The sequence below is a fragment of the Cetorhinus maximus genome, chromosome 18, assembly GCF_964194155.1.
Source record: "Cetorhinus maximus chromosome 18, sCetMax3.hap1.1, whole genome shotgun sequence".
NCBI lineage: Eukaryota > Metazoa > Chordata > Chondrichthyes > Lamniformes > Cetorhinidae > Cetorhinus > Cetorhinus maximus.
Window position 1 is genome coordinate 38,564,903 of NC_135896.1, and position 576,716 is coordinate 39,141,618.

The 576,716-nt window shown below is 42.0% G+C and overlaps 6 protein-coding genes and 1 long non-coding RNA gene across 22 annotated transcripts; 3 read left to right on the plus strand and 4 right to left on the minus strand.

The window, feature by feature from the left end:
* Positions 1-72,544: 72,544 nt before the first annotated feature.
* LOC144693531 (tumor necrosis factor alpha-induced protein 2-like) lies at positions 72,545-90,393 on the minus strand. The gene is made up of 6 exons (XM_078563375.1): positions 90,316-90,393; positions 87,136-87,236; positions 85,599-85,803; positions 73,180-73,302; positions 72,933-73,085; positions 72,545-72,571 (listed from the first exon to the last, which is right to left on the minus strand). The coding sequence occupies exons 1-6, from the start codon at positions 90,358-90,360 to the stop codon at positions 72,545-72,547; spliced, it is 654 nt and encodes a 217-aa protein (XP_078419501.1). The 5' UTR covers positions 90,361-90,393.
* Positions 90,394-90,499: 106 nt separating this feature from the next.
* LOC144693532 (exocyst complex component 3-like protein) lies at positions 90,500-108,221 on the minus strand. Its single transcript, XM_078563377.1, has 6 exons — positions 108,174-108,221; positions 105,747-105,943; positions 99,471-99,658; positions 96,156-96,750; positions 92,161-92,281; positions 90,500-90,529 (listed from the first exon to the last, which is right to left on the minus strand). Exons 1-6 carry the CDS (start codon positions 108,219-108,221, stop codon positions 90,500-90,502), a joined length of 1,179 nt encoding a protein of 392 aa, XP_078419503.1.
* A 34,288-nt stretch (positions 108,222-142,509) lies between these two features.
* eif5 (eukaryotic translation initiation factor 5) lies at positions 142,510-170,181 on the plus strand. Of its 2 annotated transcripts, none has more exons than XM_078562435.1 (12): positions 142,510-142,602; positions 158,699-158,854; positions 159,889-160,168; positions 160,251-160,332; positions 161,730-161,902; positions 164,233-164,344; positions 164,425-164,555; positions 165,150-165,311; positions 166,524-166,685; positions 166,769-166,933; positions 167,291-167,431; positions 167,702-170,181. In XM_078562435.1, the coding sequence occupies exons 3-12, from the start codon at positions 160,097-160,099 to the stop codon at positions 167,795-167,797; spliced, it is 1,296 nt and encodes a 431-aa protein (XP_078418561.1). In that variant the 5' UTR covers positions 142,510-142,602; positions 158,699-158,854; positions 159,889-160,096; the 3' UTR covers positions 167,798-170,181. The 2 variants fall into 2 exon arrangements, with proteins under 2 accessions (XP_078418561.1, XP_078418559.1); XM_078562433.1 differs by lacking the exon at positions 142,510-142,602 and adding an exon at positions 158,428-158,558.
* Positions 170,182-178,445: 8,264 nt separating this feature from the next.
* On the minus strand, positions 178,446-189,679 carry LOC144693095 (uncharacterized). The gene is made up of 2 exons (XR_013579464.1): positions 189,522-189,679; positions 178,446-178,735 (listed from the first exon to the last, which is right to left on the minus strand). It is a non-coding gene; the product is annotated as an uncharacterized LOC144693095 (long non-coding RNA).
* mark3a (MAP/microtubule affinity-regulating kinase 3a) lies at positions 188,839-409,129 on the plus strand. Of its 12 annotated transcripts, none has more exons than XM_078562458.1 (19): positions 188,839-188,855; positions 190,077-190,352; positions 193,606-193,800; positions 197,725-197,778; positions 301,004-301,052; positions 312,682-312,747; positions 343,350-343,420; positions 351,302-351,358; positions 352,945-353,181; positions 357,968-358,087; positions 368,213-368,312; positions 379,658-379,770; positions 382,375-382,531; positions 383,017-383,231; positions 384,097-384,200; positions 385,787-386,047; positions 391,490-391,516; positions 404,701-404,745; positions 407,497-409,129. In XM_078562458.1, the coding sequence occupies exons 2-19, from the start codon at positions 190,302-190,304 to the stop codon at positions 407,840-407,842; spliced, it is 2,268 nt and encodes a 755-aa protein (XP_078418584.1). In that variant the 5' UTR covers positions 188,839-188,855; positions 190,077-190,301; the 3' UTR covers positions 407,843-409,129. The 12 variants fall into 12 exon arrangements, 10 of the variants coding, with proteins under 10 accessions (XP_078418584.1, XP_078418583.1, XP_078418590.1 ...); XM_078562457.1 differs by lacking the exon at positions 188,839-188,855 and adding an exon at positions 188,971-189,163; XM_078562464.1 differs by lacking the exon at positions 188,839-188,855 and adding an exon at positions 384,614-384,808 and having other exon boundaries at positions 189,708-190,352.
* A 45,945-nt stretch (positions 409,130-455,074) lies between these two features.
* ckba (creatine kinase, brain a) lies at positions 455,075-474,644 on the minus strand. 2 transcript variants are annotated; one of them, XM_078562436.1, is made up of 8 exons: positions 474,520-474,644; positions 473,144-473,349; positions 471,994-472,148; positions 470,873-471,005; positions 467,083-467,254; positions 464,399-464,522; positions 464,127-464,316; positions 455,075-455,459 (listed from the first exon to the last, which is right to left on the minus strand). In XM_078562436.1, exons 2-8 carry the CDS (start codon positions 473,334-473,336, stop codon positions 455,281-455,283), a joined length of 1,146 nt encoding a protein of 381 aa, XP_078418562.1. In that variant the 5' UTR covers positions 473,337-473,349; positions 474,520-474,644; the 3' UTR covers positions 455,075-455,280. The 2 variants fall into 2 exon arrangements, with proteins under 2 accessions (XP_078418562.1, XP_078418563.1); XM_078562437.1 differs by lacking the exon at positions 473,144-473,349 and adding an exon at positions 472,599-472,797 and having other exon boundaries at positions 474,520-474,626.
* Positions 474,645-474,758: 114 nt separating this feature from the next.
* trmt61a (tRNA methyltransferase 61A) lies at positions 474,759-527,394 on the plus strand. Of its 3 annotated transcripts, none has more exons than XM_078562438.1 (4): positions 474,759-474,829; positions 496,222-496,584; positions 516,718-516,984; positions 526,726-527,394. In XM_078562438.1, the coding sequence occupies exons 1-4, from the start codon at positions 474,766-474,768 to the stop codon at positions 527,037-527,039; spliced, it is 1,008 nt and encodes a 335-aa protein (XP_078418564.1). In that variant the 5' UTR covers positions 474,759-474,765; the 3' UTR covers positions 527,040-527,394. The 3 variants fall into 3 exon arrangements, with proteins under 3 accessions (XP_078418564.1, XP_078418565.1, XP_078418566.1); XM_078562439.1 differs by lacking the exon at positions 474,759-474,829 and adding an exon at positions 476,202-476,248; XM_078562440.1 differs by lacking the exon at positions 474,759-474,829 and adding an exon at positions 476,815-476,902.
* The last annotated feature ends 49,322 nt before the right edge of the window (positions 527,395-576,716 follow it).

Below are 576,716 nucleotides of genomic sequence, written 5' to 3' on the forward strand. Positions count from 1 at the left end.
TATACATAGAGGTATAGGGCTGAATTTTCATCTTAGGGACGGGAATCTATGAGTCAGGCCATTTCTCGACATTGCAATCCTTCCTCCTCCATGACAGTGCCCATGTTATCTTCATGATGGGGTGGCCGGGAATGGACTGGAGTCGGGGCCAACGCCTCCTGCAGCAAACCTGAAGTGGAAACGGAAGCAGGTGAATGTCAAGGTGAGCAGGTTAAAAGGCCTGACTCAACTCTGGGACATTGGCCCAGTTCTGTAGATGAGTGAGAGGCCCCTAACCCTCACCTCTCACCCTCTCACTCCCCTTACCCCCTTACTCCCCTTCACCCTGTCACCCTCCATGTGCCATGTGCACCCATGTCCCCTCACACACCCTCCCATGGCACCCCCATGCCCTCCATGGCCCCAAATCCCCTCCCACTCCCCAATGCTCACTCATCCAGTACCATCATGTACAGAACTCTTGATCCCTACAATAACATTGGCAAGTCTTTGAGATGATCATAAACTATCAAAATAAAAGAAATCATCAAAAACCACTTCAACAATACATTACCCTATTAAGGGGTCATAAAACTATCAAAATAAACAAACAGTCATTCAAAACCTGATTTAAAAATATAAAAATAAAATACTGTGGATGCTGGAAATCTGAAATCAAAACAGAAAATGATGAAAATCTCAGCAGGCCTGACAGCATCTATGGAGAGGGAAACAGAGTTAACGTTTCGAGTCTGTATGACCCTTTTTCAGAGCTCTGAATGCTAGTAAATTTAATGGTCATTTACCTTTTCAGAACAAAGCTCTATCATCAATCACTGTATTAAAAACATATATAAATTATCATACAGCATTTCATTATGACTAGTGAAGTAGGCAACACCTTTTGAACTTACCTGCCAAATGGTGTCAGGACAGCTGCATGTGGGCTCTCAGCCAGCACCCTTATCACATGCCTTTCAAAGTTGCTGGTGACAGGAATGGGGGTGGGAATTCCATAATTGGGTCCCACCCGCCATTTTCAAAGCCTGCGTGAAACAAGCCGGCCTGTGTCAGAACAAGAAATTCCAGCCTATAGAGTACAAAAGCAGTACAAAGAAGTTAAAGCGTACTTTTATAAAACATTCATTCGGCCTCAAATTGAGAATTCAAATGGAGTTTTGGGTACCACACTTTAGGAAGAATGTGAAGGCTTAAGAGAGGGTGCAGAAAAAATTTACTGTAATACAAGATCTACCAGGGATATGGGGTTCAGTTAAGCGGGTGGATAGGAGAAGCTGAGGCTTTGGCTTTTTAAAGAAGAAGTTTGAGAGAAGATTTGATGGGGGTGTTCAAATCATGAGGGGTCTAGACAGGGTAGATATGAGGAACTGTTCTTATTGGTGGAAGCGTTGAGAACCAGAACAGGCCAATTGAAGGCGAATGGCAAAATAATTAAAGACAACATGAGGGAAAAATTGTTAGGTAGTGTTAGGGGGAAATTAAATATATATAATAAAAAAGGGGCACACAATAAGAATTCGCTGAACATATTTAAAATCTCCAAGCAGCCATGGATGCTAAACCTATTGACAGCTGAGGGTAAACAGATGGATATTGCACACAAAGGGGCTTTGAGTTTTGTGTGATTTACACAGTTTCAAGAGATGAGCTAATGTCCAGGCACAGGCAGAACTATTCCAGTGGTGCAATGGTGCATTGAAACCTTGAGAGCTGGACTGGAGATAAAAACATAACATAAAGTTAGATTAGGTATACTCCTCTCTCAGATAGGGATGGGGCAGATGGTTTAGCTTAGATATGGGAGGACATACAAAGACAAGAAAAGGCTTTAATGAAACACAAACAGTTCTGAGTTATGAGAATCAAGGTCTTTGCGTACGTGTTTTAATTTTGATTGGATAATATAATTATGTATACACCCTTTAGAATAATTGGTTAGCAAATTCACATGTTTATGTACTCAATAGGATAGTTTTAACATGGTACCTGTGTGTCGGTTACCGATTGGATATATTCAAATGTACTCAAATGTATTATGATAAGAAAAAGTACAAAAGAAGTGAAATGTAATCAATCAGGGAACTGGGTCTTTTTCAGGAATGATTGCGGCTCCCTTGCATATGCTTGAATAAACTGGTGAAAGGAAGCCTGAGTCTCTGTGGTCGCTGTGTGATCGGGGATTGTAGTTTCACCTCTTCAACTGGCCTAAGTGGTAGTTGCTGGATAGGAGGAAATACCCTCTTCAGGTAGTAATTGTTTAGGATCTGGAATGGACTGCCTGAGAGTGTGGTAGAGGCAGATTCATTCATGGTTTTTGAAAGGGAATTGAAGAAGCGTCTGCACAATTTGCAGGATTATGGGAAAAACACAGGGTAGTGGGACTAAATGAGTTGCTGTTGCAGAGAGCTGATTTAGATTTGACAGGCCGAATAGCCTCCTGCTGCATTGTGAACATTCTATGATATCATATCCCTGAATTTTTCTAACAAGCCTCTTGTGAAGCATCTTATTGAATGCCTTCTGAATATCTGTACAAAATACTGAAAATGGAGAAATACTGCAATATTTCTCAAACACCATCCTGCGGTGGCTGTTGCTGGGACAGCACCTAGTTGGGAACACTCATCAATGGACACTGGCCTCGCCGCAATCTAAGTAGAGCCGGTGGGCCCCACTGAGGAGGGTGTGTTGCTGAGGGAAGGGGGAAGTGTTGCTGCAGGGGCGGCCATTGTCACCAGGAGGCCTCTCTGTGGGCCAGACGGTACCTGATTAGGCAGGCACCCCTGAGCCTACAGGGGGGCTACCAGGATTCCCCAGAGAGTCTCTCCACGGGGTGGACCTCCCACCTGTCACTGGTAAACTACCAACAATGAAGGGAATCGGCCCTTAATCGGCCACTTAAGTGGTACATTTGATCTCTCGGCAGGAGGGCTGTTCTCCACATTTCCCATCTCTGGGGGGATGCCACAGCAGAGGGAAGACGTCCATCCCGTTCTGATGTTTCACTCCCCCCACCCACCCCCACCCCCTAACCCGCTCCTGGAAGTCCCATAAGATTCAGCTCTTTGTGTGCATTGTGGGCAGAAGTTGAATTCCCCCAAATTACATTTTTAGATCTTTCTTCATATTTGTATTTCCTCATTTCAGGCAGCATCCTAGTAAATCCATGCTGTGTCTTCTCTAAAACCTCCATATCCCTCCTATACAGATCTGAATTACTCTATCTTGGGCTTCTTAGCTTTTGTGTAGCCTTATCATGGCCTCTTATCTTCTATATTTATATTTATATTTCTTATGATTAAACCTAAAATTTCATTAGTTATGTTTAAAATCCTTATCAATGTGATATACTGTCTTTAATGTCCTGGCCATGTACCTCCAAACCTCCCTATCCTTCCACAGCACCAAGCCTACTTTTATTCAGCACATAATTATTCCTTTTTTTAACCAAAATACATCACCTCACACCTACCAATATTGAATTTCATCTACCATTTGTATGCCCATTTGATCATCTTATCTCTATCCCTGTGCAACTTTCTCTGGTCCTCTTTGGAATTAGCAATTCCTTCTATGATGGTATCTTCTATAAAGTTCAGCACAACTTCCTTTAGGCCTAAATCCAAATCATTGATATACATAGTGAACAAAAGAGGCTCCGGAGCTGAACTCTGTGAGACACCACTACCCATTTCCAAGTAGACCAAAATGCCAGTTAATTGGCTTATTTTCCACTTGAGAAGTGCAATAGGATCACAGTTGTAGGCCAATTGTGATTATTTTATTTCTTCATTCCAATTGCATGCTCCTGTGATTTTGTTAGTGGATTCTAAATTTCAATGAAAAATGGCTATTACTTCCTTTTTTTCTATAACAGAGGAAATATAGTCCACGATGTAGAAAAAATATTGTTTTAAAAATATGAAATCACTTTAATAGCTTTGGATGTTTCTTAAAACATGTTCTACCCTAGGAGAAAACTAGCAGATTTTCCAGGAATCCATCAAAGTGTTTTCGCAGTTTGTTTTGAAAGCAGGCCATCTGTGATTTGAATCTGAAAACAATCACAGCCATGCAATATCGTCTTTCAGATGTTTTGAAAAGTTGTCTGGTAGCAATTTTTGTCCTGCCACTGCTGTGTTTAAGCTCAAAAACTGGGTCATAATGGAACTAAAATGGAGTAACTACTAGCCCTACTGACGCACTGTTGCTTTGCCATCCCGTCCAATTTTCAGGTTGAATTGAATCCTGATTGTCAGACTTCCATTGGAAACAGGAGGAGTCTCATGCAAGTAGGGGTCAATAATGTCATTTAGATCCCAATGCCACTTCTGCCAATCACCATCTGAATACAGTCCATTGGTGGCGTTGTCTGGGAGGGAGCCATTTCCAGTCACACTGAAGTGATATTCACTCCTGTCAGGTAAAGCTAGGTGGAGCTTTTGGACTGAATAATACACTCCATGGTGGTGGGTGGGAGTTGGACCCAGAAATAAGTGGCTTACTGACTCCTGCCCCTGTCGTTCCAGCGCATCATATAAAACAGCAATCAGTCAATTATCATTCGCTGGATGGGATTCCAGCCCACAACGTTACGTCAATGTCGCCTTCCTGCCCAATGGGTGTTTTGGGGTTGGGGTGCCTGGCACCCAAACTGGCCAGCCGCGACCCAGAAGGAGGTCCACCTCACATGGGACTGTGCCAGGTGCAGCTGGGATTGGAACGAGCTGGGATTAAGAAGGGCTTTGTGGAGTTCAAAAATGTTTGTATCATTGGCACAGATAAGTTTGAATTTTCTAAATATTTTGACCATTTTCACAGAGGTTCAGCATAAAGGATCTTTGACAGGGAACACACAGACATGGCCTACATTGTAATCATAACCATCATAAAAATATGGGAATATGGAGCAGCTGATCCCTAATTATTAATTCTCCCTCCATAGATGGCAGGGAGAAGGGAGCAAGGTGAGAGGGAGGGAAGAAGGGCCCGAACTGCCCCAAGGTTCGTTGATGACTCCCTCAGAGCCCTCCTCCAGCCGGTGGGAAGACAAGACCTCCCACAATCGCCAGAGCAGCCTGGACAGAGGTGGCCGCAGAGGTCAGCAGAGTGGGTGTAGCTCCTCAAACCTGGAGGGAATGCCAATAGAGGCTTAATAATCTTTTAAGATCCACAAGGGTGAGTAAGTCTCCACTCTGGATATCAGTGTACACGGAAGGTTATGGGAAGGCTCTTTCTGGATAATGCCTTGTGTGCTGCTCAGAAGCCCGAGGCAACATTATGCACAAATGACACTGTTCGTGGCCCTGATGCCTACGTAGTGGTGATGTTGGGGAGGCTGGGGGTAGCGGGGTTGAGACGCGGAAGGCACACAGGGTATTGGTTGCTCATCATTGTGCAGATTGTGTATTTCTCACAATGCACAAAAGTGTGAATAAATGAGTGTCCCTGAGAATCTAATTGATTGCACCGTCTCACCTCATTGCAGGAAAAGTGGGTCCACAATGCCAGGGAGAGGAGCAGGATTGGAGGGAGTGTGGCAGACCTGGCTATCCTCATCCCACTGGAGGATGACGTTCTACAGCTGCCAGCGAGTGAAAGGAGCCGGTCAATTGGTAAAGGCAAAATTAGAGGAAGGCTTTGATTGGTGAGATTGCAATGGGCATTATCAATAGTTGAAAGACAGAGATGTTAAAAGGGCTAGGAGGAGGGTGCATGATGCCTGGTAGGCTGTTAGGAATTGCACATTGATGTTATATATGTTCAACTGCTTTCATGAATCGGGGAGAAAACCATTTGAGCATTGTAGAAATTGCTTTATGCTAGCAAAGAATAATATTTCATTCTGCATATATTGCTAACATAGTTATGCCCTTGCACACATCATGAAGGTTGAGAATGGCCAAATAACGTGCTTTTTGTTTTGCATCCTGCACAGGTGAACCATCGGTTGCTGTCACCATCAGCCTCAAGGGACCCACGCAGAGCCTAGAAGAGGGGGGGGTGCAGATAGTGGCAAACACAGGGGCGTAGGAGCTGGGTGGGAGCAGGGGGATGGGGCAACTGGGCTCGGTGTTGTAAACAGAGTTTCTCATTGTCCAGTCTGAGCAGCCAGAGCTTAAACGACTGGCTTTAAAAAACGGATCCGTCAGGCTGAGAGTTCCGATGTTTTTAAAGCCAGTCTGTCAGTGTCAGGTCAGTTTCAATAGTTGCTGTGCTGCTGCTTCCAATCTTCAGGCAGCTTCGTAATTCCAAATGTTTAAGAATATAGAACCATTTACGGCACAGAAGGAGGCCATTCGGTCCATTGAGCCTATGCCGGCTCTCGGTGGAGCAATCCAGTCAGCCCCATTCCCGTAGCCTGCACGTCTACTTCCTTCAAGTGTCCATCCCTTTCCCTTTTGGAATCATTGATCATCTTTCTTCCACCATTCTAGTGAGGCGTGTGTTCCAGGTCATTATCATTCGTTGCAACAAAACAATCTTCCTCACATTCCCCTTGGATCTCTTGCCTAAAACCTTATACCTGTGTCCCCAGTCCCTAAACAGTTTTTGAAAAGCCCGCCAGAAAACCACAAAGCGGCCTGAAGATCAACAGCAGCAGCACAGCAACTGTGAGCATTCCTGCTTGAAAAATGGTAAGTGAAATCCCTGTAATTTTAGAACCAATTGAATGCTTTGTGTGGGGATGTGTGGGGTGGAGGGAGGCTAAAGGGGGTTAGGGGGAGGTTGGAGGAGATTTAGGGGTTAAAGAGGGTTTGCAGGAGCTTAGGGAGTTTAGGGGATGCTAGAGGGAGGTTGGGGGTGATTAGAGGGGGGATTGGAGGGAGATTAGAGGGGTGTTGGGGGAAGGTTGGAGGCAGTTGTGGGGAGGTTAGAGGGGGTTGGGGTGGTTATAGGGGGGTTGAGGGGAGGTTAGTAGGGGGGTTGGGTTGGAGATTATAGGAGGTTGGGGTTGGCTAGAGGGGGTTTGTTTAGAGGGGGTTAGGGGATGTTAGAGACAGGTTGAGGGAGGTTAGAAGGGTGTTGGGGAGGTTAAAGGAAGGTTGGGGAGGTTCGAGGGGGTTGCAGGAAGGTTGGAGGGGGTTTGGGGGGAGTTTAGAAAGGGGTTGGGGGATTGAGGGGAAGGGTTGGGGAGGTTGGAGGGAGTTTGGACGGGCGTTGGGAGGGGGTTTGGGGGGAGGTTAGGGGGTGTTGGGGCAAGTTAGAGTGAAATGAATGAAAGGTAGGAGAGGTTTTTGAGGGAAGTTGGGGGGAGAATAGAGGTGGTTTGGGGGCATGTTAGTGAGGGGGATTGGGTGCAGGTTAGAGGGGAATTGGGATGGTTGGAAGCAGGTTGGGGAAGGTTGTGGTGAGTTTGGGAGGGTTTGGGAGAGGTTGGATGAGGAGTTGGGGGATGTTGGGGGGAGATATGCAGGGGGGTTGGGGGAGGTTGGAGAGGGTTGGGGGGGTTGTTGGAGGAGGGTTTGTGGGGGAGATTAGCTACAGAATTAAATTGTTTTGTAAATGTAGTGATTTCTTTGTAGCCACTTTCCTAACATCGATCGATTGCTCTGTGATTAATTATCCTCAGAAAATCAGCATTGGGCCTCCAATTTTACCATTGTCACAGTCACTCTGCCTACTGCATGCAGGTGCAATGAAAGACAAAAGCTACATTTATACAGCACCTTTCATGATGTCACAAATCGCTTTACGGCCAATTTAGTGCTTTTGATTTGTAGTCACAGGTAGAATGTAGGCAATGTTATCAAATGGCAGAGCAGGCTCCTGCTCCGAATACATATGTTTCTATTTCATTCTGGGATAGGTGAGATGAATTGGGTTGGGTGGCCTTTGTCATCTATAATTATCTTGTGAACAGAGGGTCGGATCATAGCTGGAGTTCTACTTATTTTGTTGCTAATGAAAGTGTACTGTGAGCAAGCTTTGCGGGGTGTGATTGCCAGAACAAGAGTGTATAATGGGCTCATAGCGAATCAGTAACCTGTTTTACACTGCACATGATTCCCAAGAGTCTTTTTTATTGACTTCAATCTTGTCCTTTTGTCTACTTACCTATTATCCCACTCTGTCTTGGTGCTTTTTATGAGTTTTTTGAGGTATTGAAATATCATGATAAAGTTGTATTGCGTAGTAGATACTGAAAATATATTGTAGTGAGAAGCAGCAATCAGCAGTCTTCTGATGTGCTGATAAAGAAATCACAGATACAATTGTGAACCACTCAGTCTTTGTCCTCTGGCCTCTTAAAAGTTGTGTTGCACAGAGACACCTGGGGACTCCAACACTTCTCACCGACAGTGAAGATCTATGTTGTTCAATCATTCCACTCTGTTGCTCAGGAGCCATTTGATCTTTCTACCCTGTGAGATTACTGATAAAATAGAATCCAATTACACCCCTTGTATGAAATAATTATATTGAATAATATCATGCACCCACGCAGAAGAAAGACTTCCTCTACTCCTGCATAATGGAAAAGACCTTGTGCAGTTTATCTGGGTTACAAGTATTTAATCTTTCTCCCAAATATGAATTTACTGTCACCGTGCCCTTATGGTGCACCATGCACAACATGCTCCTGAGGGCTGAGGCAGTCACCGAAATCAGTGTTATCATCTGCACAGTGCTATAAATAACTAATGGGGTATTTTGCCATCAAATTAACCAAATCGCACAATATGTTAAAGTAAAATTCATATTCTCTGCTTTTTTTAATAGTCAAGGATCACCTATAGGGTTCACACAAACTAACAGTGCATTATATCACTACTGCTCTTAATATTAATGACCCGGGCGATAGTTGTAACCAGATACCAACAATGGGCGTCATCATTTTACTAGTACTTTTCTGTGATTGTTTGGTGAACTGATTGGTGAATCTCAAAAGTAGAAAAATATCATGTATGATTGAGGGGATCATTGAGGGGGGGGAGGAATAAGGGGCAAGGAAACAGGAGAAACACCGGAGCACATGATTTCTCTCCCTGGCCCTGGCCCTGGCCCCACATTGGTCTCCGGGAGAAAGTGGAAGCCTCGGACAGTGCAGCATCACATTATCTCTATGCACCAAGCATCAAGGTTCTCGCACATCGGAACAAGTAGAAGCACAACCCGGTGAAGACACTTCAAAACCGCACGTGTAGCTGCCAGAGAGGGTGGTGGACCAGGACTCGGGCAGTCAGAGGAGTGTCCAGGGGGAACCATGGACTGAGTCCCAGTCAGATGATGAGCCTCTGGAGTCAACCATAAGGTGGCAGATGCTGGATGTCCAGTGCGCGGTATGTGGAGATTTGGCAGGAATACCAGAAGGGTTGTGTGCTCTGACACAGGCTAAGGAGGTGTCCATCCAAGCCTAATGCACTGCGATTACCTGCTCTCTAGAGCACCAACCTTCCTCCATGGACAGACTGGCAACTGTCCTGAAGGAGCAAACCCAGCAAATTGCAGAAGCAATTGTGGATATGCGCTCTGACCTGCACTCTATCACCCTGGCCCTAAACTCAGGGGCCCAGAGCTAGGGTGACAAGGAGCTGGGAGCCTGGACACTCAGCCAGCTCCTGCTCCTCCTCAGGAAGATAGGGAGGCCCAGTCAGTTCTCATGGTGGATGTTGAGCAGCAGCTGCTGCCATCTGGAAGCACCTCTCAGGGCATATCTGATGGGGGCAGCCTCTCCTCTACTGCTCCGCCATTGACACAGTTAACTTCAGTTGCCGCAGCAATCGAAGAGCCTCCTACCGCTCTGCAGGAGACTTCTTACGTGGTGGGGCCCTCAAGGCTTCAGCCGCACAGAGGACACCTGCCAAAGTCATCCAGGGTGGAGGACAAACAGATCACAGCCTCTCTCCAATGCAGCTGAAAGTTAGGGGGGAGCACTGTGCCTCAGCACACATAAGATATTTAGCAAGACTCCACAATTGGCACAAACCAGTTCACATGAGTGTGTGTAGATTATGTATTCTTCAGAGGGGCCACTGGCCGTTTGTAAATAAACCATGTACTTCATAGCCATCATGCAGAGGTCGAGTAGATACTTAATGGTTTAAGGAAATAACGGGAAATGTGGTCCATGCACATTCTTATGTGAAGGTGTGTCAAGATGCAACAATGGTTAAGGGATGGAGACAGCAATTGGCTGACAGGACTTTATAAAGGAGCTCACCGTGTAGGCGGGATGAAATAGAAATGCTGGGAGTATCGGCAGCTCAGAGGCCTTGACTACATGACCTACTGGAACCTTTGCATTATTAAGGTCTCCTATGTCACAGTCATCCTTGTGCTCCTGTGCAGGCCCTTGCACTTCTCCGTCAGGGTATTCCTTCACCTCCTCATGAACCTCATCATCAGGAGAATGGTCACATTCTTGTGGCTCGTCTTCCTCCAGGGTATTCCCTCTCTGAAGCGTAAGGTTGTGCAAAGCGCAGCACACAATGACCATCAGCAACATTCTGGATGGAGCATACTGTAGTGCTCCTCCTGATCTATCCAGGCATCAGAATCTCATCTTTAGGAGCCCAATTGTCTGCTCAATAATGGCCCCGGTGGTCCCATGGCTCTCATTATAGCTCCTCTCTGCATCTGTTCTAGCGGCCTTCACTGGCATCATGTGCCACTTCTTCAAGGGGTGGCCCTTGTCACCCAGGCAAGGGTATCAGGTCCAGTGAACATGTCTGGCATCTAAGAGTTTCTGAGAATGTAGGTGTTGTAGCTGCTACCCAGGTACCTAGCGCAGGCTTGCATAATTCCTTGATGGTGGTCACATACTAACTGCACATTTGAAGATTGATAGCCCTTCCTGTTTATCAATGCATTGGGATGGCCTACTGGAGCCTTTATAGCAACATGTGTGCAGTCTAATGCTCCCTGAACCCTAATGGGTCATTCTCCTTATCTCGGGAATTTTGGAAAATTAAAACCAACATATCAACTATCTTACTAACCACTTCTTTTAAGATCCTAGGATGAAGTGCATCAGGACCCAGGGACCTGTCAGCCCACAGCTCCAACAATTTGCTCAGTAGCACTTCCCCAGTAACGGAAATTTTCTCGAGTTCCTCCTTCCCTTCCATTTCCTGATTTACAGCTATTTCTGGGCTATTGCTTATATCCTCTATGGTGAAGACCGATGCAAAATACCTGTTCAATTCACCTGCCATCTCCTTATTTTGCATTATTAATTCCGCAGACTCACTTTCTATAAGACCAACGCTCACTTTGTTAATTCTTTTCCTTTCTAGATATCTATAGAAACTCTTACTATCTGTTTTTATATTTCCAGCTAGCTTTCTCTCATACTCTAACTTTTCCTCCCTTATCAATCTTTTAGACTTTCTTTGCCGTTTCTTATATTCTGTCCAATTTTCTGACCTGCCACCCATCTTTGTGCAATTATATGCTTTTTCTTTAAGTTTGATACTATGTTTAATTTTTTTAGTTAACCACGGATGGTGGGTCCTCCCCTTGGAATTTTTCTTTCTCATTGGAATGTATCTATTCTGTGCATTCTGATATATCGCTTTAAATGTCCACTTCTGCATTTCTATTGGCCTATCCCTTAACCTAATTTGCCAGTTCACTTTAGCTAGCTGTGCTTTCATGCCCGCATACAGTGGAATTTTCCCTGCCCGCTGGCGTTGGGCATGTTTGGCATCGTGAGCAGACAATATGGCAAGAAGGCCAAAAATTGGTTTCACGAATCGTGAAACCAGTTTGCGATCGTCCGCTCTGCCCGTCAATGGCGGGCCACATTTCCCGACATCAGACCTTGGGAACCAATACATCTGCATATCATAGTAAGGCCAGCCTGCCAGAATCATCCCCCCATGCTGGATCATCCATCCACGTCGGTGGGTAAACACGCCAGTGTACAACACTTCTTGACAAGTGTGAAGTGCAGAAGTCAGGACTTACCACTACTCACATCGCGGACTTCCGAGGAGCAGATGTTGCTGGAGCCCAACGACAACAGGACCCTGGAGGAATGTCCATGGGAAGCTGGGTGGATTCTCATGGACATAGCTCTGCCGCCAAGCAGCTCACTGAAGTTGGAAAGTCACCGTTGAGGGTCTGCTCACAACGGATAATGGTCAAGGGGGTGGAGAGGGAGGTCTAGGATCAGGTGGGAGAGGAAGAGGTGTCAGGGGAGGGATGAGGTAGGGACCGGGGGAACGAAGATGTTGAGCCGGTGAGGTTGGCAGTGAGGAGACCGAAGGTGTCGGCAGGGTGAGGTTGGAGGTGGAGAATGAAGGTGTCAGGGGTGAGGGTAGGGGAGGGGAGGGATTACGGAGGGGCTAACAGGGGAGAAAATGGCAACTGGGGAGGTAGATGGAAGTGGGGTGGAAGGTGTAAGGGAAGGAGTTCAGAGGCAGGAAGGAGTCCAGGGGGAGGAAGGAGTCTGGGGAGAGGAAGGCGTGTGGAGAGGGGAAGGAGTCCAGGTGGAGGAAGGAGTAAGGGTGGAAGAAGAAGTAATGTTGGAGGAAAGAGTCTGGAGAAGGAAAGGGCTAAGTGGGGGGGAGCCTGGAGGGGCGGGGGGAAGGAGTTCCAAGGGGGGAAGGAGTCTGGAGGAGGTGATGTTCAGGTGAACGTGCAAAGGAGCGCTCTGATGAGTCTATGACTGCCTCCTGGGAAGAGAACTGAGGGTGGCCGTGGTATGAGGGAATGGTGAGAATGATCAAGGGCAGAGTGGGGCGGTAGGGTGGGAGGGTGAGGGTGCGATGATATTTGTAGAAGGGACGGTGAGGGTGGTTGGTGGGGATTTGGAGGCAGACACAGGCCCTGGAGGTGGGGAGAAGGAGGTCATGGAGGTTAATGTGGATGGGGATGGGATTTTCGGGAAGGAAGGGAACGTGCACGTTTACCTGGACATCCCCGAAAGAAAAGGGTTGTGGCTAGTAGGTCACAGAGGGGAGGTGGGAGGTAATGCCAGGTGGTCATCAATGATGGGGGAAAGGGAATGGGTGACTGGTGGAGAGGAAATGATGGAGGAGCGCTAGAAAAACTGTAACACTGCCGTGCTTCCCAAATCGAAAGCAAAACGAGAGTCATGGTGGGCAAGAACAGGTGCTGCAAGGGGATGCGATCAGTGGGTGGGCGGAGGTGCAGGTCAGCTCGGATGGACAACTGAAAGAGAACCCCAGCAGGCAGCATTGAAAATGCTCAGGACATTGAGATGAAGATGATGATATCTTTGTGCTTGGGAGAGTGCTTGCACAAGACTCCAAAAGGCCCTGCCACACACACACATAGTTCTCCCTCCAGAATCACTCGTGGGCCGGCTGTGTGCAATTGAACTGCTCATGGGGGGTGCAGGGGGGATATAGTGGGAGTGCTCACGAAGCTAAAAGACACCGTTACACATTATTCAGTGAAAGTGAATATAGTTCCATATTGTAAAGTGACAAAATGCGTTCACCAGTGCAACCAACTGTGATCAGGATTTCTTAACTTTTGAACCCATCAGGCATCCGCAGCAGGGGTGGAGACAGCCTGTGCAATGGTTGGTCCCGTTGCCTCTGATGCCTTTGGCGTGGGTCCTCTGGAGAGCCGAGGTCTTGGGGAGCCCTGGCTTTCTTTAGCTGTCCTCCTGTGGGCCAGCTCCTCCCTCTGCGATGACAGAGGGCAAGGTTGAGGGGGTCACAAGCAAAGTGGACTTAGAGGGAGCAGACAACCACTGAGATTTCTGTGTGGATGACCCAGGGGTGTCCAGCTGCTGCTCCAGGTGCCTGAGGGCCCCAGCCTGACTCCTTGAGAGGAAGGAGCACCTGGAGGTACGTGGAAGTGCCCTGTTTCCCCCTTGCATCACCACTGCAGGAACTCGCCTATGGTTATCGCGATGGAGTGCAGGTTTACACACATCTCCACATTCTGCTAGGCCAAGGTCCCCATGACGTCTGCCATCCTCCCCATGGAGACCTCCATACTTGCACATATGGGCACCACTTCATCAGAGAACCGGCATACGCACACCTCCAACTCACATGCCACTCTGTTGAGGGCTTCCAACAGCACTGCTTGATGTTGCCCTGCCTTCTGCTGACTCTCCAGGATGAGTTGGAAGGCCAAATCCAGAGGCTCGTCATCTACTCGGACCTCACAGATGCCTCTTTCCCAGCAGTCCTCCGAGTGCCAGGGAGCTCAGATGAATCTGCCTCCTCCTGCTGCAGACACGTGTCCACGTGGTGACCACCAGATCATGAACCCGAGCCTGCTCTAGATCTAGGTCCCTCCGAGGTCTGTGTCTCTGCGCTGGTGGAGGGTGTGGGTAAGCGCTGTGACAGGTTTTCCAGGCTGCTTATTTCCTCTTCAATGGAAGAGGAGTCCTCTTGGCTGGAGGTGAGGACGTGGATGGGGATGAGGGCCTGGCTGGCTAAGGGTGTCGGTCGCTTGGCAGATCTCTCTGTGAACCAAAGTTGAGATAATTAGTGTATGGCAGCAGAGTCAAAAGCAACAGAGAAAGCACTCACATTTGCGTTGTGAGAGGGATGATATGGTACAGGGTCCTCATGAGGGCGTTCACTGCCTACCTCACCGTTGCCGTAGGCATGGTCCACATCCTCACCATTAAGCACGATGGCACACTCCTCGATGTGAGTGAAGGGCCTAATGTGGGCCACTCCACCCCCGGCCTGGGACCTCTCCCTGCTGTTGTGAGCCAGCTTCTCCTGCATGAAAGCAGATGCAGAGAGTGTGAGCAGGACACATGGCACTGCGTGGAATGTTTGTGTGATGAGCGGAGACATGGACGGGATGAGGATGTGAGCTCCAGAGGATACTAGCCTGATGGAGATGTGAGGGTGTATGTGAGAGCTAGTGGTGTTGTTCTTTGAGGTGTGAGAGCCCTTGGTTGTGTGATGGGTTTGTGAGTGTGTGAGTTGAGAGTGATAAGAGTGACTTACCCTGGCAGAATGGACGAGACCATTCATCCTGTTGTGACACTGGGTGGCTGCCCTCTTTTGCAGAGCATTGGCGCTGACCACCGTTGCCACCACCTCCCATGCTGGATTAGTGATGTTGCTGTCCCTCCTGTGGCCAGAGTGGGGGTACAGGCCATCTTAGTGGGCCTCCGCCGCGTCCAATAGGCACTAGAGGGATGCACCATTAAACCTAGGGGCTGCAGTCTTCTTGCCTTTGGGCACTATGTCTTCTATGCAGCAGTCCTGGGCTGGAAGCACTGTGAGGTATGCACATGGCTGCACTTCAAATATGGTGCCCAGTGTAATGAAGCGGCAAGGTGATGGCATGGCGGTGAATGAGAGCCCACCCGCCATTGAAACGGTGTGTTTCCCGGGAATACATGATTAACGAGCCGGGATTGGGATGATAGCGGCTATTGTGGCCAACAGGTAAAACATCCTTTTCCCACCCGCTACTGCACGTAATGCAAATCTGGGGCAATTCTGCCCATAATTGCCCTTGTTTATGTTTAAAATACTAGTCTTGGACCCACTCTTCTCTCCCTCAAACTGAATGTAAAATTCAATCATATTATGATCACTGGTACATAGTGGCGCCTTCACTATGCGGTCATTAATGAATCTTAATTCGTTGCACAATACCAGGTCTAGTATAGCCTGCTCTCTGGTTGGCTCCAGAATGTGCTATTCTAAGAAACTGTCCAGAAAACATTCTATGAACTCCTGGCCAAGGTTACCTTTACCCATCTGATTTTTCCAGTCTATATGTAGATTTAAATTCCCCCATGATTATTGCCATACCTTTCTGATTAGATCCCATTATTTCTTCCTTTATACTCCATCATACTGTGTGGGTACTGTTAGGGGGCCTGTACACCACTCCCACAAGTGACTTCCTGCCTTTATCATTTCTCATCTCTGCACAAACTGCTTCTACATCCTGGTTTCCTGAACTTAGGTCATCCCTCTTTAATGTTCCAATACCATCATTAATTAGCAGAGCCACCCGTCCAGCTTTTCCTAGCTTCCTACCCTTTCTAAATGTCACGTATCCTTCAATACTGAGGTCCCAAACAATGTCAATCTGCAGCCACGTCTCTGTAATGGCTAACAGATCGTACTTATTTATTTCTATTTGCGCTATCAGTTCATCTGTTTTGTTTCAAATGCTACAGGCATTCAGATACAGGGCCTTTAGTTTCATCCTTTTTTTATTTTTGTAACCTTCCTCCTTATCTGCTGATTTACTCTTATATTTGTACTCTCTATTTCTTCCTGTCACAATCTGTTTATCATTTCCCATATTAGTGCCTTTCTTTGTTGCCTCTACTCTTTGATTTACCATATCTTCCAAAGTTTGATCCTTCACCCCCACTATTTAGTTTAAACTCTCTTTACTTCCTTAAATTATGCAGTTCACTAGAATACTGGTCCCAGCACGATTCAAGTGTAGACCACTCCAATGGTACAGCCCTCGCTTTCCGCATTGCTGATGCCAGTGCCCCACAAATCAGAACCCATTTCTCCCACACCAGTCTTTAAGCCACGCGTTCATTTCTCGAATCCTATTTGCCCTATGCCAATTTACATGGCTTAGGTAATAACCCAGAGATTATTACCTTTGAGGTTCTGCTTCGTAATTTGGTGGCTAGCTCCTCATACTGACTATGCAGAACCTCCTTCCTTGTCCTGCCTATGTCATGGGCCACAATGACTGGATCCTCTGCCTCCCACTCCAAATTCGTCTCCAGCCCTGTGCAGATGTCCTGAACCCTGGCACCTAAACTGCCTAATGGGAGTACCAACCAAGAAAGCCAACTCAGATAGGTCCTACACTGACTCTTCCTTCAGCCATCACACAAGATCCACCAATGCCGACTTTTTTGTCACACACTGATAAAAAGCACCCCATGGAAATTAATCAAATTAGAATTGGCTACAGTCTGACCTTGCTCGCCATCTATGCTAGTTATGTGACTTGTCATCTGTTAGGGAAAATAAGACAATGATGGTCTTATTATTGTACATCAGAGATAAAAGCACAGCTCGACAACACTAGCATGGATTTTAAAATGAAGTTATCAATGTAAAATAGATATTTATGATGTCAGAATGGCGGAATATTAGGCCTGGATATTTGTTTCAGCTCATTTTTGGTTTGAAATGGTCAGCATTAGGAGCATACACTAAAAGCTGCAGGCCTGACACTGGCTTTGGGCTTTTGAAAGCTGTAGTTGCCTGTAGTGAGATTGGCAATGCGCTTTGAAAATTTGCCATTTTGCACACCATTGCAAAGTTACTCCAAAGATTCCTGGATTTGTAATCAGAATATGCCACAATGAGTGTAAAGGAAAAACAGAAAGAAAAAAAGAACTTATATTTATGTAGCACCTTTCATAAGCTCAAGATGTCCCAAAGCACTTTACAGCCAATGAAGTACTTCTGATTTATAGTCACTGTTATAATTTAGGAAACACAAAAGCCAATTTGTACACTGTGAGGTCCCACAAACAAACTGTTCTCAAAACCAGATAATCTGTTTGCTGTGATGTTGGTTGTGGGATAAATATTAACCAGGATAGAATTCCTCTGCTCTTCTTCAAAATAGCATCATGGGATCTTTTACATCTCCCTAAGAAAGCAGATGAAGCTTTGATTTCATGGGCAGGATTTTATGCTCCCCTGCAAGTGTGTTTGTAGGCGGCGAGGCCCATAAAATGCCATGGGTGCCTTTCCCATCACCTACCTGCCTGCCCCTGCGCCCACCGCAATTTCATATGGACACTTAAGGGTCACTTCCCACCTCCGCTGCGATTTCATGGGCTGATGCTGGCGATGGGTGGGAAACCTGGCAGGTGACAGTGCTTGTGCTTCAGGCGGGAAAGGGGGGATTCCTCTTTTACAGGTCCCCTGTTTCAACTGGAACCTCACCTCCAAACACTACTGCATTTCCCCTCTGCCCTGTTCACCTTGGCTCCCCGATCCCCCTCACTCCAGCCTGTCAGCCTGGCCCTGGCAAGACTACTCCCACCCCCCACCACCCCAAAATTACCTTGATTCTGGGAGAGGACATAAGGAGTCTTTTTCTTCATTCTTTCATGGAATGTGGGAGTCGCTAGTGAGGCCAGCATTTGTTGCCCATCCCTAATTGCCCTTGAACTGAGCAGCTTACTAGGCCAGTTCAGAGAGCAGTTACAAGTCAACCACAATGCTTTGGGTCTAGAGTCACATGTAGGCCAGACCAGGTAAGGATGGCAAATTTCCTTCCCTAAAGGACATTAGTGAACCAGATGGGTTTTTATGACAATCAATGCTAGTTCCATGGTCACCATTATTGAGATGAGCCTTTGCTTTCCAGATTTTTATTAACTGAATTCAAATTCCACCAGCTGCCATGGTGGGATTTGAACCCATCTCCTCAGAGCATTAGCCTGGGTCCACTGGATCACTAGTTCAGTGACATTACCACTACTTCCCCTACAAAAGGACTGAGTGAATGGGCAAAAATTTAGCACATGGAATATGATGTGGGAAAATGTGAACTTGTCTAATTTGGCAAGAAGAATAGAAAATCAGAGTATTATTTAAATGGAGAAATATTGCAGAACTCGGTGGTACAGAGGGATCTGGATGTCCTGGTACACGAATTGCCAAAAGTTAGGTGCAGGAACTGATTAGGAAGTCAAGTGGAATATTGTCATTTACTGCATGAGAATGGAATATAAAAGTAGGGAAGTTTTGTTACAGTTGTACAGGGCATTGTTAAGACCACATCTTGAGTACTATGTACACTTTTGATCTTCTTACTTAAGAAACGATATAATTGCATTAGAAACAGTGCAGAGATGGTTCACTCAACTGATTCCTGAGATAAAGTAGTTATCTTATGAGGAAAGGTTGGACAGATTGTGCCTGTATGCATGGAGTTTGGAAGAACGAGGGGTGATTTTATTGAAATGTATAAGATCCTGAGGGGGCTTGACAGGGTGGATGCTGGGAAGATGGCTGGAATTTTCCGCCCTCCTCTGCTTCCCCACCTCTCTCCACTGCACCGCAGTGGGTTCCCTCGCAGTGGATGTGGCGAGCCATTCAAACTTGTATTCACTTTAGTGGGACTGGAAGATCCCACCGGTGGGAGGGACCAGAAAATCCCACCTGATGTCTCCCCTTATGGGAGAAACTGGAACAAGAGAGCTCAGTTTAAAAATAAAGGGCCTCCCATTTCAGATGGAAATGAGAAGAATATTTTTTCTCTCAGAGTGTCATTAGTCTGTGGAATTCTCTTCCCTAGAGAGCAGTGGAGGCTGGGTCATCGAATATATTTAAGGCTAAGTAAGATAGATCCTTGACTGACAATGGAGTCAAGGGGTACATGGGGTAGACAGGAAATAGATGCCACAATCAGATCAGCCATGATCTAATGAAATGGCGGAGCAAGCTTGAGGGGCCAAATGGCCTACTCCTGCTCCTAACTTGTATGTTTGTATGTCCAATGAAAAATGTTGTTGAGGAGTCCCTGCAGCAGTTACCATTCCCAGTGGCGCTGCTGGGACCAAAGAACTGCCAGTCATCTGAATGGCCTGCTTCTCTCCAGATGGGGGCAGAAGTCTCACCTCAAGGTAATTAACATCCCAATGGGTGTCAATCACTGTGGGCCATGGGGCTGGGCAGGAGCAGAAGATTTGTCTGCTTCTGCATCCAGCTCGCTGGACATAAAATCCAGCCCCATGTCTCTTCTGAAAAATGGCACCTCTGACAGTGCAGCACTCCCTCATTACTGCACTGGAGTATCAGCCAAAAATGTATCCTTGCAACTCTTGAGTAGGATTTGAACCCATAACTCTCTAACCCAGAGGCAAGTGTGCTATCAACAAAGCTACAGCAATGCAGTCCATGGCCACTGTCTGCTACATACAAAGAAATATTTTATGTGGCTGTATCAGATGTTTGTGTGCTCTGGGTTCCTTCAGCTCAATGCCTCAGCAGAAAGGAACAAAAGTTTTAGAAATTACCACTTCCAAAAAGAAAGTAGAAAATAATATGAGAAATAGGGTGATCTCTTGCTGCCATTGTCAGGCGATGTAAAATCCTTTCAGACACTTAATAAATTGTTATGGCTGGGTGAGGAGGAGTGAACTGTCCCCCCACCTCTCCCCACCCCCCCACCCCCCCCACCCCACCCCCCACTGCCCTTATTCAGCCCCCTTGGTTGGTCGCAACAAAATTCTCTCCTCGTAAATGCCTTTTTCAATCCAAATGTATTTACATTTTAATAGGGAGCCAATCAATTCCGGTTTTCTGGAGTCAAAGAAAGAATAGTTTATTAGTTACTAAACCCAGGAAAAAATAATAAAAGACATACGCACACACACACACAGAGATCTCAGAAGTAAGAAAGGTTAGAGTCCAAATAAAAGTTAAAAGAATATCCTTTGTTTGCCCTTGAGGTGCAGATTGTTGAACATTGCAGCCGTTTGAAGTTAGCTGTTACATTAGTTAAATTCCTTTTAATCCCATGATGGGTTCCTCCTGAGGTTCTTTCCAATGGACAGTCACTATCTCTGAGTATGATTTTTAGGCCATTAAGAAGTAGAATTTTGCTTCTTAATAGGGGGAGAGACTCCTTCCTTCCCCCTTCAGCAGCTTTTTCCAGATGACTTCTCGCTGTTTCTGACATGGCAAAACTAGTTCTTAAACCTCCTGTCTGTATATTCCACAAAAAGAAATTAATTAACATGTCTTGCAGTCTTTGTTGTAGAACAAATAATCACATTTTTGACCTTTCATCTCAGAAACTTCTGACACATATCAAGATAGTAGAAACCAACAGGAGATGGGGTTATTTCGTTTTCCACAATGGAGTTAGGTGTCTGTTGGGTATATCTGGCTGGTTAGCAGTTCCCATTATCTTTACTGTTGATTAAGATTCAGCATTTTGCATTTTTAATGCCCTCCTTTCAAGAGTCCCTTTTTGAAGTGGACCTTGACACCCTCCAGATGTGAAATTCCATGCAGCATCCTAGGGCAGGTCTGCAGTGCAATCCATTTGGAACTTTCCAGAAAAGTGGTCAATTTATAATACCAGACATCAGGTGACTGGTAGTAGCCATATTTGGTCAGTGTTTTTTCTTGTTCTTTTAAAAACAGGTCCTTTTTAAACAATTCAATATGTTTTTGGTTAGCTGGTGAAGTTATAGGTAGACCTTACTCAGTTACAGCTTCCCGTCATTGTGACAAAATACATAACAATTTAATTGAATTTGTGAATTACCAGCTATATGGTATTCTGACTGGTTTGTTTCCTGCTGTGATCGTTATCAGTTTTGTAATTGTATTCCCATATACTTCATTTTTTGTATATATATAGACTGATTATAAATGTTTAAAAGAACATTTTGTATCTTTAGACGGGAAGAAACCACCTGACTTTAGTTTTATAATCATAATTCTACTGCTTTCAACATTATTTTACATAAAATGCACCATAGACAAAAAGAGTAGGAAACGGAAGAAATTTTTTTTTAACTATATTGGGATTTTAGCAAAATCAATTTCCTGTGTTTATTTTCCTGTTTCCTATGAAACCAGTTAATGACCTCTTTGATGGCAGCCCAATAGATGGCTACTACTGTTGGAATTGGGGTTTTAATAAAATAAAAACCTGCTCAAGCATTGTTAAATAAATGGTATGGAATGTTGAGTCCAAACAGTGGAAAGTGTATGGGAAATGTTAACTCTGATAATTCATTGGGTGGACCCATTTTCTGTGGGATATGATTAGAGGGCATTCAAAGCATCCCCAGGGTTTTTATAAATTACATATACTGAGTGTTCATTATCCATCAGGGTGGACCTGAATTCAAAATACTCTTCAGAAGAGCCAGGATGTCCATTAATATTAGCTGATTTCATAAGAAATTGGTTTTTTGCCATGTTAATTGGGACATAACTATCTTTGCTCTGGAAACCAATAGGTTGCTTTCATAATTTAATGTTTTTTACACACTATTTGACATTTGTATAACAGAAAATAGCACAACAGCACCATTGTTTATGACACTAAGAGAATTTTTACAAGGCTTTTGAGTTGGGTTTGGAGGTGGTGGATCTGTGGTTGTTGCTGCGTCATTGTGGAACATGTTGGGCATCTTATTCTCAGCAAGAGGTCTGGTTGGAGGCAAAGATCGTTTTTCAAATTAACATTTATTTACATGCTCTACTTTGTACAGGATTACAAAGCAGTGGAACAGAACCACTGCTCCTTTTTCAGATTCTCCTCATTCTCTTATGTGTGACATCGTTATCACATGGCTCCCCATGCACATGTTCAGCAGCTGTTGTGATAGTGTTGGAGTTAACCCTTTACTCTACATGTCCCCCCCAAGTCTTTACCTCTACATGCTATGTACACATCATCCTACAGTGGAGGAAGCAAGTTTGGAGATAAATGCATCATGCCAGTTCCGCCTCCTCTGGCTTCTCCCAGAGGCAGCTTCTGTGCAGTGATGGTAACCCACCCAGCAGCAGTGGGAGGCCAATTAAGCATGTTAAATTGGAAATTAGTAGAAAATTTCCAAGGGCAATGCAACTTTGATAGCGTCGCATGGCCCCAGAAGCTTGGCTACTCGGAGGGAGTGGCGACACAGCGGGATGTTGGGACAATATGAAAATAAGATGAAATGTGACCGCTTAATGGTCCAAACAACAGGCCTGAGGGTATTCACAGGCAGAGGCTTGCCATTGCAAGAGACAGTGTTCGTGGTGCAGAGATAGCTGCCAGTTCTCTCAACTTTTTCTTGCAGCCATTTATCTCCATCCGCCTTTGGGGCTCTCACCTCAGCAGCACACTGGTACTTCAACTGCTGTGAAGTCTACTGGGGTGCTGATTGGCCCTCCCTCGTCTTCAACCCGCACAATGTCCCTAGTTGAATGATGAACCCATAAGTGACCTGCTAATTGGTCACCTTCTGGAAAATTGACCCAGAAGGTGTGCTGCTCTGACGGCTGGGTTAATGACCAGTAACTGGTCCAGACGGCCAAAAGAATATTCTACGGTCTAGAATATTCAGCTCTAAGTTTCAGCGATAAATAAACAAGAGTTAATTCAGGAAATTTTCAATTTTAATTCACCGTTGATATTTATAGGAATTGGAATGAGAACAAGTCACTTCTCACTGTTTGAACGAGGGTAGCGGCAAAGTGCTGCAAATAGCCCAGGGAATTCTGGGTTGGGGTAAAAACTAATATAACTCACTTATGCCTGATATCCTGGACTCCCTTCTGGACAGCAATGGTAAGTGCCATTCCTATGGTACTAAATCTCATGAAATTCTGGGTCATTATAAAGGCATCTGAGTTATTTCCTGTAGCTACAGTAATTGAGGGTGGATCTTATCATTAAAGGGCTTACAAGGCTGATTGTTGGCTTTTATAGGGAACTTATGAAATTTACAATAAGAATACATATTCACCATTATCAATGACATAGAAATGACTTATCAGATTCTGCAGCAGCCTCACAGGATGTGATGATGTCATCGTGGGTCTTTATTTCGAATATCGACACAGTGGGCTGAATTTTTCGAGGGGAATCGGGACCCCAATGTACAATGTACAATGTACAAAGCGAGTCCTGCAGGCAGTGGGACCTGCTTGGCAATTTTATCACAGGGGGGCCTCCAATTTGGCCGCCTGCAGCCCGCCATCCAATTAAGGGTGAGAGGTGGTGGGGGGGAGGTACAGGCTCCTGTTGCTGCCATCCAAATCAGAGGGATGGCAGCCTCGAAGCCCTGAGCAGCGCCAACAGGAGAGGTATTTGCTGCTGAAGAATGCAGGAGATGTGGCCTACAGCAGGTAAATTTTTTTTAAACTAATTCACAGCATTAGAGAAATCGCTGGGGCCATAGGGGCTGACTTTCCTCCCTACAGCCCCCACTTTATTTCATTAAATCATTACCAACCCCAACTGCCTCCATTTAACTGGCATCCTCCCCATGTGCTGGGGGAGGGTGGGTTTTGCCCCGCCAGGAAAATGTCAATGGTACCGTAAAATGGCTCTTAATTCAGCCTTTGATTATGGAAATTGGCTGTCCACCTCTTTGGAGCAAGAAGCCTCTCCATTTCTCGTCCCAGGGTCAGAAAATTGCCCTGACAGCAGGACTGTGTCAGGGCCCCATCCAACGCAGCTCCACAAGATTTTACTGGTCCCTGACCTCACAGCCTGCCTCTTGGAGACTAGCAAAATCCCCGCCCATATGACTTCTTCCTAACATCATTTTCTTAGTGTTGTTTGTACAGGTGGCATGCTTTTCACCTTTTTGGTTGTTCTCCTATTTGCAATTTGCAAAACATTTTTAGAATAGTTTACTCTTTTCCAGCAGCTGCAGATATTAAAATGGAAATTATTCACTAAAGAAGTTTTGCGTACCATATGGAGTGTTTTGGCTGCCAAGGAAAAATTGTTTTATTTCAAGTTGACAAGCTTAAATTCCACTTTGTTGATGTGTGGGTTCCTATGTCATAACTGTTTACCATTTTGAAAACTTAGCACCAACAGCATGTCAAGTTTTGTCATTTCCATACAGGCACATCATTTATGTTCTGCTACCCTTAATTTGAAAAAAGGCCCTTTTATATCTACCATGCCCTTTGTTTAAGCCTTGAGTCTAGAAATTCTGGAACATTTCATTGGTCTCAAATAAATGGTCTTCTTTGCACTGTGTCAGCGTTCCTATGCCTGTCGTTAACTAGATTTTAGATGTGTCGTTATTTTAGTTTGAGTCCTGGTTCCTGGTGATGCTGTGGGTGCTTTCTGCAGCAGAGTGTGACACTGTTGTGCTTTAAAGTCTGGAAATGTTACACATTTGGTTACTGTAAAAGGGAGGAACGAGAGTTTAGTATTGTTCTCCTGTGAGACAGACATAATTATGCCTTTAGACAGCCAACTCTTATTGCAGATACGGGCCTAATTTTCAGCCACCCACCACCTCCAATTTGTGGACATCATCCAAGTAGGCAGTCCGGGTGACTGACTGAAGAGGGCAAACAACTCGTTTACGTATTTAAATCAAAGTCCTTCAAAATCAAAATGACTAATGGAATTTTGGCTTTAAACTCACAGGGACTAAAATACAAAAGGAAGTCAGTGATATTTCAGTTATATACGGCATTAATCAGATCCCATCTGAAACACTCTTCAGTTTTGGACACTGTGGGCGAATCGTCCCAGATTTGCACAAAGTGCAGTAGTGGGCGGAAAAAAGGAAGTTTTACCCACCGGCCGCAATGGCGGCTTTTCGCGCCGTATTGTCCCATTCCCATCTCATTAATTATGCAGCAACAGGAAATACGCCATCTCTCTGACGGGTGGCCTCCAATTTTCCCGCCACATTCTTACCTCGCCGCTTCCTCACGCAGGGCGCCATATTTAAACTGCAGCTGCGCGCACACTTTTCAATGCTTGCAGCATAGGTGGGCACCGGTGAAGACTTGACTCCAAAAGCCAAGAAGATTGCAGCCTCCCCAATTCAGTGACGCATCCCTGGGGCACCTTCTGGACACTATGGAGGCCCACCGCGATGTCTTCTATCCTCCAGACTGGCTGCAGGAGGCCCATCAGTCTCACCGCTCTGGCTTGGGAGGCGGTGGCAGAGTTGGTCAGTGCCAATGTTGTGCACAAGAGGTCGGCAACCCAGTGCAGAAAACAGATGAATGATCTCATCTGTGCCACCAGGGTAAGGCAACCATCTCCTCATCTAAACTCACACACTCACAAGGCCATCACACATTCACTGGCAGCTCACTCACTGCCAGCTCAAGGGACATCACCGCTTACTCTCTCACACACACACAGCCTCACATCACCATCTGGCCTCATCTCCTCTGGAGACTGCCTCCTCACCCCTCACCATCTTGAGCCCACTTGCACAGATCAACATGTACCCCCACATACACCCTGGGATACCCTCCTTCCCCAGTGCAGCCCTAGCCCTGCGATCGCTTCTCTAGCCTGAGGCCACTTCACCCCTTCCCCCGCAAACCCTCTGCCTGCAGCCGCTGAAAAGCCACCCCCTCCTTACGGCTGGTCTGGTAGCCTGGTAGTTAGAAACCTGCCCATGAGCCCCCTAAAAGTGATGTGGTGCCATCTGCGATGCCTGGCACTAATGACCGCGCATGCTGCCCGAAGAAAGGTAGGCAAACAAACCTCGAAACCTCGAGCGAAATGCAGCTCGCCAGGTGCATGCTGACATGCCCGAGCAGAGCTTATAATTAGACGCAAATGTATAAAAATGACACTCCCAACGCCTGGTGGCAGGAAACACAGCCCACCAATGACGGGCAGAATGGACAATCACAAACTGGTTTCTCGACGGCTTAAATTATTGAATTATTTGAAGAATACCAAGCAGAAATGTTCTTGGAATGACTATTCTGTCTTTAAAAACTAAGAGATCATCCATGATTGTAAGGTGCTTCCCCTGTTTGAAGTACTGCCATAGTACTGGGTTATTAGCGGTATAGTCTGGTCATCCTTCCAGACAGAATTCTTTTATCTGGACACATACATTATTTTGCTGTTGCATTTGTATATCTCCTGCAGCTTCTTTGCAGTAGCTGGTTGGTGTTTAGTAATTAGTGATGTAGATGCTTCCACCTTCTTGATGAAATTCAAATCCTCTATTTTGGTTCCTTCAACTGGTATTCTTGATAGTGTATCTGCTGTTGTCTGGTACTTCCCTTTAACGTACTCAGTTTTGGAATCATACCTTATTAACCTCAGTCTAAAGCATTAGACTGTAGGCAGCATCTTCGCAATCACTTTCATGTTCAGGAGAGTGACTCGTGGCTTATGGTCGTTTCAATTTTAAATCGCAATCCCATCATGTAGTCTGAGAATTTTGTTTGCATGCCCATGTTGCTGCCAATGCTTCCTTCTCAATTCTAGTGTATTGTTTTTCTGTGTCTGCGGATGACCTTGAGGCATAATAAACTGGTCTATGTTTATCATCTCTTTGTACTTGGAATAATACTGCACTCAGACTCCCTAGACGATGCATCTGCTGCTACCATGGTCAGTAGTTCTGGGTCATAGTGTACCGAAATTTCAGGGGAAATTGGAAGATCTTTGATGTTCTCAAGCATTTTGCTGGTCCATATTCCAGCACCACTGTTGACCTTGACTCAGCAGCTCAGTCAATGGTTCACTGATTTCTGCCAAATTTGGTAGGAACTTGCCTACTTGGTCGACAACCCTGAGGAATCTTTATAGTTCTGTAATGTCGCTGGATTAAGGAAATTCTCTAATCACCTTTAATTTCTGTGGTCGACTGTTATTCCTGAGACTTGCACAATCATAGGTTTTGCAAACTTACCCTTTTCATTCAATGTTAAACCTGCATCCTGTAAAACGGGACTGCTCTAACTCTACGGTCATGCTCTTCCCTTGTGGAGCTGTGTATGAGCATGCTGTTTATATGGCATATTACTTCTTCCATCCCTTCTAGGGTTTGAGACATTGTTCTCTGGAATATTTCTGGAGTGGGCACAGTTCCAAATTTCAACCTAATAAAGCAATAATGACCGAATGGTGTTATAAAGTGGTCAGCAGTCTGGATTCTTCATCCAAAGGCAACTGCTAAAATCTGCTTTTTGCATCTAATTTGGTGAATAGGGTGCACTTAGCTAACTTGTCATGGTTCTTATCCATGGAGACCATCAGGTGGATCTCACAATCCACCGATATGTCTAGTTGAGTCAAGTCCATACAGATTCTAATTGAGCCATTTGTCTTTGGACAATGACCATTCCTGGACACCGTTTTGTTGGTATAGTTACTGGTGAGATAACCCCTGCTGTATCATGTTCTTGGTTTCATCCTTGGCTTTGTCCAAGAGTAGGTGAGAGATTTTCCTCGGTGTGAAGAGACAAATTGGTTTAGCATCAGCTCTTAGGGTAACATGACATGCCATCTTCAATTTTCCCAAGCCTGTAAATAATCTCGGAAATTCGTTCCAGAATGTGCTCATTGACAACTGCATCAACTTTATAGATCAGCTTCAAATGTAAGCATGCCTTCCTGCTTAACAAAGATAATTTTTGGTTCTGTATGTTGTACAAAGGTTCAATGATTTCTCTATCTTTGTATTTTAATTTTGCCAGTGTTGGCCTATGACTTTCAGTGTAATCCCACCTGGACCTTGTAACCTGACATATGATGGCTGTAGCGCACTTGCTTCATCAGATAAGACAGAAACTCCTGCCCCTGTGTCTAATTTTAAACTCCGTGGGGCGTCCATCCATTTCAAGCTTAATACTCCAATATGTACTTCCTGTTTCAGTTACTTCCCTTAGGAAAGTTATTTCCTTTTCCTGTGGTTGTTCTGCTTCTTTGTATGTGGATTGGTTCCAATATTTTTTCCTTCTTTTTGCAACTATTTGTGTTTTAGATTGGCAAACAATTTTAAAATGTCCAAATGTTCCTGTGATTTCCTGCAATTTATTCCTTCTGAGCATGACTGTCTGTTGAGAGTGCAGAATCATGATAGCAGCCTTTATGGACACGGTTAGTGCTGAATTAGTTAGTTAGGGATGCCATGCTGACAGGTCATGTGTTCCTATTTGTTAATCTAGTAATCCTTGCTGGAAAGAGCTTGGTGTGAATAGTAGGAAAACATGATCAAGCTTGGTTATGATCCCCAGAAAGTCAAACTGCTAGCAGAAGGGCTGCCAGCAAAGTGTAACCTCATCTCAACCTTCAGGAGCATTGAGGCAAAAGAGGAAGAAAATTAGGGAGAATGGATTATATTAACCATTAATAAAAAGATATCAATGGAGAGGATGACTTGGAACCACAGCATTAACTGCCCATGAAAATGACTGATATTCATTGGTGTGGCCTTTTGGAGACGAATTACATGAATGAGCAAATAAAGAGGCTAGTGAGCCATGTTTAAGTTTTTGTATCGCAAATTGCTGAGGATAATTAGTCATGCACAGACGAAAAAACAAATTTCATGAGATCCTGCAATAATTTTGTATAACTTTAGCAAATCATCAACAAGCCATTTCTTCATCTTCCTGGAAATAATGTAAATTATCCTTAGATTTGGAAATCCCCACAAATCATGTACAGGGGCCTGGGGTGTTTCAAATCTGACAGACCCAAACCTATCATTAAATCTCCTTGTAAACACATTTAGATTAGCCATTGCCAGCAGAAATCAAAAGATTTAACTTCAGTCTGGAACACAGCCTAGTTTATTTTAAATACACTCATATTTTTAACATGACATTACCCTTGTAGCCACAGCCAATTCCTGCAGGGACATTCCAAGTGAACTAATTTGATCTGATTTAAAGCTGGTCCATCTCATATTCACACAGGATTCCGGGAATCATCAAAATATCAGGGATGAGTTGCAGGATCTTACTGTTTATATGAGTCTGTGAAAGACATCTGGTAGTGTACAAAAATGATCTCTGGCAGCAGCTTTGCAACTTAGTGCTTAGAGAGGGAGCTCAGGGTATTGTTAATAATCCAAGCAAGTTGTGTTCTTAACTCAGAGGTAGCTACTGTGTAAGGATATTTACAACAACAATATTAATAACTTGTATTTATATAAAAGCAAAAAACTGCGGATGCTGGAAATCCAAAACAAAAATAAAAATACCTGGAAAAACTCAGCAGGTCTGACAGCATCTGCGGAGAGGAACACAGTTAACGTTTCGAGTCCATATGACTCTTCAACAGAACTAAGGAAAAATAGAAAAGAGGTGAAATATAAGCTGGTTTAAGGAAGGGTGGGGTGAGACAAGTAGAGCTGGATAGAGGGCCAGTGATAGGTGGAGATAACCAAAAGATGTCATAGACAAAAGAACAAAGAGGTGTTGAAAGTGGTGATATTATCTAAGGAATGTGCTAATAGGTGACATTAAGGGTAAAAACCCGGACGAGCAAGGTACAGATAGCCCTAGTGGGGGTGGGATGGGGGGAAGGGATCGAAATAGGCTAAAAGGTAGAGATAAAACAATGAATGGAAATACATTTAAAAATAATGGAAATAGGTGGGAAAAGAAAAATCTATGTAAATTATTGGAGAAAAGGGGGATCGGAAAGGGGGTGGGGATGGAGGAGAGAGTTCATTATCTAAAATTGTTGAACTCAATATTCAGTCCGGAAGGCTGTAAAGTGCCTAGTCGGAAGATGAGGTGCTGTTCCTCCAGTTTGCGTTAAGCTTCACTGGAACAATGCAGCAGGCCAAGGACGGACATGTGGGCATGAGAGCAGGGTGGAGTGTTGAAATGACAAGCGACAGGGAGGTCTGGGTCATGCCTCCGCATTCGAAGGATCATCCTCCGCCATTTCTGCCAACCCCAGCATGATGCCACCACCAAACATATCTTCCCTTCACCCGTCCCGGCGGCATTCCGCAGGGATCGTTCCCTCCGGGACACCCTGGCCCACTCCTCCATCACCCTCTACACCTCAACCCCCTCCCACGGCACCTTCCCATGCAACCGCAGAAGGTGTAACACCTGCCCCTTTACTTCCCCTCTCCTCATCGTCCAAGGGCCCAAACACTCCTTTCAAGTAAAGCAGCACTTCACTTGCACTTCCCTCAATTTAGTCTACTGCATTCGCTGCTCCCAATGCGGTTTCCTCTACATTGGAGAGACCAAACGCAAACTGGGTGACCACTTTGCAGAACACCTTCGGTCTGTCCGCAAGCAGATATTTTTATTTTTGACTTGTATTTATATGATGACTTTAACATGGTGGAGTCCCAAGATGCTACATAGGAGCGTTATCAAACAACTTGACACTAAGTCACATTAGGGCAGGTGGCCAATGATTGGCAGTAGTGGAGCAATTTGAATCGGGGATAAAAATATAAGTACATGAGAAATAGGAGTAGACCATTCAGCCCCTTGAGTCCATTCTGCCATTCAAGACAATCATGGCTGATCTTCTGCCTCAACTCCACTTTCCTGCCCACTCTCCATATCCTTTGATTCCCTGAGAAATCAGAAAGCTATCTATTCCAACCTTGACTATACTCAATGATGGTTCAACCACAACCCTCTGAGGTCAAAAAATCCAAAGATTCACAACAGTCTGAATGAAGACATTTCTCCTTATCTCAGAGCTAAGTAATTGACTCCTTATCATGAGACTGTGCCCCTGTGCTCTAGATTTCCCATCCAAAGGAACCAACCTCTTGGAGTTACCCTGTCAAGCCACTTTAGGATGTTTCAGTGAGACACCACTCATTCTTCTCAACTCCAGAGAATATAGGCCCAATTTACTCAGCCTCATGTCATAGCACAATCCTCTTATTCCAGGAACCAATCTAGTGAATCTTCGCTGTACTACCTCCAAAGCAAGTATATCCTTCCTAAAATATGGAGACCAAAGCTGCGTATAGTACTCCAGGTGTGGTTTCACCAAAGCCCTGTACAATTGTAGCAAGGTTCCCTTGTTCTTGTCATCAAACCCTCTTGCAATAAAGGCTAACATGCCATTTGCCTTCCTAATTGCCTGCTGTAACTGCATTCTGTTATAATTATGTGGTTTATAAGATTATCATATTTTGGACTGCGTCCTTAAACTTAGGTGAAAATGAAGGGGGTCATGTGACTATTCTGACTTCAGCCTGACAACAAGCTTGGCTAAGTTAAGGGATTGGCTGAGTAAGGTGGTACGTTCTTACATCTGGGAACAAAGGGCAAGGGCAGCTGTGCTAACAGTAAATATACTTGCCGACTTTATGCTTTTGGGGCAGAATGGAAAAGAGAGGGAGGATAAGAACAGCAGTTGGTGTGGTCAGTGGAAAGAAATGGCTGTAGGTCCTTTGCAGATTCAGTCTCTAATCAAAGAGATGCATTCCACAGCCATCTAAGGAATCTGGAAGACTCGTCTTGGCATGGCCGGAGGGAAGAAGAATCATCAGAGTCAGCTTTACTGCTGGTGGCGAATTTGGGAACCTTTCCAAAAAAGTATGGAAGCGCCTGGAGACAGTCACTTGAAGTTACTACTTGAAGAAACAGGAAAATGTGAACCCATTGGAAGCTGGATATGACTTAGGCCGTTTGCTATAAGGACTGTCATTCCATGGAAGGTGGGTTGTGTGGTAAGCATACAAGGGGAATGTTCCTTTCTGTAATTTAAAGTATAAGCTGCCGACAAAAATAGTTTAGTTAAAGGTGTTTTTAGTCATTTGTTACAATAAAAATCTTAAAAACATGAAACCTTGAGTCATTCTTTTCAGCTATTAACTGGAAGTTCAAATTTCTTTTAAGCATTTAAGGTCACTGCAAGGATCATAACAAATTGGGGCTCTTGCAGGATTTCAAATACTCAGGCTGAGATGAATGCACAGGGTTTTGTAGTATTGAGGGTTAACAGATGGGATATGCTAATGTATGACGAAGATGATGATGTACCACTGACATCAGTCAGCCATGTGTTAGACTCAAGAGAGAGAGAGAGGTTGGAATCATGCCAAGGAGCAATGTGCTCACTCTGTAACCTGTTTAGATGTAGTATTAATAAATAAGTGTTAAGCAGATACCAGAGTATGTCTACAGCCTGTCTAAGAACCGAGTCCCATGCCTAGAGTCCGAGGTAGAAGGACCCATCTCAGAAAATGGTGGCAGCAGTGGGAAACCGATGTAAAAAAAACACATTGGTGTTATCGAAGAAACCACAGAGTGAAGAAACCTTTGAAAGCAGCTCTTAAAAAATCTGGCAGACGAAGGAGGCACACTGGAGAAAGGTAAAGATGACTGAACCGGGTGAGCAGTCTCTCCCCTAGCCCTGTCCGTTTGACTGCCACGAGGGCCTGCAGAGAGGCCAGCAATGGGAGTTATGGAAATGGCATTGTCTCCCGTGCCAAGCAGCATCAGGCCTTCATGAAAAGGGGCAAAAGCTTCAAGCTAGTTCCTTTCTTTATGCGGTAGATCCAGTAGCAGATGATGTGTCTTAAGGCAAGGAGTGCAGGACTCCACTTTGAGTCCTTTCTTAAAGCCTTTGACACTTATTTTAGCCCAAAGCCAAAATTTAGTAATTGAATGAGCGCGTTTTAATCAGCGATCACAACGGCCTGGGGGATCAATGGAATTATTTCTAACTGACCTATATCACCCAGTTAGTTCTTGCAGATACATAGCACTGAAGGACGAGCTAATCCGTGATCGCCTAGCTGTGGATATCCAGGATGAAAAACTCTCCAACTTTCTGCAGACCAAAGATGATATAACTTTAGATCAAGCGGTACAGTAGTGACGCAAGCCTAGTTTAAAGCATTTTATCGGGCTATAATTCAGGGCAATTCTGAGGCTTCACATTACTCCGTTGCAGGCCCTCAGTTAGTGGCCCCATCCACAAGAAAGCCCACCAAACCAGGCAAAATGTGAGGAAACTCCACACTGGTAGCTATTTTGAAATGCTTGCATTGTGGCATGAAAACCCAAAATAGATGCCAAGACTGCCCAGCAGGGGGCATGGAATGTTTCCAATGTGGCAAAACTGGACATTTCAAGTGTTCCTGCAAATTCAACAATTTTAATCGAAGTTGAATAACAGAGAGTATTTATGAAACACATTCCATCCAAGAAATGGAAAATCAAGAAAAAGATGAGTTTTGAATTCCTTTGGGACATTGATAATCTTAATCCAAACTATTAGTCAGTTACAGTCCAAGTTCAAGTCTTCGATTCTACTTTTAAAATTTATACTGGAGCTGCTGTTAACATATTAACAAACATATTAACAGGCTTCACCAACGATCCTTCATCCGTCAGATATCAAATTACAAGGTCCAGGTGGCATCGACTTTCCAATCAAAGGCAGGATTATTGCTCCTCTCAGTTACAAGGGGTATTGATTCTCTCTATGTTCTTTACAATCAATGTACATCCTTATTGAGTGACAATGTTGCATACTTCTAGGAATCCTAAAAGAAAACAGATGACGCTCATCATTTGAATGACTCACTGTCTTTCATGCAACAATCTTCAGCCTTTTATTTAGAAGCAGTGGAAATTCAGCCCTCAGACACTGAGGAAGTTTATACACTCAACAGTCAGCTTCTTTCTTTCACAGAGACACCATCCACTAGCCCAGAGCAGAGATCAAAGTTATTAATCTCTCAGTTCTACATGAAGTAAGGCCAGAGGTGGTAGCTACAGAAGACACTGCAGCAGACAGTGACCATCCCCATGAAGATCTGATGGGCCTGAATTGAATCTTCCTGGAGAATGATGAGGTAGAACCACTTGCAGTACTGTGTTGTGTCTTGGGTCCTAGAAGATGATTCATCTTTCCCCTTGATAAATGCACCTTATGAAGTCTCTGTTGTATTTTTAGAGGAGTCAGCTGTGTTTTTAGATAGTGGAGTAGCATTCAGATCTTAGTTCCATTGAATCTACTAATGTATTGTCTAGCCTATCCCCTGTTGTCCATGAAGAATCTTCCAGAGAGGATGACTTGCCTGAGTCGAAGTCAGAATCCATAGAGGATCACAATGCTAGAGAGCTGGTACCTTTCATGGTTGAAAGTCAATTCACACCCATTCTTCAGTTCCAACTGAAAGTCTTCTTCCCCCCAGAGCTGGAGGTCAGCACAGAATCACAGAATCACACAGTGCAGAAGAGGCCCTTCGGCCCATCAAGTCTGCACCGACACATGAGAAACACATGACCTATCTACCTAATCCCATTTACCAGCACTTGGCCCATGGCCTTGAATGTAATGACGTGCCAAGTGCTCATCCAGGTACTTTTTAAAGGATGTGAGGCAACCCGCCTCCACCACCCTCTCAGGCAGTGCATTCCAGACGGTCACCATCCTCTGGGTAAAAACATTTTTCCTCACATCCCCCCTAAACCTCCTGCCCCTCACCTTGAACTTATGTCCTCTCATGACTGACCCTTCAACTAAGGGGAACAGCTGCTCCCTATCCATTCTGTCCATGCCCCTCATAATCTTGTACACTCGATCAGGTCACCCCTCAGTCTTCTCTGCTCCAACGAAAACAACCCAAGTCTATCCAACCTCTCTTCATAATTTAAACGTTTCATCCCAGGCAACATCCTGGTGAATCTCCTCTGCACCCCCTCCAGTGCAATCACATCCTTCCTATAGTGTGGCAACCAGAACCGCACACAGTACTCCAGCTGTGGCCTTACCAAGGTTCTATACAACTCCAACATGACCTCCCTACTTTTGTAATCTATGCCTCAATTGAAAAAGGCAAGTGTCCCATATGCCTTTTTCACCACCCCACTAACATGCCCCTCCGCCTTCATAGATCTATGGACACACACGCCAAGGTCCCTTTGTTCCTCAGAACTTTCTAGTGTCATGCCATTCGTTGAATACTTCCTTGTCAAATTATTCCTTCCAAAGTGTATCACCTCACACTTTTCAGGGTTAAATTCCATCTGCCACTTATCTGCCCATTTGACTATCCCGTCTATATCTTCCTGTAGCCCAAGACACTCAACCTCACTGTTAACCACTCGGACAATCTTTGTGTCATCCGCAAACTTACTAATCCTACCCCCCACATAGTCATTTATATAAATGGCGAATAATAGGGGACCCAGCACAGATCCCTCTGGTACGCCACTGGACACTGGTTTCCAGTCACTAAAGCATCCTTCTGTCATCACCCTCTGTCTCCTACAACTAAGCCAATTTTGAATCCACCTTATCAAATTACCCTGTATCCCATGTGCGTTTGCCTTCTTTATAAGTCTCCCATGTGGGACCTTGTCAAAGGCTTTGCTGAAATCCATATAAACTACATCAACTGCGCTACCTCAACTATAAACCTGGTCGCCTCCTCAAAAAATTCATTCAAATTTGTTAGGCATGACCTCCGTCTGACAAAGCCATACTGACTATCCCTGATCAAGCCTTACCTCTCCAAGTGGAGATAGATTCTCTCCTTTAGAATTTTCTCCAATAGTCTCCCTACCACTGACGTGAGACTCACTGGTCTGTAGTTCCCTGGCTTATCTCTACAACCCTTCTTAAATAGCGGAACCACATTAGCTGTTCTCCACTCCTCTGGCACCTCCCCCGTGGCCAGAGAGGAATTAAAAATTTGGGTCAGAGCCCCTGCGATTTCCTCCCTTGCCTCCCTCAGCAGTCTGGGACACAAATCATCCGGACCTGGAGATTTGTCCACTTTTAAGCCTGCCTGGACCTCCAATACCTTGTCACTCCCTATATCACAGCTGCATGGACAGGTAGCAACAAGTAGATTTGAAGAGGGGTCAGCTTTAACTCTCGGTTTTAATTTCCCAAGGAATATTCATTTTCTGCTTAAATACAGTGAGGAAGAATTTGAAATGTATTTTGTCTTGTTTCAGAAATTGTTACAAAGTTACAATGTCTAAAAAACATTGGATGACTTTATTACAGACGGTTTTGGTACTTATTTTTTCTCTCTAGCAAATTCCACAAAAGGCTAATTCAGTCTCTTTCTCAGATTTTTAAATTTTTGCCTGTACATTTCTGGGACCAACGTATATGTATTAATCACAGCCATCTTAACCATATCAGAATCTGCAGCCTGTTCATCAGAAGGAGTTGAATAAACCTCCAATGCTTTCTAGAAATGTTATTTGATTGACGGTATAGAGTGATGCGATGCACAGTAAAGTCAGAGCAGAATAGAGGATTCTGGTATCTTGTGACAAACAAAGCCTTTGTTCATTTTTTTTAAGAAAATGAGGCAGAATTGTCATTGAAACAAAAGTCTGTGGTTTGTAACTGCTGCTTTAAATAACTGGGTGCCTTAGTATGGTTGCCAACTCTGAGTCGACATATTCTGGGAGATGTCATCATGCGACCTCCTACCTGAAACTGCCCCACCACCACCCCCCTCGCCCAATATGCGCAACATCACAGAGCCCTTGCCTTCTCAAGGCTTTTCAATGTGTCCTAATTTGGACTCTTGAAAATCTGGTCATCCTAATGTGTGATAAGTATAGAAGTTCCTTTCTGTTGTATAAAGTATGGCCCACAAAAATAATGTTTAGTTTATGGCATTTTAATCATTTATTACAGTATAAATTCATAAAATGTGAAATCTTGCTGTGGGGAGAATTTTCTCCCCGTCAGGCGGGCCCGGTCAGGAGCAGGTGTGGGTGGGCTCGGAGCCGATCGCTGCCTGTGATCGTCTGCACACCGCCATTTTACGCGGGCGGGCCAGTTAAGGCCCGCCTGGTGTGACGCGTGCCCAGTAGCGCTCAGCACTACCTGTGCGAGCGGGGGGAGGAGGGACCTTCGTCGCCTGCCTCAGGGAGTTTAAATTCAGTGCTGAAGTTGGAATAAATTAAAAAAAAATTATTCAGACATGTCCCCTCATGTGACAGTGTCACATGAGCTGGGACACGTTTATGAATTTTGATTAATAAAAATTTATTTAATTAATAAAACCTTCATGAAACCTCATCTCACCCAAATACGAGGTTTCTTGAAAAATGCGAAGGCCACCTTAAGGTTGGATGGGCAGCCCTGACAATGACGTTAATTAGTTTATTAACGGCCTTAACAGGCCTTTGACAGTTCGGCAGGTGTGCAGCCGACTCTGGTGCGCGCCCACTGATCAGAAGATCTGAATGGTGCACGGTGACATCAGGACGCACGCACTGCGCATCATTTGACATGTCGGCGTGCGGGGCCCACCCGACATTGGCTGGAAATGCATGTCAGCGACACACAAGGGTGGCAAACAGGACTTCCCTCCTAATTTTAGAGGTGGTAGCTAATTAGGTAGCTGCCATCATACTCAGGATGCCCAGCGGCCCCAAGAGCTGCTGGCCCAATCAGAGGACTAGCAGCTCAGCAACTACAGCAGTGTCAGCAGGAGTGGTGGCCAATACAAAGGCAGGCTGGGGCCTGCAGCATTCAGGAGGTATGGAAAAAAGAGAGGCCAATTGCTGGAGGGGAAATCCCTCAATGGAAATTATTGGGGCCACAAGGCAGCCTTCCCTGCCTGTGGATTAAAAAATCCTCCCCAACTCCCACCCTTGTTTTCAAATCTCTCTATAGCCTCATCCCTCCCCTTCCTGTCTCTGTAACCTCCACCAGCCTTCCAACCCTTCAAGATGAAAAGCAAAATGCTACCAATGTTCTGATGAAAGGCCATCAGCCTAAAACATTGGGCTGGATATAATACAGCCTGCCAGAGAGGGCTAGCTTGTGGCAAGCCCACATAGTTGCAGGAGAGGCTGTGCGTGGCATTCTGACTGGTTGGAAAACTGACCCCTATTAAGTCAGTGGCAGGAATGGACTGACACGGGGAACCTGCTCACTGGCTAATTAGGCCACTTTAAAAGTCATTATCAATGAGTCCACTGAGATTTAGTGGTGGCTCAGGAATTGTCCTGAGACTCATTATGTATGCTTGGCTGAGAGCCCAAATATCTATTGAAACACCTGCACCTCCAGGAAAACACTGTTTGATTGACAACTCAAACTCTCTGATCTCTGTTCTCAATTTCACAATGTTTGTTTACACAACGTTAAGTGGGGGGTTCAAGTGTTTGTGGTTTTTGTTATTGATACTTTAAAGAATCTGAATGATTGACACTTTTATTGCCTTCCAAGTGCAATGACTGTTTTCTCATAGTAGAAAGCTATGAATGAATTGTTTTTATAAAGCTTTTATTAACATATACTGTCACTATAGGGCTCATTAGATCTACATGGTGTACAATAGGTCAATGGGCACGGAAGTACCATAGCTTGGCATAGGGGGCATGGCAGAATGGGTGGGGTGCATGAGGTGCCATGAATAGGGCATGGGGAGTGTTTGGAGGGGGAGGGGGTGTGAGTGGTGAGTGCTGGAGTGCTTTTGTGTTTTTGTTTTACTTGGAGGAAGTCCTTTTAAACAACCCACCTCCACGCCTGGCAGTCCCTGTGGCTGCCTCCAACCATTTTTAACTGTGCAGTCACAGAAAACGTGCTTGCTGCAATTGGCTTCAAATAAGCCGCTTGAAGAAGCTTGCTGACCCTGCCATTCTAAAGAGCAGCTCTCAGGACATGCCCCTCGAGTGATGGCCCTACTGCAGCTGCTCAATGTGTATGTTGGGTATAATTCATAACTGTGAGCTGGTGGGGCCAAAAACCCGCAGACCTGGCATCGAAATAGAAATGTTGTGATGTACTAGGACACAAGTTTGAGCCTGAATATTGCAAAGGATGTGGAGTTCACCATGTTTAAACATGCCCAACAGGAACCCATAAAATAACGATTTTATAACGATTTCAAATGTGCACACAAAAGTAAAACAAGTTAGGGCTAGCAGAAAGACAATTATAAACTTGGATATTTTTCTTAATACTGCTCAGTAAAATACTGAGGATGCTGGAAACCTGAAACAAAAACAGAAAGTGCTGGAAAAACTCAGCAGGTCTGACAGCTTCTGTGGAGAGAGAAACAGAGTTGATGTTTCGAATCCGTATGGTTTATAGGCTTGAAACATCAACTCTGTTTCCCTCTCCACAGATGCCGTCAGACTTGCTGAGTTTTTCCAGCATTTTTTGTTTTTGTTTCTGCTGCTTCCCTTCTTGTTTCTCCAAAAAGCAAACGTAAAGGGGCAGACCCAGAGAAATGTGCTTGGGAGGCAGGGGGAGGAAAATGACAGCAGAGTACACACCAATGATGCAGTGGTCAGTAACAGCAAACAATTTTTCATTTTCCAATTTTGTGGCATCATTTCCAACTGCCATCAGCTGTCCTAAAATGGATGGACATATTCAAAATAAATGGTAGTAATGTTGATGAAGTTATACATCTCAGTCTATTATTACTGGCTGATTACTATTTAGTATACATTACCCCTGTGTCAACTGGACATCCAAATAGGCACAACAGCAAATGCCAATATCAATTTAAAATAGCCAGCAGCTTTTATGAAAGGACTCATTAAAACTTTCATTATTCAGCTCTTTTTGATTGTTTGCTGTTACTGACCACTGCATCATTGGTGTGTACTCTGCTGTCATTTTCCTCCCCCTGCCTCCCAAGCACATTTCTCTGGGTCTGCCCCTTTACGTTTGCTTTTTGGAGAAACAAGAAGGGAAGCAGCAGAAACAAAAACAAAAAATGCTGGAAAAACTCAGCAGGTCTGACGGCATCTGTGGAGAGAGAAACAGAGTTGATGTTTCAAGCCTATAAACCATACGGATTCGAAACATCAACTCTGTTTCTCTCTCCACAGAAGCTGTCAGACCTGCTGAGTTTTTCCAGCACTTTCTGTTTTTGTTTCAGGTTTCCAGCATCCTCAGTATTTTGCTTTTATCAAAGGGGAGCAACAGAGGCTGGTCAGGAGTTGCGTGTCACCCACTTACCAGTACCCTCACTCAAAAATATACAAACATAGGTGCTCTTACTCACCCCTGACTTGGGAGAATCGCTGCTTTACAAAGGAATCAGGATTGTGTTCTATATTTATAAACAACCTACAAATTGCCTCTGCCATCAACGCTAAGTGCCAGCAGCAGTGAAGGTTAGAACTACGCTGAACGTTCATGTTAGTTATTTCAGGCTGTCACCAGGTCATAAAATAATGTTAATCCCAACTCCAAAGACCAAAATCCTGCCCTAAGTCATAAATTACATCAACCTGCATGGACAAAAGCCCGCCCTACTCTTATTCACATCATGCCCTGGACTCTCTCACATCTGCTTGAGGCGGCTGACAGGATGTCACTTTAATGTCTTATTTGACAAAAAGGCATCCAACCACGGCAGCACTCCATCAGCAATATACTGAATTGTAGATTAAATGCTGAACTCTATGGAATGAGGCTTGAAGCCTCAATCTCCTGACACAGGTGAAAGTGCCACCACTGGACCAAGGCTGATAGAAGCAAAAGGGAAATGAATGGCCATTAAAGGATGGAATATGCGGTGGAAATGAGAAAAAGAATGTTGGGCAATAAAGGGGAAAAGCAGGGAGATGAAGGAGAGAGGGCAGGTGTGGAAATGGATAGCACTGAAGGGCAGGTGGAACAGGTAGTAAAGAAGGTGAAAGGGAAGAGGACAGAACCTAGGAACAATGTTCCATAAGAAAAGAGGAAAATCTGGGAGTGGCATCTTGGAGTCAAACAGAGGGGCATCTCCCAAAAAATGAGAAAGAGTGGAGTGGGAGAATGTTAGAATGAACTGGAAGAAGGCAGGAAATGGACCAGTTCAATTAGGTTGGAAGGAAAGAATTGTACCAGCTTAAATTGAGGAGGAAAGAGAGAGGAGTGCCATTATGGCCTGGAAAAGGTAGGAACTTTGTTAGAGTACATCCATCTCTGTAAACATAATCCAGAGGGAAATAGGATGCCTTTGTAAACTGGGGCATTGAGATGTGAAAGACTGGATATGGAAGAATGACAAACTGGATAACTTTTAAATATATAATAGTCCAATTGGTCTGTTGAAAATCTAAATATGACTTTTGTCAGGGGGCTAAGACCTAACTCTATATTTTTATAAAAATATAGATATCATCCTGGCTAATTTATAACATTATTTTTAAATAAAACTGGACATTTGCTTTAAAATGACTGAAGCCAGGACTGGCTCTGACTCGCACAAAAGGAATTTCTGGCCTACAGAAATAGCAGCAACCTCGACATCTCTAGAGAGGTGCGAATGCCCCTTGTGACTGGCAAGATCAAATCCCAAGGAGCTGTACAACAACCATTTACATTTCTAAGGCCAAGCACTGGCCAACAGAGATGATCCACCTGTGAGAACAAAGGACCCTGAAACTTATTAATGGATGAAACTTTAACCATCTGAAGAATCCAGACAAGGAACATACATCCTTTGTCCAAATCAAGGTGGAGAAGTGGGAGTTTTATCACATGACACCCCCCACCAAGCTGCTAGAACCTGTAATATTGACTTGTGGAGCTGAAAGAGACAATCTGCCAAGTTCCATCAACCAAACAGCAGCAGAACCAGATCTCTGTCCAGATTTAAATTGCCTGGTCCTCATCTATGCTGTTTTTACGAGAACTTCTGAACTTCTGTACCAGAGCCTACAAAACTAATTCATTCCTACAGGCCCGTCTCATCATCATTTCTACTGGAAAAGTGAATTATCCAGCATCGGTCTTCAACCGGCCGACTCTGAAGGAATACACCATTGGACCTTTGACTCTGGACTCACATGACACAATAATTCTTACTTTGGCTATGGTCTTTGCCCTGTACTTCCTTCTTTCCCTTATCCCTCGTTTAGTGTATGAGTGTACTGGAGGACATGTAGCAACAACCCCTTCCAGTGTTTTGAGTGTGTGTAAAATAAGCTAACCCTCTGATTTTACCCTACCTCGAGTTTGCTGTGGGGTTATTAATAAAGGATTGAATCACTTCAAAATTGAGGGGTTGGGGAAGATACATCACCACTGATAAAGGGGGAAATCAAAAATCAAAAACACCTTTCTGTTTATGGATGCACGATGAGAGGTGAAATCAGGCTATTTAAATTAAACACCTTCCTGACCATAACACTTAGCTTTTAAGGGTATAAAATGCTTAAAATTGACCAGATCCATAAGTTTTAATGCAAACATTCTAAATTTCCCAGAGGAACATGCACCCAGACTATCCTGGAAATACATTACTAAACCAGTGACTTTGACAATTGGATATCCCCCTTTCGGCTGTTGTGCACTTATTTTATTATATTCACTATTAATGGTGAAATAAAAGCTATTTTTTCACCGTACACTTTACACTTATCTGTGGAAATAAATTACACACAGAAGTTCAATCAACAGCATCTTTAGGATTCCAATAAAAGTGCAACCTTTATTTGAAAACTAAGCAGAAGCAGAAGCAATAGCCCTTGACTACCTTACCCGAGAAATAACGATTCTTTTATTTCATGATTTATCAGGCATTGAAGAACATATTAAAGAAGAAAAATACTTCGAAGCTGTCAAGCATCTCATCAAGTTAGAATATGAGCTGTACACTGATGATACTACACTGAAAGATGAAGAAAACATCAAAAAGGAAAGGAATCAAATCATTGCATGAGCTGCTTAGTGCTGAAGGAATCAATGAACATTTCCATAAAGGGGAATCCAAATCTCTTGAAAATAGCAGCACAAGTGAAAATCCAGGAAGAAAAGCACCTCAGACGTACGAAAAAGAGAAAATCTGGAAGCATTCCAGAGGCCACGATGGTGGGACACTAAATAATTAAGTATATTTACAAAAATATGTAAAAGAAAGAATAGGTGAACAAGCCAAGCTTTCTGAGGGCGGGATCGTCCGCTGCCATTGGCGCTGGGCATCATGGTGGGTGGGGGGGCAAACAATATGAGGAGAAGGCCAAAAATTGGGTTCACGCTGTCATGAAACCAGTTTGCGATCACCTGCTCCACCCGTCAATGGTGGGCCGTGTTTGCCGCCACTGCATGTCAGGAACCTAATTTCAATACTTTAGCATCTCATTATAACCCCTGCTCGGCAGAATCATCCCCCCACGTCAAATTTACCGCCCAGGTTGACGTGACTTCAGAATATCTTCCTTCACATTTGCCTTTAAAAGGCGTGCACCTAGCGACCTGAACTTCAAGGGGAACTCGGAGGTGAGTGCACACAGCCTTTTGCAGCGCTCGCGAGCCTCGCCCACCGGGTATCAAGGCAGGGTCGCTGCGTGTTCACACGGGGCATAGGCAAATCGCTTTTTCCCAGCTGCCATTCAATGCGGTGGCAGGGCAAGGGCTCCAATGCAGGTCAGGGAGAGGGGGCGGGTGGTGGTGGGCAAGGCAGCACAGACTGATTGAGGAAAGACTCAAGCGCATGCCAGTGGGGGGTGGGGGCAAGGCAGCACAGACTGAAGGAAGTACTCAGGCACATGCCGGGGGTGGCTTGAGGAAAACAGCCACGTGGTTGGAAAAGCTTGTCAAAAGTGAGCATTCTTCCGCAGCTGAGACTGTTCAGCAGCAGCTCCACTGACATGCTTGGAGTCAGGCCTCTGAAGCTTTCCTGCCCACTCAAGCAATGCAAAAGCATAAAAGTGTCAAAAAATGTTCCAGAACTTTTCACGGCTCAGGTGCAGACTGCAAATTAATGGGGGCAGCAGAGTAATTGGCCAACTGGGCAAGTTGTAGAATCCCCTCGTGAAAGGTGACCATGGCATAGTCAGTGGCGGAGGTGCTCACTGCCCCTTGCAATGTCTTTATTAAGGTTTGGACCAGTATCCCTCATGGTTCAAGTTAACAGCGCAGCCTTGCAGTGCAGGTTAGGAGAATGCCTGTGCCTGAGCTGAGAGCACAGCAAGCCAATGAGCCCGCTACACACTGGCCAGCACTCTCCTGCATGCATGAAGGGACCTTCAGATTCAATCAAGAGATGTTCTTAGGAGACATTTGCTAACCCATGCATCTCTCTCTTTGATCCTGCAGGCGGAAAACATCAGGATCATGGAGCCTGGTGATTTAGCAGTTAGCCTCATGGTTTACTAGGAGCAGAGAAGAAGAAGAAGAAGAAGAGAGCAGCAGAGGCCCCTGGCTCAGCAAAGGGAGGAGCACCTCCCTCAGGATGAAGGTGCAACGGGGGTGCTGCGCACACGGCTGAAGAACCACAGCGAGCTGTCACTCATAGGGACTTCGCTAGACCCAGGGTCTATAGATGGCTCCTATCATTCCTGCAGGTGGCTGAGAGCCAGTGTCGCTGAAGGCTGCGCATGTCTAGGGAACTGGTCAGTCACATATGCCACCTGCTGCAGGATTTCGTGTCGTGGGAACATGCCAGTGGCCATGAAAGTGACAGCAGCGCTCAGTTTTTACGCCAATGGCTCCTTTCATGGCTCCACAGGTGACCTGTGCAGGATCTCACAAGCCTCCATCCACAAGTATATCCAGGAGGTGACGGACGCTTTCTTCACAAAGGCACATAACATTGTGAATTTCGCCTAGGATCAGGAAAACCACGACACTGGAATTTGCTCACATCTCTGGCTTTCCACAGGTGCAGGGTGCCATCAGGCTGCACTTATGTGGTGCTAAGATCTCCGTGGCAACAAGCAGTCAATTACATCACAACCACAATGGCTTCCACTCACTGAATATTCAGCTGGTGTGCAACCACCACAAATGCATCCTACAGGTCTGCACACAATTCCCAGGGACCATCCACGACTCCTATGTCCTTAGCAGGTCTCAGGTCCCTGACATCTTCTAGGGTCCAGAGAGGCTGCAGGGTTGGCTCCTTGGGGAGGAGGGCTATCCACAGAGGACGTGGTTACGGCACCCATGCAGCAGCCTCAGACTGCAGCGGAGTGACGGTATAACAAACCTCATACCATAACCTGGATTTGATGGAGCAAATAATTGGCTTTTTTTAAATTTGTTCATGGGATGTGGGCATTGCTGGCTATGCCAGCATTTATTGCCCTAGTCAGAGAGTCAACCACATTGCTATGGGTTGGGAGTCACATGTAGGCCAGGCAAGGACAGCAGATTTCCTTCCCTAAAGGGGCAATAGTGAACTAGATGGGTTTTTACAACAATTTTATGGTCATCATTAGACTTTTAATTCCAGATTTTTATTGGATTCAAATTCTACCGTCTGCTGTGGTGAGATTTGAACTCAGGTCCATTACCTTGGTCTCTGGATTGCTAATCCAGTGACAATACCACTAGGCCACAGCCTCCCCATTTTGAAAATGAGGTTCCGGTGCCTCGACAAGTCTGGTGGATTACTGCAATACAGCCCACCAAGGGTGTCACTTGCTGCGTGCCCCACAACCTGGCGCTGCAACAGGGAGAGGACCTGGATGAGGAGGAGATGGAGGAGTTGCACGTTTCCTCCGATGAGGAAGATGTCAAAGGGGATGTTGATGATGAGGTCTTCAAAGGCGAGGATGCCAGCAATGAGGCCATTCCTCTGGCCAGACGAGGCAGGTGCGCTCAGGAGGCCCTCATAGTCACAAGATTCATGGAGGATGATGACAAGATGCAGTGAGGATAGTCCTGACATCCCCACCTTGCATCTGTGAACGTTTGACTCCTGTGTGGCTGATGGCAGCGCACATAACCTCAGTGCTCAGGCTCATGTCATGGAGACGCAGTAGAGGCCCTAATAGTCACTAAGTTCCAGGAGGATAATGATGACATGCAACGAGGACCCTTCATAGGTTTTCACATAGCCTCTGTGAATGTCTGACTCTGGCTGAGGGCAGCTCGCTTGCGCTCTGTGACCAGGGTCATATCATGGAGACACAGCTGTGAAACTTTAAATGCACCTTATTCTTTATCAGTCTTCAGCACCTGTCCCCTTCAGGAACTGGTCGCAGATACTGAAGAGATTGGGGGCCAGCCATACCTCATAGATGCTGAGAGCACACAGAGAGAATGATGGAACTCTGTGATGCCTGCCCACAACATTCTGGCAGCAATGACAAGCACTGCTGAGGTGCCAGCATCATTAATGTGTCCAGTGAGTGTGAAGCCAGACCATCACTTTTGTCTGAAGCTTACACACTGCATAGGGAAGAGGCCCTGGACTGTGACACCTGCCTTTATCTTGTGCTGGAACCAAGGTTTCACATCTGAGTGACATGAATACTGCTCTTCATAACAAGGAACCATAGGCAAGGAGATGATCTTGGGAGTTCATTTACAATAGTGAACTTTATGTACAAGTGATTAACACCTGTGCCCAGGCTGTGCACCTACATCTTCTTAACATTGCTAACCCTGCCGTTACATCTTGGTGCTCCCAGGATATCCACAGCAGAGGTGGAGGCAGCCTGCTGATTGCTAAACCCTGTCTGTGATGACCTTGGTGGGTGTCCTCTGGAGAGCCAAGACCTGGAGGACCACGGCCTGCTTTCAGGGTCCTGCTGTGTGGCAATGGCATCTTCCTTGGCCTGTGGAGCTGGAGCTGCTGAGGTCACAGGAAGAGGGGATTCAGATGGGCCGGACACTCCCTGAGTCACCTGGGTGGATGGCCCTGGGGTGTGCACCTGCTGATCCTCCTCCCTATGGGTGCCCAAGGGCGCCTGGCTAACACCTTGAGGAAAAGGGGAAGCTGCAGTGAGATTGAGCTGCCCTGCACCCCTCTTGTGTTGATACTGTTGGAGGCCAGCTATGGCATCAGTGATAGAGTTCAGCCCGTGCAGCAGTGCTGGACCGATGGCCTGGAAAAAGGTCTCCATGGCAGCCACCATCCTACCAGTGTTTCTGCCCTATGGTAGCCGTTGTTTCTTCCTACCTGCCTGCTCTCCAAAACCCAACCCTCCATCTACCCCCTCTAAGCTGTCCAAACCCTCCCCATCCAATACCTCAGACTTACTTGACTCCAGGATCCATTGGGCCTCCTTCTAAGGGCTAGTTACAATTCTGGCAATTCATTATAATGAGATCTTAGTGTTGCAGGACTGCTGGAACTGTCAGCCAATCTGGTTTGCTGGTGGCTCCTGAGAGTGGGGCTTCCTCCCCAGCGAGGGGCTGAAATCCCACTGTCAGGCAATGTAGTCCATCTGCAGCACATTATGGTTGTGGGGCAAGGTGGCGTGGGGCCGCGAGCCATCTGCCCCTGCTCCCCATCCCCCATAAAATGCAGCCCAGTATTTCATTCAGGTACTGTCTCCAGAAAATTGTAACCCTATCCTAGGCCCATCTTTTGTTTCCCATTACCACACCCTTTTACATTTCCCCATCATCCCTTTTATCATTTAATCTCTCCTGCTTTCTGTCCTATCACAGACCTTCCTTTATGTCCTTTCCCTGTATGTGTACTTGTTGAAAACCTGTTACATTTCTAACTTTTTCCAGTTCTGATGAAGGGTCACAGACCTGCAACATAGGTCAGGATTATACCGGGAGGTGGGAAGCCAATTTTATTTTTTTATTCATTCATGGGATTATGGGCATCACTACCTAGGCCAGCATTTACTGCCCATGCCTAATCGCCCTTGTTCAGGGGGCATTTAAGAGTCAACCACATTGCTGTGGGTGTGGAGTCACATGTAGGCCAGGTAAGGACAGCAGATTTCCTTCCCCTAAAGGGCATTAGTGGAACCAGATGGGTTTTTGCAACAATTGGCATCATCAGACTTTTAATTTCAGATTTTTACTGAATTAAAATTTCACCATCTGCCATGGTAGGATTGGAACCCAGGTCCCCAAAGCATGCCCCTGGGTCTCTGGAATACTAGTCCACAATGCCATCGCCTCTCCTGGAAACAGGGAGGAATCCCTTTACATAACTAAAGTCCCATTTAGAGGCCATTTTATGTTACCATCGGTATTTTGCTGACAGAAGACTGATCACAGCCCTGCCGCAAGGGAAAGCTGCCAGGTTACCTGCGTTCCTCAGCAGCGACTACCTCTCCTTGTGGCACTGCTGAGGCTTTAGAGCTGCCAGTTCAGAGATTGGGCAGGCTGCATCAGGAGCCCGCCCATCATCCGTAACTGGCGCTCATGTTTAAGGGGAGAAGGCACAAAATGCGGCAGAACCTCAATGACAATGGACTCTGCCACATATTGTCCCCACACCAGAGAGCTGAAGGGATTCCTCCCTGACCCACACAGAATTTCAGACCCATGTGTTTCCATTCTGTTCAAACAAGTTGTTTTGAAAATATGAATAAGGTGCACCATAGGCCACTGTTGCTCCAGGCAATAAGATTCCCAGTCCACGTGCCAAGCAGAGCAAGAGTGAACTTACATGTCTCTTTTAGTTGGCACCGCGAGCTGAAATATCAGCCGTCTCCTATTTAGAAAGACATTCCAACCATTGCAATTTATTTAATCCTCCATCAGGAATGCCTCAGAGGAATTTTAATTATTAGTTCAGCTGAAGCTGCTTTTGAAAGCAAAACCAATACTGACTTGAACTTGAGTCACCTTAGAAAATCATTGGCTCGCCCACTGCTGCTGCTAACTGTTCCCGGAGATGGAACACTTTTTCTGGTTGCCAGGGCAAAGCTGTTAAAAGTTAACACATGCACAGCCTCAGCGTAGCAGCTGTCCTTGAGATGATTTGTTACCAATTGCCAAGGTTGCTACAGCTCAAACTAATGCAATAGCTTGTGCTGGAAGCCATAAAACACAAAGCTTCCCAAGTTACTTTCAGTGTATGAAATTGTACCTTCTGCAGATGAATCGCCTGACAGTTTCCAGAGCTGTAGAGCGTGGGAACAGTGTTGGTAATTTTCCAGGGAGAAACTCGCAGGAAAATTATTTTTGGCACTAATGCTTTCCCCGTGTTTTTGTATTCGGCCTGCTAGTCGCCACAAGCCTCATATACATATAGCTGCCCAAGAGCCAATGGTGTTATGCATGGGAGTTGCCTAGACTCACATCACTCATGCACTTGAACTAAGTTACACTTGTTTCAATGAAATGAAGCAGCTTTCCAGATCTGCTGTTAGAGACAGAAGTGAGGTGTACCTCAAATAAAGGAGGCTAGAAATCTTCTATTGAAGGCTTGTGAAGGTAGGAAACTTTTTGCCTACAGACACCTCTACTTGCTTCTGACAGCTTTTCAGAGTGTAAGCAGATTTCCAGACCTCCCTGTCCCCAGCCATCCAATATCAGGGACACGAAGGAGGAGGTACTCTGTGTGGGTGCCCATTGTCATGCTTCTAGGTGCTACCTGAAAGCCATGATTGCAGGAAGTGATTGGGAAACAGGTCAGTTGGTCAGCTCTCCTGAGTGGAGACATGACTGATACTGAATGTAAATGGTATGCATTTAAGAGCACAGTTCTTCTTCTTATCAAGTCCACGGACAGTCTATACATGGCCCAGCCAGAACTGGACGCATTTTTGCGCCTTGTTGTTGAATTGGGCAAAATCTGCAAGAGTGCAGGGTTCCTCTAGCGATAGGCATTGCAGGAGATGTTGCGTGTTGCATAACACGTAGAAACCACATGCATCTTTAAAGTCAGGAGAAGGGCATATGGCAAGAATAAGCCAAGATGGCTGATTGATCACATACAAAGACAAATGAGGCTTAAGCAAAAATGTTTTCAGAAGTCAGATAGTTGCCAGGACAATGAACACAAGAACCATAAACGATTACAGAAAACTAAAGCTTCTGTTAGATCAGTTAAAGATTAATGAAAAGGGGGAGAGTAGACTTGTTGGTAGTAATGAGAAAAGGATTTTTAGTTACATTAGGATTCAAAGGACCATCAAGACTTTTTGGGCCTTTAAAGGAATCTCTAGCACAGGTTAGATGATATTCTCAGGGTATTGGGAAGATGTTAAATAAGTACTTTGAATTAGTCTTTACTGTTGAGGATGATCCTCAACTCATGAAATACATTATGCTGTTAATGGTATAATTGTTAGTATTGAAAAAGATGAGGATTAGTAGTTTAAAAGAGATTGGGCATCCCCCCACCAAATTTTACACCCTGGCTTTTACCTGCTCATGGCCTCAGTATCAGCATTCTCAGTCTCAGCCAAGGCTCTCAGTGGGAAATATGGTGGTCTTTAGGCTTTGGCATCCCTTTAATACTTTTCCTAACATTTAGAAGGTTTAAGCATTGCCACCATATAGCTTGGAATCACTAGCACCTAAGGCAGGAATGATCTACGAATATGTAATTGCACCCTCTCCAGACCCAGGAGAATGGGCATGATCGAAGTGGGGATAAGCACCAGGTATAAGCCACCCCTAAGTCTGTAGGGAAAAGAAATCCAGCACTTAGTTTCATTTTAATATTTTACTGTATAATTTTGTTCTTCAGATTAATAGAAAATTCTCATACACTCTAAAAACAAAGTTAAGGAAATGTGGAGCAATCTGCTCCCTCGAGATGATCCAGCAGCTGGAAGATTAATAAATTTCTGCTGCGTGGATTAGTTGCTACAATGAGCTGAGGAGAGGCTGAAGTGTTCCTCTCTTTACTCCATTGTCGTTTGACCACAACATATAATTTTTTGTTTTGGAAAAGGATATATTTGCCAATTAATAACCGTTTACATGCTGTGATCATGAAAGAATTAATAGGACAGATTTTCTTGAGTTTAACAAAGGAGGTTAGTTTTATCCTATTTAAGATCTGAGTAAAGTAATAAAATATATTTCAACCACCACACACACACACACTTGAAGTCTACACACACAAATACAGATTACAGAGTAGGGGAAGATAAATTGGCCAAATTAGAGTCTATAAGAAATAAATGAAGTCCACAGTTCGTAGCTTGGAGTCTACTGGCTTCAGGATGAATTCAATGGTCTTGATGCTTCTGATTTAAAGATGTAGATGCTGGATCTGATTGTTCTTCTGGAGACACAGCTGTGGAGTTGAGTTCTTTCTTTAAAATCTCTGTCTACTGCAGAATGAAGGTGAAGACAAATTAATAGACAGAGTCCAAACTTATTAGTTGGATGGAAAGAGAGGGAGAATAGAAGCTTCACATAGCTGAACAGCTAGTCCAGTTCTGCTTAGAACATCATGACCTTAAACCACACAAGGGACTTGGACTGGTCATGTGATCTCTCTCCAATTGCCAGTAATTCAAACATACTTGTATATCCCGATGGTAACTCAGTTAGCTCATCTGAAGAACTATCTTTAAAATCTATCTTAGGGCTGATCTGGTAGGTAGAAACCTGTCGTGAGCCCCCCTAAAAGTGATGTGGTGGTGTCTGTGAAGCCTGGCATTGATGACTGCTAGTGCTGACCGAAGCAAGGTAGGCAAACAAACCTTGAAATCCCGAGCGAAGTGCAGCTCACCAGGTGCACGTCGCCAATGTGCTGCTGTGAAACTCATCAACATGTTTTCCGCCGAAGTGGGTGGACAATCCAGTGGCAGGGGGTACAATTCTGGCAGGCAGGCCTAATAATGATACGCTGATGCATTACAACGAGGTTCCCGACATCCAGTGGCAAAGAACGCAGCCCATCATCGGTGGACTGAGCGGATGATCACAAACTGGTTTCACACTGTCATGAAACTGATCTCGCCATATTGCCCACCCACGACACTGAACATGCCTGACAGCAGCGGGCACAGAAAATCCCGGCCTCTGTTTTAACAAAGTCTGTCTTTTAAAAGTCCAATTTTATGTTTCCAGCAGATGGATTAAAAATCAACATTTGATATAAACTCTATTTGTAACAACGCTTTCTTCATTTTCTTACTTCAGAAAATAACTTCAGTAGGCTATATCCATGAAATCAGTATGGATGTATTGCATTTGACTGGTGTTGCAACATTATCATCTAAATGCTGTTTAATATTTTTTCAAAAGCTTCAGTGGAATCATAAAACTCTTGAGGCATGTACTTAAGAACATAGAACATAAGAAATAGGAGCAGGAGTAGACCAATCGGCCCCTCAAGCCTACCCCGCTATTCAATAAGATCATGGCTGATCTGCTCCAGGCCCCAACTCCTCTTTCGTGCCAGCTCCTCATAGCCCTCAACTCCCCAGTATTTCAAAAATCTATCTACCTCCTCTTTAAATACTTTTAGTGATCTAATCTCCAAAACTCTCTGGGGTAGAGAATTCCAGACATTTCACTGCTTCACTACCCTCTGAGAGAAGAAATTCCTTCGCATCTCAGTTTTAAATGAGTGTCCACTTATTCTGTAACTATGTCCCCTAATTTGAGATTCCCCCACTAGTGGAAACATCTTCTCAACATCTACCCTGTCAAGCCCCCTCAGAATCTTGTACGTTTCAATTAGATCACCCCTCATTCTTCTAAACTCTAATGAATAAAGACTTAGCCCGTTTAACCGTTCTTGATAAGTCAACCCCTTCATCCCAGGAATCAGCCTAGTGAATACCTTTTGAACTGCCTCCAATGCCAGTATACCCTTTCTTAAATAAGGGGACCAAAACTGTACACAGTACTCCAGGTGCGGCCTTATCAACACCCTGTACAGTTGTAACAAGACTTCCCTATTTTTAAACTCCAACCCCCTAGCAATACGGGCCAAAATTCCATTTGCCTTCTTAATTACTTGCTGTACCTGCATGCTAACTTTTTGTGTTTCATGCACAAGAACACCCAGGTTGCTCTGTGTTGCACTTTTTTGGAGTCTCTTTCCGCTTAAATAATAGTCTGCCTTTTGATTCTTCCTACCAAAGTGCATGATCTCACACTTTCCCACATTAAACTCCATTTGCCAAGTTTTCGCCCACTCATTCACCCTATCTCTATCCCCTTGTAGATTCCTTATGTCCTCATCACAACATGCCCTCCCAACTATTTTTGTATCGTCAGCAAATTTGGATACATTACACTCCGCCCCCTCCTCTGAGTCATTAATATAGATAGTAAACAATTGAGGACCTAAGACTGACCCTTGTGGCACTCCACTAGTTGTGACTCCCACAGCTACCTCGACTACAGCTCCTCACACCCCGCTTCCTGTAAGGACTACATCCCATTCTCTCAGTTCCTTCAGCTCCGTCGCATCTGTTCTGATGATGCCACTTTCAAAAACAGCTCCTCTGACACGTCTTCCTTCTTCCTTAACCGAGGTTTTCCACCCACGGTGGTTGACAGGACCCTCAACCGTGTCCGGCCCATCTCCTGCGCATCCGCCCTCACACCTTCTTCTCCCTCCCAGAACCATGATAGGGTCCCCCTTGTCCTCACTTATCACCCTACCAGCCTCCGCATTCAAAGGATCATCCTCTACCATTTCCGCCAACTCCAGCATGATGCCACCACCAAATACATCTTCCCTTCACCCCACCGGCGGCATTCCACAGGGATCGTTCCCTCCGGGACACCCTGGTCCACTTCTGCATCACCCCCTCCCCTCCTCAACCCCCTCCCACGGCACCTTCCCATGCAACCGCAGAAGGTGCAACACTTGCCCCTTTACTTCTCCCCTCCTCACCGTCCAAGGGCCCAAACACTTCCTTCAAGTGAAGCAGCATTTCACTTGCACTTCCCTCAATTTAGTCTACTGCATTCGCTGCTCCCAATGCGGACTCCTCTACATTGGAGAGACCAAACGCATACTGGGTGACAACTTTGCGGAACACCTTCGGTCTGCCCGCAAGCATGACCCAGCCCACCCTGTCGCTTGCCATTTCAACACACCACCCTGCTCTCATGCCCACATGTCCGTCCTTGGCCTGCTGCAATGTTCCAGTGAAGCTCAACGCAAACTGGAGGAACAGAACCTCATCTTCCGACTAGGCACTTTACAGCCTTCCGGACTTAACATTGAGTTCAACAACTTCAGATCATGAACTCTCTCTTCCACCCCCACCCCCTTTCCGATCCCCCTTTTTCCAATAATTTATAACTTTTTAGACATATTTTTCTTTTCCCACCTATTTCCATTATTTTTAATTGTATTCCCAACTATTGTTTCATCTCCACCTTTTAGCCTACTTCAATCCCTTCCCCCCACCCCATCCCCACTAGGGCAATCTGTTACTTGCTCGTCCTGCTTTCTATCCTTTATGTCACCATTAGTACCTTTCTTAGCTGATATCACCACCGTTAACACTCCTTTGTCCTTTTGTCTATGACATCTTTGGCAATCTCTTCTTTGCCTCCACCTATCACTGGCCCTCTATCCAGCTCTATCTGTCCCACCCCCCTCAACCAGCTTATATTCCACCTCATTTCTATTTTTCTTCAGTTCTGATGAAGAGTCATGCGGACTCGAAACGTTAACTGTATTCCTCTCCACAGATGCTGTCAGACCTGCTTAGTTTTTCCAGCTATTTTTATTTTTGTTTCAGATTTCCAGCATCTGCAGTATTTTGCTTTTATCGTTGTGTCATGATGTTGGTGCTAAAATATGTTTTAAAATTGCATGAAAAATTCAGCAATGCTCCCAGCAAGGAGCCTCAATTTATGGGGCAATGAACCATAGAATCATTCTTAGACTGTTAAAGACCCATCTGCACAGCATTACTGCATTCACTCCAACAATTCTTCATTTTATTCAGAGAATGGCATGTGAGATTTTCAAGGTGATGTATTGGCCTAAATATACAGCATAATCCCAGCAATAAACACCAGGTGAGCAAAATAGAAACATTACAAAGATCGCATAGATTCTTCTCATTTGACCATCTAGATAGTTCCTTCCCACACACTTTCTGTGCACTCTTTATAATGTGAAATTAGTTGACCAAATTTCTGGAACGAGAGAGATTTTACAAATATGTTTAATTGTACAAGTGCATAATGCTGTGGTGCTTTCAAGACACTTGCCCTCAGGAATAGGAAGTGGCCAATGGTACATACCGTCCAGCTGGAGAGGGGAAAATTCTTCACACCATTCATTTGACCAGTCTTATGGCTTAAATATGAACTTTTCATGTCAGCCCCACATAATCAAAATCAATCCTATAGGGAACATGTGATCCTGATCAAATAAGAAGCAAATAGAGAAAAGGCTGTGGTTGCCTGAATATTTTGTTACTCCTATAACACATGCCCAACATCAGAAACACATCAGGATACTATTCTCACAAGGGCTCGCTCAGCATAACTTTGGTGGATGGTTGACAAAACTCTATAGAATCAGAGGCCAAGGTTTTCCGTGCCCACCGACATCGGGCGTGTTCGGTGGTGTGAACCGGAAATATGGTGCAATCAGTTTCATGACAATGTGAAACCAGTTCACGTTCATCCACTCAGCCTGTCAACGGCGGGCCGCGTTTCCGGCAATCCGACATCAGGTCCCTTATTCTAACACATCTACGTATCATTATTCGGCCAGCCTGCCAGAATTGACCCCCCCCCCCCCCCCCACCCCCCCACCACACTGGATTGTCCATCCACGTCAGCGGGAAAGCACGCCAACGCGTTTCGCAATGGCACATAAAAGGCATGCACTTGGCGTGCTGCACTTTAAGGGGCACTCAGAGTTGAGTGCACAGCAACAATGTGCAGCACTCACCAGGGTCGCCTGTTGGACTTCAAGCTTGAGGTGCATTGGTGGTGGGTGGGGGGGAATGGCAGCCCTGCCATTGAGGCGACTTGTTTGGGGAGGAGGGTTCAGGGGCAGCCCTATCGTAGAATATAGTGCACAAGCATTCAGGGCGGGGGAAGGGTGGGCGAGGGAAGCAGCCACACATTAGGGAAACCTGTATAAAATGACCATTCCTCTGCAGCTGAGACAGTTCAGGCGCAGCCACATTGATATGATTGGAGTTGGGCTTCTAGCTTATCTGTCCACTCAAGCAACGCAGAGGCACCAAAGTGCCACCAAGTGCTCTAAAGCTTTTCACCACCCCTCCAGCACAGACTGCAAAGTCATGACTGTTTTAGTGGACTACAGAACAGTTGGACAACTGAGCACATTGTACAATCTCCTTGCTAAAGCTGGCCATGGAGCAGTCACTGCTGGAGGGCTTCACAGCCCCTTGTAATGTCAGCATCCTGGTTTGGACCAGTCTCCCTCATGGTTCAAGCTAACAGTGCAGCCTTGCAGCGCAGGTTAGGAGAATACCTGTGCCTGAGCTGAGAGCACAGTCTGAAAAGCTGCCACCAATCGGTCGGGCAGAGTGGGGCAGAGGTGGGCGATGTTTCAGGCAGTGTCAGGAAGATATGATAATTTTCATAATGTTATTGGAATTTATTATAAGGTAGAGGTAGAGTAATAGTGGGGTCTGTGTCTATGGGTCTGTGTGTGTGTGTGTGTGTGTGTGTGGGACTTAATTGAATTAAAGGCAGCTGGTCTGAAAGCTTTGATGCAATAGAAGGCAAGCTAGGTTTGAAATGTTATGCAGGTAAACATAGGTGTCAAAGGAACATTTGTATTGTTAAATAAACCAGACTAGATTGATTTCAAAAGAGGGAGTGAAATATTACACCTAGCCAGGGGAAGTTTAGAAACAGTGTGTTTATTTTTCCCAATGATTACTGGTAAAATTGGTACTATGAGAGATTTTTATTATTAGAAAGATAAAGTCCAAGGACATAGTGAAACAATAGGAATTTGAATTCAAAGGGGAAAATATATATAAAGGAGTGAAAGCTGTGTGTAAGGGTAGGTATTCTAAGATCTGACAAGTGTGAAAAGCCTTCAGTATCTATGTCTCAAGCTGCTGCCTACAAAGAACTGAAGTTAAGAAAACTCACTTTGAATTCAGTTGTTCAGGGTATCTTGTTTCTTTGCCTAGGTCTTTTAAAATCTAGGTGTCTTACTGTTGCCTTAACGAAAGTGTAACTGGGGGTTAGATTAACTAGGGGATTTAGAAGTTATAGTAGTAATTTGTAGATCTATGTGTGTACTTAAAATCATTTTTTCTATTAATAAAGCTTTAATTTAGTTTTGTAAGAAACCTATAAGACTCGGTGGCCTTATTACTACTGAATTCAAGGCACGCATCTCAAAATTTATACAAATTGCAAAACAGTTGTGGCAATTGTTTCAAGTTTCCCTTTCGGATTTGAAAGGCTCATCATTTACCATCGGCTATGCCATAACAGAAGCCATGCAGCACACTAATCTCTGGCCATGCAAGTGGCGGCCCACACTCTCCGGGAAGCACTAAGGGGCCTTCACACTTAACCAGGACAGGCTCTTATTGCATCCATGCTAACCGTGTCTGCCTCTCTTACATCTTGCAGGAGGAGTACATCAGGATCATAGAGCTTGGTGAACTAGCTGTATGCCTGATGGCCTACAGAGAGTGAAGACAACAGATATGAGGTTGCTGGCTATGCAGAGGGAGGAGCAGCAGCCTCAGGAAGAAGAGACAGCTGGGACTCCCACGCACACCTCCAAAGAGCCACAGTGAGCCATCACTGGTCAGCACCTAACGACACCCAGGGTGTATAGACACCATCTTTCATTCCTGCAAATGACCGAGAAACAGTGTTGCCGAAGACTGCATATGTCTAGGGAACTGGTCGCTCATATCTACCATTTACTGCAGGATTTGGTGCCACGGGGACATGGAGGGAATCCACTGCCAGTGGTTGTGAAATTGACTGTGCGCTCAATTTCTATGCCATTGGCTCCTTTCAGGGCTCCGCAGGTGACCTCTGTGGGATCTCTCAAACCTCCACCCACAAATGCATCCATGATGTCACAGATGCCAACTATGTGAGGGCACACAGCTTTGTGGACAGCCAGGATGCCAGGATGCAAGAGCAATTGGATTTGCCCAGATCTTGGGTTTCCCAGCTGCAGGGTGCCATTGACTGCACTGACGTGGCGCTCAGATCTCCATCAAAACACATGGTGAACTACATCAACCGCAAGGAGGTTTTTTTTATTTGTTCATAGGATGTGGGTGTTGCCAGCCAGCATTTATTGCCCATCCCTAACTGCCCTTGTTCAGAGGACGTTTTAAGAGTCAACCACATTGCTGTGGGGTCTGGAGTCATATGTAGGCCAGACCAGGTAAGGACAGCAGATTCCCTTCCCTAAAGGACATTGGCTGCCAGACCTGCTGAGTTTTTCCAGGTATTTTTGTTTTTGTTTTGGATTTGGATTTCCAGCATCCGCAGTTTTTTGCTTTTATCTTAGTGAACCAGATGGCTTTTTTACAACAATCAACAATGGTATCATGGTTATCATCAGACTTATAATTCCAGGTTTTTTAATGAATTCAAATTTCACCATCTGCCATGGTGGGATTCGAACCCAGGTCCCCAGAGCATTACGCTGGGATACCAGTCCAGTGACAATACCACTACAACACCCCGTCCCCACTCCACTCACTGAATGTGCAGCTTGTGTGCGACCACCAGGAGCGCATCCTTCAGGTGTGCACATGGTTTCCAGGGATTGTGCACGAGTCATACATCCTCAGTCAGTCACAGATCCCGGAAGGCTTTTAGGGTCCACAGAAGCTGCAGGGATGGTTCCTCAGGGGCAAGGGCTACCTGCAGAGTCATGACACCCATGCAGCGGCCTCAGACTGCAGCTGAGTGACGCTATAATGAGACTCATGCTGCAACTCACAACTTGGTGAAGCAAACCATTGGGATGCTGAAAATGAGATTCCGGTGCCTGGACCGATCTGGACCGATCTGGTGGAGCCCTGCAATTCAGTCCGCAAAGGGTGTCACACATCGTCGTCGTCTGCTGTGCCCTTTACAACCGTACCCTGTCCCCCGGAGACGAGTGGCTGAGGAGGAGATGGAGGAGCTGGAGGTCTCCTCCGATAAGTAGGACGCCGACAGGGATGAGGGTGAGGATGAAGAGGCCCTCGATGGCGACAATGAAGGGGTTGAGGCCCTCGCACTGGCTAGACTAGGCAGGCGCATTCGGGAGGCCCTCATAGCTGCTAGATTTATGGAGGATGATGATGACATGCAGTGAGGAGACTCCATAGATCCTCACATTGCATCTCTGAACGTTTGAATCCAGTCTGGCTTATGGCAGCGCACATACCCTGTTCGAGAATGCTCCTGTCATGGAGACACAGTGGAGACCCTAATTGTCGCTCGATTGCAGGAGGATGATAACGACATGCAGTGAGGAAACTCCATAGATCTTCACATAGCCTCTGGCCGAGGGCAGCTCACTTGCGCTCTGCGATCAGGGTCATATCATAGAGACGCAGCCATGAAACTTTAAAAGCATCTGATCCTTTGTCTGCCTTCAGTACCTGCACCCTTCAAGAGTACAGCGTCACTGGTCACAGATGCTGAAGAGATGGGGCCAGCCCCACCTTAAAGGTGCTGAGAGCACACAGAGAGAATGATGGAACTCTGTGGTGCCTATCCATGACATTCTGGCAACAGTGACCAGCACTACCGAGGTGCAGATATCAGTAATGTGTCCAGGGAGTGAGGCCGGACCATCACTTTGGTCAGAAGGCTGTACAGAACACAGGGAAGAGACCCCGGACTGAGATACCTGCCTTTTTCTTGTGCAGAAAGGTTTCACATCTGAGTGACAAGAACACTGTTCATCAGAACAAGGAGCTATAGGCAGAGAGACATTCTTGGGAGTTTATTGACAATAGTGAACAGTATGTACAAGTGATTAACACATATGCCCAGGCTGTAAAACTAATTCTTCTTAACTTTCCTAACCCTGCTGCTCCCAGGAGATCCACAGCGGAGGCGGAGGAAGCCTGCTAAGTGCAACATCCTGCCTATGATGACCTTGCCAGGCATCGTCTGGAGGGCCGAGACCTGGAGGGCCCCGGCCTGCTTTCGGGGTCCAGCTGTGTGTACTCGGTCTGTGGAGCTGGAGCTACTTGGGTCACAGGAAGAGGGGATTCGGATGGGCCAAACACTCCCAGAGTCACCTGGATGGAAGGCCTAGGGCTGTGCACCTGCTGATCCTCCTACCTATGGATGCCCGAGGGCCCCAGGCTGACCCCTTGAGGAGCAGGGGTAGCCGGAGTGGGATCGAGCTACCTGGCATCCCTCTTGCGTACACACTGTTGGCGGCTAACAATGGCATCAGCGATGGAGTTGAGCCCACGCAGCAGTGCAGGAGCAATGTTCTGGATCAAGGTCTTCATGGCAGCTGCCACCCTACCAGTGTTGACCTTGGTGTGTTGTGATGCCGGTGCTATCACCTCAGCCTGAAGGCGGACGGACTTTGCCATTGTGCCTTGCAATCTGCAGGAATGCATCCCTTCCTGGTGTCCCTGGACTTGCTTTTGCAGCTCCAGCAACTGTGACATGACCAAGTCCAGAGGCTCATCATCTGACTCAGACTCAGCAAATTTCTGGCCTCCAGCAGTCCTCCGAGTGCTGGATGCCAGGGAAGTCTCTGCCGCTGCCTGCTGTGAATCAGACCGTGCGATGTGCTCACCAGATTGTGATCCTGAGGCTATTCGAAAGCTATTCCGAGGTGTGTGTCTCTGCACTGGTGGAGGGTGTGGGTGAGCACTGTGACGGGACTTCCAGGAGGATACCTCCAGATTCCTCTTCAGAGGTTTCTTTGGGACTTGATTGGAGGCCCTGGGTCATGGACTCTGTTGGCTGTTTTCCAGATGTGCCTGCAGAAGCAAGGAGAGATAATTAGTGCATGGCGGTTACCTGTGAAACAAGGCACATTACTCACAGCATGGTTGTCTGATGGATGTTGCACTGCTAAACCCTCACTAGTAGAGCAGCGCCGACCTCACTGTCAGCACAGGGATGGTCCAGGTCCTCGCCGACCAGCTGGATGGCTCTGTTTTCAAAGTCCGTGAGGACCATCATTTCAGGCATTCCTCCACTGGTCTGCGACCTCTCCCTGTTGTTGTGTGCCAACTTATCCTGCCTGAATAGAGATGGAGAAAGTGTAAGCAGTATGCCTGCCAGGCCAGATGATAGGTATGTCTGGCATGTGTGGGTGGTGAGTTGTCTCATGGACAGGATGCTGACAATAATGGTGTGTATGAGGGAGTGAATGGTGATGTCCCTTGAACTGGCAGTGAGTGAGGGCCCTGTGGATGTGTGCTGGGTTTCTGAGTGTGTGAGTTGAGAGTGATGAGAAGAGTGACTTACCCTGGGGAACAAAGGAGATCATTCATCCTCTTGCAGCAGTGGGTGGCTGTTCTCTTTTGAAGAGTGTTGGTGCTGACCACCACTGCCACTGCCTCCCAAACCTGGTTGGTCACGCTGCTGCCCATCATGCGGCTAGAGCAGGGGTAGAGGACCTCCCGGCAGGACTCCATGGCTTCCAAAAGGCATTCCAGTGACGTGTTGCTGAACCTGGGGCAACAGTCTTTTTGCCTTTGATGGACATCTTCCCTGCAGCAGTCATGGGCTGAAAGCTCTGAGATGTGTGCGCACGGCTGGACTTTAAATATGGCGCCCAGAGTGATGAAGTGGCACGGTGATGGCGGATAGGCAACTGAGAACCCGCCCGCCATGGAAACAGCATGTTTCCCAGGAATGCATAAATAATGTGACGGGTTTGGGATGATACGGTGTGAAAACCTGCCATCACGGCCAGCGGGTAAAACATCGTACTTAGTGCAAATCTGGGACGATCCTGCCCAGAGTTTAAGCCAAAGGTTGGCAGAATGTCTACAGAGATGTTACCTCTTTCTATTTTAATATAGAGCTCTTTGTGCACTGAACATAAGAATTGAACAAAACAGTAAGAGGAATGATAAACAGCAGTAGTGAACACCACCAACTTTTCACAATGGCCTGAATTTTACGGTACTAATAATGGTGATACTGTCGGTGCTTGCCATTATTGTAGTACGTGAGGGTGAGGTGAAGCTATGAATGTGAGTTGTGAGTCATGATTGATAAAGATTGACAGACATAGGTGAATGAAGGGTGATGGTGAATTGTGCAGTGTGTGGAGGCAAGTTGCACAGCAGGGGGGATAAAGCATTTGAAACTACATTTACTAACCATGACCACTCATGACCACACTTCTTTCGGCACTGCATCCAGGTCCTTGGGGCTGGAATTGCCCTTTGGGGCTATCTGATCTCATAACCTTCTCAGAGTTTGTCTGGAGGGCCTCCTGTTCCCCATGGCTAGAGGATCTTTCTCCAAATTCTGCACTAAGGTCTCTGATGCTACATCTGAGAATCTTGAAACCCACTAAGCCATGCTATGCCATTTCTGTGTCTTTGCCAGGTCAAATTCGCTTCTCGAACAATGTTGTCCAATAGGAGGTGCCATGGGGCTAAGACCTCACTCTCTAAAATGACTGAAGCCATGGCTGTCTATTATTCAATCAAAATGAACTTTCTGGCATTCAGAGAATCTGCCACCTCGTTCTCTCAGAAGAGACACTAACAACCTGGTGAGCTGCTTAAGGCCAACTTCAAAGGGAATTATACAAAGGCCATTTACATTACTTAGGTCAGGCCTAGCCAATGGAGACTACCAGTCTGATGGGACAAAGGACCCTGAAACCTCTTTTGAAATTCTCAATGGTTGAAACAATAACAATCTCAAGAATCCAGACTAAGGAATATACATCCTTTGCCAAAGCCAAAGTGGATAGGTGTAAGCCACATGACGCCACCCCCAACTCCATGCCCCCCTCCCCCCCCGCCCCCCCGCCCCCCGCACCTACCGACCACCCCCTTTCCCGGCCAAGCTGGTGGAACCTGTAATATTGCCTTATGAAGCTGCAAAGCTTAGTCTGCCATCTTCTATCAACAAAGCAGCAGCTCAGAAAATGGACTCTGTCCAGGTTTGAATGCCTGGCCCTATCTACGCTGTTTCTACTGGAACTTCTGTACTATTTCCTACAAGACTAATTCACCTCCACATGCTCATTTCATCATGGAAGTCATCTCTACTGGAAAAGCAGATTATCCAGCATCAGTTTCAGCCTGCTGACCTCTGTGAAGGAATACACCACTGGGCTTTTGATTCTGGACTCTGGACTCACGTGAAACAATAATTCTTATTTTCTCTGTGGTCTTTGCCTATACCTGTTTCTTTTCCTCATCCCTCTTTTAATGTATGAATGCAAAAAGGGGGACGTCGTGAACCCTTTTCCCATGTTTTGAGTGTGTGCGTAAAACAAACTAACGGTCTAAGTTTATCCCATCTCGAGTTTGCTATGGGGTTATTAATAGAAAATTGGATCATACTAAGACTGGGGGCTTGGCAGATATGCCAATTCCTGCATTAACAGAATTCAGAAATTATCATGAACCCATAAAGTAATCAAATATATTATTGTTGTTTTACAACTAGCTAAAATTAAGCAAGTTCAGACTCAGAAATGGCAATGCACAAATCTCAATCTTTATCAATGTTTATCATGAGTAACTGCCTACATTTCGCTCATATATAACTTTCAGTTTCATTCTGCTTTCTCTTATATCATCAGACTACTCTGCATGCATCCTGCAAAACGGTGAAAATGTATCATATTAAAATCTGGAATATCCCTAGACTTGTTCCATTGATGTTTCTAATTATTTCTTACACCATTCCAGAGTTCTAGCCTTCACATCTACTTGCAAGTTCAGTCGAAGTGTTGATCATTCCTGATATCAATTTTAAAGTTCCAGTTTACTAGGGAGGGGTTTGGGGGTAGGGGGTGGGAGGGTTGAGAGGTAGGAAGGGGGTTAGGGGTAGGAGAGAGTGGGGTATAGGAGGGGTAGGGGTGTGGGGTTAGGAGGAGAGCGTGTGGATTGGTGGTAGGGGTTTGGGGGTAGGAAAGTTAGGGTAGGAAGACGGGGTAGGAAGAGGGTGTGGATAGGGAGGGTGAGGGTTGGAGATTAGGAGGGTGGGGTGTTGGGGTAGGAGGAGGAAAGAGGTGGGGGTTAGGGGGCTGGGAAGATAAGGGGGTATGGGGACGGGAAGAAAGGACTGGGTTGGGGTGTGGGAGGTAGGGGGTAGGAGGTGACGTAGGGGGTGGGAGCTAGGTGGGGCTAGGGAGTGGAGGTAGGAGGGGGAAGGGGGATGAGTTTGGGGGGTTGCGTGGTCAGTGGGGAGTAGTGGGGTATGTCAAAGGTTTGGTGGGTACATTTCCGTGACACCAGGAATTGGGAGGCGGATGTGTAGAGACCGGCCCATAATAACTGTTAGTACCTGCACTTAAACCAGGGACTGAGTTAAATTTCCAACAACTGAAGGGACTTATACATTTCTATCTTTGAGCACTTAAACATCCCCTTTGAGCACAGTTGAAGCTAGCTGAGAACTGATTTGGTATCATTCCAGGCCATTTCAACATCAATAATGTCAGCTAAATGCTTGCAGGCAAATAAATGTTCGTAACTGATGTGGTTTGAATTCATCTCAAGTCAGTGACTTCACTTGATTGTTTTCAAATGTTGAATGATGACTAAAAGATTGCTTCAGAATGGAGAGTATTGCACCAAGTGTAAAGTTAACAATTTACACGCAGAACTCTGTTGAAAGTTTTCAGGTAGGGATTCCTTCCAACACTCCAATGTCACCCTTCTTTCTCGAACCTTGACACAGTACTGAAGGTTTGGTCTGGCTAAAGAATTTTCCAACTTGATTATGACTTCCCCTAACTTGTATTCTATTTTTTTGCTAATGTAGTATTTATCAGTTTTGTTGACATTTCAGACATTAAATAGCCTCCCAAGCCTTCTAAATGGTGGGCAAGAAATACACGCTCATTACAAACCAGATGCATGCCACCAACCATATGGTGCAGGCAAAAAAAGGTATCCAGAGCCCAACCCTGAAACAGCTTCCCATTTAGCAGGGTGGCAGTGCCACACAGCACAATATTGAGGGTATCCTCAATGTGAAGACGGGACTTCGTCTCCACAAGAACTGTGTGGTGGTCATTCCTACTGATATTGTCATGGACAGATGCACATGTGGCAGTCAGGTTGCTGAGGATGAGGTCAAGTATGCTTTTACCCTCTTGTTGGTTCCCTCACCACCTGCCACAGATCCAGTCTAGCAGCTATATCCATTAGGACTCAGCCAGCTCAGTCAGTAATGGTGCTACCTAGCTACTCTTGCTGATGGACATTGAAGTCCCCCACCCAGAGTACATGCTGTGTCCTTGCCACCCTCATTTCCTCCTCCAAGTGTTGTTCAACATGGAGGAATACTGATTCATCAGCTGAGGAGGGGCAGTATGTGGTCATCAGCAGGAGGTTTCCTTGCCCATGTTTGACCTGATGCCAGGAGACTTAATGGGGTCTAGAGTTGATGTTGAGGACTCCCAGGGCAACTCCCCCATCTCTGTACACAACTGTGCCACCACCTCTGCTGGGTTTGCCCTGCTAATGAGACAAGACATACCCAGGGATGATGATGGTGGTGTATAATTCCATGAGGATGACTATGTCAGGCTGTTGCTTGACTTGTCTGTGGGATGGCTCTCCTAATTTTGGCACAAGCCCCCAGATTTTAGTGAGGATGACTTTGCAGGGTTGATAGGGCTGAGTTTGCAGTTGTCGTTTCCAGTGCCTCGGTTGATGCCGGGTGGTCCGTCCGGTTTCATTCCTTTTTATTGGCTTTGTAGTGGTTTGATACAACTGAGTGGCTTCCTAGGCCATTTCAGAGGCATTTAAGAGTCAACCACTTAACTGCAGATCTAGAGTCACATATAGGCCAGACCAGGTGAGGACAGCAGATTTCCTTCCCTAAAGGAAGTGAACCGGATGGGTTTTTACAACAATCGACAATGGTTTCATGGTCATCATTAGACTTTTAATTCCAGATTTTTATTTAATTCAAATTCCATTCTCTGCCATTGTGGGATTCGAACCTGGGCCCCCCAGGGCATTCCTCTGGGCCTCTGGATTACCAGTCCAGTGACAATATCACTACACTGCCTTCCCACATATCATGGAAACTGGGGCACCACAAAGGCAAGAAGCAGAGTCTTGTAACAATTAACAAGACAAGATAAAATTAACAATGGGAATTTATTTGGACCAAAAGTAGTTGATGCAGGAACTTGCCATCTTCTGAAAGGATACCAGCAACATAGACCACCAATTCCCTCAATGTTTATGTTTCTGGCTCATTCCAAGTTAGCATTACAGTCTCAGCTAATATGCTGCTAACATATATATTGACTGGCTAATCATGGCTAGTGTTTTATACTTCCCATTGAAAAGGCACAGAAATACGTCACAACTGCCACATCACTGCATTTCAGAAAGTACAGAGGTTCAGTGACGATAGTTATTAATCCAACAGATTCCTGCTGGTCCTCTTACACCAGAATTTGCCTCTCCCAACCTGTGTGCTCTGTCTCATCCAGTGGTACCTCCTGAAGTTTAATATCTGTATCTGTGTGGTGTGTACAACCATGATGGTGCTTTGAAACATTAGTGGGAGTGATGCAAGATGCTGTGAGCTGCTGCCTTGCTGTCCCAGTGGCAGTGCCAGTGGGTTACATTTCCAAGCCCACACCATGTTAGGAAAATATGTTAGAAACTATCTCCAAGAGATTCCTTCAAACACAGTTTGCATTTGGAAAATAGTGAGTGATGTGTGTGTGCATATTTCTGTGGAGTTTTTAAGTGAGAAGAGATACAAGACCCAATAGTACAAAGCCTTTTTTCTTTCATCGTCAATGTTCCTATAGGCAAAACTATCTATAAAGAGAAAGAACTTACACTTATATAACATCTTTTACAATCCTTGGATGATGTAAAGTGCTTCACATGAATGCTGCCACTGCTGGGCCTTCTAAAGAGGACAGCATTTAACCAATTGTATTATCAGTGTCTTTTAGAAGGTCATTGCTGTCAAAATGGATTTTTGTTTGCAATGACACGATTCCTGATTCAGCCAAGGATGGAATCTTAGTTTTATTTAAGGTATTATTGTAAAAATAAATTTGGACAGGGACAAATAACATTACATCAAAGATTAAATTGCATTCTTCTTTGCGAATAAATATGGTAAAAGTACCTAACAAGATATTTTATTGTATTTTCTTTGCTTTCATATTTTGGATCATACTTCTGTCTTAAATCAGAATAAAGAGCTATTCACTGTCAGTTTAATATTTTTAATTCATATAAACCTATACAAACTTTGGGTAAACACTTCTTAGTTTACAACACTCATTCAAATTTAAATATATTACAATCTCAAATACAGAGTAGCACCAAATAGCAGCGCCCAAACAACACTTTAAATTTATATAGCACCTTTAACATAATTAAATGTCCCAACGTGCTTCACAGAAGGATTATAGAACAAAGTATGATACCGAACCACATAAGGAGATATTAGGCCAGATGACCAAAAGCCAGGTCAAACAGATAGGTTTTAAGGCATGCCTAAAATGAGGAAAGCAAGTTAGAGAGGTGGAAGGTTGTAGAGAAGGAATCCAGAGCTTGGGCCTAAGCAAGTGATGATGCATGGCCACCAGTGGAGAGCAATTATAATAGGGAATGCACAAGAGGCCAGAATTAGAGGAGCGCAGGTATCTCGGTGGATAGTGGGGCTGGAGGAAATTATAAAGGTAGGGAGGGGCAAGGCCATGGAGGAATTTGTAAACAAGGATGAGAATTTAAAGTCAAGATGTTGCTCAACTGGGAGCCAATGTAGGTCAACAAACACAGGGGTGATAAAGGAACAGGGCTTGCAGCAAGTTAAAACATGGGCAGAAGAGGTTTAGATGACCTCAAGTTTAGGAAGGGTAAAATATTGGAGACCAGCCAGAAGTGTGTTGGAATAGTCAACTCTAGAGGTAATAAAGGCATGACCGAGGGTTTCAGCAGCAGATGAATTGAGACAGGGGCAAAGTTGGGTAATGGTATGGAGGTGGAAATAGGCAGGGCTCTTATTGATAGCACAAATATGAGGTTAGAACCTTGACTCAGGATCAAAAGTGACACCAAGATTGCAAACAGACTGGCTTAACCTCAGACTGTTGCCAGGGAGAGGGATGCAGTCAATAAAACAAAATGTCTGCAATACGTCTGTCACATTGTGAGATATTTCTATAGGTACTTCCATTATTCTACTTTGTACAATTGTATTTTTTATTTTACAATCACCTACAAGATCTCAACCATTTAAACATTTCAGCAAATTTAGTTAATTATTTCTTTATGTAACTAGATCCCAGGCAGAAACGCCCAGAAATAAAATTCCCATGACATGGAAACTGAATATCCAAAGGGTCACAGCCTGGTGCTAGCTAGTACAAGAACCAAAAGTGCTTATTACAGAATATTGATGTCTCTCATCACTGGCTTTTAAAAAGATAAAAAGCTGATTATTTAGCTTCTAAAGAACAGGCTGAAATATGTGCACTTCTGATGTCAGCAACATCACTCAAATTAACATTAAAAGTGTTGATCCGAATGGCAGTGAGCTTGCAGCTCAGTCAATGTTGTGCGTTGTTTAGATTCAAATGCCCTTTATACACAATGCTGCTGTCATTTAATGATTGCTTTTCTTACTTGTTCTCTGATTATACTATGCAGCACAATATACAACAACCATTCTTCCTCCATTGGAATTTAGAGACATTTATCCCTTGAAATAATTTGTTGCATGATAAAAGGTTATCATTGAGTTCCATCATATCATCCACTTGATTGAGGATGCTCTGCCTATCTGTTTTGGAAATCTTTCCTTTGACATCCAGAATAGCGCTGATGTGTTCCTTCCTTTAAAATATAAATTGAAGTATTTTACAAATTACACAGCAATCCTTTATTTTCTGAACTCAGCTAGAATCACTGGTCCTGATTACTTTATTCCTTTATTCTAAATTTGAGTACCTCTACACCTATGACTGTCCTTTGTTATTTTTGCAGTCTCCTTTATTGCCCACTACCGTGCCTTTTCCTGGAAAATTTTCTCATTTCATCCTATACCAATGACCCTTCTGACCCTTTCAAATATGTCCCTATTAACCTTACAAAAGTATTACTAAAGTTATGTAAGTTTCTTTTAACTCTCAACTTATCACTGAGAGTGCTAATAATTAATTGCCACTATGATTTTGGCCTGCCATTCTATTGGTGATATTCTTTCCTATAGTATGCACCTGTAGGACATTTAGAAATTTATTTTGTTGTCACCTTGGGCTTTACAACAAAGTCTTTGACAGGCTCCGGCATCATGCACGGCTAAAGAGTTATTGTCATAAATGGTCTTTTACCAAAGCTTTATTCATAGGTTTCTTGTTTACTTGCAAAATGCACTTTCTTTGCTGCAATTAATGGGTCATTTTCTGACTCAATTTTCATCAATTTATGGGCTTCTAAGAATTTTGTTCTCCCGTCTACTCTGTATTCCCCATAATAATGGCTTTTACATACATTATCCAATCATATTACTCTTTTGACAGCAATTCTACTCAGCATTCCTCAGAGTGCATGACCACAGTACACAAAACTTCCATTTGCCTTGTGTAATGGCTAAATCACTGAATCCTGATCTCCTCCAAGTTTTTCAAAGGAGAATAAAAAACTGCTTCTTTCAATTCTTAACGTTTGCCGTTTCTCCTTATTTCTCAGAAGCTCAACCAAGAGCTAACATCTCTTACCTTCAATTAGTCCACTATTTGCCTTTTTACATTGGAGTAGAATTTCAGCCTAGATTCTCTCAATATTTACCTTCCTCTAGGATTTCTGGATCTTCCACAGAATTTATGGTTGATGATTGGGAGCACCCAAACAGAAATTAATGGCATGAGTTGTTGGGTAGAATAGGTTTGTACAGCAAAGTGACTTGAAAGCACCTGGTTCAGGGTTAAATTTGTTTTCAAAAGGGGAAAGTGAAGGGTTGGGGGGGGAGATTTGTTCACATGGTGCATCAATGCAGACTTGTGTTGATTCCTTGGGGCAGACAGTGCCACAGACTGCTACCTACACAACTCTCAAGCAGCTTTCTGCATTGTTACCTTGAAGAACAATACAGGGCAACATTAAAGGGCAGGTAGTGGCCCACACATTGCCTGCCCTAATGAATTGAGGTAATTCTGCTGGTGATGCTATGTGAATTAATCCCTCCCCTTATATCTTTTGATGGAATTAAGCTGTAATTTATTATTATTTCTGGTCATCAAATGTTAGCTTATTTTGAAAATGGTTGTTGTGATACCTTTGCATCATAAAATCTCAGAAGGAGTTACCTATTTTGGGCTGGGATGTCCTAGCTATGTGGCCCAATAAACTCAACCAAGTCCTTTTTTGTTGCATCTATTTCTTAGTATGGTGGTTTGCAGACCTGAAAATTTCTCAGTGCTGCCCCCACATTAATGGATATTTCTTTAATCTGAACACCAAGATCTGTTAGCATCTAAATCAATTATTTAAACTATAATGTGTCTGGTCAGATTCCATAGTGCAGACCAGGCCAACAAAATGGACTCCCTGCCTATGTCTTCTTAATCATTGAAACTTTTTACGTATATTGCTGCAGCTAACCTCATGACAAGTTCATATTCCACTGCATTCATGTCATAGGCAAGATACTTGAGTTTCCGTTTTCAAAGGTAAACAAACAGAAGGTGACGCATAACACTAATACAAATCATGAATTCCAAAGCAATAGAATGCAATTTAATTTATTTCGTCACCTTGAAGGCATGGCTTTGGGCATTGGTCTTTAATCAGGGCTGTTTTTCAATTGTGTTGTTTTTTTATATTGTCAGCCTTTTTGAAACAGTCAGCTTTTTCAAATTGGCATGTTAAGACCTCAGAAAAAAATGTTAAAAAACATTGAGTTCCACATGATTACCTACCTTACATCGGGGTAGCTTGTAACAAATGCAGCAACCTCTATCTTTAATGCATTGATATCATTGATTTTTATTATTTCTGCCACATCTTGAATGGCTTTGTCTAGCCAAGCGGCACTAGACTGCTGAAAATATTAAAAACAAACAAAATATTTTTGACTATCACTGCACTTTTGTAATGACAATACCATACATAAGAACATGGTTGGATATGGATTTACAAAATCTAAAGTTGCTCAGAGAAATAATGAAGTTTTTGTTATGGTTGGGTTCTCTTGGAAGATGATGGGTGTCTTACTCTTAGTAAGAGATCTGGTTGGAGGCAAAGATCCTTTCTTCAAAGTACTTTTATTTACATAATTGACTATCTACAAGATTACAGAACATTAGGACAGAGCTACTGCTCCTCTCTTAGATTCTCCTCACTTCTGTCTCTCTGAGTGACATCATTATGACATAGTTCCTTACGCACATGCTCAGCAGCTATTAGCATTAACCCTTTACTCTACATCTCCCCCTGAGTCTTTATCCCTACATACTATATGCACAACCTCCTACAAAGTCCAAACGTAGAGTTGATAATACACTTAAACTACACAAAACAACACATGCCTAAAGTGTTTGCATCAATTTAGCCTTTGTAGGTAAACTGATGGGTCCTGAAAGTCAGTGGGGCATTATGTCTGGCATCTGCCCCAAACCCTATTTCTGACCCTGTCAAAATTTGTTGTGTCTGCAGGAGGCCTCTTCATTTGCTTACCACTGAGGGTGCCTAAACACTAGGGAGATACTTGTGATACTTCCCTCTGTCGCAAATCCAATAAATCCGATGCAGGTCAACTGGATGGATTGTGGCCTGAATCCCTAGGTTGTTCCCACATATGCCCCTCAGTCAGTCAGTATACTTCATACATGTAGCCAATCATCCCCAGTGAAGGCCTGGGAAGCAGAAACTGGAACATTTGGAGTCTCCACTCCTGATCCCACCCGCCCTTACATCAATTGATCATGGCAGAGGGCAGAGACCTCATCGATGGCAATCCATACCAGAAACATCAGTAAAATGGCAGGACCTAGCATATACACATCCTGGACTAGTTTTCAGCCATGCCAGTGCATTCCTGCCAAAGTTACTTTGAGCAATTACTGAAGCAGCCATGGATTCTCAGGATCATGATGTTTCCAAAAAACTTACTGGCATCTTATATAAATTGCTTTCTCCTTTCTAACTTTCATTTCTCATTATACACATCTCTCAGTTCCCAGCAGTTTGAATGGAACAGGATGATCCTAATTTTGGACTTTTCCATACCCATTGCCCATTTCTACTTCATAATAAGCCTTTTTCCAAGGACAGTTCCATTTTTTTTGGGAATATCGCAAACCATGTGGTAGAAAAGTGCATTTGTAACTGTTTAAAAGTACATATTGGTTTGCATGGCATTTAATATATCCTCAAGACTTTAAGAAATCACATCTACAGGTACAGAATGTTTTACGAATAAAATCTGTAATGTGTGTAACTTTTTATCAGTGCTATCACTGGTACACCATTTTGTGCCACTGAGTGGTAGGACACACAGTCACACTGTGCTAAGCTCCTGATCTCTGATAGGCTTCCTGGGCAGGAATGGAGGGAGGGAAGAATAAAATCACAGAGCAATTCAAAACAAACCATTTCGCAGTATTCCAAGTAATTGGTTAATTAAATGTTCAGCAAAGGCCATAAAGCTGGTCATCTGCTCAAATTTTAACGGGAGAATAGTGGATGGTAGATTGGGGGACTTAAAAAGAATGAAAAAGGAAAAAGTCACTTCAAACCATATTAAATCAAATTATGGTAAGAGGTCTGCATGCTTAGTTAATCCTTACATGCAAAGCAGGTTCAAGGAATATGGCCTACTCCTGCTCCTCTTTCTTATCTCTCTTTTGTTCTTAAATATAAGAAAAATTAACAAGATAGTTAGCCCAATCTGCTTACCTGCTCTGCAAAAAATTGTTGCAGCTGATTAGAGTCCTGAATAATTTTATCAGATATTTGATACCAGTTATTTGATGCACATCTCAGAGAACTGTTAATAAGGACTGTTATGTATTCCTGAACAATTTTACAGTGTGCCCTCTCTACCAAAGTCTGCAAAAAAAAATAAAATTCAACTTTATTTCCCACAAGATGGATGGATTTTAACAACATTTGTCATATTTACATAAATCAAAGCTTACATTACCTTGCAGGCTGCTCTATTCATATTGGAAAATTGAGCAAAGTAACATGTTATTAAAGACCTCACTTCTTCCATGTTCAGTGACCTGGAAAGTCCATCGTCCTTCAGATTGTCTGTCAAGCAAATCTTTAAAAGCAAAAAAGAAAATTTAAAATGTAATGTAAAATGTTGGAGCTGATAATCCATATCTCTATGGTACGCTGGCTTGGATTTTCATCCTCGAGCCAGGTAGTGGGGAGTCGGGAAAGTTCCCAGCTCGGCCCACCTGGCTCGAGAGAAAGTGCCGCAAAGGTGGGATCTTCGTTGCTGGAGGTTGGGTGCAGGCTGGAATCGGGTCAGCTGACCCGGGAAGAAGTGCGGAGGCCGGCTGTTTAAAAGGCCTCCTTGGTGCTGTGTCCTAGTAAAAAGAAAATACAAAGGCCCTCCAGCCCTCACCCCTTCACCCTCCAAACACTCGCCATGCTCCATTCATGCAACCTCATGCATTCCCAACCACCCCCTATGCCAAGCTTTGGCGCTTCCATGCCCATTGACCCAATGTACACTTTATAGAATCATCGTATATAGTGAGTGGTGTAAAAAAAAAGCTTTGAAAAAGTGTAATCCATTGATAACTGTCTCCTATGCTTGAAAAAAAGTCTGAAGTGGAAGCTAATAAAAGTGTCAATCATCCAGATCCTTTGAAGTTTCAAAAACCACAAACCCTTGATACCACGTAACTTGCGCAAACAAACATTGTGAAATTTACCCTGAAATCAGAGAGCCTGAGCTGTCAATCAAACAATGTTTCCTCTGGGGAGCAGCTGTTCTCGTATTATAATAGCTGTCTGGGCTCTCAGCTAAGCAATATATAATGAGGGGGCATAGGGGATGAGTTGGGGGATGTGTGACATGGCATAGGGGGTCATTTGAACTTACCTTTTAAAAGGTCCCCTCATGCACACAAGGTTTAATGACTCCTCTAAGGGGTCAGGAACCATGATTCTTTAAAAAACTTGGCCCATATCCATGAAAATTGCAGAGGAGAAGGAGATATCTATCTCCACGATGGAGCTGACCATGTCGGGAATGCCAGATGCAGACTTTTAACAGCAACCAGCTCACACCCTTTAAAGGCCCTCCTGAAAATTAGGCAGCCCAGGAACGGAGTAGGGAATCCCGGAGTCGGGACCCCCCCCCCACCATTTTTAAAGGGCTCCCGAGTCAATCCAACCTGGTGAAGATCTAGGCCATTCCCCCTGTAACAAGATGAAGCATCCACACCCAGTCCTCACATCCACAATGAGATAGGTGTTTGGGTATTGTTTATGGACTGCTTACATTTCCACCATGTCAACACTGACTTTTTGATGCCTGATGACACCTCACAGTAGAAAGAAACAGAAATACTGGGAGGAGAATCCCACAGATAACCTTGCCATTCAGTGCATTTTGAAGATGTAGAAGAGTAAGTGGGAGCAAAGTTGAAGGCTTTGGATGAATCATGGAGCGTGTGTTCACAGGAGCCGATGGTTGTGGCAGTGGAGGAACAGGAACCTGTTGGCCACAGGGCCAGTTTAAATCCTTCCTTAACTATAGAGCCCCATCGATTCGCACCTCCTTGGGCTGACATACAATAAAAGCTTGCTATCAGAGTACCAACGTTTAATGCAGTCCTTTGAGTGTAAACAGGGTGTGCTGCAAGGTCTGGTAGCAATTGTGAAAGGGTCCATAAGCCACATATGTGCAGTCTTTTTGGACCACTTAAGCAGTACTGTTTTAACTAACTGGGGGGAGTCAGATGAGGAAAGTTATTATGCAGGGGTTTCATTGTCCTCATAGTTACCTAAAGGTGTGCTCCCAAAAGGTCAGTGGACATGCGGAGCAGTACTCAGCAGCAGCAGTATGGCTGCATCAGGCATTGTGGCACTGCTGTAGAATCATCTCATGACCCAGCACAAGAATGAAGAGGACCATCTCAGTCATAAGTCATAACAGTCAGCCACCTCACTTATTCTTGTCACTGGACAAGATTCAGATATCAAAACAAACTACAATTACCACCAATGTACCCTCTAATTATTTTTTGGAGTGTGCAAACAATTTGTTTAAGTGCACAGTAGCCTAAAGGAGCTGTCTTGCGCACGGTCTGCACGGAAACTTGTTCCAAGGTGCTATACAGAGGGTTAACCAAAAAATAAATGCCAATTTAAAGAAAGAGATACCAGGAAGAGTGACCAAATGCTTGGTCAAAGTTGTATAGATTTTTCAGGCTGTTCTTAAAGGAGGACAGAGAGGTGGAGAGCCAGAGGGGTTTATGGACGGAGTTCCAGAGAGTCGAACTTATGCTGCTGAAGATACAGCCTGCAATAATGGGGCAAAAAGGAGGGAGGATGAGGTCAGTGTCAGAGGAATAGAGAGTTTGAGACAGGCAAGAATGGGATTTATAGAGCAGGAGGAGATTATATAGATAAGGAGGGGCAAGTCCACGAAAGAATTAAAACATCGAGATGAGAATTTTAAATTTCAAGCATCCCACCGAGATGGCACGAAGAAGAAAAAAATTGAAAAGAAATTTGTTTCTCTTCCATATTCTCTTGTTTAAATTCTTTTTTAAAAACATGGACAAATGGCTGAACTGATAAAATGGCGACTGCTGACCACATGATGGTAGTTCTGGAAGTTTCTGAGCAGTTTAAAAATGGACAAAGGCTAACTCATCCAACCCCTGGAATGTAACACTCCTTGCATTGTATAAACATTCCAGCTAAGCCAATGCAAAGGATAGTAGATGAGATGTCTGCACCAGCCAGTTTTGGACAAAGGCAGAGCTATTTGTGATTCCTCATCTCCAACATTGTCCTAATGGTTCTGCAGTTGCCTGATCCAAATACAATGAGTTTTAATAAGGGGCCTCATTAGCTGAATAGCTCAACCCAAAACCACCCTGTCACATGACTGAGACTTGAGCTGTTTGAATTGCTTTAATTATACAGTTTTCGGATTTCATCATCAGTTACTGTTTAACCTCAGAAGAGATAACGGGACTACAGTCTATAGCAGCCTGCCTCTGACTTCCATCTCTCTCAAAACCTGGTCTCCGGAAAGAATCCTGGTCTCTGGAAAGAATCCTGCATTTCTCCTACAAAGTGAACTAATTTTCAGAATGCAAGAATACTTTGCTGCACTTTCACCTGCCCCAGCCTTCAACCGAGTTCCTAGGAAAGAAACGAGTACTTCCACCAAACAAAGCCAACTGAAAGGGCCTTCCTTGGACAGTGACTTACTGGACTCAGGACTCACGTGAAACAATAATTCTTATTTATTTTTATCGTGGTTTTTGCCCTGAACCCTTTTCTTTTCCTATCCCTCTTTGATTGTATGAATGCAAAAAGGGGTGGATGTTACGAAACCCCTTCCCGTATTTTGTGTGTGTGTGTGTGTGTGTGTGTGTATATGTGTGTGTAGATGATTAGATCACTCTAAATCTGAAGGGTTGGGGGAAAATACGCCACCACTTATAAAAGGTGGGGGAATCAAAAATCAAAAACGCCTTTCTGTTTATGGACGGGTGGTGAGAGGAGAAATCGGGGCTGCTTTAAATTAAACATACTCCTGTCCATAGCACAAGGTTAGAGAACTGGAGGTTAACATAAGACAATGAGAATAAATGGAAAGCTATTTCTCTCGTTGTTGTTACATCTGCCACTGAAGGTGAAGCAAAGGTAATGTTTTCACCCATTTGTTAGCCTGTTTTTAAACAATATATCTTAAAAACTAATAGACAGATTTCAAGAAACTTGGTACACAGATGGGGTATGGCCCAAGGAAGAAATTCTTCGTTTTTGGCAAAGATGCAGATCCGGATCCTGGAAATTTTTAGAGGATCTATTAACATTGGGGTACGAGGTGGGTTGCTTTATTTAAAATATTGTTGATTGTTTTAGAATGTGATGGATTGTCTCAGCAATTGTGTTAGAATTGGTCAAAACTATCAAATTGTGAGCAGAGTTTTCACAGCAGATTATTGGATGGGGATTGGCTCCTTGGTGAGATAGAAGCTCTGAATAAAGACATTTTTTTGTTTTTGTTTGTAGATACATAGTATCAACCATGCAGGGAAAAGCCTCAAGGGAGAACTACGTAATTATAATGATGCTGAGTTAACACAGAGTGATGGAAGTATGCACTCTACTGATATCCTCTTCACTTGTTATTGCTGTTGTTGACAGGGGTGATGGATGAAATGCTGCTATCACTAAGCACCTATCTAAAAACCGATTACCCACATGCACTTATCAGGCAGTAAATTGGGCAAAACCAGTCCTGTCAACCCTGCGAAGTTCTCCTTACTAACATCTGGGGGTTTGTGCCAAAATTGAGAGAGCCGTCCCACAGACTAATGAAGCAACAGCTTGACATGGTCATACTCACGGAATCATAGCTTACAGACAATGGCCAGAACTTTTCGCTCATCGGGCGGGCATGCGGTCATTGTGCACTCGCGTGATATTTCAGTTAGAGGATGCGTACAGGAGTCGGCAGTTGCTCGCTGGCAATTGAAAGGCCTATTAAGGCCAGTAAAGTAATTATTAAATTCAATTTTTCGCTGCCTGTCCAACCTTATGGTTGGCGGGCATGCGAAAAGCCCAAGTGGTCTTTGGGTTTTTTAGGAAACCTCATCTACAGGCAGGATAAAGTTTCCAACAGCTATTTAAAATTAAACTAAAATTTTAATATTTCATTAATAACATGTTCCTGCTCATGTGAGAGTCATATGAGGGTACATGTTTTTTAACATTTTAAAATTCTTTATTTTTAATTTTAATTTTTAAATCTTCATCTGCCTCAGGGAGCTTTTCCTGTGCGCATCCGCGCGCACACATGAAGTTCCCCGCTCGCCTTCCTGCCCCCACCCCACCACACAGGCAACGCTGCAGTGCACATTTCACGCTGGGCAGGCCTTAATTTGCCCGCCAGCATGAAATCGCGATCGTGGCCCAATCAAAGGCCATTGAAGACCCCACCCAGAGTACATTGTGGTTGGTTTCCCGACCGCTCCCGCTCGCCCCCGCCGAGCCCGCCCGACAAGGGCAAAATTCTGCCCAATGTTCCAGGCACCAACATTAGCATCCCACCAGAGGTGGCGGCACAGTGGTATACAGTCAGGGGTTGCCCTGGGAGTCATCAACATCAACTCTGGGCCCCATAAAGTCTCATGGCATCAGGTTAAACATGGGCAAGGAAACCTCCTGTTGATTACCACCTGCTCCTCCATGTTGAACACCACTTGGAGGAAACACCGAGGGTGGAAAAGGCACAAGATGTACTCTGGGTGGGGTCTTCAATGGCCATTACCAAAAGTGGCTCAGTAGCACCACTACTGACCGAGCTGGCCAAGTCCTAAAGGACGTAGCTGCTAGACTGAGTCTGCGGCAGGTGGTGAGGGAAACAACAAGAGGGAAAAACCTACTTTACCTCATCCTCACCAATCTACCTGTCGCAGATGCATCTGTCCATGACAGCATTGGTAGGAGTGGCCACCACACAGCCCTTGTGGAAACAAAGTCCCGTCTTCACATTGAAGATTCCTTCCATCATGTTGTGTGGCACTACCACCATGCTAAGTGGAATAGATTGCGAACAGATATAGCAAATCAAAACTGGGCAACTATGAGGCGCTGTGGGCCATCAACAGCAGTAGAATTGTACTCAACTACAATCTGTAACCTCATTGCCAGCATATTCCCCACTCTACCATTACCATCAAGCTGGGAGATCATCCCTGGTTCATGAAGAGTGCAGGAGGGCATACCAGGAGCAGCATCTGGCATACCTAAAAATGGGTGTCAACCTGGTAAAGCTACAAAACAGGACTACTTGCAAAACAAACAGCGAAAGCAATATGTGATAGACAAAGCTAAGTGATCCCACATCCAATGGATCAGATCTAAGTTCTGCAGTCCTGCCACATCCAGTTGTGAATTAGACAATTAACAAATATCCTCACTCTCAATGATGGGGTAGCCCAGCACATCAGTGCAAAAGACAAGGCTAAAGCATTTGAAACAATCTTCAGCCAGAAGTGTTAATTGGATGATCCATCTCGGCCTCCTCCGGAGGTCCCTAGCATCACAGATGCCAGTTTTCAGCCAATTTGATTCACTCCACGTGATATCAAGAAATGGCTGAAGGTGCTGGAAACTGCAAGGGCTTTGGGCCCTGACAATATTCCAGCAATACTGCTGAAGACTTGCGCTCCAGAACTAGCTGTACCCTTAGCCAAGCTGCTCCAGTACAGCTACAATACTGGCATCTACCTGCCAATGTGGAAGTTTACCCAGGTATGTCCTGTACAGAAAAAGCAGGACAAGATGCACCAGGCCAATTTCTGCCCCATCAGCCTATTCTTGAGCATCAGCAAAGTAATGGAAAGTGTCGTAAACAGTGCTTCAAGCGACACCTACTCAGCAATAATGTGCACACTGACGCTCAATTTGGGTTCTGTCAGGGCCACTCAGCTCCTGACCTTATTACAGCCTTAGTCCAAACATGAACAAAAAAGCTGAACTCAAGAGGTGAGGTGAGAGTGACTGCCCTTGACATCAAGGCAGCATTTGACCGAGTGTGGCATCAAGGAGCCCTAGCAAAACTGGAGTCAATGGGAATCAGGGGGAAAACTCTCCACTGGTTGAAGTTTTACCTAGCACAAAGGAAGATGGTTGTGGTTGTTGGAGGTCAATCATCTTAATCCCAGGACATCACTGCAGGAGTTCCTCAGGGTAGCATCCTGGGCCCAACCATCTTCAACTACTTCATCAATGACCTTGCTTCCATCATAAGGACAGAAGTGGGGGTGTTCGCTGATGATTGCACAATTTTCAGCACCACTTACAATTTCTCAGATACTGATTCAGTCCATGCCCCTATGCAGCAAAACCTGGACAACATTCAGGCTTGAGTTGATAAGTGGCAAATCACATTTGTGCCACACAAATGCCAGGCAATGACCATTTCCAACAAGAGAGAATCCAACCATCTTCCCATGACATTCAGTGGCATTACCATCTCTGCATCCCCCAGTATCAACATCCGGGGAATTACCATTGAACAGAAACTGATCTGGACCAGCCATATAAATACTGTGGCTACAAGAGCAAATCAGAGGCTGAGAATTCTGCAATGAGTAACTCATCTCCTGACTTCCCAAAGCCTGTCAAGGCACAAGTCAGGAGAGTGATGGGATACACTCCACTTGCCTGGATGAGTGCAACTTCAACAACACTCACGACGCTGGACACCATCCAGGACAAAGCAGCCCGCTTGATTGGCACCCCATCCACCACCTGCAACATCCACTCCCTCCACTACCAACGCACAGTGGCAGCAGTGTGTGCCAATTACGAGATGCACTGCAGCAACTCACCACGGCTCCTTGAAACCTGTGACCTCTACCACCTAGAAGGACAAGGGCAGCAGATGCATGGGAACGCAAGTTCCCCTCCAAGCCACACACCATCCTGACTTGGAACTATATTGCTGTTCCTTCACTGTCATTAGGTCAAAATCCTGGATCTCCTTCCCTAACAGCAGTGTAGGTGTATCTGCAGCGGTTCAAGAAGGCAGCTCACCACCACCTTCTCAAGAGCAGTTAGGGGTGGGCAATAAATGCTGGTCTAGCCAGTGATGCCCACATCCCATGAAAAAATTTTAAAAAGGTTTCTTTAATCGGCTTCTTTTTGTTTTCTCTGTACATTGGGGAGTTTTACTTGAAGCAGTTGTACTTGAGTACAGCCTTTGCTCTTTTCAACATGGTGTGATCAGCCTGCTCTCTGAACAGAAGGAGGCACATATCATCCTGCACCTCCCTGGAGCTGATGGCTGTATACTGGACCAGACAAGAAGTATCACCTGAGATGTGCTCAAGGATATTGCTCCAAAAGGATTTCACAATATTCATCAACTTGGGGTAAATGGCAGTGTCAAGGTGAAGCTGCTTCAACATGTTATAAATGTAGATAGAATAACTTTCCTTTCTCGACCTTCTTCATTTCTTGCCACCCATTGCTAAGGATTTATGTATCTTTTATGTACCCTTCTTGGATGTCGTTTTCTGCTCTTCTAACTTTACTTAACAGCATGGAATATTGTCAAAAAATTGTCATTGAACTATTTTAATGCATTTCTCAATATTAATCCGCAGTGACTTGTTGAATGGCACTACACTTGATCTGGCAACCCGAAAAGAGAAGTGAAAGTTATTATTATAGGGGCCGCTTTACAAATTTGTTTCAGGATCTCTCTGTTCTTCTGAAACCTTGAAAAGACTTTATTGTCAGCTTCTCTCATTTTTTCATGAGAAGTGTGTCCCTATTAAGGTCAGCATTTGTTGTCCATCTTTAATTACCCTTAGGAATGTTGGAAACAATAATTTCACAGCTGGTGTAGCAACACAACTATTTCTTCTGTATTCTGACCAAATTGTGAGTAACGGTTTAAGCAAAAATCCAAACAATTAACCTAGCTAAAAAGCTTGTGCCGCTTTAACCACTGCCTTTGCATAAGACTTGCCTTTGATGTCTGTTGTGAGTGGGTGGAAGTAATAATGGGTAAATTTGATTGAGGTTTTTAGGGTTTTGAAAGAATTAATAAGATAGATAGAAACTTCTTACACTGGTGAGGGAGTCTCGGACAATGGGACATAACCTTAAAATCAGAGCCAGGCCAACCAGAAGAGAAGTTAGGAAACATTTTTTCATGAAATGTGTGGAACTCTCTCCCATACAAAGCAGCAGAAGCTAGCTCAATAAATCATTTTTAATTTGAGAATAATAGATTTTTGCTTATCTAGGGTATAAAAGGATGTGTAACCCAGGCAGGGGGATGGAGTTAAAATATGGATCAACCTTGATTTCAGTGAATGACAGAACAGGCTTGAGGGACTGAATGGTTTGCTCCTGTTCCTATGTAGAACAAGAGAACAGAAAATTGGCCCTTCAGTCTTTTACCAAAAACTTCATGCATAGCCACAAATGTTTCCATGACATTTTCCTGACTGCATCAAATGCTAAACAAATCCACAGCAAATACAGAAACACTGCAATTGTCATGCTAAATTAAAAGAAATGCTCTTTCAGTTTCACAACACTAACTATGAGTTCCAAGGTTTCCAAATTCCTAGCTAAACATTTCCATTTGTGTAATTGCATCAGGATTAATTGTTGTGGGGGAGGCAATACTCACTGCTTTTGTTAAAGGAAAATTAACTCATCTGTATTAGGCATGTGAGCCAGCTTCCTCTGAATCAAACACTGCAGTGTTTTATGCTCTAAGTTCAATGACTGCAAATTTGAGTAAAGAGTAAAGAGCTTATTGCATTGCTTTTGTGCCTCTGGGTTCCTGATGCGTGATTCTCACATAGTCAGTGATGACTGCAACTTGAAATTGGCAGAATTTGAAGAATGATGATCAAGGAGACGTGCTTTTTCTCTACTACCTCCTTTTGACTGCTGCCAGAAGTCATTAAATAAATGCACAATAGTCCTTATAATAATGTCAGGATGCAAATGTGCCTGATGACATAAGAGTGCAGTCTCATTGCATCAGCGCACCACAAATGGGCACTGGCAAACAGTTGCAACTTGTTTGTACATGTAGTATATCATGGGAAACAACTGTGCAGCCACATAGAGAGCAGGTGCAGTCCAGTCTGGACGCTGTCACATTTAGGTCACTCGATCATACCCACAATATGACAGGCAACTCAAAGTTTAAATCTGAAGCTTTCCCCCCCTACAAACCATTACTTATGGTCAAATTTTAGTCCTGGGACATTGCTACAGCAGTTCCTCAGGATAGTATCCTAGGCCCAAACATCTTCAGCTGCTCCATGAATGATCTTCCCTTCATCATAAGGTCAAAAGTGGGGATGTTTTGCTGATGATTGCACAATGCTCAGCACCATTCTCAATTCCCCAGATGCTGAAGCAGTCTGTGTCCAAATGCAGCAAGACAAGGACGATATTCAGGCTGGGACTGATTAGTGGCAAATAAGATGCGTACCACACAAGTGCCAGACAATGACCATCTCCAACAAGAGAGAATCTAACCATCTCTGCTTGATATTCAATGGCTTAATTCTCACCATCAATATCCTGGAATTTATTTGAATTGAATTGAATTAATCAGAAACTAAACTGGACCATCCACATAAACACTGTGGCTAAAACAGCAGGTCAAAGGCTGGGAATTCTGCAGTGAGTATCTCAACTCCTGACTCCACAAAGCCTGTCCACCATCTACAAGGCACAAGTCAAGAGTGTGATGGAATACTCCCCACTTGCCTGGTTGAGTGCAGCTCCAACAACACTCAAGAAGCTTGGCACCATCCAGGACAAAGCAGCCCACTTGATTGGCATCCCATCCACCACCTTCAACATTCACTCCCTCCACAATCAACGAACAGTGACAGCAGTTTGTACCATCAACTAGATGCAGCGCAGCAACTCTCCAAGGCTCCTTTGACAACACCTTAAAAACCCACAACCTCTACCACCGAGAAGGACAAGGGTAGCTGATGAATGGGAATACCACCGTCCGCAAGTTTCCCCTCCAAGTGACACATCATCATGACTTGGAATTATATTGCTGTCCCTTCACTGTCGCTCGGTCAAAATCCTGGAACTCCCTTCCTAACAGCATTGTGGGTGTGCCTACACCACATGGAATGCAGTGGTTCAAGAAGGTAGCTCACCACCACCTTCTCAAGGGAAATTAGGCGGGGGGGGAAATAAATGCTGGTCCAGCCAATGATGCCCTCATACCTTCAACAAATAAATAAAATAAATCTTGAAGCCGCTCTTAAGTTACCACGTGTGCCTGAATTAGAATAAATTTAAAGGGGGTGCATGAAACCTTTCAAATCTAAATTAGACTGAGTTGAATTTAGAAATGATTAGCTGTCATATTCCCTATAAATTACTGAACCATAGAGCTGTAGAATATCATCCATCCACTTTTCATGGCAGATTCCACAATACTAGTAAGCACAGCCAAAAACAGGAGCAAGTCGTGATTTTTATTTCTGGTTGGAAAATGTCACTCAGCAAATTACTTTACTGGTCATTACAAAGGGCTGAGCACAAAGCCCATCCATCTGCAGGAAACAGTGTAGAGGTGGAAACCACAACTTGAGGTGGGGCAGAGGCAGCTTTTGGCTCATTTACTTTAAAGCACCATGTCATTCATCACAAGTGCCTGTAGCATTGCTGCAGTTTGGAAGAAAATTATTAAAGCATCAACAAATTGGGCCTTCTGCTTGAGAGCTGATAATAGTGAACAAATATGATTCATGTCAAACTAGTATTTACAATCCAACTGTTCATGTCACATTAGAGAATCTGCACAGTGGGAGCAGTAAATGTGACCAGTGTCTTAGGACCATCCATTTCTGGAGATGTTACTTCTACTTACCTGTATGAATATAATCAAATACAGATAAGGATTCCCAGAATAATAGCACTAATCCTACTAATTTGCATTTGTGTATCTTTCCCAAAATCAAACTTGGGACTTTACATCTATTTTATTCAGTTAAGTCTCAGTCATGGCTGGATTGGCAGCACTCTCATTTGAGTCAAAAGGTTGCAGAATCAAATCCCACACCAGGAACTTAAGCACAAACACAACAGTGCAAGATCCACCTTATAATGTGTAAGGTTAAGGACACCTGACTCAATAAGTGTAATCTCCAGCGGAAGACTAATGGGCATGATGATGTGCTCTCAAGCTTCTCTGATCCACTCCAGCTTATCCAGCAAGTAACTGAACCCTGTAATATTTAAATGGTAAAATTCATTGCCGACTAAGTCCATGCCACTGATCTAAATATCAAAATATTTGATCTTCCAGCATTATGAAATAAGAGGACACAAATCAATCAGCCAGTTCAATATCATAAGATTTTTATACAATTGTACAATTTGAGAAAAGATAGTAAAAGGTTAAGAAACAAAAAATAGAATTGGTTGGTGCAAAGGACTTCCACTGAAATGTATATTAAGGAATTTAAGAAAATTGGTGAGATGACATTATGATTGTATTTCTTAATGGAAATGAACAATTACAATTTGACAGGTGGTGTTAGGGGAAGAAGGGGTGGTACGGGTGGATAATACAACTCATTTCCTGCCACCAAAGAACATAGGTAACAGGCTTTTACTGAATTGTATGTTAAACTGTCCAAGATTTCCTCCTAGTGGTTTAATGAAAAATCGGCTGACATCAAAACAGTCAATAATAGAGCAGAGGTAATCAGACCTATTAGGACCAGTAACTAATGCAGCCACTGCCCTGATTGCAAAATTATTTTATGAAAAGATATAATATTGCAAGGAAATGCATATGTAATTGGTTTGCCAATGAAAAAAATATCTATACTGTACCTTGACATCGTAAAGAAGTTTTTCTAATAGTTGGTCACATTTCTTGGTTTCTACTTCCATAAGTACAGCCAAACTTTCCCTAGTATCTTCTGTTGTGTTGTGTGCTATTGTTGTCACAAGATCTCTGAAGTAAATACAACTTATTATAATCTCCAAGCCTTTGCTGCAAGACATATCCTTGGACTTCTCAATATATTCCGGATAACTTCATGGGCAAAAAGTAGCAAGAATATATTTTTTAATTTTAGGAGTTGCATGCATATACAAAGCTACATTATGCAGATAAAATATTGCTCCAATGATAAATACATTCCAGGAATTTCCACTATAATTGAAGCATGCCCATGTGTGCCTGAATTCCTGTTAGCCATCACCAGCAGGATAGGCTCCAGCTGGCATCATAAACTGTAAAATTCCCCTTTCTGAGTTTTAGATTTTTTAAACTTTATTTTTTCCAAATTAATTACCTCAGCCACTGAATGTGGGCAGAGGTAATGTTTTTTGTTGCTATTTGTTAGACTGTTAGTCTGTTTGTCTGATTCTCAAAAACTAATGGACAGATTTCAACTAAACTTGATACACAGATAGAGTATGGCCCAAGGAAGAACTGATTAGTTTTTGGCAAAGATCCAGATTCAGATCCTGTAATGTTTTAAAGGGTCCATTAACATTGAGAGATAGGGTGAATTGATCTTTCTTTCAGACAGCTGTGGATTGTTTTTAATTTAGAATGTTGTTGATTGTCTCTGTTGCTGTGAGGGAATTTGTCACTGTTGTCAAAATGTGAGCAGAGTTTTCACAGCAGGTTGTTGGATGTGGATTACCCTAAAGCCTCCTCAGTGAGATGGAAGCTCCTAATAAAAATATTTCTTTTTTTCAGCTTTGTAATTACAGAGCCTCAAGGAAGAGCTGCATAATAATAATAACATTGAGTTCACACAATGTGGAGGGGGTGAGTGCTCTACCTCAGTGTCCTTTACACTTGTTATCTTGCAAATTATCTGAGAAAAATTCCAGTTTAAAAGAAAAGATCTTATGTGATTTGGCTCAATTATGTGCATCACCACTGCACATTCTGAATTATTTAAAATATATTTTTGCATGGTCATGGAGGGGATTACTGGAATATTATCCGTATGACTCAAAATTCTGCATCATGCTCTATTTAACCTGACACTCCTCCTGTGTGACTTTGAACCAAAAGTGATGTAGCCTGTGACTAACTTATTTTTGCTTCACAGCTTCAGTATTGTGCCTAAAAACAGATTAAATTCTTGTATTTAAGTTGTATACTTAATTTAAACATTTTCAATTCTGGTAGCAACAAACAATGTTAATTTTTTTTTAGTCATTCATGGGACGTGAGCAATAATTGCCCATCCCCAATTGCCCTCGAAAAGGTGGTGATGAACTGCTTTTTTGAACCGCTGCAGTCAGAATTGTAGTCATATTCTTAACATTGTGATAAGTAGTTATAGTTTTAAAGAATGATGGAAGTCAACTGCAAATATGGTTTCAGGTACAGCAATGGTCTCACCTCTGTAAGATGCCAATGAGTTGAGCAGCACAAAAGCTTTGAATCCTCAGTTTTAATGTCTCACTGATCTGTTGACCCTTTTCTATGAAGTACACCATTATCTGTATGCACAGCAGAAAAGGGTTTATAAGAGCAAAATCATTTTTGAACAAACCTTCCTTTTTTCACAACTGTACCAAATGTTTATTCTGGTATATCGATGAATGCAGCAATTAAAAGTACTTGAGAAGTAAATTAACTTGAATGGCTGCTTTAAGAGCCAAAAAATATATTAATATCTCTATTAAATTTTTTAAATGCTTTGGCTGTCCTGCATATTCAATAGTCACTGCAAGACGTTTACTGAAAAGTTAGTCATCCAAATGGATAAGGTGCTAATTCAAGTTTATGAAAAACATAGGCCTGAATTTTTCCCATGTCAGGTGGGCTCAGTGGGAGGAAGCGGGGCAGTCACGGAGCCGACCGCCGCCCACGATCGGCTCCACACAGCCATTTTACGCAGGCGGGCCAATTAAGGCCCACCCAGCGTAATACACGAGCGGTAGCGCTGAGTGCTACCTGTGCAGGCGGTGGGAGAAGGAAGAGTCAAGTCCAGCCCTCTTTCGCACGGAGCTGCCTCAGGGAGATTGAAGCGCTTTTTAAAAAAATAAATTAATGCAATAAAAATTTAATGAAACATGTCCCCTCATGTGTATATGTCACATGAGATGGGGCATGTTTTTATTTTTCAGAAAAAGTTTTTACTTAATTCGTAAAAGCTTTAGGAAACCTCATCCCGCTCGTGGATGAGGTTTCCTAAAAACAGTAAAGGCCGCTTGGCCTTTTCGCCTGCCCGCCAACTATAAGGTTGGACGGCAGCGTAAACTTTAAATTTATTACTTCGTTAATGGCCTTAATAGGCCTTTCAATTATCAGCGGGTGCGCAGCCCACTCCAGCGCACGCCCACCGAATGAAACATCGCAAGACTGCGCAATGACGTTGGGATGCACGACCGACATCATCAAGCGTTATTTTATGTTCCGGTGTGTCAGGCCCACCCCCGCACGCCGAATGTAAAATCCTGGCCATAGGGGTAGAATTCAGATGCAGAGTCGGCAAATACACTGACACTTAGGGCAGAACCTGGATCCATCACATTTCCACTCTGTTGACTAGGCAACAGAAAATTCAGTCAATGGAAAAGGCCCCTTCTTTTACCCACACCCCAGCACATTAATAACAGTTTGAGGTCTATGTGGGGTGACCCCTATCCAGGAATCCTGCCAGATACACCTTCGATATGGTCAGTGATACCTATATCTGCAGAAAGCATGCATGGAAGTCCAACTTTTAGGCCCCATGAAGAAATAATTGAATGACAATCAATCCCAGAGGAATTGATTTATGTATGATTCAGGGCCTAAAATGTGGGGCAAAACGTGGCCAAAAAAGTACCTTCAATTTCTAGTCGAATTGTCCTGTTGAACACCCTATCAGAGAGATAGGGTGCTGCTCTGATATTACATTAAGTAGTTCTGATATTTCACTAATAATGTCACTTCTGGTGTGAGCACATGCCATCAGATGTTAAGGACCCCTATCCTAAGGATTTGGAATGAAGCCATGGGGAGGTCAAAGCAATAGCCAAGAGTTTCGCTCCACAAGACATCTGATGATGCAACAGAACTGTCACAATTTCTACCCTATAATTCTTAGCCTGTTCGGAACTATCCATGTTTTAGTAGAGGTTGAATATTTCCACACGGGAGGGCTGTGTTTAATCTATAGGAAATCTATACAGTGTAAATCAACGGAAATGGATGTGGAACACTGGGGTTTTATGTTTAAATCAGAATGATGTTTACATTAAGGGCTGGATTTTCACTGAGTTGGGATGACTTGGGAGCCCTTTAAAAATAGCAGCAGGGTCCCAATTCCAGGATCCCTGACCCCATTCCTGGGTTCTCCAATTTTCAGGAGTGCCTTTTAAGGAGCCAACCTGGTTCAGGTAGCGAGCCTGCGCTCTGTATTCCTGATCTGGCCAACTCCATTGCAGGGATAGGCAAGTCTAGACCCCCGCAGTTTTCATGGAGTCAGGTCAGCTTTTTAAAGCGTCATGATTCACGGAACCTCAGAGATGTCGTGAACCATAGCCTACATGAAGTAACCTTTTGAAAGGCAAGTTCAAAAGGTCCTCCTCATGCCCCCCCATGCCAAGGTATGCTGGCCCCAAACAATCCCTATGAGCCCCCATGATCCCCATACCAAGGCATACACCCAAACAATTTCTATGGCCCCTCATGCCCTCCTGCCAAGGTATACCCCTCAAACAATCCCTATTGGTCCCTCATGTCCCCATGCCAAGGTTTGCCCCCAAACAACCCCTACGCCCCCTCAAGGTTTGCTGCCAAACAACTCCTCATGCTCCTATGCCAATGTATACCTGTTCAAACAACCCCTATGGCACCTCTATGCCCAATCACCTACTGTACAATGTATAGAACCATTGAACCCTATTGTGACAGTCGGATGTGTAAAAAAACGCTTTAAAAAACATAGTTATTCATTGATAACTTTCAACTTTGTTATAAAAAAACTCCTCCTTACAACAGCCCAATAAAAGTGTCGATCATCCAGACCCTTTATTTAAAGTATCAAAAGCAGAAACTGTACTCTAATGGATATCTGGGCTCTCAATCAATAATATATAATGAGGCTTGGATCGGAGCCCCGAACCCCTTTCGCCTGTTGAAACACCTGTTGAGCCCCAGGGAACATTTGCTTAATTGCTTGTTTGACATCTCTGGCTTTCTGATCTATGCTGTCAATTTCACAATGTTTATTTACACAAGATAAAGAGGTTTCAAGTGCTTGCAGTTTTCCGGGTCGGCTGGCCCAACTGCAGGCCATCAACCACACCCACCCCCCCCCCCCCCCCCCCCCCTCCACCCACCCCCCACCACCCCCACAATGAAAGCAATGAAAGTCACGTCCTTGCGGGCACTTTTTCCTGAGGCAGGAGAGCTGAGCCTGGAATTTTCCCAACTCCTGCAACCTGCCTCGAGGATGAAAATCCAGCCCTAAGTATCCATTTAGTTAGAATTAACAACATAATACTATTTAAATGGCTACAAAAAAGTACAAAATATCTAATTACTTTCTTGATGGACACACTGTGCAATAAGTGAATAAATACCTACCTGTTTAATATCAGTTGGCAGTTGTGACATTGGCACATTCTTCATCCTAAGTCTTCTTATTAGTCTTACATTTATTTCTGACTGAAAATAAATGATTCCTTCAATCAGCCACACTAAAATTGAAAAGTTCTGAATCTGAAACAGTAATCTATGCATTTAGGCTTTTATATACATCCAGCAAATCTCAATCAGCACATTTCACCTCATATGCCACCTAAGTGACAAAAAATAGTGGCAAAAATGGTAAAGAAAACCAGTGACTTCCTGGTGGTTTCAGAGAAACTGTTCCAGATCTTTCATTGACCACAAATGTACCAAGAGCAAAGGAACTGCAATTGAGATGATTATTTATAGCTATGAGCCCTAAGCCAGGATTTCCACCACAGCTCAACCTGCAGTATTGGAGCAGTTTGTGTGTCATCTGACTGACCCACCACCCAGCCCTCAACCCCTGAAGTTTCCAGGATTAAGTTTTCTCAGTGGGTCCCCAGTGATGTTCCTACTTACTCATTCAAGTACTCACTGCTGGGTAAGAAGGTAAGAAGGGCCAAAGGGAATGGGCTGTTGCAGCGGAAGTGAGATGTCTGCAGCTCCTTAATGGTCCAAGTAGCATTGCCAAAGTTTTGAATCCAGCCATTAAAAGGCCTAATGTGGCTTCCCTTAGAATATTTCTCGCAATTCTCTTCCCATCAATAAAACGGTTGTTGTGTTAAAAAACTCCTTATTTTCCATATCCTATTACCTGATCATGTCAGATGCCTATTCACTGCTGTGTTCTTAGCATCCAGCATTGTTGAGTGATAATGATGGACACTGTCACCTATTGCTCTATCCTTCCATTATTACCTAATTTTTCAGCCAAAAATATGTTCACCTAAATTGGGCGGAAATCCAAAATTGTGGGTCCCTACCCACCCAAGCACCTTCACGAAAACAGGAAATTCCTGCCTCTTGAGTTCAATTGCTACCTTAGCTAATATTTTGTTGGATAAAAACAAACTAATGAAAGGCCTTAAAGGAGCAGACCTAATATTGCCCAACTTCCTCTCAAAAAGCAGAATGTGTTATCATAACATGACATCAAGCTCTTGCACTTATAAATTAATAAATCCTTCAATTTATAGCGACCAATGCCACAGGAAATCCTCAAAATGGAAAACATTATATTTCTTCCCTTTATGTTGCTTCCTAGTTAGTTGGAAATCCCTTTTAAGTGCTTGCTTGAGAGTTAAGAAATGGTCAATGTATTCAGAGTGCAGCAGTGGAAATTTTTCATCACAGACAGCCTATAATTAAGATGTGGTGCATTTTACATTTATTAACCACAGCCTTTTATTGATTTTTTTTTTAAAAAGGAAAGACTTGCTGAGGCAGCAATTGGACAACAAGTGCACAAAGTTCAACAAGTTCGAGACACTTACATGTAAAGATTTACTTAATTGTTGATATAAGAGCATAATGTTACCATTTAGAACCCTAAATCAGAACTTCAGAAGAATGATATCACTTATTTTTAAAACATGAATAAATAAATAGCTTCAGTTGCTATGAATGACACCACATGATTTTAGTTCTGTAAATATATAGGCAATGTTAGCAATGATCAAGTGACATAGAGAAAACACAAATGGATACGGTGTAATATTTTTAAACCATAAATGATGATATCATACTTGGCTCATAATGCTTTTATTGATAAGTGGGATACACTCATTAAAGTGTGGGAAAAAACCTAGCAATTCTACATAATAGTGAACCCAATGATAATACATACTGCAGTGTGAAGAAAAATAGTTATCATTACACAGTGATACCTCCAGCAACATTTCTTTCTTTTGGTTTTACCTGCACTGTGCTGATCAATTTCTCTGAAGCACTGTATATCCAATTGGCTTCCAAAATGGGATCTAATACTGATGCTTTCAGTGTTATATTTCGAATGCTAGGATGGCCCATGAATTCCTCACTGGAAGACAAAAATAAACAGATAGAATATGCATAAATAAGGGCTTTTCCTTCCACTGGAGAAAACTATTTTGAGATATGTTCAATTATTATTTTGGGGGTTTCTCGCTGTTCTCAACTAAGTCCCTCTGAGTCACTCATCACTTCCTGGTTGGGGGGGTGAGCAGGCAGGTTGCCCTTAGGACTCAGCTAGCACTTTTCTGGGAAGTTCAATAATACAGTTTTTGTGGTGTAGTCTGCTTATGTGTAAAAATGTGCAAAGGCTGCAACAATATGTCAAATGACAATCGTGTGCCTTATGTCTGGGATTGGTTCCCTCAATTCCCTATAATGCTCATCTTAGAACTGTGTTACATTTTGTTTGATAATGCCCCAGTGATAATGCCCTTTGGCATGTTTTACAATGGGCGGAATTATCCCAGAATTGCACTAAGTGCAGTAGCGGGCGTGAAAATCAACATTTTACCCGCCAGCCGCAATGGCGGGTTTTCGTACACTATCGTCCACTTCCTACCTCATTACTTATGCAGCCACAGGAAACACACCATCTTGCTGGCGGGTGGCCTCTGAATCACCCACCACGCCATTATCCCACTGTTTCCTCACTCCGGGTGCCATATCTAAACTGCAGCCACGCACACAGTTCTCAATGCTTGCAGCCCAGAACCACTCCAGTGAAGACATGGCCCTGAAAGCCAAGAAAGAGTTCAGTGACCCATCACTGGAATGCCTTTTGGAGGCCTGCCATGATGTCGTGAGAGTGACTGTCCTTGACATCAAGGCAGCATTTGACCGAGTGTGGCATCAAGGAACCCTAGCAAAACTGGAGTCAATGGGAATCAGGGGGAAAACTCTCCACTGGTTGGACTCATACCTAGCACAAAGGAAGATGGTTGTGGTTGTTGGAGGTCAGTCATCTCAGCTCCAGGACATCACTGCAGGAGTTCATCAGAGTAATGTCCTCAGCCTAACCATCATTAGCTGCTTCATCAATGACCTTCCTTCCATCATAAGGTCAGAAGTGGGGATGTTTGCTGATGATTGCACAATGTTCAGCACCATTCGCGACTCCTCAGATACTGAAGCAGCCCATGTCCAAATGCAGTAAGACCTGGACAATATTCAGGCTTGAGCTGACAAACGGCAAGTAACATTCGCGCCACACAAGTGTCAGGCAATGACCATCTCCAACAAGAGAGCGTCCAACCATCACCCCTTGATGTTCAATGGCACTACCATCACTGAATCCCCCAATATCAACATCCTGGAGGTTACCATTGACCAGAAACTGAACTAGACTAGCCATATAAACACTGTGTCTACAAGAGCAGGTCAGAGGCCAGGAACCCTGCGACAAGTAATTCACCTCTTGACTCCCCAAAGCCTGTCCACTATCTACAAGGCACAAGTCTTGATGGAATACTCGCCACTTGCCTGGATGAGTGCAGCTCCCACAACACACAAGGAGCTTGACACGGTCTAGGACAAAGCAACCCGCTTGATTAGCACCACATTCACAAACATTCACTCCCTCCACCATCGATGCACAGTAGCAGCAGTGTGTACACAAGTTGCACTGCAGGAATTCACCAAGTCTCCTTCAGCAGCACCTTCCAAACCCACGACAACTACCATCTAGAAGGACAAGGGCAACAGGTAGATGGGAACACCACTACCACCTGGAAGTACCCCTCCTAGTCACTCACCATCCTAACTTAGAATTATATCGCCGTTCCTTCACTGTTGCTGGGTCAAAATCCTGGAACTCCCTCCCTAACAGCACTGTGGGTGTACCTACACCACATGGACTGCAGTGGTTCAAGAAGATAGCTCACCACTACCTTCTCAAGAGCAACTAGGGATGGGCAATAAATGCTGGCCCAGCCAGCGAAGACTACATCCCATGAATGAATTTTTTAAAAAACACGTTCTGGCTGCAGGAGGCCTATCAGTGTCATCACTCCAGCTTAGGAGGCGGTGGCAATGGTGGTCAGTGCCAACGTTGCACAGAAGAGGTTGGCCATCCAGTGCAAAAAGAGGATGAATGATCTCATCCTCTAAGGCAACCATCTGATCACTCTAAACTCACACATTCACAAGGCCATCACACATTGACTGGCATCTCACTCACTGCCAGCTCAAGGGACATCACCACTCACTCTCTCATAAACATACCCTCACATTTACATCAGGCCTCATCTCCTCTTGTGACTGCTTCCTCAACTTTCACCATCTTGAGGCCACTTGCACAATCAACATGTGTCTCCACACACACCCTGGGATACCCCACTTCCTCAGCACACCCCTCACCCTGCAGCCTCTTCCCTTGCCTGGGGCCACTTCTCCCCCTTCCCCAAACCATGTAGCCATTGAAAAGCCACCTCTGCCTTAGGCTGCTCTGCTAGGTAGCCCATGAGCCCCCCTAAACATGATGCGGTGCTGCCTGTGAAGCCTGACGCTGATGACTGCGAGTGCTGACCGAAGCAAGGTAGCAAACAAAGCTCGAAGTCCCAAGCAAAGTGCAGCTCGCCAGGTGCATGTCATTTATGTACAGTTATGAAACACATCGGCGCGTGCCCAGATGATTCTGGTGAGCAGGACTTATAATGAGATGCTAAAGCATTGAAGTTAGGTTCCCCACATGTGGTGGCAGGAAACACCGTCGGTCATTGACGGGGGTGGGGGGGTGGAGCGGACGATTGCAAACAAGTTTCACAACGGTGTAAAACTGATTTTTGGCCTTTTCGCCACATTGTCCGCTCACGCTGCTAAACATGCCCGCTATCAACAGGAGCAGAAAATTACACCCTATATTAAAGTTGCTATATAAATGCAAGTTGTTGATGGCGTGATCAGTTCAAAACGAGGAAGAGAATAAGGAAGGCTCAGAAAGGCATCAACTTTATATATACATTCACAGGAGAAAGGACGCATAGAATTCATTAACTACATCTCACCGGGTCCATAAACCTGATGAGATTAAGCATAGACCCCCTTTACAGAATGGAAATGTTAGAATGAGAAATGGAGCATTTAATTATACCGCAAGAAACCAGCCCAATGTTTCAGATTGCATCCTCACACATTGTAAAGGTAGGAGACCTAAACCCACAATGTTGTCCAAGCATGAGCAAGCTTAGACATGCATAACCACTGTCCTGGGCATATTAGCAGACCCTCAGCAGATTCTCATCAGAAAATAACAAATCATTTTCTTTACCTGGGCTGCATAAGAGAAAAAGAAATTTAATTCCTCCCATTCAATTTCTTCAATTACTTCTGTATTCCAAGTAACCTCAAGGTCAAATGGCTGAAATATTTGCCCTCATTAATACTTAACTTCAGTTATACCATGTTGTTTATCCGCGATGCATTAAAAAGTGCACGAGTAACAACAAATCAATTAGAGGACTAATTTTGTGACCCAGCAAGAAGCTACACATATAGGGAGCATGGGTCAGAGATGGGATACAATGCTATAATCCTGAATCTTTGGCCAGGTACTCACTGCAAATGCATGCAATCTCCTGCTGGGAGCACAGTATCATACAATTACCTCATATATGTGTTGAAAATCTCCACCCAAGAGGACAAAATGGTATTATGGCCAGTAGTGTTTAATTTAGATGTGGGTAGCCATATACCAACAGAGAAATGTGGACTTTTTTGTTTTGCTGCCAATTTAACATGTTTGGGCTAGCACTGTTGCTAACACTGCCATAGGGTATAAACAGATCACTAGAATAGAAAGTTTACAGAAAAGAAATGCTATGGTATATCTGTGTTTGGTTATTTACTATATTTCTCTGTGCTGCTTAAACCTATGAAATCTATGTTGAGCAGGACTCACAAAACTCCTGAAAGGACAGGCTTACCTTTTATATGTATGAGTGACCCAAACGAAAACACTGAATAAATCTTCAATGTCCAGATTTGCTTGGAGAATTTGCTCAAGGTGACGAAAAATACAAGCATGATATTCTTTTGCAAATATTTTAAAGATCTCGTTTTGGTTTAAGAAAGACAATAAATCATTTAACACAGTCTGCTGCAGGTTTCTTACATGTTCCATCACACTGTTTTCAACATTATTTTCCGTGAATAATGGGATTTGTTTCTGCACAAACTGTTGCACTATTTCAGTAAACTGTTGTTTCCATGCTCTTGGTCTTCCAGTTTCCAAGTTCCCTGTTTCCAGTTTCTGCTCCCACTGCGTCAAATCTCTTTCATCTTCCAGCTGAGCTACATTATGCACCAATAAAAGAAAGTCCTCGAGATTATGTAATGGTGTATTCAATGACCACATCATGCTTTTCAATTCTTCCAAAAGGTTGTCTACGTCCAACATCATTTGCTGGTTTGGAGTTGTTTCTGCATTATTTAGCGATGTGTATTTGTCTTTATGTTTAACAATCCAACAATTAGCTTCTTTGATTTTTCTGTCCTTTATTAATTTTTGAATTTCTGTAACTTAGGGGAAAAAAATTAAATCAAACCAAACAGATTTTTTTTAAATATAATAAGTACAGTCTTACTCTACAATCTAATTCTAAGTATTTAGGGGTCTAAAATTCCTGCCCTCACTAATTTCATTTGAAAAGTAAATTGAGTAAATAATGGTAAAATTAGTAATGAAATTTAAAAAAAACTATGTTGCCAATTTTCTTTCCCCTGCTTCAGAAGACATTTACTCCTGCTGTAGTAAGATTCCATAGGTACCAATCTCTCTACCTCACTCAAGTATTCATTACACAAATGTGGGCCTGAGTATTAGCATGCTATTTGACTGTCAGATCATCACAGTTGAATTAAGTCCCATCATCCCCTGGCATTTACACAAATACTTTCGTCCAAGCATCACTGGATAGCAATGAGGAACAGAATTCCTGGCTTTCCATCTCTAATTCAGGATTGCTGACAGCCAACTCTCTTACTTACGCTCAGATTGAGAGCAGCTAATTCAGAACAGGCTATAAATTAAACTAGATGCCTCACAGGTCTGGATGACTCAGCAAGTACAATGGCCCTAAAATTTGACAAGCCATCAACTGCGGCACTTACTCCACAATCACATCCACCAGGAGCAGCTCCTGCTGACCCCATCGAACTTCATGCCAACAATATATGAGACAATTGCTGAAAATTTATATAGGGCCATGTATAAGACTGAACTTCCACTAGCCCTGCACAAGGCCAGCAGTGGAGGGGTATGGTCAGGGGCATGGGCTCACAGGTCAGGCAGAACATTGTAGTTTGGTCTGCTGATCTGAGCCTAACCATGGAAGTGAGGTCCACCTGCTATATCTAGGTCAGGACCACTGAAAAATGAAAGCCATTTTGTAAACCTTCTGACCCAAGGAAGCAAGAGTGGTATCATTCAAGGAGGATGTTGGCACCTCTGCACGCACGACCCATGTTTTAGGGATTCCGAGTGTTCGAGTGCAGGCAGGCACCAAAGATGTGCCCTAGCAGCATGGATGACCATTGCTACTTTTTAAATGAGGTGATTGGTTGTCTTAAAGCCACAGATCCCCAGCAGTTGGATTCCAGCATTTATGCCAGGGCCAGAGATTTCCAGGTTTTCTACTCCATGAGATAAGGTTTTACTTTGTGAGTGACTATTACAGGTCTCCTTGATTATTCATCTCTAAAGCCAGGGTTGAAATCTATCAAAATCGCTACAGGAACTCACCATCAGGCTTGAATGGGGTTCGGAAGTCCTCGCTTAACTGTGATTTTTCTCAAAGTGGCCAATTAGTGGTCAGAGGGCAGGCTTGCTGTCCAATTAAGGATGGTGGGTAAGCTGTCAAAGCTGGAGGGTCAATAGGATACCCTCCATGTCAGAAGAAGTAGAAGCTAGCCTTTCAATCTAAGTGAGGGAGAGAGTGCATCAAGGTCTTTGCAGCTTTTTAAAATGTCAAATTTTAAAAATGCCCTCCACAGGGTGGCCTTTGGCTGCAGCTGATGCAAGGCAGGCGGGGGGTGGGGTGGGTGGATCCATATAAGTCTGCATGAAGCACAGCCCTAAGGCCATATCCAGTCAGCTGGCCTGTTCCTCAACACCTCCAGGCATCTGAAAGTTCTAATCGGCTCCAACAATAGGCTTTAATTGGGCCTTAATTAGCTAAATTGGCTACCCATTGCTTGCGGGCTGGTAGCCCTGCACACCCCCATCCCACCTCCAGGAAAATGGCCCTGGGGCAGGAAGGAACCAGCACACTAGCCGACAGCACAAAACTTTACAGCAACTCAACGTCCATGCCCACCCCCATCAGAGCCTAAAAATTCAACCTTGAGAGTCTAATTTCTCGGCTAGTTGTAAGAGACTTGCAGGAAATGAGTTTGAGCAGCCCCAACCCAGGTTTTAGTCTGACAGAGCACAATATGGCAGGATTGGTTTTAGCTGGAATGCCTTCCATGGTCAAACACCCTGCCAGCAATTAGTATCAAAGCTCAAACTAAAGAATGTTCCTTAAAGTATCAAAGTGCTATCTGTGCCAACGGAACAATACCCAGCAAGTTTTCCCACCTTCAGCAAAGGAGGAGCTATAATTGGAAAGTAAAAAATAGAGCCACAGTGTAGAATCAGGTCATACAGATCGGGAAAGAGAAACATTGAAAATTTTCCCTGTATTGATTTTCTAGATCTCGGCCTGCTGCAGCTGGGTTGCACTACGATTGATGTCAGGGAATCCTGGATAAGGGGCGAGAAAATTAGTCAGCATTCTAATTCCTGTTAGCCATTAAGTGGCCTCCCAGTCAATGTATTTGCATCAGGGATGAAAGTTGTAATGGCCTCTGTAATCAAATAACAGCCTACTGTTGACCATCTTGGTTTATGCATGAAGAATTGTCACTTGGTCAAATGCCCAAGGACAGCTGTCAGTGTTGATGAACTTGTATCTCTGTGTGAATTTCATGAGGGATGGTGTACTTGGAGAAGGACAAACCTTCTTTCCATTGGATTTAATTCAGGAACAGGATAATAGTGAGTGTTTCTATACAGTTTGTTTTTGTTATGCACGCTATTCCTATCTGCAGGGCTTCACAGATATTAAGACTGTTGGTAAATGATCTGAAACAAAAATTAAATAAAAGAACACTTTCATAGAAACCTACCTCAAACTTTAAAAATTACAAAACTGTCCTTTAAAAATTTCAGAAATACAACAACAGCAAAATGTTTTTACCTGTAGACACATCAGGTGGATCAGAAAAAGGTCGCTTGTGTTCTTTTTCTGCAGAATGTTTTTTCAATTTCCGCACTTTCTTTAAAGTTTTAAATACATCGTCCCTTTCCCTGGGGATTAAATTACCTTCTTCAGAGCTACTTGTCTTATTTCCCCATTTCAATTTCCAATTGTAGGGCATTTTCCTCCTGTATTATTAAGAGTTCATTACAATTGCTGTTATTTTATATATAAACCTTCATTATAGTCATCTGATCCATTGAAAAGCTGAGTCATTCTCAGTCAAAATTCATCAAAGCATATATATTATTCCTTATTTCTTTACATGATTTACAACCTGATTTCATCCTCAAGTTTAAAGTATTTTATACAGGTTAAAGGATGGCTGGGATAAATTACAATTATAATCTATGACCCAGTAAATTGTCCAGCAGCAATGTTGTGAGACTTCAAATCAATGTAGAATCCCATAAACATCTGTAATTCACATTAAGGGCACATTATATTTTGGTTAATATGTGTTTTTTTTCTATTTCCATTGCAAAGAAAGTAACTGTAAATTTCACAATCAAATCAATCATAAGTACAATTTTAAAACAAATGCAACAAGGAAGGAAGCCTAAACAAAAACAGAATTACCTGGAAAAACTCAGCAGGTCTGGCAGCATCGGTGGAGAAGAAATCAGTTGACGTTTCGAGTCCTCACGACCCTTTTGTTTTTAAGGAAGGAAGCCTTGCTGGATTTATTGCTGTGGAATGAGGTGGCCAATTTGGGCCAAGTGGACCAAGTGTCTGTGGGGGGACACTTAGGTAAGACTGATCATGATTTCATAAATTCTAGATTAGAAATAGAGATGAGCAAGGAGCCATCTAAAATAGGACTCTTTGAATGACGAGGGAGATAGAGGATATGATGTAACAAAGAAAAAGAGGGTGTAGGATGCATGTCAAGTGAATTCTCCCTGCGAGAACTAGGCCAAGTGCATTAAGTTGAGAGGGGAAGCGCAGAAGAAAATAAGACTGGCCAAGAGAGAATATAAGGATAGAATTGCAGTTGACATAAAAGGGAACCAAAAAATCTTCCACTGGCATCTAAATAGTAAACGGAGTAAGAGGTGGGGTGAGGCCTATAGGGGACAAAGAGAGTGATGTATGCTTAGAGGTGTAGGGCAAGGTTCGAATACCTAATGAGTACATTGTTTACTAAAGAGGATGCTGACAACACATCAGCATGGAGATGGTAGAGGTAATGGATGAGATCAAAATTGGTAGGCAGGAAGTCCTAGAAAAGGCTGGCTATGCTTAGAGTGGCTTGTATTCCAGATTGCTAAAAGGAGTGGGGGTGAGGAAAGCAGAATCTTCCAATCTCCCTTAGATACAGGGACCTGAGGATTGGAAAGTCACAATTGTGACAGCCATATTCAATAAAGGTTTATTCAATTAAGGAGAGACAGCATGGATTTGTAAAAGGCAGATCGTGCTTGACTAATTTAATTGACTTTTTGATGAAGTCACAGGGATGGCTGATGAAAGAATGCATTGGATGCTGTCTGTATGAGCAACATTTTCCCCCCGTCGGGCTGGTGGGGGGAGGTTGTGCAGGAGCCGGCACGAGCAGGCGGGTTTCCGATCAGCGCCCTCGTTGGGGGTGTGCCGCCATTTTATGTGGGCAGGCCAATTAAGGCCCGCCCAGCGTGACATGCACCAGGAAGCGCTATGCGCTCCCTGTGCGGTTGAGGGGGGGGGATTCCCTCAGCCGGGAGTGTGCTCTTTCGCACATGCGCACGAAAGAGTGTATAGATCTCCCTGAGGCAGAGTGCTGCCTCAGGGAGATCAGCTCCGATTTAAAACTTTGAATAAAGACTAGAAAAACATTTCCCTGCCATGACCCCTCATGTGACACTGTCACATGAGTTGGGACATGTCCATAATTTTTATTGTAAAATATTCTGCATTTTTAAAATCACTCAGGAAGCCTCATCCCGTCCGTGGATGAAGTTTCATGTTTTTTCACAAGCCCGCCTGGTCTCCCGGCCTGCCCACCAAACTTAAGGTTAGATGGGCAGGTCCATTAATGAGTTCAATTGGTTTTTTAATGGCCTTAATAGGCCGTTGACAGGTCAAACTGTCAATCTAAATGATGCGGGATGATGTCGGGACGCACACCCGACATCACCGCGCATCATTTTACATGTCGGCGAGCAGGCCCCGTCCCCGCTCACCGACCGAAAATACTAGCCTATGGATTTTAAGAAAGCATTTGACAAGGTACCAATAAAAAGTTGGCTAACAAAATTGAGACTCAAGGAATAAGAGAGTCAGTGTCAGTTGGTTTAAAAATAGTAAGCTGAAGGACACATAACAATGAGTCATGGTATATGGTTGTTTTTCAGCCTGAAGGATGGTAGACAGTAATTTCCCTAAGGGTCACAGCTAGGACTACTGGTTTCTGAGATACATATAAATGACTTGGATATTGGAATACAGAGTAAAGTTTCAAAAGGTGCTGAAGATACCAAACTTGGAAATATAGCAAACAGTGAGGATGATACAAATCGACTGCAACAGGATATAGATATGCTAGCAGAATGGGCAGACAAGTGGCAAATGGAATTTAATAAAGAGAAGTGTAAGGTGATGAATTTTTGGCAGAATCTTAGAACACCCATGCTAACCCACACGTCTCCCTCTTTCATCCTGCAGGAGGAGTACATCAGGAGCATAGATCTTGATGCCCTAGCTGTATGCCTCATGGCATACAGAGAACGGAGACGACAGAGAAGAGAGAAATGGAGGCGCCTGGCTGTGCAGAAGGAGGAGCAGCACCCTCAGGAAGAAAGGGCGGCTGGGGCTCCTGCACACGGCACTGAGGAGCCACAGTGAACCGTCGCTGTTCAGCGCCTAATGAGACCCAGGGTCTATAGACACTGCCTTTCATTCTTGTAGATAACTGAGAGCCAGTGTCACCGCAGATTGTGCATGTTGAGGGAACTGGTTGGTCACATCTGCCAGCTGCTGCAGCATTTGGTGCCATGGGGACATGGATGGTATCCACTGCCAGTGGCCGTGAAAGGGACCGTGGTGCTCAATTTTTATGCCAGTGGCTCCTTTCAGGGCTCCACAGGTGACATCCGTGGGATATCGCAAGCCTCCAGCCACAAATGGATCTATGAAGTCACGGATGCCATCTTCGCAAAGGCACACAATTTTGTGCATTTTGCCCAGGACCAGGACAGCCAGGATGCAAGAGCGCTTGGATTTGTCCAGGTCTCAGGTTTCCTACAGGTGCAGGGTGCCATCTACTGCACTCACGTGGCGCTCAGATCTCTGTTGCAACACACGGTCAACTATGTCAACTGCAAGGGCTTCCATTCACTGAATGTGCAGCTGGTGTGCAACCACCACAAACACATCCTGCAGGTCTGCACATGGTTTCCAGGGAGTGTACAGGACTCCTACATTCTCAGTCGGTCACAGATCCCTGTCCTCTTCCAAGGTCCAGAAAGCCTGCAGGGACAAGGGCTACCCACAGAGGACGTGGCTGATGACACCCATGCGGCGGCCTCAGATGGCAGCAGATCGACGGTATAAAGGGGCTCATGCTGCAGCTTGCACCTGAGTGGAGCAAACCATCAGAGTGCTGAAAATGAGGTTCCGGTGCCTGGACTAATCTGCTGGAGCCCTGCAATATGGTCCACAGAGGGTGTCACGCATCGTCATCATCTGCTGCACCCTTTACAACCTGCAATGGGGAGAGAAACTGGCTCAGGTGGAGATGGAGGAGCTGGAGGTCTCCTCCAATGAGGAGGATGCCAACGGGAATGAGGGTGAGGAGGTCCTCGAAGGTGATGATGAGGGATGAGGCCCTCACACTGGCCAGATGAGGCAGGTATAGTTGGGGGGCCCTCATAGCTGCTAGGTTTGTGGAGGATGATGACGACATGCAATGAGGAGACACCATAGATCCTCACATCGCACCTGTGAACGTTTGACTCCAGTCTGGCTCATGGCAGTGCACATACCCTCTGTGATAAGGCTCCTGTCATGGAGATGCAGTGGAGTCCCTAATAGTCACCCGATTCCAGGAGGATGATGGTGACATGCAGTGAGGACACTCCATAGATCTTCACATTGCCTCTGTGAATGTCTGACTCCTGTCTGGCTGAGAGCGGCTCACTTGCGCTCTATGATGTGGGTCATACCATGGAGATGTAGACATGAAACTTTAGAAGCGTCTGATCCTTTGTCACCCTTCAGCACCTGACCCCTTCAAGAGCACAGCATCACCAGTAACAGACACTGACGAGGTGGGGGCCAGCCCCACTTCAAAAGGTGCTGAGAGCACACAGAGAGAATGACGGAACTCTGTGACGCCTGCCCATGACATTCTGGCAGCAATGACAAGCACCGTCGAGGGGCAGGCATCAGTAATGCGTCCAGGGAGTGTGAGGCTGGGCCATCACTTTGGCCTGAAGGCTGCACAAAGCACAGGGAAGAGGCCCTGAACTGAGACACCTGCCTTTATCTTGTGCACGAACCAAGGTTTCACATCTAAGTAACACAAATACTGCTCATCTGAGCAAGGAACCAGAGGCAGGGAGATACTCTTGGGAGTTTATTTACAATAGTGAACATTATGTACAAGTGATTAACACCCGTGCCCAGGCTGTGTAACTACATCTTCTTAACTTTCCTAGCCCTGCTGCTATGTCTTCGTGCTCCCCGGACAACCACAGCAGAGGTGGAGGCAGCCTGCTGACTGCTACACCCTGCCTGTGATGACCTTGGCAGACATCCTCTGGAGGGCCGAGTCCTGGAGGGCCTCGGCCTGCTTTCAGGGCACTGTTATATGGCAGTGGCACCCTCCTCAGCCTATGGAGCTAAAGCTGCTGAGGTCACAGGAAGAGGGGATCCGATGGGCCGGACACGCCCAAAGACACCTGGGTGGATGGCTCCGGGTTGTGCACCTGCTGATCCTCCTCCCTATGGTTGCCTGAGGGTCCCTGGCTGACTCCTTAAGGAGAAGGGGTAGCTAGAGTGAGATCGCGTACACACTGTTGGAGGCCAACTATGGCATCAGTGATGGAGTTCAGCCCACACAGCAGTACAGGAGTAATGTCCTGGACCAAGGTCTCCATGGCGGCCACCATCCTACCAGTGTTGACCTCGGTGTGTTGGACTCCTCCATTGTGCCTTGCTATCTGAGGAGTTCAGCAGACACCCCTTCCTGATATTCCTGAGCTTGCCTTTGGAGCTCCAGAAACTGAAGTGTGACCAAGTCCAGAGGCTTGTCATTTGACTAGGACTGAGCAGATTTCTGGCCTCCAGCAGACCTCTGAGTGCTGGAGACCTGGGAAGTCCTTGCTTCCGCCTGCTGTAAATCAGACAGTGCGATGTGCTCACCAGATTGTGATCCCAAGGCTACTGTGGAAGAATAAAATACATCTACAGGACAACTAAGGGTTAAACGGTTAAAACCATAGTGGAATACTACAGCACAGTTCCCTCTTTTCAGCTAGCAGGCACATACCTGCAACTGCCAGCTAACTGAGCAGGAAAGGAGAAAAGGAGTATCATAAACAAGCTTCCTAGAATCCTTGAGACAAGGCTAGGATGTCTGCCCCCAACACAAAGAGACAGGATCAAGCAATGGTCATCTGTTCTCTAGAGTGTACACCCCCTAGCACTAAAGATAAGGTCAAGCATGGTTATCTATTCTCTGTCTCACTTTTTTATTACCAGATGGGCTTCCCCCAATATCCTGTATAGTCATAAATTAGAATAGACTAATTGTGTTTGCCAAAGACAATGATTCTCAATGTAATTAATTATTGAAGGTTAGACAGTCTTATCACCTTCAAGCTCTTTGATATGTACGACTTTTACGATAAATACGTGTGTGCTCTGATGCTTCCTCAGAGTGTCAGCTAGCTCCATTGTATGCTGCTGGGCTCTCCGTGATATCACGATTTAATAAAGGCTTCCGAGACAAACCTCCTGGGTCTGAGTGTTCACTCCGTTTTCCACGACAGCTACTCTAAAGCTAGGTCCCAGGTCCCACGAGTTTGTGTCTCTGTGCTGCCGAAGGGTGTGGGTAAGCGCTGTGACGGGTCTTCAGTGAAGATGCCTTCAGATTCCTCTTCAAAGGTTTCTTCGGGTCTTGATTGAAGGCCCTGGGTCATGGACTCTGTCGGCTGTTTTCCAGATGTGCCTGCGAAAGCAAGGGGAGATAACTTGTGCATGGTAGTGGCTAGTGAAACAGGACACATCACGCACAGCATGGTTGCCTGATGGATGTTGCACTGCTGGATACTCACTTGGTAGAGCACCGCCGACCTCACCGTCAGCACAGGACTGGTCCAGATCCTCACCGGCCAGTTAGATGGCTCTGTTTTCAAAGTCCGTGAGGACCTTGATTTCAGGCATTCCTCCACCAGTCTGGACCTCTCCCTCTTGCTGTGTGCTAGCTTGTCCTGCATGAATAGAGATGGAAAGAGTGTAATCAGGACGCCTGCCAGGCTAGGTGATAAGTTTACCTGGCAAGCGTGGGTGTGAGAGGTCCCATGGACAGGATGAGGACAATGAAGGTGTGCGTGAGAGAGTGAATGGTGATGTCCCATGAACCGGCAGTGAGTGAGATCCCTGTGGATGTGTGGTGGGTTTGAGAGTGTGTGAGTTGAGAGTGATGAGAAGAGTGACTTATCCTGACAGAACGGAGGAGATCATTCATCCTTTTTTGGCACTGGGTGGCTGTCTTCTTTTGTAGGGCTTTGGGGCTGACCACCGCCTCCCATGCTGGATTGGTGATGTTGCTGCCCATCCTGCGGCCAGAGCAGAGTTAGAGGACATCATGGCGAGCTTTCACTGCATCCAAAAGGTGGTCAAGGGATGTGTCATTAAACCTGGGACCTACAGCCTTATTGCCTTTCAGGGCCATGTCTTCCGTGCAGTAGTCCTGGGCTGGAAGCACTGAGAGGTGTGCATGCGGCTGGATTTTAAATACAGCGCCCAGTGTGATGAAGTGGCAAGGTGATGGCATGGCGGATGAATGAGAGCCCGCCCTCCATCGAAATGGAATGTTTCTCGGGAATGCATAATTAATGTGGTGGGATTGGGACAATACGGCATAGGAAGCCGCCATTGCAGCCAGTGGGTAAAACATTGTTTTTCGCGCCTGCTACCACACTTAGTGCAAACATGGAATGATTCCACCCTATGACAAGTTTAGATAAGGTAGACAAAGAAAATCTGTTTCTATTAGCTGGTTGTACAAGGACTAGAGGATAAAGGTACAAGGTTTGTGGAAAAAGATGTAGAGGGATGTGAGGAAGAACTTTTTTACCCAATGAGTGATGATGACCTGGAACTTGCTGCCCACAAAAGGTAATGAAAGTGGAGACAATGAATGATTTCAAAGGACACTTCAGGGAAACAGATTTGTAAGGCTACAAGGAGAGAGCAGAGCACTAGGACTGACTGCATTACTTTGCAGAGAACTGCAGGTGTGGACTCGATAGGCCGACTAGCCCCCATCAGTGCCCTTATAACTCTATGGGTTGTATTTTACCCATTCTCTGGGAGGTGGGAGGCCTTGTTAAATGGCAGCAGGAGGCATCTTCCTCTGGGCAGCCAATTAAGTCAATTAAGTGGCCTATTATAGGCCATATTCCTCAGGTGTCTTCCCAGTGGATTCCGGGGATGAGGCCTCCTTTCTGGCCATTCCATTGTCCACAGTGGAGCCACCCAGTGGTAGTGGTCACCCCCAAAGCTATGGGTGCACCCACCCCAATTGCTGGGGCCTGCCTGGCACAGGCATGGTAAATAATAAAAACTTACCTTGCCTTTGAGGGTGCCTAAGTATCTTCTGATTGGGACAACAGCTCTGGGAAGCGAGCCGAAATCCTCAATTGGATTGCTTTCCCAGCAGTGGCCTCTTACTTAGACTGCACCGGTAAAATGGCACCCAGGGTCCCGCCACCCACCTGTGCAGGTTCGAGTCCCGCTTTCAGTCCCAGCAGACAGACTGCTCGCCTATGGATAAAATTCCAATCTATGACTCTAAATAGCAATTAAAATGTGCTATGAGAACCTATGGTCACAAAATATTAAGACTATTTCCATTGGAGCAGTAAAGGTTAAAAGGAGATATAAAAGGTTTAGAAAATCATGAAATGTTTTGATAAGTTGAATATGGAAACTATTTTCACTGATTGAGAAGTAAGTGAAAAGAAATCATTGATTTAAAATGTCTTGAAGAGAATGAGGAGGGAATTGTCTTTACACAAAGTGGTTGAGAGCATTGGATACATTCTCACAGAGTAGTTGAAGTAGAGACCATTACATTTTTTAAGGGAAAAGCAAATTTGTACAGAGGAAGATACAAGGTTATGAAGAGAGTTTAGGGCACTTGGATTCATTTTGGGTTCTTTTAGCAAAGAGCCACGAATAAATGATTGACCAAATGGCCCCGTCCTGTATTGTAAACTTCTATATGGTTCTTAAAAAGAATATTAAAACTGTTTTTAAAAAGGGGTTATTTATATTTTTAATGGGAGAAGCCAATAAAAGCTCACAAGCTTTTGCTTTCAGAGTGTGCATGAAATGGACCCACAGTGACTTCAGTGTGTTTTTTCTTCCTCCCTACAGGGGGAGCATCTTATTTCTAGTCATAGCATTAACAGTAACTGTTTGGTAATCACAGACTTGAACTGACATCATGTCACTGGATTTAACAGCATACTGCGTCACCATGCTTACTAAGCATCAGATTCTTATTACAAATGAAATTAGATCTGTCAAATAAAAAAAAGTATCCATACATAATATGCACATTCAAATCTTGAGCATATTATGGAAAAATGTAATCTTACGCTTGAGTCCATGATGCACCTAAGTGCCAAAGCACTGCTTATATAAATATAAATTATAATTTCACGTGTTCCTTTTGTTTTTAAAAATATCTGTCATCACATCCCTTTATATAAGCAGTTCAACAATATTGAGACTATTTGAAACATGCTGTTAGATCGGTTTTACAAAAGCTGAAGTACTCTGGTGATTTTTATTTTTATTCATTTCCAAGCAGGATTTGTGATAAGCTCCCCCAACAGTGCTGTCGCTTTTGCTGCTTGCAAAACACATTCTTCAAATATTTGGATTGGAAAGGACTGATGAGGGCTGTTCAAATAATCTGCAACGTCAGCTCATTGTCAGCACAGTATGTTCCAGAAATGGGATTTAGCTTATTCAAAGCTTTGCACATCCTTTCACATTGAGTGCCTAACAATCTATATATTTCTCTGCAGTAAAAATTTCAAATTATGCACAAACAACTATTGTGAATTCTTTCAGCAAGTTGACACATTTTATGCAAGGTTTTTCAATTCTTTACTTTGAAAGAACAATATTGGTGAAGCTTGACGTTTTTCAGTAGTAGAACATTTATTTCTCAACTTACCAGCCGCTGAATGAGTTATGGAGCTCTATGTCTATTGGATAAGACAACTACGGTGAGAGTCATAAAGTTGGCTTGATAAAATGGAGTATTCCACTGGAAGGAGTAGGGGCGAGTATGGCAGTGAGCAGGGGGTAAGGGGGTGGGGGTTGTGGGGGGGCAGTGGTGCAGGAGACAGAAGGGAGGATCTTTTACAGAGTTAATTCCATACCACAAGTACATCTGCATGTGATTTCTAAATAAGAATTTATTTTTCTCCCAATGTTAAGATCCTTTTCTTCCTTCCCTTGATGTTCCCATCAAGTAAATCCCCATTGCCCATCTTGCAGAGTAGGCATGAAATATTTTCCTTTGCCCCTGTCTATTGCCACTTGCAATCCTGTTGCTAGGGAGCAGAAAACATGCCCAGCAGGGAATTCCACACTTCTGTTTGAAATCTAGCTGGGTTTACGAACTCAGTATAGGAATCACAAATTCAAACCTCTGCATTTATTATAATTGTGCAAAGAAAAAGGTTTGTTACACACACTTGAGATTATTTTATTTTGAAAGAAGGGCCTTGGATGGATTGGTAGGTACACTTCCAGTTAGGAAACTGAGTTCAATCAATAAAAATCAGCACATTCTCTAAAGGAGCCCTTTACTTGTACTGAACAGATCATTTGGAAAGAGAAGAGAAAACCTTAAGCTAGACATGTTCCTTTTTGCATTGTTCTGTTCTACCTTATCAACAAAAGAATTAACAGCAGCTGTGGAAATATCCACTGATGGACTGTTCCATATTCTAATAACAAGGTGTGGTTAAAGGGAAGGGAGAAAATAAGCGGAACAGAAAATTGGAAACATAAAACATGAAAAATTCTATTCATTCTAAACAATATTTAAAAATAAAGGAAAGCAAGTGAAAACATTGAAACAGCTATGTGTTGAATGAGAATGAGATGTAATCTTACACTTTCTGGAAATCAGCTAAGTCTTGATTTTATTAGTCATCATCTTAGATAATTAAAACTTTAGAAATCAAAAGGGAATACAGGATAAAATAATCAATTGTAAACTCCCTTCTTTGCTGTAGCTAGAACCATGTTTTGGACTTGTATAAAATGTCTTATTTATTCACTGGAGAATGAAAGTATATTATTGATTTAGAGGATTGTATGGTGCAAATAGAGTTGAATGTTTTGATGCATTGAAGTCTTATTGCTCATGTTTGCTGGCAAGTGGCTTTAAGGCAATGCTATACCATACGTTATTTTCATTACCCACATTTTGAATCAAAAACAGAACTTTTTACGGGAAAGTGGATTTGAGGCCCAAAATCAGGTATGATCATATTGAATGGCAGAGCAGGCTTGACGGGCCTTATAGTTTTCTCCTGCTCCTATTTCTCATGTTCTTATGTCCTAAAAGAAGTAGACCATTTAGACCCTTGAGCTTGTTTCACCATGCAATAAGAACACTGCTGATCTATAGCTTGACTCCATCTACCTGCCTTCATTCCATATCCCTTAATAGCCTTGCTAGACAAAAATCTATCAAAAATGGTTTGCTGCAGTAAAGACTGCCTGCAAATCCAAGTCTCAACCTATGTTGTACTTGAATCAGCCACTAAGAGGTGTGCTAGAGCAGCCCTGGATGATTTGTCCTGTTTTTTTCCCTTTGAGTGGGGAAGCAGAGATCACATACCTGGCATGAAAAGATTAGAGAATCAAAGGCTGCAAACATATGGCCTAGGATTAATCAACACAGGGAAGCTATCTATGTCTAGGTTTTCAAATCCAATTAGCTCTCGATCCCTCTAGGGATTTCTCCTCACAGGAAAAAGAGTCCATGCAGAGAAATGAGGGAAAAAAAACAAGTCACAGAACAAAATTATCCAACAGCTGAATCAAGCCCAACTACTGTTAGGGACTCAACAAACTACTACACTGTTATGCAAAAGTACTTTTTATATTTGTGGGGCTGAATTTTCAGGCCCTGCCAAGATTGGGAACTAAGGCGAATGGGACCTCAAAATAACAGCGCCAGCCAGCATGCGCAGTCCCGTTCCCAGTGCCAGCCACTTGTTGGGAGCCCAGCAAGCATTAGGCTTATAAAGAGCCTTGATAAAGGCACTAAAAGGAGGCCAACTCAGATTTTCTAGCCAGCCCCTAGTTCCCTGATGTAGTGATGGTTTGAATCGGGAATTGTCAGCCTCTAATAATAAAGGGAACTGGGGCTAGCTGCAGCAGTCAAAAGATTTTTTTGATGATTTATCAAATGCACAGCAAGTGTATGTGATGGGGGGATGGGGGGGGGGGAGAGAGAGGTAGAGGCAGAGACTTGGACAAAAAGACAGTAAAAGAGGAAGAATTAAATTTTATGGTAAACCTGCAATGGTAGAAAGGGGAGCACCATTGGCAGAGTCTGCAATGGCCAATGCCCTAAGATTGACAGAAGCTGCAGCAGAGATCATGTTGATACGCATAAAAGAGAGAAAAGCTCTGGGACTCACAGGAAACAATGTCCCAGTAAAAAGAATGTGCAAGCTGTTTGGACAGAGTTGACTCTTGTCCTCAAACAATTCAATCAGCACCCACCCACCCCACCCCCCACCTATGGTTATTTTAATGATTTCACCTTGGCTGGTCAAGCTAATTGAAGGCATAAGTGTCCTTGCAGATGCTGGAATAATGCTAGAAGTACAACTCACCTCCACATCAACCAGGAGTATATAGTATTAAAGATGATTTAAATGAGATAGTAAGAAAGCAGAAAATACCCTCACCATCTGCTTCACCTGGACATCTCTCCTGCTATGTTACGGACTTATACCATGTTTCCTGCAGTGTTTCAGTGAAAAGTATCTGCACTAATGAAAGAGAATATCTGCCTATAAATGGAGGAAAATAGATTGGGAATTGCTAAGCAGATGTCTAAATCTTTGGGTTCTTTGCAAAGGAGAAGTAGGTTAGGATCACATGTGAAAAGGCACAGAACATGGTCATGGTAATAAGAAGGGGCAGAGTAGTAGGGCATAATGAAGGGATGAGATGAATTATGAAAGAAAACATGTACAATGTGACATTTTGGTGTTCTGGTTCTCTACCAGCAAAACCGGATAAAGGGGGGATATTTTTATGTATGCAGATAGACAGTACTACCTTCATTGGAAGAAGCTGGTGGTGATCTCCTGCCTGTTGTTATGCGCTGCAGAGTGTCGAGGCTCACTTCTCTCTCTGCTGGGTAAATTCATCCTGTGTACCAGCTCATATTCTATTTTTGGAATGCCCCATATATTTGTAAGGGACAAATTATGGGGGTGCAGCAAGTCACCATAATTTATGAAAGCCTTGCTGGACTATTCTACAGGATTTCCCCTAACCAATTCATGGAATAAGAACAAGTTCTGATGGTCAATTATGATTCTTATAGCATCAAAAGTCCTATTGTGCCTGCTTTTGGACCCTGTCCATGGATTCCAAAATTGAGTCATTAGCCAAAGCTGAAGCAGTTACCCCTGGTCTCCCATCAACAATCCTGTCACAGTGTTCTAGCTGAGCAGTGCAGTTATGCTGGATTGCCTGAGATTGAACAAATTAGGACTACTTCCCAGGTAGTCTGCAATGACAAGTAGAATAAGGTGGCTCACTATCTGTACATTCAGAAAATGAAATCCCTTCCTATTGCCGAATTGGACGCCAGGGTTTGTTTGTCCAGGCAGGGTTTGTTTTTGCCATAAGGGTTTTTTGTTTCAATGGCATCCTGCATTTGTGAGACTCTGAAAAAGCTAGAAGGTTGAGGGGTGAATTAATCAAGATGTTTAAAGGGATTCAATAGGATAGATACAGAAAAACTATTTCCTCTGGGGGCGAAGCCAGAATAAGAGGGTATAATCTTCAAATTAGGTTTAGACCATTTAGGTTTGTGATCAAAAAGCACTTTCTTCCCACAAAATGTCGAGGAAATCTAGAACTTGCACCTCAAAAGTCTGTGGATACTCAGCAAATTGCCTGGAATAGATTTTTGTTGGGTAAGGATATTGGGGGATATGGAACTATGTTGGTAAATTGAGAAAAGGTGCAGATCAGCCGTGATCTAATTGAATGGCAGAACATGTTTCAAGGACTGAATGTCTTATTCCTGTCCCTATGTTCCTAAACTGATCTTTCACTCTCTATTTTGCTGGCTTCCTATGGATGTGAATGAATCCAGAGATGTGCTTCAACAGGCTGTCTATCACATGTTTATTGTATGATGAATTATTGACTGACTGGCGTGGCTAAGTCACCAGAGGTTGCCTGGAACCATCCAGTGCATATAAGTTAATTGCTGTTGTCACCTTCAGAGGAGGACAAGGTGGAAAGAAGCTGAATATGGCAGCTACTTATTTTACCTCAATTTAACATGTATTAACCATGCTAAATCCCATTAAACTGTTACTTAATAAATCTCATTAATATCATTAATATTATTTTGTCAGGGTAACTAAAGACCAAATTACCTTTCAAGAAAGATATCAACGCATATTAACAGCAGGAAACAATTGTCTTTTACTAGGTTCATTACAGACAACACACAATTTTTAAAATGCCACAAAACAGCATATAATACAAAAGGAAGTAGGTACTAACAAATTAAGGAAGTCATTAAAGATGTTAGTGTGCATCACATCTATAGTTTATTAAGGAACTTGATCCTTTAATTAGGCCTTTTAATTCCCAGATAATAATTATCCTCTATGTAGCAACAGATAAAGGTGACTTAGGGATCTGCTAAATATGTAGAACAAATGTAAATGATCTTTCTTTAAACTTAAGAGTAAAATTTAGTTCTGCGTTACATCTTTTTTAATCAAGAAAGCTCATACATTGGATCAGACCTCTCATGAAAAACAAGTAATTATCCTACCGAAGAAAAACAATCAGATAATCAAGGAATAAAAACAGAAAATGCTGGAAATATTCAGCAGGTTAGGCAGTGTCTGTGCAGAGAGAAACAGTTAACGTTTCAGGTCAATGGCTTTTCATTAAAATTTCTCCAACCCCGCCCTCCCCAAACTTTCCCATATCCCTGAAAATATTTTCCCCTTCAAGTATTTATCCAATACCCTCTTTTGAAGGCTACTATTGAATCTGTATCCACCACCCTATCAGACACTATACTTCAAATCCTATTCTCATTGCATGAAAATATTTTCATCATGTCACCCCTTGTTCCTTTGCTCAGCATCCTAAAACTTCTATCATTATCAACGCTTCAGCCAATATAAATAGTTTCTCTTTTTTATTCTACCTAAACTCTTCATAATTTTAAACACTTCTATTAAGAAATTGATCTCCTCAACTCACATGAAAACAGCTCCAATTGTTTATGTTTTTCTTTGAATTCATATTTCCTCATACAAGGAAATGTATGCTATAAATCTGTGCCCCTGCCTGTTGCCTGACCATTGCAAAGCCCAAAGCTACATACTGTACTCCAGCTGTAACCTTACTAAGGGTTTATACAGTACATTTTATATTCTATACCTCAAGCTATAAAACCCAGTATTCCATTAATTTTGTATGGTTTTATACCTTTGAGGTTTTGCTTTTAATGTGAACCTTAACTTTCAAATTACTTTGTTCTTCCACATCAGCCAGCTTTTCCCCATTCAAAGTACAAGTAATACATTTTTAACTAAAATGTCCCCATGTCACATCTGCTGACACCAAATTCCATCTGCCATTATTTTAACCGTTCCACTATTATATCAATATCTCACAGTCATTAGCTATGCCAATTATTTTACCATCCTCTGCATATTTTAACACTGCTCACTCTGGCTTTGTCCAAACCACTATACGCTGTATATTTAATGCCATTTCTAATATATTTCTATATCGTGACTAAATATTACTGTAAAAGCTTTACTATTACACATACCTGTCCCAGCGCAGCCTGCTGCTCCTCGGCTCCTTTTCTGAACATGAACTGAACAAGTGAGAGCTTTTAAGCTTTTCCTGGGAATTTCCTGTAACTTATTTTGTGGTTAGGTGCTTACACTTAGGCCACGTGAATTTCTGAAATCTGCCTGGGGATTCCCTAGCACACCCGGACCAAACTGCAATGTGACATAATTGAAAACACCTTTATCCAGGTAACAAAGGAAATTTGTTTATTATGCTGTTATACAATGTTTTGGTTATATGGTCTCCTGAGGGTTCGTACAGGAGATCTCCATTCTGCATATTGCATTTGCAAAAATAAAAGCCTATACAAATTAACTGACAGACTTGGAATTAATGTTGCCCACTTCAGTGAGTTTTCTCGCCATGTTAATTTGCGCAATCTGAAATATTGGGCTGAATAATATGTTTGTGTGCTGACGATGGGTTCTGCACCCAGAAGTCGGCAACATTCCGACTTCTGGGCCCTCTGTTGGTGTGCGCCTGATAATACACTAATTGCTGCCAATCAGCAGCAAGGGCGGGTTACAGATGGTCATCCCACCCAATAAGTGCTGGAGGGTAGGGCATCTGGCCTTGGAGGCTGGAGGCTGTGACCCAGAACAAGGTCACGGCCAGCACTTTAAAGGACCCCCCTGATATGGGACAGTGTCACGTGACCGACCCATCAGATCAATCAAATGCACATACATGCTACACATTGTGAAAATTTGTGAATTTTCCAGTCAGGCCAGGTAAATCAATTTAAATGTTAACTAATCTCTGCCAACCATGTCAATCTTCATTGGTGGTACAATTTTCAAAAATCAGCAAGTCTCCCACTTTTCGGCACCAAGGAGTTGTACATTTATTATGTATTTCCATGCATAGATGTCTGCACCATCGCAGCGAGGGGAGAGGCTTTCCAGAAGGGGCAAAGCCCAGGTTCAGTGAGGCCGCCCTTGGTGCCCTCTTGCATGCTCTACATGATTGATGTGACCAGCTCATGCTGAGCACTGGGAAGAGGAGGAAGCCCAGGCACACTTGTGCTGCGTGGGAGGAGGTGGCCGAGGAAATCAACAATGTGGGTGTGGCGAGGAAGAGTTAGTCCCACAAAAGGCTCAATGACCTCATGAGATCAGCCAGGGTGAGCATGACATCAGTATGAGCAATCTGGGTCCAGTGTGATACAGGTCTAGTACTAGTGAATGCAGGAGGTAATTGATGTTTGCTGCTCATCAAAAGTTGCATGATCCCACAAGGACACAGCCGTCCTGGACCATGCCATTGTGCATTTCAAGCAATGGTCTAGTTATATGGCAGGTATTTGGCAGGATCACCTTATGATGTATGAGCACAGCCTTCAGGCTGGCACATACTGATCTGATAATGGGTTTGGGGCATCACGTATGATAGTTTCAAATTTTTGATGAAATCGCTGCGTCAAATCTTTTCAGGAGAAGTGAGCCCACAACGCCCGCAACAGAGCCCATACAGGTGGGGGTCTACCCAATCTGAAAATCCAGACTCCTTGTGAGGAGCAAGTGCTGGACCTGCTGGAGCGTGGCTCATCCAGAAGTATCGGCAATGGCAAGTTTGGAGGGGGGCCTGGTTCTTGTTAGATGGCAAAAGTTTCAGACTGGTTGATAAGAGGAGATGACTAGTGCTGGTGAACAGAGTTCACACATTGGAACCAGAGGGGTTGTGTGCTCTGGCCCAGACTGTGGAGGTGTCTGTCCAGGCCATGAGTGCTGGGATCACCCACTCTTCAGAGCGTCAAGTTTCCTCCATGGACAGACTGGTGACTGTCTTGGAGGGGCAAACAGAGCACATCACAGATTCAATTGTTGGGAGGTGCTCGGACCTGCACACCATCGCCCTGGCTTGGAGCTCGGTGGCACAGACTCAGTATGACAAGAGGACTGGGAGCTTGGTTGCCCACCCAGCCCCTGGAGCCTCACCAGTTGGCAGGGAGGACCAACCGGTCCTGCTGGTAGGAGATGAGCAGCAGCTGCCTCCATCTGGAAGTTCCTGTTATGGCATTCCTGATGGCAGCAGCATCTCCTCCATCCTTCAGCCATTGACACAGGCTTCGACCAATGCCGTGGTGATTGAAGACTCCCATGTGTCTCAACAAGAGTTTCCTGCAATGGCCGGACTCTCAAGGCCACAGCAGCACAGAGGATGCCCTCCGAAGTCATCCAGGGCAAGGGAGGTGGCAGATCAGATACCTCTCTCCAATGCAGCTACAAGCGAGGGGGGAGCACTGCACTGGAGCACTCGTAAACGTATTGGTGAATATCCACATTAGTCACAAAGAGGGGCATGTGGTGAGGTTATTATTTATTGATGTTGTTAAGCCTTTAAAGCTTGTAGATAAATACAAAACTCAGTGAGTTGGGTCGTTAATGAGCTTAATTAGCTTGTCAACCAAAAATTAAATAGGGCGGGCAGGTTCCTGACTTTTTGACCCACCTGCATACCGTAATATCGGAAACCAGCGTGATGACATCATAAACAGCACCCGTCGTCATCAGGCTGGTTTAGTACGCTCTGCCAAGTGGCGAATGTTCCTGATTTGGGAGTTTATTATTCAGCCCATGATCATTGTACAGCTCTATACTATGGCACCTCCTCTTACTTATCACTGTGGGATTATGGACATGTCTAAAGATAACATTTTTAATCCCACGTTTAAAGAATAATCTGAGAATATGGGGGAGGAGTGGTGTAATTGGTTTTTGCCAGTAGTGTTAAATGTGCTCACAGCAAATTGATTCTTTGTTTTATACGACACACAATTTTCTTTTCCATTGAAGTCTTACTCACACTGTTTCATTTAATGCAGTATTCAATAGAATTTTTTACATAATTTGCTATTGTGTTCCCCTCTAAAAGATCACCCCTCAGATCTCTCCTTTTCAATCTTTTCCCCTAAACTCAGACCCCGACATCAAGGATCAGCCTTGTGACATTTCTCTGCGTTCCTTCCAATTCACAAATGTCTCTCTTGTTCCTCGGCAACCAGAAATGGAAAGAGTAGTCAAGGTTATGTCTGATCAGCTACAGTACAGCACAGTTTCTGTTTTTTTTTGCTTATGTAGTTCAACATTCTATTGGCATTGTTGATTGCTGATCTGTATTGGTTGGATATATTGAACATCGAGTTCATTAAGACTTCCAAATGTCTTTTCAACTCCTTCCCTGGTTATTCCAACACGAAGGATGCACGTTGCCCATTTTTCCTTTCTATTCTACTTTATATTTTTCTGTATTAAAGTTTGTTGGCTATTGTACACCCCACTCATTTTGTTTAGCTCATTCTGTGATTTCTGGGCTGGCTCCTTCAATTCTACTGCGCCTGCAAGTTTAGTATCAACTGCACATTTAACCAATTTGCATGGTATTTTACAACCGAAGGCAATTACGTAAATTGGAAACAATACTGATGCCAGTAGAGCTCTGGGGCACCCCATCACAGCCTGACATTACTCCTCTGGGGGTTTCTACCCTTTGGCCAATTCCCTATCAATATCCATTTTTTTTTACCCAAGCCCCTAAAGCTATGAGTTTAATTAGTAATATTGTATATGAAATGTTATTAAAAGTTTTTTTTTTAAATTGTGTCTTAACAGCAGGCTTCACACCAGTCACTTTGGGCTGTGACTTTGTCAAAAGAAAATCAAGGAGGGTGGTGAGATGTGATTTCTCCATGTAAAGCCATGTTGAGTACTATTTATCTGTTAAAGAGAATCCTTGAATTTTCACCTGGTAAAAAAGTTCTAATAATTTATATTTAATTGAAGGAAGACTAATAGGTTGGTGGTTATCTGTGACTGTTTTGTCACCCTGTTTGAATATAAGCACCAGGTTAGCCCATTTTTGATTAACCAATACTTCCCCAGTCTTCAATGACTCCCTCATAATTGTCAATGTCCTGCAAATCCCTTCATTAACTGAGTCAACTTTCGTGCTGAATTATTTTCGTGCTGAATTTTAACGCTGTGCCCACTCACAGCAGGAAGCCCCATCAGTGCCTCAGGAACTGGGGAACCTGAGCAGTACATTTGTCAGCAACATTTTAATGGAGTCATTGCATTTGCACCTGACTTCTCGGTTCCCTGATCAATCCCAAGTACTTGCTCTATTGCTATCCTGGTGTTCAGCTGGCATCTGTTGTATATTTCCTGGGTATCGTTGTTTGGGCTCCTCACAGGTGTCATCAATCAAGTCTTCAGAAGGTAGCCCTGGTCTCCAAGGGGCCATCTGCTAACTCTGCTTTGAGATGTGAATATCTCAGGGACATTTGACTGGTGCAGGATGAAAGCATCATGATCTTTTGGTGGTCGCAGGCAAATTGATGGAATGGAATCCCTTTCAGTTGATGAAGACTCCAGGGTGATCTGGGGCCATTTCAATTGCCACATGTGCACAGTCGATAACTCACTGGACCTGTGGGAAGCCAGCCGGAGGAGGAAAGTCACGTGCCCACTCACTCTGGCCGGCCCCATCAATTGAGACTTGCCGAACATACCATCAGTCACTTGTTACTTATGGGCAGCAGCTTGTGAGATTCTACAAATATCACCTGCAGATCCCTGAAAGGAGCCAGAGTCAAAGAAATTAAGTGCTACGGTGAATTTGACAGCCACTTGGTTCAGTTGTCAGGAGGTCTTCTTCCAGGGGGATGCAAGTGTCAGCAGCCACCTGATGGGAAACACTGAACCTCCTGAGGCACTGGTGCTCAGTCATGTCCAAGAAGCTTATCCTCACCCTGTAAACCCTATGTTGGGATTATTGCCTCCTGTAAACTGGAGCTCTTTGGTCATCTCTACACTCCCGTGGACCAGCAGGTGATTGAGGAGAAACTGCTTCTCCTGCTGCTGTTCATCTTGTTCTTCATTTGAGGACCGAGGCAGAGCTGTATGATCAGCTCCCATGCTGATCTGAAGGCTGACAGCTGAGAAATATAGATCAAAGGCAAAAAAAGAACTCAGAAGTATTGGAACTCACCTCATAAAGCAGAGAAAGCACATTCTCAGACCATGACCTATTAGCAAAAGCTTTTCACTTAGGCAAGGAAGTACATGTGAGAACTCAGCATTTAAAAGGATTTCTTGCCTGCCATTTATTCAGCTCCCTCAATTCCCACTCACCCCTCACCTTTCCTGAACAGGGAGCCCAGGGTATTTGTGCACACAGTTAAAGTCAGAATTCAGAGTTAAAGAAGTAGATAATTACCATGTACCATATTTAAATAGCTGGCATGCCTGTCCCACAGGAGTTTCCTACATGTTCCATATCGCACTTAAGTTAAAGGTGAAGGACAGCAAATTTCCTAGGAATGTCAGCTCTTTTAACCTGTCACTGGCTTGCAAACTCACCTACCTTGTCAGGTTTAAAATTCCCCCATATCCCTGTGTTCCTAATTTCCACAAAAATGGTATAAGTGGACAGTTATGAATAATAACAATTACAAATTATTGTAAAATAGGAGCCCATGGCCAACTTTTTTTTTTAATTAAGGTGAACACTTGCCCTTGAGCAATAGGTAGAGCTTTTCAAATGTTGCTCATTGCTCTGCTATTACTGTTGACATAATGCAAATCAAAATTGCTTTGGCACACAGCCATCCAATTTGACTACACTAAAATAGCTACAGTATGAGTAGTGGTGTTTTCCTCAACATAAATCCTGGAGTTTCCTTTCCACAAGATATTGTCCTGGCAACATTGTGGTGGAAATTCCACCTCATATTTTACAGAAAAGGATATTCCTTGGGTAAATTCCAGAAAAAAAAATCTAATGTGCTAATCAACTTATCTTGTTGTACTTAGCAGGGTTTAAATGCCAGGCTTTTGATTCCCTGAAATCCTCTACTGATCACTGCTACAGTTTACTACAGTGTCTTCTGAAAGCTCCAGGTGCAGAGGAACCTGGAACTACTTCAACGTCATAAATAAACTGCTCCAGAGAATCAGAGAAAATCAGTTCTGAAGCCCAAATTGGGAAAAAAAAAGTTCATATTCTGGTTTGATTTCTCTCTCTCAAAACACAAATAGTAATTGATGGTAAAGGCTGTGCCCTTGATCAGTTCGTAATTGCCATTTCCACAAATGAAAATAACAATAAATGGGAAATGAGAGTAACACTATTTTACAGTAATGAGTTGAGGCTTTTCTGAGAGACATATTATTGGGACTAATTTTGTACTATAGCCCCAAATATATCAGCTGGTAAAGTCAGAGTGTAACTAAGTCATATCAGTCAGAAAGTCCCATATGGGATTCCTTGTGTGTGCTGAGTTAACTGGTTTCAGCCCAGGAGGAGCAAGAGTCTCATAAATCAAGAAATGTACCCTTAAAAATCAAGAGATTTGGTATAAAAATCATGAGTTACTACTTTTTTCCAACAAACTAATATAGATTGACAGTTTACAAATCTTATTAGTGGCTTATTTCATCTCTAACTGGTCTGAGTTCCCTACAAAAACTACAGGCGGAGTTTTCTGGTCCTTCCAGCAGTAGGAATCATGGCAGGTGGGGACATTTAATTTGGCTAGTGGCAAATTTCCCAATGGCAGGATGAACTACTGGGGCAGAATTTTCCCCCCATCAGGGGGCAAGTTCAGGAGTGGGTGCGTGGAGGCGTGCCTCCGATCGGCGCCCCCGATCGGGGGGCACGCCGCCATTTTATGTGGGCAGGCCAATTAAGGTCCGCCCAGTGTCACGTCCACAAGGAAGCGCTATCCACTCCCTGTGCAGGGGGGGGGAATTCCCTGAGCCGAGAGTGCGCTCTTCCGTGCATGCGCGTGAAAGAGCACACTCATCTCCCTGAGGCTAAGTGCTGCCTCAGGGCGATCGGCTCCACATTAAAAAATGTTACAAACAGAAAAACACTGTCGCATGAATTGGGACATGTCCATCACTTTTAGTTGCACTTTTATTAAATTTTTTAAATCCTACATGAAACCTCATCCCGCTGTGAATGAGGTTTCATGCTTTTTCCAATGCCTGCCAGGGCTCCCGGCCTGCCCACCAATCTTAAGGTTGGACGGGCGGGTCCGCTAATTACATTAATGACTTTGTCAATGGCCTCAACAGGCCATCGACAGGTCGGCGGGCGCACAGCTGATTCATCTGAGCCCCCGCCGACCTGAAAATTGAAATGAGGCGGGGTGACGTCGGGAGTTCCGCCTGACGTCATCCCGCATTATTTTACCCATCGGCAAGCAGGCCCCACCCCCCACTCGCCGACCGGGAAATCCTGGCCTCAGAATTTTGTTCTCCCTACTTTCAAGGTGGGTTAAGCTTCCTGACAAACAATGTTGGGAATCCCAGTTTCATTCATTAGCATCTCTTGCTTGCTCATTTAAAGGCCATCTCGGCAGAATGAAGTTTGTCCTCCAAATTAAGTTCTTCGCCAGCGAGAATTTGGAATGTTCAGTTTTATGACTGTATATAAGTGGCGTGCACCTGGCGAGCTTCACCTCTTCCACAACTTTGAAGTCTGTAGATATTGCTTTCTCTTTCTTTGGGGACCTCGCATAACTTGAATGCCGCTAGTAAACACTGCTCCAAGGCTGGGCAAGGGAGGCAAACGAAGGCTGGAAGTGGCGTTGGGGCGGGGCAAGGGGGCGCAGTGGTAGGCCGGCTACAGGGTGGGAGGGTGGAGTGAAGGCTGGATAGGGGAGGAAGGCTTAGGGAGGAAGAGTGGGGAGAGTGTCCAGGAATGAGGGGGCAAATTGTCTAGGGAAGAGGTGGGGGGGGAATGTTGGGCGAAGTTGGGGGGGGATGCCCGGGAAGTGAGGGAGAGGCTGCGGCCCCAGGGGAGAACTCATGGTACTGGTGATAAGAGGGAACAGTCATAGAAAGATTGGGGGAGTGGGATGCGGTAAGGCAGCAGGTCCAGGGTGAGAGACTGGTAGGTGAAAGTGTCATCGAGTGGTCATGGAGGGGGACAAGACAGATAGCTTGGATAATGGGAGGGGGCAGGGTCAGGGTGGGCATTGGGACAGCAGCAGGTGTCAGCTCTGAGGGGAGGAAAGACATGTGGAAGTGGGTTGTCATAGGGTCCAGGTTAACGGGGGAGGTTCAAGGGTGACAGGAGAGAGAGGAATGGTGATATTGGGTGGGTCTATATTGATGGGGTTGATGTTGATGGGTGACAGAGGTAGGGTAGAAGGCAATGGAGCAAGTTTGAAGGGTGATGCGCATCATTTTTCCAAACTGACCTTGACCATGCAGTTAGTCAGTGAGATTCCGTGAGGTGGAAAGAGGAACTTTTTGGGTGGGTGGAGTTCAAGGTCAGCACAAGTGGCTGACTAAAGGGACAGCCTAATAATTATGAAGCAACTGGATATCAAAAATGCCCAGTTGTGTTCTCCTCTCTGTGGTGAAGCCCACATAGCAGCAGGTTTGTTCCCAACTCAAGGGTCTCATAACATCGAGATCCTGGCAAGGTGTGGGACTGCCATTCAATCTGTGCCATTTGCCATCAGCTGCAGGGATGCGGGGAGGGAGGGAGATGGATACCTCCAAGAAGCACAGCTGTTGGAGGGCAGCCAACTGGTGACTCCGAACCTCCACCCTCCTGGGTGAATGGTCATGGCTCGCAAGGGATTATACTATTAGTCTTTGGGTGGAATTTTCTCCTCCTGCCAGCAGCAGGTTTTGTGGCGGAAGGGATCGGACAATTTAGAGTCAGGCCAAAAATTGGATTTCTGCTGGCGGGAAGACAGGTTGGAATTCTTCCCTCACCACTTTCATGGCGGGCTGATAGAAGGTCGGGTTTCCTGTTGATCCATGATGGGAACACTATTTGCATGCTTTATCATGTCATGAACGTTCATTAAAAATTCTACACACTGTAATCACGTAGCTCCTCCCAATCTAGTACCACGCCAGCGGGAAATTAGACCAGTCTAAATCACAGAAATAAGTGGCATGCAGGTGTCAGCCCTCACTTCGCTCCTGACTTCAAAGCGAGTGCAACACTCAAAGCCTACCTGCAACAGCGCCACTCTGGGTTCTCACCAATGCCAGTGAGATGCCACACTGGTAGGGGTGTAGGGCTGCTGTGCTCACTGGCTTCCTCTGTTCTCCAGTAGGGTATCGTCTGCAGTGTTCAGGTAGGGCTGCAGATGAGTCAGAGACCAGCATTGTGAACTGGGGTGAGGAAGGAAGACAGAGACATGGGGGGAAATGGGCATTTATGGGGTTGGAGAGGGGGGTCATGGGAAGGAGGAAGGAGACCCGAGGGACAAGGAGCAATGGCGGGGTTGTGGGAGGATGGGAGATGACGGCAGACAGAGGGGAGACCAAGGGTGGGGAAGCTGGAGCCCGACATGGAAGACAAGAATGCAGACACAGAAGAGGGTGGATGGGAATCAAATTGTATGAATGGGAGGGGATGCACACAGACTCTGGAATATGAGGGGGGCTTGTGTTAGTCTGGCACAAGAGGGATGGGTTGCACAGAGACTCATGGGCCTGAATCTTCTGGTCGGTGTGAGGGGCTGGGCCCCGCTCGCCAATGCATAAAATGACATGTGGTGAGGTCGGGCGTGAGTCCCAACGTCACCGCGTGTCACTCCGATCTTCAGTTCAGAGGGTGTGCACCGGAGGCAGCTGCACGCCCGCTGAACTGTCAAAGGCCTATTAAGGCCATTTAAAAACTAATTGGAATAATTAACAGAGCTGCCCATCCAACCTTAAGGTTGGCGGACAGGTGAAAAGCCCAGGCGGCCTTCGCATTTTTCATGGAACCTCATCCACAGGCGGGATGAGGTTTCATGAAGGGTTTATAAATGTAATAAAAATTTTTAGTGAAATTCATTGACATGTCCCAGCTCATGCAACACTGTCACATGAAGGGACATGTCTGAATAATTTTTTTAATTCTTTTTTTCAAGTTTTCCAAATCAAATTAATCGCCCTGAGGCATCTCTGTGCCTCAGAGAGATTTCTGCGCTCTTTCATGCGCATGCCCTCACTCTCCCTCCTCCCCCCGCCCGCACAGGTAGTGCTAAGTGCTTCTGGGTGACCTCCTCTGTACGTGACTGTGCACACAGCCTTGAGATGGGGTGGAGATCCACAGTAGGCATAGGGACATCTACAGTGATGGGTTCAGGTGAGAGGGTTAGGATGTTGACCACAATTGCAATGGGATCCAGGATTATTGGGAGAGGCTGGAGAATAATGGGAGGGAGCTCTACCTGTACACAGTGGAGTTCCAGGAAGGTTGGAGAGTTCTAAACACTCACAGCGGAAGGGTTGAAGCTGGTCTCAAAATAGCACCACTATCTTGCAGTCACTAAGTTGTGTTGTAATTAGAAAAGAAGCTTCATGGGAGGAGTCCGTGTCAGTGCGGGAGGAACCCAGGGGCAGAATTTTAAGCTTCGCGGGTGGGTGTGCGCTCAACCTCAAATAGCACGAGAAGACGTCGGACGAGCATCCTGATGTCATCACGCACGTGCGCAATCTTCAGGTCGAAGGGCATGCGCAGGTGTCGGAGCCACGCCCGCCATCAATTAAGAGGCCACTTAAGGCCATTAAAAACCCAACTGAACCCAATTTTACATTGCCCGTGCAATGACATTTTGTAAAACCACATCCATGGGCGGGATAATAAGAGTCAGCAGCATTGCCAGTGTGAGTAGTGAGGAGTTTAGGAGATAGTTTGCTGCTGGTTGCTTATTTGAACTTGACAACTTCATCTCTGTTCTGAGCTTCATTCTTAGCATTTCTAGGCTTTATTTCAGGACTCATTGGTGTCTCCAAGGCCTCGAGAAGATTTTGACTGTGTGGACACTTCCAGGTTTTTTATTTATTCATTCTCGGGATGTGGGCTTCGCTGGCTGGGCCAGCATTTATTTCCTATCCCTAGTTGCCCTTGAGAAGGTGGTGGTGAGCTGCCTTCTTGAACCGCTGCAGTCCATGTGGTGTATGTACACCCACAGTGCTGTTAGGAAGGGAGTTCCAGGATTTTGACCCAGCAACAGTGAAGGAACAATGATATATTTCTGAGTCACGATGGTGAGTGACTTGGAGGGGAACTTCCAGGTGGCAGTGTCCCCATTTATCTGCTGCCCTTGTCCTTCTAGATGGTAGTGGTCGTGGGTTTGGAAGGTGCTGCTGAAGGAGTCTTGGTGAGTTCCTGCAGTGCATCTTGTAGATGGTACATGCTGCTGCTACTGTGTGTTGGTGGTGGAGGGAGTGAATGTTTGTGGATGTGGTGCCAATCAAGCGGGCTGCTTTGTCCTGGATCGTGTCAAGCTTCTTGAGTGTTGCTGGAACTGCACTTAACCAGGCAAATGGAGAGTATTCCATCACACTCCTGACTTGTGCCTTGTAGATGGTGGACAGGCTCTGGGGAATCAGGAGGTGAGTTATATGTCACAGGACTCCTTGCTTATGACCTGCTCTTGTAGCCATTGTATTTATATAGCTAGTCCAGTTCAGTTTCTGGTCAATGGTAACCCCAGGATGTTGATAGTGGGGGATTCAGTCAAGAGGCAATGGCTGGATTCTCTCTTGTTGGAGATGGTCATTGCCTGGCACATGTGTGGCGTGAATGTTACTTGCCACTTGTCAGCCTAAGCCTGGATATTGTCGAGGTCTTGCTGCACTTGGACATGGACTACCTCAGTATCTGAGTCGCGAATGGTGCTGAACATTGTGCAATCATCAGCGAACATCCCCACTTCTTGACTTTATGATGAAAGGAAGGTCATTGATGAAGCAGCTAAAGATGCTTGGGCCTATAACACTACCTTGGGGAACTCCTGCAGTGATGTTTTGGAACTGAGATGATTGACCTCCAACAACCACAACCATCTTCCTTTGTGCTAGGTATGACTCCAACAAGTGGAGCATTTTCCTTGATTCCCATTGACTCCAGTTTTGCTAGGGCTCCTTGATGCCACACTCGGTCAACTGCGGCCTTGATGTCAAGGGCAGTCACTCTCACCTCACCTAGGGAGTTCTTTTGTCCACGTTTGAACCAAGGCTGCAATGAGGTCAGGAGCTGAGTGGCCCTGGCGCAACCCAAACTGGGCATTAGTGAGCAGTTTATTGCTAAGCAAGTGCCACTTGATAGCACTATTGATGACCCCTTCCATTTTTTGAGGGTAGTGGAGACAAGCAGAAAAGTGTCCGTGTGAGGCTTCTTGCACATGGCTCCCATCATCTTGGTCAAAGAGCAATGTCTCCATATGCCTTCATGTACGAACGGAGAGGAACACCCATCTCCATCCTGGACACTTAGTCCGGTGGTGGGTGGGAAAGTTGGTGTGATTCCTGCTGGGTGGCAGGGCAGGTGAACACGCTCAATCTTTTGCTTTTCAGCTCATTAATTATGCATCACCAAGAAGCTCGGCGAATCTCATGCTTGTCCCACCGTTACTGCATGAGGTCGAAGGTACTGGCACCATATTTAAAGGGCGTCATACAGACATTCACTCCTTGCAGGCCAGGAGCTCCACACTCTCCTACATTAGGCCCTCAAAGGTATCCCTTACCTGGAAGTGGTGCAGTGGGTATGCCATGTCTAGACAGAGGCTAGGTGAAGGGCTTAGTGCTAGCCTGCTGGCTTTCAGATGGAGGGAAACCTGTAAAAGGCATGCACACTAAATTTATCATTTCAATTCATTCATACATCCACTGAGACATCAATGACACAGGCTGCAGGCAACCCTGCCTTGGTAATGGTTCTCATCCACATGAGGAGAAAATGGGCCAGTCACTGGTTCTCACAGGATCATGAGGAGCAAAGCCTGAACAGCAAGAGGTGGCGGGGCCTCTATAAGGTCAAGGGGCTGGTGAACATGGACCACTGCAATGGTGAGGATTGGCTCAAATTATTGCCTGCCGGCAGTGCTCTTATCTAGAGATGGGCGAAAGGCAATGCTGGAGGTGCCCTCGTATGTCCCAAAGTGTGGTTGCTCACATCTGTGAGCTTCTCCAATATGAGCTGCAGCTGCAAGGACTCTGTAGTGCGAAGCTCCTGGCCTGCAGCGGGTGAATGCCTGTTCGACGTCCTTTAAATATGGTGCCAGGACTTCGGCCCCAAGAAGTAATGGTGGGGTGGGCATGAGATTCGCCGAGCTCCTTGGTGATGCATAATTAATGAGCTGGAAAGCAGAAGATCAAGCGTGGTCACCCACCCTGCTGCCCAGAGGGAATCATGCCAACTTTCCCGCCCGCCACCAGACTTAGTCTCCAGAATGGAAAATTCCACCCTCCATTACTGCATATAAAAATGTTGACCAAGTATTTTTAGAAATCCGTAAGACCATAAGACGTAGGAGCAGAAGTAGGCCATTCAGCACATCGAGTCTGCTCCGTCATTCACTGAGATCATGACTGATCCAATAATCCTCAACTCCATTTTCCTGCCTTTTCCCCATAACCCTTGATTCTGATTAAAAATCTGTCTATCTCAGCCTTGAATATAATTAACGACCCAGCCACTACAGCCCTCTGCGGTAAAGAATTCCACAGATTGACTACTCTCTGAGAGAAGAAATTCCTCCTCATCTCGGTCTTAAATGGGCGACCCCTTACTCTTAGATTATGCCCACTGGTCTTAGACTCTCCCACAAGGGGAAACAATCTCTCAGCATCTCATCTCATGCTAACAAAGCTTCCCACCACCCTTTCCTTCAGCCTGTCCTTTCGAAAAGTCACATACCTCTGAATAATTAGTTCCCAGCTTTGATCTCCTTGTAACCACGTCTCTGTAATGGCTATAAGATCATACCCATTAACCCCTATTTGTCTTTAACAGCACTTTCCGACCTAATATCACCATACGTCTCAGTTTCTAGTTTTTATGTGGAGAATTTTGGAATATTTTGGAGAATACTCTCCACTTGTCTGGGTGAGTGTAGCTCCAACAACATTCAAGAAGCTCAACACCTTCCAAAACAAAGCAGCTTGAAAGACCAGCACCACATCCACCACAGTAAACATTCAATTCCACCACCGCCAAGCAACACAGGCAGTTTGTATCATGTATGAGGTGCACTGCAGTGATTCGACAAGCCTCCTTTAAAAGCACTTTCCAAATCTGCAACCTCTACCACCTAGGAGGGCAGCAAATGCATGGGAACAGCACTTCCTGCAAATCCCTTCCAAACCACACACCATTTTGACTTGGAGCTACATTGCTGTTCCTCCACTGTTGCCGGATCAAAATCCTGGAACTCCCTCCCAAGCAGCGCTGCAGATGTATCTACATCACATGGACTGCAGCAGTTGAAGAAGGAAGGTCATCATCACTTTTTCAAGGGCAATTAAGGATGGGAAATAAACGCTGGCCTAGCCAGCAATAATTATATCCCATGAATTCATTTTTTAAAAGGGAGAGATTGTTGGAACAAAAAATGAAAGATTGGGGCCAGTTAAAGAGAAATATAGATTGGAGGGCAGAAATTAACAGAGAAACTTAACGATAGAGAAGCGTAGAAAATAGATGAAGATATTTTCCAGGCATAGAAAGTTGGCGTGTGACCAACACAAACATTTGAAGACTGAAGCTCAGACTAAAGAGACAGGTTTGGAAAGAAATGGATGAACAGTAGGGTTACCAACTGTGATTAAATGTATTCCTGCAGGTTTTGTCACGTGACTTGCCCTCACAGTCCAGCCAAAATATCCATCCTTGTGGCATTTTGCCTTCTTATGCCAATTGGAAAGCAAAAAGACTCGTTACTCAATTGGATGAGGCTTGACTGTCAGCCAAACAGCCAGTTTTTATATCTGGTAAAGAGATGTTCAAAGGAAATGACAAAAAAAAAAATCCTTTTTAATGTCCCGGTGATTTTTCTCCAGGGTTGCCCAGCGTCCTGGAGATTGATCTTCAAGTCCTGGAGGCACCAGGCCAATCCTGGAGGTTTGGAACCCTAGTGAACAGATAGATACAGCCAAACAGAAAAAGAGGTTATTGCACAGAAAAAGTATTTGTGAAACAAACAGAAAGGGCCTGCAGCAAGAAGCAAACAAATCAACTGACAAAGGTCAAGGCACAGACAGAAAGGCTACAGGGGACATACAAAAATAATCTAGCAGAATACTACAATCAAGGCACAGAAAGGAAAACCAGTGAACACATAAATATACATCCAAATATATGGGTATCAAGGTAACAATCGGCAGAGATATGAAGCACAATGACAAGCAAATCTACAGAGACCCAGAAAAGATCCAGTCACAAGCGAAAACACAAAGTGAAACAAAGAGTCAAATTTTAACCCATGCAAAACCCATCCACTTGCAGAGTTAAAATCAGGTCCAATAACAGAGTACAACATACAAGAATCAAGAAACTTTCAAATATCAAAAAGAAAAACTTTCAAATGGAATGGAAATTTTCCAGAAGACGTACAGAACTCACAACAACATAAAAAGGATGACACAAACATCAGGTCAATGAGGGATTCAGTGGGCTGAGTTTTTGTTCTTCGGTTCCAATCCCAGCATTGGGAGGAAATGCAGGAATGGGAGCCCACAAATGCCAGTGCCAGGACCCAGAGGACGATTTGAGGAGGCAGCTAAGTAAGTTGCTGCTTCCAGAAGGCATGTGAAGAATTTTCAAAAAGTTAAAATAAAAAGCGCCCACAGTTGCCATACCATCACTGTACGAAGGGGATTAACCTTATTGATGAAGCACTGCAACTCCCCCACCCCCAGCCTGCTGCCAAAAGGCCACCCCCATTCATCATCCACTCATCGGCCTCAGTGGGTGGCTCACATGCCAACCTGAAAATTCTAGTCACAGTGGTCTTAATAGGCCCTTTAATTGGGTTAAATGGCTACCTGTAGGTCATGAACAAGCAACAATCACCACTTTCTCCACCTCTGATGACCCCCACCCTCCACTCCCACTCCCCAAAGCAGTCTGGTCCAAAAAGGCCCAGAGGTGGGAAAATGCTAGCAAACTGGCACACCAGCTGGTAGTGGGAAATTGTTGGTCTGCCTGCCTCTGGTCTCCTCCCTGCAGCTGAATGAATATTCAGCCCAGTGAGTAAAGCCATGGGAGACCAATGGTGTAACATTGAAATCAGTAAATGTTATCACCTGCCTTCATTTTTATAAATTGTGTCCATGTGCCCATTACATGCATAATCCCCAGCAACGCAAATGAATGCCTCTAATAAGGTTCTCCCATTCAGAATAGCCACCACATTCACTCAGCCTCTTCCTGAGATCCCCACCACCAAAGGTGGCACTCTTCAGACAATTCATTTCACTTCATGTGATATCCAGAAATGGTTGAAGGGACTGGATACAGTAAAAGCAATGGGCCCTGACAACATTCCAGCTACAGCATTGAAGACTTGTGCTCCAGAACTAGCCATGCTCTTAGACAAGCTGTTCCAGTACAACTACAACAGTGGAATTTATCCAACAGAAAACTGCCATTATGGCGTGTCCTCAAAAAGCACAAAGCTAACTCGGCCAATTACTGCCTAACAATCTCCTCTCAATCATCAGCAAAATAATGGAAGGTGTCATTCACAGTGCTATCAAATCGCACTTATTCAGCAACAATCTGTTCATTGATGGATTTCACCAGGGCTATTCAGCACCAGACCTCATTATAGTCTTGGTCCAAAAATAAAGGAGCTGAATTGCAGAGGTGAGGTGAGAGTGACTGCCTTTGATGTCAAGATAGAAGTTGACCAAGTGTGGCACCAAGGTATCCTAACAAAATTGAAGTCAATGAGAAACAGGGGAAACTCTCCATTGGCTGGAGTCACATCCAGCACAAAGGAAGATGGTTATGGTTGTTAAAGGGCCAATCATTTCAGCCTCAAGATGTCACTGCAGGAGTTCCTCAGGATAGTGTCCTAGGTCCAATGATCTTCAGCTGCTTCATCAATAAACTGTCCATCAACATAATGTCAGAAGGACAGATATTCACTGATGATTGCACAACGTTCAGTACCATTCGCAACTCCTCAGTTACTGAAGCAATCAGTGCCCCCTGTAGCAAGATGGGGGACAATATTCAGACTTGGGCTGATGTGTGGCATGAAAGTTATTTGCTACATAAGTGTCAGCCAATGATCATCTCCAACAAGACAGAATCTAACCATCTCCCCATAACACTCAATGGCATTACCATCACTGAATCCCCCACTGTCAACATCTTGGCATTGCCATTGACTAGAAATTGAACTGGACCAGCCATATAAACACTGTGGTTGCAAGAGTAGATCAGAGGCTGGGAATTGTGCAGCAACTCACCTCCTTAACCCTCCCAAAGCCTGTCCATCATCTACAAAGCAAAATTCAGGAATGTAATGGAATGCTCTTCAATTCCCTGATTGAGTGCAACTCCAACAACACTCAAGAAGCTCGACATCATCCAAGACAAAGCAGTATGTTTGATTGGCATCCCATCTACCACCGTAAACCTTCACTCCCTCCACCAATGACACACAGTGTCAACAGTCTTTACCAACTACAAGATGCACTGCAGCAAATTGCCAAGGTTTCTTCTACAGCACCTTCCAATTGTGCGATCTCTACCACCTAGTAGGGCAAGGGGAACAGATGCATGGGAACATCACCACCTGCAAGTTCCCCTCCAAGTCACTCACCCTCCTGACTTGGAAAAATATTACTGTTCCTTCACTGTCATTGGGTTAAAATCCTAAAACTGTCTAAAAGCACTATGGGTGTACTTATACCACATGGACTGCAGTGGTTCAAGAAGGCAGCTCACCACCATCTTCTCAAAGGCAATTAGGGGTGGGTAATAAATATTGGCCTTGGAACACCCACACCCCAAGAACGAATAAAATAAAGCCTTGTTCAGTCAAATAAACCCGTGACAAAGGCAAAATATCATGGATGCTGGAAATCTTAAATAAAATTAAAAAATGCTGGAAATACTCAGCAGGTCAGACAAGCATCTGTGGAGAGAGAAAAGAGTTAACGTTTCGCATCTATGCCCTCATCAGAACATAAGCCTGTGGCACTATAGTGGTTGGATCGTATTTGCCCAGGGATCCACAATTCTGCCTAGCAGGTGCCTGGGAAGGGGTCAGAAATCTCTGACGCGTTCCAACTCTGATGCTACGTTGCTCTGTTTCATTTCAACCTTTATTTGCATTGGTATTTTAAAATATGTTTAACCTTTGGGAAAAAAAAGAATTCCGGCCTCACTACTTTCTGCCTTCCCGCTCCTTCTGTTTTATCCCGTGTTCCACTCCCGCTTCTTAAGCCCACTGTTGAGCCTTTATGTCCGCAGCCCCCTGCCGCTTTGCCCTCCACAACCTTCCCACGGTATCCGCCCTTTAATTCGCAGCACCCAGCGATCTGCGGTCGCCAGCCTGGGTTCAATGCAGCAAATTTCATTACGGGAACGTGCGCTGGCCGCAGCGATAGGTAAGGAGCTGGCGAGCTGCTAGGCTCGGATAAGGGAGATTGAGGGCAATGAGGAGAGGAGGGGGGAGGAGGGGAGGGGGGAAGTCGAGGAACATATTTGCATATTGGCGGGTACAGGCTGGTGTTAGGCGAGTGAATATGGACAGAGGGCAGGATTTGGGGTCTTTGTGGGGTTTTAGGAAAACCTTGGTTGGCAAAAGAAACAACTGCAGTAAAAAAAAAGGGAGGGGGAGGGCGAGGTCGCAGGTTTCAGGGAATTAAACGGAGGCGGATGTTGCAAATTTAAGGAGGTTTGGCGAGAGCTAAAAACATGCTGGACGGAACCAGAAGGTTCTGGAGCGTCAGACAAAACCTGAAGAATTAGGGGGCAGCAAATGAGGCGCAATGGGGAAGGGTCGCTGTCTAAGACCTTTCTACCACAGCGCACCGAGAGACTGGGAACTGTTTAGAGCCCCTCGGGCTGTACAGATCAAAATGAAAGGCTGTAAATGATTGTAATATTGTTTGTACGGATGCACCTGGTGATACATTTTGTAAAAGTTTAACCTGGATTGTACCCTTGTAATGTTTTTGAAATGGTTTGGAATGTGATTGAAGATATTTTATGAATAAAGTATATTTTTGCAAAAAAAAAAGCAAATGAGCAAACGAAAGTGATAGTAGCTAGACAGAAAACTTAAAACAGAATGGCCTAATCTTAAATTTAACTAAAAGGTTCTTGTCATTTTGGAGCATACTAATATTACATTTTTAGTATGATTCTTGTAATCCACAACAATTTCCTCAATTGTCAAAAGGCAGAAATGCACCTTTTAAGATGTATTGAAACATCAGGTAGAAGCTGCAAAGTGTTGGAATTCCCCAGATGGAAGTGGTCCCTGGAGGACCATGTTAAAGTCCAAAATACACACACTGATTTCCTCATTCTGGTTCAGCGCACTCAGATCAATGCTTCAGTCTCACCACACGCCTGCTAATAATGAAAGCTCATCTCATGATCAAATGTCACGCCAAGGTTGTGTCACACCTGGCTGCGATCCCGACTCCGAATTTTAAAAAAATATTCACAGCACCACCCTATGCCGAAGACCCTGTTTCTGCTCTGGTCCCCACCCCCACCCCTCAATCCTTTTGTGCAAAAGCCTTCTAGAACATATCATGCGACACTTTAAGCTGGAATAAAATAGCCCCAGTTCTCAACTCTCATTCTCCACTACAACATTAAATTGATTTAAAAATATCCTCGTCTAATCCTCTGTTTCACCTCCATCTTGATATTTGTTACTTGAAATTCCTGGTCCACTCCCACCAGTGTCATAATTAATCTAATAATATTCACATCTTTTGGTTCATTAATACATTTTGTTTCAACCATGTTGCACTTATTCCTTTTATTCTGATCCTGTTCAATTAGATAAATAGTTTGCCAGGAAAGCATATTTTATTACCTGTATTTATTTATTAATGAATATACAGGAACCCTTTTCAATAAAGTGCCCACTTCTCTGCCTTAATAAATTCACGCACACACATTGGATTAAATGTCCAAACTCATTTCTATCATATGACCATTGTTTTAATGCCATTGATTAATTTTAATTCATGGCTCAGTTGGCTGGATGGCTGGTGTGGATCAGATTGGTGCCAACTGCATGGAGTTTGATCCCCGTTCTGGCCAGATTGGATTTGTAACCCACCCCCTTGCCCTACTCATAGTGGAGATCGCTGTGCTATGGGTCAGACTTGCCTTCAGGCAGAGAACTGAAGAAGATGAGACTTGTAGTTGACAAGTTCTATTGAGTTAGTTTGGACCACCGTCACACCCCTCCCGCCAACCCACTCAGAGACTTTTCTGCTCCTCTGTGCCTGTTGAAGCAGTTACCTATCCTCACAACTCCCTTTGCGGAGGATTACCTACTCCTGTCTTGCTCCTACATCCTCAACAACAACAACTAATATAAAAGCAAAAAACTGCGGATGCTGGAAATCCAAAACAAAAATAAAAATAAAAATACCTGGAAAAACTCAGCAGGTCTGACAGCATCAACTAATATTTGTACAGCATCTTTAACATAATAAAATGTCCCAAGATATTATGTGACCAAATATAACACTGAGCCACATAAGGAGACATTAGGACAGAAGAACAAAAATTTGGTCAAAGAGGCAGTTTTTAAGAAGTGTCTTAAAGGAGGGAAGTGAGGTAGACAGCAAAGAAGGTGAGGGGTGGAATTCCAGAGCTTAGAGCCTGGGTAACTGATGGAGCAATAAAACATCTAGGATGCTGAAGAGGCCGATGTCAGAGGAGCGCAGGTATCTTGGAGAGTTGTAGGTTCAGAGGAGATTACAGGGAGAGGGAGGATAAGCATTTTAAAATTGAAGTGTTGCTTAACTGGGAACCAGTGTAGGTCAACGAGAGAAAGGTGGGGAAAGTTATTGGGGGTGGTGGGACGAATGAATGGGATTTGGTGTGAGTTAGGATGGGATCAGCAGAATTTTAGATAGCCTCAAGTTTACAGAGGGTAAAATGTGGGAGGCTGACCAGGAGTGCATTAGAATTATAAAGACTGAAGGTAATAAAGGCATGGATGAGTTTTCAGCAGAAGGTGAGCTGAGGCAGGAGCAGAGTTGGGCGATGTTACAGAGGTGGACGTGGTTGGTCTTAATGATGTTGTGGATATCCAGTTGAAAGCTCATCTCATGATCAAATGTCACACCAAGGTTTTGAACAGTTTGATTCAGCCTCAGACTGTTTTCAAGGAAAGGAATGGAGTTGGTGATTAAGGAGCGAAGTTTGTGGCAGGGACCATGGTCAACGGCTTCAGTCTTCCCAATATTTAATTGGAGGAAATTTCTGCTCATTCAGTATTGGATGTCAAACAAGCAATCTGATAATTTAGGGACACTGGAGGAGTCAAGAGAGGTAGAGCTGGGTGGCATCAGTGTACTAATGTGTTATCATATGATGTCGCTGAGGGGCAGCTTGTAGATGAGGAATAGATCTCTGTGAGGATACCAGAGATAAAAGTACCAGGGTGGAAAGGGAAACCATTGATGGTGATTCCCTAGCTATGAATAAAACCAGGTGTGTGCAGTCCCTCCCAGCTGGACAATAGTGAGGCGTTGAAGGAGGATGATGGAATTAACTGTGTCAAAGGCTGCTGACAGGCTGAGAAGGATGAGGAGATATAGTTTACTTTTATCACAGTCACATAGGTTTTTACTTGAGACTTTGATAAGTGCATTTTGGTACTGTTTTATGGGTGGATTGGAGGGATTCAGACAGTTCTGAGAAAGATAGGCATGGATTTGAGATACGATGACACATTCAAGGATTTTGAAAGGAGTTTGGAGTTGGGTGGTAGCTCGCAAGATCTGAGGAGTCAAGAGTTGTTTTGTTAAGCAAAGGGACGATGACAGCAGATTTGAAGAACAGAGGGACAACACCTGAAGATAGAGGATCATTAACAACGTCAGCTAACATGGCAGCCAGGAAAGGAAGGAAGTTAGCTGATCAGTAGTTTTATAGAAATAGGATTGAGAGCAGGAGATGGGTATCATGAACAAATGAGCTCAGAGAGGATGTGAGAGGAGATAGGAGAGAAACTCAAGAAAGATACAAGTTCAAAGCTAGGGCAGAGGGGGTGCCTTATAGGAAGTTTGGCCTGGTAGGCTATGGGAAGGGAAGGAATTGTAGAGGCAGTGGACCGGATAGTCTCAATGTTGGTGACAAAGAAATTCATGAGTTCCTCACACTTTTTGTTGGAGGTGAGGGTGCAGGAGACTGGGGAGAAGGTTTTAAGAAGATGGTTCAAAGTAGCGAAAAGAAGCCAAGGTTTACCTTGGCATTCCAGGATGCTCCTCAAATAGTAAGGAGTTGTTAAAGACGAAAGCACGACCTGACATTGCTTTATGTGATCCAACCATGTTTGACAGAGAATGGCTGATCAATTGTCCATCAGAACCAATCAAGTCTGCATCCTTTACACTTAAGGGGATGGGGATGAGAGCCATATCTTCCTCATACCCTCTACCTCACCATTTCTCTCACCGGGTGGCTGGTGATAGAAATACTGTTCTTTGAAGTCTGGGGCCTAGGCACATCATTGGAGTTGCTATCAGAGAGATTTATGCTGTATTTAGCCATGTTACACCTAATGTGGAAATGTTTTATATAGCATTGGATGTGTTAAATAGAAAAACATTTCATTCCCCGCTGATATAAGTGCAAAAATGGTGTTAAAAATAATTATTTGATAGAAATAGCATATTTAATTCTATATTTCTAGTCATAAATAATAAAGTATGTATCATCATTTTAAATTTAAAAATTCCAGATTACAGAAATGTAAAGATGTAGGAATGGTGTGCATGTGAGTTTAGATAGATGTTCAGCTGGTCACAGCTTCAGGATGTAATAAGCTTTTTATTTCTTCAGCCCACATCCCGTAAATGAATAAATGTGTTTCTTATCTCCTGTTATTTCTTATTCTTTGATGTCAAATGTCAAAAGTACATTTTATTTGCATAGAATTGATTTGAAGATTTTTATTTAGACACAAGAGGTGATACCATCAAATCCTAAGAAAAATTGGCCCTGAAATTACATTATGAGATACTAGCTCATGAAATGCATTAATTTGAAATTCTTCTCTGCTATTTTGGCTCAGGAGTTAACCTATTTGAAAAAGAATGGGTTATTGCTGACACTAAAATAATGGAGAGAGTAATTTTAGGCAAAAAACATTAAGCATTCACACACTAATATAGCATAGCATAATTTCAGGGCTAAAAGCAAAGAACTACGGATGCTGGAAATCCAAAACAAAAACAGAAACAGAAATACCTGGAAAAACTCAGCAGGTCTGGCAGCATCGGCAGAGAAGAGCACAGTTGACATTTCGACTCCTCGTGACCCTTCAACAGAACTAAGTAAAATAGGAAAGGGGTGAAATATAAGCTGGTTTAAGGGGGGGGGAGGGGGTTTGTTGGGACAAAAAGCTAGTAATAGGGGGAGATAACCAAAAGATGTCACAGACAAAAGGACAAAGGGGTGTTGAAGGTGGTGATATTATCTAAAGGAATGTGCTAATTAAGAGTAGACAGCAGGACAAACAAGGTACAGATAGACCTAGTGGTGGCGGGGTGGGGGGAAGGAATACTAAAAGGGCCAAAATGTTAGAGATAAACAATTGGTGGAAATACATTTAAAAATAATGGAAATAGGTGGGAAAAGAAAAATCTATATAAATTATTTGAAAAAACAAAAAGGAGGGGGAAGAACCGGAACGGGGGTGGGGATGGAGGAGAGAGTTCATTATCTAAAATTGTTGAACTCAATATTCAGTCCGAAAGGCTGTAAAGTGCCTAGTTGGAAGATGAGGTGCTGTTCCTCCAGTTTGCGTTGAGCTTCACTGGAACAATGCAGCAAGCCAAGGACAGACATGTGGGCATGAGAGCAGGGTGGAGTGTTGAAATGGCAAGCAACAGGGAGGTCTGGGTAATGCTTGCGGACAAACCGAAGGTGTTCTGCAAAGCAGTCACCCAGTCTGCGTTTGGTCTCTCCAATGTAGAGGAAATCGCATTGGGAGCAACGAATGCAGTAGACTAAGTTGAGGTAAGTGCAAGTGAAATGCTGCTGGAGTGTTTGGGCCCTTGGATGGTGAGGAGAGAGGAAGTGAAGGGGCAGGTGTTGCATCTTCTGCGGTTGCATGGGAAGGTGCCGTGGGAGGGGATTGAGGAGTAGGGGGTGATGGAGGAGTGGACCAGGGTGTAACAGAGGGAACAATTCCTACAGAATGCCGCCAGGGGGGTGAAGGGAAGATGTGTTTGGTGGTGGCATCATGCTGGAGTTGGCAGAAATGGCAGAGGATGATCCTTTGAATGCGGAGGCTGGTGGGGTGATAAGTGAGAACAAGGGGGACCCTATCATGTTTCTGGGAGGGAGGAGAAGGCGTGAGGGTGGATGCGCGGGAGATGTGCCGGACACGGTTGAGGGCCCTGTCAACCACCGTGGATGGAAAACCTCGGTTAAGGAAGAAGGAGGACATGTCAGAGGAACTGTTTTTGAAAGTGGCATCATCAGAACAGATGCGACGGAGGCGAAGGAACTGAGAGAATGGGATGGAGTCCTTACAGGAAGCGGGGTGTGAGGAGCTGTAGTCGAGGTAGCTGTGGGAGTCGGTAGGCTTGTAATGGATATTGGTGGAAATTTTAGATAATGAACTCTCTCCTCCATCCCCACCCCCTTTCCGTTTCTTCCCCCTCCTTTTTGTTTTTTCCAATAATTTATATAGATTTTTCTTTTCCCACCTATTTCCATTATTTTTAAATGTATTTCCACCCATTGTTTATCTCTACCTTTTAGCCCTTTTAGTATTCCTTCCCCCCACCCCACCCCCACTAGGTCTATCTGTACCTTGTTTGTCCTGCTGTCTACTCTTAATTAGCACATTCCTTTAGATAATATCACCACCTTCAACACCTCTTTGACCTTTTGTCTGTGACATCTTTTGGTTATCTCCACCTATTACTGGCTTTTTGTCCCAACAAACCCTCCCAAACCAGCTTATATTTCACCCCTTTCCTATTTTACTTAGTTCTGTTGAAGGGTCATGAGGACTCGAAACATCAGCTGTGCTCTTCTCCACCGATGCTGCTAAACCTGCTGAGTTTTTCCAGGTATTTCTGTTTCTGTTTTTGTTTATAATTTCAGGGCTGTTACGCTTAACAATGTAAATCAAACAGGGTCAATAACCTAATGAAACACCTGAATATTATCAAATACTTGCAACATTAATTTAGAATAGGATCTTTCTTCAGTATTTTTGATCCACCTCACTATTTCTGTATAAAGAATGTAACAACAGCAGAAGGGTTGTTTTGTCAACCTTTGCCTGAAAATTGAATTCCAATCCACATTACTAAAAAGCCTACAGACCTTGTCAAATAACATTCCTGAATTCCAGCCTGGCAGGAGAATTATGCTCTGACCACACAAAAGCTGCTATCGTCTTTGATGCACTGGGGGATTATTAACAATGGTCACTAGTTTAAGAGTGCAGAATAAGGACAAACCACTACTGTATCATACTGAATGAAAGTATTAATTTCAACAGAATATTATGGAGATTTACGTTAGGATTTGGTATTTGAACAAGATTTAAAGGCTTTAAAAACAGACACTTTTGAAGTGCCAGTAGTATTTAGAAATGGTAGTAGTTCTACTGTAGCCACATTAATTACTTTGGCTTTATGTTGACATTCACACATTTTATTCCATAGCTGAAGCAAATGTGGAGTTTGGCTGCTGAAGAACTGCTTTGGAAGACAGACACTTAATTCAGAGCTACTTGATTTTTCTCAAAAGAAAATTAAGCATTAAACATTCTGCATGACAAGAATTCTCATTGCGATCACCGTAGTGATATTCATAATATAGAAGGCATTTGTGGCTCTCAGAAAGCATCTGGCTGTCACAGGGTGATGTTGCATAGCGGTGTTAAAAATAATTATTTGATAGAAATAGCATATTAAATTCTATTTCTATTTCTTGATCTTCTATTTTCATTCTTCTTCTCTTCACTGTGAAGTGAAATATAAAGAACAAGAGTCTTATTTGGAAGTATATGCCAATACCCGAATGAAAAGGCTCAACTAAAATAGTAAGACCTCTGGATGCCAATTTTGTTTCCTTCTTTCCACTACTGAAGGCAGTATGTCAGAAATCAGTAGTTTATTCATGAAGAGTACTTCAAGTACAGCCCTGCATCACTGTATCCCTCTAGTAACACACTGCTTTGTGGTGCTCAGCAAAAAAGTAGCAAAAATTACTGCTGTACAAGAAATGCCATTGATTCACACTGGAATCAGTACCAAGAAAATGGCAACTTAGCTGAATTTAAGCTAGGAAAAATTACACTAGGTACTTTGGGGTGAGATGGTGTGCAGTGGAAACATCACTGGACTAGCAATTCAGAGGCCCAGGCTAAGGTTCTGGGGAAAAGGGCTCAAATCCCACCATGGCAGCTGAATTTAAATTCAATTAATAATCTGGAATTGAAAAACTAATCTCAGTAAGAGTGAACATGAAACCATTGTCAATTGTCATAATCTGGTCCATGCATGTCCTTTAGGGAAGGAAATCTGCCGTCCTTATATGTGACTCCAAACTCACAGCAATATGGTTGACTCTTAAGTTCCCTCTGAAATGGTGTGGCAAGACATTCAGTTCAAGGGCATTTGTGATAGGAAACAAATGCTGGCTTTGCCAGCGACACCCACATCCCGTGAAAGAATAAATTTTAAAAACTTGGCAAGGGACAATTCATCACTCAACTGAACTGATTCACAAGGGAGTAGGCAGATGCCACTATCATGCTAGGGTTACTAGCTAAGGAAACTTACTTCTTTTTATAGGAACATAGGAAATAGGAGCAGAAGTAGGCCATTTGGTCCCTGTTCCGCCATTCAATTAGATCAAGGCTGGTCTTCTATCTTAATGCTATTTTCCTGCACTATCCCCATGATGTCTTTACTATCTAGAAATCTATCGATCTCTGTCTTGAACATATTCAATGACTGAGCCTCCACAGCCCTCTGTGGTAGAGAATTCCAAAGATTTACCACCCTCTGAATGGAGAAATTGCTCCTCATCTGAGTCCTAAATGGTCTACCCCATATTCTGAAACTGTGTCCCCTGGTTCTAGATGCTGTTCGCATAAGAACAAATACTTTGCAACAACAGCATATAAGACAACCATGAATGACAACTATGTTAAATTAAAGTAAGCAAAAAATTCTTTATAAATCCTGAAAAAATGCAATATAACTAAGGCATTGGAAACAAGTTGAAGTTAGTATTTTCTAAACAATTTTTGACTGGTCTGTAGAGAAATGTTGTACATTACTTTTTTCACATCATAATTACCTTTCTAAAATCCCAGTAGTCATTTATTCAGTAAGTTTGAGCTGTACAGACTAGGAAATCCCAAATTCAAACCCTAGTCTGTACTGAGTTACCAAATCTCCACTTAAGCATTGGTTAGGGCACTACAGTTGACTCCATATAATCGGTTAGGGTTTTTGCTCCTGATATACAAAGCAACATGTGCTTGAAGTAAACAAGTGTAGCTGTTGAGTTAGGCCCGTGTTGGGTTCAATTATGATAGCGCCATCTGTAATACATGATTCACTCATGAATAATAGCATCCAAAAGCAAAAGCCTGCAGATGTTGAAAACCTGAAATTAAGATCAGAAAATGCTGGAAACACTCAGCAGTTCTGGCAGCAACTTTGGTGAGAGAAATAGAGTTAACATTTCGGGTCTGTTACCTTTCATTGGAAAATCAGAATAACAGCATGGGTGCAAGGTACTGAAATATGCCTGGGCTATGTAACTGTTTCTCAACAAGTGTTAATTATCTTAGATGGGGTAAAGAAGGAAAAAATTCCTAACTTTAGAGGGAAAAAAGAACATTTTGAGATCGCTGCTTCTATTCTATTATCACATGCTGCCTGTGAAATTGGATCAGGCTGTAGGTGGCTACCATTTGTTTGATCCACCCATTTTCAAGATCGTTGTGCTAACGAATATTCAAGGGTGCTGTTCTATTAAATTCACTAAAGAAAGGGTTTCTTTTTAATCAATATAAATGTTAATGGTATTCACAAATCCTTCATCAATATTAAAAAAGTAATGAAGTGTCTTACATTATATGATCTCCGCTTTCTGTATGTTGTTTTCGACCCTAATTCCTTTGATCAACACATGCTGTACACCATCTGTGACTTAGAGATAGAGAAAGCGATTCTCCCTAGTAAATGCACAACAGGGCGATCTCATTGATGCACCTTATTTTAATGCAACTGTTGCAACGAGATTATTAAATTTGGCTCTTTCACAAATTTCAATAATTGTAATTATTTTCAAAGCTAAAACAATTAACCACAACAGGATTGTTGTAGGTTTAACTGCACATTTATTCACATATTCTTACACTGAAAAGTACTCAAGTTGGTATTCACAATGGTCCAAAATATATTTACACCTGTTCACAATACAGAATTATTTCACAATTAGCTCAGTTGAGAAGTTAAATAACAATAACATCCAAATAGAAATATTTCAACTTTCAGATATATGAAGTCAAAAGTCTTTATCTTGAATTATAATACTCAGGATATTGATATTTATATATTTTCCCCACTTCTGAAAACACTGACTTAAGCTGGATTCTATCCTCACTCAATATCCACACATTTATTTTCCAGCGAAAATCAATGAATCATAATCAATGATGGAAACCTTGATGGATTTTTGTCCTATCTAGCCCAGACTAATGTTGTATGCCTACCATAGCCCTAGCTAAAATAAGCTAGCTCAGCATGAGAAATAGATCTTGAGACCTTCTTAATTTGTAGGCTCAGTTTCACACTAAACTGTGTACTTACCAAATAAGTTGCTATGACAGCAGAGTGTTATATTTTTGTTGGATGTAGATTGCAAAATTTTCAAAATCCCATTCTATTTATTAGTTGATATCCTTCTGGGTAGGTTAAGTTGTGCTATCAGGAAGGTTTAAGCTAATTCAGCAGGGGGTTGCGCACCAAGATGTAGTATTAAAAAGCAGAAATAAGATACATAGAGGACTGGGAGGGACAGATTTAGAAATAATAAAGATTGAGGTGGGATCATAGAAAATACAAAATTGTTTAATGTTAAGCTTGGAGTGCAAGTTTGTAAAAGCACAAAGTGTGGTTAATAAGGTTGGGGGTCGGTTAGCTTAGTTGGCTGGATGGCTAGTGTGTGGTGCAGAATGATGCCAACTGTGTAGGTTCAATCCCTGTATCAGCTGTGGTAGTTCATGGAGGCCTGTCTCCTTGCCTTGTCTCATGCTTGATGTGTAGTGTTGCCCCTCAAGCTAAATATCTGCTTGTCTCTCTCTAATAGAGAGATGCCAATGGCCCCTCCTGGTGAGCTTCAGGAGTAAAGGGCCACATGGGAATATGATGTAAGGGTGATAACTGAGACCTGATTCAAAAAAAAGGTAGGATTGGATGCTTAATATTCCTGGGTAAAACATATTTGAGAAAGATGGGGAAGGCAAAAAAGAGGAGGGATAGCAGTTTTGATGAGGAAAAATATTACAGTGCTAGAAAGAGAGAATATCCTTGAGGGGAACAAAAACAATCTATTTGGTTGGAGCTAAGAAACAGTAAAGGAGCTATTATGCTCTTTGGTGAAGTTTATAGGCCACTAAATAGTGGGAAGGAGATTGAGGAGGAGAGTTGCCAAGAAATTACTAAGACGTGGAAGACCTACAGAGGAGTGATAATGGTATAGTTTACCCCAACAAAAACAAAAATAGCTGGAAAAACTCAGCAGGTCTGACAACATCTGTGGAGAGGAAGACAGAGTTAATGTTTTGAGTCCGTATGACTCTTCATCAGAACTAAAGAAAAATAGAAATGAGGTGAAATATAAGCTGTTAGAGGGGGGTCGGACAGGTGGAGCTGGATAGAGGGCCAGTGATAGGTGGGGGCAAAGAAGAGATTGCCAGACATGTCGTAGACAAAAGGACAAAGGGGTGTTGACGGTGGTGATATTAGCTAAAGGATATGCTAATAGTGACATTAAGGATGGAAAGCAGGACGAGCAAGTAACAGATGGCCCTAGTGGGGGTGGGGTAGGGGGAAGGGATCAGAATAGGCTGAAAGGTGGAGATAAAACAATGGATGGAAATAAATTTGAAAATAATAATAGAAATATTAGAAAAATATATTTTAAAAATATATAAATTATTAGAAAAAGGGGGATCAGAAAGTGGGTGGGGATGGAGGAGAGAGTTCATGATCTGAAGTTGTTGAACTCGATGTTAAGTCCGGAAGGCTGTAAAGTGCCTAATCGGAAGATGAGGTGCTGTTCCTCCAGTTTGCGTTGAGCTTCACTGGAACATTGCAGCAGGCCAAGGATGGACATGTGGGCATGAGAGCAGGGTGGTGTGTTGAAATGGCAAGCGACAGGATGGTCTGGGTCATGCTTGCAGACAGACCGAAGGCATTCCGCAAAGCGGTCACCCAGTCTGCGTTTGGTCTCTCCAATGTAGAGGAGACTGCATTGGGAGCAGCAAATGCAGTAGACTAAATTGAGGGAAGTGCAAGTGAATTGCTGCTTCACTTGAAAGGAGTGTTTGGGCCCTTGGACGGTGAGGAGGGGGGAGGTAAAGGGGCAGGTGTTGTACCTTCTGCGGTTGCATGGGAAGGTGCCTTAGGAGGGGATTGAGGTGTAGGGGGTGATGGAGGAGTGGACCAGGGTGTCCCGGAAGCAATGGTCCCTACAGAATGCCGCCAGGGAGGGCAAAGGTAGGATGTGTTTGGTGGTGGCATCATGCTGGAGTTGGCGGAAATGGCGGAGGATGATCCTTTGAATACAGAGGCTGGTGGGGTGATAAGTGAGGACAAGGGGGGCCCTATCATGGTTCTGGGAGGGAGAGGAAGGTGTGAGGGCGGATGCGTGGGAGATGGGCCGGACACGGTTGAGGGCCCTGTCAACCACCGTGGGTGGAAAACCTCGGTTAAGGAAGAAGGAAGACATGTCAGAAGAAGTTTTGGAAAGTGGCATCATCAGAACAGATGCGACGGAGGCAAAGGAACTGAGAGAATGGGATGGGGTCCTTACAGGAAGCGGGGTGTAAGGAGCTGTCATCGAGGTAGCTGTTGGAGTCGGTAGGCTTGTAATGGATTTTGGTGGACAGTCTAACACCAGAAATTGAGACAGAGAGGTCAAGAAATGGTAGAGAAGGTGTCAGTGATGGACCATGTGAAAATGATGGAGTGGTAGAAATTGGAAGCAAAATTCATAAATTTTTCCAGGTCCAGACGAGAGCATGAAGCGGCACAGAAGCAGTCATCGATGTACCAGAGAAAGAGTTGTGAGAGGGGGCCTGAGTAGAACTGGAACAAGGAATGTTCCACATACTCCATAAAGAGACAGGCATAACTGGGGCCCATGCGGGTACCCATAGCCACACCTTTTATTTGGAGGAAGTGAGATGAGTTTAAGGAAAAATTGTTCAGTGACAGAACAAGTTCAGCCAGACGGAGGAGAGTGGTGGTGGATGGGGATTGTTCGGGCCTCTGTTCGAGGAAGAAGCGGAGAGTCCTCAGACCATCCCGGTGGGAGATGGAGGTGTAGAGGGATTGTATGTCCATGGTGAAGAGGAGGCGGTTGGGGCCAGAGAACTGGAAATTGTTGATACGATGTAGGGCGTCAGAGGAATCGCGGATGTAGGTGGGAAGAGACTGGACAAGGGGAGAGAATGGAGTCAAGATAGCAAGAAATGAGTTCCGTGGGGCAGGAACAGGCTGACATGATCGGTCTGCCGGGACAGTCCTGTTTGCGGATTTTGGGTAGGAGGTAGAAGCGGGCCGTCTGAGGTTGGGAGACTATGAGGTTGGAAGCTGTGGAGGGAAGATCTCCAGAGGAGATAAGGTCAGTCACAGTCCTGGAAACAATGGCTTGATGTTCAGTGGTGGGGTCATGGTCCAGGGGGAGGTAGGAGGAAGTGTCTGCGAGTTGACGCTCAGCCTGTGCGAGGTAGAGCTCAGTGCGCTAGACAACAACAGCACCACCCTTGTCAGCGGGTTTGATGACAAAGTCAGGGTTGGACCTGAGAGAACGGAATGCAGCAAGTTCAGAACTTTTTCTAATAATTATATTTTTTAAATATATTTTTCTTTTCCCACCTATTTCTATTATTATTTTCAAATTTATTTCCATCCATTGTTTTATCTCCACCTTTCAGCCTATTCCGATCCCTTCCCCCTACCCCACCCCCACTAGGGCCATCTGTTACTTGGTCACCCTACTTTCCACTCTTAACGTCACCATTAGCACATCCTTTAGCTAATATCAACACCATCAACACCCCTTTGTCCTTTTGTCTATGACATCTTTGGCAATCTCTTCTTTGCCTCCACCTATCACTGGCCCCCTATCCAATTCCACCTGTTCCACCCCCATCTAACAGCTTATATATCACCTCATTTCTATTTTTCTTTAGTTCTGATGAAGAGTCATACGGACTCGAAACGTTAACTCTGTCTTCCTCTCCACAAATGCTGTCAGACCTGCTGAGTTTTTCCAGCTATTTTTGTTTTTGTTTCAAGATTTCCAGCATCCGCAGTATTTTGCTTTTATCTTAGTTTACCCCAATGTTGAATGGGACAGTGATAGCGTAAAGGCAGAGAAAGGGAGACATTTCTGAAGTGTCCAACATTCTATTGTCTTTTTCTGTAAGTTGTTTTCTGCCTTACTCAACACATGCTGTACAATTTATTTGACTTAGAGACAAAGTGATCACACCTAGTAAATGTACAACAGCGGAATCTCATTGATGCACCTTATTTTAATGCAATTGTGACAATAAAATTATTAAACTTGGTTCTTTTGCAAATCTCAATAACTATTTATTTTCAAAACAAAAACAATAAAACCCCAACAGGGTTGTTGAAGGTTTAACTGCACATTCATTCATATATTCTTACAGTGAGAAGTACTCAAGTTGGTATTCATAATTTTGTTGATCAGTATGTTTTCTGCACAACAAGGAAGGAGGCATTGCTAAATCTAGTTCTGGGGAATTAAGTGAATCAAGTGGAGAATGTTACAGCTGGAGAGCACATCCGGAAAAGTGGTCGTACTATCATAAGATTTTGATTAGTTAGGGAGAAGGACAAGAAACAACCTAGAATAAGAACACTTAACTGGAGGAGATCTAATTTCAGCGAATTGAAGAAGGATCCTTTCAGGGAAAATTGGAGTATACTGGGATGCAGAATGTAGTGGAGCAGTTGGAAACCTTTAAAGCAGTGCTTCCCATACTTTTTTCCCATTTTGATGCCTCAAACTTGATGGGATCCCAGTGTGAAAATTTAGGTGTACAAGAACTGTTGAGTGGAGAGTGGCCTTTAGTTGTTGAGGGCAGCACCAAAATAAAATAAAACAACTGGGTAGTAAATATTTAATATTGAAGTGCACACTATAGCTTTATACATATAAAAATCATGTTTTTGAACGTATCTATTTTGTGAAAATGTTATCTTATTCACTGGGCCTAATGAGACACATAGGTATGCATGTTGCGACACAAACCTCAAAATCTGGCATTGTGGTTGATAGTGCACATCTAATCTCCAATGTGACACTTCTGAGACTGCTTGTGCGAAGCTTGTTCACTCCCCTAACTGCCCCTCCCCTCCCAGCGGACTGCGAGTCAGGAAAAATCAGGTGCACTCAGGGCAGACACTGAGGCTGCCTATGCAAAATTTGTTCACTCCCCTCCCAGTGACCTGTGAGCTAGAAAAGAAAATTGGGTACGCTTACAGGAGACACTGAGGCTGCCTGTGCGAAGCTTATTCACTCGCCTCGCAGCAAATTGCAAGCCAGAAAAAAAAATCAGGAGCATGTATCATGGGACCTCGGAACTGGTCTCAGGACATTCCTGACAGAGTCTCTGCTCCATGGCAGCCATTATGGCCTCGAAGCTCGCGAACCCAAAATCTCATCCCATGGCCCCATTAGGGGTCGCGACCCATGGTTTGGGAACCCCTCCTTTAAAGAGCACACGATTCAGGTACAGTCTAGGTATATTTCCACAAGGGGGAAAGGGAGGGCAATTAAAGCCAGAGCCTCCTAGATCATGAATGAGTTAGAGAGTAGAATGCAGCAGAAAGTAGAAGCATAGGACAAATGTCAGCATGACAATACAAGGCAGAATCAGGCTAAATATAAAAAATACAGAGACAAGTGAAAAAGGAATAGAATTGGAAGCTAACATAAATGGGAATTCAAAGGTCTTCTACCGACGTATTAACAAGGGTTGTTAGAGGAGTGTTGGGGTCTATTAGGGACCAAAATAGAAATCAATTGATGGAGGCAGAAGGCATGGTTGAGATACTAGGTGAGTATTTTTCTTCTATGTCTACCAAGGAAGAAGATATTTGCCAAAGCTATGGTAAATGCGAGGGTTGCTGGGATAATGGATGAGATAAAATTAGATAAAGAGGAGGTACTAAGAAGGCTGGCAGTACTTAAATTGGATAGTTACCCAGTCCTGAAGGGTTCATCCTAGGTTCCTGAAGGAAGTAAAGAAATTGCAGAGATACCGGCCACACTTCTTAGATACAGGGATGCTGCCAAAGGACTCAAAGATTGCAAGAGAGGGAAACGGATAAACCTGGCAATTAAGGGCCAGTCATTTTAACTCAAGTGGTGGAAAAGTGTTTAGAAAAAATATTCCTGGAGAAAATCAACAGCCACTTAGACATAGGCAAATAAAGGAGAGCCCAGATAGGGGTGAACAGCAGCAATGCCAACTGCTTTTTTCCCCTCCCTCAGCTAGAAACTAGGAAGCCAATATTGGTATTGCAGGTGAAACTAACTAATTCAGCAGTTCTGCCGAAAGGCCGTGAAGGCTCGAAACATTAACTGATTTCTTCTCCACCGATGCTGCCAGACCTGCTGAGTTTTTCCAGGTAATTCTGTTTTTGTTTTTAATTCAGCACAAGCCTGCTTTTAAATCTGGCACTTGCTGGTATTTATGGTGCATTAACACACATCCAGTAAAAAAGCCCACTAAACCATTGGGAAGTCCATAGGTTATCTTTTTTAACAAGAGAATTGAGTTAACGGATCATGGAGAAAGATATGTTGCAAAACTAGCCAATTTAAAATGTTAATTTTCATTTCAGACTTTGTATCAGTTTAATGTAAAATATGGGACTCTATTTCTTTATTTTGGAAACTTGATTAAAATTTAAATGGAAATAAAGAAATGTTAAGGAGAGCTGGTAGCTACACATTGAGGCACATCTAACAAACAGATCCATTTTCAAGAGTTGTCTTTTTTGATGAATCTTAACTTAATCTTCAGCCTGTGTCACAAACTCTGTTCTGACCAGTTCTGATAAAAGGTGATTGATGTGAAACGTTAACTTTTTTTCTCTCTTCACAGATACTGTCTGAGCTGCTGAGTATTTCCAGCGTTTCTCCTTTTTATTTTTTCTCCCTTAGCCCTGACAAAATCCACATTCCTGATGACTATCTCAGGCTGAGTCACCGATTAAAACTTCAATGTTCTGTTAGACCCTGAACTTGGTTTCTGAGCCCATATCCTCTCAATTGCAAAGACTTCCCACTTCCGCAGAAAAAACATCAGTTACCTCTGCCGTTACCTCAACCCATCCACCAGTAAAACCCTTATAAATGCCTTTATCATCTCCAGACTCAACTATTCCACTGGCAGGCTCCATTCTCCACCTTTCAGAAATTTCAGCGCATCTAAATTGCTGCAACTTGTATGCTGCACCAGATCCCACTTGTCCAAGACCCCATCTTCACTGACCTAATTGGCTCCTGAAGATCCCACTCTCTCACATTTTCACTGGGGTTAAATGATTGAGCCATATGTTCTTAGGGTTCTGTTCTCTTGATAATCCAGTTGTTATGCTACGCAATATTTAAAAATAGGGAATATTCATAGTTTCATATAGAAAAACCAATGACTACTAGAATTGCAATATTTTTTGGAGAGTATTGTCACCGTTTCAGGAAGTTCTTGTGCAGGCCCAGTTCCAAAATTGTTTCAAAAGCTGCTATATTGGCTATCAGGAAAGTTTATACTGGAGTCAGTATTTGATAAAGACATCTATTGTTGTTACAAACTGCATCCTGTTGTTATACCATCAAGCACCCAATGCAGCAAGAAATACTGTGACAGTGTTTGCATTGAAATCAGTTTTTAAACAAACATTTTTTTAAAAAACACAGGCATAGGCAATAACTTATTGATGTCACTGAGGCACCAATCATGTCACTGTCCACTTATTGTTTACTGATCTGGTATTCCAATTCCAGGTTAATGAGTCTCCTTGAGCAAACTATAGTTGTGAATATACAATAGATAGCTTTGCTACATTTCCAGCTTTTGCCATAGTAGTACATATAATACATCAAATATTTCAAAACATGGACTTTAACATGTGCAGTTATCCACTGGATTCTAGTGTTTAGACTTCAATGCAACCCCAAAACTAGTTACTCTGTTGGAAACATATCCTATTCCATATCTAAAAAGAACTTCTTGCAACTCACTGGTTTAAGTGGAACTCTAAACATGAAAGAACTTCACACTCGAGCTTTCAAAACCTTTGAATTCTTGTCTCAGTTGCCATAAACACTGAATATAACAGCTACCCTTGCACTCCCTAATTATTTTTCCTGAGAACTGGATCAAATGGTTTGTGAGATTAAGAGAAAATATACCAAGGTCAAATGATTCTTCCCACCAAAGTTTCATGTAATTATCATTCCAGGATGTAATATTTAATAACTTCGATCTTAGATTTTGAGTCTTCTTTCTGCAGGAATTGTTGAATATAGTAACTTTATACAAAGCTGAGTTAAGGTCATTGTAGTGCAATATCATTTTTATTTATCCATAGGTTGTAACAAACCCCTGGGTTCAAACTCTCTATTCTCTTGATGAGGTATATATTCAATTCTAGTGTTTTATAAATCATAATATATATCTGGAGTCAACCCACCCTAGGTTTTCACTACATCTTTCCCAGTTTTGTCCTGTGGTGGAATTCTTAACATGGAAAAATATTTTGTTTTGTTGCATTGTCTCAATTAGGTATCTTGTGATAGTGTATCAATTCCAAGAAGGGAAAATTTTATTGCTAAGGAAGGTCATGCTGGCTCTAAACGAGTCACCGATGGGGATAGGAAGAACATGTTTGCAATTTGGGTGATTTTTTGCAAGAACACGTTTTCTCAGGTCTTGGTGTTTCTTTTTACTGAACTGATTCCTTTTTACTGAACGAAGCAGCCAAATACCACAGCTTTATATTTCCTTTTGTTTACTGTTTGTGAAGAACTTGACCGCAAATATAATGCCCCTATTCAAGAAAGGGAAGAGACAGAAAGCGAGAAACAATAGGCCAGTTAGCCTAACATCTATCATTGGAATCTGGAATCAGTTTCTGGAATCCATGATGAAAGGTGAAGTTGCAGGACATTTAGAAAATCATAATACAATCAAGCAGAGTCAACATGGTTTTATGAAAGGGAAATCACAGTCAACAAAATTTATTGGAGTTTTTGAGGATGTCACAAGCAAGGTGGATAAAGTGGAACCAGCAGATGAAGTATACTTAGATTTCCAGGAGTTATTGCCATCCCTAATTGCCCTTGAGAAGGTGGTGGTAAGCTGCCTTCTAGAACCACTGCAGTCCATGTGTTGTAAAACTCCCACAGTGCTGTTAGAAAGGGAGTTCCAGGATTTTGACCCAGCAACAGTGAATGAAGTAATGCTGAGGACCTCAGGAGGTGGCCGAGATGGATCATCCACTTGGCACTTCTGGCTGAAGATGACTGCAGAAGCTTCAGCCTTGCCTTTTGCAATGATATGCTGGGCTCCCCCATAATTGAGGATGGGGATAATTCTGGAGCCTCATCCCCCAGTTAATTGTTTGATAGCCCAACACCATTCATAACTGGATGTGGCAGGACTGCAGAGCTTAGATCTGATCCGTTCGTTGTGGGATCACTTAGTTCTGTCTGTCACATGCTGCTTTTGCTGTATGGTATGCAAGTAGTCCTGTGTTGTAGCTTCATCAGGTTAACACCTCATTTTAGGTATGCTTGGTGATGCTCCTGGCATGCCCTCCTGCACTCTTCATTGAACCAGGGTTGATACCCCAGCTTGATGGTAATGGTTGAGTGGGGGATATCCCAGGCTATGAAGTTACAGATTGTGGTTGTATACAATGCTGCCACTGCTGATGGCTCACAGCACCTCATGGATGCCCAGTTTTGAGTTGCTCGACCTGTTCAAAATCTATCCCATTTAGCACAATGGTAGTGCCACACAACACGATGGAGGGTATCCTCAATGTGAGGATGGACTTTGTCTCCACAAGGACTATGTGGTGGTCACTCCTACCAATACTGTCATGGACAGATGCATCTGCGGCAGGCAGGTTGGTGAGGATGAAGTCAAGTATGTTTTTCCCCTTTGTTGGTTCCCTCACCATCTGCTGCAGACCCAGTCTAGTGGCTACGTCCTTTAGGATTCGCCCAACTCGGTCAGTAGTGGTGCTACTGAGCCACTCTTGCTGATGGACATTGAAGTCCCCCACTTGGAGTACATGCTGTGTCCTTGACACCCTCATTTCCTCCTCCAAGTGGTGTTCAACATGGAGGAGCACTGATTGATCAGCTGAGGGTGGGGGGGTGGGGGGGGGGGGGGGGGGCAGTAGGTGGTAACCAGCAGGCTTGTTTGCCCATGTTTGACCTGATGCCATGAGACTTCATAGGGCCTGGAATCAATGTTGAGGACTCCCAGGGCAACTCTGTGCAGCCAACTCTGGTGGGTCTGTACTGTTGGTGGGACAGGACATACCCAGGGATGGCAATGGTGGTGTCTGGGACATTATCTGTCAGGTGATTCCGTGAGTATGAGTACGTCAGGCTGTTGCTCTACTAGACTGTGGGACAGCTCTCCCAACTTTGGCACCAGCTCCCAGATGTTAGTAAGGAGAACTTTGCAGGTTTGACAGGGCTGGGTGGTCCTTTGTTGTTTCTGGTGCCTAGGTTGATGCCAGGTGGTCCGTTCAGTCTCATTCCTTTTGGACTTCATAGTGGTTTGATACAACTGACTGGCTTGCTAGGCCATTTCAGAGGGCAGTTAAGAGTTAACCACATTTTTCTGGGTCTGGAGTCACATGTAGGCCTGGCCACGTTAAGGACAGCAGATTTCCTTCCCTAAAGGACATTAGTGAACCAGATGGGTTTTTACGACAGTTGATAATGGTTTTGTGGTCACCATTAGGCTGTCTTTTAATTCCAGATGTATTAATTGAATTTAAATTCCACCAGCTGCCATGGGTGAATTTGAACCTGTGTCCCCAGAGCTTTGGCCTGAGCCTCTGGATTACTTGTCCAGTGACATTACCACTACGCCACCTCTGTAATAATGAAATAGTATGGTCATCTGTTGCGGAGAGTAATGAAGATGGGACTGCCAGAAAGAAAAGAGGAAGGCCTAAGGCCAGTTGGAAAGATGTGGTGGTGAGAGACTTAAATGCAGTGGGACTGGAAGATAAATGGGTGACTGACAGGAGGAGATGGAGAAGAGTAATCGAGCAGCATTGTGGCGACCCCAAGTACAATGGGAGAAGCTGAAAGAAGAAAAAGAGCCTTTTTAAGTTTAATTAAAGAAGGCCGACTGGAAAATTCCAGTCAGCCTGTAGTTTCCATCACTGGTGGGGGACAATTTAGGTGCCCTACCCCCAGAGGTGGCCTGGCTGCAAGAGCTATCCTTTAACTAAAGTTTTTAAAAGTTGGTTAGAGGGCACCTCCATGTTAAAGCACCCTCTCATTCACTTACCTGCCTTCTGAGCCTGCTGCTCCCTTCAAACTGGAAGGCCTGAGATTGACCCTTCAACTTAAAGAGCCCATCCGCTGCCCTTAATTGGATAGGGAACCTGTGTCCATGCCAATTAAAAGGTACCTCTGTGAAAATCTCAACGAGTGACTATTTCCATTGTGTGTGGGGTGGGGGGGGGGGGGTGCAGTTCGGGACATCGAAACCATCCCAACCTCTGATTCCCAACCCCACAGGGAATATCCAACCCAAAGAGTCTCCGAAGTGAAATGGATAAGAGAGTGTGCAAAAATTTGGCAGCTGGAGTATAATGTGCCAAGAAACTGTGAGGTTTAGTTCATTTCAATATGAAGAATAGAAAAGGAAAATATTATTTAAATGGAGCAAGACTACAGAATGTTGCAGTACAGAGGGATTTGGGTGTCCTCATACATGAAACACAAAAGGTTAGCATGCAGGTATAGCAAGTAATTTGGAAGGCAAATAATTTGTTGGCCTTTATCACAAGGGAATAGAGTACAGTATAAAAGTAGGGAAGTCTTGTGACAACTGTACAGGCTGTTGGTGAGACCACACCAAGAATACTGCATAGTTTTGGTAACCTTATTTAAGGAGGGATATACCTGCATTGGAGGCAGTTCAGAAAAATTCATTTGGTTAATTCCAGGAACGAAGGGATTGTCTTATGAGGAAATGTTGAGTAGGTTGGGCCTATACTCGTTAGAGCTTAGAAGAATAAGAGGTGATCTTCTTGAAACATATAAGATGCTGAGGGAGTTTGACAGAGTAGGTGCTGAAAGGATGCTTCTCTTGGTGGGGGTATCTAGAACTAGGGGGGGGTCTCCCATTTAAGATGGAGATGAGGAGAGATTTCTTCTCAGAGAGTCGTTAATCTTTGAAATTTTCTGTCCCATGGAGCTATGGAGGCTGAGTCATTGAATATATTTAAGGCTGAGATTGAGAGATTTTTGAACTATCGGGGGGTCAAGGGTAACAGGCCAGGCAGGAAAGTGAGGTTGTGGCCAAGATCAGATTAGCCATGATCTTACCAAGTGGTGCTTGGGGGGTGCTGAATGACCTGCACCTGCTTTTTCTTATGTTTACTGAACAAAAATATCCACCAAATCTGCCTACTCAAGTCATTACACTTACATGTAATTTATTATATGTTAAATATTTTGGGACATTTTTGTGACATGATAAACTGCAATATAAATATAGGTATTTCTTTCATTCAAACACTACCTATAATTTTGTTTAATTGTAAAATAAGGGGCTATGGTATTACTGCGTTATCTCCACAAAGCAAGAGACTTGTAAATCCTCTAGACCATGTGAATGAGCTCCTTCAATTCCACATTATATCTTTTACAAGAGTATTGAAACATCAAGGGTGGGGGAGGTGGGAGCTGGTCTATTTCCATTAAAAACAGGTAAATCATTTAAGTTTCTCATTTTGATCTGCTCTGATTCTTTCAATTCTGCCAATGAGCATTTATATCAATCATTTAGTGACTTATTCTCTAGTTTTATTCTATTTAATACAATAATTGTTCCGGAAACCTTTTCACGATCTTTGTTCCTTTAGCACCATAAAAGGATAATATCCTGTATTACCATTGTGAGACATTCATCCATGTTATTATTGCCTTTAATGCATAATTTTATACTATTTTCAACAAAAAAGGGAAAAGTAAAAACATCTGCACATACAACTTTCGTGATTTTTTTTCCTGAGAAACTTTTTTTTAATCTAGGCCTTATTTTTCTTTTCTTTTCCAATTTGTTTTAAAAACATCTTGCTCCTAAACTCAGTAACTCTTACAGAGGTGACACTTCATCAACTTCTGGTGTCTTATCTTCTGTTGAAGAGCCATACCGACTCGAAACGTTAATTGTGTTCCTCTCCGCAGATGCTGTCAGACCTGCTGAGTTTTTCCAGCTATTTTCGTTTTTGTTTCTGGCGTCTTAACTGTGGCCATTCTTCTTACATGATCTTGGGTAGTGATTATCCCTAGACTATTTAACAGTGTAGAATATTACTGCTAAGCGTGGCCCTTTCCTCATGCGATGACACTTAAATACATTTTACAACTTGGATTAATAAACAAAATCTGCTGTCAACAATGTACAATACACTCTTCAAATATTATCAGAGTCTTAGTGGACAACCAGGTCCAACCAATATGGGGCAGTATTCAACAAAGGTAATAGGATTCATAATAGGTAATAGATTGAGTTCAGCAACTTCAGATCATGAACTCTCTCCTCCATCCCCATCCCCTTTCCAATCCCCCTTTTTTCTAATAATTTATATATTTTTTAAATATATTTTTCTTTTCCCACCACTTATTATTATTAAATTTATTTCCATCAATTGTTTTATCTCCACCTTTTAGCCTATTTCGATCCCTTCCCCCTACCCACCCCACCCCCATTAGGGCCATCTGTCACTTGCTCGTCCTGCTTTCTACCCTTAATATCACCATTAGCACATCCTTTAGCTAATATCACCACCATCAACACCCCTTTGTCCTTATGTCTATGACATCTTTGGCTCCACCTATCACTGGCCCTCTATCCAGCTCCACCTGTCCCACCCCCCTCAAACAGCTTATATTTTACCTCTTTTCTATTTTTCTTTAGTTCTGATGAAGAGTCATACGGACTCGAAACGTTAACTCTGTCTTCCTCGCCACAGATGCTGTCAGACCTGCTGAGTTTTTCCAACTATTTTTGTTTTTGTTTCAGATTTCCAGCATCCACAGTATTTTGCTTTTATATTTATATGAAGGTAATGGCATGTTGTGCTCCATAGCAAAACATATATCATTCATAAACACATACCAAAACAGCATATCAGTCAGTGGAATCTGTGATTAAACTGTACAATGCTCTGCTCAGACCATATCTGGAAAATGCCTCTGCTCTGGTCACCATGGCATAAGGTTAGCATTCTGGGTCGAAGTCCTAATCAAAGAATCGAATACATAACTTGACCACATTGCTGCACTTTTCAGGCTTTCAGATCAGATATTAAAATGAGGCCCTATACCCCTTCCCAAGTGGATCTAAAAGATCACATGGCTCTATTTGGAGAGCAAGGGTTCTTTTGACGTCCTGGCCAGTTATTTATCTCTCAAACAGAGCTCATCGATCTCGTTGTTATTGTGCACAAGAAGTGACCGCTGTGTTTCCCTTTATAACAGCAGAGGCTACATTTTAAGCGGACTTCATCAGCTGTGAGGTGTTTTATGACATTCTTGAGATTGTGAAAGGCGCTACGTAAATGCAGGTTCTATCTTCAGTATTAAATCAATGTCATTCTCCCTTGGGCTACATATTTCGCCGTCATAAAAGGACGAAGTCGAAATTAACGTAGTCTATATATCTTTGATGCTGCTTATGTAACTGTGCTGGAAACTCGTCCATGCCGCAGCCAATTCTTCTAGAAACTTGAACTGACCCATTTCACCCAACATTAATAAGAGACAATAGCCCTCAATTTCGCAACCTCTCTCACACACATGATGCAATCACCATTCAGGCACTCAACCCTGGCACTGCTCAGCCAATTGAAACGAGACTCCGCTATCGCGAGGTCGCCTCCTCCTCCTTCACGAGCTTTCCCCTCTCAACCTAACTTGAGAACCGTGCGTGATGACGTCATTATGAATGACTGGCCGCCGGGACCACGCAGAACAAAAGCCCCAACGGCAGTTTTCCAATGAGAAAGCCGGTAGCCGCGCAACGGCCAATCGCAGCGGGGACGAGGGGCGGGCCCTGGTCGTCCCATCAAGTTAGGCTGAGCTGTAACTAACTGGCGTCGGTACAGAAAGGCGTTTTTTTTGGTTTGTGGGGTAAACGTCGTGGAGGTGAGCATGGGGATGGGAGCGGAGCTGGAGGATGAGCTCGTTAAACAATTTACCAGGGCCGAATGACATGAACTAACGCGGCAATTAAGGGCGTTTAGGATTCACGTTGACTTTGTGATTTTTTTTTCTCTCGCCCACAGATTCCCGCAAACGAGGGCGGCTCGCTCCACCGACGGGCTTTTTATTTGTTGCGCACAGAAGGTGTTCGGCGTCTCGGCACCGTGACGTGCCGTCCAGTAGTTCACCATATCCAAGAGCGATTAGGCTTGTGTTTATGTCTTTGTTTTGTGAAAACGGTAAGGTTTCGAGCTGTGTGAATAGGGAGGGGTGGCGGTTGGTGACAGAGATGCTGGAAGAGCTTGGACGCGAGGTTCTCAAAATGGCGCCCTGCGGCCCGGCTGGGACAGAGCGCGGCGGTGGCGGCTCCCTCCCTCTGTCCGTGTGACGCACTCTGCGCCACTCAGCCTGACTACTCCCAGCTCATTACGGGGAGAGTGCGGCGGGCTTCTTCTCGAGTGCCGCAATCTCGCCGCCTCTTTTTTTAGCACCCCCCCCCCCCCCCCCCCCCGGGTCTTAGCCTCCGTTATTGGGCGGCTGCTTCGAGCAGTCGGTTTCGGAGAGCGGAATATTTTCGCTGCCCTGCAATGCGAGGGAGTGCGCATGGCGGCGCTGGGCAGTGACTCACGTGTTGCGGAGGCTGTGTTGCTGCATCAGGCAATGACTCAGCGTTCGGCCGCCACCTCCCTTTTTCTTCAAACCCTCCTCCCACTTCCCCTCACGAAAATGCCACCTGGCCGACCACGTTTAATGTGGTGAAAGGCTGGTTCCGCCGCTGGCTCAAGCATTCCTCTTTTATCGGCTATTATCTAAATTTATAAATATGAAGCGTAACGGGTTTTACTTAGCAACTTTGGAATTTGACTGAAGTGAGCACTTGTGCTTTTGCGCTGTGACTTTTTTTATCCCTTTGAATCCTGGTAAATGCCATGTGGCTAATTTTATAATAAAAATCCAGGTGTTCGGGGAGGTTACAACTTCTCTCTTATCCCTTCCTTCCCCCCCCACCCGAAGCATGTTAGTGTTAGGGATATCAATTCATTTCAAAACTAAGATTTATTTTGCTTTCTGACTTAAAGAAACAAAAACCGCTAAAATTATTTGGTCTCTGTAGAATAGTGATTGCTGAGTACTATAATGCCTTTTTAATGTATATTCACACTCTGGCAAATGTTGTAATCCTTAGATATTCACTTGTGAAGGGTGTTTTATAGGTAGTACATGCAATTTATGTACTGCCAGCCTAATCTCTCCCCCCCTCTTTCAATTACAGAGCTGTTGCGCAGCCGTTGGCACCTGTGTCGGGGAAACCTAACCAACAAGTGGGGAACTTGCAGCCTAAGTGGCGCAAACTTTTTCATGTCAGAGACCGAGTACACTTGCAATTGTTTATGTCATCCATTCTTCTTCAGACAGAAGATACCAAAAAATTCCATTCAAAGATCTTTTCACTTTACTCATAAATCTAATAGTAAACCAGAATGGCTGTCAACGTCAACCGCAGTGTTTCTGACCAATTCTATCGGTACAAAATGCCCCGTCTGATTGCTAAGGTAAGAGTGATTGGAAGTGTTGGGAGTTGGTTTTAATTTTAGATCTTCATTGTAAACTAAAATGTGATTTCTTTTCCCTCAGGTCGAGGGCAAAGGGAATGGAATAAAGACAGTAATAGTCAACATGGTTGATGTTGCCAAGGCGCTTAATCGGCCTCCAACGTGTAAGTACCATTTAAGGTATAACCATTTGTTCGAGAATTCCAGCTTGTTCCAAAGTAGTCCATCTCAAATCTGAGACCTTGCAGACCAAGAAAATTGATGGTAACAGAGAATTGTATTAAATAGATATGTAGAAGAGCCCATGGTTATTCAAATCTTGGCTAACATTAGATTCTTATTAGTTTTTGTGCCTTTTTTTACTAGTCACCTAGTTCATTTCTAAGTTGCCATTACAAATCTAATATCCAACCATAAAGTGGATTGTGCACTGCCTTCCCTTTCTCTGCTTGACTAAATGTAGTCAGGTGGTTGGCCTGTGCCACCTATTGGTCGTTTTAAGTAATGAAAGCAAAAATTGAAGGACTGCAATATGCTGGAAAGTGTAGACAAACTGTTGAAGTTATTCCATATACAGTAATGGTTGAAAACTGCCACACAGCTGTTGCTTACGGAGTTGCACCTTTCGAGTTTCCCATTGATCTGTTCTTGGATCAAAATTGTATTTTTTTTGAAGGCTTTCTCAATCAGCTGAAACCATGATTTTTTTTTTCCCCCATTCTTGGCTTGTGCGCATTGCTGGAAAGGCCAGTATTTATTGTCCATCCCTAACTGCCCTTGAGCTGGTGGTGGTGATCCACCTATTGAGTGGCTTGGTAGGCTATTTCAGAGGGTAATTAGGAGTCAACCATGTTTTTGGATCTGGATCGCATGTAGGCCAGACAGAGTATTGGTAAACCAGATCCAATGTAGTATCGTGACAACTTGCTATTTTCACGACCATTATTAATAAAACCAGCTTTTTAATTTTTTGCACCAGTACTGAAATTTTTAGATCTGGGTGTTTTGTAATCACATTTGATGCGTATGCTGAATATTTGGCTATCCATTGTATAGCTTAATCCAGAGGTGTTTCTCAGCTGTGGAGCACTTGCTATAAAGCATTTTAAACCCTTTATTGCATCCTACTCCAGGCGCTGATTTTATTTGCCATTGTTCCAGCATTAAGCATACCATTCAAAATATCTGGGGCCCACAAGCCAAACAGAAACCTGCACAATGAGATCTAGACTTTAATGGCTGTATTGCTGGGGATGTGAGGGCATCTTGTCCAGTTGTTTCAATTTAGATTGCCTTTATTCTAGTAGTAGGTTTCATACATGAGGTAAACTGCAATTTAAAATGAATTGTTTCCAGTCCCTCAGACCTCTTATCTTTCCACAAATGATTGAATTCTGGTTGCTGCTCACCCTCTAGCATGAGGTGCACAAGTTAGTTATACCACTCTTGCCTTGGCTGGGGTTGAGGCCGCTTATGTTCTAAGGTTTGAAAGCTTGAATTTTGTTGTAATGCTGCTTTGTGTTTAAAGTTTGTTCTTACTTGCACTTAAAATCTTTTGTAGATCCCACCAAGTTTTTTGGTTGTGAGCTGGGAGCTCAGACCCAGTTTGATTCAAAGAATGACCGTTATATTGTGAATGGATCTCATGAGGCGAATAAGCTGCAAGACATGTTGGATGGATTCATTAGGAAATTTGTCCTTTGTAATGAGTGTGAGAATCCTGAAACTGACCTGGTGAGTATGCAATAAGAATGAAATCCTACTGGTTAGCACAGAACTTGATGTTTTAAAGCAGTGAAAGTTTCATGAGTCGGTTGCATCCATTCTCCCAGTTTCTCAGTGTCTCATCATCTAATGATGCAACCTTCCACACCAGCACTTCTGATGTCTTCCTCAGTTGAGGATTCCTACTGTGGTCAGTAGGGCACCTCCACTGTCTGATCATTTCATGTACTTCTGCTCTTGCCCCTCATTTTTGCCAGTTCCAGTGTGATGCCACCACCAAGCAGATCTCCTCCCCCTCTTCTCCTTCGCCCCCCCCCCCCCCCCCGCCCCCTTCAGCATTCCAAAGGAACTATTCCTTTTTGGCACCCTGGTTCACCTCTAACAACCCATCCCTTCCCAAACATGAGGCAATACCTAGATAAAAACAAAAAAACTACTGCGGATGCTGGAAATCCAAAACAAAAATCAAATTACCTGGAAAAACTCAGCAGGTCTGGCAGCATCGGTGGAGAAGAAAAGAGTCAACATTTCGGGTCCACACGACCCTTCAACAGAACTTAAGTATAGTTAGGAGAGGGGTGAAATATAAGCTGGTTTAAGGTGGGGGGTGGGGGGAGAGAAGTTGAGGGTGGGGTGGTTGTAGGGACAAGCAAGCAGTGATAGGAGCAGATAATCAAAAGGTGTCACAGACAAAAGGATCAAAGAGGTGTTGAAGGTGGTGATATTATCTAAGAAAAGTGCTAATTAAGAACGGATGGCAGGACACTCAAGGTACAGCTCTAGTGGGGGTGGGGTGGAAAGATTGACAAGGTATTAGTTGTAGATTTAAAAATAATGGAAATAGGTGGGAAAAGAAAAATCTATATAAATTATTGAAAACAAAAAAAACAACACAAAAAAAAACAAACAAAAAAAACAAAAGGGAGGGGGAGGAAACAGGGTGGGGATGGGGGCAGGGGGAGTTTAAGATCTAAAGTTGTTGAATTCAATATTCAGCCCGGAAGGCTGTAAAGTGCCTAGTCGGAAGATGAGGTGCTGTTCCTCCAGTTATCTTCCGACTGGGCACTTTACAGCCTTCCGGGCTGAATATTGAATTCAACAACTTTAGATCTTAAACTCCCCCTCCATCCCCACCCCGTTTCCTCCCCCTCTTTTTTTTGTGTTTTTTTTGTTTTCAATAATTTATATAGATTTTTCTTTTCCCACCTATTTCCATTATTTTTAAAGCTACAACTAATACCTTGTCAATCTTTCCACCCCACCCCCACTAGAGCTGTACCTTGAGTGTCCTGCCATCCATTCTTAATTGGCACTTTACTTAGATAATATCACCACCTTCAACACCTCTTTGATCATTTTGTCTGACATCTTTTGATTATCTGCTCCTATCACTGCTTGCTTGTCCCTACAACCACCCCACCCTCAACTTCTCTCCCCCCCGCCCCCCACCTTAAACCAGCTTATATTTCACCCCTCTCCTAACTATACTTCAGTTCTGTTGAAGGGTCGTGCGGACCCGAAACGTCGACTCTTTTCTTCTCCACCGATGCTGCCAGACCTGCTGAGTTTTTCCAGGTAATTCGATTTTTGATGAGGCAATACCTGTCCTCTCATCATCAAAAGCTTCAAGCACTTGTTCCAAACTTTAGTATACTGTATTTGCTGTTTGTGGTTGTCTCTACATTGGAGTCCAAACGTAGACGGGATAACAGTTTTGCACAACACCCCTGTTTAGTCTGCAAGAATGATCCTTAGCTTCCTGTTGCTTGTCATAATTCTTTCACCTTGTTCTCGTTCTGACATTTCTGTCCACAGCCTACTACAGTGCTCCAATGAAGCTCAACTCGATCTTGAGCAATACCTTTTCTGTCTCCATTCTACAGCCTTCTGGACTCGAGTTCAGCAACATTAGATCATTGACTTTGTCTTGACTTTCTTTTATCCCTTATGTTGCATTCAGATGGTTGCTATATACCATTCACACCTCACCTGGACACAACCTTTGTTCCTTTACTTTTGATTTTGCATCATGAAATCTTGGTTAATCTCCTGTGCTCCTCTCTATTGCAGACCATCCTGTTTTGTTCTTTCTGCCCCTTTCCTCCCACTTCTACTGGTTTAAACTCTTACAAGGTCATTGGCTTGAGCATCTACAGAATTTCTTCTGTTTTATTTCAAATTTTCAGCATCTGCAGTATTTTGCTTTTGCATTTACTTGTAAGTAGTAACACTCCATGCTTACCCAATTTTCCTCCATTCAAGAAGTTGATATTTGCTGCGTCAAACCCTTGAACAAAGAATTGCATCAAAATTATAACATGGCTATTTTCAACTTTTAGCATGTCAATCCAAAGAAACAAACCATTGGTATTTCTTGTAAAGCCTGTGGATACCGAGGCATGCTTGACACGCGTCACAAGCTCTGCACATTCATTCTTAAAAATCCACCTGGTAAGTAAACTAGAATTAAGTGCAAATCCTGATCCAGATTTTTATTTAAAATATTTGATGTAAGGATTTATCACTTGCAGAAAATGGAGACAGTGGTTCAGCCAAGAAAGAAAAGGAAAAGAGGAACAAGAAGGGCAAAGACAAGGAGAATGGATCAGTATCTAATTCAGAATCATCCACCCACAATGAGTTTGATGCTCCAGAGGCAGTGGTAATTAAATTTTATTTTACTAAGTAAAGAATTATGGAACATTTACAGCATAAGGAGGCCATTCAGGCTGTCAAATCTGTGCCAGCTTTGCAAGACTAATTTAGTGAGTCCCACTCTCCAAGGCAGGCCTGCAAATGTTCCTCTTCAGATGCTTGTCCAGTTCAGTTTTTAAAGCTGAGATTTTGAATCTGGCTCCCACAGTTGAGCAGTGCAGTCTAGATCCTTATCGCTTCCTCAACCTGCCCTGCTACAATCAAAGATTTGTGCAGATACACACCCAGGTCTCTGTTTCTGCACCACCATTAGAGTTGTAAATATCACTGCACTTCTGCATTAAATTTCTTTTTTTTGCCATGTATATGCACATAGCACCAGCTAGTCTAGTAGCAGTTTCTTTCAACTTTTGTATCATGGCCTTGCATGGATGGGGGATTGCTGATCTGGCAGTTAAATGCCCAACATTAAGTTGGGGATGTGCCCCAATCAAATTTTTGCATTCATTCTAGTATGCTGTTTAAACAATCTAGTTTAAAAGTAATTCCAACACTTTATCACAAGTTTCTGGAATAAGAGTTTAATAACCTTCTCTCCCAGGATGGTGGTGATGATGATGAAGACTGGTGTGAAGAAACCACAGAGGAAGCCCAAAGGCGTCGAATGGGTGAAATTAGTGAGCATGCTAAAAATTTGACACTCAGTGATGACCTGGGGAAACCTTTGGAGGAAAGAGTTAACTTATTCTACAATTTTGTCAAGGTATTAGTTATATCCTGTGCATGGACTGTAAGGTACTTTTTGTTTCTGAATTTATTTGAGGGTTGCATTTTTCTGAGCAATTTACCTTTTTGGCAGCACTCCAAACTAGTGATCTCTACCATCTAGAAGAATCAGGGCAGCAAACGTGGACACCACTTGTAAGTTTTCCTACCAAGTCTGTCTCCATCTTTCCTTCAATGCTGGGTGAAATCCTGGAACACCCTCCTTAACAGCATTGTGGATGTACCTACGCCACATGGACTGCAGAGGTCCAAGGTGGCTTGCCACCTTCTCAGGGCAGTTTGCAAATGGGCAATAAATGCTGGCTTTGCCATTGACACTTGCATCCCATAAATTTAAAAACTTGAATTTTAGGAAGTCACTTGACCTGCAGCGTCCATTTCAATTCTAGTAATGTGGCTACTATTACATGGTTAATGTCAGTGTATTAGCCCAGATTTTTTGGTCAGCAGTGAAGTGCTTCTGGAAGTTACCCACAAACATCTAACAATCTACGTAGCATGGATTTCACCATCACATTGTTAATTTGAATCTGGAGTCCAGTTGGGGCATCTGTCATCAAGCAGCCATTTGCAATGGAGAATTTCCTCGGCCATCAAACCAGAAAGTAACAACACTGGTAGAAACTGAAATATCAAACTGTAATAACTCGAATTCTTACTGTAATATTTGACACTAAATTTAATTTTCCAGGTTGAGGTTCTTCAGTGGTATTTAAACCTTAAATCTTGTTGACCCCCTCCTTGACCAGATGTGGCTTTTTCAGGAGGGGAGTTCTGTGTAGCATAGGAGGACATTCTTGTTTTCTAATTTATTTCCATCTGCAGAGACTAAAAAAGAGGAGCTGCAAGAGCAGTTTCTGGTTTCAACATTTTACCAGTTATGCAGATTCCAGAAGTTGTCATAAACTGCAGGATAACCAATAGTCATGGAATCATTATAGGATGTACTATGCTAGTGTTTCTAAACCTACCTAGTTTCAACCAATGATAAAAGCTACTTGCTATGGTGTTTTGGCTATAAATTATGGTTTCTATAGATTTCAACACCAAAGCAGAAATCAAGCAGTTTGTGTTGAGTAACTTTTATAGTCTTCCACATCTGGAAAACATTTGAAATGTTGAACAATTCTCAAATGTAATGGGCAACTTTGTCTAGGAGGTATGTGCTGACTGTCTTATTTTGTTGCAGCAAAAGAAAGAAGAGGGCATGATTGACTCTGCTGATAAAGATCTTCGATCAGAAGCTGAAAGGCTGGATGTAATAGCTATGGGCCCCCTCATATTGAGCGAGCTGCTTTTTGATGAGAACATAAGAGAACAAATCAGGAAATATAAACGGCACTTTCTGCGTGTAAGTGGTTTTCCCTCAAACTGAACTAACGATGTTGCTTTATAATTTAATCGTGCATGACAAACTCTACTTTCCATTAATAGTTCTGCCATGGTAATAAAAAGGCTCAAAAGTATTTACTTGGTGGCTTTGAGTGCCTCGTGAGAATACATCGGGATCAGCTGCTGCCCAGAGTTCCACATGTCCTGAAGGAGCTGTATGATGCTGATCTCCTCGAAGAAGAGGTCATCCTTGCTTGGGCTGAAAAAGTAAGTTGTGCAAATGTTTGGAATTTTAAACTGCTGCTTCATTTTGGTTAAATATAATTTCAGGTGTTGGGGACAAAGATGCTATTGCTCAATTAGGACTAGATTTCCTACTGTGCACTGTATCTGAAAAAGAGCCATTGTAGAAAATAGCTACTTTGCAAAGATTCTTGAAATTTGCTGGATGACAAGCATCCTTTTTTTTTGTTCAGTTGGGCTACTAGCTGTATGTCTTTAGTTGTAAACCGCTTGCTACTTAAAAATTCATCATTGTCAATACATATTGGCTGTTGCTTGTGAATTTCTGTAGTTTTAGTATGTTGTGCTGATCAGAATTTAATTTGAATCAATCATACACAGGTATCTAAGAAGTATGTCCCAAAGGAACTTGCCAAAGAGATACATGCAAAGGCAGTTCCATTTATTAAGTGGTTAAAAGAAGCTGAAGAGGAATCTGAAGAGGAGGATGAGGAGGAAGCTGATGCAGATAAGGAGGTGGAGGTAATTATTTAGAATTTGCCTTGATTCTCATGCAACTTATGAACATTAACAGCCAACTTGTGTAGACTCTTGAACACTAACTTGGAAGTTGGAGTACAGTTGGCAAATCTAAACTTCTAGTCCAGCACATCCATTGGTAGCATGAGTAATTGCATTAATTTGCAACCACTTACACAAGTTGGCTTTGGCAACTCTGCCTTTACTGTAAAATGTCCCATATTTCGATTGCTTCTGTACATTGAATTTATGTATAATTATTTTGTTTTACAGGTGGTTTATGACAGCTCTGCAAGAGAACTGAAAGTGGAAACTGTGAAGCCCATTAAGACAAAAGAGGAAGAAGATATAGATATTGATGCTATTTGATGTATTGCTTACAGGGGGAAAAATTCACCTTTAGCTATCTTGCAGTGGAGAAGTCACAGTAATGAAGAAATATTCCTGTATTGCAACTGCTGAATTCAGTCTCTGCTATTCAAATTCTACAATGATATTGCTCTAGTGACACTTCACTACCAGCACCTACCAATTATGAACTCTTTAAGACAGTATGTCCCAAGTCTAAGTGGTAGAATTGGTCCTGCTAATCTAACAGTTGTCTGTATCACTTTTTCTCATTGCTATTGGGTAACATTTCTGCATTTACTGCACATTTATACAGGGATGTAAATTACAAATTAAAGGGGTTTGTGTTCTGTATTCTATCACCTGGGTTTTTATTCAGTGCATAATTGTAACTTGCCAATGATTAATTTCAGGATTTTTTTACTCCTTTACAATGTAACTGGTTCATGTTGAATAAGGCTGCCTCAACAAATGCCTAACCATATGTAAGACTATATTGTTAATAGGCTATTTGATTAGAGGGCATTGTAACTGAACTTATTGCCCAATGATAAAAACTAGGTAGCAAAGTCAGTTACTTAAAATTGAAAAACTGATCTGTGCATTATTGGTAAAACAGACTTGGATGGTGGGTGAACGATTTGTTTAGCAGAGCGGTGTTCTATTTGTGCCACAATGCCCATATACCATGATCTGTTCAGGCCACGTTTGTGTAACTAGCCACAAACTTCAAGTCAGCCAGCAAGTGGAGTTAAAACCTGATCAAGTAGGTTATCTAATATAAACAATAGAAATTCATTTTTTTGTGGTGTAGCAGCTGGTACTAATGGACATAATGTAATGAAGGTCTCAAACTTTAGGTGGGATTGCTTTTCTGTGGCATAGGAATTAGGTTTTTTGCAGATACTTGGAATCAAAAGTATAAGTTCATAGCTTAAATGCACTTTGATTCTGTGGTCCTTTTCATTTCCAGTTGTTTTGTTCCTAACCACCTCATAGCATGGTAGTTATTAAATCAGTTAATTGTCCCAATGATTTAGATCTGCCTTGGGCAATGTACTGATTTTGCATTTTGAATTGCAATTGTATTTTTGAATAAGACCTCCAATTTTAACCAGAACAGCTTGGAAATCTATCCAGTCTTCATGGAGCTGTCTCATTGCTGTGAAGCCTTATGTAACTTTATAAACTGATGCAAGGAACTCACGTGTTGATTATTTGTTTCTCTTTGCTTAGAACTAAACCCAACTTGATTTGGGGTATAGCATTGATGTAATATTATGGTGGCAAAAACTGGGAGAGGAGAAAAAATAGATTGAGATCCAGAGGCTGACTTCAAATGCTACTTTTTGATCTGCAGATGGAAGATTGTGCATCCTCCTTAGTTAACTGTAATACTCTGGCTACTGGAATGTGGATGCTGGCAAAAACAAACTCATGAATTTGCTTAATCTACTTGTAAGTGTTGTAAGCTTAGATGTTCACTACCCAGCCAAAGATATCAACTAGAACCAATGGTCCCACAACTGATCTCTTCAGCCACTACTGAGAGAGATCTTTGGGAGTAGGAACTTTGGTTCAAGATTGGTCTATCCTACTGAGTCATACATTGGTCAGTTTTTTTGTGGCTGTACATTAAAGCTTTTAATGTGATTTTACATCTATCCTATCCAACTTGGAAGAATATTTCAATTTCCAAGAGCAATTCTGCTCTTTCCCAATTTGGATGCAGGAGTGCTGTGAGTTGTGGGTGTGTAAGCAGAGTCCAAATAAGGAATCAAGTTACAGTGCGAGCTATACTATAGCCTTTTAAATTGCCATGTTGCCTTTTCAAAGGTACCAAATCCTCTACCTGAGTCTTTTTTTGAAAAAGCAGTTTTTTTCATTGGCTTCCAGGCTCTGCGAAAAAACTCTTACTGTGAACCTATGTATCATTAAGGACCTTAATTAAATTTTTCTCCCTTTGCTTGTCCTGCTGATGAACATTTTCACTAAGTTGGAATTGTCAACTTCAAGGACTTGCTTTGAATATTTGATCTTAGCATAGCAAAGTAAACATGCACCAAAACATGGTCACTATAGCCTTGGCCAAGACAATTATCCATCTGACAAGAATTAATCTTAAGTTGTCATGTTAAGGGACTGTAGTAAGCCCTCGATTTGAGGATGTTGTAGTGAAACCTGACACACAATGGCTTTAAATTTCAGATATAAATCTTGCTGAATATCTACAGCCTGGTCTTGACATATGTTGGGCCATCCTTGACTTTGGGTCATCAGAATTTCAGATGAATCATAGAGCATTTGAGTGCAGAACCAGCCAAAATTCGATCAATTTTCAATTATCTTCTAATTTTCATGTGGAAAAATATTGCATGTAAATAAAGTTAGCTTTGGTTTCATGAGTCACATGTAATGTCATTTTTTTATCTTGAGAGATTTCCATAAAGATTACACCTTTTTCCATTTCACTACACATGAGCATCTTCCTCCTCTGCGTGCTGTGCTGCCCCCCACCCCCCCCCCCCCCCAACAACCAGGGACAGATGCACATTAGTTGTTATGTCTGTTATATAGTATAGATCTTGGAACTCATTTTTTAAATGCCTAAAGAAGTCATGGCCTTAATCTAAGCAAAGCTGCCTGGATTGTCTGCTACCTGCAGCTGGTAATTTCTGATTTACATCTATACATAAAACTTGTAATTGTTAAACATACAGTAGGCAAGATCACTTTGAATAATGACTTGAGTGCTTCAACCCTAATCTTTGCTGTTTGTAGCTATGTAGTTCCATATTTATACCTCCCATTTTTATCCTACAAGGTTGCTGTCAGAACAACTCTGTAGGAACAGAAGTAGACTATTTGACTCCCTGATCTTGTTTTATCAAATTTGACTGGCTAAGTTGTATTTACTTGATGTTTATCCACCTTTTCACCATATCCTGTTATACCCTTGCCTAACAAATTATTGATGGTTTCTTTAATCTAGCTTCTTACAGCCTTTTGGCAGGGGTGAGGGGGGAGAGAGAGAGAAAGAGCTCTATCAAATTTCCTCCAGAGAAAATGACACCTCTGCATGAGCCCTGTTGAACCCTTTTACCATTTTTAATGCTTTTATTAGCTGCTCCTCCCATATTCTGTTCCACAACCTGGCTTTGGAATTTAACCTTTTTAATATCCTATCATTCTAAATCTACACTTTTGAGGCTTTTTACTGAAATCTCGTTCCCAGAATGCCACAGCATTGGAATCTGTTGAAGGCTCCACTTTATATACTTTGATTTTTGCACCCTTCTATGCTGTGTACCAGCTTTGATTTTTTTTTTTGTGCATGTGATACCCAAATCCTTTTTGTTCCTCAGCTCAATATCTAACTTTTAAAAAGTTTCATCCAAAGTGAGTGACCTCACTTTCCCCATGTTAATCTCCATCTGCCACAGTGAGGTCCTCTTACTTATTCCTTTGTAATTTCTTGCTCCTGCCTACATAATTTACCTGTGCCTCTTTAGTTTCACCTGCACAATCTGAATTTGCGTCCAAGTCAACGTGAAAAGTTGTAGCCCCAGTGCAAATGAGCAACACTACTTGTCATATCTTGCCAATTAGATTTATGTCTGAAATTGACAATGGATTATCAAACTATATGCCCAATTCTGTGCTTCAATTTTGAGGATCTTGTGAAAGCTTGGTTATACATGTCTAAAATTTTAAATAACTCTCAATGATTAGCCAAACGTAAGCTATCCATGGTTACTCATTTTCTTAGTTTTCCTTTGTACCATTGAAATTTTGTCCCCTCCAGTGTGAAATGAGATGCAAAACACTCGTAAGCCTGACATTTTCTCATCCATTAGTCTAGGCTGTATCTTCCATGCACCCACATTTCACTTTATCCTTAACATTTTAAAATTGTGTTAATACTTGCATGTTGCTTTCATATTTCTCATTGTGCCTCATTTCCTTTATTACAATGTCGCTTTTAAAACCTGCTGGATTTCCTTTTAGCCTGATGTCTCTTACCTTGTTAAAAACATTGGTACTTGAGTACATATCGTGAAGACATTATGGGTATATACTGGTTTTGATTTATACCAAAAACTTTGCTTCTTTTCACTGTAGGTTTATCCATCAATAGTTCAACTCCATTTACTGATTTGTTTCTCTTGCCTTTGAAGCATGCCTTAAATTAAAAACCTTAGTCTACAACACTTAAGTTGTGGTCACGTTGCAAGTTAGTCCCTTGCTGACAGGTTGAGATCTAATTTTGCTTCGTTACTTACTAAATTAAGTGTGGCCTTGTCTTGCTGGTTTGAAACATTGTTCTGGAATACATTTAAGAAATTTGTTAGCCATCTAATTTGAGCTTCCCATTATAGCCACTTCTTTTTGCCACAGTTTCCACTACCTGATCACCCATGTTGAAATCCATTTTTTATTGCGGCAATACTGTTTTTAATCTATTTCTATTTCCCTAGTTTACCTGTCCTTACTATTGCAGGCAATGGGGTTTTTTTAAAATCTCCAATTGTGCTTTTGTTATAGTTAGCTTCTAATAACTACTACATCATATCCTTTAGCCTAAGTTTGCTTCTGCCTAGTACACTAATTCATCTAAGAAATAGAACACAAAAGGTTTAATGTGATTGTCCCCATCCTACCCATGAATCCTGAGTGTAGTTCTTAGTTTTGGAAGTTGTCACTGGCTTTTGTATTGTAAAAACATTTTGCACACAGCAAGGTCCCGAAACAGCAATGCAATAATAAGTAAATATTTAATATTGGTGGAAGGATAAACGTGCGACAAGTCACCAAGAGAACACTTTGAAAAGTGCCATGGAATCGGAATTTCCAGTTTTCTTGTTTGTGTGCCCTTTTATCACAGCCAGATACTGTTACCACTATGATTGTTTCCTCAAAAGGCAAAAGCTCAACTTGTCATTGTGCTGGTTTTGTATTTATATTGTATCACACACTTTTGAGTGTTTCACAAGTTTTACCCATTCACTACAGTAAACTGGATGAACTGTTAATTTATTTTTATTCCTTCAAAGTCTACCTTCAAGCCCTGGTTTGTGACTCTCCATCCTTCTCAAACTTATCAAGTTTAATTATATGGTTACACTTCCCCACATCTTCCTTCACTGAGTAATGAACCAGAATTAATCTAGCAATTGGTGCACCTAGTATAGCCTCAAATAAGAGTAGGTGTAGACAATAAGGTACCTAAAGCCTGCCTCAGCATTCAGTAGAATTGTGGCTGATCACTCCACTTTCCCACCCACTCAGATGTTTGGTGTCTCAGGGAATCAAAGGATATATCAGCCATAAATACAATAAGCAATAGAGCATCCACAAATCTGTGGGGTACATAATTCCAAAGATTCTCAAACTCCTGCGTGGGGGGAAAAAAAATTCTCATCTCAATCCTAAACACCCCTTATCTTGAGAGTGTGCCTGTGTTCTAAACTTCCTCATCTGGGGGGAAAACCACTTGTTGACCCTATCACAAGCTCCTTTAGCACATCTTGTATGTTTTAATGAGATCACCTCATTCTTCTGTATTCCAGACAAAATAGTACCAATTTTCTAGGCGCCTCATCATCAGACAACCCTTTTAGCCTAAGGATCAATCTAGTGAACCTTTGCTGTATTGCCTCCAAGGTAAATACATTTTTCCTTGGATAAAGAAATCAAAACTCAGCACAGTTTTTTGCCGTCTCAAAGTGCCTTCTCCAGACACAGTTTATCAGGTATTTTGTTTATACTGTTGGATGCTTCTCAGTCAAGTAGATCTATAATATAAAAATAAATTGTACATACATATAGCAGCATTATTCTATTTTGAAATCCTGGTGACTTCTGTATACTCTATCTTCAGGTGATATCTGATCAAGGGGAGGTACTGGGGTTGACTGAAGGAGCAGCTGTTTCATTTGAATCATGTATTTACAGCAGGTACAGTAGCAAATGAGGAAGAGACGAGGGCTCCAACTACATTGGAAAGCTCACAGATGCACCACCATCTCAAGACACTGCTTCACTTTATTCTAGCGCACACTAAATCAGTGCAGAAACACTCACATCAGTGGACTTTGTGCCACCCATTCTACATGTGAAACAATCAGGTGAGCACTGCACAGATGCGCAGGAGGAAGGAACAGTGATAGTGGCAGCTGCAGCCACTTCCTCTTGGAGGAGCAAGGAGACACACAGTGATTCTCAGCACCGTGCAGATGGCGAACCTTGAGTGTCGTCAGCAAAGCAGCAGATGGCTTCAGCAGCAGTGTCAAATGTGTGAACATCTGTCAAATTTTCCAGAGGCAGTGAAGTCCCATGTGCAAATGATAGAGGTGTTCATCCATGCCATAAGTGCTGCCAATTCTCTGACATGTGAGTGCATTATGTCCTCCATTGAGTAAATGGCAACACTTATGGAGAGATACATGGAGTTTGCCACCGTGGATACAGGGGGTGCAGACCTCTATAGCATAGCCCCATCCATGAGATCTCTGGAGCTACCCAACTAGAGGGGAACATGTGCAATTGTAGCAAGACTTCTTTACTCTTATACTCCAATTCCCTCGCATGGGTATCTTTGTTTCCTGTATGAGTATATCCAAGTCTGAGTATCGCCACTTAGAAGTTTAATGGCTTTTAAAAATAACCACACTTTCCCACATACCCCATTAGCATAGTGGTGTATACCTACATCATCTGAAATGCAGCAGCTCAGGAAGGTGGCTCACCTTCTGTTCAAGGGCTATTGGGGATGAGCAATGAATGCTGGTACTATCCCTCAGTCTCCTCAGTACCCCCAAAATCATCAGCTGACCTCTGCACTGAGAATTCCAAAGATTCACAGCTTCTTGAGTGAAGAAATTTCTTCTCCTCTGCCCTAAATGGCCTTATTCTGAGACTGTGGCCCTGTGTTCTAGATTTACCAGCCAGGGGAAATATTTTCTTAGCATCTACCCCCTCAACCCCTTAGGAACTTTTATGTTTCAATTAGATCACTTCTCATTCTTCTAAACTCCAGGCGATTATAGGCCTGGTCTACTCAGTCCTAATAAGAAAATCTTCTCTTTACTGTAACCAATCTAGTGAACCTTTATTGCACTAGCTCTAGGCAATTATTAATCCATCCTTGGGTAAAAAGACTAAAACTGCACACAACTCATAAGTGTGGCCTCACCAGTGCCCTGCATAATTATAGTAAGACTGCTTTACTCCTATACTCAATACCTTTGTGACAAAAAGCTAATAGATCTGCCTTCCTAATTAACTGTGCCCACATGTTACCTGTGATTCGTGTACAAGGATATCCAGGACCCTCTGAATGCAAATATTCCCCAGCCTCTCTCCAAACAAAAAATATTCTATTTTTATTGTTCCTACCAAAGTGAATAACTTCAACTTTGCTATATTATATTTCATCTGCCATGTTCTTGCCCACTCACCCAACCTCCCTCTGCAACCTCTGTGTCCTCTTCACCACTTACTTTCCCCAGATTCACAGTAATGTGGTTGACTCTTAACTTCCCTCTAAGATGGCCTGGCAAGCCTCTCAGTTCAAGGGCAATGAGGGATGGACAACAAATGCTGGCCTTGCCAGCGATGCCCACGGAAGAAAAAAAAATTGTTTTGTCAGCAAGCATGATCAGTCCAGCAAACTTTATCAGTCCCCTAACTGGAGGGGAGGAAAGAAATGTCAAAGCAGGAAGAGGCCAGCCACTCCAATGACACTATCACTTCCAGATGGAATCTGATGGCACAACTTCAGCTGCTGCCATTTCATCAGTAATTCCCAATTTTCTAGTTCATCACCAATCCTCGGTGCCATCAGGTTAACACTGCTCACAGAAAAAGCCCACATTCTAGAAAGATAGACAAAGCACTAACCACATTCTCAATCAGCCTTCATCCATCAATGAAAAGGCAATCAACAAGGCTGCCATCAACTGCCCTCATGTTGATCCTCCCATCCTGGTAGAAATGATGACTAGCGGCTAAACTCCTAGAGCTGATGATATCCCAGCTGAGCTCTGCAAGGTTGGAGGTCAATGCCTGTTCAAGAAGCTCACCAAACTCTCAGTCAACTTGCTTCCGCAAGAATACAAAGATGCCTTGGTTGTCTACCTGTACACGTGGAAAAAAACTGAACAATCATAGCGGAATCTCACTCCTTTCCATTGTCGGTAAAATCTTCACCAGAATCTTTCTGAACCATTTACTGTGACCAGGATCTGATGCCAGAATCTGCACTTTCAGAAAAGATCAAGGAACCACTGATATGATGTTTGTAGTTAACTCCAGGAGAAATGCCAAGAACCATGTTCGTTGACCTGATCAAGCAAGGCTTTTGACACAGTTGGCTGTGAAGGCCTTTGGAAGGGAATGGGGAAATTTGGTTGTCTGAGAAATTCATCACAATGGTTCGATAGTTCCATGACAGCATGCTCACATGTGTTCTGGATGATGGTGAGTCTTCTGACTCATTCTCAGCCACTAATGAAGTTAAACAGGGCTGCATGCTAGTACCAATCCTCCATGTTTTTCTCCACTATGCTCTCCAATGCCTTCCCTGATGGTGATGCTGGCATCAAAATCAGATATCATGTGGACAGAAAGCTGCTCAACCTGAGACAACTCCAGGCAAAGATCAGGGTCTCCAAGGACATACTTGGCAATTTCATGTTTGCCAATGACTGTGCACTAGCTGCTAGTTCAGAGCTGTTTCCCAATGCATGTGACAACTTTGGCTCTACGCAGCACAAAGAAAACTGAAGTAATGTACCAGCCTGCTCCAGGAAAGCCCTATCTCAAACCAAGGTTTCAGTCCATGACCAGAATCTGTCAGCAGTGAATAAGTTCACTTATCTCAGCAACACACTCTGATAACCTATCTATGTTGATGATGAGATGCATGTAAGAATTGCTAAAGCAAGTGTATCCTTTGACAGACTTTGAACATCAGCCTGGGAACAAACAGGACTAAGTCTGCCTACCATATTAACAGTTCATAGAGCAATTCTCCTGTCCATTCTGCTCTACGAATGCGAGACTTGGATTGTGTACTGCATCATACCAAGAAGCTCAACGATTTTCACTTGAGCTGTCTTTGAAGAAGATCAGATGGCAGGTCAAAATATGAGATACTGAGGTGCTCACCCAAGCTGCCATGCCAAACATCCACATGATAATGAGACAATCACAACTGAGCAGAACTGGTCATGTAGTCAGAATGCCTGACACTCGCATATCAAAGCAAATCATCTTTGGAGAGCTTGAGACTGGGTGCTCATGGTGGTCAAAGGAAGCACTACAAAGACACTCCTGAAGCCTTCACTTAGAAGTTTGATATCGATTTCAAGTCCTGGGAGAAGCTCGCCCAGGATCGCTGCACCTGGTGCAACCAAATGAAAAAAAAGTATGGTCTCCTTCGAAAGCAGCTGCATATCAGAGGCGGAGAGAAAATCCCGAACCAGCAACTCGTCCAAATCTCAAATTACCTGCAGTATCCTGTACTATTTGCAGGAGAACCTTCTGGGCACAGATCAGCCTTAGCAGTCACCTATGTACCCACTGGAACCCTACCAAACACATGGGTGATGAACATGGTCATCTTCGCCTCAATGTGACAAACAAGAACTCTCTCATGCAAATACACTTATTAGAGTTCCAGCCCGCAGAAATCCAACTACGAGGAAGGAGTTAAAGAATCATAATGGTTTTCACTGGATGTATAGAGGGCACTAGTGAGATTAAGGAAAAGGGAATGTGCCATTCCTCCACAAAGAGTAGAGAGTTGACTGCTTTGGTTCAGGTGTCTAGGGACTAAATGACAAGGATCCAGTCTTTAAATGATCAATGATTAGGGCATTGATTTTGTGTAGAACCAGTACAGATGGTTTCCAGTCAATTAGTTGAGATGATGAATAAGTGAGAGGACTCCACTACCTGCATCTGCAAAACATTGCATGAAGTTGCACATAATCTGCAGAACACATTGGAGACATTAATGCTCCTGGAGATTTCTGAGTTCCAGAGTAGGAGCTAACAGTGCCGCAACAGATGCTTTGAACAGGACACTTCTAACAAGCTTCCAAAACCTACAGGGACTATTTTATCTGTGACAACACTAAACAGTGGTATCTTGAGAATTTCTGTCCAGTAAGATTGGGCTGTAAGGAGCGATCCTGCATCTCACTGTTTCTCTAAAGACATCACACCAACCTCTCCAATCCATGCATATGAAGGAACTTCAGACATAGGCACCCCTTTGCCATCTCGAGAGGCGGCTTAAAAGTGATCCCTTTGGAATAGCTGATTCACTGAAACATGGATATTTTCCAAAAAAACCACTGCTCAATCTCTTTGCTAGTTCTTTGAAGAGCTTTCTGAATGTGGAAGCTAACTTACTTGCTCTAACTCAATAAATGCTTTTATTCAGTTGTAAGTAAGTTGAATAGATTTTCTGGCATCTTTGGGTGAATGTTGATTCAGAAATAAACATGATTTTGATTTCATTTCCATATATACTTGCAGCTTTTGGAAGTAGCATGATGATGGGGGAACCTTTAGACATCTGTCTCGAAGAAATTGACGGAAGTCTTGGACAGGGAGTGACTTTTTGAGTGTTGGGAGAAAACAGGCAGATACAAACCGATTTTATTTGTCACGTCAACTTTTATTTGTATAATACAAACAAAATGCTGGAAATACTCAGCAGGTCCGGCAGCATCTGTGAAGAGAGAGAGTTAATGTTTTAGACTGATGACCCCTTATCAGAACTCATTAAAAGTTATTTGTAGAAGCAGTTGAGTGCTTCCTTCTCTGGCTGCTGGCTGTCCTGATCTATGTTCCCTCCTTCCTGTAAGCCCTCCTCAGGCTGTGGGGAAGGGCAAGCCTCACACCTCCCCCTGCTCCATCTTTATCTTCATCATCATCCCCCTTCAGCTGCAGGAAACAGAAAGCCTTTCTTCAGTGTGATGTATGCATCAAGTGATCATGATTATGCCATACAACATAAAATGAATAAGCAGGAAAAGACCAGCTGGTCCACTGAGCCTAGCCTGGAGTGTCACAATTATACCCACCAGCACACACATCCAGCTACTCAAATTAGTAATCTAATCTGGAAGAGCTGTCCAACATGTAACCTAGCCCTACTGTTACATTGCATATTCAATTGACCTCTGATCGACCCTAACCCATCTAGGTAAAGTAGCCTCTTAAGGAACAATTTTGTATACCTCTTATGAAATCATTCTGAAGTCTATGCATTTCCAATGGGAATCTTGGCCAGTTCTTCCCCCTGTAATTCAGCTCCGCCAATACCTGTTTATCTCCAGCCAGTTCTCCTGCTTTGTTTTTTCCATCGCATACTCAGTGGCCTATTCCCTAGTGCCTAGATTTCTACCTCTGCTAGTCATCTTTCACCTATTATTGGCCACCAATACGCTCCTGTTTGTCAATATGTGTTCTTGCTCCCCATCCTGGCTGGTCAACTTCAGACCTTTATGTGGCACTATTACTCCCTGTTGAGCCTCCCAAAAACCCATTGCAACATGTTCTCAAGTAAGGTTTAGGAAAGTCCATTCAAACAGAATGCTCAATGCTCGAGTGGTTAGAGCAAGACTCTCATAATCCATCCCAGTTGAATACAAATCACCATCGAATCATAAATATTCAGCATGGAAGGAGGCTATTTGGCCCTCAAATCTGTGCAGGCTCTTTCCCAACTCCCCTGCTTTTCCCCATATCTCTTAACTTTCTCTCCTTCAAGTCTATCCATTCCCCTCTTGAAGGATACTATTGAATCTGTATCTATCACCCTATCAGGCAGTGCATTCCAAATCCTAACCACTCAGTGGGTAAAAAAAGATTTTCCTCGTGTTGCTTCTGCTTCATTTGCCAGACCCCTTAAATCTGTGCCCTCTTGTTATTGACCCTTTCACCACAGGAAACAGTTTCTCTTTATTTACTCTATTTAAACCCTTCATGATTTTAAACAGCTCCAGCTCTGTCAAATCTCTTCTGAGCCTTCTCTGCTCTAAGGAGAACATTCCCAACTTCTCCTGTCTCCCCTCATTTCATCACCCTCATGAAATCCCTTATTTCTAGAACTGTAGTAGTAAATCTCTTTGATACCCTCTCCAAAGCCTTTACATCCTTCCTAAAGTGCGGTGCCCAGAATTGGATGCAATACACCAGCTGGGCCTGAACTAATGTTCTAGCTTTTTGACTTATGTACTCTAGGCCATTATTTATAAAGCCAAGGATCCTCATTTGTAATGTGACAATTCCATACCCTCCTAATATTTAGGGTCAATTGTCTCAGAAGAATTTTTCTCAATAGTTGCTGTTTTTTTCTCCTAAAATATCATCTAAAGTATCATAAAACCTGTTAACATTTTTAAGAAGCTTCGGCATAATTTTATTGGGCTGAAGCTAGGGGCCGGCTCCTTGGTGCATCCCGCCACCGACCAACTTCAGGAGATGCAAGTGGAAGGATGGATCAGTGGCAGACTCCTCAGAGGCGGTCAGGGAATAAAGGTTGTTAAACAGCCAATTGTCAGATATTCTTCTATTTTTTTCTGATTTTACAAATGACACACAGGATACTCTGAGGCTCAGAGTCTTGCCTACTCAAAGGAAACGAGATCTGAGCAGCAGTTGAGTTATGCAGGAATTAGCAGCAATACTGTGAAGCTGTCTGCAGGCTGTATCACGAAGAAGAGACATGATTGGAGGCATTGCAGAGTGTTGGGCCATAGTGAAGTGCTGCTGGTGGAAATTTGTCTCTCAGGACCACGGCAGCCACTGGAGGCAGGACAAGGTTCTGAAAGCGTCAGGGTCATCACAGTGGAGGCATCATTTGGTTATGGGGTCAATGCTTTTAGACTTTGACTCCTCCAGTAAGGTGGACAGTGGCACACAGATGGGAAATCAGCCACATGGAGCACCTGTGCAGCAGCCAGGGGAGCTCCAGCAGGTTGGGGAAGTCATTGGAAGTGGAGGAGGAGAGTGCATGGGGGAAAGAGCCTCATGGTTGCAGAAGGTGCTACCCAACTCAAGACAGCTCAGCTTCATGGAGATGTCACAGCGCGAATGTCTATGAAGACCAAGGCTCTCTAGGCAGGTGGTGACTGAGCTCTGGAGATGTCACAGCGCGAATGTCTATGAAGACCAAGGCTCTCTAGGCAGATGGTGGCTGAGCTCTGGAGTTGATGACACTGGGAAGTGGCGGACACCCAATGCCTGTTGTGTTAAAGTGAGGTTGGCACTCAACATTTTCATCTATGGCTTGTACCAGGGATTGTTTGGAGATCTATGTGGTATCTCTCAGTCAGCAGCCCGTCACTGCATTAAGGAGGTTGCTGATGCTATGTACCATCAGGTTGAAGTATATCAAGTTGCAACCAGTCAGGCCGAGACGGCAGTCGGCTTCAGGGCCACGGTTGGATTTCCTCAGGTACAGACAGTTGTATGCACATAGCTATCAAGGCTCCCTCAGAGCAGCCAAGCACTATTGTAAACAGGGAAGGGTTCCATTCCCTCTATGTTCAAGTGGTCTGCAACCACTGTAAGCAGATCATGCAGTTTGTGCGAGTTTTCCGGAAAGCTGCCACAACTATTGGACAGTTCCAATTGTCTAGGCCACCTTAGTGGCAGAATTGGTGGGCATTCACTGAAGACATGACTTCTGACCCCTGTACGCAACCCCAACACACAGACAGAGGATACGTACAACTGTTACCGTATGACTACAAGGGCCACCATCAGATGCCTCGATAGATCTGGGGGAGCCCTGCAATATGCAACGTCAAGGGTATCCTGAACCATTATCATCTGCATTGTACAACTGGTGCTCCAGAGGGGAGTAGAGTTGGAGCCAGAGAAAGATACTGAGCGACAGCATCCTCAGTAGAGGATGAGCATGAGACACCTCAAGAGAGTACTAGCCAGTGAAGATGGTGCTGTGAGGTCCAGCTCACTTTGCAGTGACATGCATGGCAGGGAGACTCATGACTCTGTGATCAGCTGACATTTCACATGAGAACAGGGGCAATCGAACCAAGAAGTTCTCTCCCAGAGGCAGCCTTGCTGACCTTTCATAAGAGGCCTTTACCATCTGTCTGTATCCGTCAATACTGTATGGCAAGATCTTCTGTCAACACAGGTTTTCATGATGTGCTCATTTTCACAGACCGTTCATGTATTTAATTCTACATATGGGCACAGCCAACTTGTGCACAAAAATAACTACACGTCATTATACATTGAATGTCAAAACATTTAAATGTTAAATATTAATGCCTTCTGCTTTTAACAAATTATCACCTAGTGAAACCTTAAATGCTAAACCATGCATTTAGGCGCTTGTTACAGTAACTTCCCTGGGGTGCTCTCCATGTGCCTGGAGTTGTTGAGAGTGCAGCTTTCATGCTATGGTGTGTCCTTTGGGTGCCTGAACCCTACTGGGGCCCAGAATGTTTGGGGCCACTTATATCTGTGCAGGGGCCACCTCAGTTATTAGACCAGCATGCAGTTTGGTGTCACTATCAAAGGGGCCGAGAATCCACCTTCAATGATTTAAGCACCTTGAGGGGATTCCCCATTGCCTTAAGCCTGCCCACATCTACCTTTTCATCTCCACATGTTCCCCCCTGGTTGGGTAGCTCCAGAGATCTCATAGATGGGGCTATGCTATAGAGGTCTGCACCCCCTGTATCCACGGTGGCAAACTCCATGTATCTCTCCATAAGTGTTGCCACTTACTCAATGGAGGATGCAATGCACTCACATGTCAGAGAATTGGCAGCACTTATGGCATGGATGGACACCTCTATCATTTGCACATGGGACTTCACTGCCTCTGGAAAATTTGACAGATGTTCACACATTTGACACTGCTGCTGAAGCCATCTGCTGCTTTGCTGACGACACTCAAGGTTCGCCATCTGCATGGTGCTGAGAATCACTGTGTGTCTCCTTGCTCCTCCAAGAGGAAGTGGCTGCAGCTGCCACTATCACTGTTCCTTCCTCCTGCGCATCTGTGCAGTGCTCACCTGATTGTTTCACATGTAGAATGGGTGGCACAAAGTCCACTGATGTGAGTGTTTCTGCACTGATTTAGTGTGCGCTAGAATAAAGTGAAGCAGTGTCTTGAGATGGTGGTGCATCTGTGAGCTTTCCAATGTAGTTGGAGCCCTCGTCTCTTCCTCATTTGCTACTGTACCTGCTGTAAATACATGATTCAAATGAAACAGCTGCTCCTTCAGTCAACCCCAGTGCCTCCCCTTGATCAGATATCATCTGAAGATAGAGTATACAGAAGTCACCAGGATTTCAAAATAGAATAATGCTGCTATATGTATGTACAATTTATTTTTATATTATGACTAAGAAGCATCCAACAGTACAATTAAACAAAATACTTGATAAACTGTGTCTGCAGAGGGCACTTTGAGACGGCAAAAAACAGGATGTTAAAGTGACTGATTTTGGGAGCAATTTGAAGTGGTAAAATAAAGAACATTACACATCAAAGTGTTGTATCCTAAGTAGAATATTTATGAAATTATTTGATACCATTTGCTAAATAATTCAAGTGACAACACTAATATACCCATGAGTATTTATACTTTGTCAAATCTGCACCGAACTTTACACAGGTTTTAGTAAGCATTTTTCAATGTTGTTGTAGAACAGCAGTGTAACCAAGATCAAAAGAGCTCCAGCTCTTAACAGAAAAACAGCAGTAAGATCATAAGATACTTAGTGATGAAGAAAGCCATTTTAGTTTGATCATCCAGACTACTTTACCCTTCCTTCCGCCCTCATTTCTGCATTCTAGGGTTTTCACCTCTCCTCCTCTGTCTGAAAATCAATTCCAAATGTTGATCTCTGAAGAAGTCATTCAGACTTGAAACATTAACTCTGTTTCTCTCTCCACAGATGCTGCCAGACCTGCTGAGTTTTTCCAGCATTTTCTGTTTTTATTTCAGATTTCCAGCATCTGCAATATTTTGCTTTTATTCAAATGTTGATCACTCTGTTCTACATAATAGGGTATTACATAAGGTCCAAACCCATGTTAGTTGGAGTCTCCAATGCCTAATGGCATGAGGCAACCCATTTCTTGCATTGCAAGATAATTTTAAAAGTACTGGGAAATTTGTTGTAAATGCACGCAATAGTCGGATACATTTTTAATTTCTACCTCCATGTCTTGGCAGAACTGTTGCTCAGCACCAGCAATAAGTATCACATTAAGTCAATAAAACAAAAGTAATAATAAATTGTTTAATTTTTATACAGAAAATAATACTTTGTTCTGTTACAGGTAGTCTGTGGAAGCGAAAAGTTTGAGACCCTTAATTTAGAATCATGTTTAAAGCATTCAAATTTGCAACAATACCAAATTGGAAGCAGTGGCAAATGGTGAATATCAAGGTGTACAAATTCTAAAGGATCTTGACAAGCTCGATCAGTGGATGAAGAAATGGCAGTGCCAATTTAAAAAGGACAATTTAATGTTCTGAGATTTGGCAGAGAGAATGTTGTGCTAAATGTTAATTTACTTGAGGTATTGGTGCAGGACAACAACTTATGTTTGTATAGTGCCTTTAACATAATAAAAAGCTCCAAGGTGCTTCACAGGACATTATCAGCCGTGTACTCCAGCTGTTAAAAAAGCAAACAGAATTTTGGGATGCATAGCAAGGGGTATACATGTCAATACATAGAGGTAATTTTTAAACATTATTTAGACCTGGCGAGGGCACATTTCAAGTACTCCATGCAGTTTTGCTCTCTCTTCATAAAGTATATTCAGTTTTGGGAAGTTACAGAGAAGGGCTACACAGTTGATTCCAGAACTTGAGGGAATACAGTAATGTACGAAGAAAGACTGAGTACCCTGGGTTTTTTCTCTCTTGAAAAGCGATGACTGATATGATAAGATGAAGGATCATCGACCTGAAACATTAACTCTGTTTCTCTCCATAGATGCTGCCTGACCTGCTGAATATTTCCAGCACTTTCTGTTTTTATTTCAGATTTCCAGCATCTGCAGTATTTTGCTTTTGTATTATGCAAAACAAGGTTGTATTACCTGTAATTTATAAGGTTAAGGGGTAATTAGATTGAAGTTTTCAAGGTATTTGTTCTTTGTATTAAGGGGAACAAATTAAATATAAAGAAACTATTTCTGCTGGTTGTAACGGTAGGACGAAGGGTGTAGTCTAAACATTAGAGCCAGATTTTTCAGGAGTGAAATTGGAAAACATTTCTGCACACAAAAGATGAAGAAATTTGGAATTCTCTTCAAGAAATAACAACTGATGCGAGATCGATTGTTAATTTGAAATTTAAGATTGATTGATTTTTGTTAACCAAAGATATTAAGGGACTAGAAGTTATATTGCTGATTAGCCATGATCTCATTGAATGGCGTAACATGCTTTAGGGGTTAAATGACCTACTCCTGCTCCTACATTCCTAAAATTGTGGCTGAATCTTCAAAGTCAAAACAGGCATACTTCACCAGTTAGTCATCCAAAGGTAAAAATCAACCTCAAGGGACTTGGGCACCATGAGATTCTTAGGCAATAGCGTAACCTCTCCAGGGGAGGGGCAGTGATAAGATATCTTAAGTTAAATTATGTTCAAATATGCATTTACGATGGTTGCTTGAGGCTCATTTTGAATTCAGGCAGTATATTTTCAATTTGCCATCCAGGCATAAAACTGGTGATGCAGGGATCATTTTCCCATTGAAATGAGACTTGCATAGTTTCTATAACAGGCGGTATTTCTGCGATGCCAGTTTTGATTCCAAGCTGCATGTTGAAAATCTAACCTATTTCCCCTCATAGTGCAAGTTTTGACAGCACTTGGCCAGGTCACTAGATGGAGCACTTCCTAGTAGAGAGCTGTAGTTCAACTCTAACTGTATTCGGCACAGAAAGCAAGATCAGATTTTTGTTGCATTGTTGAACAGTTTACAGAACTGCAAGTGTTCACAGCCCACACACAAGATAGAAACAAATAAAGGAGGTGATTTTAGCAAATTTGTTCAGAATTTTAAAAACTTATATTCCTCTATCGTATCAAATTATCTCTTGAATAAACAAATTTTTCATCTCGGCTTTCATACCAATATGTATGACATATTGGTATGACATATTGGTATATGTACCAACATAATATTCCAAAGGGGCAACCTTAACCATGCACATTCAGCACAAACAGGGCAGGCAGACAGTTAAAATTGCTAGGTGGTTTACCTAGTGACATTCCATTCCCTTATCGCAGTGTTCCATTTCAAACTGTTTTTCTGAGTAGGTGGGAAGGACATTTACCTACAGCTCCTACTTTAAACTATTCAGATTGGATGAAATTATTGGGAACCTGACTACTAGTTTATCTAGTACCCTGCGTGCGGAAGCCATTGCAGCCATCCTGCTAGGTGAATCTAGTGGGAAGTAGATTCGGTGCCAGTGGAAGCCCAAACAGGATGTTTTAAAACTTTTTTTTACACTTCCCTTGTGGAGTCAGAGGAGCAGGATTTTCCACAAGGAAAGTTTGAGTCACTCCTGCCCCAGGATCCTTTGGTCCCCGGAGCAAGCCTCCTGCTGCCAGACAACTGCCATTTACCACTAGTTTCAGATAGGCAACAAACTGAGGACATGCTGATGAGGCCCATGAGTTAAGATCACTTGTGCTTCTCTCTGCCAGGGTCAGAACAGTTTAGCACCCACTTTGATCTCTGCCTGTCTGATTCCTGAATTAAAATTGGAGCTTGTGTTGATACTTTAACAAAGAAGTTCTTCTGACACTTTGAAATCTTCTTGGCTGAGGCATGAAGCACCATGACAGCCAGTGATTCTGATTGCAATAGAGCTAAAAGAATATTTTACACCATATTTAGTGGTTATGATCACTAACGCTTTATAAAAAACAATTTATTACGCCTCTCCCTTTTCTATGCTTAAATGTCAGGAGTAGGAAATGGAACCTATTTCCACTTTCGCAACTAATCAACATTTGCCACTCCCATCATGGGCTATGTAAAGGGTAAACTACCATTAGCTACTTGAATCCTACAAGAGCAGCCCCATTCCATCAATGTGGTATTTTTGTTTCCTATGCCAGCCATCCTTATGATTGTTCAAAAGAAACAATGGAGGGGATTTGTGAGGCATTGGTGGTCCCTTTAAAACAGTCAGTGAACACAGCACAGTACACCAGCAGATGCAAAACAGGCTAATGTGGTGTCAATTTTTAAAATGGGCGACAGTTCTTGGCAACTATGCACTCATCTGGATTGGTTCAATACCAGATAAAGTAATGTAATCAATTAGCAAGAGTAAATTTTGAGGTTGAATAAGCCTGCAAACAGCAATCAGGATTCAGAACTTGCCCCATAATCTCCTTGATTTATTTTCAGCAACTGATAATCTAATTAGATAGTACACTGTCTCTAATCTTCCAAAAAGAATTTAAGAAAGTTCCATATGAAAGGTTATTAGTTATGTCTAAGTTTCAAGTATTGGAAATTCAGGATAAATCTTGGAAATATATTTTTAAAAAGTGGCCAAAGGGTAGTGAGCTGTGGGCACTAATTAATGAGTTGTGTAGCATGATGTGAAAGCTGAGAGCTGCTGGAATTAGTATTTTAGTCCCTACCGTTTTTCATTTAAATCAATGGCTGAGAACCAGAAACTCATTACAAATTGGTCAAATTTTCATAATACCAAAGTAGGAGACACAAATCTGGAACTGAACAAAACATAAATGGGTAGACAATGTTGGACTAAATATATTGCAGGCAAGTGCACAGAACACAAAAATGGACACTGTAAGTATCCATGAATGGTGTTGAAATAATTAGGGATGAAGTTGAACAAGATCTAGCAATCTTAGTAAACTTAATGTCCAATATGTCTTTTTAAATCTTGTTTTGTGGGAAGGCTGCACTTATGATTCATATCTAGTTGCCCTGAGAAGCCTGTGGTTGTTCTCCTTGAACTGTAGTCCTGGAGGTGTCAGCTGTGGCTTAGTTCATAGCACCCTCGCCTTTGAATCAGAAGGTTGTGGGTTCATGTCCCACTCCCGGAAACCAAGAACTGTGATTGTACTCGAAAGAGTTGCAATCTGTGACTGTTGATAAATCGAAAGAGTTTGAACTGTAGTCCTTGTGATGATGATGATGCTCTCTCAATGGTGTTAGGTAGGGAATGCAATGACATTGGCCTAACAATAATGAAGGAATAGTGATACATGTCTAACCAAAACAAAGCAGAAAACAAAATATAGAATGGTGAATGATATAGCCCAAACAGTAGAGTGAAAATCAGAAAGAGTCGTGCTCAAACTGTATATTTCTCTGATCAGGCTACACCTTTGGTACTTTTCTGGCTATCCTGCCAATGAGGCAGATATGCAAATCCTGGAGGCAGCAATGCCTTTGACACCTCCAGATCTACTCCATCGCTCCCTTGGCAGCCTCCCATCCTCCAAAACTTCAGCTCATCCAAAGCCCTGCTGCTACCCTTTTCTTATTCTACACTAAATTCCACTCACCCAGTACCCCTGCCCTTGAGAGCTACATTATTTCCCAGTCACTCAAATGCTTCTAATTTAAAACTGTCATCCTCATCTTAAACCTCTTCATGGCCTCAACCCTCTCCATCTCTGTAACCTTTTCAAGCCCCACAACCTCCCCAAAACTTTCTCTTCTTCTGACTCTGGTCTTTGGTGCACTCCCTCACCTCATCATGAGGCCCCGTGATCTCTCCTAAGACCCCACCGCCTCTGATGCTTTAAGGCCTTCCTTAAGCCTAGCTCTTTGACCCAGGTTTTGATAACCACTCCTCATCTCTCCTTCTTTGTCTCGGTTTTCACTTTTCGCTGATTCAGCCTCTTGTGAAGCACTTGTGTCAAAGGCATCAAATAATTGCGATTTGTCAGAGGTAATACAAGGAAGAACATGCGTCAAGACGACTGAGGCATGCGGACCAATTGGAGTAATATGGGTTTTTCAGCATTTAAAGGAACCAACCGAGAGGTGACCTAGATCTTACAGTGTAGGATTAAACGAATATTTAATGCAGAAGGCTAATCTGACCCGATTCAGCGAGTCTAATCAATTTTTGCTTAAAATATAGTTGTCTGTTTATGAGTATTTTAGTGAGAATGCAACTGAGCTCTGTTGATTGAAAGGGACTTACACTCCGTCTCAACTTATTTTTGTAAAAAAAGTAAAAAAAACAAGCAGATACAAGCGTAGATGAAAGAAAGGCAGGAAGCGGAGCGATGACACGTATATTATCTATGGTTTCTGTGCTGGGGGCGCGGTGCGAGGGGACAGAAAAGGTAACCGGCTTTGGAGAGTTTTTGAAAATGTAGCCGCAATTCCACATAATGAGGCGAGTGTGTGTCCACATCGCTGAACAACTCCGCTGGTCCCAAACCGCCGGCGAGTTAGGAGTGAGGCCTTTCCCCCGGGGCTGACGATGTCTGTCTCTCTGTGAATTCACCCCCTTCTCCTGGAGGTTGTATGGAGGTGGGGGGGGGGAGATGCTCTGGGTCGGGGCCAGGCTGTGTTCACTCGGTTAATTTGCCTGTCAGTGTGAGGTTTCCCCTGACGCAGTGCGGCCCCGGCCTAGCCTCCTCCGCCCTCTCCCTCTGTCCCGGCCCAGCCTCCTCCGCCCTCTTCCCCGGGCCCTCTCACCTGTCTCCCTGCCTGCCGTCCGCCTCCAGCCGCCCTTTCCGCTCCCGGCAGCCGGTCGGTGGGTGGGTAGGCGGCGGCTGACGCGTTTCCTGCCACTGCTCTGGGCTTGGCGAGCAGTCGGAGCGGAGCGGAGCGGGGCGGCCATTTTCACACGGACCCCCCCCCCCCTCCTCCTCCTCCTCCTCTTCCTCTCCTCCTCCTACCACCCCACCCCTCCCTACCCCTCCTCCTCCCCTCAAACCCCCCGGTTCGGCTTCCCTCCTCTCCGGCGGCCTCTGACATCGCTCCCTGCCTCCCTCTCCCTGCCCCGCGGTCTCCATGTTAGAGGGCGAGGAGCGGCGTCCGAAACGTCCAGTCTTTCGCGTCCGGAGCCCTCGGGGCCTGGAAGCTGTGCGGCGGTGGCGGCGGCGGCCGGTGAGCGCTGGCCGCTGAAGCCGGGCCTTGTTATTGAGGCTGTGGCAAAGTGAGTTGCTGGGACGGTAGAGCTCGGCGATCGGCGGCGCTGGGAAGCCAATGCACTTGAATATTTCCTAAATCTCTTTGCACATTATCTAGATGTTGGAAAAATGTGGACGGATCTAAAGGATATTCGGCTTTACTAGGCGTGTAGACGCTGCTGGATGTCACTGGGTACGAGATAACTACAATCCGCCGGGCCCCGACTTCAGTCGCCAGCCCATTGCCTGTGAACATTTCGCCCCTCATGTTCTGTGGAACCGAGTCTTCTACATTTATTTGGGCAACGGTGTTAAATTGAAACTAGGAGGAAAAGAAAACAAAATGTCTACTCGAACGCCATTACCAACAGTGAATGAACGCGAAACAGAGCATGTAAGTAATCTTTATTAGGGTGAAAGAGACCCAGGATGAGGGAACATGGGAATATCGTACACCCCGTGAACTTGAGAGACTAAATGTCCAACTTGGCCTTGATCATGGAATGAACTTGGGGCCGTGGTTTGCAAATGTTCTGCCGGTCAACTGGAACAGTTGGGCTCTTTTGAAAAGCTTTTCTGGAGAGGATTTGGGTGTCCAGTTTTAACTAGTTCACATCCTGCTGGTTTCTGTGCGTCTTTGCTTTCCACACCCCTCATTGTGTCAACATGGCAAAGGGGTAGCTGACAGGTTTGGGGTGGAACATCGCGGAGATGTTAGATTTGACTGAATTCGTTGAGTGTCAAGCGAGCAGCTAGTTCACATTTACGGGATTGACAGTTAAAAAGAATTGAAAAGGAACCCGTTTATTTAAAACAGTGGCTCATTATTATGCCTGTCATGGTTTCACGTTAAGCCTATTTAAAAGGAATGTATTTATCAAGGAACAGTATAGTAGTTAAGAGCTAAACTTTTAAAGCCCTACAGTTTTTCTACTGGCCTTTATCTTTTAAAATAGGATAGCTTGCCTGTTGCAACTAGTATGGCGATCAGAAGGTATTACAAAAACTTGGAGTTGTATACTTTCAGTGTAGTCCCTCATAGAATTGAAGATGATCTATTACTAATTACCATGCTGGAAGGTTGATTTTAAAAACAAGTTCCACTGTTAATACAAAAGCTACTTTTATACGCTGAAGATCATAGGGGACATTGAGTATGTTAGTGATCGGTTCCGTTGTTAGCATAAACTAGTTTGGCATTTGTTATAACCAAGGAATTGAGTAAAGCATAATGGGTGTTTATAATTGTCCGTTTCAAGTGCAAAAACATCCAAGAATGCAATTACAGGTTTTGTCCTTGCAAATTTATTTTGTCTGGAGAACATTGAGGCATATGATACAGAGGTGAAGAATTTCCATGCATGTATTCACCTTTTCGAGACAAAGTGCAGCCAATGAATTACTTATGAAATATAGCCACTTTGTTTTGTGACAGGCAGTTTGCACACAGCAAGGCTCCACAAATATCAATGTGACTACATAGTGAGTTGTTGTGGAATGAATGTTTTGCAGGACATTGGGAACTCTCTTTGGAAAAAGTGGTCTCAAACCCACAACCCTGAATGAGAGGCAAGAGCTGAGCTAACTTAATGCCCATCATTGGTAGTAGTGGAGGTAATTTGAGATCACACATTTGCTGGTGCTGCTAGTGGTTTGGTTAATTTAAGGTGATGGTGTAAGGGGAGAGAAATAGAAATTTTGAAAAAAATAATCTTGTGTACCATTGAAGTCTGTTCTGAAAGAGTTTGCAGGAAAACATCATTTTTTTGGCAGTGTTTTTCTATGTTGAGTATGTTTAGGATATGTATATTGTGTGTGTCTCTATTTTTATATACATAGCGGTTCAGCTTTTGAAGTGTAGTTACTTGTAATGTGGGGAATGTGCCAGCTGATTTGTCCCAACAAGGCCCTACCAACAGCGGTGAGGTAAATAATGAGCTAACCTGTTTTAGTAATGCTGCTTGAGTGGTAAATGCTAGCTAGGACACTGGGAGATCTCCCCTTTTTAAGTTTTGTAAATTTTCACAATTACATCCAAAGCTTTTGTCAAATATTCTTTCTCTTTTAACTAATTTTATCTAAATATATCTGGATAGTAATATTAGGCTGTATCAATTCATCCAGTTAAGTGGCCTTTTTCAGCCTTCTGAGATGATGTTTTAGATTATCCAATGTATTCCCCAGTAAGCTACTTGATGCGATTTTGAGTTACTTTGTCGGACTGAGGCTGTGCTCAGCATCACCTGGCAAAGAATAAAGATACAGGTTTTTATTTGTGAATTTGGCCAATTTATGGCAGCTCATGGGGAGAAAGTGGTGAGTGGTAATGTCACTAAACTAGTAATCCAGAAGCCCAGGCTAATGTCCTCGGGACATGGGTTCAAATCCACCAAGGCAGCTGATGACATTTAAATTCAATTCAATTAAAACTGGAGTTGAAAGCTAGTCTTACTAATGGTGACCATGGAACTATCATCATAAAAAAACCCATCTGGTTCAGTAAGTCCTTGAGGGAAGGGAATCTGCCATCCTTACCTCATCTAGCCTCATTGTGACTCCAGACCCACAGCAAGGTGGTTAATTCCTAACTGTCCTTGAAATGGCCTAGCAAGTCACTCAGTTCAAGGACAATTAGGCCTTGCCAATGGCAGCTACATCCTATGAAAGATAAGTTTAGAAAACTGTACATATCTGTAAGCATGAGAGAGTTGGAGCAGGGTGCCTTATTGACAACTTTTTTGCTGCCAAAGCATCACCTGCATCTGATACCATCTTTTTCCTCTATGTTGAAACTTTTATGCAGACCCTGTATATCTCCTTGCCATCCTTGCCCATCTCCATTTTCCACATTATAATTGATGCAAAACATAATGGCTCTCGTTGCCCAACGCCCATTATCCCAATCAATGCCATCGTTGTCATTTTTCTTATGACCCATCAAGTTAATTATAGGAAACTGTAGGCTTCTAAAATTCTCCATTGCCTTGACCCACGCTACCTTTACCAGTGAACTGATCCAATGTCAGCCGACTCCACATTCCACATTGACAGCTGCTTCTTGAGCCACAGGAATGCAGGAGCTCTTTCTCCCAGCTTGTCTTACCACATCTTTTAGTGCTTTCTTAAGATTCTTCCCAGTACTTGTCCCTTGTTGTGTTTACTCATTGTCTGCCATCCAGGAAATGCTTTGAAGATTCTTCATACTAGGATTGCTATACAATTGTAAGTTTTTGTAGCATCGTTAGACAATTGGATGCAATTTTTCTGTATTGCATTTTGGTATTTACACATTAAACTTAGTGATAGCTCTGTAATACATGTTCTATGCCTCAAAAAGACCTCTACCTGTAGAAATTTCTGGCAAAGATATTTCAGATTTAATTTAAAATAGCATACTGCAGAAATTTCAAATTTCTCCTTTCATGAAGAGCAGAACAAAAGCTTGACTAAAGAGGTAATTTTATTTTTGGGCTACGTTTGGGCTGAAAGGTATTGCTTTCAAGGTACATGTCAATAATGCAATAAGCGCTCACATTTTTAATTCCTTAAATTCTTAAAACCTAGATTTCCGACTTGGGTTCCTTTTGACATTTCATTTTAAAATCCTGAAGCTTTTTAACTAGCATCCTTGTTTTCTTCCCCATCAGCACACTTCTCATATGGATGGCCGCTCAGAAGTTTCATCTCGGTCAACCCGCTCGGTGGGAGCTCGATGCCGGAATTCAGTTACGTCCTGCGCTGATGAGCAGCCGCACATAGGAAACTATAGGCTTCTAAAAACCATTGGCAAAGGAAACTTCGCCAAGGTGAAGCTGGCTAGACATATCCTCACTGGAAGAGAGGTAAGGTGGTCTGCAATGACCTAGTTCATTGATTTTTGTTTTGTATGTTGGACCTTCACTGGTTGAATTATTCCTTCTATTATAGTTTAGAATTTCTTCTCATTTTTAAGTTTTAACATTCTTTTTCCTGGCTCAATAGCAAATGCTTCTGAGCCTCTGCTGGTCTTAAGTCAACCTTTAGGAAATATGTACAAGCTGTCTTGGGTGCCTTTTTCTGTTTCCTCTTCTTGCTTATGAGGAAGTGCATACCTTTCACTAGGTGCCTCCCATTATGATGGAGTTGGGAAACTCACCATGTGAAATTGAGTATAAACCAGCCAAATACTGAAATATTTTCATTTATACTTTTTAAATAAACTCTAAATTATATGTGTATCTTCAGTAGGTGTTGGTAGAGTATCCCCTAAACCTCTCATGAAATAGTTTAGTGAAAGAAAAATCTGCAGTTGAGCCTTTTTTAGGCAGGTCACATATTCTGGACATCACCAAGAGTGCTTACTTTCACATCAATGACATTATCTGCCATCATTTTCAACTCTCCTCCGTCTCAGCTGAAAACCCTCATCAGTGCCTTTGCCACCTCCAAGTTCAGCTTCTCCAACATGTTCATTACTAGCCTCCAAATGTCATAAACTCCAATTTATCCATAGTTCCACTCTGTGCCCTATCCTGCACTAAGCACCTATTGCCCTCAACTTTGTTCACCTTCACTGTCCCTACTATCTCCTCACACGTTAACCTGAAAATTGCCATACCTGTTTACAAAGTTCAGAGTACAGAAGCATAGTGGTTATGTTAATAAACTAGTAATACAGAAGCCTGAACTAATAGTCCAGAGATATGGATTCAAATCCTACATTGGCAGCTGGGGAATTTAAATTCAATTGTATTAAATAAATCTGGATATAAAGAGCTAGCATCCATAATGGTAACCATGAAACTTCTGGATTATCATCAAAATCCATCTGGTTCATTAATATCCTTTAGGGAAGGAAATTTGCCAACCTCACCCAGTCTTGCCTATATGTAACTCCAGACCCACAGCAATGTAATGTGGTTAAATTTTAGCTCCTCTGAAATGGCCCAACAAGCCACCCAATTGTTTTCAAGAAGGTAGTTGACCACTGCCTTTTCAAGGATAATTAGGAATGGGCAATAAATGCTGGCCTTGCCAGTATCCCATTATTCCCAAATATTCCATGATTGAATGCAAAAAAAAAAACCCTTCAAAGCCATACCATACCTAACTTCTGGAAATTCTTTCCTAATCTTAGATACCGCTCACACCCTTCATACCTGACGTACTGTTTATTCCCACCCTGGACTATCATCAGTTGTAGATCCTTCAGCTTTCTTAGCCTGTGATCTAGAAATGCTCTCCATAAATACGTCTAACCTTGCTACCTTTTTCTCTAATGAAAACATTCTCCACCATCTATCCTCCTTTCCTAACACTTGCGTAGCTACTGCTTAGGGTTTGCTTATGTACCCCCTTATATGAAATATCTTTTATCAATAAAAATTGTTTTTTTTAATTGTATAAAATTTGTAGAACTAGCTGCAATGTTTAGTATGATTTATTTATAATCTACAGTACAGAAACAAGGCACTTAGTCCAACAACTTTATGATAGTATCAATAAGTTCATTACAAAAGTCATGGGTGTAAAAAGCCAATCGGTCCATCAAACTCACCGCTTTAGCACATTACTCCCCAGTCATTTTATTTTGAATAATCACAATGATCTTGCTACTCTTGTGTTACTGCAAAATTTCATTAACTCCACTGCCTGTACTATTCCTTTCTGGAATACTAGTATGTTACACCACATAAGGAAGCCATCGGGACAGCGCTCGTTCTCTGCGCAAACTGTCTACCTATTTCCATTCGCCTGCCCTTTCGCATTCGTTTTTTCTTTTTTAATATTTATCCACTCCTCTATTAAAAATTATAATACTGCATCAGTCACTCTGATTGGTAGGAAGTGCCATTTCCTAACAACACTTTGATATTGCATTACAATAGTCGTTACATTGCAAAAATACTCCAGTGACTATTTGGGCCGTCCTGAGGTCTTGAAAGGTGCTAAATAAATGCAAGCTTTTCTTGTTTGCTTTCTTTCTTTTTGATGAGGGATAATTCTTTTTGAACTCTTTGTTTGTTATTTAATGCACACTGCTGTTAAATCCCTCTTGTCTGAAAAACATTCATTAACCATGATTGATTTATTCCAACTATTTATCAATCTTTCAGTAACAAGTCCTACTTTGTGTACTTTGAAGTAATTGTCTAAATTTGGGGTCCCTCTTTTTCTTGGACGGCTTGGAGTTAATGCAGTGAGTAGTTGAGCTCTGCAGGTCAAGAAGATCCTAAGCTCAAGCTCTGGTCCTGGCTGAGTAGTTTGATTTCGTCTGATTTGGTTATTGGCCTCAGCACCCTTAGATTTGGGAAGGGAGAATAGGGCAGGATTTCTGCTGCAGAAAATGTGTTTGTAAACATAATGTAAGATCATGATATATGTACCCCTGTGTTTTATTTTTAAAAATTCTTTGATAGATGTGGGTGTCTCTGACTAGGCCAGCATTTATTGTCTATCCCTAATACCCTAGCAAAGCTCAGTGTTGAGGCCTAATATGTTAAAAGTGGCCACTGAACAATGTACAAGTATTTGAGAGTGTTTGCCTATGTTACTGTACTTTATTTCAGGAGATGGTGGGAGAAAATTAATTGAGATGACAATGTACTGATTTTGTTAAACTTACTGCCACCAGTACCAGCTTCCCTAATGTTTCCTCATAGGACGGGCTCCATGGTATATGAAAGATATTAAGACTTGGGTAGGTACAATACAGATTCAGTAGGATGCTGCATGCTATGAGGAAATACCAATGTAAGGAAGGACTTGGGAAAAATCGGACTTTTTTCATTAAAACGACAGATTATTGGATGATATTTATGATAGGATAGAAAGTAGAAAGCTGTTTCCAGTAGATGATAAAAGTGTGGGCTGTTGATTTAAAGAGATTTATGAAAAGAGGGCAGGAGAGCTCCTTCACAAATAATTGTAAGGCTGTGGGCTTCACTTCCTGGGTCAGTGGTTGAAGCATTCAAAGTTACACTGGATAAGCAGATGAAGAAAAATGGGAACAGTGTGCGTAAATATGATTTACAATTATCTGCTCACGTGGAGGATAAAAGTCACCAAGGACGAATGGGTTGGACCCAATGGCCTGTTGTGTGTTGTCACATCTATGTATTTCAATATTGCTGTTTCGTCGTGCAATTACAGAACATTGTTCGTGATGTGGTAACCAAAGCTGTGTGTGATATTATGAGACTCTAACCAATACATTGCAAAACCTTGGTGGAACTTCAATAAACTGATATTCTTTTGTTCTGGTGATTGGATCCTAGCATTCTTAAGTTCTTTGCCACTTTGGTTATTTGACCCAGATGCAACACTTTAAATGTAGTTGTATTTAATTTTGTTGGCCCCATTTTGTCCAAATACATAACTAACTCCATTCCTTTTCCAAATCTTTATTTGCAACTATGTTTTTCCTGCAGCTTGGCACAATTTTGTACCAATGACAAAATATGCTTGTATACTATTTAAACTACCACTGCCATTAGCAATGACAGACCTAAATATCATCTTGGCACTGTATAGCTCAAAATGGCTCTTGTAGCATACATGTTCATGTTGTATCTTGGTTAAAATGCAAATGTTTATTAAGCACTTTAAACCTGTATGTATGCAATATATTTCAAGACAGAAATTGAGACTGTATGCATTTATTAAGGGTTTATTGTTGTACTCTGTTGATTCTCTGTTAACAGAAACAGAAGTTGCATAACTCAAACATTATATTAGATTAAAAAAATCAAGTTTTTATTCATAATTCCTAAATTTTGTTCTTCTAGGTTGCAATAAAAATTATCGACAAAACACAGCTGAACCCCACCAGTTTGCAAAAGGTAAGGAGTTGTGGTTGTTTTGGAAGCACCTATTTTCTTTAAATTTCTTTTAAGGTCTATTTGTACTTCATTATTTTACTGTGGCTTGGTGTATGCTGTGAATATAGCTATATTTCAAAGCAAGCACGTACACAAGCCTGCTTGAAATAAACATTGGCAGACTTGTTTTGTGATGCATGTTTTTTTAAAAGAAAAAACATTAAAAATCAGGAACCTAATGCATCATAACGACTTAATTATAGCATGCAAGGTTTAAAAACATGGGTGTGTTTTGTGAGAAAGGAGAAAGTATATTCTAAAGGTTGAATGCTGTAAAGCATTTTGATTCATTGTTATATTGTCTGTGACACAGGTGATGAAGGAGTGTCAGTTTTAAAAAATTCGTTCATGGGATGTTAGCATTGATCGGAAGGCCGGTATTTGTTGCCCATCCCTGATTGCCCTTCAGAAGGTGGTGCTGAGTCATCTCCTTGAACCAGTGTGGTTCATTTTGTGTAGGTACACTTGCTATGCTGTTAGGAAGGTAGTTCCAGGCTTTTGACCCAATGATAGTGATGGAGCAGTGATATAGTTCCAATTCAGGACGATGTGGGTAGTTTGGAGGACAGCTGGCAGGTGATGGTGTTCCATGTGTCTACTGCCCTTGTCCTTCTGGGTGGTAGAGGTCATTGGTTTGAAAGGTGCTGTTGAAGGAGAATTGGTAAGTTGCTGCTGTACATCTTGAAGATGGTACACACTGCTGCCACTGTGCGTTGGTGATGAGGGAGTGAATGTTTAAAGTGGTCGGTGGGGTACCAATCAAGTGGACTGCTTTGTCCAGGATGGCGTCAAGCTTCTTGAGTATTGTTAGTGCTGCAATCATCGAGGCAAGTGGAGAGTATTCCATCACACATGTGCCTTGTAGATAGTTGGTAGGTTTTGTGGAGTCAGGTGGTGCATTATTGGCTGCAGAATTTCCAGCTGCTGAGCTGCTCTTGTTCCAGTATTTAAACGGCTGGTCAATGATAACACCCCCTTCACCCCTACCCCCCAACAGCATGCTAATGGTGGAAAATTCATTGATGGTAATGCAATTGAACATCAAAGGGTAATGATTAGATTCTCTTGTTGGAGATGGCCATTGCCTGGCACGAATGTTGTTTTCCACTTAGCAGCCCAAGCCTGAATGTTGTCCAGGTCTTGCAGCATGCAGGCACGGACTGCTTCAGTAGCTGAGGAGTTGCAAATGGGACGGAACAGTGCAATCATCATCAAACATCCTACTTCTGATCCTATGATGGACAGAAGGTCATTGATGAAATAGCTGAAGATAATTGGGGCCTAGGCCATTACCCTGAGTACTAAGGGCTAAGATGATTGATCTCCAGCAACCAGAATCATTTTCCTTTGTGCTGTGTAATAATCCACCCTGTTGAGAGATTTCCTCCTGATTCTCATTGACTTCAATTTTGCAGGGGTGTCTTGATACCACATGTGGTCAAATGTTGCCTTGATGTCAAGGGGAGTCAGCCTTGCCTCACTTCCGTAATTCAGTTTTTTTGTTTATGTTTGGACTAAGGCTGTAATGTGGTTGGTGCCGAGTGACCCTAGCAGAACCCAAATTGAGCATCGGTGAGCAGGTTATTGCCGAGCAAGTGCTGCTTGATAGCACTGTCAACAACGCCTTCCATCAATTTACTTATGAATCAGAGTAAACTGATAAGGTGGCATGTAATTGGCCTGATTGGATTTTCCCTGCTTTTTGGATAGAGCATACTTGGGCAATTTTCCACATTGTTGGGTAGATGCCGGTGTGGTAGCTGCACTGTGTCTGGCTAGGGATGCAGCTAGTCTTCAGTACTATAGCAGGGATGTTGTCAGGGTCCATAACTTTATTGCTGGATCTAGTGTGTTCAGCTGTTTCTTGATGTCACCTGGAGTGAATTGAATTGGCTGAAGACTGGCAATTGTGATGCTGGTATCCTCAAGAGGAGGCCAAGATGGATCATCCACTCATCACTTCTGGTTGAAGATGGAAACAGATGCTTCAGCCTTTTCTTTATCACAGACATGCTGGATTCCCTCATCAATGAGGATGTTGTGGAGCCTCCTCCAGTTAGTTGGTTAATTGTCCACCAGCTTTCGCCACTGGATGCGGAGCTTTAATCTGATCCGTTGTTTGTGGGATTGCTTATCTTTGTTTATTCAGCATGCATGCTGAACGGGAGAAGCAGTAAGTAGTCATGTGTTGTAGCTTCACCAGGTTGGCATTTCATTTTTAAGTACCCCTGGTGCTGCTTCTAGCATGCTCTCCTGCACGCCTTATTTGTATGAGGGTTGATCCCCTGGCTTGATGCTAATTGTAGATTGAGAGATATGCCAAGCCTTGAAGTTACAGATTGTGGTTGAATACAATTCATCTGCTGCTGATTGCTCACAGTGCCTCAAGGGTGCCCGGTTTTGAGTTGCTAGACCTGTTCTGAATCTGTCCTATTTAGCACAGTGGTAGTGCTACAGGCAAGGCGTCATCAGAGATCGCCTACAACACTGGCAAGAAAAAAGGTACCAGCAGAGATCATCACGCACCACCGGCAAGAAACAACTTCATCTGCAGCACTTGAGGTAGACTTTGCCTTTCCAGAATCGGCTTGTTCAGCCATCAAAAGAAGGGCAGTAGATGATCCCATCTGACATCACCAAAGTTCTGAAGTTACCATCATCTCACAGGTGGAAGGATGCTAACCAATGTTACACAATATACTGGGGAGATATCCTCAGTGTGAAGATGGAACATTGTCTCCATAAAGATTGTACAATGACCATACCAATATTGTTGTGGGCTGATGCCTCCACAATAGGTCGATTGGTGAGGGCAGAGGTAGGTTTTTCTCTCTCATTGATTCTCTCACTACCTTCCTCATGTCCAGTCTGGCAGATGTGTCCCTCAGGACTCAGCCAGTTTAGTCAGTAGTGGCGCTACCAAGCCACTCTGGATATTAAAGTCCCCAACACAAGAGTACATTCTGTGTCCTTGCTACCCTCAGTGCTTCTTCCAAATGATGTTCAACATGGAGGGGTACAGATTCATCAGCTGAGGGAGAGTGATAGGAGGTAATCAGAAGAGGTTTCTTTGCCCATGTTTGACCTGATGGCATGAGACTTTTTGGGATCCATAGTCACTGTTGAGGACTTCCCAGGGCTACCCCCTCCCAACTGTATATCACTGTGCTGCCACCTCTGGTATGTCTTTCCTGACAGTGGCACAGGATATACCCAAGAACAGTGATAGAGGGGTCTGAGACATTGGCTGTAAGGTATGATTCGGTGAGTATGCCAGTGTTAGGCTGTTGCTCTCCCAATTTTGGCACAAGTCCCCAGATGTTAATGAGGATAAGTTTGCAGGGTCAACTGGCCAGAGTGTGCCTAGACCCTTTAAGGTGCTTTGGTTCATACTGTGGTCCAACCAGTTTTATTCTTCTTCGATTTTTCTGTCGTGGTTTGATACAACTGAGTGTCCTGTTAGGCCACTTCAGAGGGCAGTTAAGAGTCAACCACATTGCAGTGGATCAGGAGTCACATATAAGCTGGACCAGTCACCAGGATGGAAGACTTACTTTCCTAAATGACTTAGTGAACCAGATGGGTTTTTACAACAGTTTGGTCACCATTACTGAGAGCATTTTAATCCATTGTTATCAATTAAATTTAAATTCCACCGGTTACGTTGGTGGGATTCAATCCCATGGGCATAATTTTATGGCCCCGTTGCAGTGAGCTATTCAAAAGTCCATTAACTTCGGCGGGACTATAAAATCCTGCCGGTGTAAAATTTCACCCCATATCTCCGGAGCATTAGTCTGAGTTTCTGGATTACTAAATCCAATAAATTTACCACCGTGCTACCTTTCTCTCAATCAAGACAAAATTGCTGAAGTTAGAGAGCAAACAGTGTTCTTACTAGGATAAATCCAGTAATTCTGTTGTTTAGGTAGGGCACGTGGAAAAGATTTCATTGACGTCACACCTTCAAATGAAGTTCTTTTTTTACTGTGACTAATAATGTGTGTGAATTGTGAAATAATTTGGTTTTGTTTTGTGTAATTATTAAGTATGTCAATTCAGAACTTTATGTACTTCATTGCCTTCAGACTGGTACAAGGAGAATTGCAAGGCCTTGAAACCAAATTAAGTTTAGCCAATCGTAGCACGGTACAGCACAGAAGGAGGCTATTCTTCCCATCATAGCATCTCTTTAATAGAGCTATCCAATTAGTCCCACACCCCTGTTCATTCCCCATAGCCCTGTATGTTTCCCTTTTCAAAGTTACTATTGAATCTGATTTCATCACGTTTTAAGTAAGAGAACATTCCAGATCAAAATTTTGCATAAAAATATTTCCTTGTGTCATCTCTGGTTCTTTTGCAAGTCACCTTAAATTAGTGTACCTTGATTACTTTTTTTATTCATTCATAGAAACTAGGAGCAGGAGTCAGCCATTTGGCCCTTCGAGCCTGCTCCACCATTCATTATGATCATGGCTGATCATACAACTCAATAGCCAGCTCCTGCTTTCTCCCAATACCCTTTGATCCCTTTCGTCCCAAGAGCTATATCTAACTCCTTCTTGAAAACATACAATGTTTTGGTCTCAACTACTTTCTGTGGTAATGAATTCCACAGGCTCACCACTCTTTGGGTGAAGAAATTTCTCCTCATCTCAGTCCTAAATGGTCTACCCCATATCCTCAGACCGTGACCCCCTGGTTCTGGACTCCCCCCACCATCGGGAACATCCTTCCTGCATCTACCCTGTCTAGTCCTGTTAGAATTTAATAGGTTTCTTTGAGATCCCCCCTCATTCTTCTGAACTCCAGTGAATATAATCTCATTCGACTCAATTTCTTCTCATTTGTCAGTCCCGCCATCCCAGGAATCAGTCGGGTAAACCTTCGCTGCACTTCCTCTATAGCAAGTACATCCTTCCTCAGATAAGAAGACCAAAACTGCACACACTATTCCAGGTGTGGTCTCACCAAGGCCCTGTATAATTGCAGCAAGACATCTCTGTTCCTGTACTCGAATCCTCTGGCTATGAAAGCCAACATACCATTTGCCGCCTTTACCGCCTGCTGCACCTGCATGCTTACCTTCAGCGACTGGTGTACAAGAACACCCAGGCCTTGTTGCACATTCCCCTCTCTCAATTTATAGCCATTCAGATAATAATCTGCCTTCCTGTTTTTGCTACCAAAATGGATAACCTCACATTTATCCACATTATACTGCATCTGCCATGCATTTGCCCACTCAGCTTGAACAAATCACACTGAAGCATCTCTGCATCCTCCTCACAGCTCACTCTCCCACCCAGCTTTGTGTCATCTGCAAATTTGGAGATATTACATTTAATTCCCTCATCTAAATCATTAATATATATCGTGAATAACTGGGGTCCCACTACCGATCCCTGCGGTACCCTATTAGTCACTGCCTGCCATTCGAAAAAAGACCCGTTTATTCCGACTCTTTGTTTCCTGTCTGCCAACCAGTTTTCTATCCATCTCAATACACTACCCCCAATCCCAAGCGCTTTAATTTTACATGCCAATCTCTTATGTGGGACTTTGTCGAAAGCCTTCTGAAAGTCCAAATAAACCACATCCACTGGCTCCCCCTCATCAACTCTACTAGTTACATCCTCGAAAAATTCCGGTAGATTTGTCAAGCATGATTTCCCTTTCATAAATCCATGCTGACTCTGTCCGATTCTGCCACTGTTTTCCAAGTGCTCAGCTATTAAATCTTTTATAATGGACCCTAGAATTTTCCCCACTACCGACGTCAGGCTGACTGGTTTATAATTCCCTGTTTTCTCTCTCCCTCCCTTTTTAAATAGTGGGATGTGGGCTTCACTATCCCCTTGATTCCCATTGACTCCAGTTTTGCTAGGGCTCCTTGATGCCACACTCAGTCAAATGTGGCCTTAATGTTAAGGGCAGTAACTCTCACCTCACCTCAGGAGTTCAGCTCTTTTGTCCATGTTTGAACCAAGGCTGTGATGAGGCCTGGAGCTGAGTGGTCCTGGCGGAACCCAAACTGGGCATCAGTGAGCAGGTTATTGCTAAACAAATGCCACTTGATAGCACTGTTGATGACCCCTTCCATTACTTTACTGATGATGGAGAGTAGACTGATGGGGCGGTAATTGGCTGGGTTGGATTTGTCCAGCTTTTTGTGTACAGGATATACCTGGGCAATTTTCCACATATCTGGGTAGATGCCAGTGTTGTAGCTGTACTGGAACAGCTTGGCTAGGGCTGCGGCAAGTTCTGGAGCACAAGTCTTCAGTAATGTTGCCGCAATATTGTCAGGACCGATAGCCTTTGCAGTATCCAGTGCCTTCAGCCATTTCTTGATATCACATGGAGTGAATCGAATTGGCTGAAAACTGGCATCTCCGGGGAGGCTGAGATGGATCATCCACTCGGCCCTTCTGGCTGAAGATTGTAACAAATGCTTCAGCCTTTTCTTTTGCACTGTTGTGCTGGGCTCCTCCATCATTGAGAATGGGTATTTTTGTGGAGCCTCCTCCTCCAGTGAGTTGTTTAATTGTCCACCACCATTTACGACTAGATGTGGCAGGACTGCAGAGCTTAGATCTGATCTGTTGGTTGTGGGATTGCTTAGCCCTGTCTATCACTTGCTGCTTATGCTGTTTGGCACACAAGTAGTCCTGTGTTCTAGCTTCACCAGGTTGACACCTCATTTTTAGGTATGCCTGGTGCTGCTCCTGACATGCCCTCCTGCACTCTTCATTGAACCAAGGTTGACCCCCTGGCTTGGTGGTAATGGTAGAGTGGAGGATATGCCGGGCCATAAGGTTACAGATTATGTTCAAGTTCAATTCTGCTGCTGCAGGTGGCCCACAGCGCTTCATGGATGCCAGTCTTGAGTTACTCGATCTGTTTGAAATCTATCCCGTTTAGCATGGTGGTAGTGCCACACAACACGATGGAGAGTATTCTCAATGTGAAGGCGGGACTTTGTCTCCACAAGGACTGTGCAGTGGTCACTCCTACTGTTACTGTCGTGGACAGATGCATCTGTGGCAGGCAGGTTGGTGAGGATGAGGTCAGGTATGTTTTTCCCTCTTGTTGGTTCCCTCACCACCTGCCACAGACCCAGTCTAGCAGCTATGTCCTTTAGGACCTTCCTGCCACTGGAAACAGTTTCTTCTTATTTACTGTATCAAAACCGTTCATGGTTCTGAACCTATCAAATACCCTCTTGTTCTCCTTAGAGCTAAGAAGCTTAACTCCAGCTTCTCCAATCTTTCCATAACTGAAATCCCTCATCCATGGTGCCACTCTAGTCAATCTTTTCTGTTCCCCCTCTAAGACCTTGATCTGCTACATGAAGTGTGGTGCCCAAAATTGAACAAACTACCTTAGCTGAGACCTAACTAGCGTTTTATAAATTTTAGCAAAACCTCCTTGTCTTTACACTCTCTCTGACTCTATTAGTAAAGTCAAGGATCCTGTATTCATTTTTAGCAGCTTTCCCAGCTGTCCTGCCACCTTCAAACATTCTCTGTTCCTGCACCTCCTTTAAAATCGTATTGGTTGGTTTATATTTCCTTCTCTCATTCTTCTACGAAAATGTATCACTTCACACTTCGCTGTGATAAATTTCATCTGCCGTGTGCCTGCCCATTTATTAACCTGTCTAGGTCCTCCTGAAGTCTGTTACTCTCTACATTGTTTATTACATTCCTGAATTTTGTGTCATCTGCAAAGTTCGAAATTTTATCCTGTATACCCATGACATTAATATATATATATCAAAAAAAGTAATATGACACTTGCACGTTGAGTTTCTGACAGGAAGAGTTAATGCTCTCCATTTTCAAGTTTTTATTGGCATTTCTATTTATTAAAAATAGAACAGTTGTGTACGCACATGCACATCTTGAATGTTTACCTTGAACCTTTCGTTAGACAATTAAACGAAATGTCAATAAATAAAACCATAATTAGGAAGCTCACATAAAAGACTGTAAATTATCCTGTTCTCTAATTTCTTTGACTTAATTTGTTAAAATCTTCATGTTTGACCAATGTACAGACCTTATGTTTTAGAAGTGAAAATTTTCAACAGCATTGAATGTTCAGAGATATTTTAAGTTAATTTAAAGCAGAAAATTGACGGAATTCTCGGAGGGTTTTGGACATTTGCCCACATTGCAAATACCATATATTGGATATATTGGGTGCAGGCAATTCTGCAAGGGTAAGGAGAACAGCCTGATGTTGTGGTACATGTGTGAACCAATGACATAGTCAAAAAAGAGTTGAAGTCCTGAATGAAGGCTTGAAGTTTGATGAGAGGAGAGTTAGGGGGAGAAGGAGTTGTTGGTTTCCTCTTTCTCACCTGACAGAAATTGGTTCTTGCTCTACTACAAGGAAAGGAGTTAGCTGTTTGGTGAGTATCTGGTAAGTGGGCAAGTTCTATTCTATCCCTAAGGTTTAAAATAGTACACAATTTGGTGGTAAAGTTAATAAAATATATAAGAAAGCATCATAAATAAGTGATTATAATTAAGTAATTATTTAAAACACATTAAGGATGGCAGAACATGTGATGTGCCAAGGCTGCAGCATGTGGGAACTCCTGGATAGCATTGTGATGCAGGGCAAACACGTCTGCAGTAAGTGTATGCAGCTTGAGGAACTTTGGCTCAGGGTCATTGAATTGAAGGCTGAGTTGCAGGCTCTGCGACACATCAGGGAAGGAGAAAGTTACCTGGATGCTTTATACCAGGAGGTAGTCACACCATTTAGGGTAGGGTCTTCTGATTTGGCCAGTGGCCAGGGACAGGAGGGTGTGACTGCGAGTGAGGCAGGTAAGGGAACCCAGAGGGCGGGAGTGTGAGCCTCTGCAATTGTCCAACAGGTTTGAGGTTCTCTCAGTTTAATTGGATGAGAGTGGGGACTGCAGTGTGGATGAGCAAACTGACCATGGCACCATGGTACAGGAAGCCATCCAAGGTGGTGGGGGGGAAGCAATAAGGAATGTAGTGGTAGTAGAGGACAGTATAGTAAGGGGGATTGACATTGTTCTCTGTAGCAAAGAGCAAGAGTCCAGATGGCTTTGTTGCCTGCCCGGTGGCAGGGTTTGGGACATCTGCTCAGGGCTGGAGAAGAACTTGCAGTGGGAGGGGGAGTATCCAGTGGTCGTGGTCCATGTAGGTACCAATGACATAGGCAGGGTAAGGAAGGAGGCTTTGTGTCCTCAGCATGACACGCTAGGCACCAAATTAAGAAGCAGAAGTTCAAAAGTAATAATTTCTGGATTGTTACCTGAGCCACATGCAAATTGACTTAGGACAAGTAAGATTAGAGAAATTGTGTGGCTCAAAGACTGGTATGGGAGAAGTGGGTTCCAGTTTGTGGGACACTGGCACCAAAAGGAAAGTGGGATCTGTACCATTGGGACGTCTACACCTGAACCGTACTGGGGCTGGTGTCCTCATGAGCCATCTAACTAGGGAAGTGGAGAGGGTTTTAAACTGAATAGTGGAGGCAAGGGATCAAATTTGGGAAGATGTGGTAAACCGAAGAAATAGAGACAAGGCAAGAGAGACAGGTATTAATGTGCACAATGATAAACGGACTGTGACAGGAAGGGACAGAGAGCACAAATCTAAGAGTAAATCAGCAGATAAGGCTAGATGCTACAAAATTAATAAAAGCTTTGTATCTAAACACATGTAGCATTCGAAACAAAACAGATGAACTGATAGCACAAATAGAAATAAATAAGTAAATAAGTACGATCTGATAGCCTTACAGAGACATGGCTGCAGGATGACATGGATTAGGACCTCAATATTGAAGGGTATGTGACATTTAGGAAGGACAGGAAGTTAGGAAAAGGTGGAGGGCTGGCTGTTAATTAATGATACCACATTAGAGAGGGATGACTTGAGTTCAGGAAACCAGGATGTAGAAGTGGTTTGGGTTGAGATGAGGAATGATAAAAGCAAGAAGTCACTTGTGGGATAAAAACAGAAAATGCTAGAAAATCTCAGCAGGTCTGACAGCATCTGTGGAGAGAGAAACAGAGTTAATGTTTCGAGTCCGTATGACTCTTAAGAGCTAAAAAGAGCTTTAAGTCATTTGTGGGAGTGGTGTTCAGCCCCCCTAATTGTAACTACGCAGTAGGACAGAGTATAAAAGAAGAGATAATGAGAGCTTGCCAGAAAGATACAGCAATAATCATTGGTGATTTTAATCTACATATAGACTGGAAAAATCAAATGGGCAAAGGTAGTGTAGATGAGGAGTTCATAGAATGTTTTTGGGATAGATTCTTAGAACAGCACATTCTGGAGCCAACCAGAGAGCAGGCTACAATAGACCTGGTATTGTGCAACGAGATGGGATTAATTGATGACCTTCTAGTGAAGTTTTAAAAAATTTTTTCGCTGAGGGTTGAGTCTTTGGAACTCTCTTCCTCAAAAGGCAATGGAAGCAGAGCCTTTAAATATTTTTAAGGCAGAGCTAGATAGATTCTTGATTAGCAAGGAGTGTGAAAGGTTATCGGGGGAATGGAGGAATGTGGAGTTGAGGTTACATTCAGATCAGCGATGATCATATTGAATGGCAGAGCAGGCTTGAGGGGCCGAGTGGCCTACTCCTAATTTGTGATCTACATGGGGTGCTGCTGCTACAACACTTGAGATCTCAGCACTTGCCTTATCACACTACGCAGCTGAGTACTGTGCATTTGTTTGGCAAAGGTCATCACACCCATCTTGTGGGCGCTCAGCTGAATGCAACAATGTGCATCATAAATGGAACCCTCTGTTCACCACATCTCCTTTAGCTTTCTGTCCTCGCAAACATCACCCCACCACACATCTGTCGACTGACAAAACCCACAAGCTGGTTGAATCCATCCATGCTGCACCTCACTTACCACTCCATGATGACTTTTCAACCCACCTTCTGCCTGCCTGCCTTCCATCTCAGCGATCCTTACGGAACACCCTTCCTGAGCAAGATATGCCAGCAGACATTTATTTAGATCAAGGAATGATAAACGTGGGAAGCCACTAATGTGTTTCTTGTGATTAAACCCCTCCTGTCGAATGGCAAACTACCATGGCGAGTGTGGTCCTTGCTAAACAGGTTCAGTACAGACCAAAGGCCCTGTGCAGTCAACCTCCATTGCTGGGACCTCAGTGCAAACCCCTTGTGAATTTGTACAGCATTATTTGTGCCTTCTACTTTACTGAGGAGTTTCTCCTCTTCAGACTAAATGGTGAACTAATCACCCTAAACTCTGCAAATGAGGTTATTGCTTGGCTTTGGGGGTTTACATTCACTAAATAAATAAATTTCTCACTTGGAGTTGCATGAGTTTATAAGTTACAACCAGCATGTATTTGTTAATGATAAATTGTGCCTGACTAATGTAAGTTAGTTCCTTGAAGGAACAGAGGGTAATCAGTAGATGTTCTATACAACAACACCAGTAAATTAGGGGTAGCTAAAGGACTTGCATCGTATCCTTATTTTCAAAATGGTCTTGTTTGTGCATTAAACCAGATGAACCAAATATTCCTGCAGCATTCCTTTTCTGACTATGACTTGGGATCATGCTTAAATCTGGAGCCCTGCCAGCAGGATATAATTTTAGTTCATTTTCTGTTTATTAGGTTCCTTATTTCTTTGTCATTTCATGGCCTTTTTCCATCAAAGAAGGGATGACCTAATCCTGGAATCTGCTGCACTGGCAGCCTGCACAGTGTGAGGTGACTGCTTTCAGGATGGAGCACTTGGAAGATCCCAGCCAAATTGTGGTGGATTAATGTCCTGCAGACCTTCTCTTCGTGCATTGCAGCTGCTAATGTTTGACGTGCTGGGGGTTGCTTAGGGGTTGCTGGCAGCTCATTGATACTGGATGTACTGGTGAATTAGGGCTGCCAGATCTGGTTTGATGCATCCCTGGAGGTTTAACCACATGGCATCAATATAAACTACATTAATATCTATAGTGCCAGAGAAACCCCTTCAACCCTGTGATAGAGCTGTGGAAGCATTTCATCCCAGAGATAAATGTCTCCATTACACAAGCTGTTTTTGCACCTGCTGCTGCTTGCGCTTACCTGCTTCTCTGCTGTTTTTAAACTGTAAATATAGTTTGTGCATTGAAAGCTGGCCATAGTTTGCAATTTTTAAGCGCCGTGGTTTCAAGGGGCAGTTTGTATCCAATATAATGTAAGTTATTTGGAACTGTCAGTAAGTGCCTGTTGCTTTGCAAGGGTTTGAATTTTTTGGTGTCTACTTGTACAGGTTTCACTACATTGACTTTCAAAAACCATTTGAAAATGTACCACATAAAACATCTTGGAAAACAGAAGCATATGGTATTAAAAGGATGGTGGTAACTTGGGTACTTAATTGGCTAAGAGTAGAAAGCAGGAAGTAGTGGTGAAGAGATGTTTTTCTGATTGAAGTGAAGAATGTAGTGGGGTCCCTAAGGATTCAGTATTAGGACATTACTTTTCTTGTTATGTAACTGTATTGGACTTGGGTAAAGAGGGTACCATTTTGAAAGCTGCGGGTGATACAAAACTTGGCAACATAGTTAATGAGCAGAATAATAGACTTCAGGAGCACGTTGATAGACTGATGAAATGGGCAGATGCATAGCTAATGCAATTTAATGTGAATAAGTGTGAAGTGATGCACTTTGGGAGGAACAACATAAAGATGCAGTTTAATCTAAATGATGCTAATATTGAGGGGGGTGCAAAAGCAGAGGAACTTGGGTTGCATATTCAGAAACCTTTGAAGATGGCAAGGAAAGTTAATAAAGCAGTTGAGAAAGTATATGGGATACTTAACCTTGTAAACTGGGACATTGAACCCAAAAATAAGAGATCTTTACAAATGTCTAGTTAGTTCTCAGCTGGATTATTGTCGACAGTTCTGGGCAGCATACTTTTGGAAGAATATCAAGGACCTGGAAAAGGTAGAATGGAGGTTTGTACGATTATACCAGGGATAATGGAGTTCAGTTATATGGAAAGATTGGAGAAGCTGGGATTGTTCTCCTTAGAGAAGGGAACTTAAAGGGGAGACCTAATAGAGGTATTCAAAATTGTGAGGGGTTTTAATAAAGTAGGGAAAAACTGTTTCCTTATCAACTGGCTCAGTGTTATGTAATGGCAAGTGGTATGTGCCAGGCTGACTAAATCCCAGAGAGCAACTTGGCCACGCTATTGCAACGATTTTGCAATTTGTATTTATTACAAGAAGATTTGTGCACTGGAGTCAGAAGTAACGAGTCCACTACTGCCTTTAGAGATTTTAAATTAAAACATTTATTAACAGAAGAAATGAAAACTTAAACGCACAAGATTTCCTTTACACAGTTACATTTAGTTTTATAACAGTTCCCACAAAATTTATACTTAACTAGACTCCCAGCTGCACACAGGCAACAGTCCAAAATAGATTATTAATCTATTAAACATCCAGCAAGATTAGCACAAGCACCCACTGTTGCTGTAAGGGAGGTATTTCACAGCTTCTCTCTCCCTCTCACTGGACAATGGACTCCTAAGGCTTCTAAAAACCCTTGCACTCTGGAACAAGAGGCTAGAGGCTGCTTCTTCACGAGCCTGTTTCACACTGTCAAGAACTCACATGGCCACACCCTATACAGCTTTCCATCTCCTTCTTTAAATATATTTCCTCCCTTTTGATCTGTAAATCCCATTGTTTCCACCTGACTTTGGAATTTACTGTTTCCAGAATATAGAAATCTTTTATGTTGTCATTATGGCCAGCACTTCTGGGGAAAAATAAATGTAATAACTTTTTACAATGTTGTAAACATCTTACCATGTCCCTTTAAAAAACCAACAACTTGTCCACTTATCTAAAAATGCAAATTCCATTTTAATTAGATAAAAGCAAAAAACTGCAGATGCTGGAAACCCAAAACAAAAATAAAAATACCTGGAAAAACTCAGCAGGTCTGGCATCATCTGCGGAGAGGAACACAGTTAACATTTCGAGTCCGTATGACTGTTCAATAGAACTAAGTAAAAATAGAAAAGAGGTGAAATATAAGCTGGTTTGGGGGGTGGGGGGTGGAGATGGACAGGTAGAGCTGGATAGAGGGCCAGTGATAGGTGGAGATAGCCAAAAGATTTCATAGACAAACGGACAAAGAGGTGTTGAAGGTGGTGATATTATCTAAGGAATGTGCTAATTAAGGGTAGAAAGCAGGACAAACAAGGTACAGATAGCCCTAGTGAGGATGGGGTGGGGTGAAGGGATGAGATCGAAATAGGCTGAAAGGTAGAGGTAAAACAATGGATGGAAATACATTTAAAAATAATGGAAATAGGTGGGAAAAGAAAAATCTATATAAATTATTGGAAAAAAAGGGGATCGGAAAGGGGGTGGGGATGGAGGAGAGAGTTCATGATCTAAAATTGTTGAACTCAATATTCAGTCCAGAAGGCTATAAAGTGCCTAGTCGGAAGATGAGGTGCTGTTCCTCCAGTTTGCGTTGAGCTTCACTGGAACAATGCAGTAGGCCAAGGACGGACATGTGGGCATGAGAGCAGGGTGGAGTGTTGAAATGGCAAGCGACAGGGAGGTCTGGGTCATGCTTGTGGACAGACTGCAGGTGTTCCGCAAAGCAGTTACCCAGTCTGCGTTTGGTCTCTCCAATGTAGAGGAATCTGCTTTGGGAGCAGCAAATGCAGTAGACTAAATTGAGGGAAGTGCAAGTGAAATGCTGCTTTACTTGAAAGGAGTGTTTGGGCCCTTGGACGGTGAAGAGAGGGTAAGTAAAGGGGCAGGTGTTGCACCTTCTGCAGTTGCATGGGAAGGTGCCATGGGAGGGGGTTGAGGTGTAGGGGGTGATGGAGGAGTGGACCAGGGTGTCCCAGAGGGAACGATCCCTGCGGAATGCCACCGGGGGGGTGAAGGGAAGATGTGTTTGGTAGTGGCATCATGCTGGTTGGCGGAAATGGCAGAGGATGATCCTTTGAATGCGGAGGCTGGTGGGGTGATAAGTGAAGACAAGGGGACCCTATCACGGTTCTGGGAGGGAGAGGAAGGTGTGAGGGCGGATGCGCAGGAGATGAGCCGGACACGGTTGAGGACCCTGTCAACCACCGTGGGTGGAAAACCTCAGTTAGGGAAGACATGTCAGAGGAACTGTTTTTGAAAGTGGCATTATCAGAACAGATGCGACGGAGGCGAAGGAACTAAGAGAATGGGATGTAGTCCTTACAGTAAGCGGGATGTGAGGAGCTGTAGTCGAGGTAGCTGTGGGAGTTGGTAGGCTTGTAATGAATATTGGTAGACAGTCTATCACCAGAAATTGAGACAGAGAGGGCAAGGAAGGGAAAGGAAGTGTCAGAGATGGACCATGTGAAAATGATGGAGGGGTGGAAATTGGAAGCAAAATTAATAAATTTTTCCAGGTCCAAACGAGAGCATGAAGCAGCACCGAAGCAGTCATCGATGTACCGGAGAAAGAGTTGTGGGAGGGGGCCTGAGTAGGACTGGAACAAGGAATGTTCCACATACCCCATAAAGAGACAGGCATAACTGGGGCCCAAGTGGATACTTATAGCCACACCTTTTATTTGGAGTAAGTGAGAGGAGTTTAAGGAGAAATTGTTCAGTGTGAGAACAAGTTCAGCTAGACGGAGGAGAGTAGTGGTGGATGGGGATTGTTCGGGCCTCTGTTGAGGAAGACGCGGAGAGCCATCAGACCATCCTGGTGGGGGATGGAGGTGTAGAGGGATTGGACGTCCATGCTGAAGAGGAGGCGGTTGGGGCCAGGGAACTGGAAATTGTTGACATGATGTAGGATGTCAGAGGAATCATGGATGTAGGTGGGAAGGGACTGGACAAGGGGAGAGAGAATGGAGTCAAGATAGCTAGAAATGAGTTCCGTGGGGCAGGAACAGGCTGGCACGATCGGTCTGCCGGGACAGTCCTGTTTGTGGATTTTGGGTAGGAGGTAGAAGTGGGCTGTCTGAGGTTGGAAGCTGTGGAGGGAAGATCTCCAGAGGCGATTAGGTCAGTAACAGTCCTGGAAACAATGGCTTGATGTTCAGTGGTGGAGTCATGGTCCAGGGGGAGGTAGGAGGAAGTATCTGCGAGTTGACGCTCAGCCTCTGCGAGGTAAAGGTCAGTGCGCCAGACAACAACAGCACCACCCTTGTCAGCAGGTTTGATGACAAAGTCAGGGTTGGATCTGAGAGAACTCAGTGCAGCAAGTTCAGAGAGAGACAGGTTAGAGTGGGTGAGAGGAGCAGAAAAATTGAGACAATTAATGTCATGCCGACAGTTCTCAATGAAAAGATCAAGAGAAGGTAAGAATCCAGAGGGAGTGGTCCAGGTGGTGGGAGAATATTGGAGGCAGGTAAAAGGATCTGTTGAACGGGGAGAGGACTCCTGCCCAAAGAAGTGAGCACGGAGACGAAGGCGGCGGAAGAAGAGTTCAGCATTATGCCGAGCCCGAAATTCATTGAGGTGAGGGCATAAGGGTATGAAATTAAGTCCTTTGCTGAGCACTGAACGTTCAGCATCGGAGAGGGGAAGGTCAGGGAGTATGGTGAATACGCGGCTGGGGCTGGGATTGGAAGACGGGATGGGGACAGAGGGACAGGCAGGGGTGGAGGGTCTTGGATGGTTATTGGTGTCGATAAGTTGTTGGAGCATTTTAATTAGCTTGTCCATTAGCATTTCAAATACCTGGTTTTTACACTTAATCCCTTTGATGATTCAAACCTCGCAGTCTGATGTCTGCAGTTTACTTAAATTATTCACACGCAGAAACATACACACACACACAAACATAAACCTGCTTAAAAGTATCCCACAGTAACATCCTTTACACTTGGTGACCAGATGTGTGAAGGATTTAAAATAATTAGCAAAAGAACTAATGGGGCTATGAAAACACATTATTTGTCGCCGGGTTGTTTTGGCCTAGAATGCACTACCTGAGAGGTGATGGAATCAGATTTTGTAGGAACTTTCAAAAAGGCAACTGGTATGTATCTGAAAATAACTAGTTTATGTGGCTATTGGGTTAAATAGTGAACTGGACTGGTCTTTCAAAGAGCTGGTACTGGCACAACAGGCCAAATGACCCTCTAAAGCGCTGTACAATTCTATGATTTAAGTAGTATAATAAATGCGGTTAAGATAAAAGCAAAAAACTGCAGATGCTGGAAATCTAAAATAAAAATAAAAATACATGGAAAAACTCAGCAGGTCTGGCAGCATCTGCGGAGAGGAACACAGTTAACGTTTCGAGTCCGTATGACTCTTCAACAGAACTAAGTAAAAATCTATTTTTATTTTTGTAATGAATGCGGTTGCCTGTTTAATAATTTGACTAGAGAAAATATTGAATGAAATGAGTAAAATTATTCCATTTATATTTTTGACACTTTTGTCCTTTGGGGTTCTTCATGGTAAGTCAAAGGATGTGCTGTTTTATACTGTTTTATAAAGACAGGAACATCACATCATAAAAAGCATAAAGCATTATTTTGTTGCTGAAATGCAATTGTGTATCCCTTTAATGCTATAGTACCTTAATTATTAAGTAAACACTGATTAAATTCATTCAAAGATCCATTGCCCTTTATTCTAGTGCTGGGGACCCTGGCTTTGTTTATGTCAACCAAAGCATACAGACTTTGTAGTTCCAGTATTTTCTGTCCCTGGTGAGTTTATGTACATTACAAATGACTGCCTTTGTTTTTTTATGCTTTTTTAAAAATCGTGACATAGATTTTGCAATAGATTGCGCAATGCAATAGATGCAATATCTGAATTACAGTAGATTCCATAATTTAAGTGTGCACATGTAAACTTGACCTGGTTTTTGTGATCAATGGCAAAGGGGCGATGGTCTATGCTGGCCTCGAAGAAAGCTTCCCTTAAAGATTTAGTAGACCCTGTAGGGTTGATTTCCACATTTTCATTATGGTGCCATCTATAGGGGATCTGTAATTCTCAGGAACAGTGATGTCATCCAGCCTCATAGATTGAAGAATTCTCACAAACGAGATCAGGAAGTAAAAAGTACTGATGGTCATTCACATTTTATTAATTTTACAGAGAGTAAAATAAAGATTGGGGCATAGACATGAGACTAAGAGAGAACCTGATATGTCGTAAACTCTTAAAAATATATACATTTTTAAAAAATCTCTGGAATTTTTATCATGGAATGGAGTGAATACACTCCAGACTTCTAAAATTAGCCTTTCCAGGCCAGAGAAGTTATTTAGAAGTTAGTATCCAGTTGAAGAATTCAGTTACACCTCATTCAAAAATGCTTAACGTTTTCAATGATTTTTACAAGGAGCACAATGCATAATAAGTTGAAGTTCACATCAAATCACTGAATGCTGATTTCATCTGCAAAAACCTAACACTGCACCCTGTGGAGGAGCAGGGTATCACTGACAGCTGTTCTGGATTTCTGCATTTAAGTCAACATGTGCAGCGCCAGAAGTTGCTGTCAGTTTTACACGGTAATGATGTGAAACGTTGACAATTACACGTCATTACAACAGCAAATTTCATGCCTATTATATAGGTCTTAAAAAGAAGTCAGAACCAAATGGTTCAAATCCTGCCACTGTTTTTCTGAACAATCAAATTGCTCGAAATTGATTTCGGAACCTCTCATTCTGACAGCTTTCTTTTTACACAAGCTCATATATGCAACGTTTAAGTAAGGATTCTAACTTTAAGCTATAAAAGAAAATACATAGTCACACATTGCTTGATTAAACTTGACTATAAAATCATCTTTTGTGTCTTTAAATAGCTTTGTTAACACTTATCAATTGCATTCTCAGAGCGATCACTGTGAGCTCAAAACTGGTACCATCTACATCTGCACTTGTAGTTCCCACCATGCCGAAGTATGAATTTTTTCATAATTTCCAAGCATAATTTAGTTAAACTTGAAATTTGTCTTTACCCATACTGTAGTAGAATTTGAGCTTTTTTTTCTCTAAATGATTCAAAATCCAGCTGGGGAATGAATTTCAAAATCTTTTTCAGATAAAGTTTTGCATTGACTATCAAGTGCTTAATTTTTACTTCAGAGCAAGAGAGCCGAGCTTCAAGAGAGGAGTATAAGTGTTGGCCTCCATGCTTTCTTTTGTTTATAATGATTAAAATGCTAATTTTCAGAATTTCTTAATACAGATGTCAAAATCTGTCTTAGTTCAGCTGTAACTGTATTTAACATTTTTTAAAAATGATTTGCAAACCAGCTGGGGTTTGTACAGCATTGTGGGTGTACCTACACCACATGGACTGCAGTGGTTCAAGAAGGCTGCTCACCATCACCACCACCTCAAGGGGTGGGCCTAGCCAGTGATGCCCACGTCCTGTGAAAGAATTTTTAAAAAAAAACCCTGTTACAAAGGATGTGAACATACATAAGGGTACATGTCCCTGGCAAACAAATTTGGAGAATATTTTTGAAGAATTTTGCCCAGAGTTGGTGAAACAGTTATTCAAGCATTTCACATGAAAAGAATTATCTTTTACATAAGAGAAAAGGACATAAACGCAAGAGCAGGACAAAGGGAATAATGAAAGTATTATGCCAAGAATTCAGAAACCGTTTGTATCTGGAAAATATAATTTATGATGATGTGCTAACTTTTCGTCTAACTGCAATGGGTAAGGTAAAGAATGATTTATTTTCCAGGAACCCATCACTTCAAAATTATTCTCCAAATTCTTTGATCAGAGATGTGCACCCATATGCAAGTCCACACTCTTCGTAACATCATGAGTAATGCCATGGACATCACATAATAAAGAGATACATCTTGTACTTAATGCCACATTTTTAGTGTTAAAACAGAAAGCCAGTCATTTCATCACATGTTCTGCTCTGTAGCCTGAATAACAATTAAACTCTTCATCTCACCCGGTCCTCTCTTAACATTAGTTGAACATTTGATCCTTAAAGCAACACACACTCCTTCACTTTAGCAGCTGAATAGAACATTATGTTGTATTAACAACCTGTCATTATAAAACAATGTATCATCAGATTTACCATGAGTAATGCCACAAGGAGGTTTGCTGGTGTAATGTATTGCAAATGGCAGATCTGCATGCACTTTTGCTGACCATATCTAAGGTGTGGTACGTTAGCATCATAATTTGTTATTGGACTCAGAATTCATATTCTTAGAACAAATTAGAATGCCAACTATAAGGGTTGATAATTTAACAATTTAAAAAAGCAGAAACTGAACTTTGAATCATTTAAATTTTTTCAACCTTTTACTACGGCAGATCAGAAGTCATAGCTGAGAAGGAACCAAACTCTCCCAATCAAAGGGTTTTTGATAGTCTTTGTTTGTCATTTACCACCTTAAGTTCAAATATAAATAAAGATCCTTTCAAAAACATGGTATATTGAATTTACGTTTTTAGTATTTTGGAATCTTTTCATTGTTTGTATTCCCTGCCTCTCTGACAAGCCTATGGCTTTGTTTTCTTGCAGCTATCACCTACCACGCTGATCAGCAACCTTTTTTACCTGAACAGCCTTTTTTTAAAAAAACTGTCTAAAATAAAAACTATTGTGAGCTGCAAGATAAAAATTCAGCATAGTACCTGTATTGAATTTATGTATCAATATAAAAAAAATTAAAATAGACCTTACTCTGAATTATTGTTTTTTTTAACTTTTTAACTTAATTTTGTCAGTAAAGTCCTCTAAAATACATTCAGAATAGGTTATCATCTCAGCTATAATCATAGTTGTCACAACTATAAAACGTGTTCCTCCAACCAAAGACATTAACTATAACCATGGTTTGGCTATACAGCTTGAGTAGATTTATTTAGAGCTAAACATTTGAAGCCATAAAGTGGAGAAGAATGATTAGCCTTTTATCCCCACAATAAAAACACGGCTCTTACTTTTCTTGACTTAACTGTTTTAGCATTTTTTCATGTTACTGTGATCCAACTTGGAGAAGTGACTGGTGTAGTGGTAATGTCGCTGGACTGGTACTCCATAGGACCAGGCGAATGCCCTGGGTATATAGGTTCAAATCCCACCATGGCAGCTGTTGGAATTTAAATTCAATTAAAAAATCTGGAATTGAAAACTAATCTCAGTAATGGAGTCCATAAAACTATCGTTGATTGTTGCAAAATCCCATCTGGTTCACTAATGTCCTTTATGGAGGGAAACTGCCATCCTTACCTGGTCTGGCCAACATATGACTCCAGATCCACAGTAATGTGGTTGACTCTTAACTGCCCTCTGAAATAGCACTCAGTTCAAGAGCAATTAGGGATGGGCAATAAATGCTGACCTTACCAGCAATGTCCACGTCCCATGAAAGAACAAAAAAAAAAAACGGAAAATATTGAGAGCCACAAATAGGTGTTAAAGAGCCACAGGTTGCAGACCCCTGACTTAGCAGTTTGTACTATGCAGTTGGAGAACCTGTCACAATATGCTTATTGGGGAAAAAACTGTCTCCTTTTTGCTCAAATTCACAATCAAACTCCCTATTTCCTTTTCATTGGCTACCTCTGCTACTTTGAACCCATTAAATTGTTCCCTCACTTCTCTTTTTGACGCCATGTTTCACTAACTTATTTGCTATCACCCACTCACTGCCCCCCACCCCACTCCATCGCTGTAATTCCCTCTTGGATCTTTCTTGAGAGAAGTAAGAGAGCTGCAAACTGACGTTTACCTGGCACATTCTCATCAGCTATTGCCAGATTTTGTTTTGGCTTCAAGCATTACCATCACTGTCTTCACTGAAAACTGCTCATTACTCCACCATCAACCCAGGACAACCAATATTATTTTTTCTCCACACACTACCTTCTCAAACAATTTTCTCCATCCCTTTATCCACATCTCCAATCCATGCAAATAATTCTTACATTTCTTTGTCTCTAAGACCCTCTTTATGCTGCCACTAATTCTATCCCCTTACTATTTCTTTCCCCTCCACTAAATACCATTTTGCTGACCCTAATCAGAGGTTTTCTTTTCTCCCACCTCTCCATGTCTTCCCCACACTCCTTTCCTGCATGAAAATCACCACTTGCAATTTGATCCCTTTCCTATTCAACTGCTCAGCTTTTCCAGCTGAATGGAAACTATGGCGGAACCTTGCTTGGGCAGAGTTGTCGTCCTTATGTCCCTCAATCACCATCATCACCCCAATCCTCAAAAAGACCCATACCCATCTCAGATCCTCCCTTTTCTCTCTCAAATCATCGAACCCTCAGTTACGTGCTCATCTATCATAAAATTCATTGTTTCAATTCTTTCAGTCCCATTTCCACCCTTCTTTATTGTGAGATGGCCCTGGTCAAAGTCACTGATGACATTTTCAAGTGTGTTTCCTTACTTGATCTTTCTACAGTATTTGATCAGGCGGACCACCACACCCTTTTCAGTTACCTTTCCTTCATTGTCCGAAACTGCCTTTGCCTGATTCCATTCCTACTTATCTGAATGTAGCATGCACATCTCCAGAAATTGCTTCAATTCCTACCCATGCACTATCACTTTAGAACCATCTAAGGATTGCTTCATCTGCCCTGAATCCATTTCTGTGCTACATCTTGCTCACCCATCATCCTTTTCTATTGTGCCATAAATCCTCATCTTCAAATCCCTCTAGAGTAGCACCCTATTTCTGCAACCTCATATCCCTCCTGCACTTTTCAATCTGTTGCCTGGCTTTTTAATTGTATTCTCCTTTTGCCTCATCATTGTTGGCAGAGGCTTCAGCTGCTTTGGTCCTACTCTCTAAATATTCCTCCCCAAACCCCTGTGCCTTTCCATCCTCTTTCTCTTCCTTTTGAAAACCTCCTTCAAATCTACCTTTTTACATTCTCCTCGTCTCTCCTTCCATGGCTAGGTGTCTATTTTCCCCCATCTATTTCTGTTTGTCAAGCATCTGCAAGCATTTTTACATTAAAGATGCTTTTTAGATGTAAGATGTTGATGTGGACAGGGCACACAGAGATGTGAGCACTCAGTTGTTTAATAATGATATATTCAAGAACCCTAGGGAGGTAGAAATTGGATGGTAATTGGAGAGGGGCCAAATTTGAGGAGACTGACTCTTATACACAAAGAGCCATTAATGATATTTGGGATAATGAAATATAATTGTATATTTAGGTGCCAGATGAGATGATCGAGGGGTTGGAGGTGGTACTTATGGAGCAGGTGACCTTGATAAGATTGGAGGATGAAAAGGTTACAGTGCTGGGGGATTATGAGTACAGTGAGATGGAGTCAGGGACCCAGGATGTGAATGAGAGAGTTTATCACTGAGAAGAGTAGCCTGGGATTGTCCTTAGTCTCTAAGATGATCCTAGAGTGGTAGGAGAACTTGGTGGCAAAGAGGGAAAGTAGAGTATTGGTTGAGATGTCAGATCTGGTTGATGGGTGACCAAGCCATGGGGGCCTTAAAGATGAGGGTAGAAACTATTTGGTGAATATTGAGGCTCAATGGAGAGAGGACATTGAAGGCAGAACCAAGGGAGTTTTTAGTAGGCCAACTGTGTGAATACATTGTGGTGAAACAAAGGTGAAGAAAATATTAGTGGATGGTGAGGTTTGATGTGCTTTTGAGTTGGGATTATCAGGCACTTAATTCTGTGAATCACCGTTATTGTGATTTCATTGGCTTTTTGTTTTGTAATTAGGACAAATAAGTCATAATAGTAGAAGGTACCACTCTGTGGGAAAAGAATAGATATGCTTTCTATTAGTTGTGTTACAATCCCAGCTGATGTTACTACTGGACAGGTCATATCCCAGAGTGAAACCTGGCTTGATAGATCCTAACCTTTTTTTAAAGAAACCATGGAGCTAAGTTACTGAACAAATTCACAGGAGTCTGCTGATGAAACATTTATTGAATAGGAAAAATGATGTTACATCAGACAAAAAGGTTGGAAAGATCTCGATATAAACACAAGAAAATGATTCAAATATTCACGATTCATTCACACCAGCTATGTCGTTACCAACACATGCAAATACGGAAAGATAAAACAATTTACCATATCTATCTTATACTCTAATATTCAGGATAAGTATGTGGTACATGTGAACTAACTAGCGAATTGTGGTCAGACATAGCACACTCCAAAGTAAATGACAGGTGCGACCAAAGCAGATTCTATGGATTTCTCAACAACCGACCCAGATGCTTGTCACGCTGTGAGGCAACCGGCCTCACTGAAATTCTGTCTTTCTCTCGAGGTTTCCAATCTCCGCATTTGAAGAACTCACCTTGGAATTTTCTCCACAAGTCGCTTCCAACTAAGTGCTTCAAGTCGCTTCAACAAGAATCTACCTCCAGGGTTTCAATCTCATCTTCTGAGATTCCTTTCTCTTGGATCTCTGAGTACACACTCACTTCACCTTCCAAGCTCACTTTCGGATCTTTGGCCGTGCCTAGCAGAACACCAATGCTCCAAAAGGTTACCTGTGCCTTTATGGCCAGCACGGACTCACCAACCTTCGGCTTAGATCTTCAGGGCTTCCCTCAAACCCACTTTGCTTCGAGTCTGTTCCTCGCAGCTCTTTCTTTAACATGGAGCCCTTTTCTCTGCCCCTGCGTTTATCTTGACTCAATGGGATCTATCACTGATCCCTGTCTTTGTCCTTGCCTGGGACTTCTTTCTGTTCCACTCCCGCGTTTGGGACTTCTCCCTGTCACCCTCCCCATGTCCTGCACCCTGGGACACCTCTCAAATGGTGTTCCCTGTTCAGGTCACCTGATCTTTTTGCACTGTTTCACTTCTTTTTCTTCTGCACGTGTGCAGAGGGCCGATCCTTGGATGCATCTCATCCAGTCCTGGTGCCTTATCAACTCTTAAGTACAGACAGCTTACCCAATACCGCGACCTTATCAATTTTAAACCCTTCAAGTATCTGAATAACCTCCTCTTTCACCATGTTCTGCGCAACATTTTATTCCTTGGTAAGGAGAGATGCAAAGTTTTTTGTTTTTATCTTAGAGATGCAAAGTATCCATTCAATACCTCGGCTATGCCCCATGCGTAAATCCTCTTTTTGGTTCCTAATTGGCCCCACTTCTTTTACCATTCATATACCTAAAGACAACTTTTGGATTTCCTCTTATATGCTACTAGTCCCTTTTCGTACTCTCTCCTTGTTTCTCTTATGCTTTTCTACTTCTCTGAACCTTCTACATTCTTTCTAGTTCACGGTAGTATTGTCCACCAGTCTGTCATAAACAGACTTTCTCTTGTTCTTCTTAATCTCAATCTCTTTTGTCATCCAGAAAGCTCTGAATTTGTTTGTCCTGACTTTCCACTTCATGAAAATATACCTCTTCTGTGCCGGAACACAGTTTTCTAAAGGCAATCCATTGTTCAGATGTCGTTTTGCCTTTTATTCCAGTTGATCTGGGCCAGATCCATTCTCACCCCAGTTAAATATTCTTACTCTGGTGAGGTTCCTTGCCCTTTTCCACAACCAACTAAACCTTATGATACAATGATTGCTGTCCCCTAAACATTCCCCTACTGGTACTTGATCTACTTAGCCCACCTCATTGCCCAGAACCAGGTCTAGCAGTGCCTCCTTTTGCGTTGGACTGAAAACATACTGACGTAGAAAAATTTCTTAAAACACCCTCTAGGAATTCTTGCCCCTCTCTGCCCTTTACACTGCTACTATCCCTGTCTATTTTCAGATAATTAAAGTCCCCATTATAACTACTCTATAATTCTTGCACCTCTCTGTAATTTCCTTGCAAATTTGTTCCTCTACATCTTTCCCACTGGTTGGCGGCCTATAGCCTACACCAAACAATGTAACTGCATCTTTTAGTGGACTTGCTTAATCTATGAATCGTATTAAAATCACGTTAACAGCTCATTTGTAAATACTGCTTAAACTTAAACTTTGCTAAAATTGCTAAGACTGCAATGACATACCCATGCTGCGATTTTACTGCCTCTCATGGGCTCAATTCAACTTCACAATCTCAGATGTAATATCCTGTCTTCTCAGCATGCTAAGATTAACAGCATCAGGGATTTAAACCATAGGCTCTGTGGTATTTTATTCTTTTAAAGCAATTGTAATAAACTCCGATACTTACCTTAGGTTTAAATTGGAGTCTCAGTTTGGGAACCACAGTTCTCAGCGGGCCTCGGAACTTCTATGCATGTGCCGGCTGGGAAAGGGCCACACAGGCGCAGTTAGTTTTTTGTTACGTTCTTTAGGCTAAGATCCAGCCCTGTGCACATGCGTAGAAGAAAATGAAGTAAAACAGCATGAAATGCAGGTCAGGTGACCTGAACGGGGAACACCATTTGAGAGGTGTCCCAGGGAGCAGGACATGGGGAGGGTGACAGGGAGAAAGGATCTCTTTAAATCTCTTAAAACAAGACAGCATGGATATAAGGTAATTGGCAGAAGAAGCAATATTGACATGAGGAAAAACCTTTTCACGCAACAAGTGATTAGGATGTAGAATGCACTGCCTGGGTGTGTGGTGGAGGCAAGTTCAATAGAGGCATTCAAGGGGGAATTGGATTCTTATCTGAAAAGGAAGAATGTGCAAGACTATGGGGAGAAGGCAGGGGAGTGGCAGTAGGTAAAATGCTCCTATGGAGAGCTGGCACAGACATGATGGGCTGAATGGCTGCCTTCTGTCCTGTAACAATTCTGAGAGTCTGTGATACAATTATTTAAAACTTTCTAACTCGCTTCTTTCTATTTTGATTGATTTTCAATATGTTACATGTTAAAGTTAGTGTTTCCAAAATTGGGTAGTTAGACATGGAAGCTGAATGCAGGAAGAAGACTATGAAAAGCTGTGGTGTAATTTGTGATTGAATATGTATCAAGTATATTTCTCATGTTGTTTTATTTCATATATAGATTTAATGAAAGACAGCTGGAGTATGTATGCAGTTGGTAATACAGGTTCTAAAAGTACAGCCCACTGAGCAAAAATTGCATCAGCTGTTTAAAGCATGGATCTATTCTTCCCTTTCATTACTCCATAATGAATCACAAATAGTCGTCATTTAAAAGACCTAAATACTTTCAGACAGCGTTTCAAACAGCCAAGTAGAGGAAATGACAGCTACATTGTTTACTTAAATCCAGCAAGGGTAGCTCATGCAACAAAATGTTTTCCTTTTGAGCAATTGCTTCATTGATAAGACTGAGCAAAAATTCCAAAATTAGATTGGCTTAATTAATTTTTACATATGTCCTCTGATTTTGGTACTGCAAAATAGGTTTGAGAAGAACATAAGAAATAGGAGCAGGAGTTGCCCACACTGCCCATTGAGCCTGCTCCGCAATTCAGTATGATCATGGCTGATTTGGGCTCTTTGAGCCATTTAATTTGATCATTTAATTTGATCCCTGCCCATCACAGCTTATAACCCATGTCCTCATAACCTGCAGTTCTGTATGTTTGAGGTATTACTCTAGATTTAAATGTTCTGCAGGTGCTTTACATACCTCTATAACGTCCACCAAGGCCATGTCTCTTTCGGAGGGTGAAGTGACTGGTTAATCCTCAGGCACTGGATCAACCAAGTTGTTCTGTTTTGCACTGTTTGTCAAGCCTGAATGGAACAAATGTTTAAGCCAATTTACAGTCTCTGGCTGACATCAGCTAACTTAATGTAGCTTGGAGGATAGAGCCTAGTACTTTTCCATTCAGTGTATATCGTCTAGCCATTGCCTTATCAGCTGAACCTTGGGGCACAGGAAAGGAGGCGTTTATCTGTTTAGGCTAGGTGTGAACCACAGTGCAAAAGGATTCACAGCCTTTCCCATAAAGCTTTTTAAATTTATTTTTTATGGTTTTATTGTTTCTCATTGCTAGGAAATTTCAGAAATTACCTAAGCTTAGTTCATTGCTGTGGACTAATGCACATCAGATTGCTGTCAGGCTCTAGCAACCCATTGACATATACATTTATAAGCTGCTCTTTTCATTCTGATGCTGAAAAACATGCCTAATATGGAGGAGTTATATCAGTCATGCAGCTTTGAAATCTTAAGGTCTTTTCCATTTCCCCACTAACCTGGCTTTTGGAGTTGGTTTTTAACTAATGAAATGGCAATTTTTAAAAGTTGTTTTTACTTTCAAAGTAGATAGTAAGAGCAGGAAAGCAGAAAAAAAGGACAACAGTAACAAAAAGGCCAGGATAGAGTTTGTGGGCGTGTTAAATCAATCTATACATTAAAATTGGTACATGAATCATATGCTCCAATATAGAGATTGATAAACATTTCCTATGGGGTTTCCAATGTTGAAATGTCATTAGTTTGCTATCCCTACTTTTTGTAAGGCATATGTGTCCCTTCAGTAGGATGTTCCAGTGTAGAGAGAGCACCAACTGGTTGTCACGGATCTGTCACACAGTCCAGTTAAACTTGCGCATTAGGTGAAGCTTGAGATGCCGCCACATCTTTGCCTCACAATCACCATGGCAGCATCAAAGCCTCAATCTACCCAGACCATAGCCATGACTATACCCTCTCCATCTGGATGGATTAGGTGCCATTGCTCATTCTAAGTCCCTTTTTAGCAAATGGATGTTTTAGAAACACTAAATAATTGTAAGTTTGAGATTGGGTTCTAGCTGCCCTCCTTGATTCCTTGCTCCTGCTAACCAGAAATGGGGAACTTTTAAAAAATTAAACATAGTGTAAAAGAACAAATGTGATAGCCTGAACTGATTACACATCTGTTGCAGCTCTTGTTGGTTTTGAATTATGACCTACAAAATGTAGAAAATGTATTATGTTGTGGGGCATAGACACCCATAGAGAATACATCCTAATTTAAATTCATTTTACAAACAAAGTTAAATTTTTGAAGCAAATTTAGTGTCTAATTTTAACCTTTATTACCTTTTGGATTTTGTTGATGGTTAACATTTATAAGTATTTTAATTACTGACACCATGCAAGACAAAGTAGACAACTCGCTCGCACCCCATTCACTGCCTTAAACATTCACTCCCTCCACCTCCAGTGCACGGTGATAGCAGTGTAAACCATATACAAGGTACAGTGCCAAGCCTCATTCGACAGCATTTTCCAAATCCACAACCGTTTCCACCTAGAAGGACAAGGGCAACAGACACATGGGAACACCACCAGCTGCAAGTTCCCCTCCAATCCACATGCCATCTTGACTTGGAGCTACATCACCATTCCTTCACTGTCGCTGGATCAAAATCCTGGAACTCCTTCCCTAACAGCACTGTGGGTGTGCCTACACCAGATTGACTGCAGCAATTCAAGACGGCAGCTCACCACCACCACCTTGAGGGCAATTACTGATGAGTAACAAATGCTGGCTTTGCCAGCACTGCCCACACCCCATGAAAGAATTTTTAAAAACTGTGAAATGACAAAAGAGAGAGAGAGAAGACATAAGAACATAATAAATGGAAGGAGGTGTAGGCCATTCGGCCCCTCAAGCCATCCACACCATTCAACAAGATCAAGGTTGATCTGATTGTGACCTCAACCACACTTTTCTGCCTGGCCCCCATAATTCTTGATGGCCTTGTAGATCAGAAATCTAATTCAGTCTTGAATATGTTCAGTGATCCAGCTTCCACTGTTCCCTAGGGTAGAGCATTCCAAAGATTAACGATGCTCTGAGAGAAGATATTCCTCTTCATCTCCTTCGTAAAGGGAAACCCCTTATTCTGAAACTGTACCCCTTAATCCTAGATTCCCCCACAAGGGGAAACATCCTCCCAGCATCTACCCTATTAAAGGCCCTTCAGAATCTTACGTTTCAATAAGATCACCCCTCATTCTTAACTCCAATGAATATAGGTCCAACCTGCTTGACCTTTCCTCATAAGACAGCCCTTCATCCCAGGAATCAATCTAGTGAACCTACTCTAACTGCATCCAAAGCAAGTATATTCCTCCTTTAAATAAGGAGGCCAAAACTGTATGCAGTACTCTAGGTGTGGTCTCACCAACAAATTTTAGCAAGTTGTACAGTTGTAGTAAGGCTTCCCTGCTTTTATACTCCACCCCCCTTGGAATAAAGGCAGTATTCCATTTGCTTTCCTAATTATATGCTGTACCTGTGTGCTAATTTTTTGCAATACATGTTTGAGGACACCCAGATGCCCCTCTACTACATTCTGTAGTCTCTCTCCATTTAAATAATATTTTGCTTTGCTATTCTTCCTACCAAAGTGGATAACCTCACATTTTCCCACATCATATTCCATCTGCCAAGTTATTGCCCATTTACTTAACCAATCTCTATCCCTTTGCAAACTCCTTGTGTCTTCGTCACAACTAGCTTTCCCACCTATTTTTGTATCATCAGCAAATTTGGCTACAATTGACTCAATCCCTTCATCCAAGTTATTAATATAGATCATAAATTGTTGAGGCCCCAGCACTGATCCCTTTGGCACCCCACTAGTTTCAGTTAGTCCACATGAAAATTACCTATTTATCCCAATTCTCTGTTTCCTATCAGTAAGCCAGTACTCCGTCCGTGCTAATATATTACCCCAACACCATGAGCTCTTATTTAGTAACTTTTTATATGACACCTTATCGAATGCCTTTTGCAAATCTAAATATACTGCATCTGCTGGTTCCCCTCCATCCACCTTGCACGTTACAACATCAAGAAATTCTTTAAGAACCTTGTCAGACACAATTTCCCTTCTATAAAAACATGTTGACTACACTTGATTGTATTTTAATTTTCTAAATGTCCTACTACTACTACTTTAGTAATAGATTGCAGCATTTTCCCAATGATAGATGTTAGGCTAACTCATCGATAGTTTCCTGTTTTCTGTCTCCTTCTATTTTTGAACTAGAGATATTATATTTGCATAAAAGCAAAATACTACAGATACTGGAAATCTGAAACAAAAACAGAAAATACTGGAAAAACTCTGAAGGTCTGACAGCATCTGTAGAGAGAGAAATAGAGTTGACGTTTCGAGTCCATATGACCCTTCTTTAGAGCTCTGCTTTTGTTTCAGATATTATAATTGCATTTTTCCAATCCACTGGGACCATTCTAGAATCTAGGGGATTTTGGAAGATTGCAACCAAGCATCCACTATCTCTTCAGCCACTTCTTTTAAAATTCTAGGATGCAGGCCAACAGGTTTAGGGGACTTGTCAATCTTTAGTCCCATTAGCTACATAGCATTTTTTCTGTGATGACGGTGATTGTTTTAAGTTCCTATCTTCCATTTAGCTCTTGAAATTTTCTATTATTGGGATGCTATTTTGTGTCCTCTATTGTGAAGATAGAAAATACTTATTTAATGTCTCTGCCAGTTCCTTTTTTGCCATTATTAATTCCCCAGTCTCATCTTCTAAGGGATCAACATTTACTTTAGTTACTCTCTTCCTTTTTATATACTTGTCAGAGCTCATAATGTCTATTTTTATATTTCTTGCTAGTTTTCTCTTATTCCAACTTCTCCTACTTTTTCTCAACCACCCTTTGCTGGTTTCAAAATTTTGCCCAATCTGGGCTACTAATCTTTTGCAGCATTGTATGGCTTTTCTTTCAATCTGATGCCATCCTTAATTCCTTAGTTGGCCACAGATGGTGCATCCTTCTCGTAGAGTCTTTCTTTCTCAATGGGATATATCTTTATTGAGAATTATGGAATATCTCCTTAAATGTCTGCAACCTCTATTATTTTACTTTTTAACCTATTTTTTCAGTCCACTTTAATCAACTTTGTCTTCATACTATGTAATTGCCTTTATTTAAGTTTAAGTTTTGGGTGCAGGTTTCTCACCTGCAAACTAAATGTAAAATTTCATCATGTTATGATCACTCTTGTCTAGAGGATACTTTGCTATGAGATCATTAATTAATTAATCTCACATTGCCAGGTCTAAAATAACCTGTCCCCTGGTTGGTTCCACAGCATATTGTTTTAAGAAACTGTCCCCAATACACTCAATGAACTTGCCATAAAGGCAACCTTTGCCCATTTGATTCGCCCAGTCTGTATGAAACTTAAAAATCGCCCATGATTATTGCACAACCTTTCTTTCAAACCCTCCATTATTTTAGTCTGTCCTATGGTGTAGTGACTGTTAGCGGGCCTATAAACGACTCACACCTTTCCCTTGCTATTTCTTATCTCCACTCAAACTGATTCTATATCTTGATCCTCTGGGCCAAAATCATTTCTCACTGCACTGATCTCATCCTTTATTAACAGAGCTACCCCAACACCTCTTCCTTTCTTCCTATCCTTTCAAAATGTCAAATACCCCTTGAATATTCACTTTCTAGCCTTGGTCACCTTGCAACCACCTGCCTGTAATGGCTATCATTGTCATACTCATTTATTTCTATTTGTGCCATCAATTCATCTATCTTGTTATGGATGTTGCGTGCATTCAGATAATGAGGCTTCCCTACCCTGACCCTACTTGCTGATGCACTCTTAAATTGGTACTGTTATGCTCCTAGCTAATGTTAATTAATACTGGACAAGTCAGATCCCAGAGTGAAACCTGGCTTGATGGGTCCTAACATTTTTTTTTTAGAAACTGTGGAGTTACTAAACAAATTCGCAAGAGACTGTTGATGAACTTTTAACACACAGAATAAGATATTTATTAAACAAGAAAAAATGAACTATATTACACCAGACAAAAAGGTTGGAACGATCTCAATACAAACACAAGATGATGACTCAAATTCACACTTTCTTTACAGACACGTAAACCAGTGAAGAGTTACCACTAGCTTGACATAAAGGCTTCTCATTTGGGTTCTCACAGTTGCAAACTGTTTTCTTCTGGTGAATTCACGCGATGCATTTCACCTAACTTGTATCTTTCTCTGAGATACCCACCTTCCAAACCCACTACTGCTACCACCTAGAAGGACAAGGGCAGCAGACAGATGGGAACACCACCACCTGGAAGTTCCCCTCCAAGCCACTCACCATCCTGACTTGGAAATATATCGCTGTTCCTTCGCTGTCTCTGGGTCAAAATCCTGGAACTCCCTCCTTAACAGCACTGTGGGTGTACCTACACCATGGGGACTGCAGCGGTTCAAGAAGGCAGCTCACCACTATCTTCTTGAGGGCAATTAGGGATGGGCAATAAATGCTGGCCTAGCCAGTGATGCTCTCATCCCATGAGTGAATAAAAAAAAAATTTTTTAAGCTACATCTTGCATATCAATGTACAATTTATTTTCTGCTTTAAAATTACTTTCAAGTGGCACACTTTCTTCCTATAATACTTCGTTGATAGGGGCAACAGCATTTTTGATGAACTGAAGTTTATGGAGGATGTGGGCTAATCAAGAGTGTCTCAGTCTTAGGCAGTCCCTCAGGATCAAGGATGACTTGCTTTCACTCCAGTTTGTTGGGTTCCGAGATGACTGATAAAGTCCAATGTGCGACCTGCAGACTCTGCCACATGCAGGGCAGATGGTGGTTGAAGGGCTGGGTAGATGAATTGTTTGAAAGCTTGTGTGCTCTCTCCAACACCTCAGCTGCACCTCTGCACGTTCCCGACAAAGTGTCTCAATGTATTTGGTGCCTTCCCAAATGAACCTTCTTCATTTTGATTGGTCATAAGTCAGGGACACCCAGAACCGGTGGAGACATTTGATCTCTTCACGGATGCTTTGAGGGCATGCCTTAAGCATCTCCACTGTCCTGGGAGTCTCCTGCCACGACCAAGTTCCAAGTAGAATAGTTGCCTCGGGAATCAGATGTCAGGCATACAAATGACATGTCCCATCCAGCAGAGCTGGTTTTGAGTAATTAGTGCCTTGATGCTGGACATTTTGGCTTGCGAGAGGATGCTGTTGTTGGATCGCCTTTCTTGCCACAGGATTTGAAGGGTGTTTTGAGGGCCTTGCTGTCGGTTGTCCAAGTTTCTGAAGCATATAGGAGTGCGGGGATCACTGCTCCCAGGTAAACCTTGACCTTAGTCTCATGTTAGATCTCAAATAACCTTTTCCTAAGTCGTCCAAAGGTTGAATTGGCACATTGGAGGCAATGATGAATGTCGTTGTCTATGTCTGCCATTGTCGAAACGAGGCTCCCAAGATAAGGAAAATGTCCATGTTTTCCAGGATCTCACCATGTATTGGATAGTGTTACGGAGGTGGAAGTAGATGATCTTTATAATGTAGAGGATGTGTTTTAAAGGTCACCTGGGTTCAAATAGGATGACTATGCTGCAAACTATCTGTGTAAACCTGAGACAGTGAAGGAGGGGGGCCAGAATTGGTTACAAGTATACAGAGATAATGACGGAAGCTGAACATAACGGTATTGTTAATTTGAGTGTTTAACTTGAGGAAATTGTCGCTTGTGCCATCTGATAACCAAGAGCACAATATACTACAGAAACCCTAGTGGAGTATAGAAAGTGCAGGAGTGATATTAGAATGGAAATTAGGAAAGCAAAGAGAGGGCATGAAAAAATATTGACAAGCAAAATCAAGGAAAACCCAAAAATGTTTCATATATGCATAAAGAGAAAGAGGGTGACTAAGAAAAAAGTATGGATGATTAGAGACCTAAAAGGTGGATGTGGAAGATGTGAGCGTGGTTTTTAATGAGTACATTGCATCCCTCTTCACAGAAGAGAGGGATGATATTGTCGTTGAGGAGGAGGAAGAGGAGTGTAAAATATTGGATGATATAAACAAAAGGAGGGAAGAAATGTTAAAGAGTATTTAGCATCTTGTGTATAAATCACTAGACCTAGATGAAATGTAGCCTAGGCTGCTAAGAGAAATAAGGGAGGAAATAGCAGGGGCTCTGACCGCCATTTGTCAATCCTCGCTGGATACAGGCATGGTGCCGGAAAACTGCTAATTTTATCGTTATTCAAAAAGGCAGAAAAGGACCAAGTATTTCTAGCCCGGTCAGCCTAACTTCAGTGGTAGGCAAATTATTGGAACAAATTCTGAGGGACAGTAAAAATTGTCATTTAGAAAGGCTTGGATTAATCAAGGACAGTCAACATGAATTTGTTGAGGGAAGATCATGTCTGATTAACTTAGCTGAATTTTTTTGAGGAAGTAACGGGTAGGGTTGATGAGAGTAGGATTTGATCTAGACTACATGGATTTTAGCCAGACTTTTGACAAGGTCCCACATGGCAGACTGGTCAGAAAAGTCTGAGGGCCTGTGGGATCTAAGGACAGGTGGCAATTTGGAACCAAAATTGACTCAGTAGGAACCATAGAGTAATGGTGGACAACTGTTTTTGTGACTGGAGGGCTGTTTTCAGTGGGGCTCCACAGGGGTCAGTACTAGGTTACTTACTTTTCATACTTACTGGATTTTGAATGTTTGGCAGCTCGAGACGGCCAATTTTTATTGGATCCTCCTGACTTCAAGACCTACGATTATGCTGTTCTTGCACATTTAATATCAAACTACTAGGATAAGATAGTGCATGTGTGAGGCGAAGAACTCAGTCGTGCAGCTGGCTTACAAGAAAGCTGACTGCAAGTGAAAGAGAGATGTATTCAAGTCACTCTCAAAATCTAAGCTACTGTACAAGAGTAGCTATAATTGCCTATAAAATGGAATGGATCTACATGGAGAAAGTGATATTAGTATTTTAAAGTTCAGCTCAGATAAAAACGGATGGATAGTTCAGTCCTTGTATCCTCCCAAGCTTTTAGATGTTGTCGCAAACCATACTGGCGGCGATCTGGAGGCATGCTGCTTTGCTTCTTAGCTTGGAAATAAGGAATGATGTAGCATACTTTAAAAAGGAAGGGTGAAATTTTGGAAAACTTATGGAAAAAATTCAGAATTAAATTTTCTCTTGCGTTTCATATCCACCTTGAAAATAACACGCACAATCTGTTTCTTTAATGACTACGTTATGAAATGAGTGTTGAAATGTTTTAATTTCTATGAAAGAAACTGCAGTGCAGATTGTCTGAGTTGTGACTATTTGTGAAAAACTAGTTGTGTAGAATGAATTACTTTCAAAATATATCAATGATGTAATGAGGTCATTGAGCAGGCACATGGTACTGCATTTTAAATTTGTATGTAATTTATTAATGACAGAATTAATTAAACTCAGTTTCTGATAGAAGCAGAGAAGGGAAGCACATGTACTTTATCAAGCCTTTTATGTCCCCTGAACATCCCAAAGCATGTCACAGCCAATGAATTGGTTTTGAAGTATAGTTACTGTTCGAACTATAAAGAATGCAGCAGTCAATTTGCAGATGGTAAGGTCCCACAAATTGCGTCGAGACAAGTGACTAGATATTCACTTTAAGTGGTCTTGTTTGAGGGATACTCTTTCGAGTTATCAACAGTCACAGATTGCAACTCTTTTTTTCGAGTACAATCACCGTTCTTGGTTTCCGGGAGTGGGACATGAACCCACAACCCCCTGATTCAAAGGCGAGGGTGCTATGAACTGAGCCACAGCTGACACCTCTAAACAGGGAAACTCTTTTGAGTACAATCACAGTTCTTGGTTTCCGGGACTGGGACAATTGGATAGCTCTTTAAAAGAGTCAGCACAGGCATGATGAGCCACATGGTCGCTTTCTAAACTGTATGATTCTAATCTGTGACTAGGACTCTGGGAAAACTCCCCTTGTTCTCCAGATAGTGTTGTGGAATATTTTACACCCACCTGAGAGGGTAGACAAGGCCTCAGTTTAATGTCTCACTCAAAAGAAAGCAATTCCAACAATGCAGCAATTTTGACAGTGCAACAGTTTCTAGATTGGGGCTTGAATCCACATCTTTCTGACTTAGCTGAGATTGCTACCACTGAGCCAAAGTTGAAAAGTATGTGCACATTATGCCTGTTATTTGCATACTATTTAATTGCAAACAAACTTTACTAAACGCTGTAATGCAAACTTTGATATTACAATATTCTAAAATTACTTTGAATTTTTTTTCCAAATTTTTGAAGTAATAGCTTGTTTGGAGAAAAGGTATGAGTTAGCTATTGTAGAAGTTCCACTGATAGAAGGTGATCATTTGCTCATCAACATTAGGTCTGATTCAGAGCTACGTATCCTTTCTAATCCCAACCCTTTCCCTGTATGTCTGCCAACTGGTTGAATTTATTAATGGGGTAGTTGAAGTTACTATAAACAAAAATATTTCACAGTATACTGAAAGATGTGTTATGTTGACTTAGCATCTATTCAATTGAGACAGCTGGTGGTCTTTTTTTCTAATGGCTGTTAATAATTATCAAAGTATGTCCACCATTGCCCATTACTTGGGTGGATGGAAACTTCGTTTTAGAGAGGATACTTTCTCTGTTGGGCTCCTACGATTGTTCTTTGATAATTTACAGGAACTATAGCAATAACTACATAAAGCCTAAAGTAAAACCGGTATTTCAATTGCCAATTCCCTTATGAATTAGTGGCCTCACTAGGTGCAGTAGCATTATATTGGCTTGATACTTATTCTGACTTGTTGCAAACACCTACGCTTTGATTAATGTTTACAACCTCTGTATCACTTCAGATATTGTAAAGTTTATAGCAAGAGTTGCCTGACGGTTCATTTATTAAATACAGTGTTCTACTGAGAATACAAACCAAGATGATTCCTTGTTCAATTTTTAGCCTCCGCTAAATTGGTTGACCTTGGCCAGTAGGAATACTATATTTGGGCTGGCATGCCTGAGTCAAAATGTGTGCCCCTCCCCATTGCTGTCCAATAATCACAGGTGAAGCCTGTGTGGCTATCAGGTGCAGACAGTTTAGGCATGGTTTTTTGCCTCCTGTTGGATTGTCTGCCAGTAGTCATTGTCTAAGCATCTGCATAAAGGATGACTTGAAAAACATCTCAGGAGGAGTCAAAATGCTTTTGGACAGAGCAGCATAAGGAAGAAAATTGACAAAAGTAAAGAAGATTGATATATGCGATGACACTTGCATTTATATGGTGTCTTGAATGTAGAAGAACATTCCAAGGTGTAAAAATAGTACAGGTAGTAATCTTCAACCATTACTTATTTTGTAATGCCATGCCATGAATTGATGGCAGAGTTGCTTTATGTCCAGAAACAATGTAGCTCTAAGCAAGCTTTCTTGCACACAGGTAGATTTCTACTCATCAGGATCAGCTAACCAACATCTGTATACAGCTATTTTTTATTCTTTGGAGACAGCAAATAGTCCAAGCAGGTCTTTGAAGAAGAAAGAACATATAGCATTTTTCACATCACCAGAGTGCTTAAAACTAGTTTTTGTTGTGCAGGCACAGTGGGCAACACAACAGCCATTTTGTGGCAGCACTGTCTCACAAATTGCAAATTAATTTATCACCACATAACCTGTCTCTTTTGGTGTTGGGTTGAGAGAAGGATGTTGTCCGAGATATCAGGCAGAATCCCTACTCTTTAAATAGCAAATGGTTTTCTTTGTGGCAACCTGACAAGTAAGGCAGCCCTCAGTTTAATATCTTCATCCAAAGGACTGTATTTCCAATAATGTACTCTTTAGTACTGCATTGAAGTGCCGGTCTATATTATGTGAGGCTCAAAGCCACGTGTTCTGACTTTTGGAGGAAAGAGTTCTCACAAAAGGCCAAACCAAGAAATCACACGTTTGTTATTTTCTTGGGTCAATAACTTCAGTGGAAAAAATAAGTATTATCTGCACATCACGAGGAATTTTCCCTCCTTCCCATATAATTCTGTCAGTTTGGTACTCAATATTTGAATTGAGAATACTTCAGATCTGAATTAGATTTCCTTTTGTAGGATCTTATTAAAATATCTTACCATTGCCTGTTAATTAGGATTAAAGGTATTTCATGATCTCCTCTTTCACCACACTTTCCCCAATTATCCAACCAAATAAGTACTTATAAGATCCTAGGTTAGAACATAATGGCTTCAAATGGCTGAGGAATTCTCTTGAATTGCTCGTAAAAGGGCAATGTTCTACTGTTTCATGGCAATTGCTATTATTTTCTTCCCTGTTGAAATGATGCTCTACTCATTTGTATGTCAGATTTGAACCATGTCAAATGCAAGGAGGGCCTACGTGTTGTTATGATCCCTATGGGGGGAACCGTAAACCAAATGATGAAATTACCAACAAGATTCCACTTTTTGTAGCTTTTACTTTAACACGAATCAGAACCAATGCAAATTTAAACATGAGTTAACAGGCAAATTCTACTTCAAATAAAAAGATAATATTCACTTTAAATAGTGGACACAACAAAGATACGTTTTACGCAACCACAATCACCCCATCACTCCCTGCATAAATGTGGCACTATGTAACTACGCAATTCTACAGCATGCTGTTCATTATTCATGCACGGTAGGTCAGGAGCTCTGTCAGACAATAACTTTTACCTCCAAGTTTCATGGTTACGATTACTATCGGCAAGCTATCCACAGATCCTCCCTCCCTTGGATAACAGCAGTCCTAATGGCATAGTTTTCCATAATTCCTTTTCAACCAACCAATAACAACCCGGTTCACAGTATGGCCACTTCTGGGAAAATTCACAGCTCTTTAGCATCTTCGAGCTATTTACACAGCTTTCCAGCGTTTTAGCGAGCTCACACGTTGCCTCCAAGAGCTCCTGTCTCCTTTTCTGCCACACAGAAAAGCTGACCTCTTCCCGAAAGTGAATAGCTTCTTCTCCTCACAAGAGTTTGGTGTCTCTCTGCTTTCTCTTTGTACCTGTGCCTTCACACTCCAGTTCCTCTGCTTGTAATTCTCCTTTGTGTCAGCCACCCACATCACAGATCACAGAGTCTTTACAGTGCAGAAGGAAGCCATTAGGTCATCAAGCCTGCTCTGGCTCTCTGAAAGAGCATTCTACGTAGTCCTGCTCCCCTGTCTCACCGCTGTAACCTTGCACATTCTTTCTTTTCACCTAGCAATCCAATTCCCTTTTGAATACCTCGATAAAACCTGCCTCTACCACCCTCTCTGGAAGTTCGTTGCAGACTCCAACCACCCTCTGATGAAAAAATTTTTCCTCACATCACATTTACTCCTTTTTCCAATTATTTTGAATCTGTGTCCTCTAGTTCTTGACGCTGTCTTGAGTGGGAACAGTTTCTCACTATTTACTCTGTCCATATGACTCAGGATCTTGAATACCTCTAAGAAGTCAACTCTCAGCTTCCGTTTCTTTAAGGAAACCAGTCCCAACCCCTCCAATCTGTCCTCATAGCTACAGTTCTTTATCCCTGGAATCATTCATGTGAATCTCCTCTGTACTCTCTCTAATGCCTACACATCCTTCCTCAAGTATGGCACCCAGAACTGGACGCTCTACTCCAGATGAGGCCTAACTAGTGTCATATACAAGTTCAACATGACTTCCTTACTCTTGTACTCAATGTCCCTATTAATAAAGCCTAAGATATTATATGCTTTATTAATTGCTCTCTCAATCTTCCCTGCCATCTTCAATGACATATGTACATATACAGCGAGGTCCCTTTGTTCCTGCACCTCCTTTAGAGTTTCTCCCTTTATTTTGTACTGTCTAACCATATTCTTCCTGCCAAAATGAATCACCTCACACTTCTCTGCAATGAACTTCATCTACCACTTGTCTGACCAATCCACCAACATGTCTATGTCCTTTTGAAATTCAAGACTGTGCTCATCACAGTTGACAACATTTCTAATCTTCATATCATTTGCAAATTTTGAAATCATGCCCTGAATACCACAGTCTAGGTCATTAATATATATATCAGGAAGTGCAAGGGCCCCAACACTGACCCCTGGGGAGCTCCACTACAAATATTCTTCCAATGTTAAAAACACCTATTTATCACTACTCACTGTTTCCTGTCACTCAAGCTAATTTCTTATCCAAGTGCCTACTTTCCCTTTAATTCCATGAGCTAGAATTTTGCTCAAAAGCCTGTTGTGTGGCACTGCATCAAATGCCTTTTGAAAATCCATATACACCACATCAACAGTGTTGCCCTTATCAACCTTCTCTGTTACCTCCTCAAAAAACTCCAAGTTAGCTAAACATGATTTCCCCTTATTGAATCCATCCTGGCTTTCCTTAGTTATCCTGCACTTGTCTGACTGACTATTGATTTTGTCACAAACTATAGTTTCCAGAAGATTCCTTACCACTTCAAAATGACTGGCCTACAGTTGCTGGCTTTATCCTTGCCCCCTTTTTGAACAAGGATGTAACATTCACAATTCTCCAATCCTGGCACCACCTCTGTGTGTAAGGAAGACTGGAAGATTATCACTAGTGCCTCCTCAATTTCCACACTCACTTCCCTCTGTACCCTTGGATACATCTTTTCTGGTCCTGCTATCTTATCTATGTTAAGTAAAGATAGCCTTTCTAACACCTCTTTCTCATTTGTAAATTTTTCTAGTGTACCAGTTACCTTCTCTTACACCTTGGCCTGGGTAGCATCTTCTTCTTTTGTAAAGACAGATGCAAAGTGCTTGTTTAATACCTCCACTATTTCTCCTGCCTCTACGTGCAAGTCCCCTTTTTTTAAATCCCTAATGGGCCCTACTCTTTCTTTTACCATCCAGTTATTATTTATATGCTTATTGAAGAACTTGGGATTCCCTTTTATGTTAGCTGCCAGTCTCTTTTCATGCTTTCTCCTTGCTTTTCTTGTTAGTTTTTTCACGTCCCCTCTGGTCCTTCTATATTCAGCCTGATTCTGCATTGTAATTTCTACCTGACCACCTGTCGTACGCGCACTTCTTCCTTTTCACCTTCACCTTTATCTCTCTCATCATCCAGGGCGCTCTGGATTTATTTGTCCTACCTTTCCCCTTCAAGGGAATATACCTTGATATTGCCTGCAATACTTTTTCTTTGAAGGTGCCCCATTGTTCAGCCACCGTCTAGTCTGCCAACATTTGATTCCAACTCACTCGACTCAGATGCACTCTCACCCCATCGAAGTTGGCTTTCCCCCAATTAATTATTCCTGCTCTGGATTGTCCCATGTCCTTTTCAATGGTGAACCTGAACCTTATGATACAATAGTCACTGCCCCCTAAATGCTCTCCCACTGCTATTTGATCCACTTGGGCCAACTCATTCCCCAGAACCATGTCCAACCGTGCCTGACCTCTCGTTGGACAGGAAACATACTGTTACCAAAAATTATCTTGAACACGTTCCAGGAACTTTTGTCCTTCTTGTCCCTTTGCACTATTCCTATCTATGTTTAGATAATTGATGTCCCCCCATTATAATTACTCCATAATTCTTGCGCCTCTCTGTAATTTCTTTGCAAATTTGTTTCTCTACATCTCTTCCACCGAGTGGTGGTCGATATACTACACCAATCAATGTTGTTGCACCTCTTTCATTCCTTACCTCTAGCCAGAGAGATTCTGTCCTTGACCCCTCAGGAACATTCTCCAGTATTGTAATGCCATCTTTAATCAATACTGCCCCTCTCCCCAACGCCCCTTTTCTTCGTTTCCTGTCTCTCCTAAACACCTTGTACCCAGGAATATTTAATGCCTAGCGCTGCCCTTCTTTGAGCCAGGTGTCTGTTATAGCAATAATATCATTATTCCATTTGTCAACCTGTGCCTGTAGTTCACCGATCTTATTAACCACAATCCATGCATTGAAATATACGTACATTAACCCTTATTTACGCTTTTTTACTTTCCCCCTTATTCTGGTCCCATCTAATGACTGACTATTGCCTACTCTAATTCTATCAAACTCTCCAAGTATTCAATTTACCGTTATACTATTCTCTGATATATCACCCTTATCAGTTAATACTTCTCTACTTCCCACTGCTAGTTTTCCTCCTCTCCACACTGAATTTCCCCTCAGGTTCCCATCCCCTTGCCAATCTAGTTTAAACCCTCCCCAACAGCACTAGCAAACCTCCCCACAAGGACATTAATCTCAGTCCTGTTAAGGTGTAACCCGCCCTTCTTGTACAGGTCACACCTGCCCTAGAACCGGTCTCAAATGCCTCAGAGATCTAAAGCCCTCTCTCCTACTCCATTTCTCCAGCCACATGTTGAGCTGCTCAATCTTCCTATTCTTATGCTCACCAGCACGTGGCGCTGGGAATAATCCTGAGATTACTGGTTTTGAGGTCCTGCTTTTTAATTACCTTCATAATTACCTAAAATCTGCTTTCAGGACCTCACCTCTTTTCCTACCTATGTCATTGGTCCCACTGTGGACCACAACCTCTGGCTGTTCACCCTCCCCCAAAAGAATGCCCTGCAGCTGCTCTGTGACATCCTTGACGCTGACACCAGGGAGTCAACATAACATTCTGGAGTCATGTCTATGGATGCAGAAACGCCAGTCTGCTTCCCCAGCTACGGAATCCTCTACCTCTGTAGCACTTCCACTCTTCCTCCTCCTCTCCTATGTAGCTGAGCCATCTGAGGTGCCACGAACTTGCCTCTTGCCACAGTCCTCTGAGGAACCATCTCGCTCACTGGTATCCAAAATGGAAAAACTATTAAAGAGAGGCTATCTGCCTGTTTCTCTTAAATACTCTGATAGTCACCCATTTCCTCTCTGCCTGTGTGCTTATTAGTTGCGGTATGACCACCCCTCTAAATATGCTATCCACGTAATCCTTAGCTTTGCAGATGCACCACAGTGACTCCAGGCGCCACTCAAGTTCTGCAACCTGGAACTCAAGTTTCTGCAGGCTGGTGACACTTCCTGCAGATGTAGTCATCAAGGGCACTTTGTGTCTGCACAACTTCCCACATCCCACAGGATGCACCTTCCACATGGCCAAGTTGCTCTGGTATACCTTAAACTTTATATAAAGTGTTTCCTACAGTATGGTATAATATAATAACTCACCTGTAACTCACCAATCGTCTCCTCTGTGCCGAGTCCGGAACGGCCTATACTTATCAACCAATCAACTTACGGGACTCCTCCTCGATTTTATCTGTAAATTCCAGGCTCTCATTCTCCTGTGCTTTATGGGCTCCTATGACATTCAGTCAGCTTCTTCTCCTGTAGCAAAGTAAGAGCCAGCTACTGGAGGCTGAGGAAAGGTAGAAATGAAAGAAGCACCCCCTTCCCCTCTTCACCGAACTCCTTCATTCAACAAACCCCAACTTAAGCATTCTAATGCACCCACAGCAGCACTCCAGTGCAGAAATGGCTTCCTTGCTAATGTCCTTCCTGGTGGTAGTGTTTCCAGGTCAAGGATTGCCTGGTCACATGGACCAGTATCTCTTATTATCCAAGAAAGGCACAATTGATTCCTTAACAAAAGATGCAATCCTTTAAAAGTCCTTTTCAAATATTCTTGAAAGCAATTACAGATTCCACAACCTTTTAAAAAGGTTACAAGTATTCCTTACTGCACTGTTTCCAGTGTCACAATGTACAGTAGGTAATCTAATGTGCTCATAAACATTGTGTTACTCAGGCTATTGGTTTAAATTGGATCCCCTTTTTAATCCTGGCTCTGGGTGAGGGAAGATTAAGATGCAAATGAATTAAGTCTATAACTTGTAGCAGTGGATGTTTGCGAAGGAGCAATCCTAGAATAAAGTGTTATTATCTATCCAATGAATTAATTCAGGTTGCAGTCAACTCAACAAACACTATGTAAATTTGCCTTGATATGAATTTGTTTTGCTGCTTAAACAAACTGTTTTTGGCAACTATGTATAGGTCGTGAAATCAACTTCATTATTCAAAATAGAAAAGATAACATTTCTGAAAAGTTTCATGTACATGGCTCGAACCTGCACAACTTATCTCCACTGATGAGTTATTTTAAGCTGCTAGCTAAATTTTTCTTTTGCCAATTTAAGTTAGATTCTCCGATGACAGTGACTACCCCAAAAGTACTTAGTAGGCTGTAAAGCACTTTGGATTGAAAAGGTCATGAAAGTTGCTATAAACATATTAATTCTTTCTTAATTAGCTAATAAAACAGTACCAAACACTGGAATTTTATTTCAGGACACCCACTCTTTTAATAGGCCTTTTGTGTTCCTATTTTTGGTGGAAATACAGATTTTTGTTGAAAGTTCTCACTTATAATGATGTATACAACATTATATGTTAGGTTACCTGCTTTGCAAAAAGAAAGTACACATCATAGTTAAGTTCAGAATCTTCTGTAATAAATCAGTATCGTGCCAGTTATATAACTGTATAACAAAAGATGCTGGACCAGAAGTTACCGTAAATGGTAAATGGGCAGTACCCACCATTCATTGGACTTAGCTCTTTTCCCTTTTATTTCTGTGTTTTATTAGAAACATAGAAACCAGGAGCAGGAGTAGGCCATTCGGCCCTTCGAGCCTGCTCCGCCATTCATTATGATCGTGGCTGATCATACAACTCAATAGCCTGCTCCTGCTTTCTCCCCATACCCTTTGATCCCTTTCACCCCAAGAGCTATATCTAACTCCTTCTTGAAAACATACAATGTTTTGGTCAACTACTTTCTGTGGTAATGGATTCCACAGGCTCACCACTCTCTGGTGAAGAAATTTCTCCTCATCTCAGTCCTAAATGGTCTATCCCATATCCTCAGACTGTAACCCCTGGTTCTGGACTCCCCCACCATCGGGCACATCCTACATCTACCCTGTCTAGTCCTGTTAGAATTTAATAGGTTTCTATGAGATCCCCCCTCATTCTTCTGAACTCCAGTGAATATAATCCTAACCGACTCAATCTCTCCTCATATGTCAGTCCCGCCATCCCAGGAATCAGTCAGGTAAACCTTCGCTGCACTCCCTCTATTGCAAGAACATCCTTCCTCAGATAAGAAGACCAAAACTGCACACAATATTCCAAGTGTGGTCTCACCAAGGCCCTGTATAATTGCAGCAAGACATCTCTGTTCCTGTACTCGGATCCTCTGGCTATGAAAGCCAACATACCATTTGCCTTCTTTATCGCCTGCTGCACCTGTATGCTTACCTTCAGCGACTGGTGCACAAGGACACCCAGGTCTCGTTGCATATTCCCCTCTCAATTTATAGCCATTCAGATAATAATCTGCCTTCCTGTTTTTGCTACCAAAATGGATAACCTCACATTTATCCACATTATACTGCATCTGCCATGCATTTGCCCACTCACTCAGCTTGTCCAAATCACACTGAAGCATCTTTGCATCCTCCTCACAGCTCACCCTCCTATCCAGCTTTGTGTCATCTGCAAATTTGGAGATATTACATTTAATTCCCTCATCTAAATCATTAATATATATCGTGAATGACTGGGGTCCCACTACCAATCCCTGCGGTACCCCACTAGTCACTGCCTGCTATTTGGAAAAAGACCTGTTTATTCCTACTCTTTGTTTCCTGTCTACCAACCAGTTTTCTATCCATTTCAATACACTACCCCCAATACCATGCGCTTTAGTTTTACACACCAATCCCTTATGTGGGACTTTGTCGAAAGCCTTCTGAAAGTCCAAATAAACCGCATCCACTGCTCCCCCTCATCAACTCTACTAGTTACATCCTCGAAAAATGCCAGTAGATTTGTCAAGCATGATTTCCCTTTCATAAATCCATGCTGACTCTGTCCGATTCTGCCACTGTTTTCCAAGTGCTCAGCTATTAAATCTTTTATAATGGACTCTAGAATTTTCCCCACTACTGACGTCTGGCTGACTGGTCTATAATTCCCTGTTTTCTCTCTCCCTCCCTTTTTAAATAGTGGGGTTACATTAGCTACCCTCCAATCTGTAGGAACTGTTTCAGAGTCTATAGAATCTCGGAAGATGACCACCAATGCATCCACTATTCCTAGGGCCGCTTTCTTAAGTACTCTAGTATGTAGATTATCAGGCCCTGGGGATTTATCGGCCTTCAATCCCATCAATTTCCCCAACACCATTTCCCTAACTTCCCTTGCACGGCAATTTTTCGCAAGTGAGACATCAAAAGGGTCTGCCTCCCTCTATACATCTGGGTGCTACTTGAAGAGGGCAAGAAACTGTGTATCTCCTTAACCAATTAAACTGAAGAATTGTTAATGAACAATGCAAGAGCCTAAACCAGGGAGTGTAGTTAGAATAGTGATTTTAGTGGCCCAGACGTTATGGTGGTAATGTCAGTGAAGCTGTCAGAAATAGATATGCCCTAACTTTCTGTGGTAAATTTAGACTGTGGGTTGTAACCTCAGACTAGCATCGGAAAGTACTGGCCCGCAGGAATTAGAAGAAATAAATACCTACTTATCTGGTCTTGAAAATTACGTTGCCACTTCTGTTTGCCAGAGCTGCTTGGGGACTGCATCGAAAGACTCCTCGCAGCGAAGTCAAACTCCAGTATATTCAAGGAAGTCACGCCCTGTTTTTTATGGCACTTTCTGCCGTAAAGCAGGTAAGTTTAAAGGGCCAGGAAAGCCATGGGGAATGCAAGTGTCTATGGTAGGTAACTAGGATTTGGGGGGACGGGGATGTCGGAGGTCTTGGGGCAGTGGGGGACGTCGGAGGTCTCGGACGGGTGGGGGGCAGTGGGGGGTGTCAGAGGTCTTGGGGCGGCGGTGGGGGGGCATTGGAGGACTCGAGGCGGTGGGGGGCTGTCGGAGGTCTCAGACGGGTGGGGGGGGGCGTCGGAGGTCTCGGACGGGTGGGGGGGGGCGTCGGAGGTCTCGGACGGTTGGGGGGCGTCGGAGGTCTCGGGACGGTGGTCTTGGTGGGGGTTGTCGGTGCCCTCAGTGGAGGTTGTCGGAGTTCTCGGGGGCGGGGGAGGTGGTGGTGTCGGAGGTCTTGAGCAAGGGGAGATGCGGGGTGTCGGGGGCGGGGGGAGTCCCGTGGAGGGGGCGGGCTTCGGGGTGTGGGGCAGTCTTTACGATAGTTGCTCAGAAGTTAGAAGAGTTTTTAATTCTTCTAATTTAGTTTCTGAGTAACTATTGGTATAACCCCAGTGGAACCACCCAAAGTTTGCGATTTAAACCGCATTTTTGGATGGTTCTTAGCGCAGCGCAGTTGTCCAGAGGAATTGTGCACTTCTGCCGTGCAACCCTTTACAGAGGGATTCCCCAGTGTATCTTTGTGGTACCCCCCAAATCCGATGCTGAGGAGCTTGGAAGTTACAGGCCTGTATCTATGATGCAAGTGGAGGAACTTTACACCATTCAATCAGTTTGACTGGGGAGCCAGACAGTGAAATTCCAGTTTTATGCTGCTTACAACGGAGCATCACATTTCTGACAGCATCTTCTGAATTTTTTGCTTTTAAAATGTCTTTCTACACTCGCCTGGAGTTGCAGTCCTATTTGTGCATAAATGGTGAGTACCATTTTTGCAGTAAATTCTGCCTGCTGTCTTTGTGATCTCCACCTGGCCTGAACTAACAATTTTTGTTTAGGCATTTTTGTAAGGGATGCGCAGCAGTGATGTGGAGTAACGATGTAACTTGGGTTGGGACTTCCTCAGTAGTTCAGCTTGTTAAATACATTGAATAGCTGAGTGAAACAGACCAGTGCCACCACCACCGCCACCACACTGCTAAGTGAGTTGATCTTGCCTGGATGGTGGTAGTGATACTAAGATTGCTGTTATAGATCTCTTTAGCTAGGGTTTCTTATTTTCACAACAACACTGATACAATGAACGTTTTGGCACTGACTTAATTTATTTTTTGGCATCAGTGTTTGCATCATTCTCTGAGACCATTAAGGGAGAAAGAAAGTTGAGGAGGAGCGATTTGAATAAAAAATTACATTTCCTCATCCCTCAATAATTATCCCCTCTTCCTCCCTTCATCCCTCAGCACTACGGATTCATAAAATGTAAGTTCAGACAAATCTCACTAGTTCAGGATTCCTCACAGCGACAAAAGCAGTAGGGAAGAATTTGGAGCAATGCCCCAAAAGCAGTGAGAGTCACTATTTTGAACCAACCTGAAGCCGCCCAGCCCCAGAATAATTTACCAGTTAGGTGCAAATCCGTATTTAATAACAAAACTGTCAATAATTATGTTTGCTCAATGTGTAATCATCTAGCCGAAGGCTGTCACAGATCTTGTTTTTCAAAGATTTTGATGCATCCAACAGTGAAAGGTACTCATATATATTTAAAATCAGAGAACAACAACTGATTTAGAAATGTGTAGTGTCAAATCCAAACCAAAGCTTGGTTTACAAACCTTAAAACACTTCCACATTTAGTGAACAAATGCATGTCTGAATTTTGTAGTAACTTTTTTTTGCAATTTTTTTTTAAGATTTATTAGATATGTGCCAATTTGATTAAGTTGTACTGGTTAAAGTAACTGTCTTAAGGAGCTAACTTTAAAACTACAGGACATCAGTATGAATGAGCATTTCTAGAATTTAAGTTGTGGAAAATCTTCTTTGTAAGAGAGATGTGACAATTATGTTTATAAAACCAAAAAATAGTGTATATTGACTGGCATGACCTGCACAATAGTTCTTTGGAGCCATGATCCCAAAGGGTGTTGCCTCTTGCGAGGCATTTGAGTAAGGACCCAGGTCTTTGTCTTTAATGAACTGCAGTTAAGAATATTTTAAAATGAGGTGTCAATCTTTTGATCTTAAACATCCTCATTGTGCCTGGTACAGTTGCAAAGTTATATAAATAAAACTACAATTGCAACAAAAAAATATTTTGCACTGTTTGCATTGCCCTTAGCCCTTGAAGTTCATTTTTAAAACTTACCCACTTATCACTATTCTTTATACTCCAGAGAGTATAGGAACAGCAGCAATGGGTTGTAAATGTACAATGCGTTTTGTTAACACAAATTCCTTTTTGGCACAGTTATAGGGGTATCCCTTTCCCAATTAGATGGCTATAATTGTGCTTTCTTTAGTTAGATGTATTTTGTTATGTTTTGATCAAACTACAACTTATTTCAGTCATGAGAATGAGCAACATTCAGAAAAAAATTAGCTGTTCAGTGCTCTTCTCTCCAACAGGATTTCCATTTGTCTCTTCTACCTTGTTCACCTTTGCTTTCTATTTCCCTTCTCATGTTTGATTAGATATCTGAAAAAAAAATCCACTTCCACAGCCGGTTCTGATGAAAGGCCACTTGACCTGAAACATTAACTTTGTTTCTCTCCACAGATGCTGCCTAACCTGCTGAGTTCTCCCAGCATTTTTTTTATTTCAGCTGTTCTGTGTGACCTGACTGAGTAAGATGTATGACATGGAGTAGTATTCAAGAACAAAATGAGAGGTTGGGGAAATTATGTTCTTGTCTATGGAGTTTAAATTTAAACTACACCTGTTCATTGAGCCCTTTGTAGGCTGACTGCTGATGTTTCATCAGTCGTACCCACTCTTTGTAATTTTTCTTCAGTCAATACTCATTTTCAAGAAATTATCTTTAAACAAAGTCCAGACAGATCACGATAAGTGACTAAACTCAACCGTTCTGATTTGTAGCATTTTATCATGCAAACTACACCTTGTACAAGCACTTTAACTCCCCTTTTAGCATAAACAAAAGAAAACACTGGAAATTTCCAGTACTTTAGTTAGCATCTGGAAAGAAAGATAGGTTAATGTTCCAGTGGGGCCCTTCAATAGCCCCTTCTCAAATGTTAAACTATAATTCTAGTTCCAGTACTAACTGTTTGCTGCGAAGTTGCAGCATTCTCTGACTCTTGCGTTAAATTTTCAGCATTCAAGCATTCTTTACCTGTGCAATCAATAAATTATTGGATTTAAATGCCAATGTAGACCAGAGATTCTCAATCAGAGGCCTGTGGCCCACTAGGGATGTACACAAGTCTTTTAGATGGTCCACCAGCAGCTTCCTGTCCCCACTGTGCAGACAGTTTAAAATAAATTTTAGTCCCAATTCCTGAAGGTTTCAGCATTCAGGGTGCAGTTTTCCAGCCCACAGTCACTGATTGACACTTGTGCGGTATCACTTTAGACCCGGGCACCACACAGGAGCTGAGGAACTGGAAGCCACAACTTAGCCCCAGAACCTCATGGTCATAGGTCTGGTGATGTGTTGTCAAGGAGATGGTGTCCAGTCTCATTGGGCACTTTCCGCTCAGCTTGTTAACAATGTACAAGAGGTGAAACATGAACTGTTGATACGATAGGTTTCGTCAGCACTCATCGGCTCCAGTGACAGCCTACCCACCTCAGAATGACAGGTTTTTTTTTATTCATTCATGGGATGTGGGCTTCGCTGGCAGGACCAGCATTTATTGCCCATCCCGAGTTGCCCTTGAGAAGGTGGTGGTGAGCTGTCTTCTTGAACTATTGCAGTCCATGTGGTGTAGGTACACCCACAGTGCTGTTAGGAAGGGAGTTCCAGGATTTTGACCCAGCGACAGTGAAGGAATGGCGATATAATTCCAAGTCAAGATCGTGAATGACCTGGAGGGGAACTTCGAGGTGGTGGTGTTCCCATCTATCTGGCGCCCTTGTCCTTCTAGGTGGTAGTGGTCGTGGGTTTGGAAGGTGCTGTCAAAGGAGCCTTGGTGAATTCCTGCAGTGCATCTTGTAAATGGTACACACCGCTGGTACTGTGCGTCAGAGCTCGAGGGAGTGAATGTTTGTGGATGTGTTGCCAGTCAAACTGGCTGCTTTGTCCTGGAAGGTGTCAAGCTTCTTCGGTGTTGTGGGAGCTGCACTCATCCAGGCAAGTGAGGAGTATTCCATCACACTCTTGACTTGCGCCTTGTAGATAGTGCACAGGCTTTGGGGAGACAGGAAGTGAGTTACTCGTTGCAGGATTCCTAGCCTCTGACCTGCTCTTGTAGCCACTGTATTTATATGGTTCTTCCAGTTCAGTTTCTGGTCAATGGTAACCCCCAGGATGTTGATAGTGGGGGATTCAGTGATGGTAATGCCATTGAACATCAAGGGGTGATGGTTGGATTCTCTCTTGTTGGAGATGGTCACTGCCTGGCACTTTTGTGGCGTGAATGTTTCTTGCCACTTGTCAGCCGAAGCCTGAATATTGTCCAGGTCTTGTTGCATTTGGACATGGACTGCTTGGTTGGGCCTAGGGCACTACCCTGAGGATCTCCTGCAGTTATGTCCTGGAGCTGTGATGACTGACCTCCAACAACCACAACCATCTTCCTTTGTGCTAGGTATGACTCCAACCAGCGGAGAGTTTTCCCCCTGATTCCCATTGACTCCAGTTTTGCTAGGGCTCCTTGATGCCACACTCAGTCAAATGCTGTCTTGATGTCAAAGGCAATCACTCTCACCTCACCTCGGGAGTTGAGCTCTTTTGTCCATATTTGAACCAAGGCTGTAATGCGGTTAGGAGCTGAGTGGCCCTGGCGGAACCCAAACTGGTCATCAGTGAGCAGGTTATTGCTAAGCAAGTGCCGCCTGATAGCACTGTTGATGACCCCTTCCACTTACTTTACTGATGATGGAGAGCAGACTGATGGGGCGGTAATTGGCTGGGTTGGATTTGTCTTGCTTTTTGTGTACAGGACATATCTGGGCAATTTTCCACATAGCCAGGCAGATGCCAGTGTTGTAACTGTACAGAACAGCTTGGCTAGGGGCGTAGCAGGTTCTGGAGCACAAGTGTTCAGTACTATTGCCGGAATGTTGTCAGAGTCCATAGCCTTTGCACTTTCCAGTGCCATCAGCCGTTTCTTGATATCACACGGAGTGAATTAAATTGGCTGAAAACTGGCCTCTGTGATGCTAGGGACCTCCAGAGGAGGCCGAGATGGATCATCCACTTGGCCCTTCTGGCTGAAGATTGTAGCAAATGCTTCAGCCTTATCTTTTGCACTGATGTGCTGGGTTTCTCCATCATTGAGGGTGGGGATATTTGTGGAGCCTTCTCCTCCAGTGTGTTGTTTAGTTGTCCACCGCCACTCACAACTGGATGTGGCAGGACTGCAGAGTTTTGATCTGATCCGTTGGTTGTGGGATCACTTAGCTCTGTCAATCACTTGCTGCTTATGCTGTTTGGCACACAAACAGTAGTCCTGTGTTTTAGCTTCACCAGGTTGACACCTCATTTTTAGGTATGCCTGGTGTTGTTCCTGGCATGCCCTCCTGCACTCTTCATTGAACCAGGGTTGAACCCCTGGCTTGATGGTCAGCTAACTTGTGCATAACCAAGCCAGGATGAACATTGAATCTGACATGCATGTTTGCTTTTGAAATTACCTTCATGTCTTGACAGAATTGTGGCTTAGCATCAACTTCACATTAAATAAGTAAAAGGAAATATATCTATTTAATTGAGTGACCAAACTTAATGCAGTACAGTTTCTTGTGTTTAATTATAATTACCCCACCATTGTTGGCCATGCCTTCAGCTACCTAGGCCCCATTCTCTGGAATCCCCTCCCTATACCTCTCCACTCCTCCCCCTTGCTTTCTTCCTTTAAGACACTTCTTAAAACATACCTCTGGACCAAGATTTTGGTCATCTGATGTAGTATCTCCTCATGTGGCTTTGTTTTATAATGCTCCTGTGAAGAACCTTGGGATATTGTTGTGTTGTGTTACAGGGTGAATGGCATTTTTATAACACAGGAGGGGGACCTCAGAAGCAAGAAGTTGAGAGCCTGTAGCTGAGATAACACCCTTAAATTCTTAATGCATATTATTAAATGAAAATTCCAATTACAGTTTAAATGTTAAAGTTGTTTTTTGCTACTTTACAAATTGGCTTTGAAAATGAACTAATGCAGACTTCAGAAAATACTGCTGGTCATAGATTTGTTGCCATACAGAGGTGTTGAGTGGAAGCATTGTCATGGCAGGTGGATGGAAGAAATCTTCAAAGTTAATGAAGAGCTTCAGCTCTTCATTAACTTTGAAGTCCGCTGTTAGAGTTGGAAAGAGAGTGCCCTTAACAGCCAGGAAAGGTGTCTGCCATGCTGGGCAAAATAAATTTCAGTTGTTTATAAATCTGATGGTCTCTTTTTAGCTAGCAGTTATAAGTTTTGATTAACAATTGCACACTGCAAGTGAATAATGCCCAGTGTTACAGTCTGAATTTCGCAAGATTCTTCATGCGATTAAGATAATTTCACTGAGTTGCACATTTAATTCTGTAGAGTACATCTTCACAAGAATACCAATATAAGGAGAAAACAATTTATACCAAATGAGAAGAGTGCTGATTGGTTGGCAAGTGGATTCTGATTGGTAGAGGCATTGCCATGGAGAATACAACAGTGATGGTGACTGACAGTTAACTGCCAAGCATTGTTTGAAATTTAAACCAGGCAGCTTGACCCTTATTGGTCAAGGCATTGCCCTGAGTCAACGAATGGCTGTCACTTATTTTGTTTAGCTGAAACAGGCACAATGTGTGTACATGTTCTTATTGCCAGCAAAGAAGGAGGGTCCTGTGTATTAATATATGTAGATTTCAGTACATGCAAATATGCCACACTGTGAGCCCGACAGACAATCTTAAATTGGTTGTCAGTGTAACCCTTAGCACGTTGAGGATTAGTTAACTAATGTTGCCCAATCGCGGAATCACATCTAATGTTGGACACTCTTTTGAGTTTTGCAAGCACAGGCTGGCTGGGTACGGTCTGTTCCCTGCCTGTTGCGAACAGTGGAAGGGATATGCTGTTTGATATGATCCGCCAGTCTTTGGGACATACAGCCTACGAATCTAGCATCACACTGGTACTGAAATTCATATACCACACTTCTCATTTGTGTGATAGGCAGAATGTCTTTTTGGCTTGTTGGCAGTATTCTGTTAGTGGCGAATTCCACTCGTGTTGCTACTGCATAGTAGCGGTGTGAAACAGCTAGCTTCACTTGTGCTCAAATTTTTTGAGATATTGCCCTACCAGGATAACCTGAGGTAAACTGGGCACTTTTCAGTGTGTCCAAGTATGTATGGGCTGCCCAAGACACACAAAAGTGATGTCCATTTGCGCTCTATCTTATCTTTGACTGGTTCTGCACAACATGAATTGGCCAAATAGTTGGGCAAATTGTTACAGCCAGTTTTGAGCAAGTTTTCTACATACAATGTGAAGGATTCCTTCACATTTGCGAAGGCCACACATGACTTGCATTTCGCTAGCAATGTTGCTATCGTCCATGTGTTTATTTGATATTTTTAGCCTATTCACCAATGTTCCACTTAAGGAAGCCATAGATATTTGCGCTGTAGCACTATATCATGGTGATCTAGACCCGCCACCATTGCGTGAATCAGTATTTATTGAGCTTATGAACACAGCAACTTGCGCAGTTGATTTCAGTTTTAATGACACTATGTATGCCCAAATAGATGGTGTCGCCATGGGTTCCCCTCTAGGTCCAGCTTTCATAAACACCTTTGTTGGTTCCATGAGAAATGTGTCTTCGATTGAATGACACCTAACTTCCTACCTTCGCACATCTCCAATATGTAAATGATATGTTCGCTATATTTAAATCCGCAGTACATGTAATAATTTCCTTACATGTCTTAATGGGCTCCATCCTACGCTTAAATTCACCTTTGTAATGGAGCAGTCAGATGACCTCTTCCTTGAGTTGGGCGCACAGTGTGGTGTATTTGCATTTACTGGAATCTACACATATTAATATACAGGGCCCTGTTATTTATAGACAGAAAGAATACGTACATACATTGTGCCTCTTTCAGCTGAACAAAATAAGTGACAGCCATTCGCTGGCTCATTCCTCAGGGGAATGCCTTGACCATTGAGGGTCAAGCTGCCTGGTTTAAATATCAAACAGTGCTTGACAGTTAACTTCAGTCACCATCACATTCTCCATGGCAATGCCTCTACCAATTAGAGTCCACTTGCCAACCAATCAGAACTCTCTTCTCATACAGTATAAATTGTTCTTTCCCCTTTACGTTGGTATTGCGAAGTATCTTGATGAGTGCAAGACGAAAAGCTTCGACATGTCTCTTTTTACAGCAATACTCAAGTTCTGTACTGCCAAACAACTATAAAATATACCTGTGAGATGCAGAGTATTCAAGTGGGCGAAACCATTCTATCATTTTTGCTATCAATCACATGATGTTGATTTCGCCGAGGACACAAACCCAGTGCTTATATTATTCAATTTCCTGTCCTGTAATCGGGAAACATTAACCTTTTTTGTCAGTTACAGTTTTGGGTCTTGGGGTTTGTTTTAACATTCTATGTTCTGAATATGTAAATAATTTCTTTATCCATGGTGCTTGAGTGACTTCAGAGATTCGTGTTGTTGATTCAGAAAAATTTAATATGTACATGTACATTATTGTTCTCTGCAATTAATGGCACTCTGCAAATTTGATTGGAATGTAAAATATTATGCCAGCATTGAATTATTGCAATCTGGATGGATCAAGCATAAATTCTGATGAGGTGTAGCAGAAACTAGTGAATCATCTGTGTGTATGTATAAACTCTGAAGCCTAAGCTGATGCCTCATTAATTGTGTTCACTTTGTGTAAAGAAAATGGTGGTCAGTTTGAAGTGCTTCAGTGGTGAGGCAAATTAGGACAGTGCTGGATGTTTGTATCTTTTGCATTCTATTGCTAAGAATGCTAAAATGAAAGGAGCACGTTAAAGCAAGCAAAAGTGGATGGTTGAAAACATTATTTAACACTGGGTTGCAGTTGCTATACAAAAGGATTATAATCTTTGGTTAGAGCTGCCAAAGTTAATTTTAAACTTGACCAAGAAAGGTACGTGGCAAACCCTAAAGGTTCAAGAATAGAATTTGTTATGATATATGAATCATCTGCACAACCAGTCACTTGATCCTTGCATTGACATTCAAGTAGAGGAGGTTTATTTTGGATGACAATCAGTAGCAGAAATCATAGTTATGATCTTCCACCAGCTTTTTTTATTCATTTATGGGACATGGGCATCGCTGGCAAAGTTTATTGCCGCTTTCTAATGGCCCTTGAGGAGGTAGTGATGAGCGTCTTCTCGAACCACTGTCAACCATGTGATTTTGGTACAGCCACAGTTCTGTTAGGGAGGGAGTTTGGAGTTTTGGCCCAGGAACAGTGATATATTTCCAAGTCTGGTAGTGCACATGCTGCAGCCATGGTGCACCGGTGGCAGAGAATGTGAATGTTTAAGCTGGTGGGTGGAGTGCCAGTGAAGCAGGTTACTTCGTCCTGAATGATGTCAAGGTTCTTAAATGTTATTGGAGCTGCTTGGCGAAGATTTGTTAACTAAGTACAGGCTTCAACTCAAACCTGCGATCTTTGTGTTCAGTATGCCTCAGTGCCACATCCAGTGGTGAACTTATACCTTTAACAGAATCTTCCACCCCTTCAGTTAACTGCGTGGCCTCCTACAGTAACAGAATCAAAACAGCCAGCAAGGCAGAGCTCATGTTTCACAAAGTTTGTGAATAGCCTGACTGGATGAACCCATCAATTGACCTTGACATCTTATTGCTAACTCTATATGTAGTTATAGGACTATTCATTTTATTCAAAAGATATTCTACTGTTGGCAACTTCCTAAGCTTTTTTTTATTTGTTCATGCGATGGGGGCGTTGCTGGCTAGGCCAACATTTATTGCCATTTCCTTGAGAACTGAGTAGCTTGCTGTGCCATTTCAGAGGTGATTTAAGAGTCAATTACATTGTTGTGGGACTGGAGTCACATGCAGGCCAGACCAGGTAAGGACAGCAGATTTCCTTCCTTCCCTAAAGGACATTAGTGAACCAGATGGGTTTTTATGACAATTGACTGGTCATATTAGAGAGATTTTTTTACTGAATTCAATTCCACCATCTAATATGATGGGATTCGAACCCAGGTCCTCAGAGCATGACCCTGGGTCCCTGGATTATTAGTCTGGTGACAATACCACTAAGCCACCGCCTCCCCGGTAGTAGTAGCGCAAATACCTCAAATGATGTAAGAGCACTAAACTAAAATGGTGTCAATAAAGTACATGGTTTACATTAGAAGCCTATTCAAAATTGCATAGTTGAACCGATGTACATTCTGATAATTAAACATAATTACAAGCTCCAAAAAATTGACACAGAATTTTGAGGAAAAAGTTGGTTTAATTAGATCAAATCTAGAATATTCTTGAAAAACTATTTGCAACTTTGTAACTTGAATGATTTAAGAGCAGTGACTTTTCTACTTTTTAGCAGTCAGTTGCTTTATTAGTCTTTATTTTATTCATACTTGGGATGTGGTCGTCACTGGCAAAGCCAGCATTTATTGTTCAACTTTAGTTTGCCTGGAGAAGATGGCACTGAACCTTCCTGAATTGCTGCAAGTTGGCCAAGGTGCTCCCACAATGCTGTTTGTTGGGGAGTTCCTGGATTTCAACACAGTGGCAATGAAGAAGCAGTGTTATAAGTCTAAATCAGGAAGGTGTGTGAGTGAGGGAGACTTGAAGAGGTAATGATGTTCACAAGCAGTGGCTGGCCTTGTCCTTCTAAGTGGTGAAGGTTACAAGTTTGTGGTGGTGCTGAAGAAACCTTGGTGAGTCACTGCAGTGCATAGTACACACTGCAACCATGGTATGCAGATGTTGGAAGGAGTGAATGTTTAAGCCATTGGACCTGGTGATGACCAATTGCACTGCTTTGCCCTGGATAATATCAAGCTTCTTGAGAGTTGTTAGTTGTTGAAGCTGTACCCACCCAGGAAAGTGGAGAGCTTTCCATTGGACTCCTGATTTGTGTCAAAACCTTCTATAACCTTATAAACTTGTATTAAATTTGCTCTTAGCCTTCCAGATCTGCTCCAGTGGAAGTAGTGTCAGTATTTCAGCACAACTTTTTGGGTCCAGATGGTCACCACTTGCACCTGGGTTTGAACCTCCACTGCCTGTCTGGTGACAGAAAGCCTTTTCATTGATTACCTTGCTATCACATTTGTTTTAGCAACCCTTCACTACTTATTTTAAATAATTCCATTTTGCTTAAAAATACTTCACTCAAACTTCCATTTAGTGCACTTAGTTAATCTGAAATTACAACTTTTCAAAGGGCACTTTTTTTTTGCATTATTTTGCCAAAGTACAGAAAGCTATATTCCTATAAAAAGTTTTGGATTAGCAAGTCATGAAAGAACCACAAAGTTTATTTTTTCAAATGATAAAATCCTGTAAAGTTAGCAGTAAAATGATCTTAATATTAACTCTGTTTTGGCACTAATTACAGACGAGATGCAGAATGAATGTGACAGCACCATGCAGCTGCTTGAATTCTTTGAAGTAATAATCTGGTGTACTTAATATATCTACAGGTCCCCTGTAATGGTTTAGGCAGGTGGCAGAGACTAACATAGTCCTATGAACTGGTGTTTAAATTAATCTATAGACCTTGTGCTTACAAGTTAGGATGAGATACCGTTTCAGTGTAACTGAAGATATACATGATCCTAATTGGTAATTGTAAGAAAGCTGGATGTTTTATTTTTGGATGTGGATTGAACTATTTACTGCATATTGTGATGGCCCATGTACCTTTCGGGAAAAATCTGCAGTTTATATTGGGTGGTGGTCCCTTTAAGAACTATTTATCTCTGAAGATGATTTCTTGTTTTTAAAAAAAAACAACTTGCTTAGTGTGACCAAGATACTAGTTCATGATATGTGGCTAGGCCATTTATTGCCCAACCCAAACTGCCCTTGAGAAGGTGGTAGTTAGCCACGGTCTTGAACTGCTGCAGTTCATGTGGTGTAGGTACACCCATAGTGCTGTTAGGAAGGGAGTTCCACGATTTTGACCCAGGAACAGTAAAGGAATGGTGATATGACTCGGGAGCAGGAGTAGACCACTTGGCCCTTCGTGCCTGCTCCACCATTAAATAAGATCATGGCTGACCTGATTTCAACCTCAACTCCACATTCCCGCCTATCCCCGATAACCTTTCACCCCCTTGCTTATCAAGAATCTATCTACCTCTGCCTTAAACATATGCAAAAGCTCTGCACCACCGTCTTTTGAGGACAAGAGTTCCAAAGACTCACGACCCTCTGAGAGAAAAAATTTCTCCTCACCTCTGTCCTAACTGGGCAACCCCTTATTTTTAAAACAGTGGCTGGCCCCTAGTACTAGATTCTCACCGAGGAAACATCATCTCCACATCGACCCTGTCAAGACCCCTTAGGATCTTATATGTTTCAATCAAGTCACTTCTTCCTCTTCTAAACTCCAGCGGATACAAGTCTAACCTGTCCAACCTTTTTTGATAAGTTAACCTACCCATTCCTGGTATTAGTTTAGTAAACCTGCCAATACATTTACATTCTTCCTTAAATAAAGAGACCAATACAATACACTGTACTCCAGATGTGGTCTCATCAATACCCTGTATAACCGAAGCATAACCTCCCTACTTTTGTATTCAATTCCCCTTGCAATAAATGATAACATTCTATTAGTTTTCCTAATTACTAGATGTGCCTGCATACTAGCCTTTTGTGATTCATGCACTAAGACACCCTGATCCCTCTTCATCTCAGAGCTTTGCAATCTCTCACCATTTAGGTAACATGCTTCTTTTTATATTTTCTGCCAAAATGAACAATTTCACACATTCCCACATTATACTCCATTTGCTAGGTCTTTGCCCACGCACTTAACCTATCTATATCCCTTTGTTCCCTCTTCACATCTTACTATCCTACCTATCTTTGTGTCATCAGCAAATTTAGCAACCATACCTTTGGCCCCTTGATCTAAGTCAGTTATATAAATTGTAAAAAGTTGAGGGCCCAACACTGATCCCTGTGGCACACCACTTGTTACAGCTTGCCAACTAGAAAAAGATCCTTTTATACCTACCCTTTGTTTTCTGTTAGCGAGCTAATCTTCTATCCATGCCAATATGTTACCCCCTACGCCATGAGCTTTTATTTTCCGCAAAAGCCTTAGATGTGGCATTTTATCAAATGCCTTCTGGAAATCCAAATACAATATACTCCCCTTTATCCACAGCATACGTTACTACTTCAAAGAACTCTAATAAATTTGTTAAACATGATTTCCCTTTCACAAAACCATGTTGACTCTGCTTGATTATCCTGAAGTTTTCCAAGTGCCCTGCTTTAAAGTCTTTAATAATAGCTTCGAACATTTTCCCTCTGACAGATGTTAGGCTAACTGGCTTGTAGTTTCTGCTTTCTGTCTCCCTCCCCTTTTGAATAAAGGAATTACATTTACTATTTTCCAATCTAATGGAACCTTCCCTGGATGTAGGAAGTTTTGGAAAATTAAAACCAACGCATCAACTATCTCACGAGCCAGTCTTTTAAGACTCTAGGATAAAGTCCATCAGGACCCAGGGACTTGATAGCATGCAGCTCCAACAATTTGCTCGGTACCACATCCCTGGTGATTGTAATTTTCCCGAGTTCCTCCCTTTCGTAATTTACAGCTATTTCTTTGCTGTTACTTGTATCCTCTATAGTGAAGACCAGTGCAAAATATCTCTTCAATTCATCTGCTATCTCCTTATTTTCCATTATTAATTCCCCAGACTCACTTTCTATAGGACCAATGCTCACATTGTTAACCCTTTTCTTTTTTAATTCACTATAGAAACTTACTATCTGTCTTTATATTTCTAGCTAGCTTTCTCTCATACTCTAATTTTTCTTAAACAAAAACAGAATTACCTGGAAAAACTCAGCAGGTCTGGCAGCATCGGCGGAGAAGAATAAAGTTGACGTTTCGAGGCCTCATGACCCTTCAACAGAACTGAACTTCAGTTCTGTTGAAGGGTCATGAGGACTCGAAACATCAACTTTATTCTTCTCCGCCGATGCTGCCAGACCTGCTAAGTTTTTCCAGGTAATTCTGTTTTTGTTTTGGATTTCCAGCATCCGCAGTTTTTTGTTTTTATCTAATTTTTCTTTCCTTATCAATAATTTGATCATTCTTTGCTGTTTTTTATATTCTGTCCAATCTTCTGATCTGTCACCCATCTTTGCGCAATTATATAGTTTTTCTTTAAGTTTGATACTATCTTTAACTGTTTTAATTAAGCATGGATGATGGGTCCTCCCCTTGGAATTTTTCTTTTGCATTGGAATGTATCTATTCTGTGTATTTGAAAATACCCCCTTAAATGTCCGCCGCTGCATCTCTATTGACCTATCCCTTAATCTAATTTGCCAGTTCACTTTAACTAGCTCTACTTTCATACTCTCATAATTGTCCTTATTTAAGTTTAAAATACTAGTCTTAGTGATATAGTTCCAAATCAGGATAATGTGTAGCTTGGAGGGGAACTTGCAGGCGGCGGTGTTCCCATGCATCTGCTGCCCTTGCCATTCTGGGTGGTAGAAACATGGGTTTAGAAGGTGCTGTTGAAAGAACCTTGGTGTTTTGCTACAGTGCATCTGCCACTGTGCATCTGTGTTGGAGGAAGTGAATGTTGAAAGGGGTGCCAATCAAGCGGGTTGCTTTGTCCTTGTTAGTGTCAAGCTTCATGAGTGTTGTTGGAACTGCTATCATCCAGGCAAGTGGAGAGTATTCCATCTCACTCCTGACTTATGCTTTGTAGATGGCCAACAGGCTTTGGGGAGTCAGGTGGTGAGTTACTTGCTGCAGAATTCTCAGCTTCTGACCTGCTCTTGTAGCCACAACATTTATATGGCTGGTCCAGTTCATTTTCTGGTCAAAGGTAACCCCAGGATGTTGATTTTTAAAAAAAGGTAAACAAGAGGTTAATTACAGTGATTTTCAAGCAGTTTAGTGTAGAACAAGCTGGCTGCAGGCAACATCTCTTTCAAGCGGAATTCAATTGAAATTTTGTGTACTGACCAAAGGGTTTAAACCCATTGGTAGTTGAAGGACTGTACTAAAAGTGAGTCGGACTTCTTGGATAGCCACGCTGGGGAGAGAGTGAGAGAGTTCCTAGGTGCAAGACTTCAGAGTTAAAAAACATTAACATTTGGGGAGTCACCATTGACTTCACAGAGCCTGTCGACTGTCTACAAAGCATAAGCCAGGAGTATGATGGAATACTCTCCACTTGCCGGGATGAGTGCATTTCCAACAACACTCAAGCTCGACACCATCCAGGCAAAGCAGCCTGCTTGATTGGCACCCCATCCACCATCTTCAACTCTGAAGAAGAGTCAAAACATTAACTCTCTTTCTCTGTCCGCAGATGCTGGCTAAGTTTGCAGATGATACAAAGATAGGTGGAGGGACAGGTAGTATTGAGGAGTCGGGGAGGCTGCAGAAGGATTTGGACAGATTAGGAAAATGGGCAAAGAAGTGGCAGATGGAATACAACGTGGGGAAGTGTGAGGTCATGCACTTTGGTGGGAAGAATAGAGGCATAGACTATTTTCTAAATGGGGAGAGAATTCAGAAATCTGGAGTGCAAAGGGACTTGGGAGTCCTAGTCCAGGATTCTCTTAAGGTTAACTTGCAGGTTGAGTCGGTAGTTAGGAAGGCAAATGCAATGTTGGCATTTATTTCGAGAGGACTAGAATATAAAAGCAGGGATGTGCTGCTGAGGCTTTATAAGGCTCTGGTCAGACCACATTTAGAATATTGTGAGCAATTTTGGGCCCCGTATCTCAGGAAGGATGTGCTGGCCCTGGAGAGGGTCCAGAGGAGGTTCACGAGAATGATCCCAGGAATGAAAGGCTTAACATATGAGGAACGTTTGAGGACTCTGGGTCTATACTCGATGGAGTTTAGAAGGATGAGGGGGGATCTGATTGAAACTTACAGAATACTGAAAGGCCTGGATAGAGTGGACGTGGGGAAGATGTTTCCATTAGTAGGAGAGACTAGGACCCGAGGGCACAGCCTCAGAGTAAAGGGAAGACCTTTTAGAACAGAGATGAGGAGAAACTTCTTTAGCCAGAGAGTGGTGAATCTATGGAATTCATTGCCACAGAAGGCTGTGGAGGCCAGGTCATTGAGTGTATTTAAGACTGAGATAGATAGGTTCTTGATTGGTAAGGGGATCAAAGGTTACGGGAGAAGGCGGGAGAATGGGGTTGAGAAACTTATCAGCCATGATTGAATGGCGGAGCAGACTCAATGGGCCGATTGGCCTAATTTCTGCTCCTATGTCTTATGGTCTTATGCTGCCAGACCGGCTGAGTTTTTCCAGCAGCTTCTATTTTTATTTTAGGTTTCCAGCACCCGCAGTATTTTGCATTTATATTAAAGAACATTAAAACCAGGAGTGTTCTGACCTGAGGTGGCTATGCTTAAGACGCTAACGACCCTTGTGTTGAACTCGGAGTCCACTATCGTGGGATGGTTGGAGGAGATTTGAAGGGATAACCTTACAAGCAATAAGCAGATGGCCCAAGATATCTCAACCCTTATACAAATCTTTGAAACAGTACTCAGATCAAGTGGCCAATCCTCCAATTTCTGGCGAGGATTTGACTTGAGTATTTTGGAGATGTAAGCCAAATGGATGTAGAAGGAAATTTGAGTTAAGTTCAGTTTAAAGTGTAAGTAACTTGTATTTGTTGTACTTTTAATATCTTTAATATAACCGACTATTTAAGATGGCGTCTAACTATTAATATTCATGTTCCTTGATTTTTGTACAGTAAAATTATTTTGTTTTAAATAGTGAACCTTATGTCTTCATTCTTTTAGTAGATACCTAGGCTTTTGGATTTCCAAAAAAAAGAACCACTGGCCTCTACCAAGATCATAACAATACAAGCATTATTTTTTATTTGTTCACAGAATGCGGTGTTGCTAGCAAGGGCAACATTTATTGCTTATTCCTGATTGCACTTGAAAATGTTCAGGTGAGCCGCATTCTTGAACCATTACATTCTGCGTGGTGTCGGTACACCCACAGTTCTGTTAGGCAGTGAGTTCCAGGATTTTGACCCAGTGATACTGAAGGAGCGGCGATAAATTTCAAATTTCTTTGGTGTGAGACTCGGAGGGAAGCACAGGCGGAGATGTTTTCATGTGCCTGCTTGTTGTTGTTGTTCTAGACAGTAAAGGTTGTGGATTTGGAAGGTGCTGTTGGAGAAGCCTTGGTAAGTTGCTGCAGTCTGCCATGTAGATGATGCTCACAGTAGCCAGGGTGCCCCCCTGGTGGAGAGAATGAATGTTTAAGGTGGTGGATTAGGTACCAGTCAAGCAGGCTGCTTGACCTAGATGGTGTCAAGTTTCTTGAGTGTTGGAGCTGCACTTATCCAGGCAAGTGGAGAGTATTCTATCACATTCCTGACTTGTGCCTTATTGATGGTAGAAAGTCTTTGGTGAATCAGGAGGCGAGTTACTCAAAGCAGAACACCCCTCCTTTATACATCTCTTGCAACCACGTTATTTTTGTGTCTCATTCAGTGTGGCTTCTGGTCAATTGTGACTCCCAGGATGTTGATGGTGGGGTATTCAATTATGATAATCCTGTTTAATGTCATGAGGAGGTGGTTAGACTCTGTCTTGTTAGAGATAGTCATTATCTGGCACTTGTATGCCATTTATCAGCCCAAGCCTGAATTTTGTCCAGGGCTTGCTGTATTCAAACATGGCCTGTTTCATTATTTGAGGAATTGTGAATGGGGCTGAACACCGCAATCACCAGCAAACATCCCCACTTTTGACTTTATGTTGAGGGGAAGGTCATTAGTGAAGCAGCTGAGGATGCTTGGGTCTCGGACTGCCCTGCAGCAACGTTCTGGGCTGAGATAATTAGCCTCCAACGACCACAATAATCTTCCTTTGTGCTAGCTATGACTGCAGCCAGTGGAGAGTTTTCCCCTTGATTCATGTTGACTTCAATTTTGCTAGGGCTCCTTGAGCTCCATATACGGTCAAATGCTGCCTTGGTGCCAAGGTAACTGGAATTCAGCTCTTTTTTCTCCTGTTTGGACCAAGGCTTTAATGAGGTCTGAAGCAAAGTAGACCTGGCAGAACCCAAACTGAGCATCAGTGGCAGGTTATTTCTGAGTAAATGCCAGTTGATAGCAGTGTTGACAATACCTTCCATCACTTTGCTGATGATTGCGAATAAACTGGTGGGTGGTAATTGGCCAGATTGGATTTGTCCTCATTTTTGTGAACAGGACATACCTGGGCAATTTTTCACATTATCATGTAGAAGCTGTAGCTGGCACATTAGAACCTCTTTAAATTTCTGCTTATTTGCTTCTGAAGTCAATTTCTGAGTAGCAGTGATAGGTCACTTTGATATTTTCCTGCTCCAGGTATATGGAACAGCATGTAGGATGTGTAATGACATTTATATTGGTTCAGACCAAAATATTAATATTCTTAAATCTTGTTTAAATTAGGAAATCCACAAATGGTTTCCTAATTCCCGCTGCTTCCGAAAAAATATGAGCTTCTGTATGCCCTATAATGGGGAGAGATGAAACAAAAGTCTCCAATTTCCTGAAGAGGGACACAAATCTGAAAGAGTTTCTCTCTCTGTCAGAAGCCCCCTACCCATAGTATGCGTACTATAACAGCATTGACAAATGTCTGGGCACACATTATTGGCCTGGCACTTTTGAATGCTGCCTAAGGAGACATTGAAAAAAATGTTGACAGGGTTATCATAATGTATAATATGTCTGTCTCATTGTTCTCCGTATAGCATCTTAAGCTTGGCATTAAACAGCCCAGCAAGTATTCTGACCTATTATTATTTCTTCTTTCTGGCATTCAAATTTTCCTTTCTATTTGCTGAATGTCATATATGAATTGCATTTAGTGGTAATCACTATTAGATCTGTCACATTAGGATTATGCTCAAAAGGCTCATTGATAATGCCTTACATTTACTTTTTATGCTGAACCATGGTTTCAATCAAACTTCAATGACTACATGGTGCAGCAATATGTTGGTTTTAATTATAACACTCCCATAAATGTTCGCTACAGTTACTTTGTAAAAGATATTGCACATCATTCAGTCAATTAATATGAATGGTTTTAGCTATACAAGACTAAGATTGCAGCTGAAGTGTTCCAGTTTGCTACACTATGTCTACAGTGACCTTAATTTCATAATGATTCCAGTATATTTGAGGAAAAACTTCACATTAGGATCTGCAGAAAATTCTGTCACTGGAGAAGACCCACCCTGAAATGGTTTCTGTTTTAACCTTTAGTGAAATATGCTTCTTAATCCAAAACCTTGGCCATATTGTTATTGGCTGATTGTTCTGTGTATCTAAAGTGAGCTGGCAATTTATATTTACAGTTGTAGATCAACTACAGTATACTGTATTGCTCATTATTTTTCCTGTGATTTTTTGTCACTCTTTTTCTCTACTTTGCATGCAGTATTGAAACCATTTTCAATAGTTTCTTTGTTACATTTAAGTTTATTGCATATTAAAATTGCAGTTACAAATAAACTGCATTTACTTGGTCTCTTGTTTCGTTTGGATCTCAGGAGCTGCCAATGTTGTGTTGATTGAGTTTTGGGGGTTGCAGGGTGGGGGTTGGGGAGTGGTGGGTGGAAGGAAAACAATGCACAAGAGGCTCAAGTTAAATAAATTGACAGCTACTGAGTGGGAGAATCACAGGACTTGAAGAGGTTCCACAGATAGGGTGAGGCAAGCCCATAAAGGGATATAAGCACAAGAATTATAAATATGAAATGTTGGGGTCAAGGATCCAAATGGAGGTTCATGAGATTGGGAGTAATGGGGAGCAGGGGGAGGCCAGAAATAGGCAGCAAAGCTTAAGGAGATTGGAGAATGGGAGGCCAGCCAGGAGCACTGGAATAGCCAACTCTGGAAGTGTCTGATGTATCTGGAATTTATGTTCGGTTCCAAGAAGCTTATCATTCTCAGAATGCAGTGTTTTAGTAAGTTCTGGTGAAACTAACAATAGGGGAGGAGCTTGGTAATTTGTACTCAATTTCTTCCTACTTCTGGTGAAAGAACTCTATTCAAAGTACCTGAGCTTAGTACTGTCCTCACCCAAACTGACTTGAGCATCCTACCAGCAGAGGTTGGTAAATAGCAATAAGGAGTAGGAGCCTTAGCTAATTTTCTCTGCCTTAACCCAGGACACCAAAACTAATTGTAATGCCCTTCATTACAATTGGCTTCAGGCTGAGATTTGCCAATCCAGCATAAAGCAGAGATCAAAGAGTTACTTCCTGACCAACATGACTCAATTACTGTAGCTGCTATGCCAGCCACCTGAGCCATCAGCGATTATCATTTTTCATTTTTATTGAAAAATAAAAGATGGCACATTTAGAAGACTTTTTGATGCTTTATTTTTGCAAAAAATATACTTTATTTATAAAATATCTAAAGAACATTACAAAACATTTCAAAATGGTCCTTACAGAAAGTGCAATGATATTCAAATTTTCTACATAGATCATGTTGCACTCTGAGGTGCTTCAATAGAATAGTAATACCTGTAATATTTACTGTGTGCATTCAATGTTAGTCATACAGCCCGAGGGGTCCTATACAATTTGCAGCCTCTCGGTGTGTTATGGCTGAAAGACCTTAGAGGCAACCTTTCCCCATTGTGCTTCTGCGGCGGCTGCCCCATGCTTGAGTGCATCCCTCAGCATTTAGTCCTGGATCTTGGAATGTGCCAATCTGCAACACTCGGTTGGGAGAACTCGTTGCACGAAAAGACCCAACACACTTCGGGTAGACCAAAGAGCGTCATTCACCGAGTTGATGATCCTCCAGCTGTGGTTAATGTTTGTCTCAGTGTGCGACCCTGAGAAAAGCCCATAGAGTCCTGTGTCACAGAAATGCTCAGGATAAACCTCAACAAAAGCCACTGCATCTCTCTCCGGACCTTGTTTGCAAAAGCACATTCCAGAAGAAGGTGAACAACGGCCTCTTCCCCACCGCAGACACCTCGAGGGCAACCTGCAGTGGGGGTGACACTCCAGGCATGTAGGAAGGATCTGACGGAGAGGACCCTTCTCAGCACCAGCCAAGCCATGTCTTGGTGATTGTTTGTGAAAATTCTGGCAATGAGGCATTCTGCCAAATGACTTTAACTGTCTGCTGAGGGAACCATCTGACAGGATCCACCATCTCCTTTTTCTGCAGGGCCTCTAGGACATTACATGCAGACCATTGCCTGTGGACTTGCGGTCAAAGGTGTTTCTCTGCCTAAACCTTTCCATGAGGGATAGGTGGTACTGCACAGCCCAGCTACTTGGAACGTTCCGCTGCAGTGAGGCCAGATCCATCCTCTGCAGCACTGGGGACAGAGAGAACCTCAGCAGGTAGTGACACTTGGTGTTTGTATACAGAGGATCTGTGCACAACTTGATACAGCCACACAAAGGTGGCCATTAGGAGGAGGGCACTGTTGGGTACATTTTTTCCCCCTTTATCAAAGGTTTGTGCATTGTGCCCCTGCGAACATGGTCCATTTTTGACCTCCAGATAAAGCAGAGGATGGCTCAGCTGATTGTCACAGCGCAGGAGTGAGGAATGGGCCAGACCTCCTGCACATACAGCAACACCAAGAGTGCCTCACACCTAATGACCAGGTTCTTGCCTACAATGGAAAGGAAGCATCACTCCCACTTGTCCATTTTTTTTGTCTGACCATAGGTACTCGCTCCTTCCGGTTTCTAGCACGTGCCCATGTCCCTCCAAACCATATCAGCAGCACTTTCAGGCAATCTGACCTGATGTTAAAGGGGACAAAGGATCAATCAGCCCAGTGCCCAAAGAACATGGCCTCACTGTTGCCACGATTAACTTGGCCCCCAAGGCCAGTTCAAACTGGTCGCAGATGCTCATTATTCTGCGCACCAACAGCGGATCTGAGCAGAAGACGGTGATGTCATCCATGTACAGAAAGGCTTTGACTTGAATGCCTCCACTGCCTGGATTTGTCACTCTTCTTATGCTTGAATCCTTCTTGATAGACTCAGCAAAGTGGTTCTATGCAGCATACAAACACGACAGGGGAGAGAGGCAGTCCAGAGTTAATTTGGAAAACTTTCTGATTTTTAAAAGATTTCCCCTTCTCCCCATACAACCTTTTACAAAACAACTAAAGAGAACATTGACTCCTACCACTTAATTAAGTTTGAGTGACTGACCATTTAAAAGCTTGTTTGCTTTAACTGTTTGCCAAACTTCAAAATAACTTGAAATTGTTTTCACTCTGTTGAATTAAATGTTTCAGTACAGGTATGTGGTTTTCACACTGCTGGTCCATGTTGTTTCATCAGTTCAAATTGTACTACAGCAACACCACGTACACAAAGATGAGTCAAATACTACATTTTCCACAGAAATTGAAAATATCCCAATAACTTTTGAAATAGACCACTTCATATATTTTTTTTAATCTATAATTAACCAGTGATCTTTGCAGTGAGCCTGAGAAAAATATAAAAACAAAGTGATGGACAAACTCAGCAGGTCTGACCGTATCTGTGGAGAGAGAAACAGAGTTAATGTTTTGAGTCCAATATGACTTCTTTGGAACTGAAGAAGATACAGACTTTTTAGAGTAATTTGTGAATTAATGTGGATTTATAAAATTTCTAGATGGGCCATTTTGGAATGAGTACAGCAGCAGGGAGAATGTCCAAAACATAATGTGACAAGTGTCCAATCAAAAACCTGCTGAACTGTTAAATGTGCCCAAACTGTAGTATGATATAATAAAGCTTTTCATTTAAATACTAACTTATGATCCAAAAATATACACTGTATATGTTTGCATCAGTATTTATTGAGCTTTATTTGACTGTTGAATTATTTGTTAGATTTCACATATAGTATTATTACATTTGGTTATAGTGCGAGGACAAGACTTGCTGCACAACAGCTACAAAAATTCAGGATTTTCACATTGCATTCTGTAAGTTAATAAAAAAACTAAAGCTTAAGTTGCCAAAACTAGCATTAGTCACATTTACCATTGAATAATTTCTGATTGTTGATCTGTTGATCCGTGCTGAATTTGACCCTTTAACTTGAGTAAATTGTACTATATTAAATTACACATTGAGGAGAGATTGGAATTGTATCCTCTTGGTTTGGACCTAGTTTGAATGCTGCACAATTAAAGATTGATTATCTTTTCCACCTCTGCCACTTTATTTTTTGTAGCAAACAGAAAGATGATGTTTCAAATCCTGTTTATCACCATAAACATAATAGTTTTTTAAATAAAAGTAAATTAAAGCCTAACTTCATGTTATACTCGGGAATTTTGTGAATGTAGTCACCATGAAAGCTTGTCCCTTAAACCATTTTGATTGAAACAAAAATACGTTCAGTTGGCAGTGACTATTTTGGCGACCAAGGCTTGTTTTATTCTTTTGCAGGATGTGGGTGTTGCTGGCTAGACCAGCATTTATTGCCCATCCCTAATTGACTTTGAGAAGAAGGCGAACCGCTGCCTTGAACCGCTGCAGTCCTTGTGGTGTAGGTACACCCACTATGCTGTTCGGAAAGGAGTTCCAGGATTTTGACACAGGCAGGACTGCAGAGCTTAAATCTGAACCGTTGATTGTGGGTTCGCTTAGCTCTGTTTATTGCATGCTGCTTACACTGTTTGTCATGCATGTAGTCCTGTGTTGTAGCTTCACTAGGTTGACACTCATTTTTAGGTATACCAGGTGCTGCTCCAGGCATGCCCTCCTGCATTCTTCATTGACCCAGGTTTGATCTCCTGGCTTGATGATAATGGTAGTATTGGGGTATAAGCTGGGCCATTAGGTTTATAGATTGTGGTTGAATACAATTCTACTGTTGCTGATGGCCCAAAGCGCCTCATGGATGTCCAGTTTTGAATTGCTCTATCTGTTCGAAATCTAACTCCTTTAGCATAGTGGTGGTGCCACACAACATGATGGAGGGTATGTTCAATGTGTGGTCGAGACTCCGTCTCCACAAGGTGGTCACTCCTGCCAATGCCATCATGTATAGATGCATCTGCGACAGGTAGATTGGTGAGGACAAGGTCAAGTAAGTTTTTCTCTTTTGTTGGCTCCCTCACCACCTGCCACAGACCCAGCCTAGCAGCTGTGTCCTTTAGGGCTTGGCCAGCTCGACCAGTAGTGGTGCTACCGAGCCACTATTGGTGATGGACATTGAAATACCCCACCCAGAATACATTCTCTGCCCTTGTTATCTTCATTACTTCTCCCAAGTAGTGTTCAGCATGGAGGAGCACTGAATCATCAACTGAAGGTGGGGGAGGGGGAAGGGGGGGTGTTATGAAAATATAATAATTTTCATTATATTATTGCGATTTATTGTAAAAGTAGGTTAATAGTGGGGTTTGGATAGTTTCTCTGTGTGTGTGGGATTTAATTGAATTGGAGACAGCTGGCCTGAAGGCTTTGAGTTATCAAAAAGAAACTAGGTTTGAAATGCTAAATACATAAACATGGCTGAAGTTTTAGAATGTGAGGTGTAAGGAATGTTTGTATTTTTAGATAAATTAGGTTAGTTTGAATTTCAAAAAGATGATAAGATGCTACACCTAGCTAGAAGAAGCCAAGCCAAACAGTGTGTTTATTTTTCCCAAATGTTACTGATAAAATTATTACTATGAAAAGATTTATGTTATGAGAAAAGTAAAGTTCAAAAGACATATCGGAATAATGGAATTTGCATTAAAAGGGAGAAACATGTATAAAGGAGATGAGGCTATGTGTAAGAACATAAGGCATTCTAAGATCTAACACAAGTGTGAAAAGCCTCCAGCCTCTGTGCATCAAGTTGTTGCCTACAGGAACCAAGCTGAGAAAACGCGTTTTGAATATCACTATCCAGGGTATTGTGTTGCTTTGCCTGGGTCTATTTAAATCTATTTGTTTTTACTATTGCCTTAACGGAGGAATAACTGGGAGCCCTATTAACTAATGGGTTTTAGGAGTTATTATAGTAGTAATTTGTAGCCCTATGTATGTGCTTGAAATCTTTTCTTTTGTTAATAAATGTTTAATTTAGTTTTCTAAAAGCCTCTGAAAGTCATGGAAAGTCATATTACTTCTGGATTCAGGGCATGCATCTTGAAATAAAATACAAATTACAAAACAGTTGTGACTGCGTGATCAGGTTTCCCTTGCGGACTTGATCCGCCTGGCACACATCATCTGCCATGTCATAATAGTGGGGGTGGGGGACTGGGCATTAGGCAGTAATCAGCAATCCTTGCCTATGTTGGACCTGGTGCCAGGAGACTTCAATGTTGAGGACTCCCAGGGCAACTCTCTCCTGATTGTATACCACTGCTGCCACCTCTGGTGGATCTGTCCTGTTGGTGGGACTGGGATGATGATGTCTGGGACATTGTCTATAATGTCTATAATGTATGATTCTGTGAGTATGATTAGCTCTCCCAATTTTAGGACAAGTCCCCAAATGCAAGGAGGACTTTGCAAGGTTGACAGGGCTGGGTGTGCAGTTGTAATTTCCAGTGCCTAAGTCAATGCCGGGTCGTCCTTTAGGTATCATTCCTTTTTTGGCTTTTCTGTAGTGGTTTGATACAACTGAGTGGCTTGCTAGACCATTTCAGAGAATATTTAAGAACTGGAGAAACTGGAGTTACGTGGAAGTAAGGATGGCAGATTTCCTTCTCTAACGGACATTAGTGCCAGATTTTGGAATTGAATTTAAATTCCACCAGCTGCTGTGGTGGGATTTGAACCCATGTCCCCAGAGTATTAGCCCGGGCCTCTGGATTGCTAGCACAGTGACTTTATCACTAGTCCACCACTCCTTCCCCAACCCCACTCCCTTTCAGTAAAACAATGCTACAATGAAGCAGGTTCATCTGCAAGAGGGAGAAACTAAAACCATTTGTAGTTCTACTACTAAAAGTCTACGCACTGTTTAAGCATAACAATTTAAATTTAGAATCTGTGAAACTATCTTTACAATTGTGTTAATATATTAAACAAAACTTCTTTCCTTCTTCCCACCCCCAATAGCTTTACCACCTTTTGAGTACTTTTCAGCAGATTCATTGAGTAGGACTGGAAGTGGGAACCCTCACTGTTTTCCTTTTCTTTCACTTCTTCCCCCCTCCAATGTGCGTGCACACACGCATGTGCGCACGCATGCACGCACACATCTACCTCAGTCAGGCCTATGGTTAGCTGGACAGGAATGGGTCTAGAAAGTAGTCCTTTTCTGCCAGAAATGCTACTGCTGCTTTCTGGGTGTTTAGTCACCTGTCAGAAAAAAAAATCATTTACAACTGCAAATCATGGCAAAAGCTCCTGTAACATATAATTCTCTTGTTTATAAATCTCTCTCATTCGTACAGTGCTTCCCAAACTTTTCCTGGTGTGACTCCATTTTCATGCATTAGACTTCGTGTGACCCCAGAGTGAAAATTTGGGGGGTATGAGAGTGGTAAGTGGCTGTTGAGTGGGAGCAGGAGGCTTCAGTTGTTGAGTTGGGGGCTGGGGCGGGGGGAAGGCTTCAGTTGCTGGAGGGGGAGAGGGGTTGCCAGTGATGGTAGAGCAAGGGTACTTCAGCTTTTCACCGGGGGGGGGGCGGTGTGATGTGATGGGGATTGGGAACAGGAGTTCAGTGTTGGAGAGTTAATGAAAAGGCAAGGTTTCACCACAAAAATTAACACCTACCTTTTCAGACAAGGTTTGTAAACACAGTTGCTCCAAAATTGCAAATGTGATTTTAACGCACCTGCAAGCTTTGACCAGGAACACTCTTTCCCCCATCACTTCCCCTCCCACTTCCACTAAGATAAGTTAAGATCAGTAGAAACCATCAATACCAAAAATGTAGTGCTGGCCTCTTACAAGCCTCCATCATAATGGAGCCAACCACTATGCAGTTAATTACTGATGTTTCACATTGCAGTCAAAAACATAAACAAAATTCCCCTTCAAGGGGATTCTTGGTACACCTGACAGCAACTTGGTTTACTTTATACTATTGCCTTTGACTGTACTGTGTGTAGAAATTACAACTGACAGTTCTGCCCAATCAATCTGTATTGATGTCCATTCTCTGCAATATCCCTTCATTCCTCTTCCCTTCAACCATCTATCTAACCTGTTAAAAGTTGGCAGGATCTGCACGTCAATCTCTAACTCTGGTAGTGCATTCCACAGCCCCACAACTGTGTGTGTCATGTGTGTGCGATGCATTCTGTCCTGAATTTCTTTCATGCCTTGTCCTAAACTTCTAAACCACAAGAAACTCTCTATCGACCGAGTCCATTCCATCGTAACTTTAAACACCAATGAAATCATTCTTTAATTTCCTCTATTCTATCAAGAGTAGCCCAGTTCTTCAAGCCTTTTTTCTGGAAATGTATTTCAAGCTTTTTTTTCTTTTTGCATGTTAGAGAATCTTTGTTGTATCATCTTGATTGCCTTAATAGCCTTTCTATAGTCCAGAGCCCAAAACCTGTACACGTTACTCCAACTCTGGTGTTGTTAAGGTTTCATATGGATTCATTGTATAGAATATAAAAGTTGGGGTGCACTTCGATACAAAAATCAGTATTCCTTTATTTCCAGGACCTTATCCACTTGAAGGGTTGCTTTTGAGGCCTTATGAACCCGAACTACCAAATCCTTCTGCTCTTCCATATTTCCTAGCATTTCCCCATTCAGAGCATAAATATTACTTGTTTTTTTGTACCAAAGCATAACACCTTGCTGATATTGACTTCCATTCACCATTTTTTTGCCATTCCATCAATATTCCTTTGCAGCTTCCTTTGACCCTTAGAATTATTTACTGTTACCCCATATTATTGTATCCTATTTAAAATCACTCAAGCCACTAAAGCAGAAACATGGGTGTGCAATTATAATAAACAAATTCAACTGAAATATTCACTGCTAATGGAAGATTATAATTCTGTAATTCATGCAAAATAGGTTGTGAGCTTCACAAGGCTCCACATGTAGCAGAATGAAAATGTTGACTAATAAATATGCAGACTTCAATGATGCAGATAATAGTATATGAAGTGTGAAGTAAAAAATTACATTGAAATATTCTTTGTAGTAACATAAAAAGAATAGAGAAATTTAAATAAGAGGGTGAGTCCAATAGATAATAGCTTTGAAAAAGCAAGAAGGCTGTGAATAGGGCTGTTTGATTTTCAATGAAGTCTAAAGGGTATCCCAACACTTATAGCATCTGAGGCAATTATTACACAAATCGAATATTTGCATGTTTTCAGGTGAAGTGTTTGTTAATTGTTAATTCTAACCAAGACAGCTGGTGATAGATCCTAATTGAAATTGCATAAGTACTATGTAATATGTAGAGACAAGGACAGAGGTGGGCACAGGTTTAATACATTTGATGTGTTTTGCAACAGAAGTATTGCAAAGAATTGGTTGGCTCAGCATTTTCAGGAATTATAGTGCACATAGTTTTAAACATAGCCCAATACTGCAGCGATATAAAGTGAACAAAAAATTACATACAAAGATCTAATTTGGAATAATTTAACTTCTATTAATTAACTGGCATAGTGAAAATTTGTGAAGTTTGTAATTACATTGTCATCTCTTCAATATTTAAAATATTGCAGCGATGACTGGCTTAAGACGCTTTAAAATGCATACAGATTATTTTGTTTTTCTATTCCATCCTTCCAAAATTTAAAAGTGAACTGCAACTGTTAGCATCCATTTTAGTAGGAATGATTTGAATGAAGTTTTAGTATACAAAGATTCAAAGTATTTTGTTTTTCACATTATACTCTCAAGTATCAAGATATTGCTATGTAAAGGCAGAAGTTGGGAGAGAGGTCTGAATTATTGGTTTATATCACAATTTAACATCTTTTATACTAACAAGATTCTCCAAATTTCTTATTTTCCAATATTATTACCAATCCTAGACCAAGATGGCAGACAAAGATGTCTGTTGGGAGACTGATTACAGACAATTTGACCACATAGTGCCAAGCTTGAAATACAACCAGAAAATGCTGATAATACTTAGCAGATCAGGCTATGTATGTGGAGAGAAAAACAGAGTTAATATTTCAAGTTGATGACTTTTTGTTAGAATTGGAAATAGTTAGAGATATAACAGCTTTTAAGCAAGTACAGAGGCAGGGAAAGGTTGGGCCTGTGATAGCGTGGAAGGCTGGCAAGATTAAATGACAGAAGGGACAATGGTGCAAGGCAAAAGGAGATGTTAACAGGACAAGTAAAGAAACGAAAGATTAATCCAGAGGAGGTGACAGTAGGAATAGTAGAATCATTGCTGAAGGCCACTGTTCGAAAAAAATTAGGTAATGGGTTATAATCTGAAATTATTGAACTCAGTATTGGCTCTGAAATGCTGTGAAGTGCCTGATCGAAAAATAAGGTACTGTTCCTCAAGTTTACATTTATCTTCTTTGGAACAGTGTAGGGGTCCAAGAAAATTGAAGAAAAATGCAAAGAACAATGCCAACTGCTGTATAAGGCCTTTTTTGACCTCTCAGAAACTATTCATTCTGTCAACCATGAAGGCTTATGGAATATCCTCCTCAAATTTGGCTGTCCTCAAATTTGTCACCATCCTCCACCTACACCACGATGGCATGCAAGCCGTATCCTCCTCAACGTAACCACCCAGACCCTACCTCCGTGAAGACTGAGGTCAAACAAGGCTGTGTCATCGCACCACCCCTCTTCATCTTCCTCACTGCAATACTGCACATCGCCACCCAAACTACCGACAGACCATGGAGATAATTTGCAGAATAGATAGGAAATTGTTCAACCTATGTTGGTTTCAATCCAAAACCAAAGTCACTCCATTCTCAGTCATTGAGCTTCACTATGCAGATGGCTCTTGCATGTGCACTCCTTCAGAAACTGAGCTCCAGGTCATTGCCGACTCCTTCTCCAAAGCATATGAGAAAATGGACCTTTCACTGAACACCCAGAAAAATAAGGTCAACCAGCTCCCACAGCAAAACACATTCCCCCCCCCATCAATTAAGATCAGCGACAAGATCCTGGAAAATGTGGATCATTTTCCAAATCTTGGAAGTCTCCTCTAGACAAAGGCAGACATAGATGATGACCTTCTTCATCGCCTCCAATGTGCCAGCTCAGCCTTTAGCCAACTTAGGAATAGTGTATTTGAGGACCAGGATCTTAAACCCGAGACTAAAGTCGTGGCTTATCGGGCAGCAGTGATCCCTGCGCTCCTATATGCTTTGGAGACTTGGACAACCTACAGCAGGCACTTCAAAGCACTGGAGAAGTACCATCAACGGTGCCCTCGCAAGATCTTCCAAATATGGTGGAACGAAAGAAGATCCAACAGCAGCGTCTTCTCCCAAGCCAACATGCCCAGCATCGAGGCCAACTCCTGCACCTTGTTCGTATGAGGCACTAATCACTGACCAGCTCCACTGGGCAGGACAAGTCATTTGTATGGCTGACACCAGACTCCTGAAGAAGCTGCTGTACTGGGGACTTGGTCGCGGCAGGAAACTCCCAGGAGGACAGCAGAAATGCTTAAGGGATGGCCTCAAAGCATCCGTGATGAGATCAAACATCCCCGCCAACTCCTGGGAGTCTCTGGCCTGTGACCAACCAAAATGGAGTGGATTCATTTGGGAAAACACCGAGCACATCGAGAGATTTTGTCAGGAACGTGCAAAGTTGAAGCATCTGAGAGAGTGCACAAATCTCTAAACAATTCATCTACCTGACCCTTTAAGCATGACCTGCCCCGTACATGGCAGAGTCTGCAGATCGCACATTGGACTTATCAGCCATCTCAGAACCCATTGAACCGGAGTGGAAGCAAGTCATCCATGATCCCAAGGGGCTACCTAAGAAGAGGAACCAGAGGACAGAGGTCAGAACGGGAGTTAGATGGAGAATTAAAATGACAGACCAGCAGAAACTCGAGTTTACATTTGAGGATTGAATGAAGGTTTCAAAGCCTAGCTTTACCTGACCCCGCCCAACGCCTGCCTTTTCCAGCAGGGACATTTTAAAAATATTTTCTATTAGAATATTAAACTCTAGATAGTTACTGTATCCTAAAGTTGGATAGATACTATTGGATTGTTTTTCATAGAAATATGCTGTATTCATATAGCACTTTTCACATTCTCCAAAATAGTTAGTGTTTGGAAATGCTATTGGAAATTGGTAAATCGATTGGAAATGTTTCTTTCCCCCTTTTTACATTCTCTTCCCCCACCCCCTGCTCACCCCACTCTCATACATAGGGGTTCTGTGCAAACTGTAGAACATCTATTAATACTCTAGTTGAGATCAGCTAAATCAGGACCGATTGGAATTTAAGTTGAGGCTTTTAGTTTGAATAGCTCGGTTACTTGCTACCTTTACCCAATTCTGGCATCAGGCTTTGCTATGTTCAATTTGTTGTTTGTAGCTCTTCAAGGATTAAAAAATGAACAGTAATGCAAAAGGTGTGAGTTGATTTTGAATTTTCTGAAAAGAAAACACTTCTCGAGTAGCCTGGTAATGGCAGACACAGGGCTTCGGTGGGTGGGTGCTAAAAATAGTGCAGCCGGATGGCATGCTGATTCTCTGGTTCTATCTCACCCCAGGCTATTTCCACAGAGGCAGGATGGGATAAGGAGTAGAGCTAGCACTCACTTACCCCCCGCCCCCCCAACCACCCGCACAAGACGAGAAGCGACGTTGCTTGTTAAGGGCCTATTGAGCCCAATTAAATGAGGTCAGCTGGGATTGACATCTCAATCTCATAGGCCAGGCTGTAAAGCCATTTTTGATCTAAATTCAAAAAAGATAGAGAGAGGGCACCTCTGTTTTGAAGTGCTATCTCTCATACTTAACCTGTCATGCCAGCCTGCTGCTCTTTTTTAAGCTGGAAGACGCCTAGCCCACCAGCTTCAAAAGCCTGGTTGCCATCCTCAATTAGCTACTCTGGGGAAAATCACATTGAATGACTATATTCTACAAAGTGCACATTTCAGTCTGATGGTGGGGTTCGGATGTCCGCAGGGAAAATCCTGCCCTTGGTGTTGGGGAATTGGCAGTGGGTATCTTCCATGTTTATCCTGTTTAGGTATAATGTGCCATTGTGTTGACTTTTATTGATCAACATGCTCCTTGCATGTTGAAACTTCACTAAGCTACTAACTACATTTAATAAAATGTGTTCAGCAATAATTTGTATTGAGGTTAATATAAAAAATATAACATCAATGGAAAAAATATTTTCTATTAGAATATTAAACTCTAGATAGTTACTGTATCCTAAAGTTGGATAGATACTATTGGATTGTTTTTCATAGAAATAACCTGTATTCATATAGCACTTTTCACATTCTCCAAAATTCCAAAGTATATCACAGCTAGATAATTATGTCTAACATGCATTCACTCTTGTTTTGAAGATTTTATATCTATTTATTAGAATTTTTCAACTGAAGGTTATGTGCATCTTAAATCCATGAAGTATTAAACCTTTGCTGAATTTGCTTTGTGACAACACTCACCTTTATTAAATTGACCCTTTTTATGTTTAAAAGTGAGAGAATTAGTTCCATACAAAACCTCTTGACCTGTTGTACACTTAACTCTCCTGTGTAGTTAACAGGAGCAAATTTAATCCTGTGTGGATACGTGTGATGTTAATCAACTGGCTCTATTTCACCAACCTTCCTTGTTTCACAGCACTATATTTGGGCAGTTGGTCAATCCATAGTATGTGTGTTCATCCCTCTGGCTCAAACAGCCCATTTTTAGAATTGAATTGATCAAAATTTAAAAATCAGTTTCAAAAAATACTTTAACAAAATCGGAAAATGCCGGAAAAACTCAGCAGGTCTAACAGCATCCGTGGAGAGAAAAACAGTTAATGTTTCGAGTCCGTGTGACTTCTTCAGAGCTAAAGAGAAGTAAAAATGTGATGAAATTTACACTGTTTAAGGGGAGTGGAGCAGGTGAAGCTGGATAGAAGGCCGATAGGTGGGGGCAAAGGAGAGATTGACAAAGATGTCATGAACAAAAGGACAAAGGGGATGGTAATGGTATGGGCTAAAGGAGGTGCTGATAGTGGCATTAAGGTAAGAAAGCAGAATGTGATAATAGGACAAGGGTAAGCACTCTGGAAAGAACAACATGAACAAGTGACAGATGGCCCTTGTGGGGCTGAGTGGGAGGAGGGCATTGTGGTGGGAAAAAAGTTCAAAAATAGATTAAAAGGTGGGGATAAAACAATGAATAGAAGTGAAAAATACAAATAAAAATAAGTTGATAAAAATTAAGAAATAAAAATGAATATTGAAAAAAGGGGTGAGAATAGAGGAGAGAGTTCATGGACTGAAGTTGTTGAACTCAAAGTTAAGTCAGGAAGGCTATAAAGTGCCTAATCGGAAGATGAGGTTCTGTACCTCCAGTTTGCGTTGGGCTTCACTGGAACATTGTAGCAGGCCAAGGATGGACATGTGGGCATGAGAGCAGGATGGTGTGTTAAAATGGCAAGCAACAGGAAGGTCTGAGTTATGCTTGCGGACAGACCAAAGGTGTTCTGCAAAGCAGTTACCCAGTCTATGTTTGGTCTCTCCAATGTAGTGGAGACCACATTGGGAGCAGCGAATGCAGTAGACCAAATTGAAGGAGGCGCAAATCAAGTGTTGCTTCACCTGAAGGAGTGTTTGGGCTCTTGGACAGTGAGGAGAGAGGAAGTAATGGGGCAGGTGTTGCACTTTCTGCGATTGCATGGGAAGGTGCCATGGGAGGGGGATGAGGTGTTGGGGTGATGGAGGAGTGGACCAGGGTGCCCCGGAGGGAATGGCCCCTACAGAATGCTGACGGGGGTGGGGGGGTAAAGGGAAGATATGTGTTTGGTGGTGGCATTATGTTGGAGTTAGCAGAAATGGTCGAAGATGATCCTTTGAATGCAGAGGCTGGTGGGGTGAAAAGTGAGGACAAGGGGGACCCTAGAAGGTGTGAGGGCAGAGGCGCGGGAGATGGGTTGGACATGATGGAGGGCCCTGTCAACCACAGTTGGTTGGTCAAAAAATATTTTGTTGATTTTAAAATGGATAATACATACCTTTAATTCACTGGAGTGGGCAGAATATTTGCTTCACAAAAAATTAAATAAAATATAATTTGAAAGTATATAATATCCCTCCCCACCTCCCAAACCATCCAACAGCTCTAACACTGAAAGTCAGGGAGTTGGGATCTCTGGTGCCCAGCATTGCTTAGGTCATTAATGAGCTAATAAATAAGCTGTTCAATGTATTTCTGTCATACACATTAAATTATAACACATCCAAACATTTGTACGCAGGCGAATTAAGACTTGCCCATGGGAGCATCAGAACCTTTGACTGTTCAAACTGGGATGAAACCCTGCAGGATTTGAGTTCCACTCCAAATGCTGGTGCCTCGCTGCCGCTGCACTGTAAAAATGTCCTCAGAATCTTCGGAGTTCCAGTGCTAATGTTTTTGGCTCTGCTTTCAATTTGTCTCATTATCTCTGATGCTGATAATGTCAGCGCTAAACCAAGTTTATTCTTGTCAAAAACTGTGATCTTATAAGGTGATTTGTAAAAAAAAATCGCCTGTGTGAATCCGATTTAAAATTTCCAAGAATAAAATTATTATTTATTTTTGATTCAGGAAGCATATATAGTCACTATATCATATTGGTGTATTTCCAGTAGTTTCTTTTTTGCTTAAGTATAATTTCATATTTCAGTTTTTCATGTACTCCATGCAAACTAGCATCTACCTTATCTAATTATTCCCCAGCCCAACAATTTTGAGTACTAATTTGGACTAAAATTGTAGTCTAAATAATTTGACCATTTGTTGAATTAGAATGGATCTTTATTGATCCTATTCATATTGCAGTAGATGGATGCAGATTCTGCAAATGAAAAATATTCTGCTGATGCCCAAATTAATTTTAAATGTGCTTTACTGTACTTGAGTTGGTAGTTTCTGCGGAAGTCTAGCTTAACCTCGTGCAGATATTTCTAGCCACAAAGGCCTTTCAGTTTGTTTCAAAATACTATTTTCCTTTTTTGCTGAACTTTGTTTGGCATATAGATATTTGGAATTTAAGTTACTAGATCATAATGCTATGCTCCCAATTCTGAACATTTGAAAGTTACTTAAAGTTCCTGTAGTGCTGTTTTTATCACTTTTTAACAAAGAGCAAATTACAACCATTGCACTTTTTGACATGATTTACTTAAAGCAGCGGTAATGTCTAAAATATAAATTTAGGCTTAATTATGCATGGTTTAACTATTCAACCTCGGTATGTCTGTATAAAGTGTTTACTTTTCCTCTGAAGGTGCTTTCAATCTATATTCTTCACTCATTAATTATATTATCCTAATTAAAAATGTGTTTAAAAGTGTTTAGAAACCTTGTCTGTGCTTCACTGAGGCAACACATTGGTAATGCAAGTCACAGAACAAAGCTGTGGTACAGCAGCATTCATTAACCACAACCTCCGCCCTTTCTGTTAATCTTGATATTTCCTCCACATTCGCAGTTGCAGTTTATTCTAATTCTAAATAGCTTGAGTACTGTTCGTTAATCATTCCTAATCAATTTTAATGGTAAAAGATTTCTACGTATAAAAGAATGTGTTGAATGTTTAACTTCAAGCTGTAGAAGTTAATTTTAACCACTCTGGGAAATTTACCTGGAACTGCATGTGAGCCTAAAATGATAGCTTTAAATAATTAAGCTTTTTGAGTCTTAACTCAAAACCCACAACTTTCTGGTTAAGTCCAGGGACCAACTGTTGCAGGTCTGTTTTGTTTGATTAGTTTTTAATGAGTGTATATGTCGGCATTTTTACATTGGCACCATTATGGCTTAGGCCTCACAATGCTTGCTACATTTACTTTGCAGAAACTGGACCCCTTAAACAGACAGTAGAATTGTAGACCAATGAAAATGTTGCAGCAAGAGGGAAAATACTTCAATTTTTCCACTCTCTGATAGTCAAATCCAAATTTCATCATTGTTGGCTGATTTATGAAGTTGTATTAATTAGAGTTGGGATGAGGTCTGTAGTTGTCGACCATTCTATATTCCTGTTAGAGAAAAGCCCTTGGAGAGGGGTGGATTATGTATGCCAGTAAAATTCTCAGTCCAACTATGCCACAAGTTGGAGTACTGTGTAGTTTTGGAGATCTCATTGTACAGAGGATATTACTACCATGGAAAAGGTGCACTGTTGATTCATTAGGATCATAGAAGGCATGTGATGATACAACTGTAATGGAACTTGGAAAAATTAGGACTTACATTCACTTTAACAGAAATGGTTAAGATAGGATCTATTAAGACAACAACTTGCATTTATAAAGCACCTTTAATGTCGCAAAAAATCTCGATGCACTGCACAGGAGTATTATAGAACAAAATAAGACACTGAGCTACAGGAGATATTAAGACAGGGAAGAGGTAGGTTTTAAGAAGTGTGTTAAAGGAGCAGAGAGAGAGGTGCAGATGCAGATAGATGTGGAGGAGGACTGCTGGAGTCTATGAGGCCCAGGCAGCTGAAGACAGAGCAGCCAGTTGTGGTGCAGTTAAAATTAGGGATGCACAAGGGGCCAGAATTGAAGTAGGGCAGAGATTTCTGAGCATTGTAGGCTGGAGGAGGGTTCAGACTATGGAGGAGTCTGAAAACAAGGATGTGAAATTTAAATCAATATTGCTTGACTGGAATTCAGGAGTAGGTCAGCAAACAGAGGGTTGATGGGTGAATTGGACTTGGTGCTAGTAAGTATGCAGGTAGCAGAGTTTTGGATGAGTTTAAGTTTATGAAGGGAGGAAGATGAGAGGTTCACTAGGAGAGCACTGGAATGGTCAAGTCTAGAAGTCACAGAGGCATAGATGAGGCTTTCAGCAGCAGATTAGTCGAGGCATGGACAGGGAAAAGTAATGTTACGGAAGTGGAAGTAGGCGGTCCTGGTGATGGAGCAGGTATATGATTGTTACCTCATCTTAGGATCAGATAGGAAGTTGAGGTTGCAAACAGTCTAGTTCAGCCAGTCACCAGGGTGAGTGATGGAGTTGGTGGCTGGGGAACAAAGTTTGTGGCATGACCTGAAGTCAATAGCTTCAATCTTTCCAAGTCCAGTTGGTGGAAATTTCTACTTGTCCAGGACTGGCTGCCAGACAAACAGTGATAAATCAGAATGGAGGGATTAAGAGAGGTGATGGTGGTCAGCTAGAGTTGGGTAAGCCAGCCTACATGTACAACCTGATGTGTGATTGGATGATGTGCTGAGGGGGTCGCTCGCTGGCTTGGAAGGTGTTTTTGAAGGAGGCTTGGCAAGTTACTGCAGTACACTTTGGATATGGTACACACTGGTGCCTCTGTGCCCCAGTGATGGAGGGAGTGAATGTCTAAGGTGGTGGGTGGGGTGTCAGTCAAGCTGGCTGCTTTGTCCTGGACTGTATTAAGCTTCTTGAGTGTTGTTGAAACTGCATTCATCCAGGCAAGTGGAGAATATTCTATCATGCTCCTGACTTGTGCCTTGTAGATGGTAGACAGGCTTTGGGGAATCAGATGTTGAGTCACTTACCATAGAGTTCCCAGCCTCTGACCTACTCTTGTAGCCACAGTATTTGTGTGGCTGGTCCAGTTCAGTGTCTGGTCAATGGTAATCCCAAGGATATTAATGGTGGAGTATTTGGTAAAGGTAATGCTGTTGAATGTCAAAGGGAAATGATTAGATTTTCTCTTGTTGGAAATGGTCATTGGCTGATACACGTGAGGCACAAATGTTACTTGCCACTTTTCAACTCAAGCCTAAATGTTGCCCAGGTCTTGCTGCCTGTAGACATGGACTACTTCAGTATCTTGAGGAGTTGAGAGTGGTACTGAACACAGTGCATTCATCAGCAAATATCCCCATTTCTGACCTTATAATGGAGGGTGGATCATTGGTGAAGCAGCTGAAGATGGCTGGGCCCAGGAGACCACCCTGAGGAACTCCTGCCGTGCTGTCCTAGGGTTGAGATTATTGGCCCCCGACAACCATGTTTGGTGCTGCTCCTGGCATGTTTTCCATCATTCCAGGGTTAATCCCATGGTTTGATGCTAATGGTTGCGTGAAGGATGAGTTGAACCCTAAGTCTTGCTGATTGTGATTGATTACAGTTCTGCTGCTGCTGGTAGCCCAGTGCCCCATGGATGCCCAATTTTGAACTATTAGCTTCCAGTACACGCAATTGTGCCACATTGTGAGCCTGACGATCTTAAATTGGCTGTCAGCGTAATTCAGCTTATCGGCAACCTTGTAAATAGGGCCTGAGTCATTTGCTCACCATGCAAGCTTGATGCTGAAATAGGGCACATCAAAGGCATCCTGCGGGATAATGACCGCTGATCAGATCATTTTGCGCTGTATATCACACAAACTCATGAATGGGCTTAAGGCTGTCACTTTCGGCCCTGAAAAGTGCCCAGTCTACCTCAGATTACCCTGGAAGGGCAAGGTATCTCAAAAATTTGAGCAACAGGTGAAGCTGGCTGTTTCACGCTGCTACTATGCAGAGCAACACGAGTGGTGTTTGCCACTAACAGGATGCTGCCGTCAAGCCAAAAAGACGTTCTGCCTATCTCACAAATGAGTAATGTGGTAAATGAATTTCAGTGCCTGGTGTGATGCTACATATGTAGGCTGTACGTCCCAAAGTCTGCCGGATCATATCGAGCAGCATGTCCCTTCCACTGTTTGCAACAATCGAGGTACAGACCGTACGTGACCAGCCCATGCTTTCAAAACTCAAAACACAGTATCCAACGTTAGATGTGATTCCGCAATTGGACAATATTTGCTAAATAACCCTGCGTGCTAAAAATGATGTTGGCAACCAATTTAAGATTGTCAGTCGGGCTTGCAGTGTGGCACATTTCCGTATACCAGAAGCTACAGATATTAATACACAGGACCCTGTTCTTTGCAGACAGAAAGAACATGCGTACACATTCTGCCTGTTTCAGCTAAACAAAATAAGTGACAGCCATTTGATGACTCATTCCTCAGGGCAATGCCTTGACCAATCAGGGCCAAACAATGCTTGGCAGTTAACTGTCAGTCACCATCACTGGTGCATTCTCCATAGCATTGCCTCCACCAATCAGAGTCTACTTGCAACCAATAAGCACACTCTTCTCAGACAGTATAAATTGTTGTTTTCCCCTTATATTGGTATTCTTGCAAATTATCCTAATGAGTGCAAGATGAAAAGCTTCGACATGTCTCATTTTTCAGCAATATTTAGATCTACGGGACTGTTCTGTAAAGCGCTGTGAAAGCAGGGCCAGCTTTCAGTGTGACAGCAGTCCAATTGCTGTTGAAACTTTCTTGGGGAATCTAGTGACACAGGGAATGCAAACTGAAGAATTTGGTTTTGTTTAGTTGGTAAATGGAAGTTTTTCATGAAACAGTTGAGAGACAGTGCTGCATGGCTGCCAATTAGGGCTGAAATGTGCAATTGTGGCAAGCTGAGGCGATGGAGCAACATCCAAATGTGTTCAGCCTTCATCTTGATAGAAATGTTGAAACAAGCATTGAAAAGAATAGTCTTCTTTTGGTGTAAAATGAGTGACATTAGGTAGTTTACCATGAGCCTAAGGCCTATTAAAGGTCCAAACGCTATGTTCAGAAATGCCATGCGACAGAGTGTAAACAAGGCACGAGTCAGAGTGAAGAGGCCAATACATAGAGATTTGTTGATTCTTCTCGTTCCCTGACACTCTTCCTACAGAATGTCAACTGTGGTTCAGTTGGTAGCACTCTCACTTCTAAGTTAAAAAGTTCTAGGTTAATCCAGGGCTTGAGTACAAAAATCAAGGCTGACACACCACTGAGGGAGAGCTGCACTGTCAGTTTTGAATGAGACATTAAACTGAGGCCCCATCTGCCTGCTTTGGTGGATGTAAAAGATCCCATGGCACTATTTCAAATAAGAGCAGAGGAGTTATCCTGGGTGTCCTAGCCAGTATTTATTCCTCCAACAAAATCACAAAAACAGATTAGCTGGTCATTATCACATTACTTTTTGTAGAAGTTTGCTGAGCGCATATTAGCTGCCACATTTCCTATATTACAGCAATGACTACACTTCAAAAGTACTCCATGGCTGTGAAGCACTTTGAGAAGTCTGGTGGTTGAGAGAAGTGCTATATAAATGCAAGTCTTTCTTTTATATAAATTCTGATAAATAGAAACAGTTTACTCTTGAAGAAATATGTTTCTTTTAATAAACTGGAGAACACTATCAGAAACAGAACTTTTTTTTCCAAAAAATTTCTTTACTCATAACATTTGTAAATGCACATGTCAAAACATTTCAAATTGAATATTACAGTGCAATAAAATTCACCTTTTCTCCATACAGCATGTTCCACTCTGTGGTACCTCAATACAATTGCAATACTCTTGATATTTACTATATATATTCCACGTCAAGCACCAATATACATTCCATGTCATGGCCCAAGGGCAAAACATTTCAAATTAAGAAATACAGAAAGTGCAATAGAATTCAAGTTTTCTCCATAAAGCATATCCCACTTGAGGTGTTTCCATACAATTTCAATACTTTGGATATTCATATTATACATTCCATGTCAGGCATACAGCCTAAGGAGTTCTACGCAGTTTCCAGCCCCTCGGTGTACAATAGCTAAAAGACCTTAGATAGTGGCCTTCACTCAGTGCACCTCAGTGGTGGCTGCCCCAAGCTTTTGCGTGTTTCTCAGCGCACAGTCCTGGACTTTGGAATATGCCTGTCTGCAACAGTCAGTCAAGGGCAACTCTTGTACTGGAAGACCAGCAAGTTTCTGGCAGACCAAAGAGCATCTTTCACTGAATTGATGGTCCTCCAGCCACAGTTGATGTTTATCTCAGTGTGCATCTTTGGGAACAGCACATTGAGCAGAGTCCTGCATCACGGACCTGCTCAGGTTGAACCTCGACAAAAACACCTCATTTCTCTCCAGACGGTTGCAAAGGCACATTCCAGAAACACATACTTCATGTAATAGATTGTCACCACCCTTTGAGAGTGTATGCAGCAGGCTTGCTTTGATGAACAGTTGGATTGCAAAACCCTTTTGAAGTTTTTCTCCTGACTCTGGCTGTGTCTGCATTGGCCCTGATTGCTGACAGTTTAAAACCTCAAACCTGTTTTCAAAAGATTGCATATTTGTTTTATTAATATTGCATATATTTTGTATCATGTGGTGAATATGGTGACTTGATCGCCTCAAGTTTGGCGAGCAATTAAATCCTATTGGACAACACTGATCCATGCTAGTTGCTGGGTACAAAAATCAAGGTTGACACACTACTGAGGGGGAGCTGCACTGTCGGTGGTGCTGTCTTTTGAATGAGACATTCAACCAAGACCAAACTGACTCAAAGGCAAAGAGAAAAATTCTATCCCTTTATGTCACACAAAAAGCTAAGCAATGATTTGCTGAGCTCTACCACGTGAGAGTTTTCTTTCTTGCAAATATTTAGCTCATTTTTTTAACTATCCCCGTAGCTCTCCCAGTCATTAGTGTTCACCTTTTTCCTTTTCAGCGTTTGAAACAAAATAGGTTAAACATAATCAAAATCTCCTTTAAAGAAAAAAAAGTACAAAAATAACGGTGACATTTTTCAATGGTACATCCCCAAAATAAATGGGTAACTTGAAAATTCAACAATACTGAGAATGCCGGTTAAGCTGAAACAAGTATGAAATCCAATAGTGTAATTGCATCACCTAGATATTGTACAATGCAGTTCCTGTTGCATACTATCAAAGTTTTCAATACTGTGGTTGTCTTGAGGAAAAAATTTTTAAACGGGGGACTAGAGGCTGCTGTTCAAGTTGTGTAAGTGCGTCAATGAAAAAGTCGTTTACACGGTTTCTGTAAAGAATTTTATTGTTGAGTGGATTCTGGTGTTTCCAATGAAAATTCTTAATTCTGTTAACACTACATTTACAACTTCATCGTCATTACTGAGTCATGTTCTTTACGGAATGCGTGTACTTTTAAACACTAACCGTGGCTGTATGTTATTTAAAGCGAAGGTTAGAATTTTGCTCCTAGCAAGGTTCTGCCTCAGATTTTCAGTCTTGTTCCAATAAAATCCCTCTAGTCTTATAATGTAAGATCTGCGTTTTATGCCTCAGGACAGACCTCCTAATTTGGGATTGACTTGTCCTAATTTTACATGCAGGGTGGCTCCACTGCTGGTTTCTGCATTGACTTGACTAGTGCACGTGCACTATATCTCGTAAATGTGCACAGGTATTCCCATAGCAGGAGTGAAAAGAAGTTTCCCAGTTTTCCCCAAACATAATACACGTGTCCAACAGAAATTTTAACTAAGATAACCTTTTAATATTTAAAACGCTTGCTTCTGAGCAGAACATTTTACTGAATTGTTGCATTAAATGATTGTTACTAAAATAAGAAGGGAGAATACGCCAGCATACATAATACACCAATAATTTTTGAGGAGAAGGAGATTTGCCGGCTAGAATTATTTTACGGTGCTGGGGAGCAGAGAAACTAACCCTTGTCATGGATCTTCATGCTGATTGTGAATTCAAATTATGTAATTTTTCAGGGTTTAAAAATTCCAAAATGTTTACAAGATGTAACCCATGATGGAACTGAGTCTGGTATCAGCTTGGTAGCTTAAATGGGGGAAAACTGATGGATGGGTGGGTCTCCAGTGCCAAAGGACGAATCAAGACAAGTGGTTGGAATACCTAGTATAGCTTGTTCAGACACTGATAATGTGTACATAAGTAAGTTCAAGTCTTCAAAATTAAAAGACATTGTAATAATTATTTATGCAGCTCCAACAACACTCAAGAAAGTTGCCATCATCCAGCACAAAGCAGCCTACTTGATTGGCACCAGATCTACCACGTTAAACATTCACTCCCTCCATTCAGGCGCACAGTGACAGCAGTGTGTACTACCTACAAGATGCCACTGCAGCAACTCACTGAGCCTCCTTCGATAACACCTTCCAAACCCACGACCTCTACCATCTAGAACCACAAGGGCAACAGATACATGGAAACACCACCAGCTGCAAGTTCCCATCCTACCCACACATCGTAGTTCCATCGCTATCCCTTCATTGTCACTGAGTCATAATTCTGGAACTCCCTCCCTCAGCTTGACCAGCATTCTCAGTATTGTTGAATTTTCAAGTTACCCATTTATTTTGGGGATGTACCATTGAAGAACGTCACCGTTATTTTTGTACTTTTTTTTCCTTTAAAGAAGAATTTGATTATGTTTAACCTATTTTGTTTTAAACGCTGAAAAGGAAAAAGGTGAACACTAATGACTGGGAGAGCTATGGGGGATAGTTTAAAAAAATGAGCTGAACATTTTCAAGAAACAAAACTCACACGTGGTAGAGCTCAGCAAATCATTGCTTAGCATTTTGTGTGACATAAAGGGATAGAATTTTTCTCTCTGCCTTTGAGTCAGTTTGGTCTCGGTTTAATGTCTCATTCAAAAGACAACGCCACCGACAGTGCAGCTCTCCCTCAGTAGTGTGTCAACCAAATCCCTCCCTAACAGCACTGTGGATGTAAGTGCACCACATGGACTGCAGCAGTTCAAGAAGGCAGCTCACCACCACTTCTCAAGGGAAACTATAGACGGTGGTTTTTAAGCAAGGTCTTGAAGGAGGAGAAGTAGGTGGAATGATGTGAAGAGTTTATGATAGGAATTCCAAAGTAAAGGACCTAGAAGGGATGGTTGGTCAAAGGGTCAGGGTTAACTTTGGGGGAGGAATGAGGTGGAGGATGGATGTGTAACACTGATAAAGGTTACTCAGATAGGGAGGGATAAGGCCTTGAAGAAATGTATTCATGGGGATGATCATCATAAATTGGCGATCAGGGACCAAGAGCCAATATAGAGCAGCAAGGTATCCTATCCAGCACCATTTCGTGTCCATGCGAGGTGGACACGAAATGGTGCTGGATAGGATACGGTCAGCATAGTTTTGGATATTTGGATAATATGGAGGATGAAAGGCTAGCCAGGAGAATATTGGAATAGTTGAGTCTGGAGTTGACTAAAGCATAGACTAGGATTTCACTGTTAGCTGGGGTGGGGCAGAGGCAGGCGATATTTTATAGAGGTGGAAGTTTAAACAATTAAACGACTAACAAGGAGACTTCATGAACATCCCCATTCTTAATGACAGCATAAGTGGAAAACAAAGGCTGAAGTGTTTGCAACCACCCGAGTGGGCGATCCCTTTTGCCTCCTCCTGTGGTCTCCCAAGATCAGTTTTCAGCCAATTTGGTTCACTTGGCATGATATGAGGAAACTGTTGAATGCACTGGATACAGCAAAGGCAATGAATGGGTCCCAACAACATCCCAGCTGTAGTACTGAAGACCGTTCAGACTCCTGAACTAGCCATGCTCCTAGTTAGCTGTTCTAGTTAGCATCTGCTGAACAAAGTGGAAAATTGCCCAGGTATGCTCTGTCCACAAAAAAACAGGACAAATCCAATCTGGCTAATTACAGCTCCATCAAGCTACTCTAAATCATCAGCAGAGTAATGGAAGGTGTTGTTGGCAGCACTATTAAGCAGCACTTACCAGTAACCTACTCAGTAATGTGCAATTTGGGTCCTTTAGGACTTTTCACCTCAGATTTCACCACAGCCTTGGTCAAACAGGGACATAAGAGTTGAATTCAAGAGCTGCAGTGAGATGAGTGTGACTGCCCTTGACATCAAGGCATTTAACTGAATGTAGTAACAAGGAGCTTGAGTAAAATTCAAATAAATGGGAATCAGAAGGAGACAGCACAAGGATAGAGATAGAAAGCTAAAGTCCAATAGCACACCTTTGGGTTATGATTATTGAAAATAGTAGGCCAAGGGGAGGCGATAATGTACATTGCTTTTTATTTTAATTGAATAAACTCAAGATGCATATTCCATTTAAACAAATAATCAAATGTACTTCATCTCCTCCCCTTGGCCTGCTATTTTCAAAATCATAATGGACAGGTAGTGGAACAAGAAAGCTTAATGTGTTTCAAGAAGGAATTATAGAAGCCGTTGCCAGCAAATGGGATTCAAGCTTATTAGAAATGTACCAAGGGAGACTTTGAGTCAGTAGCTGAGATAGACCAAAGGTTGTCATCTGTCCTACACTGTTAACATGTTACTATGTGCTGATCAGCAACAGTGATATTATTTCCCTGACAATGCAAGTTACAGAGAGTCAATAGGCCTACTATTCCACCTGCTATTGTATCTGGCCTAAGTAAGCCTCTCAGAACCATAAGACATTGGTTTATCAATGCTACATTTTATAAATGACGACAGCTGTTGAACTTTAAATTTAATTAATAAAATCTGGAATTGAAACCTAATCTCGGTAATGGTAACTATGCAACTATCATTGTAGTTGGTAAAACCAACTGCTTCACTAATGTCCTTCACATCCTTATCTGGCCTACGTGTGACCCCAGACTCTCAGTAATGTGGTTGACTCTTAACTGCCTTCTAAAATGACTTAGCAAGCCATTCAGTTCTAGGGCAATTAGGTATGGGCAGCAAACGCTGGCCTTTCCAGTGACGCCCACATCCCATGAAATAATAAATGAAACAAAATATTTGGACATTCTAAATGGCATCAAAGCACAAGTAGAAATGGTGCTGAACTCATGCTTTAAATTCTCCCTTATTTGAGACACTGTCATTTGAAACACTAATCTTAGACTTGCACATTGAAACTAACCAGGGAACAGACTGTTTTAGATCTGGTAATGTGTAATGAGACAGGATTAATTAATGATCTCAGAGTAAAGGATCCTCTAGGGATGAGTGATCATAACATGATAGAATTTCACCTCCAGTTTGAGTATTGGAAACTGGTCTGAAACTAGTGGCTTAGACTTAAAGGCAATTGGCATGAAGACAGAGTTGGCTAAAGTGGACTGCGAAAATAGATCAAAAGGTATGGCGGTTGGTAAGCAGTGGGAGATATTTAATGATTCTCAACAAATTTATATTCCATTGAGACTCTATGAGAAGGATGAACATGCATGACTGAGTAAAGAAGTTAAGAAGGTATCACATTGAAAGAAAAGGCATACGATGTCATGATGTTTAGTCAGATGATTGAGAACATTTTAGAAACCAGCAAAGGATGACTAAACGAAAATAGAGATAAAATAGATTGAGACTAAACTAGAAATAAATATAAAAACAGAGTAAGAGCTTGTACAAGTATATGAATGGAAGACAGTAGCTAAAGTAAACATTGGGCAGAATTTTACAGCCTTGTTGCGGTGGAGGTGGGACTGTAAAATGCGGCGAGCCATTCAAAGGCCCATTGACTTTGGCGGGACTGTAAAATCCCACCGGCGTAAAATTCTGCCCATTGGTCCCTTAGAGGGTGTGACTGGGAATTAATGGAAAACAAGAAAATGGCAGAAATTTTGAATAAATATTTTGTAACTTGCTTGATGGTAAAGAGATGAAAAACATTAGCATAACAGAAAATTGGGGCAAAAGGGATGGAGGAACTTAGAGCAAAAGTACTAGGCAAACTAATTGGGTTAAAGGCTGACAAGTCTCCTGGAGCTGTCGGCCTGCATCCTAGAGTCTTAAACGAAGCAGCTGCAGCAATATTGGCTGCATTGGTTATAATCTTCCAAAATTTACTAGATTCAGTAAAGGTCCCAGTGGATTGGAAACTGCAAATGTAATGCCACTATCCAAGAAAGGCAGGAGACAGAAGCAGGAAACTATAGGCCAGTTAGCCTAACATCTATCATTAAGAAACTGCAGGAATCCATTATTAATGAAATAGTAGCAGGACATATAGAAAATCATGATATAGTCTAGCAGAATCAACATGGCCTAATGAAAGGGATATCGTGTTTGACAAATTTATTTTTAGAGTTCTTTGAGGATGTAACAAACAGAGCGGATAAAGGGGAAACGGTAGATGTAGTGTGCTTGGATTTCCAAAAGGCATTTGACAGGTGCTGCATAAAAGGTTACTACACAAGATAAGAGCTTATGATGTTGTGGGTAATATATTGCCATGGATAGAGGATTGGCTATCTAACAGGAAACAGAGTCAGGACAAATGGATCATTTTCAGGTCAGCAAACTAACTAATGGAGTACCAAAGAGATCAGTGCTGGGGCTCAACTATTTATGATATATTAATGACTTGGATGAAAGAACCGAGTATATCCTAGTCAAATTTGCTGATGATACAAAGATAGATAAGAAAGCAAGTTGTGAGGACACAAGGTGTCTGGTCTGCAAAGGGACCTAGATAGGTAAGTGAGTGGGCAAAAATTTGACAATATCCACTTTTGCTTTTGTATTCTTTTTACTAAACATTATTTAAACGAAGTGAGACTACAGAATGCTGCAGTATAGAGGGATCTGGGTGTCCTCTTACACAAAATGTTAGAATGCAAGTACATCAAGTAATTAGGAAGGCAAACGGTATGTTGGCCTTAATTGCAAGGGAGATGAAGTATAAAAGTATAGAAACCTTGCTACAACTGTACAGGACATTGGTGAGATCACACCTACAGCATTGAGCACACATTTGGTCTCCTTATTTAAGGAGGGATATACTTGCATTGAAGGCAGTTCAGATAAAATTCACTAGGTTGATTGCTGGAATGAAGGGATTGTCTCATGAGGAAAGGTTGAGCAGGTTCCGCCTGTACTCATTGGAATTTAGAAAAATGAGAGGTGATCTTCTTGACACATATGATTCTGAGGGGACTTGACAGAGTAGAAACTGAGAGAATGTTCCCCCTCATTGGAGAATCTAGAGCAAGGGGGCACAGTTTCAGAATAAGGGGTTGCCATTTAAGATCAAGATGAGGAGGACTTTCTCCCCTTAGAGAGCCAAGAGTCTTTAGAATGCTCTGGCAGACTGGGTCATTGAATATATTCAAGGCTGAAATAGACAGATTCTTGAACAATAGAGGACTCTAGGGTTATGGGGAACAGGCAGGAAAGAGGAGTTGAGGCCAAGCTCAGATCAGCCATGATCTTACTGAATGGCAGAGCAGACTCAAGGGGCTGTATGGCCTACTCCTTCTATTACCTATATTGTTATATTAATTAATAAGTAAGTATTTAAAGTTTACCATTAAGTAGCTCCCTTTGATTTGTTTTAGTAATGTGCAACAAATTACTTTGACTCATTAAAAGGCATAGACCTCAATGTTCAAACGTGTTTTTAGCATTATAAACCAATTCCTATCAAATCAGGGCATTCTGACTTCATTACCCAACTTCAAAAAATGCAATTGATTGCCAAAACTTTTTTTAAAAACTAATTATGAATCAAGAATTGCAGTAACTGACGAGCATAAAAAGACACACTCTCAAAACCTTAAAGATTGAAATGTTTTCAGCTGTGAACAAATGTTTCAGTGCTTACACTTTTGGCACATTATTTTACCATTTATAAGTTAGTGGTGGGAAGCTCTGAATAGTATCAATTGCCCTTTATTCTATTCAACTTACTTCATTGGTCACTTTGATTCAATGTTGTGTTTAGCTTGAAAACCTGAACCAGCTTGGCAATATGTTGGAACAGAAATCGATTGCTGATCTTTGAATTAAAATTCATTGTAGTTGAGCTTGGATTTGAGGAGTTGAGTTGAGCACCCCAGTTCCTGTTTCCTTCCTCCTGTCAGCTAGATTGTTATGAGTGCATTCTGTCACACCAACTAGGGTAATTGACTATACTTTCACAGAATCACACAGTGCAAAAGAGGCCTTTCAGCCCATCGAGTCTGCACCGACACGTGAGAAACACATGACCTACCTACCTAATCCCATTTACCAGCACTTGGCCCATAGTCTTGAATGTTATGATGTGCCAAGTGCTCATCCAGGTACTCTTTAAAGGATGGGAGGCAACCCACCTCCACCACCCTCCCAGGCAGGGCATTCCCGACCGTCACCATCCTCTGGGTAAAAAAGTTTTTCTTCACATCCCCCCTAAACCTCTTGCCCCTCATCTTGAACTTGTGTCCCCTCGTGACTGACCCTTTAACCAAGGGGAACAGCTGCTCCCTATCCACCTATCCATGCCCCTCATAATCTTGTACACCTCGATCAGGTCGCCCCTTAGTTTTCTCTGCTCCAGCGAAAACAACCCAAGCCTATCCAACCTCTCTTCATAACTTAAATGTTTCATCCCAGGCAACATTCTGGTGAATCTCCTCTGCACCCCCTCCAGTGCAATCACATCCTTCCTATAATGTGGTGATCAGAACTGCACACAATACTCCAGCTGTGGCCTCACCAAGGTTCTATACAACTCCAATGTGACCTCCCTACTTTTGTAATCGATGCCTCGATTGATAAAGGCAAGTGTCCCGTATGCCTTTTTCACCACCCCACTAACATGCCCCTCCGCCATCAGAGATCTATGGACACACACGCCAAGGTCCCTTTGTTCCTCAGAACTTCCTGTTGCCATGCCGTTCGTTGAATACTTCCTTCTCAAATTACTCCTTCCAAACTGTATCATCTCACACTTTTCAGGGTTAAATTCCATCTGCCACTTATCTGCCCATTTGACCATTCCATCTATATCTTCCTGTTGCCCAAGACACTCAACCTCACTGTTAACCACCCAGCCAATCTTTGTGTCATCCGCAAACTTACTAATCCTACCCCCCACATAGTCCTCTATGTCATTTATATAAATAACGAATAATAGGGGACCCAGCACAGATCCCTCTGGTACGCCACTGGACACTGGTTTCCAGTCACTAAAGCATCCTTCTGTCATCACTCTCTGTCTCCTACAACTAAGCCAATTTTGAATCCACCTCATCAAATTACCCTGTATCCCATGTGCATTTGCTTTCTTTATAAGCTTCCCATGTGGGACTTTGTCAAGGGCTTTGCTGAAATCCACATAAATTACATCAACTGCACTACCCTCATCTACACACCTGGTCACCTCCTCAAAAAATTCATTCAAATTTGTTAGGCATGACCTCCCTCTGACAAAGCCATGCTGACTATCCTTGATCAAACCTTGCCTCTCCAAGTGGAGATAGATTCTCTCCTTTAGAATTTTCTCCAATAGTCTCCCTACCACTGACGTGAGACTCACTGGTCTGTAGTCCCCTGGCTTATCTCTACAACTCTTCTTAAATAGCGGAACCACATTAGCTGTTTTCTAGCCCTCTGGCACCTCCGCCGTGGCCAGAGAGGAATTAAAGATTTGGTTCAGAGCCCCTGTGATCTCCTCCCTTGCCTCCCTCAGCAGTCTGGGACACAAATCATGCGGACCTGGAGATTTGTCCACTTTTAAGCCTGCCAACACCTCCAATACCTTAACAGCCTTCCGGACTGAATATTGAGTTCAACAATTTCAGATCATGAACTCTCTCCTCCATCCCCACCCCTTTTCCGATCCCCCTTTTTTCTAATAATTTATATAGATTTTTCTTTTCCCACCTATTTCCATTATTTTTAAATGTATTTCCATCCATTGTTTTATCCTTATCTTTTAGCCTATTTCGATCCCTTCCCCCCACCCCACCCCCACTAGGGCTATCTGTACCTTGCTCATCCTGCTTTCTACCCTTAATGTCACCTATTATCACATTCTTTAGATAATATCACCACCTTCAACACCTCTTTGTCCTTTCGTCTATGACATCTTTTGGTTATCTCCACCTATCACTGGCCCTCTATCCAGCTCTACCTGTCCCACCCCCCACCCCCCCCCCACCCCCCCCCTAAACCAGCTTATATTTCACCTCTTTTCTATTTTTCCTTAGTTCTGTTGAAGAGTCATATGGACTCAAAACGTTAATTGTGTTCCTCTCCACAGATGCTGTCAAACCTGCTGAGTTTTTCCAGGTATTTTTGTTTTTGTTTTGGATTTCCAGCGTCCGCAGTTTTTTGCTTTTATCTTTGCTTTTACCTCCAATACCTTGTCACTCCCCATGTCAATTTGCTCAAGAACCTCGCAGTCTCTCTCCCCAAGTTCCATACCTTCATCCTCATTCTCTTGGGTGAAGACGGATGTGAAGCATTCATTCAACACTGTACCGATGTCCTCTGGCTCCACCCATAGGTTGCCCCCTTGGTCCCTAATGGGCCCCACTCTTTCCCTGGTTATCCTCTTCTCATTGATGTACTTACGGAATATCTTGGGATTTTCCCTACTTTTACCAGCCAGAGCTCTCTCATATCCCCTCTTTGCTCTCCGAAATGCTTTCTTAAGCTCCACCCTGCACTTTCAGTACTCCACTAATGCCTCCGCAAATTTGCTCCCCTTGTACCTGCAAAAAGCCTCTCTTTTCCTTCTCATCGTATCCTGAATATCTCTGGTCATCCATGGTTCTCTGGGCTTGTTACTCCTTCCTATCACCCTAGAGGGAACATGTTGAGCCTGTACCCTCCCCATTTCCTTTCTGAATGTCTCCCACTACTCACCTGTAGATTTCCCCACAAGTAGTTGTTCCCAATCTACCTTGGCGAGATCCTGCCTTATTTTACTAAAATCCGCTCTCCCCCAATCCAAAACATTTTTTTGCAACTTGTCTATTTCTTTGTCCATAACAAGCTGAAATTGTACCATGTTGTGGTCGCTATCACTAAAATGCTCCCCCACCACCACCTCAGCCACCTGTCCGGCTTCATTCCCCAGAATTAGGTCCAGCACTGCGCCTTCCCTTTCAAAGTAAATGGTATGACACATCCGACAATGAAGTGTCCAAACCTCCTTATGGCTGTTATTTTCTTTCTAACTTGCTACAAACAATTGGACACGTACTTATGAGCATATGTGTACTTGTGAGTATACATGTACGGGACTTGATAATGCAGGGTATCAATTATTTCATTATGATGTGTTTGATTAAAATCTGGGCTCCAAATATTCATTGGCATAACAAGACAAATTTCAAAGGCGACATCAACTAAATTCGGCAGCATAACAATCCAGGGGTTGGAAACATTGGAACCTCAATCACTTCGCAAAAGTATGCAAAAATAGTGTTAACCTAGGAGTTTAGTTTTGAAAAGTCGTTATAACTGCCTCTTAAAGCCTAGCTATCTTGTCTGGCTTTTCTTCTAGAAACAGCAATGGTTAAGTTAAAGCTCACTAATCTGTGATTCCTGAAAACTAGAAATACACAACAACTCAGCAGCATTTGAAAAATCATGATAAGGCTTCAGGTATAGACACTCGGTACTTTCCATTATTCCCATTGTTTATATAAATATTTTTTGACCTGCTATTCCAATTACAAATTGTCAAGTGATATCAGTCTTCTAATTTCCCTTTATTTACACCATACATTTGCCAGCTAACTTGAACCCCAATCTTCTGTAAAGACAGTTGAATAAAGAACTGAGATTGGTGGGGTTCTGTGATCCCCATGCAAATTCACACTTAAGGTGAATAGTACAAGGTATGAAATGCATGGGGGGTTAAGGAGCTTTCAGCCAATAGACCGCAGTAGCTTTTTGACATCTTGTGCCATTCAGAACTAGTACACTAGACATTGGTTTAAATGTGTTGACGTTTCGAGTCCTCATGACCCTTCAACAGAGGGTCATGAGGACTCGAAACGTCAACTCTTTTCTCCGCCGATGCTGCCAGACCTGCTGAGTTTTTCCAGGTAATTCTGTTTTTGTTTTGGATTTCCAGCATCCACAGTTGTTTTTTGTTTTTATCTTTGGTTTAAATGTCCCCACTTACAATGGGGAAACCAGGGAAGGTAAGATAGAGAAAAAAAGAAATGGCTAGAGAAAATCTCCAGAGCAGGCCCTAAATTCCGTAGCAATTCAGTGGATGTAGAATCACAATGTGAGCTAATGAAGGTAGTGCACTAGATGTTGTGAAGACATTTTAAAAAGTATCACATAACAGATTTACCCGTAAAATAGAAACACATGGTATTAAAGCGATGGTGGCACATTGCATGTCTCATATTTGGCTAAGGGATAGAAAGCAGAGAATAGTAATGAACAGATATTTCTCAGAGCAAAGAGAAGTATGCAATGCGGTCCTCCAGTGATTGAGATTAGGATGAGTGTTTTTCTTGTTTTAACTAAATCAGCTGAACTTGGGTTTACGGAGTACAATTTTGAAGTTTGTGGTTGATACAAAAGATGGCAACGTAGTAAATAGCGAGGAGAGTGGTAGCAACCTTGAGGAGGACTTAGACTGGTAAAAATGGGCAAACTTGTGACAGATGAAGTTTAATGCAGATAAGTATGAAGTGGTGTACTTGGAGAGGCTGTGTAATCTAAATGGTGCTATTTGAGGGAAATGAAAGAGTAGAGTGTCCTGGGGCACGTAAATCACAAATCATTGAAAGCAGCAGGGAAAGTCAATAAGGTGGTTAAGAATGTGTATGGAATATTTGGCTTTGTAAATTGAGGCATTGAAGACAAACTTTAGAAAGGCCTTGAAGAAAATACTGCAGAGGTTTACCAGGATAATACCAGGAATAAGGGACTTCAGTTATCTGGAGAGATTGGCAAAGCTGTGCTTATTCTCCTTAGAGCAGAGAAGGTTAAGCAGGATCTAATCGAGATATTCAAAATTATGAGGGATTTTGATAAGCCAGCAGGGAGAAATTGTTTCCTCAGGCAAGTGGATCAGTAATCAAAGGCCATAGGTTTAAAATAATTGGCAGAAGAACTGAATGGAAATGAGATTTTTTTTTTCCACAGTGAATGTTTGTGTGATCTGGATGGAACATACTACTTGAAAAGGTAGTGGAAGCAGATTCCAAAAGAAATTTCTAGAGGTAATGGGGCATGACCTTGAAGAGAACTAATTTATAGGGTTATTGTGGGAAAAAGCCAGATTATAGGACAAAATTGGACAGCCATTTCAAAGAGCTGGCACAGGCATTTCTGGCTGAATGTCCTCCTATGCTTTAAGATTCCATGAATCACAGAACTGAAGTCGCTGATTCTACAGTACTGCATCACTGGGTTTCTCCCTGCTATCTAAATTCTAGAGCTCCCTCCAGTGGCAGAAAACCCTTACAGCAGCATTTTTTTTTTGTTTTACTTTAGATGCACGCTACAGGTACAGTACATATACAGACTTCAAAAATAGTTGTAGACCTAGGAATTTTCCATCTGCATTTCTGCTGCTCTGCCATTAGAGTTCCACAAAGTAGCCCAACTGGCAAAAAATTGTCACTGGCTATAATTGTGGCAGCCTTGGAATTTGGAACAATTGTTTGCATTAAATTTGATGTGCCATTATTTTGGTCACTTACCCAATATCCAGCTTATTTTGTAGTTTCTGATTTGCCTTCCCAGAATCACTGCCTTTCCCAGTTGATGCCACCTGAAAATTTAACCTCTTTATATTAAGTTTCTGATTCTAAGACATTTACGTAAATTAGAAATGATGGTGGCGCTACAGTTGAATGGGGCATTTCGCGCGATGCTTCCTCCTATCCTGACATAATTCCTCTAATAAGTACTTAGCATTTTCTATACTTCAGCCAATTTCTTCTGCATTCCCATATTTTACCCTGAATTGCCACAGCTTTGAATGTAGTTAATAACCTTTTGACAAATGCCTTGTGTGAATGGATTAGTGGCCTGAGGGATGTACATTTTGTTGAGATGAAATGTGCTCCAGGGTAATTTGACTTGTTGAGTGACCTTCATGAGAAATGGCAGGGCATTGCAACATTTTACATTGCCACCAATAAAACATTAACTCTTGCCTGTGAATACATTGTACTAGGATGCATAAAATATACGTCCATGAACTGATTCTGGATGATACTGTGCCTTGGGAGAAATCATGTTCACCAAACTACAGTGGAACTACAAGAAATTAAAGTTTGTACACTATTATCACAATCATCCTATGACTAAGAAATTTTATTCAACTGTATTGGAGGATTTTATTTTTCTTCAGTGGCTGTCTAATTTGGTACAGTGGCGTCATGCTTTGCAGGAGTCATCCCAACCTGCCTTCATATATCCCGACACAACAGGCTAGCAGTATGAAGGTTTAGAAGCACCTTGCTTTCTTTTGGCAACTACTTAGGTTTAGGGAAGAGGTATGGGAGGGAGAGGGAGGGATTTTCACGTGATTGGGAGAGGTGAATAACAAAATTGAACTGGCTCCACTGTAGCATTAAAGCTGCAACAATGCATCCTTCTGTTATTGCATTACAAGTTATACAATCAAATGATCAAAGAGGGCTATATTAAGGACTCAAAGCTCATTAGTAAAATATGCTCTTCTAAACACAGTTTCTTTTTTCTTGCAGCTTTTCAGGGAAGTAAGAATAATGAAATGTTTGAACCATCCGAATATAGGTAAGTCCTTTTCTTTCCATGATTTTGAGGGCTAAATTGAGCATAGAACAATTTTCTCCTGTTGAGACATTCTTTCTTAAAGTGGTGGGCAAACCTACTTTGCCTCAAATCTGCTGAGCTGATATCCTCTGCTCTAACTCTAATGGGCTAGTATTCTCTGGTGTAGCTATGATAGGCTAATATACTCTGCCCTATGTCTAAGGTAGAATTCTTGAATAGGCATATGACTGTTCAACAAGGATTTATGGTTTCATCTAGTGCCACTCCTGTCCAAACCCAGAAAGAGATATGCTCATTAAACTCAGAAGATAAACCATTTGGGTAGTGTCCCTGATGTACACGCACTCTTATTAGTACTGTAATCAATAGAAACTTTTCTTTTTAATAAGTTTTCCTAGAATATTAGTTGATGAGAGAGCCATCCTGCATCCATTAATGTCAACACATTCTAAACTCAGTGGCCCATATCCAATCCTGCACTAAATCCCACTCGCCCATCCACTTCATCCTCACTAACCTATACTGGCTTCCTGATCTACAAACATTGAATTTTAAATCCTTGTCACCTTTAAGCCTCTCCACAACATCATGGGCTGGGTCTTCTGGAAAAATAAGTGTTAACCACACATTTTGTTGTTAATATGCAACAAATTTATGGTATTAAGTGATACGCCATATGTTGCAACTTCTAGAATTTGCTGGTTTATATATGTTGCTCCACCATTTGCTTTGTACAACTGGAATCTTGTCCTTGGCCTCCCTGTTATTTGTAAAATTTGCTGGATTTGCACATTAATTGCCCTTTAAACCTGCTGCAGAATGTTAACTCTGGTTGTGTGTAACAGTGTAAGTACCTTTTTAATGATGTGATGATATTACAGTGTCAGTCAATTTCCCTGGCCTAGGAATTGAGCAATTTAAATGGTTGAGCCTCATTCCTTCAAGTGGTAAATTATTCTTAGAGATTTTAAAAGTGTCAAATATTAAATTTTATTATTTTCATTTTTATCTGTCTCCTCACTATCTCAATCCAATCTTTTTTTCCTTATTATGTCTCTCTCCCTCTATTTCCCTTTCTTTACCTGAGTTGAGTAATTCATCTTGCTTGGTTAGTCCTGCCCTTTTCTCAATCTTTACCTCTTTGATTAAGGAGATACTGTTGATCTTGCCATTGGGTACAGTCATAGGTACCCTATTGTCCTCGCTGAGCCAGTACCAGCTTACACTTCCAGCAAGTTACATTGCAAATGTTTTTTGAGATGAAGGATCCAGCAGAATCTGACCCCTCGTCTGTAACCTACACGTGCTTTGTGTCCCTTCCTACACCGTTCAGTCCACTGACTTTGGCCTTCAGTTCATTCACTCCTCCCTTCTAATCCACCAATGCTAACAGAGGTCAGCCACCTTGACCTTAATTTTTGGGGCTCCTTCCTTATACCCTCTGCCTCTCTTCTTCCCTCCAATTTTGAAATATTCTTTAAAACCTACTGACCAAAGTTTTGGTCACCCTGACTTGGCAGCCTTTCAATCCTCTCAGCGGCTGAATGATTTGCCAACACGCTTTTAGCATGCATGTAAAAATGTATATTTTTAGAAGGTGTCGGTGGAAACCTATGCCTGCCTGTTGCACTGCTTTGAGGGAGAAAAGAAAATAGGGGGTGGGGACAGGATGTGATGGAATGAAATTAATCCAGTTACAAGAATTTGTTTTTTTATATGTGAACTTGTAATCAGGCCAAGGTGCTAAACATTTTAATATGTTGGCTATGACAGCTGCACTCTGAAATTTACTTTGCTTTTTTGTCTTATCAAACGAGTGGAATTGTATGAATGCGTCCCATAATAAAATGCAGCATAAATTCCTTAATAGCTAGATTGTTAAAATATTACAAAAGGAAGGATACATATTTCATTAATGTTAACGTTTTCTGTGCATGAATTTCTGTAAGCAGTGTCAATTGTGGCTCAATGGGTAGTACTCCTGCCTCTAATTCAGGAGGTTGTGGATTCAAGCCCCACTTCAGAGCACAAAAATCTAAGCCAACACTACAGTGTAGAACTGTGCTGTTTGAGATGCCGTTTTTTGGATGAGACGTTAAACCGCGGTCCCGTCTGCTCTCTCAGGTGGACATAAAATTCCCATGACACTATTTCGAAGAGCAGGGGAGTAGGTCTTGGCCAACATTTAACCCTCGTTCAACATCACTCAAACAGATTATCTAGACCAGGCTTGTCCAACCCGCGGCCTGTGGGCCGCACCCTCCATGTGGTCCCCAAAATGATTGTTGAGAAACGGTAAGACGACTTGGTACATTTGAAGATTTCTTCAAGGGCCTGCTCCTCCAATCACAGCCTGTGTTTCTCCCACATTTGCTGTTGATAGGCTCAATAGTGAGCCTATCAGCATCAAATATGGGAGTGGAGCAAGCTGTGATTGGAGGAGCAGTGTACAACAGCAACTGCGAGCATTTGAAGATAGAGACAGACTTTGGAGCGCACGTTCACCATGCTTTCCCGTGGCTGCCGATGCTCTGGCCCAGCTGTGGTCGCTTTCCCTAGGCTGCAGTTGCTTCCCCCCCCGGCTGCGACCACTTTTCTTCTGCCGGGGCTCTGTCCCGGTCGCTTTCCCCCGAATGCCAATTCTCTGCCCCAGCTGCTTTCCCCCGCTACTCCCCGTGTCACATCGGTTCTCCTCCATGTTCCCCTGGTTCCCCCACTACATATCCCGGCTCTCGGCTCTCCCCTCAGCAGCCACCCGCGTTCAGGTGCCGCTAGGCCTCAGGCCTCACTTCAGCTCTCATCGCACCTACCTCCACCCAAAGCCTATTTCATGAGTCGTGGTGAGTAAGTGAGGGTGAGTGAGAGCGTGTCAGTGTTGGTGAGTGAGAGCGTGGGGTGGGTGAGGGTGAGGGCCCCCGAGAGAGAGGGTGAGCACATGCATCCATGACAGAGGGGGTGAGCGCATGCGTGAGTGTGTGTGAGAGAGGGTAGTGATAGGGAGGGGAAAATGTGTGTGTCTGGCTCACTCCCAGTCGCAGGGTTCTCATTCACCCCCACCCTCACACCCCAACAGGCACTCCAACAGTGGTTGAGGGTGAGTGATTGAGTATCCTGAGACTCAGAGTTAGTCGGACACACACACTCTCACCCTTTCGCAGTTGAATGGTCATCTTTATTTATTGCTCGTTTTTAAATTATCAATTTATTGTTGTGATTTTTTTGCTCAGCAAGTTGTTTCTAATCATACCTCAGCTTTTTTTTTAAATTCATGTTTAATGTTGTGCCAAACCTCAACTTTCTGAAATTTGCTCATCAGCCCCCAAGTGTGAGAAGAATTGAAATGTGCCCCCACCCTATGAGAAAAGGTTGGACAAGCATGATCTAGACATTATCACATTGCTGGAGCTTGCTATGCGCAAATTGGCTGCCAAATGATACATTACAAAGGCAAGGGAACATCAAAAATACCACATTGACTGTAAAGCATTTGGGATGCTTGGACGTTGTGAAAGACCCTGTATAAATGCAAACGTTTCTTTGTTTGTCCAGCCTGGTTCGAAACAAAAAAAAAATCATGCCGCTCTCCTGATCCTCACACGCCCAGGTGATGAAAATAACTAATGACTCTGGACCCCATGAAGTCCCATGGTATCAGGTCAAACATGGGCAAGGCAACCTCCTGCTGACTACCTCGTGCCGCCCTCAGCTGATGAAGCAGTATTCCTTCATGTTGAACACCAATTGGAAGAAGCACTGAGGATGGCAAGGGTGCAGAATGTACTCTGGGTGGGGGACTTCAAAGTCCATCACTAAGAGTGGCTAGGTAGCACCCTACTGACTGAGCTGCCCGAGTCCTAAAAGACATAGCTGCTAGACTGGGTCTACGGCAGGTGGTGAGGGAACCAAGAGGGAAAAACATAAGACCTCACCCTCACCAACCTGCCTGCCGCAGATGCATCTGTCCATGACAGTATCGGTAGGAGTGACCATCGCACAGCCGTGGTGGAGATGAAGTCCTGCCTTCACATTGAGGATACTCTTCATCGTGATGTGTGGCACTACCACCGTGCTAAATGGGATAGATTTCAAACAGATCTAGCAACTCAAGAGTGGGCATCCATGAGGCACTGTGAGCCATCAGCAGCAGCAGAATTGTACTGGAACACAATCTGTAACCTCATGGCCCAGCATATCCCCCACTCTACCATTACCATCAATCCTTGTTCAATGAAGAGTGCAGGAGGGCATGCCAGGAGCATCAACAGGCATACCTAAAAATGAGGTGTCAACTTGGTCAAGCTATAACACAGGACAACATGTGTGCCAAACAGCATAAGCAGCAGGTGATAGACAAGGCTAAGCGATCCCACAACCAGCGGATTAAATCTAAGCTCTGCAAACCTGCCACAACCAGTCGTGAATGGTGGTGGACAATTAAACAACTCATTGGATGAAGAGGTTCCGCAAATATTCCCATCCTCACTGATGGAGGAGCCCAGCACAAAAGATAAGACTGAAGCATTTGCTACAATCTTCAGCCAGAAGTGCTGAGTGGATGATCCATTTCAGCCTCCTCCAAGGTCCCCAGCATCACAGATGCCAGCCAGTTTGATTCATCCCACATGATATCAAGAAATGGCTGAAGGCATTGGATACTGCAAAGGCTATGGGACCTGACAACATTCCGGCAAGGGACACTCAGCTCCTGACCTCATTACAGCCTTGGTTCAAAGATGGACAGAAGAGCTGAACTCCTAAATGAGGTGAGAGTGACTGCCATTGACTTAAAGGCAGCATTCGACTGAGTGTAGCATCAAGGAGCCCTAGCAAAACTGGAGTCAATGGGAATCAGGGGGAAAACTCTCTGCTGGTTGGAGTCATACCTAGCACAAAGGAAGATGGATGTGGTTGTTGGACGTCAGTCATCTCAGCTCCAGGACATCACTGCAGGAGTTCCTCAGGGTACTGTCCTCAACCCAGCCATCTTCAGCTGCTTTATCAATGACTTTCCTTCCACCATAAGGTCAGAGTGGGGATGTTCGTTGATGATTGCACAATGTTCAGCACCATTCACGACTCCTCAGATACTGAAGCAGTCCATGCCCAAATGCAGCAAGACCTGGACAATATCCAGTGGCAAGTAACATTCTCTCCACACAAGTGTTAGGTAATGACCATCTCCAACAAGAGAGAATCCAACCATCGCCCCTTGATGTTCAATGGCATTACATCACTGAATCCCCCACTATCAACATCCAAGGGGTTACCATTGACCAGAAACTTAACTGGACTGGCCATATAAATACTGTGCCTACAAGAGCAGGCCAGAGTCTAGAAATCATATGATGAGTAACTCACCACCTAACTCCCCAAAGCCTGTGCAACATCTACAAGGCACAAGTCAGGAGTGTGATGGAATACTCCCCACTTGCCTGGATGAGTGCAGCTCCCACAAGACTCAAGAAGCTTGACAGCATCCAGGACAATGCAGCCCGCTTGATTGGCACCTCATCCACAAGCATTCAGTCCCTCCACCACCGACACACAGTAGCAGCAGTGAGTACCATCTACAAGATGCACTGCAGGAATTCACCAAGGCTCCTTCGACAGCACTTTCCAAACCCATGACCACTACCATCTAGAAGGACAAGGGCAGCGATAGATGGGAACATCACCACCTGGAAGCTCCCCTCCAAGTCACTCACCACCCTGACTTGGAAATATATCGCCATCCCTTCCCTGTCGCTCGAACTCACTTCCTAACAGCACTGTGGATGTACCTACACCAAATGGACTGCAGCGGTTCAAGAAGGCAGCACATCACCACCCTTCTCAAGGTCAACTAGGGATGGGCAATAAATGCTGGCCCAGCCAGAGAAGCCCACATCCCGTGAATGAATAAAAAATAATACCAGACAATTGAGAGCTATGTAATGGCTGATCTGTTAGCGGTTTCCTGAGAACAAGACACTTTCCTGTTGTGATAGGTGTTCTTTGTCGTTTCGGTGTAGCAGGCTGCTTGAGAGGTACTTTATATCTGTGTTTGAGGTCTATCCACTCAGTTTAACCATATGCAGTGAGGACGGTGTAAGCCTTAACGTATTTCTCATATAATTGTTCATCAAAAGACTTTGGTCTCAAAAAATTAATTCTGCAGTAAAGAAAATACTTACAAATTATTATTTTATTTGGTGATTATGCTTATTATAAGAACATGAGAAATAGGAGCAAGAGTAGGCCATCCTGCCCCTCAAGCCTGCTGTGCCATTCAGTACAATCATGGTTGATCATGTACTTCAACTCTATTTTCCTGCCTGCTCCCCATATCCTTTGATTCCCTGAGAGATCAAAAATATATTGATCTCAGTCTTGAACATGCTCAAAGACAGAACACCCACAACCCCCTGGGGTAACATCAGAACATCAATAGGAGCAGGAGAAAACCAAATAGCCCATCGAGCCTGCTTCACCATTCAATATGATCATGGCTGATCTTAGACTTCACTTTCCCACGTGTCACCATATCCCTTGATTCCCTGAGAGACTAAAATTCTGTCTAACTCAGCCTTAAATATATTTACTGATGGTGTATCCACAACCCTCTGGGGTGGACAATTCCAAAGATTCACAACCCTCTCAATGAAGAAATTTTATCTCATCTCAGTCTTAAATGATCGACCCCTTATCCTGGAATTATGGCCCCCCACCCCCTGAAAGTTCTAGAATCCCCAGCAAGGGAAACGCCTGTGTTTACCCTGTCAAACCCCTTCAGAATCTTAATGTTTCAATGAGATCACCTCTAATTCTTTTAAACTCCAGAGAAGATGGTCTCAATGTACTCAGCCTCATCCCAAGAATCAATCTAGTGATCATTCTCTTGCCTTAGCCTACTTTGTGGTGATCTTGCATCTATCTGAGAAGTCAGGAGGAACAATGGACAGCGATTCCCTTTCCAGCACATACCTATTGGTTTATCATGCACTCTTGTGTCACAGTATCCCATATTCTTCATGCATACTTGTCACTGGGGACTAACTTTCATAATGATATTGAGTAAAGGGTATTGGGGAAATCACCTTGTTGCAACATTTTTTTCAAATCAGTGCATCAAATTTCTGATTATCAAAGCATTTTCACAAACTATAAAATAGGATTGGTATCCTCACTTATTTTGCTTTTAAAATCTACCTAGTCTCCACTGGCCATTCAAGTAGCAATCACACTGCTTACAGAATATCGAAGAGAACCTTTCAAGGTTAATTATGTTGGCATTGCAGTATAGATGTATATGGCACTGAAAATCACAGGGAATGTGTCATAAGCTTGGGGTAATTTGGTTCTTAAAATTTCCGTAAATCCCAACCTAAGTTAACTGTATAACAGAAGTATCGCAAGTGGTTCAGAATTGTTTTTAAAGTCAGGAAATTCAATAGTGTGGCAAAAGCGCACTTAATGAATTTATTTCATCCCATTTTGTGCAGAAGCGACTCAAATTATATCTTGCACATATAAATATCCATTCATGATATCCACCTTCCATCTTCAGCACAATGCCATTGACACAAGCAGAGATGGACCTCCTATTTTAAATGCATATGTGACTGTGAACTTTTGTACTGACACAAACTGATTCCAGTCTCTGGAGTTATGTAAAATGTAGAAAGTGTGTTAAATGTTAATTGTAGAACTTCACCAGATATTTCTTTTGTGCTCTATACTAAGGGGCAGTCTTGTAAATAAGCCTTCGTTTCCTACAAATTGAAGTATAACATACGAATTAGGAGCAGGAGTAGGCCACTCGGCCCTTCAGCCCTGCTTCACAATTCAATAATATCATGGCTGATCTGATTGTAATCTCACTCCACATTCCTGCCTGTCCCCCGATGATCTTTCACCCCCTTGTTTATCAAGAATCTATCTAGCTCTATCTTAAAAATATTCAAAGACCCTGCTTCCACTGCCTTTTGAGGAAGAGAGTTACAAAGACTCACTCTGAGAGAGAAAATCTCTCCTCATCTCTGTCTTAAATGAGCGACCCCTTACTTTTAAATCGCAATCCCTTAGTTCTAGATTCTGCCACAAGAGGAAATATCCTCTCCACGTCCACCCTGTCAAGACCCCTCGGGATCTTAAAGATTTCAATCAAGTTGCCTCTTACTCTTCTAAACTCCAGTGGATACAAGCCTAAACTGTCCAACAGTTCCTGATAAGACAACCCAGCCATTCCTGGTATTAGTCTAGTAAACCTTCACCATGTACACACAGTATCTGATCATTTACATTGTCCAGGAAAACCAGATGCCTTTGTTACTGTAATTCATTCACTGTGGAACTGGCTTTGTTCAAGGCACTTGTTCAAGTTGTTGTTGAAGTGTAAATGGTTAATTTGTGAAAGTATATGTACATAGCATTAATTCATCTAGCATCTTGTGTTTCATTTAAAATTAGGTTTGGAGTCATAATTCAATATTTGCATTAAAATATAAATAGAACAAGGCAATTTCCTGTTTTAAAAATGGTATATTTTAGTTGCTATGATTCTCTTCTAGATCTGTGATCAATCAGTCTTTCAAATAAGATTTATCTCAGCAGGGTGGTTTGAAACATGAAGTGACACTTGTGTACTAAGGGATACTTATCTGGATTTGAGGTTGAAAGAAAACACAATTTTGACAACGTACTTTTAGTTAATTTCTAAGTATTTTATTCTTTAAAAATCAGTCACATTTGCAGTTACCATTCACTTCCTGAACCTGCTGGTAATTTTAAATTTGGATCACATGTTCTCCTTACCTGTTTTAGAACTTAACATTCTATAGCATGTTTGATGTTTTTGCAAGATTGAGGGAGAATGAGACTAGAACAAACCATCCACAGTTAGAATGGCACCAAACTTAAATTAGTAACTAAATCTGTTCACTTCATGGCCATATGCATTGATATTTTTCCTTTTGTCAGATTTGTTTTAAAAAGATAATATTTTCAGTACACAATTTAACCATTTTGACAACTTAACCATTGCCCCTTTTTTCCTAGATACCTCCAGTATGTTATTCAGAAAAAACATTTTTTATTATTGATAACTAGTACCATCTTTCTTGCCATATAATATTTCTGCATGACATAAAATTTGGTATACTTGTTGAAGCAAAATAATATTCTGGATGTATTTTCCAAATTGAGAAACCGAATTCCGTCATAAATGAACCAAATCTTAAATTAAAATTGATTGGTTTTTTTGTCTGTGTTTGGCTTGTTCATACACTTACCAGTCTATTATTAGTACATAGTAATGAATGTTTGTAAGAAGCGCAAGCAGTCTGAGTGGTAATGGTGGAGAGGATGTAGGCTGACTGAGGAATTATGATTTGAATACCAAGTGCAGGTGCCCATGTTATTTTGTGATCTTTAATTCAGAATAAATTCTATGTACATTGTTAGACTCTGTAAAAGCAATTTTGATTACAACTTTATAAGTGAATTTTAGGTAATGTATTTGAACCTCACATCACTAATTTAAAATCATTTTGCTGAGCAACACTACATTTTCTATACATTTATCACATAATGGCTTAGTATGACACGATTGTTGTAATGTGGTGCTCAGAAATGTTGATTCTTCTGCTTTCATGAGATGACAAACAAATTGGGGGCTTTGCAGTAACCTTGTTGCCTTTTCCCATGCATCTTGAATCCTTCCCTACTGTTTTTATTTGCTTTCCTGGCACTTGTGATCTGCGGGTAGCAATAGTGAACTTCATACATATTTTGATTCATCTGATTCATGCTCAAGCCAGCTTTTGTTACGCAAGTGACCCTCTTAAACTATAAACAGATGAAGTGAAACCATCCCAATATATTGTCAGCTATTTTTTAAATCCACAAAGACATTTTGTTTCCTGTCCCATGGTAGCTGGTATTTTTGGGACACCTGTCTAGCTTTATTATCTAAGCAAAAGTTGGTGGCAGATACCAGGCCATCTTCATTTAATTTGCATAGAAGCGAACTGTCCAACTGAATTTCTTTGATCTTAACCATATTTATTCTGATTATCAACAATGATTCTATACCTGACCTGAAGGGGAGCTGGTTAACTAATATGGATTATAAATCATCTAGCCACCTTGCTTTTCCACTTGTTTAATATAGGTTTCCTCCTCCTTCACTTTGTCTCCCTTTATCCCTTGTACTCTTTATTTTTCTCTCTCTCTCTGATGCTTTACAGGCTACTCTTTTTTAACTGTTAGGATTAACAATTATGCGATCTGATCAAGCTAATTTTGAATGCCAAAAGATGCCGTAGAATTTTAAAGCTTCGAAGTAGGTTCTGCCTGTTGTGTCTGTTCCAGATCTTTGAAAGAACTATCCACTTAGTTTCTTCCACTAAGCTTTTCAATATTTATTTTTTGGCTATTTAATCACTTAGCTTTTAAAAGCAATTATGGATTTTGCTTCCAGCCATGCTTCTGGTAGGACATTCCATGCCACAGAAACCCTTTATGAAAGAAAAAAAATTCTCTTTCCTTTTTTTAACCGGTCGATTTTAACTCTATACCCCCTAATTACTGATTCATAGGCAAGTGGAAATGGGTTTCTCTATTTACCATATTAAAATATTTAATTTTTAATACCTGTACCAGGTGGTCTCTAACCATTATAGATTTAATGAAAAGAGCCCCTATTTCTCTTGCCTTTCCTTTATAACTAAAGTAATTCATTGCATTGCCTTAGTGAATCTCTTCTGTATCAATTCATTGCTTTGACATCTTTTCCAAAACATGCTGTTCAAAACAAGCCAAATAACAATTTAATTTTAGAAATCTAAACAGTTATAGAATAATGGATAATGTTTGAGCATGTTCAAGAGATAAAAGCCACATTATGCAGCTTGGTGCCAAATAGACTTGAAAGAATTAAAGTTCACTGTATGTCCTAGCATTTGACAATTTTGGCACTGGGAAGCAGCAATAAAAATGTAGCTTTGAATTGTTTTGGTTTACTTTGGCTAAGTTTCTATTTAAGCACATTGTTTTCTATTTACTGAATTAAAAGGAATAGGCTCCCCCAATACTTTGGGTAGTCTAGACAGCGAGCAGCTGAGCAAGTCCAGAAATGCCAAGTTTTATCCATAGTGCATACAGATTTAGTTGGTCTCACCTGGGCCTCTGGTATTATCTTTACAATTGTCTTCACCGCTCCTTGAGTAAAAGGGAAATTCAACCATGGTTCCCACTCTTCATTATTGTGCAGGGCTTGTATTGGGTATGGCTGTGATGAATTCTACAAATATGCCAACATTTGCTGTCTACGCCCACAAATTAAAGATGGCCACTTGGGTGAGGGGATAGAAGACAACCATATTCCAGCAAGGAGCCGATGCCATCAGAAGTTAGGGAGAGGACAAAATGTGGGAAAAGGGAAAATAATTTGTTTTTAACATCGAACAAAATATGCTGTTTTGCTGACAGAATTTAAAATCGGCACTTTTTTTAAAAATGCATTGTTTATTCATAAATAAGCTGAAATTGAGTTCTCTGTTAATGTAGTTGAAATATCTTTCATAAATGTGTTGAATTTGATATTTATCTCTGCTTATCAATATGCCAGTTTTTCATTTTTGTTTTCCAGTGAAATTATTTGAAGTTATTGAAACAGAGAAGACACTCTATTTAGTGATGGAATATGCAAGTGGAGGTAAGAAGAAATCAACTCCAAAAAATATTGTCCAGTTTTATTTTGATGAAGATTTGGTATTTTTTGGGATTTCATGAGAAATAATATTTGTTTTAGTATGCCTAACCTTCTTAATGGGTATCATAGAGTGAATTATGTTTTGGAGTGTATTGATTATTCTGTCAGCAGCATGGTGCAACTTCCTTCAAACAGCAGTGAAATGAATAATCAGTTGATCTGATGGTAAAAACAGAAATGCTGGAAACACTCAGCAGGTCTGGCAGTTTCTGTAGAGAGAGAGAGAGAGAAAAACAGTTAACCTTTCAGAACAAAAACAAAAATACCTGGAAAAACTCAGCAGGTCTGACAGCATCTGCGGAGAGGGATACAGTTGACGTTTCGAGTCCGTTCATACAGTTAACCTTTAAGGCCTGAGGCCTTTCATGAGAACTTGAGAAATTATAAATGGTTTGAGCAAACAAAAGTGGCAGGGAGGGTGGTGAAGTTGAGAAGAAGACCAAAATGGAAGGTGTATGATAGGATGGAGGGTAGAACAGATTAAATGGCATGAGGTTTCATGGTACAAAGCCAAAGGCAGTGGTAATGGGACAATTAAGGAAACAAAAGATGTGTCTAGAGTAGGTGTGACTGCAAGGTTAAAGAATCGAGAAAGAAACGGGGCGGGGGGGGGGCTGCTAAATAAGCCATTGAAAAGATGCAAAAAATAGGAGGCAGAGGTTATGATCTAAAATTGTTGAGCTCAATGTTGACTCCAGAAGGTGCTCAGTTGAAAGACGAGATGCTGTTCCTTGAGCTTGTGTTGAGTCTCATTGGAACACTGTAGGAGGTTAAGTACAGATAGGTCAGAGCAGGAGCAAGGTAGAGAATTAAAATTACAGCTCAGAGTTATGCTTGCAGACAGAATGGAGGTGTTCCACAAAGTGATCACCAGTCCGCGTTTAGTCTCGCTAATGTAAAGGAGACCACATTTTATGCAGCGAATATAGTATACTAAATTGAAAGAAGTACAAGAGCATTGCTGTTTTGTCTGGAAGGAGCATTTGGGGCTTTGGACAGTGAGAAGGGGGGAGGTGAAAGGGCAGGTGTTGCATCTCCTGCACTTGCATGGAAAGATATCCTATCAACCAATATTCGCTATAAGTCCACTGACTCCCACGCCAACCTTGATTGCACTTCCTCACAAAGCCCTTACAGGAAGTTAGGAGTATGATGGAATACTCTGCATTTGTCTGGATGAGCACAGCTTCAACAACACTGAAGAAGCTGGACACCATCCAAGACAAAGCAGCCCACTTGATTAGCACCCCATCCACCACCTTCAACATTTACTCCCTTCACCACCCACCCAGTGGCAGTAGTGTGTCCCATATGTCCCAAGATGTACTGCAGCAATTCATCAAGCCTCCTTTAGCTGAACCTTCCAAACCCACGACCTCTACCACCTAGAAGGACAAGGGTAGCAAGCATGGGAACACCATGAGCTGCAAATTCTCCTCCAAGCCACACAACATCCTGACTTGGAACTATATCACCGTTCCTTCACTGTCGCTGGACAAAATCCTGGAACTCCCTTCCGAACAGCATTGAGGATGTACCTAAACCACTGGGACTGTAGCGGTTCAAGAAGGCCGCTCACCACCACCTTTTCAAGTGCAATTGGGGATGGACAACAGATGCTGACCTAGCCAGCGATGCCCATATCCCGTGAAATAAATTTTTAACAATTTCTAACTTTTCCCAGTTTCGATGAAAGGTCATAGACCTGAAATATTATCTTTCATTCTCTCTCAACAGATGCTGTCGGACCTCAATGTTTCCATCATTTTCTGTTTTTATTTCAGATTTCCAGTATCCCCAGCATTTTGCTTTTTTTCTGATGGTTTTCATTTTCATTGAGTGAGGTATATTGGCCTAGTTACCGGGAAAACACCTTTGAATAGTGCTACACTATCTTTGATGCACCCTGAATCATCAGAAAAGACAGAATTTCAGTGCTTTGTTCGAAGGACATTAGCTCCTGGAATGCAGGACTCCCACACTGCTCTGTTGGAGTGTCAGTTTGGATTATGCACTCCAGTCCTGGTGCATGTTTGAATCAACAACCTTCTGTTTAAGAGACACCAGTGTTATTAGTTGAGCTAAAAAGACGATGATGCCAAGAAGATGGTGAAAATGAACAATACTTGTTACCTTAAGGGTTTGTGCTAAATTGGCAAGATTGCTGGGAGTAGATGTAATTTACCCTAGTCTCTTTAGGATAAAAAAGGGTGAAAATGGACCAGAATTTCCCGGTTGTTATAATTTAATCATTTTGAAATGCTTGGGTGTTTGTGGACTGTAGATATGCTGCAATTATTTTATGTGTCAGAGGTTACCAACATTCGCTACCTAATAAAAGAGCACTTGGGCATGAAGTTGGAAAACTTCAGATGCTTTAGACATCACATTCAGGTAGGAAACTGACAATCCCTTCTCTTTCTAGAAGAATATCTAACCCATTTATACTGTTTGCTTCAGTGGCCTTACCTGATCATTTATTCTGAAAATATATTTGTCTTGTATTTTTTTTAAAATTTTGCTTGATTTCTTTTGTTCTTCCACCTCCAGTCTTTAATTTGTATTCCCTGGTATTTGAACCATTGTATCCTCCTGGTATTTGAACCATTTGCCAAACCAGTCTTCAATTTGATTGCCCTGAAATTTAGTTCACACACACAACACACCCAGTTTCTTCAGTCTTCCCTTAGAACTTGGATACAAATGATATTGGATGTTCATCTGTATACACTGTCAAGGATATCATTACCTTTCTTATGCTTAGGTGAAAAGAATGGTTCAACAATTCTGAAAACATGCTGATCAAGGCCTTCTACAGCAACAATGCAGCTTTTTTCTGATTTGTATTCCATCATTCCACTAATGCAGTCAGAATTATATCTATCTTTTATAGTTTAGCCAAGTGCTGAGTTGATAGTTTTGTAGATTTATCCAGTGACCTGTAAAACTTTTTTGTCTGTTGGCATCATTGCATGACTGCTCCATTGAACATCTATTCTTTCTTTTCATTTTTTGTTTCTATGCTAACTATTTTGAATTGCCTCTGCTATCAACCATCTTATTGATCTATAAGATTCAAACCCTTCTGAATCTGGTTGTATTATTCTTCTTTATTTCATCTGCGTGCCATTTTATTCTCTAGAAACTATAATAATTGGGTGTTCAATACATAAACAGGAGTCCGTAAAGGAAGTGTGCTTGTCTTTTCCAACAGTTGGCCAAATAGGCTTAAAAATTATTACTTTGCTGGCAAAGCTATACATTAAATTGTAGTTTACTTTCCATGGAGGATGTATAATTGTTAAATCACGGCGGAAGATGTGGGAAAAAATTGACAGATGGATAGAATATTAAATATTAAGAAAATTATTGGCTGCTAACTGTGACACATTATATAGCTTGGCTACCTTTGGTTCTAGATAGTTAATTGGTTTAGCAGTTACACTGGCACAACTGAGGAAGGAAAACAGAGTGAGCAAATTAGTAAACGTTGGGAGTCCTTCAAAATTTGCTAAACTTGCCACCATTTGCAGTTTTGGTTTCCCACAAAGCCTATATCCATCCAGTGAAATTCTAAAACACCATTGGCAGGATGTAGAGAAAACTCAACTCATTTTTAATTTGTCACATCCACTCTTTGAGATTAACAACTTCATGAACTATGATTGCTAGAGCATGTATTGCAGTGTGACAAATCTGTGACTTGGCCACGAGAACTCTAGTATAATTTCCCAAGTCACTTCTGCTCTTAGCAACCACTACATTTGAGAGACATTGAGGTCCTTATTGTACTTGCTTTGATCTAACTTTTGTTCACAGTATCACAGTATCTTTTACGGTGCAAAAGGAGGCCATTCAGCCCATCGAGTCTGCACTGGCTCTCTGAAAGAGCATTCCACCTAGTCCCACTCCACTGCCTTATCCCCGTAACCTTGCACATTCTCTCTCTCCAGGTAGCAATCCAATTCCTTTTTGAATATCTCGATCGAACCTGCCTCCACCACCCTTTCAGGTAGCTTGTTCCAGACTCCAACCACCGTCTGGGTGAAAAAGTTTTTCCTCACATCACATTTACTCCTTTTGCCAATTATTTTGAACCTGTGCCTTCGAGTTCTTGGTGTTCTCTTGAGTGGGAACAATTTCTCACTATTTACCCTGTCCATACCCTTCAGAATCTTCAATACCTCTATCAAGCCTCCTCTCAGCCTTCTTTTCTCCAAGGAAAGAGTCCCAAACTCTCCAATCTATCCTCACAACTACAGTTCTTTATCGTTGGAATCATTCTTGTGAATCTCCTATCTACTCTCTTCAATGCCTTCATATACTTTCTCAAGTATGGTGCCCAGAACTGGACGCAGTACTCCAGATGAGGCTTGACTAGTGTCTTATACAAGTTCAACATGACCTCCCTATTCTTGTACTCAATGCCCCTATTAATAAAACCTAAGATACTATATGCTTTATTAACTGCTCTCTCAACCTGCTCTGCCATCTTCAATGACCTATACATATACACCGAGGTCCCTCTGTTCCTGCATCTCCTTTAAAGGCTCTCCCTTTATTTTATACTGTCTCACCATATTTTTTCTGTCAAAATGAATCACCTCACACTTCTCTGCATTGAATTTCATCTGCCATTTGTCTGCCCAATCCACCAACATGCCTGTGTCCTTTTTAAGTTCAAGACTATCCCCATCACAGTTGACAATGTTTCCAATTTTCATATCATCTGCAAATTTGAAATCATGCCCTGAACACCACAGTCTAGGTCATTAATATATGCCAAGAAGAGCAAGGTCCCAACACTGACCTCTGGGGAACTCCATTACACACCTTCCTCCAATCTGAAAAACAACCATTTATTATTACTCTCTGTTTCCTGTCACTCAGCCAATTTCTTATCCAAGTGCCTACTTTCCTTTTTATTCCATGACCTAGAATTTTGCTCACAAGTCTGTTGTGCTATATCAAATGCCTTTTGAAAATCCATATATACTATATCAACAGCATTTCCCTTCTCAACCTTCTTTGTTACCTCCTCAAAAAATTCCAAGTTATTTAAATATGATTTCTCCTTAATGAATACATGCTGGCTTTCCTTAATTATCCTGCATATGTCTAAGTGACTATTGATTTTATCCCATTGTTGTGCACCTAATATATCAAGGGGAGGAGAAAAGCTGATGCAGTCACAAAGCATAGTAACAGTTTCAGGCAGGAGAACATCTTCAGTCCATCTTGCCCACTGAACCATTGTATTCTCTTGATGCTTTTCGAATAACATTGAATATCGTCCTCAACAAGAACCTGTCTAGTTTCTTTTTGAAATCTGCTAAGTTTTCTTGTTTCATCACATCAGTTAGTAATCTGTTCCACATAATTAACTGACTTTTAGTAATATAAAGTTCTCTCTGAATTTCCTCTCTTCTTTGTTCTTAATTTATAAATATGATCTCGTGTTTGATTTCTGTAAACAAGAATGTTTACTTGGATCCAATTTGTCCAAACTTTCTTGAACTTTATATTTTTCCATCCTATCCCCTCTTCATCTTCTCTGATGTGCGTTATAGCCTTGAAACAAACAATGATAAGTCATTCAGTCTGCACCGGGTGAGCCCATTTTAAGCCAGTCCCGCAGTAGGATCCTGAACTTGAATCAGCACTGCTGAAAGAGAAAGTAGCCGTACGTAGTCGCTATCTAATGATCTTGGGAGTGTTTGTTTTGGCAGACTCAGTTATAGTGGCACCCACACTCAACTAGGCTGCAGGCATACAGGTTTATAAATGCAGAATAGACATTTGAGTGAGACACTGAAGGCAAACTGCTGGCAATGCAAGTATAGTTAAATATGGGTATGTGCCTTCAGGAGAAGAGAAAAATGTTACATGTAGACCACTCAAGATAATGGTTGAGAAAAATCTGAATTTTAAAAGAATTTAGAAGCCAGGTACTTGTGCAGGGAGATCGTGGCCTAGAATGTCCTGATCTCCAGAAGGTTGTACCCCGGAAGTACCCCCACAAGATGTGCTGGGGGACCCCCCTGAAGTCCCCACACACTGACTATGCAGGGAATGCTTGGGAAGTTTAGACATCTGAGGGGCAATTCCCCTGCATCTGGAACCCTTCGAAACTCTTTAGATTGATTGAGTCGGAGACTTCGGATGGTTCCAACTCACTTACTAGAATAGTTACCCAGGAAAAGTTAGAAGAATTAAAACAAGTTGTAACTCCTGGGTAACTATACTACTGACTCACCACTGGACCCCTCCAACAACCCCTGATTACCCCACATATCACCTGACTACTCCACCCGACTCTCTCTCCCACCCCCCCCCCACCCCCCCCCACACACACACACACACACACACACACACACACAAACAAAGGGGGCATGGCTTGGCTTCCCCCAATGCTCTTACACTACAAAAGAAGGACTCCCAGAACAGGTACACATTTCTGAGGAGGCCTGATTTGGAAGTCCAGATTAGAAATACAGATCTCCAGTGTAGCGTAAGTAAATAGGATCGGAGAGCAACCCGATGGTGATTGCCACTCCTCAGAAGATTCTACCCCATAGAAGACCAAACCTATGCACATTTATAGTAATGAGGTCAGCCATGCTTGTTGGCTCCTGCTATTCCTATTCCACCTTAAAAATTCCATTATTTTATCTTAATGTTGATACAAGATATAAACTTTGACTGTGAAGATTCCTATTTTCCCTGTAGCAAGATGATCTAAAATCTAGATGCATTATTATTTCATCACTAATTCTCTGCTGACTGTTAATGCACTGTCTGTCAACCAGTGTTCCATCTTAGGGAGGAGAAGTAAATTAATGCATTTCTGCACAGTAGAATTATGCATGTCCTTGTCTATCTCTAAAATTTCCAAATATGACAAAGGTGAACCATATTTTAAGGGGTGGAGTTATTTTTACATTTAGGTCCATAATTTAAATATTCAAACATCATTAGTTTAGCGATAATTTTATGTTCCATGTGAGAAAAGAAACAGTTAATTTTAGGATGCATCCTTAAAGCACAGGAAGACTATCTGAATTCTGAGTCAAGGTGATAGTAAACGTTTTGATTAGTGCCAGAAAATGCTGACGTTATCCAAAGGCTGACCTTCAGTCTGTTTGTTCAGTTTGAAATTTAAAAACTATGTAATCCACTCTATTATTGGAGTGGAGTTTCTTATTGCGCACAAAACTTGAGGGCATGGTAGCATAGTGGTTACATAATTCAGAGGCTTGAACAAATAATCCAGAGACATGAGTTCAGATCCCACCATGGTATCTGGGGAAATTAAATTCGATACATTAAATAAATATGAAATTCTCATCCTAGGTGATTCCAACCTCCAAATCAATTCTTCATGTTCTCTCTCCTCTGAGTTTGCAGCCTTCCTGTTCTTCCTTAATCCCACCCTCCATGTAAACTCCCCAACCTGTATTCTTGTCCACCTATTTGACCTTTCCATCTTGTGTGGCCTCAATACAATTAAAACCATTGTCCTCCCTCACATAGTCTATTTTTCTCACCTTGCCCATTCTCCTGGCATCGCTGTCATTTCCACTTCCTCAAATCCAAGGGATGCATACTTAAACAGATATGACATGACACCACCAGATCTGGCTGGAACACATTAAGCACTATCGTGCCCTGCTCTCATCTGTAAAAACTGCTTGCTATTCCACTATCATCCTCGAACCCAAAGATAACCCCCCCAGCTTCTGTTCTCTACTGCAAACCATTTTCTTAAGCCCTTCTCCTTTGTCTCCTCCACCTTCATCTCCAACAACAAGCATGAGGAGCTCATGGATTTCTTTGCCGCCAAGATCAAGACAACCCAATCAGCAGTCTTTGCCACTTTCCTCCCTTCTAACCCTCTGAGCCAAACTTCCTCTAAAGCTCCCCCTGCCCTAGCTCTAAACGTATCCTGTTCATGCCCACTCTGAGCTCATTTTGTTCAAGAGACCCATTATCTCCTCTTTCCACTAAACTACTGACCACCTAATTTCCCTTCCTGCCTCCTATGTTAGCTCACGCTACTAAAGATTGCCTCTTCTCAGGTTCTGCCCCCCTCCTTCAAATCTGCCATTATCACCTCTCTCAAAAAAAAACCCTTGACCCCTCCGCCCTTGCAATTTACGGCCCCAGCTCCAACCTCTCTTTCCTCTCCAAAGTCCTTGAACATGTTGCTTCCCAAACTTGGGTCATCTTTCCCGGAACTCCATTTGTAATCTCCGGTCTCCTTTCCGCACATGCTGTGGTACTGAAACAGCTCTTATCAAAGCCACAAATGACATCCTATGTGTCTGTGATAAAGGCAGCTGACCTCCCTTCATCCTTCTTACTCTGTCTGAAGCCTTTGATACAGTTGACTATGCTATCCTCCTTCAACACCTCACCAACGTTATCAAGCTAGGTGGATCTGCCTGGTTCCATTCTTATCTATTTAATTGTAGCCAGAGATTCGCCGTCAATGGCTTCCCTTCTCATTCCACATAGTTACCTCTGATATTCCCCAAGGAACTATCATTGACCCCCATCCTATTCCTCACCTACGTGCTGTCACTCGGCGACATTATCTGAAAACACATCAGTTTCCGCCTGTGCTGACAACACCTAGCTTTACCTCACCATCACCTTTCTCCACAGTCTTCAAATTGTCAGACTGCTTGTCCGATATTCAGTACTGGATGAACAGAAATTTTCTTTAATCAAATATCGAGAAGACTTCAGTCCTTGCCACAAATTCTGCTCCCTCACCACTGACTCCATGCTTCTCCCTGTCAATTTCGTGGCTGAACCAGACAGTTCGCAACCTCTACTTCCTACCCTCTGTAAACTTGAGTCTAATTTTCGTGCTTTGTCCTCAACTGTTTCTCTAAACATATCTGATGTGAAAGTACAATAAGTTCTGTTATTTAAAACTTATGATTTTAATGACGCAAGTTATCTGAAGATGGTCAGGACACCCAATGCACAATTAACAGAATTTGGCTTTGAGCTTTTTTTTATTGATAGTAACAAGGGATTAGAAAATTTTAACCCCAATTTTAAATCTTTCATTCTCTCATGCTCTCTTTGGCAGCCTTTCATTTCTGCACACCTCTTCTAATGCTCCTGCAAACAGTCAGCCTCTAGAGGTCACAACTATTGGTTGACTGTATCTCAGTTGCCAGTGTTGATGTCTGCCATCTTCATATCTCTCCTGCAGATGTCCTTGTAGCAGAGGGGTGGACCGTACAATTGGTTTTTTAGTATACAGCCACCATTCATCCATTGAACATGGACAAGACAGCACAGATGTCATTAGCCTAGCAATGAGTGTGTGTTGATGGAATTAGCATGCTGCAGAGCCACTGAGTTGATGACCTTGTCCTGCCGAGAGATTCTGAGACCATGAAGATGAAAAATGTTCAGCCTTTTCTCCTGCCTAGCATACCAGTATGTTGTCCACATTTCACTACTGTAAAGGAATGCACTAAGAACGTAGGCTTGGTAGACTCGCTGTTTGGTGTTCTCAGTCAGGCTGCTGTTATTCCACATTCTTGTTACTCAGCTTGGACATAACAGCTGCAACTTTTGCAATGCATTTGTTGATTTTGGCATCAAATGACAGATTGCTGGTGATTGTGGAGCCTAGATATGTGAAGCTACCAACAAACACATTGCCATACTGCCGTCAATCAGCATTAACAGTGTCCCGGACTGTGACATTTGTCTTCCTGATGCTGATCATCAAACCAAACTCTTTACAGGGATGAGTGAGTCTGTCCATTTGCTGCTGAAGGTGTACCTTGGTATGGAATGCTGGTGCGGCATCATCGGCATGGAGCAATTCTCAATGAGGACTTGGAGCACTTTGTCATAGATCTCAAGTGGAGAAGGCTGAACATCTTTCCATCAGTTCTGGAAAGTAAGTAGACACCCTCTGTAGATGAACTAAAGGCATATGACAGCAGCAAAGAGAAGAATATGCCAAAGACTGTCAGCCCCAGAACACAACCCTCTTTGACCCCACTATGGATCGCAAAAGATTTTGATGTTGCTCTGTCATTTCTGATCTTACCCTTCATGTTATCATGGAAAGAGGATACCACACTGAGTGGCTTTGGAGGGGAGCCAATTTTCTCCAGCAGCTTAAATAGACCACCTTTGTCCTTGTGGTAAATGTCTTGAGATCGATGAAGACAATATTTTGTGGCCGCCTTTGTTCACAGCTTTCTCTTTCAGCTGCCAGACTGAGAAAATCATGTCAATTGTGATTCTTCCAGTTTTGAAACTACACTGGGATTTGGAATAGATGCATTCAGCCAAGATCTACAGTCTGACAAGGGCAACATGGGCAAATTGTTTTTCCACAATGGAAGATGCTTCTATAGTTCTTGCAATCACCATTGTTCTTGTACAAGTTCACAATCTTTGCACTATGCATATCCTGGGGCACTTCCCCCTTCCTCCAGCAGCGACAGAGAAGTTTGTGCAGATGATGCAGGAATGCCAGCTTCCCATTCAGGCAGTATAACACCAGCACCTGGAGCTTTGCCACTGGCAAGTGAGTTGATCCCTTTGTGACGCTCCTCCTTTGTGAGTTCAATATCCAGCTCTTCCATGACAGGCAGGCTCTCAGTGGTGCCTGGAACTTCCTTGACGACTATGTCCTCCCTAGAGTACAATTCAAGGTAGTGTTCCGTCCATCTCTTCAAATGTTTATTGCAGTCTGTGATGACTTCCCCTGCCTTTGTTCTCAATGGAGCTGTTTTCTTTGCTGATGTACCTGTTGCCTTTTTGATTCTGTCATACATGCCCTTAGCATTCCCTGTGTTGAAGGACATATGGATATTTTGGCAAGTTGTCACCAGTAGTCATTGGTGCAGCTCTTAGTGCATTCAAAGCCTTCTCTCAAATCTCTCTTGTAATTGAGAGCAGATTGCTTCGCTTCAATGACAGATTCCACTACAATGTTAGCCTTGAACCAGTCAGCATGTTTCTGCTCTTGCTTTTCATATATTGAGAGTGTGGTATTGCAAACCGTGTCTCAAAGTATGTTCCATTTTGCCTCTGCATTCTTTGTTGGAATGCCAAAGAACGCCTTTTCAATTGAGTCAGAGAACTGTTGGTTTTTATCTGGGTAGGCAGTAAGGCAGATGTTGAATGAAAAAGCTTCAAGGGTTGCTTCCTAACCCTAGTGCACACCAGGGAGTGATTTGTATCGCAGTCAGCACTGTGTTAGCTGCGAGTGTTGAGAATGCTGTTGAGAGTGTCAGATCTAGTGATGAATAGGTCCAGCTAGTGCCAATACCCTAATCTGTGGCATAGTTTGTTCTGAAAGAAAGTGTTAATTACACAAAGCTCATGGTAGCAGCAAAGCTCAAGTGGTCTCTGTCTATTCTCGTTTACCTTTTCCAAGCCATGAAGCCTGAGGTGGGAGGGCCATGCCTCATGGTCTGCACTCACCCTAGGGTTGAAATTCCCCAATAGGTAAAGATGTTCTGACTTAGGGACCTGTTGATAACAGTGTGAAGCTCCTTGTAGTACTGATCTTTTGCCTCTGTAGTGGAACACAGTGTTGGGAGCATACATACTTATGAGGTTAACAGGCCGAGTTTGAGCAAAGAGGCACATAGAGAGACCGGGTTAAGGGAAGGTCAGGAGAACGGAGTAAGGGGACGCACTGAGGAAACTGAGTGAGACGTAGACAGAGTGTGCAGTTGGGAATTTGGTTCACGTGGTAAATTCTGGTAGGTTGTTTTCCTCAAGTTTAAATTTAGGAATCAAGCTCTGAAATAGAACTTTCAACCTTCAAGTGAATTAAACAGCCTCGTTAAACAGGAAGCTGCATGGCAGCGGCAGTTATCTGACAATTACCTGAAAGTAGTTGACTCAGTAGGCATTAATTACTGTAGCAGGAAGCTAAGCTAGCTAGTGACTCATCAGAGGCTCTATATAAGCAGATAGATTCTTCAAACCGCACGGAGTAAGGGGATGCTCGGAGAGGAGACTATGCCAGAGTGAGATGTAGACAGTGTGCGTAGTTGGGAATTTGGTTCAGTTGGGAATTCGTGCACAAGGAGAAAGACGTACACCTTTTTCTACTTATTTTCAGCTTCCGGTAATTGGTGAGTTTTTTCCCTTTGTCTCCAAACTAGGACAGTGTGACTTTCTATTACTTTAACTATGTAAATTATTAACTAATTGAATAAATAAGGTTGGACAGAACTGGCAGGATTGGTGGTGTGCCATGACCACAGCATGTGGAAATATGGAATGCACTGCAATTACGGACAACCATATCTGCAGTAAGTGCCTGCACTTTGCACAACTTCAGCTTAGAGTTTTGACCTGGAGTCTGAGTTGCAGGTATTGCAGGACATTGGGGAGGGGGAAACCTGGACACTTCATTTCAGGAGGCAGTCACATCTCTCAGGTTAGGCAGAATTTTAGAGTTTGTCAATAGTCAGGAACAGAAGGGTGTCAAGTCAGAGGCAGGTATGGTGAGTCAGCATGTAGTGATGGAGGAGCCTCAGGCCATGACATTTTTCAACAGGTACAAGCTACCTATGTGGATGAGCAAACTGGCCATGGCGAAGGATGTTATTCAAGTGGGGGGAGCAAAGAGAAATGTGGTAGTGATGGGAGACCATATAGTCGAGGGCTGTATGTTCTCTGCAGCCGTGACCAGGAGCTCCGAAGGTTGTGTTGCCTGCCCAGTGGCAGGGTTAAGGACATCTCGTGGCTGGAGAGAGCTTGAAGTGGAAGGGGGAGGATCCAGTTGTCATGATCCATGTGGAAACCAACAGCATAAGCAGAACCAGGAATTATGTTCTGCAAGGAGAATTTGAGGTGTTAGGGTCCAAATTAAAATACAAAACATCTGGTCCCAGCCCAGCTCAAGTAGAGTCCATCCCAATGGAATAGCTCACTCTTCCCTGAATACTGATGCCAGTGCCCCATGAATAGAAACCCCTTCTTCCCATACCACTTTTTGAGCCACATGTTGAATTCTCTAATCTGCTTGACCCTATGCCTGTCGGTGCATGGCTCAGGTAACATGGCTGATCTGTTTGTGTTTTGAATTCCACATTCCCAGTAACCTGTGATTCCCTTGCCTAACAAGAATCTATCTACCTATGCTTTAAAAATATTCAATGACCCTGCTTCCACTACCTTCTGAGGCAGAGAATTCCAAAATTGCACAACATTCTGAGAAAAAAAAATTCTCCTCATCTCTGTCCTAAAAGGGCAACCCCTAATTTTAAAACAGCACCCCCTAGTCCTGCACTCACCCACAACAAGAAACATCCTTTCCACATCCACCTTGTCAAGACCGTTCAGGATCTTATATACTTCAATCAAGTCACCCCTCGATCTTCTAAACTCCAGTGGAAACAAGCCCAGTCTGTCCAACCTTATCTCATGACAACCTGCTCATTCCAGGTATCAATCTGGTAAACCTCCTCTGAACTGCCTCCAATGCATTTAGATCCTTCCTTAAATAAGGAGACCTAAACTGCATGCAGTATTTGAGATGTGGTCTCACTAATGCCCTGTATACTGAAGCATAACATCCTTGCTTTTATGTTCGATTCCTCTTGTAATAAAGGATAGCATTCCATTAGCCTGATTAATTAGTTGCTGTACCTGCATGCGTACTTTTTGTGACTCATGCACTAGAATACTTAGATACCTCTGCACCTCGGAGTTCTGCAGCTGTTCTCAGTTTAAATAACGCTCTGCTTTTTTATTCTTCCTGCCAAAGTGAACAACTTCACATTTTCCCACATTATGCTCCATCTGCCAAATTTTTGCTCATTCAGTCCATCTATATCTTGTCTGCAGCCTCCGTATGTCTTCACAGCATGCTTTCCTACCTATCTTTATGTCATCTGCAAATTTAACTACCATGCCTTTGTTCCCTTCATCTAAGTCATTGATATAAATTGCAAAAAGTTGACGCCCCAGCAAAGACCCCTGCGGGACTCCACTCATCACATCCTGCCATCAGAAAAAGACCCATTTATGCATACTCTGTTTTCTGCCAACCAACCAATCTACTATCCATGCTAATACGTTACCCCCTACACTATGAGCTTTTATTTTCTGTAATGACATTTGACATGGAACCTTATCAAATGCCTTTTGGAAATCCAAGTACAGTGCGTCTACAGACTCCCTTTTATCCACAGCACTTGTTACTCTTTCAGTAAATTGATTAAACATTATTTCCCTTTCACAAAACCCATGCTGACTCTTCCTAATTACCTTGAGTTTTTCTAAGTGCTCAGCTATAACCTCCTTAATGATCAATTCTAACACCTTCCGCACGATAGACATCAAGCTAACTGCCCAATAGTTTCCTGTTTTCTGCCCCCCTTCTTAAATAGAGGGGTTATATTTGCTGTTTTCCAGTCTGATGGAACCTTTCCAGAATCCAGCAGTTTTTGGAAAATTAACACCAATGCATCTACCTCATTTACTACTTCTTTTAAGACCCTAGGATGAAGTCCATCAGGACCCAGAGACTTGTAAGCCCGCAGTTCCATCAGTTTGCTCAGTAAAACTTCTCTAGTGATTGTAATTTCACCAGGTTCCTCTCTCCCTTCCACCTCTTGATTTACAGCTACTACTGGAATGTTTTTTCTATCTTCTGTAGTTATACCATTAGACAGAGCATTAAACAAAAAATATTGGCGCTTGTAACAAAGGCAGTGTAATAATTGTTGGGGGCTTTAACCTTCATATAGACTGGGACAATCAAATAGGCAAGAGTGGTCTAGAAGATGGGTTTGTGGAATGTTTTTGTGACAGTTTCTTGGAGAAATACGTTGTAGAACAAACTAGGGATAAAGCCATTTAAGATCTAGTATTGTGTAATGAAGTGGGGTTAATTATTAATGTCACAGTAAAAGATTCACTGGGAAATAGTGATCATAATACCATTGAATTCCATGGTAAGTTTGAAAATTACATACTTCAATCACAAACAAGAATCTTAAACTTAAAGCCAATTACACAGGTATGAGAAGATAACTGGCTAAGGTTAATTGGGTAAATAGGAAAAAAGGTATGAAGGTAATTGAACAGTAGGAAACATTGAAAGAAACAATTCAAAATGTTCAACAAAAATGCATTCCATTGAAATACAAAAACTGAGTGAGAAAGACCCATCTGTTGTTCACTCAGGAAGTTAAGGATAGTATTAGATTAAAAGAAGAGGCTTACAATGTTGCAGAGAAACAGTAGCAAGCCTGAGGATTGGGAGTGTTTTAGAAACCAGCAAAGGGCCACCAAAAAGTTGATAAAAAGGGGATAAATAGAATGAGAATGAACTAGCCAGAAATATGAAAACATACTGTAATAGCTTCTGTAAGTTTATAAAAAGGAAGAGAACAGAGAAAGTACACATTGGTTCCTTCAAAGCAGAAACAAAAGAAATTATCATGGGGAAGGAGGAAATGGCAGAGACATTGAACAAACATTTTGTGTCTGTCTTCACAGTAGAATACACAAGTTTCAGACCAGAAATAGACAGTAATCTAGGGGCTCAAAAGCGTGAGGCAATTAAGGAAATTAATATAAGCAGAAAAGAAGATTTAGAGAAATTTAAGGGACTAAAATCTGACAAATCCCGAGGATCTCATGGCCTACACTCTAGGGTTCTAAAAACAATAGCTGCCAAGATAATGAATGCACGAGCTATGATTTTCCAAAATTCCTCACATTCAGGAACGGCCCCATCAAATTGGAAGTTGGCAAATGTTGCACCGCTTTTCAAGAAAGGAGGGAGAGAGAAATACAGACCAGTTAACCTAACATCAGCTGTTGGGAAACTTTTTTATTCAGTCATGGGATTTTGGCCTCGCTGGCTAGGCCAGCATTTATTGCCCATCCCTAATTGCCCTTGAGAAGGCGGTGATGAGTTGCCTTCTTGAACCGCTGCAGTCCGTGTGGTGCAGAAAAATGCTGGAACCTATTATTAAGGAAGTTTTAACAATGCACTTAGAAAAGTGTAGTAAGATTAGAACAAGTCAACATCTTTTACTAAAGAGAAATCCTGCTTGGCAAATTTATTAGAGTTGTTTGAGGATGTAACCAGTAGGGTAGATAAAGGGGAATCTGTAGATGTAGCATATCTGGATTTCCAAAAGGCATTCGATAAGCTGCTGCACAAAAGATTAATAGGCAAGATAAGGGCTCATGGAGTTGGGGGTAATATATTAGCATGGATAGAGGATTGGCTAATGGATAGAAAGCAGAGAGTGGGCATATATGGAGCTTTTTAAAGTTGGCAGGCAGTGAGTCAGAGTCAACATGGTTTTGTGAAAGGGAAATCATGTTTAACCAATTTATTGGAGTTCTTTGAGGGAGTCGCATGTTCTGTGGATAAAGGGGAACCGGTGGATGTACTGTACTTAGATTTCTAGACGGCATTTGATAAGGCGCCACATCAAAGGTTATTGCAAAAAATAAAAGCTCATGGTGTAGGGGGAACATATTGGCATGGATAGAAGATTAGCTAGCTAATAGGAAACAGAGAGTGGCCATAAATGAGTCTTTTTCTACTTGGTGGGATGTAATGAGTGGTGTACAGGGATCAGTGCTGGGCCTCAACTTTTTACAATTTATACAAATGACTTGGATGAAGGAATGGTTGCTAAGTTTGCTGACGACACAAAGATAGGTAGGAAAGTAAGTTGTGACGAGGACATAAAGAGGCTACAAAGTGACATAGGTTATGTGATTGTGCAAAGTTTTGGCAAATGGAATATAATGTGGGCAAATGTAAAATTGTTTTTGGCAGGAAGAATAAAAAAGAAGCTTATTATCTAAATGGTGATAAGTTGCAGAGCTCTTAGATTCAGAGGGACTTGGGTGTCTTAGTGCATGAATCACAAAAGATTAGTATGCAGATGCAGCAAGTAATCAGGAAAGCTCATAGAATGTTATTGTTTATTGTGAGGGGAATTGATTACAAAAGTTGGGAAATTATGCTTCAGTTATTCAGGGAACTGGTGAGACCACATCTGGAGTACTGTGTACAGTATTAGTCTCCTTATTTAGGGAAGGACGTAAATTTATTAGAAACAGTTCGGAGAAGGTTTACTAGACTAATACCAGGAATGAGTGGGTTGTCTTATGAGACTTGTATCCAGTGGAGTTTAGAATAGTAAGAGGCGACTTGATTGAAATCTTCAAGATCCTGAGAGGTCTTGACAGAGTCGATGTGGAGAGGATGTTTCCTCTTGTGGGAGAATCTAAAACTAGGGGTCACAGTTTAAAAATAAGTGGTCACTCATTTAAGACAGTGATGAGGGGAAATTTTTTTCTCTGAGGGTTAAGAGTCTTTGGAGCTCTCTTCCTCAAAAGGCAGTAGAAGCAGAGTCTGTGAATATTTTTAAAGCCGAGCTAGATAGATTCTTGATAAACAAGGGGTGAAAGGTTGATGGGAGTTGGCAGGTATGTGGAGTGGAGGTTAAAATCAGATTAGCCATGACCTTATTGAATAGCAGAGCAGGCTCAAGGAGCCTAGTAGCCTACCCCTGCCCCTAATTCGTATGTTCGTATGTGCCGCAAGGACCAGTGCTGTGGCCTGAGCTATTTACAAATGTATATTAATGACTTAAATGAAGAGACAAAGAGTAATGTATCTAAATTTTCTGATGTTACCAAGCAAAGTGGAAAGGTGACCTGTGGGGAGGGCACAAAGGAGAGGCTGCAAAGAGATACAGAGTGAAGTGAGTGGCCAACCATATGGCAGATGGAGTATAACACAGGGAAGTGTGAAGATATTCACTTTGGTCATAAGGATTGAAAAGCAGAATATTTTTAAAAGGTGTGAAACTTCTAAGTGTTGACATTCAAAGAGTCTTGGATGCGCTTGTGCAAGGAACGTAGAGAATTAGCATTGCAGTAAGCAAGTAGGAAGGCAGTTGGCATGTTGGCCTTTATTGCAAGGGGATTGGAGTACTGGAATAAAGTAGCCTTGCTACAATTGTACAGGGTTTTGGTGAGACCACTTCTGGAATACTGTGCGCAGCTTTGGTCTCCACATTTAAGAAAGGATATACTTGCATTGGAGATGGTACAGCGGAGGTTCACTAAATTATTCCCTGGGATGAGGCTGTTGTCCTATGATGAATCACAGAGTGTATTAGGCTTTTATTCTCTGGAGTTTAGGAGAATGCAAGGCGACCTCATTGAAACCTACAAAATTCTGAAGGAGCTTGACAGTGTAGACGCTAAGAGATTGTGTCCGCTGGTAGGAGAATCTAAAACACGGGGACACAGTCTCCGAATAAGGGGCCAATTATTTAGGACTGAGATGAGGAGAAAATTACTTCACTCAAAGAGTGGTGAATCTTTGGAATTCTCTACCCTAGAAGGTTGTGAATGTTCCATTGTTGAATACAATTAAGGCTGGGATAGATAGATGTTTGGTCTCTCAGGGATTAAGGGATACATGGAGCAGGCAAGAAAATGGAGTTAAAGCCCAAGGTCAGCCATGATCATATTGAATGCCAGGGCAGGCTCGATGGGCCATATGGTCTACTACTACTCATATTTCTTGTGTTCTTGGGTTCTGAACCATTTGTGGGGAATTCTATCACCGAGAGCAGCGAGTTCCTCACAGTGAAGCCTACCCCCTGCTCACCTATTTCCTCTGAACTCATCCCCTGCCAGATGAATGTGTAATGTTTTTCTTTCGGCAATCCGCTCCCAGCAAACCTTGTCTCTTGTAGGAAAGCTATGTCAATGTTCAGCCTATCAAGTTCCATGTCAATCACAGTTGTCATATGTGCATTGTTAACCATCTGCAAAATGTCTGTCAATCCTGTGCACATGGCCCTGGCGTTCCTGTTTGCTGATCTAAGAGTTTGCACCTTCTTTCTTTTCGTAATGCAGAACTTGAGTATTTCTGAAAAAGGACACAAGTTGTCGAAGCTTTTCATCTTGCACTCATCAGGACAATTGTAAGAATACCAAATTATAAAGGGAACAACAATTTATACTGCATGAGAAGAGAGTGCTGATTGGTTGGCAAATGGACTCTGATTGGCCAAGGCATTACCCTGGGGAATCAACCAGGGAATGGCTGTCACCTATTTTGTTTAATTGAAAAAGGTGCAATGTGTGTACATGTTCTTTCTGTCTGCAAAGGCTAGGGCCCTGTGTATTAATATATGTAGCTTCTAGCACGCATAAGTGAGCCACACTGCGAGCCCATTTGATAATCTTAAATGGGTTGACAGTGTAATTCTTAGCACCTTCAGGATTATTTAGCAAATGTTATCGAATCACGTAATCACATCTAATGTTGGACACTTTGTTTTGAATTTTGCAAGCATGATCTGGTTGGGGATGGTCAGTACTTTCCCTGTTGCAAACAGTCAAAGGGACCTGCTGTTTGATATGATCCACCAGTCTCTGCGACGTACGGCCTACATACCTAGCATCGCACTAGCACTGAAATTCATATACCACATTACTAATTTGTATGATAGGCAGAACGTCTTCTTGGCAGCATCCTGTTAGTGGCAAGTACCACTCGTGTTGCTACTTTTGTTCCCCTTACAACTTGGTATTTTTGTAGTTTGCCTGATGAGTGCAAGACAAAAAGCTTTGAAAATGTATCTTTTTTCAGCAATACTCAAATTCTTTCTTTTCGTTTGTTTTGTTTGTCTGGTGCGATTAATTTGGTCCACTTGTTGAGCAGAGACTCTAAGCTCCACGTGCGCATTGAAATAGATGGACCATGGCGGGTCAACATCTTATTAGTAGGGGGCTTCCCAACTTGAGGTGGTTGATGACTGACCAGTGGGACATACTGCCCCCTCCCTCATCAAAGACAGCCCATAGCACCTGTTCTCTACCTCAGTCAAGTTGGGCTTATTGCTTATTTCTGCTGTCTCAATGTTGTGTTAATGCTCTACAGCAGTGGAGACCCTGGGCTGCCCAAATGTCATGACCTCCCTGGTTAAGTTCAAAGGAATACAGAGCACTACGCTTGGCACCGACTTGCTTACAGGAGTTGCCAGAAAGATGAAATATTTAGACATCAGTCCACCTTTGGACTCCACTCCAGATTTTTTTGTCAGGGCTTACTCCCTTAGCCTTTACCTCTCCTAAGGTATCCACATGACAGCTATTAGCCCCTAGCTGGAAGTTTGGTTCATGAGCGCCAGGGCATGACCACACACCCATGGGCCTGCACACTGCATGTCTGGGGGTCAAACCTCCTCCAAATTCCTCAGAAGCTTTAGCCTAGGGCCAGTTTCCATGTGTCACCGCGAGGGGGTGCCTGCATATGACTTGTAGTTGGAGAGGCTGTGCACTGACAGGGAGAGACTTAAACATTTGGCTCTTTTTGCATTGCTGCTAGCCAGTGGTGTAGACTGAAAATGAGAAACACATCGGCACACAAAAAACGGGAAGCACACTAACTCTCTTCACTCATACACTAGACACATCACATCAACCTATTGAACACATCTCATGTACCAGAATTGAAGTTATAGTGTATCTTTAGTTCAAAACTGATAGCCAGTGAAGTTTATAAGCGATCAAACTACATAACATGTTGTCTCTTCTGAGATCACAACACTGTTCTTGTAGTTTTTTTTAAAAAAGCTTCTAGAAAAATTGCTTTGACACCATGTGTGCTCATAGAGTGTAATTTGCCTTCTCAATAATTTAATATTTCATGGAGTTAACTTTATTTGTGCTTTCTTTCCAACATGGTTTCCTTTAGAGGACCTTGTTTGTAACTACGCATGTGTTTGTGTCTATTTTTCTTTCCAGCAGTAACTTTGCATTAACAATTTGCTGCTATGCTTGCAATATAGCTATTTCTATGACCGTTAACTGCGATGCCCTTGCATCTCTTGGGGATGTGTTACCAAGTCTTCATTATTCACAATCAGTTTGCTGAGCACTATTGTTTTTGCAGCTACTTGCAGGGATGCTGATGATAAGAGGAATATACTATCTCTTGAAGTGATTAGGTTAATGTGCAGTGGATTTTGTTTCACACCGCAACCAGTTATGAACAAGTCCTTGTTCTTGTATGGCACATTGATGCAATCCAGTGTCCTTGTTCCTCGCAGTTATTTGCCATTGCATTGTTCATTTGACAACTTCACATCAACGTTATAAGTCTGGAACTTATCCTGGTTTCTCAAATATGTAAGAGTTTGGCAGCATGCACACAAACCACCTGTTTCATGTTGTAAAGAGGTCAGTTTGAAGCTGCATTACATGTGTTTTACAAATTTAATTTCTCAATTTATGATGATTGGTATATTGCTTTAAGATTGCTTCTCAAGTATAACTAATAGCCCCAGATATAGCATTCATATAACTTTTGTTAATTCAAGGCTGCATTTTTCTTTTATGGTTCCAACAATGTTTGAACCACAATCCTAAATCAGAGCATCTTCTACTGTAAGAGTATTTGAATTTTCACATCAATCATTCTTATTATTTATCAGATAGATAATTTAGTGTAGAATAATGGGGCAGTCCTTACAATGGACTAATGCACACAATGAATTTATTGGATTTGGGTCCAACTTTATCCAGTTCTCTTTGGCTGTATTTGAATTCAGAAATGAAAGGACAATATCCCTAACTCACCATACTGCTCATTTGTATCTCTGACTTTCTTTACCATGTACCATCATAGCAGAGCATCTCCAGCAATGGCTTCCCTTCCAGGCCTCACATCATTAGCCCTGGAGTCCTGGAGTCTTCAAAGGACCCATTCATTATCCATCCAATTCTCTTCCTCATCTATAAGCTGGCCCTAGGTGATATTATACGCAGATATAAAGTCAGTTTCCACATGTGTGTTAAATCCAAGCAGCTCTCTCCTCCACTTCCCTCGAACCCTCCACAGTTCTGTGCTTTCAGGCCATTTGCCCAACATACAATTTTAGATGATCTGCACTTTCCTCCTGTTAAACATTGTCTTTGGCCCTCCCACAAACTTCTTATCCTTGTCACTGATTCCATCCTCCTCGCTAACCAGCGTCTCAGGTCAAAACCTCAGTGGACGGAATTTTATGGTCCCATCGCGGCAGGGGTGGGACTGTAAAATGCAGCAAATCATTCAAAAGTCCATTGACTTCGACGGGACTGGAAAATCCTACCGGCAGGAGGGGCAATAAAGTTCCACCCAATGTCCTGATCAACTCTGAGCTGAGCTTCTGACCCCATATCTTTTCCATCTTCCTACTTCCACCACTAGCATCAACTGCTTCCACCCCTCCCCTGCCTTAGTCTGTCTGGTGCTGAAGCTTTCATCCATGCCTTTGCCACCTCCAGGTTTAACTATTACCATGGTGGTCTGATCAGTCTCTGATACTCTGTAAACTGGTACCCACATCTTGTGCAGCAAGTTCTACTCAACTATCACTCCTGTCCTTGCTCACCTATATAGGATCCTGGTCCCCTAAAACCTCCAATACAAAAGTTGTAACCTTGTTTTTAAATCACTCCATTGTCTTACATCTCTTTACCTCAGTAACTGCAAACAACTCCACCCTCCCCCCACCAGAACTTTCCCTTCCTCCAACTTTGAGCTCCTGTATTTCCGCTTCTTTTTGCCTTACTGTTGGCAACCATGCCTTCAGTCAACTTGGTTCCACACTCTAGAATTTTCTCCCTTAAATCCTACGTGTCTCTGCCCTCCCTTTCCCCCTTAAAACTCACTTGTTTGACCAAACATTGTGTCAGCTCTTCTCATATCTTTGTTTGGCTTGGTGCTCATTTTCTTTCTCTGTTTGCATTTCCGTGAAACACTTTTGAATGTTATTTCTATGTTGAATACGGTATATAAGTCTTGGTTCTTGACATGCTATTTTATATAGTATCTGTACACATTAACTAATTGATACTACTTGTTGGTGTTATGACCCCAGCTGGTGTTACTGCTGGACAAGTCAAATCCCAGGGTGGAACCTGGCTTGATAGATCCTAACTTTTATTTTGTTGTTTAGGAACATGTAGGGTAGCTACTAAATGGAGTCACAGGAGTCTGCTGGTGAACTTTAATAAAAGAAAACATATATTAAACAAGAAAAGATGGACTATATTACACGACTCCTTCACCCCAACTATACCTTTATAGAGATATATATATACAAGTTCACAAGATAACACAAGTTACAAAATCTACCTTATACTCTAATGTTCACAATAAGTATACAGTCCTTGTAAACCAACAGATGAACTGCAGTCGGACACCACATTCCAAAACCAAGTTTGTAATGGATTTTCTCATCAACCCTCCAGATGTTTTGCACACCGTGAGCCAGCCAGTCTCACTGAAACCCTACTTTTCTCACAAACGCTTGCAGTCTCCATGTTTGAAGAACTCGCTTTGGGATTCTCTCCCAAATGATGCTTCCACTCGGACGTCTTCCACAAGGATTCACCTCCAAGGTTTTGAACTCTCCTTCTGATGTTCCTTTTCTCCGGATCTTCACCTTCCACACGCGCACACTCAGATATTCGGCTGTCCCAGGCAGAACACCACTGCTCCAAAGGCCCGTAGTAAGGAGTCACCAAACTTCGGCTGGTTCGTCAGATCTACTGGCTTCTCACAAGCCCGCGTTGTTCCAAGTCTGCTCCCTGCAGCTCTGTCTCTTTAATTCTGGCCCTTTTTCTTTGCTCTTTCACTTAATAGGACCTGTTTCCGATTCCTGTCCTTGTTCCTTGACTTAAATGTCTTCCTGAGACCTCTTTCTGTCCCACTCCCTGGATTTTGGGACTTCCTTCTTTTCTTTAGGATCTGCTCCCTGCAGCTCCAGTCCTGCCTCTTCTGGCACTTTCTGCAGAGTGGCAATCACTTCTAGATCACCTGACTGTCTTTTCCTGCTGTTTCACTTTCTTCCTCTTCTTTCCCTTCTGTGCAAGTTCGCAGGAGCAGTTTCCATCTAAAAATATTTTTAAAAACGAACTGTGCATGTGGGCAGGGCCGTTTGCCGGTTTGACAATGAGAAAACAGACCAACTGCGCATGTGCAGCCATTTCCCGGCAGGCACCTGCGCAGAAACCAAAGATTCTAAAAGAAATGATCTGTGCATGTGCGGCCTTTTCAGAGCTGGTGCATGCGCAGAGACTGCTGGGGCCCACTGGAAACTGTAGTTCTCAGCCTCTGAGGGCCTGATCTCAATTTTGAAAGTTAAATTCAAGCTGTCGTCTTCTTGGGTTCATCATGTTGGGCCTATTTTGTGATCTTCAAAGGCTATTATGTTAACACTGATAAACAGAGTACTTTACCAATTCAGCATTGAGCACTTTCAAGTTTGGCACAGTTCAGCTTGCTGCACCAGTACCACTCCTTCTACACTGTGCCTTAAATTCAATCTGACTAGAGTATCTATTACTGCTCCATGTACCATGCACCATGCCTTATACCGATCTTGTTTTTCCTCCTGTTCTTGGCACGAATCTCACTTTTGTTGGGCTGTAAGAAAACTGTTCAAGGTCTTTTGTGGTCTTTCTGAAGTAGTAGTCTCATTTTTTGTATTTCCTTATCATCGATTTAATGCCTAGAGTTATCCGTGTCATTCTAATAATAGTACTGAAATACTTCAAATTTACCATCTTGTTCTGTTGAAATAGCGTTCTGATTGAATTGAAACATGTCTTCACTTATTCTCATACAAGCCCTCAAGGTCTGTACATCCTAGCTTGTTTTTTTCAACCAGAAATTTATGTAACAGATAAGCAATGAGAAATAAGTCTATCCTCAGTACAGTCTTTCATATTTGCTGAAGTTTGCCCCCCAAACTTAAAATTCTCTTAATTTCTCCCTGTGAAGGCTCAGTTCCCTTTCGGCTGCCTCAGCTGTAAAAGACAGGTTTTTGTCAAGTAGAAAATAATCACATGATCTTGTGAAAGACTAGGAGTGTCACCACTAATTATCTTGTTGAATAAGGACACTTCATTTTTAGTATTTCCCCCTTACCTCATCTCCTCTTCCCAAATATGAAACGATCTGTTACATCTAGCACATGTAAGTCAAACTACAATAAGGCCAACATCGACTAGATGAAAAAAAACACTAAATTGGTTTTCAGCCAATTAGGGAGCTCGTAAATTCTTTGCATCTCTAAGCTAGATGGTGGCTCAATAACATTTGAGGATAAAGTAAAACTTTTATATTTAAGAAATCTTAATTAAATGATAAAGTATATAATTATTTAAGAAATAGAAAATGCAATTAGTTTTACTTCATATTCGGCATAAGAGCATGGTAGCAAGACCTGGATTTTATTACCAATCCCTAATTGCCCTCGAGAAGGCGGTGAGCTGTCTTGAATTGCTCCAGTTCATGCGATGAAGAATCCCTCATGGTGTTGTTCGGTAGGGAATTCCAGGATTTTGACCCAGCCACAATGAAGGAACAGCAAAGTATGTCCAAGTCAGGGTGGTATTTCTTGAAGTGGGACTTTGAAATTATAGTGTTCCTACCTGCTGCCCTAGTCCTTCGAGCTGATAAATTATGAATATATAACCCAGTAAAAAACACTGTTCCTGATATCTGAGTAACATTAGTGTAACAGTAACAGGTGATTTCAGCCCTGCGGTGCTAAGCTGAAATTTAATAAAATGTAGCTCAATCTGCACAAAATTCCCTGTAGATGCTGTTATAAAGATTAAATACGCACACTGGATAGAATCTTGTGCCCTCTCCTTTGGTGTGTTTGGTGGCGGGGACATTTAATAGGGTGGGAGGTGGGGTCCTCAACACTTTCCAGCTTCCACCCCGATTAGGTCCATGGCAGGAAGGCCCGTGGACAGCCTTCCTACTCCCTGCCAATGGAGGCTCTTAGGCACGTCATTAATGTCCACTGAAGGGCCTCACCCCTCCATTGCTGGTATTAACCTAGCAATGGGCAGGGGGCTTGGCATGCAGGGAACACAACAAGCAAACCTGTTGGGGTCCCTTTTTCTTTTTATTCATTCACGGGATGTGGGCTTTGCTGGCTAGGCCAGCATTTATTGCCCACCCTTAGTTGCCCTTGAGAAGGTTGCTGTGAGCTGTCTTCTTGAACCGCTGCAGTCCATGTGGGGTAGGTACACCCACAGTGCTGTTAGGAAGGGAGTTCCAGGATTTTGACCTAGTGACAGTGAAGGAACGGCAATATATTTCCAAGTCAGGATCGTGAGTGACTTAGAGGGGAGCTTCCAGGTGGTGATGTTCCCTTCTATCTGCTGCCCTTGTCCTTCTAGTTGGAAGTGGTCATTGGTTTGGAAGGTGCTGTCCAAGGAGCCTTGGTGAATTCCTGCAGTGCATCTTGTAGATGGTACTCACTGCTGCTACTGTGTGTCAGTGGTGGAGGGACTGAATGTTTGTGGATGTGGTGCCAATCAAGTGGGCTGCTTTGTCCAGGACGGTGTCAAGCTTCTTGAGTCTTGTGGGAGCTGCACTCATCCAGGCAAGTGGGGAGTATTCCATCACACTCCTGACTTGTGCCTTGTAGATGGTGGACAGGCTTTGGGGAGTCAGGAGGTGAGTTACTCATCGCACGATTCCTAGCCTATGACCTGTTCTTGTAGCCACAGTATTTATATGGCTAGCCCAGTTAAGTTTCTGGTCAATGGTAACCCCCAGGATGTTGATAGTGGGGGATTCAGTGATGGTAATGCCATTGAACATCAAGGGGCAATGGTTGGATTCTCTCTTGTTGGAGATGGTCATTGCCTGACACTTGTGTGGCTCAAATGTTACATGCCACTTGTCAACCCAAGCCTGGATATTGTCCAGGCCTTGCTGCATTTGGACATGGACTGCTTCAGTATCTGAGGAGTCGCGAATGGTGCTGAACATTGTGCAATCATCAGTGAACATCCCCACTTCTGACCTTATGATGGAAGGAGGGTCATTGATGAAGCAGCTGAAGATGGTTGGACCGAGGACAGTACCCTTGGGGGGTTGGGGCTCCTCTGTTCAAACGCACTCATTGCCTTATCAAGGGACCCAGCTCAGGAAAGAAGTCGCTGGGGTAGGTGTTGGCATTGAGAGCCACTCCCCCATCCCTTGCTGGTGACCACCCTTCCTCATGATCACACCCCCTCTTCCCTCCCACCATCACTCACCTCTGGCTTGGGATCCAGCGCCAATCCTAGGCCTTAGATGAGTCTCGTACTGGCAGCAATGATCGGTTCCACGTATAGCACTGCCGTTCAGTAGGGCTGCCAGCCTCTGGCTTGTTAGCATCTAATAGATTCTGTTGATGGATGTTATACAACTAGTAGCTTAAGGTCATAAGGTGATGTGTCGGGTATTGATTAGTTAATTATAGTCAGATGTGTATATAAAGAAAGGTCAGCCAGCATTGTGGTGATGGTGTTGGAGTAGAGAACTAAGCTGTGTGGTGAGCAATAAATAGCCTCAACCAAAGCATCCTAGTCTCAGTGGCTTCTTCACAACCAGGCTGGGGAATTCTCTGACATTGGTAGCAGAGGATGGTTGCCTGAAAGTGAAGATTTACTTCCAGACAGAAGGTTAGAATTAGAGGTTTTTTTTTGAGACTCTTCAAAGGATGATGACTGAAACTCCTTCCCCAACATCTAAAAAGGAAAAGAGTAAGTAAAGTGAGTGTTGGTCCTTTGGAGAGTGAAAATGGGGAGTTAATAGATATTAAGGAAATGCGGATGAAATTAACAAATATTTTGCTTCTGTCTTCATTATAGAGGATACAAAAAACATTCCAGCAATAGTGGTAAAGCAGGAAATGGAAGGAAAAGAGGAACTTGGTGAAATTGCAATCATTAGGGAAGTGGTACTGAGCAAACTGATGGAGCTACGGGCTGACAAGTCACCAGGTCCTGATGGACTTCATCCTAGGGTCTTAGAAGATGTGGCAAATGAGGTAGCAGATGCGTTGATTTTAATTTTCCAAAATTTGCTAGATTTTGGAAAGGTTCCATCAGACTGGAAAGTAGCAAAAAAAGGTATCTTCAAGAGGGGAAGGAGGCAGAAAACAGGAAACTATAGGCCAATTAGCTTGACGTCTGTTGTGTGGAAAGTGTTAGAATCGATCATTAAGAAGGTTATAGCTGGGCATTTAGAAAAACTCCAGGTAATTGGGAAGAGTCAGCATGGTTTTGTGAAAGGGAAATCATGTTTAACTAATTTATTAAAGTTCTTTGAAGGAGCAACATGCACTGTGGATAAAGGGGAGCCTGTAGACGTACTGGACTTGGATTTCCAGAAAGCATTTGATCTGATGCCACATCAAAGGTTATTGTGGAAAATAAAAGCTTATGCTGTAGAGGGTAACATATTAGCATGGACAGAAGATTGGTTGTCTGGCAGACAACAGAGAGTATGCATAAATGGGTTTTTTTCTGATTGGCAGGATGTGATGAGTGGAGTCCTGCAGGGGTCTGTGCTGGGTTGTCAACTTTTTACAATTTATCTAAATGACTTGGATGAGGGAAGCGAAGGCATGGTACCTAAATTTGTAGATGACACAAAGATAGGGAGGAAAGTATGTTGTGAATAGGACATGAGGTTGCAAATGGATATGGATATATTGAGTGGGTGGGCAGAAATTTGGCAGATGGAGCATAATGTAGGAAAATGTGAAGTTGAGGTGGGGGCCATTGAATATTTTTAAGGCGGAGGTAGATAGATTCTTGTTAGATGGGAATGTGGAAATCGAATCACAAACCGATCAGCCATGATCTTGTTGAATGACAGAGCCAGCTCAAGTGGCCGATTGGCCTACTTCTCCTATTTCATATGTTCATATGTAACTGGGCACCCAGGAAATTAGAGTAGACACCTCAACAACAGGAAAAGTAAGTTTGAGAATTTTCCTAGCACTTTTAGTGACATACTCATGAGAATGTAAATCCATTGACGTCAAATCAACATTTTTGCAAGGGGAACAGTTTCAAGGAGAGGTATTCTTGTTAGATAGGAATGTGGATGGGAATCATTCTCCAAAAGAAGCTAGAGATCTAGAGAGGAAATTTTGGAAGCTGAACAAGTGTGTTTACAGCCTAAATGATGCATCCAGGTTATGGTATCTTTCAGTTAAGTCTGACCTGCTCAAGGTTAGTTGTCTTCAGCTAAAAGTAGATCCAGCAATGTTTTTTTTGGAACTGTGAAGGAAAACTAGCAGACATTTTCTTAATGCATGTAGATGATTTCCTGTGAGGGGCAGCGAGGAATCTGCGACTTTTGAGAAATTTGCGATAGGTAGAGTTATAAAGGAATTCAAAACTGGAAGTCGGACTTCTGGAGCTTTTGAGTATATAGAGTTGGACATTAGGCAGACTAAGTTGGGAATAACCCTGATTTCAAAAGTCTTACCCAGAGAACGTTAATATAATTCCAATAAATCGGTCTAGGTCCTCATAAAAGAAAGACTCTACAACCAAGGAAGAAGCAGATCAATTAAGAAGCTTAATTGGGCAATTAAACTGGTTATGCAAACAAATGGGCCGGAGGGTGCTATGACGTATTAAAATCGAGTACAATGTTGAAATATGCTACTGTTGGGGAAGTGCTAAAAGCAAATGAGACACTGAAATTTCAAAACTAAAATGGGTCGACGCAAGTCACCAGTTGTTGGATTGCTTCACAAAAAGAACTGCTTGTCCAAGTAAATTGTTGGATATCCTTGAAAAAGGCGCCTTGTGTTGAAATGGATTATGAGAACACGCAAATTTTCATGTTGTAGCCTTAATTTTTTTTGTTTTCAAGACATTATGGGTATGTTAAAGATTGATTGTATAATAAGATAACTTTTAATCATTTTGTATTTTTTCTTATGAATAGATTTTGTTTGCATATCAATTTAATTTAAAGAAAATAGGAGAACCTGTTAGTATCTAATAGGTTCTGTTGATGAATGTTAAATAACTAGTACATTAAGTGAACAGGTGTTGGGTATTCTGAAACAAAAACAAAAATTACTGGAAAAACTCAGCAGGTCTGACAGCATCTGTGGAGAGAAAGACAGAGTTAACGTTTCGAGTCCGTATGACTCTTCTTCAGAACTGAAGGTGTTGGGTATTGATTAGTTCATTATGCTCAGGTGTGTATATAAAGAAGAGTCAGCCAGCACTGTGGTGTTGGACTGGAGAAGTAAACTCTGTGGTGAGCAAGAAATAGTCTCTACCAAAGCATCTTAGCCTCAGTGTCATCTTCACAACCAAGCTGGGGAATTCTCTGACATGGCTGGCAGCTCTCAGTGGGCAGGACTTCTGCCCGTGGGGCCCTTGATCCCTGGCCTGTGAAGTGCCTAGGTGGAACACGGTGCAGTGGGCCTCCCTGAAAGAGGCAACGCAAGGCTCCCACCTGTTCTCCATTGAGCAGCCTCATCGCCTCCACAAGATTCCGGCCACTGTCTCTTGCTTGGAGTAGCCAGATTAATTTTTAAAAACAATGCTGCAATTTCTATCAGAGGATGGCTGTGTATTACACCTTATTTTTTATCAAAATAACATAAATCATAAAATTGTTAAATACCCAGTTAATTGTTTGGACTTTATTCTGTTTACAGGAGAGGTGTTTGACTACTTGGTTGCTCATGGAAGAATGAAGGAAAAGGAGGCGAGAGCTAAATTCAGGCAGGTATGTACTCCCACATTTTTTTTTTGAATGTTTGCATAGAAAATTGAATACTAAAACCAAAGATTAGTTTGAAGGAATTTGGTTCTAAGGATTTGAATAAATTCGGGTAAAATAAAGGAAAATCCAAAGTTATTTTACAAGTACATTAAGAGTAAGAGGATAACTAGGGAAAGAGTAGGGCCCATTAAGGACCATAGTGGTAATTTGTGTGTGGAGCCGGAAGAAGTAGGTAGGGTTCTAAATGAATACTTTGTGTCGGTGTTCACAAGTGAGAGGGACGACGTGGGTATGGAAATCAGGCAGAAGGACTGTGATATAATTAAAGAAATTAGCACAGAAAGGAAGGAGGTTTTAAGTGGTCTGGCAGACTTAAATGTAGATAAATCTCCAGGCCTGGATGAAATGTATCCCAGGCTGTTGAGTGCGGCAAGGGAGGAGATAGGGGCGCTGGCAATAATTTTCAATACCTCTCTGGCCACAGGAGAGGTGCCAGAGGACTGGAGGACAGCCAGTATGGTACCAATATTCAAGAAGGGAGGAAGGGATAAACCAGGGAACTACAGGCCAGTCAGTCTAACCTCAGTGGTAGGGAAACTAATGGAAGCAATTCTGAGGGTCAGAATTAATCTACACTTGGAGAGGCAGGGATTAATCAAGGACAGTCAGCATGGTTTTGTTAAGGGGAGGTCAAGTCTGACCAATTTGATTGAATTTTTCGAAGAGGTGACCAGGTGTGTAGATGAGGGCAATGCATCTGATGTAGTCTACTTGGACTTCAGCAAGGCATTTGATAAGGTCCCGCATGGGAGACTGATAACGAAGGTAAGAGCCCATGGGATCCAAGGCAATTTGGCAAATTGGATCCAAAATTGGCTGAGTGGCAGGAAGCAGAGAGGTGTTTTTGTGGCTGGATGCCTGTGTCCAGTGGGATTCCACAAGGATCAGTGTTGGCTCCCTTGCTGTTTGTGGTGTGATTTAGACTTGAATGTAGGAGGGTTGATCAGTAAGTTCGCGGATGACATGAAAATTGGTGGGGTGGTAAATAGTGAGGGGAATAGCCTTAGATTACAGGAGGGTATAGATGGGCTGATCAGTGGCAAATGGAATTAAATCTGGATAAGTGTGAGGTGATGCACTTGGGCAGGACAAACAAGGCATGGGAATACACGATGAATGGTAGGACCTGGGAAGTACCGAGGATCAGAGGGACCTTGGTGTGCTTGTCCACTGGTCCCTTAAGGTAGCGGGACAGTTAGATAAGGTGATTAAGAAGGCATATGGGATAATTTATTAGCCGAGGCATAGAATATAAGAGCAGGAAGATTGTGCTGGAACTGTATAAAACGCTGGTTAGGCCACAGCTAGAGTATTGCGTGCAGCTCTGGAATCCGCATTATAAGAAGGATGTGATTGTGCTAGAGAGAGTGCAGAGGAGATTTACCAGGATGTTGCCTGGGCTGGAGGGTTTTAGTTATGATGAGAGATTGGATAGACTGGGGTTATTTTCCCTGGAGCAGAGGAGATTGAGGGGGGACATGATTGAGGTGTATAAAATTATGAGGGGCATAGATAGGGTAGACAGGAAGGAACTTTTCCCCCTGGTGGAGGGATCAATAACCAGGGGGCATAAATTTAAGGTAAGGGGCAGGAGGTTTAGAGGGGATGTGAGGAAGAATTTTTTCACCCAGAGGGTGGTGGGAATCTGGAACTCGCTCCCTGAAAGGGTGGTAGAGGCAGAAACCCTCCTAACATTTAAGAAGTATTTGGATGTGCACTTGCGATGCCATGGCATACAAGGCCTAGTGCTGGAAAATGGGATTAGAATAGGTAGGTACTTGTTTGACCGGCGCAGACTTGATGGGCCGAAGGGCCTTTTTCTGTGCTGTAGACCTCTATGACTCTATGTGCAAAGTATATGAACAAAGAAACAATAAATATGCTGCTTATCTTTAGCTTTTGACCTAGATTTCAATATTTAGGCCACCAGCTTAGTTCTGAGTGCACCTAAAAGATGAATGGGGTTACATTTAGCAAAGTACAGTACTTGGCCTAAAATTAGAACTGCAAAGGCAAATTTTAAGTGTAAGCAGGAAATTGGTGGCACATATTCTTTAATCTGCTGCTTAATTTTGGCGTGTAGTCCTCAAATAAAAATATATTGAAGTTGATTGCATTCTTTTTCTCACACTTGAACGTTATTAGAATGGTAATACCTTACAGAAAAGAAGACAGTTCTTGATTATTCTAATATAACTAGAGCATAGAATAAAATATTGACTATAAATAACTTCAACAGTTATCATTTGTGAGACACATAGGATTTGTGACCTTACCATTTAATTTTATTTGCATATTAATTATGAGCACAAAAGTGAATAATTCCTGTTTTTAATCTAAATTGTAGAATTAAAGTGAGGATGCATAATAAACTCCTCTTGACCTGCTTATATCCAACCATTTTGATCAGAAGGCTAACTAAACAAGTAAGATTGGATTCTTAAAATCCTGGAAATACTCAGATCAGACAGGATCTGTGAAGAAGACAGACATTTCAGGTGTGAGCTCTTAATGAAAACATTCTTTTGAAGGGTCCAAATTTGGAACATCAGCTTGTCTGTTCTCTATATAGAGACTGCCTGTCCTGATTATTGTTTCCAGCTATTTTGTTTTGTTTTGTTTCAGATTTCCAGCATCTGCTGTTGTTTAGTCTAAGGTTCAGTTCTTCTATGTGTAAAAAGGTTTCTTTTCAATTTTTTTTTTGATAAGATGAATGAGACTGTTTTGGGCATCTGCTTTCCTTAAGACATATGCAGCAACAATTGAAAGAAAGAATGTTCTATCCTGTACCATAACATTAGTAATACCTGTGAAAAGAGCACCAAAGGTGGAATGTAAGGTAAAAAAAATGGTGCCTGCAGAACACTGTTCTACCTTAGGTAGTGTATAGCCATCCAGTCTGTTCAAAATTAATTACAGTATACTAAACATAGGTTATAACCTCTGGATTATTTTTTAAAATGAAGAAAAGGAGGGGACTTGAAAATTGACGTAGTACAAAAATATTTGACTGCAGTTTCCTAAAAATTTTATAATATGAAGGACTAATACGAATGTACAACAAAAACGATATAAGCTCACTTAATGATGTGAACATGGTACAGATTAACTTTCACTTAATTTTATTGCCAAAGCCCAGTTTATTGTTACAGCCCCTATAAGTAATCATATTCAGATTAAACCAGAATAATTTAAACTGAATGGAATCTCCTTGAATTTACAGTTGGGACTGTCTATATTCAATTGGTATGGCAGGACATATTAAATTGCCTGTCCAAAGTGTTTGTTGATCTTCAAGCTAACAGAAAATACCAAGACATTCGCATGATAATGTAATAATTTAGACGCACTTGGGGTCAAAAGGTAGAAATTTGTACTCTAAGCTGTCACTGAACTAAATAACAGGCCCTAACCACTGCCTGCAATTTGGTTAGCAGCTTCCTTTTAGACTAGGCCAGAATATACAGTTGTGCATGACTGTGACATGATTTCACTATGCCTGTATATTTTTCATAATAGCTGATAATTGTATTAACATTTGTTCAATTCGTTCATTCATTCGTTGATGTCACCTTCCTCCCAGAAGGTTGACTGCCATGGATCTCCACCTCTGTCTGTCCTGTCACAAAAACAAAAATAGCTGGAAAAACTTAGCAGGCTGACAGCATCTGTGGAGAGGAATACAGTTAACGTTTCGAATCCGTATGACTCTTCATCAGAATTAAGGAAATATAGAAATGAGGTGAAATATAAGCTGGTTGAGGGGGTTGGGACAGGTAGAGCTGTAGAGAGGGCCAGTGATAGGTGGAGGCAATGAAGAGATTGCCAAAGATGTCATAGACAAAAGGATACTGAAGCAGTCCATGTCCACATGTCACAAGAGCTGACGCCACACAAGTGCCTGACAATGGCCATCTCCAACAAAAGAAAATCTAGCCATCTCCCCTTCACATTCAACAATATTACCATCACTGCATCCCTCACCATCAATATCCTAGGAGTTACCATTGACCAGAGACTTAACTGGACCAGCCATATAAATACTGTGGCTACAAGAGCAGATCAGAGGCTCGAAATTCTGTGGTGATTAACTCACCTCCTGACTCCTCAAAGCCTGTCCACCATCTACAGGCACATGAGGGGTGCAATGGAATACTTTCAGTTTGCTTGGATGAGTGTAGCTCCAACAACACTCAAGAAGCACAACACCACCCAGGTTAAAGCAACCCGCTTGATCGGCAACCCATCCACCACCTTAAACATTCACTCCCTCCACCACGGACGCACAGCGGCAGTAGTGCGTCCCATCTACAAGATGCACTGCAGCAATTTGCCAAGCCTCCTTCCACAGCACCTTGACCTCTACCACTGAGAAGGACAAGGGCAGCATGGGAACGCCACTACCTACAAATTCCTCTCTGTGTCAAAATCATGGAAATCCCTTCCTTAACAGCACTGTGGGTGTAACTATACATGTGGACTGCAGCGGTTTAAGAAGGTGGCTCCACATCACTTTCTCAAGGGTACTTGAATATGTGCAACAAATGCTGGCCTTACCAGCAATGTTCACATCCCATGAATGAAAAAAAAAACCCTCCCTTTGGTCCCATCTTTGTGTTAGTATGTTAGCTGTGCTTTTAAGTGACTAGGCCCCCATGCTCTGGAATTCCCTGCTTAAACTTTTCAATCTCTTCACTTCCCTCTTTTTTAAGACCTTCCTCAAAACCCACCTCTTTGACTGTTGTTCGCCTTCTCTCCAAATATTCCCTTCTCAAGTTCAACATCCATTTTTGCCTGGTTACATTGCCTTGAGCTGTCTTTCTACGTGAATGGGACTTACAAGAGGTTGTTGAGTGTCAAGCATGTCAAATGTAGCAGAGAGGATGAGAAGGTACCGAAAGCGAAAATTGCAATTACACGGGATGCTGTTTTTAACTGAACAGTGCAATCAGTGCTGAGCAGCATAGAATCCAGATTGGAGGAGCTGGAATAAGAAGAGGAAGCAACATATTTTCAAGATGCAACATAGTGGAGTAATTCAGAGGTTAGGCAATAGCTGGAGAAATTGGTGAGATGAAGGCTGTTTCTTTTGATATGGAGATGGTAATGGTAGTTTTGGAGGTGGACAATGCCAGAGGATAGAGACACGTCAGATTCAGCAAGCAGTGAACTGAGTAATTCAAATTGGCTGGCCATGAACTGGGACCAAAGAGAATTGAAAGAGCAGGTAGGGTAAGATGTGTGTTTAGGGCTGTTAGGTACGTGACAGAGTGTTATGACACAGCAGTTGGTAAAGCTGAATTATTCAAAAATCCCAGAGGGAAACTTTAAACAACTGTCATAACCTATATTTTGAAGTAGTATGTTTGAGATGCAGCTCTAAATTCAGGAATCAGACCACCAGTTCTTGAGAGGTTTTTATATTAAACTAAATGAAACATTTTATTAAGTTACAACACATTAAACGCATACACATGGCTACAAATTATAACTATCATAACTTCTAACAAATTCCCAAACTAATCTCCATTAAGACAACAGCAATCTATAGACTTTAAGCAGACACCAGGCAGTCACCTTACAAATTCAAAATGAGGTTCCTTTCATTTTGGTTTCTCTGCAGACACAGTGGTAGGCTTACAGGCTTTGACCTTACATTGCCTCTCCTCTGCACGCACAAAACTGCTATCAGTTATACCCAGCACATCTCATTGAATGTAAATTCTCATTGTATCACCAGCCCCTTTTTGAACTCCACCTCTTCTAACAATAAAACCCCTTTCATAGTACCAATTTTATTAGTAATATAAATATTGCTTGGTTTCTGCTAGCTAGGTGCCAGATTCCACTCCCCTTCTTGAATGCTCTATTCAACAAAATGCAAAAGCACCGCTACTGCTCTGTTTACATCTCAAAACTAATATACAGCAAAGCACTCAGACTAGCTGGCTTAATCCAATTAAGACACAGCCACAGACTAAACCTCTATTTTAAAAGAAAAATAATTTCCATTAATATACATTAATAGCTTCATGACACAGAATGATGTGGTTGCTGACTCAGTTGGATAAAAAAACGAAGGAGAATTTGGAGTGAAGGGAAATTTGGAGTTGTCAGAAGAGGAAGTAGGAGCTATTTGGATGGCTTTAATTTTGGACACAGAAGTACATCAGTTTCTTTCACTTCAAGTCCATGGGGCAGAAGACAAAGGAGCTGGAGAAAAAGAAATTGGTATTATTTTTTGTGGTGAAAATGCCACTATTAAAGCAGATCAGTTAGAATAAATCAATTTCCTTAGCCTTCATTTGCGCCAAGTAGCACGTGTTTGCCCACTGCCTCTACTCTGTATCACTTTGCTCTAATCAGTAAATCTTTGCTAGCAATGTCACTTTAGCACAATAGTAGTACATCAATGTGCTACAATACTTTGTAAAAATATATTGCTCTTGTCCAGTACAATTTTCTATTTACACCCAGATTTGCTTATTGTATTTAGTTTTATTTATCTAAATATTTACTTGAATCTTTGTTTCTGCCAAATTCAATGTATATAGAACTGCACTTAGATTATTCTCTGCATCCTGTTTTTCTCCATGGCTCTTCTGTGACCTTTTAGTCTACCTGCTGAGAAAATGAAACACTTTATTTGAACACTTTATATAATCCTGTTGAGGTCTAAAGGTCACAAAATGATCTATTGTATGGTGAAATAAAGTGATAGATGAGCTTTGCTGCTGGACAACAGTAGTCTTTCGTAGCTGTTACGTAATTTTTTCTGTTCTTTTATTTCTTTTCTTTGAAATTCTACTTTTTTGTACTTTTATGATTCTGTTCTCCCATTTCCGGACTCTAAGGTTTTTATACATTGCACTCCTGTATCTAAAAGAAACTAATTCAAAAGATAAATAGTCTACAGTTCAAACCTATATTTAGAAATGTGAATATCTACTACTTAGCAGGAGTTCTTGGCGTGACTTGACAAAATATCAGTTTGATTAGATATGGAAGAGTGTGACAGACAGAAGTAACTGAACATTTTCTTTTAAATTTTGGTCAGAATTTTACCACAGAGTTTGGGACCCCAGGGTCAGGCCAGAAAGCGGGTCCTGAGCCTGCATTCGCTGGCAGTGGGATCAGATCAGCAATTTTACTACAGATAGCCCCCTAAATGGCCATCTCCTGGCATGCCACCAAATTCAGCACAGCAGCTGGGCTCCTGATGCTTCTGGCCCAGTCGGAGAGACAGAGGCTCTGAAGCCTCAGCAGCATCACCGAGGGAGGTGAGTGCTGTTGCAGCAGGTAGGAAACCTCAGGGGCATCTCAAAATGGAGACTCTCTCTGGCAGGTATGTAAAAATTAAAATTTAGGGAGTCAAGGACAGTAGACCCTGGTGGATGGAGAGGCAACCCATCCTGACGGCCCTTTGGGCCTCCTCCTGGAGCCATGGAACCTCCATGACACTAGCAAAATGCCAGCAGCCACGTAGAAAGGCCCTTAATGAGACCTTTAATTATTCAAATCAGCCGCCTGCCTCATTGGAATGGACATCTAATCCATCTCACAGCTCGCTGCTGGGAAACTTTTCTGGCAACAAGACTACATCAGGGAGCAGTCTGGACGTAGCTTACTGCTACTTTACTGGCCCACCTTGCCTCAGTTTCTGCCACCTGGGAGCCAGTAAAATTCAGTCCATTGTGTTTGAAGTAGAAAGAATCATAAACTTGCATGTATTGTGAAGCTTTCTGTTAAATAGATAGGTGAAAGGATCTTGAAGGGTTACAGCACCTGGTATCACTAACCGATTGGTGTTTTCATTTGTAACAGATAGTGTCTGCAGTGCAGTACTGTCATCAAAAGCAAATTGTACACCGAGATCTTAAGGTGAGTCCTCCTTCATTCATATGCAAAGTGGTCAGCTTGTTGTAAATCACTAGCTAAAATGCTATTAGTTTTTTGTATTTTAAAGTGTAAAATGAAACTTTCATACCTTTTTTTCATCTAATTCATATTTGAAGGTGATATTGAATTTGTGTTTTATGTGCATAAAAATTATCAAAGTTCCAGCATCTTCCTACCTTTTGACCTTTTGTGCCCTTTTCCAAAGACATAAACAATCCTTGAGCTCTGAATGAAGCTATTGAGAAATTTACACCCACCTGCAGAATTTATGCCTAATATGGTGTGTGCATTCCTTCTCTCCAGAAGACATATCCCCTTTGCCCAGGACCAGAGAAATTCGGTGCAGGCTAATAGAACCATGTTTTAAGGAGTCCAAAGTGTCTCACCAGCCCATCTTATCAGAGCTGCTTTCCTCTGCTTGTCAGCTAGACCATAAGCCAAGTTTGGCTTGCAAAGTTATCTGGAATTGAGTGTGGAAACTCAGCCCTAAGTGACAGATCTACTCCTTGAAGTTCCATTAGTGCTCCATCATCAACCAATCAGCTAATCAATCATCAACAGTGCCCTGGAGTACTGAAAGCCTGCCTATTTTGGGTATCAAATTATCAACTCTGCCACAGAAGGTTGGCTCCTTTTGAGTTCCTTTGCCAGGTGTGATATTTTAGTGACCTCAATCCCAAAGAGATCTTTCTCTTCATAAAGAATAGATTCTACTCAAAAGCCTGAATCTTCTGTCACCATAATCTCATTTTCGCAAAGTTCCAATGTGCCTTGTCTCTATCTAGAAAAGATACATTCAGTTAACTCATTTAACTGTTGCACCACAAATCAGCTGATGTTCAATTAAACAGGAATTTGATTCTGCCCTCAGCTGTGGTTTTTGAATTTTGTTCTGCTGCAACAAATAATGTTGAGGATTAAGAAGGATGCAGTGTTCACTTCACTCAATAGTACACTGAAAAAGTCTGGTCCGTCAGATGTTATCCAATATTTTTTATCCAGGAGATTTGACAGTGGTGCCTCTGAGGGTGCTTTTCTAGTGACAGAAGGGGAAACTGCCTCAGGATGGAGACATTCTCTGACGTTTCTTCTTTTCTTCAATTCTAATACCAGTATTACCTGTGAAATTATTTTAAACTAAAATGTTTCCTCCCTCCCCAGCGTAATTCTTACTGTTCCCTTTCAAAAGACTGAAGAAATATTATATTTTGCATGCAGTTTCCTTTGATTTGTATCTTCTTCTTCAACTTAACATTAAGATCAATGTGTTGTATATTTTTATTTCACCTTTAGCTGCTAAGAAACAAAGCTACTATAGTTAATCTTTTGTTAAAGTAGTTTAATGTATTGGAAACGATGAGCGGGATTTTCCGCACCCGCCCGCTGCCGGGATCTTCTGGTCCCGCCGCAAGCTAATGGACTTCTGGCTGGGGCGCCGCCTCGCCCACGGCGGGTCCCACCTGCAACGGGGCAGGAAAATCCTGGCTGATGGCTGATATTTCAAACTTAGCATTTATATGAATGTTTTTAATTTATAGTTTGATCATTTGCTTTTTTTTTAAACCTAGGCTGAAAATCTACTGCTTGATGCAGATATGAACATTAAAATAGCAGATTTTGGCTTCAGCAATGAGTTTACAGTTGGCAATAAACTGGACACATTCTGTGGGAGTCCACCATATGCTGCTCCAGAACTCTTCCAAGGGAAGAAATATGATGGGCCTGAAGTAGATGTTTGGAGTTTAGGTGTTATACTTTACACATTAGTCAGTGGTTCATTGCCATTTGATGGGCAGAACTTGAAGGTAATTCACAGGTTTTTTTTAATTTAAAAGCTCTAACATTATGAAGTAACTGACCGCATAGTGATTTTTTCAAATTTGTTTTACTGCCTAACTTTGTGTAATGCACTTGAAACTGGTCACATGAAACAAAAACTTCTGGAATCACTTGGTTATCAACAGTTAGATCTTCACTTTCTAGCCATTTGTACTTCTCCTATAGTCAGTAACATAGGTTAGGGGACAGGAGAGATTAAATGACAAAGATGCCATGGAACGAAAAGTAAAGGGAGTGGCAATGGTTGTAGTGAAGAGACAAAGCATTTGTCCAGAGTGAGTGTGGATAGCTGAATAATGAACAGCTCTGTCCAAAAGCAAAAACATGAAAAACCAGATTCAAACTGGAACATGGCAAATAGACATAATCAAAATGGGGGATAGAATTCTTGGTCTGAAATTGTTGAACTCAGTGTTGAGTCCAGAAGGCTGTAAGGTGCCTAATCGGAAGATGAGGTGCGGTTCCTCAAGCTTGCATTGAGCTGCACAGGAACACTGCAGGAGACCGAAACTGGAGCATGAGAGCAAGCTGGTGAATTAAAATAGCAAGCAACCAGAAGCTCGGGGTCATACTAGCAGTTGGAGCAGAGGTGTTCCGCAAAGTGGTCACCCAATCTGCATTTGATCTCCCTAATGTAGAGGAGACCATATTGTGAGCAGCAAATGCAGTAGACTAAATTGAAAGAAGTACAAGTAAGTTGCTGCTTTGCCTGGAAAGAGTGCTTAGGGCCTTACACTGTGAGGAGAGAGAAGGTAAAAGGCCAGGCGTTACACCTCCTGAGATTGCCTGCATATAAGTAAACAATTGACAGAGAAATACAATCAATAATAACATTGCCATTTCTGTGGTTCAGATTTTGGCTGTAGTAATGAGGGCAAAGGGAGATCTTGTAGTGCAGTGGTAACATCCTTATCTTTGGGCCAGAAGCTTCGCGTTCAAGTCTCACTGCAGGACTTCATGGCCACGGAAGGTGTGTTCATCATGTGGCCAGACTGGTTGATTATCAGCCTGTAAATCCTTTCGATACACCTGATGGCAGGCAGTAAGAGCGAGAGAGTTTCCTGGTCAGCCACACTGCAGAAGCCCACCGCAATCCACTGCAATACTTTGCCAAGCATAATTGTGGACCAATCCAATGGAAGTCCATGGTCGCCAGTGCCCTCTGAGGGCATGGTACCTGAAGGAGGAAGAGGAATGATGACAAACCTGTCAGCATTCACTGCCAATACTCCCTAAAACTGACAGTCCTGGAGTCTGCGCATGCAGAATTAAGCAGGGAAATCCAGAAGTTACTAACGGTGATTCTACACTCCTCCGTAGCTTGCCCTGTTGAAGACCCCACAGGATGAAATTAAATATAAATCAATGAACTGACAAGAACTTGGCCTTCTACACTATTAGTTTCGCTGTAAATATCCTTGGAAAAAGTTGGATCTTGTTGCATGAGGTATAGCTGTTTTTAACGGCATATTATGTTCATAATTGCTGCTAAGAAGCCTCTTTGGCCCTGAAAGTTTAAATTTACATTTATAGAATGTCAAATTTTGTCATGATAAAATTTCCACATCTTTACAATATATATTTTTAAAAATTTGTTTTTGATATTCCAGTTTCTATCTTAATCCCATATGTACGTCCTAATCATTTATTTCATTATCTGAAATTTAATTAAAAGTGAAGGATCATCAGTGCATTTTACTACAATAAAAAGAGAAAATGCTGGCAGTATTCAGCAGATCTGGAGACACCTGTGGAAAGAGAAACAATTAACATTTCAGGTCATTAGGACTGGAAAAAGTTAAAGATGTAATAGGTTTTAAGCAAATACTGAGGCACGGAAAGTGGGGAGGGAGCAAAGAATAAAAGAGAAGGTCTGTGATAGGGTGGAAGGCAGGAGAGATTAAATGCCAAAAAGATGATGGTACAAGGCAAAAAATGTAGATGGTCATGAGAAAAGCAAAAAACCAAAAGTGCCTGTTGCCGGTATAAATAGAAAAAGCTGAATAATTAGCAGCAGCTACTGTCCAAAAACAGATGAACACACACAAAAAAAATTTGGGCCAGAGGTTATGATCTAAAATTTCTGATCTCGATGTTGAATCTGGAAGGCTAAAAAGTGGCTAATCCAAAGATGAACATTTGTCAAGCTTGTGGTGAACTTCATTGTAACAGTGTAAGAGAAAGGCATGGCTTTGTAAGCGAGTTTTGAGAGAATACTGATCAAGCACAAGAAGGGAAACAGAAAGCAATGAAGGTGAATGATGTAACAGACAAAATCTGGGCCTTTGCATTGACTGCAGTATTTAATAATTTGGGCATGATGAATAGCATCTTGAGAATGCATTAAATTATGTAAGGAGCTATTTTAAACAAGGCCAGCGTATTAAATGACAAAGCTTTTCTATTATTTGTATTTAAAGCAAAATATTTAACTTTGCTCTGTAAACACAACGGGCATTAGTCATGGAGGAATAAGCTTGAATAACTGTGATGTTATAGATACCTTTACTGGGTGTTTCTGTGTCACTTTTTCTCATTAGTGCACTTTGCAAATGCACATACTGTAAAATACAGGCACAGCATCTTTTCAAAAACATTTATTACCCTGTTTACACAGGTAAATTTATACCAGAGGGAATCTGATATGGACTATAGTCTGGAGCAATATTCCCTTTAAAATCTCCTTGTTGTGCATTGTCTATTTTCTCAATGCATGATATCTTCAAAGTTTTTTGCATGGCCTTGCATATTGGCACATGGAACTCACCAAGGCTTCTTAGACAGCACCTTCCAAACCCACGACCACCATCATCTAGAAGGACATGGGCAGCAGGCACATGGGAACACCACCACCTGGAAGTTCTCCTCCAAGCCACACACCATCCTGACTTGGAAATATATTGTCATTCCTTCACTGTTGCTGGGATAAAATCCTGGAACTCCCTCCCTAACAGCACTGTGGGTATACCTACACCACATGGACTGCAGCAGTTCAAGGAGGCAGCTCACCACCACCTTCTCAAGGGCAATCAGTGATGGGCAATAAATGCTGGCCTAGTCAGCGACACCTACATCCCATCAATGAATAAAAAATGGTCAAAAGAGGGACTGACATTGTTTCTGTGAGCTGTGCTTCATCCTCTTTTGAATGACTTACCTGATGTTCTGGAGTATCTAAAAGACAGTCAACACAGTCAGCTGTCAGTAAAAACAAGCGGCAGTTTTATTCAGTGCACATGGGAAATGCCCTTTCAGAATGCTCTAAAAGGCAATTCAAAGTTACATAGTTTCTGTAGGTTATATATACCATTTTTGGGATAGCTCATCATCATTAACTCACAACGTCTAGTTCGTTACATCTGTAATTGCAAATTAGTTTACAACACAAACACGAAATGACCTGTTCTTCAGCACAAATAATTTCCACACTTTTTCCTGAACATGACTTTGCTTATTCTACCCTGACGTTTTACTGCAGTGCCTAGTCATCTGCATATCTTAGCTTAACCCTGAGGTCAAGTAATCAGTTTATTATGCAATAACTCATAAATTATTCATAAACTTATTTTATCCTGACCCAAAGGTCACATTCTTTTAGATTATCATGGACTGACCCATAGGCCATTCAACAACTTCCTGGCCGATTCATGTCTCCTACCATATCCATTCTGGTCTTTTTACTGTAGACACTTTTAAAACTTATATCCACAACTTGGTCAAGCCTGCATGATCCCATGATGCATCCTGATATGCCACTTCACCAGATATGGATGTTTGCCTCAGATTTGGTTAATATTGGCACAGTTCTTCAGGTGGTGTTACAGTAACTCCTGGGTTTAGAATTGTTTTAGTCAACAGTCATTTGTGTATTCTGATCCATTGCTACTTCTGGCACTTCTTCACAATGGTGATTAATGTTTTTATTTGTTCTACATTAGTGCATTATCGCCTGATCGCAAATAGAATTGTATAGTTGATGAAACTCCTAGTAAAACATAGTTCTTTTTGAGGACAGTATTGTATGACTATCATAGAAGTTTACAGCACAAAAAAAAGGCCATTTGGCTCATTTTGTCCATCCTCAATCTGGCGTGAGCAATCCAAGATCCCATTGCCTTGAACACTCCTCACAGCCCTGTATCTTCAATTGTTTGCTTATAGTTCCTTTAAACAATGTAGTGGTCTTTATCTCAACTGCTTTCTGTAGCAAAGCATTCCCTGCTTTATGCTTTTAAAAAAAAATTATCCCAAACCCTCTTCACTTCATTAGAGCTTATTTTAAATGGTGGCTTATTTCCTGACCTCAGCACAGGCTTTGATTACATGCAAAAACGTACAAACCAAGAGTTAAAGGAAAACAATCTTATAGTATGTTTCAAAGAAATTTGATTGCATGGACTCCGGTGTCAAACTTTGTTGCATTGAATTTTGTTCTAATAGTAAAGCAACAATACACATGTCAATTTATAATTAATATGTGTATGTCTATTTATTTAACTTTTCCTTTAAATTCTATGTTGCTGGAGATGGCTGATGACATGATGTTCTGCTGAATGCTCAGCCTAGAAAGATGCAACATATGATCCCTAGACAGTATTGAGGTGATCTTGGTGCCTCTAGAGAAAAATTCCAAATTCAAGTAATATATCATAAGATAATTTATACTTCAGAGGCATTTTGAGTCTTTATTAAATTCAAGAGCTAGTTACAATGTCGAGTAAGATGTTAATTATATTGAATTTTGCATTAAAGGAACTAAGGGAAAGGGTGCTCAGAGGGAAATACCGGATTCCTTTTTACATGTCTACAGACTGTGAAAACCTCCTTAAACGCTTTCTGGTGCTCAATCCTTCTAAAAGAGGCACACTAGAGGTAAGAAACCCTGATTGCATTACTTTGTTCCACTGGAATAATAAAATTTTATCATACCACTATTTAGATATGTATTCATAAAAACACAATAAGATGAAACATTGACAAAAATTTCAAAAAATCTGTGAAACAGCTAGCCTTTTCTCAAATACACAGATTATAATGGGATAAATAGGTAATTACTGAAAACATTGCAGTTTTATTCCTTGCCTTTTGTACAGTTCTAGCCATAAAGGTTTTAAAAATACAAGGGTAGCCAAGTAGGCAAACATTTTCTGTTACACACATCTTGCAATATTCATATAGGGAAAGGATGCATTTAGTAGGCTACAGGGTAGCCACCTCTTTTTTTAAAAAAAGTCTTCATTTTCATGCGTGCTTAAAACCAATAGGAGAGATACAGACACAAAAGTGTCAAAGTAGAATGCCTGATCCCTACTGGTGAAAGAGATTAGAGTGAGGGTAAGCAGCAGAGAAAGAAGAATATAGGTATTAAATGCCGTTAGTCAGCAAACCCACTGCACTACAAAGTAGCCCTACAATTATGGTAAGATTGAACTTCCCTATAAGTACAGAAATAAAGTTTCAGCATTTTAACTTTTTAAAAAAATCTGATTCCTGCAAAGTAATCTATACACACCTTTATTGCTAGAGAATTTTTTTCAAGCTTATTTTCATGTGTGATCACAGATTTTGAAACTATAAGAAATTCGAATGGTTATTTGTCATGTAACTATATCAAAATAAGCTTTAGAAGGTTAATTCCCCATAGATGAGACAGCAATGTGCTTTGCAGGGAAAGAAATGTTCAATTTTGAGAAATTGCCGATGAATTAATTTGTATGCTTTCTCATTAACTCAATTTTGATCCCATTTTTACTAGACTTTGATATGGTGCTTGGAACACTATTCAAATTTGATCAATGGCAACTTCTGAGTCAATAATAAGTTCGCATGTTACCAAACTTGAAAATACAGTCGTAATCGTTTATTTACTATACACTTAACTGCAGTTTCTATTTTAATTTTTTTGTCGTGATCATGAAAAATTTGCTGTATTACAGTTTAATTTATTGAAGAAATTTTGCTTTTACATTTTGGGTTCATTGGTCAACATGGCAAAAAAAAACGAGTTTCACCTGGTTTCCAGTCACCTCTAATGTTTGTTACTGTTGTGTTGAAGTCAAATTGCTCTTCAATTGGCTTAATAAAACCATCATTATACAAGCAACTGTGTGTTTTATTGAGCAGTATGAGGGAATTGATGATTCAGAAGCAGGGGATTTTCAAATCTCAGGTTTCTAGAAATCTAAAAAGAAAGAATGTACTGAAGGACTACGAAAGAAGTGAGAATTGAGATAGGAAATGGAAGCATGAAACTAAGATGGACTGTTGATGACTCGTTTTCATGGTTTAATCACAAAAGAGCAGATTCTTATTGGCAATAAAAACAGAAAATACTGGAAATTCCAAACAGGTCTGGCAGCATTTGTGGAGAAGAGAAACCGAGTTAAGATTTTGAGTCGAATATGGCTTCAGAATTTTTAAATTTTCCATACCGTATTCATCTGTTTAAAATGCAACCCATTTATGCAAATAAAGGTTATGCATCAGAATAGCCTTAATTTTTGTTGCTTCCTGCTTTATAGAAAAATCATTTTTATTGCAATTTGAGGTTGTAGCAAGAAGAACTAAGCAGATTCTTATTGGTGAGATTAATTTTTTTGTACAACTATATACAGAATGAACATATGCACTCTAGAGTGTATTCCAAAACTGCAAAAATTGGAAATGGTTTTCGAAGCTGAAGTGAAACTGAAGCAGTTCATCTATGTTGTCTTGTTACGGTTTCCGATCACAATCCAGCATATGATGTTATATGAAAAATGTAGCTTTTTTGTTAATCATTTTGAGATTTATTGTGGAAGTGTTATTCTGCTAGTTAGTTATGGACAGCTTAATCCCCTGTGGTATTGAATCATTCTATTAGCCGATGCAAGATATTTTGCATTGGCCCAGATTTTGCATTAGTAACAACAGAGAAACGTGTCAGCATTCACCGCCATTACACCTCTGAAACTGATGGTTAGTTCTCCAATCCACACATGCACAGTTAAACATGGAAATCCAGAAGCTGTTGTCAAGTGAATCAATGATTTTTCATAGGGTGTGCTGTTGAAGTCCCCACAGACTATAATCAAATAACTATCAAACATAGGGCAGAATTTTCCGGTCGGCATGCGGGGGCGGGCCCGACACGCCGATGCATAAAATGACATGCGATGATGTTGGGCGTGTGTCCCAATGTCATCACCCACTATGCAATATTTTATACGGCGGGCACGCACCAGAGTCAGCTGCGTGCCTGCCAAAATGTAAGCAGCCTATTAAGGCCATTAAGAAATTAATTGAAGCACTTCTGAACATTACCCGTCCAACCTTAAGGTTGACAGGCAGGCGAAAAGCCCAAGCGGCCTTCGCATTTTCCATGAGCGGGGTGAGGTTTCCTGAAGCTTTTATTAAATAAATAAATACATTTTCATAAATATAAAAAACATGTCCCAACTCATGTGACACAGTCACAGGAGGGGACATATTTAAATACATTTTTAAATCATTTATTCAATCCTTTTAATATTCATTCAATCTCCCTGAAGTAGCTCTGTGCCACAGGGAGATTGCTGCACTCTTTCGCACGCATGTGCAAAAGAGCACTGCACTGACTCTCCCACCTCCCCCATCCTGCACAGGTAGCGCTGAGCGCCACCGGCCGTGTATTACACTGGGTGGGCCTTAATTGGCCCATCCATGTAAAATGGCGGCGCGTAGTCTATTGCAGGCGGCGATCGGCTCCACACCCGCTCCTGCCCGCCATATGAAAAATCCTGCCCATGAAGATGAAGATGAGAACTAGTCCCTTTAAACTAGTCTCACTGTTAAAGGCTGTGAAAAAGTTACGCCTTGTTCAATGAGATATATTTCGGTTTCTAACAACATAATTTCATAATTAGTGCTGAATAGCCTCTCCGGCCCTGAAAAAACTAATTTTATATTTACAAAATGTTAAATTTCTCCTATGAGAAATTACGCATTTTTAAATTTTTTTAATAGTTTATAATATTTTAGCTTCTACCTTAATCATATGTGTATGCCCCAATAGTTTATTTTACTATCTGCAAAATTTAAAAACTAAGTGAAGGGATTCAGTGGTTTTACTTCCTGGTTTGCTATCTATGAGAATACTTCAGTGTGAAAGGCTGCTTACCCTGCTTGATGACATCATAGTTGCTGGATGCCAGGAGATCCCCTTCTCTTGGCATCAGATTCAAGCTGACAACAGGAAAGGGGAAGTCTGCGCCACTGAGATCGCTAGATTTTGTGGGCAGTTTCCTTCGAGATGTGTGCTGTTGCTTTGCCATTAGCTGCAAAATATAGACCTTTACTTTGGTTCAAGTCAGTAATGATTTAGAGGGTTTATACAGCGAATAACTAAATTGTATGGATTATGGAGGGGGGTGGTGGTGGGGGGAGCCTGAGGTTTCAATCTCAGTTTACGGTGTATTAGTTGATCTCCACATGAGCAACGGTATAGAGTTACAAGAGGCTTCAGTATTAGTATTTGTAACCTGTTGATTCTCACCATCCAGGCTTAGATACAAAGAATGGCCTATTTAATAAGCCAGAATTTCTGCTCCTAATCACTATTCAGAAACTCCCTCCTCATTTTACTGCAAGTATATCTATTTGGACACTAGATAAGAAAGGATCAGGGATGGCAGTGATGCACCTCTAGTCAAATAGCCTCCCAACAAGCATTATCAAATCTCACTCCTTGACAGTGGTCATTCAGATACGGTACTGGCGGTGACCAATGCCATTGGACCGATAATCCTCAACTTCACTTTCCTGCCTTTTCCCCATGACCCTTGATTCCCTTACTGATTAAAAATCTGCCTATCTCAGCCTTGAATATACTTAATGACCCAGCCTCTACAGCCCTCTGCGGTAAATAATTCCACGGATTCACCACCCTTTGAGAGAAGAAATTCTTCCTCATCTCTGTCTTAAATGGGCAACCCCTCACTCTGAGATTATGCCCTCTGGTTCTAGACTCTCCCAGAAGGGCAAACAGCCTCTCAACATCCACCCTGTCAAGCCCTCTAAGAATCTTATATTTTTCAATAAAGTCACCTCTCATTCTTCTAAACTCCAGTGAGTGCAAGCCCAACCTACTCAACCTCTCCATCTCTCCATACCCGGGGATCAACCTGGTGAACCTTTTCTGGACTGCCTCCAATGCCAGTGTATCTTTCCTTAGATAAGGGGACCAAAACTGTTCACAGTATTCTAGGTGTGACCTAACTAGTGCCTTGTATATTTTTAGCAAACCTTCCCTATTTTTGTACTCCATTCACTTTGAAATAAAAAGGCCAACATTCTATTTGCCTTCCTCATTACTTGCTGAACTTGTACGCTAGCTTTTTGTGATTCATGCACGAGGAGTCCCAAATCCCCCTTCCGCAGCTTTCTGCAGTCTTTCACCATTTAAATAATATTCAGCTCCTCTATTCTCCCTGCCAAAGTGCATAACCTCACATTTTCCCACATTATATTCCGTTTGCCAAGTTTTTGTGCACTCACTTAACTTGTCTATATCCCTCTGTTGACTTTGTGTCATCCTCACCACTCACCTTCCCACCTATTTTTGTGTCATCTGCAAACTTGGCGATAGTACATTCACTTCCCTCATCCAAGTCATTAATATATATATTGGTTGCCATCCTGAAAATGCCCCCCTTATCCCAACTCTGCCTTCTATTAGTGAGCCAATCCTCTATCCATGCTAATATACTACCCCCCAACGCCATGGGCTCTTATCTTTTTAAGTAGCCTTATTTGCGGTACCTTATCAAACGCCTCTTGGAAATACAAATATATTACATCTACTGGTTCTCCTTCATCTATCCTGCTTGTTACCTCTTCAAAGAATTCTAATAAATTTGTCAGGCATGATTTCCCCTTCATGAAGCCAGGCTGACTCTGCTTGATTATAATATGCATTTCTAAATGCTCTGCTATTACATCCTTTATAACAGACTCTTACATTTTCCCAATGACAGATGTTAAGCTAACTGGCCTATAGTTACCTGTTTTCTTTGTCTCCCTCCCTTTTTGAATAAGGGTGTTACATTGGCAGTTTTCCAATCCTCTGGGACTTTTCCAGAATCGAAGGATTCTTGGAAGATTACCACCAGTGCGTCCATTATCTCTGTAACTACTTCTTTTAATATCCTAGGATGCAACCCATTGGCCTTTAGCCCCATCAGTTTCCCTAACACTTTTTCTTTAGTGATAGTTATTGTACTTATTTTCTCCCCGCCTTTTGCCCCTTGATTATTTAGTATGTTTGGAATGCTATTATTGTCTTCTACCATGAAGACTGATGCAAAATATTTATTCAACTCCATTGCCATTTCCTGGCTCCGCATTATTATTTCCACAGCCTCATTCTCTAAAGGGCCTATGTTCACTTTGGCCTCTCTTTTACTTTTTATATATTTAAAGAAGCTCTTAGAGTCCATTTTTATATTGCTTGCTAGTTTACCCTCAAAGTTTATTTTCTCCCTCTTTATTGTTTTTTTGTCACCTTTTGTTAGTTCTTAAAACTTTTCCAATCCTCTGGCTTACCACTAACCTTTGCCACATTGTACGTTTTCTCTTTCAATTTGATACTATCCTTAACTTCCTTGGTTAACCATGGTTGGTTTACCCCCTTCCTAGTATCCTTCTCCCTCACAGGGATATATCTTTGTTGTGAGTCATGAACTATTTTCTTAAACGTCTGCCTTGTTCAACAACCATCTTTTCTCCTAAACTCCTTTCCCAGTTCACTCCAGCCAACTCTGCCCTAATTTCCTTTTAATTACCCTTATTTAAGTTTAGCACAGTTGTTTCCAACCCAGGTTTCTCACTCTCAAACTGAATGCTAAATTCTACCATGTTATGGTCACTGTTTCCTAGGGAATCTTTTACTCTGAGATCATTTATTAAACCTGCCTCATTACACATTACCAAATCCAAAAAAGCCTGATCCCTGGTTGAATCCACAACATGTTGTTCTAGGAAGGTGTCCTGAATATACACTATGAATTATTGCTCGTGGCTACCTCTGCCAATTTGATTTTCCCAATCTACATGAAGATTAAAATCACCCATGATTAATATACTGCCTTTTTTTACATGCCCTCATTATCTTCTGATTTATTCTCTGTCCTACAGTATAGCCACTGTTAGGGGGCTTATGGACTACTCCCACCAGTGTCTTCTTCCCCTTGTTATTTTAGCTGTTATTTTTGGTTGGGGAGATGTTATGGATAATGTATTTTGTAACAACCTAACGGATAATTTGTTGACCGAGCACAAATAATTTAAAATACATCACTGCCACTCCATTTGTTAAAGCTGAAAACTGTAATCCTGCCAAAAATGCAATAAAATAGAATTGAACTGATGAGCACTTTCGCTGATGAAGCAAAGATCTTCAGTTTTACAGCATTTCTGATCAATACTTTCCACTGAAGACTAAAGTTTGCTTTCTATTTAAAAAGATACTTAGTTGGCTTTGTCAAACATTGCAGCTAATTGTATACTGTGCCTAAGAAAACCATTTCTAATATGCTACAAAATTTTACATTTTGTTTCAGATCTTGTATTGTCTATCCTTATACGTGTGAAACATAAAGGGAAAACTTTGTGTATTAACCTCATAATCATTGATGTTTGATAATTTCTACAAATTGGAATTGCTCTATTTTCCTTCCTCATTTTTCTCTGATGTTCTCTACCTTTATCTATAAACTACAGAACCAATGTTAAAACAACTTGCCCCATTTTCCTTTACTGTTGTGATAAGTACCTACATTGCACATTGTATCTTTGTGTGATAACACACCCAAGGTTCCTGCTTAGGAAATTCTGGAAACAAACTCTGTAACACTAAAACAATTATATGTGAAATTCTGGTTCAAGACTTATGCAATCATCAAAGATTACTGGCCACTAAACAAAAGTTAACTCCGATCCATGTTGTCTCTTTTCTAACTTAGTTATCCCTTTTTAAGGACCCGGATGAAAATAATTTCAAGATGCAGAAAAGAAAGGTTGAAAGCAACAGTCATAATACAAGAAGAGATAAAGATAACATAAACATGCATGGAACAGAAAAGGCTTTAGGAAATAATAGTAAGCTACATGATAAGATAAAGCAAGAATAGTTTTTTAAAAAGCAAAGTAATTTAACCCTGTAGCAACATACAGAGCAACAGAAGCAAATGGGCAGAATTAAAAACAGTAAATAAAAGTGGGGTAACTGATGTAATTGTGATATTGGAAACATTGCTAAAGGCTGGATAGGATTGGCAGTTAAATGTTGCAGGCTGTAATGTATTAAGGAATCTTAGGGTGAGAAGAAGGGGCGGTGAGTTTGCCATATTAGTCAGAAACAACAAAAGTAAAGTATTCTAGAGACATAAGTAACAACAGAAGAATTAAAGTAAGGATATTGTCGCTAAGGGATGAGCAAGATAAACCTATAAGAGTTGATGTTGAAATCCAAGAATACTGTGTAGAGACTTTGCCTCAGTTTTAAGAGGTGAATAAAGAGCAAATGATTATTGCAGAAGCTGTCAAGAGGGATGTTATCACTGTTAAGATTCAAAGAAAAGTGATAGTAGACAAACTAGCCAAATGTAAGGAGGACAAATGCCAAGTCCAGGTGGATTACATTCATGGATACTTGAAGTAAACTAGGGAGAGGTTAGCAGAAGCACTGGTAACAATATATTAAAAAGTCAGTAGAGAAGGAAATCATGCTGGAGAAGAGAGACAACAAAAAAGTAATTCCTATTTTCAGTGAGTAAAAACTAATGCAGGGAAATGTGGAATAGTTATCTTATTGCTTTGGTAGAAAGATAGAATTTGACTGTCTTCAGAAAGGGGGTAAAAACTAATGCAGGGAAATGTGGAATAATTATCTTAATGCATTGGTGGAAATATAATCAAATTCTTGCTAAGGGATGAAATAACAAAACTTCCATAATTTTTTAAAAATGGATTTCTAACAGGACGGTCATGTTTACTAACTTTATTGAATTTTATGAAGAAATTAGAGTAGACAAGGGTAATGTAGTGAATGTAGATTTCATGGATTTCAAAAGGCTTTCATTAAGGTACTATATGGGATTCATAACATCCAGGCATGTAAAGTCATGGACTAGGCAGTCAAGACATGTGGAGTCAGGGACAAGTTGCAGAACAAACTGAAAGATGGCTACATCACAGAAAATGCTAAAAAGTCAAAGGAAGTTTCTCAAACTTGTAGAAAGTGGTTAATAGTGTCCATAGGAATCCATATATAACTGTTGTTTACTGCGTCCTGAATAATTTGGATTTGGGCATTAGAGATGCAGTGTCAATATTTGCAATGATATCACTTTGGGGGCTGGAGCATGGAAGACTACATCAAAATATAGTAATGAGTAAGCAGGATAGTAAAATGGCCAGATAAGTTGCAATTGAAATTCAGTATAGTGAAGTATGAGTGGATGCATTTTGTTTGTAAAAATAAGGTCGCTTATTCCATTGGAAGATATGAAATTAAATGAGTCAGAGGAGCAAGGATATTTGTGAATAAGTTGCTAAAGAGTACTGTACACAGTTTTAGGATATTGAAACACTGGAGAAATTGCAGAAAAGATTTCCAATGGTATTAGCAGAATTGAGAGGCTATAACTATCAGAAAAGTTTGAGCAGGCTAGGGCTCTTTTCTCTGAAAGAGAGAGGACCAAGAGGAGATCTGATAGAGGCCTTTAAAAATAGTCCAGATCAAGGGGCATAATTATGATGGCCACTAACAAATCAAATAGAGTTTAGAAGAAATTATACAGAGTGGTGCAAATGTGGGACTCGGAGTGGTTGAAGCATATAGCATTGAAATAATTAAGCGGAGACCTGGTGCATACATGAGGGATAAAGGATTACAGTATATGGGGACAGGGTGCAAAGACATAGAGTTAAAGAAAGCTCATGTGAAGTATAAACAGAGGTATAGACTAGTTGGGCCAAATGGTCTGTATCTGTGCAACAATTTTAGGTATGTGTATAAAATTATGGTTTGTTCTAATGTAATGCAACTGAGACGAGCACTATATTAGCATACATAGCAAACTACTGCTGAAGCAGCATCATGCCTATAGCTTAGTTATAGATTATTTATAGATTAGCACATTCTCTTAGATAATATCACCACCTTTTACACGTCTTTGTTCCTTTGTCTGTGACATCTTTTGATTATCTGCTCTTATCACTGCTTGCTTGTCCCTACAACCCCCTCCCTCCCAACTTCTCTCCACCCCCCCCCCCACACTTTAAACCATCTTATATTTCACCCCTCTCCTAACTTTACTCAGTTCTGCTGAAGGGTCATGAGGACTCGAAACGTCAACTCTTTTCTTCTCCGCCGATGCTGCCAGATCTGCTGAGTTTTTCCAGGTAATTCTGTTTTTGTCATGCCTATAGCTGTTGGCATTAGAATTTCCTTTTGTTTGAGAAGCTATCTGATGATTATGCAGATAAGCATGCTGAGCAATTTGACTGAGATGATCCATGCTGGGGGCAGAGAGAGTAGGACAATGAGTTTCAATGACCAACGACATGGAGGAAAGATCAGGGTTCATGTTCCTGTTGATGACTATCCAGTGACTCCTTTGAAAAGTATGCTCACATGGATTTCAGATGAGGACAAGTTTATGCCAAGCTGTATTGCCACTCATCTCCATAATCAAGTAGCCAGCTGAAACTCAACATCTAGGCTCACAGGCAATGAATATCTCTTTTGCTAATGTACTGCAGCTAGTGCATATGAAACCAAAACTTAACGTGAATCATTGCTTTCACTCACAATGAGGAGAAATGATTGGAAAGCAACAATCAATCGCTATGTGTGTTTCAGATGAGCAATAGCAACCATGGGTCAACTTTAGTTCCATGTTCCTTCACACAGGTACATCACTGAGATTTCTTTCAATCTTGTTAAACTGAATTTAATCTTTATTCTTTTGATGCTAGCAAATCATGAAGGATCGATGGATTAATGCAGGTCATGATGATGATGAGCTTAGACCTTTTGTAGAACCAGATTTGGATATCGCAGATTCCAAGAGAATAGGTAAGTGTGAATCAATCGCTGTGCTGAATTTGTTATTCACCTTATTGTAGCACTGAAGGAATATTCCAGGTTAAAGTTTCAAATTTCACTAAACTATTATATACAGTTAAAACAGAAGATCCCCACTTAAATCAGAGGTATTCAGCATAGTGGACACCCAAACTTCCCATTTAGTGAAGGTCTCCCCATTGTAGAGGAGACCACATCATCAGCAATGAATACAGAGTATTAAATTGAAAGAAGTGCAAGTAAATTGCTGTTTCGCTTGCCTTTGCTGAACACCTTGGTTAAATTTGCAAGCATAGCCCTGAGCTTCTGGTTGCTTGCTATCTTAATTTACCTTTTCTCATTCTGACCTCTCTGCCTCCAGCCTTCTACACTGTTCCAATGAAGCTCAACAAAGTTCAAGGAACAGGACTTAATCTTTTGATTAGAAACTTTACAACTTCCAGACTGTACATTGGTTATAATCTGAAGTTATTGAAATCATTGCTGCCTTTGTTTTTGGACAGCTGGTGCTGGTAATGCCCCTGTTAATCCCACTTACAGCTTCTCTAGATCCATCTTCTGTTTCTTTAGTTGTCTCATTACTACCCACTTTTGCCTTGCTGCTTCATCTCTTTTGTCTTTTAAATCACTCTGCCTTCCACTCTATCACGGTCTCTCCCCTTCATTCTTGCCTCCACTCTTTCCCACTTCTTACCTAGTGCAGCGCCAGGGAAAAACTGCTAAATCTGTAACTTTTCCCAGTTCTGTTAAAAGGTCATTGGCCTGATAAGTGAACTTTGTTTCTATTTCCACAGATGCTGCCTAATGCTAAGTATCTCCATCATTCTCTGTTTAATTTCAGATTTCCAGCATTCACAGTATTTTGTTTTTTTAAAAACTGGATACTACAGTTCGTTCTTGTCACAATGCATCATGTGATGAGAAGCAATTTAGACAAGACAGGATAAATGGCAGTACATAACTTATGCGCTTTACGCACTGTTTAAAAACAAAATCTAGAATTAAAAGTCTAATGATGACCATGAAACCATTGTCGATTGCCGTAAAAACCCATCTGGTTTACCATTGTCCTTTAGGGAAGGAAATCTGCTGTCCTTACCTGGTCTGGCCTACGTGTGACTCCAGGCCCACAACAATGTGATTGACTCTCAAATGCTCTCTGAAATAGCCTAGCAAGGTACTCAGTTCTCAAGGGCAATTGGGGATGGGCAATAAGTGCTGGTCCTGCCAGCGATGCCCACACCCCTTGAACGTTTTTAAAAAGAACACAAAATGTAAAGTAGGACTCTGCAAACTAAACAGCATTAATTATTGAATTGTGAAATGGCAACCTATTTCATTCCTTTTAGCCATCACTATCTAAAGGCTTTTCTTACTATAACAGTATACAGACCATATCATGGTATATTCCAATCTATTTCTCATATTTTATTATTGAAATATTGTATGAGTTTGTAATTTTTAATATACTTGTATAGAATCATAGAAAGGTCACAGCACAGAAGAAAGCCATTTGGCGTGTCATGATCATGCCAACTCCCTACAGGGGCAGCTCAGCCTAGTTCCCCTCACCCGCTTTTTCTCCATAGTCCAGCATATTCTCTTTTGAAGGCTTCTATTGAATCTACCTTCCCCCACGCTTTCAGATAGTAAATTCCAGATCCTAACCACTCACTGGGTAAAAATATTTTTCCTCCTGTCGCATTTGCTCTTTTCACATCCACCTTAAATCTAAGTCCTCTGGTTCCCGATCCTTCCGTCAACAGGAACAGTTTCTCCCTATCTACTCTGTCCAGACCACTCATAGTTTTGAACACCTCTATCAAATCTCCTCTTAATCTTCACTTCTCCCAGGAAAACAGCCCCAGCTTCTCCAGTCCATCCGCATAACCGAAATTCTGCATCCCTGGAAATATTCTCGTAAATCTTTTCTGCACTGTCTCTAATGCCTTCATATCCTTCCTGAAGTGTGGTGCCCAGAACTGGATACAGTAATCCTGTTGACCCAAACCACTGTTTTATACAGGTTTAGCATAACTTTGTTTGCTTTTTTAACACAATTCCTCTATTTATAAAACCCAGAATCCCTTATGCTTTATTAACCATTTTCTCAACCTGCCTTGCCACCTTCAATAATTTGTGCACATATACCCCCAAGTCCCTCTGCTCTTGCATCCCCTCTAGAATTGTACCCTTTAGTTTATATTACCTCTCCTCCTAATACCAAAATAGATCACTTCACACTTCTCTGCATTAAATTTCATTTCTCATTTGCCCGACCATTCCACCAACCTGCCCATGTGCTCTTGGAGTTTATCACTATCCTCTTCACAGTTCGTGATACTTCCAAGTTTTTTGCCATCTGCAAATTTTGAGATTATGCCCTGTCTAACCATGTATGGGTCATAGAATAGAATCATAGAAAATTTATGGCACAGCAGGAGGCCACTTGGCCCATCGTGTCCGGGCCGGCCCGAAAAACCGAATCACCCAGCCTAACCCCATTTTCTAGCATTTGGTCCATAGCTCTGCAAGTTATAGCACTTCAGATGCATATCCAGGCACTTTTTAAATGAGATGAGACTTTCTGCCTCTATCACCCTTTCAGGCAGTGAGCTCCAGACCCCTACCAACCTCTGGGCGAAAATCTCTTTCCTCACCTCCCCTCTAATCCTGCTGTGAATCACTTTAAATTTATGCCTCCCCCCTAGTCACTGGGTTCTCTGCTAAAGTAAATAGGCCCTTCCCATCCACTCCATCCAGGCCCCTCACAATTTTGTGCATCTTAATCAAATTTCCCCTCAGCCTCTTCTGTTCCAAGGAGAACACCCCAGCCTATCCAATGTTTCCTCATAGCTTTTTTTTAAATTCATTTACGGATGTGGGCATCGCTGGCTAGGCCAGCATTTATTGCCCATCCCTAATTTCCCTTGAGAAGGTGACAGTGAGCTGCCACCTTGAACCGTTGCAGTCCCTGTGGTGTAGGTACACCCACAGTGCTATTAGGGAGAGAGTTCCAGGATTTTGACCCAGTGACAGTAAAGGAACGGTGATACATTTCCAAGTCAGGATTGTGAGAGGCTTGGATGGGAATTTCCAGGTGTTCCCATCTATCTGCTGCCCTTGTCCTTCTAGATGATAGTGGTCATGGGTTTGGAAGGTGCTGTCGAAGGAGACTTGGTAAATTCCTGCAGTGCATCTTGTAGATGGTACACACTGCTGCCACAGTGTGGTGGAGGGAGTGAATGTTTGTGGATGGGGTGCCAATCAAGTGGGCTTCTTTGTCCTGGATGGTGTCTAGGTTCTTGAGTGTTGTTGGAGCTGTAATCATCCAGGCAAGTGGAGAGTATTTCATCACGCTCTTGACATGCCTTGTAGATGGTGGACAGGCTTTGGGGAGCCAGGAGGTGAGTTACTCGCCACAGGATTCCTAGCCTCTGATCTGCTCTTGTAGCCGCAGTATTTATATGGCCAGTCCAGTTTAGTTTCTGGTCAGTGGTAACCCCCAGGATGTTGATAGTGGGGGATTCAGCGATGGTAATGCCATTGGCTGTCAAGGGACAATGGTTGGATTCACTCTTGTTGGAGATGGTCATTGCCTGGCACTTGTGTGGCACAAATGCTACTTGCCACTTGTCAGTCGAAGCCTGAATATTGACCAGGTCTGGCTGCATTTGGGCATGGACTGCTTCAGTATCTGAGGAGTCGCTGCAATTTTCCAGTCCTCGCAGCATCCTCATAAATCTCCGCTGTACCCTCTCTAGTGCAGTTATATCCCTTCTATGATGACGTGACCAGAATTGCACATAGTACTCAAATTGTGGCTTAACTAATGTCTAATATAGCTCCAGCATAACCTCCCTGCTCTTATGCCTGAGCTAGTAAAGGAAAGGATTTCATATGCCTTCTTAACCACCTTATCAACCTGTCCTGCTACCTTCAGGGACCTGTGGCCATTCACTCCAAGGTCCCTCACTTCCTCTGCACCTCTCCATATCATTCCATTTATTGTGTATTCCTTTGCCTGTTTGACCTCCCCAAATGCATCACCTCACAGAGTTGAATTCCATTGTCACTTTTCTGCCCACCTGACCAGTCCATTGGTATCTTCCTACAGTCTACAATGTCTCCTCAATCAACCACATGGCCAATTTTTGTGTCGTCTGCAAACTTCTTGATCATGCCCTCTACATTAAAGTCCAAATCATTAATATATACACCACAAAAAGCAGGGGACCTAGTAATGACCCCTCCACTGAAACAGCCTTCCAGTCGCAAAATCATCCATCAACCATTACGCTTTGTTTCCTGCCACTGAGCCAATTTATATCCAGATTGCTACATTCCCGTGGATCCCATGGGCTTTTATTTTTTAACAAGCCTGCCATGTGGGACCTTGTCAAAGGCCTTGCTAAAATCTATGTAGACTGCATTAACTGCACTATCCTTATAAATTCTCCTTGTTATTTCCTCAAAAAATTCAATCAAGTTAGTCAGACACCACCTTCCCTTAACAAATCCATGCTAACTTCCCTTGATTACTCCATGCCTTTCTAAATGCCTTTCTATCCTGTCTCTCAGAATTGAACACAATAATTTGCCCACTACCGAGGTTAGATTGGCCTGTAATTATTTGGTCTATCCTTCACTCCCCTTTTAAACAAAGGTACAACATTAGCAGACCTCCAATCCTCCAGCACCACACTTGCATCCAATGATGATTGGAAAATGATGGTCAGACCCTCCACAATTTCCTCCCTGGCTTCTATTTAACAGCCTGGTAACATTTCATCCAGCCCTGGGTGTTTATCCACTTTCAAGGACACTAATCCCCCTTAATACTTCCTCTCTCCCCATGTTTATCACATCTATTATTTCACACTCCTCCTCCTTAACTACAATGTCTGCATTGCCCCTTTTTTTATGAAGACAGACTCAAAGTATTCATTAAGAACCATAACCACATCTTCCATTTCCACACATAGGTTACCTTTTTTTGACTTTTATGAGCCCTTCTCTTTCCTTAGTTATCCTCTTACTCTTAATAAATTGATAAAACATCTTTGAGCTCACCTTGATTTTGTTTGCCAATATTCTTTCATGCCCTCTCTGCTTTCCTGATTTCCTTTTTGATTTCACCCCTGCACTTTCTACTGCTTTCAGCTTTCTGTAGTATTGAGTTCTTGGTGACTGACATAACTTTCCTTTTCTGCCTTATCTTACCCTGTAAGCTCCTTAATACCCAGGAAGCTCTATATTTGGTCAGCCCACTCTTTTTCTTTGTGGGAACCTGTTTACTTTGGTCCCCTTGAATCTTCCCTTTGAATGCGTCCCACTAAGTAGCTATTTCCAGTGCACTTTTGCTAAATCACTTCTCAGCTTAATATAATTGGCCTTAACCAAATTTAGAACTTTAACCCCTGTTCTATCTTTGTCCTTTTCCATAATTATGTTAAAACTAACTGAATTATGATAACAACTACTAAAATGCTCTCCCACTGCCACTCCTTCCACCTGCCCAGCTTCATTTCCTAAAACTAAGTCCAGAATCCCGCCCTCTCTTGTTGGACTTGCTACATACTGGCCAGAAAAGTTCTCCTGAATGCACCTTAAGAATTCTGTTCCCTCCATTCCTTTCACACTAAAACTAATAGTTAATATTGAGATAGTTAAAATCCCCTACTATTACTGCCCTATTGTTTTTGCACTTCCCAGAGTGCATATTTATTCTTCTATCTCCCTCTGACTGTCTGGGGTCTGTAGTACACTCCCAATAGTGTGAATGTCCCTTTTTTGTTCCTAAGCTCAATCTACATGGCCTCAGTTGATGATCCTTCTAATATATCATCCCACCATAACAGCTGTAATTGCTTCTCTAACCAAAATTGCCAACCCTTTTTATCCCTTCCTCTCTCTCTCTCTCTCATCTGAAAACCCTGTAACCAGGAACGTTGAGCTGTCATTTCTGTCCCTTTTTAACCCATATTTTATCGTCATTAATATAGATCATGAAAAGCAGGGATCCTAATAATCCACAAGGCAAGGTGGTGGCATGGTACTTATGTCGGTGGGCTAGTAACCCAGAGGCCTAGGCTAATGCTCTGGGAACATTGGCTCAAATCTCATCATGACAGCTGGTGTATAAATTATATAATAATTATAATTTCAATTCATTAATAAATCTGGAACTAAAAGCCGGTAATGGTGATCATTAAACTATCATCGATTGTCGAAAAAGCTTATCTGGTTCACTAATGTCCTTTAGGGAAGGAAATCTGCTGTCCTTCCCTGCTCTGGCCGAGATATGACTCCAGACCCAAAGCAATGTGGCTGACTCTTAAATGCCTTCTGAAATAGCCTAGCAAGCCACTCAGTTGTACCAAGCCACTCCAAAGTTGAAAAGGAATTAAGCCGGACAGACAACCCAGCATCGACCAAGGCAATAAAAACGACAACAGCACACCCAGCCCTGTCAACCCTGCTAGCATCTAATTTCTGGGGGCTTGTACCAAAATTTGAAGAGCTGTCCCACAGACTAGTCAAGCAACTGCCTTACATAGTCGTACTCACTGAATCATACCTTACAAACAATGTCCCAGATACCACCATCACCATCCCACCAGCGGGACAGACCCACCAGAGGTGGCGGCACAGTGATATACATTCAGGAGGGAGTGGCCCTAAAAGTCCTCAACATTGACTCTGGACCAGTGAAGTCTCTTAACATTAGATCAAACATAGGCAAGAAAACCTCCTGCTAATAACTGCCCACCCTCAGCTGTTGAATCAGTACTCCTCCATGTTAAACACCAATTGGAAGAAGCACTCAGGGTGACATGGGCATAGAATGTACTCTGAAATGAGGTCTTCAATGCCCATCACCAAGAGTGGCTTGGTAGTACCATTCTTGACCAAGCTGGCCAAGTCCTGAAGGATGACACTGCTAGACTGGGCCTGCAGCAGGTGGTGAGGGAACCAACAAGAGGGAAAAACCTATTGATCTCATCTTCACCAGTCTACCTATCTGTAGATGCATTTGTCCTTAACAGTTTTGGTAGGAGTGAGCACCTCACAGTCCTTGTGGAGACAAAGTTCCAACTTCACATTGAGGATTCTATCCATCATGTTGTATGGCACTACCACCTTGCTAAATGGGATAGATTTAGAACAGATTAACAACTCAAAACGGGGCATCCATGAGATGAGGTGGGCCATTAGCAGCAGCAGAATTGTATTCAACCACAATCGGTAACCTCATGGCCCAGCATATCCCACACTCTAGCATTACCGTCAACCCTGGTTCGATGAAGAATTCGGAGAGCATGCCAATAGTAGCACTAGGCATATCTAAATATGAGGTGCCAACCTGGTGAAGTTTCAACACAAGACTATTTGCATGCCAAAAAGGAGAAGCAGCATGCAGTAGACAGAGCTAAGTGATTCCACAACCAACGGATCAGATATAAGCTCTGCAGTACTGCCACATCTCGACGTGAATGATGGTGGACAATTTAACAATGGGAGAAGGGGTCTCTACAAGTTCTCAATGAGAGGGGAGCAAGGACATCAGTGCAAAAGACAAGGCTGAAACATTTGCAACAATCTTCAGCTAGGAGTGCTGAGTGGATGATCCATTTTGGCCGCCTTCTAAGGTCCCCAGCATCACAGATGCAACTCTTCAGTCAATTTGATTCACTCCATGTGATATCAAGAAATGGCTGAAGGCACTGGCGATCGCAAAGGCTATGGGCCCTGACAACATTCCAGCAATAGTACTGTAGAGCTATGCTCAAGAACTGGTCACGCCCCTGGTGCAGCTGCTGCAGTATAGCTACAACACTGGCATCTACCCGGCAATGTGGAAAATTGCCCAGGTATGTCTTGTCCAAAAAAAACAGGAGAAATCCAACCCAGCCAATTACCACCCCATCGGTCTACTCTCAATCATCAGCAAAGTGATGGTGTCATCGACAGTGCTATCAAGCGGCACCTACACAACAATAACCTGCTCACTAACGCTCAGTTTGGGTTCCGCCAGGGCCACTCAACTCCTGACCTCATTACAGCCTTGGTTCAAACTTGAGCTGAACTCAAGAGTTGCAAGTGACTGTCCTTGACATCAAGGCAGCGTTTGATCAAGTGTGGCATCAAGGACCCCTAGCAAAACTGAAATCAATGAGAAGCAAGGGAAAATCTCCACAGGTTGGAATCATATCTAGCACAAAGGAAGATGATTGTGGATGTTGGAGGTCAATCTGCTCAGTCCCAGGACAGTTATTTGCTGCAGAATTTCCAGCCTCTGACCTGCTCTTGTAGCCACAGTATTTATATGGCTGGTCCAGTTAAGCCTCTGGCCAATGGTAATGCCCAGAATGTTGATGATAGGCGATTCAGTGATGATAATGCTATTAAATGTCATGGGGAGATGGTTAGAATATCTCTTCTTGGGGATAGTCATTGCCTGGCACTTGTGTGGCGCAAATATTACTTACCATTTATCAGCCCGAGCCGGAATGCTCAGTCCCAGGACGTCACTGCAAGAGTCCCTCAGGGTAGTTTCCTCGGCCCATCCATCGTCAGCTGCTTCATCAATGACCTTCCCTCCATCATAAGGTCAGAAGTGGGTATGTTCGCTGATGATTGCACAATGTTCAGCACTATTTATGGCTCCTCATACTGAAGCAGTCCACATCCATATGCAACAAGACCTGGTCAACATTCCGGCTCAGGCTGATAAATAGTAAGTAATATTTGTGCCACACAAGTGCCAGGCAATGACTATCCCCAAGAAGAGATAATCTAACTATCTCCCCTTGACATTCAATGGCATTACCATCACTGAATCTCCTACTATCAACATTCTGGGCATTACCATTGGCCAGAGGCTTAATTGGACCAGCCGCATAAATATTGTGGCTACAAGAGCAGGTCAGAGGCTGGAAATTCTGCAGCAAATAACTCAGCTCCTGAGTCCCCACAGCCTGTCCGCCATCTACAAAGTACAAGTCAGGAGTGGGATGAAATACTCTCCACTTGCCTGGATGAGTGCAGCTCCAACAACATTCAAGAAATTCGACACCATTCAGGACAAAGCCGTTAATTGGCACCCCATCCACCACTTTCAATATTCACTCCCTTCACCACCACCGCATAGTGGCAACAATGTACATCATTTACAAGATGCACTGCAGCAACTCACCCATGGTCCTTCGACAGCATCTTCCAAACCTGCAGCCTCTACCACCTAGAAGAACAACGGCAGCAGTTGCATGGGAACTCCACCACCTGCAAGTTCCCATCCAAGCCACACACCATCCTGACTTGGAACTATATCGCCGTTCCTTCACAGTTGTTGAGTCAAAATCCTGGAATTCCCTTCCCAGCAGCATTGTGGGTGTACCTACACCACATGGACTGCAGCGTTTCAAGAAGGCAGCTCACCACCACCTTCTCCAGGACAGTTAAGGTTGGGCAACTAATGCTGGCCTAGCCAGCTATGTTCACATCCCATGAAGGAATAAATAAAAAAACCATCCCCTTGGAATCCCATTATATACCTTCCTCCAGTCTGAAAAACAACCATTCGCCACTGCTCCATTTCCTGTCACTTAGCCAATTCCGTATTCATGCTGCTACTGCCCCTTTTATTTCATAAGCTCTAACTTTTCTGACAAGCCTATTATGTTGTATTTTATCAAATGCCTTTTGAAAGGCCATATGCACCACATTAACTGGATTACCTTCATCAACCCTTTCTGTTACCTCATCAAAAATCTCAAGCAAATTAGTTAAACTTGATTTTTCCTTAATAAATCCATGCTGGCTTACCTTAATTAATCCAAATTTGATGAAACGACTTAATTTTTGACCCGGATTTTCATTTCTAAAGGCTTTCCCACCACAATATTAAATTGATTGGCCTGTAGTTGCTGGGCTTACCCTCGCATCCTTTTTTGAACAAGGGTGTAACATTTGGAATTCTCCAGTCCTCTGGCACCATCCCTATAATCTAAGAAGAGCTGAAAGATCATGGCCAGTGCCATCGTAATTTCCACTCAATATCCTTGGATACATCCCATCCAGTCCTGTGATTTAACAACTTTGAGTATAGCCAATACCTCCTCTAATTGCTCCTCTTTATCAACTTTTAGCCCATGCAGTGTCTCAACTACCTCCACTTTGACTAAGATTTGGGCAGCATTTTCTTCTTTTGTAAAGTCAGATGCAGTGTACCCATTTAGTGCTTCAGCCATGCCCCTTGCCTCCAAGTGTAAATTCCCTTTTTGGTCCCTAATTAACCTCACTACTCCTTTTACCACCCTTTTCCTACTTTTGTGTCCACAGAAGACTTTTGGATTCCCTTTTATGTTAACATAAATGTTAGTATATTTTGCAGTTTTTCTCATCAACTGAACAGAGAGCTACTTAAATACATTTATGAAATGTTTTTGTAATGTAGATAGTAAATAAGATAAAGAAATCAGTACTATAGTTTTAATGTATGCTTAACCTACCTTTTCATAACTGTTTGCATTTAAAGAGAATTTAAATATTCATTATATTGATTGTCTTTTGTATATTCTGAGTTTCAGGTTAAGTTATAACTCGTATTTGCATTCTAATTTGAATTTTTTTCATTTTTGTACTATTCAAAGTGAGAGATTTCAAAGCAAAGATGCAGAAGACTTCTAGTTTTCATACAATCATCTAATGTTACAGAACGAAAATAGACCATCCATCAAATATGGCCTTACTTTTTTCTCTACATGAGCCATCTAGTCCAATGTTGCCATTAAGCACTTCGAAGTTAGGCGTAGCATTAGATAGATATAAAATAAGGCTCCTGCCATTTTTTACCCCTTACAAAATATATCTTAAGCTCAACCTCAGAGATATTTTTATTTATACAAGTGTGAATTTTCTACCTCTAGTAACAGCTAATCTTTTGATCATAATCAGTGAAGCTGTTAATTTGTGCCAAATTGAGCAGCAATGTGTATGATCCTTACAATCAGCTGATATATTTTTATGCTTTCATGATTAGCCTACCTCAAACCTTGGTCCTAATGACAGCTGGGGAGCATACTAAACCACAATATCACATAGTTGCCCTTAAGTAATGGTTTGTTCTTCTGTGGAAGCTATAAGTGGTTTTAGGAAGAGAAAGAATGTGCAAAAGATTCATATTTATCGATTTAGAAGATTATTAGCAACCTTCCAAAGGGAACATGTGGTGCAAGGATAAGATTAGATTTGAAAGAATATATTGGAAGATAACATACTCGATCAGGTAGCAGTTAGGACTAGTCTGTTTGAAAACTACTGATATTTTACAGATACAATGGTTGGAATGGGTTATAGCCGAGAGGAAATCCAGGAATCCCTTGCCAAAATGAAATATGATGATATAACTGCAACATACTTGTTGCTGGGTCGAAAGTCCAATGAGGTAAGAAAGAAAGAAGAATAAGCTTGCATTTGTATAGCCTCTTTCACAACTTCAAAACTTCCCAAAGTACTTTGTGACTAATGTAGTATTTTCAAAGTAGTTACTGTTGCAATGTAGGGAAATGTAACTGCCAGTGTGCACACACAAATGCCTCAAAAACATTAACGAGATAAATTGCCAGATAATCTGTTTTCGGTGGTGGTCATTGAGGAACAAATATTGAATAGAACAACAGCTTGCTCAGACCACCTCCTCGTGATTAATATCATTGGATCTTTTAAGTCCTACCTGAGAGAGCTACAGTAACTTGGTTTAACGTCTTATTCGAAAGACAGTAGCTATGACAATGCAACACTTCCTCAATACTACATGGAAGTATCAGCCTACATTATGTGCTCAAAGCTCTGGAGTGGGACTTGAACCCACAACCATCTGACTCGAATGTAAGAATGCTATCACTGAGCCAAGCCAATCCCTTTACAACCAATAATGACCAAAATAACATTGATTGCCCTACATTTTCTATTTACCTGACTTTACAGTGTAAATTTCTCCTATATTCTGAGCTCTCCAGAATCTATGTACCTTTGCTGCCTAGAAAGCAGACAGGTGAGCCAGCTGCTAAGATATGATGTGCTGCACTGGCAGGATAACCCCATTTGCCCAACTAATTTCCATTCCATATTGAAAATGCAACTGCTTTAGGTACCCTCCAGTTTAACACAGCTAAGATTAGAAACTGGGAAGAGTGAAGGATTGAATCCGTACCTTTCTGTTTGAGTCACATTGTCTCCTTGCCACATTTACTGTAGCGGTTCAAGGTGGCTTACCACCACCTTCTCAAGGACACTTAGGGAATAGCAACAAACACTGGCTTTGTCAGCAATGGTCAAATCCCATGAACAATTAACAAAAAGATGGGGGAGGGGTAAATAACTAGCATTTTTTGCTTCCAGATCACTTAATTTTAAGAATTGGAATAGTTAATTCCATTGAAGAAATCTGGTGTAGACTATGATTCAAAATAACTCAAAATGCCATCGTAGTTGTTGTCCTATATTTACCATCCACTAGCTTAAATCATGTCCCCTTGTCCTACTAACCTTTTCCATAACTGTCTTGTCCCTCGAAGACCGCCTCTCAGGTGCTTACATTCCAGGCTGCAATACCCAAGTCTCTCCTCATAATTTCAGCCCTTTGACAATGGGGTTCAGCCTCAGGGCTCTTCCCTGTGCTGCCTCTAACACTTGAAAATCACTCTTGTGCCTTGGCAACTAGATCTGGTTGCAGTGCTCAACATGTAGTCTAGCCAGTACATATTCAGTTTGGTCACACTATTTCTGTCTTGTATCCTCCTGTGTTGCTACGTAGCCTAACATTCTATTTGCATTGTTGATGGCTGTTCCAATTGATTCAATGTACACATTCATGGAGTACGTATGTGGCTTATTCTTCTCCCTATTTTCAATACTTTACACATGTCTGTATTCAATTTGATCTGCCAGTGTGTGTTCTATTTATATATTTTATACAACTCATTCTGTAACTTCTGAACTCCCTGAATTCACTGCTCTTGCTGGTTTGATATCAGCTGTAAACTTGACTATTTTGCTTTGGTTTCCTGAATCCAAGTCATTTATATAAATTCAAACAGTAGTGATGACTGCATCAAGCCCTAGGGCACCTCATTCAGCACTCCTGTCGTTCCCCCCACCCCCCAATCCTGAAAAGCACGAGTTACATCCTATCTGGTCAGCTAATTTCTTACCTACTTTTAGGGTTTACCCTGATTCCCTACAACTTTCAATTTAACTAATTGTCTTTTATATGGAACTTTGTCAAATGTCTTTTGGCAGTCAAGGTATATGATAAGTCCAGGGTTTCCCACAGTCCATATTTGTTCAAAACTATCATCTCTAATCAAAATTACCTCTGAGCACTCTGAATAGCATGTTTGGAATAGAAATGTTCTATTTCCTGTTGTTAGTTCAAAACCAGTTCTGAAATAAATTATTCCAACACTTGTTGATGTAAATACTTAATTTCATGTTAGTGTTTATCTCTGGCACTGTTTTCGTGCTTTAGCTTTGATGTTTATTGTAATCAGAAACTGTTTGCAACATAATTTTGCTTGACCAAATATTGTAGAGATTAAATTCCATTACTTTACTAAATTTGAGCAGTTGGTGTTACAGGGGTTTTTGAAAATCCAGCATAATTAACGGATCTTAGCTTGTTCAGTGGAATTGCTACAGTGCACGTTACTAGGGTATTTTGTTTATAGAAAGGGGTTTTTGGAAATCTGCTGTTAAGATAAGATTTGATTCAACAACCCCCATTGAAAAAATTTCATGTTCAGATGATATTCCTCACACCATGATGGTAATTCTTCATGTGAAATAGTTCTGTGGATTTTTTTAAACTAGTAAATGGGGCTTAATAAATCCTGACTGCATCTTCATTCATAAATATGACGTGCATGCACTTATGTAGATTGCGGGGTATGAATTTAATGAACTAAACTGAAACTTAGTTTTGTCATTTTAATACTTTAAAGGTGTTTATGATTGCTTCTCAACTAAATTTGCTTCATTACCCTCTCAGTTGGAAGTCAGTGATTCAAGCTCCAGCAGTAACCTTTCCTTAGCTAAGATCAGGCCAAGCAGTGACCTCAATAATAGTACTGGACAATCTCCTTCTCATCATAAGGTCCAAAGAAGTATATCAGCCAATCAAAAGCAACGACGATACAGTGATCATGGTGAGTGCTCAGAATCATCCATTTTTAACTTTCTAAGGAAACAGGATTGTTCTACTTTACGATAAATTAGATATTTTCTTTTATTTCTTCTGAACTGTAGCCACAGAAAGCATATTGCATACATGTGGACTAGAGTATTTCCTTAAACTTAAAGGGCGGAATTTTACACCAGCAGGATATTATGGCCCCACCGAAGTCAGTGGGCTTCTGAACGGCTTGCCACATTTTATGGCCCCGCCCCGCCGCGACAGGGCTGAAAAATTCCACCCAAAGATTCCACCATCATAAAAGCTATACGATTGTGGTGAATGTACTCATTTCATTGAGAAAGATCTGCAGATTAGAATATTACCAAAGCCTTGTGATTAATATACATTCAACATCACATACACAATAAATTTAATAAATTCTGAGCAAGATAATTGATGTAACTAATTACAGATTGTGAAGGACATAACCGGAAAATAAATTTTTGTTTTTCAAAGCTGGACCCTCGATTCCACCAGTGGTATCCTATCCAAAGAGAAGTCAAACTAGCACTGCAGATAGTGACTTAAAGGAGGAAGTTCAGTCAAGGAAATCTAGCACCACTGCTGTTGGAGGAAGAGGAATTACTCCTTCCAGCCCTAAGTTGGGAAGTGCTAACAACCCTAACAAAGCAGAGATTCCTGATCGCAAAAAGAGTTCTGTTGTGACTAGTGTAAGTATGCTGGATACCAATTCTACATTTAAAATGTGTTTGTCACTAGATTTGCAGTATTGTATAAAGAAGGAAGGAAGAAAGAACTTCTGTGTATAAATTGGATTTCATAACCACAGGATGTCCTGAGTGTTTCACAGCCAATTATAAGTACCTTTGGAGAGCAATCACTTGTAATGAGATAAATAATCAGATAATCTGCTTTGGTGATGTTGCTTGAGAGATAAATGTTGACTAGAATGTCAGAGTAATGCCTTGCTCTCTTTCAAAATGTGCTGTGGTATCTTTTATATTCAAGTAAGAGGGAAAGCAGACCCTCAATTTAATGTCTCATCTGAATGGCAGCATTTCTCGAAGTACAGGGTACTGTAGTCCTCAGTACTACACTTAAGTGTCTACGATGTGTTCAAGTCTTGGGAGTGCTTTTTAAAACCCACAACCTCCTGACTCACAGGCAAGAGTGCTATCACTGAGCCTAAGGTTAAACATTATTGCAGGTTATACGATATACAAACATTTTTAATGAGATATTGTCTAGCAACAGAGCAATGGGCAGTGATTGCAAAGGGTCACATATCTGAATTCCAGCCTGAACAGTTAATGCCCAGTGCTTTTGTCAAGGAAGATTTGCCAGTTTTATGCCAAATTGCTAGATCAAGTGTTTGGTTCAGAGCTTCAGTATTTGCTGGGAGAAGTCCAGCTCCTTTTTGTTAATTATTGAATGTTGCTGCTGCTGTTGAGGTTTGCATTTCAGATTGTACACAATCCTAGTAGAAGCATAAAAGGAGATTTTACATTATAAAATCAACAGAGAAGCAGCTTTGAATAATTTTGAAGAAATCAATGCTTATTTATCTGTTATCAGAATAACACGGTGTCTGGAGGAATGACCCGACGGAATACATATGTATGCAGTGAAAGAACAAACGTTGATAGGCACTCAGTATTACAGAATGGAAAGGAAAATAGGTAATTATTTAGAGTCAAAGATGTTTTATAATGGTGCAGAATTCACTTTAATTTAGATGAATTGTTCTAATATAATATCCAAATGCAACTGTGTTGCAATGGTGGTACCTCATGTATGATATGTTTCTATTTTTCTCTTGTAATAGATCTTTTCACATGCTGAAATAGCATTATTGCCTATAAATTACATTGGACATAGTACTGAAATAACTGTAGAGTACGTTATTGCTTTGCAGTTTTAAACTGCTTTTCTTTTTCTGTCTTCTCTGTTGTTTTAATTTAAAAGGTAAAATCGCAGCTAACTTCTTAAACAGCATGGTGTTTGCTTTCTTTTAATTTGCACTTGTTCAACATTGTGCTCCATGTTGTATTCTGTCTGCTTCTGCCTCTATCTCAACCACACTTCATCACAGCCTGACAGAAATGTCTGCTTGTGCGACTAGTTCTGCGTCTGCATATGCATCTCCTCCTGCATCTACATCCGCTTCTACTACATCCTCCACTTCTGCCCGATTGCGACATCAGAAGTCAATGTCCATGTCAGGCTCAGGGTATGCTACCAAGATGATGCCTGCAATAGACAATGAAGCAGATAACTTCCAGCCTAAGTAAGCAAAGGAGGATAATTCATTAAAACTACCTGCTGATATTTTTTTACCTGTTTTATTTTTGTTTAATTTTTCTATATATATATATTGGAATCTGTAAACAGTTGCATAGATTTAGCTGCAATATGGCTTCTGTGCCCATACTTACTCTGTCCTGAAATATTTATGTAAAATTATAGCCCCATTTGATTGCAACCATGTTAACACATGATTTGTTTCTAGGTTAAATTGATAATTTGAACCAATTCATCAGCATAACAAGCAGAGAATAAAACTGAACTAACTCAGTTATTAAAGTTGCAGATCAGCAGTTCTGATTACTATTCATTAGGGCTATAATTCTAAGTACCACATGGATAATGGATAAATGCGATAGTTCTCTCTTGGCTCTTAAACTAAGGGAACCATCCATTTACTTTCAGTTGTGAGCAGTTCACACAAACTGTAATCTTAAGTAATCATTTTCTAGTTTCACTTCATTTCATACACAATTCTGACCATTGAAAAATGAAATTGGATGATTGCAGATAAAATTTCCACTCCCAATAGGTTCTACAAGTATGATATTCTTGTCAATTTCAGTTAATAGAAAAGCTTTCAATGTTCAATTAAGCTGTTTGTGCTTATTTGCCAGAATTATACATTCTTGTGCAATTGTAAATTTGACTTTTTAATTTGATATTTACAGTGCTGTTATTCTTAACATTATTGTTATAATTGGTATTTTTATCTTATCCAAGTCAAATTTTCAACAGTAGACAGCTTTGGCTGTTAACTTGTTTAAGTAGATACTTTTCCTGATGCACGTCAGCTGATAATAGCATTCTATTTCTCTAGAAATAACTTTTTGAGAACTAGTAGTGTATTGAGAGTATTTTTAACGCCTAATATGTTCTGCAACAATATTGGAGCTTTACGAGTTACAAAACACTGCTTCATTACAGTAATTGTTATGTTTTTTATAATATTTTCTTGTAGCACTGCACCAGGTCAGAGGACACCTGTGACCTCCACCCACAGTATCAGCAGCGCCACCACTCCCGACCGCATGCGTTTCCCCAGAGGAACTGCCAGTCGTAGCACTTTCCATGGTGGTCAGCTCAGAGAACGACGAAATGCTACGTACAATGGACCACCTGCATCACCCACACTGTCTCATGATGCCACTCCTCTATCACAGACACGAAGCAGAGGTTCCACAAATCTCTTTAGTAAATTAACCTCAAAACTCACACGAAGGTAAGTGTAATTGTAAGAATTTGAATAAAGGTACAAGATGGCAATTTACATAAAATATATGTATTTGGCATTAAAAGAGCTTGTAAAAGTATTTGACAGGCATCCATTCCTGTGTTTTAGTATTTTGACAAATTTAGATTGAACTTTTAGCCACAACTTGAACCTGAGCCTGCTGTTTAAAAGCAGTGCAAAAGAATTATTACTGGTGTCATTCCAACACTATCTAATAGTGTTGGGTTTATATTCTGGGTGGCTGAAGTTGCCACTTTCATAGAATCATTTATTGCATAATATTGTTAGCAATAACCAAGGAACGTGCTATATAATAGTGCCTTTCATATTTTCAGGATGTCTGGAAATACCAATGAAGTATATCAAGAATGATCACTGTTTTTATGTAGGTAAAGGCAGCAGACAGACTGCATACGGGAACGTTCCACAAACAACAATGAGATGACATAAGAACATAAGAAATAGTAGCAGGCGTAGGCCATTTGGCCCCTCTGGCCTGCTCTGCCAGTCAGTGAGATCGTAGCTGATCTGATGCGGCCTTAACTCCACTTTGCTGCCCATCCCCCATAACCCTTGACTCCCTTGTCAATTAAAAACCTGTCTAACTCCGCTTCGAACATATTCAATGACCTGGCCTCCACTATTCACTGGGGAGAACATTTTAAACACTAACAACCCACTGAGGGAAGACATACCTCCCCATCTCTGCCTTAAATGGGAGACCCCTTATATTGAAACTGTGCCCTCTATTTCTAGATTCCCTCAAGAGGGGAAACATTCAATGAGCATCTACCCTGTCAAGCCCCCTCAGAATCTTATATGTTTGAATAAAATCACCTCTCATTCTTCTAAACTCCAATGAGTATAGGCCCAAACTGCTCAACCTTTCCTCATAAGACTACCCTTTCATCCCAGGAATCAGCCTAGTAAATCTTCTCTGAACTGCTTCCAATGCAAGTATGTCCCTATATTAATTAAGGTGACCAAAACTGCATTCAGTACTCTAGGTGTGGTCTCACCAATGCCATGTACAGCTGTAGTAAGACTTCCCTACTTTTATACTCCATCCCCATTGCAATAAATGCCAACATTCTGTTTGCCTTCTTAATTACCTACTGTACCTGCATGCTGACTTTTGTGATTCATGTGCAAGGACACTCAGGTCCCTCTGTACCGCAGCATTCTGCAGACCCTCTCCATTTAAATAACATTCTGCTTTTCTATTTTTCCTGCTAAAGTGGACAACCTCACATTTTACTACATTATACTCCATCTGCCAAATTTTTGCTCACTAACTTAACCTATCAATCTCTCTTTCCAGACTTTTTATATCCTCCTCACAACTTACTTTTCCTACAATCTTTGTATCGTCAGCAAATTTGAGTACAATACAGTCAATCCCTTCATCCAAATCATTAATATAGATTGTAAATAATTGAGACCCCAGCATAGATCCCTTCAGTGCTCCACTAGTTACAGCTTACCAACCTGAAAATGGCCCATTTATCCTGCCTCTCTCTTTCCTGTTAGTTAGCCAGTCCTCTATCTATGCTAGTATATAACGCCCAACGCCATAAACTCTTACCTTGTGTAGTAACCTTTTATGGTGGCACCTTATCAATTGTCTTTTAGAAATCCAAATACACTCCATCAATGGTTTCTCTTTATCCACCCTGCTTGTTACATCCTCAAAGAACTCTAATAAATTTGTAAAATATTATTTCTCTTTCACACAACCATGTTGACTCTGCCTGATTGTATTATGATTCTCTAAATGTCCTGCTACTACCTCTTTAATAATGGATTCTAGCATTTTCCCAATGACAGACATTACTGTAACTTGGCCTATAGTTTGCTGCTTTCTGTCTCCCTCTTTTCTTGAATAGAAGTGTTACATTTGTGGTTTTCTAGTCCGCTGAGACCTTTACGGAATCTAGGGAATTTTGGAAAATTACAACCAATGCATCCACTATCTGTGCAGCCACTTCAGCTGCCCCAGGATGCAGGCCATCAGGTTCACGGGATTTGTAAGCCTTAAGTCCCTTTAGAATTCTCATTACTTTTTATCTAGTGATACAAGTTGTTCTAAGTTCCCCCCCTCCCTTTTGCTGTTTGATTTTCAACTACTCTTAGGATGCATCTTGTGTCTTCCACTGTGAAGACAGATACAAAATACTTGCTCAAAGCCTCTGCCATTTCCTCGTATCCTATCATTAATTCCCCAGTCTCTCATTCTAAGGGACCATGCTCACTTTAGCTACTCTTCTCCTTTTTGTAGACCTACAGAAACTTTTACTGTCTGTTTTAAAAATCTTGCTCATTTTTTCTCTTGTACTCCAATTTCTCCTTTTTTTTAGTCACTCTTTACTGGTTTCTAAACCTTTGCAGATCTTCTTCCCTACCACTAATCTTCACAACGTTGTGTGCCTTTTCTTTCAATTTGATACCACCCTTAACTTCCTAAGCTGGCCATGGATGGTGCATCATTTTGGTGGAGTCTTTCTTAATGAAATATATCTTTGTTGAAAGTTATGGAATATCTCCTTAAATGTTTGCCTAGCATCTCTCTTGTCTTATCTTTTAACTATTTTCCCAGTCCACTTTAGCCAACTCTGTCTTCATACCATTGTGATTGCCTTTGTTTAAATTTAAGACATTAGTTATGGACCCATATTTCTTAATCTCAACTGAATGTGAAATTCTAGAATGTTAAAATCACTCTTGCCTAGAGGAGCCTTTTACTAAGAAGTCCTTAATTAATCCTCATTCATTACACATTACCAGGTCCAAAATAGCCTGGTCCCTGGTAGGTTCCAGACCGTATTGTTCTAAGAAACTGTCCTAAATACACTCTATGAACTCATCCTCCAGGCTACCTTTGCCAATTTGATTTGTCTAATCGATGTTAAGATTAAAGTCACCCATGATTATTGCAGTACCTTTCCCGCAAGCCCAATTATTTCTTAATGTATATTCTGTGATTCTGTCCTACTGTGCAGCTACTATTAGAGGGGTTGTAAACTACTCCCACCAGTGACTTGTTTCCTTTGCTGTTTCTTATCTCCACCCAAACTGATTCCACATCTTGATCTTCTGAACCAAAATCATTCCTCACTATTGTACTGATCTCATCCTTAAAAACAGAGTTAGCCCACCTCCTTTCCTCCTGTTCTTCCGACATGTCAAATACCAAATATTCAGGTTGAATATTCAGGTCCCAGCCTTGGCCACATTGCAACCACATTTCTGTAATTATTTCTATTAATGCTATCAATTCATCCTTCTTGTTACGAATGCTACGAGCATTCAGATAAAGAGCAGTTAATTCTGTTTTTTTACTGTTTTTGCTTACTCTGACCCTATTTGCTGATTATATTTGTACCCTCTGTGCCTTCCTGTCACACTTTGGTTATCATTCCCTGTATCATTATCCTGCATTATTGCAATGTTCTTTCTCTTTAACTTTCCAAATCTCTCCACACATCAACCCCACTCCCCACTATTTAGTTTAAATGCCCTCTCTACATAAGAGAGCTAGTTTATTTTTGGCAGTGCTGATTGAAGAATAAATGCTGGCCAGAACACTGGGGGAGCTCCCCTGCTTTTTAGGTAGTGCTATGGGATCCAGTATAGGTTTTGGTTCAAAGTTTCCTCCTAAGGTGGTCACCTCCAACATTGCAACACTCCCTCAGAATTGCATTGAAATGTCAACCTAGAATATGTGCTCAAGTTTGGGGAGATGGTGGTGTAGTGGCAACTGGACTCGTAATCCAGCATCATGGTGGAGTGTCACAGGACTAGGAGTGTCCAGAGGCTCAAGCTAATGCTCTGAAGTTCACACCCCACCATGGCAGTTGGAGAAATTTAAATTCAATTAATAAATCTGGAATATAAAACTAGTCTCAGTAATAGTGACCATGACGATTATCAGCAATTGTTGTAAAAACCCATCTGGTTCACTAATGTCCTTTAGGGAAGGAATTCTGCCATCCTAACCCAAGCTCGTTTGTATGTGGCTCCCGACCCACAGCAATGTAGTTGACTCTGGAATGACCTCACAAGCCACTCAGTTCAAGGGCAATTTGGATGGGCAACAAATGCTGACCTTGCCAGCAATGCCCACATCCCATGAAAGAATAAAGAAAAAAAGTTCTTCGACTGGATATTTAACCCGCAACCTTCTGCATCAAATGCAGGTGTGGTACTACTGGACTAAGCTGATAACTGCCAAGTTGCTCCTGTGATGCAGGAAGTTTTATAATGACTTTTAGCATTATTAAAGAAAAAAAATAGACTTGCATATATATAGTGCCTTTCATAATCTCAGGACATCCCAAAGTGCTTCATAGCCAGTGAAGTACTTTTAAAGTGTAGTCACTATTATAATGTATTATTGTATTTAATTGCTGCAAACTGTAAAAAGTGTAATAACTTGAATGGGTGATTGGATAAAATATTTTTCAAGCTCTACATGGTGTTGTTTATAGGCATTTTAGTCTGCAAACACCTTGCTTATATGTGTCCAAACGTAAATTCGAAATCTGCTTTTGAATTCCAATTTTTTTCAACTCTCAATTTTTTTCTACTTGCTAGATTGCATATCTGTATTGCTAACAATTAATCAAATCTCCTGTCTTCCACCATTTTATAGTAAGATTTTCTTGACAGGAAACCAATATCTGAGCATGAGTTTACAGTATAATGTTTAAAAAGGAAGACCGTTTTCCATGAATCTTACCAGAGCATTCTTAACTATCCAACTAAAAAAAACTCAGAAGTAGATATTATTCTGTCTGGGGATATAATTTAAAGATAGAATAAATCAAACAAAATGATTTGGTGAAAAATGTAAGATATTTGCAAGATGCAGGTTATTTTGGATCTTTTCCTGATTGGAATGAGTTACCCCACATTACATTTTGAACCTCTTTTTTGAGGTAATGTTTATTAAGATAGCAATTGTAGAAAGCTATAAATGACTGCTGCACATGGCCTTGCAGAACCTCCTGGCAGATATATTGCAAGCAATGATAATAGTTTATATATGTTGGTATTTAATTCATGTGGCTATAAGATGGTGGACATATTTGAAACACTGCATCTTTCACCCATCACAGTTGTCCAGTCATATTATGTGCCATAAACTTAATCTGAGTTATTTATGGAAAATGCCTGAAGAAACGCATTTTAACAAATGGGATTGAGCTGGTCCTGACTGGTCTGTTGGGGCAGTCATACATTTCTACGTGACTGGAATGTGAATTTTAGTTGTAGCTAGGCCTTGTGTGCAATGCCACATTGCTATATCCTCTCATCATGCCATTTTTCTTATCCCTGCTGTTTGACTTAGGCATCAAACATGCAATTTTTTGTATAACATATGTTTGGGCTTTGTTTACATTTTTTGCTTCTCATTTTTTTTTAATTTAGAAACATGTCTTTCAGGTTTTCCAAAAGGTAGGATTTAAAACATAATTGGCTTGATCTGCAATATCACCTGAAACCTGGTTTCACAACCTTGATAACTCAACGATTTCTTGCTTATATGAAAAAAGTTACCCATGGCTTACTTGGAAGATTATATACTATTAAATCATTAATAATGATGGAGAGTGCTCTAATCTGGTTGCTCTAAACATATCTACAGCTGAGCATGCTAACCACCTGCTGTTAAATGAGATTCATGATGATTAACTGAAGATTTGATGGAATAATTTTGCTTTTTTACTAATACTTGTACACCAAGCATGAGTGGGATATATGTTAAAGTTTCCGTAATTGAAAAAAGGCATGCTGTAAAACAGCAATAGACTTTGAAAACGGCATTTGTTTTATAAACTGTGTTTGGCTCGGGAAGCAGATTCTGTGATTGCAATACTAAGGCCTCTTGCAGGAAGTGTGATTTAGGATTCAAGTGGTGCAGCAACATTTGGATTTCTGTGGCAAATGGTATAATTTTGTCTTCCAAATATCCTTCTCAGAACAGGGATGATTTGCCATACCTTATGGAAAAGATTTGCAAGTTAGATTAAGGTGCTTTTCCCTTCTATGAAAGCATTTCTTTGGGTAGGACTCCATGTAACTCATGGTATACCTTTCTAAAATGAGAGACGATGTACAGTCTTCATGTGTCTCTGAAATCTTTTATGCCGTCTGATCTATTTCTTTTCTCCTCAAGATTGGAATTTTAAACAAGGTTTTAGTAAATTAGAAGGTGCTACCTTGAAAACATGCAGTATCCCAGCTCAGGATTGACATCATGCCATATGAGAACATAGGTATACTTTATAAAATTGTCATTACTACAGAAATTTTAAACTTTCTGGAGAAAATATTTGGTGAAGAAACATATTTTTATTTAAATGGTTATTAAAACATATCCTTTTGCTCAAGAACTAGCTTTGGGATTGCTGCCTTTCCCCAGGGTATCATTGTCCTGATTGTGTCAGGAAGATGATATGCTTTCGCTGGGCTACATTTTAATGGATTAATTTAAGTGGAAAAAGGACTTTGCAATAGGGACGATTTCTGCATTGCAGCAGACTTGCTGTCTTTAGTACATGGGGCATCAAGCAGTCAAATTTATACTTTATAAAGGAGTTGCATTTTACTAGGGATACTGTAATGTTCACTAGTTTAAATATTATGTAGCACATTGATCTAATAATATTGTTCAGAAGGATTACATATATTGCCTAAAAGCTGTAATACATCATTAAAAAAAACTGCTGTGAAGTAGGTCACGTTTCACAATTGTAATGGAATTCTTTGAGGAGTTAACTGAATTGGTACACAAGGTAATTTCAGTTGCTGTAAATTACTTGGACTTTGAGACATTTGATAAGATTCTAAATGTGAAATTTATAAGAAGGATAAGGCTCATTTAATTAATAGTAAATTGGCTGGTTGGATTGTAAACTGGATTAACAATAGAAAGTACAAGGTAGTAAAGATTCACAAATGCTCTAGATTAGATCCCAGGAGCTTGATTTTCAGTCACCCACAGGCGTGCTTTGGAAATAGCACTCTCAGATGGTGTTTCATTCTTCTCACACCTCTGGAACGCACTGCTATTTTCAAAGCAACAGTCGGGTGGGGGGGCTGCGGTGTGGGGTGGCGGAGGAGGAACTAGCAACCCTCACTCCTCCAATTAACAGCCTGTTAAGCTCCTTGAAAAGCTTGAAGGGCTGGGGTGGACAAGAATGCAATTTTCACATTGCAGATCGGAAAAGAACCATCTGGTGCACATTAGTACATAGCTGTCAGGATCAATGTGAGGAACTGTTAAGTAATGTTTCTGCTAAAGTAAAATTGTTTGGAAAAAGGTGGTTATTTGAACATAGCTCTAGTACCTCTTCATTGACTGTTGGCCACTTAGCTGTGCCTTGGGGCTGCTGTCTCTCTGATGTCCTGCCTGCTTTATTCTGCAAGACAATGGCAAATCCAATAATGACTGCCGCCTGCCTTTGAGAATTGCACTCTGAGTCAATTCCTACTTCCTGGCAGCACCACCGGGAGGCCCCTTGCCTCCAGCCCAATTCATGAAGCTTCCTTTTAAAATAGTGTTGTGTTAGCGACATAGATACAGTGTGGGGTCAAGACTCAAATGATCTGGGCTGGGATTCCCGACCCCGGATTGAAAATGAAGCCCCAGGTGTGAGATTTATTGATGGAATTCTGCTGTGGTCTCTGCTGTGGTCTTTTCTGTGTCTACCGAATTTTAGAATTTGTAAAAAAAACATTGCGAAGGTTGTTCCCTGTGATGTTTCAGAAATTCGCTGTGATACAAAGTTATGTGGTCAGCTGATAGCTATATGATGAGTTAAAGAGTTGAATTTATTGCGCATAAGTACAAAGTTGTGGCCAGTACAAGACGAAATGTGAAGTGTGAAAACATGATCAGATACTTTCATTAGCAAAAGTGGAAAGAAAAAGATTGGGGGTAGAATCTTCGGCTCAGCGAGTGGGGGTGGGGCCCACTCGTTGAGGTGTAAAATGACGCGGGGTGATGTTGGGCGTACATCCCAACGTCACCACGCACCATTCAGATTTTCAGTTCGGCAGACGCACAACCAACTCGGCTGCGTGCCCGCTGAACTGTCAAAAGCTTATTAAGGCCGTTTAACAATCAATTAAATCATTGACCTGAGCTGCCCGTCCAACCTTAAGGTTGGCGGGCGGGCAAAGAGCCCAGGCGGCTTTTGCATTTATCATGGAACCTCATCCATGGGCGGGATGAGGTTTCATGAATGTTTTTAAAGTGTTGGAAAATTTTTTATTAACATTAATGGACATGTCCCAGCTCATGTGACAGTTTCACATGAGGGGACATGTCCTTAAAATATTTTTCTCCTTTATTCAATGTTTTATACGTGAAACTAATCTCCCTGAGGCAGCTTTGTGCTTCAGGGAGATTTCTGTGCTCTTTCACGCACATGTGCAAAAGAGCGTAGGCCCCAACTCAGCCTACTCCCCCCGCCCACACAGGGAGTGCTCAGCGCTTCTGGGTGCGCGTCACACTGGGCGGGCCTTAATTGGCCCACCCTCGTAAAATGGCGGCGCCCAGCTGATCGGGGGTGCTGATCGGCTCCGCACCTGCCCCCGCACAACCCTCCCGACGGGGAGAAAATCCCCCCCTGAGTTTAGGTCAGGTTTATTGACTGAATATCACTTTGAAGTCACTATGAAGCTATTATCACAAAGGTAAGCAGAGTTACAGGAATCATCTTTGGAGCATTTAACTTAACCAAAACAAGTTGCTCTGATTTTGTATAGACAGTTGTTGAAGATACATTTGGAATATTTATGAAATTCTGACACCCACATTGAAAAAGAGATTAATATATGAAAAAGAAGTAAGGAAAGAGTGAGGAGGGTGATTCTGGAAATTAGAACTTTTGAAATGATATTCAAAAATAGATATAGGCATAGACAACAGAGATGCAGACAAATTCATTGATTAACCACTTGTTTAAGAAAAACAGTGTGACTAAATGTCTGGTTAGGAATGGATTGAAGTTCCTAAGAAGTAATATATCTAAAAATGATTAAATATTAATGCCATAGTTGCTGTGCAGCTGGACTGTGGAAACTTCATGCCAAGGATAAATAATCTAGGATAGGAAGGAACAGCAAGAAAAAATAAAAAACCTTTTCCTAGGAGATAACATAGGTTGGAGCGAGCCAATGATGGTCTAGATTGTATACTGTACATGAAAAAAAAGCATTGCTGGCTCTTTCTCATTCCACATGTTATTCTATTTCATCAACTGTTTTTAAATATTATTAAATTTGTCAGAGAGCTTTTTCCTTTGATAATCTTTCCCTCTTGTAAAGTGATGGCCCAATTATTTGTACTTCTGAGGCCAAAAGTTGACCAAGTAGTGCACAAACAGGCAGTGTAGACATAGTGGTTGCCTGTTGAGGCAACAAGGTAGCTTTGTTACTGAAATTTTGTGTAACCCGTCCTAGCCACTGAGGGAGTTACAGACCGATGAAATAAGAAAAAAAGAAATACTTGCATTTCAGTAGTGCTTTTCACAACTATCAGACATCTCAAAGTACTTTGCAGCCAATGGATTACTTTTTGAAGTGTAGTCACTGTTGTAATATGTAATATGCACACGGCAAGCTCCCACAAGCAGCAATGACCAGATAATATGCTCTTTTCTGATATTGATTGAAGAATAAATATTGGCCAGGATACTGGGGATAACTCCCCTGCCACTCTTCGAAATAGTGCCATGGGATCTTTTACATCCATCCAATAGGCAGATGGGGCTCTGGTTTAACATTCATCTGAAAGACTGTACTTCCAGCAGTGTAACACTCCCTCTGTACTGCAGTGGAGTGTCAGCCTTGATTTTTGTGCTCATGCCCTGGAGAAGGAATTGAACTCAGAACCTTGTGATCCAGAGGCAAGAGTGGTACCAACTGAGCCACTGTTGACACTGAAGAAGGGAAGAGTGCTTTATTTAATGCCTTTCACATATTTAGGACATCCCAAAGTGCTTCATAGACAATTAATTACTTTATTAGTGCAGTTGTGGTTGTTGTTGTAATTATGGGCAAACACAGTATTCAATTTGCACATAGCAAGGTCTCAAACAATAAATTGAGACAAATGATCAGTTAGTCTGTGTAGGTGATAGTATTCGAGAAATATATGTTGGTAGGAACATTCCCCCCCCCCCACCTCCTCCCCCCACCTGCTTCTCTATGTATAGCACCATGATTTTTTTTATCTCTACTTGCAAAGGTACAAAGAGCTTCAGTTTAACATATCATCTGAAATACAGCACTTACTTCACTGCAGCATCTTATTGCTGTGCTGAACTGTCACCCTAGATTATGTGCTCCAATTCCTGGAGTAGGGCTGGAACTCTCAGTTTGACCCAGAGGCAAAACTAATAGTTGCAAATAATAACTTGAAAGCAATTCTACAAATCCAGACTTTTGCATGTACAGCTGTAAGTCAATCTAGCTGTTATAGAGAAAAAAACCCTGCAGTACTACCAGAGAAGTTTCTTCAGCAGTGGATTTGCAACCTAACGCTTGAAAACCACTGTAGGAAGCAGACTTCTAATTCAGATTGGCCAATAAATTCAGTTGGGCATTAAGTGCAAATTTCTGGCTCTATTTTGCTTTTAACAGTAATATGTGCATTTAAATTTTTCGAATGATTAAAAGGGTTAGAATTCTGCCAGCAGATTTGAAACAATTCTTGTGTTAAAGCATGGTTATTTTAACCCTGTCCTTTTCTTTTTCATTTGTTTTTGTTGAGTATACAGTCATTAAAATTCTTTGAATTTATATTCTTTTTCATCCATTCTTTCCCTAACCTAATCACCTATTAACACTATAAAATATCCAGATTTGAGAGGGATTTACAGACCAGTCAGAGGTACACTTCAGAACACTTTTTTGATTTTAATGGAAGAAATATCCAGAATGATACGTTGCTCAAATATTTGATGATATTTGTAAACTATTCAATCACTGCAAACTATTTCATTATCACTGACCAAAGGAAATACTGGAAGTTTCTTAGTTATCTGATGAAGTAAGCTCAGTAGCATTTTTCACAACTAATCATTGAGAATTAGCTATTTTTTCCGATTATGGTTATCAAAATCCTATGTACCTTATAGCTGATAACTAAACTCTTGTTCATGAGAACAAAAATTTCCTCGTGTTCCTATCCCCTGCACGTAAATTCTTTTAGAACATCACAGATAACCTTCAAATTTTCAATGATTTTGTTAATTATACTTCCTAAGACAAAATAATGTGATTTTTCTTTAGAGTTAGGTTTGGTTGCATTCTTTGTTTTTAAAATGTGAATTTTCAAGATTACTAATTTGATTTTTTTGAAGCATATAAAATTAAAAATTTATCTTAGTAATATAGAGCAGAACAATACATTTGAGAAGGATTGTATCAATGACGCTATCATTTCACATCAAGCATTTAGGCTAAACTAATCAATTGAAAGTCTCTCCTTCTACTTAATGTAAGGATCCCAAGTGAATAAGTTTAACAATTGCCCAACACCACTCATAATTTGACTCCTGATTCAAAATGGCTTGTGTATGAAGTAAAAAAATTGAAACTGATACAGATGATACTTTGAAAATGGGGTTAAGATACATCATTAAAAGGTTTGGAAGAGAGGGCTCAACCCTGTATCTGGTCATGTTATAATTACAAATGCTTGAAATACATAGTGCAAATAGGAAATGTTCTGCTTTTGCTATGATTTTCATCCTTCACTTTGAACGCACAATTCTTCTCTCGTTTTTCCCTCGCCCATCCCCCAAAAAATCAGATCTGTTGAATCGTCGTAATCTGTAGGTTGCAAAACTTTGCCAGCCCTTTCTGCTTCAAAATGAGTGATTCATTTTATTAACTATATAAAGTATACTTCATCCTGTCAAGTATGCAATAATTTTGTAGGCTTTCCCCATTCTCACTACAGGATCTTGAACAAATATATTGCATATAATATATTCCAAAATAATGTGTCAGCAATTTTTAATATTCATAAAATATAACTAAGATGTCTTTACAGTTTTTAATGACTTCAAACCACTTATCAACCTCCAAATCTGGATGATATCCTCTTTCAAAATACTGCTGTTGCTTATGACATTTAAATTTAAGTAACAAATAACATTTTATACCTTTCTGTAAATCATTTCATTAATTGTTCTTACACTGACAGAATTCAAAGTCTAAATCGTTATGCCGGGTCCACCAGCCCTTCGAAGAAAAAGTGATTTTAAGCTATTACTTCTTAAAAAATATATTAAAATGGGGAGGACTGCTGGTGATAAAACGCATTGGTGTAGTTCATTGAAGTCAGACACTCCAACACTTGACCACGCCATTGTTTCTGAGGAGTAATCCAGAGAATGGGTTCAAATTCCACTGTGGCAGTTCGAGAATATTAATTCAGTTTTTTAAAAATGGGGAAAAGGCTGATGGTAGTGAAAATGACCAAGCTGTCACATTGTCACAAAATCCAACTGATTCACGAATGTCCTTTAGGAAGGACACCTGCCACCCTTACACATTCTAGTCTACATTTAAATCCAGTTCCATACTAACATGATTGACTTAATTGTGTGAAACCACTATCATCTCAGGGCAATTAAGGATGAGCAATAAATGCTGACCTTGTCAGCAGCTCCCGCATCCCAAGAATTTGTTTTTTTTAAATGTCCAATGCAAGGTACTTTCCACGAGGAAGGAAAAATAATGAACTTGTATGACACTTTTCATATCCTCAAGATACTCCAAGGTGTTTCACAGCCTGTTGTCTTTATAAATTGCTACGTAGTCAAATTCAGGAGTCATATTATGCAAGGCAATGTCCCACAAGCAGCAGTGCGATAACTGACCAGTTAACCTGTTTTTTGGAGGTATTGGTTGCCCTCCCACCATTTCAAATGAGAGTGAAGCAGAGTTGGTAGAAGTTCTGAGTGAAATAAGAAAGAGTGGGAAAGTAATAACAATCATAGAGATGCGTGAAACTTGCAAAGTTCTGAGGTTTTCTATACAGATGAAAATAAAGGCTGTATCTTCATTCAGCACTTGACAGACATTGCATACATGTGAAATGCATTTCATGCTACCACAGCATTTGTCCTGAGATTCACTGTGAGTCAGTTGTATGGTTAATGTGAGTAGTTTGACACTACTGAGGAGGAATGTAGTTAAGTAGTTGTGTGCATCTTTGGTCAGTGATGAGGAAGTTAATTTAGTTTTTGTTCTAATTTTGTTCTAAGTTGCTTCAACCATAGGTAACAAAGTGGGACCATCAGCACACAATGTGCTAACTTCTGTCAGACTGATTGATCTATATGTACAGTTTAATTCTCCAACATTTTTCCTCTTCTCAGGGTCACTATTGACCCATCAAAACGGCAGACTTCGAACAAATCAGTGCCCGCAAATACTCCTCAAGGATCAAAGACTGTTAGTAAGTCTTCAGCCTCTAAATCTTTCCTCCTTTTGACATTTATTTCTGAAATTCTTTTCTTACACACTTACAAAACCCTGTTTTATGTTTAGAATTCCTCTTCTCTTCCAGATCTCAGAATCAAAGGATTTTTCCACTGTCTATAAACATAAATATAGTAGTAAGTTACAGTTCTTCAGACATCATGTGATTCATACAGAATTGTTTTGGACAGAACTAAGAAATGTTTCAGGTTATGATAACAGTTAGATTTAATACATAATCAAGAAATTCCCGTCTGGATTTTTTTTAAAGAACTGGCATTCTTCTTTGCTCACACCACTCAGGATGTGTTGAATGTTTCTCTGTTGAGAAACTATGTTAGTTTCAATATGTTGTTTCTCAGCACATTTTAAAGACCATTTGGTTAGTCCTGAATGCAGACTAAAGGGATAGGAATGTGTTAGGCTGTAATTGTAATAAGTTCAATGCAGTTGAGTAATAAAATATTTGTTGCATATTTATTAAGGAAATGTTTCTAGAAGCATTGACTCTTAAATGTTAATTTAAGGAGTCTGTACTTTTGGTTTATATGCACTTCTAACATGCACACAGTGGGAGGGAAGTCTGGCCTTTATTTTATAGTTTGCATTGGAATGAAAAATTAATATATTTTTGTTTCATTGTAGTGTAATATATCAACTGACTTGAAGATTGTCAGCCCAAAATTAAGCAGCAATATCGTGCATAAAACAATTAGCTGTGTGAATCCAAATACAGGGACTTCAATCTATACTGCTCATATCAGATTTGCTTTCTATTGTGATTCAGATTTCTTAAATTCCTTGTGTTGTATTAGTGGTTATGTCATTGTGATTATCAATGAATTGTACATGTGGAATACACAGAAATAGTATCATTGAAGGAATTGTTTCAGACATTAGACTGAATAGGTAGGATGTTCTGAAATTGATTGCAGTAAGAATGTTTTCTTTGTCTCTTAAATTGTTTTTGGACCTAAATTTAATGTTAAACTGCATTGCAGATTTATTGAGCCGGTAGGATTATCAGCAGTCAAGGCATTTTTATCTATGAGCCTGTGCATTCACTACAACATGTCCTTTTTTAAAATGCTACCATACACATTAAACTACTCGAGAAACCTAGTATAAAAATAGATAATGCTGGAAAAACTCAGCAGGGAAACCTAATATTTAGTTCAACTTCCCACTAAATATGAATGACTAATAGTATTCATTTAAGATTAACCTTTAACCTGTTGAAAATGCATTTGGGTGCACAGTGAATATAGCAGGTTGGGTTAAATCTGAAAGTCAAATTTCACTTCAAAAATTCTACGCCATAATTTTAACCCATATTGCTTTAAAATCAAATTATCTATTTCTTCTTCCATCCCACATATGGCTAATTAAAAATCGTATTACTGGAAACTTCTTGTCAGTATGTTCCATCTTGACCTCCATAGCTAAGTTTTGTCTGTTGCTTTATTGATAGAAAAAGCGGTGAAGATGTTAAAGAACATGGCCTGTAATTTCTCCTCTGACACAGATGAGAGAATTCCTGTTTCATTCTTTAAACCTGCTAACAGAATCTGTGACAAAGGCTTTGAAATGTGTAATTCTATTCTGCATTGTTAATTTCAGAGAGAAAGGATTTTGCCATTTGAAGAGGAATTTCAGTTCACCCAGGAATTTAACAATTAACCTATTCATTGATTTGATAGCATATTACACTTTAGTGGCCACTAAATGTCTGTGAGCATTCTGTACTGGTAGTGTATCTTTTAATTCTGATGAAATTTGAACACATTTTCCAATAAGTGTTTTGTTTACATTTTAATTTTATTAGGCTCCAAGTTAAGTGTAATCAATCAAAAAGCACATAATTAGATTAAAATGATTAGACTTCTGCAGTTTCCTATTTTGTTTTTGCAGCTGGTTGTATTTAATGTTAAGAATAATTGCAACATTTTATGCTGGAAGCAAATTTAAGCATTGTACTTGAATGGAGAGAATTCTGTATGATAGGTGTTAATTGATGCACAAGAGATTATATAAATCATTCTGCTGATCAGGTAGCAGGTTTATACCAACTTTTTCATTGTTACAGCAATGCAAGTTTAAGAATGTGTTAGTTGTAAATTAGATAATATAACAAATCTGCCATAATTGTTTAATTCCAAATGTGTATTATTGTGGTTTGCAGCAAGGTGTTATCTGAGAAGCATTGGGAGTATTATATTTCTTGCTTAATTTCTACTTAAATCTATAACCACTGAAATCCAAATATCAAAGGAAAATTTTATACTTGATTTTGTCAGCATGTTTTCATTCATTTGCATCAATGTTCATTTTACACAAATTGTAATTATGTTTAAAATAGGAGGAGAGGTTGGAAATATAACAAGAAAGATAGTATGAAGCACCACGAGTGGTGCATTACCTTGAAATCTGAGGCTCCTTTTTAGAGAAATTAGTTCCTGAATAATTAGTTTTTTGCATGAATTTTCAGCTTTGATTAGAACTGCTTGATTTCTGTGCTTTATCTTTATGTTCTCTTATCTTCTCTTGCACTTTGCTGTTACTCACCTTCAGTAAATTTCTAATTATTTTGTAGTTTTAAATTTTACAAATTATCGTTTGCAGTGATTGGAAGCTGTAGAACTATATGTTACTTCTGATGTGTCAACTTCCAAATTGTGCTCAAAGGCAATATGATAAATTTCTAGTAACCTAAATAGACATGAAATCTATTAAAATAGATTACCTATACAAGACACAAGAAGTAAAATGCAGCAAAAACAAAAATAGCTGGAAAAACTCAGCAGGTCTGACAGCATCTGCAGAGAGGAAGACAGTTAACATTTCGAGTCCATATGACTCTTCATCAGAACTAAAGAAAAATAGAAATGAGGTGAAATATAAGCTGTTTGAGGGGGGTGGGACAGGTAGAGCTGAATAGAGGGCCAGTGATAGATGGAGGCAAAGAGATTGCCAAAAATGTCATAGACAAAAGGACAAAGGGGTGTTGACGGTGGTGATATTAGCTAAAGGATGTGCTAATGGTGACATTAAGGGTAGAAAGCAGGACAAGCAAGTACAATGCAGCCTTAGGGTAAACCAGCGTGCTTGTAACCTCCGTGACTATTCAACTCCAAACTCAGGATCCAACCCCATCTCCTCTCTATTACAATGACCACCGACTTTCAGCTCCATACCATAACTCACTTCTGAAACAAAAACAAAAAATGCTGGAAAAACTCAGCAGGCCTGACAGCATCTGTGGCGAGAAAGACAGAGTTAATGTTTCGAGTCCGTATGACTTCTTCAGAGCTCAAAACGTTAACTCTGTCTTTCTCGCCACAGATGCTATCAGACCTGCTGAGTTTCTCCAGCATTTTTTGTTTTTGTTTCAGATTTTCAGCATCCACAGTATTTTGCCTTTATAACCCACTTCTGTCCCTACCTTACCTTCATCTCATGTCTTTGTCACTGCTAGCCTCAAATACTCTAATGCTGCACTGGATGGCCTCTAATCTTCCACCCTCTGTAAACTCCAGTTGATCCAAACCTCTGCTGCTTGTATCCTATTTTACACCAAGTCATCCTTGACCATTTTCCCTGTGCAGCATTGGCTCCCAGTCTCCCGATGCCTTAAATTCAAAACTCTTATCCACATCCTTGCCTCTGCCTATCTCTATGATCTCCTTCCTCTGTCCACCATGTTCCCCGCCTCCCACCTCCCCACTGCAAAATTTTCCATTTTCTGGCCTTGGAACTAGGGCACCTCTGTCTTCAACTACCCCCTAACCACATCATTGGTAACCTGTTATCCCACTTTCTGGAATTCCTTCGACCTCTGTACCTCCATTAAAACCTCAAACAATTTGTTGGGAACCCCGCATAACTTGTGCTTCTTCAGCTCAACTTACATTTTTCTATGTTAAGCGTGCTATATAAATACAGGTTGTTTGTAAACAAGTTACTAGATTTCTTGCAGCACTGCTCACTGGTTTTATATAAATCTGACTCTTGCTTCTCCCTGATGCTAGTGATTAATACTCAGTATGTAATCATATGAAGTACAGTAAATCCCCGTTTTAAGTCTTTCTGCTTTAATATAATAGGCATACTGGGCCGTTATCTGCACTTAGCACTGGAACTTCCATTTTAGCAAGTTTGGGGTCAACATAGCTTCGCGTGACCCGATTAGTGCTGTTTTAGAGTGGCCTCTCCCACTCCTGCCCCTCCCACTTGCCAACTCTCCTGCTCACTGCCTCTCCCAGTCTCCAACACCTCCCCCACCCCCAACTCCCCAACCTTCCCGCCCGTTGTCTCTCTTGCCCCACAAATCTCCCACTCCCTGCCTCTCATGCTCCATGCCCCTCCCACTGGCTAACCTTCCCGCTGGCAGACTCTCCCGCTTTCAGCAACGATTCGTGTGAGGGAAGCAGCGAGCAGGAGAGGCAACAAGCAGGAGGGTTGACAAGTGGGAGGATCCCCGGACGGGAGAAGTGGCAAATGGGAGATGAGTACTATTGAAAAAGTTAGCATATTACTTCTATATTTTTAAACTTATCCAAGAAAAGGAATTTAGGGATGTACATAATATTTTAATGTTTATTTCTGAAAAGAAAGGTCCTACAGAACCTAACTGCAGCTTTTACATTGATTGTAATGGGAAAATCTGATTCGCTTAACGTTGTTTCATTTAAAATTGCACTTTGCAGGAATGCAACTACAACGTTAAGCCAGGAATTAGGTACAGGTGTTTTTAGGCCAACATCCTCAACATTTATGTGATTACTTTCTTCCACCTTCCCTGCAAAGCACAAACATATTTACTTTCTCCTCATATCACACCAGTTACGTTTGTAGAAAGCAGTGCAGAAGGTTTTTCTTATTCCATGTGGCCTTTGCTGTATTAGCATATCATAAATAAATTACCAAATGACACTGTGCTTTTACCAAGGGTTTCATGTTAAAAGTGTGATTACGTGGATAGAATTTTCTGCCAGTCGTAAGAAAAGGCATGTTTTCTGTCTGCATTACATAAACGATTCTTTGGTTAGACCTAGTATGTAACAGCCTACATAACACAAGCTTAAGAATTTTCTTCTTTCTTTACTCACTTGTGCTTTCGGATTGCTTTCATTGAGGGTCCCAACTGAACCTGAGAGAAACGGCAGATTTGAGGGCTCAAGGTGAGAATGTGTATATATTTAGTAAATGTACCTCAGCGTAACCAAATATTGGCCTGCCAAAAATATGTGCAGCCTAGTTACTGGAAAACATAATTTCAGGAAATATTGATACTTCCTTAGATAAAATTTTCATTGATATATAATATGTAGTAATATATAATATTGTAAGTATAACATAGAGGTTTTCAACAAAGCCATCACTATTACAGTTCTACAAGTTGAAGGCTAGTCGAAGAATGAAATCTATTTGTAGATTTTAAATATTTTGTTATTGTTAATCCAAGGCAATGCAAACAAAAACTGCAAACCAAAATTTGGGTCCCCTTTTAGTATTGAGGACCTAGATTCAAATTTGCTGTAGGTTGGTCGGTATAAGTTGTCCAGTTGGTGTCAGGTTCTACGTCAAATTACCCAATTACAAATGGGAAAGGCTCACTGGGCCAATATGCTCTTATAAGTGAAATGGAAATGTTTCAATAGTTGCAGGAGTGTTTGACCTTCTGAGGGTGAAGTTTAAAAACTGGTGTTTAAATTAAGAAAGGGAAACTGAATTCTACAGCTAACCCATGCTACACCTGGGAATGCTTGATGCTAACTATAGGTGTCAAAAAAGAGAAAGTGTTTCGTTTAAAACCCTTCATCTGAATGCTTTTTTAAAAAAAACAAAAGCCCGCGGATAGGTAAGATCATTACATCAAGAGAGAAAAAGTACCCCCACAATATACATTCTAAAATCCTTGTACAGAAAGTGGATTAAATTTGCTCTGAAAAGTAATAATGAGGTGAGATAGCTGCATGACAGGCCCACCCATTACCACAGCTGCAGAGACCTAGATTAAGCAGTTATAATGAACAAGTCTGGTAAGTGGCATCGGGCTTGCATGGTTAGAACATCAACCTAGCTGATCTAACCTAGCAATAGGTCCTTCCATCATTCTGAAGGTGATTGTTTGTCTAAATATCTTCTGAAGAAATTAAAACCTGACATGACAGCTGCTTGACATTTTGACCTCAAACTGCAGTCATATTATCTGCAATTCTGTGCAGAAAAGAAGCAAGCAATCGCAATGCTTCCCCAATTAGCAGTATACATTCATGCTCTGGACACCAAGATGTTGGCAAAACACACACTTTTGGCATTAAATTGTGCTGCTCACTGCTGTTTGGAAGCAGTTTGTGGTACTTGCTGTTTGCCTGCCGAGGACCAAATGCAGAATTTTGAGTTGTCTGATCACTAACGAGTGATCCTCTTGGAGGGTAATGGGGAATTTAAAGTGAGGACTTGTTTGGCAATGGGAGACTGGAGCCTAATTAATTTTCTCTGGCAAACTTAGTAACCAATACCTGAATCAGGCTGGTCAGCCTTGCAACTCAGCAAGTGACCAGCAAACCTAGATCATCAATAGCACTTGGAGAGGTGGATTTGCCACAGGCACCTGAGGCACTTTGTACTCAGCTTCATTTAATTCTGCAAACCGAAACCTAACAGAGTAAGCTAAATGAACAGTGAGAAGTCAACCAGTGCTCTGCAAGCAAGGTACACAATTTTAGTCAGTTAAATTCTTGCACACTTGACCACCTTGCACATCAGTCTTACAGCCTTTGGTAAGTTGGGGTGAGTCCCTACAATGAGAGAGTGTACAATTTTAGTGGCAGCTCTACCTACCTTTGTCGATTTAGTTTGGAGACTCTTAAACGTGGTTATGGTTTCTTTGCATGTTAGATGCCTGGCTGATCAAAAAATTGTTTTGGAACTCAAATAATCAGGTTGAATTTTTTTTTAATAACCCTTATTTTATTGTTATTTGAATCTTAATGCAGATATTTTACAACATCTAACCTTGCTTTTGTTTGAATATGTTTTATATGTAGCTTTGAACACAGCTCCACCTCATGGGCACAGCAGATTAATCAGCTGAGCACCAGATCAACACCATTTTTTGTTTTTAAAATGTATTTATAAATATTGGACTATATTTTTGAAGTGTTAAATATTTGGAAAGAATAGTTTTTAGATGTTGACTATTACAGTTCAACTGATGCAAAGCTGCATTCGATATATTTTTATATATAAATCTTAGATTTTAAATGAAAGATACATTTAACACCGATGTTGTGCTACATATGCAAGACTGAGATGGGCATCTGTAGCTTGCAGTGTGCAGTTTATTACACTTTGCGTTCCCACAAGAGAGCTCCACACCTATTATTTCTACAGTTTAGTTTCTCAGGTAGCTCAGTTTTAATGTTAGGAGATGCAAGCAGCATTCACTTTCCCCCAGGAAAATCATACCAGGCTAAGTTTTATAAAGTTCCCAATGTTACAACAAAAAGCTGATATTTTAAAACTTAGCATTGCATCATATTGGACTTTGATTTCACAGTGCACTCAGATCACGGACTCTAGGATATACTACTACTTTGATTTTGATACTCATCCAAAAACTTTTTGCAACGATGTAAAAATGCAGCAGCCCAAAGATAACCGTGTAAATTATGCTAAATTAACAAAGCAACACTTATGAAAATGAACTTTATTGTAATTATTTTAAGGGATGATATGTAGTATTGTTCTAGGTATATGAATATCACACTGCAGAGATTAAGAAACTAACCCCAACACAGCTTGTATTTGGCGCATGCTTATTGACAGATTGCATGTATTTATAAAACGGAAGAAAGAAGTAGAAGCAGCACAATGTAGTTCTATGTTCTAATGTTTGGGTTGCCCAAATTTTTTGTTTTCTGCAGTCGCAATGTATCTGGGGATCAAAAAGACGAAATCAAAGAAGCAAAGCCCCGTTCACTCCGATTTACCTGGAGTATGAAAACGACCAGCTCCATGGATCCCAATGACATGATGAGGGAGATCCGAAAGGTTCTTGATGCAAACAATTGTGATTATGAACAGCGCGAGCGTTTCTTGCTCTTCTGTGTCCATGGCGATGGGCATGCAGAAAACCTTGTCCAGTGGGAGATGGAGGTCTGCAAACTGCCAAGACTGTCACTTAATGGAGTTCGTTTTAAGCGAATATCAGGAACATCCATAGCTTTCAAAAACATTGCTTCCAAAATTGCCAATGAATTAAGGCTGTAAAATATGGTTAAGCTATAGTTTCTTAAGCAGCATTTCATGAGTGTTTTTTTCTGAACACTGGTGGAACTTTATTGAAGAAAATGTATAGGATAATGCTTATGCAATAACTTCTCGCAATTTCAGATCATGGCATTGTAAAACAATGGAAATTCACAAGCTGCTGAGGGGGTGGGGAAGTTGATCAAAGACTAGATTTTCTTTTTCTAAAAGTGCACTACAGCCAGTATCCTACTACCTGAACAGCTTGCCCCTTCATCTGAATTACTTCAAACATTTGTAATTGGCTCAGAGTCAGTTACTTGTGAAACAAACTGAAAATTGTTTATCCTATGTAAGTATGATCCCTGTATTTAAAAAAAAAACTGTTCCAAAAAAACCCTTCTGATTAAAATGCTGTTAAATGGGAGACATGGGGGTGCTCCTGTGCTTTCAAACCTGTATATCTTCCACTGTTAGTACTGATTCAGGTGCTTAGCTTTTCAAAGACAATGAATTGTAAGAAACAAATAAACTCATTTTCCATCAGTTGTGATTAATGGCCTTCAGACAGTGGAAGGTGTGTAACTATGGGCTAATTGTTTCTGTAAAACATATTATAAAACAAAAAGTTCTACTAATGGAAGAAAATTTTCAGCTGTATTTAGGCCTGTGATTATAAAAATTACCTGTGTTAAGCCAAGGGTGCTGTGATTTGGAAATGATTTAAGTACTGTAGATCACAGATGCTAAACCACACTTAGGATTTCTCTATTGTAGAAAATATCACCATCTAAGACTGTTCCTTAATCAATTAGGGCATAAAATTATATGTTTATTGTTTTGGTTTCTTTACAGTAAAGCTTAGATTGGAAACAGTTTTGTTCGGCCGTACTTTATTTAGCTGTAATTATTGTTAATACAGAATACAGTCTGTCCTGCACACATACTAGCTGAGTAAAAATGTTTGAGTCTGTAATTTAACAATTGGGCACTGTGGGACATTATTCATTTAAGTATGCGGTTTTTATGTTTTTTTTTCAAACTATCAGTACTGTCCTTTGGAATGTAAATAATGTAACTTAGTTTTGCGGACAGCATCATACTGTTATACAGTTTGTTTTTTCATTTTTTTAATGTTCTGTAATGAGCCAGGAGTTACAAAATCAATGTAAGTTGTCAACATTTAAGGTTCACAACTCTTCATTAAAGGAAAAGAAACTAAAATGTATTTCTGCAATGTCACATATCAATTTACTCACTGCAAAATATGCATGTAAGTATGCACACAAATATATGATCTCTACATCAGTGTATTAGTTGTATAAATTTTATTCCTTTTTTTTATTTCACACACATGGTTCCATACATTGCTAACTAGCCCACTAGCAACTAAAACAAAGAATAACACAAATGTAATCACATAAATCGAAACTGGTCAAATGGAAGATCAAATCTTTTTATTTCAGTTTTCCCACTCGTTTTGGAAACCTTTGTTTGTTTTTCAAATGCTAGGAAATAAATTCTTCTAGACTTATAAAAAGCACATTACTCTTACAAATATTTTTGTAGTAAGGTCACCTCTTTAGTTTTATAGTATTCTAAAGATACAGCTTTTTTTTCAATTAGAATAGTAGCTTGGTTGGCATGGAATTTTCCTGTGGAATTATACAATTTTTAATACTTTTATTTTCTCACAGCTGGAAACCATTACAGCTAGATGCCATTAACCCTCCAATAATTTGGATCAATACACCTGGTTTTCATATTTGTCTAGTTGCACAGTGGAGTGCAAACAGCTAAAACAAGATCCTTCAGAACACAAATGAATTTTCTCAATTATCAAAGGCCACATCCATATCTCTATCATTATCCTGCAGTAAATTATCTCTTCATTTGCATTCAGTACAAAAGAAACGCAAAGTATGAACAATGGATCCAAACTGAAGATGATTTGCAGCAAGAACCCAGGCCAGCTAATCAGCTTGCTTAGCGCCATTCCTCTAGACCAACTTGAATTTTGCCAATGTATTTGTAGAGGCTGCCTCCTCATAAACCTAAGTGATAGCAGCCACCAAGTTCATAAAACAACATTGGAACCACCAATACAAAAGCAAAATATTGCAAATGCTGAAAATCTGAAATCAGAACAAAACATGCTGGACAATTTAGCAGGTGAGGCAGCATCTGTGGGGAGAAACAGATTTAATGTTTCAGGTCCATGACTGTGTTCGCTGCTCGCAATGTGGTCTCTTCTACTTTGGGGTGACCAAATGCAGACTGGGTGACGCTTTGCAGAACCCCTCAGTTCATTGCACAAGCATGACCCCGAGCTTCCGGTTCTGGTTCCGGAAAGATCAGTGGGAGCAAGGTGGACTGAAGAAAGATAGAAATGTAAGAGCTTTTAAACCAGTGGAATGGGGGCGGGGGCAGGAAGAAGGCCTGTGATAGGGTGAAGGCCAGGGGAGATTAAATAGCAAAAGACTTCATGATACAACAGCCAAGAGAGTGGTAACGGATCTAATAAAGAAGCAATTGTTGTGCCCAAATGAGGTGTGAATTGATACATAAAAACCATCTGAATGCGACATGATGTAATAAAGAAAAACTAGACAAGACTGACTCAGCAAATCAAAAGGGAAAGAAAAAAACACACAGAACAAGAGGGAGGCAGAAATTATGATCTAAACTAAATGTTGAGTCCGGAAGGCTGTTGAGTGCTGAATTGAAAGATAAAGTGCTGTTCCTCGAGCTTGTGTTGAGCTTCACTGGAACATTGTAGCAGGCCATGGACAGAAAGATCAGTGGGAGCAAGGTGGAGAATTAATATGACAAGTAACCGGAAGCTCGGAGTCATGCTTGTGCAATGAACTGAGGGGTTCTGCAAAGCAGTCACCCAGTCTGCATTTGGTCACCCCAAAGTAGAAGAGGCCACATTGCGAGCAGTGAACACAGTAAACTCAAATAAAAGAAGTACAAGTAAACCGCTGTTTCACTTGGGAGGAGTATTTAGGACCTTGGACTGTGATAAGGGAGGACATGAAAGGGCAGGTGTTGCATTTCCATACTTGCAAGAGAATGTGCGTAGGTAAGGGAGAGGATGTTAGTGGTGACAGGAATGGACTAGGGAAGGATGAAAGGGGAGGGCAGGGGCAGAAATGTGGTTGAATCGTGCTGGAGGTGGTGAAAATGGCAGAGGATGATCTGTTAAGTACAGAGGCTGTTGGGGTGGAATGTGAGGACAAGGGAAACCCTACCATAGTTTTGGAAGGGAGGGGAAGGGGTAACAGCAGAGGTGCATGAAATGAATTGGGCATGTTGGAGGGTCCTATCACTCTGGGTGGGAATCCTTGGTTGAGAAAAAAGGAAGACGTTGGAAGCACTGGTATGGAAGGTTGCATCATCGGAACAGATGTGACGGAGTCCTACAGGATGTAGGATGTGAGGAAGTGTAGTCGAGGTAGCTGAGAGAGTCCATGGGTTTATAGTGCACATATGAACTTATGAATTAGGAGATGGAATAGGCCATTCAGCCCCTTAAACCTGCTCTGCCATTTGATAAAATCATGGCTGATCTGATTGTGGCTTCAACTCTACTTTCCTGTCTACTCCCATACTTATAGATTCTTAAGAAAATCAATCTAACTCCACCTTAAAAATATTAGTGACCCTGTTTCCACTACTCTCTGGGGAAGAGAATTCCACAAACTAATGACCCTCTGTGAGAAAGAATTTCTCCTCATCTCTGTCCTAAATAGGGGACCCCTTATTTTTAAACAGTGCCCCCTAGTTCTAATATCTCTCATAAGCAGAAACATCCTCTCAGGATCGTATATATTTCAATAAGATTCTCATTCTTCTAAACTCCAGGTACAGACCCAACCTGTCTAACCTTTCCTCATAGGCTATCTACTGAGATGAAGGGGTTATCTTATCTCCAGAGATGGAGACAGAGAATTTGAGGAAGGGAGGGGAGGAGTCAGAGATGGACCAGGTGAAGGTGAGGGAATTATGGAAATTGGAAACAAAGTCAATGAACTTCTCCAGTTCGCAGTGAGAGCAGTAGGCAGCACCAATACAGTCATCAATGTACCAGAAAAAGAAATGAGTGAGGGGGCCTGAGTAGAACTGGAATAGAAAAGAACAGGTCCTCAAGGGTTATAATCTCCGGATTACTACCCGAGCCACGTGCAAATTGGCATAGGGACGCAAGAATAAGGGAAGTAAACACGTGGCTACAGGAGTGGTGCGGGAAAGACGGGTTCCATTTCGTGGGGCACTGGCATCAATATTGGAACAGGAGGGGTCTGTACCGTTGGGACGGTCTCCACCTGAACCGATCTGGGACCAATGTTCTAGCGAAAAGGGTAAATAGGGTGGTCAACAGGACTTTAAACTAGAAAGTGGGGGGGGAGAGGGAAGGGTAAAACTCCAAGAAGTATGACTAATGGGAAACAAAGCAGCAGGTTAGCGTGTGGGGGGTGGATTCAACTTCATGGAAAATTATGAAAAAACTGAAAAGAAAGGAGAGCCCAGGAGAGGCTATTAAAGTCTCCAGAACACAAAATAGGACAGAGTGTTTGGAAAGGGCTAGGAATCTAACTTCAAGCACATCAGATAAAGGGATGACAATGAGAAAGGGGATGGGAAATACAGGACTGAAGGTGTTGTATCTGAATGCACGCAGTATACGAAATAAGGTAAATGAGCTTGTAGCGCAGATTGAAATTGGCAGGTATGATGTGGGCATTACGGAGACATGGCTGCAAGGGGATCAGGACTGGGAGCTAAGTATCCAAGGATATACATCCTATTGAAAAGATAGGAATGTTGGCAGAGGGGGTGGGGTTGCTTTGTTAGTAAGAAATTAAATTAAATTAATAGCAAGAAATGATGTAGGGTCAGATGATGTAGAATCTGTGTGGGTAGAGTTGAGGAACCGCAAAGGTAAAAAAAACCATAATGGGAGTTATGTACAGGCCTCCGAACAGTAGTCAGGATATGGGGCACAAGATACACCAGGCGATAGAAAAGGTGTGTAAGAAAGGCAAGGTTACAGTGATCATGGGGGATTTCAATATGCAGGTAGACTGGGAAAATCAGGTTGGTCGTGGAGCCTACTAGGGAACAGACAATTCTAGATTTAGTGATGTCTAATGAGGCAGACTTGATAAGGGAGCTTAAGGTGAAGGAACCCTTAAGAGGAAGTGACCATAATATGATAGAATTTACCCTGCAATTTGAGAGGATAAAGCTGGAATCAGATGTAACGGTATTACAGTTGAATAAAGGCAACTACAGAGGCATGAGGGAGGAGCTGGCCAGAATTGACTGGGAGATGAGCCTAGCAGGAAAGACAGTGGAACAGCAATGGCAGGAGTTTCTGGGAGTAATTTGGGAGAGACAGCTAAAATTCATCCCTAGGAAGAAGAAGCATACTAAAGGGAGGACGAGGCAACCATGGCTGACAAGGGAAGTCAGGAACAGCATAAAAGCTAAAGAGAAAGCATACAATGCGGTGAAGAGCAGTGGGAAACCAGGGGATTGGGAAGCCTACAAAGACCAACAGAGGACAACTAAAAAAGAAATAAGGAGGGAGAAGATTAAATATGAGGTTAAACTAGCCAGTAATATAAAAGAAGATTGCAAGAGTTTTTTTAGATATATAAGGGGTAAGAGAGAGGCAAAAGTGGACATTGGGCCGCTGGAAAATGATGCTGGAGAAGTAGTAGTGGGGAGCAAAGAAATGGCGGAGGAACTGAATAGGTACTTTGTGTCAGTCTTCACAGTGGAAGACACAAGTGACATCCCCAAAGTTCAAGATAGTCGGGGGGCAGAGGTGAGTATGGTGGCCATTACCAAGGAGAAGGTGCTAGGAAAACTGATAGGTCTGAAGGTGGATAAATCACCGGGACGAGGTGGATTACACCCCAGAGTTCTGAAGGAGATAGCTGAAGAGATAGTGGAGGTGTTAGTGGTGATCTTTCAGGAATCACTGGAGTCAGGGAGGGTCCCAGAGGACTGGAAAATCGCTAATGTAACCCCCCTGTTTAAGGAGGGAGTGAGGCAAAAAACGGGAAATTACAGGCCGATTAGCCTGACCTCGGTCGTTGGTAAGATTTTAGAGTCCATTATTAAGGATGAGATTTCAAAATACTTGGAAGTGCATGGTAAAATCGGGCAAAGTCAGCATGGTTTCATCAAGGGGAGGTCATGCCTGACAAATCTGTTAGAATTCTTTGAGGAGGTAACGAGTAAGTTAGACAAAGGAGAGCCAATGGATGTTATCTACTTGGACTTCCAGAAGGCCTTTGACAAGGTGCCGCACAGGAGGCTGCTCAGTAAGATAAGAGCCCATGGTGTTAGAGGCAAGGTACTAGCATGGGTAGAAGATTGGCTGTCTGGCAGGAGGCAGAGTGGGGATAAGGGGGTCCTTCTCAGGATGGCGGTCGGTGACTAGTGGAGTTCCGCAGGGGTCAGTGTTGGGACCACAACTTTTCACTTTATACATTAATGATCTAGATAAAGGAACTGAGGGCATCCTGGCTAAGTTTGCAGATGATACAAAGATAGGTGGAGGGACAGGTAGTATTGAGGAGGCGGGGAGGCTGCAGAAGGATTTGGACAGGTTAGAAGAATGGGCAAAGAAGTGGCAGATGGAATACAACGTGGGGAAGTGTGAGGTCATGCACTTTGGTAGGAAGAATAGAGGCATAGACTATTTTCTAAATGGGGAGAGAATTCAGAAATCTGGAGTGCAAAGGGACTTGGGAGTCCTAGTCCAGGATTCTCTTAAGGTTAACTTGCAGGTTGAGTCGGAGTTAGGAAGGCAAATGCAATGTTGGCATTTATTTCGAGAGGGCTAGAATATAAAAGCAGGGATGTGCTGCTGAGGCTTTATAAGGCTCTGGTCAGACCACATTTAGAATATTGTGAGCAATTTTGGGCCCTGTACCTCAGGAAGGATGTGCTGGCCCTGGAGAGCGTCCAGAGAAGGTTCACGAGAATGATCCCAGGAATGAAAGGCTTAACATATGAGGAACGTTTGAGGACTCTGGGTCTATACTCGATGGAGTTTAGAAGGATGAGGGGGGATCTGATTGAAACTTACAGAATACTGAAAGGCCTGGATAGAGTGGACGTGGGGAAGATGTTTCCATTAGTAGGAGAGACTAGGACCCGAGGGCACAGCCTCAGAGTAAAGGGGAGACCTTTTAGATCAGAGATGAAGAGAAACTTCTTTAGCCAGAGAGTGGTGAATCTATGGAATTCATTGCCATAGAAGGCTGTGGAGGCCAGGTCATTGAGTGTATTTAAGACCGAGATAGATAGGTTCTTGATTGGTATGGGGATCAAAGGTTATGGAGAGAAGGTGGGAGAATGGGGTTGAGAAACTTATCAGCCATGATTAAATGGCGGAGCAGACTCGATGGGCTGAATGCCCTAATTTCTGCTCCTATGTCTTATGGTCTTATGGAATAATGAATGTTCCACATATCTCACAAAAAGGCAGGCATAACTGGGTCCCATGCGAGTACCTACAGCAGCACCTTTTATTTGGAGGAGGTGAGTGAAGTTGAAAAAGAAGTTGTTCAGAGAGAAAACAATCTCAGCCAGGCAGAGGGTGGTGGTGAATGGGATTGGTTGGCCCTCATCTGAGGAAAAGGAGGAGAGTTCTGAGACTGTCCTGGGGATGGTGTGTGGAGTCCATAGTGAAAAGGAGGCAGTTAAGACCAGGAAACTGGAAATGGTTGCAGTGATGTGGGCATTAGAAAAGCCATGAATGTAGGTAGGAAGAAACTGTACAAGGGGAGATAAAATGGAGTCAAGATAGAAAGAAATAAGTTCAGTGAGGCAGGAACAGGCTGAAACAATGGGTCAATCGGGCCAGTCTTGTTTACAGATCTTGGGATGGAGGTAGAAGCGGGCTATTTGGTTATTGGGGGAACTACGAGGTTGGTGGCAGTGGAGGGAACATCTCCAGAGGAAATGAGATCAGTGTCAGTCCTGGACAATGGCTTGATGTTCAGTAATGGAGCCATGGTCCAAGGGAAGGTAAGAGGAAGTGTCAAGAGAGTTGGCATTTGGCCTTTGCTAGGTAGAGACCAGTACACCAGACAATAACTTTTCAGCAGGTTTGATGATAATGTTATGGTTGGACCTCAGAGAACGGAGTGCAGCAAATTTCAGAGGGATACAGGTTTGAGTGAGTAGTAGAAAAATTGGGACAGCCAATGTCAAGCTGGCAATGGTCAATGAAAAGATCGAGAGAGGATGAGGGAGAGGTCCAGGTGGAAGGAGCATGTTGGAGACAGGTGAAGGGATCCGTTAAGCAGAGCAAGACTCCTGGTCAAAGGAGTGGGTGTGGAGGCAACAGAACAAGAGCTCAGCATCATGGTGAGCTTGAAATTCATTGAGGTGGAGACGTACAGGGATGAAGCTAAGGCATTTGCTGAAGACAGAGCATTCAAATTCAAAGAGAAGGTCAGAAGGTATCATGAATACATGGTAAGTGGTAAGGCTCAAGGAAGAGAGGCAACTGGGGGAAGGGAAAGGATCTGGATGGTTGAATGTGATGGTGAAGCTTATGATCCTTCACACATGAAGATAAATAGAATCACCAATGTGCCTTTCATAACAAGATTGGAGCTACCAAAGTATAGTCAGAACTCCAAAGATAGTTCTCCAAGAACTAAACACTTAAACTTATGAAGATTCTCAAGTACTGGTGTAATGAAGACTTGCAATTGTGAATATCATCTTGCGCAGTGTAGAAAACTGCGAAACAGAAAGGGTTTGCAAAATCAAAATAAATCTTCTGGCTTAAATACAGCTTTGTATTTCCTCCCTCACCTTGGTAATTAATGATTTCCTAGTGGCTTAAAGGAAAATGGAACCTTCAATTTAAACTTCCTGAATCGAAACTGTTCACAAAAAGGCTGGAATTGTAGTAAGTTGAGCTAGTATTCCAGTTTATTCTAAATCTGGCAGAGTGGTAAAATCTTCTAATCTGAGTGTTATGAAATATGTTGTCTAAGTGGTAGGTAGAGGGATAGGGCTCCTCCAGAACTGTGAACTCTGCACAGATTATGATCAGACTTCTTTCTGCAAATGGAGCTATTTTAAAGTAGCCACTTCCTGCAATAATAACTTAAAAATTTCTCAAAGTTTCAAGGCCTGACAAAGTAGTCACACTTGACTATCACTTGTACTGAGAAGACAGATTCCTTAAATTGTTTTTCTCCCCCGCCCACACACACTTTTTTGACTATAGATGTTTTAACTGATTAAATTGATGGCTTCACACTGATATTAAAGCTCTTGGCTTTCAGACTTCTTCCAAAAACATGGACCCCCTCCTAAACACTGCTCTGAACAGGATAAATCTTCCCCTTTCTAGGGATCCATTTGTAGCTTATCTATTGAAAGCAATAGATTACCGCTATAAGGTATAGCCTAAGTTTGTAGAACCTCCAGATTGCAGGTCAAATCTGGCTCAGTCTGTGTTTTTAAAAAAGTTAGAAGTTCATCAGCAGAACCAGCTGGATCTGCCAGTGAATAGTTAAAACAACAGCCATATACACAGAACTGCCCACTCTAACACTGGGGGCATAATGAGCTGATGTGCCTCATAGACAATGAATTTTTCCACTTCAAAACTATATGCAGCAAAACAAAAACCAAGCTAACCAGACATGCTTTGCTCCATATAGTTTTGAAGTGGAAAAATCCATTGTCTATGAAGGACCATCTTTTTACATGGCAGAAACAGAAGTTATGTGAGATTGAAACTTGAAGTAATTACCAAGAAAATGTTAATGAATGGTGTTGAGTTATATCCTTTGTCCTTGTGGAATGGTCAGATGACCTAAAGAATTTTCAACCGGATTTGCATCTACCATTTGATCCAGTTTCTCGATGACCTCAAACAATATTTGGAAGGCTCCTGTTTCAAGCAACATCATATCTTCTGCCGATATCTACTATTCTGTCTTTTGACTAAAAAGATATTCTTTGGCACATCTGATTTTCTATTCAATTAAAATATGCGTCTAGCTTTTACAAAATTGACAAAATCAAGAAAGAAAACCAATATAAGAAATTTGTGTGCCTCCATCAAGGTGTTATTTATTATTCAAATTAAATTATCCCAAACTAGCTTCCCTAACCAAACCCCTCCACCCAACCCTGTGTTTTAGCAAGAGGTTGATTTATTATGAATGTTCCCACTTTTTCATTCAGATTTTCAGTATCTGCAGATTCATACCTTCTGTAATCTTTATTTTGGGGCTAGAATACAGTATGGAGATGTGTTATGAAATTAAACTTGTCTGATAGATTACCTTCCAAAGTAAAAGTCAAAATGAATTGTTTTGCAAAATGCAGACCATGAACCATTTGGAGGGGAAAATATGAATAGACATTCAAGGAAAATAAGAAAGAGGAGATTTTCAACAGTACTCTAATAAAATGGAAAAACTCTGGTGTGTTTAGATGTTGTTAATAAAATAACTCTAAAGACCCTCTTCCTTATTTCCTGTGTAAATCCCTTGGATTACTCATATACAGTTCTTTAAAAAATGGCCATGAATGAAGTCAACATCTGAGATAATCTGATTATTGTGTGCAACAATAGTCAAATGCTTCATACGTCCATTTCACAAAAAAGGAGCAACCTGTTGAAGAGCAGGAACGTGGTTGTATTTAATTTATGGCAAACCAAAGAAGAAAAATAGATTGGCATGAGGAAAAGAAATTAATGAGAATATTAAAATGTATACAAGCTTTGATTTGGTAAGGCTGCAATGATGCACCTCATTGGTCACTGAAGATCATTTTCATCTTCAAATGAAACCACCTAGATGGTAACCTTGCAGGTTGAATTGCTGCATCTTGAAGTCCCAAGAGCAACACCAAAGGGAAGCTGCTAGAGTTTATATAGTTACAATAGCTGCAACAATTTGCTAAAACAATTCACCTGCAGTAAAGCCAATGTTCCATAGTACTAAAACCAGAGAGATGCAAGGCACTAGAAATGTGGAAATTAATGATGAAACTAGCAGTTGATCGTAAAAACTCAGCTGTTTCACTGATGGCCTTCAGGGAAGGAAATCTGCCATCCTACCTGGTCTGGCCTACACATGACTTCAGCAGCACAGCAATGTGGTTGACTCATAACTGCTCTCTGAAATGGTCTAGCAAGCCAGTCCGTTGTACCAAACCACAACAGAAAAGTCAAATTAAAAAATGAAAATGTGGCATCAACCTAGGCAACAGGAACAACAAAGGCACACCCTGCCCAGTTGACCCTGCAAAATTCTCCTCATTAACATCTGGGAACTTGTGCCAAAATTGGGAGAGCTGCACCACAGACTAGTCAAGCAGTAGCCTGACATAGTCATACTCACCACATCATATCTCACAGCCAATGTTTCACCAGTAGGACTGATCCACCAGAGGTAGCAGCACAGTGGTCAGAAGAGAGTGCCCTAGAATTCCACAACATTGACTCCAGATCCCATGAAGTCTCAAAGCATCAGGTCAAACATAGGCAAGGAAACCTCCTGCTGATTACTGCCTATTGCACCCCCTCATGTTGAACATCAATTCGAAGAAGCATTAAGGATAGCAAGGACAAAAGAATGTACTTTGGGTGGGGGTCTTCAATGTCAAGCTGACCGAGTCCCGAAAGACATATCTGCCCAGACTGGGCCTATGGCAGGTGGCGCGAGAAGCCACAAGAGGGAAAAACCTACTTGACCTTGTCTTCACCAATCCAGCTGTTGCAGATGCATCTGTCAATGATGACAAGATTCTGTCTTGTGAAGACAAAGTTCCACCTTCACACTGAGAAACCCACCATTGTGTTGTGTTTAGATGCCACCATGCTAAATGAGATAAATTCAGAACAGATATAGTAGCTCTAAACTAGGCATTCAGCAACAGCCAAATTGTATTCATCCACAACCTGTAACCTCATGATCCAGATATTTCTCACTTTACCATCACCATAGGACCAACCTGGTTCAATGAGAAGTGGTGGACAGCATGCCAGGAGCAGCACCAGGCATTTCTAAAACTGAATTGCCAACCTGGTGAAGCTATAACACAGGACTACATCCATGCTGAACAGCAGAGCAACATGTGATAAACAGAGTTAAGCACTCTCACAACCAATGAATCAGGTCAAAGATCTGCAGTCCTGCCACATCCAGCTGTGAATGATGGTGGACAATTAAACAAATAACTGGAGGAGGAGTCTTCAAAAACATCTTCATTCTCAATGACAGCAGAGCCCAGCGCACCAATGTTAAAAAACAAGCATTTGCAATCATCTTCAACCAGAAGTGTCGGGTGGATGATTCATCTCAACCTCCTCCTGAGTTTCCCAACATCACAAGTACCAGTCTTTAACCAATTCAATTCACTCCACATGATATCAAGTAACAGCTGAAGGCATTGGACACAACAAAGACTATTGGCCCTGACAAAACCCCAGCTGTAACGTTGAAGGCCTGTTCTCCAGAACTAGCCGTGCCCTAGCCAAGCTGTTCCAGTACACTTAGAACACTCCATTTATGTGGAAAATTGTTTAGGTATGTCCTGTCTACAAAAAGCAGGGCAAATCCAATCCAGCCAATTACTGCCCCATCAGTCTCCTCTCAATCGTCAGTAAAATGATGGAAGAAGTTGTTGACAGTACTATTAAGCGGCACTTACTCAGCACTAGCCTGCTCACTGATGTTCAGTTTGAGTTCCGCCAGGGCCACTTGGCCCCAGGCCGCATTACAGCCTTAGACAAGAGAAATGAGAGTGACTGCCCTTGATGTCAAGGCAGCATTTGACCAAGCCTGCTTTCAAGGAGCCACAGAAAAATTGAAGTCAATGGGAATCAAGGAAAGCTTTCCACTGGTTGGAGACATACCTAACACAAAGGAAGATAGTTGTGTTTGCTGGGAACCAATCATCTCAGCCCCAGGACTTCGCTGCAGGAGATCCTCAGGATAGTGTCCTCCTCTGCAACTTTAACACAATTCAGTATTGTGTGGCTCTAAAAATGAACAGCAACGAATTTACCACATGTCTGTGGCCAATTTGCCACATGTGGCGAGTGTATTGTACAACGCTGACGGAGATTCATTGAGATGAACAGCATTGATCCAATTTAAGGAGAAGCTAGGGAGAAAGGAATAGAAGGATATGCTGATAGGGTTAGATAAAGCAGGGCTGGCAGGAACTGGGAGGAAATTATCATGTTCCCCTGGACCCTCCAAAAAAGTCTCCAACTCTGAGTTAGACTCAGAGACTTCGGGCAATTCTGTGGGACTTAACTGAATAGTTACCCAGGAAATATTAGACAGAAAAATCCTAGTCTAACTTCTAGGTAACTATAAAACTGACACCCCTAATTACCCCTCAACTGTCCAACTATCCCCCTGATTCCCTACAACACCCCCTGAACCCCCGACTCCCCTCGATCCCCCAACGCCCCCCAACCTGACCTGATTAGCCCCTATGACCCGACTCTCCCCCGACGTCCTGATTCCCCTTGATCCAACCTGACTAGCTCCCCCTGATCCGACCTGACTACTTTTCACCACCCAGCTGTACCCCACCACCCCCCATCACTCCCCCCCGACATGATTAGCCCCCACCACCCGCCTCCCTGACCACCACCCCGATCAGACCTAACTAGTCCCTGAATGACAACACCTCCCGACCCGACCCAACTACCCACTCACCAACCCTACCCAACTATCCACCTCACCTGCCACTCTGCCCAACTGCCACCTTACCCAGCTTCCATCCTGCCCAGTTGCCATCCCACCCACCTGCCACCTACCCACTTCTTTCACCTACCTTACCCACTTAACCACTTACCTCACCCACCCTACCCACTTACATATCTACGCATTCACCCATTCACTCATACATTATTTCACCAACATACTGAGAAAAGCTGTTTGAATCTCCCAAAACATTTCAGTGTGTTAGTGAACACCTACTAGAATATGGCAGATCGTGCTGTAAAAAGGGGGCATTATTCAGAAGGTATGTGGTATTGTTAGAGATAGTGGGAATGAATTTCTGCAGGGTTCTCATGATCATCCACTGTAACTTTGGTGGAAAAGCTGCAGCAAACCTGAAAACTGCTATTTTTCTGGGGTTTCTATGGTTCTTGCATCAAAGGTATGATGGAGGAATGGGAGGCCCAACCCCACATGGACAAATTCGCCCTTCCTTTCGATATGATATTAAGCTAAATATCCACATGTTGTTTAAGTGGATGTTAAAGATTCCATGGCACTGTTTAAATCAGAGTTCTAAGCTTTCCTGGTGTCCCAACCAGTGTTTCTTCCTCAACCACTACCACCAAAATCTGACTAACTTGTCAGTGATCTTATTTTATGTTTGGAGGATCTGAAGCTGCACAAACAGGCAGCCAAGTTTGCCTGTGTAATGTTATGATCCTCATAGAGATTGATAATTTGTTAAAGGTATTTGAATTTCCAGTGACTGACTGGAAGGATCACACAAGATTTTTCAAGTTTTAAAATTTTTACCGTAACAAACAAATTAAAAGAAACATTGTCTAAGCACTATTCAGTAAGCAAATGATGCTCTAAACTACAGAAAATATCCCCCATTTAATTTTTAAAATGACTGCAGATCCCCCTCCACAGTTGTACTTTACTGTGTCCCTTAAGTGGACACCAGCTCAAAGCTATTCTTAGCTCGCGATGACTTGCTTCATATTCCCTTTTCCAGCCAGATAACTTCAAATCCCAGAAATGATTCTCACAATGAGGATTACCAGGGATATTGCTCCCTCTAGCCATAGAACCATAGAAAAGTTACAGCACAGAAGGAGGCCATTCGGCCTATCTTGTCCATGCCAGCCCGAGGACACCCAGGTGCCCTTTCTAATCCCACCTTCCTGCACCCAGCCCATAGCCCTGCAGCTTACAGCACTTAAGGTGCAGATCCAGGTACTTTTTAAAAGAGTTTAGAGTTTCTGCCTCTACCACCGACTTGGGCAGCGAATTCCAGACACCCACTACCCTCTGCGTAAAAAAGTTCTTCCTCATGTCGCCCCTACACCTTCTGCCACTTATCTTGAATCTATGTCCCCTGGTTCTAGAATTCTCCACCAAGGGAAACAATTTTATCCTGTCCACTCTATCTATTCCCCTCATAATTTTGTACACCTCAATCAAGTCACCTCTCAGCCTTCTTTGTTCTAAGGAAAACAACCCCAACCTATTCAATCTCTCCTCGTAGCTACACTTTTCTAACCCTGGCAACATTCTTATAAACCTCCTCTGCACTCTCTCCAGAGCTATTACGTCCTTCCTGTAATGTGGTGACCAGAACTGCACACAATATTCCAGTTGTGGCCTCACCAGTGTTTTATACAATTCCAACATTATATCCATACTTTTATATTCTATACCTCTGCCAATGAAGGAGAGCATTCCATACGCCACCTTTACAACCTTGTCTACTTGAACTGCTGCCTTCAGGGACCTGTATACTTGTACGCCAAGATCTCTCACTTCATCTACCCCTCTTAGTATATTCTCATTTATTGTGTGATCCCTGTAACTGTTTGACCTCCCTAAATGTATGACCTCCCACTTCTCTATGTTAAAATCCATCTGCCACTTTACCGCCCACTCCACCAACCCATCTATATCGTTTTGGAGATTTTGGCTATCCTCTACACTATCCGCTACTCAGCCAATCTTTGTGTCATCTGCAAATTTCCCAATCGTGCCCCCCACGCTCACGTCCAAATCGTTAATATATAACACAAACAGCAAGGGTCCCAACACTGAACCCTGTGGAACACCACTTGTGACAACTTTCCATTCGCAAGGGCATCCATCGACCATTACCCTTTGTTTCCTGTTACAAAGCCAACCTTTTATCCAATTTGCCACATTACCCTGAATCCCATGGGCCTTTACTTTCCTGACCAATCTGCCATGTGGGACCGTGTCAAATGCCTTGCTAAAATCCACGTACACAACATCCACTGCACTACCTTCATCAACCCTTCTTGTCACTTCCTCAAAGAATTCAATCAAATTTGTGAGGCAAACCTTCCTTTAACAAATCCATGCTGTCCATCCCTGACTAGTCCATGCCTTTCCACATGACAGTTAATCCTATCTCTCAGGATTGATTCTTCTAATTTGCTCACCAACAATGTAAGACTAACTGGCCTATAATTGTTTGGCATTTCCTTTGATCCCTTTTTAAACAATGGAACTACGCTTGCATTTCTCCAGTCCTCCGGTACCTCCCCTGTATCTAGTGAAGATTGGAAAATCATCCTCAGAGCATCTGCTATCGCCTCTCTGACTTCCTTCAGCAGCCTTGGAAACAATCAATCTGGCCCTGGTGACTTATAAACTTTCAAGGATTTCAACCCTTCAAGTACTTCCTCTCTCTTTATGACTATCCCATCCAATATCTTGCAGTGTTCCTTCTGGACTACTATATCTACAACCTCCCTTTCCTTTGTAAACACAGAGACAAAATATTCATTCAAAACCCTTCCCACAGCCTCTGCATCGACACACAAGTTTCCATCTTCATCTCTGATAGGTCCCACTTTTTCCTTAACTAACCTTTTAGCATTAATGTATTGGTAAAACATCTTTGGGTTATCTTTAACTTTACTTGCTAATCTTTTTTCATGCCCTCTCTTTGATTTCCTTATTTCCTTTTTTACTTCGTCCCTGCACTTCCTATATTCGTCTAGGCTATCTGCAGTGCTTAGCTCTTTGTGCCTATCGTACGCTTTCTTTTTCTGTTTGATCTTCCCCTGTATTCCTCTAGACAACCAGAGGGGTCTAGATTTGGCAGTACCACTCGTATTTTTGTAGGGGACATGTCTACTTTGTACAATTAGGATCTCGCTTTTTAGTGCATCTCACTGGTTTTCCACTGTTTTATCCTCCAGCAGTGCTGTCCAGTCCACCTCAGCCAAGTCCCTTCTCATTTCTGCAAAATTTGCCTTCCCCCAGTTCAAGGCTTTTACTCCTGCCTTATCTCTGTCCTTTTCCTTGGTAATGCTAAATCTAACTGAATTGTGATCACTGTCCCCGATATGGTCGCCAACTGTCACTTCACCCACTTGCCCTTCTTCGTTCCCCAAGACTAGGTCTAGAATTGCATCTCCTCTCGTTGAGTTTGTCACTAATTGGTTGAAAGAATTTTCTTGGACACACTGCATGAATATTTCTCCCTCAGTACCCCTTATATTGTTTGAATCCCAGTTGATATTAGGATAGTTGAAGTCTCCTACTATTATTGCCCTCTTGTTCTTACAAGCAGAAATTTGCCTACATATTTGTTCTTCTATCTTCCTTTCACTATTTGGGGGTCTGTAGTATACTCCCAGTAGTGTGACTGCCCCTTTTTTATTTCTAAGCTCAATCCATAAAGCCTCATTTGTTGACCCATTTAGTATACCATCCCTTCTCACAACTGGAATTGATTCTTTAACCATTAGTGCTACCCCCACCTCCTTTTTTATCTACTACTCTATCGTGTCTGAAGACTCTATAACCAGGGATATTAAGCTGCCAGTTTTGTCCCTCCTTTAGCCAGGTCTTCATTATAGCAATGACATCCTGCTGCCATGTGTCTACCTGTGCCCTTAACCTTGTTTATAATACTCCTTGCATTGAAGTACAAACAGTTTAACCCTGTCAATTTCCTTTGCTGGACACTTTTTAAACTTTGCTTCTCCTGTAACTTCATGTCTATCACAACATCCCTAGCTAATGTTCTACCTCCATTTTTCTGATCTGAATCTGACCTATCTGATCCACTCCTGGGATCCCATCCCCCTGCCACACTAGTTTAAATACTCCCCAACAGAATTAGCAAAAGCCCCCGCGAGGACACTGGTCCCAGCTCTGCCTGGGTGCAGCCTGTCCGGTTTGTACAGGTCCCACCTTCCCCAGAACCGGTCCCAGTGCCTCAACAATCTGAATCCCTCCTGGCTACACCATTTCTCCAGCCACATGTTCATTTGGTCTATCCTCTTATTCCTGCTCTTGCTAGCACGTGGAACTGGGAGTAATCCTGAGATTGCTACATTTGAAGTCCTGCATTTTAATTTATCTCCTAACTTCCTGTACTGAGCTTGCAGGTCCTCATCCCTTAGTTTACCTATGTCACTGGTACCAATATGTACCACGACCACTGGCTGTTTACCTTCCCTCCCCAGAATGTCCTGCAGCCACTCCGTGACATCCTGGACCCTGGCACCACGGAGGCAACATACCATCCTTGATTCACGTTTGTGGCCACAGAAGCATCTGTCTGTGCCCCTAACTATTGAATACCCATTCACGATAGCGCTGCCACTTGTTTTCCTCCCATCCCTCTGAGCAGCAGAGCCACCCACGGTGCTGTGAACTTGGCTGTTGCTGCTTCCCCCTGAGAGGCCATCCCCCCCAACAGTATCCAAAGCGGTATATCTGTTAGAGAGGGGGATGACCACAGGGGACTCCTGCACTACCTTCCTGAATCTTTTACTGTTCCATTCCCTTTCTGCCTGTATAATCTTCACCTGCAGTGTGACCACCTCGCTAAACGTGCTATCCACGACTTGCTCAGCATCGCGGATGCTCCACAATGAGTCCACCCGCAGCTGCAGCTCCGAAATCTGGTTAGCTAGAAGCTGCATTTGGACACACATTCCGCACACATGGTCACCAGGGTCACTGGAAGTGTCCCTCATTTCCCACATCCTTCAGGAGGAGCATATCACGGGTCTGAGTTCTCCTGCCATGACATCCCTCTCAATTAAGCTAGATACTCCCTTAAAAAATACCCTAGCTCGGGGCCTTATTTATGTTAACTAGGAACCTTGTTTCTTGATTAAATATACTTGTACAGTACTACTCTATACTTTTTTTTTAGCTCCTACCTCAGTATTAAGCAATGAATTACTTTAATAGATTGAAAAAAAACTCACCAGGATTTACTCACCAATCAGCTGCTTTTTTTTAATCCACTTTCAGAAGAGTGCCCCTCGCAGGTCTGGTGCACTCCTGAAGGTACTGCCTCTCCCTCTCTCTCTTTTTTTGGTTTGAGGAGGAGGGAGGGATAGAAATACTTCAGCAATGTAATGTTTGGGGCTATTCATTTCTTTGACAGTGGGTCCTCCTCAATTCCCTTCTGAGTTGCGGTGACTGCGCTGACTTCTCCCAGGTGCTTCTCAGTCACTTCTCAATACCGCCCTCAAAGCTTGGTGAATCTTCCTGTCTTGTTTAAATCCTCCCAAGCTTGGTCTCTTCAATCCGAGCGCTGGCTGTCACCACTTCTGCAGGGACATTTATTCAGGGAGGAGGGCGGTGGGTGGGAACCCCCATCACCTTCCTGCCTCCACTCCCATTAAGTCCATGGTGGGAAAACAATTAGTGCCTGGTATTAACCCAGCAGTGTGTGGAGGGGTAGGGGGTGTGCTTGCCATCTGGGGACCATGACATGTAAATCAATGTGAGGTTGCTTGCAGGTTCCCATGGGGCTGGTGGAGGTGGTAGGGTTTGTCCCTCATTCAAAGGCATTCAGTGTCTGATTGAGGTACCAAGCATCGCAAAGGGGGAGGGCTGCTAAGAACCACTCCCATGCCCTTGCTACCAAACCCCGCCCCTGCGATGCTCAGTCCACCAATCCTTCTCCTGCTATCCCTCACCTGTGGCCCAGGATCCAGTGACAAAACTAGGCCTCGGGTGTGTGTCATAACAGGAGTAGCCACTGCCTCATCAGTGGCACTACTGTTTAATAGAGATGCCAGACTCTGAGTGGCTGGCAATTCTCAGCCAGCAGGACTTACATCAAGGGGGTCCTTGATCCCAGAGAAGGCCTGCCACAATCCTGTTATTAAAGTCCTCTAGGGAAGGAAATCTGCCGTCCTCAACTGGTCTGGCCTACATGTGACTCTAGACCCTCAACAATGTGGTTGACTCTTAAATGCCCTCTGAAATGGCCTAGCAAGCCACTCAGTTGCATAAAACTGTTACAAAGCCTAAAAGGAGTGAAACCAGACAGACCACCCAGCCTTGACCTAGGCACCGGAAATGACAGCAGAAAACTCAGCCCTGTCGACCTTGCAAAGTCTTCCTTACTAACATCTGGGGGCTAGTGCCAAAATTGGGAGAGCTGTCTCACAGACTAGTCAAATAACAGCCTGACATAGTCATAATCATGGGAGCATACCTTACAGATAATATCCCAAACACCACTAGCACCATCCTAGGGTATGTGCTGTCCCACTGGCATGACAGTCCCACCAGAGGTGGCGGCACAGTGGTATACTGACAGATGTGACTTGCCCTGGTTGTCCTCAACATTGATTCCTGAACCCATGAAATCTCACGGCTTCAGGTCAAACATGGGCAAGGAAACCCCCTGCTGATTACCAAGTATCCCCCCAACCTCAGCTGATGAATCAGTACTCCTCCATATTGAACACCACTTGAAGGAAGCACTGAGGGTGGCAAAGGAGTAGACGTACTCTGGGTGGGGGACTTCAATATCAATGTCAAGGTGGCTTGGTAGCATGGCTACAGACCGAGCTGGCCGAGTCCTAAGGGACATAACTGCTAGACTGGTCTGCGGCAGGTGGTAAGGGAACCGACAAGAGGGAAAAACATACTTGACTTCATCCTCACCAACTTGACTGCAGCAGATACACCTGTCCATGACAGGATCAGTAGGAGTAACTACCGCACAATCCTTGTGGAGACGAAGTCCCGTCTTCACGTTGAGGATACCCTCCATCGTGTTGTGTGGCACTACCACTGTGCTAAATAGGATAGATCTCGAACAGATCTAGCAACTCAAAACTGGGCATCCATGAGGTGCTGTGGGCCATCAGCAGCAGCAGAATTGTACTCAAACGCAATCTGTAACCTCATGGCCCAGCATATCCCCCACTCTACCATTACCACAAGCCAGGGGACCAACCCCGGTTCAATGGAGAGTGCAGGAGAGCATGCCAGACGCAGCACCAGGCATACCTAAAAATGAGGTATCAACCTGGTGAAGCTACAACGCAGGACTATTGGCATGCCAAACAACATAAACACCAAGTGAAAGAGCTAAGCAATTCCACAACCAAAGGATCAGATCTAAACTCTGCAGTCCTGCCACATCGAGTTGTGAATGGTGGTGGACAATTAAACAGCTCACTGGAGGAGGAAGCATCCCCATCCTCAATGATGGGAGAGCCCAACACATCAGTGCAAAATATAAGGCTGAAGTATTTGCAACAATCTTCAGGCAGAAGTGCCAAGTGAATGGTCCATCTTGACTTCCTCCGGAAGTCCCCAGCATCACAGGTGCCAGTTTTCAATCAATTCAATTCACTCCATGTGATATCAAGAAATGATTGAAGGCACCGGATACTGGAAAGTCTGTGGACCCTGACAATATTCTAGCAATAGTACTGACGACTTGTGCTGCAGAACTTGCTGCACCCCTAGCCAAGCTGTTCCAGTACAGCTACACTGTACACTGGCATCTACCCAGCTATGTGGAAAATTGGCCAGATATGTCCCATTCACAAAAAAGGACAAATACAACCCAGCCAATTACCACCCCATCAGTCTACTCTGACCAGTAAAGTGCTGGCAGGGGTCATCAACAGTACTATCAAGTGGCACTTGCTTAGCAATAACCTGCTCACTGATGCTCAGATTGGGTTCAACCAGGGTCACTCAGCTCCTGACCTTATTACAGCCTTGGTTCAAACATGGACAAAAGAGCTGAATTCCAGAGGTGAGGAGAGAGTGACTGCCCTTGACATCAAGGCCACATTTGACTGAGTGTGACATCAGGGAGCCCAAGCAAAACTGGGGTCAATGGGAATCAGGGGAAAACTCTCTGCTGGTTGGAGTCATACCTAGCACAAAATAAGATGGTTGTGGTTGTTGGAGGTCAATCATCTCAGTTCCAGGACATCACAGCAGGAATTCCTCAGGGTAGTGTCCAAGGCCCAACCATCTTCAGTTGCTTCATCAATGACCTTCCTTCCATCATAAGGTCAGAAGTGGGAAGGTTCGCTGATGATTGCACAATGTTCAGCACCATTCGCGATTCCTCGGACACTGAAGCAGTCCAGGTCCAAATACAACAAGACCTGGACAATATCTAAGCTTGGGCTGACAAGTGGCAAGTAACATTCATTCCACACAAGTGCCAGACAATGACCATCTCCAACAAGAGAGAATCTAACCATTGCCCCTTACCATTGCTGAATTCCCCACTATCAACATCCTGGAGTTACCATTGACCAGAAACTGAACTGGACTAGCCGTATAAATACTGTGGCTACAAGAGCAGGTCAGAGGCTAGGAACCCTGAGCCGTGTGACTCACCTCCTGACTCCCTAAAGCCTGCCCACCACCTGCAAGGCACAATCCAGGAGTGTGATGGAATACTCTCCAATTGCCTGGATAAGCACAGCTCCAACAACATTCAAAAAGATTGACAGTGTCCAGTACAAAGCAGCCCAGTGATTGGCACCCCATCCACAAACATTCACTCCCTCCACCACCAATGAACAGTGGCAGCAGTGCATACCATTTACAAGATTCACTACAGGAACTCACCAAGGCTCCTTAGACAGCACCTTCCAAACCCACGACTGCTACCATTTCAAAGGACAAGGGCAGCAGATGCACGGAAACACTAGCAAGCTGACCATCAGTCACCACCTAACTTGGAAATGTATTGTCGTTGCTTCACTGTCGCTGGGTCAAAATCCTGGAACTCCTTCCCTATCAGCACTGTGGGTGTATTTATACCACAGGGACTGCAGTGGTTCAAGAAAGCAGCGCACTACCACCTTCTCAAGGGCAATTAGGGATGGGCAATAAATGCTAGCCTAGCCAGCAACACTCACATCCCATGAACACATTTTAAAAAGTCCCTGAGTAGCACTTAATTAGTGGGCCTTCCTTAAAAGAGGTGATATGGGATTCCCATTGGCCCTTCAGCTAGTGGCCAGGATACCAGTTGCCTCCATTAAATCCAAGCCACTGTGTCAGTGAGGTTCCGGACATCTTAGGAAAATCTACAACCCTGTCCCACAATGGTTTCCTATGTACTATTCCCTCTGGAGCCCATCCCCACGGCAACGTGAATCACATGGGTCTTGTATCCAGGTAGCAATGAAAATTGTCTTTCCTTTAGGTCTCCAACTCCGTTCTATCTTGAAAATATATAGACAGTTTCAATTAGAACTGTTATAAAACCTGACATTCCTAACACGTTCCTGTGCGACTCGGAGACCAACTCTACCCAAAGTCAGCACAGATGTTCTGGCCATTGTTTACAGGTGTAATTTGTATTCAAGCTGATTTTATTCAAAGCAAATGATAGTCTTACACAGCTTCAGATTCACATTGCCTACAATACAAGCAAAGTCCAAAGATTTTAGACAGTCTAAGAAGTTAATGATAAGCTGAAATTTGTTCTGAAATGTTTCAACAACATTATATGAGATATTCTATTTCTTAAATCAAGTTTGTTTTCTTGCCTGCAGCCTTGCTCATTCTATTCAGTTAAACATGTTCCTCAGGACTGATAGCAACGTCATTCCATACCAGTTGTCATAGTCTGACAGGTCTCTCATTTTAGGTTGCTTTGTTTATGAGATCTTACCTCCAATCTATGGGATTCTTTCCTTCCACCCATGCTAAACGTAGTTGGTACATTGTATCTTTTGTCTTTATATCTCTCCCGTCCCTGATGATTTCATAACAGCAGTAAAAGGTTAACCACCAACTCCATAAGAGCAACAGATGTAAAGCGATTGAGTTAAAGGCTGTAATATTGACCCTGTAGTTTATATATGCTTTTTAGTCATTCAATGAATGATTTCATCTCATCAACTTTCAATTCGATTACACCCATGTATTATTCACTGTGCTACATATGCAGATACATTAGTTTGTATATATGCGATGCAGTTGTGTGAGCATTTTATTCCAGTGGTGGAAGAAAACCTTACATCTCGCAAAAAGAAAGGAGTCCAAATCACAGGAGTTGTGTTAACTTCATAAACCAAGGAAAATAAGCTTATTCAACCAGAGTTTTATTTAAAACAAATGATAAATCGATCTTGTTTTGAAAAACATTATATGTTGCTCAGCCTATTAGAAATGTAGGAAATATAAAACCAAATGAAGACATGTTCACTTGTCCTTAGATATTAGTTTCCATATTGAAAATTCGCTAAGTAGAGATTTATGTTAAATTCTTCAATTTATTATCACCTCAAATCAAACCTTTGTTATGGGCGGTTGTAAAGTTCGGTCAACTTTTATCTATTTGTAGCTTCCATATTGTGTAATTATCCTCGTTATAAGGTTTTATGCTTTGATTATTTTTAATGTTATTTGTTTGCTTTGGATAATTCTCATTTTCTGAGGAAAAAATATAATTTGAAAACTAATTTATAGTTTCTGAATTGTTATGGTATCTCAACCAAGAAAGATCATATAAAATAGCAGTGACCTTGAGCTATTTATGTTAGAAGTAATCTCCAGATAGAAGAACTTTTCAATCAATAAAACTGAAATGAAAATAATAATTGTGAGCATGCTCAGTATTATTGTATGAAAACTAACCCATTCAAGCAAATAGCTCCTAGCTGCTTGTCCTGTTGAAAAGAATAAGTCAGAATTGTAGTGTAAAAACATAACTGTATCTGTCAACTAATTAAAATTATATTATCATAAAATAAAGTTGAGGTTTCCATAATACGTAGTAAATTATGAATTAGTTTCCTAGTTAGACTATTTTTTCTCTGAAAGCACGAATTATAGTCATAATTTTCCAGAGCTCTTTAGATTTGGAAACTATTCCCTTGGATTGGAAAACTAAATTTAACCATTATTTAAGAAAGGTGGGATAAGCGAAGAATCTATAGACACCAGTGGGACACAATTCCAGACTTGCAATGACTGCAGACAACCTGCATACGGCTAACATTTCTCAAGATAGCAGCAGGTTCAGGCCACCAGGAAAGCAGAGCCATCCCAGTCTTCTCAAGTCCCATGAGCCTTTTGTAACACAGAGGCATCTAGATGTGTCTAATCTTTGTGTCAAGGTCAGCTGTGGCTCAGTTGGTGGTACTCATCTAGGAGGTTGTGGGTTCAAGTCGCACTCCAGAGATTTGAGCACTAAAACCTTGGGTGACACTCCAGTGCAGTACTGAGGAAGGGCTGCACTGTCAGAGATGCTGTCTTTCAGATAAGTTGTTAAATTATTGCCTGTATGCTCTCTCAGGTGCATGTAAAAGATCGCATGACACTATTTTAAAGAACAGCAGTGGAGTTATCCCCAGTGTCCTGACCAATATTTATCCATCAATCTACATTACTAAAAAGCAAATATGATCATCTTGCTGTTTTTGGGAGCTTCTTGATCATAAATTGGCTGTGGTGTTTCTACATTTCAACAGTGACTACACGTCTAAAGTACTTCTTTGGCTGTAAGGTGCTTTGGAACGTCCTGAGGCTGTGAACAATGTTATATAAATGCAAGTCTGTCTTTAAATGCCTCTCAGGTAGCACCTGGGCAAAACACTACAAGAGGAGAAATAAATGTATGATAACAAACAAATCTTGTTGCATTTTCACCATAGAATAACTCTGGCAGAGGCAGGCTGGGTTGAATGGCCTGTTTCTGTGTTGTAACTTCCATGCATTTCTTAGAAGTTCCTACAACACGCAGGTTCCAAATTAATGGATTTCCAACATTCCTCTTTTTTTTCTTTCTAAGTTACCCTGGGTGGAATTGGAGCGCAAGTCATGGGATTTGGGGACTGTAACACAGTTCCTCCTCATTATAATTTATGGTAATTAATTGGCAGTAACTTCAGCAAGTGAACATTAGGAAGGCCTCAAATACATCCCAAACTATCACACAGCCATTATAGGATAGAAACGGTTCCAGCTCTGAATGTCACCACCAAAAATACCAGTATGCTCATTTTAGGGCAGCAAAAACAGCAAACAAATTTAGGGCACTTGACTCAGTTAAATCATTCCTGATCTACTGCTGTATTTACACTGTTCTCCATAAGGGGGTGCTACAAACTACAGTGTGTTTAATTTCTGACCTTGACATTGGATTTTTTTGTATTTCCACCTGGGGAGCAATGTTACTCCATTAAACTGTTTTACTGCCATTGAACTCTCTCACCATCCTTAATGACAACTTTAATTAGCTACGGAGAACTTGGACTGGAAAAGATAACAGCTTTGCATAAGCAAGTAATTAACTAAAACTGCACCAATTGTTGCATGTATAGTGAATGGACATTCATGATATTGACACGTGGTCTGTCGTGAATGATTGGAAATAGATTTTATACAAATGGTTTCGACAATTCTAGGTTCCTGTTATCCATCCCCAAGCAGCTCATTTACATTACCACTATAGTAGCCCAGCAAATAAATCAGGACAAACTATGGCAGGCAAAATAAAGAAATAGGCATCAGGAACTCAAGCACCATAATTTTTTAATCAATTCCAAGTGCTCCCTAATGCTGGTACTAACAGACTGGCCAACTGGTTTCCCAGAAGTTGAAGAAATTCATTGTCTCAACCTTGCTCATTGCACCTTCATTCTTCACTTCCTTCCTAAGATCATGAACAAATCATAACCACTGAAGTCAGCAATCTCCTCAGCCACTTCCTGTTCGTTAGTCCCAGCTCTAGTTTCAGTCCATGCACCGAGACCTCCCTCGTCAAATTCACCAATAGTATTCTTGTGACTACAACTATTGTGTATTATCATTCCATGTCTACCATAACCCCTCTGCTGCCTTTATTACACTCAGCTATTCCATTCCCCCTTCACTGCCTTCTGTTTTGTGATCCACCTCTCCTGGTCCCACTCCTACCTGTCTCCATCTTCTTCACTGGATACTCTACACCAACAAGGCCACCTCGAGTGTGCCTCAAGACTTCATCCTTGACCTCTTCCTAGTCCCTATCTATTTGTTGTCCTTCGGTGATATTATCCACAAATATGGAGGCAGATGAAATCCAATTCTGTGAGCTCTGTATTATACAACTGCAATTAAGATTGGTTCTTACATGAATGAGAAATTTCTTCAACATGGGCATCAACAACATCAAAGACCACGTTGTTTGACTCCAACTAAGATCTTCACACCTCATGCACCAGTTTCATCGCTTCACTTCCCCATCCGTTGATGTTCATCAGGCTGAGCTTCTAGATGGGCAACTTCAGTATCCTATTCAATCCTGAGCTGAGTTTCAAAAACCTAGATCCAGTCCATCAACAAGACTGTTAGTTCCCATCACTGGAATGCCACGCTTCTATGCTCCAACCTATTGTTATTGCTGCTCATCCGCATCTTTGCCATCCCAAAGCTCAATTTTTCCAATGTTCTCCTTGACAGCCTCCCCTGCGCCGTACACACACTCTAACTCATCCAGAACTTTGCAAGTGTATCGTATTCTGGAACATTCCTGTATACCCTGTTCCCACCCATCTGTACCCTTCGATATCAAAACCCATGGCTTCAAGTATACACCTGCTGTAATGTACCTCTGCAATATACCTCTTCCTCCTTTCTTCCAACTCAGGCCTCTAAAATGCATCCTCTCCTCCCCTTCACTGTAATTGGCCCTTCCTCCTGGAATTCTCTCCCTGAACCTCTGCTTTCTATCTCTGTCCCCATCTTCAAATGATTCCTCAAACTTACCCCTTTGACCCTGCTTTTGGTCACCTCCCCTACATTTTGCCCATGCCCCTACTCAGTGTCGACTGTTTCCCCTGTAAGTGCCTTGGGGTGTTATATTCTAGTGAAAGTCACTATGGGCTGATTTTACGTCTCCAATTTTCTTCCCTCTGCTTTTTTGAATTACAAATTTCAGGCCTTCTCTAAATATTCTGTTGGGATCAGTGGGAGTAATTTTGACACTTTCTGATAATGTAAAACTGGTGCAAGCGAACTAGCAGCCCAATATATCTCTCTTGATTTTTATTTTCATTTTGTTATCCATTTCTACAAAACTGGACATCTTCCTATGTATAAACTGTAAAGGCAATTATCGCATTTCAATTAAAAGAATTCCTGAAGTTTGGATTTTATTACTTTTTTTATTTGGTTGCAGTGTGTATAACAGGTGCGGTGTTAAGTACTGAGCTGGCAGTTGAAATTCCAGTTAGGATCAGAAAAGAACCAGCTCAGACTGGTTGGTCTACTCAATTGTTATTGATTGAATTTAAAGAAGGATTTGCTACTAGTTTTGAGTTTCCCATTTACTTCACCATTGACACTTCTAACAAATCATATCCCCATTCTTTACAGAAACACATATGTCCCTCAACTTGACATTTTATTAAACAAGTTAACTTACAATTGTCTACTATTCCAAATTTATAAAATGAATATAGAGTAATCCATTAGCATTTGAACGTCATCGATTTGACCTTAAAGCCGGCCTCCCAAAGAGCTGGAGGCGGAAGGAGTGATCAAGCACAAAAGGGAGCCTTTGTGAAATTAAATCTCGGGTTCCTGATTTGCATCTATTTATGTTTCCTAGCAACAGTTTTGCCAGTATTTGGTCACAGATAGTAGGAGACAAGAGCTAACTACATGCGGTTAAAGATTAAACTAATGGATCATTATTTTTTAGCGGGCTCTCAAGTAACTAAATATGTGTGAAATCTCTTATGTGAGAGTAAAAATCAACTGTTCCTACATATCTATAGATTTATTTTGTAACTTGCAACTATATAAAGATCAAGGTGCACCGAAATCTATTCAGTATTTATAGTTTATAAATAGCTACATATCCATATGACCCACACGCCACCATTTTCACTGAAACCTTGACGAGTAAATGAAATGCATATTGTGCCATTGAATCCTACAGCACAGGAAACTTGCAGTTGAATCCCTGATCTGTGTTGATGTACATAATCTCAGCTGGGACAGTGGTTAGATGCTACAATTAGCTCCAGTAGGACGGAACAAAACAGAATCAGCCAAGGGTCCAACTACTGGTTGCTGTCCAGTGAACCCTACAGGATGTGTGAACTGGGCTCAGTTGTGAGTTCCACGGAAAAAAACAGCTCAATGGTACCCAACAGATTCACATGAGGTCCAGGAGGGTTATTACAGTCTACAAAACTATATCATACATTAGTCACTGCCTCAGGAAAGGAGAATTACAGGGAGGAAGTCATGGAGCAAATTAAATGAAAAGCTATAAATAACGACTTGCTCAACAGTATTTCTGTTAAATTGCACTAACTGGGCAGGACTTAATGCCCTCCCCCGTGGTGTGCTTGGGGGGCGGGGGGGGAGTTGATCAAGTGGGAGGATTGCAGTTGGGGACCCCACCACCTTCCTGCCTCCCACCCTGATTAAGTCTGTGGTGAGAAGGCCCGTGGATGGCCTTCCCACCCTGCCGCCAATTGAGGCTCTTCAGCGAGCAATCAATGCCCGCTTGAGGGCCTCATCCTGTTGCCGCTGGTATTAACCCAGTTGTGGGCGGGGGCTCACCATGTGGGGAGCACGCCAAACAAACAAGCATTGTTTGTGGGCTCCTAAGGGGTTGGGTCCCTTGTTCAAAGGCACTCAGTGCTTGATTGAGGGATCCAGCATCGGGAAGGGGAGGACCTGCTGAGAACCACCCCCTGCCCTTGCTACCAACACTCCTGCCATCATTCAACTGTGGCCTAGGATCCAGCAGCAATGCTAGGCCTTGGATGAGTATTGTACTGTCAGCAACCACCACCTCCCTTGTGGTGGTGTCGGTCAACAAAGCTGCCAGCTTCTGATCAACTGGCAGCTCTCAGCGAGCAGGATTCCACCCCTGTGGGCCCACTTTGGGCTGGTTAAGTGCTTCAGCGGCACTTAATATGGTGGGCCTTCTGTAAAAGAGGCGACACATGGCTCTCACCAGCTCTCCAGCCATCAGGCGAGTCCCCATTAAATACTGCCCATTAATTTCTCTTAAAGGGGAATTCTGAGTAATCAAGGCACTGAAATTAATCATTTTTCTGAAAGTAACTAAATGAAAATGGCTGTGAAAATGCAGCATTATAGAGTTCCCTGAAGTAGTGAAAACTATTTTCCATTAAAGAACTCTGAGAAATCCACAAGGTAAGTGATTGGCAAACCTAATCTGATTAATTTAGAAACTGGGACATAACAATATAAATCATGTTGAAACACACTATGGCGTCAGTTGATAAGATATAACTCACTGCTTTGTTGGATGTTCTGCCTTCCCTCACCCGCCCACCACTCCATTAACAAAATTAGCCAATTTTTTTAATATAAAGACAACTCCCCTTTATTGTAAGTTCTGCATATTATTTTGCAAAGCTGGGTTTGTGATGGATTATTTATATGACTAATCAAATGGAATATGGTTTACACTGTGTTAGTCATCTAAAACTCCATTTGGAGCCAGATTAGAGGCACCTCCCAGCTTTTTAGAACAATGTCCAAGTAACCTCTGTGTTGCCTATAAGCTTCTGTTCCCATAGCAACAGGTCAAGCTTGAATAATAGTTCAGAATTAGTTTAATTTCAGTTGTGTTTTCAAAGCTTCTTAAATTCATTACTTCATTCCAATACTAAAGGATTTAAGTCGGCAATGGTACATTTGATAACATTTATAATCAATTAAGTTGAATTATTTCTTAACTCAGGCACCTGAGAAAAACATTTTAAACTAACTGGTTATATTTGTACACCACTTTATACTTGCAGTAATAAAGCAACACTTACTTTGAAGGGGGCACAAATGTAATTGTAACAAACTCAATAATGTTGACATAATTCAGAAATCACAGTCGGAAGAGTTGAGTGACTACGGCTACATTGATTCCTATCATTTTCCTGGTTTCATAATGGAGTAATAACCACATAATGTCACCAACTTTATAAAAATTTGCAAGACCTTTTAAAGTCAACTGTTTTATGAAAATTGTGACCTAGGTACTGCATATTACAAACTAGATTCGAAAATAGATTGTTACATGACGGTTAACAAAACTTAATTGTTAAAGGAAATTAAAGTTAGAGTGCCAGTGGTGGCGTACTTTTGGATTCTTTCAGCTGATTTGGGGCACAAGCTAGGCCTGAATCTATGGCCATGCTATCCCGGGCAACGAGCTCGCCGTACGTACTACACCTCTACTTTATGGGCTGAATTTTAACAGGTCACCCGCAGGTGGGAAAACAGGTGGGTGAACCTGTAAATTAGGGAGCCATGCCACCAATGGAGTGCCTGCTGCTGGTCAGCCCACCCCGCCACAATTTAACAGACAGCGGTGGGGGGTGGGGGGGGGGGTGTTGATTGGACTACTTGAGGCCCTTTTTAAATGGGGCAATTAATGTCCAATTAAGGGCCTCGCCTCGCCACCACTCCGATTTAACAGGTGGCAGGAGAGGCCTGTGCTCAATATGTGGGGCAGCAGTTTTAACCCTGCAGGCTGCCAGTGGGGTTGCCTCCTTCCCAGGCCCCCTGTGCCAACCAGAGGCACCCGCTCCCACAGTTTTGCCACCCTATGTCCACCTGCTCTATCCGACCTACTTCCCCACCACCTCCCTTACTGGGGCCTGCCAACCCAGCCCTGGCGAAGTCACGAACTTACCTGGGTTTTGGGGCACCCAAGACACCTCTTCCTCCCGGGCCTCCTGGAATACCAGCGGTGGCCACCTATTTTGGTGTGGTGCAGAACCATTGGTCACTGATTGGCCAGCAGCTCTGTAAGGCAGGACTTCTTCCAGAAGGCTGACAGAAGTCCTGCCTCATACTAATTAAAGGGCCGTCGCCTGAAAAATTAAAGCGAGGTGAGCTGGCCAACCGAAGGCGAGATCGCCCCCGATATTTATGATGGGGCATGGGGAGCCTGCCCTCAGCGCACAATCCAGCCCCATGCCAGTGGCCATTTTAACATTTGATCTAGGAAACCCAAGATTGGCTATACTGTATTTCTATCTAATTAAACCACTGCCATAGAGCTTTTCAGCTGATGTCATCTAGCAAAGATCATAAAATGAAATTAGATGTTGAAATAGTAAAGTAAAAATGTTATTTTTATGCATTTGTGCATGACCCCTGAATCCTTGGGTCATGGGTTTGTGTCCTGCCCAGACCTTTGGGTAGAAATGCTCTTCAGTCCTGATATCCTTTGAAATATCCATTGTTTGTGAAGAATTGCTAAATATTTAACAATGTAAAACAATATAAGCATTGAAATTATGTTGTGGAGTATTATCATGCAAACAATTAACACATTTGTTTGAAATTCATTTCTCTCCTATTTGAGGATGCATCCAGTGCTTCTGTGAAGTTCTTTCAAGTTCCTTTTGGCTTCATCATCTCCCTATTATCTGTTTAGAATTATTATGTCACAAAAGCAAGACTTTTAAGGAACAGAAAAGGGGCAGCATGTTAAAAGAACACATGCCTTTTAAAATAGGTATAATTTTTACACAAGGGCAAATTGTTGCAGATGCTGGAATTCTGAAATAAAAACAGAAAATGCTGGAAATACTCAGCAAGTCAATCAGCACCTTTGGAAACAGAAGCAGAGTTAATGTTTCAAAACTGTTGAAAGGTCATCAACCTGAAATATTGGCCTGCATATTCCTTGGCAGGGAATAGGACTTGAGGCTATTTTCAGGTTCCAAATCCCCCTCCAGTGGGAAACTGGTTAAAGTTAAGATTTTCATGTGGATGATCTTTTAATTGGCTTGGAGACAATTAAGGGTTGTGGGTGGGCTTACAAAGCTGGAAGTCCATTCAGAGGCCCTCCAACTTCAGAGACCTGCCCGGCTGTAGTATAAGGTAAGTATCTAAGAGGTAGTCTCAACATGAAGGTGTCTTCTCAGCTACTTTATAAAAACTTTAATGAAAACACTAAAAGCAGCTAGGCCTCCTCTGTTGGGGGTGGAGTGGGAGGGGGGTGATGCTGGGCAGAGTGAAGAGCCTCTCTACAGGTCAGCCTTTGGCTGTACCAACATTCAGGAAGGAGAGGGCCTGTAGGCCTGCGAGGAGCATTGACACCATAGTGTAATGGGTTAATACAATAGTTTTGGGAATGAATGATATAGACCATGATGTAACAGTGACATCAATAGTCATGTGCTAGACACAGGGAGAGACAATGTACTTATGACAGCCATACCTACTCTGTATCCTATCCTATATATAGTGTTAATAAACCATTTTGAAGTAATGGCTGGAGTAAGACTACAGTCTCTCTAGATAAAGATACGCCTTACATACCAGAAGCCAGCAACCACACAGCCAATATATGAAACAGGCACCATGACCTGGCTACTGCGCTCCATCATGTCAGGACACTGGAAGTCAACTGGAAAATTCCCAGTTGACCTCTTCAACCCTTGCTCAACAAAGATCTTAATGAGCCTAATTGCCTGCAAGCCTTTGTGGGGGTGGGTGACCTTCCCAGGTCCTGACCTCACATCAGGCAGAATGGCTAATGTCAGAACAGTTAGGAAGCTGGCACACCAGCCAGCCTCATAACTTTTCCACCCCAGCTGCTTCCATCTCCAACATTGGCGGGACCCAAAAATTCAGGCCATTAACTCTGTTTCTCTCTCCACCGATGGTGCCAGAACTACTTTGTATTTCTAACATTTTCTGTTTTTACGCTTCTATTTTTCTTCACATCCTCTTTCCTCCAATCTCTTTCTTTTGAGAAGCAGGTCTAATTGCTTTTTAAAAAAGATTTGCACCGTTTGTTTCAATGACTTTTCCTATCATCCTATTTTATAACAATTCAACCTTTGAAAGGGGAAATCTGAATTTCCACTCCTAAGCTCCTAAACAAGTGCCCTTAATCATTTGAATGATTCGTCATACTGACCAATTTGGCTGAATTAATTTGTCAATTTTGTTTTTGTAACTTTGCAAACTTCAGCGAGGTCACTTCAATGTTTCTCTTCCAAAGAAAATAAGCCTAAATTCCTTAACCTTTCTTAAAGTGCAGAGAGGTGAAATCATTTTCAGGCCTTATTTCAACAGCAATAGTATTCTTCCTGTAAGAAGGTGACCAGCATTGCCCTATAGGTCTGGCCAATGCCTTAAATAGGAGGAAGAAGAAGCCCTGCTTTAGTTAAAACTCTATTCTTTTGTCATTATAATCCATTAACCCAAATTTCCTTTTCTTATAAACTATGTACAGTGCTGACTATTCCACTATAACCCATAGAATACTTTATGATCATCAGGCTACCACTGCTCCATCCAACACATACATCATCTTTTGTGTCTTTGCTCCTGTACTACTTTAACATTAATTCATACTTTCCTGCTCAATAAAGACTAAGGCTAACATTACTATAATAAAAGAAAAATCAATAGCAGTATTTCACAAGCAGACTTCAAGTTAGTCTGATTAACTCATTCTTTCTACCAAGCTTTCTGAAGTTACAAAATGGCACTAATCACCATTTTTAGTCTCCATTTCCTTTAAACCTAATTAGTGCAAGTCGTGTGTAGCAGGTACAATCTTTAAGGAATCTAACCTTTTTAAAAATGTATCTTTTGTTATTTGCACATTGTGTAGACCCTCCTCTGTTATCCCTGAAAATCTGGTCTCTAATTTAGGCCATTTATCTTCTGCTTCCTGAGTAAATACAAATGAGAACTTGATTCCAGAATCCCACTGTCAATTTTAAGTGGATTTATACATTCCCTCATCCAGTATATACATTTTAAAAGTCTTTTGTTGTGCTCAACTATTTTATATTCAATGTGTCTCCTGGTTTTGCTCTTTACAATTTTTTATTTGTTTTTGTTTACTGTTATAATTCAACTCATCCTACTTACCTGCCATACAAAGTGTCATTTTTAAAAATTCTTTCACAGGATGTGGGCTTCGCTGGCTAGGCCAGCATTTATTGCTCATCCCTAATTGCCCTTAAGAAGATGTTGGTGGAGCCACCTTCTTGAACTACTGCAGTCCATGTGGTGAAAGTACACCCACAGTGCTGTTAGGAAAGGAGTTCCAGGATTTTGACCCAGCGACAGTGAAGGAACAGCAATATAGTTCCAAATCAGTATGTGTGGCTTGGAGGGAAACTTGCAGGTGGTGCTGTTTCCATGCATCTGCTGCCCTTGTCCTTCTTGGTGGTGGTGGTCGCAGGTTTGGAAGGTGCTGTCAAATTTACCTTCATGCTTCTTAACTTGTTGGAGTATTATAAACTACACTACTCTTATGTGCAATTCCTATAAAGACACCTGTACATGTGATATCTACAGAATCGTTTCTGCAAAAAAGAATTTTGACCAACATGACACATGGGGCTGAATTCTTGTTTGGCTGCAGAGGCAGTATTGGAGGTAGGTGAGGTTGCATGCCTGCTTTCCAATGTAGTCCTGCCTCTCAGCAATTTTGGCAGAGATGGCAGTTTGTGTATACTGGCCACCAGCCCAAACACAGAGGGTAACCAGTTAAGTCCCTTGAGGGATTAAGGGCAGTTGCCCAAACCCAACAAGACTTTCAATCTGGTGGGGGGGGGTGGTGTGCCTGTCACGCCAGGAGCCCAACCGATAAATCCTGCTGACCTCCCAGTGGCAGGCCGGGCAGACAACGGAGCAGGAGGCTCCAATCTATTTGGGAAGCGCCACTCCAAAAATAGGCCACATCCGTGGCAGCGCCCATTGTTTCCAAGGCCGAAAGATTGCTTTACAAAGCTACGTTTATACGTAAAACCATTAATTAGTATTTTAAGATAGTCCAGAAGATGCTATCTATTATGACAGACTCAGTTAGCATTCTCTGCATGCACTGCAGATTAATCCACTAAGCTTGTTATTTAATCTCATGTCACCCTACCTGGATTTCCACAACATTGCACAATTTTTCTTTAATATTTGCAAGGTCAGCACCATCACAAGAAAAAGAAAAGACACCCTCAGGCAGGCTATGGTTAGTGTCACTGGAATTCTCACTCTAATGTTCAAAGCTGAATATCTAATTAGAACTGTGTGAAAATGACATTGAAAATTAAAGGGAAATAGATGATGTTTAATTTGAAAAATGAGCTGAGTTTTTGCAAAGCACTGTGTGATAATGTTCATTCAAGAAATATAGCAAGTACCTAGCAACAATATCATTAACAATGATCTCATCTATAGATTTTGTATGTGTCACCTCTATCTCCACCTCTATCTCAGTGCCCCCCGCCACCACCCCCCACCCCAGCATTGATCCATGACTTTATCATCCCCAGCCTCGACAAATTCAATGCTCTCCTGACAGACCTCCCATCCTCTACCTTATGTAAACTCCACCTTATCCAAAATCTACTGCCCATAGTCTCCCCTACTTGCCCATCACCCCTGTCCTCATTAACCTACATTGGGTCCAGGACTCCCAATGCTTCAAAATTCTAGATTCTCATCCTCATATTTAAATTCTTCCTGGCTTTGACATATTCCAGCCCAACAATCTTCTCCCCCCCACCCCCCCTCCTCCCAAACTGTCCATTCCTCAGATTCCTCCAGTGGCAGGACTACTATCAATTGCTGGGGCCACATGCTTTGGAATTTCCTCCCTAAACTCATTTCATTGATCAAGCCTTTGGTCATCCATTCTAAGACCTTCATCCTTGGTTTGCACCATACTTTTCATTATCATTTTGAAAGGTACCTTGAGATGTTTCTCATTGTTAAATGTGTTATATATCTGCAAGTAGCATGAGTTCACAGGAAAAAATTTAAAACCTAGACTCTGAATAGGGGGAATCTCTATGATTGTAACCTAATATTTATATAAGACAATACATATATATGTATTAGAATGGTTTTCTTATTGTTCTAGGTCCTTCAGCACAATACTTTATTCCCTGATCAATTCAAGAAATGTATTCATGTAATTTAATCTACATTTAGTATCTATTAGTTAACTAAGCTTTTGTAAGTTTAGATATTACCTTTTTGATGGTCTAAAGTTTTAACTAGCACAGGATGTTGCTTGCTTATGAATTGCACAGAAACTATGAATTATTAACATATTGACTGATGCTTTTCATAAAAATATGGAGCACATGCATTGTCTCTACATATAAGCAATCCTTTTTTACATAAATTTTTTATTACGTTATCTGGTTGTGGGTGCTGGAGGCCAATCATCTCAGCTCCAGGGCAATTCTGCAGGGGTTCGTCAGAGTAGTGTCCTAGGCCTAACCATCTTCAGCATGACCTTCCCTCAGAAGTGGGGTGAATGCACAGTGTTCAGTACCGTGCACAACTCCTCAGATACTGATGCAGACCATGCCCGTATGGAGCAAGGCCTGGACAATATTCAGGCTTTGGCTGATAAGTGGCAAGTAACATTTGCACCACACAAGTGCCAGGCAATGATCATCTCCAACAAGAGAGAAACTAACCACCTGCCCTTGACATTTAATGTAATTTCTATCGCTGAATCCCCCACTATCAACATCCTGGGGGTTACTATGGATGAGCAACTTAACTGACTAATTCTTCAAGAAATGTATTCATGTAATTTAGCCCTCATTTAGTATCTATTGGTTAAATAACTTTTTGTAAGTTCAAATATTACATTTTTGATAGCTGTATATTGTGGCTACCAGGGCAGGTTGGAGGCAGGGAATTCTGCCACGAGTATCTCAGCTTCTGACCCCCCCAAAGCCTGTTCACCATCTACATGGCTCAAGTCAGGAGTGTGCTGGAATACTCTCCACTTTCCTGGGTGAGTGCAACTCCAACAACCCTCAAGAAGCACGATACCATTGAGGGAAATGTAGCCCACTTAATTGGCACCACAGCCAGCACCTTAAATATTCATTCCCTCCACCACTGACACACAATTGCAGCAGTGCGTACCATCTACAAGATGCATTGCAGCAACTTGTCACGGCTCTGTCGACAGCACCTTCCAAGATGGTGTCTTCACCACCTAGAAGAACAAGAGTAGCAGACAAAAACAAAAATAGCTGGAAAAACTCAGCAGGTCTGACAGCATCTGCGGAGAGGAACACAGTTAACGTTTCAAGTCTGGATGACTCTTCATCAGAACTAAGAAATATAGAAATGAGGTGAAATATAAGCTGATGAAGAGTCATCCGGACTCGAAATATTAACTGTGTTCCTCTCCGCAGATGCTGTCAGGCCTGCTGAGTTTTTCCAGCTATTTTTGTTTTTGTTTCAGATTTCCAGCATCCGCAGTATTTTGCTTTTATTTAAGGGTAGCAGACACATGGAAACAGTACCACTTCAAGTTCCCCTCCAAGCCATGCACCATCCTGACTTGGAACTAGATCACCGTTCCTTCATTGTTGCTAGGCCAAAATCCTGGAACTCCTTTTCCAACTGCATGGACTGCAGTGGTTCAAGAAAGCAGGTCACTAACACCTTCTCAAGGGCAATCAGGGATGGGCAATAAGTGCTGGCCTTGCCAGCAATGCTCAGATTCCATGAACAAATGCAAAAAAATCTTATATGGGATGCTTCAAAATCTTTTAAAGCCTTCACTCTAATCCATTCCAAACTTCTGATTAAGCTTATCTTTTTGTTACTTATTTGGGAACCAAATCATTTCATACTTTCAACTGTTAGGTATGGCACCATCTTTATTTGAATGCTCCACAATATCAGCTGATGCTCAGGACTTAGAACATAATTTATAGCTCTAGTCCCTTGACACACTGGATAGCATCTGTCAGATAATTTCATGGTGGCATATTCTAACCTCAATTATGAATCTCAAACTAATTGAAGTAGATGAGCAAACAATCCCCTTGAGTCACTGCAAGTCCAGTACAATATACAGAACATTTCATCCCGGCACTGCCATGGCCACAGTACTTATGCAAAAGATATCACTGGAAGGTATTGTGCTCACCATTATATGGAAAACCAATGTCACAACCACAATTAGAAGGACTTTTTAACGCTACCACCCCTGTAGAAAACAAGCAGGTAGGCAGTTAAAAATCCCCAAATAAACTTATCTGCTCAAAGTTCCCAGGATCTCTCTGCCTGCAGTTTTTACCTGTTCTCCTGAGAAAGCAGCAAGGATACTTGATTGAAGCTAGCAATTTCCTTCATTTCATATGTATGTCAGGTCCTGGTAGACCAACCCAGTACAGAAGAGGATTAACCCCAGAAGATCACTTAACAAGGTAATAGTTTTTCTTTCCTTCTTGTGACCAGGAATGCTCCTCCAGGCTCCACAGGAAAAGGTTAGGTTTCTGCTACCCCGGACTGCTCACTCTGCCTCCCACCTTCCCGAGCACAAAGCCCCCAGAAGGTGCTTCTGCTCCCTAATCTCGCTACATGCCTTGCATGGACTGGTAGCCTCGCTTCCTGCTGACTTCTGCCTAAAACAGGCAGGAGTGAACTGGCAGCGTATTAATCAGGTCCAAGGGTTAAAATAGTCTGGCCCTGATTTCTGCAACAATGGGGTAATTTTCCAACTCACCTCGCCAACCATCCACCCAGAGTCAAAATCAGAACCCATGTCTTACATGTATTATTCTATGTTATATAATCATTAGAAAGCTTACAAAAGTGTGGACTACGCTAGAAGATAGTTTATGGCATAATACATTCTCATTCTTATTAGGAAATATTGCAGCAAATAGAATTCCAATGTTTGTCCTCTACATGTGAATTTTTAAATAGATATGATATGTGCCTAAGCTCCATAACTAATCTGTTTAAATTGTTTTTCTTCCTGGGATTCTGAAGCTGGAGTTGATGGTATATCAGTATGGTAGAAGTTACAATAGCCATTGCATATTATAGTCAAATGGTGCTGTTAAATGATGTGACGCTACTTCTGATAATGTAGTGGCAGAAGTGAAGGTGAATGCATCAAGAGATCATCAGCTCTATTAACCCACATGAAATATAATCCCTTGTGCAGAAGGTTTTAGACCATATTAAGAATATTCAATGAGTTTGCGTTCACAGGCTGCAACAAGAAATTCAATTTCACTGTCTTCCATGTTGTTGGAATAACATCAACTCCAAGGTATTTCATTTAGTGAAGTATTTTGGATCACTCCTTCAGTGATAAAACTGTGCCTTTGTCAACTGTATTCTGCTTAATATCTTTACCTATGGCTTGTGGGAAATTTGAAATGATCCAAACTAGTCTTGACCATAATAAAATCATTTTAATTTGTAAATATAAAAACACCATCATAATAAATGCGCCTTACAGCATTGGTGATTCCTTAAAAAAATGTAACAGTCTAGTTTCTCACTTGACTGATTGCAAAACTGGGTATGAAAGATAAAATTAAATGTCATCAGTGCAAAAGTGCATAGGTCATCAAACTAAATAAAACTATGCAATATAAAATTAAATGATCTGAACACACAACTTCACGCACAAAATCAATTTTAAACAATCATAATGATGTATCAAATACAGTAAATGTTGCTTTATCTGAAATATGAACATAAAGAAGTTACTTCAGAGAGACCTGGGCTCCAATATTAACTCAGAGCTGGTTTGGAGTAGAGGCAGAGGTGCAATATCAGCATCAGGAAAACTTTCAATGTGTGTGTCTGTAGCATTTTAATGCAGCCACCCAAATGTAATTTTCCCGCTGTAATTTTACCTGCTGACAGATGACACAATCAACTGGGGTATTTAAAGGGCCAATCCAAAGACAGAATTTTGAAGTGTCAGGAGTTTGAACAAAGAGATTCATCATGGATTCAGGACAGTCAAGGACCGCATCACAATTTAATGAAGTATTGCTTGATGCACTGTGGGTGCATTGAGGAGTGGGAGAAAGATACAATTCCCCAGCAATGGTGGTAAGAAACATATTGCTGTAACAAAGAAAACAAGTGTGGTTGGAGGTGGCCAAAGAGGTCAACAGCAGGGCCATTGGCCTGGATTTTCCTACAGGCTTTGGAACCCTGAAGTCGGGGCCAAATGGGGTCTCAAGTCGGCACGCCAGCAGCGAGATTGGCAGCACAATCTTCCAGAATGCAGCGTCCTAATTCACCGCCTCAACCTTCGCCATCCTATTAAGGATGGTAGATGGACTCCCAGTGTTACTGGCCCAATCAGAGAGCTGGCAGCTCTGGGGTCTCAGCAGCCCCACTGAGAGAGGTTCGTGCTGTGATGCAGGTCATGGACCATGAAGATGCCTCAACATGGAGACACCCCTCGCTGGCCAAAATAGAAGGGCTGCACTGAAGACTCCTGCTGCCGAAAAGAACATTGGGATGGATTAGTAACCGTTTGCGGGATTGGGCATGGCCACAAGTGCGGCCTTTCATCATGGCCCCATCAATAGGGAGCGTGAAGCCTCTCCGCTGGCCCACTGATCTGCTGCTGGGAGACCACTTCAATTGAACTGGCAGCCTCAGCATAACATCAGGCGCTACTTCGATGCCATTAAAAAAAACCCCTACGTGGGACCTTAATTGGACTAATTGGCTGCCAGCCCACATGCGGGAGTCCCCCAGAGGAACATTCCATGAGGGAATGCATTGGAAGCCGTCCTGATGTGTCTCCCTGCTATTTTCCCTCTCCCTTCCTCCATCCCTGTCTCCAGGATGCCAGGAAAATCCAACTCACTCAGTCAGCTTCCTGGATGCAGTGCAAGAAGTGCTTTAATGACCTAATCATGTCAGGAAAGGAGAGTTGCACAATTTATTCTCCACACACCACACCCTCCCACCCCCTCACTCTGCCTTGTCAAACCTACTTTATAACTCTTTACACACATTTGCCTCTTGTTGCATTTCTATGCACTTTGTCAGATCCCTATGTATCCATTCAGCACTGCCACTCACCCCTGAGCATTACACAGTTCAATTCTTGTCCTCAGTAGTCACACTCACCAAACTGCAGATATGCCACTGCCGCTATTCATTGGCCTGTTCATTCCAGCATTGCAGTAGAAGATAATAGAGATTTCAAGGGATAGAGAGAGAACGAGAGGTGGTACCTGTTGACTCACCTCCACCACAATCAGTACCCAACCTGCTGCCTTCTTTCCTGATGACTAAGTCTGGCATGGTATAGGTGGAGCAATTTGTCATGAAACTAATATTTTTTGTGGTTTATTGTAAAGTAGGCTTATGGGTGTGAGCATCTGTGTAGCTGATTTAATTGAATAAGAGTCAGATAGACTGAAAGCTTGAAATTATCAAAATAAGTTAGGCGTAAAAAGCATTTGAAATGCTAATGAGTAAACATGGATGAGGGCTTAGCATGTTGGGTGTGAAGGAAATTTGCATTTTTCGATAAGTGAAGGGCAAGAGTTGTTTAGGTTTCAAAGGGATGATAGGATGTTTACAACTAACAAGATAAGCAAGGCCAAGCAGTGGGTTTATTTTTCCAAAGGTACTGACCATATTGGCAACATGAAAGATTTTTATATTATGGGAAAAGTAAATTTCCAAAGATATATAGAACAATGGAACTTACAGATTAAAGAGAAAGAAACATATATAAAGAGAATGGAAAGGTATGTTGTGGGGTCATGTAAGATCTAAGGGGACCACGTAAAACAGCCTTGGGGAAGCCTCCAACCACTTTTGCAGAAGTCTGCTGTGTCCAGTAACCAAAGGTGGAGGGAAGCCTTTGGAATTCCACTGTTGAGTGGGTGCCTTGGTAAACCTGCTCGCTTGCCATTTAAATTTAAAATCTATTTTGGAAGCAAATAAATTTAGAACAGTGATCACTCTCACAGCCACTGGTAACATGTTGCCAACAGATCTACATCTAGGAGGCTGCAGATGCCTGACTCCACCTGATATGACAACCTCAGCTTCCGAGAGTACAGGTCTTCCAAGGTGTCAAGGAAGCCTCCCCTTCACCTGAACACCGGTTACACTGATAGTGCCTCATGTGAGTTCATCCCCTCTGTTGCTCCCTGCTCTGCTGATCACCTGCATGCTATTGTTGCTTTGGCTGCTGTTGATGGTCATCTTGCTCATCATCCGAGGTCTAATCTAAGACAGTCATAGCTTCATCCATCCTGAATTTAGTAACTCCAAAGTGCACAAATTAACCTCTCGCCACAAGTACTCTCAACAAATCCTTTCCCATTGGGAGATTAGAATGCGGCAATGAGCACTCCGTATTTATTGCTGTTGCATGTATGGCTTTTAATAAGCCCCATAATAATTACCATTCTCTTCGCACCTTGGTTTCATTGGTGAGTTTCATGGAACCCAGGGAATCCATGCAGGTGCCATTAAATTTAAATGCCTGTTAAAATACTATTGCAATACTCTGATTTAAATAATAAAATTGACATACCACCTTGCTGGAGGAGGATACAGACACAAGCCAAATGTGCCCAAATTAAACACAGAAATCACTGCGTTGGAGCTGCCTTCTAGTCACATTGACATTTTCGACAAATTAAACATCCCCTTTGCATCTAAACCCATGTGTTCCTCAATGTTAACATTTCTCACCCCCACCACCACCAGACCTTTAATGATTCAAAGTGCATTGTGTACATACCAGTACACTGTAATTAAACAACCACAGTGAAGGTCAGAAGGTTTGACTTGCAAACCTCCAAGAGGTAGATATATCACCATTGTTCCAAATCTTGGTGCCACCAATAGGTCTCCATCTTACAAATTTATATCTTCAGTTCAGTTCTGTAATCATTGCAATCTACATATAAAAGATTCCTTTATAAATCCACACAAGTGTTTTAATTTTCCAAATATTTGTTAAAAATAGAATAGATTACCAGTTGACGTAATATTAGAGATTTAATTTCAAAATCAATTTTGGTCGCCATCTGTAAAATACAAGAATAATGTTAATTTCCAGACTACTTTTCTTGCTAACATATAGCTCTTCTTTTTCTTAACTCTGATAACTTCTAAGTGGCCAGCAAGGGCCAAATAGCCTCCTTTGATGCCATATTCCTTTTTATGTTTCTATGTTAGCTAGGTAGATTGACAGTATAGCAGATTGATGTAGCAACACATGCTAATCTACAATTGTGGGATGTAGATTGTTGCCCTTAGGTTGTTGTGGGATGTTGCCCTTAATCTCCCATGCTGCTGAACTCCCAATCTCATCTGAATTATTCCACAAAGGTAGAAATGCTTGCTGTGCTGTCCTGTTACCCAGAATTGGTGCAATGTAGGGTGAAACCATGCAAAACTAAGTTTGAGCTGGAAATGGTATACACTTGCATGCTTAAACTCTAATACTTCCATAATTGCAACATTAATTTAATGAAATAAAATATCAGAATATGTTGATGATACAGCCACTATATTCAGCTTCTTAAGAATTCAAGCAACCAATCTAAATTTGAAAAGATTGTATTAGAGTTACTAGATTTAGTGCTTGCAACCACTTAATTAATAGCAACCTAATTAGATTTGCATAAAATGTCCTCCCTATATCCCTCATTACTTCCAAAAGTGGGCTTATATCATAATTCATGAAGAGCTCTACTTTTATAATATCAATTTTCTTTCCATTCCTACATATTTACAACTAGTAAGGTACTCTCCCTTATCATCATAAGGCCAAACCAAAGCACCATATGTTTACTTTTTCTGAACATGAGTGGACTATTCTAGATAAATCTAGGAAGATGATTTTAGCTAGGCTTGCCCAGGAACAAGTTCCCTATTTCACTGTGGCTGGAAGAAAACTGCTACTCTAATCTAATTTACAATCTTTATTGTAACTAGCAAAACGAATGTTTCTCCTTCTCTAACCTATGTTTGATAACATGTCTTTTTAATTTCAATGACCCAAGAGATAGTAACCTAACAAGTTTAAGCCTGCCTTAGTGTCCTAAAGAAATTGAATATTAAGTACAGCTGTAATATGATTAACTGAACATTGAACTGCTTCCCAAAGCAAAGCTTAGATTTCTGAAAAGGCATTTTTTACTCTGTTAGTCATTATATGAACTTGGCCTAAAAAAATGTTCAGAGGCACTGTTGCCGTTTATTTATAACTGTAAAGTTTATCAATGTAACCAAATATGCATTTTCAAACTTGAAAGTGATGAGCTAATTTAATAGCTATTCTGCATTTTCCCAACATTTTGTAGACAACATCAAACTTACCACAGTACCGAAAGCAAATATTTTCAACTTACTTTTAGATAATGTCGCAGGTCTTTGATTGCTTTCTGGAAAGTTGTGGACGTACTCTAGAGTCAAATATTCTGCGAGAAAAGTGAGAAACCGAAAATACAACCGGTTATATGATAATTGCCCTATTAGATAGATTTACAAATTAGTTAGACTTCTTTCAGAAAGTAATATTTCAGACTACAGTATGAATAATTTGCGATATGACATATGGTAGGTGTAGCATGCTTAAGAGGAACATGTTCCTAAAGTCTTCAACATCAAGGAGATTGTCCGCACCTTGGTTCTAGGTCTGTTGTGGACTAATTTATAGAAATTGATTGTCATGATTAGTCAACAATGTAATTATTGTTGCATCATGTGAAACCAGGAAGGTGGAACACAAATTCCTTTGTTCATATCCTTGCCCAACCTGCCAAACACTCAAGTCACACGCCATCCTGACTTGGAAATGCATCACTGTTCCTTCGCTGTCACTGGGTCAAAACCCTGGAACTCCCTCCCCAACAGCACTGTGGGTGTACCTACACCACATGGATTGCAGCACTTCAGGAAGGCAGCTCACCACCACCTTCTCAAGGGCAACTAGGGATGGGCAATAAATGCTGGCCTAGCCAGCAAAGCCCAGATCCCGTGAATGAATAAAAATAAACAAGGGTGAAGTATTGCCAGCTGTCCTTGTTCTCAAACTCAACTTCTGTTGAATTGCCATTTGAATGTTCACAGGTGTTCTTTAAAGTTTGTAAATTGGAACAAGCCTAGTTTTCCCATATTAAGAAATGGATCCATACCCATGCACTGAACATATGAACATTCATAGCCATACTGAAGTTGTTTATGCAGACCACAACTCCCAGGAGAGATGACCTGCAGTGCCTAAACAATTAAAAGATTCCATGTTTCATATTCATTTTTACTTATTAGCCCATGTCATGTTTGGGGACAGAACCTACTTTTAATAACTTGTAAATTTGCTCAGTAAATTAGCTACAATGTGGGATAGTGTCCAAATGTTAACTAAAAAGGAACTTCAGTGCCTGCAGTCAACACAATAAAAATCAAAATTATCAGCTCAAGTATAATTAGTTAATTTACTAACAACACAAACTCCAGATTCAATTTGAAGGGATTCGCAATGTTTTACCGCTGCAGGTCCCATAATCTATTCACAATTCAGTCTTTGTCAATGCGCTTCATTTAGAGCTGAATGAATTTCATTTAGAGCTAAATCTCTCACAGATCATCCTCAAAACATAAAAGTATTGTTATCATGGAGACGTAACTAGGTGGTATATATTATGAATTATATTTTTGATCCAGCACTTTTTGGCTAAGTGTTAGATGAAGTACCACATTGCTATACAGCAATAAGCTGGCACCCATGATGCCTCCAAATAAATTAGAACATAAGAAATAGGAGGAAGGTCATATGGCCCCTCAGTCCCACTCTATCATTGAGTAAGATTACTGCTGTTTAACACTCCTGATTGGCCAACAGCAATTTTGTTATCTGTTTTGTTTTTTGTGTTTTTTTTTAAAGCATTCATGGGATGTGGATGTTATTGACAAGGCCAGTATTTATTACCCTGGAGACTACTGAGTGGCTTTCTAAGCCATTTCAGAGGGCAGCAAGTCAACTGCCTTGTTGTGGGTCTGGAGTCATACATACACTCTACCGTTGAGTAAGATTGCACATCAATTCCACTTTCTTGTTCTATCCTATTACGATCTCCACTGAGGCAATCACTCAAAACCCAGAATCAAGCAAGTTTGTTTTTTTGTATGTAGTAGTGGTGTGGGTATAGTAGCATGATGGTTAAATGTTATTGGACTAATGATACAGAGACAGCTGTCGCATGATAGCTGGGGAATTTAAATTAAGTTACTTAAAATAAATTTGAAACTAAAGAACTAGCATTAGCAATGGTGACCATGAAACTACTGAATCGTCATAAAAACCCTAGTTTATTAGTTTCCTTTAGGGAAGGAAATGTGCTGTCCTTGCCTCATCTGGCCTATGTACAACTCCAGACCCACAAGTTACAAATCTGACCAAGAAAAGCTCAAGCAAGATTCTAAGAAAATTACTGTGCACTCATTTGTCGGGACCAAAGTATATTTATTCATTTTTAATCCATCATCAGCAACAACAATGCAATGATAATAATTTCAAGATTACTACATGTATGGAAGATATTTTGCTAAAGATGACACTTTTCCCAATCCAGACTGGCATCTTGAGGTTTTCATATTATTATACAATACATCCAGTGAATAGGTTAGAAGTTGTGCGATAAAGTGACTTTACTTCTGAGCTGGGATAAGACCATCAATGCCCTGACCCTTTTCAAGGAGTTTCTCCATTTCAATTAGCAGCTTCACACCATCGACCACCATTTGAACCAATTCAACTTCGGAGAAGCCCAGACGGTCAGCATTGGAGATATCAAAAACACCACCAACTGCAGCAGTGTCAACACCACCTAGCAATGAGAAAGCAAAAAAAGACATCAGTTGCATTACTGGTACAAATGGCAGAAGAATTAGGCCAGGATTTTCCAGCCCCGCCGTGCAGTACCAGCCATGGGGGAAGCAACAGGTCAGCCAAAAGCCCATTACTTTTGGCAGGACCAGAAGAACCTGATGGCGGGCAGAGCTGGAAAATCCCGGCCCTAGTTAAAATAAAATGGCTACTTCTGTGCTAAGTTAAATGCCAAAATCTGACAAATTGTCTATTTAAAAAAGCACTTTGTTTCCCTTTTAAGAAAATCTCAAGCCATTGAATTACATTTGAATACTCATTTCTAGACAGACAAGATGTCTAAAAGTCTGAATTAGTTACCAAACAGCAATACATGTGTTGAATCACACTAAGGTCCTTTTAAGGAAGTGATTGCCAAATGTACTTTTTAATATATCTTATGTACAGTTTTTTTTAATGTTCAAAACTATTTGATGGATTAAAAATAAACAAAGCTCAGGCATACCATGGAAATATATAGAATGCAGAATGGAAAATAGAAAACTATAAACTGTTACTTCAGTGCTTCAAAATGTCCTAACAGAGACTGAAGTGAATCATGCTTTAAACTTGTTTAAATTATAAAATAAAAATAGCAACTTAATTTATAAGCTAGATCTACTGGGAAGAATGCCAGATCTCAAGTGATAATCCAAACAGAACTGGTTTAGGTTTATTCAACAGAACCCAAATTTGGCCTAGCACTCAACAGATTTCTTTTAAAGGATGACCATAAGACATAGGAGCAGAAATTAAGCCATTCGGCCCATCGAGTCTGCTCCGCCATTCAATCATGGCTGATAAGTTTCTCAACCCCATTCTCCCGCCTTCTCCCCATAACCTTTGATCCCCTTACCAATCAAGAACCTATCTATCTCGGTCTTAAATACATTCAATGACCTGGCCTTTGCAGCCTTCTGTGGCAATGAATTCCATAGATTCACCACTGTGGCTAAAGAAGTTTCTCCTCATCTCTGTTCTAGAAGGTCTTCCCTTTACTCCGAGGCTGTGCAAGACAAGCAACCCAATGCATAGATGGTGCCCAGACACTAATGCAGAAGGCAAGGGTGCTTCCAGGCCATTTACAAACATTTTTTAAATAATGGCTGGAAGTCACAGAAACTGGCTTGGTTTGGAATTCCTATCCACCCCAACTCAGATAAACATACGAGTTGCCGTTCTGTTATGCTACCTATTTGTTCAATACTTCAGAGCATTTGTTTGTAGCAATTCAATTGTCCAGCGTTAACTGACAGTCCTAGCAAGCAGGCACACACCATGGGCTCTGCATGATGCTGTGAGAGAATTAATCTGGTGTGCATTGTAGGGCTGGCTTTACCAGCCCCCACTGGCAGGTTTATAGACAGGGGGCATGTAAAATCCAGTGGATGGTCATATTACCACCTATCCACCTAGACCAACCTGCCTGAAATTTTACAGGAGGTAATGCTCCCAGTGTTAAATTGCTGCAGACAGCAGTCAGGATTGTGGGACAGGCTCCCCCAGACTTCTTAGCTGGGGTGGTGTTTGCAAAGAACATAGTACCCATAAAGGAGAAGAGCTTTTTGAATGACACTATGGGCTGGATTTTACAGGGCACTATCTAGATGGTCACAGAGCCCTGTCCTTGACCTACCACTTAGATGATAAATCCTGAGCCCCTTACATTTGTATCTTAACCAGGCTCCATACAAGAGATAATTTCCTCAAAATTACCACTTAAAAGGTGACAATCCAAATCCTGGAGAGGTAAGCGAATGTTATATCCAGCTCAGCCAGAAACCTGTGCTATTCAGATTAAGCAACATTTGTGATGATCCGGATCAAAAGGCCAACATTTACCAGAGTGCTCACTTTGTGTATATTTTCTGTTATTGTGTTGAAAAGCATATTCTAGAACAATTGTAGAACCTTTGAAAAGTATTTTTTTCACTTTCACCACTACCAAATAAGGGTTGTAGAGTCAGTTGCAAACAAACTTAGAAGAATCAATAACTGGAGATCATTGCATGGGTGATCAAGGATAGCCAATATGATTCATTGAAGTAAAATTGAAATGTGCTGGATGTGGAAATGCACTAGCTGTAGTGTAGGATTGCCTGATGACACAGGAAGCTTCTGACAAAAAATTGAGGCATATGGTGTTAAAGCAACATGGAGAGAAAATTGGTTGACAAAAAAAAAATTAGGGTTAATAGATGCTGCTTGGGGTACAGCACAATTGGAAGTGCTACACAGATCATAAACAAAAAAATAATTGGTGTTGGCAAACAGCGACGTGGTCTGTGAAATGTTTCACAATGACAGACATGTGAGAGATGCAATTTAAACATGGAATGGTGTGAACGAATAGATTTAGGGATGATGAACAGGGATTGGAGAATACATTCAATGGAAAATTATGCTAAATTATGTGCAGAAATAAACCTTGAGTTGAAATGCATTATTTCTTGCAAGTGCAAGTTGATAAAAACCACCAAAGAGGGCAATAGCGTTTTGAGTGAAAGAGGAACAGAGGGGCCATGTATAAGGCAATGGTTATGCCACAGTTTAGTACTATTTGCAATTTTGAGTGCTCCATTATATAAAATGTTTATCTTCTTAGGCAGCCCCTCGGGGTCAAGGATGACTTGCTTCCACACTAAAAAGGAGTTCAGGTTGAGTCCAATACTTGACTTACTGCTGTCACAGGTGGGGCAGACAGCGGTAGGGAGAAAATGGGTTGCCACACACTCCTTCGCTGTTGATGCTTGGCTTCAGCTAGCCTTTGGCTATGAGACTCGAGGTGTTCAGTTCCTTCCTGGATGCTTTCCCTTCACTTTGGGCAGTCTTGGGCCAGAGATTCCCAGATGTCAGTGGGGATGCACTTTTTCCAAGGAGGTCTTGAGGGTGTTCTTGAAGTGTTTCCTCTGCCCTCCTGCTTGCAGTGTCCAAGCTCTAAGTAGAGCACTTGTTCCTTGAGTCTTGTATCAGGCATGTGAATGACGTGGCACGCCTAATGGAGCTGATCGAGCATGGTCAATGCTTCAATGCTGGGGATGTTGGCCTGAGCAAGAACATGGATGTTGGTGCACCTATCCTGCTAATGGGCTTACAGGGTCTTACGGAGGCAATGCTGGTGGTACTTCTCCAGAGTTGAGGTGCCTGTTGCACATAGTTCACGTCTTATCCATAAAAGAGGGCTGCTCTGTAGACCAGGAGCTTGGTGCCAGGTTTGAGGTCCTGGCCATCAAACACTTCCTCAGGCAGGCAAAGGCTGCGCTGGCATACTGAAGGCGGTTTTGAACCTCGGAGTCGATGTCTGCCCTTGTTGACAGTAGGTTCCCAAGGTATGGAAAGTGGTCCACGTTGTCCAAGGCCTTATCATGGGTTTTGATAACCAGGGGGGGCAGTGCAATGTGTAGGGGGCAGGTTGGTAGAGGACTTTTGTCTTACAGATGTTTAGTGTAAGGCCTATGCTCTCATATGCCTCGGTGAAGGTGTTGATGATGGCTTGGAGATTGGCATCGGAGTGTAAGCAGACAAGCATCTTCTACATACTGTAGTTCAATGGCAGAGGATGGGACAACCTTGGATCTGGCCTGCAGGTGGTGGAGATAGAACAGGTTCCCATTAGTTCTGTAGTTTAGCCCCACTCCAGTGGGGGAGCTTGCTGAGGGCGAGATGGAGCTTTGTGGCAAGGAAGGTGGAGAAGAGTGTTGGTACGATGACACAGCCTTGCTTCACCCTGGTCCGGACGTGGATTGGGTCTGTGGTGGATCCATTGGTCAGGACCACAGCTTGCATGTCATTGTGTGGACAGCTGAAACGGAGGAGGATGCTCCATAATCCTTCGCGATTAACAATGTCGATGGCTTTTGAGGTCAAAGGCGGCCATGTACAAGGATTGGTGCTGTCCCCTGCATTTCTCTTGCAGTTGCCGTGTGGTGAAGATCATGTCTGTTGTGCCCCTTAGTGGACAGAATCCATATTGAAACTCAGAGGAGCTCTTCAGCCATAGGGAGAAGGCGACTGAGGAGGATTCTTGCGATGACCTTCCCTGTGGCCAACAACAGGGAGGTTCCTCTATAGTTACCACAGTCAGACCTGTCACCTTTCTTGAAGGCGATCAGGATTATGGCATCTGAAATCTCCTAGCATGCTTTCCTCCTTCCAGATAAGGGAGATAAGGCCATGTAGTCATGCCAATAGTGCTTCACTGCCATGCTTTAGTGCTTTGGCAGGGATTCCATCTACTCCAGATGACTTGTTGCTTGAATAGCCTTTTCTACCTTATGCTGAGCTGGGGTTGTGCCGAGATGGTGGCAGGGAGCATGCTGCAGGACGGAGTCGAGGACACTCGCGTTGAAGACAGAGTCTCTGTTAAAAAGATCTTCGAAGTGCTCCTTCCAGTGGGTGCTGACTGTGTCTCTGTCCTTGATGAGCACATCTCTGTTCTTGGCCAGCAGAGTGGGGCCTTGGGTGCTTGGGCTGTAGGTGGTCTTGACTGTGCTAAAGCAATCTCACACATGGTGGTCAGTTAACTGTTGGATCTCCTGTGCTCTGTCCACCCACCATCTGTTGTTTAGCACCTGCTCAAGTATGTCATTTTCCAAGTGAGGGACCACAAGGACGTGCGTATCACCTGTGCCATGACAGGAGCCAATGACTGCTGGACAGGCCACTGCCTAACTCGCTTTGTCATCAACATCAAATGTAGCCCCAAAGCAGCAACAGCAACATAAACAATGCCGCAGGAAAATCAACACTGAGGCACTCAAGGACTCTGATAAGAGAGCCCTATTCAGCCAGTACCTCACTGCCAACCTGGTGAGTCCCAGTGACCCAGAGACAGTGTCCACAGCACCTGGTCTGCCGTCAAGGCCTCCACAATCAGCACCTGCGAAGGGGTGCTTGGTCACTCGACCAGGAAACACCAAGACTAGTTCGATGAGAATGACCAGGAGCTGATAAGCTGCAAGTGCAAGGCATTTCTGAACCTGAAACAGCAACACAACAAGAGAGCAAGAAAGCAGCACTATAGATGGCTGATGTCCAGCCAAAAAAACCATGACCTAAAGAATATAAAAGGGCATTAAAGTCATACAACGAAGATTCACTAGGATGCTCTCAGTGGTGAGAAACTATAGTTGGAGAGATAAGATACTGGAATTAGTTCCAATGAAAAAAAACCAAGAGGAGATTTAATAGAGCTCCTTTCTTAAAAAAAAAGGGAAAAGCAATTTATTCTGATGCTGTCAGTGACATGAATGCTCTACGGTATTCTTAGCAACCATGTTAAATTTGGAGAAAGATGTTGGCAGGAAATCTTTGTACAGAGTTATCGAAGCCTGGAATTGTTTACCATCGGGTATAGTTTTAAAAAAATCTCTGTGATAAAGAATTGGATAACCGAAGCAGAAAATGTAAGACTATGGGGCAGGGCCAGTGAGTATTAAGCACTCTAGGCAAAGGTCCAGCCTTGTGTCCTCCCCCAACAATTAACTTTCAGAAATGAACATTGTGCCTTAGTATGAATAAAAGCTCTGCATTTATTAGAGTTTTAAAACATGAAAAAGGAGAATATTATTATAATAGATTGTACATTCTCATTGCTCTATATTTCTAGGTTATGTACTAGAAGAAATGCACATTATAATGCATAATATGGCTCACATGATGTAGTACTACTTGTTCCTGCAACAGCTACTAGATGATTTTATGCACAACTTACACAATAATTATGATAGAGTGGGCTAGATTAAATTACAGTGGGCTAGATTAAATTACATTCTTGGATATTATGTACTGGCTCAGAGTTTTAGAATACTTATATAAATGTACAGTCGCATAAACAGTGAGGAGTATCATATGAGATTTTGGGAAAGACTGTTCTCATTCAGTTTTTTTGCGACTCTAAGCAACTGTCTAGTTTGCCAGGTGATTGCACCAGCCTTGCTATAGGGAAGAGAAAAAGGACAGTGGGATTAATTTTAAGATTGCTCCAGTGAGAAGCTGGAATTGACACAGCTGAATGGCTTCCTCCTGTGCTGTGAACTTCAGTAGTTTGATCGGAGCATCAAACAAACATCACAAAGCACAATTCCTCATGTTAGAGGTTAAATTTGATAGTCCTCAAAAACAGGCGTGGGGGTTGCAATGGTTGGAACCATACCCATTGATTGTAATACAAGCAGAATACAAACTTTGTGCTGCTGCTTGTCCACTTTAATGAGTTCAACATCCCACCAGCACTAACTATATTGTTGATTAGCTCTTTGCTGAGGCGTTCAATATAGTGAGTGTCTAGCACCACTTAAAGCTAGCCTGCACTCTTATGGGGAGGCACATTGTGATTGGAGCAGGTGCTGGGAATGTTTCTACAGTGGAATTTGACCTGGGAAAAACAGAATGGCACAACATGAGGGAATGGGTTCCAGGGTTTTCTTGACATTGCACTGGAGACCTTGGTGAAAGGGAAGAGTGATGTCCTACCCCCAAGAGGGCCAGGAGGCCATTCAGACACACATTAGGCTGTGGGAGCAGATAGTCATGGAGGTCAACATCAGAGGTCAAGCCCTGAGGATCTGAATGCAAAACTGCAAGAAGTTCAAATGACCTCACAGAAGTGATTAATGTCAGTGAATGCATCTTGAAATGATATATCCAACCAACAGTACCTCTAACCGCCACACCCATGACCCAGTTACCAATTTAGCATTCATATGCTCCACCACTCCCTCACCTACTTAAATACTGTTGCAAGCTTCACACTCATCTCACTGCCTGCACACTGCCAGCTACTCAACAATGATAGCTACGTCAGCCAAACAAATAAACTGCATGACACTCAGACATTTCCTGCTCTTGCAGGACAAGATGGTAAACAACTGAGATCAGCAAGAGCAAACCAGGGAGGGGGACAGCCAAGCCTGCATGTCCTAACTCTCATGGGAGGAGCCATTATTGGGATGGCACAGGGCTTTTAACAAAAGCTTGGAGCCCATTCTTTCCAGCATTGAAATGGTGGTCAACTCCATCAGCACACCTGTGAATTCAGCATGACAGCGTGTGATAGCAAGCATCGCAGCTTCCAATGCAGCACAAGGAACTGCCACTCAACATCTGTTTAGTGCTGTGGAAGCCTGCCATCATGCAAGGTTAGCTTGTTGCCATGCAAGCTCAGGTGGTACCTTCAGGGCTGCGGATAAGAGCATGCAAAGGGGCTTGCAGGGGCTCTCAGCAGCCCCACAATATGTCTAACATTCCTAGGATTGTGGAGGAACTGCCTTGGGGGAGTGACATTGGATCCATGAAGCAAAAACCTGTTGGCTTCTCAGGAAGGCAGCATTCATCCTCCTACCACTGCCACTCATTCAGTGCCCATACTGCTGAAGCCCATGTCAAGATAATGCAGCCCTTCTAAGCCCAGAGTTGTTAGAGGTGATCCCCCAAGGCCATCTGCAGTCTCCTCCACTATCAGCAGCCTACCACCAGCCATGCTGCAGCCACTGGATAGCACTGCATAGAAGCACTAGGCACAGGCACTAAAGGGAATGCATAGGGGTGATCATTTGATGGGGCATGATTTGATTTATAAATTTGGGTTAGAATAGTGGCCAAGTGGACATTGTAACGACCAGGTAAGGAGTGGAACTTTGGTGAATGGAGATTTGGGATTGTAGTTATGGATATTAAACTGATGATTTCATGGACAGCCAACCAAAAAAGGGGCTGCCTAGGTTCCCTCCTCTTCAGCAGCTCACCATATAGCATGTGGAAAAGGCTGTGCCCTCATGATAGTGAGGTTGTGTAGCGTGCAGCAAAACACCATGAATCTTGACATGCACTCCTCCAGAGTGGTCCAGGAGGTGAAAGTGTTGTTTCAACCCCCAATGATCACACTGTGTAGCAGCATGGTTGACATTGTATATATGCTGTGCATGTGTATGTGGGTTGCACACTGGAGTTATCAGCCACATTGTCATTGGATAGCCCTCATCACCCAGTAGGCACTCTCTGCCTTGCCATAGTGGCTCAAGTGCAGCTAGCACAGCAGACTGCTGCAGAATGAAGGCACCGTGACTGCTGCCAGGATACCAGGCATTGACCTACATGACTGTATTATTAGCAGGATGTTGAGGGAGGGGAATCCCTTTCAGTGCTGGTATAGGTACAAAGTTGACCTGCGGCACCTGAAGTCAATGGCACCCAGCCCCATGGGAAAGACTGCAATCCTGGCACAGGACGTGGGCTTGCTCCGCCTGCTTTTCTCTGGCTAGAGAAAGAAATGTAGTTAGGTCTCAAATGAAAAGGAAATTCACTGGTGCTCTCTCAAGCAACAGTGAATAGCAAACAATGAGATGTTGCAAGTATCTCCAGCTCCAACCTGGAGGAACCAGATGCATAAAAATTCAATATCACAGTCACCTTCACAGCCACTGTTTCCAGCTCTACTTGAATTCCTTGGCCAAAGTCTATTGTAGATGGGAGCTTTGACCATTGTGATTGCAAGAGTTAATTACTTGAAGCATAGTTTAATCGTTAAATTCATCTTGGATAGCAATCCAGCACCATTGTTACAATGTAGTACAGTATGTTCAGAGTTTTGTAACAATATCCTTTACTTTCTAGATAAGAATCAACCTACCTGTACCACGCTTCTGCAGTCGCAATCTTTTCAGAATGTCACCGAATTTATCCTGTTTGCTGAGATTGGGAAGTTTCACATGGACACCAGCACGGAGACCTGTTCCCAGGTTAGACGGACACGTCAGGACGTAGCCAAGGTGCTCATTCCACATAAAAGCACGACCATTGCTTTTGAAGACGTTTTCAATCTAGAATTTTTTTTTTAAAAATTGTTTAAAAAGGAAAACAGACTTTTGAATTTTGCCAACTTGCAACGCTGCTAATTTGTACCTTTGTTAGTCCAGTACAGAAACGGGTGAAGACTTCCTTCATATTTCCACCTTTCTGCATGGATATTACTCGAAGATGATCTTCTTCATTTACCCAAACTAAGAAAGTCTTATTGTCATTGTGCCTAGAAAATATGTTCAATTTGGAACAATTCAATATCTTGTACAAGTTAAGTTGTTCAATTTGTCACAAAGTCACTGCCAGTGTATGTTCTCAACTAAATAGTTTGAGCTTTTGACAAGAGGATTCAACTCATAGAATCATTGACTGGTTACAGTACAGAAGAGGCCACTTGGCCCACCATGTCCATGTTAGCTCTCTGGCATGAGCTACTCAGCTGGTCCCTTTCACCTATCTTTCCCTTTAGCCCTGCAAATTTTTTCTCTTCAGATAATTACCCAATTTTCTCTGGAAAACCACAATTAAATCTGTCTCCACCACACCCCTAGGCAGCGTATTCCAGATCCTAATCAATCACTGCATAAAAATACAAGAGCACAAGAAATAGGAGCAGGAGTAGATTATATGGCCCATCAAGCCTGCTCCACCATTCAATACAATCATGGCTGATCCTGGGCTTCAAGCCCACTTTCCCACCTGCTTCCCATATCCCTTGATTCCCTGAGACACCAAAAATCTGCCTATCCTGGCCTTAAAACGTACTCAATGATGGAGAAACCACAAACCACTGGGGAAGGAAAATCCAAATATTCGTAACCCTTTAAAGCAAAGTAATCTCAATCCTAAATGATTGGCCCCTTGTCCGGAGATTGTGCCCGTGTTTTAGGTTTCCCGACCAGTGGAAACAATTCCTGAGAGTCTACCCTATCATTCAGAATCTCTTACGTTTCATTCTTTTAAACTCCTCAGAAAATAGACCCAATTTGCTCAGGTCACTTTTGGTTCTTTTGCTGATCACCTTAATATTAGTTGTCCTCTGGTTTTTAAGCCTTCCACCAATGGAAGGAGTTTCTCCCCATCTGCTCTGTCCAATCTCATGATTTAGGACACCTCCATCAAATGTCCTGTTAATATTTTCTCTAAGGGGAACAGCCACAGTTTCTCCAGCCTACATCACTCAGCCAGAACCATTCTCAAATCTGTTCTGCTCCTTTTTATGCTGATGCTCTGGGGACATGGGTTCAAATCTCACCATGGCAGTTGGTGGAATTTAAATTCACTTAATTAACAAAAAAAATCAATTAAAGCATAAATCTGGAATTGAAAGCTAGTTTCAGTAATGGTAACTATGAAACAATCAATTGTAAAAAAAAAAAATCACCTGGTTCACAAATGTCCTTTAGGGAAGTAAATCTGCTGTCCTTACCTGGTCTGGCCTAGCTACATGAAACTCCAGGCCCACAGCAGTCTAGGTTACTAATACATAAAATCAAGAAAAGCAGTAGTCTTAATTCAGGCCCCTGGGGAATTCCACTGTCTACCTTGCTCCAATTTGAAACACAACTGTTTGCCACCACAATGGCTGAGCGACAGGAAACAACTTTGTATCCATGCTGCCACTGTCCCTTTAATTCCAAGGGCTTCAACTTGCTGACATGTCTGTTACATGGCACATTAATAAACACCTATTAGAAATTCCTTTGCTTAATTGATCCACATTTGTCCAAGTGATTTGTGTGTCCTGGATTATTGTTTCTAAAAGTTTTAGCACCAGAGGTTAAAAGGTCTTTGTTTTGGATTGATCCTTACAGCCTTCTTTGAAGAAGGGTGCAATTCGCCAATCCTCTGGCACTATGCCCATATCTAAGGAGGACCGGAAGATTATGGCCAGTGCCTGTACAATTTCCACCCTGGTGTATTATCAACTTGAAGTTTATTCATCCAATCCACAATAAGCACTTGATAAGAAATTAGGTATTTAACCACACACAAAATCACTACCTTCATTGAGGCAGCTATGAAAAAAAAGAATGAAATTGTTCATCTAAATGGGCATCACATTTGGGTATTGATTTATTTTAGTGTTTTGAACAAGAGATGAATCTCTGCTTGTCAGCATAGGTAGGGGAGGAACAAGACACCACTATTCAAGTTTAGAAAATACTTCAACTCACTTTTGTTTTTTCACCCAATCCACCATAAGCACTTGTTGACAAGAAATTAGATACCTGTAATTGTGCTCAAGCCACAGCCCTCCCAATAACTAAGAAAATAAGTTAAACCACACTTGTAACCATGAAGAGGAAACAGATTACATTGTGAACCACTGACTTATGCATAACAAAGCTAACAATGCAGTAAAATAGCTGATGTGTGTATGTACAAGCGAATTGAAAATAGGCAGTTAATACTAGTTTATGTGAAAGTCAAACAGTAAACCCTTCCATGACACCTCTTCTGGCAGCTGAACTCTTTCTTCCAACCCATCTTCACCTCAAGATATTGCCTTTACAACCTGAAGGAGGACTTCAAAATACATAATTATTCCCCAACTTCAGCAGAAAGTAGAAAAGCAATTAGCTGTTTGTTGACACCCCAAAGGTACTTTAGGCTAACTTGCCCTCTGAAATTGCTAAAGTCAGACAATTCCTGTATGACATTTTTATTAGCTCCATTAAAGCACATTGTCCCAATATGCTAAAACAAGAGAAACTGAATTGAAGCAAGTGGAAATAATTTCAAATTTGTCTTTTCATTATCTTTCAGTCCCTACAAGAACTGACCAGATGCCTCTACCATCAGGCCAGTCACGTGCCATCCCAGAGGCCAACAGCAGTGGAGATACAGGTTTATCAAACAGAAAGTGGTCATCGATTAGATTCTGCTGCTCCTGGTCAGTCATGTTCTTCAGGGCATAATATTTTCCAGTAAATTCTCCAGCCAGACTTCCCAAAGCTAGTGAATAAAAAAATAAAAATTTAGCCTGTGCTGAGAAGTATTTCTAAAGTTATGATTACAATCACTTCCAAATTGAATAGTTCAGTCTGATTACTTTGGTACACGAAGTCAAAACCTCAGTAGGAAAGGAAACAGATTGAACAAAAAGGCCAAGTTTCAGAAATGCCAATACAATATTTGCAACAGTACAAATAATAGGCCAATGAATGCCATTAATCTTCTTCTGAAGACTGGAAGTTTGGCCTCACTAAGCTCAATATTTATCAAATAAAAACCTTTGCAGCTCTGTAAAATAAACAATGAGCATCACTATGAGATCAGTTTGCAGCTTTGTAATGTATACTTCCATTTGGGTAAAAGTAGATGAATATTCAGAGCGAAGCAATTTGGAGGATTTTGTCTTAAAGTACAAGAGGCCATGTCTCCAAAATCCTGGAGAGTGGGTGCATCATAATGTAAGTGGTCAGATGCATCTGTCAGAATTTTTGCTGTTGACCATGTTAAAACTTGTAGGGTGAGAGAGGGGGGTTCCAAGATTCTCAGAAATGAGTAATGTCCACATCACTAGGGTGTAACTAGGCCAGTGGTTCTCAATCTCAGGCCTAAGGACCCCATGAATGTCTGCAGAGGCCTTCCAGGCAGTGTGCAACACAGGGCCAGCCCAGGGGTGGACCATTGTCAAGGGTGCCATATTCAAAAGTAACAAGTGAGTAGTGACCAGAGGCATGCTCACCATAATGTGTTTCCTATTGTTCCTACTCTCCCCCTGCTCTGTTTTCTGCCCTCCCTGGGCTCATGTCCTCTCCATGACCCTAAAGATAAGAGACTTTGGAGTGAGAAGCAGGCACTTCACACTCACTAATGTGTACTTAAATACCCATTTTCTTAAAAGGCATTAATAAAACATTGTACATGCAACAGGAGTTGTATATAGTATTGCAATTTAGATGGGGGGGGCGGTGGGGGAGGTGAAGGAGGTTCTGTGATTACTAATCCGTTTGAAAAGGGGTCCTTTAACCAAAGAGAAGTCTGAGAACCACTGATCTAGACTTCCTGCCTACTGAAAAATCCAAGAAGTCTGGCAGAAGAGTGGCTGGATTATGTGCCAGGCTTCATCTCCAAAAGCAACTTGCAGGTGCTTCAAAGCCCACTTAAAAATAATTTTAAAAAGAAGAAAAGTTGTGCTTCTCCACCAGATGTTCAGGACATGATCCCAGTGTAAGACACATTTCTACTGCCTGGCAGGTAACCATCCCCAATATTCACAAGCATAGTTTCCCCCAAGCTTTGCCAGGTCTCTGATGCCCAGAAGTCTGGGAACACAAATATAAGAAGTCACTGCCTTGCCCCAAATCCTTTTATGCTGACAGTCAAGTTTGAGGTAGATGCAGTTCTCACCCCAGCAGGTTGTCTACAGAAACCTTGATGTATGTTTGGTATGCAGCATGTGTGGGTCCCAGTCCAATAGTCAGCCTTCCAGAACAGTCCTGCTGAAGGTAGTGGGAATATATCACTTGTTCAGTCCCGGTGTGTTCATGTTTCTATTTTTTTTTGTTTTAAATGGTTTTTTGTAGCTATTTTGGAAGGAATTCACATCACTCATTGACTACACTTTACCACTCCCAAATGGTAGAGCTGGAAACAAACTTGAAAGTGCCACCCTGATAACTGGTCTGTAGCCAGAAAATTAATAAATGAGTATTGAATAATTCTCCCCCTCTCCTCCCTCAGTTTATTTTGTATTGCTTGGTCACAGGTAGAGCCAAAAATGGAGGTTTCTGAAAGTTTTTTCTAATTCATGTAAATCATTTTATCAAAAATGCAATTTGTTTGAAGGAATTGTATAAAACTGCCAAAATATTCTCATTTCAGGGGCATTATAGTCTAGTGGTCTTCTGACCTTCTGGTATTGAGTTTTTGTAATCAACCTTTTTCAGTTTATAACCTGAAATACTTGGTTCAGAGTTTTGCTGAAATAAATGGTACAGAGAGTTTTATTAGTAAGTCACAGATTATTACTTCCAGTGAGAATCAGCAGCACCATTTATACAAGACCTTTAGCCTGAGTTTTTCAGATGGCAGGGTCTCGCTTCCCCGCCAACTCCGAGTGCCCCGCAGCCATTTCACACACAAATGAGTGTTAAGTGACTGCAGGTGGGACTTCTGCCCTTCACGTGGGAGGAAGTCCCACCTTAGAGAGCTGCTGGCCAATCTGATTGGCTGGCTGGCAGCTCTCTCCCTGCAGTGACAGGAACTCCAGTGGACAGGAGAGGAGGTCCATGAAGATGCCTGAGACTAATTCTGGGCACCAGAGGCTCAGGTAAGTTTAAAGGGTCCCAGGATGGGGAGGGTAGGGCCCAGAGAGGGGGTGGTGGGCATGATCAGGATCTCAGGGGAAGAGGCTGTGGGGTGCCTGGCTTCAGAAGGGGGCTTCTGATGTAGGTACTATCCACCCCTCCAAACTTTCTGCCCAAGATCTAAGTCCGTTGATTTTTGGGCTTCCCCCACACAAGGTCAATCTTCCAACCAAACTAAAAATTGAGGCTGGGTGGGAAACGGCCCTTAAGTAGCCAAAAATTGGTCACTTAAGGGCCTCACTTGGAGCAAGGGCAGGCTTCCTATTGGAGGCCTTGCACACCCTAGTGTAAAAAAATAATCATTGTATGGTCAGGGCAGGCAGGAACCTGGAGGGAATCCTGTTCCATCAATTGTGCACTCCTCACCCCCCACACCTGAAAGCCTGTCGGCAGGGGAGTTTAAATTCAGGCCTCTGTTACTGGCTCTTTTGCTTAGAAATGAGGAAATAGTTATCTGCTGAGAGGCCAAACCTTAGCAGGTTTTTCAAGCAGTCCAAGAAGGGGTTTTAATTGATTTAAAAGAATCAAATGCAAAATATATTTTGAGATATTCTTCCTTTCACTGTCTTAAAAGAGGAAAAAAGGAAGAAACACAGCTATTATCACAGTCGTATACATTGATTCGCAGAACTAAACAGCCAATATGTTCAAAACATTGCAGATTTTAACAAGAGGTCACGAGCTCAGAGTGCAGACATACATTTCCATAAATGGTTCAAGTATGTGGATTACACTTTTCACAGGCATGGCATTTACAGTTAACTGAAACATTAGATTAGCCAGAAGTGGTTGTTAACTTGAATTTGTTTAAGGAAGTATGCTGAAAATGTAACGATTCCAGTTCCCATTTCAGGTAAAACTGGTCATGTTTTGACTTGACTCAGCTAGCAGGAGTTATAGTTTTGGAGCAGAAATACTCCTTTGTGAGGGTGAGGCGGGGTGGGGGGTGGGGGTTGTGCAAGGCTTAAACAAAGAGCTATCCAAAGGGAAATTATTGTTCTACATAATTAGAATGCTTTCTTTGAGTGAGAGAAATGTAAAACAAAAAAGGAGGGATACTGGAGTATGGGTGATACTGATCAATTTTTTTTTTAAAAATGAGTTCGATTATAGGCTGCATTGTGTGTCATAACTCATTTCTGAGCTGTCAGAAGATTATGTAAACAAGTTCAAACATGTATTTTCCAATGTCTTGGTGATGGCTCATTCAGATTAGATTTATAAGTGATTCAGTAACACCATGCCCATTTGACTTTACCTTCTTCTGAAAGTTTCTCAATAGCACGACGTTCCCCTCGACTGCAGTGAGGGGGAAGGCAGAAACCACATATGCTGCGTCCTGTGCGGACTCGACTACTCAACACATAGTTGGGATCTAGGTCATCACCGCCCTAAAAAAGAATTCATGTTTATATCTTCATTTTTTGTGGTTTTTCCATTTACGATTACAAGAACAAGTTGATGCAATTATCCTTACCATCAGATAGCAATTAACGAATATTTTCATGATCATACACCAAAAGAGAATGTTATGCCAACTTGGCTAGCTTTTTGTCTCAATTCCAATTTCTATCCTTATTAGGCAAGAACTACATTGATGTGCATGATGTAGGAAAAGAATACTATTTCACAACCAGCATTAAAAAAGTTGGCCACCAACCAACTGACACAAAAATAGGCCTAAGTATTCCTAAAAAACAGCAGTACAGGATCACAGAATGCAAACTCACATCAGCACACAGCATGTTCTGGTTTTCAGCTGTATTACTGGGTGAAGATGTCAATAACTCCTTCCCAACACTTCTCCACAGTTAAAAAGTCAACAGGAACATCACCAAAACAGATAGTCTGGTCACTAGTACACTCCCGTTTGCGGGGTCTTGCTGTGTGCAAATTGGCTGTTGGGTTTTGGACATTTATTAACAGTGGCTACACTACGAAAATAGTGATTGACTGTAAAGTCTGGGATGTCCTGAGGTCATGAAAGGTACTACATAAATGCAAGTTTTTTTTGCTGGCTTCATAAGATTCTATTTATTAATTACAATTAGGGTATATGCAAATCATCAGCCAAATGTTACATGTTGCCAGTCCTATTAGGCTTCATAGGAAGCTATAAAAGTTCCTCCTGGTGTAAATTCGAAATATTAAAAGGCCCTGCCAAAAAATCTGCTGATCCCATTTTACACCGCAGAACAACATTAAAATGATACGAGCAGGCACCCTGGCAGAATTCAGCCTCGTAGAGGAAGTACCATAAACGCGAGTTGAAAATCCTCCCAGTCAATGGGCATAGCGGCGATTTCACATCAAGTTTACTCTCCATATGCCGATTATACTCGATTGCATTTTATCTTTAATCGGGAACGAATCCCTCACCTTGAGGTTTTCATGGTGAAGATCAGTTTTGTGCTTGTCAGTGGGTTTGTAACCACCATGACGGTCCCGAATTACTGGGTCTAAGAGGTCCTTGAAAACCTCATAGGTTTCTTCATCACCAGCGACACAACCTACTGTCATAATAAATGGGTGACCTGTATAGAAAAAGGAAGAAACCGCTCTTAAACATGTATAGCGTTTCCTTAACTGATACATGCAAGATAATACTTAAATCCGCTGATCAGTGGTAAGGAGCAATGTTCATTTTTATTGAGAAGACAGGATCATAAAACAGTGCTCAGTATGGGTTCATCCGAAATATTTAGCCTTTAACTTTTTTTTTGACTGGGAACAACCTTTTCAATATTAGAATTGGGATCTAAATCTAAAACATTTAAAAAAGTGAAATTTACATGCAAAGGAGAAATGTTAGTATAAAAACCATTAAGTTATATCACCAGAGGACAGTTTTACGTCCCGTGATAATCGTCCGGGACTTTATGGTAGACAAATCATCCGAGCCTACTAAAACACTTATCACACTACACTGCAATGAGATCAGCGCGGGAGGCTTTACTATTTCTCAGTCAATGTAAACGTTTTACCGGGATTATCAATCCCTGTCTGAATTACATCATCCAAAGTGAAGCCACTGGGGGTGGATTTGTTTTTGAGTTTCTTGTAGAGATCCAGAGTGAGCACTTTAGCCATGTGGTTGTTGTGTTGGCTCAGATCGGGGAACTCTTCTTCTGCCGATAATCTCTTTATCTTTAGCGTGGCCATGTCGAGGCGCGAGGGTCACAACTACATTGAATGAAATCAAACATAAAATGAGACGAATCACATCAGATACACCATCCGCTATCCCCTTTACAGAAGGAAGGTCGCTGGCCAAGCAGGTGTAATCCACTCTAGCAGGAGATGAAAGCCAGGAGGCTAAAAATAATAACCATTTAAAGAGGGCTTTCATAATGTTTTAAGTTAATGATCCCAGCTCATTATGTAACTGGTTGTGATCAGGCCGGGCTATAAGCACAGCTGATAAGCGTCGGATTTAGTTTAAATTTTCCATTTGATTTCTCACGGCCTTTGAAAAGCAACACCTTCTGTAACCGAGGAAAGCAGATGGCTCGTCAAAGTGCGTTTTTACCTGGGTTGTCAATCCCAGTTTGAATGACATCGTCAAGGGTAAATCCGCTGGGGGTCTGCTTATCTCTCAGCTTGCTATACAGGTCCAGGGTCAGGATTTTAGCCATGTGGTTGTTGTGTTGGCTCAAATCCGGGAATTCTTCTTTAGCGGAATATTTCATCTTCAGAAGGTTGTGACTGTTGCTGAATGGCATGGTAACCACTTTACTGCAACACAAACAAGAGTTTTAGAAATTGGATTTAATGCGGACTCCCAGTGATGAGACTTTGACTAGTTTTGGTGCAAAACACACCGTATATTTTATTAAGCATACAAATGAGTCCCATTTGCAGATTAATTTAAAAAAAACATGCCATTCAGCAAGAATGCGAGTTTCTGGAGCGAATTTGAGAACTTAAGTAATTCGAAATTCACAAAAATGTTTGAAGCAGATGGTCTAAACAAAGTTCTGGGTGATTATGTCAAAGACTCTAGCATAGTTCAGGCGCTTTAACCCCCTTACATTTTCTAGGCAACAATCACCGAAATACTAAATAACTAAGCACGATTTAATGATTTTTAAAAATTGATTTTTGACATTTAGAGCTTTTGAACCCTTTTTTGCCCTTTCCGACATTCTGGAAGGAAAACATTGTCGATTAAGGAATAATAATCCCTTGATGGTTTTATAATTCTTCCGTGTTACTGAAGATCTTATTGGATTCTTAAGCAGCCTTACGTTTACGTAAATTCCTCGTCCTTCGTGACCCTTTCGCGTTGTATTCCATGCACAATTTAAGGGCAATTCAAGTACAGCAGCTATGTATTAAGGTCCAGATGTCACAGATTAGATCCAATGGATTAGCACAAATACCATTCTTGATCTTTTCCAATACAAATGGCTTGCTGGAGGTTTTTTGTTTCAAGTGCAGAAATTTACATTTGAATGTTGCTTTAAAGATGAGCAACATTTTACTAACTAGGAAATTGCCATTAAAATTGTAGAAAATCCATAAACTATCTGGAACAAACATTCCTTCAATACTGCTTTACCAATAACTGCTTTAATCAGTCAACGCTCAGGAGAACCCCCTCAAAGCTACCATGTATCCAAATGGATTATTTTTTTCTCTAGGTCGGGAATGATAAGTACTTCATCATTAAAGTAAACGTGCAACCACAGTTAAAGCTTTCGTTAACCCTGAAATCAAAACAGATCTTAATTCATCTTCTCAAATACTTTATAATTTATTAAAGGACCATCACATATATTTAACTTGCATTTTTGCTAGACTTTTCATCTGAAATAGATGTAAATGTTTTTTGAAATAAAAGGACAAAAAGACTTGTAATTATATCATTGCATCTATTTTTTTTTATTTTCAACATAACCTTACCTGAACGATGAGAATTTTTGAAAAACAATTTAATTCTCAGCCTTCGCTTCCCACCTCTGCCTGTATCCGCGCGACCCTGATTGGTGTCCGAGCGTTCCACACGTTCCCATTGGATTATATAGCGCAGCAGGGCTGAGCTCCCATTGGCTGGAAAAATTTAATCCCATTCACATCACAGTCTGTCAATCAAAGAGTCGCGCGGCTCCGCTCGGGGAGAGGCGACGTCATCACCAGGCGGCCAAGGACATGTTTGGTGACGTTATCGACGTGCGCCGAGTGTCGGGGGATTCCATTTGTGGCGTGTTGGTTGGTGAGTTTTTACTTCCTTTCGACATGTGCGTTAGAAGAGGTTTTTGGGGTCAGGAGCGCTGAAAACCTGTAAGGTTACCGAGGCATTCACTAGGTTACAGATTGTCCAGGCTCAAACTTGGTGCTTGTGTGCGCGTTTGTCAAGGAAGACCCTATTAAAGCAAGTAGAGTTGCTAGTATATCATGATTTTGTGATTATCAACACTAAATTTGCCCCGTTCTGTTTCCGAGACACCTAGGTTTGTATTCCATTCTATATTCAGATATTGCAGCTCAAACTGGGAACCCATGAGGTACTGTGGGCCATCATCATCAGCAGAATTGTATTCAACAATCTAAATTCATGGCCATGTATATCCCTCAGCCTGCCATTGTCATCAAGTCAGAGGATTGTTGAGGTGCAGGAGAACATATGAGCAACAGCACCAGGCATTCTTAAAAATGAGGTACCAACCTGGTGAAGCTGCAACATGGGGCTACATGCATACTGAACAGCAGAAGCAGCATGTGACAGATAGAGCAAAGTGATTCCACCAGCAACAGATCAGATCAAAGCTCTGCAGTCCTGCCACACACACTCATGAATGGTGGTGGAAAATTAACCAGAGGAGGAGGCTCCACAAAGATCACCATCCTCAATGATTGGGAGCCCAGCATGTCAATGCAAAAGATAAGCCTGAAGAATTTGCAACAATCATCAGCCAGAAGTGTCAAGAGGATGGTGCATTTCTCATGTCCCAAGAATCAGAGATCCTAGTCTTCAGCCAATTCAGTTCACTGCATGTAATATAATGGCTGAAGACTATGTATACAGCAATGAGCCTTGACAACAACCCAGCTTTAGTACTGACGACATGTGCTCCAGATCCAGCTGTGCCCCTAGCCAAGTTGTTTCAGTGCAGCTACAGCATTGGGATCTACCCAGTAATGTGAAAAATTGACCTCCAAATCACACATCATCCTGACTTCTCCACAAAAAAGCAAGACACATCCAATCTGGCCAATTACCACCCCATCAGTCTACTGTCAATCATCAGTATAATCATAAAAGATGCAGGAATGAAAGTAACTTAACTTTCCCACTGGTATGGTCGTATTGCAACCCCTGCTTCCCACCTCCACTCCTAGACAAAACTTCATGGATCCCTTTGCATGACTTTGATACTTAAAGCTACTACCAATACTCTAGAATAAAACTTTAATATTGGAATAAAAGCCTGAACTAACCTTATAGAAACTCCTGCCTTGGTCCATACAGCTGATCTCATTGCTCTCCCTGTTCTTGTCTTGCCATGCCTTGGGATGAATGTGCTGCATGTCAGCCTTTTCCAAGCCACAGTTTCACATATGGCATGGGATTCCACTGAGTATAAGGAGTCCCACACATGAAATGAAGAGCAAGTCCGCTACTTGATGAGTGGTAAGTGTGGTCCATTTCACTGTAATGATGTTATTCATTGCACTGAATCCCCTTTCGCAGTCAGTGTTGCTTGCAGCAAGGGTGTCTGCTGTAAGGATTTTTTTTAAGTTTTCAAAGAATGATTTTTCCTCCAGAAAATCTTGAATTCCACAAATCCCAAGTGTGTTTCCTACTGATCAATTGAGAATCAATGCTCTCATTTCCTTTTCTTCAAAGGGATTCTCTGGACCCTCTTACCATTTGTCAGGATTCAAAACTGACAAATTGTTAATTAAGTTATTTCAATCAGAAGCCCTTTCTTTGCATGTGCTTTGATCATCTTTGTTTGAGGCAGTTGTGAATAGTTTTGACCTTATGTTGTCAACGACTGCTTGAATGAATTGAGGCGAGTTGATTCTGGGGCTTTTTCCAGCGCCATTTGGTTTGGTGGTTTTTTTTATTTTCATTAGGTTGTCTGCTTTTGGAATGGTCATTTTTCGTTTTTGTAACATTTCAGACAAGTTTTTCAGTTCTGTCAGCACATCCAGCATTAAAGAAAGGTTTCTGATAAAATTTACAGAACACAGCTTTGAGGGTAGTCCTTGAAATTTAACACGTTCCCTTCTGTCTCTTGACTGGTCTTGTGAGGCCTCCTCAGTGTTTTGCCAAAGCAGGGTAAGTTTGTTAGACTGTACTGACTGTTCACGTTGACGCCATTCACCTTAAATTGAACACTTTGTCGATTTTTTTTGAAATACAATGTATAATTCATTGGCATGAGCACTTGGTTCACGAGAGTTTTTTAGTGATTGACTATACAACAAATATACCGTGTCTAAAAAAGTCTTAGTCATTTGTACCTCCAGTGACTGCTAAAGCTTCATCAACAGCAAATTCCAGTCTATGGTTGAGGCATTGCTATAATATCACGTTAGGAAAGTCCATTTGTAGTAGTTTTCCAGCACCAGCTTCGACTCTTAATATCACATTTACGCCATCACTACAAAAGCAGATCAACACTTTGAATAATAGTTCTTTAGTGAAGCCATAATACAGCAAGCATTTTAAAATTTCCCCTTTAATGGCTTCTGCTGTTGTACTTTGCAGCTTAATCAAATCCAGAGGGAACATAACTGGCCTCAATTCCACCTATCCTGACCTTCAAAAAAATTGAGAGTTGAGTTTCCAGTGAGAATAATTGATAAATCGACAAGTACAGTAATTTTTGACTTATTGTCGATGATTTTGTTGACAATTTTCTTTTTCATTTCAGTGGACATATGATTGATTATGTCTACACAAAATGGTCTACTATGCAACAAACTCTCCGTTTCAATTCTGTTGATTTGCTGTAGGTCACTGAGGCTCTTGTGGTCACTAAGTGGTCGATTTGTTTTGACAATGTAGTAAACTGTACAGAATATATGAACAGTACTTTCAAATGCCGCTTCTTCACTTTTAGCATTCAGACTAAGAAGAGTTTCTTTTTTAACCATGGCTTGAATTTTTTCAGCCTCCATGTGAGCTGCAGGTTTCTGTTTTTTTTGCAAAGGGAGGACTGTTCTGTCTCTTTATTCTTTCCAAACAAGGATATTTCACAAGAGGCCCAGTTTAGAGAGATGTTAACCCCTCTTGCAGATTGCAATTTCAAATCGGAAATGTCATGACATACTGTGCACTTAGGTTTACCACCAGAAGCAAAAAGTCAGTAGTTATTTTTGAACTCAAATTACATTTTTGACCACACAGCAGGGTATGGTTGAGTCTCAGTTTGCTTACCCAGCAACTCAGCAGTTTCATTTGTCTCCTCTCTTTGTGGCGGTTCACATGACAAAGGTGTAAAAGTGTCAGTGTTTTTACCCTGTGGATGACCTTCAGCTTCTTCATTTGTTGCTGTTCTTTTTGACTGACCCCATTTCCTCACTTTTACGTTTAAACATACCCATTAGGGTCTGTTGAACATGTATTTCCTTAGGTGGCATTTTTTTTCCACTAACTTTCCACTATAAATTGCGCGCCTGACACGACAGACCTGACCAATAAGAAGCAAGCGGTTACTATGGCACTCAAAAGCTAACGTTTGGAATCACATGACCGCCTTCTACCTGACAAGAAGTTAAAACTGAAAACTGAAGGGGAGCATTTTGTTTCTAGAGAATGTAAAATATATCTCATTCAAGCGATAAATCTGATTTTCTGTTATTAATACTGTTAAACTTAGTCTATTTTACCCATTTGTACTGAATGCTTCAGCAACTTTCTTACCAGTATGCCATACCAGACCGTACTGGCTTACTTTCACCTCTGGGAAGATGTCATTGACAGTGCTATCAAGTAACACTTAATCCACAACAACCTGCTCATCGATGCTCAGTTTGGGTTCTGCCAGGACCACTCGCCTCTTGGTCCAAACATAGACAAAAGAGCTGAACTCAAGAAGTGAGGTGAGGATGACTGCCCTTGCCATCAATGTAGCATTCGCCAGAGTGTGGCATTAAAGAGCACTAGCAAAATTGAAGTCAAGGAGAATCGGGGAAAATTCTCACTGGTTGGAATAATATCTAAAATACAAGAAGATAGTTGCGGTTGTTGGAGGCCAATTACCTTAGATTCAGAACATCACAGCAGGAGTTCCTCGGGGTAGTGTCCTAACCAGACCATTTTCAACTACTTCCCTCCATCATAATGTCAGAGGTGGGGATGTTGCCTGATGATTTCAGTGATCAGTACCTCAGATACTGAAGCAGTCCATGCCTACATTCAGCAAGACCTGGACAATATTCAGGCTTGGGCTGATAAGTGGAAAACAACGTTCGTGCACGCAAGTGACAGGCAATGACCATTTCCAACAAGATAGAATCTAACCATTGCCCCATGATATTTCAACAGCATTACCAATTCCCCCACCATCAACATCCTGGGGGGTTAGCATTGACCAGAAACTTAACTCGATCAGCCATATAAATACTGTGGCTCCAAGAGCAGGTCAGGAACTGGGAAGTCTGCAGCAAGTAACTCACCTGACTCTCCAAAGCATGTCCACCATCTATGAGACAAGTCAGGAGTGTGATGGAATACTCTCTACTTGCCTGAATGAGTGCAGATCAACAACGTTCAAGAAGCTCAACACAATCCAAGACACAGCAGCCCACTTGATCCACCACCTTATGCATTCACTCCCTCCAGCACTGGAACACTGGTTGCAGAATGTACTATCTGCAAAATGCACTGCAACAACTTGCCAAGTTTCCTTTGACAGCACCTTCCAAACCATGACCTCTACCACCTTAGAACAAAGGCAGCAATGCATGGGAAGCAGTTTAATTTCTACTACATTCAAGCCAGACTGTCCATCAGTTTAGAAATTATTGGTAAACTCTGCATTCCTATCTCATGTTGTTACAAATTCATGTGCTGTTCAAAAAATGCTGTAGAATGGAATTCTCAATTTGATTTAGCGTCAGGAAGTCCCTGGTCAGACACAACATGGCCAAAAGCAGAACAATGTTCTTTCTACTTTGGTAGCTTAACCACAAACCCTCCAAGTTCCTCCTTTGAGTAAAAGAGTCATTTTCTTTGGCAATTTAGTGCCAAATTAAGGCATTTTTTCATGAGAAACTGGAATGAAGCTGTTTAAGCTCAGTTCACCTAAGAACCTTACGATCAAAGCGTGTGGAAAATTTTGTCCCTTCAGCTTGAATTGGATTTGATTTTGGAGGTGAATTGTTTAGTAACTTGGGATGTATCATGCAGTTCCCAACTGTAGGTGATTTTACAAGAGAAAATCAACTTTTCATGAGTTTATGTAGCTATTAATTGATATATTGTTTTGGGTTCTGCCTGTCAGTTACAACATCTTCAATGCTATTATTCTGTCCAAGTGCATCATATGCACATGTTTAATGATGAGATATCTTTTCCCATGATATGCTCATTTTAAAATGAACAATCACCTCAATGATAGACTTACAAAGTTTAGCATAAAATATCAAAACTTAATGAGTTTTTGCTTAGCTGTCTATGAATCAGTACCATTGCACTTCTCATGTTAACTGTTATGCTGGATTTGAAGTATAAAGTGCATGCTTGGTGCTTATTGCTAAATCGCCACACCATTCATCAGCTTTGCAGCCCTTGCACTAGTTGTTTCAACTTATTTTATTTGAAATCACTTGTGAAATTATTTGTCTCTTATATGCTGCTGTTTTCTGTATAGCTGTTATTTGGTTTATGATTTTTAGCTGTGTTTTTTATTTGCTCTCATGCCTTGAATCTTTCCTTTTATAATCATCTGTATAAATGTGACTTTACAATTAAGCACTCCACTGACTTCCAGCTTTTAGCATTCACTGGCCTACAAGGCCGTTGCTTTGCCCCTCTCCCTCAGCTAGGATCCAGTTTTAGTCACTTTAGAAATTTAAATTTACACATTCACTAAATGCTCACTACTCCTTTAATGCAATTTCCCAGATTTGTGAACAGCTTGCTCTGCATGTCTTGTACCTGAGGATATTCTGTAGAGTCTAAAAATTAAAATGGAATGTGACAAAGACTTACAACCCATGGTAAGGTGTTTCACAATGTAATATCCTACCATAAAAGTGTTTGTCTCTTTATACTCTAACCTCATTTATACATTTGGTATGAGTTGGAAGATAATGAAAATAATCTGTGTAATTCTGTATTGTAACGCAAGAGACAAAGTTGTGTCATTATGGGACACAAGGAGGACTTTGATTCATTGAGTTCATTCCGGATCTCAGTAGAGCAATCCAGGTCAGGCTTATGCCCCCGCTCTATCCAGGGAGCCCTGCAAGTTTATTTCCCTCAAGTGCTCATCCAATTTCCTTTTGAAATCATTGATTGTCTCCACTTCCACCACTCTCGCAATAAGTTTCAAGTCATTTCTACTTGCTGTGCAAAAGGAAGTTCTTCCTCACAGCCCCCCAGTATCTCTTGCATAGAAACTTAAGTCTGTGACTCCCAGTTCTTATACCATCAGCTAATGGGAACAGCTTTTGTTTGTCTGCCTTATCTAAACCTGCCGTAATCATGTAACTCTGATTTCTAAAACAATAGTTCTCAGGGTGTGGGTGTCATTGACAATTCCTAGTTGCTCTTGAGGTAGTAGTGCTGGACCTTCTTCAGTTGCTGTAGTCCATGTGGTAAAGTTGCTTCCACGATACTGTTGAGTTGGAAGTTCCAGAATTTTGACACAATGATAATGAAGTAATGAGAACATATGCTCAAGTCAGGATGGCATGTGATTTTGAGGTGATGGTATTCCCCTGCATTTTCTGGCCTTTACCTTCCAGGTGGTGGAGGTTATAGATATGCAAGGTGCTGCTGAGGAAGCCTTGGTAAGTTGCTGCAATGCATCTTGTAGATAATACATACTGCATCTGTAGTACATCAGTGATGGTAACGTTGGTGTTTAAGCTATTGGACAGGGGGCTGACCAAGTGGACTGCTTTGTCTTGGCCAGTGTTGTGCGTTAAGTGGTGGTGGCTCTGCAGTAATTCATGCAGATGGAGTATTGCATCACATTCCTGACCTGTGCTTTGTAGGTCATGGAGAGACTTTGGGGAGTCAGCAGGTAAGTTACTCACCAGCGAATACTCAGCCACTGACTATTTCCCAGTGCTTAGGTTAGAATTGCACTTCACAAGCATTCAAAATTGTTGTATAAATGTATTTAAATATAGTTGAGGAGAATATTGATTGAGAGTAAATAACTAATTGCTTTGTCAGTTTCAGGTGTTTAAAATTGGAGTTTTATTGGACAAAATGGTTACTGACCACTAATTGGATTGCTCACTAATTAGTGTATGCCATTAGCAGTCTTGTATTAAATGAAGACTAAGAAATGAAGATTTGTGGTATTTGAAATGAATAAAAATATTTTTCCAATGAATCTTATACAACAATTATTCTTAAAGGTTTGTGTGATTTTTGGCCAAATCTAGGCATGTTAAAGTTTGTCCAGATGGAAGAGATAATACGGTTCTGTGCGCCAATAGCAGTGATTATTTATTAAAGCTGTGGCTGTTGGAAAAAGTGAGAGTGAACTTCTTGCTGGTCTAATACAGCACGATGTAACCTCATAACATTGGTTGAAATAGGGTTTCATTTTGAAACTGTGTTGCACATGAAATTGAATTTTTGAACTGGGGTCTCTTTGTAAACTGTGCACGTTTTGCATAATGATGTATTTCTGTTTGATTACTTTCCCATTAAAAGAAAGTAGCATTACAGAGCTAGCTTCCAAAAAACTTACTGCAATGTGCAAACATTACACTGTATAATATGCATGTGGAATATTGATCCAAACAAGATTATTTCCTTCCTGGAAGTGTTTCCATAAGTGGAACTGTTCCCAGCAGTGAAACACTGAGGATTTAGGGTTTAAAAATAGGTAGCATCACACAGGGTATGACCCATTTATTATAGTTCAACAACATATTTTCACAAACAGCAAGTGTTCTTCTTTCCAGAGTGCATTTCATACAACTAGTTAATTGTACTAAGAAGTCAGTTGCTATGTACTTATTCTACATTGGTATCAGATGCCTCTACTGCAGTTCTGTATGCTCTTGGCATTGCCTCTTAGGCTCTCCACCGCTTTCTGGGGAAGAGAATTTCAAAGTCTAACAAACCTCTTGAGAGAAAAAAAGTCCTCCTTATCTCTGCCTTAAGTGGGAGGCCCCTTATTTATAAACTGCCCCCTGGTTCTAGACTCCCCCACAAGGGGAAAAATCCTCTCAGCATCCACCCTGTCAAGGCCCCTCAAAATCTTTTATATGTTTCAATCTGGTCACCTCTCATTCTTCAAAACTCCAATGAGCATGGGCCTAGCCTGCTCAACCTTCCCTCAGAAGACAACCCATTCATTCTAGGAATAAACCAAGTGAACATTCTTTGAATTGCTTCAAATGCAAGTATATTCCTCCCTATGTAAAAAGACCAAAGCTATACACAGTACTTCAGATGCGGTCACACTAAATTCCTAAACTGTTGGAGCAACACTTCCCTAATTTTATACTCCAGTCCCCTTGTAATAAAGGCCAACATTCCATTTGCCTTCCAAATCACTTGCTGTACCTGTATGCTAGCTTTTTGTGTTTCATGTACCAGGACACCCTGATCCCTTTGTACCAGATTTCTGCAGTCTCTCCATTTGAATAATATTCTGCGTTTCTATTCTTTATGCCAAAGTGGACAAGTTTACATTTTCCTATCTTCTCCATCTGCCAGATTTTTTTGCCTGCTCACTTAACCGATCTGTACCCCCTCACAGACTCTGTGACCCCTTCACAACTTGCTTTCCTATCTAACTGCCATAAACTCGGTCTCTTCATCCAAGTCATTGATGTAGATTGTACATAGTTGAGGCTCCAGCCCTGAACCCTGTGGCACTCCACTAGCTACACTTTGCCAACCTGAAAATGATCCATTTAACCCGACTTGTTGCTTCCTGTTAGCTAACCAAACTTTTATCCATTCTAATCTGTTACCCCCAATACCATGAACTCTTATCTTGTGTGGTAACCTTTTATATGACACCTTATCAAATGTATTTGGAAATCCAAATACACCACAGATACTGGTTCCCCAATATCCATCCTGCTTGTTACTTCCTCAAAGAACTCTAATAAATTAGTCAAACACAATTTCCCTTTCACAAAACTATGTTGACTCTGCCTGCTCTATTATTATTTTCTAAATGTCTGCTATTACCTCCTTAATAATGGATTCAAGCATTTTACCTGTGACAGATGTTAGGCTAACTGGCCTATAGTTTCATGCTCTCTGTCTCCTTTTTTCAGTAGGGTTGTTATGCATGCGCTTTTCCACTGGGACCTTTCCATAATCTAGGGAATTTTCGAAGATTACAACTAATGTATCCACTATCTTTGCAGCTGCTCCTTTAAAACCCTAGGATGCAGGCCATCAGGTCCAGGAGACTTGTCAATCTTTCATCCCAATAGTTTCCCAGTACCTTTTACCTAATGATCGTGATTGTTCTAAGTTCCTTCCTTCTCTTTTCCTCTTGATTTTCAACTACTCTTGGGATGCTTTTTGTGTCTTCTGCAATGAAGGCTCTTACAAAATACCTGTTCAATGCCTTTTCCTTGTTTCTCATTATTAATTCCCCAGTCTCAGCCTCCAAGGGAGAAATGCTCACTTTAGCTACTCTTTTCCTTTTTATATATTTGTAGAAACTCGTACTGTCTGCCTTTATATTTCTAGCTTTCTATCATACTTTAATTTCTCTCTTTTTTTTGTTATTCTTAGCTGGTTTCTAAAATTTGTCCGATTTTCTGACCTACCATTAACCTTCAGAATATTGTACGTGTTTTCTTTCAATTTGATCCTTGACTTCCTTAGTTAGCCAAGGAATGGTGCATCCTTCTCATAGAGTCTTTCTTTCTCAATGAATTGTCAATATTATAAAAATGTTTTCAAATCCTACAATTGCGGTATTCAGGGCCAAATACAATACTTTTTTTAAAATAAAAAGCTGCTCGTTAAACTGAGATCAAATAGGTGGAAAGGGTGTCTTTATGCAATCAACATAAAATCGTTTGAATCAGTTGGCTTTATGTATAGTATAGCTTATTTCTCAGCTTGTCATTAGCTGCTGTGTGTGTGTGTAATCGTTGAGTTTGTCATTTGAAGGCGTATTTGATGACTTCATAACATTTCTTGGGCTTCTTTCTTCCTGATCTGGAAGAATACAGAAGGTGGGTATTGTATAATATGATAGGCTGAGAATTCTGCCAAAACCTATACTTCAATATATTTAAACCAAACGGTATATTTAATATGACCCCTTATGGTATTCTGTATGGTATATCAAAAACAACTGGCTTTTCTAAAGGTGGTGCATACATTTTCTCTTTTGCCACTTCAGCTTTAATATCTAGCCTTGCTAATTGATAAATAGCTCAAAGGTTTAGGTGAGATGGCAATATGTAGAATTTAGATGAACAATCTGAAAATTAGAGAAAAGGCTATTTTAATTTATCAAGGATAATTGTTTAAGTAGTATACAGTAATGTATAACTTGTTATTTAGGGAAATTTTCAAAGCCAACAGTTGGAAAAAATATCTTGTCTGAAGATGTGCTTGACTGTTTCTGCATCACCTAAAGAACAATCCACAGAACTGTTAACATACCTCAGCATCCTGTCTTCATTATAAGACTTTCAGTTAAAGTTTTCTCTTAGTACTAAGCTCACTGAACCATAAATCCCAACTATTCCTCATGCTCCATTTAGTGTTCAGTGCATTGTGGGACACTGATAAACCATTTAGTCCTGGAAGTCCTATTGGTTGAGAGAGTAGATATGATGCATGGGAAAATCTTTTAATTGCAGGGACAAAAACAGCTGCCATAATTCAGCAGTTACATCACAGTCTATCTACTAATGGTCTTAATGAATGTTCCAGTAATGCTGGAATAGAGCTTCTCAAGCTGATTAAAGCACTTCAATCAGCTCTGGTTTCCAATCCAGCAGAAAATGAAGTAGGAAGTTCATTGTTAACATGTTCACCAAAGCAACAATCATTATAGTGAAAGTGAATATTATAAGAACATAAGATCTTATGTCCTTACGCATATTATGATAAATGTATTTACAATAATTTTTGTATTTGAGAAAATTGGTATCTCTTTGAAAAATAGGGCACCAACTTCCACTTGTAATGTGTTTCTTTTTGTCATGTTGCCCATTGGATGGGCCTGGGATGATTTCAGTGGAAAACATTTGATTATATAAATTCCCTCAATCTGAAAAGTCCACTGCTCATCCCAGTCGAAATGCTGGGAGTTCCCAGAATGAATTAAAATATTCATCAGTGTATCTAGTTTGTACAGTGAGTATTGAGTCGTACAGATTACAAAAGGTAATAAATTCAGTTCCTAACCTGTCCTGAGTTATTTTACTGCAGAGGTGGGAAAGGGAGGGGTGTTAGTTTTGTTTTATTACCCTCTAGGTTAATGAGTGAAAAGCAACAATCTCTTGCGATTGACCTCTTCCTGGAAGCATGGCCGTGTCGATGTTGACTGAAGATAGGCGTGGACTTGGATGTGATAATTCTACTCTTAATTCCATCCCCACCATCCTCGAGTGATAGAATAACCTGCCGCACTGAAATATGTTTTTAAGACTGCCATGGGCAAAACACTGGAGGTGCCTGGCATCTCCGGAGCTGTACCCCAGCAAGGAGAGCAGCAAGTTAATTATCAACAACCCTAAATAGGTCAAGGATATCTGAGAACTTCTGTAATTGTTCAGCTGCATAATTCAGTGTGTCTGCACTCTTTTTATTTAGAGTTGCTGTAGTATTGCCAGATTGGCACTTTGACAGGACTAGATTTACTGCCTTGGCTGTGTTAGGCAATTGTGGCTGATCAAAAATGTTTTCCCACACTTCCTGATGGACATTTAATGTAGATTAAATTATCCATGCTGCCACGTTGGCTGTGTCATTTAAAAAAAATAAGTATTTAATGTAGATTTTTTTTGTGTTTCTGCTATCAGGCCTGACCTGAGAGATTAAGGAAACTGGGCCTGCATTCTAGAGTTTCGAAGAATGAGAGGTGATCTCATTGAAACTTACAAAATTCTCCAGGTCATTGCAAGGTGGATGTTGGAAGGATGTTTCCCCTGGCTGGTGAGCCTAGAACCAAGGGACACAGTCTCAGAATAAGGGGCAGGCCAATTAAGACTGAGATGAGAAGGAATTTCTTTGCTCAGAGAATGGTGAATCTATGGAATTCTCTACCCCAGAGTGCTGTGGAAGCTCATTGAGCAGGTTCAAGACAGAAATCGATAGATTTTTGGGACTAATGGCATCAAGGGATATGGGGATAACGTGGGAAAGTGACGTTGAGGTAGATGATCTGCCATGATCTAATTGAATGGTGGAGCAGGCTAGACGGGCTGACTGGCCTACTTCTGTTCCTATGATCCCTGAATAATTATGGAAATGGATTTTCGGATTCTTGTGGGGTTAGTGGGAACCATGAGGTTCTCTGAAGTCACTTAAGGTTATTAAGTGACATTTAGAATATGAATTCAAAAAGTAAGATAGAATAACTATTAGTTGGTAGCTGCCAGCATGTACATGTGCACTCAGCCTGGGTTCCCTGATTCTTCGGTCATTTGAAGCATAAATCAATGTGCCAATAATGAGGGGAGCAGGACATTGGCTTCAAATGAAAACACAAATAGTGAAATTGGAGTGTTGTCTGCTCATACATTTATTGCTTGCTTTGCCCTGTCAAGCTTCTGCTCTGGAGACTACCAACCATTGTTGCATACACCCAACTTGAGCCTTACCCGACTTATTGACATTTCTGAAAGCAGTCACTGGTAATCTTAGTGGCAGAAAGCTTGTGAACCACTCATAAGCTATTTGCAGATTCCCAATAAGGTCTTTGAACCCACTTTGAAACCACTGATTTAAAAGGGTTTGTGATCTGTCGCCCTTTTTGATACGTTAGAAGGAAAAGAGAAACAGAACATGTGTTTATGCAGCACCTTTGTTGTGTTTTCTGTACATCCCAGAGCCCTTCACATTCAGTGAATACTTTTTGAAGGGCAGACACTGTTATGTAGGCAGACATGGCAACCAATTACGCAAATCAAAGGTTCCATAAACAAATAATTAAATAAATTATTATTTTTGTTGGTTTTAGTTGAGGAGGAACATTAGTCAGGGCAGTGAGGAACTCCCTGCTCTTTGTGAATAATACCATGGGATCCTTTGCATCTATCTAAGGTGCCTCAGGTGGGCTAAGTTTAACAACTGATAACAGTACTTCTGACAAGGCAACATTACCTTAGTGCGGAACTGGAATGTTAGCCACCCTAGATTATTTGCTCAAGTTGTGGAATGGTTCTTGAGTACATGGTGTAGGACTCAGTGGTAGCACTATCTGCTCTCAGTCAGAAGTTTATGGACCCACCCCATTCCAGAGACTTAAGCACATAATGTAAGCTGATACTTGAGAACCATACTGAAGGAGTGTTGTATTCTTGGAGGTGTCCTTTTTGAATGAACATTAAACCGAGTTCCTGTCTGTCTGCTGAGATGGATGCAAGAGCTCCCATGGCGTTATTTGATGAAGGAGAGCTCTTCTGATATCCTGACAAGCGTTTATCTTTCAACAAACACAACTTCATTTTAAAAAATAGACTATTCAACTTTCTGCTGTTGGATGTCTTACTATGTGCAAATGTAGGCTTTACCTACAATAGTGACCACTTAAAATTACTTTGTGGAGTATTTTGGGATATCCTAAGGTCATTAAAAAGCAATATATGACTTCAGGTTCTTTCTGTAAGCCCATAAGATGTAGGAGCAAAAGTAGGCCATTTGGCCCATCGAGTCTGCTCCTCTGTTCAATGAGATCATGGCTGATCTGATAATTCTCAACTCCACTTTCCTGTCTTTTCCCCATAACCCTTGATTCCCTTACTCATTAAAACTCTCTCTATCTCAGCTTTGAATATACTTAACGACCCAGCCTCTACAGCCATCTGCGGTAAATAATTCCACAGATTGACTACCCTCTGAGAGAAGAAATTCCTCCTCATCTCTGTCTTAAATGGGCGACCCCTTATTCTGAGATTATGCCCTCTGGTCCTAGACTCTCGCACAAAGGGAAACAACCTCTCAGCACCTACCCTATCAAGCCCCCTAAACATCTTAAATGTTTCAATAAGCTCACCTCTCATTCTTCTGAACTCCATTGAGTACAGGGCCCAACATACTCAACCTCTCCTCATAAGAAAATCCCTCCATCCCCGGGATCAACCTAGTGAACCTTGTCTGGACTGCCTCCAATGCCAGTATATCTTTCCTTAGATAAGGGGGCCAAAACTGTTCACAGTATTCTAGTTGTGGTCTAACTAGTGCCTTGTATAGTTTTACCAAGACTTCCCTATTTTTATACTCCATTCCCTTTGAAATAAAGGCCAACATTCAATTTGCCTTCCCTATTACCTGCTGAACTTGGTATGTTGGCTTTTTGGGATTCATGCATAAGGACTCCCAAATCCCTCTGTGCTATAGCTTTCTGCAGTCTTTCTCCATTTAAATAATATTCAGCTCCTCTATTCTCCCTGCCAAAATGCATAACCTCACATTTTCCCACATTATATTCCAGCTGTCAAGTTTTTACCCACTCACTTAAGCTGTCTGTATCCCTTTGTAGACTCCTTGTGTCATCCTCACCACTCACGTTCCCACCTATTTTTGTGACATCCGCAAACTTGGCAATAGTACATTCACTTCCCTCATCTAAGTCAGTAATATATATGGTAAATAATTGTGGCCCCAGCACTGACCCCTGTGGCACTCTACTAGTTACAGGTTATTCTCTGCCCTACAGAATAGCTACTGTTAGGGGGCCTATAGACTACACCCACCAGTGTCTTCTTCCCCTTGCTATTTCTTACCTCCACCCATGTGGATTCTACATCTTCTGACCCCAGATCATTTCTTGCTATCATACTTATTCCATCTCATACTAACAAAGCTACCCCATCACCCTTTCTTTTCTGCCTATCCTTTTGAAAAGTCACATATCCCTGAATATTTAGTTCCCAGCTTTAATGATCTTGTAACCATGTCTCTGTAATGGCTATAAGATCATACCCATTAACTTCTATTTGTGCCGTTAATTCATTTATTTTGTTCCAAATACGATGTGCATTTAAGTAAAGAGCCATTAATTTTGCCTTTTTACCGTTTTTTTCCTCCTTTGACCCTATTTGCTGCTGTTTTTTTATGTTTGTACACTGTCCCTTCCTGTCATGCTGGGTGTCAGTACTTAAATAACTGCCCTGCAATGCTGCCATATCCTGTTGCTTAGTTAGCCTACATATCACCTCTCCAGAACCCTCCACACCCCCCCACCACCCCCCACCCCCCCACCTCCCCCACCCCCTATTTAGTTTGAAGCCCTCTCTACAGCCCTTGTTATTTGATTCGTCAGGACACTGGTCCCAGCACGGTTCAAGTGAAGCTGTCCCACCAGAACAGCTCCCTTCTACCCACCAGTACTGGTGTCAGTGCCCCATGAACTGAAACCCATTTCTCCCACACCAATCTTTGAGCCACGCATTTAACTCTGAAGTGAGAATGCTACCAGCTGAGTCATATATCTTTTTCCCTGAAACATGGACCTGCTAGACGTTAATTTTGCTCATTCCTGTGTCTCCAGCACCATTTTGTGTGCAGATCAGGGATTTGGGGTATGCATCAATATTTCAGGCAGGAAATATTTAAATCAGCTATTTCACAAAGTTTGGAAATTCAAGAGCAAGAATACTTTGTAAGCTAATTCTATGGTTAAGTCTCCAACTTATTTTTATGATTATTATACAGTTAATACCAGTTTTTGCCTTTGGACCATTTAATGAATATATTTGCAAACATTTATTTTTTGAAATTTTCATCCCAACTGAATATTCAACTAAAATCAACAATCTATTCTAAACCAGTTTAATTTTCCTGCTTATACAGTGGTGCTTTTGACATCTTTCCAAACAATCTTTTCTGACTAGTGTCCAATTAATTTTGGGTGTCAAAGATGCAGGAGAATAGCATCGTTGCAGCTGTTGCCCATTTGCCTTCGACTTAAGCTGTCTGAGCCTTAGATAATAGACATAGAATTCCCCATCTACTAAGCTGATGCTACCTATTCTTTATTCAACAATTCCGCCTATTGAACTGTTTTCATCATAAGAACCATTAATTTTTCTGGACCCAAAAAGACCTGTCACTTGATCACGGGTCAAACCTATCCAATGCTTTCAAGTTACTCCATCCCTTTTCTATCCATTAACGCAATCAACTGTTTCTTAGCCAGTTTGTACTGTGTTTCAGTGGCCTTATCCACTGCTTTTCAAGCTTTTCTGTGTGGAAGGTCCCGCTGCAAATATTGACAACTCCAAGGTGTAGATCCTCTTCCTAATTTCCAAAAGATAATGTATAGGAAGATAGTGCTAACACTGCCGAAAAACATACACAGCAGCAGAAATAATGTGCTAGTAGGTCAACAGACACTGAAAGAGAAAATGAAAGAGGAAAAATTCTGACACTGCTGTTGTGTGTTGGTGTGTAGGGCACCACCTGACAGGCACTACTCCAGTTTATAAAATCTGATCTTGTTTGGTAACTTGCTCGAAAGCAGTAACACCACTTGGCTAACAATTTATGCCATGCTATATTTAAGCCTTTCATTATAGTGGATAATTCCCTTCAATCAGTCATGTCAATACCCTTCACCATAAAGATGTCAACTACTTCACTTCAAAGACGTTTTTCACACTCCCCTGTACACTCTCAAGGGTGAAAATATCTTTATTACGAGGTGACCAGACTACATATAGTTCCCTAAATGGAGCCCAACCAACATCTCAAAAAGCGGAACCTTTTAAATTCTATTCAGTCTCTGATGATGCTAATCGGTACCTCGTTTGCCATTTTCAACTAAGCCTAAGCACTCCTGATTTACACTATGAAGGATAAATAGTTTTTCCAAATGCATTCCTAACTAATAGTGTGAAAGAAAGCATCAGTGCACCACAATCCCTATAAGTCATGTTCCATTTGTTTTTGGTACCTTGCTCCCATTCTAATTATTTCACATTAGAACAGGAGTAGACCACTTAGCCTTTCGAACCCTGTTCTTCCATTCATGGATGACCTGCAACCGAGCTACATTTCCTACCTTTATCGCATATTCGTTAATGCCTTTGGCTAAAAAAGCAATCTCAGTTTTTAAAATTAACAATTTTATTGACCTAAGATCAATTTCCATGTGTGGAAGAGAGCTCCAAACTTCTATCACTCTTTGCGTGAAGCAGTGTTTCCTAATTTCACTCCCAATAGGCTGGCTCTACCAATAGCCCTAGACCTAGACTCCCCAACTAGCAGAAATAGTGTAGATTGGAGAAACTATCAGTTCCCTTAATAGCTTGAAAATGTTGATTAACCTTCTCAATTCCACGGAATATAACCCTAGTTTATTTAAACTCCCCTCCTAGCTTAATCCTTGGATTAAACTGACTCTGCGCTCCCTCCAAGGCCAGTATATCCTTCCTATAGTGTGGTGCCCAGAACTGCTCACAGTACTCCAGGATGTGTATTATTGAATTAAGAAATCACCTTACAATTATTCACATTGAGCAGGATTTTGTCCTTGGCGTATGGGCTCGGCGGGGGCAGTCGGGAAGCCGACCACCACCTGCAATCGGCACAGCAACGCAATTTCATGCTGGTGGGCCAATTAAGGCCCGCCCAGCATGAAAGGCGGCTGGGGAAGCTCCGAGAAGAGACGGGTGGGGGCATGATGTCCACCGGGTCCAATGGCAACCCAGCGCCAATTCAAAAGCGACCAGAGGACGACCGCCAAGGTCATCAAGGCCAACAAGATGACAGAGTCAGCAGGCTGTCTCCAATGCTGGTGCCAGTGAGGGGGAGCATCTAGATGTAGCACCCGCAAACTTTAATGTAAAGCACCTTAAGCACAAGATGATGGGTGATATTTTGTACCCCATTTCGCTTTAACTTTTTAATGGTGTGATAAAGAACACCAGTTTATGTTCATTCAGATATGTTTCTCATGCGCAATTGGAAGATCTTATTTTGTGCTATTGGCCTCGTATGCTTCATTGGTCCTGTAGGTGCAGGGTAAGCCATTATGTAATGATGGACGTGTGTCTCCTGAAACTTTATTGCACAGGCACAGAGTGTATGTTGGTGGCCAAGGAAATGGTCCTCTCTGGGATCGAGTATGGAGCCTGCAGCCCTGGCATGTGGTGGTGGTTCTTATTTGGTAGGCTAGTTGAAGGAGCATTGGATCAAAGCATCCCGGGTGTCCATGCCTCCCTGGAGGTTACCCAGGTCAGCGTCCATGCCCTCAGCGTTCTCCTCACTGTGCTCATCTTCGGACTCACTACTGGACTCATCATCTGTGGTTTGCGCAGCTGTGTCAACATCCTCTTCCTCCACTGGGTCCACCCTTGCCTGTGCCAGACCTTGGAGAGCGCAGCATGCAATCTCTACCAGTGACACGTGCTCTGAGGGATATTGCAGAGCGCCCCCTGAACAGTTCAGGCATTGGAAGCGCATCTTGAGAAGACCTATGGTTCTCTCCACCACCACCCTTGTGGTGGCATGGCTCCTGTTGTACCGCTGCTCGGCCTCTGTTCTTGGGTGGTGGAGAGGCATCATGAGCCACCTTTTGTGGAGATAGCCCTTGTCATCCAGCAGCCATCCATCCAGTTGGGCTGGAGCACTGATGAGCCTTGGCGTCTGGGAGTATCTCAGGATGTAAGCGTCATGGGTGCTGCCAGGGTACCTTGCACAGAGTTGCAGAATCTGCATTTTGTGATCACACAGTATCTGCACATTCATGGACTGTCCTTTCCTGTTGACAAAGGCACCCGGCTCACCTGCTGGTGCCTTGATGGCCACATGTGTGCAGTCGATTGCACCCTGGACGTGGGGGGACCCAGCAATCGCTGCAAAGCCTCTGGCTCGCTCAGCCTGGCAGGCCTTGTCTGTATGGTAATGAATGAAAGTCAATGCACACCTGAACAGAGCTTCCATCACCAGTTTGACGCAACTATAGGCAGCTGATTGGGAGACTCCACACTCATCTCCCACTGAGCCCTGGAAAGAGCCAAAGGCATAGAAGTTGAGGGCCTCTGTGACCTTCAGAGCCACTGGCATGGGGTGTCCACCCACACAATCGGAGCTGATCTCAGGGCCGATCCTCTGACAAATGGAGGTCACTGTCTCCCTTGAGAGACAGAGCCTCCTTCGGCATTGCACCTCGGACATATTTAGGTAGCTGTCTGTAAACCCTGGCAGCAGGATAGTGCCATCTTCTGTGGCCCCTTCCACCTTAGGACTGCCAGCTGGCCCTGCCCCACTTGTGCCTGCGCCTTACTCCCACAGGTCACTCCCCAGGAAGCTGCATTGGGACACCTGGCGTCCTCTCCCTTCTGCCCCTCTCTTCTCCCTCAGAGGAGGTGCCACCAGCGGAGACCACAATCTCCATTACCAGGGTTATGGAAGACTGTCTGATACCTGGAAGAGCCCACATGGCCTGAATTCTCCAGGGGCCTGGAAGACACCAATGAGTCCTGAAATGAAGCCTAGAAATGCTCAGAATGCAGCTCTGAAGCGAGATGAAGCTGTCCAGTTCACAAAATCAACCAGCAGCACACGATCTCCAAAACTCCTCACAACTCACATTGACAATGCTACTGGCCCTTCTTATCCTGCCTGTGGATGAGCTTTTGCAATTGTGGCCTGCCCGTTTTGCCAATGCGACAGCTGAAAATTTGCACAGGCTAAGTAAATTCAGCGACAATTGGTGTGTCAAGGGCCTTAACTGGCCTCTTAGTTAATGATGGGTGTGCCTTCGTTTCCCTCAAGCGTCATTTCACGCTTGAGCTGGTTGGGCGCGTGCCCGCCTGGCAAGAGAAAAATTCTGCCCATAGTATCTGATACCTATTTTAAAGATCTAAATCTTTCAGAATCTATTCTTTTTGCCTCTTCTGCAATCAAAGATTTTGTTTCAGCCTGAAAAGTTCTAACAAATGGCTATTAATTTCCTGATTTAAAGCCATTCTAATAAATTCAGAACCTTTTGTCTACTTCAGCTTTAATTGTTGATGTAGAACTTTATTGAAAGCATTCAGGAAAACTTAAGCACCCAATTTTTTTTTTGCCATTTTTTCTCTGCATCCTCTCTGGGGAGGTGTTGGCTAATTGCTGGTTCCATTAGTGCTAGCACCATTTTGTATCAAACTCATGTATGAGCCTCGCCATCTGGCATTGGGAGCTAATCAACTCTGTATGTGGGAGAGTGGTGAAATTAGGTGTACAGATCAAATTCCCATTAATTTAACATTGAATGATTTTCTTTCTGGCGTATGTTTAATTACTTTCCTATTTTCAAGTACATGTTCCAAATTTGGCAAACTTACCAAAATATTAGACCATCAATAACGTCAGTCCCTTTCTCCTTTTAAGAACATAAGAAATAGAAGCAGGAGTAGGCCATTCTGCCCCTCAAACTTGCCCACCATTCAATAAGATCATGGCTGATCTGCTCCAGGCCTTGACTTTTCTTTCATGCCAGCTCCTCATAACCCTCAACTCCCTGATATTTTAGGACACATTTGTGTGAGTAGTAGTTTACCTATTTTCAGAGCACTTAAATATGTAATTACATTCTTATTTGTGTAGATTTTCCATTGCTGTTCCTGAGATTGAGAATGTCAGCTGTCCTTTCTAAATAAAGATAGGTGTGGTTAGACTACTTATTAACTCTCTTTCTTTGGATACCAGATTACCAATATCATGATGAAATGAACCGATGCTTTCTTTTACACCCTTTTTCCCCCCCATATATGTATGTAATAAACGCTGCTTGGAATGTTTAAAGTTACCATTCAGTGTTCTTGGCTTTTGGTTTTTGACTTTTTACCCTTTTTTCATGTTACCTGATCCTCCTGGCTACTCCATTCCTATTAACAACAATTGATTTGGATATTTCAGAACAAATTTTTTGGTGATGTTACTTGAGGGAAAAATGTTAACCAGGATACTGGAGAGCACCAACTTCCTCTTTCCATCCTGCCCCCAGCCTGGTAATGATAAGACCAGTTATAGAAGCTCCATTGTGGCCCTGAATGAGATGGGATAATGACGCAGATCAAAAATAACTGTGGGACATTCTTAGAGCATATGACTCAATCTTGCCCATTTACAAACTAAGCTATCGGAAAAATGAATTGTGTTGTTGTAAAGGGTGCCTGTTCTACTGAATCCATATAAAAACTTTAGCTGCAAATTTATACCTCTCCTACTCATTGGGGTAATAAGAACAAATGTTGAACTTATTGATGTAAAAATGTTACCCTGATATTCTTGTCTGCTTTGTTGTTTTTTCCTAGGTTGTGACAGTCATTGTATTCCATTCACAGAAATGAGTTTTGTGGAGTATAGAGATGTCATTCAGAATGGTGACACCGCCATCGTCTTCCTGGGCCATGATTCAATGTTTGCAATCAAAGTTCAACAAGGTGGTGCAACGCAAACAAAATATGGGGCTATCAAACATTCAACTGATCTAATTGGGAAAAAGTATGGGTCAAAGGTTACATGCAGCAAAGGAGGTTGGGTATATATACTACACCCAACTCCAGAACTCTGGACCGTGACTCTTCCTCATCGGACCCAAATCCTCTATTCCACTGATATCTCTATGATCATCATGATGCTAGAGTTGAAGCCAGGATCGATTGTCTGTGAGTCAGGTAGGTTATCTGAATAACATAGAATCTGAGCAAGCAGATTTTTCACTTGTACTGGGGACATTCATGCATACTGTAAAGATATTTATAGCTTGACTAAATTTGCAGCAAGGAAAGATGGTCAAATTCTTCAATGCATGCCCAATTTTCTCTGGATGATAAATTGCCTCAATTTACTTGCTCAGCTGCTGAATTTAATTTTTAAGTATGACCATTTCCACAATTGGAGATGAAACTGTTTTTCTAATCTTCTCGATGCATGATGGTAGAAAGTGAGTAACATTGCATTTCTTGTTATTTAGGAATATGAAAAATCTTGCAGAAATAACTTGTTATTCATCTTGTATGGCACATACACAAGCTTTGGGAATATAATTGTATATTATTATACTTCGAACTCTGCACCTTCTACGTGGTTGGGTAGATATTTAAAATGTCATGGCTTAGTTAAAGAAGGGTAAGACTACTTACTCCCTCAAAGCAATACTTATATATATTTTTTAAAAATACATATAAAATCTTATTAACTAATGATTTATGTTGTTTCTGGGATGTTGCTGTTGCAGACATTGCTTTATTGCATGGGGGAATGGAGTATAAAAGTAGGGAAGTTTTTCTGTACAGGGCACTGGTGAGACCACATCTGGAGTACTGTGTACAGTTTTGTTCTTAATTAAGGAAGGATATGCTTGCATTGGAAGCAGTTCAAAGAAGGTTCATTGGCTGATTCTGGGGATGAAAGGATTGTCTTATGAGGAGCTTGAGCAGCTTGGGCCTATACTCACTGGAGTTTAGAAGAATGAGAGATGATCTTGTTGAAACACATAAGATCCTTTGGAGGCTTGACACGATAGATGCTAAGAGGATGTTTCCCCTCGTGGGAGAATTTAGAATTCGGGGCACGGTTTAAAAATAAGGGGTCTCTTATTTAGATGGAGATGAGGAGGAATTTCCACTCCCAGAGTGTCATTGGTCCTTGAAATTCTCTTCCGCAGAGAGTAGTGGAGGCTGGGTCATTGAATATTTTTAGACAGATTTTTGATTGACAAAGGGGTCCAGAGTTATAGGGGACAGGCAGGAAAAATTGGAGGAAAGGCCACAATCAGATCAGTCATGATTTTATTGAATGGTGGAGCAGGCTCGATGGGCCGAATGACCTACTCCTATTTCTTATGATTTTGTGAACAGTTGCTCTATTTGCCTGCAGGATAGTCACTGCCCTCAAAAATAACTCGTTATGTGAAGAGCTTTGAGGTGTATTACTATATAAATATTATATCAAGAGGACATAAAGAGTCTGCAAAGGGATATGGATAGGTTAAGTGAGTGGGCAAAAAATTGACAAATGGAGTATAATATGGGAAAATGTGAACGTGTCCACTTTGGCAGGAAGAATAGAAAAACAATATATAATTTAAATGGAGAGTGTGTAGCCCTCTATGGTATAAAGGAACCTGGGTGCCCTAGTACATGAATCACAAAAAGTTAGTATGCCAAGGAAACACTTGCATTTATACAAGAACTAAGAGCAGGAGTAGGTTGTTTGGTCCCTTGAATCTGCTCTGCTATTCGATAAGGTCATGGCTGATCAGATTGTGGCCCCAACTCCACCCACCAGTCTGCCCCCCATAACCTTGGACTCCCTTGTAGATCAAAAATCTGTCTAACCCAGCCTCTGCTGCTCTCTGGGAAAGAGAATTACAATGGCCCTATGAGGGAATAAAAATTCTCCTCATCTCCGTCTTAAATAGGAGACCCTTAATTTTTAAACTGTGTACCCTTGGCCTTGACTTTCCCACAAACACTCCACTCAACATCCACCCTGTCAAGTCCCCTCAGGATATTATATGTTTCAATAAGATCACCTCATTCTTCTAAATTCCAATGGGTTATAAGCCCAACCTGCTCAACCTTTCCTCATGTACTAACCCCTTCATCCCAGTAATTAGCCAAGTGAACCTTCTCTGGACTGCTTCCAATGCAATTATATCCTTTCTTAAGTAAGGAGACCAAAACTGTGCACGGTACTCCAGATGCGGTCTCATCAAGGCCCTGAACAGTAACGCTTCCCTCCTTTTATATTCGATTCCTCGTGCAATAAATGCCAACATTCCATTTGTCTTCCTAATCACTTGTGCCTTGGAATCTGTAACTCATGTTACATTTCATCAGACTATTCTGTTTGTTTATTTACTTTTAAATTTTAGCATTAACGGAGGCTAATGTCAGAACTGGATTTAACTTACCTTTGGAGGTGTTTGACTGTTGTCTTATAAATTTTGATATGGAGAGATTGACACTGGGGACAAAGTATTAAGCTTTAACTTTATTGAGAATCTAGTTTAAATACCTAGTTAATTAATTCATGTGGAAGTATGTAATTAATTTTATGGCAACCTGAAGTGCTGAGTACCATTTGAGATAGGTGATTGGGAATTTCTATGTTGCAAGTTTCCAGTTTTCATCTGAAATGGAAATGGAGAATTCAGTGCAAAACTGAAAAGAATTTTGAAGGAAATGTCAATTTGCAACCTTACCATGGTGGGTTCGAGTAGTGTTATTGAAGGTCTGGAATAAGTTGTCTGATTGCTGTTTTGCGTGGAAAATAGTGTCTAGCACAGGGGACCTAAAGGATAGAAAAAACAACTTCTAGAATGGAGGAACCACAAGTAAAAAGTCCTTGAGATACAGTTGAAGCAATTATGGAGAAAACAGCCAAGCCCCTGCAAGTAAATACTCATGAAAACAATAGATTCTTAAATCACAAGTGCGTTCAAACTGTCTTTTTCCTGTTTTTGCACTATACAGTGCTCTGGTATTAGAATTTTGTTCAATTCAGTATTATACTGATTGCAAGGCTGATATAGTTTAATTTTTCTTAAAAGAGGAAAGACTTGCATTTAAACAGCATTTTGATGACCACCAGATGTCTCAAAATGCTTACAGCCAACGGAGTACTTTTGATATGTAGTCACTATTGAAAAATAAAAATAAAATTATTATTTGAACCACAGCCTCAACACACAATTGTGTCTCTATGAAAAGATTAGGTCCTTTGAAAAAGAGAGAAAGGAACACAGAATTTAATGGCTGTATTTTGCTGTAAAAATGGTGAGACTAAAAGTGTTTACTGTTATTCACAAATTGGACAACAATTTCCAGTGATGGCACATGCGCAGTTAAACTTGAAATTCATGAAATTGCTGTTTGAGATACGCAGCTCCTCCATAAGCTGCGTGAAAATGGCATATTGTTACCTGGTTCCCCATTAAAATACATTGATCGACATGAAATTCCTATACTGGCTATGAATATATAAACTAAAAGCAGCCAAAAAAAGGCTACACCTCATCTATTCCAATGACAGTACTTTTCTAACTGCATGATGTCTTAATTGTTACAAAACCACCTCTCTGGCACTGGAATGTAATGTTTACAAGTGTAAAATCACATTCCTTCAGCTTTTAATTATTGGTGATGCAAACTTTGTTTAACCTTTTTGTTTGTCACTGTCTCTTTCTCTCTCTCTCTCTCAAATCCTTCTTTCCTGCTCTTTATTTCACTTTTTCATTTGACATAGAATCCACTATTCTAACTTGAACTTCCTGGTTCAGATTCAGTGCTGCTAATTAGCGACTCTTCAATCTGCTTGGTTAAGGGGATTCACTGTTGCTTGCTCCGTTCACACGGAGGTCCCAGACCCCTTGTAGAGGACAATGTGCTATTTGGCTGATATCAACTTGCCATGTGAAAGCCCAAAGAAAGTCAATGGGTAAGTGCAAGTTAGAGCAAAATCCAACCCGATGACATCACTCAGAGCAAAATCCAACCCAATGAGAATGAGCTATCCAATCAATTTTCTGGTGCATTTTATTTATTCAGGATAGGAACATCAAAAAAGTTAAAACACCAAAGAAATTCAGATGTGACTATTGCCTAATACTGTAAAAAAAACTAAGTGTGAAAATTAGCCCCTTAAAAGAAATATTTCTTCTTCACACATCCCCCAAATAATGAAAATCCCTGATTCACTCAGTTGACTTGTACCTCACCGGAACAGTAGCGGAATATCCGGTACTTATTTTTAAAAGAAGCCTTGTACAATCACCAGAAATACAATGATGTAGTTTTATGTATTGTTTTTTGCCTAATCTGTTCTCAAATCCTGATGATGTACGTTCCTGCACATTGAAACACTTAATCAAAATTTAAGAAATAAGATCGTTGTGTAACCTTCCAGCTGTGTATAGAATTTCATCAAGTTGAATTAGAAAGAAAGGAATCCAAAATGAGAGTTGAACCATTTCTCCTGGAGGTGTGTAAGAGCTAAAATCGAATCAAGAATGTGCAAGAAGCTTTTCTTCTACCAACAGTAGTCTGTATGTTCTGCCAGATCCCTGATACCATGTCCAGAAAAAGCTTAAAAATAAGCATAAAGTTGCCTTGAGAGTCAGATCTTTGCTGTAATGGTCAGAATTTTCTATAGGTAGGCTAGTTCTTTAAAAAAAGAATGCAGCATGAAACTCAGAATTGCAGCAGGGAATCCTTGTGACTGTTGTGCTCTGACGGACAAGATGGTACAATGCAATGACATTTGTAGAACAACTGAATTCACCTAATTGAAAATTGATGAATATACTGGACACATAGCCATATCTACTCAACTTGTTTTATTTTTACTGCAATCATATTTACATATTCAAATTCCTGTTTTTTAAAAGAGCGGTTTTCCTGAGTTTATAAAAGATTCAAACTGCATTTGTTCAATAATACATCAGGAAAAAGTTCATGAATCAGCCTATTTTATATGCATGTCAATCTATTAGTATGTTAACCAAATACAAATATTAGCTCCCATTTAAAAACTATTATTAGCTACAGAGTGACCGATGATGCTTTTTGTTAAAAAGGTAAAAGTAAATCCACTGTCATTGCAGCTGGTGCCAAATTTTCAACTGTGTTGAAAGTTTTTAGTTCTTTTTGTGATGGTAAAAATAAAAATCTTTATTATTGTGTGTATATATTGCGATAGAACTTTGTCTGCTATTCAGTGAACATGTTAAGATTACAAAATCAAATATCTGAGACGCCATAGCATTGAAGGAATGTTAATGATATTGGGTCTTGCTGATATTAAAATTGCATTATCAAGATTTGTGATATGGTGTGATGTACATTGTGAAGTCTTCATCCTCCTTCTCATTTTTGTGGATTTTATCATTTACATATGCATTAATGAACTAAAAGCTCCTGTTGAAATATTAATATTCTATGAAAAATTACCTTAAAATGAGGCAAAAATATAATTGGTTTGAATCATAAAATAGAATCAAAGAATAGTTCCAGCACAGAATGAGGCCTATCAGCCCATCATGTCTGTGCAGGCTCTCTGTAAGAGCAACTCTGCTAGGCCCGCTCACCCGCTCTTTCCCATAGTCCATCAATTTTTTTTCTATATTGCTGATAAGAGAGACATATTGCCAAAGCTTTTCATCTTGCACTCATCAGGACAAATGCAAGAATGCCAAATTTTAAACAACAATTTATACTGCAAGATAAAAGGCTGCAAATTGGCAAGTCGACTCTAATTAGTCCAGGTGTTGCCATGAAGAAAGCAATGGGGAACTACGGGTTCTCCAAGCTCCTGGGTAATTCAAAAAAGATGCAAGGTTTGAACATATCCTGTCCACCAATATTCATTACAAGCCTACCGACTCCCACAGCTACCTCGACTACAGCTCCTCACACCCCGCTTCCTGTAAGGACTCCATCCCATTCTCTCAGTTCCTTTGCCTCTGTCGCATCTGTTCTGATGATGCCACTTTCCAAAACAGTTCCTCTGACATGTCTTCCTTCTCCCTTAACCGAGGTTTTCCACCCACGGTGGTTGACAAGGCCCTCAACCATGTCCGGCCCATCTCCCGCGCATCCGCCCTCACACCTTCCTGTCCCTCCCAGAACCATGATAGGGTCCCCCTTGTCCTCACTTATCACCCCACCAGCCTCCGCATTCAAAGGATCATCCTCCGCCATTTCCGCCAACTCCAGCATGATGCCACCACCAAACACATCTTCCCTTCACCCCCCCCGGTGGCATTTCGCAGGGATCGTTCCCTCTGGGACACCCTGGACCACTCCTCCATCACCCCCTACACCTCAACCCCCTCCCACGGCACCTTCCCATGCAACCGCAGAAGGTGCAACACCTGCCCCTTTACTTCCCCCCCCCCTCACCATGCAAGGGTCCGAACACTCCTTTCAAGTGAAGCAGCACTTCACTTGCACTTCCCTCAATTTAGTCTACTACATTCGCTGCTCCCAATGCGGTCTCCTCTACATTGGAGAGACCAAACGCAGACTGGGTGACCGCTTTGCGGAACACCGGTCTGTCTGCAAGCATGACCCAGACCTCCCTGTCGCTTGCCATTTCAACACACCACCCTGCTCTCATGCCCACATGTCTGTCCTTGGCCTGCTGCAATGTTCCAGTGAAGCTCAACACAAACTGGAGGAACAGCACCTCATCTTCCAACTAGGCACTCTACAGCCTTCTGGACTTAATATTGAGTTCAACAATTTTAGATCATGAACTCTCTCCTCCATCCCCACCCCCTTTCCGACCCCCCCTTTTCCCAATAATTTATATATTTTTTTTTTACAACTATTTTTTTCTCTTCCCTCCTATTTTTAAATTTATTTCGATCTATTGTTTCATCTCTACCTTTTAGCCCATTTCGATCCCTTCCCCCCACCCCGCCCGCACTAGGGCCATCTGCCACTAGCTTGCTTCCCTTAATGTCCCCATTAGCACATCTTTTAGCTAATATCAGCACCGTCAACACTCCTTTGTCCTTTTGTCTATGACATCTATGGCAGTCTCTTCTTGGCCTCCACCTATCACTGGCCCCCTATCAAGCTCTCCTGTCCACACCCTTCTACTAGCTTATATTTCATCTCATTTCTATATGTCTTAGTTTTGATGAAGGGTCCTACGGACTCGAAACATCAACTGTGTCCCTCTCCGCAGATGCTGTCAGACCTGCTGAGTTTTTCCAGGTGTTTTTGTTTTTGTTTTAGATTTCCAGCATCCGCAGTATTTTGCTTTTATATTTGAACATATTCCTTTTGTTTGCCGAGGGCAGTCCCTGCATAAGAATGTATGACACTTCTAGCAAATGTAAATGAGCCACGTTACGAGTTCAACTGATTAGCTACACTAACAATCCCTACCTACTGACTGTATATTACTGTACTGCCACCTCTTCTTGGTCTGCCCTGCCAATGGCACAGGACATAGCCAGAAATGGTGATGAAGGAGTCTGGGAAGTTGGCTGTAAGGTATAATTTGGTGGGTCAGGCTGTTGCTTGAGTAGCCTATAGGACAACTCTCCCAATTTTTGGCCCAAGTTGGTGATGAGGACTCTGCATGGTCGAGTGTGCATGTTGTGTCTTTGTTGTGTCCATGTCTAATTGATACTGGGTGTCCCATCTGGTTTTATTCTTCTTTGTCTTTTGTAGCAGTTTGGTACAACTGATTGGCCTCCTAATCCAGAGGGAAATTAATAGTTAATCACGTTGCCTTGAACCTGGAGTCATATGTAGGCTAGACCAGTTAAGGACGGACAATTTTCTTCCCGGAAGGACATTAATGAACCAGTTGGGTTTTTATGACATTCCACCAGTTTTTTGATCACCATTACCAAGACTAGCTTTTTATTCCAGATTTATTAATTAATTGAATTTAAATTCCCTCAGTTGCCGTGGTGGGATTTGACCTTCCCTCTGGAGCATCAGTCCAAGCCTCTGGATTTCTAATCCAGTAGTATTATCACCAATGCTATAATATCCCCTTCACCATTTTGGCTTTATGTCAGAAAAAGGTGAATTCATACTTTGCCATGTTTTTGATGTCTTACACCAAAAAAGAACAAATCCTGGTTACTTTCATATTCTCCAAGAAATGGTTTCCCTGAGTGTTGCCATGAATACACGGGAGAGCAGGAGAGAGGTGAAGCACACGAGCAGATGCCCTAGTCTGCTATAAATTGTCAGTTTTGCTCTTGGCCTTTTTTTGTTTTTTTTTAAACAAAATTCCTGCAAGCTGTAGGCTCAAGTGGATACTGGGAGCTGAAATCTACAACTTGACTGGTCTCTTCAGCTGGAAGTGATGGCTCTGGGATCGCCCACAAACGCCAGATTGAAGCTTTTCATGGCTTTGAGAAAGAAATATTTTTATAGGTATTCCAAACCTATAAAATACAGACAATTGTTAACCATTTTCTTGTAAATGTTTTACTTAGTTATGTTACAAACATTATTTCTAGGTCTAAATACTCAGCTTAGTGAAAATGATAGTTCAGGGATTTTCCAAACGCATTAGGAAAATCCTATTTGGTTTGCACTTTTTCTTTGGTGCTTTTTCCTCTTTAGCTACTGCTATCTTTTCAAGATGTATTTGCAACAGTGACAATGCATCATGGACTTCAAACATTATTCATATTACTCAAATAATGTAGAGCATAAACATGACTTAACTGTGGTCTTTTCAAGACTGAATCACTGTAGCATTTTTCCCAGATGTTTTGAGGTTTTGATTTTACAAATGGCAGGCCTAGTAATAATGGCATAATAATTCTTTTTTGATTACTGTAGGTTTGTATTCCTTAAATGGCCAGGATCTGAGAAATAGTTAAACATGGGTTTAGCATTTGGTTCCAGGGCAAGCAATTAAATCATTTTTTCTAAGAAATCTCTGCAGGACTGCTTCACGTAAACACTTGTCACATATTTACTCAAGTACATTTGTTTCACTTGACACTTCAGTAAATGCATCTGTTCAGGGCTGCATAAGCTTAGGTCAAGCACTTTTAATATTTGTTTCCCCAAGTATTTTGTCATTTTATCCCCTACTATAGACTCTAATATCTTACCAAAAACTGAAGTAAGAGTAACTTGCCTATAATTGTTTAATTTACTCATGACCAGAATTTTTACTTTAGCGTGTGGGGGCGGGCCCGACACGCTGATGCGTAAAATGACGCGGAGTGATGTTGGATGTGCGTCACCACGCGCCATCTCGATATTTCGGTGGGCAGGCATGCAATGATCTCATATGCGCGCCCGCCATTAATTAAAGGGCCACTTAAAGCCCTTGAGCCATTAATAGACTGCAATTTCTCAGAGCTTGTGCGATCTTCAGATCGTTGCACAGGCGCCGGGCAGGCGGGTCTGCCAGATTTTTAAAAATCCCATCCACGGCCGCGATAAGAAGGGTGAGTGGGCTCGTGAGTGGTCTTTGGTAGACATTTAATGTTTAAACTTACTCCTACTTGCCTGTGTGAACAGGACAACTTCAAATCTCTTCACAGCTGCTTGGACAGGAATAACAGGCTTCAGGAGTCTGGAGTAAACATCATTCTTGGGACCTTACTGGTTTCAGGAAGCCTTTCCTTACCCTGGGAATGGGAGTTGTGCTCTCACTGGAGGGCCAGAAGGAGGAGGAGGCCAGGAGTCCATATTCAACCTCCAGGGGAGCCACCTTTGGGAGGACAAGCGCAGGCACAAGGGGTGCAGGGCCAACAGGAAATGCAAGGTGGAAGCAGCCGCAGAAGACGCCACTATCCTGCTGCCAGTGTTTACAGGTGGTGAAACAGCTACATCAGTGTGCCTGAGGTGCAGTGCTGAAGGAGGCTCCGTCTCTCAAGGGGGACAGTGACCTCCATCTGTCAAATGATAGGCCCTGAGATCTGCGCTAACTGTGTGGGTGGGCACCCCATACCAGTGGCGTTGAAGGTCACGGCTGCTCTCAACTCCTTTGCCTCCAGCTCTTTCCAGGGGTCGGCGGGTGATCTTTGCAGAGTCTCCCAACCAGCTGTCCACACTTGTGTCAAGCAGGTGACAGAAGCTCTGTTCAGGCGTGCATTGACTTTCATTTACTACCACTGGGATGAGGTCAGTCAGGTGGAGTGAGCCAGAGGCTTCGCAGTGATCACTAGGTTCCCCCGTGTCCAGGGTGCAATCAACTGCACACATGTGGCCATCAAGGCGCCAGCAAGTGAGCCGGGTGTGCAGATAGTGTGTGACCATAGGATGCAGATTCTGCAAGTCTGCGCAAGGTACCCAGGCAGCTCCCATGACGCATAAATCCTCAGACACTCCCAGGTGCCGGGGTTCTTCAGTGCTCCAGCCTGGCTGGATGGATGACTGCTGGGTGACCAGAGCTATCCCCTCAAAAGGTGGCTCATGACGCATCTCCGCCATCCAAGAACAGAGGCTGAGCAGCGCCACACTATAAGCCATGCCTGCACAAGGGCTGTGGCAGAGAGATCCATTGGTCTTCTCAAGATGCACTTCCGATGCCTGGACTGTTCAGGGGACACACTGCAGTACCCCAGATCATGTGTCCCCAGATCGTGTGTCGCTGATGGTGGTTGCATGCTGCGCTCTCCATAATCTGGCGCTGGAAAGTGGGGATGCAGTGGAGGAAGATGATGTAGACGCAGATGCTCTGGCTGCACATGATGAGTCCAGTAGTGAGTCCGAGGAAGAGCCTGCACAGGAGAATGATGAGGGGATAGACGCTAGCCCGGGCAACCTCCAGGGAAGCAGGAACACCCGGGAGGCTTTAATCCAATGAACCTATAGCTAGCCCACCACAGATGGACCTCCAATACATGCCAGGGCTGCAGGTTCCATACTCGATACCTGAGAGCAACATCTGCCTTGCTAGGAACATTAACTATGTGCCTTGTCAATAAAGCTCAATGACAAACAAGTCACTCATAACATCATGGGTTCCCGTACACCTGCAGAAGTAAGGAAACACCCGGAGCCTTGTTCACAAATAGAGCATTTAATGAATTCACAAATTAAACAGAAAAGAAACTTAATTCAAAGGTGTTGAGCTGCACACCAAATTATAATCAACTAATACCAGGGCAACATAAAACCACCAGTGAGAAGCCTGTGGTGTGCCTAAGGTGCCTTAAGCTTACGTTTCCAGGTTCTACGTCAGGGTGCTCCCCCCTCGCTGGCACTGGCATTCGAGACAGCCTGCTCACTCTGCTGTCCTGTTGGCCTTGATAACATTGGCGGGTGTCCTCTGGCCCATGGAGCCTGTGATGGCCCCGTCGGGAAGGGAGCGGCCAGTGCCACGGCTGGCATCTCCCCAATCGCCGCAGCCTCTTCAGATCCCACGATCACTGGCAGAGGGGTGGAGGAGCTGCTGCCCTCATCCGGAGTGCCCTGAGAGGACCCGCAGAGACGACAGGCAGCTGCTGCGCCAATGTGAGGTCGCTTCGGACCTCCCTGCTCACCATTGATGGATGGGCACCTAGTTGGGATACTGGGTGCCCAATCTATCTCTCACACTGACTCTGACCAGCTGAGGTCATTGCTGCTTGCAGGTCCGAACGCATCCCCAGGAAGCCCTGATTGTTCTCCTGGAGGAGCCTCTCCATGAGAGTCGCCACTCTCTCCATGGAGGAAGCATTGCGCTCGGCCATGAGGGTCAATGCATAACTGATGCTCCGCATGGACTCCTCCTTCACGGAAACCATGCCACACATTGCCTTATGTATCTCTGCCAGATCCTCCCGCAGACCCTGCTGGACTTCCAGTGTCTGCTGCCTCAGGGACGACTCCAGAGGCCCATCGTCAGCCACCGACTGAGCATATTCCTAGTCCCCTGCAGCCCTCTGACTGCCGGCGCCATGGGCACTCTCTGTCTCCACCTGCACCTCAAGCAAGTGTGAAGTGCCCTCACCACTCTGGCCCAGGACACTAGCTGATGACCTAATCCCCACCGAGGTGCTAATATCTGTGCTGGTGCCTGCCTGGCTGAGATGGTGTGATGCTGGTGCTTGTAATTCGTCAGGGCCCTCAGATGTTAGTGGCGGTCCCTCTGCCTCCTCGTCCCGACCCTGCTCCGGTGAGGCTGAAAGGAAGAACATTTAATTAGTTGAAGTTGAGACACTGTCAATGTGCATGCCTGGCCCCCGGATCAGTACGCACTCCTCCTTCCATAATCAATGGGAAACCCATGTTGGAAGCTTAATTCATTAAACAGTGAACAGTGGAATGGTTGCAAGGACAGAAATAGCGACCTCCGCGCACGGCACTCTTACCTTCCCTGGCACCCCAGCCTCACTACTACCAGTGGACCTGGGCGCATGGCGCCTCTCCAGCTCAAGAGCCTCCTGCTCATTTCTGGTGAGAATCACCAACTGTGCCTGGCCTCCGCCAGTCTGCCAGTGTGCGGTCGTCTCCTGAAAAGGAGAGAGGAGCATTGATTAGTCCACCCTGTACCCAGATTGCCATTGCATCCCTGCCGCCTCTACCTGAGTGAAATATTGCAGGGCTCATGTGAATTGTGACCCTGGAGCAGCTGTACATTCACACCAAGTAAGGGGCTGACCCCTTTACCCCAGAGGCTGCCTTCATCACATTTGCCACTCACACTGTATGACCTTCCAAAGCAAGTAAGCACAACCACGTGGAATGCCAAGGGCAGCAGATGGATGGGTGCCCCGCTACCTGGAAGTTCCCCTCCCAGTCAGTCAGCAGCCTGACTTTGATGTGTTTAGGAGTTGCAGCACTGCGCCTAGGTGCATATCCTTGAGGTCGCCCCCAAAACAGTACTGTGGGTGTAAGTCTACCACATGCAGCGGATACAGAACCCAGCTCAGCACCACCCTCTCAGGGTGAACTAGGCATGGGCAATAAATGCTGGCCCACCCAGCGAAGGACACATGCCTTGAATAACACAATGCAGTAACTACATTTAAAGTTGGGGGGTGGGGGCCAGGGGGGCAAACCTAACTGCTGTGTTACGTGACCCATGCCAACACGGTACTCACCCTTCCCGATCACAACAGGTCATTGAAGCACTTGCGGCACTGAACCCAGGTGTGTCTCACCACATCATGCGCGCTGACCCTTTCTGCCACCTGCTCCCAGGCACGTTTTGTCATGTGGGGGAGGCTCCTCCTCCCATCCCTCGGCATGAGGATTTCACGCCGTGCTCCCATCTCCTCGGAGGGCAGCAAGGCACTCGTCTGAGAAGCAAGAGACACAGTGCCCCACCGACGTGCCCCCCTGACTGTCCTGCTCACCAGCAGCGCTCTCGGGAGCCCTTCTGCTGGCCATCTTTGCCAGCCTTTGGAAGGCTGCCTCCGCGCTCTTTAAGCAGGCTGCCGGGTCACCATTGGACCCGGCAGTCATTGCAGTCCCGCCGCCATCCAATCCCTCCCGCTGTCCTCGGGAGCAGTGAATCATGCTGGGCGGGCCTTAATTGGCCCGCCTGCGTAAAATGGTGATCGGCTCCGTGCCTGCTCCTGAACGGGCCACCCGACAGGCAGAGAATTCTACCCCATGTCACGTTTTGAAGAGGTGTGGTCTGTTTGCCACTCTCCAGTCCTCTAGCCCAATCTGTCTTTTTCCACAGAATTTTGAAAAGTTATAACCACCCTTCCACCCACCCCCCGCCCGCCCAATCATTAGGCCCCTCAGATGTAAATCACAAGGTTTCAGTGATTTTGTTTACCTTCATTCTGGTGACTTCCCTTTCTCTTTGAATAATAGTGCATAGCTGTTGTATACTATTCTGACGATCCTGTAATCCCAATAGGCAGCTCCTCTGTGAAAATGGAGACAAACTAATTATTTAGAATCATAGAATGGTTACAGCACAGAAGCAGACCATTCGGCTCGTTGTGTCTGTGCTGGCTCTCTGCAAGAGCTAATCGCCTATTCGTACCCCCTGCATTTATAGTATTGCCGAATGTAGTATGTCTCCTTAATTTTTTTCACCCCAAGCTTGCCTGCATTATCGCTATCTTGTCTATTGTCTTATAAATAATATGTGCATAAGAGAGTCTCTTATTTGCCCCTTGTTTTTGCTGATTACCTTTCATTTCTCTAATCTCGCATTTTGTATCTTCCACTTATTTCCTCCTGACATTCATTGTATTATTTTCCCTATATGGGTTTACTGATTTTTTTAAGTTTCAACTTAATCCCAACTTTTACATTCAATTTTTATCCTACTAGTAGATACTTCATGTGCACCTTTTCTGTCTGTCAAATCAGTTCCATTGTTGATCAATGGAATTGTCTTCAGCTTTTCTTTCCTTTTTAATTCTTGCACTGAATCTAATTATGTTGTGGTCACTGCTTAGGAATGGTGCTGAAGATGCAATGGTGATTTCATTTCTGATGCAGCATAACTGAAATGCCTTCCAGTTTTGCAGTTAAATGCATTGTGGATTTGTTTTCTCCATTGTCGTGGCTTATCCAAGTCCCAGGCATGCTTACAATTATACCCAGTTGGGCTTGGTTTCTCTCTCTTCTGCAGAGCTCGATGCTTAATGACTGTACTGTACACCCCAGGTGCTGAGCCAATGCTATTCATTAGAACACCACTGGGATTATTTTTTTTGTATTCTACTGAACATTTCCCTATAGGCAAAGTTCCACCACCTCCAATCAACAACTGTACTTGAAGTATGTCATGCACAAAGTTATTATTCAAGTTAGTAATTTTCTTTTCATTCCACGACTCCTGTGATTTGATAGTGATGTAGTAAATTGAGTCCTTGCAACAAAGCTGATCAATGTTGATCAAAGCCTCCCTCTTCAGCTCACTGAAGCCAACACTGGACTCCATCTGTTTGACAGACTCATCTAGCTTTCTTCATCTGTGGAAATTGCGTAGGAGGATGATGGACAGCTTATGCAGTGAGCAATTCATCTTCAAGAGAAATATACAAAATTCAGCATTTAATAACAAAAACTATTTTTCCTGATTTTAGTAGTGTTATTAGTATCTGATTTCTATCCTCAAAATAATCTCTGGATGTGCGCAATGCCGGCATAACTGCATTTATCTTGCATCCTGTGTTGCTCTCAAGGCGGTGGGCTGCCAGCTTGAAACATAGTCCAAACATCCTGTGTTCATGTTTCAGGCCTGTGACCTTTCATCAGAGGCAGATCTGAAACAGTGGCTTAGATTTTCACTTCTGAGGTGGGTAGCTCGAGTCGAGAAATTTCATGGCTTGGCGCACCCACCTCGGAGAAATAATGTCACAAATGGTAGGATTTTCATTCCGGCGGGGGGGGGGGGGGCGGTGGGGGGGGTAGCGGATGCAGGATAGAATCGGGTCCACTGTCCCTGGATGCAGATCAGAGATGGCCATAGGGGCTGCCGAGCCTGCCTCGGTTCTCTCGGATTTCATCCTAGTTGTTCTCTTAAACTTTAGACCCTATAGCCCTCACAACCCTCTTTCCACCCCCATCCACTCTCCATGCCTACACATGCCAGCTCAATCCTCCACCAACACCCAGTAGCCCCTCATACCCTCCATGCCAACTCACCCAATATCCACCATAGGCAGACCGTGGGAACCAAGCTGAGATGAAATAAAATAAAGTTGTAAATATCTGTTACAGACTTTGCTATATGAAGAAACAGTCCCGCATTCATAAAATCCCATTCAGTGCATTTAAATTCCCTCAAATGCTTCATCCCAAATAAAAACATTTATATTTGCAACCCCACAGCTAATCCTTTAATAACCTCTTTGAGCTGCCAATCAAACTGTGAACTTGGAACACCCACCCCACCCTCCACATTATGATAATGATAAATTGTGGAAAGCGGCTATACTGTAATGATGGCACTCAGGGTTATGTCATCAAATAGCTCTTGAAACTGCTAGAACAGATTTTTTTTTCAATTCTCATGGATGGGCAGTTTTTCTTTTGACAATTTTTTAAGGTTGGCCATTTAAATAACTTTGACACCCGATGGTTTACAGACCTTATTTGTTCTTCTAGAGCACTTACAGCTTCTCTGAAGATTTATAACTTCCACAGTGCAGGATAAGGCCCTTGCTCCAGTGAAAATGGGGTCTGTTTGGACTCAGTTTGAACTCAGCCGCGAGTTCAAATGTCCCTGCTGCGTTTGTGTTTCAGTCCTGAGGGAGTCAGCTCCCGGCCCATATCCCCACCCCCCTATGAAAATAGGATGTGTTGAAAATGGTGGGTGGGACTTCTGGTTCTGAGCCCCGCCCACCATTTTGGAAGATCACCAGAATCTCCACGACTTTGCAAAAATCCAGGCCTTTAACTCTGACATAACAGAAGAATGCTCATACTTTTGTATTTTATTGGACTAGTTTACCCCTTCCATTACTTCATTTAAAATGGTTTAAAACTGATTTTTTTTCCTACTTGCCTAATAGAAGCCATTAACTAGTTGGAGAGAATGCTAGCTAACTTCCGTTGCTGGAGAATGATCCTTACTTCTGGTTTTATTGCATGGAAACACAGAAATTATACATATTTTCTGGTGCAGAGTGCCATCCATTTTTAAAACCTTCAGAAAAGCAAAAATGCAAAAAGCTTTTTCCTTCCTTCCCAGCGAAATGGCTCAGTGGGGCTGTGTATTAGACCAGTGCATTGTGCCTTTAAAACCATAGAAGTTTAAAGCAATAATAAATCATTCAGCCCATTGTGTCTAAGCTTGCCCTTTGCTAGAGGAATCCATAACCAACAATGCGACCCTGCCCTCTCCACAAAGCACTACAATAATAAGCACCACAAATAACCATTAATCCACTTTTACATTAAAACTATGGGATGATAATTCAGCCAAGTAAATATTCATCACATGCTGAGTTTGGGATCTCAACCAGATGATCAAGGTGAAACACTATGTGGAAGGGAAAGCATTTTCCTGGAGCAAAGAAACATTGGAAGAAGAAGCATTAATGGCTCTGTGAGCAGCTGACTCGAGAGTAGTTCTGTTGTTTGCTTGTTTTTTTTTAATTTAAAAAAGTAGATTATAACAATAAGAAAAGTAATTCTTTAATTTGTCAGCACTGCATCTCAAATTAAATTTATTGCATTGTATATTAAATTTAGAAAAAGTTAAGACAAAATTTAATTTAAAAAAATCTTTTTAAAAACAAATGGATTCTACTTTAAATTCAAAACAGCAATGCAGGTATTCAAAAATATCTCCATCGTCACGGCTCTTGGTAAATTCCACCACAAGTTATTCTGACTAGGTGCAGAGATTAAATAAGGCATTTGTCTTTGTCCTTTTATTAAGTGGCTGTCTATTCCAGTACAGAATTTATAGGTTTAACCACAAGACCACCAAAATGTCCAAGTGCCAATTTAAACTGACAGAATATCTGTCTGCAGAATGGGTTTTGTTTCATGACATTTGGATTAGGGAGGAAAAGACTTGTGTTTAAGGTTGGTTGATTATGTAAATATATTTAAGCAGGCGTGATGTCAGAGGATTTTTTTTAGCTTGATCATGTGATCCTACTGGAGATATGCTCAAGTGGTTCTCACAGATGGTGTTTTCAGTAGCAGCTGACTTAGCAAATGAATATAAAGAAGGAGAAGCCCCTTGTGTATTGGGATGAACTTTTGAGTGGATTTTGAAATATGTTTTGTCATTGATTATTATAAGCTAGATTTTTGAGAGATTTTTTTTTATTTTCAATTTGTATGAACTACTTGATGTTTACCTAATCAGGTTTTATTTTCATGTGTCCTTAATTAATTCTATGTTATGTCATGATCTAAGAGAAGTGTTTTAAGGAGCTAGAGAGGTTAGGAGACAGAATTTCAGCGCTAGGCCCTGGATAGGTGAAGGCTGAAGGTGGAGCAATTAAAATTGAGGATGCTCAAGAGGCCGGTATTAGATTTGGCAAATATCTTGGAGGGTTGTGGGACTGGAGCAGATTAGAGATAGGGTGGGACAAAGTTATGGAGGGGTTTCACAGAATCACAGAATTGTAACAGCACAGAGGGAGGCTATTCGGCCTGTCGAGTCTGCACCAGCTCTTCATTGGAGCATCTTACCTAGTGCCACACCCTGCCTTCTTCCCATAGCCCTGCACATTGCTCCTTTTCAGATAAAAATCCAATTTCCCCTTGAATTCCTTGGTTCAACCTGCCTCCTCCACCCACTCAGGCAGTGCATTCCAGATCCTAAACAAAAATGTTGAAATTGAGACATTTGATCATGAGCCAATGTAGATCACTGAGTACAGGGGTAAGGAGGAACATGACTTTGTGTAAGTAAGGGTGTAGGCAGTGGATGAGTAATGACAGTGAACGCTAACAGTTTGCTGTCACTACTATTGCAAAATTTGGGTCAAAGCTTATAACCGGATCATTCATGAATGTGCAGGGAGAAAATCTGGATTCGATGACAATTTATACTTATCTAGAATGCCAGCACTTTTCAATATTGCACACGTGCATTTTACTGAAGCATTGGTATATTTAAAAATAAAAACAATGCAAGTGCTTCAGGTCCACTGGAGTTCTAAGCATTTAAGCTAGATTGTTTATGAATAATTATTCAAATGCAGTATCAAAATATGCATCTGGATTTGTGACTGAGTATAATGTTCAGTTTAACTTCAAGAATAGTTGCACAGTTCTATTGGTACATTTCCAATTTGCTTATGAATGGATTATTTTTACTGAAACTTCAAACATCTGCAACAGTCTTGAACTTCATTCATGCACTGATTTCCATTTCAATGGTAGGCTATGAATCAACATTGTATTCTTAGCAATGGGGAGAACAAAGAGTCTTAACTTGAGGTTCACAGGACGCAACAAGCGATCATTAAATGGGATTTCTGAGAGCTGTGACAATACTGGGAAAATGTGTATTCTGCACCTGCTGCTACTCCTTCATGATTAGTGTCCCAGCTTTAACAGCCAAGGCAGAGCCCCCCTGCCTGCTGTGTTTGGTTTGCATTTATTTTTAAATTGGATTTTCTGGGGAGCTAGGGCTCCTGGTTTCTCATACACCACCAGTGACAATCCCAAAGCAAACTTGACAGTTTCACCAATGCCGCCTGCCACAAAGGCCCATTTTTATCAAGCTTCAGCACATCTTGTTGCTAAAGGCCTCCTTCACCCTGTATGATCATGATATTTACCACTTTGCCTAAAGAATAAGATAAATTAAAATTTCAAGCATGATTTTCTTCAGGTCTGTAAGATAAACCAAGCATTTTAATAGAATTGGTGGCTGGGAAGAGGTGGGTGTAGGGGAGAGAAACCGGAGGAGAAGGCGGCAAACAGGCACTCCAACCTTGAGAGGAAGTTGATGAACTCAATGAGCTACATACTGTTTTAAAAAAGCAAGACATTTACATAATGTAAGAGATCATCTTGCTGAGGCATTGGTGAGACATCTTAAAATATGAATAAACTTACAGCTAAGACAGTGAGATGCCTGTCCAAGGAAAATAGTGAGAGAATGGAATAAATTGTGGGAAGGGGAATGAAAAAACAGATTATATGTGCAGGAATAAATTTAGAACTGAAATGCTAGAAACAGTGAGAATGGCAGTTTCATAACAAGAAAAAGACAGCTCAATATTAGATGCAGAAACTGACATTGGCTTTCCCAATCAAACTGTGTGTCTGAGAATCTACACCCATGATGTTCACCATGTCTCTTCTACCTCACCCACCATTCCCCTCCCCTCACAAAGCTACTTGGGTACACCCCCATATCAGCAACCTTTACTGTAAAGAAACTAGGTTAGGTGTGAAGTTACTGAAGCCAATGTTCAGACCAGAGTGCTCAGAAAAAAGACAAGACGATTCTTGAAGTTTGCTTTGAGTTCAGTTTGAACAGGTAGAGGTCACTGGCATTTACTACCTTTCCCGAGTTGACCTGAGAAAGTGCTGATATAACTGTGCCCACCTCAGCATGTTTGAACCAAGCAACTCAAATTCCTTTTATTGATGCATCTTTTGCACTGAGAATATTTATTATACATTTTTCACCATCCTATGCAAGATGTACATTCAAATATTTTATTCAAATACAATAGACAAAGGCAGAACCATAAACCATTTTATCCTTGCCATCTTGAATTCTTTATCTGAACCTCATCACCTTGCTAACTCTCCTATCTAAAAAAAAAACCTCCTCAAAAATTGCCCATCAACTGTCCCTTTCGTCACTGTCATTTCACCTCTTGCTGCCAAGTGTCCGTTATTCAATTCTACCAAGTATTTTTGTTACATGATGTGCTTTTTTTAAAAGAGTTAAAAACAAAACCATCCTTTTTCTTTGTATTGTAGGTACAGGAAGTGGTTCTCTTTCTCATGCTATCATTCGGACGATTGCACCAACAGGACGGCTATACACTGTGGAGTTTCATAAACAACGAGCAGAGAAAGCTGAAGAGGAGTTTTGTGATCATAAGATAGATCATTTGGTCACCGTGAAAAACCAAGATGTTTGTAAAGAAGGTTTTGGAGTTGTCAATGTTGCAGATGCTGTATTTCTGGACATCCCATCGCCTTGGGAAGCTGTGAGATATGCAAAATCTGCCCTGAAAATGGAAGGTATGAGAACAAGGAATCAAAAAATAAAATGATTATTTTGTAAATTTACTATTTAACAACTACAGTAGGTAACATTAACCTGAAAAACACACTGGCGATTTGCTTTGTTTTCTAATCCTATTCATTTCCCCTATTTTTGTTTTCCCTCCATTTTACATGCGCTATGCTTTTTAAATAAATGTCTTAATCATATCACAAGACAGCTAGGAATTTAACATTTATCTGATGCTATTGCATAAATCAATTCTCTTAGAAGTGTGATTCCTTAAATATTACAAATTGATTAAGAAAAATATTTTTTCTATAAGCAAGCAGGAGAATGTGATTTAAATCATTAAGTTTGAGTCAAGTGGACCATTGTGAGCTTGTCTGATTACTTTACTGTTCTTTGGGAATACTGCTCTGAATCACCCCTAGATAGGCTATTCCATAGCTTTACCATAAAAAAGTTGTATCTTATCTGAGTGTTCAACTGTTACTTGCCTGTTAGAATCAGTTTTCCCTTTTAATAGAGCTTGTGTTAATGCAAAATCATTTGAGATTACCTATTCCCTGGATATCCAATCCCAAATAAGATCATCAGCATAAGCTGCCTCTTTCCCAATGTAAACATCCCCAGCACCTTTTTAGTATTTCCTTAGATATCAAATGCCCAAATCCATTGATCAACTTAGTTGCCCTTATTTGTACTCCATTCAAATTCAAAATGTCCCACCTGTTCACAATGTCCATGATGATGTTGATAGAACTGACTACAGCATGGTCCTTATGAAGACAATGTTTATCCCCACAATAAGGACATCCTTTATCATGAGCTGTTCCTTTGCTAAATGAGATGAACTAAAAATATATGTAGTAGCAAAACTAGGTCTCTATGAGATGCTTTGAGCTATCAGCAGCAGCAGCAGAATTGTACGCACTTAATTTGTAACCTCGTGGCCTGGCATATCCTCATTCCTCCATCATTAACAAGCCAGAAGCTTAACCCTGGTTCAGTGGAGAGTTTAGAAAGGCATATCTCAAAAGGCTTGAAAGAGCAATTGGAAAATGTGCCACACAAGGAACAAACAGACCGTGCACGTGCAACATTCCCTTTAAGATATGTGCATTAAGAGACCATGCAGTGCAACAAACCAGCCGTGCACAGCAATAAGAAGTTAGAGAGAACATTGTCCAGGAGCCATGTTAGCCGTAACTTAGAATGAGGCCCAACTTGTGAAGCTACTGTACAGGCATATCTATATATCAACCACAAGAAAGATGAGGCTATAGAGAAAGCTCAGCAGCCCCACAACCAACAAATCCAAGAAAAGATTTATAATGTCAGAGTAGTTGCACAGTGATTGTAAACAGAGTGAAAAAGATCGGACAAAAACAAAATACGATGATACTGGAAACACTCAACAAGTCAAGCAGCATCTGTGGAGAGAGAAACAGAGTTAACATTTCAGGTTCAGATGAAAGGCCACAGACTGGAAACATTGTTTCTGTTTCTCTCTGCCAATATGTTGCGAGATCTGTTGAGCATTTCCAGAGTTTTCTGTTTTTGTTATGTGAAAGGTGGGAATTTGTTGAGTGTAGAAATGCAATGCAAAGGGAGAAAGAGGTGCTGCTTTTTCCCTCCAGTATGTGTAGTGGTTTGTGTAAGCATGAGACAGTAGTGTTTAAAAACTTTTGTCCAGTGTTTTAGTGCTTAACACAAGTTAGTGGGTAGAAAAAGAAGAAAAATTTACAACATTCTCCCCTGTGAAGTTTTGATGGCACAGCCAATTTTTTTAACGCACATTATCTTTCAATATTTTGGCGCAGCCATGCAGACATAATATTCAACTCCTAACAATGTCTGCATAATACTTTCAAGGCTGCTGTATAGTCAAGCACACATGCAATTTAGTGGAAACACTGGATATATGTGGAAAGGCACGTACTAGTCAGGGATGTTCAGCGTGGATTTGTTAAAGGAGGGTCTTGCCTCACAAATTTGATTTAATTCTTTGAGGAAGTGACAAGAAGGGTTGATGAAGGTAGTGCAGTGGATGTTGTGTACATGGATTTTAGCAAGGCATTTGACAAGGTCCCAAATGGCAGATTGGTCAGGAAGGTGAAAGCCCATGGGATTCAGGGTAATGTGGCAAACTGGATAAAAGGTTGGCTTTGTAACAGGAAACAAAGGGTAATGGTTGATCGATGCCCTTGCGAATGGAAAGTTGTCTCAGGTGGTGTTCCACAGGGCTCGATGTTGGGACCCTTGCTGTTTGTGTTATATATTAACGATTTAGACGTGAACGTGGGGGGCACGATTGGGAAATTTGCAGATGACACAAAGATTGGCCGAGTAGTGGATAGTGTAGAGGATAGCCATAATCTCAAAAACGATATAGATGGGTTGGTGGAGTGGGCGGTAAAGTGGCAGATGGATTTTAACATAGAGAAGTGGGAGGTCATACATTTAGGGAGGTCAAACAGTTACAGGGATTACACAATAAATGGGAATATACTAAGAGGGGTAGATGAAGTGAGAGATCTTGGCGTACAAGTACACAGGTCCCTGAAGGCAACAGTTCAAGTAGACAAGGTTGTAAAGAAGGCATATTGAATGCTCTCCTTCATTGGCAGAGGCATAGAATATAAAAGTAAGGATATAATGTTGGAATTGTATAAAACACTGGTGAGACCACAACTGGAGTATTGTGTGCAGTTCTGGTCACCACATTACAGGGAGGACGTAATAGCTCTGGAGAGAGTGCAGAGGAGGTTTACAAGAATGTTGCCAGGGTTAGAAAAGTGTAGCTATGAGGAGAGATTGGATAGGTTGGGGTTGTTTTCCTTAGAAAAAAGGCTGAGAGGTGACTTGATTGAGGTGTACAAAATTATGAGGGGAATAGATAGAGTGGACAGGATAAAATTGTTTCCATTGGTGGAGAATTCTAGAACCAGGGCACATAGATTCAAGATAAGTGGCAGAAGGTGTAGGGGGGACATGAGGAAGAACTTTTTTACGCAGAGGGTAGTGGGTGTCTGGAATTCGCTGTCCAAGTTGGTGGTAGAGGCAGAAACTCTAAACTCTTTTAAAAAGTACCTGGATCTGCACCTTAAGTGCTGTAAGCTGCAGGGCTATGGGCCAGGTGCAGGAAAGTGGGATTAGAAAGAGCAACTGGGTGTCCTCGGGCTGACATGGACAAGGTAGGCCAAATGGCCTCCTTCTGTGCTGTAACTTTTCTATGGTTCTATAAATAATCTGGACTAAAATATGACAGCGCATGTTGCGTACCTGGTCTGCAATATATGGGAGTTTGTTGACAGTGGGACTTCTGAGTGAATACATCTGCAGTAGACATCTCTACCTTGAATATCTTTGGCTCAGCCATTGAGCTGGACTGTGAGTTGGAGAGACACCAACTGAAAAGGATGGGGAGAAGTATCTGGACAGTTTGCTTCTGACTGGCACCAGTACTAGGATAGGAAGGAAGAGTACTGTTGGGACAGGCTCCACCTGAACCGGGCTGGAACAAGGGTCCTAGCGCAAAGGATAACTAGAGCAGTGTCAACTACTTTAAACTAGTAAATGGGCTAGAAACCTGGAGTGGAAAAGGTAGTATAAATAATAGTTTGAAAACAAACAAAAGGCAAGAGAGTAAAGGGACAGTCATTTATTGTTATTTAGGCACTACAAGTAAAGGGAAAACTTAAGAGATAGGAAGTAATTAAACCAAGAGAGAAAAGTAAACATGTGACAGCTTAGAGTGTGTGATCCAAATAAGTATTCTTTATATAAACGCATGGATTATAAGAAACCAATTGAATGAATTGAAGGTGCAAATTCAACTTGGAGGTACGACATGGTAACCATTATATGGCTGCAAGATGGTAAGGACTGGGAACTAAATATGCCAGTTTAAACAGCCTACAGGAAAGATGGGAAAAATGATAGGGGGCAGAAGTAGCCTGAGTGATTAAGAATGAATTCACTTCACTGGTAAGAAAGGACATAACAAGATGTAAGCAGGCAGGCAGCAGGAGACTTTATGGGTAGAATGAAGAAATAGAAAAGGATTTGTGACTGGTGAGAGTTGTACATAGGCGTTCTGGTAGCAGCTGTTAAGTGGCATATTGTATAACTACAGCGATTGGGCAAGCATGTAGCAAAGGCAGAGTGATTTTAATGGGAGGTTTTAACTTGCATATAGATGGGATAGGCAGATTCACATATGTCAGAAAGATAGTGAGTGAAATTCTTGTGTGTGTCTGGGACGTTTTCTGCAACAATATGTCATACAACCAACAACAGGGAAAGGCATAGTAGATTTAGTAATGAGCCAGATTTAGCTAACAGCCTAATGGTGCATGAGCATTTCTCTAATAGCAATCATAATATGATCGATTTTAATGTAAGGAAGAAACCTGAAGCCAGGTTTCTAGATTTAGGTAAGGTTGACTTCAATGTACTGAGATAGAATCTGCCCACAGTAGTGCACTGTTAATGGGTAAAAGGGAGAAGGTCAGTGGGAGATATTAAAAAAAGAATCTAATGTGATACAGACCCAAGTTATACCCCTAAGGGACAAGAACTTTACTTACAAAAAGAAAATCCATGGATGACTTAAGGAATAAGAGGCAACATAAAACTAAAAGAAAAAGCATATAAAAATGCAATCTGGGAAAACTGAAGGAATACTAAGAACAAAGAGTGACAAAACATATTGAAAGGGAATATGAAAAGAAACTGGAGAAGGATGTCAAAATGAACAGAATTTTTACAATTAAATTAGGGAAAACAGATGGTGGTCAGGAGCAATGTAGGCCCCGTAGAACCTGCTAATGATATGGTTGATGAAAATAGGAAAATGGTGAAAATGTTGAATACTCACTTCCTGCCAGTATTTACAATAAAGGAAGAAGTCAGCATGCCAGACATCCCTAGGAAACTAATATTGAATCAGGGACAGGAACTCATCAAAATTAATGTCAGCAAAATAACCCTAATGAGGAAAATAATGGCATTAATGAGTGACATCACCAGGACTAGATGGTTGGTATCCTTGGGTTTTAAAGGAAGTATATAGAGTTGGGTCACAGTTCAGCCATGATCTCATTGAAAGATGGAACAGGCTAGAGGGGCTGAATGGCCTACTTCTGTTCCTAACCTTATTTCGCCTGGTTGAGAAAAATGGTGAATAGTGAGGCCTGTGATGGAGGGAGGTAGTTCCATGAATATCTTTGCCCTCAAGTATCGTGGGGTTCAGTACTTGAGTGCAAGAGGCAAAGCTAAAATTTTCGCAAAAATCTTCAGCTGAAGGTAATGTGATCCTATTCTGCTTCCTCCCAAGGTCCCCCTGGAGGCATGTGCAGCCAATTCAGTTAACTCTAGATAATATTAAGAAGCAGATGGATACAGCTATTAGACTGGCAAGCAGATTCTTCCATCAGTGTTCACTGTCATTCATCTGGAACTGTAAAATAGGTTCTGCTTAGTTGTTTTTTGAGTTTGTTTCAATTTCTAAACATTTACTGTGATTCGAAGAAGACTGAAATTCAAACTGGTATTGGAATACAAATTTGCTGAGATTGGTGTCTCAGCAGAAATTGTAGGAAAATCTTGTTAATTTATTAGCTTTATCATCAAAAATACCTGGCATATTACTTACAAAAATGCATATAATGTTAAACCAAAAAATAGTTTTTATGAAAAAAGTATTTTAATATCATTTACGATTAAATATCATTAGTATCATATATGAACACAGATTTTTTTGTCTGTATGGTGAACTGATGTGCAATGACAGCTGGATTGAGGCTGATGAGATGGGTTTCTCACCAAGCAACCTGCAGCCATTGTGAGAGCTATGCAGCTAGTATTTTATGCCCATGGGAACAGCTATATTTATTTGACAGAACAAAATGGCCTACATAAGATACAACAAAAAAGTGAGACGGTAACAATGAAAACGTGTGCCAGTGTTACAAACTTTAAAACTTACGCATTACAGTATGGATGAAACCAAATAAGCAGAATATGTTATGGCTAGCTTCCCATCTTCCACCCTACATAAACTTGTACTCATTAAAAAATTGCCCATATCTTAACTCGCAGAAAATTCTATTCATTCATCACCGATCCTTGCTGTCCGACATTGGCTCCCAGTCTGCCATCGCCTCACCCTTGTTTTCAAATCTCCCCATGGCCTTGCCCCCCCCTCCATCTCTAACCTCTTCCAGCCTGACCACCCTCCAAGAGTCCTGCCTTCCTTCTACATCCCTGATTTTAATCGCCCCAGCATTGACAGTGGTGCTTTTAACTGCCTTGGCCCTAATTTCCCTAAATGCCCCACCTCTCTTCCTCACTTTGTGCCTCTCCCTTCTTTAAAATGCTCCTTAAAACCTACCTTAAGTGTCCTGTTATCTCCTCCTGTGACTCGGAATCAAACTTTGTTTAACATTCTTGTGAAGAAATTGGAGCATTTTGCTGTGTTAAAAGTGTGACATAAAAGCATAGAAGTTGAGATGTAATTCGATATCATCATTAGCAATTTTCAAAAATTCTTTGGGTTTGAGGTATACTACTCTCAACCAAATTTGTTAGATAATCTAGTTTAGGATGATGACAGGGTTCCTACAATTGGTCCCTACCCTTTGCATGCAGAGGGAAATTGTCTGGGGTTCTTGCTCCAAAACTTCTATCTTTTGACTCTTGCTGGAAGTTCATGTGAGTGGACTTGGATGAGGGCAAATCAAATACTTGCGATACCATCATAGTTTAATAGTCTGCCAGCACAATCTGCCCGTCAAGGATCCAACATGAATAATGGCCACTTGAAAGAGATACTGGACCATTACTGATGCCCATGAAACTGTACCCCAGCAAAGAACCAGTGTCTAAAGAAGGGGAAAGAATTGCCAGAGAAAACCAGAGAAATGCATGAAGGAGCAAAAGCATGGGCTAAGAAAAGGCTGTTTGGTCCATCAAGTACAATGAATAAGATTGAAGAGGCATTTAATTTTCGGAAGGTTGGGATCCAGATGGTTAAAAGCTGTGCTGTTAAGTAAGAAATGCTGAGGCAGCAGGGGTGGTGTTGCAGCAAATGGACAAGAAACCAGAGATGGCGCATTATTTGACATACAAGGAGGCTGGTTGCTGTGGTAAGAGCACTTGTAGGGAAGGCTGATAATTTTGTATTAGAGAAAAATAAAGAATAATTAGAGAATAATAAAGAACTATTATTAGATGTAATGATTATTAACCAATGAATAGAAAGAGAAAGACTATTCGCCTTGGTTAAATCAGGTTCTGATTTGAATGTCCTTGTATGTTATTTTAATTGTTGCATTTATTTTTCTTTGAATCCCCCTTGGAGGTTGGGAGGGTCAAACAGCCCTGTTTTTTATATTTATGGGAAAGATGTTCAGTGGTTTAAATGGCATGTCTGGTTGAGTGATTCAGAAGGACTTGGTCTTTATCAAGTTAAGTTTTCCACCCATTAACTATAAATAGGTATAATATTCAGGTCATGAATTCAAGACCTTTGGGTTGGTGGGGAGAGTAGGTGTTAAAGAAGATGGTTTGCCAGCATTATCTCTTACTTCAGATTTGAAAGGTACAAATTTTGGAGGCTGAATTCAAAGGATAAATTTACACTGATTGCCATCTGGCTTCCTTTTGCTATATATTTTGTAAGCAACCAGGGCTAGAGGTAATGAAAATCTACTTAAATCTGGTACTTGATTGGTTTTTCAAAGCAACAATTACTGCATACATTATATCTGTGAAATGCTATTATTTAATCAAATAGAATTCTGCAATGGTTGTAAATATCTACCATTTGATAGGTTCTGTCATTGCTAGAACAGCTTGAACAGATTCTCTGATTAAAGTTGGTAGGTTGAAGTGTACTGGCTATTTTTGAATGTAACTTAAGGTGATTACAATGCAGCCTTTACTCAAGCAGCTGACAACATGCAGATATTGTCTAAGGTCATTGTTGCTGTTGAATTCCATTGAGCTGCACAAAATATGGGTTTCATAACAACCTGGAGCAACCTCTCAGGTTGCAAATGGAATAAATGTTTTTAACTTGACTTAACCTTTTCAATGTTTTGCTGCGATTTGCAATTTAGTAAAATTACATTAATTTTGAATAATTAATCCACAGGGAATCTGAGGGACAAGGCTAGGACTTTCTTGTACTGTACTTACTGATGATCCTTGATTTGATTTGGATGGGCTTTGGGAGTAACCTCCCTTATCAGTCATCTTGAAGGGGTGACTTTGCACCAAAGGCAAAAATTTAAAGCTGCATTTTATTAAGGGATATTGAATCTTGAGGCTTATAGCATGATTAAAACCCTTCCTTCTTAACAATTTATTGCAGCTTAAAAATGGAGCATATATAAAAATTAAATTTTGTTAGTAGAAAGCATTAAATCTAGAATGTATTTCATTTAAAATATTAACAACCTGGGGGAAAATGCTCTGTTAATCATATTGACAATATTACATGTAGAATTGTTGCATAGGATGTATAATCCAAACAGGAAAAATAATGAGGATAAGGTAGACAATGTAGAAGTGCTCCAACAAATAGGCTGGAAAGATTTATTATTGACAATACCATAGTCACCATTTCACTGTGTATATCAATGACTTGGATGAAGGGGTAGAGAATTGTAAATCCAAGTTTACAGATGGTGCTGTTAGGATTTACAGTAAATTCAGTACATAGGAGCAGGAATATCCCAAGGGACATAAATAGATTAAGTGAGTAGGCAAATCAATGGCGAGTGGAGTTCAATGTGGGGATGTGTGAGGTCATCCACTTTGGATCTGAAGGACAAATCGGAATATTTTCATAATGGGGAGAGGCTAAGAGCTGTGGAAAAGCAAAGGGATTTGGGTGCCTATGTGCATTTGTACAAAAAGTAATCAAGAAGGCTAATAGAATGTTAGACTTTACCTCAATATAAAATTGAGGAATTGATACTTCAGTTGATTGGTTAGTCCCCCAACTGGAATAATGCTTTCATATTTTGTGGTTTTTTTTCGTGTTCTACATTCTTAAAGTTCCTAATGAGTAAAAATGCCCTTGGGCAAGCTTCTGTATTCGGGGAAAAGGTTGTCCCATAGTCCTTCTCCAAAGAACTTTGTGATTGACCTCATTGTGAAAACAACATCGACCATGGAGGGTTTAACATGCCAATACATCTTCGATTTTATTTTACAGTGCAGCCTGCCATGTAATCCTATTGAGTTGTATAGTCACTCCTGACCTTTTCCATCATTTCTGTGCAGGTCCCATCATGTGGCTGTGTTCAAATGCTGTCTAATTTACAAAACTGCTTTGAATTTCATAGGATTCCTTTGCATTCATTGAATTTTTGGTTTATTCCACCATATTGGGCTGTCACCTCTACGGTCTTTGACCACAGGAGGAGGGGAGCCTGGGGAGGAGAGGAAGGGAAGAATCATGATCATGTTGAATTAATAAAATAATAGCAGTCTATATGATTTTAAAATAAGGTGCTAAAAAGGGGGAAGTGGGGATGGTGGGGAAAAATTAAAACTTGAGGGATAAAGGAAAAGGACAAATGAGAAATGAAGGATAAAGCACAAATCAAATGTGTGTGTGTCATGGTTTTCAAACAAAGATAGAAAGGTAAAAGTGAATTAATTTTGTCTGTGATGGGTAGAATGGACACATGGGATGTTTTAATTATTTTTAATTTCTAAATGTTCTTTTTTTAATGCAGGTGGAAGGATCTGTTCTTTCTCTCCCTGTATTGAGCAAGTACAGCGCACCTGCCTAGCTATGACTGAGCAAGATTTCATGGATATCAGTACATTTGAAATTCTCCTCCGTGTGTATGATGTCAGGACTGTGAGCCTGCAGCTCCCTGACCTTGGTACAGGAGACACAAATAACCAGAACACACCAGGCGATGTGAAGAACCAATCCAAGGAAAACAGCTGGACTGATTCACAACAGTTTAAAAGTGGTGCACCTCTGAGAGAGATGGCAGGTCATACTGGGTATTTAACCTTTGCTACAAAATATCTCTCATAGGCACTGACAAATGTTAATTTGAACAGTTTTTATTTTCTTCTCCCAAAAAAAAAGCTGGAATCTGGAATCAAATACCACAGAGTTGCATTTATGTGCAGTTGGTTCAGTAATGCATGCCAAGAATGACAGCAAGAACATAACCTTTTACTCTGTTTTTGCAGAAAATGTCGGAGAAACAGCATTGAATTGAATGCAAAATCAGAACATGGGTTGTAAATGGAATGAACCAGTGGGCTCTAAACCACATATAAATTCCATGTGGGCATGTTGTGCTGGCCTTCTTTCATCTGTCCTTTGTTTCTTTAGAATTTTTTTTATTTAATTGGTTTTCTAATAAATGTTTTATACACAAGAATATTAAGTGACTTTTGCTTACAGTAAATTTTGGAACGTACTGGTATGATCTGATACATATAGACTGAGGCTGCATGCACACATAAGCACGAAATAATTGGAGAGTGATTTTGATGGCCGACTTACATGGTAATGGTTGTACTTGTTTATAAACGATGTGGTATGAAAACATTCCAACTTTCCACTTTGTGTTGCAAGACTGCTCACTGTGTTCGGAAATGTTGGCAAGCTGGAAAATTCATTTACGGGTACACATGGCTCCTGTCTCTATTTGAGTTTTAAGTACTGCAAGACAGCAAGGTCCTGAAACTTGTCTTTCTGTAGAGAATATTCAGTTAATTTCAAATTTAGGCGTGGAGCTCAAAAAAAAATTCAGAATTTACCAAGAACCAGAAGAGGAGGCCAGGTAACCCTTGTAGGCACCCTAAGACCATAAGACGTAGGAGCAGAAGTACACCATTCGGCCCATCGAGTCTGCTCTGCCATTCAATGAGATCATGGCTGATCTGATAATCTTCCACTTTCCTGCCTTTCCCCCATACCCCTTGATTCCCTTACTGATTAAAAAATCTGTCTATCTCAGCCTTGAATATACTTAACGACCCAGCCTCTACAGCCCTCTGTGGTAAAGAATTCCACAGATTGACTACCCTCTGAGAGAAGAAATTCCTCCTCATCTCTGTTTTAAGTGGATGCCCCCTTACTCTGAGATTATGCCCTCTGGTCCTAGACTCTCCCACAAGGGGAAACAACCTCTCAGCATTTACCCTCTCAAGCCCCCTAAGAATCTTATATGTTTCAATAAGGTTGCCTCTCATTCTCCTAAACACCAATGAGCACAGGCCCAACCAACTCATCCTCTCCTCATAAGAAAATCCCACCATCCCCAGGATCAACTAGTGAACCTTCTCTGGACTGCTTCCAATGCCAGTATATCTTTCCTTAGATAAGGGGACCAAAATTGTTCACAGTATTCTAGGTGTGGCCTAACTAGCGCCTTGTATAGTTTTACCAAGACTTCCCTATTTTTATACTCCATTCCCTTTGAAATAAATGCCAACATTTCACTTGCCTTCCCTATTACCCGCTGAACTTGTATGCTAGATTTTTGGGATTCATGCATGAGGACCCCCAAGTCCCTCTGTGCTGCAGCTTTCTTCAATCTATCTCCATTCAAATAATATTCAGTTCCTCTATTCTTCATGCCAAAGTGCATAACCTCACATTTTCCCACATTATGTTCCATCTGCCACGTTTTTGCCCACTCACTTAACCTGTCTATATCCCTCTGTAGACTCTGTGTCACCCTCACCACTTGCCTTCCCACTTTTGTGTCATCTGTAAAACTCCGTTATTAATATATATTGTAAATAATTGTGGCCCCAGCACTGACCCCTTTGGCACTCCACTTCAGGTTGCCATCCTGAAAATGCCCCCACATCCCGACTCTCTGCCTTCTATTATTTAGCCAGTCCTCTAACCATGCTAATATACTATCCCCAACACCACGGGCTCTTATCTTATTAAGTAGCCTTATGTGTGGTACCTTATTGAACGCCTTTTGGAAATCCAAATATATTACATCTACTGATTCCCTTTATCTACCCTGCTTGTTACCTCCTCAAAGAATTTTAATAAGTTTGCTAGGCATGATTTCCCCTTCATGAAGCCATGCTGACTCTGCTTGATTATATTTTGCAGTTCTAAATGCTCTGCTGTTACATACTTTATAATAGACTCTAACATTTTCCCAATGACAGATGTTAAGCTAACTGGCCCATGGTTACCCTCCCTGGATACAGCCCCTACCTCATCACATGCCTGAATGACTAGTTTCTGTCTGCCCTAGCTTACCCGGAAGACCAGGCAGGTCACTCTGTGTGAAGAATATTTCCTGACAGCGTGAGCTTACATGGAAAGTATAGAAAGAGACCAGCTGAATCCATCGGTTTGTCCCATTCAAGTATCCCAAATTGCCCTACAGAAAATGAAATGCTTTTTCAGCATTGTCATTATTGTAACACTGAAACATGCAAGGCAATTTCATGTGTAAGATCCGAAAACCAATAATAATTTAAATGTCCAGAATCATCTGTTTTAAGGTGTTGGCTGAGGGACAAATACTGGCTGAAATACCTGGCAAATTCCCTGCTCTTCAAAAAAATCTTTCATCGACCTGAGGGAGTTGACAGGGCCATGGAAGTCTCATCCGAAATGTGGCACCTCCGACAGTGAAGCATTCCTTTAATAGTGCACCGAAGTGCCAGCCCAGACTCTGTACTTGGTAGGGGGAGATGGTGGCATAGTGGTCATAGTGCAAGGAAGTTCCCGATGGTGGGGGAGTCCAGAACCAGGGGTCACAGTCTGAGGATACGGGGTAGACCATTTAGGACTGAGATGAGGAGAAATTTCTTCACCCAGAGAGTGGTGAGCCTGTGGAATTCGCTACCACAGAAAGTAGCTGAGGCCAAAATATTGTATGTTTTCAAGAAGGAGTTAGATATAGCTCTTGGGTCGAAAGGGATCAAAGGATATGGGGAAAAAACGGGAGCAGGCTATTGAGTTGGATGATCAGCCATAATGAATGGTGGAGCAGGCTCAAAGGGCTGAATGGCCTACTCCTGCTCCTATTTTCTATGTTTCTATGTCACTGGACTAGTGATTCAGAAGCCCAGGCTAATGTTTTGGGGTCACAGGTTCAAATCTGTGATCTCTCCACTGAACCTGGGTTAAGCTTCTGGCTTGATAATGGAGGAATGAGGGGTATGCCAGGCCATGAGGTTACAAATTGTGGCTGCATACAATTCTGCTGCTGCTGATGGCTCAGAACATCTCATAGAGACCGAGTTTTACTACTACATATATTTTTAGTTCATCTCATTTAGCAAGGAAACAGCACATGATAAAGGATGCCCTTACTGTGGGGATAAACATTGTCGTGTTAAGGAACATGCAGTGGTCAGTTCTATCAACATTATCATGGACATCGTGAGTGGATGGGACATTTTGAACTTGAATGGCGTACAAATAAGGGCAACTAAGTTAATGGATTTGGGCATCTGAAATCTAAGGAAAGACTAAAAAGGTGCTATGGATGTCTACATTGGGAAAGAGGCAGTTTATGCTGATCTTATTTGGGATTGGAGATCTAGGGAATAGGTAATCTCAAATGATATTTGGCATTAACACAAGCTCTGTAACAAGGGAAAATTGATTTCTAATAGGCAAGTAAAAGTTGAACCCTCATAAGAAATAACTTTTTTATGGTAAAGCTATGGAATAGCCTATCTAGGGGTGATTCAGAGCAGTATTCCCAAAGAACAGTAAAGTCATCAGACAAGCTTACAAAGGCCCAGTCACTTGACTCAAACTTAATGATTTAAATCACATTCTCCTGCTTGCTTATAGAAAAAATCCTTTTCTTAATCAATTTGCAATATTTAAGGAATCACACTTGTATGAGAATTGATTTATGCAATCACATCAGATAAATGCTAAATGCCTAGCTGTCTATATGCCCAAATATGATTAAGACATTTATTTAAAAAGCATAGTGCATGTAAAATGGAGGGAAAACAAAAATAGGGGAAATGAAGGAAAGAATTTCAATAGGATTAGATAACAAAGCAAACTGCCAGTATGTTTTTCAGGTTAATGTTACCTACTGTAGTTGTTAAATAGTAAATTTACAAAATAATCATTTTATTTTTGATTCCTTGTTCTCATACCTTCCATTTTCAGGGCAAATTTTGCATATTTTACAGCCTCCCAAGGTGATGGAATATCCAGAAATACAGCATCTGCAATATTGACTGACCTCCAGCAGTCCTCTGAGTGCTGGAAACCTGGGAAGTCCCTGCCACTGCCTGCTGTGGATCAGACAGTGCGATGTGCTCACCAGATTGTGACCCTGATGCTACTCTAGAACAAGGTCCCACCAAGGTGTGTGTCTCTGCGCCAGTGGAGGGTGTGGGTCTTCAATTTAGGTGTCATCAGATTCTTCTTCCAAGGTGTCCTTGGGGCTAGAGTTGAGGACCTGGCTCGTAGAGCCCCTCGGCTGCTTCCCAGGAGTGCCTGCGAAAGCAAGGAGAAATAATTACCTCAGCATCAGCACAGGAACAGTCCAGATCGTCACCGGCCAGCTTGCTGACTCTATTTTCAAAGTCTTTGTGGACCTTGATGTCAGGAATTCCTCGGTCAGTCTGTGATCCCTCCCTTTTATTGTGTGTCAGTTTGGCCAGCATGAAGATAGATGGAGAGAGTGTAAGCAGGACACCTGCCAGGCCAGATGAGAAGGTTGCCTAGCGTGTGTGGGTGGTGAGTGTGGCGCCATGGACGGGATGAGGACATGATCCACAGGGCAGATGAAGGTGTGTGTAAGAGAGTGAATGGTGGTGTCCCTTGAACTGGCAGTGAGTGAGATCCCTGTAGATGGGTTTGTGAGTCTGTGAGTTGAGAGCGATGAGGAGAGTGAATTAGCCTGGTGGAGAGGAGGAGATCATTCTTCCTTTTTCGGCCTCTTTTGCAGGGTGTTGGCACTGACCATCGCTGCCACCATCTCCCATGCTGCATTGGTGACCTTGCTTACTGGCCTTCACCCAGAGCGAGGGTAGAGGACTTCACAGCGGGCTTCCACTACATCCAATAGGCGCCCGAGGAAGGCAAAGCTAAATTTGTGGGCAGCATGTTTCCTCCCTTCAGCAGCCATGACTTTACAGCAGCTTCCAATCCCATAGAAAGTGTTAGCTCTGTGCAAGGGCGGCCTTTAAATATGGCGCCCGGTTTACTGAGACTGAGGTGACAGCGGAGTAGGCAAATCAGAGGTCACCCCACCAGCAACCTGGCGTGTTTCCCAGGAATGCATTATTAATGAGGTGGGATGCGCCGGGAATGGGACAATAGGGCGTGAAAACCTGCCATTGCAGTAGTAAGTGAGTAAAATATCCTTTTTTCCCGCCCGCTACCGCACTTTGTGCAAATCTGGGAATTCCACCCAGTGTGTTATTTTCTCCATTTTAGATTAGTTCTGCTATTTGAAGTGGAACATGCTGACAGTACTGTTTGGTGAAATGATTCACAGATGGTAGCACAGTCTGTAGTTTTATCACAGTTGCCATGCTGACGGCTGAGGAACTAATTGAGGACTCTGTTTATTGGAAAATTCAGGATAAGCTGAAACGTGTGTTATATTTCCAATTTCTTTAATAAAATCCTTATTTTTCCAAACATATTCGGCAAACTGTCTAATGCAGTTGGAATTCGTAATGTAAATGACATTTGCTAGGGATGGAACCTGTGTTCAACAGCCCAGAGCTGCCTTGAATGGTTTTGTGTAGCTGTTCCTTAAATTTGATTAGATTAATCTTAAATATATTTTTTAAATCAATTTATAGTTTGCTTAAAGGCTACACAGATCATCTGTAGTTACAAATGTTTTAAGTTTACAGCTATGATATAAAAGTCAATTAACATATTTTCTGGTTTCTTCTCAAAAGGAGTATTCATATGGAACACATATCTATCCTATTCCCTAATTACTGATTCTCTAAAGTCTGAGTGATGAGACAAAATACATTGGAAAAACTGAAGTTTATTATTTTGGGATTATGACCAGCATTTCAACAGCAAAGTGTATTTGTCCCATCTTGCCTTTATATGGCTGCTTCAGATTTACAGACACTATAGAGAGCTCTATAATAATAATAATGTTAAACATCACATTCTTAAAATCTATTTTCAGCATGGTACAAAACAGTTATACTCTACACAATTGACACAAAGATGGGTTTGGCAAATTTTATGTTGTGTGCTGAGAAAATCTTTTTTAAGTTGCTTGCAACTTTTCTTCTACAAATTTAATACTTTTTTAAAGCTTCTACTGTGTTGAATGCCCAAAAGTTGCAGGTTGCTAATTAGACTGATTTATTAACAATTTAAATCAATGTTTGATATTTTTTTTTAAAATATGGTGGTGTCCGTTTTATTTCATTAAAGTTCACAATCACCAAATAAAAATCTTGATTGTTCAAATAAACCTGGTGTACTACTGCTCATAAAACCAAATGATGAATTTCTTTCACCTTAGTTTGTAGATGAAAAGGATTAAACTTGAATTATTTACATACAAGCAAAGCATTATTGTAGCTTGCTCTTTGCATTTTGGTGAGTCACACTTTTTGTGTACTTTATACTCGAGCAATGTTGATATCATCTTTGTTCAGTTTTGCTATATGTAGCCTCGTGACTCCTTACCTTAAATGGTAGCTACTTAAATGTTGTCAAGCCGACTATGCTTAGTTTACAATAGCACTGTCATTACCAGGAGTTCACCTTGCCTGGCAAGGTTAATGTTTTATCTTTCAATTCTTTTTCTAAGCATTTCCTAATAATGTAGTATCCTTGCTAGCTATCAAGGTGGTTGAAACTTTAGAGTATTATGTACTGGATGTTTTTCTGAAACTTCCTCCCAAATTGCACATTGCTGTTAAAAAGCTATAATTTCCATACGTGAAAGTTTACTTATCCATACTTTATGACCATCATTAACTTTTTGTTTATTCGTTCATGGAATGTGAGCATCACTGCCAAGGCCTGCAATTATTGCCCCTCCCAAATTGCCCTTGTGAAGGTGGTGGATTACTGCCTTCTTAAACCACTGCAGTCTGTGAAGGCATTCTCATGGTGCTATTAAGTAGAGTGTTCCAGGATTTTGATCTAGTCATGATGAAGGAAGGGTGATATATTTCCTTGTCAGGATGTTGTGTCACTTAGTTCCCAAGCATGTTCCACCCTTGTCTTCTAGGTCATAGAGCACACGTATTTGGGAGGTGCTGTCGAAGAAGCCTTAATGAGTTGCAGTAGTGCATCTTGATGGCACACCATGGCTGCAGTGTGTGGCAGTGGTGGAGGGAGCGAATGTTTAAGGTGGTGGATGGGGTGCCGATCAAGCTTCATCCTGGATAGTGTGGAGCTTCTTGAGTGTTTTGGGGGCAGCACTGATCCAGGAATGTGGAGAGTATTCATCACACTCCTGACTTGTGCATTGTAGATGGTAAACAGAATTTGGGGAGTCAGGACATGAGTTACTCAATGCAGAATTCCCAGCCTCTGACCTGCTCCTTGTAGTCGCAGTATTTATCTGGCTAATCCAGTTGCGTTTCTGGTCAATGATGAGCCATAGGCTGTTGATGGTGGGCGATTCCATGCCGGTAATGCCATTTAATGTCATGGGGATGGTTAGATTCTCTCTTGCCTGAGATGGTCATTGCCTACCACTTATGTGGTGCAAATGTTCATAGAATCATAGAAAGTTTATAGCACAGAAGGAGGCCACTTGTCTCATGCCTGCTCTGGCCGAAAAATAAACGACCCAGCCTAACCCCACTTTCCAGCATTTGGTCCATAGCCCTCGAGGTGCATACCCATACACCTTTTAAATGAGTTGAGGATTTCTGCCTCTACTACCTTTTCAGGCAGTGATTTCCAGACCTCCACAACCCTCTAATTCTCTTGTGCATCCCTGATTTTAATCTCTCCACCATCGGTGGCCATTTCTTCAATTGCCTTGGCCATAAACTAGGAATATCCTCTCTATGCTTTTCCTTCCCTCTGCCTCGCTTTCCTCTTTTAAAATGCTATTTGAAACCTCTTTGACCAAGCTTTTGATCATCTCACCTAGTATTTCCTTTTGTGACTCATTGTCATAATTAGTTTTATAATGTTCCTATGAAGCACCTTGGGATGTTTTATTATGTTAAAGGTGCTCTATAAATAGAAGTTGTTGTATCCAGTGCAGTCAGTAATTTCTTGATTATGGGGTGGAGTAAATTGAAATGGCTGAAAGTGAATTGAATCATCCACTCGGCACTTCTGGCTGAAGATGGTTGCAAATGCTTCAGCCTTGCCTTTTGCAAGATTGTGAAGCTGTGCCTTGCCTCCACAGGGCCTATGCAGTGGTCTCTCCTATCAACACTGTCATGGATGGATCCATCTTCACCAGGTAGTTTGGTGAGGATGAGGTCAAGTTTGTTTTTCTCTTAATGGTTCTGCCATCACCTGCTTGAGGGGCAGTCTGCCAGCTATGTATGCTTCAGGACTCAGCCAGCTTGGTCAATAACACTACTACTAAGCCACTCTTGGTGATGGATATTGAAGTCCCTCATCCAGAGTACATTCTGTACCTTTGCTATCCTCAGTGCTTCTTCCGGTTGTTCACCTCAACTTATTAGTTGAGGTAGGGCTGTAGGTTGTAATTATCAAGAGCTTTCCTTGCCCATCTAATTGAACTTTTTGGTCAAGTAACAAGGTGGATGAAGGGAAAGAAATAGATGTCTATATGGATTTTAAGAAAACTTTTGAGAAAGTACCACATAAAAGACTGGTTAACAAAATTGAAGCTCTTGGAATAGGAGGATCAGTATCAGCTTGCGTTAAAAAAATCGGCTTAAGGACAGAAAACATGGAGTCATGTTAAATGGTTGCTTTTCAGTCTGAAGGCTGGTAGACAGTGTTGTTCCCCAAGGGTCAGTGATGGGACCATGGCTTTTTTTGATATATATGTAGCTGACTTGCATATTGGAATACAAAGTAAAATTTCAAAATTTGCTGATGATTTCAAACCTGGATATGTAGCTGACAGTGAGGATGATATCAATCAATTGCAACAGGGCATAGATCGGTTAGCAGAATGGGCAGCCAAGCGGCAAATGAATTTAATACAGGGAAGTGTGGTGTGATGCATTTCGGCAGAACAAATAGGGGGAGACAATATAGACTAGACGGCACAGTTCTAAAAGGTGTACAGGGACAGAGAGCCCTGGGGGTTCATGTGCATAGACTTTTGGTGGCAGGACATAATGAGAGAATGGTTAGCAAATCATATAGGGTCGTGGGCATCATAAATGGAGGTATTGAGCACAAAAGCAAGGAAGTTGTGCTGAAATAAAAACAGAAAATGCTGGAAATATTCAGCAGGCTCCACAGCACCTGTGGAGAGAAACAAGGTTAACATTTCAGGTCGATGGTGACCCTTTATCGTATGAAGCAGCAGAAGCAGCATGCTATAGATAGAGCTAAATGATTGCACAACCATCAGTTCTGATTAAAGCTCTGTAGTACTGCCACATCCATTTGTGAATTAAATAACTAACAGAGGTAGAGGCTCCATGAACATCCCCAACCTCCGAGAAGCCCAAGCAAAAGATAAGGCTTACAAAGCGTTTACAACCATCTTCAGCTGGAAGTGCCAAATGGATAATCCATCTCGCCCTCCTGAGGTAACATAGACTATTATCACACTGTACCCATTTGGAGCATAGAGTTCAAAATATTATTTGTTTTTTTATCAGCATGTTGAAAGCTAGCATAAATGAGGAACAAGTCACCTTGTGCTTAATTAGTATTTGCATTTATATGTATGGCCAAAAACTTGTGATGCTTTTTATCTTGAGTAAGGCAATGCAAAATTATTCCACAACCAATTAAAATGTTTCCTTTACGTCACTGGCAATTTAAGCAAAAGATCAAATAAAGGGGCATGATAGTAGCATAGCATGTTGGAAAATGTTGTACCATATCAGATTCTGAGATGTTGTTTAGTACAAGTGCTGTAATCTGTTAGTCCCACTGAATTTCCTGAGTACTGACCTTTCCATGTACATCCTGAAATATTGGTGTAGAATTTCCATGGAGGCTTCCTGATTTTCTCACTGTAATTGAACAAGATTAAACCCCAAAGAAATGGCATGAACAGGAACAATGAGACTGGTGAGAAACAGTTGAGATAGCTATTAAGAATCATAAAAATGGATGGGTGGGAAGGGAAAGGGATGAGGCTGATCAGAGTGTGGATAGACACAGAGTAATACAAGAACCAGATAACAGAAGCAGGGAGATACTAGGGGCCAAGGATGAGGGAAAATCTACAATAAAATGTATGACTGGTAAAACATTAGGATTATGATACCAGAACTGGGCACTGTTGTGGCAGTAGGGAAACTACAGTGTGGCATTGAGGTTTGAGAGTGAGTCTTTGGAGAATATTTAAAACGTAGCTGATCACTGAAGATGTTAAAGAATACAACAGACAGGGCATAGTGTTCAGAAAAGATGGAGTAGACAGGTGAGAAGGTAGTATAGTTCTATATGTCAGGGACAGCTGGGAGATTAAAGTCAAATAAGGGATTACTGGATGATATTTTAGTCATGTTTTCTTGTCTTCTCTATCCTGGAGTTCACTTAAGCTTTATTCTGGAGAAGCCTGCATTTATTGAGTACTTAAGACATCTTGGCCTCAGCATAAATGATCCAAACCATCTTTGATGATTTTTAACTGTAAAAGAGACTTAAGAGATTGGTAATGAAAAAAAAACTGCCTTCAAGGCTTGGTATCTACAAATGACATTCAACTGGATGTAAAGTCCTAGATGTCTTTTCCACATAATTGAAACATCATTTTTAATATATAGCTTAGGCTTTTCCAAAACATGTTTTGAGATTTTAATGGATAAGAGGAACAATGCAAACTATATCTTTTCATAAACCTGTCAGTATTTGGCCCATCATTGTCACTGATATTAATTACTAATATTTAAGGTCAATGAGGTAAAGAAAGCAAGGTTCCTTTGAATTCAGAAATAAAGCAGCAAATATACTTCAAGGGTCATAATGCTTCAGCATGCAAGGAGAGGTGCATGTTAACCTGGAAAGGCAGGCCACATATTGCCAATGCTTGCCTGACTCCCTTATCTTTTTCACGCTGAACTTTAAATGCAACATCGACTTTATAGTTTATTTTTATACAAGCACTTAAGTTAGACCTGCAAATTTTGCAAATACAATTTTCATCAGTTACATGTGTTTTAAAATCACATGACAAAGATTTTCATCTGATTAGAACAAACGTTGATAAATGTTGAACTTTGGTTATCACTACCATTATAAAACTACAAAGCCTGCAATATATGTATCTCCCTGCACTGTAAATGCTTAATGTTTGGTATCAATTACATTATTTATTATCTAAACTGGATAAGATTTCATAATTCAGTTCCATTGTGACCTGTGTTTAGTGATGGGATGTAGATTCTGTGGTGACCCTTTGTTCCCAGCATAGCCTAGTGTGTTGAAATGAGTAGTTTACTCTGTGCAAGGGATAATCAGAACTTTGGTTGAATGCCTTTAAGCGTTTTATATTAAGGACTTAGACTTGAGTATATAAGGCATAATTTCAAAATTTGCAGATGACATGAAACTTGGAAGTATTGTAAATTGTGTGGAGGATAGTGACAGACTTGAAGTGGACTTAGACAGACTGGTGGAATAAACGGACACATGGCAGATGAAATTTAATGCCGAGAAATGTGAACTGATGCATCTTGATAGGAAGATGAGGAGAGGCAATGTAAGCTAAAGGGTACAATTCTACAGTGGGTATAGGGACAGAGCGACCTGGGGGTTTATGTACACAAAACGTTGAAGGGGACAGGGCAAGTTGTCTTGTCTTTCATCTGCCCTTGTTCTGAGAGTTGCCCATACTATGAACAATCTTTCTCCAATGATTTCTTTTCTCCATTGCCCTCGCTGCCTGTTCCATATGGAGGCCAGCCCATATTCTGATATTATCCATCCATGCCATCTTGGGTCTTCCTTTTGCATGTTTTCCAGGTGTTTTGCCTTGCACTACCTCATTTTCTAAACACTCTCCTCCAGTTCACATCACGTGTCCAAAATATGTGAGCTTCCTTGATATCACAGTTTTGGCCTTTATAAATAATAGAGGCATGGAGTACAAAAGCAAGGAAGTTATAATGAACCTTTATAAAACACTAGTTCAACCTCAACTAGGTTATTATGTCCGTTTCTGGGCACCGCACCATAGGAAGGATGTGAAGGCTTTGGCAAGGGTGAAGAGAAGATTTACGAGAATAGCTCCATGAGGGACTCGAGAAGATTAAAAGGAGAATGTTCAAAACCATGAGAGGTCTAGGCAGAGTAGATAAAAATAAACTGTTCCCTTTGGTGGAGGGGCTGAGAACCAGAGGACACAAATTTTAGGTGATTGGCAAAGGAGCAAAGATGACATGAGAAAACAATTTTTTAAGCAGTGAGCGGTTAGGGTCAAGAATACACTGCCTGAGAAGGTGGTGGAGGGAGCTTCAATTGTGGCTTTTAAAAGGGAATGGGATAAGCACAGGAGAAAAAAACATTGCAGGGGTATGAGGAAAGGGCGGAGGAGTGGGACTAGTTGAATTACTCTTGGAGAAGAGAGTTGGTGTGAACTTGACAGGCTCAAAGGTCTCCTTCTGTACTGCAACAATGCTGTGATTCTATTAACAGCTAATCACACATGTTACAGTCTTGGTAGAGACCAGTAACTTCTTTCTTAAAAGTGAACGAAAGTCAATATTCCCAGTTATTTACCGAAAGAATAAAGCCACAAGATTCCAGTGTTTAAAACAGAATTTTTTAAATTATACATGGATCAACAAAGCATATGCTAAAGACTGTCTATCCTATACTCTAACACCCAGAGTTAACGTGTTAAACATGAATTGACAGGCAAATTGTAGTTGAACATAAACTATAAATTGCACTTTAAAATCAGACATAAGTAAGGCAATTCTTGCAAATTGACTCAGCAGTCCACTCAGAATTTGGTGATTGTCACAAACCTCATGAAGAATTTCAGCTCCTCTCTTTCGAGCTAGTGTGATCCCCAGCTGACAGCAGCGCACAACCAAGCCAAGTTCCATGGGCATATTCTTCACCGCAAATGCACACGTCTGCGGAACCTGCTCAACTCAGTCTCGATGACATAGATCCACCAGTGTTATTTTTGAGTAACAGAATCAGCTCCAGCAACTTGTTCTCAGCTTCTGTATCTGGAATCTGCCTTCTTCAACTTGCCTGTTCTGTACCACTGGACTCATCAACCGTCTCTGCTCAGCTTGGACTGATCTGTGTCACTATATATCTTTCAACAAGGATCCTCAGTTTGTTTTCGTTTCCTTAGAAGCTAGAAGAGTCAGTTTCCTTTCTATAACAAAAACAAAAATAGCTGGAAAAACTTAGCAGGTCTAACAGCATCTGCGGAGAGGAATACAGTTAACGTTTCGAGTCTGTATGACTTTTCATCAGAACTAAGAAATATAGAAATGAGGTGAAGTATAAGCTGGTTGAGGGGGGTGAGACAGGTAGAGCTGTATAGAGGGCCAGTGATAGGTGGAGGCAAAGAAGAGATTGCCAAATATGTCATAGACAAAAGGACAAAGGGGTGTTGAGGAATGTGCTAATGATGACAAGGGTAGAAAGTGGGACGAGCAAGTGACAGCCCTATGGGGGTGGGGGGAAGGGATTGAAATAGGTAGAGATAAAACAATGGATGGAAATACATTTAAAAATAATGAAAATAGGTGGGAAAAGAAAATATATATATATAATATATTATATATATATATATAAATAATTATAAATTATTGGAAAAGAGGGGATCAGAAAGGGATGGGAGTGGAGGAGAGAGTTCATGATCTGAAGTTGTTGAACTCAGTCCGGAAGGCTGTAAAGTGCCTAGTCGGAAGATGAGGTGCTGTTCCTCCAGTTTGCGTTGAGCTTCACTGGAACATTGCAGCAGGCCAAGGACGGACATGTGGGCATGAGAGCAGGATGGTGTGTTGAAATGGCAAGCGACAGGGAGGTCTGGGTCATGCTTGCGGACAGATCGAAGGTATTCCGCAAAGCGGTCACCCAGTCTGCGTTTGGTCTCTCCAATGTAGAAGAGACCGCATTGGGAGCAGCGTATGCAGTAGACTAAATTGAGGGAAGTGCAAGCGAAATGCTGCTTCACTTGAAAGGAGTGTTTGGGCCCTTGGACAGTGAGGAGGGGGGAAGTAAAGGGGCAGGTGTTGCACCTTCTGCAGTTGCATGGGAAGGTGCCGTGGAAGGGGGTTGAGGTGTCAGGGGTGATGGAGGAGTGGAACAGGGTGTCCCGGAAGGAACGATCCCTGCGGAATGCCGCCGGGGGGGTGAAGGGAAGATGTGTTTGTTGGTGGCATCATGCTGGAGTTGGCGGAAATGGCGGAGGATGATCCTTTGAATGCGGAGGCTGGCAGGGTGATAAGTGAGGACAAGGGGGACCCTATCATGGTTCTGGGAGGGAGAGGAAGGTGTGAGGGCGGATGCGCGGGAGATGGGCCGGACACGGTTGAGGGCCTTGTCAACCACCGTGGGTGGAAAACCTCGGTTAAGGAAGAAGGAAGACATTTCAGAGGAACTGTTTATGAAAGTGGCATCATCAGAACAGATGCGACAGAGGTGAAGGAACTGAAAGAATGGGATGGAGTCCTTACAGGAAGCAGGGCGTGAGGAGCTGTAGTCGAGGTAGCTGTGGGAGTTGGTAGGCTTGTAATGAATATTGGTGGACAGTCTATATTTACCTATTCCCTTTTCAGTTCAGTTTCGGTTTTTGTTAGGGTCTTCCTCAAAAATGCAAATTAAATTAAACACAGAATCCCTCACATACGTTTTAGGGAAGTTGCAGGCAGCCTCCAGAAAGTGGAAAAAAATAAATGGTTATAGAAATAGTTATACATTTAATCAGAGCATTGGGATGTAGTGGCTTGTTTTTTTTAAGCCCTTCAATCTGGCTTCCACTCTAGGTGTAACCATTGACAAAATAATGCCAACTCACACACATTTCCTACCCACATGTTCAATGCCAGCTCAAACTAATTGTCATTCTAGACAAATTTGAGAAGTCAGCTTCTAAATAAGGAGACTGGTGGTGGTGGTAATTAAGAACAGGTTTCTCTTTCTCACATCTGTTTTTCAACTCTTTTGCATTTGGTTTTCTCATTTCATCCTTTGCTTTTCTCCTCACCCTGTCATTTGTTTCTCTCCTATGTCCTTTACTTCTGTTTCTCTCTTATTCTCCTCTTTCACTTATGTTTGTCTCACCCTTCGCTGTTATTGATTTTTTTCCTCTACTTCTGTTTCTCTTACCCTTTTTTCCTTGTTTTTTTTCTCTCCTCTTTCATTGCTTTGCTGTTTCCACCATCACCTTTGTTTCTAACTCCTCCACTTCTGCTTTCCATTCTCTTGTTCACTTTTGTCTTCTCCCCACTTTTGTTTCTTTATCTCCTTCACCTTCACCTCTACGCCCTCATTATGGTCTCTCTCTCTCTCTCCTTATTTGTATATTTTTATCCTCCGTCACTTTTTTCTTTGTATTTTCCCCTTTTCACTCTTTCCCTTTCCAACACTATTTTTCACTCATCCAGAATTCCAGCATTCAAATCTATTGTCTATCCAGGGTGACTAATTCTGGGGGGAGAATAATAAGGGGCACTTCATCAGAGGAGCTAATGTTGGGGTGGGGGCTTGGGGGTGGTGGCAATGCTGGTGAGACTGGAGAGGAGAAAGCAGGAATGTGATGAGACCAGAGGAGTTGTGGGGTGGGGCAGGAGCTTCACCAGAACAGTATGCACAGCATCAACGGGACCGAGGGGGCCCAAATGAGTTGCTCAGCTAAAAGGCTTTGCCCATCACAACATACTACGTATAAAATTCTTTACTTGCAGACGGCCTCCTCAACCCCGTCAATGCTCCTCTGCACCTTCCAAGGGCTGCGCTGCTCCCAGATACTCCACATTGCTCCGCAAATAACACACACACACACACAACTCCCCTCCCCCAGCCAACTTCCATTAATTCCTTGTTCTTCAGCAACTCAACTCATTCTCGTTTACAAATTGTCACACCATTACCACTGCAAAACCTTCTAGTCCTTGCATCCTCAGTTATTCTAACTCTGGCCAATTGGGTGAGCCCTCCTTTCCCCACCCTCCACCCCAGCCCTCAATTCGTGGCAGAGCTTTCAGCCATTTGGACTAAGCAATCTGGAATCCTCTGCCCAAGCACTTTTCTACCTCTGCCAATTTTCAAAAGCCTCCTTAAAATCTGGCCTAGCCATTCCTTTCCCAATTTCCTGCTCCTGCTTTGAAATTAGCTGCAAAGTGCCTTGAGACCTTTTGTTATGCTAATGGTGCTATATAAAGAGTTGACTTGTGTTTTTTTTTAAAGAGAAGCCAATAGATCTACATTTGGCTATAAACCTGCCTACTGCCAGATTTCACTGACAGGCCTGCCACTGGGGATCACTGCTGCGACCCCAGTTAAAATCACCTTGGAGTCCAAATGATGTGGCCTGCAGAGCCTGGGAGAAGGGGGCGGGGGAGGGTGCAGATGATGCCAAATCCCAGGGTCCAGGGCCTGGGGAGGGCCTGGGCTTGGTGTTTTAAATGGAGTACCTTGTCATATAGACTGAGCTGCTAGCGATGCAAACCTGAAAGACCAGCTTTAAAAAAAAAGGGAACCATCAGCCTGACAGTTCTGATTTTTCTAAAACCATTCTTTCGGGTCAGTTTCCCTGAGTTGCTGCGGTGCTGCTTCCAAACTTTGGGCAGCTTCAGTTTTTTTTTAAAGCTGCCAGAAAACCAAGAAGCTGCCCAAAGGTTGGAAGCAGTTCACATTCTGTCAGAAGAGTGTTGTTGGTTGAATATCTACTTGAAAAATGGAAAATGAAATCCCTGTAATAATTCTAAAGCCAATTGGGTGCAGGGGAGGGGGTGAGTGGAGTGCGGTGGGGGGGGGGGGCTGAGGGCGTGTGATGGTCGGGTTAGTGGAGAGGCGGTGGGAGAGTTAAGGCGGTCATGGGGGGTTGAGGGGGTGGCTGGAGTGAGGATGTGGGGGGGGTGAAGGGACGGTGGGGGTGAGGGGCTGGTGAATCATGATTCTCAAGAGACTTTTCCATTGGCTTCAACCTTGCCCTTTTGTCTACTTACCTATTATCCCACTCTATCTTGGTGCTTTTATGTTTTTTGAGTATTGAAATATTATGATAAAGTTGTATTGCATAGTAGATATTAAAAATATATTGCAGTGAAAAGCAGCAATCAGCAGATTCTTCAGACTTGCTAATCAAGAAACACATATAATTATGAACCATTCAGTTTGCCCTCTGGCCTCTTAAATGTTGTGTTGCATAGAGACACCTGAAGGCTCCAACGCTTCTCACTGACAGTGAAGATCTATGTTTTTCAATCATTCCATTTTGTTTCTCTGGAGTCATTTGATTTTTTTACCCCATGAGATTACAGATAAAATAGAATCCAACTGCACCCTTATATGAAATAATTATGTTGAATAATATCCAGGCAGGAGAAAGTCTTCTACTTCTTCTACAGAATGGAAAAGACCTTGTGCAGTTTATCTGGGTTGCAAGTATTGAATCTTTCCCCAAATATAAATTGACTGTCAACGTATCCATATGGTGCAAAGTGCAGGACGTATTAATGAGGGCAGAGGCAGTCACCAACATCAGTGTTATCATCTGCGCAGTGTGCTGTAAAATAGCTAATGGGATATTTTCTTGTCAAATTAACAATATTGCACGATGCTGTTAAAGTAAAAATTGTACTCTCTGGTTTGTTTAATAGTCGCTGTGGGATCATCTTTCGGGCACACACAAACTATGTGTGTCTATATATCGGGCAATATTTGTAACCAGGTGCCAACAATGGATGTTATCATTTTGCTAGGACCTTACTGTGATTGTTTGGTGAATTTTTTGATTGGTGAATCTTGAAAGGGGAAAAGATATTGTGCATGATTGTGGGGATTAAGGCGGAGGGGTGGGAGGGGGGAGGAATAAGGTGCCGGGAAACAGGAGAAGCACCAGGGCCCATGATTTCCCTCCCTGGCCCTGGTGACTTGACTCTGAATTTTAATTCTTTGAGGCCACCCTGTGCCCCATGCCTCCTAGTGGGGGCAGCCTGATGTTCCTGAAAAGCTGGCAGTTAAAATGATGGCAAACACGAATGCATTAAGAATATAGCAGGAAGCACCCAACTGCCATTTTTAAATTTTAATCACCCAGGATTAGCATCCTATGGTTTTTGAAAGTATCACAATTAGTCCAAACAGAACATTTTGATTGGGTGTAACATTAGTGTCTGGTCACTAAACACCCTCTATATCAACTCCCAGACTGTGATAAGCCTTGAATTGGATACTACCTGAAGCAGAAGAAGGCACATCGCTATGGGAAGAGTGGAACCCAGTTTTAGAATGCTGTAACCAAGAGTCAGGACAAATGGTCTCCCTCCACACTGCTTCTGGGAACTGGTCAAATGGGCACAATTAGCACATTTCCTTGGTGTCTTCTCAGAGGCTCTACAGGAGTGATGACTAAAGATAGGGCATCAAATTATTTGGACTATTGAACCAGGATAGGCACCTCATAATTCTATAATGAGGGATACAATCTATAGTTAAACTACTGTGTATAATTACAGTACATTACAATTGTCATTGTACAAATACAATTACAAATGAGTGTACTAAATAGAACCTGAGTGTCTAGTTTCTGTGATAGAGGCTATAGATATTTATGTGAAGAAAACTTTTGATTTTAGTTCTAGAAGTGTGAATAGAAGTTCTTGACTGAACTAAAGGTTGTGAACTGAATAATTAGCACCACAATAAAATAGGGCAACTTTCCCAGACTTGCTGCTGATCTGACATTTGCATATACTTCCAGCCTGCTGGATCTACTTCATAACTGTGAGATTTAGAAACCTATTTCTGCAATATTGCTATGTGTATTTTTAAGTGTTACGTAAACACAATATTTAGCACTAGGCAGTTTATATTTTTAAACCTTTCTCATAATCTGTAAAAGTTGCTTTGTTGACAATGACAACCAGTGTTTAAAATTGATCTTGTTTTCAAGCGGTTTAAAGTGTTTTTATTGTTGTGCAAAATGTATAATTACCTTGATAACGAGCAGTAGAACTTGTCATGTTTTGTGCTGAATAATACTGTACACTTTAGTTCGCCTCAGATTTTCAAGGTCAAACAAAGTCGCGAATGTAATAAAGAGGCGTAACACTCGGATAGGTTTACCTTCCCACACAAAGCCTCAACGGATTAATTAGTGTTGGCAATGAATTGTTGATTACATTCCTGATTTACCCTGTACATCGAAGCCCAGGAAACAAGTTACCTGACTGGAATATAATTATAATACAACCAACCAGAGTCTTCTAAAAGTGTTTATAATGTCCTGCAAGTGCTCCTAAGGTTGGAGCACCAGAACAGGAAGGAAGAACAAAATTTTTTTAAAAACATTCCTGGTCGTAGAAAAAAACAGGCCAGTGAATTTACCTTTCAAAACTAACTCAGCAGAAACCCAACACAAAAGCAAACCATGATAGATGTTGGAAATCTGAAATAAAAACAGGAAATGCTGGGAATACTCAGTAGGTCGGGCAGCATCTGCTGCAGAGACAAACAGAGTTAACAGGCTGAAAAACACGGTCATGCGCCAACGGAGGGTTCCACACCCAAAGTCGGCAGTATTCCGACTTCTAGGCCCGCCATCAGAGCGTGCCTGATAATATGTTAATTGCCACCAATTAGCAGCAAGGGTGGGTTGTAGACCTTCATCCCGCCCAATGAGTGCTGGAGGACGGGATGTCCAGTCTCAGAGGCTGCTGGCCGTGACACAGAACAAGGTTACGGCCAGCAATATGAAGGGCCCCCTGGCACGGGACAGTGTCAGGTGACCCATCAGATGATCAACTATGCAGAGAAAAGACTTGTACGTTTTTCTGTCTGACCAGGTAAGTGCATTTAAATTGTAGCCTATCCCTGCAAACCATGTCAATCTTCATAGGTGGCAGAAATTTTAAAAACCAACAAGCCTCCCCCCTTTAGGCCTTGAGGAATTGTACATTTGTTGCATGTTTCCATACAGAGAAGTCAGTGCCATCGGAGCGAGGGAGAGGCATACCAGATTCAGTGAGGCCATCCATGGTGTCCACCTGTGTGCAGTTCACGGTTGAAGTGACCAGCCCATGCCAACTGCGGGCAAGAGGAGGAAGCCCAGCCAGACTTGTGCTGCGTGGGAGGAGGTGGCCGAAGAGGTCAACAGTATGGGCGTGGCGAGAAGGACTTGGTCCCAGTGCCACAAAAGGCTCAATGACCTCATGAGGTTGGCCAGGATGATAGGTGATTGGTGGCCATATGGCATCGGTATGACCAATTTTTGTCCAGTGTGCTAGAGGTCACGCTAGCGAATGAAGAAGTAATTGAGGTTAGCTGCTAATCAAAAGTAGCATGATTCACAAGGACACAGCTGCCCTAGAGCACTCCATTGTGCATTTCAAGCAGTGGTCTAGTTATACCGCAGGTAGTTGGCAGGTTCACCTTTTGACACATGAGCAAAGGCTCCAGGCTGGCATGCACTGATCTGATAATGGGTTTGGGGCTTTACATATGATGGTTTGAAATTTTTGATGAAATCTCTGCGTCAAATCTTATCAGGAGAAGGTGAGCCCACAATGCCCATGAGAGAGCCTGCACAGGCGGGGGTCGACCCAATCTGGAAGTCCTGACTCCTTTCAAGGAGCAAGCGCTGGCCCTGCTAGAGCCTGACTCGTCCAGGGGTATAGGCAATGGCCAGATTGGGAAGAGGCCCGGTTCTGGTGAAATGGCAAAGGTCTCAGACTGGTTGATAAGGGAAGATAGCAAGTAATGGTTTAATGGAGGTTAGGAATTATGCAATGTGGCTGATAAATAGTGTTTACGCTTGACAAGCTTCATCATCTGACGCTTCACATCATCATTCAAGAATACATTGTGCCTTCGGAATTCAATCACTCGTGTCAGACGTGTGGTAGGGCTGATGTGTCAAGTTATTCGATACTCAATTACCCCCTTACTGATGTCTCCCTGTTACAGGAGAAGCCTCTTCAATACAAGCTCCACCAGAAGCCATCCAGAAACCTTCCTTCGAGGAGGAGGAGGAACCCTCAGAGGGTGCAGCGTCACATCCTCAGTCTGCACCCAGCACCATCGCAGATGCTGGCACTTCGGCAGAGTTCAACGCATCGGACAAGGGTCAAGCACACACTGGTGAGGGCACTTCACATTCACACATCCAGCTGCCGGAGAGTGTGGTGGAGCAGCCCAAGGCAGTCAGAGGAGTGTCCAGGGTGTTCCAGAGACTGATTCTGAGTCGGATGAGGAGCCTGTGGAGTCATTCATCTGAGCTCAGGGGCACAGACCTGGTACGACAGGGGAACTGGGAGCTTGGTCGCCCACCCAGCTGCTGGAACCTCACCTTGGCAGGGAGGGCCAACTGGTGCTAGCAGCAGAGGGTGGGCAGCAGCTGCCTCCATCTGGAAGTTCCTCTCATGGCACTTCTGATAGCGTCAGCATCTGCTCCTCCATCAGTCATTGACACAGTCCTCGACCATTGCCGTGGTGCCTGAAGACTTGCATGCATCTTAGTAAGAGCCTCCTGGAGTGGCCAGCCACTCAAGGCCACAGTCGCACAGACGACATCTGGGGCAAGGGAGGTGGCAAATCAGACCCCCTCTCCAATGCAGCTGCAAGCGAGGGGGGAGCACTGCACCGGAGCATTCATAAACGTGTTAGTAAATACCCACATTAGTCACAAAGAGGGGCACATGGGTGAGGTTATTATTTATTAATGTTAAGCCTTTAAAGCTTGTGGATAAACACAAAACTCACATTCCCTCATGCTGGTGCTCTTATCAGTTGCTGTGTCTGTGTGACTGATGTCTGAAGGTTGAGGGAGGAAATCAAGGACAGGATTTCCCCCCTGTCGGGGGCGAAGTTAAATGGCGGGTGCGCACAGGCGCGCTTCTGATCGGCGCCATTTTACGTGGGCGGGCCAATTAAGGCCCACCTAGTGTGACGTCCGCACAAAAGCACTATGCGCTCCCTGTGCCGGTGGGGGGAATCCCAAAATCGAGAGTGCACTCTTTCACATATCCACATGAAATAGCGCACTCACCTCCCTGAGGCTAAATGCTGCCTCAGGGAGATCGGCTCTAAATGTAAAAAAGCTAAAAATAGAATAATAAAAATTCCCTAACATATCCCTTCATGTGACACTGTCACATGAGTTGGGATATGTCCATATCTTTTACAAAAACTTTATTAAAATTTTTTAAAACCCTACATGAAACCTCATCCTGCCCGTGGATGAGGTTTCATGCTTTTTCTACTTCCCGCCAGGGCTCCTGGCCTGTCCGCCAACCTTAAGGTTGGACGGGCAGGTCCACTAATTACTTTAATTGCTCTGTCAATGGCCTCAATTGGCCATTGACAGGTCGGCGGGCGCACAGCTGATTTTGCTGTGTCCCCGCCTACCGGAAAATTTAAATGGGGCGCGGTGACGTCGGGGGTTCCGCCCGAGATCACCGCGTGTCATTTTATGCGTCGGTGAGGGGGCCCTGCCCCCACTCACCGATGGGAAAATCCTGCCCCAAAGGTTCAGGGAAGGCAGGAGGAATCGTGTTCTCATGTGGGGTGATGGAGAATGTGTGGATATAAGGGCTACAGGACTCTTTCATGGCAAGTGGGAAAAGGAAGGGCAAAATTTCCCCAAACCTCTTCTGTTGCAGTGGCAAGATGTACTACAGAAACCTTTGCTGTATTAAGGCATCCGGGGTGTCACGGCCATCCATTCGATCACAGCTAGGGCAATCAGCAGGAGCATCGCATTGGTCCCTCAGCTCTTCATCACTCTCGTCCTGCGTGGCCCCAGATGCAGTTGGATGAGATCCCCCCTGCAAGCATCTCACAACGTGATGTCACAATGGCTTTTGAAAGCCTGGGTCTTCTCCTGCAATGAGTCTCGCTCAGTTGCAGGTAGCTCAGTCTCTGCCTATATACTATTGGTGGCATAAGATCATCTGCACCTCCGCTGAGGGTCTCTGGGCTCTTCCTGACCCTCACGGTTTGGCACTGCTCCAACCCCTTCCTAAAGGACCACAGCATCCTAAGCCTCCCTGTCTTCCTTCTTCCGCTCACCTTTCTCTTCCTCCTAATCCTTCTCTCTGCCTCATTGGATGTTGTGTCTCCATCTGAGACCACAATGCCCATTTGTCTCAGAGACTTCACACCCCTGGGCAATGGGCAGGAAAGAAAATCACTCAAAAGAGCCCTCTGATTCAGAGGAGAATCCTCCTGATGAAACAGTCTCCAAAAGGTTCCTCTACATTCACATGAGCAGTCCCTGCAGTCACTGAAGTGTTAATTGCAAAGCTGAGCCTCTGGTCTCAGCTGCAGTTTTAAAATCTGCCCAAACATGTTTGCCCATCAAAAAACAGATTCCCCACCTGTCATGATTCTCACCCTGAAGGCTTATTATTGCCTTGCGAGTGTATTATTGCTGAGAGTTGGGTCATTAAGAACCTTAATTGCCTTCTCAATTGCCATTTGAATAACAGGGCGATTTTCTGACTTTTTGACCCCCCCCCCCACTACGTACAGTATTATTGCAAACTGGCATGATGATGTCAGAAACAGCGCCTGACATCATCACACTTCATATTATGCTCTGCGAAGCAGCAAACACTCCCGATCTGGCAGCGTATTATTCAGCCCAGCGTTTCAAGTCAATGAACTTTCTCAAACTGGAAAATGTTAGAAATGTAACAAGACTGCCCCCCTAGACCCATTATTTCAGTTTGCTCTTGCCCCACAGAACTTATTTCTTCCTATCTTGACTCTATTTTCTCCCCTTGTCTCTTCCCACCTAAGTCCGCAAATCTTCCAATGCCCTCCACAACTTTAATGGTTCCAGTTTCTTGGCCTTAACAGTCTCCTTTTCAACACGGACACCAGTTCTTCTATACCTCCATCCCCACTAGGATGGCCTGAGAGCCTTTCAATTCTTCCTTGAATGGAGGCTCAACTAGTCCCTCTGCACCTCTACCTTCCTCCACTTGGCTGAGCGTGACCCTACATTCTTCTTCTCTGGTTCCATTCATTTCCTCCAAACAAAAGATATTGCAATGAGAATCCGTATGCATCCTAGCTATGTCTGCTTTATCTTGGGATATGTGGAACATTCTTTGTTCCAGCTCTACTTGCGTCCCCTCCCTCACCTCCCTTCTGTATCACTACCACTTCCTGCTCTCTCCCTGAACTGGAACATTTTATCGACTTTGCTTCCAATTTCCACCTCTCCTTTATCTTCAGTCCACCTCCAACTCTACCCTCTCCTTGTTCGACTTCCCTAGCTCCATTTCTAGGGATGGGCTGTCAACCAACATCCACTATAAACCCACAGCTACCGTGATGACACATCCTCCCGCCCTGTTTACTGTAAGGACTCCATTTTATTCCCCTAGTTTCTCCATCTCTGTTGCTGTTCTGACAATGCCACCTTCCAAACCAGTGCTTCTGCTATGTCTTCCTTTTTCCTCAACTGAGAATTCCTCTCCAGCATTGTTGATCGGGCCCTGGACTCTGCCAGTTCCATTTCCTGCACTCCTGCTCTTACTCTAACCTCTCCCTTCCAGAATCACAATAGGATTCCCTTATACTCACCTTTCACCCAACCAGCCTCCATATCCAAAAGATCTTCCTCTGCCACTTCCAGCCTGATGCCACCATCAAACACATCTTCCCCGCCCTTTCAGCATTCTGAAGTATGTGTGACCCTGGCCCGCTCTTTAATCACCCCCAATAGCCCCTTCCCATCTCTCAGCTCCTTCCAATGCAAATGCAGGTGATGCAATACCTGCCATTTTACCTCCTCCATTCCCACCATCCAGGGCCCCAAACACTCTTTTCGGGTGAAACAGAGGTTTACTTGCACTTCTTTTAATTTAGAATACTGTACTTGTTGCTCAGGATATGCTCTGCTCTACGGGAGACCAAACACAGATGAGTAATCACTGTACTGAACCCCTCGTGTTTAGTCAACAAGCATGTCCCTGATATTCCAGTCATTTCTCATTTTAATTCTCCAAACTGGCATGGGTTAAGGATTGGTAACATATAGAAAACAGAGAGTAGGAAAAAACAAGTCATTCTTGCATTGGAAGGTTGTGACCAGTGGGATACCGCAAGGATCAGTATTTGGGCCCTAATACATATCAATGATTTGGATGTGGGGACTAAATGTAATATTTCTAAGTTCGTGGATGACACAAAGCTAAGTGGGAATGTGTGTTGTGAGGAAGATGCAAAGTGGTTTCAAGGGGATTTGGACAGACTTGGTGAGTGGGCAAGAACATGGTAGATGGGATACATGTGGAAAAATGTGAGATAATCCACTTTGGCAAGAGGAACAGATGTGCAGAGTATTTCTTAAATGGTAAGAGATAAAGAAAGTGTAGATGTACAAAGGCACGTGGGTGTCCTCATCAATAAGTCACTGAAAGCTAACATGCAAGTGCAGCAAGCAATTAGGAAGGCTAATGATATGTTAGCCTTTATTGCAAGAGGATTTGAGTAAAGGAGCAGCAAAGTCTTCAATTTTATAGAATCTTGGTTGGGCCGCACCTGGAGTACTTTTTGCAGTGTTAGCCCCCTTATCTTAGGAAGGATATTATTGCGTAGAGGGAGTGCAACAAAGGTTCACTGGACTTGTTCCTGGGTTGGCGGGCATGTCTTATGAAGAGAGATTGGGGAAACTGGTCCTTATTCTCTAGAGTTATGAATAATGAGAGGTGATCTAATTGAAACCTATAAATTACTTAAAGGGGTAGATAGGGTAGATGCAAGTAAGATGTTTCCCCTGGTTGGGGAGTCTAGAACTAGGCGACACAATTTCAAAATAAGGGGGAAGCCAATTAGGACCGAGATGAGGAGAAATGTTTTTACCTGGAGGGTTGTGAATGTTTGGAATTCTCTACACAGAGGTTTGTGGAAGCTCAGTCAGAGAGTATGTTTAAAGCAGGGATCGACAGATTTCTAAATACCAATGATATAAAGGGATATGGGGATAGTGTGGGGAAAAAGGCATTGAAATCGATAATCAGCCACGATTGTATTGAATGGCAGAGCGGGCTCGATGGGTCGAATGGCGTACTCTTGTTGATATGTTCCAATGTCCCTCTCTCTCTCTAAACCTCTACATCATTCTAATGAAGCTCAACAGGACGAGTGGAACAGCAGCTCATCTTTTGATGAGGCATTTTACAGCCTTTCAGACTCAGCTTTGAGTTCAACAATTTCAGTCATAAGTACTCTTCCCAATTTTTTTCCAGACAGCAGTTGCCGATAATGATTCTATGTATCATTTTCAGCTCTTCCAGACCCACTTTCTATCTATTCCATTGCCCCATTACCATCCCTTTTGCCTTGCACCATCATCCTTTTTGTCATTTAATCACTCCTACTTTCCCTTTTCTTTCTTTCTCATCTCCCACCCCCAATCCCTTTCTAACTTGATTAAAACTGTTACATTTCTAACTTTTTCTAGTTCCAATGATAGGTCACTAACCTGAATCATCAATTCTGTTTCCCTCTCCACAGATGCTGCCAGGTCTGCTGAGTAACCCAATCTCTTGTCTCCAGAATGCAGGAGGCAGCTATAGCATAGCGTTATAAAATATCATGCAACAAATTGTTTTGAAAATTGATTATCGTATCATTCGTTCTTCAAATTTTGTAGCGGAAATTTCCAAACTTCTATTTGTGAAATTCATCCTCTGCTGAAAGTGTCTGCCTGTCATCTCCAGTTCTGCCAAATCCAGGATCTCCCTTCTTCAATCATCAAATGGAATGTCAACTTTTACAATTTGTCAATATACATTTTCTTTCTATTAAGAAACCATCAATACTAGTTTAAACTTAGATGCAAGGCTGCAGGTCAAACCAATTACCAAAGATTACCAGAAATAGAGACATGAACAAATTAATTTTCAACTCAGCCAGAAATGCTAAAATTACAGTCCCAATAAATGGCAATTCAGTTGCCATCAAATAGTTTCATTAGATATGTGACTCAACCCAGATGAGTTAGGAACTTGCAATAGTAGAGAACACATTGGGCAGGATTTTCTGGCCCTGCCCAACATTTGGGATCATCCATGGACTTCTGGCTGGGCCGCAGAATCTCCCATGACAGGTCCCGCCACAACAGGGTGTTAACTCACTCAGTGTCACGAAGGTCCAGCAGAGTGAAGTTCAGATGGTTCATTAATGTAATTTCAACTCAAGTTCATTTATCAGCTTATAACACAGTCCGCAGTGGATTATTTTGCATGCGTCAGAGATATGGACAACGAATAGCAGACACCTTAAATCCCTGGAGAAATATCACCAGCGATGCTGCCGCAAAATCCTGCAAATTCAGTGGCAGGATAGGCCCTTCAATATCAGTGTCCTCTCTCAGGCCAACATCCCCAGTATCGAGGCACTGGTTATGGTTAATCAGTTATGTTGGACAGGCCACATCGTCTGCATGCATGACACAAGATTCCCAAAACAAGTTCTCTACCCTGAGCCTTGTCATAGTAAGCGGTTACCAGGAGGGCAGAGGAAACATTTTAGAAACATCCTCAAAGCCTCCCTGAAAAAATGCAACATCCTCACTAATATGTTACGACCGGGATGGGAGGAGTGTGCGAATTATCAAGCCCCACTACTCCGCAGGCCATACCTTTAATTTAAATGTTTAATTTTCTCACCGAAATGGACAACTGTGTATCTATACCTCTAGTACCCAGAAGAAGAGATTCTGACTCCCAAGCTTCTTTCAAAAACTAAGAATGATCATTTTATTTTAAAACAAAACTTTTTAACAAGTTACCAGCACTGGTTAACACACAATTGTAATTGTGAAGTATAACTATCTATTTCTTCCTAAAGAATTCCCCCAGCACACACACAGGCACACACACAGACAAACAAAGGGGAAACAGATGGATTCTCTCTACAGGGATGGGCTTTGGAGGATGGGCATTATAAAATAAAGGATTAAGTCTGCAGGGTCCTGATGCTGTTGACCTGGAATTCTCTCGTGTGACGACGGGCCGCTGGTCCTGGTGGATGCCTGGAAATTCTCACTGCTGGTCTCAGCTTTGCAGGTCCAAATGCAGACTAGTTACGCTCAGATGAGGGTTCTCCGGCTACAGGTTGATAGCCACACACAATTTTAGGCTAGAGAGAGGGAGGCAGTCAAGGTAGCCTTCTTTCCTCAGTTTGGTCTCCAACAAAACAGCCTTCAAAACAAGCAGGTCCACAACTGAAGTTCCTTTCTTCTCTCCTGTGCGATTGCCTTTTGTCTCCCAGCTTTTTATTTATTAAAGTGTTTTGCAGTTCAACACAAACAAACAACTCGTTCTCAAGTACCATATAGGTCAAATGATTTCTTAGAAGAGGCCTGCTTGTTGACAGTTCCAAAGTGAACTTATGACCTTTTTAAAATAAAATCCCCGGTTAGCTTCCAGATGACCAGATCCTTCCGTTTTGCGAAAGAAAACTTCAGTCTTGAGAGAAATGGTTCTAACAATGGGAATCTCTTGCTTGACACCACCCAAGCTGGAGAAGAAGCATCTGTGAAGGTGCCAGCCAGTTCGATCGTCTCCGACAGACCCAGGTGGAGGCCAAGTGCAAACAAAGGAGCATACCAAAATCCAAGCATCCCACCCACCTGCCTCATCAAACACTACCTGCCCCACCTGTGGCAGAATGTACGGATCCAGCATTGGATTTTTTATTCACCTCAGGACCCACAACCCCGAGTTGAAGAAAGTCATCCTCTGCCCTGAGGGACTGGCGAAGAAGAAGATTTTGTATAAAATGCAGAATCACGGTGATTTCTTGCTGTTTTCGATATATTTATTTAGTTCTGATAATACTGTGGTGAATGACACTGGCTAAATGAATTCCTCATTTTCATTGCTTATACTTGTGCCTTGTGGATTTGCAAAGCAGTGATGTCTGGATTTATTTTTCTGACTGATTTAATTTGTAAGCACTGGAAAGAAGACCCTTGTCTTTCAATGATAATCAGACCGAGTATTGGATTAATCTGATGGGAGTGATCTACAAAATCTCTTGACAAATATGTGGTCTGTTTCATATGTTCTTTACTATGGGGTCTCTGCTCAGTGTACATATTATTGGCATCTTATGTGACAGCATTTTATTACCAACTTTAATTGTGATGGAATCTAGTTTGTAATTTTTTTGACCCAGTTCTGTGCTTGACTATGCTCAGAAATGACAGATTTAGCATACATACCCACGCTTTCTAAAGGGCACCTTCACAGTTGTCCTAATTTCTGTTTATTTGTACATGCGCATATTGCCGAACTACATTGGTGGCATAAGTTGCTATGGTAACAAGGGAACTGAATCTAGAGGTGAATATTTGCCAAATCTGCAGCCTGCTGCCTGCAGATTCATTCCAGCATGAAGCCTGTCCTTGGGGGTAATGTTCCTTCATGCAAGAATGACTTTGCTGCTTATAATTTATAAAGTTTACATCATTTAAAAAAATAATTCCTGCACACACATATTTGCTTGACATCAAAGACATAAGGTAAATTAATTTTTTTCTATGTTATGATAGTAGCTGCTGTGTGCTGCCACCTGGTACAGGCTGCCTAGGTTTGTAGCTTGTGTATTGTCAGGAATGTATGAGGAGTGAGGCAGTGCAGCCATTACTGGCCAATGGAAGCATTTAAACAACTATCATTGTGTTTTGGAAGTAAACCAGATGGAGAAATAAAAACACAATGTAATTTTACAATAAATACAGCAGAATTTGTTCACTAAAAAAATTGATTGCTGAATGAAAACAATAAATACCTGATGGAACAGTATATATTACTCATGGGCTTTAGTACTTGGTCATTTACAATAAAGCTCTATCTTTATGAAATAAAATGTCTTTCTTTTTAAAACCACAAAAATGAGTTACAGCAGTAACACGCCCAACATAAGGAGCAATTTCTTTGTGAAAAATGGTTGGCAAAGCCTTTTTTGTTTGGGAAGAGAAAAATTCAGGAGAGTCAAGTGTCTGTGGTAATTCACCTGCAAAAGGCACAAGATATCTATTGGCAGAATTTATTTCATGTTAGTATTTCATCTGTTGGTAAACAAACAAGACATTTTGCAGACACTTTTTCTTGAAATTTGTTTTATTTAAAAATTACATATTGGAGAATTGGAAAGTACATTAATTAAACTGACAGAGCGCTGAAGAATTTTACCTGTGGTAGTGCAATGACCTATACTAGGAATCAGAATGTCATGCAGCTTGGCTGAAAATACTGATACGTGACTCTTTGCTTGAGTCATTAGGAAGCTCTTTAAAGTCCCCTTTAATCAATTGCACACCAACAGTCATGTGTCTGATATATTTGTTCAGGAATACATAACCTTGCACTGAAAGGTTTTTAGTGCAAGCAGGCAATCTAACACCAGTGAGAGATGTCTGCTGCCATAGATTAATTTATTTTGACTTTGATATAGATTCAGATTATTTTAAGAAAGATAACATGAAAGATTAAGCCAAAATGTCTTAATTAACTAATTGCACGTAAGTGTAGTATTTAATATTCTTTCATAGTTTTTCTTGATAACTAAACTATCTGATTTTGCTTTGGAACTTAATTATATTTTTCAACCTGAAATTTGATTGTAATTTTTAAGCAACTGAGATTTTACACAAGGGTAGAACTAAAATAAACGGGCCTGAATTTGTGAACTAGGCATTTTTGGGTTATAAAAACCAACATATTACCATAGCCAAGAAAACTGTACTGATAGAAATGATCATGGATCTTGTTACTTACTATATTTTCATATATCACTCCTGAGTTATTTTTCCATGTCACTCTTCTTCTGTCCCATGCTGTCCTGAATGCATTGAAGCTTTGCTGGGGAATGTTTCCATGGATACTGGCCACCCTCTGCTGCGCCATCAGTATCCATGTGTAGCTTTTACTAATGATTTCTGGCAGGCTATTTAACTACAGGGGGCAATGCAACTGATCCAGTCTTGTCCTCACCCAATATCCCCACAGCCATGTTTCCAGCAGGGGTATCCAGATAATGGTTACGAGCAGCACCAACACTGGCATTACTTTCCCTAATACATGGGTACAGAAGCAAAATTGCAGCCTGTTGAGATCAGCTATTCAGCATAAACTAGTGATTTGAATGTGGGATCTGTTGTTCTACACAGCTCTGCTGTCAACAGATAAGCTTGCTGAATCACACGGTAGGCCTCAACTTCCAGTTTTAATGTTAACTATTTTTTGTTTTATGGTGTAAATTTTATTCTTGTTCTAGGTTTGCTTACAATGAAAGGTTAAAAAATAACATAATGGAGTCATTAAGACAAATCCAGAAGGTCGTTTAACATTAATCACCTCAATTCTGTTCCATTAGTTATTTTCTCTTCACTTTAATGCCTTCAACTCTACACTTTGGTTTCTCAAAGTGAGTAGAAAAGCAACCAGGCCTCTGGCATTCTTTTGTGTTCAGTGAATAACTGAACTGGAAGAGTATCATAGATTGACTTATCTTTGAAGCTTTTCTCTTCCTCCAGTAATATTTGTCTGCTCGGTGGCTCTATCAAGTAGACTGGGTAACAACAGGAACTCATGCCATGGGAACCACCTATTGCTCTCTAGTACCAATATATTAGTGTGCCAACATACAGGGTCTTTCTAGTGTGAAAGGATTAACGAATCAGAAGCTCCAATGTCTATTGCAGTTCCTTTATTAAAACAGTGACAAACTTCAAAAAGTATTGGCTATAAAGTGCTTTTGGTTATCCTGAGGTTGCTATATAAATGCAAGTCTGTCTTCTCTTTCTATTTACTAGCTATTATTTTTAACAATGTTTGATGACACACCCAACTTCATCCTTGCTACAACAATGGCTTAAAGGTCATCAGCTATCAAAGCACATTAAATAATGCAACAAAAGGTAAATCTCAAGGACACCTGTACATAAGAGTATGAAAATAAGAAATCCTCCCAACTTAATTTCCAATGCAACTGTCTAAGGCTGAACCAGGCTGTCCGTAAATCTCCCAACCACATATCCGCACAATTACTAAGACCGCCTATTTCAATCTCCATAACATCACCTGACTCCATCCCTTCCTCAGATCATCCATGACTTTGTTACCTCCAGACTTGACTATTGCTTAACTGGCCTCCAACATTCCATTCTGTGTAAACTTGAGGTCTCTAAACTCTGCTACCTGTATCCTACGTTGCACAGCATCATACCTGTTTTCGCTCTGGAATTCCCTCCCTAAATCTCTCCACCTCTCTATCTCTCAAGATACCCCTTTAAACCAATGATCAAGCTTCTGGTCATCTTTCCCAACATCTATGCATGCAGCTTGGTGTCAGATTTTGTTGTATAAACGCTCCTCTGAAAGGCCTTGGGATATTTTATTACACTAAAGGTGCTATGTAAATACAAGTCGATGTTGTATTGTATATCCTGATCTATGCATAAATCTGCAAATTCAACTGCTTTTAAATAAAGTAACCATAATCATTGTTAGCAACAGAACGTAATCTTTAAAAATTGCATGCAATTACCATTCTAAATATATTGTGGCTTTTTCCAGTAGCTTACTAGAATAGCTAATGAAGGAGTATAAGATGAAACATGATTGCTACTTTCCTGTCTTCCTTTTTCTGTCAATTTTCTTCCCTTTGCTATCTTGCTATCCTTCATACTAACCTAGACAGACAGTATCAGCAGAGTATGAACCTCTCTTGAAAATAACCTACATGTCACCTTGCAGTAGATATTTCTTTGTGACAAGCTAAGGAGCAGCATTGGCAGAGATTTGAAAGCAAGTCATCTAGCCGGCTGGTATATGAGACAGTTAAAATGAGGAAGTCAGGACTAAGCAGAAGTCAGAGGCACTTTTTCAAAAATGATAATAGATATCTGATGGACAAAAAGTGCATTCATGTAACACAAGGGCACCAGTAATGGAAATTTTACATGATATGGATAGACCAGAAAGGAGGAGAAAAATAATTCAAGATGAATTGGGGGAGGGGGGGGGGACAGGGAGAAAATAAGTCACATTTGCACATAGATTGGTCATTGTGCCCTTTCCTTTCTCTATATTTAATCTTATTAAAATAAAAAAAAACAACTAGATCAAAAATATCAGAAATGTGGATTTATGACTGCTGTACTAGAGACCATGGTCCCAAAATTGGATAATCCTGAAAATGGGCAAGGGAATCTCGATGCACAATTAACCCCAGTCGCTTCCAATGCAGGCAGCATGCAAACTTCTTGTTGTCTTCTCATTTAAATGATTGTAGCATGCAGCCAGCACTAAGCGTGCTGTCGAGCGGCTGCATGCCTGAGCAGGAGATACAGGATTATGAGAAGCTAGCACAAGTTCAAGCCAGCCTGTGCTATTTAAAGCCAGCCTACACAGCTAAAAGGGGACGTGAAATTTAACTGGAGCAGTAGCTGGAAGTCATTGTGAAAGTGAGTTTGACCTGGGAAAGACAAGAGAATGGCTCAACATGACAGAAAGTGGGCTCCGAGATTTGCTGATGCTGCAATAGGGGCCTTGATGCGGGATGTGCAGAGGAGTAGAGATATCATTTATCCACAGGAGATCACGAGGCCATCCAGACAAGTATTGCAAAGGCACTGGGAGCAGATAGCAGGGTGGTCAATGTCAGCAATCTAGCCCTAAGGACATGGATGCAATGGCATAAGAAATTTCATGAGCTCACACAAGTGGTCAAGGCCTATGAATATATCTTCAAATGCCATATGCCACCATCTGCACTTCATGCTTCACACGCTGCCCAATTCACCACACCCTCATCACTCACATACCAATAATCATTACTAACTGCAGCCCACAATTAAGTTCATAGCTTCACCTCACTCTCACACACTTAGCACTACTGCAGGACTCACCCATACATCAATCTGACAATTGTTCAACCATGAGAGCCACCATCACCCAAACACATTACACCACACTCACTAACACAATTCTCTCTCCTGCAGGACAAGATGGTGCATAACCAGGGGCAGAAACAGCTAAGCAGCAGGGACAGGCATGACTCTGTCTGTCTGTCCTTACCACCGCCGCGCCCCCCCCCCCCCCCCCCCCCCCCCCCATTGGAGCAGATGGTGGTTGGCATCATTAGAGTGGCCATGAATGAGATTGTGTCCAACAGTGGAGCTGAAACCTACTGTCTCAGTCTCCATTGCCGCACTAGCAGAAGCCACGCAATGTGTGGTTCAGACTTCTCTTAAGCAGGCTCTGTTTGCTGCCATAGAAGTTCAGACTGCTGCCACCATGACCTCAAATACCAGTATTCAAAAGGGCTCTCACAGCAGTCCAGCTACTGTACTCCAACATGTGATTAGGATTGCTGAGGTGATGCCCCAGGGGAGTGGCAATGGAACCATGGAACAAGAACCTCTGTCCTCTGTCAGGATGACAGCATTCATCCTCCCACCTCTGCCACTTAACCAGTGACCTTGCTGCTGTCGGCAGCCTTCCCAGACTGTTGTCACCTATGCCAAGATGGTGCAGTCCAAAGCTGAGCATCGTAGGGCCAGAGCAACTCAAAGGTCAATCTTGCAAAGCCACCTGTAGTCTCCCCATTGAAAATCAGCAGCCTTCACCAACCATGCTGCAGCCATGGGAGTAACACTGTGTTGGAGTGCTAGACAAGGCAAAGCACCAGAAAGATAGGTGCAATGGAAATACACAGTGACAATTAGTTAACATTTATGTGAAATAAGGCATGGTTTGATTTATAAATTTGGTTTGGAATGTCCATTTTGTTGACATTTTTATTTTTGCATAATGGACAGGTGGGTGCTGTTGATGGCAGAGTGACAGAGGAAAGGTAAGGTGTGGGACTTTTGGGGAATGTGCTTTCGGGTTTGCATACATAGTTGATGAGTCAATCATGGGCAACTTGGCTGTACAGGGGCCTGTTGGTTGCCTCTTCCCTTCCTCCTCCTCAGCAGCTTGCCATATAGATGGTAGCAAGGACTGTGCCCTCATGATGGCGAGGTTGTGAATGTGCAGTGTGCAGTGTGCAGCAGACCACCACGAATCTTGACACCCATACTGCCAATGCTGCATGATTCCTCCAGACCGGCCCAGGCAGCAGGAGCATTGTTTAAGCACTCCGATGGTCTGCTCCATCACAATTTGTGTGACAGTATGGTTTTCATCGTGAGCATTTAGCTTACGTGTGCATGGCTTATGCACCGCTGTCAGGAGCCATGTCATCACAGGATATCCCTTGTCACCCAAAAGCAACCTTCTGGTTTGCCATAGTGGCTCAAATGCTAATGGCACAGTGCACTGCGGCAGAATGAAAGTATCCTGATCACTGCCAGGATACTGGGCATTGACCTGCATGATATGCTGCATATGGTAGCACACCAGCTGGAGGTTGAAGAAGCAGAATCCTTTTCGGTTGTGGTACATCTCACAGTTGACGTGTGGTAGACACAGTGACATGTGTGCAGGCAATACCCAGCACCATGGTGGAGCCTGCAATCCTCGCAAAGCTGTGTGCCTACTGCCTACTTTTTTTATTATTATTCATTCATGAGATGTGGGCTTCGCTGGCTGAGCCAGCATTTATTGCCCATCCCTAGTTGCCCTTGAGAAGGTGGTGGTGAGCTGCCTTCTTGAACCGCTGCAGTCCATGTGGTGTGGGTACACCCACAGTGCTGAATGCACACTCCACCTGCTGCTGCCTGGCAACAATGAATCAAATGTTTTCAACTGCCTTTGTCCTTCTAGCTGGTACAGCTTGTGGGTTTAGAAGGTATTATTAAAGGAGATAAAAGCAAAAAACTGCGGATGCTGGAAATCCAAAACAAAACCAAAATACCTGGAAAAACTCAGCAAGTCTGACAGCATCTGCGGAGAGGAACACAGTTAACGTTTCGAGTCCGAATTTTTTTTTTAAGGGTCATTCGGACTCGAAACGTTAACTGTGTTCCTCTCCGCAGATGCTGCCGGACTATTAAAGGAGCCTTGATGAGTGGCTGCAGTGCATCTTGTAAATGGTAGACACTGCTGCCACTCTGCATTGGTGGTGGAGGGAGAGAATGTTTAAGGTGGTCGATGGGGTGCCAATCAAGCAGGTTGCTTTGTCCTGGATGCTGTTGAGCTTCCAGTGAGGAAACATCCATTATTTCGAGAAATTCCGAAAATCAATGTGATTGATGCATGCAATGTTTGAGCCAGCCTGGGCAGTCACTCATTCTCTCTTTTCTCCATCCCAGGTTCCAGCAAGAAGAGAGAGAGGCCAGTCTCCTCCACTGAAAAAAGCCCAAACCCCCAGACCTCCTCGGGGGAAGAAGAGTTCTTACCTGTAGAGCTGTCACAGCATTCACCTGCAGCCTCCACCAGCCCAGAGACACACACCTCGGTGAGTCATAGATCTAGTGTAAGCTCAGGTGCACACTCTGGTGATCACGGGTCCACAGCAGGTGGAGACAGGGACAGCCAAGTTCTCTGGCACTTGGAGGACTGTTAGAGACCAGGCCCAAGCTAAGTCCAAATCCAATGACGAGCCTCTGGAATCAGCCATAGAGAAAATGCTGGAGATACAAAGAGAAACATGGGAACATCAGTCAGAGCTGTCAGAGACCTTCAACAGAGTGGAACGAGAGATGGAGGAGTCCATCCACCTACTCTCTGATGTCGAGGCTCCGACCTGTGAGCGCATTGAAGTCTCCCTGAGGAGGATGGCAGATGTCATGGAGACCCAGGGCTAGCAGAATGCACAGTTTCAGCCGGAAATGCACTCGGACCTGGACACCATCATGGCTGTGTTCCAGCGGTGACTAGGTGAGACGTGGATGGGGCACCTCAATCTTCCTCCAGGTGCTCCTTCTCCTCAAGGAGTCAGGGCGGGGCCCTCAGTCATGCAAAGGGAGGACGAGCATCAGCCAGTCACCCCAGGGCATCCACCCAGGACACTCCAAGGGTCTCCAAGCAATCCCAATCCCCTCTGCCTGTGACCCGATCAGCTCCAGCTGCTCAGGCTGAGAAGGGTGCACCTGCCCATGAGCAGGAGACCCAAAGCAGGCTGGGATCCTCCAGGCCTCAGACCTCCAGAGGATGTCTGCTAAAGTCATCACAGACTAGAGGGCATAGCGGTCAGCAGGCTGCCTCCACCTCTGCTGTGAATGCCTGGGATGCATTCAGACATAGCGGTAGGGTTAGAAGGATTAAGAAGTTCTTAATTCACACTGGTGGCACAGGTGTACAATCATTGCATATAGTTTGGGCACTTGTAAATATATGTTCAATTGAACTATTTGGGAGTTTCATGGATGCATTCTTGCTGCTAGTTGCTTTAATGTTCATGTATACGCCATCCCTCCTGGGTGAAGGACATCTGGGAGGACCAAGGATGGGTGTCTCGCCCCTTAATGCATGCTTGCGCATGGAGCCATCGCTCTTTGACAAGGGTGATGAGAGCCATGTGCGAGAAGCTTCAATCTCACACTATTGCACTTGCCTCCACTGCCCTTGAGACTATTAGAAAGACTAACTACTTGAATCCTTGTCAGGCAAGACCCCCAGGAGGATGGAGGTTTGCAGTCGTGGTTTGTCTGCCATTCACCTGCATGCTCCTTGTAGGCATACACCTCCCTCTCTCCTTTCACCCCTAGCTATGACTGGAGCTGATGCCAAATGGCTCAGAGTGAACAGCAGCTCTAAACCTTGCTGGGACTTCATTGTTATGAGAACCCTCTGGGCCAGACCTTTTGCCATATGAGCTTCACCAGGCAGTGAGGATTTCAAAAGAACAAAGCTCTCATACAGGTTCCTCATGATTATAAGGGTGTACCTTTAATTATCCAGTTGTGCTAACCTTCAGCTCCACTCACCCAAGAAGACTCTGCTTCCACCTTGATGTTTTTCAGTTGGAGATCAAGGGCGTTCCTTGCTGGCGAGCTGCCTTTATATTAAGATGCTGTGTAACCTTTCAGACTGTCTCCACCACATTTTACCCTCCTCCTGTCACCCACCAACTTCTCCCATCACCATTGAACCCCCCACAATGTAACCTTCTCTCTCCCCTCTATCACACTTGAACCTCCCCCCTTCACCTTGGACCGATAACTGTTAACCTCGACCTGCCTTCCCTGCCAGATGAGCCCACCCCAGTCACAGTGCCCATGCCCACCCTGAAACTGCCCACTCCCGTTATCCATGCCACTATTCTTGTCCCCATCAATGACCCTCCCAATGAGAACTACACCCACCACACCCACACCCTGACCCTCCTACCGCAGCCCACTTCCCCCTCTCACAGTGACCATTCCTTCCTACCACCAGCACCCTCAGTTCTCACCCCCAGGACTCTACCACTGACTCGATGGACCCTGCCCTATGAATCACTCTGTCCCATTAAGCACTCTGCCCCCACCCCACCTTCCCCGCTCTTCCCTTTCATGCCTTCCTTCCCTGTTCACTCCACCACACCCCTCGTCTCTTCCAACACCCCTTCCCCTGTGTCTTTCACCCCTACCCCTTTGTCTCTTCCAGCAGCCCTTCCCCTCATGTCTTCCACCCCTTCCCCTCCCTTCGTCTCTTCCGTGTGCATCATGTCCTGTGGCTATCAGCAATGGTGCTGACAACGTTGATTGGCTGGTGAGTAATGAAAGTTTCCCCTGCTGGGAGCACGCCACGTTTGTAAAATTGGGAAATAGGACAGTGCAAGTTCCCGCTGGCGGGGTAGTAGATTGGATGGGGCCTGAAGATTCCAGTCTATTGGGGTTTTAATGCACATTTATGGGATGCAAAATTCCCAACATTGACCAATGGGAAAGGTGATCCGCCATTAACCCCCCATGAAAATCTGGTGAGGAAGATTGTGAAATGATTTCCCAACGTCAGGAAACTGATATTTGGCCCACCACCACATCTTCCTTCCCTCCCTTACGTAACAATAGATGGCAAATTGGGAGATATTGCGACTATTGCCTGCTTCAGCCTGGATGCATAAACGTTTATGGCTACGGTCACCTTCATAGCCACTGGCAATGCCATCTTCGTCCTGCATAAGGCTGTTGTCCTAGTTACAGCAGGTGACAGATTTCAGCGATGACTCCTTATTGAAACAGTGATGACTGGCACATTGTTTCTTCTTAAAGTTCTGGCAAGAGAAATGCTCCCTGAACAGCCTGGATGAATATGACTTCCTGCTGAGACCCCTTCTCACACTCCTCCTTCTTCCAGCAGCTTGTCCAGTTCTGTGCCACCTCTGCTTATCCTTCTGTCATGCTGTAGACCAAGGGGGATGCATACTAATATATCCATGTCTGGAACCAAGTGCAGAATATTTGAAGTCAAGACATGAGGTCTCGCTGGCCATCCTCATTTAAAATACTTCACAAATGTAGCTGCAAGGAAACAAGGTCACAGCTATTAGTCTGAGTTAAGGTACCACTTGATTATGATTCAGACTGATAGCTGTGACCTTGTTTCCTTGCAGCTACATTTGTGAAGTATTTTAAATGGGGATGGCCAGCGAGACCTCATAGGCAAGGCCTCTCATTAACAAGGATATTTCTGCATGGTAGAAACACTCAGAGCTCATTAGTAATTCTATTTAAGATTTTTAAACAGTTGGTGGTCTCAGCAGTAGACAACCTCCACAATCTTATTAACGGCCAACTGTCTATTCAAATCATTTCCAAAACACAAGTTTATTGAAATTCATTTTACTTCATTCATCATTTTATAAGCAGTTAAGTCCAATCTACTTTTCACACACACCATTAGCCTCTTCTACTGAAAACAGCAAATGGGAGACTGTTTCTTTCCATCTTTTAGGTTTAGTGAAATCTTAAGCCTTTAATGTGTACAGTTATTTTTAACAATACCTTAACAAATACAGTTTACTTCTATCTCTTTTGTTTATGCATTTAATCAAATTTTGCTTTCGAGTAGATATCTATTAATGGAATTTATATAAAATAGATAAGATTCTGGTCAGCAACTTAGGGGAAGGAAAGGGACAAATTGCACTTCATCCACAGTTGTTATTTAAGTGGAAAGCCAAAATAGCTACTTCAGGAACGTCATGAAGCTTGTATTTGTACTGAAAAATTACTCACTTTACTATAAGGAAAAACTTATTGGCAGCATTATTTTCATCAGAACTGGAAAAAGCTAGAGATGTAACAAGTTTTTTCACAAGTACAGAGGCATGGTATAAAACAACAGAGGAGATTAATGTTGTTTCTCTCTCACAGATGCTGCCTGGCTGGCTGAATGTTTCCAGTATTTCTTTTTTCAGTTTATATTTCTAGGTGTTAATGTTGGGGTTACCCTTACTAAATTTAATGATTCAGATGTTAGGTAGGCCTCTTGTGGAATATTAGCCAAGATACGGGATTTTCTTATCTCTCTTTCCCTACGGTTGGTGATTCTTCTTCAGCCCCCATATAGTCATACACTTATTGAGCAGGGTATTGGAATGGTCCAGATGGTTTACAGTTCCACACCTTTAATATTGACGCCAGATGGACCTTGTGACCAGTTTTGCCTCTTTCCCTCAGATGATCTGGGTAGGACCATTAACCCACCTGTGGAAACCCAACTGTGTGTGTGTCACTTACAACTACAAGGGGCATAATTGAAGGATTTTAAAAAATATATATTATTTCACAGGATGTGTGCATTGTTAGCTAGGCCAGCATTTATTGCCCGTCCCTAATTGTCCTTGAGAAGGTGGTGGTGAGCCATCTTTTTGAACCACTGCAGTCCTCATGGTGCAGGAACACCCACAGTGCTATTAGGAAGGGAGTTTCAGAATTTTAATCCAGTGACAGTGAAGAAATGGAGATATGATTCCAAGTCAGAATGGTGTTGCCTTGGAGAGGAACTTCCAGGTGGTGGTGTTCCCATGCATTTGCTGCCCTTGTCCTTCTAAGTGGTAGAGGTCATGGGTTTGGAAGGTGCTGTTGAAGGAGCCTCGGTGAGTTGCTGCACTGCATCTTGTAGATTGTACAGACTGCTGCCACTGTGCATCAGCAGTGGAGGGAGTGAATGTTAAGAGTGGTGGATGGAGTGCCTGTCAAGCGGGCTGCTTTGTCCTGGATGGGATTGAGCTTCTTGAGTGTTATTGAGTGAATATGCTAGTTGCTCAGTTGAATGTCACTTAATTTTCCAATTTTTTAAGATTAAAATCTATATAATGTGATGGGAAAAATGTTTAGAATTAACAAGACTCCACAATTTTTGTGAAAATTCCAAATTATCCAAAGGTGCATGCTCCTGGATCCATTTAGAAGTTCACAGGGTGGATTGGTGGTGTTGTGGGGTGATAAGGGTGCAGGGGCGGGGGGGCGTGTAATGGAGTGGCATAATTGGAAAGAATTGCTTATAACTCTAAATTTCTTACCTTGAGTCCTGGTTGGTAGTGGTGATAAGAATGTTAGCATTATGCATGCCTGTGATTTTTACTCACACCTGCACTTCACTGACATAGGGCTGAATCTTCGGCTCGGCGAGCCGGGGCAGGGCCCACTTGCCAAGGCGTAAAATGACACAGGGTGACGTTGGGCGTGCATCAGACGTCGGCTGTGCACCCACCAAATTGTCAACGGCCTGTTAAGGCCATTAATGAACTAATTAAGCCAATTGAGAAAGCTGCCCGTCCAACCTTAAGGTTGTCGGGCAGGCGAAGAGCCCAGGCGGCCTTCACATTTTTCATGGAACTTCAACAACAGGCGGAATGAGGTTTCATGAATTATTTAAAATTTCCAGAAAATTTTTAATTAAAATTTTATTAAATTTTATTAAAATTAATGCACATGTCCCAGCTCATGTGACAGTTTCACATGAGGGGACATGTCATAAAAATTTTATTTTAATAAAAACTTTATTACACTGTTTAAACTTAAAACTAATCTCCCTGAGGCACCTCTGTGCTAATAGAGATTTCTGCGTTCTTTCACGCGCATGCACAAAAGAACGCACTCCCAACTCAGGGAACACTCCCTGTCTGCACAGGGAGTGCTCAGCGCTTCCGGGTATGCGTCACGCTGGGCAGGCCTTAATTGGCCCGCCCACATAAAATGGCAGCATGGACCTGATCAGGGGCACCGATCGGGTCTGCGCCCGCCCCTGCCCCTGCACAACCCCCGCAATGGGAAAATTCTACCCATAGTAACTTTGCTGTTACATTAATTGCAATTCTCACTAGTTGAGATTCTTCGTGTCCTAGTATCCAAATAATTACATTTGTGGTAGTTGTGTAATCCTGGAAACAAACATAGAATGATTAAATGTTGTTCCTGTATAGCCTACGTTCATGAGATAATTACAAATGATGATGACCATTTGGCCCACATTAGTTCATCCATTTGGAAGTGCCCTACAGTGTCCTTATTGCATTAATTGTTTCTTCAATACAGCCAGGGCGTTTTGTCTTCGCCATGCTATTCTGGGTGCTAGTCAGACTCTGTTTGAAGTATGCATTCTAGATACTTGACATATCTTTGTTATCCATACCTTGTTTCATATTATGCATTTGCTCAATTGTTCATTTTGTGAATCATATCCTCAGAAAAGATATATACAACTGATGAATTTGACACAACATAGTTCAGTTAAACACATCCTCTGACATTTGCTTGCGAAAAGTAAACGTGGGGTCAACCAAGCTTGACATTATTTAATTACTGTTTTTGTCTTTTCCTTGGGAATAATTGCTTCAGCTTTTCCTTATATATATTTTAGATTAAAGTCTATCAACTATGAGGTTAAAAAGTTTAGAGTTAATATTTAATGTAAAAATTTAATATTTTCTAGGGAGCATGTCCCTGGGCCCCCTTTCCCACCCCCACCCCTAGAAGTGCAGCATTTATAGGCAGTGCAAGATGGTAATATAACATCAGTCTTGATATATGAATTATGGAATTATAAAATGAAACATCACAAAAGGAGACCATTAGGCCCATCATAGCAAAAGAACGGTTTTAAATGCAAAAATATCTTTGTTTATCTTTGCTTTCAACGGAAGTCTGATTTTCAAAATGTATTAAAGTTAACGCTGGGAGAGAGACAAATGGATTTTTGTGTTTATATTCTAACCAATAACTGCCCTGCCTTTGTTTTATAGAATCTCATTCTTGTTACACTTCTTCCTTCTGGATGACATAAAAGTTCTGGTTTTACACACTTGGTGTTCTTTGGGAAACATTAGTTCTGCTCTACTACTGCAAAGTACTCCGTATAGTGATCTAGCTAAAAGCTGATGAAGCTTAGCTACTGATCGTAGTCATAGCCAAGGTTTCAACTCTAAGTGCTGACTTTCTGCATCATCTTCTGACTTGCTTCTTACCAGAATTCCTTTTAAAATGATGTGTTAACTGAATCACACTTTGCACAGTAACATTTCTCTAGGAATTACTTACGGAGTCCTCCAGCTACTCCTTTTAGAAATAGTAATACAAGGCCACTTTCAAATTGCAAGGGTCAATGCATGAATAAAAAGCGAGCAGTGAGTCATTACCTTTCAATCCAATGTTTTCTTTATTATTTACAAAGTATTATGCAAAACATTCCACTTTTTGCACCTCGTCACATTTCCCAGGAGCATTATTAGCAACACCTGAATGGGCTAGTTCTTTGACACTGGCAAAAAATTAAAACAGAAATGATCTCTACAAAGAAATAAAAAAGGAAAACAACAAATACTGGAAACTTGAAATGGAATGATCGGCTAACCTTTCAGGTGTGATTCTTCACCAGAACTGTAATATTTTTAGAAATATTGAGGTGAAACTTAGGATTTACGCAAGGATTCAAATTTCAGGTGGGTGAAGGGTTAAATTCAACTACCACAGAGGTGGAAAACATTAAAAAATTAATTGACAGCCAATGAGAAGGAAGTTTAGGCGGGTGTATAACTTGTTGCTAATCCAGCTGTTTTGCGCACCAGCCAAAGTAGCATTTCACCCCCATCTTGTGTAAAAACCTCTTTAGCAGTAGCAATTTTTGCTATGTAGAAAGGTCTTTATGCATTTGTGATAAAACATTGCACAAACACAATTATGTAAATTGTCATGGAATTATGGAATGGTTACAGCACAGAAAGAGGTCATTTGGCCCAATGTGTCCATGCAGTTCTCTGCAAGAGCACCTCAGCTGGTTCTACTCCCCTACCCTTTTCCTGAAGGCCTTTCCTCTTCAGGTACTTACCCAATTGCCTTTTGAAAGTCCCTATTGTATCTGCCATCTCCACACTCTCAGGCAATGCATTCCAGGTCCCAGCCACTTGCTGCCTAAAGCTCAGGTTTCCTGCCATGCCTCTAATTATTAGACTAACTAACCTTAATAAAAGTAAACTAAAGACTTATTAAAGATTTAGGTAAAAATAACTCACCAGCTGCTCACCAATCAGCATTTTCCTTTATGTTGATGTCACTTTTAGTCTTAAAGCCATATGCAATTCACTTATTTTTCATTTGCTCAATAGACAGGTGTTCAATTATTCAGGGAAAGTATTATATTTTGTGATGTATCAGTATCATTACGGTAACATAATGCTTGTGTTTCTAGACTTTTAATCCAGAGGACTGGACTAATGATCCAGAGATGTGGGGCTGAATTTCTAGCCCCCGATGGGGTAGGCATGGAATTTCGTGCTGCTGACCAGCATGTTGGTTCCCTGGCTCCATCCCACCCCTGGGCCGTTTTCCTGGAGACAGAATGGGAGTAGCAGGGCTAACCACCTGCAAGCAACGGGTAGCCAATTGACCTGATGAACAAATTTTCCAATCACCCTCCAGGTCCCCACATGTGGCAAGGGACAGTTTAGCTGCTTGGAGAAGGCTTCCCAGTAGCAGACTGGGGGGAGGGGTGGGGGGTTGTCAGTGGACCAGGCAAGTTTAGAGAACCTCCCTGCTTGCCTGGGTTCAGCTGCAGCCACAGGTCACCCTGTGGAGACATTTGCCATGCCCCCCTCACCCCCACAATGGTGGCCCAGCTGCAAAAGCCTGTTTCCATTGTAAATTTGTAAAAGTTAGAGAAGGTTTCAGTTTAGGGTGCCCTCTCCCTCACTTGCCTGCCATGGTATCCTGCTGTACCTGCCATGGCATCCTGCTGTAGCTTCCAAGCTGCAGGGCCTGCTATTGGCCCTCGAACATCAAGAGTCTGCCCACCATCCTATTAGCCATTCATTTGCTAATTCAGAGAAAATCACAGGTGAGTGACTTTGCCTCACACAGTGAGGGCCTCTGGTCCCCATTTGAGCTGGAAGGTGGATCCTGAAGCCCATGAACTCAAATCCCATCATGGCTGCTGAGGTATTTAAAATCAGTTAATTAATTAAAGTTAAAAATAGTATCAGAAATGATGTTATTTCAACTATGGATTATCATAAAAAAAACATCTGGTTCACCTTTAGGGAAGGAAAACTGCCATCCTTAGCCAGTCTGGTCTACGTGTGACTCCAGACCCATAGCAATGTGGTTGACTCTTAATTGCCCTCAGAAATGGCCCAGCAAACCACTCAGTTGTACGAAACTGCTACACAAGAGTATAATAATAAAACAGGACGAACCACCCAGTATCAACCTAGGTACCAGATTGGGATGCAACAAAGGACGACCCTGCTCAGTTGACCCTGCAAAATCCTCCTTATTAACATCTGGGTACTTTTGCCAAAATTGGGATAGGTGGCCCACAACCTTGTAAAGCACACACCCGTCATAATCACCGAGTCATATTTTTCAGACAACACCCTTGAGACATCTGGTAGTCCTCAGTGTTGACTTCAGACCCCATGAATTCTCACAGCATTAGGTCAAACATGGGCAAGGAAACCTCATGCTGATTACCACATACGGCCCTCTCTCAGCTGATGAATCAGTACTCCTCCATGTTTAACACCACCTGGAAGAAACACTGAAGGTAGCAAGCGCACAAAATGCACTACAAGTGGGGACTTCAATGTCCATCACCTGATAGTGGCTCAGCAGCACCACAACTGACCAAGTTGGCTGAGTTCTGACAAACATATCTACCAGACTGGACCTACAACAAGTTGTGCAAGAACCAGCATGAGATTACTTGACACCTACTTGATCCCATCCTCACAAGCCTACCTGGCACAGCTAGATCTGTCCATGATAGTATTGGTAGGAGTGACCACACCATAATCATTGTAGAGACAAAGACTCACCTTAATTATGATGACACCTTCCATTATGTTGTGCGGCTCTACTACCGTGCTAAACGTGATCAGTTAAAGACAGATCTAACAGCTCAAAACTAGACATCCATGTGGTGTGGACCACTGGCAGCAGCAGAATTGTATTCAACCAATTCTGAAGAAAGGTCCTTGACCTGAAACATTGGCCTGACTTTTTCCCATGTTGGGCGGGCGATCGGGTGTGCACTGCCATTTTACACAGGCGGGCCAATTAAGGCCCGCCCAGTATAATACGCAATTGGTTGCGCTCAGCACTACCTGTGCGGGCAGGGGGAGGAGGGAGAGTCAGGGCCAACGGTCTTTCACGCTGAGCTGCCTCAGGGAGATTGAAGCGCATTTGAAAACAATAAATAAAATCAATAAAAATTTAATGAAATATGTCCCCTCATGTGACTGTGTCACATGAGATGCGACATGCTTTTATTTTTCAGACAAACTTTTTATTTAATTCATAAAAGCTTTAGGAAACCTCATTCCACTCGTGGATGAGGTTTCCTAAAAAATGCAAAGGCCGCTTGGCCTTTTCGCCTGCCTGCCAACCTTAAGGTTGGACGGGCAGCATAAACTTGACATTAATCACTTCGCTAATGGCCTTAATAGGCCTATCAATTATCGGCGGGCGTGCAACCAACTCTGGTGTGCGCCTGCCGAAAGAAACACCACGAGACAGCGCCATGACGTCCCGACATCAGGACGCAAGCCCAACGTCATCGCGCATCATTTTACGCGCTGGCATGTCGGGCCCACCCCCACACACCGACTGAAAAATCCTGGCCATTAACACTGTTTCTCTCTTCACAGATGCTGCCAGACCTGCTGTTTTCATTTCAGATTTCCAGCGTCCACAGTATTTTGCTTTTTATTCAACTGCATTCTGTAACCTCATGGCCCTCACAGTTCCCTCACTCTACCAAAGTCAGGTGACAAACCCTGGTTCAATGCCAGAGGCAGCACCAGGTGTACATTAAAAAAAGGGTGCATGCATGGTGAAGTTACAACACAGGACTACAAGCATGCTAAACAACAGAAGTAGCATGCTTTAGTTGGAGGTAAGTGATCTCACAACCAATGGATCAGATCAAAGCTCTGCAGTCCTGCAAATTTAGTCATGAATTTGGTGGACAATTAATTCACAACAGGAGGAGGAGGCTCCACACACATGCCCTTCCTCAATGATTTGGGAGCCCAGCATGTCAGTGCAAAGGATGAAACTGAAGCATCTGCAACCATCTTCAACCAGAAGTACCAATTGGATGATCTACCTTGGTCTCCTCCTGTGGTCCGCACAATCACAGAAGCCAGTTTTTATCCAATTAGGTTCACATCCATGTGATATCAAGAAATGGTTGAGCACGCTGGACACTGCAAAGGCTATTGTCCCAACAAGATCCTGGCTGTAGTACTGAAGATTTATGTGCCAGAACTAGTTGTGCCTCTAACCAGCTGCAGTTACAACACCTGCATTTACCCAACAAAGTGGAAAATTGTTCAGGTATGACCTGTTCACAAAAAGCAGGACAAATCTGCCCTGTTAGACTACCCTCAAGCAGATGAATGTTATCAAGTGGCACTTACCCATTGATAACCTGCTCATCAATGCCCAGTCTGGGTTCCACCAGGGCCACTCAACTCCAGCGCTCATAACAGCCTTGGTCCAAACATGGACAAAAGAGCTGAATTCCAGACTTGAGGTAGAAGTGACTGCCCTTGCCACCAAGACAGCATTTGATTGAGTGCAGCTTCAAGTAAAATTGAAGTCAATATAAATGGGGTGGGGATACTCTCCATTGACTGGAATCTTGCCTAGCACAAAAGAAGATGGTTGTTTTTGTTGGAGGCCATTCATCTCAGGCCCAGGACATAGCTGCAGGAGTTCCTCAGCACAATGTCTTAGGCCGAACCATCATCAGCTGTTTCATTTCAGCTGAGTTCAGTTCCATTCACAACTCCTTAGATAATGAAGCCATCCATGCCTGCATACAGCAAGACCTGGACAATATTCAGGCTTGGGCCGATATTTATCCTTTAGTCAACATCACAAAATAATTATCTGGTCATTGTGGGAGTTTGCTGTGCACATATTATCTGCCACGTTTCCTACATTACAACAGTGACTACACTTCAAAAAGTACTTCAAGTGCCTTGAGACATCCAGTGGTTGTGAAAAATGCTTTATAACTGCAAGTCTTTCTTTTTTATTGCTATCGCTAAATCACCCACCACCAACATTCTGGGGTTTACCATTGATCAGAAACTTAACTGGATCAGTCATATAGATATAGTACATTATCTGCGAGGCACATGTCAGGAATGTGATGTAATACTCTGCACTTGTCTGGGTGACTGTAACTCCAACAACGCTCAACAACAGCCAGAACAACAGCCTTTTTGATTGGCCACCATAAACATTCACTCCCTTTGCAACCTGCGTACAATGGCTGCAGTATCTACAACCATCTACAAGATGCACCACAGCAACTTGTCACGCTTATTTAACATCAACTCCCAAACCCATGTCGCATGAGAACACTACCAAGTTCCTCTCCAAATCACACACCATCCTGACTTGGAAATATATTGCCGTTCTTTCATTATCATTGGGTCAAAGCCCTGAAACTCCATGCCTAACACCATTACAGGATAACGCTCACCACAATGACTGCAGCAGTTCAAGAAGGTGGCTCACCATGACTTTCTCAAGGGCAATTAGGGATGAGCAATTAATACTGGTCTTGCCTACATCTCATAAATGAATTATATAGTCATTCTATTTTGTAGGGGTACTCATTTGGAGGAATTTTAGCTTTCTTTATTTTGTGTAGATTATTTAAAATCTATTCTCAGAATGTGGGAAAGGCTGCATTTGTCCATCCCTGGTTGCACTAAGAAGGTAATGGTTGCTCAATGTTGGCTCTTACAACTGAGTGATGCGCTGACCATTTTAGAGGATATTAAATGTCAACTACATACAGTAGTGTGGAGCTGAAGTCACGTGTAAGTCAGATAGGCAAGTGTGGCAAGTCCCGTCACTCATGAGCATTTGTGAACCAGTTGAGTTTTCATGACAACAGTGTTTCTCAGGTATTTAAGCAAAAGTCTCTTTCTTCATGTACTGTACTTCTAGTAATGCTTGAAAAAGAAATTAAATTGCCACTAACAAATGAAAAAGCTGAAACACTGAATACTAGGCTACCTCTTAGTTAAGTAATTCCCCTGGAAACATGAACTTAGATTATGTGTACTAGA

What these genes read in the sequence shown, in the direction of transcription:
- LOC144693531 (XM_078563375.1), bottom strand. Translation starts at nt 90,360, where the DNA reads ATGAAGAATGTGCCAATGTCACAACTGCCAACTGATATTAAACAG. An exon ending in TGAATAGAGCAGCCTGCAAG is followed by an intron (nt 73,086 to 73,179) that starts GTAATGTAAGCT and finishes TTTTTTTTGCAG; the next exon opens with ACTTTGGTAGAGAGGGCACA. An exon ending in AACAATTTTTTGCAGAGCAG is followed by an intron (nt 72,572 to 72,932) that starts GTAAGCAGATTG and finishes ATTCCTGCCCAG; the next exon opens with GAAGCCTATCAGAGATCAGG.
- LOC144693532 (XM_078563377.1), bottom strand. Translation starts at nt 108,221, where the DNA reads ATGGTGACGCAGTATGCTGTTAAATCCAGTGACATGATGTCAGTTCAA. An exon ending in GTGACATGATGTCAGTTCAA is followed by an intron (nt 105,944 to 108,173) that starts GTCTGTGATTAC and finishes CTATTCATGCAG; the next exon opens with GACAAGCTAGCACACAGCAA. An exon ending in ATCCATCAGGCAACCATGCT is followed by an intron (nt 99,659 to 105,746) that starts GTGCGTGATGTG and finishes TTAATAATACAG; the next exon opens with GAGGAAAATGCCCTACAATT.
- eif5 (XM_078562435.1), top strand. Translation starts at nt 160,097, where the DNA reads ATGGCTGTCAACGTCAACCGCAGTGTTTCTGACCAATTCTATCGGTAC. An exon ending in CATTCTTAAAAATCCACCTG is followed by an intron (nt 164,345 to 164,424) that starts GTAAGTAAACTA and finishes TATCACTTGCAG; the next exon opens with AAAATGGAGACAGTGGTTCA. An exon ending in TTGATGCTCCAGAGGCAGTG is followed by an intron (nt 164,556 to 165,149) that starts GTAATTAAATTT and finishes CTTCTCTCCCAG; the next exon opens with GATGGTGGTGATGATGATGA.
- mark3a (XM_078562464.1), top strand. Translation starts at nt 190,302, where the DNA reads ATGTCTACTCGAACGCCATTACCAACAGTGAATGAACGCGAAACAGAG. An exon ending in CGAGAGCTAAATTCAGGCAG is followed by an intron (nt 343,421 to 351,301) that starts GTATGTACTCCC and finishes CATTTGTAACAG; the next exon opens with ATAGTGTCTGCAGTGCAGTA. An exon ending in TTGTACACCGAGATCTTAAG is followed by an intron (nt 351,359 to 352,944) that starts GTGAGTCCTCCT and finishes TTTTAAACCTAG; the next exon opens with GCTGAAAATCTACTGCTTGA.
- ckba (XM_078562436.1), bottom strand. Translation starts at nt 473,336, where the DNA reads ATGCCATTCAGCAACAGTCACAACCTTCTGAAGATGAAATATTCCGCT. An exon ending in AACTGGGATTGACAACCCAG is followed by an intron (nt 472,149 to 473,143) that starts GTAAAAACGCAC and finishes TTTTCTATACAG; the next exon opens with GTCACCCATTTATTATGACA. An exon ending in TGAGAAACTTTCAGAAGAAG is followed by an intron (nt 467,255 to 470,872) that starts GTAAAGTCAAAT and finishes TTTATTCACTAG; the next exon opens with CTTTGGGAAGTCTGGCTGGA.
- trmt61a (XM_078562438.1), top strand. Translation starts at nt 474,766, where the DNA reads ATGTTTGGTGACGTTATCGACGTGCGCCGAGTGTCGGGGGATTCCATT. An exon ending in CATTTGTGGCGTGTTGGTTG is followed by an intron (nt 474,830 to 496,221) that starts GTGAGTTTTTAC and finishes GTTTTTTCCTAG; the next exon opens with GTTGTGACAGTCATTGTATT. An exon ending in ATCGATTGTCTGTGAGTCAG is followed by an intron (nt 496,585 to 516,717) that starts GTAGGTTATCTG and finishes TTTGTATTGTAG; the next exon opens with GTACAGGAAGTGGTTCTCTT.